The sequence below is a fragment of the Pseudophryne corroboree genome, chromosome 8, assembly GCF_028390025.1.
Source record: "Pseudophryne corroboree isolate aPseCor3 chromosome 8, aPseCor3.hap2, whole genome shotgun sequence".
Classification (NCBI taxonomy): domain Eukaryota; kingdom Metazoa; phylum Chordata; class Amphibia; order Anura; family Myobatrachidae; genus Pseudophryne; species Pseudophryne corroboree.
Genome location: NC_086451.1, coordinates 244,194,744 through 244,771,459, shown reverse-complemented (window position 1 = coordinate 244,771,459; position 576,716 = coordinate 244,194,744). Strand labels below are relative to the sequence as shown.

The window sequence follows — 576,716 nt, the reverse complement described above, 5'->3', positions numbered from 1 at the left end:
ATGGAAAACTAGTGATGTGCACCGGACATTTTTCGGGTTTTGTGTTTTGGTTTTGGATTCGGTTCCGCGGCCGTGTTTTGGATTCGGACGCGTTTTGGCAAAACCTCCCTGAATTTTTTTTGTCGGATTCGGGTGTGTTTTGGATTCGGGTGTTTTTTTACAAGAACTCCTCAAAAACAGCTTAAATCATAGAATTTGGGGGTCATTTTGATCCCATAGTATTATTAACCTCAATAACCATAATTTCCACTCATTTTCAGTCTATTCTGAACACCTCACACCTCACAATATTATTTTTAGTCCTAAAATTTGCACAGAGGTCGCTGGATGGCTAAGCTAAGCGACACAAGTGGCCGACACAAACACCTGGCCCATCTAGGAGTGGCACTGCAGTGTCAGGCAGGATGGCACTTCAAAAAAATAGTCCCCAAACAGCACATGATGCATAGAAAAATGAAAGAAAAAAGAGGTGCAAGATGGAATTGTCCTTGGGCCCTCCCACCCACCCTTATGTTGTATAAACAGGACATGCACACTTTAACAAACCCATCATTTCAGCGACAGGGTCTGCCACACAACTGTGACTGAAATGACTGGTTGGTTTGGGCCCCCACCAAAAAAGAAGCAATCAATCTCTCCTTGCACAAACTGGCTCTACAGAGGCAAGATGTCCACCTCCTCCTCATCATCCGATTCCTCACCCCTTTCACTGTGTACATCCCCCTCCTCACAGATTATTAATTCGTCCCCACTGGAATCCACCATCTCAGGTCCCTGTGTACTTTCTGGAGGCAATTGCTGGTGAATGTCTCCACGGAGGAATTGATTATAATTCATTTTGATGAACATCATCTTCTCCACATTTTCTGGAAGTAACCTCGTACACCGATTGCTTACAAGGTGAGCGGCTGCACTAAACACTCTTTCGGAGTACACACTGGAGGGTGGGAAACTTAGGTAAAATAAAGCCAGTTTCTGCAAGGGCCTCCAAATTGCATCTTTTTCCTGCCAGTATACGTACGGACTGTCTGACGTGCCTACTAGGATGCGGTCACTCATATAATCCTCCACCATTCTTTCAATGGTGAGAGAATCATATGCAGTGACAGTAGACGACATGTCAGTAATCGTTGGCAGGTCCTTCAGTCCGGACCAGATGTCAGCACTCGCTCCAGACTGCCCTGCATCACCGCCAGCGGGTGGGCTCGGAATTCTTAGCCTTTTCCTCGCTCCCCCAGTTGCGGGAGAATGTGAAGGAGGAGCTGTTGACGGGTCACGTTCCGCTTGACTTGACAATTTTCTCACCAGCAGGTCTTTGAACCTCTGCAGACTTGTGTCTGCCGGAAAGAGAGATCCAACGTAGGTTTTAAATCTAGGATCGAGCACGGTGGCCAAAATGTAGTGCTCTGATTTCAACAGATTGACCACCCGTGAATCCTGGTTAAGCGAATTAAGGGCTCCATCCACAAGTCCCACATGCCTAGCGGAATCGCTCTGTTTTAGCTCCTCCTTCAATGTCTCCAGCTTCTTAGGCAAAAGCCTGATGAGGGGAATGACCTGACTCAGGCTGGCAGTGTCTGAACAGACTTCACCTGTGGCAAGTTCAAAGGGTTGCAGAACCTTGCACAACATTGAAATCATTCTCCACTGCGCTTGAGTCAGGTGCATTCCCCCTCCTTGGCCTATATCGTAGGCAGATGTATAGGCTTGAATGGCCTTTTGCTGCTCCTCCTTCCTCTGAAGCATATAGAGGGTTGAATTACCACCTCTTGCTTCAGATGATGGCAGGGCAGGTTCAGGACTGTTTGCTGGTGCTCCAGTCTTCGGCACGCGGTGGCTGAATGCCGAAAGTGGCCCGCAATTCTTCGGGCCACCGACAGCATCTCTTGCACGCCCCTGTCGTTTTTTAAATAATTCTGTACCACCAAATTCAATGTATGTGCAAAACATGGGACGTGCTGGAATTTGCCCAGATGTAGTGCACGCACAAGATTGCTGGCGTTGTCACAAATCCCCAGGAGAGTCCATTTGGGGTAAGCCATTCTGCGATGATGTTCCTCAGTTTCCGTAAAAGGTTGTCAGCTATGTGCCTCTTCTGGAAAGCGGTAATACAAAGCGTAGCCTGCCTAGGAACTAGTTGGCGTTTGCGAGATGCTGCTACTGGTGCCGCCGCTGCTGGTGGTGGACCTGATAAAAATGTCACATTCATAGCATACACAGTACTTTAAGAGGGGTAACTCAAAAAAATTTGGAGTTTGATATTCCATTTTTTTCACATTTTTTGATATTTGATATTTTCTCTTAGTGTAGATTTGTTCCAAATGGAATATCAAACTCCAAATTGTCACTTTGTCTCACAGCAGAAAAAGGTCCTCTCAGCTCAGGCTTCCTACCTAATTAAAAATATAGGACTGTCTTAAAAATCAGTTCATTTGGCGGCATGGCCTGGTGGCTGAGCTTGCAGGAAGCATTATCAGAGGGCTCCTGTAGACCGGCCTAATAATTTTTTAGCACCTGCTACCCCTATTTTGAGTACCCCATTATTTGGTCCACAGTTGTGGGAGGCCTCAGGAGTTGGTGGGTTTAGGCTGCGGAATCGGAGAGCCGGTTTACTGGCTCCGGTGGGTTGCGGCCGACTCACCAGTATCACACTGAGACCTCGATTTCCCCGTCCTCCCCGCGACCGGAAGTAACGCTCTTACGGGCGCCGCCGGGGGGATCTGTCGTTCCACCTGAGCTGACGGGACACCATCCAGCACACAGAGACTGCACACGACTGTGGAGAGGCGTCAGGGACCCGTGGAGATAGCAGCCCCGCGGTGACAGCTCCAGAGCCCCGAGTGCACAGGTGTGCGGCGGCCATCTTTAAAACGGAGGATGGAGCCCCGGGAACCCGCGGCACATAGCGGGGGAGCGCTGTCCCCCAGGAGTACATCAGCATCCACCTCTTGGCTGGGTAAGACCTCCGTTTCTCTTTACCCTGGTGTTAGACACCAGCCCCAGCACTATACTTATAAAAAGGGAGCTCTGACAAAGCCTACCAGATAGTGTGGAATCAGGGGTATCACTGACCTGGTTTGGGAGTGTTGTGGACTCTGGGTTTCTTCCGATGACCGGGAAGAGGAACCGCAACTGGGCCGCAGCAGAGATGGCCGAATGTAGGTTTTACTCATGCAGGATTTGGATGACAGGCAGGAGGCACGTGTGGATGCGGAAGGTCTCCTGAAAGACAAGACTTGAAAAGGCGCTGATGAATTTGGTGAAGAATACCGTGAGCTCACCGAGAGCGATACTGAGGAGCTGGGAGGCACTGAGGTGCTTGGAGGCACTGAGGTGCTCGGAGACACTGAGGTGCTTGGAGGCACTAAGGTGCGTGGAGACGCTGAGGTGCTTGGAGGCACGGAGGTGCGTGGAGATGCTGAGGTGCTTGGAGGCACTAAGGTGCATGGAATCGCTGAGATGCTTGGAGGAACTGAGGTGCGTGGAGACGCTGAGGTGCTTGGAGGCACTGAGGTGCGTGGAGACGCTGAGGTGCTTGGAGGCACTGAGGTGCGTGGAGACGTTGAGGTGCTTGGAGGCACTGAGGTGCGTGGAGACGCTGAGGTGCTTGGAGGCACTGAGGTGCGTGGAGACACTGAGGTGCTTGGAGGCACTGAGGTGCGTGGATACGCTGAGGTGCTTGGAGGCACTGAGGTGCGTGGAGACGCTGAGGTGCTTGGAGGCACGGAGGTGCACAGCAATACAGGAGCACTGGAGATCACAGCTTCTAAGTAGAAAAGATGATACTCAGGCGCCGGAGCTCAGCCCGGCGTCTGAATTTGAACTTCCTGCCAGTAACTGATTGGTGGGAAGTGTTGATGACGTCACCCGCACCTTCAGTGGACGCCGGGCGTACCCACGACGTCCAAACTCACGATTGCGGGACGGAGCGCCGGGAGCCGGAGACCGCCAGCGAGGATGGCCGCACGGAGACCCAGCGTGCCCGGAGGGGTAAGTACGGTGGCCGCGGCGGCATGACAGTACCCCCTCCTCTAGGAGTGGCCCCTGGACACTTTCCTGGCTTTGTAGGGTGTCTAGAATGGAAAATCCGGATTAGTCGAGAAGCTGAGACCTCAGAAGCTTTTATCCAACTTCTCTCCTCAGGACCATAACCTTTCCACTCTACCAGATATTGCAGGTTCTTATGATGATAACGAGAGTCCAGAATAGTTTTGATCTCAAAGTCTGTACCGGTTTCAGTTTCTACTGAGGTGGGGCTAGAAGACTTTGAATGAAAACGATTAAGGATGAGAGGACGAAGAAGAGAAACATGGAAGGCATTTGGTATGCGTAGATGAGAAGGTAAACCCAACTTGCAGACCACAGGATTCAGAACTTGTAGCACAGGATAAGGACCGATGAACCTTGGAGCAAACTTCATAGTGGGTACCTTTAACCGGAGATTACGTGTGGATAGCCATACTCTATCACCAACCTTGTATTGAGGAGCGGCTCGCCGTTTCTTGTCCGCGAAGTACTTGTATCGGACAGAAACCTTTTTAAGACTAGCATGAACCTTACTCCAAATTTGTCTAAAGTGTGATAAAGTGGAAGTCACAGCTGGAACCTCTTCTGTCGGAAGGATTGGCAATTCCGGAACTCGTGGGTGGAACCCATAGTTGATGAAGAACGGAGATTCGCCAGTGGAAGAATGAAATGAATGGTTATGGGCAAACTCCGCCCAAGGTAACAACTCCACCCAGTTGTCCTGTGAAGGGGAGAGATAAAGGCTGAGGAAAGTCTCCAAATCTTGGTTGACTCGTTCCGTTTGACCATTCGTTTGGGGATGATAGGCAGACGAAAATTTAAGTTTAATTTGTAAGGCTGAGCAGAGGGCTCTCCAGAACCTTGCAGTAAACTGTACCCCTCGATCAGATACTATTTCTTGAGGTAAACCGTGCAACCGAAAGTGTTCCTGGATGAATAATAGAGCCAATTTGGGAGCGGTCAGCAGACCCGTCAATGGAATGAAGTGCGCCATCTTAGAAAAACGGTTGACAATCACCCAGACGGTATTGTAACCTTTGAAACAGGACAACTCGGTAATGAAGTAAATGGAAATATGAGTCCAGGGTTTCAAATGAATGGACAGAGGACGAAGTAACCCGGCAGGAGGCAGACGAGGAGATTTATGCTGCGTACACTGTGGGCAAGAGTTAACGTAATCCTGTACATCCTTCCTCATGGTGTCCCACCAGTAAGATTTTTGCAGAAACTTGAACATCTTCTGGACACCAGGATGACCGGAGAACTTGGAGTTATGAGCCCACTGCAGTATTTTCGGCCGGAATTTAGTTGGTACAGACATCCTTCCAGGGGGAGGACTCGGAGTAGTGGAAGCAGCGGAAACAGAAATTGGATTCAGAATTAAACTCCGCTCAAAAGAATTCTCTTAATCTGTGGGAGTTTGTGAACGAGAAAGCGCATCCGCTTTAATATTGAAAGTCCCGGCCCGGTACTTGATAACAAAAGAAAATCGAGTGAAGAAAAGCGCCCATCTAGCTTGACGAGGATTCAAACACTGGCCCTCATTCCGAGTTGTTCGCTTGCAAGCTGCTTTTAGCAGCATTGCACACGCTAAGCCGCCGCCTACTGGGAGTTAATCTTAGCTTAGCAGAATTGCGAACGAAGTATTCGCAATATTGCGAAAAGATTTATCTGTGCAGTTTCTGAGTAGCTCGAGACTTACTCTTCCAGTGCGATCAGTTCAGTGCTTGTCGTTCCTGGTTTGACGTCACAAACACACCCAGCGTTCGCCCAGACACTCCCCCATTTCTCCAGCCACTCCCGCGTTTTTCCCAGAAACGGTAGCGTTTTTTCACACACTCCTATAAAATGGCCAGTTTCCGCCCAGAAACACCCACTTCCTGTCAATCACACTACGATCACCAGAACGAAGAAAAAACCTCGTAATGCCGTGAGTAAAATATCAAACTTCTTAGCAAATTTACTTGGTGCAGTCGCAGTGCGAACATTGCGCATGCGCAATTAGCGGAAAATCGCTGCGATGCGAAGAAAATTACCGAGCGAACAACTTGGAATGAGGGCCACTGTGCGGTTTTGATGTACAACAAATTTTTGTGATCGGTGTAGATAGTAATTACATGTTTGGCCCCTTCTAAAAGATACTTCCACTCCTCCAAAGCGGATTTTATTGCTAAAAGTTCCTGACCACCAATAGAATAATTCCGTTCGGCCGGAGAGAATTTACGAGAGTGGAAGCCACACGGATGCAATTTCTTATCCGAGGAGTACTGGGAGAGAACGGCTCCGACTCCGACCGAGGACGCATCAACTTCCAGGAAAAAAGGTTCTTCGAAATTTGGTTGTTGGAGGACCGGGGCTGACATAAAAGCTGATTTTAAATAGGTGAAAGCTTCCATGGCCTCGGGAGACCACAAACCCGGGTTGGAGCCCTTTCTGGTCAAGGCGGTAATGGGTGCGACTTTGATGGAGAAACCCTAATGAATTTCCTGTAATAATTCGCAAAGCCCAGGAATCTTTGTATTGCTTTCAAAGAGAGGGGCTGAGTCCAGTCACGAATGGCGGAAAGTTTCTCCGGGTCCATGCGAAGCTCCTTCCCCGAGATGATATAACCGAGGAACGGAATTGATGTTACTTCGAAGGTACATTTGGAGATCTTAGCATAGAGATGATTCTTTCGTAAACGGTGGAGCACCTCTTTGACCTGTGTCCTGTGTTCAGTAAGATCTTTGGAAAAAATCAGTATGTCGTCTAAATATACCACAACACTTCGATATAACATGTCTCGAAAGATCTCGTTGACGAATCCTTAAAAGACGGCGGGGGCATTACTAAGGCCGAACGGCATCACCAGATATTCGTAATGCCCATCCCTCGTATTGAAGGCTGTCTTCCATTCATCTCCTTCTCGGATACGTATTAGATTATAGGCTCCCCTCAAATCGAGCTTGGAAAAAAATGTGGGCGCCACGAATCCTATCAAATAACTCTGTAATTAGTGGCAAGGGGTATTTATTTTTGACGGTGATATTGTTTAGGCCGCGGTAATCGATACATGGTCTTAACCCCCCGTCCTTCTTCTTCACGAAAAAGAAACCTGCTCCAGCCGGGGAGGTAGAGGGGCAAATGAATCCCTTGAGAAGATTGGACTTAATATAGTCCGACATGGCTTGAGTCTCGGGAAGTGACAAAGGATATGTGCAGCCACGGGGCGGCATCTTCTCTGGGATTAGGTCAATGGGACAGTCCCAAGGCCTATGGGGTGGTAACTGGTCAGCCGCATGTTCCGAAAACACATCCTTGTACTCTTGATACGCCTCCGGAATAAGCTCTTCATCCGACTTAGAAGAGACACGGAGCGGACAGACAGGAGTGAGACAGTTAGCGTGACAAAAAGAACTCCAAGACAGAATTTGTGAAGACTTCCAGTCGACGTGGGGATTATGGGTTTTGAGCCAAGGCAATCTGAGGACAAGGTCGTGAGGCATCTCCGGAATCACTAGGAGTTCTAGATGTTCTTGATGTAGCGCTCCGACCTGCAGCCTAATGGGCTCTGTGCGATATGTAATGAGGCCATTGGATATTCTGGTTCCATTAATAGCAGTCAAAGAAATAGGCCGTTTGATAGACCGCAACTTTAAATCCAGACCTTGGGCACAGGAGAAAGAAACGAAATTCCCAGCAGCCCCAGAGTCCAATAGGGCATTAAAAGATTTGGTAACTGACTTGGAGGTCAAAGACACGGAAAGTAAGCAATCCAAAGTCGGAGAAGATTTGGACGTGACTCCCAACTTGACTCCTCCGGAACAAGCTAGGCCTGCCCGTTTCCCGGATGGGATTTACAAAACTTGAGGAAATGATCTGCGGCTCCACAGTAAAGGCAAAGTTTACCCTCACGACGACGCTGTCGTTCCTCTGGAGACAGTCGGGACCGGTTAATTTGCATGGGTTCGTCCGAACTGGGCACAGCCGCCGGCCTAGGAGGAGGAAGCCGGAACCTGGAATGATCTGAATGACTACGTTCTCCTCCACGCTCCTGCATCCGAAGATCCACCTTGACGCAGAGGGAGATCAACTCTTCTAATGGATCCGGCAGATCCCTAGTGACCAACTCATCTTTCAGCCGGTCGGAGAGACCGTTCCAGAAGGCAGCCCTCAGGGCGTCATTATTCCAGCGAAGTTCAGAGGCAATGGTCTGGAAATGAACCACGTACTGACCCACGGAGCGGGAGCCCTGATGGACACGGAGCAAGTCAGAAGAAGCAGTGGTCATCCTTCCGGGCTCGCCGAAGATTCTTCGAAAGGACGTGATGAAGTTGGTGTAGTTGGAAACCACGGGATCAGATCGTTCCCATAACGGAGACACCCAATCCAACGCTGACCCCTCGAGCAGGGAAATAATATACGCCACCTTAGGCCGATACGTAGGGAAATTATGAGAGAGAAGCTCGAAGTGCACCTCACACTGGTTTAAAAAACAACGGCAATTCTTTGGATTCCCATTATAGCGGGAAGGAGTAGGAAGCTGAAGGCGTGACCTGGTACCGGCCGGAGGTTGGACGTTACTGGAAACGGCAACTGAAGCAGTTACGGGAACTGAAACCGGAATTACGGAAGCTAAGGATGCTTGAATTTGATCCAATCGGCCGGATAATTCCTGGAGATATTGCATCACCTGGCCCTGTGTCGCCTCCTGAGTCTGAACTCGGGAAGCCAAACTTTGGATGGCGCTCGACTCTGTGTTCCGATCCCCCGGGTCCATGAGGCCTGAGTATACTATCACTGACCTGGTTTGGGAGTGTTGTGGGCTCGGGTTTTCTTCCGATGACCGGGAAGAGGAACCGCAACTGGGCCGCAGCAGAGATGGCCGAATGTAGGTTTTACTCATGCAGGATTTGGATGACAGGCAGGAGGCACGTGTGGATGCGGAAGGTCTCCTGAAAGACAAGACTTGAAAAGGGGCTGATGAATTTGGTGAAGAATACCGTGAGCTCACCGAGAGCGATACTGAGGAGCTGGGAGGTACTGAGGTGCTTGGAGGCACTGAGGTGCTCGGAGACACTGAGGTGCTTGGAGGCACTGAGGTGCGTGGAGACGCTGAGGTGCTTGGAGGCACGGAGGCGCGTGGAGACGCTGAGGTGCTTGGAGGCACTAAGGTGCATGGAGACGCTGAGATGCTTGGAGGAACTGAGGTGCGTGGAGACGCTGAGGTGCTTGGAGGCACTGAGGTGCGTGGAGACGCTGAGGTGCTTGGAGGCACTGAGGTGCGTGGAGACGTTGAGGTGCTTGGAGGCACTGAGGTGCGTGGAGACGCTGAGGTGCTTGGAGGCACTGAGGTGCGTGGAGACGCTGAGGTGCTTGGAGGCACTGAGGTGCGTGGATACGCTGAGGTGCTTGGAGGCACTGAGGCGCGTGGAGACGCTGAGGTGCTTGGAGGCACTGAGGTGCGCAGCAATACAGGAGCACTGGAGATCACAACTTCTAAGTAGAAAAGATGCTACTCAGGCGCCGGAGCTCAGCCCGGCGTCTGAATTTGAACTTCCCGCCAGTACCTGATTTGTGGGAAGTGTTGATGACGTCAACCGCACCTTCAGTGGACGCCGGGCGTACCCGCGACGTCCACACTCACGATCGCGGGACGGAGCGCCGGGAGCCGGAGACCGCCAGCGAGGACGGCCGCACGGAGACCCAGCGTGCCCGGAGGGGTAAGTACGGCGGCCGCGGCCACGGCATGACAAGGGGTGAACCTCACCAATGTTTAGATCCCCATATCAGGCCCTTCTGCACCCAGTATTGGCTGCTCACCTGCAAAATATATGACTGCCCACTACAGAGGGGATAAGTCCTGACTCCCAGGGGCAGTTCTATTTAATTTACTGCATTCTCATAAGCTCCTGTGGTCCTGCCTCTATGTAAGTTCATTAGTGGCTTGCCTATTGGGTGGATTCCCCTATTCTACAAGGGAACAGAAACAGGATCAAGTTTTCCTTTTTCACACACAAAGGAATTATCTCCTTCATTTCTGAGAGTATTCCTTAAGCATTAATGTGACTCCAACGCCATCTAGTGTCCTTTGTATGTTATAACTACCTAGATCTATTTTTTATGATGCCAATTTCTCCTGGAGACATGGGGGGTCATTCCGAGTTGTTCGCTCGCTAGCAGATTTTAGCAGCATTGCACACGCTAGGCCGCCGCCCTCTGAAAGTGTATCTTAGCATAGCAGAATAGCGAACGAAAGAGTAGCAGAATTGTGAATAAATAATTCTTAGCAGTTTCTGAGTAGCTCAAGACTTACTCCTACACTGCGATCAGCTCAGCCCGTTTCGTTCCTGGTTTGACGTCACAAACACGCCCTGCGTTCGGCCAGCTACTCCCCCGTTTCTCCAGACACTCCCGTGTTTTATCCTGGCACGCCTGCGTTTTTCCGCACAATCCCAGAAAACGGTCAGTTTCCGCCCAGAAACACCCACTTCCTGTCAATCACACTCCGATCACTTCAACGATGAAAATTCTTAGTTCGGACGTGAGTAAATCTACTAAGTTTTGTGCTAAAATACTTAGCGCATGCGCGCTGCGTACCATGCGCATGCGCATTTTTGCCTTAATCGCTCCGTTGCGAAAATCGGCAACGAGCGAACAACTCGGAATGACCCCCATGATGCAATTTGTGATGGTTTGAATACCCTCTTTGTCTGTTCACCCGGAACCTCTACAGAAAAATATTAGTACGTCAACTGTTTATAACCTACTCCTAGCCATGTCTAAATACAACAACAAAGCAAAGAAGAACTCACAACAAGGTATCATGCAACACCTTTCCCGCTCGACACCACATGTCTCGTCAGATTCGCCTCTGGCATCTCCGGCTGATTCTATAGGGTACACTGCCCCCTTCTGATGATTCCTTTGCTACTAAACACGATATCCAGACAATGATGACGGACCTCAGCAAGACCCTCACTAATAGCTTTCAATAACTATTTGCTGATTTAAAGCAAGATATGTCAACTTTATCTGCCCACACTACTGACTTGGAATCCAAAATGGAATCTAATACCAAAGGTCTTCAGGAATTTTCTCAGGACATTGACTATCTGTTTCGAGAGGTAGAATTTCTACATGATAAGAACGAAGATCTTGAGAACAGAGAAAGAAGATGTAACCTTCGTATACGGAATAACTCGGAGTCGGTGGCACCTCAAGACCTAGAACCATACCTGACTCGTTTATTCTACAAGTTGGTTCCCACTCTCCAGGATCAACCCTACACATAGAACGGGCTCACAGAGCTCTCCGTCCGAAACCTAAGGAGGGGGAACCCCCTAGAGATGTAGTGCTGAAATTTCTTTCCTTAAAACGAAAGATCAGATTTCCGTCTCCAGTAGATCGTTACCACATATTTTGTTTGAATACTTTCAGTTGCAGATTTTTCAGGATCTGGCTCCTTCAACAATTCTCAAGAGGAGAGAAATATGGGACATCACCAAAGTTCTCCGCGATCATGGATACAAATATAAGTGGGGGTTCCCGTTTCGTCTGATAGTCGAAGTGAATGGTCGCCAAGTGTCAGTGAGAAATCTTGTGGAGGGGAAAGAACTGCTCCACGGACTTAAGCTTTCTATGATTGCTCCCGATCTGGCTTCCAGCAGTCCACCACAGCCCTTATGTAGCATCTTCAGAGGTTTGCGGGGGGTCCCGTCGAGCAATGCCACACTCATATGCCTCTACTTGTTCTCACTTGAAGTGTTCCTATATGTTATAGCCTACAGTAGTTCTCTATGGGTCTATTCCCTTTCTGTTGTTTATAATTATGATTAACACATTATGTTGTCAACGGGGTGGCGCATGCTCTCGGTACCTCCTGCATTCTCTCTGCTCTTGATACTCTGCACTTTTGTTGTACTGTTTTACATGTCACGACGTTTTGAATCTGCTCTATTGATAGTTGTGTTACTCTTTTAGATACTTATTGTTTGTTACGTACAGATTATCCTACTTTTTGGCTCCGGGTGAACAGCCATCAGCTTTCTCCTCACTCACGCTACTCCGCCCCTTTTATAAATAGGGATTAATTTGAGAGGGTTACTTCTCCTTGCTCTCATAGCATTTTCATAGTATATTTTATTAAGTGGTCCCAACAGTTGGGTCCCCGAGGTCCGCTTTTTGTACTATGCCCACCTGGACCTTCCTCCCCCGCTGGGACCGACTTAAGGCAAGCTTCTCCTCTCTCGCAGAGAACATCCATTGCTTGCCTTTACACTAACCCATTACCTCTTCTCCTCTTCCCCCCTTCTCTTTTTCTTCCCTCTTCTCTCTCCTCTCTCTCTCTCTCTCTCTCTCTCTCTCTCTCTCTCTCTCTCTCTCCCCCTGTCTACAATTTACCAAACTTGAAATAGGGTAGGTTGACAGTTTTCTCCAACTTATTGACATGCCTCTCAATGTAGTCTCCCAGAACATTAAGGGTTTAAATACCCCTCATAAACGGTCTTTATTATATAGAACACTGAACGCCCTTCATGGGGACATCGTGTTTCTACAAGAAACACATTTTAAAAAAAGCTCTCACCCATTCTTGGAGTCTAGACGATTCCCCACAGTACTATACTCTTCTAATTCTTTGGAAAAAAAAGGGTAGCCATCATAATACGCTCTATGGGGTATATTTACTAACATTCGTAATTTTCGGAAAAAGGTCAAAGTTCAATCACGAATGACATCGAAAGTGTAAAATTGCAACTTTTTGAATTTATTACGACTAATTTACTAAGCTGTCGTATTCTGCATTTTCATTTGTTCCGATGTCGATGTCATTCGTGTTTTTTCCCCGTTTTTTTACGGCAGTGATTAGCAAAACACTGCCGACTTTATCACAATGAATCTCGGCCGGATCTGTGTGATCCGTGCTGGGGTTCATTTTTTTTTTTTTTAAATAAACACTGTAAAATCACAAAAAAAAAATGCGTTGGGTCCCCCCTCCTAAGCATAACCAGCCTCGGGCTCTTTGAGCCGATCCTGGTTGCAGAAATATGGGGAAAAAATTGACAGGGGTTCCCCCATATTTAAGCAACCAGCATCGGGCTCTGCGCCTGGTCCTGGTTCCAAAAATACGGGGGACAAAAAGAGTAGGGGTCCCCCTTATTTTTAAAACCAGCACCGGGCTCCACTAGCTGGACAGATAATGCCACAGCCGGGGGTCACTTTTATATAGTGCCCTGCGGCCGTGGCATCAAATATCCAACTAGTCACCCCTGGCCGGGGTACCCTGGGGGAGTGGGGACCCCTTCAATCAAGGGGTCCCCCCCCCAGCCACCCAAGGGCCAGGGGTGAAGCCCGAGGCTGTCCCCCCCATCCAATGGGCTGCGGATGGGGGGCTGATAGCCTTTGTTGAAAATGTAAAGATATTGTTTTTAGTAGCAGTACTACAAGTCCCAGCAAGCCTCCCCCGCATGCTGGTACTTGGAGAACCACAAGTACCAGCATGCGGCGGAAAAACGGGCCCGCTGGTACCTGTAGTACTAATACTAAAAAAATACCTAAAAAAAGACAAGACACACACACCTTGAAAGTAAAGATTTATTACATACATCCACACAAACATACATACATACTTACCTTATGTTCACACGCAGGTCGGTCCTCTTCTCCAGTAGAATCCATGGGGTACCTGTTGAATAAATTATACTCACCAGATCCAGGGTACCAGGCTCCTTGGCGAATCCATTTGTAATCCACGTACTTGATTAAAATAAAAAAACGGAGACCCGAGCCACGCACTGAAAGGGGACCCATGTTTTCACATGGGTCCCCTTTCCCCGAATGCCAGAAACCCACTCTGACTTCTGTCTAAGTGGGTTTCTTCAGCCAATCAGGGAGCACCACGTTGTAGCACCTCCTGATCGGCTGTGTGCTCCTGTACTGATTGACAGGCGGCACACGGCAGTGTTACAATGTAGCGCCTATGCGCTCCATTGTAACCAATGGTGGGAACTTTCTGCTCAGCGGTGAGGTCACTTTCGGTCAACCGCTGAGCAGAAAGTTCCCACCATTGGTTACAATGGAGCGCATAGGCGCTACATTGTAACACTGCCGTGTGCCGCCTGTCAATCAGTACAGGAGCACACAGCCGATCAGGAGGGTGCTACAACGTGGCGCTCCCTGATTGGCTGAAGAAACCCACTTAGACAGAAGTCAGAGTGGGTTTCTGGCATTCGGGGAAAGGGGACCCATGTGAAAACATGGGTCCCCTTTCAGTGCGTAGCTCGGGTCTCCGTTTTTTTATTTTAATCAAGTACGTGGATTACAAATGGATTCGCCAAGGAGCCTGGTACCCTGGATCTGGTGAGTATAATTTATTCAACAGGTACCCCATGGATTCTACTGGAGAAGAGGACCGACCTGCGTGTGAACATAAGGTAAGTATGTATGTATGTTTGTGTGGATGTATGTAATAAATCTTTACTTTCAAGGTGTGTGTGTGTCTTGTCTTTTTTTAGGTATTTTTTTAGTATTAGTACTACAGGTACCAGCGGGCCCGTTTTTCCGCCGCATGCTGGTACTTGTGGTTCTCCAAGTACCAGCATGCGGGGGAGGCTTGCTGGGACTTGTAGTACTGCTACTAAAAACAATATCTTTACATTTTCAACAAAGGCTATCAGCCCCCCATCCGCAGCCCATTGGATGGGGGGACAGCCTCGGGCTTCACCCCTGGCCCTTGGGTGGCTGGGGGGGGGGGACCCCTTGATTGAAGGGGTCCCCACTCCCCCAGGGTACCCCGGCCAGGGGTGACTAGTTGGATATTTGATGCCACGGCCGCAGGGCACTATATAAAAGTGACCCCCGGCTGTGGCATTATCTGTCCAGCTAGTGGAGCCCGGTGCTGGTTTTAAAAATACGGGGGACCCCTACTCTTTTTGTCCCCCGTATTTTTGGAACCAGGACCAGGCGCAGAGCCCGATGCTGGTTGCTTAAATATGGGGGAACCCCTGTCAATTTTTTCCCCATATTTCTGCAACCAGGATCGGCTCAAAGAGCCCGAAGCTGGTTATGCTTAGGAGGGGGAACCCCACGCAATTTTTTTTAGAAAATAACCACTTTCCCACCCCTTCCCACTGATATACATGCACGGATCTCATGGATCCCTGCATGCCTATACAATCACGGATCAAAAAAGCAGGTCTGTTTTTTTTTAGCACTTTTTTACGAGTTTTAATTCTTCACGGCAGTGTTTTATTTTTTTTTTGCTTTTCACTTCTTAGTAAATGACCGAGATTCATACTTAAACAGCCGCGTTTTGACCGATGGTGTATTCATTCGTAATTATTTTCTTGGACTTCCCAAAAAATACGAATGCCCTCATCACTGCCGTGATTTGAGTTTAGTAAATTACCGAGATGACACTTTGAAGAAAAAACGGCATCTCGGTCAAAATCGGGACCTTAGTAAATATACCCCTATGACTCTGTTTCAACTCATTTCCACTAAAACAGATAAAGAAGGACGTTACATAATATTGGTATGCCAAATAGGTCCCCAAATAATGACTTTGGTGAATATCTATGCTCCTAACTCTGGCCATGGGAGGTTTTTCCGTAAATTATTTTTGGAAATCCAAACCCTTCGCAGAGGTACACTGTTGGTAGGGGGTGATTTTAATTCTGTTATATCCCTGGATCTAGATAAAAATGGTCATACACGCCCACACCAACACTGCCATCCTCCGGGTAATCTTAAGAAGCACATGACCGGGGGCGTGGCCGGGCTGGCATCGAGGAAGGTCGGGTATCTGCTGAGCTCCGGCCGGCAATACATTAAAATACACCCCTGTGCTGGATTTGGAAGCCCACCTGCAAGGGAATAGTCCCCTAAGCCTTACCACATCACCCTGCACCCGGAGGAAGAGGCGGCGGAATCGGGGGGGCCCTGCGTTGCCCCCTGCGGATTGCGGCCTACCTCCGCCCCAGAAGCCGGGGCCTCGATTTTGGAGCGGCGCCGGCGATCCGTTAAACCCGGTGCGGCGGCCCTGCGGACTCCCTCCCCCACCTGAAAGGCACTCCCTGACACCAGAGGACTTACCCATCGGGCGCTGGCCCTCACGGGAGACCGGTGACCGGACGATCTGCGGGAGGTGAGGGCTGAGACGAGTGTTGCTGGCGGCCGGCGGCCATCTTGTGGTTGGCGCCGCCCGGCCTTTAGACTTTACCTAGCAGATCCCCGGCCTCTCCGGGCGCCTGCCCTTCAACCCCCATCTTACACATCATTGCTGGCAAGATCTCTTCCCCCGCTGGCGGGGATCAACGACCGGGGGACCTCCGGAGGGCCTGTATATCACTGATCAGCGGCGGCCATCTTGTGACTGGCTCAGCACACATCTCACTCCCTGACTGGGGCTGGCTGTAACTAGGGCTCCCTCTTGTGGCGAATGCTGGAATAGTCAGCTCACAGCCACTATACCCATATTTCTATAACCCTGCCTGTTCTCATGTCTCCTGTTTAGCGGCCGGGAAGGAGTCATTATATTGCACCTTAAAACAACAGGTGTGATGCTCTAACAACCCTGCCGCCATCTGCTGTGCCCGGAAGCTGCGGACTCGTCGCTGTGGATGCCCGGCTCCCGCTGCCTCACCCTGAGCCTTTCGACATATACGACACGCTGCTGTGACGTTCAGGAGTATCACACTGTGACACCTCTAACACGTTGTTTCTGGCAAATCCGATTCGCTACGTCCTGATATGCCTGCTATTTTCATAACAATGTAACTTTCCAATACCCTCCCGACGCTGATGTGACCTTCATTAAACTGCTCACTGCGCCCTACATGGCTTCTACTCTACATATCTATTTCTAGCGACTGCATATGGAGAAATTCCTGGTGTCCACCCCAATGTCCTCGACTGGTCCTATTTCAAACGCACGCGAGGACACATCCCACAGAAATTCCTCGGACTCCGACTGCTCCACCACCCGATCTCGATCCCAAATAAAATGTACTAACGCTACAACTACTAAACCGCCTAAAATGAAACCCACTGACATTGCTGCGGTTCTTGGACCTCTCTTAGACGAAAAACTGGCGGGCCTTAAAGGAGCTATTGATTCCACCTTGGCCCAGCTGACTCAACACAGTAGCCGTTTGGATGATGTCGAGCAGAGGGTCTCCACATTGGAGGATGATCTACAAGCCGCACAGTCTACTATAAAGACCCAGACCACGGAAATCAAAGGCCTCACGGAAAAACTCGACGACTTGGAAAATCAGAGCCGTCGGAACAACCTGAGGGTGGTGGGCATCCCGGAGTCGGTGAGGGGCCACGCGCTGCTGGACCTTCTATCCAACTGGCTGCCCGACAAATTAGGTATGGACCTTCAGGGTTCACCTCTGGCCATTGAAAGGGCACACAGAATTGGCCCTGAACGCAGAGAATCCGCGGGACGCCCTAGACCTGTTATCTTACGGATTCTAAACTACGCAGATAAAGCCAGGCTCTTAGACCACTACCGAAAGTCAGAGAACCTCATCTATAAGGGAGAAAGACTGCTCATCTTCCAGGACTTCTCCACTCATGTCGCCAACAAGCGCAGAGAGTTCGCCCCGATTTGCAAGCGATTGTTTGAAGACAACGTCAAGTTCTCACTGTTATACCCTGCTCGTCTTCGGGTCTTTGTCAATGGAAAACCATGCTTCTTTGACGATTCGATAGCGGCAAAGACCCATTTTGCACACCCTGACACTTGACTGTCCACCCTCACTTAAAGCTTGCATATCTTTATAACCGCTTTAATCAATGGGTCACACAATGTTCGGGATATGATTTAGGCATGCTATTTGCGCATGCTGGAGGCTATGCCTCCCATTGTTCTATGTCTGTTAGTTTGATATTTTTATCTGTTTGTTTGTTTGCTCGTTCTGCCTGCTGGGGTAATGTGTCTCGATCCTCCATAGGTTGGCCCCTCCTTGCTCATTGGGACGGGGGGGGGCACCATTTCACCTATACGATTTTGATATTCTGCTTTCCATCTATGGGGGTAGGATAGCATAGCTACCCAAGCTACCACTCAGACCTCAACCCCGGTGACAGCCCCACTTTTAGATTTTAATATAGTTTCGTGGAATGTAGAGGGTCTCAACAGCCCCATTAAATGCAAGAAGGTGACTGCACACCTCTCTCGCCTGTCCCCCCAAGTCGTGTTCCTACAAGAAACACACTGGGTGCATGATTCCCCTGTGTCACTAAAAGCCCCCTGGATTGGGGAATGTATATCTGCTCCTTACACCAATAAAACCAGAGGGGTTGCTATACTCTTTCATAGAAATCTTCAATTCTCCATACGTAAAAAACATATCGACCCAGAGGGCAGATTTATCCTCCTAGATGTCTCCATCGACAATGTGATATATACCTTTTTGAATCTATATGCACCCACTGGCTCTAACAATCTCTTCTTTGCAGATATCCTTCAGAGAGTCCTGTCCTGGGGCGGCAAAAATTTTATTTTAGGGGTAGATTTCAACACGGTCGTCGATCCATCCATGGACAGGTCCCGGGTGAGTACCAAAAAACCCGGATCCTCCTCTACTCTGCTTTCCTCTCTTTGCTCTCAACTTACCTTACTAGACCCTTGGCGTACACACCATCCCCTTCAACGGGATTATTCTTTTTATTCACACCCGCACTCCACCCACTCTCGCATTGACTATCTATTTCTATCTAAACACCTTTTCTTTAAAGTCACCCACACCTCAATCAAGGACATCATTATTTCAGACCACGCTCCCATCACCCTGTCCCTACATTTATCTCTACCCCAGAATATTTCTAAATGTTGGAGATTCCCAGCATATCTCATACATTCAGAGGATTTCTTATTACATCTCAAACATTCCTGGCATAATTATACTACTGATAACTTGGATCAAATTTCTAACACTCCACTCTTTTGGGGGGCCTCTAAGGCAGTCCTTCGAGGCCATATTATTTCCTATGTTAACTCTAAGCGTAAGAAATTCAACACCAAATTGCAGGAACTTAGCGCGGCTCTCACACTCGCATATCGCACCTACAAACAATGCGACAATCCTACCCATAGAGAAACGTACCTCATGGCAAAACAAATCTATGATACCTTTCTCACCGAACAGGCCCAGATCAGCTATGATTATGGCAGAAACATGTTCCATAGGTGGGGGAACAAGTCTGGCAGACTCTTGGCCAACTTGGTTAGGGGGCCCCGAAACAAAACATGGGTTAACTCGTTGCACAGCTCTGGAGGTGTTCTCTCTGATCCCACTGACATTTGCTCGGCTTTCATGAGGTTCTATAAATCCTTATATACTGCCGACACTGATGACGCAACTGATGGTCAACTATTCCTAGTTGAGGCGCAATTGCCAAGGCTAGAGGTGGAGGAAAGGGACTTGCTGGATGCTCCCATAACTGACGATGAGGTACGGGCCACCATTAAGTCCTTACCCAATGGAAAGAGCCCTGGCCCTGACGGCTTCAGTGCCGAATTTTATAAGATGCTGGATGCCGATATACTCCCTACATTAACACGATTATATAACCACATCCTAACAACAGGGGAGACTCCCCTTCGTTTTAACGACGCCAAGCTTATAGTACTCGCAAAACCAGGTAAAGATCCTGCCCAAGTAGGGTCATACCGCCCCATTTCACTCCTCAGTCAGGACTTTAAAATATTGACCAAAATCATAGCTAATAGGTTGCAAGCCTACCTACCCCGCCTTATCTCACCCGCGCAGATGGGGTTTGTCAAGGGTAGACAATCCACACGAGGAGTGCGAGCGGCCCTGACTGCGATATCTCACACCCGCTTTAATCAGGCCAAAAACAACATCATTGTAAATTTGGACGCAGAGAAGGCGTTTGATAAAATTGCCTGGCCTCACCTATCCCGAGTACTCGCCCACCAGGGATTCGGCGCAGCATTTTGCAACTTGGTTCAGACCTTGTACAATAACCCAGTGGCACAGGTCTTAGTCAACAATGTGACATCTCCACCCTTCACGTTGGAAAGAGGCACTAGACAAGGATGCCCCTTATCTCCCCTCCTTTTTGATCTAGCATTAGAACCTCTTATACGCCATATTCTGCTACACCAAAACTATAGGGGCATCGAGGTGGGTACACAGGAATTACGGGTGGTGGCATTCGCAGATGACCTCCTCCTTTTTATGTCAGACCCTCACCGTACGATCCCACAACTGATTGCTGTGATTGATCGTTTCTCCTCTTTTGCAGGATTTTCCATTAATTACAGTAAGTCGGAGGCACTAGCCACATATGGACAGGCGAGACTAGGTTGGGGGACCACTTTTCCCTTTAAATGGGTGAATACACATATTACCTATCTAGGCGTTGCACTCCCTACTCACCCCTGCCACCTGTATAGGCTTAATATCACCCCGGTGCTTCATAAGATTAGAACCGAACTCGGTCTCTGGCAATCCCTCCCCCTTAACATGCTAGGGAGATGTAATCTATTTAAGATGGCCAGCTTCCCAAAACTCCTCTATGTTCTACAGATGACCCCCCTTTTATTATCCAAGTCGGATATATCTTCTCTGAATACCTCTATCTCCAGATACATCTGGGCTGGTAAACGTCCAAGGATTAGCATGAAAAAATTATCCCAGACGGTACCTAGAGGAGGAATTAATTTACCTGATGTTAAACAATATAATCTTGCATGCCTCCTCCGCATTGCTATGGACTGGCTTGGAGACAATAATTACTACACAGACTCCAGCCTAGACTCTCAACTTTGCGCCCCCTTATCCCTCAGTTATCTTCTCCATGCCAAACCCTCCAAGTTGGCGCTACATATCACCACTAATTCATTACTACTCCCCATAATACAGGCGTGGCAAATGGCGAGGAAATCTCTCAATCTTCAACACCTATACTCACTCTCGATGCCCCTTATAGGCAACCTGGAGTTTCAGGAGGGAGAGGCTCTGCAACCCTTCATTACCTGGCACTCCCTTGGTATCCGCAACCTGCGCAACTTGCTTAATTCCTCTCGCGTCCCGCTGTCTTTCGCAGAGGCACGAGGAAAATATGGCCTGCCCCCTCACCACGAGTTTGCCTACTTCCAGGCAATACATTATCTTAAAAATGTACTTTCCAAATTGACGGGGAATGACTTTCTTAACTCTCTAGATACATTACTCCAATCAACATGCTACTCTATATCAACCATTTATACACGTATCCGTCATGAACTCATTCCTGACACGGACCTTCCAGAGCTGTCCCAATGGTCCTCCCACATTTCAACGGTAACCCCTGAATCCCTCCTCAATCACTTTCAACTCACCCTAAAACTTATCCCTGCAAGCTCCTATCAAGAGATGGCCTATAAAATGCTCCATAGGGCATACATCTCACCTAAACGCCGATCTTTGATGGGCATCTCAGAAGACAGCAAATGCACTAAATGCTCAACGGAGGGGGCCGACCTTTTCCATTGATTCTGGGACTGTGCTCTGGTGTCACAGTTTTGGCATGAGGTACATCATTATGGAACCACCTCCTTAGGCATATCCTTTAGTTGCACTGTTTCTTGGGCATTGTTTGGGTGTTTGACTGACCAACCAGATATCCCCAGGTCTAACAAAAAATTACTTATGATACTATCTGCGGCTGGCAGGAAGGCAATCCTACAACAATGGATCCACAACATACCTCCTAAGCTTTCGATGGTGACCTCTAGATTATTTTTTCTATTCACCATGGACTGGCTGGAGGCCTCTATCCATAAGGAGAGGCTCACCCCTGCCCTATTCCAATGTTGGGACACATACATTCTGACACTACCCTTACACACTAAACAAGCCATTGACAAATGCTTTCAATCTACCTCATGGTACCTTCTCCACACTTTAGCCCAACCTAACCCCTTGAACATCTGACTTGCCCTCTCTGCTTTCCTTTTTCCGGATCCCTCCTCCACTCCGTTTTATTCTCAAGAGTCTACCGGGTTGACTAGAAATATGGACCCTCGATATGGGAGGATTGCTCTGTGGATGGATCGACGGCCCGTGTCCCATAGCAGGCATTACATGTTAGTTTATTTTCTTATGTTTTAGATATTATGTATATGTTGAGGGAATTCGAAATACTTTGTCCATATTGGCGGAGAACCGAGGTTTAAACCACCCCTTTTCATCTATAGTCTGATCCGCTTGGAGAACTAAAACATAACCTCAATTCCCTGATATCCTTAGTTATACATGAGTTACCTTTCTTGGAAGGGTATTAAGGTTTTATGTAGAGAAAAGTTTGAAAATATGTTTTGATCTCTACCAGGTTTTATATGAGACTGAATACTTTATAACTTCCTGTCTTCTGTCTAGAGGCTTATATATAGTGCATATTATGTTGTACAATGCTAACTATATATTCCATTCGATGTCTCGAAATACTGTATATCTATTCTGTATGGTGTGAGATTATAATAAAAATAATTTGAAAAAAAAAAAGAAGCACATGACCGAGGCTGGTCTCTTTGATACATGGCGAGCACACTACCCGACGTCCAGAGAGTACACTTTATTTTTAAATCCCCACGGAACCTACTCACAAATCAACATGATTCTTGGTTGCAGCGGTATATTGCGATCACGGTTAAAAGTGGATATTATCACCAATGCTTGGTCGGATCACTCAAGCGTCCTGGCTACTATTGACCCATTAGGTACTCAAAATGGCCGCCACTCCTGGAGATTGAATGAAACACTTCCCCATATCCCACAATTCAAAGAAAGTATTGCTACCCGGATCCAAGATTATTTTGATTCCAACATCACGGAGGATGTCCGCTTGCCCATTTTGTGGGAAGCATACAAGGCAGTAATTAGGGGTGTGGAGATTAAATACGCCAACATAAGAGTATCACCTCTCTCACATCTCAACTTTCACAGCTGGAATGCACGCACAAACATTTTCATTCCTCACACGTTCTCTCCCAGATACAGAGTGTCAGAGGAGAACTTCAATCCATTTTCGCTGAACGCACGGAAAAGTTCGTTAGATATTTAAACCAAAAATTTTATTTAAAAAAGCAGCAAATCAGACTCTCTTTTAGCCTCTAAACTTAAGGCAAAGAGAGCTTCCCAAACCATTTTTACCATTTGCAACGGTCTGAATGACCTTACTTATGACCCAGGTCATATTAACACATCTGTCTACAACTATTACAAGACCCCTTTATAATCTTACTGAACCTGAAGCTGGCCCCACCATGCCATCGGCATTAGCACAGGAATATTTAGACACTTGCCATCTTCCCAAACTCTCGACCTCGGCTATCTCTACACTAAACTCCCCCATTACTCCCGAGGAACTAACCCAGGCAATAAAATCACAAAAACCGTCTAAATCACCGGGCCCTAATGGGTTTCCCATGTCTTATTATAAATCTTTTTCAGGGATTTTGGTTCCTCACTTGGTCGAGTTCTTTAATAGAGTTATGTTAGGGGATAGGTTTCACGCAGAGTTGTTGAAATCTACAATAATTGTACTCCTGAAACCAGGGAAGGATCCCACAAATTGCACAAGTTACAGGCCAATTTCACTCATAAATGCGGACATAAAGCTATTCGCAAAGGTTCTGGCCATAAGACTGAAACTGTATCTAAAACAATTGATTGATGCAGATCAAGTGAGCTTTGTCCCGACAAGGCAAGGCCTTGACAATACGAGACGAACAATTAACCTGATCTCACAGATCAACAGAACGAAAACCCAAGCAATTCAATTCAATTGGATGCAGAAAAGGCCTTCGATCACCTGTCTTGACCTTTTAAGTTCCAGATGTTGAGAGCATATGGCTTTTGTGGGAACTTTATATCTGCAGTTCAAGCTCTGTATCATAACCCATTTGCAACAGTGTCCACTAATGGCGTTTCCTCCCCTTCTTTTAGTCTGGACAACGGCACTAGACAGGGATGTCCCTTATCTCCCTTATTGTATGCACTTATCAGTGAACCCCTGGCAGCTCACATTAGGGGTAACCCTAATATAAAAGGGATCGAGGTCCAAGGATCTCAATACAAAATATAACTTTTTGCTAATGACGTCCTGCTTTCACTGTCCTCTCCCCTAACTTCACTTCCAAACTTGCAGTCGGAACTCTCATTGTATGGCACTCTATCACGTCACAAAGTGAATAATACTAAATCGGAAGCGTTAGCTTTTCACCTCCCCAGTGTCTCCGTGATGCTACTAGAATAAAATGTTGACTACATCTAGGGCAATATTTACTAATATTCATGTTTGAGTCGGTTTGTGTAGTGTTTAAACTCGTTTTGTATCGGGTGCATTTTCATGCAACTTTTTGAATCCATATACGCAAAGTTACGAAGCAGTCGACTTTATGGTTTTCGTGCTTTCCGATGTCGATGCCAGTCGGGTTTTTTTGGCACATTTATGGAAGTCATTGTCGTTTGCGTACGTGTTTTTGTTGTATTTGCTGTTTTTTTACCTAAGTTAAACGCGGCAGGGTTTTTTTTTTCCCGCGGCCGCATTTTCACTTTCAGTTTCGATTTTCATCCCTGTTCGTGATTGGTTGTGTTTCAGATGGTAGGAGTGTCTGTGCGCAACCATATAAATACGCCCCAAACCGTCCGCACCTCGTGGGTTTAGTTAGTGGTGAGGAGGAGGGAGGTTGTGCTGTGGAGGTAAGTGAATTTGTGGTTTGGTGAGGAGCGTTGGTAGCGATTTCTGAGTGTGGAATTGTGTTTGAAAGTCGTCTTGTCATTCTTGTTGTCTTGTATTTTGTGGTTTTGTTTCATTTTTAGTCCAAGTTATTTTTCTTTATAGTCCCTTGTCAGTGTGTGTGTGTGTGTGTGTGTGTGTGTGTGTGTGTGTGTGTGTGTGGTGTGAGTTGTGTAGTGGTAGTGGAGGAGTGTGTTGTTTGTCTTTTTTTTCTGTGTTAATTGTTTAGACACACAATTATGTGTGACTCAGAGGTGGGTGAGGTGGAGGGTGTGAGTGAGGGGGAGGAGGTTGGTCAGGTGGAGGAGGTGAGTGTTAGTGAGGTTAGTGAGGTGGAGGAGGTGGGTGAGGTTGCTGCAGCAGCCTCAAGTGATAGTGACAGTCAGAGTGCTCCGCAGCCACGCACCACTACTGAGACTGGGCGGAATGTAAAGTTTAGTTTTGCTGAAAATGTGGCATTGGTGCGTGAGCTGATGAAGAATCAGAGGCAGCTATTTGGCCCTGAGTCCGCCACGGTGCCAACACGGAGGAAGACGGTGTTGTGGGCGAAAGTTGTTGCTGCTGTCAATAGTGAGGGGGTGGTCAAGCGGACGGAGGACACGTGCCGCAAACGGTACTATGACATAAAGCGACGTGTCAAGTCCAAAATGGCCAAGGAGGCCAAGGAGGCTCGGAAAACCGGTGGTGGGCAGCCCTATATTACAAGATATCTGGAGTATGAGGAGCCCATGCGGAGTGTAATACCTCCTGAAGTTGTCTCTGCAACCCATGTCCGGGATTCAGATAGGCCCAGGAAGAATGGTGAGCATGTGTATTTGCATTTACATTCTATGACTTTTTTTTTTTAAATGTGTGTCATGTGACGTTGCATATTATTCCCATCTTCAAGTGTGTGTCAGCAAATACATTGTTTTGGTAATGTTTTATACAAAAGCCAATGTAACATCTTACTTTATTGTATGTCATGTGTTTTTATGAAAGATATTTTGCATGTGTAGTTTGGACTTGGTGTGTCTCTGAATTGTCCTGCAATAATGTTTTCCTTTTGGACTCTTGTTTGCTGCCGGTGGTGAGTCTGTGTAATTGCAGCTTGTTCCCATGTGTTCAGCCTCACCTGTCTGTTAATTGCACCTCTCAGTTGTGCAGCAGGGCAGCTGCACGACATAATTAATTAGGACTCTCTGTTATAGTCTGGCTCAGTGCAATACACAGATGCTGGTGATAGTTCTTGAGTTCTGAGCTAGTTCCTTCCAGTTCCTGAGCTCCTGTCTAGCAGTGTCTGTCTAGCTGCTTCCAGTGTCGGTTCCAGTGTCGGTTCCAGTGTCGGTTCCAGTGTCTGATCCAGTGTCTGATCCAGTGTCTGATCCCGTGTCCTGCCGTGAAGCGTTCGTGTCCAGAAGTCCTGTGGCTTAGTCTGTGCCTGGTCGAGTATCTGGCTTCTTGGTGTCAACCGGTCTGTCGTTTAGGATTCTGCCTGTCCTCCGGTTCTGAGAGCCTGTGTCGGCTACATTGGGGGTTCCTGTCCGTTTGCCAGTATTTGTACCGGTTCCGTGAGTAGCGGCTTTGCCGCGTCCGTCGGCCTAGGCTGCTGTATTCTTTGGTTTTATTTGTTACTGGTGTTTTGCAGAGGGTTCTGCATATGCTGTCACCGCCGGTACACAACAGTATTGTGTCGACGTGTGGACAGCATTTCCTTTGTTGTTCTTTTCCTTTGGTGGCGTGCCGCACATATACTTAGTTTTAGGGTTGTTAGTAGCCCCTAGCCTTCTGTTTGCTTTAGTTAGAGGTCCCCTTGTTATTATCCTGTCTCGGTTCACGCCTTGTCTCACTCTAAGACCTGGGGGCATCGGAGTTGGGCAGACCTAATCCGCCCTTCAAACGCGGCTGCCCAGGGCCCAAGAAACCATAGTCACGCAGGCGTGAACTGACCACACGGGTGAAACAATGGAGGTAGGCTGCTAGGGGCTATTTCCAAACCACACCTTATTTCAGCGTCACGTTCTGGTGCTCTGGACTCACTACGCAACATCTCCCTTGTTCTGAGCACCAGGAACCTAACATATACAGTGTTTGGAAAAAGCAGTACTACTCGTCGGCCAGTAACTCCTATCACATCTGATGATGATGACGCTGGGGAAGCAGGTAAAGTGTCCATTGTAGTATAGGGTATGTTTGTAAAGGAATGGCCATAACAAAATTGCACTTTCATTAAAAGGTCCATCAAAAGAAGTATGGAGCAGCAGAAGTGGCACTTCTGTAAGACATCACCACAAAAAACCTGTGGCCGAAAAGAAAGCAAGGTCGTATGTCCCGGGCCAACCACAGCAGGCGACCCCGCCACGAAGATTATCGTCCGTATGTTCTGTCCCCCCACTCCAAATTTTGGACACACCTCCAAGACATCATCCACACTCACCTCATCTTGATTGTGAGTATCAAACTGAAATAAATGTTAAAAATTTCAGAACGTAATCAAAATTTTTCATAACCGCATTAAGGCAAAACACATCAAAAACTTAGATACTTACCGCAGTAAGTAAAAGCTGAAATGGAATCCAAGCTAAATGGCCTTGTCCACATCCAGTAAAGATATGTATGTCCACTTGAGCCATACAGTATGACATCGTGTGTAAGATGCTGCAACAAAAAAGCATGTTTTTTTTATTGAAAAAAGTAAGGTTGTTTTTCCAAATTTCACATGTGTGTTTGAGGTAACATTGCAAAATACATATAAAAACATTACTATGTTTGTTTGATCAAAGCTATAAGGTAACACATTATGGATTCCAATGTGTTTTTATGGTGGAGTATGTGTGAGCTACAATGAAACTAAAGTGTTTGCTTTCACAATTAAGTAACCAGACACTTTTGCCACAAACTGGCATATGTATGTATTTAAGTTATGAGTGATGATGTTGCTAGGCAGAATAGTTGAAAGCAACAGTGAATGACATGTGTTCCATGTGTAGTGATTTGTTTACATTTCTCAAACATATGGATAGCTAACGGAGATTTGTTTAACATTTCAGCTTCTAGTCCTGGGAACAGCATCCCTCCACAACAACAGCAACACAGTGACATGGAGGAGACAATCATCTTAGAAATGCAGCCATTAAGGCAAGGAATGAGCCCCCCAGCACCTGTGAGTACACCACCACAGCAAAGCACACCACCACCACAACACAGCCCAACAAAACCAGTAACACAAGGCCCTGATCAGGTATTTTGGTCCATTTGGGCTAGACAGCAGGCCACTAATGAGGATTGCCTGTGTAGGCAGACAAAAATGTTTGCAAGCCTACCATCTCACCTCAGGAGAGAACTGACAAGGGACTATAAAGAAAAATAACTTGGACTAAAAATGAAACAAAACCACAAAATACAAGACAACAAGAATGACAAGATGACTTTCAAACACAATACCACACTCAGAAATCGCTACCAACGCTCCTCACCAAACCACAAATTCACCTAACTCCACAGCACAACCTCCCTCCTCCTCACCACTAACTAAACCCACGAGGTGCGGACGGTTTGGGGCGTATTTATATGGTTGCGCACAGACACTCCTACCATCTGAAACACAACCAATCACGAACGGGGATGAAAATCAAAACTGAAAGTGAAAATGCGGCCGCGGGGGAAAAAAAAACCCTGCCGCGTTTAACTTAGGTAAAAAAACAACAAATACAACAAAAACACGTACGCAAACGACAATGACGGCCGTAAATGTGCCAAAAAAAACGACTGGCATCGACATCGGAAAACACGAAAACCATAAAGTCGACTGCTTCGTAACTTCGCATATATTGGTTCAAAAAGTTGCATGAAAATGCACCCGATACAAAACGAGTTTAAACACTACACAAACCGACTCAAACACGAATATTAGTAAATATTGCCCTAGATGTAGTCAACATTTTATTCTAGTAGCCTCACGGAGACACTGGGGAGGTGAAAAGCTAACGCTTCCGATTTAGTATTATTCACTTTGTGACGTGATAGAGTGCCATACAATGAGAGTTCCGACTGCAAGTTTGGAAGTGTTATGCACACCAGTGCCAGCAGGAATGTACTGGTGTCTGAACGGTGAGGGATGCAAAACAAATGAACTCACAGACAGACTGGGGAATATGACATTACATACACAGAAGGTGATAGGGTAACAAAATAAACACAAAGTGAACAGAGAAGCCCAAAGGCTAAGAAACTGGGTGTCTCCCTAATATTAGGAATGCTCAGATGGAAAGAAGCAAGATGTAGTGATTTAATACGTAGAGAACCCGAAATGCTGTTGCTAAGGGCAACAGCAAAACCCTAAAGGGTTACCAACGGGTGTGGCAGTAAACTCCTTGGTCAGAGATGGAATAATAGACACAAGGAGAGTCTCCACAATCCTAGTCCTCACTTGCAGTGCACTGGTTCAGCTTACTGCCACTAAACTGACACCTGAACACCTTGCACAGTGAGAAAGGATTTTGGCAGGCAAGTCTGAGAATACAGCCGCAAACTTGCTAGGTTCACAGAGTAGAAAAAGAACCCCAGCAGGTTAAACGACTGACTCCAGTCTTACTGCTAGGTCTGGATTGGCAGAGTGCAATACCAAATCCCAAGGCCTATTTGCAGTAAGCAACAAACAAATACAAAGTTTACACAGTACTAGCTAGCTTTCAGGAACTGACTAACCAACAAAGATTCAGCAGCATCTGCCTAACCTGAGAAGAGGGTTTATAAAGCAGGTGCTGTCCACGCCCCACTCAGACCTCACAGACTATGAGCACAAAAACCAGCACCGGATCCCCTGCCGTGCACAGAGCCTGTAACCACTGCACAGCAAAAGACCCGAACCGGAGTATCAGCTACGCTCAGGTTACTCAGCTAGCACTTGTCTCCCGGTTGCCATGACGACGTGGCAGCACAGAGCAGGAGACCCTAACAGTACCCCCCCTCTGACGAGGGGTCAAAGAACCCCTACCACCGGGTTTATCGGGGAACTGCGAGAAGAAAGAGCGTAACAGTCTGGGGGCATGAAGATCAAGACTGCGCACCCACGACCGCTCCTCCGGGCCATACCCCTTCCAGTGCACCAAAAATGACAGCCGACCCCGAACCATCTTGGAGTCAAGAATCCTTTCAACAACAAACTCCCTCTGGCCACGTATCAGAAGAGGGGAAGGTCTTCCACTGGAAGAAGGATTACTAATCGCCCGTTTTAAAAGGGAACAATTAAATGTTTTATTGATACCCAAAGAACGGGGTAGATCTAACTGAAATGCCACCGGATTGATAACCCTAGTGATCTTATAAGGACCGATGAACCGGGGGCCTAACTTATGAGATGGCTGTCTCAGCTTCAAATTCTTGGTAGACAACCAGACGAAGTCCCCTAATTTGAAGCTGCAGGGTCTTTTCCGCTTATCAAAAACCCTTTTGGTCACTAATGACACAGACACAAGGGCTTTCTTCACTTTCCTCCAAATACCTCTAAGGACCGAAACCACAGAGGAACCACCAGGCGTGGAGTCCAGGGGGTCAAAAGAATTGGCCTTAGGATGATGCCCATACACACAAAGGAAGGGAGAGATCCCTGTAGCAGAGTGAGCTGTGTTGTTATAGGCAAACTCCGCCATGGACAGATGAGCAACCCAGTCAGTCTGACACTTGGAGACATAACACCTGAGGAACTGCTCCAAGGACTGGTTCACCCTTTCAGTCTGCCCATTAGACTGCGGATGGTAGCCTGACGACAAGCTGACAGAAATCTGGAGATCGAAACAAAATGCCCTCCAGAATTTGGCCACAAACTGGGATCCGCGGTCAGAGACCACATCAAGTGGCAACCCGTGGAGGCGCACAACATGCAGCATAAATAATTCAGACAGGCGTCTGGCCGATGGCAGCCCAACCAATGGAACGAAGTGCGCCATTTTTGAAAACCTGTCAACGACAACCCAGATGGCTGTCATCCCCGAGGATTTGGGCAAGTCCACCACAAAATCCATTGAAATGTGGGTCCATGGCTTAGATGGAATAGAGAGTGGATGTAATGGGCCAACAGGAACCCCTCTAGGAGTCTTATTTCGGGCACAGATGTCACATGCCCGAACCCACTGATCCACATCCCTAGCCACCGAGGGCCACCACACCGCCCTAGATAGCAACTCCCGAGTTCTGGCAATACCCGGGTGACCTGCCGACTTCTTGGCATGGAATTCCAGGAACACTCGCTGTCTTAACCTAGGAGGCACAAACAAAAGACCTACCGGAAGGTCTGGAGGAGCCTGCTCCTGTGCTCTAAGGACTAATGACAAGAGGTCCTGGGTAATGCCCACTTTAATACATGATGGGGACACAATGGGCAATGGCTCCTCGGTGGTCTCCTGGATTGGAGCAAAACTCTGCGAGAGCGCATCAGCCTTGATGTTTTTTGACCCAGGGCGATATGTTATCAAAAAATTAAAGCGAGCCTGCCTGGCATTGAGGCGCTTCGCTGACTCTAAATATGCCAAATTCTTATGGTCGGTGAGAATTGAGACCACAAACTTAGCCCCCTCAAGCCAGTGTCTCCACTCCTCGAGTGCATCCTTAATAGCCAACAATTCCCGGTTACCCACGTCATAATACATCTCGGCAAGCGAAAATGTACGGGAAAAGTAAGCACAGGGATGAAGGTGATTATCAGACACCCCCATCTGAGAGAGCACTGCCCCAATACCCATCTCAGAGGCATCCACCTCCACCACAAAAGGACGCTCTGGATCTGGGTGTCGCAGCACCTTGGCCGAGACAAATGCCCTTTTGAGACGGGCAAAAGCCGCTTTGGCCTCACAAGACCAGTGAGCAACATCCGCCCCTTTCTTAGTGAGTGCCACCAAGGGCGCCACTATAGACGAAAATCCAGCGATAAATCGTCTATAAAAATTTGCAAAGCCCAGAAAACGCTGAAGCGCCTTCAAACTAGTGGGCTGCACCCAATCCAGGACTGCCTGTACCTTGGAACCCTCCATTTGGAAACCTTCTGGGGAGATAATATATCCTAGAAATACGATTTGCTGAACTTCAAATTCGCACTTCTCCAGCTTCGCCCCAAGCCGGTGGTCTCTGAGTTTCTGGAGGACTAAGCGTACATGCTTCCGATGTTCCTCCAGGGAATGGGAGAAGATTAGGATGTTATCTAAGTATACAACTAAGAATCTATCCAAATATTCCCTGAGCACATCGTTCATGAAGTCCTGGAAGACTGCCGGGGCATTACAGAGCCCAAAAGGCATCACCAAATATTCATAATGCCCTGAGTGGGTATTAAAGGCAGTCTTCCATTCATCCCCCTCTCTTATTCGGATTAGATTGTACGCACCGCGTAGGTCAATCTTAGAAAAAATGGTGGCAGTACGAAGCTGGTCAAACAAGACCGAAATGAGAGGCAGTGGGTATGAGTTTTTAATCGTGATACGGTTCAATTCCCTGAAGTCGATGCAGGGTCGCAACGAACCGTCCTTTTTACCCACGAAGAAGAACCCCGACCCAACTGGAGACTGTGAAGGTCTGATAAATCCCTTAGCCAAGTTCTCCTGAATGTACTCTGCCATAGCCTGAGTCTCAGGACGTGACAGGGAGTACAACCTGCTCTTGGGAAGCTTAGCATTCGGCAACAAATCAATGGCACAGTCATAGGGGCGATGGGGAGGTAGTACCTCTGCAACTCTTTTGGAGTACACGTCCGCAAAATCTGCATAACATCCTGGCAATCCTGGCAAACTTAGCTGCGAAAGCCTGACTGGAAGGCTCAAGCAACTCCTGAAACAATCAGTACCCCAACTAAGAATCTCCCCAGAGACCCAGTCAAATTGAGGATTGTGGGCCCTTAACCAGGGTAACCCCAACACCAATGGGGCAAAAGTACAGACAGTCACATAAAAGGACAATTTTTCAGAGTGTGTGGCTCCAATAGACAAAGAAATCTGGCTAGTGCAAGAGGTAATTTTACCCTGGGATAATGGTTCCCCGTTTAACCCACAAATCTCAATTTCCGATGCCCAGGGTACTAAGGGAACAGAGTGTTTCAGGGCGAATTGGCGGTCCATAAAAACCCAGTCGGCCCCACTGTCCACAAAGGCCTCAGTCTTGACAGTTTGACCGAGGATCTTCAAGGTCACCAGAATGATACAAGTCTTCTTGGGAAATTCTGACTTCTGGCCTGACAGGATATTTCCCATCACCCTCAGGCCCTGAGGTTTTCCGGCTTTTCTGGGCATGATACTACCACATGACCTTTATTCCCACAGTACAAACATAACCCCTGCTGTCTCCTCTGCGTCTTCTCACGCGAGGAGAGGCGGGTAGCCCCAATCTGCATAGACTCCTCGGAAAATTCCTCAGAGTCTGAGGTTCCCTTGGGAAAGAAGGAAACCTCGGTCTCCCTTTCAAGCCTGCGCTCTCTCAGCCGTCTATCCACCCGAATGGATAACTGCATGAGCTGATCCAAGCTATCAGGCAAGGGATATTGTACCAGTTGGTCTTTTAACTGGTTAGAAAGACCTCTTCGGTACTGGTGTCTCAGGGCTGGGTCATTCCACTGGGTATCATGGGCCAACCTCCGAAACGCCGTACAATAAACCTCAACTGGCCTTCGCCCTTGCTTAAGGATCAAAATCTGAGCCTCGGCTGAGGCCGTCTTGTCAGGGTCATCATACAACATGCCCAGTGCCGTAAAAAAAGCATCAACACTTTTAAGCGACGGACAGTCAGGCTGCAACCCATATGCCCAGACCTGTGGGTCTCCTTGTAGCAAGGAAATCACTATGCCCACCCGCTGAATCTCCGACCCAGAAGACTGAGGCCTAAGCTGGAAATATAGCTTGCAGCTCTCCTTGAAACAAAAGAACTGCGAGCGATCTCCAGAAAAACGATCCGGGAGATTTACTTTCGGCTCCTTAACCCCTGAAGGTACTGCTGCTGCGGGAGCTCCGCCAGTGGCCTGCGAGGTGTGCATTTTAATGGACAAATCATTAAATTGTTGAGTCAGGACCTGCACCTGATCGACCACCTGTTGCAAAGTATTTTGAGGGGTATGCTCCATATTCCCACAAAATTTCAACAGGAGTATTTGGCTGCTGAATATGTTATGCACACCAGTGCCAGCAGGAATGTACTGGTGTCTGAACGGTGAGGGATGCAAAACAAATGAACTCACAGACAGACTGGGGAATATGACATTACATACACAGAAGGTGATAGGGTAACAAAATAAACACAAAGTGAACAGAGAAGCCCAAAGGCTAAGAAACTGTGTGTCTCCCTAATATTAGGAATGCTCAGATGGAAAGAAGCAAGATGTAGTGATTTAATACGTAGAGAACCCGAAATGCTGTTGCTAAGGGCAACAGCAAAACCCTAAAGGGTTACCAACGGGTGTGGCAGTAAACTCCTTGGTCAGAGATGGAATAATAGACACAAGGAGAGTCTCCACAATCCTAGTCCTCACTTGCAGTGCACTGGTTCAGCTTACTGCCACTAAACTGACACCTGAACACCTTGCACAGTGAGAAAGGATTTTGGCAGGCAAGTCTGAGAATACAGCCGCAAACTTGCTAGGTTCACAGAGTAGCAAAAGAACCCCAGCAGGTTAAACGACTGACTCCAGTCTTACTGCTAGGTCTGGATTGGCAGAGTGTAATACCAAATCCCAAGGCCTATTTGCAGTAAGCAACAAACAAATACAAAGTTTACACAGTACTAGCTAGCTTTCAGGAACTGACTAACCAACAAAGATTCAGCAGCATCTGCCTAACCTGAGAAGAGGGTTTATATAGCAGGTGCTGTCCACGCCCCACTCAGACCTCACAGACTGTGAGCACAAAAACCAGCACCGGATCCCCTGCCGTGCACAGAGCCTGTAACCACTGCACAGCAAAAGACCCGAACCGGAGTATCAGCTACGCTCAGGTTACTCCACTAGCACTTGTCTCCCGGTTGCCATGACGACGTGGCAGCACAGAGCAGGAGACCCTAACAGGAAGTGAAGTTAGGGGAGAGGACAGTGAAAGCAGGACGTCATTATCAAAAAGTTATATTTTGTATTGAGATCCTTGGACCTCGATCCCTTTTATATTAGGGTTACCCCTAATGTGAGCTGCCAGGGGTTCACTGATTAGTTTTGCTGAAAATGTGGCATTGGTGCGTGAGCTGATGAAGAATCAGAGGCAGCTATTTGGCCCTGGGTCCGCCACGGTGCCAACACGGAGGAAGACGGTGTTGTGGGCGAAAGTTGTTGCTGCTGTCAATAGTGAGGGGGTGGTCAAGCGGACGGAGGACACGTGCCGCAAACGGTACTGTGACATAAAGCGACGTGTCAAGTCCAAAATGGCCAAGGAGGCCAAGTCGGCTCGGAAAACCGGTGGTGGGCAGCCCTATATTGCAAGATATCTGGAGTATCAGGAGCCCATGCGGAGTGTAATACCTCCTGAAGTTGTCTCTGCAACCCATGTCCCGGATTCAGATAGGCCCAGGAAGAATGGTGAGCATGTGTATTTGCATTTACATTCTATTACTTTTTTTTTTTTTAAATGTGTGTCATGTGACGTTGCATATTATTCCCATCTTCAAGTGTGTGTCAGCAAATACATTGTTTTGGTTAATGTTTTATACAAAAGCCAATGTAACATCTTACTTTATTGTATGTCATGTGTTTTTATGAAAGATATTTTGCATGTGTAGTTTGGACTTGGTGTGTCTCTGAATTGTCCTGCAATAATGTTTCCTTTTGGGCTTTTTTTTTTTTTTTTTAAATTGTGACTATGTTTTATATTTTTGTGATCCATGTGCAATGTTTAAAAAACAGTGGTTGTCATGTTAGAGGCTGGAGTAGTGGAAAGTGGTTTGGAAACCACTTACATGTGTAATGTCATTATTAGATAATGTAAAAAATTTTTAAAAAATAACACTATTTCATTGATAATTTTTAGCTTGTATTTGTACCGTGACACCACACTGCAGTTTAATTTTTAAAATATAGCTACATTTTGGTTTGGCTCATATAGTGGTAATGTGTGTTTGGAATGCCACATCACAGAGCAATTTATATATTGCATCTGTAATATTTATCCTTTCAATACAAAATGAAGATGTGTGTGTTTTTGGTTGGTAATGTTTTTTTTTTTACTTGTGGCCTATGTGTCACGGCGCCGCGGTCTCCATACTTACCTCTCCGGGCGCACTGGGTCTCCGTGCGGCCGTCCTTGCTGGCGGGTCCCGGCGTCCAGCGCTCCGTCCAGCCGGCGTGTGCGTCCGACGTCCTCGGGAGGTGCGGGTGACGTCATCGGCCCGTCCTCCAATCAGGTCCTGGCGGGAAGTTCAAATTCAGACGCCGGGCAGTACTCCGGCGCCTGAGTATCATCGTTGCTACTGTACCTGTGATCTCCAGTGCTCCGTGCCTCCAGCACCTCCGTGCCTCCAAGCACCTCCGTGCCTCCAAGCACCTCCGTGCCTCCAGCACCTCCGTGCCTCCAAGCACCTCCGTGCCTCCAAGCACCTCCGTGCCTCCAGCACCTCCGTGCCTCCAAGCACCTCCGTGCCCTCAGCACCTCCGTGCCTCCAAGCACCTCCGTGCCTCCAGCACCTCCGTGCCTCCAAGCACCTCCGTGCCTTCAGTGCCTACAAACACTTCTGTGTCTCCAAGTCCTGTGCACGTTAGTGCAGTTGTGTCTCCAGCACCTAGTATTCTTCTGTGATTCACCAGCACCTTTCAAGTTCTCTCTTTCAGGAGACCTTCAGCGTCCACACGTGCCTCCTGTCCGCCGACCTGATCCTGCATGAGGAAAACTTACATCCGGCCATCTCTGCTGTGGTCCAGTTGCGGTTCCACTTCCCGGTCACCGGAAGAAACCCCGAGTCCACAACCCTCCCAAACCAGGTCAGTGATAGTATACTCAGGCCACATGGACCCGGGGAATCGGAACACGGACTCAAGTGCCATCCAGAACCTGGCTTCCCGAGTACAAAGTCAGGAAGCGGCACAAGGTCAGGTGATGCAGTACCTCCAGGAGTTGTCCGGGCGTCTGGATCAGATTCAGGCGTCTCTAGCCTCAGTAATTCCGGCACCAGTTCCAGCAGCTGCACCAGTTGCCACCTCCAGCAATGTCCAACCATCGGCCGGTGCCACTCCGCGCCTTCAGTTGCCTACGCCGTCCCGTTATAATGGGAATCCTAAAAATTGTCGTGGTTTCTTAAACCAATGCGAGGTACATTTCGAGCTACTAGCACACAACTTTCCTACAGACCGGTCCAAGGTAGCATATATTATTTCTCTGCTGGAAGGATCTGCCTTGGATTGGGTGTCTCCTTTATGGGAACGTTCTGATTCACTGGTTTCCAATTACTCCGAATTCATCACGTCTTTTCGACGAATTTTTTACGAGCCCGGCAGGATGACCTCGGCCTCTTCTGATTTACTCCGCATCCGTCAAGGCTCCCGATCCTTGGGTCAGTATGTGGTTCATTTCCAAACCATTGCCTCTGAACTTCGTTGGAATAATGAGGCTCTGAGAGCTGCTTTCTGGAACGGTCTTTCTGATCGCCTGAACGATGAGTTGGTCACTCGAGAGCTTCCGGATTCTTTAGAGGAATTGATCTCTCTCTGTGTCTAGGTAGATCTCCGGATGCAGGAACGTGGAGGTGAACGTAGTCGATCGGATCGTTCCAGGTTCCGGCTTCCTCCTGCAAGGCAAGCGGTGGTCCCAAGTCCGGACGAACCCATGCAGATTAACCGATCCCGATTGTCCCCGGAGGAGCGGCAGCATCGTCATGAGAGTAAGCTCTGCCTGTACTGCGGAGCTGCGGGTCACTTCATCAAGTCCTGCAAATCCCGTCCGGGAAACGAGAAGGCCTAGCTTGTTCCGGACGAGTCAAGTTGGGGGTTACGACCAAATCTTCTCCCACTTCGGACTGTTTGCTTCCTGTAACGTTAATCACCAAGGCTACTTCCAAGTCTTTTGAAGCCCTGTTGGACTCCGGAGCTGCGGGGAATTTCGTTTCTTCTTTCTGTGTCCAAAGCCTGAATTTGGAAGTACGGTCCATCGAACGGCCTATTTCCTAGACAGCCATCAATGGTACTAGGATATCCAAGGGTATCATAACAGAACGCACGGTTCCAGTTAAACTACAGGTCGGGGCTCTACATCAAGAATATTTGGAGTTCCTGGTGATCCCGGAAATGCATCACGATCTGGTTCTCGGAATGCCTTGGCTCAAAAGTCACAATCCCCATATCGATTGGAAGACCGCACAGATTCGGTCTTGGGGTTCTTTTTGTCACGCCAACTGTCTCACCCCTGTCTGTCCGCTTCGTGTTTCTTCTAAGGCGGAGGAAGAACCTATCCCAGAGGCGTACCAAGAATTTAGAGATGTGTTTTCGGAACAAGCAGCTGACCAGTTACCACCCCACAGGGCTTGGGACTGCCCCATTGACCTTATCCCTGGGAAAATGCCACCTCGGGGTCGCATTTATCCTCTCTCCCTTCCAGAGACACAAGCTATGTCTGACTACATCAAATCCAATCTTCACAAGGGATTCATCCGTCCCTCTACCTCCCCGGCTGGAGCGGGCTTCTTCTTCGTGAAAAAAAAGGACGGAGGGTTAAGACCATGTTTTGACTATCGCGGCCTAAATGATATTACCATCAAAAATAAATACCCCTTGCCTCTAATCACAGAGCTATTTGATAGAGTTTGCGGTGCCCACGTTTTTTCCAAGCTCGATTTGAGGGAGGCCTATAACCTTATACGTATCAGAGAGGGAGATGAATGGAAGACCGCCTTCAATACCCGGGATGGGCATTATGAGTATCTGGTGATGCCGTTCGGTCTTAGCAATGCTCCTGCTGTCTTCCAGGGATTCGTCAACGAAATCTTCCGAGACATGTTATACCTAAGTGTCGTGTTGTATTTGGATGACATCCGGATTTTTTCAAAAGACCTTGCTGAACACAGGATACAAGTCAAAGAGGTACTCCGTCGTCTACGTGAGAATCACCTCTATGCCAAGATGTCCAAGTGTACCTTCGAAGTAACATCAATACCGTTCCTCGGTTATATCATCTCGGGGATGGAGCTTCGCATGGATCCGGAGAAACTCTCTGCCATTCGGGACTGGGCACAGCCACTCTCCTTGAAAGCAGTACAAAGATTCCTGGGTTTTGCGAACTATTATAGAAAGTTCATTAGAGGTTTCTCCACCATTGTTGCACCCATTACCGCCCTAACGAGAAAGGGTTCCAACCCGGGGTTGTGGCCTCCCGAAGCAATAGAGGCCTTTTCCCATTTGAAATCAGCTTTTATGTCCGCCCCAGTACTCCAACAACCAAATTTCGAGGAACCTTTCTTCCTAGAAGTCGACGCATCCTCGGTCGGAGTTGGGGCCGTTCTCTCTCAGTACGCCTCAGATAAGAAATTACATCCGTGCGGCTTTCACTCTCGTAAATTCTCTCCGGCTGAACGGAATTACACTATTGGAGACCAGGAACTCTTGGCGATTAAATCTGCCTTGGAAGAGTGGAGATATCTCTTAGAAGGGGCCAAACATGTGACTACCATTTACACTGATCACAAAAATTTGTTGTATATCAAAACCGCACAGTGCTTGAATCCTCGCCAAGCTAGATGGGCACTCTTCTTCACTCGATTTTCTTTTGTTATCAAATACCGAGCCGGGACTTTCAATACCAAAGCGGATGCACTGTCCCGTTCACAAACTCCCACAGATGATGAGGATTCCTTTGAACGGAGTTTAATTCTGAATCCAATTTCTGTCTCTGCTGCCTCGACTACTCCAGGTCCTCTTCCCGGAAGAATGTCCGTACCAGTTAAATTCCGGTCGAGGATACTACAGTGGGCCCATATATCCAAATTCTCCGGTCATCCCGGCGCCCAGAAGATGTACAAGTTTCTGCAAAGATCTTACTGGTGGGACTCCATGAGGAAGGATGTACAGGATTACGTTAATTCCTGTCCCCAGTGTACACAGCATAAATCTCCCCCCGTTTACCTCCTGCTGGGTTACTTCGTCCTCTGTCCATTCCTATGAAACCCTGGACTCATATTTCCATGGACTTCATCACTGACTTGCCCCGTTCCAAGGGTTGCAACACCGTTTGGGTAATCGTCGACCGTTTTTCGAAGATGGCACACTTCGTTCCTTTGACTGGTCTTCCGACAGCTCAGAAACTAGCTCTACTGTTTATCCAAGAACATTTTCGGTTGTATGGGTTGCCACAGGAAATAGTCTCTGATCGTGGGGTACAGTTCACCGCAAGGTTTTGGAAAACCCTCTGTTCGACTCTGCAGATTAAACTTAAATTTTCATCCGCTTATCATCCCCAAACGAATGGACAAACGGAACGAGTCAATCAAGATCTAGAGACTTTCCTCCGTCTTTATCTCTCCCCTTCACAGGACAACTGGGTGGAGTTGTTACCGTGGGCGGAGTTTGCCCATAATCATTCGTTTCATTCTTCCACTGGTGAATCTCCATTTTTCATCAACTATGAGTTCCATCCACGTGTTCCAGAATTATCAAGCCTTTCGATAGAAGAGGTTCCAGCTGTAACGTCCACTCTACAAGACTTCGGACAAATTTGGAGTAAGATTCATGCTAATCTTAAGAAGGTTTCAGTCCGGTACAAGTTCTTTGCAGATAAGAAACGGCGAGCCGCTCCACAATACAAGGTTGGTGACAGGGTGTGGCTGTGCACACGTAATCTCCGGTTGAAGGTGCCCACCATGAAGTTTGCTCCAAGATTTATCGGTCCTTACCCTGTGCTACAAGTCCTGAATCCTGTGGTCTGCAAGCTGGGTTTACCTTCGCACCTACGTATCCCCAATGCCTTCCATGTTTCTCTTCTTCGTCCTCTCGTCCTTAATCGTTTTCATTCAAAGACCTCTAGCCCCACCTCAGTGGACACTGAAACAGGGACAGACTTCGAGATCAAAAATATTCTAGACTCTCGTTATCTTCACAAGAATCTGCAATATCTGGTGGAATGGAAAGGATATGGTCCTGAGGAGAGAAGTTGGATAAAGGCTTCTGAGGTCTCGGCTCCTCGACTAGTCCGGATTTTCCATGCTAGACATCCTACGAAGCCGGGAAAGTGTCCAGGGGCCACTCTTAGAGGAGGGGGTACTGTCACGGCGCCGCGGTCTCCATACTTACCTCTCCGGGCGCGCTGGGTCTTCATGCGGCCGTCCTTGCTGGCGGGTCCCGGCGTCCGGTGCTCCGTCCAGCCGGCGTGTGCGTCCGACATCCTCTGGAGGTGCGGGTGATGTCATCGGCCCGTCCTCCAATCAGGTCCTGGCGGGAAGTTCAAATTCAGACGCCGGGCAGTGCTCCGGCGCCTGAGTATCATCGTTGCTACTGTACCTGTGATCTCCAGTGCTCCGTGCCTCCAGCACCTCCGTACCTCCAAGCACCTCCGTGCCTCAAAGCACCTCCGTGCCTCCAGCACCTCCGTGCCTCCAAGCACCTCCGTGCATCCAGCACCTTCATGCCTCCAAGCACCTCCGTGCCTCCAGCACCTCCGTGCCTCCAAGCACCTCCGTGCCTCCAGCACCTCAGTGCCTCCAAGCACCTCCGTGCCTCCAAGCACCTCTGTGCCTCCAAGCACCTCCGTGCCTCCAGCACGTCTGTGCCTCTAAGCACCTCCGTGCCTCCAGCACCTTCGTGCCTCCAAGCACCTCCGTGCCTCCAAGCACCTCCGTGCCTCCAGCACCTCAGTGCCTCCAAGCACCTCCGTGCCTCCAGCACCTCAGTGCCTCCAAGCACCTCCGTGCCTCCAGCACCTCCGTGCCTCCAAGCACCTCCGTGCCTCCAAGCACCTCCGTGCCTCCAGCACCTCAGTGCCTCCAAGCACCTCCGTGCCTCCAGCACCTCAGTGCCTCCAAGCAACTCTGTGCCTCCAAGCACCTCCGTGCCTCCAGCACCTCAGTGCCTCCAAGCACCTCAGTGCCTCCAGCACCTCAGTGCCTCCAAGCACCTCCGTGCCTCCAGCACCTCCATGCCTCCAAGCACCTCCGAGCCTCCAAGCACCTCCGTGCCTCCAGCACCTCCATGCCTCCAAGCACCTCCGTGCCTCCAGCACCTCCGTGCCGCCAAGCACCTCCGTGCCTCCAGGCACCTCAGTGTCTCCACGCGCTTCAGCGCCTACAAACACTTCTGTGTCTCCAAGTCCTGTGCACGTTAGTGCAGTTGTGTCTCCAGCACCTAGTATTCTTCTGTGATTCACCAGTACCTTTCAAGTTCTCTCTTTCAGGAGACCTTCAGCGTCCACACGTGCCTCCTGTCTGCCGACCTGATCCTGCATGAGGAAAACTTACATCCGGCCATCTCTGCTGCGGTCCAGTTGCGGTTCCACTTCCCGGTCACCGGAAGAAACCCCGAGTCCACAACCCTCCCAAACCAGGTCAGTGATACTATGTCAGTGTCCTGTACATGTTTTCCTGTGTTGATTTTGCCATAGTGCATATGTCTATTGGACAATGTTTATTGTTTTATGTGTTTTTTTTGTTTCCGGACCTTATGTTTTTTTAATAAAAAAACCAAGCATTTCTTAAAGAATAAATGTTTATAAGCATAATGGGTGGATGTATCCACAATAGCATGAATAATTGTTTTTATTTTATTTTATACTGTTATGAACCACAGGTAGTGGTTCATTCCTATTTTATGTTTATAGTTGTCTTGCAGGCCAGGATTTCCCGTTGCTCTGGTTTAAGAAGACTCTTGTATGCTGCCGGTGGTGAGTCTGTGTAATTGCAGCTTGTTCCCATGTGTTCAGCCTCACCTGAACACATGGGAACATGATCCAGTGTCTGATCCCGTGTCCTGCCGTGAAGCGTTCGTGTCCAGAAGTCCTGTGGCTTAGTCTGTGCCTGGTCGAGTATCTGGCTTCTTGGTGTCCACCGGTCTGTCATTTGGGATTCTGCCTATCCTCCGGTTCTGAGAGCCTGTGTCGGCTACATTGGGGGTTCATGTCCGTTTGCCAGTATTTGTACCGGTTCCGTGAGTAGCGGCTTTGCCACGTCCGTCGGCCTAGGCCGCTGTATTCTTTGGTTTTATTTGTTACTGGTGTTTTGCAGAGGGTTCTGCATATGCTGTCACCGCCGGTACACAACAGTATTGTGTCGGCGTGTGGACAGCATTTCCTTTGTTGTTCTTTTCCTTTGGTGGCGTGCCGCACATATACTTAGTTTTAGGGTTGTTAGTAGCCCCTAGCCTTCTGTTTGCTTTAGTTAGAGGTCCCCTTGTTATTATCCTGTCTCGGTTCACGCCTTGTCTCACTCTAAGACCTTCGGGCATCGGAGTTGGGCAGACCTAATCTGCCCTTCAAACGCGGCTGCCGAGGGCCCAAGAAACCATAGTCACGCAGGCGTGAACTGACCACACGGGTGAAACAATGGAGGTAGGCTGCTAGGGGCTATTTCCAAACCACACCTTATTTCAGCGTCACGTTCTGGTGCTCTGGACTCACTACGCAACATCTCCCTTGTTCTGAGCACCAGGAACCTAACATATAGTGTTTGGAAAAAGCAGTACTACTCGTCGGCCAGTAACTCCTATCACATCTGATGATGATGACGCTGCGGAAGCAGGTAAAGTGTCCACTGTAGTATAGGGTATGTTTGTAAAGGAATGGCCATAACAAAATTGCACTTTCATTAAAAGGTCCATCAAAAGAAGTATGGAGCAGCAGAAGTGGCACTTCTGTAAGACATCACCACAAAAAACCTGTGGCCGAAAAGAAAGCAAGGTCGTATGTCCCGGGCCAACCACAGCAGGCTACCCCGCCACGAAGATTATCGCCCATATGTTTTGTCCCCCCACTCCAAATTTTGGACACACCTCCAAGACATCATCCACATTCCCCTCATCTTGATTGTGAGTATCAAACTGAAATAAATGTTAAAAATTTCAGAACGTAATCAAAATTTTTCATAACCGCATTAAGGCAAAACACATCAAAAACTTAGATACTTACCGCAGTAAGTAAAAGCTGAAATGGAATCCAAGCTAAATGGCCTTGTCCACATCCAGTAAAGATATGTATGTCCACTTGAGCCATACAGTATGACATTGTGTGTAAGATGCTGCAACAAAAAAGCATGTTTTTTTTATTGAAAAAAGTAAGGTTGTTTTTCCAAATTTCACATGTGTGTTTGAGGTAACATTGCAAAATACATATAAAAACATTACTATGTTTGTTTGATCAAAGCTATAAGATAAACCATTATGGATTCCAATGTGTTTTTATGGTGGAGTATGTGTGAGCTACAATAAAACTAAAGTGTTTGCTTTCACGATTAAGTAACCAGACACATTTGCCACAAACAGGCATATGTATGTATTTAAGTTACGAGTGATGATGTTGCTAGGCAGAATAGTTGAAAGCAACAGTGAATGACATGTGTTCCATGTGTAGTGATTTGTTTACATTTCTCAAACATATGGATAGCTAACGGAGATTTGTTTAACATTTCAGCTTCTAGTCCTGGGAACAGCATCCCTCCACAACAACAGCAACACAGTGACATGGAGGAGACAATCATCTTAGAAATGCAGCCATTAAGACAAGGAATGAGCCCTCCAGCACCTGTGAGTACACCACCACATCAAAGCACACCACCACCACAACACAGTCCAACAAAACCAGTAACACAAGGCCCTGATCAGGTATTTTGGTCCATTTGGGCTAGACAGCAGGCCACTAATGAAGATTGCCTGTGTAGGCAGACACAAATGTTTGCAAGCCTACCATCTCACCTCAGGAGAGAACTGACAAGGGACTATAAAGAAAAATAACTTGGACTAAAAATGAAACAAAACCACAAAATACAAGACAACAAGAATGACAAGACGACTTTCAAACACAATACCACACTCAGAAATCGCTACCAACGCTCCTCACCAAACTACAAATTCACCTACCTCCACAGCACAACCTCCCTCCTCCTCACCACAAACTAAACCCACGAGGTGCGGACGGTTTGGGGCGTATTTATATGGTTGCGCACAGACAATCCTACCATCTGAAACACAACCAATCACGAACGGAGATGAAAATCGAAACTGAAAGTGAAAATGCGGCCGCGGGGGAAAAAAAACCCTGCCGCGTTTAACTTAGGTAAAAAAACAGCAAATACAACAAAAACACATACGCAAACGACAATGACGGCCGTAAATGTGCCAAAAAAAAAAACGACTGGCATCGACATCGGAAAACACGAAAACCATAAAGTCGACTGCTTCGTAACTTTGCATATATGGATTCAAAAAGTTGCATGAAAATGCACCCGATACAAAACGAGTTTAAACACTACACAAACCGACTCAAACATGAATATTAGTAAATATTGCCCTAGATGTAGTCAACATTTTATTCTAGTAGCCTCACGGAGACACTGGGGAGGTGAAAAGCTAACGCTTCCGATTTAGTATTATTCACTTTGTGACGTGATAGAGTGCCATACAATGAGAGTTCCGACTGCAAGTTTGGAAGTGAAGTTAGGGGAGAGGACAGTGAAAGCAGGACATCATGAGCAAAAAGTTATATTTTGTATTGAGATCCTTGGACCTCGATCCCTTTTATATTAGGGTTACCCCTAATGTGAGCTGCCAGGGGTTCACTGATTAGTTTTGCTGAAAATGTGGCATTGGTGCGTGAGCTGATGAAGAATCAGAGGCAGCTATTTGGCCCTGAGTCCGCCACGGTGCCAACACGGAGGAAGATGGTGTTGTGGGCGAAAGTTGTTGCTGCTGTCAATAGTGAGGGGGTGGTCAAGCGGAAGGAGGACACGTGCCGCAAACGGTACTATGACATAAAGCGACGTGTCAAGTCCAAAATGGCCAAGGAGGCCAAGTCGGCTCGGAAAACCGGTGGTGGGCAGCCCTATATTGCAAGATATCTGGAGTATGAGGAGCCCATGCGGAGTGTAATACCTCCTGAAGTTGTCTCTGCAACCCATGTCCGGGATTCAGATAGGCCCAGGAAGAATGGTGAGCATGTGTATTTGCATTTACATTCTATTACTTTTTTTTTTTTTAATGTGTGTCATGTGACGTTGCATATTATTCCCATCTTCAAGTATGTGTCAGCAAATACATTGTTGTGGTTAATGTTTTATACAAAAGCCAATGTAACATCTTACTTTATTGTATGTCATGTGTTTTTATGAAAGATATTTTGCATGTGTAGTTTGGACTTGGTGTGTCTCTGAATTGTCCTGCAATAATCTTTTCCTTTTGGGCTTTTTTTTTTTTTTTTTTTTAATTGTGACTGTTTTATATTTTTGTGATCCATGTGCAATGTTTAAAAAACAGTGGTTGTCATGTTAGAGGCTGGAGTAGTGGAAAGTGGTTTGGAAACCACTTACATGTGTAATGTCATTATTAGATAATGTAAAATTTTTTTAAAAAAATAACACTATTTCATTGATAATTTGTAGCTTGTATCTGTACCGTGACACCACACTGCAGTGTAATTTTTAAAATATAGCTACATTTTGGTTTGGCTCATATAGTGGTAATGTGTGTTTGGAGTGCCACATCACAGAGCGATTATTATATTGCATCTGTAATATTTATCCTTTCAATACAAAATGAAGATGTGTGTGTTTTTGGTTGGTAATGTTTTTTTTTTTACTTGTGGCCTATGTCAGTGTCCTGTACATGTTTTCCTGTGTTGATTTTGCCATAGTGCATATGTCTATTGGACAATGTTTATTGTTTTATGTTTTTTTTGTTTTGTTTCCGGACCTTATGTTTTTTTATTAAAAAAAACAAGCATTTCTTAAAGAATAAATGTTTATAAGCATAATGGGTGGATGTATCCACAATAGCATGAATAATTGTTTTTATTTTATTTTATACTGTTATGAACCACAGGTAGTGGTTCATTCCTATTTTATGTTTATAGTTGTCTTGCAGGCCAGGATTTCCCGTTGCTCTGGTTTAAGAAGACTCTTGTTTGCTGCCGGTGGTGAGTCTGTGTAATTGCAGCTTGTTCCCATGTGTTCAGCCTCACCTGTCTGTTAATTGCACCTCTCAGTTGTGCAGCAGGGCAGCTGCACGACATAATTAATTAGGACTCTCTGTTATAGACTGGCTCAGTGCAATACACAGACGCTGGTGATAGTTCTTGAGTTCTGAGCTAGTTCCTGCCAGTTCCTGAGCTCCTGTCTAGCAGTGTCTGTCTAGCTGCTTCCAGTGTCGGTTCCAATGTCGGTTCCAGTGTCTGATCCAGTGTCTGATCCCGTGTCCTGCCGTGAAGCGTTCGTGTCCAGAAGTCCTGTGGCTTAGTCTGTGCCTGGTCGAGTATCTGGCTTCTTGGTGTCCACCGGTCTGTCGTTTGGGATTCTGCCTGTCCTCCGGTTCTGAGAGCCTGTGTCAGCTACATTGGGGGTTCCTGTCCGTTTGCCAGTATTTGTACCGGTTCCGTGAGTAGCGGCTTTGCCGCGTCCGTCGGCCTAGGCCTCTGTATTCTTTGGTTTTATTTGTTACTGGTGTTTTGCAGAGGGTTCTGCATATGCTGTCACTGCCGGTACACAACAGTATTGTGTCGGCGTGTGGACAGCATTTCCTTTGTTGTTCTTTTCCTTTGGTGGAGTGCCGCACATATACTTAGTTTTAGGGTTGTTAGTAGCCCCTAGCCTTCTGTTTGCTTTAGTTAGAGGTCCCCTTGTTATTATCCTGTCTCGGTTCACGCCTTGTCTCACTCTAAGACCTGGGGGCATCGGAGTTGGGCAGACCTAATCCGCCCTTCAAACACGGCTGCCGAGGGCCCAAGAAACCATAGTCACGCAGGCGTGAACTGACCACACGGGTGAAACAATGGAGGTAGGCTGCTAGGGGCTATTTCCAAACCACACCTTATTTCAGCGTCACGTTCTGGTGCTCTGGACTCACTACGCAACATCTCCTTTGTTCTGAGCACCAGGAACCTAACATATACAGTGTTTGGAAAAAGCAGTACTACTCGTCGGCCAGTAACTCCTATCACATCTGATGATGATGACGCTGCGGAAGCAGGTAAAGTGTCCATTGTAGTATAGGGTATGTTTGTAAAGGAATGGCCATAACAAAATTGCACTTTCATTAAAAGGTCCATCAAAAGAAGTATGGAGCAGCAGAAGTGGCACTTCTGTAAGACATCACCACAAAAAACCTGTGGCCGAAAAGAAAGCAAGGTCGTATGTCCCGGGCCAACCACAGCAGGCTACCCCGCCACGAAGATTATCGTCCGTATGTTCTGTCCCCCCACTCCAAATTTTGGACACACCTCCAAGACATCATCCACACTCCCCTCATCTTGATTGTGAGTATCAAACTGAAATAAATGTTAAAAATTTCAGAAAGTAATCAAAAATTTTCATAACCGCATTAAGGCAAAACACATCAAAAACTTAGATACTTACCGCAGTAAGTAAAAGCTGAAATGGAATCCAAGCTAAATGGCCTTGTCCACATCCAGTAAAGATATGTATGTCCACTTGAGCCATACAGTATGACATTGTGTGTAAGATGCTGCAACAAAAAAGCATGTTTTTTTATTGAAAAAAGTAAGGTTGTTTTTCCAAATTTCACATGTGTGTTTGAGGTAACATTGCAAAATACATATAAAAACATTACTATGTTTGTTTGATCAAAGCTATAAGGTAACACATTATGGATTCCAATGTGTTTTTATGGTGGAGTATGTGTGAGCTACAATAAAACTAAAGTGTTTGTTTCACAATTAAGTAACCAGACACATTTGCCACAAACAGGCATATGTATGTATTTAAGTTATGAGTGATGATGTTGCTAGGCAGAATAGTTGAAAGCAACAGTGAATGACATGTGTTCCATGTGTAGTGATTTGTTTACATTTCTCAAACATATGGATAGCTAACGGAGATTTGTTTAACATTTCAGCTTCTAGTCCTGGGAACAGCATCCCTCCACAACAACAGCAACACAGTGACATGGAGGAGACAATCATCTTAGAAATGCAGCCATTAAGGCAAGGAATGAGCCCCCCAGCACCTGTGAGTACACCACCACAGCAAAGCACACCACCACCACCACAACACAGCCCAACAAAACCAGTAACACAAGGCCCTGATCAGGTATTTTGGTCCATTTGGGCTAGACAGCAGGCCACTAATAAAGATTGCCTGTGTAGGCAGACACAAATGTTTGCAAGCCTACCATCTCACCTCAGAAGAATATCAAGAAATCTGAGTAGACAAAATGAACAAACAACCAGAATAGGCAATACCATGGAACTCATTCGTACAGACATTAAACAGGTCATGGGCAACTTACAGTGCATAATGGAAGAACAGCACAGACTAATGGAAGAACAGCACAGACTAATTGAAGAACAGCACAGACAACAGCAAAGTTATATGAACATTTTTCAAAACAATCAAAAGATTAATGAAAGTTTATTCCGAATTGTAGACAATCAAAATGCTGCTACATGTGAACTCAATGCCACCCTCACTAACTTGAATGAAACACTCAGATGCATGCACCAACATCAAACAAGCATCAGTTCTGGTACGACTACTCCAAATATCATGCCAGTCTCATCACCGCGAAGACGCTCCACCAGAGCACGACAACATGACAGTGCTAAAGGCAAAGGGCAGGACAAGCAGCCACCAAAAAAAAACGTGACAATAATACAAGTTAGACATTTGTGATAAGTAACTCAAAATAGTTAGTAAGTGTATGTTTGGCAAAAAATATATAACACTTAGCTCCTTGACAATTTTTACAACATCATTAATTATAAGTGGTACAAACAACAACATAAAATTTGTACGCACATTTATTCTTTACCATTTTTTTTGTATTGGAGGAGGGAAATGTTGATGGAGCCGCACATACATTTTAGCAGGAAGTAAACTGACCACTTGATTTTTTTCTAATCATTACTCTTTCTAGATTCCAATCATTCTCTTTTCCTGCAGACACAATAATTGGCAGCAAGGCAGAATGTCTTTAGCAGGAAGTATACTGACCACTTGATTTTTTTCTAATCATTACTCTTTCTAGATTCCAATCATTCTCTTTTCCTGCAGACACAATAATTGGCAGCCAGGCAGAATGTCTTTAGCAGGAAGTAAACTGACCACCTGATTTTTTTCTAATCATTACTCTTTCTAGATTCCAATCATTCTCTTTTCCTGCAGACAATCCAAATTACAATGCTATTGATAACTATTTTACCTTTCTTCTCTATACAACATTACAAGAAGAACACAATTGAGTTGCGTAAAAAGCTTTTAATATGTTGGCATTGAATTTTTTTAAAAACATTGACAAAATGAATGTCAGTATTCTTGGGACATGTTTGTGTGTGTTAAAAAATAGTAAGAATGTTATTACACATGATGCAGAAACCAACAAATAAGAACTTTTTAACCAAAAAACAAAGAATGTGTATAATAATGTATATATGTGGCAAACTGTGTATTTACTTACACATCATCAAGTTTACTGCATCAAACATTAGGAAATAAATTATTCCTGATTACAGTAAGTTTGTGTCTCTTAAATATGATGGAGCATCACATATTATATGTTGAGGAGTGTTTTTTGGGAACACAGGTTCTCAAACTCGGCCCTCAGGACCCCACACAGTGCATGTTTTGCAGGTCTACTCACAGAATCACAAGTGACATAATTAGCTACACCTGTGAACCTTTTAACATATGTCTGTGAGTAATTCATACACCTGTGCTTCTACTGGGTTACGTGAAAAACATGCACTGTGTGTGGTCCTGAGGGCCGAGTTTGTGAACCTGTGCATTAGGACGTTACACACAATGATAAAGTGAAATACTAAATGGATTATGTGGGCTTGTAATAAATTAGCACTGCAAGTTTACGATCACTTATCCAGACTTAATGCATGCCACTCATAATCTGTTGTTTTGAGTTAAAAAATACACACAATACACATGCGACATTTGTTTTGCATAAAGCGAGGGTATGTTTGTATGTGTCAAGGAGACAGACACATTCCGAGTAATGGTTTTGCCAATAAAAATGCCAAAACATCTATTTATGATTACACAACAAATGAAATAAGCAAACCAAACTTACCTTAGAAATAGCGAGTGATGAGCTCTTGCCTAACCTGCCTCTGTACTCCAAGTATCACCAGATGTCTCTAATTCCTCTGCTTGCTGGCTGCTTTCTTCCTCCTCCTCAACATGTGGCAGATGTTGTTGCAAACACATGTTATGAAGAAAGCAGCAGCAGAACACAATTTGAGTCACCTTGGAGGGACTATACAACAAAAGGCCACCAGACTTATCCAGACACCGAAACCTAGATTTCAGCACACCAAAACATCTTTCTATAACATTCCGCGTGGACTTATGTGCATGATTGTAATTGTGTTCAGCAGGGGTATCAGGTCGGGACAATGGAGTTAGAAGCCAAGAGAAACAGCCATATCCTCCATCACCTAAAAGACAGATATAGTAACGTGATTCATGTTAAGATACAGCAACACATAAGTAACACACTGTGGGGCAGATGTATTAACCTGTAGAAGGCATAAGGAAGTGATAAACCAGTGATATGTGCAAGGTAATAAAGGCAGCAGACAATCTGTTCCTAAATGTTCATTTATGTCACAACTGAGGGCCTGAGCTGACGGGAGGCAGCCTCAGTTGTAGGGGCTGAGATGTACCGGAACCTGGGAGGTTGTATCAGACCCCTGGACATGTAAGTAACATGAATAATAACTGCCCGAAGGCGTGACCACGACAACTTGGATAAAAGTCAATGATGTTTATTATGACAACTCTGCAACACAGCAGCAGTAAAAGAAAACGTAAAAGTCAGCAAAGAAAAAATACAGTTCCTGGGTACTACAGGATGGCAGGAGCCACAGGGCACTGGTAGTGTGAGATAGTTCTTATGATCTTCTAGATGGAAAGTCCTTACCAGGCCCGACTGTAGCAATGGAGATAACCCAGGATTGTGCCAGCTGGTGTTCCAGGAAAAGCTGGGTTGCTGAAGATAAAACAGCTGCTGTGGATACTGGCTGGAACCAGACTGTTGTTAGCACGGAGTGGATACTGGCTGGAACCAGTTAAATAATAAATGAACTTGGGAGCGATGAAATATGAACTGAAATGTAGAACTTGAGAGCGGAGAAATAATAATACCGGTGGAGAGTGGTAAAGTGTAGAAAGGACACCGGCCCTTTAAGGGAAGCTGTACTCTGCTGGAAGCTGAGCTGGAAGCAGGTAATGTTGTAGCTGGAAACAGATGAATCCACAATGGATTGGAGAGTCAGGCTACACCGCAGGTGGAATGCTGGTGCGGGTCTCTATGGTGGAAGTCTTGAGACAGGAGCTGGAACCTGGAAGACAATCACAGGAGAGAGACAAACAGGAACTAGGTTTGACACCCAAAGCACTGACGCCTTCCTTGCTCAGGCACAGTGTATTTATACCTGCAGCAAGGAAGGGATTGGCTAGGCAATTATGCAGATTATCAATACTGAGAACAGATTGGTGGAAATGATCAGCTGACAGAATCCAAGATGGCTGCGCCCATGCAGACACTTGGAGGGAAGTTTGGTTTGTAATCCATGTGGTAATGAAAACAGTAATGGCGGCGCCGGCCACCGGAGACAGGAGGCGCCAGGCTGACAGATGCACATCCAACCACGCGGACACAGCGGAGGCCGCGGCTGACGTAATCGCCACTCAGACACTCTGCATGCAGAAGTTCAGGGACGGCGGCGGAGGCCGCGGGAGACGCCATGCCAGGTGTAATATGGCGTTTACTGTGACAGCGTCCCAGAGTGACAGGAGAGGATACAGGAATGTACACATCAGGATAACAGATGGAATCCGGTCCTGGAGCGCTGAGCCAGCCTTAGGAGGCATCTGATGGGTAAGAAATGGCGTCCAGATACCCGGATCGTGACAGCACTCCCCCCTTTAGGAGTGGCCCCAGGACACTTCTTTGGCTTTTGAGGAAACTTGGAATGGAATCTCCGGACCAAGGCAGGAGCATGGACATCAGAAGCATTGGTCCATGAACGTTCCTCAGGACCATAACCTTTCCAGTCAATAAGATATTGTAGTTGACCGTAACGGTGACGTGAGTCCAGGATCTTGGCCACTTCATACTCAACGCCTCGTTGAGTTTGGACTTTCGGAGTTGGAGGAAGTGAGGAATGAAACCGATTCAAGATCAGCGGTTTCAACAGGGAAACATGGAATGTCCTGGGTATTTTTAAGAAGGGAGGCAACTGGAGTCTGTAAGCAACAGGATTGATGACTTGTTCAATCTTGAAAGGACCGATATAGCGAGGTGCAAACTTCATACTGGGAACTCTTAACCTCAAATTCTTCGTGGATAACCATACCCGATCACCCACCTTGAGAGCAGGAACTGCTCGACGCTTCTTATCCGCAAACTTCTTGTACCTGAACGATGCCTTGAGCAGAGCTGATCGTACGCTCTTCCAGATATTGGCAAACTGATGCAAGGTGATATCCACTGCGGGAACAGAAGTTGCTGGAAGCGGTTGGAACTCAGGGACTTTAGGGTGGAATCCAAAGTTAGTGAAGAATGGTGTTGAAGCAGATGAAGAATGATACTGGTTGTTATGACAGAACTCGGCCCAGGGAAGTAATTGAACCCAGTCATCTTGAGAGGAGGACACATAGATGCGGAGGAAGGCCTCCAAGTCCTGATTCACCCTCTCGGTTTGACCATTGGTCTGAGGATGGTAAGCCGTGGAAAACTTTAGCTTGACTTGGAGGACTTGACATAAACTTCGCCAGAATTTGGCTGTGAATTGAACTCCTCGATCTGAGATAATTTCTTCAGGAAGACCGTGGAGTCAGAAGATCTCTTGTATGAATACTTGAGCCAACTTGGAAGCTGACGGAAGACCGGTGAGAGGAATGAAGTGTGCCATCTTGGTGAACCGGTCAACTACCACCCAGATGGTATTGAACTTGTTGCACATGGGTAAGTCTGTAATGAAATCCATCGACAAGTGGGTCCATGGTCGACGGGGAACGACTAGTGGAACCAGTTGCCCCGCAGGCGACTGGCGGGATACTTTATGTTGGGCACACTTTGGGCAAGATGCAATAAACTCCAAGACGTCCTTTTTCAGAGTTGGCCACCAATAGGACCTAGAGATAAACTCCAGGGTTTTTTGGATACCTGTATGTCCGGCAAAACGGGAAGCATGGGCCCAATGCATGAGCTTCTTCCTTAGTATCGGCTTCACAAAACTTTTCCCTGATGGGGGCGTAGAGTCCATCCCTACCGTGGAGAATGCCAACGGATTTATAATAGGATGCTTGTCTGAAGACTCTGACTCATTTTCTTGCTCCCATGAGCGGGAAAGGGCATCGGCCTTGCGATTCTGAGAGCCCGGACAGAACTGGAGTTTAAAGTCGAACCTGGAAAAGAAAAGTGCCCATCTGGCCTGACGAGGGTTGAGACATTGTGCGCCCTTCAGGTATAAAAGGTTCTTGTGGTCTGTAAGTATGGTGATTGAATGAGAAGCTCCCTCCAACAGATACCTCCACTCTTCTAGAGCGAGCTTGATGGCTAGCAACTCCTGGTCGCCAATGGCATAGTTGCGCTCAGCTGGGGAGAACTTCCGGGAGAAGAAACTGCAAGGGTGTAAATGGCCATCTTTAGCCCTCTGAGATAACACCGCTCCTACTCCAACGGAGGAGGCATCCACCTCTAAGATGAAAGGAGAGTCGATGTCAGGCTGTTTCAGAACAGGCGCAGAGATGAACCTTTGTTTTAAAAGATGAAATGCTTGCATGGCTTCTTCAGACCACTTGGACGGGTTAGCACCCTTCTTAGTGAAAGCAGTAATAGGCGCCACAATGGTGGAAAAGTCTCGTATAAACTTTCGGTAATAGTTGGCGAACCCTAAGAACCTCTGGACCCCTTTGAGGGTTAAGGGTACCGGCCAATTTTGGATTGCTTGTAGTTTCTCAGGATCCATCTCTAGTCCGGAACCGGACACAATGTACCCTAGAAACGGAATGGACTTGACTTCAAAGACGCATTTCTCTAATTTGCAATAGAGATGATTGACACGGAGACGGGACAGAACCTCTTTAACCCAAAAACGATGTTCCTCTAAATCGTTGGCAAAAATGAGGATATCGTCTAGATAGACCACGACATGACGGTACAGAATGTCTCTGAAGATCTCATTGACAAAATGCTGGAAGACAGCTGGAGCATTGCTCAATCCGAAGGGCATGACGAGGTACTCATAATGTCCGTCACGGGTGTTAAAGGCGGTCTTCCACTCGTCACCCTCACGGATCCGGATGAGATTGTATGCACCTCGCAAGTCCAGCTTTGTAAAGATGGTAGCTCCGCTAACTCTGTCAAAGAGCTCAGTAATCAGGGGTAAAGGATAACGGTTCTTGATGGTAATGTCGTTCAAACCTCTGTAGTCGATGCACGGCCGCAGACCACCATCTTTCTTTTTTACAAAAAAGAAGCCTGCGCCGGCTGGAGAAGAAGAAGGTCGAATGAACCCCTTTGCTAGGTTCTCTTTAATATATTTCTCCATAGAATGCGTCTCAGGCAGAGACAACGGATAAGTTCGGCCTCGAGGTGTAACCTTCCCTGGAACGAGATCAATCGGACAGTCCCATTCTCTATGAGGAGGAAGGATATCAGCAGAAGCTTTACTGAACACATCCGTGAAATCTTGATATGGAGGAGGTGGAACATCAGACGACCTGGGGGAGGAAGAACAGACAGGCAATACTTTAAACAAACATGTCTCAGCACAGGAGGAACCCCATGCCAGGATTTGCGTAGTCGTCCAATCAATTGTAGGATTGTGAAGACGGAGCCATGGAAGGCCCAGGACCACAGGATGTGTGGCTCTTGGAATCACTAAAAAAGAAATAAGTTCGGAATGAAGAACTCCCACTCTCAGACAAACTGGTAGAGTCCTTAAAGAAATAACTGCATCAAAAATTTTGCTGCCATCCACGGCAGTTAAAGAAATGGACGAAGGAAGTCTCTCGGTGGGTAGGGACCACCGTTTAACATAGGCTTCGGTAATAAAGTTCCCAGCTGCTCCGGAATCAAGGAGGGCAATGACGTTCCGATAACGTTGAGCAACTTGAAGCGAGACTGGGAGATTACAATCTTGAGGAGATGGAGAGGAGATCATTACTCCTAGCCGGCCCTCTCCTTGGCGAGCTAGGATTTGGAGTTTCCCGGACGTTTGGGACAGGCATTAATGGTGTGAGACGGAGCTGCACAATAGAGACAGAGAAACTCGGAGAGACGTCTTCGGCGCTCAGCAGGAGTTAAACGGGAACGGCCAAGTTGCATGGGCTCATCTTTAGATGGTGACAGTTGACGAGGAGGAGGAGCAGAAGATTTTGGAGCAGATGATCTTCCACGCTCAGTTGCTCTCTCTCTGAAACGTAAATCAACTTTCGTGCAGAGTGAGATTAGCTCATCTAACTTAGAAGGTAAGTCTCTGGTAGCTAACTCATCTTTAATACGCTCAGATAAGCCATGCCAGAATGCAGCAGACAGGGCCTCGTCGTTCCATGCCAGTTCGGATGCCAGGATCTGGAACTGTATCAGATATTGTCCTACAGTACGTGACCCCTGGCGTAAACGGAGAATCTCGGATGAAGCTGAGGTTACCCGGCCTGGCTCGTCGAAGATGCGCCTGAATGTTGACACGAAGGCAGTGTAGGAAGATAGCAGGGTGTCGGACCTCTCCCATAACGGTGATGCCCAATCAAGGGCTGAGCCACTGAGAAGAGAAATAATGTAGGCAATTTTTGTACGGTCACTGGGAAAATTGCCAGGTTGTAGCTCAAACTGAATCTCACACTGGTTGAGAAATCCCCTGCAGAATCTTGGAGATCCGTCAAATTTTGCTGGCGTTGGAAGATGAAGACGTGGAGCAGAAATGGGTAAGGTGGGTGGGGTTATAGCTGGAGTCACTGTGGTTGACGCACCAGACGCGCCTGATCCACAGAGAGTTGTCTGAATCCCATCCAGCCGAGTAGAGAGATCCTGGAGACAGCGGATGATGTGGCCCTGTGCAGCCTCCTGATGTTCTAGTCGGGCTGCCAGTTCTTGCATCGGCCTGGCCGCTTGATCCTGGTCTCCAGCTGGATTCATTAGGTCAGTGCTTACTGTCACAACTGAGGGCCTGAGCTGACGGGAGGCAGCCTCAGTTGTAGGGGCTGAGATGTACCGGAACCTGGGAGGTTGTATCAGACCCCTGGACATGTAAGTAACATGAATAATAACTGCCCGAAGGCGTGACCACGACAACTTGGATAAAAGTCAATGATGTTTATTATGACAACTCCGCAACACAGCAGCAGTAAAAGAAAACGTAAAAGTCAGCAAAGAAAAAATACAGTTCCTGGGTACTACAGGATGGCAGGAGCCACAGGGCACTGGTAGTGTGAGATAGTTCTTATGATCTTCTAGATGGAAAGTCCTTACCAGGCCCGACTGTAGCAATGGAGATAACCCAGGATTGTGCCAGCTGGTGTTCCAGGAAAAGCTGGGTTGCTGAAGATAAAACAGCTGCTGTGGATACTGGCTGGAACCAGACTGTTGTTAGCACGGAGTGGATACTGGCTGGAACCAGTTAAATAATAAATGAACTTGGGAGCGATGAAATATGAACTGAAATGTAGAACTTGAGAGCGGAGAAATAATAATACCGGTGGAGAGTGGTAAAGTGTAGAAAGGACACCGGCCCTTTAAGGGAAGCTGTACTCTGCTGGAAGCTGAGCTGGAAGCAGGTAATGTTGTAGCTGGAAACAGATGAATCCACAATGGATTGGAGAGTCAGGCTACACCACAGGTGGAATGCTGGTGCGGGTCTCTATGGTGGAAGTCTTGAGACAGGAGCTGGAACCTGGAAGACAATCACAGGAGAGAGACAAACAGGAACTAGGTTTGACAACCAAAGCACTGACGCCTTCCTTGCTCAGGCACAGTGTATTTATACCTGCAGCAAGGAAGGGATTGGCTAGGCAATTATGCAGATTATCAATACTGAGAACAGATTGGTGGAAATGATCAGCTGACAGAATCCAAGATGGCTGCGCCCATGCAGACACTTGGAGGGAAGTTTGGTTTGTAATCCATGTGGTAATGAAAACAGTAATGGCGGCGCCGGCCACCGGAGACAGGAGGCGCCAGGCTGACAGATGCACATCCAACCACGCGGACACAGCGGAGGCCGCGGCTGACGTAATCGCCACTCAGACACTCTGCATGCAGAAGTTCAGGGACGGCGGCGGAGGCCGCGGGAGACGCCATGCCAGGTGTAATATGGCGTTTACTGTGACAGCGTCCCAGAGTGACAGGAGAGGATACAGGAATGTACACATCAGGATAACAGATGGAATCCGGTCCTGGAGCGCTGAGCCAGCCTTAGGAGGCATCTGATGGGTAAGAAATGGCGTCCAGATACCCGGATCGTGACAATTTACATATTGGAGCTGATTGGCTGGTGTCTTTATCACCTTGCACAGATCACTGGTTTCTCACTTCCTTATGCCTTCTACAGGTTAATACATCTGCACCTGTATTTGGCCAAAGTATACGCAGCCTACACATATCAAATTACATACCCAGCAGCCATCCATCTGGCATTTGTCTGTCCTCAAACTTATCAAAGAGGGATGACTGACTGAGGATGAAGGCGTCATGGCAGCCCCCAGGGTAACCAGCAACAACACTCATTATTTTGAGATTTGCATCACAAACCACCTGCACATTTGTGGAGTGTTCGAAATGGCGATTAGTATATATGTGCTGCCTGCCCCTAGGTGGTCTCAGCTGAATGTGTGTGCAATCTATGGCTCCAAGCACATTGGGCATGCCAGCCAGCTCATAGAAATCTACCCTGACAGCATGCCACTGAGACTCCTGGGTAGGGAAGCAGATTGAGGCCTCGATGTGGGGCTGCAAAACAGCCAACACCTGTGTGTATATTTTAAAGAACAAAAAACATGAGATTTTAGGACAGAACTGGCCACCGAGAAATTAAAACAAACAAAAAACAGAAGAGGTAGTTAGGTATACATCACCTGTGTTAAGATTCTGGAAAATGAGGGCTGTGAGATTCCTATGACATCCCCAGACACAGCCTGAAAGCTGCCAGTAGCCAGAAAGTGCAACACAGCCAGGAGTTTGTACAGGCCTTAGACAGAGCGAGAGCGTGCTGTCTCAGGGTCTAGGCCCAGTTTGACAAGGTCATACAGACGGAAAATGTTGTTACGATTTAGACGGAACATCTGTATGACCTTATCATCGGACAATGCGTTCAAGTTTAAACGCCCCCTAAAAAAACGAGGCCTGTGCAGCCTCCGCGGAACCTTTACAACCTGCTGACCATGTTCAGTTTCTTGGCCCTGGGTACTTACAGGCTGATGTCTGAGTCTGAGGAATCCCACAGCACACAAAAGATCACTGGCCCACAGTCCTGCTGCCATTTCTGAGTGTAGGTGTATTGAAATGGGCCTAACATCCTTTTATAGGCATCCTAATTCAGGTGTGATTGATTTTTGAGTTGCAACACATGTAAACACGATTGAAAAAAGCAGGTCTATTTTTTTGCCGCTTTTTTTTACCGATTCACAAAAAAATACGACCGCAATTGAGCACTCAGAAACTAACACCCAAATACGAATGAATAGTGAATTCCCGTATTGTATGAAATAACAGCCGCGTTTGACCGATGGTCTATTCATTCGTATTTCGGAACTTTGCAAATCAAACCATTACAAATAGTCCAAACACTGCCGAGATTGGTGCTTAGTGAATTCCCGGATTGGGACTTAGAAAAAAAAACACAAAATGGACAAACTCGAATTCTTCGTAAATATTGGCCCTGGAGTCCTAAGTCTATTACATATTTGGGTATCCAGATTACAAAACACTATGATCAATTGTTTAAAGCCAACTACATTCCAATTTTGCATACTATTACGAAAGATTTAATTAATTGGGCCCCTCTGTATATCTCCTGAACGCGAAAAATAAATTTGATTAAAATGAATATTCTACCACGGCGGCTTTACTTGTATCACACTATTCCCATAGTTGTTCCAATCTCATTTTTCCACACCGTACAATCTTTATGTGGTAAATTTATATGGGCAAACAAGACCCCTCGACTCAGCAGGTCATGTTTGGCCAAGTCTTCTAACAATAGCGGTTTAGGTCTCCCTATTTTTGAACGCTACTTCTAAGCTATGCAATTGAGCCGTATAGTAGCTTGGCATACAAAAGAAGGTGACAGGAAATGGGTGTCTCTGGAAAGTGAATTGATTAACTATCAATCGGTTAGTTTTCTTCCATGGTTACCATAGAAAATGAGACCAGCCTCGGTAGCAGTTACCCCCTGTGTTTCTTCAGTACTTAAAACCTGGGATTTTTTAAATTAGAAACTTCATCTAGCTCCTTACCCATCTCCACTGAACCCTCTTTGGTGCCACCCTGATTTCCCTCTGGGGTGTATGACACCCTATCTAAAGCCATGGGTGTCACGCTCGGCGTATGTTGGGGTTCCGACAACTGAGTTTTGGCTGAAGGGACAGCTACCTGTGAGGAGAGTAAAGGAGGTGGCTGAATGTAATTACTCTTCATGGGGTGGAAGCCAAGCTAAGTGTTAACGTTGGCTGGAGGGCGTAAGTAAAAGGAGGACTCCGTAGGAAGATAACTGTAGTTTTAATGATTAATCAGGCTGTACACGAATATTGGAGAAATAGAAGAAACTGGAAGAATTAGAGTCTATGGTTAAATGACTTGAAGAGTGAAGCTGAAGAACTCCGGTAAAGAACTGAAGACTGTGTTTTATGATTAAAAGACGAGGCTGAAGGGGCGTGGCCAGGACGGGCATGGAGTAGCACGTATCTTGTGCAGCTCTCCAGCCACAATATCCTTTTACCGTATCCTGATTCCCCCCCTGGGGCTCCCTGTCGGACTGCAGCTGGGTGAATCGCTGGTGCTCCCCTCAACCCCGTTTGAGCTGCTGTGAGGCCGGGAATCAGCGCGCTGCGGCCCGTTTGTGTGCGGCCTCCGGAGCTGGGCCCACGTGGGACGCCGCAGCCGGGCGCTCTCCTCCAACCCGGAAGTCTCTCTGCCAGCCACTGCTCGCTGCCGCCAGCCGAGATCGCTACGCCAGAGTGAGCACTCTCCGTGACCGCTGCCTCCTCCACCGTGCTGCCCATGGGTGTACGCTCCCCCTTCTCCTACTGTCCCGTCGCCACCCGCTCCCTGTCCTCCGTGCTGCTTCTGCCTGGTCTCAGGGTCTGAGGCGGGGGGGCTGCGCTGCTGCTGTGGAGGGGGAGATTGGAAGAGCCCTGTGCCTGGAGTTGGTCTGGCCCCTCATAACCCCTTCACATTATAAATCGGCATATTTACAGCTGCACATTAAGTATCAGGGATTGGGATCCCTACCCATGTACTGGATCGTATACAAAGGAGTTTAACCCTATATGGCTCCCTCACACTGAGGACCACGGCCTGAGGATCAAGTTATTTGTCTCACTCACTCACTGCTTGTGTCTCTCTGTGCACGCATCTATTACGCCGTTTGAATCTTTAATACTGTGCTGGTACCTCTGCTACTCCTCATACCTGCATTTGCTTTGATATTTGGTACTGGACTCCTACTGTGGCACCGTGTTATCCAAAATGGTGCGGGGCCGCCTCGCACCTTCATTGCCAAGTTTCTCCATTTCCGTGACCGGGACTTGGTTTTAAAGCTAGCTCGCACGAAAGGCCCTCTTAAATGGAATGGATCCCCAATATCTGTCTTCCCGGACTTTGCGGTGGATGTACAAAAGGATAGGGCTCAATTTCTGCCTGTTAAGCGGAGGCTTCGTGAGCTTGACTTGCCATATGCTATGCCAGTGGTTTCCAAACTTTGTTGAATCACGGCGCCCTAGAATATCAGAATTTTTTTCACGGCACCCCTAGGCCAACAACTTCTTATTGAGAAATTTAGAAAGAAATATTACATTAAGTAGATCGCGTTTATATGTCATCCTTAGGGTCAGTTGTGTGGTGAGGGACAAGATTTGCTTCTGTTCGGCCACATATTTTATGACTGGCAGCCACCAGCACTGGTTTTACCTATTATATTGACCATTAATAATTTGAATTGGTCCTGGACCAGCAACCCAGGGCACCCCTGCAAGTGTCCCGAGGCAGTGGCGGAACAAGCAAGCGGTGGGCCCAGGTGCAACAAAATGCTTTGGCCCCCCCCCCCCCCATCCCATCCAAGTCCACCCCATGGGCAGTGCGCGCCGTAGGCGTGGCTTCGTGGGGAAGGGGTGTGTCCACAAAATAATACCAATTCATAAAACGGTGCACAGTAGTCTCCATTCTTCAAATTACGCCGCACAGTAGCACCACTACACCAGGTAGAGACCCTTTTACTCCTTACAGCGAACAGATTCCCCTTTTTACACATAACGGCAGACAGCGTGCACTTTTTACACATAACGGCAGACAGCGTGCCCTCGTTACACATAGCAGCAGACAGCATACACTTTTTACACAATGGCAGACAGCGTGCCCTCGTTACACATAGCGGCAGACAGCGTGCCCTCGTTACACATAGCGGCAGACAGCGTGCACTTTTTACACATTACGGCAGACAGCGTCCCCATTTTACACATTACGGCAGACAGTGTCCCCATTTTACACATTACGGCAGACACCATACACTTTTACACATAACGGCAGATAGCGTGCCCTTTTTACACATTACGGCAGGCAGATTCTACCTTTTTACACATAGCGGCAGGCAGATTCCCCATTTTTATACATAGCGGCAGGCAGATTCCCCATTTTTATACATAGCGGCAGGCAGATTCCCCATTTTTATACATAGCGGCAGGCAGATTCCCCATAGGGAAGGGGCGTGACCACATAATAGTGTCAATTCACATTACACCACACAGTAGTGGCGCTTATACACATTGCACCAGGTAGAACCTCCTATGCACACTGATCCAGGTAGATCACGTCATACACTTTGCTCCAGGTACAGCACGTCATACACTTTGCACCAGGTACAGCACGTCATGCACTTTGCACCAGGTACAGCACGTCATACACTTTGCACCAGGTACAGCACGTCATACACTTTGCACCAGGTAGAGCACGTTTTCATACACATTGCCGCTAGGTAGAGCACTTTATCATACACAGTGCACCAGGTAGAACACGTTATACACACTGCGCCAGGTAGAGCACGTTATCATAGACATTGCGCCAGGCAGAGCATGTTATCATACACATTGCCGCTAGGTAGAGCAAGTTATCATACACATTGCATCAGGTAGAGCATGTTATCATACACATTGCCGCTAGGTAGAGCAAGTTATCATACACATTGCCGCTAGGTAGAGCAAGTTATCATACACATTGCGTCAGGTAGAACACGTTATTATACACAATGCGCATGGTAGAGCACGTTATCAGCCACATTGCGCCAGGTAGAACACGTTATTATACACAATGCGCCTGGTAGAGCACATTTTCATACACATTGCGCCAGGTAGAACACGTTATTATACACAATGCGCCAGGTAGAGCACGTTATAATACACATTGCACTAGGTAGAACACGTTATTATACACAATGCGCCTGGTAGAGCACGTTATTATACACATTGCACTAGGTAGAACACGTTATTATACACAATGCGCCTGGTAGAGCACGTTATTATACACAATGCGCCTGGTAGAGCACGTTATTATACACATTGCACTAGGTAGAGCACGTTATTATACACATTGCACTAGGTAGAGCACGTTATCATACACATTGCGCCAGGTAGAACACGTTATCATACACATTGCGCCAGGTAGAGCACGTTATCATACACATTGCGCCAGGTAGAACACGTTATTATACACAATGCGCCTGGTAGAGCACGTTATTATACACAATGCGCCTGGTAGAGCACTGAGGCACATTGCAGTAACCACTCACTTATCACCTCCAGTTGCACGAAGGAGCCGTTTGACACAAGTGGTTCCGCCCCCAGCAGCAACTCACTGACACTCACCATTTTTTCTGACAGCACAGTGCAGTGAGTGCACTGGCACAAGTAGCCAGACTGCGCCTGTAGTAGCCGCAGCCTGGAGGAGCCCTATGTGAAATCGCAAGCAGAGGCTGTTCTCTGGCAAGAAGTAGCTCGTCCAATCGCTTCCCCTGACGGGCTGGCCACTGCTAAATATACCGATAATCAGTTCCAACTGTGTCAAAGTAGTGGAGCCCCAGGTGCAATGGGAAAGTCAGTGTCACTGCACAGTTGTACTGATTACTGGTATATTTAGCAGTGGCCAGCCCGTCAGGGGAAGCGATCGGAGGAGCTCCTTCTTGCCAGCCTCTGCTTGCGATTTCACAGATAGCTCCTTCATGCTGCGGCGCAGGCTGGCTACTTGTGCCAGTGCACTCACTGCACTGTGCTGTCAGAAAAATGGTGTCAGTGAGGCCCTGACACTCTGAGCGGCCTCACATTGCACACACGGAGCTTGCAGCCCCCGGACATCCCGCATCTGCACCAGCTACTCCAGGTGAAGCGGGGCGATGCAGCACTGTCTACTGCTTACCTACAGCGGGAGCTGCGCAGCCCGGCCGGCTCCTGCTGGAAGGTAGTTGTCGGGTCTCGGTGGGGCGTTGAGCGGGTCCCGGGTAGGGGGGTGGCGGCGGGCAGATCCGGAGCTGTACTCCCAGTCGCAGAGGAGGGTGCTGGCGGCAGAGCGGCAGTGGAGCCGGATGAGCGGGGCCAGTCTGTCAGCCCTGCAGCACAGATTCATGTGCTGGCGGGGAGCAGGATTCAAAGCGGGAGATGCTGCAGGCTGTGATTGGATGGAGACTACAGGAGGTGATTGGCCGAGGAAACAGCCAGTCACCTCCTGCATTCCGCTGACAGGCTTAACACATGCAAACACATATTCAGATGAGCGCGTCCTGTGGGACCCGCTCATCTTCTAAATGTGAGTCCTGGGCGGCTGTTTCTGGGTAAAATACGCGCCATAGCGCGTTTTTGCGATCACTGACAATAATGCACATGACACAATATGCACACACCGTAATGCCCCCTACACATTATGCCACACACTGTAATGCCCCCGACACATTATGCCACACACTGTAATGCCCCCGACACATTATGCCACACACCGTAATGCCCCCGACACATTATGCCACACACCGTAATGCCTGTGACACATTATTCCACACACCGTAATGCGTGTGACACATTATGCCAGGAATCGCAATGCCCGTTATACATTATGCTACACACTGCAATGCCCCTGATACATTATAGCACATACAATGTCTGTGACACAGTATGACACACACCACAATGATCCTGAGACATTATACCACATACCACAATGCCCGTGATATAGTATACAACACACCGTAATGCCTGAAACATTATGACACACACCGCAATGTCCGTGATACATTATGCCACACACCGTAATGCCCATTACACATTAAGTTCTACAGTAAGGCTTCCAATTACTTTTAAATTACCTGCTTGTTGCCAGGGGTTTCATGCACTTGGTTCCATGCACGGTGCCAGGATGTCATGCTCGTTGCCAGGGGTTTCATGCACTGGGTGTCATGCTCGTTGCTAGTGGGTAGTGCTTGTTGCTAGGGCCGTGCTCCCAGTGCCACATATGCTCCCAGTGCCAGATATTCCCCCACAGTGCCAGGTATATGCACCCAGTGCCAGATATTCTCCCACAGTGCCAGATATTCCCCCCCAGTGCCAGGTATATGCCCCCAGTGCCAGGTATATGCCCCCAGTGCCAGGTACATGCCCCCAGTGCCAGTTATATGCCCCCAGTGCCAGGTATATGCCCCCCCAGTGCCTGCTTCCCCCAGTGCCAGGTATATGCCCCCAGTGCCGGGTATATGCCCCCCCAGTGCCAGATATTCTCCCACAGTGCCAGATATTCCCCCCCAGTGCCAGGTATATGCCCCCAGTGCCAGGTACATGCCCCCCAGTGCCAGTTATATGCTCCCAGTGCCAGGTATATGCCCCCAGTGCCAGATATTCCCCCCCAGTGCCAGGTATATGCCCCCAGTGCCGGGTATATGCCCCCCCAATGCCGGGTATATGCCCCCAGTGCCAGATATTCCCCCCCCAGTGCCTGCTTCCCCCCCGGTGCCAGGTATATGCCTCCAGTGCTGGGTATATGCCCCCCCCCAGTGCCAGGTATATGCCCCCCCCCCCAGTGCCAGGTATATGCCCCCAGTGCCAGGTACATGCCCCCAGTGCCAGGTATATGCCCCCCCCCAGTGCCGGGTATATGCCCCCCCAGTGCCAGGTACATGCCCTCAGTGCCGGGTATATGCCCCCCCCAGTGCAAGGTATATGTCCCCAGTGCCAGATCTGTCCCCCCAGTGCCAGGTATATGTCCCCAGTGCCAGATCTGTCCCCCCAGTGCCAGGTATATGTCCCCAGTGCCAGATCTGTCCCCCCAGTGCCAGGTATATGCCGCAGTGCCTGCTCCCCCGGCCCCCCCCTCTATGTGTTGGAGGGACACGAGCGCATCGCGCGTCTCTCCTGTGTCCCTCCTGGCTCTCCCCCCGGCCGGTCTAATGAAGGAAGTGCCGTTCGTGAGCCAATCAGAGCTCACGAACGGCACATGCTTCCTTAGACAGCTGGGGGAGAGCCAGGAGGGACACAGGGGGCCGGGGGAGCAGGCACCGCAGCAGGGAGGGAGAGGAGACCGCAGATTGACATGCGGACGTTCGTCCGCATGTCAATCTGTTCTAAATGCCGGCCGGCGGCTGTGGGCCCCTGAGTGCGGCGGGGCCCCAGTGCAATGCACTGCCTGCCCCGCCAGTAGTTCCGCCCCTGTCCCGAGGCACCCCAGGGATCCACGGCACACAGTTTGGGAACCTCTGTGCTATGCTCTTCCCTTCCAGATTGCAGGTGGTGGCTGATGGCGAGACTAAATTCTTTACTACTCCACGTGAGGCATCGCTCTGGCTGGATCATCGTTTCTCGGCGAGGCGGGCTCTCGCAGATCCTTGATATTTCCTGGAGCTATGGATATGGGACTTTTGCTATGTATGCTGAGAGTATATGCACATCTGTTACATGGATGTGGGGGAGGGCGGAAGGATAATTTTTGTCTGTTCTTTCCTTATCTTACTTAAGCCAATAATGTTTCTACTGATGTGCAAAAGGGGGGGGGGGGGGGGGGGGAGGAAATCTATGTGGTCCTGCCATATCCGATTGCATTACGCTTTTCAGCCCCGGGGGGAGATTTCATATGTTTCACCCCTTTTTTCTCTTTTCTGGTGGTGATCTAGTTTAGTGGCTGGGAGTGTGCTTTTGTTTTTTGTGTTTCTTTCTTATTAACTTTTTCTCTTTTCTCAAGGCCATTATATTCTTGGCTCCACCCAGAATATAGCTTGCTGCATGTTTTGGGTTTGAGTCGGTATTCTGTTTTGGGATCCAGGTATGCTGCAAGTTGGGAGTAGTGTACGGGGTGGGGGGGGGGGGGGGGGGAGGGGTGTTTTAGGCTACGGTTGTTGTTTGTATGGCTGTTTTGGGTTTGTCTATGTGTGGCTTACTAAATTATTATTATTAATTGAGCACTGGTGCCTTGCGACTGCGTACCGTGAGGGTGGATCTGGCTTCCTGCGGGCTGTGGCCCCTATTATCATTATGATTTCTTATGACTGGTCTTAGGATGTTATCATGGAATGTGCGGGGACTCAACGATAAGATTAAGCGATCTCTTGTGCTTAGACAAATTAAACAGTATGCCGCTGACGTAGTATGTCTTATGGAAACTCACCTGGTGGGCAGTAGGATCCTTTCCCTTAAGAGACCTTGGGTGGGTTGGGCATTCCATTCTATGCACACTTCTGCCTCTCGGGGGGGGGTCTCTGTCCTTATAAAAAAGACCATTCCCTTTGTGCTGGACACTGTACAATCGGATCCATGGGGAAGATTTGTGTTTTTAAAATGCAGAATTCATTGTGCCCCTTTGCTTCTATTGTCCGTATATGTGCCTCCCCCATACTCTTCCAATGTCCTGAAAAAAGCTGCAGGGTTTATGGCCTTGTCACCGGGAACACCTGTAGTTTGCCTGGGGGATTTCAATAATGTGTTAGATGTAGTGCTGGATAGATTCTCTACTACTCCCTCTGGTCCGCATTCTGGAAAGTCTGGCTTTGCTGATGTTGTGTCGGGGTTGGGCCTGGTCGATCCCTGGAGACTAAGACACCCGTCTGTTAAGCAATATTCCTGCTTTTCACATTCTCCTCGTTCTCTCGGATTGACCTGGCTCTCCTTTCGAGCGACTTGGTCCCTAGGGTTCAAGATAGTAGATATGAGACTAGAGGTATATTGGATCACTCCCCATTAACCCTGGTCTTGGATTTTAACTGCTCCAGAGGCCAGGCCGTATGGAAGTTTAATCCGTTCTGGCTCGTACATATGGGCAATGGCTCTGATTTAGTAGCTGCATGGCGGGAATTTTTTGAGATAAATAAGGCTGGGCAGTCTATATCTCTTTTATGGGATGCGTTTAAGGCTTTTTTGAGGGGAACCTTAATTAAAAGGGTGGCTAATTTAAAGTCCTTTTTTAGGCGCCGGGAGTCAGAGTTGGAAACCCTGAGTATTGCTGCAGAAGCACAATATCTGCAGGATAGTTTGGACAGCTCCAAATCAGCATGGTTGTCAGCCCAGGGGGAGTGGAAAGATTATCTCATGGAAAAGACTCAGCATAGACTCCTTTTCTCCTCCCATGCCCTTTATGCTTCTGGGGATAGGCCGGGATCATATTTAGCCTCCCTGGCATGAGGTGAGAGGTCTTCTAATATTGTGGCTGAAATTGAGGCCTCAGATGGTACCACTTTATTGCAGACTCCACAAATTGCATCGGAATTTGTGTCCTATTATAGGTGTTTGTATAGCTCTAAATTAAACTGTACCTCGGTGCAATTGGATGACTACTTACAGACTATACAAGTCCCCCTACTGACTTGTGAGGCACATGATTTCCTCGAGGCACCTATCTCGCCGGAGGAGATCGTGGCTGCTATCAAGGCAGCTCCCAACGGGAAGGCTTCGGGACTGGACGGTATACCGTATGAACTCTATAAGAGTCATTTAGATTTTTTTGTCCCCCAATTATTGGAGCTATACAATCAGATATTTGCACAGGAATCCCTTCCCTTGTCCATGGCGGAGGCATTGATTGTTGTTCTTCCTAAGCCTGACAAGGATCAGAGGAAGGTTGATTCTTATCACCCTATCTCCTTGCTGCCCACCGACATTAAAATTCTGGCCAAGGTCCTGGCATGTAGACTGAATCAAGTTATTACGCAGCTTATCCACCCAGATCAGACAGGGTTTATGCCCAATAAATCAACGTCCATTAATCTCAGACGCTTATTTACCCATTTACAGATCCCCCGTGAGGACTCCTCCTCCATTGTGGTGTCATTGGATGCTGCTAAGGCATTTTATTCCGTGGAGTGGGATTACTTGTGGAACATAATGCGTAAGTTTGGTATAGGCCCCAAATTTATTACATTTGTTCGGTTGATGTACTCCTCTCCCTTGGCCAGAGTGGCGGTGAATGGCTTTGTATCACACTCCTTCCCCCTGTCTAGAGGTACACATCAGGGGTGCCCATTGTCCCCTACCCTGTTTGCTATGGCCATAGAACCCCTTGTATGCTTTCTGCGGGCAAACTGAGATTTTTGGCTTTAAAGTAGGCACCAGGGAGGAGAAAATAGCTCTATATGCTGACGACATTCTGTTGTTTGTGGACCGCTATGCTGAGTCTATGCCTAAAATATTAGAAATTATCAACGAGTTTGGGTGTTATTCTGGGCTCCTGATTAATTGGGAGAAATCCTCTATAATCCCGTTTCGAGGTGAGATCCCTACCTCCCTATTAGTTACTCTCCCATTACGATGGGTGAACTCCTTTAAATATCTGGGCGTTTGGGTATCTAATGACCCCCACAAATTCACTTGCCTCAATGTCACACCGCAAATAACTTATCTTCGGGATAAAGTGAAGGTCTGGGGGAAACTACCCCTAACGGTTACAGGGAGGGTTAACATGGTGAAAATGGTCTTTCAGCCCAAACTTTTGTATATTCTGCAGCAATCTCCTGTATACATACCCCAGAGGATTTTTAAACGTATAGATGGTCTGCTTTCTTCATTAATTTGGGCCAGTAAAAGGGCACGGTTGAAACTTGATACTTTGACCAGGACAAAAACTTTAGGGGGTTTGGCTCTTCCCAACTTTCGTTTTTATTACTTGGCAGCACAATTAGCGCATCTCTGGGAATGGGTTAATGATTCTGACAACTCGAGTTTGCACTCGCAGCTGGTGCTACAGGAGTATCCAGGTGGCTCCCCACTGCGACTGCTTCTCTGTGGAAATGTCAAAATGTCATCACTGCCACTCATAAAACAATATGTTACTATCTGGAAGCTGGTGCACTCTATACTGCAAGGACATGGTATTGACCCTGACACTCCATTGGACAATAAATATGGATTGCCCGAGTTGTGTCAGCTTCAAATCAGGAGGGTATGGGAGCCATGGGGAGTGTCCGCAATAGGACAATTATACACTGATGGGGTTTTTAGATCCTTTCAGCAGCTTCAACATGAATTTAATGTCCCCTCTGTATATTTTTTTCGCTTCCTCCAATTGCGACATGCTATGTCTGCCCAATTCCCTGATGGCCCTCCGGCTCTTGCTGATTCCCCGGTTAAATTACTACTGCAAACGGTGGGATCCGGACATTTAGTCTCCAAAATATACGGTCATATACTTCAAAGGTATCATATAGACCCCTTGTCTCCCTTAGGACTAAGTGGGAATCTGATTTGGGTCCATTGTCGGATGACATATGGGAGGGGGCTCTGGGATCTTGTCGGTTTTCAACATCCTCTGTCCGATATCAGCAAATTCAGTTGTTCATATTGCATAGGGTATATATGACCCCGGTGAGGCTGTCGCATATAGGGGGATCCCATAGTTCAAAATGCCCCAAGTGTGGTAGTCTAGGAGCGGACTTTTGGCATATGCTCTGGCTGTGTCCCATGGTGTCGGTCTTTTGGGAGGAGGTTATACGTGCTATAGTTGATACGGGTGTCCCTTCTACCATACTTACACCTATCACTTGCGTATTAGCGGCTATAGATGAGGAGGTTCTGGATCCACCTGGTCGACGCTACGTTGTGAACCTCTGTGCTTTGGCCAAGGTTTGCATAGCCAGTTTGTGGTTGGCTAATGAAGCCCCGACCCCAAAATCCTGGTTTCTCTGGTTAACGCTTCTGTTACACATGAAAAATGTGTATTTCTGGCCAGGAATGCAGAAAAAAAGTTTATTGCTGTATGGGGAAAGTGGATGAGTTCTCGCTACTACATGGATAAATACTTTGAACCTTAGAGTTATCTAATTAACTGTCCTGCGTGTCTTTTGTGGGAGGTTTGTGGGGTGTGTGGCCCGCAGCCGGCCGGGTTAATGTGATTATTACCACTGTATTACCATGGTTGGAGGTGTTAAATATATAGTACTGATACATCACCAGTGCTCTATTGATGTCTGACTCTGATTGGGAGTCATATCCGCACGTACCGCTATGTTCTCTATGTACAACTGTAAGCCTGCTGTTGTTTTTGCTGTTTATTGTTTATCTGTTTTATTTTATTTTGTTTTGTATTGCTTTTGCACTGTTTAATTGTAAAACTGTCTAAAATCCAATAAAAACTTATTGAATTTAAAAAAAAAAGACGAGGCTGAAGAACTTGTACTTTGAAGAAATGAACACTGTGGTTTGTGATTGAAAGATGATCCTGAACAACTTGGACTTTGAAGAAATGAAGACGTCTGCAGGAACTGCCGTTAACACCTGGAGCTCCTCTACGACCTAGGACCCCGTGAGCACTTTCACGAGTGGCAACGGACTTAGCAGGACTGCAGCAGCATTTAGGTAACTGATAGATGAGAGCAACCAGGACCAGGGAACCAGAAGTAACCTGGGAGCACAGAGCTGGAGAACCTTTCACAAGGAGTTAACTTAAAGCACCGGCACTCTCCCTCTGAGCCAGCCCTCTTTTGTAAGGGGAGAACACGCAGGATTTGCTGGACACAGCTTTAGCCAGCTTCTGTCTCTGACACACTATACTCTGTCACCACTAGAGGACCTTACCACAGCGATCCCCGCCACAGCCCCCTGCTCTCCATTCCCTCGGCCCTTGGCAGCCGCACATCCGTCCAGGAGGACCCGCCGCCGCAGCTGTGCCAACCAGTGGGACGGCAACCCGTGGGAGCACTCGCCGGAGGTAAGACTCCGGAGCCTGACAGTACCCCCCTTTCTAGGGTGGGCTCTGAACACCATTGTGCTTTCATTAAATTCTTGGTTTGAAAGGCCCGGACTAATTTTGGAGCATGGACGTCCTCTTCAGAAACCCAGGACCTTTCCTCCGGGCCATATCCCTTCCAATCAATAAGATATTGGAGACAACCATATCTTTTACGACAGTCAAGGATCCTATGAACTTCAAATTCTTCTCCTTGAGCAGCTTACACCTTGGGAGGTCTAGGGAGCGCAGCCCGAAAATGGTTAAGTATGAGAGGCTTCAGTAAGGAGATGTGAAATGCATTTGGGATCTTCAAGTACGGAGGCAATGTCACTTTGTGTGCTACTGGATTCAATACTTTTTCAATAGGATATGGTCCAATGAATCTGCGGGCAAATTTCTTGGAAGGGACCTTGAGTCTTAAGTTTCGAGTAGAAATCCAGACTTGATCACCCACTGTGAGACTAGTGACAGCCTTCCATTTCCGATCTGCAAAAAATTTGTATTTATTGGATGTTTTAAGCAGAGCCTGATGAACTTGTCTCCACATCTTAGTGAATTGCTGAAGGGCTAACTCTGCGGCAGGTACTTCGAGAGGTGGAAGTGATAGGAAAGCAGGAACACGTGGATGAAGTCCATAATTCACATAAAAGGGTGTGGAATGGGTAGCGGAATGGTAGAGATTCTTGTGAGCAAATTCAGCAAATGGAAGATAGTCCAGCCAATCATCCTGAGAAGAAGACATGAAGTGTCTTAGGAAAGTCTCTAAGTATTGGTTCACTCTCTCAGTCTGGCCATCTGTTTGGGGATGGTATGCAGAGGAGAACCTTAATTCCATTCCAAGAGCTGAACTCAGTGCTCTCCAGAATTTAGCCACAAATCGAGGCCCTCGATTGGAAACTATCTCTTGTGGAAGTCCATGTAACCGATATGAACAATTTTGATAGTTGTGGAGCGGTTGGAAGACCTGTGAGTGGGACAAAGTGTGCCATTTTGGAAAATCGGTCACAATGACCCAAATGGTGTTTCGTCCTCTGGAGACAGGTAGGTCAGTTAAAATCCATGGAGATGTGTGTCCGGGGTTTTTGTGGAACCGATAGTGGATGAAGAAGACCTGATGGTGATCCTCTTGGGCTTTTATGTTGGGCGCACTTTGGGCAGGCAGCTATGAATTCCAAAACATCCATCTTCAGATGAGGCCACCAATAGGAGCATTGGATGAACTTAAGAGTCTTGAGGCTACCTGCGTGTCCCATACAAAGTGAGGTATGAGCCCACGCGAGCAGTCTTTTTTGGAGTTCTGGTGCAACAAAGGTTTTACCCGGTGGAGGAAGCAAAGTAGTATGAGTTGCAGCAAAGGAGGCAGGATCTAGGATGAATTGTCTGTCCGGAAGGTCTGTGGACTCATCTGAATTCAGTGAACGAGAGAACGCATCTGCTTTCCGATTAAGAGACCCTGGACGATAACTGAGCTTGAAAGAAAAAACGGGAGAACAACAGTGCCCACCTGACTTGCCGTGGGTTTAAACATTGGGTGGTCTGAAGATATAAAAGATTTTTGTGATCCGTGGTTACTGAGATTGGGTGCTGAGCTATTTCCAGCAAGTACCTCCACTCTTCAAAAGCAAGTTTTATGGCAAGCAATTCTTGTTCTCCAATGGCGTAGTTTTGTTCTGCCGGAGAGGATCTTTGGGAAAAATAAGCACAAGGATGAGCTTTCTGATCCTCGAAGTACTGGGATAAGACGGCCCCCACTCCTACTGAAGAAGCATCCACCTCTACCTGAAAAGGACGACTGAGATAAGGTTGTCGAAGGATAGGAGCAGACATGAAGGCCTCTTTCAGAAACGAAAAGGCTTTTAGTGCCTCAGGTGGCCAAGCTGCAGAATTAGACCCTTTTCTTGTTAGTGCTGTATTCGGGGCAATGATGGAAGAATAATCTTTAATAAACTTCCTATAGAAATTGGCGAAGCCTAAAAAACGCTGGATTCCCTTCAGAGTGGTAGGTAGGGTCCAATCTCTGATTTCTTGGATTTTGGCAGTATCCATCTGTAATTCCCTCTCGGAAATGATGCAACCTAAGAAAGGGATGGAGGAAACCTCAAACGTGCACTTCTCCAGTTTACAAAAGAGTCGATTTTCCCTTAGATGACTCAAGACTTCTCTGGCCTGTTCCCGATGGACTTTCAGATCTTTGGAAAATATTAGAATATCGTCCAGATACACAACCAGGCACTTATAGAGGAGATCTCAGAATAATTTGTTGACATAATTCTGGAAGACTGCCGGAGCATTGCATAAGCCAAAGGGCATCAGCAGATATTCGTAATGTCTATTGCGAGTATTGAACGCAGTCTTCCACTTGTCTCCTGTGCAAATGCGTATAAGGTTATAAGCTCCACGCAGGTCCAATTTAGTAAAAATGGTAGCCCCCTTTACTCAGTCAAATAGTTCGGGAATCAAGGGCAAGGGGTATCTGTTCTTAACTGTAACTTCATTGAGGCCCCGGTAGTTGATGCAAGGCCGTAGGCCCCCGTCATTCTTCTTAACAAAAAAAAAAAACCCTGCCCCGGCTGGAGAAGAGGAAGGGCGCAGCAACCCTTTGGCCAAATTCTTCTGTATATACTCAGACATCGCTTGGGTTTCTGGGAGAGATAAAGGGTACGTTCGGCCTCTGGGAGGTGCTTTACCAGGCAGTAAATCGATAGGGCAGTCTCAACTTTGGTGGGGAGGCAAGGTATCCGCCCCTTGCTTACTGAAGACGTCCAGAAAGGGCTGATAGGCATCTGGGAGATCAGTGGAGTGTAGGGTAAGGAGTGGCTTGATGGTGGATAAACAGCTTTGAGAACACGACTCCCCCCAAGCGACTACATCCATAGTTTGCCAATCCAAACGGGGGTTGTGCTCCTGTAACCACAGGAATCCTAGGATTATTTTTTGAGAGGCTTTAGGAATTACCAGGAAAGAGATAACTTCAGAATGGAGAATACCAACTTTGATCTTCAGAGGAACTGTACGGTGGGTGATGATCCCTTCAGGGATATAACTTCCGTCAACCGTGGTGCTAGAGATAGCTCACTCCAAACGAATAGTTGGTATTTCAGACTGTCGGACTAAGGCAGAAGTAATGAAACTTTCTGCAGCTCCAGAATCCAAAAGTGCTGCAACAGGAAGGGAGGTAGAGGGACGTTCCAGACATACAGCTAACAGTGATTCCTTACTGGTAAATTGGTTGGGGAATGCTCCTAGCTTAAGCTTTCCTGCGTAAGCTAGAAGCAGGAGTTTCACGGTCGTTGAATACAAGACTTAACGCAGTGGTCGGCCGCCCCGCAATACATGCAGAGGTTGCCCTGTCTGCGTCTTTGACGTTCCTCATTGGTGAGACAAGTGCGGTTGACCTACATGGGTTCTTCAGTAGACTGTGAGGATGGTCTAGGAGTGGGACAGGCCTGAGGTTTGGGTCGCTCGAACCTTGTTCTCTCAAGACAGCACTCCTTGTATCTCAGATCAATCTTGTTACATAAAGAAATTAGCTGATAGAGCTTAGCTGGCACATCCTGAGTGACCAGTTCATCTTTAATTTTGTCGGAGAGACCGTTCCAAAAGGCGGCAATGAGATCCTCTTCATTCCAGCCCACTTCAGAAGACAGAGTATGGAATTGGATTACGTACTGGGCGACGGAACGGGTTCCCTGGCGCAGACGCAGAATCTCCAAAGAGGCAGAGGTGGTCCGGCCTGGCTCGTCAAAGATTTTACGAAAAGTTGCCACGAATTCTGGGTAATTCAAGAGTATGGAATCAGTTCTCTCCCATAAGGGTGAAGCCCAATCCAGAGCTGGTCCGGTCAGAAGTGAAATGATGTATGCGATTTTGGTCCGATCTGATGGAAAGTTAGCTGACTGAAGCTCAAACTGGATCTCGCATTGATTGAGGAACCCTCGCCATTGCTTTGGACCACCGTCAAATTTACTGGGTGGCGGTAGTTGTAAACGAGGAACTGGAATCGACGCTGGAGGATTAGGTGCTGGCGGATTGGAAGCTGGAACCGGAGTCCGAGATGAGGAAATGGTTGCGTGAAGAGACAGAACATCCACAGAGGCATCGCCCCCGGTAGCCTGCTCACTTGACGGATCCATTGGGCCAGTGCTTACTGTCACTCTCGGCGTAAGTTGGGGTTCCGACAACCGAGTTTTGGCTGAAGGGACAGTTACCTGTGAGGAGAGTAAACGAGGTGGCAGAATTTAATTCCTCCTCATTGGGTGGAAGCCAAACTAAGTGTTAACGTTGGCTGGAGTGCGTAAGGAAAAGGAGGACTCCGTAGGAAGATAACTGTAGTTTTAATGAATAAGCAGTCTGTACACGAATATTGGAGAAATAGAAACTGGAAGAATTAGAGTCTATGGTTAAATGACTTGAAGAGTGAAGCTGTAGAACTCCGGTAAAGAACTGAAGACTGTGTTATGATTAAAAGACGAGGCTGAAAAACTTGGACTTTGAAGAAATGAAGACGGTGGTTTGTGATTGAAAGACGAGGCTGAAGAAATTGGACTTTGAAGAATGAAGACTGTGGTTTGTGATTGAAAGATGATACTGAAGAACTTGGACTTTGAAGAAATGAAGACGTCTGCGTGAACCGCCGTTAGCACCTGGAGCTCCTCTACGACCTGGGACCCCGTGAGCGCTTCCACGATTAGACTTAGCAGGACTGCAGCGGTGTTTAGGTAACCGATAGATGAGAGCAACCAGGACCAGGGAACCAAAAGTAACCTGGGAGCACAGAGCTGGAGATCCTTTCACAAGGAGGTAACTTGAAGCACTGGCACTCTCCCTCTGAGCCAGCCCCCTTTTGTAAGGGGAGAACACCCAGGATTGGCTGGACACAGATTGGGAACTTCATTGGTAATACTCTGGTCTCCAACATGGCTGCCCCCAGCACAGGAGACATACTTAGCTGTTAGCACACAGCTTTAGCCAGCTTCTGTCTCTGACACCCTATACTGTGTCACCACTAGAGGACCTTACAGCAGCGATCCCTGCCGCAGCGCCCAGCTCTCCAGACCCTCACCCCCGGCCCTTGGCAGCCGCACATCCGTCCAGGAGGACCCTCCGCCAGCAGATCCCTGCCGCCGCAGCCGCGCCAACCAGCGGGACGGCAACCCGCGGAAGCACCCACCAGAAGTAAGGCTCCGGAGCCTGACAATGAGCTTTGTTGGGTATTACTAGATTGTTGCATGTTTCTGGGGAACTTGCTCCACAACATTTCAAGGTGTTATGTGAGAAATACGATACCTAGAACCTTAGACATTTTGATTACCTACAGATAATTAGTTTTGTGCACTTTCTCAACAAACCTGTTAAATCTAGAAAACCGCTCCCCTTTGAATGGATGTGTATATATGATCCTGACCATAGAGGGGTTAATGTAGGGGTGAAGGGATTATTTGCACCCCCCCACCTCTCTGTCTGTTTGTCTGTGACACCTCCCCCTTTCCAGCACCTGATACATAATTATCTCCAGGAATGATCGAGCATTTACCATTGTTTGTCTGCTTGTGTGCGAGAGGCATTGAATGGGAACAGTATTTGGAAGGCATGCTGTTCCTTGTAGTGCCAATGGGAGATCCTGGGGGTGGCTCCTGGGTAAGTTAGCTCTCTGTCTGGATGTGTTTTAGTAATAGCCTTTATCATGAGGCCTACTGTGACAAATTACAGGGCCCTATGTGGGCACTGCTATTGTGTAGTATTAGGACTGCTGACATCGGAGAAGCCGTGAAGTGGCGCAGCAGCTTAAACATGTGTTTGCAAACATGTGTAAACTAAGTCTCTGAATTTCTATTACCAGATAGGTTCAGGTATGGTCACAGGTAATTTTTTAGTGTGCTGAAGGGAAATGTAGGAGTGGGATTTGCAACAACCCCCCCCCCCCCCCCCCCTGTCTGTTCGTAGAGGGGTTGTATCAATCCTGTACTCTCTTTTAGCTAGCTCACCACCCGCTAAAGAATCATTCAAATTAGCCTGGGAACGAGACCTAGACATAACGTTAACTGAGGAGGATTGGTCAGATATAAAGGAATCAGCTGCAAAAACATCTATAAATTCGAACTTTACGGAGAATGCTTTCAAGGTTTACTTGAGGTGGTACATGGTTCCCACGGTCATTCATCGTATTTTCCCTTCCAGTTCAGATCAATGTTGGCGGAATTGCGGTCATCAGGGCTCATTCATGCATATCTGGTGTGATTGCCCACTGATCAGCTCCTATTGGGATGCCATTTTCTCTCTTTTGGGAAATATTTACAACTCCCTTACAAGCTTTGCTTTGTAAACCAGTGGAAGGGCCTCCAATCCCTAAAAGCAAATTGAATAATCATATATTTAGCCCCGCTAAGTTGTTGATTGCCGCAAATTGGAAACAACCAGCTGTTCCGTGCATTCAGGCTGTAATCAATAAAGTTTGGTTCGCAGCTTCAATGGAATACATCACAGCTTTGCTTCATGACTCTGTTGGGAAATTTTCAGTTACATGGAACCCCTGAAATTCTTATTTTCAGAGACAAATGCCTGGTACGACATAGACAATTCCTTCCGACCCTGTGTTGAGATGTATTTCTGCTTTACTACTTGGTAAATTTTACTTCTCCATGATTCCGCCAACGACCGATTACCCCTCATCCACGGTTCCTTCCACCTCTGTTCCCCTCTTTTTTTTTCTCTCTCTCCTTTCCCCTCCCTAGTATTCGCTATTGTAACCTCATTGTATATGTAGTCTGTTTAAAAAATATACAAAAACTAAGTGGCATTCACGGACATCTTTTATTTCGATACATAATTTTACCTTGATACAGTTGCTGACTTGCATTTCTACATGTATATTGCTCTGTGTTTCTCTGTGTCATGTTGTATTGTTTACCACTTTTTATTTCAAAATAAAGAGTTTAAAAAAAAATCAGTTAATTTCAGTTGGTCGAGACCTTTTGGCTTGTTCCTCTTTCCCACTGAGTCCCTGAAAACAAGAAGCATACATATGGCTCCTTCAGACCGTGAGATTACCTATACTATTAATATACCGCCATGGGTCAGGCCAATATCACACATGGTGACAGATTTAATATGCTATGTAAAAGAGGAGCCTTCTGGATTTTCTCCACTATTTTCACTAGGTTTGAATGATAATATAGAAATGAATAACATCAAAGGCCAAATGTAATAGAGTGAGAGCTTCAAAAAGTGAGAGATTTGGTAAAGTTTTGCAGTTTCTTTTAAAGTGGCAATCATTTACACCGAAAGATCAACCTGGTTTTGCAGTGTAAATGATTGCCACTTTAAAAAAAAACTGAAAAACCTTACCAAATCTCTCACTTTCTGAAACTCTCACTCTATTATATTTGGTCCCTAGCTTCTAATCTCTCCCTTTTAAGTCTGTCAAGTTTTGGAGATATATATAAATCAATAAAACAGTTATGTATGTAGCCCAGTATTTGATTTTAAGATACTCCAGTTGGGTAGATAATAGTTATGGATTAGGTAGTTCTTGATTCTGTATGTGGCCTCTATTTGATCTAATTAACTTCACATGTGACCTCCGCAAGCTCCTATTATATAGTACATTGTTATGTTGTTTTATGCACCGCTATGTGGCCATATTGAAGTATAATAGATAGTTATGATGCTAGTTTATATTGTCAAGTGCATCATAGCTCAGTATTGATGGGCTAAAATATAAAATATAAAAAATAAAAACAAAATAAATATATTGGGACAATAAGGGAATTGAACTGGTGGTGATGAGATGTTGAACAGGAGTTCTAACCATTAGGGTATAAGAGTCCCACTGTTTCTATGTGTATGTGAATCTATTTGTATTAACCTTGACAGGATGTTCGTATACATGTGATACCATGGATCTATAAGAATAAAAATAAAAAACTTCTCTTTATTAAGCAAATTAAATTAAATTATTTACGGGCTAAAATAAAAATTAAATTATGACCGTAGCTTCTGGATAATAGGGGAATTGAACTGGTGGCACTGAGCCACTGAATGGGAGCTCTAACCATTACGGTATAGAAGCTCCACTTTCTCCATGTGCTTTTGAATATATTTGTATTAAATTAGATAGGATGTTGGTATACACGCAATGCCACTGTAATAAAATATTTTTTTCTAACAAGTAAATGAAACAAGGTTTTTTGTAATTGATATCATATTTAGGGCTATATTCAATTAAAACCCGATCCATTCCGACATGAATTTGTCAGAAAGGATTCGACAGGACCTATTCAATGCGGATTTGGGTGGTCATTCCGAGTTGTTCGCTCATTATTTTTTTTCCGCAATGGAGCGATTAGTCGCTAATGCGCATGCGCAATGTCCGCAGTGCGACTGCGCCAAGTAAATTTGCTATGCAGTTAGGTATTTTACTCACGGCATTACAAGGTTTTTTCTTCGTTCTGGTGATCGTAATGTGATTGACAGGAAGTGGGTGTTTCTGGGCGGAAACTGGCCGTTTTATGGGAGTGTTTGAAAAAACGCTACCGTTTCTGGGAAAAACGCGGGAGTGGCTGGAGAAACGGAGGAATGTCTGGGCGAACGCTGCTTGTGTTTGTGACGTCAAACCAGGAACGACAAGCACTGAACTGATCGCGCTGGAAGAGTAAGTCTCGAGCTACTCAGAAACTGCACAGAGAAGTATTTTCGCAATATTGCAAATCTTTCGTTCGCAATTTTGATAAGCTAAGATTCACTCCCAGTAGGCGGCGGCTTAGCGTGTGCAAAGCTGCTAAAAGCAGCTTGCAGGCGAACAACTCGGAATGAGGCCCTTGAGCCGTTCCTGACATCTCAATCCGACTTTAAAAAAAGTCGGATTGAGATGAGGGTGCTGAGGGACAGCAGCGGGGAGATGGGAGTAAGCAGTGGGGAGATGGGAGTGAGCAGCGGGGAGACAGGGAGAGCAGCGGGGAGACGACGGTGAGCAGCGGCTATAGCAGCGTAGCCGGAGGATGGGGCACCGCTGCCAGACCTCACCGCAGCATTCACCTGGCTCCAGCAAGTGGGACGTCGCTTGCTGGAGCCGGGAGGATGCTGCCCCGTTTCCGACAGTAGCACGTGGATTGGCAGCTATTCCGCCCGATCCACGTGCTTTCCGACAAGTCGAATTCCCCGACTTATTGGATAAAAAAGCCAGGGACTGAATAGGTAGGAACCCCTTCCGACTTCAAAAAGTCAAAAACTGCTGTCTTTTCGACAAGACGGCAGTTTCGACACCAATTGAATATACCCCTTAAAATATTAAGTATTGCTTTCTTGAAATGTGCTGATCACCTTTAAATATATGCATATACTTGTCTATGTATATGTAAAGATATAGGCAGGGGCTAATACTGTATGTGTGGTGTTTCAATCTTTATATCGTTTAATGTACTTTTTATTCCTTCTGTTCCCATGTCTCTCTGGCTTGTGTCACTATTACCCCATGTGTGTGTTCATCCATTAGCCTATATATTCTGAACTATAATCTTGCCCAGGTAAATACAGGTGTGCTGTGACCTGGCACCTAGTGCTGTCATGTTATGTTATTGTAGGAGAATGCCAGTCTGGTATGAGGTTATTGCAGGTTATCATTGATATGCCTATTGATTCCATCTATTATCCTTATATGGTCACACAGGAAATACATTTGAGGACCAGGTGGTGTCTCTTTGTAGCTTCTCCTCCACAGGGGACAATCAGGACTTGAACCAATTTTCCTGTCATTGTGCCTTCTGTTTACTGTCCTCTGTTGCATCCTGGGATCTCGCAGACAACGCGATGCCTGATCCAGCATGTCGTCAGCAAAAGAGGACCAGCTGTGGGAGGGAGTAGGGAAATACCTGAGGTGGGATCCCACCAATCAGGAACCTGTGTTTCCTCCCCAGGTGAGAGCGGCATGATGGGCATTTGGAAGGTTTTAAAAGAGGTTGCGCAGGTCAGCTCCTGATGTTAGTTGCAGGACTCTGGCTAAGGGGTGATTCTCTGCCAGGGTACCTTGTGGAACGCATCACCAGTGCTGTGTGGACTTATATGTACTTACTACTGCATGAACTAATCTGCTATCACTGCTGTGTGGACTCAGTGATAGTTCTGCTGTGTGAACCTGTTTATCTGGAACTGCTGTGGACCTAAATCCTCTACTGGGACTTACTATCTGGACTGCTACCTGTATACTGTTTCTGGGCTATATTATCTTCTGTTTGCTGTGAATTATCTATTCCTATGTGCGGTGAGAAATACACCATCACCATCACTTTGGTTTAATCTGCTCATGTCTGAGTGATTAGAAGAACCCTGTATCCTCACACTTTGGCGGCATCAACAGTGGGATCATTCAGACACCAAACAATGACAACAGGAAGCGTGAAGGCCCAGCAGAGAACAGAGGATCAGGCCATATGTAATGCAAGAGGATCTGCAGTGAAGTGGTAGCAAGTGAGCAGGTGTCAGTCCTGTGCAAGATAAAATGTTTCTAAGGAAAGAAAATGAACGCCTTAAGTCTCCCGGGGCAGTGGAGCTTGTGGATGGAGGTGTGTCGGTGTATTGGCAGGCAGGTATTGATTGTTACAAAGATGCAGTACACTTGGGAGTACTGGAATGAAGCTAGGCAGATGATCAGTGGCTGGAGAGTATCCAGCATACAGGACAAATTGTGTTACCTGAGGGATGCATTCCTGCACTGTAAAAGTGAGGCAGCCTCATGGAATCTGCTGGGGGAGCCAGTGTTTGTAGAATTCACAGAGGAAGTGATTGCTACAGTGACGCAAATGATACAGAGAAGCCAATATTCTGAGGCTGAAGGGCAAGTCAAGATTCAATTATCTTTTGGGCTAGAGCCAGAGGAAATATCCAAAATGGGGCCGCTGCCACCCGGGCAGATGACTGAGGGGTTCGCCTTGCAAGTGCCTGTTACCAGGGGAGAAGAGTTATTGTCAGCGGGGCCCATAACTACATTGGAAGAAATGAGCATGGAGGAGCTGATAGCAGAATGCCAGCTGCGAGGCATCCCTTTCCAATTCTGCACTCGCAGGGAAATCCTCCAGCTTATTCACCAGGATCAGGGGGATCCAACAAAAGCGTTCACCGATTATCGGACGTGGATCCTCCATCTCGGCCCAGGGATGAGTGTGTGGGAACAGCTGGAGTGTCTGGAGGAGTGTTTCATTGTGGCAGAGGAAGAGGCAATGGATCAGGGGCTCCTGGACACCCCAGCATGGCAAGACCAGTGTTGCAGGGTGGATGCAGAAAGGCACCGTCTGCAACTGCTTCTCCCACACCCAAAGGAAGCAGTTGCCTGGTGTACTATGCTGGGAGAGGCTAGCGCTGAAGTGAAGAAGGCTATGTCCACAATACAGGCATTCCAGGAGGAGCTGCGCTACACCTTCCCTTTTGCTGAGGTGGCAGATGTAGACCTAGTAACCAGCTGCCAGGGAATCTATGAAGACTGTACCCAAGAAATCACCATGGTTGGGGGAGTGTTGTTCCACTCCCCGACTACAAACACACCAGTCACGGATGACCTCTTGCTCCAGGATGCCAAGCCGATTCAGCTGGGGGAGGCTCATCACGATGGATTGGCGATGGCAGCCCCATTTATTGCACGGAGGAAGGTTGATGAGAAAATGCCCTGTGTATATCCTGCTACCCTAACACCACAAGAAGATTATGAAGGAGTATTCCCATTTAACAATTTGGGGAATGAGGAGCTGCGATCTAAATGCTGGTATGTACCCTATGATTCAAAAGGGACATTGGTAGCAGAGACTTTTAACATAATATCAGAGCAGGAACTAGAAAAGGATGTGTTGCACCACCGTAATACCTGTGAAAGTGTTGTGGACTGTAACTATGTGCCAAGGGATGTGCCTGCCTTAAGCCGGATCCAAGCAACTACAGATCAAGTGGAGGTTGGGAGATGCCGCTTGTTATCTCGTCACCTTTACCTAGGTGAAGGCACAGTGCCACCCACTGCCCTTCCATCTTCAGAGCAAGAGGAAGTTGTGGAGATAATTGTGGAAGCTTCAGTTGTTAAAACCCTGACTGGTACCCCACCAGCTACCAAACGCACAGGACTGGCAGGGGAGGAGGTTATCCAGGTGGAGGAGAGCGCAGAACGAGCTGCAGGTGAGATACTAGATTTTGAGGGGGAAGCGCTGGCACAGGACCAGCCTGTGCTGTTGACTCCCCTGCAGCCACCAGCTGAAATTTTCCTGAGGGTCCATCCTTAACACTGGGCATTGAGCCCACATGTTGTACTGAAATCTGCCATCCCCCTAGTTGGGGTTTTAGGAAGGAAGGACTGGACAAGGTTGCGGAAGTGCTGGGGGCAGGACCCAAACATTGACCTGCCTTTAGGCAGCTGTTCCTTGTGCAAGAGGGAGAGGTGGAAAGTACTCCCTGCCCCGTTGTGCCAGAGGCAAAGGTATTAGTACACCCACTAGGTGTGCCGGGTGTAGGAGTTTGCAATGTTGCGGAGTGAGGATACCCAACATCTGAATTGCTAAATCCCCTGTTGGTGAAAATGGATATGTCATATTGTAATATTGTCCTTGCTGGTTGTCTAACAATACTGCCTCTTACCATTTGGGTCTGGTGTGACATCACCCTGTGAGACTCAGGTGGTACACACGCATGATATTCTCTCCTCTGCACCCACTGATCCTGGTTGGTAATGTTTCCTGAACACTTCGGAACGAGGAATAAAAAGTAGAGTAAGGAATGTAAAGATATAGGCAGGGGCTAATACTCAGGGCCGGATTGGCCATAAAGCAGACCGGGAACTTCCCCGGGAGGCCGGCAGCACTGTGGGGCCGATTGATGCAGCTGGCCCCGCCCCCAGTACTGAATTACTCACATCTTTTTTGACAGGCAGAGGCAGCCGGCCAGTGCCTGTCAGCGGCCCTGCAGCCTGGAGGAGATCTGTGCTTCTAACATCACAGGAAGAGGCTGTTCTGACAGAGCTCCTCCCAGCCAGCAGGAGACTAGATAGACCAGGCAACCAATGTTTTTTTTAAATATCTGCTGACCGTAGCCACACCCATTCGCGGCATTAGGCCATGCCCCCGCTGCAGTATGCCGTCAATTCTAGGCTGTTGGGAGGGGGGTCTTGCTGCCTGGCAGGTGCCCAAATATTGGTTAGGAAGAAGGAGCTCATCACTCAGCTTCCCAGCAAGAGCACAGCCCCAACAGAAGGACAGCAGCACTGCAAAAGAACTGAGGCTCCTGGGGCTCTGTATGTTCATCCTCCACAGCTACTGCAGGCAGTCTGGAATGGGCAAGACAGACCTTTAGTGACCAGGTAAGAGGAGTGCGCACCCACACCAATGCTACCACAACAGTGTTAAAAAAGTTTTTTTTTAAATTGGTGTCAACATAATGAATGCAGGGCTATTAGGTAGCTTAGGGGCCTTGGGGCCTGAGAGGGCGGCCCGCTGTGGCTGCCTGGTGGAAAAATGAAGAATGTATTCTTCTCAACCAGGGCCCAAGTCTCCCCTCCGAGAAGGACAGTGCAACATAAGGCCCTCCACACTGGACCATCTCCCAACCCTCTCCCCCCGTAGATTGCTAATAGCCGCCACCCCCGAGCCCCCATAGCCTCCACTGCAGCCGCAACTGGTGTATCCCATTGCAGGTGGGACTCACTCGTCACGTGAGCAAGTAGCCCAGACCGTTCCCCAGTGAGAGGAGGCCCAGGACACATTCAGCCTGACATCTGCGCGGAAAAGGACCCACTTAAAACCGCTAAGCCCAGCTTTCCGCTCACAGAGCCACCCTTCAAATGCTAATTTCTGGGCCCCTTACCCAGGTGCTACATCCTGGGAGGAGCTCCCGCCTCACTGCTGCGTTTCCCTGACGGGCAGAGTTTTTTTTTATTGAGTCACTGTATCTTCCGCATTCTTGGCAGCCCCTTAGCCTTAGATTAGCGCACTAACAGGTGTGCAGATGGTGTAATGGTTGCCTCACAGCCAGGACCGGTGACATTGGGGCCCCATACACTGATATTGCTGGGGGCCCACCCCTTGACCCCTATTTAGGGAAGCGCATACGGAAAGACAGAGACTGATGCACACACTGGGACTGGCGCACACACACACAGATGGGAACTGCGCCTACACAGAGACTGGCGCACATACAGATACACAGAGACTGGCGCACTCACAGAGACTAGCGCGTACACACACAGAGATGCAGAGCTGTCACTGTCGAGATGAGTGCTGCTGTCATTGTAACTTACCACACGCTGCCAGTTAGTGTTGCTTTCACTCTCATGCAGTGCCAGCCAGGGTGTCTGTAGGGAGTCGGATCGTAATGGGAATGCTGTGGCGCAGTATAACGACTTCACAACGTCATTCAAATTATGAGCAATGGCCGGGATAGTGACTGAGGGAGGAAGAGGGTGGCGGAACAGTTTCACCTAAATTGCTGGCAGTGTGGCTGTGTGAAATGTACTATTAGGCAATGTGCTGCTGTTTTTCTGCCCCTGACCCATGGGGCCCCTCTAAACCTTGGGGCCCGGAATGACTGTACCCTTTGACCCCCCTGTCGGCAGGCCTGCTCACAGCAATGAGGTCATGGGTTGGATTCCCACCGTGGCCATAACTGTGTGGAGTTTGTATATTCTCCCCGTGCTTGTGTTGGTTTCCTCTGAGTACTCTAGTTTTCTTCCACAATCCAAAATTATATATTGGTAGGTTAATTGGCTCCCGACACAAATATTAACCCTAGTGTGTGTGAGCATGTACATCGGCAGACTACATGGGCCAAATTCTTATCTGCCATCAAATTCTATGTTTCTAAGGTGTTAAGGGCCCTACACACTGGCTGATAATACTGAAAGATATGAACGATCTCGTTCATTAAAGAACGAGATACCGTTCATATCTTTCAGTGTGGAGGCGATGAGCGATGTGCGGCCCCGCGCTCGTTCATCGCTGGTGCCTCGTCGCCTGTGCATGCAGGCCAATATGGATGAGATCGTCCATATTTGCCTGCACTTCTATGGAGCCGGGGGACTGGGGGAGTGAAGTAACTTCACTCCCCCCGTCACTGCTCCCCCCGCCGCCGGGTCGCCCGCCGGCCGTATCCGCCATCGGGCAGCTCGGCGGTGGATTTATGAGTGTGTAGGGCCCATTAGACCTGTCATCTGCTGGTTGACTGGCTGCTCTAGCCTCTAATAATACAGTAATGAGGTATGTCTCTCAATCAGACAGAAATAAAACTGGACAAAGGGCCAGATGCATCATAGGTTGGAAAGTGATAAAATGGAGAGTGAAAAAGTGCCAACCAATCAGCTCCTAACTGCCATTTTTCAAACAGGGTCTGTAACAGTACTTTTTCTTTCTCCATTTTATCACTCTCCAAGCGATGAAGCATCTAGCAAACAGTCTTTTCTGTTGCCAACGTTTCAACGTCTCAGGGTGACAGTGGGGATAGGAGCTGGGAGTGGCAGGTAGTGAAAGTGGGGACAGTTGCTTGGAATGGCGAGCAGGGACAGTGGGGACAGGTGCTTGGAATGGCGAGCAGTGACAGTGGGGACAGGAGCTGGGAGTGGCAGTGGGAGTGGCAGGTAGTGAAAGTGGGGACAGTTGCTTGGAATGGTAGGCAGTGACAGTGGTGACAGGAGCTGGGAGTGGCGGGCAGTGAAAGTGGGGACAGGTGCTTGGAATGGCGGACATTGAAAGAGGGGACAGGTGCTTGGAATGGTGGGCAGTGACAGTGGGGACAGGAGCTGGGAGTGGCAGGCAGTGAAAGTGGGGACAGGTGCTTGGAATGGCAGGCAGTGACAGTGGGGACAGGAGCTAGGAGTGGCGGGCAGTGAAAGTGGGTTACAGGAGCTGAGCAAGGTGGGCAGTGAAAATGGGTATGGGAATGGTGGGCAGTGAAAGTGGGGGCAGGTGCTTGGAATGGCGCACAGTAAAAGTAGGGACAGGAGCTGGGAATAGCATGCATTGAAAGTGGGGACAGGAGCTGGGAATGGCATGCAGCAAAAGTAGGGACAAGTGCTTGGAATAAAAGGCAGTGACAGTGGGGACAGGAGCTAGGAATAACAGGCAGTGACAGTGGGGACAGGAGCTGGGAATAGCAGGCAGTGAAATTGGGGACAGGAGCTGGGAATAGCAGGCAGTGACAGTGGGGACAGGAGCTGGGAATAACAGGCAGTGACAGTGGGGACAGGAGCTGGGAATAGCAGGTAGTGAAATTGGGGACAGGAGCTGGGAATAACAGGCAGGGACTGTGGGGACAGGAGCTGGGAATAGCAGGCAGTGACAGTGGGGACAGGAGCTGGGAATAGCAGGTAGTGAAATTGGGGACAGGAGCTGGGAATAACAGGCAGGGACTGTGGGGACAGGAGCTGGGAATAGCAGGCAGTGACTGTGGAGACAGGAGCTGGGAATAGCAGGCAGGGACTGTGGGGACAGAAGCTGGGAATAGCAGGCAGTGACAGTGGGGACAGGAGCTGGGAATAGCAGGCAGTGACAGTGGGGACAGGAGCTGGGAATAACAGGCAGTGACAGTGGGGACAGGAGCTGGGAATAGCAGGCAGTGACAGTGGGGACAGGAGCTGGGAATAGCAGGCAGTGACAGTGGGGACAGGAGCTGGGAATAGCAGGCAGTGACAGTGGGGACAGGAGCTGGGAATAGCAGGCAGTGACAGTGGGGACAGGAGCTGGGAATAGCAGGCAGTGAAATTGGGGACAGGAGCTGGGAATAACAGGCAGGGACTGTGGGGACAGAAGCTGGGAATAGCAGGCAGTGACAGTGGGGACAGGAGCCGGGAACGGCAGGTAGTGAAAGTGGGGACAGGACCTGGGAAAGGTGGTCAGTGAAAGTGGGGACAGGATCTGGGAAATGCATGCAGTGAAAGTGGGGACAGAAGCTGGTAATGGCGGACAGTGAAAGTGGGTACAGGAGCTGCGAGTGGCAGGCAGTGAAACTGGGAACAGGAGATGGGAACGACAGGTAGTGAAAGTGAGGACAGGAGGTGAGAGCAACAGGTAGTAAAAGTAGGGACAGGAGCTGGGTATGGTAGGTAGTAAAAATGGGAACAGGAGCTGTGAGTGGCTCCCAGTGAAACCAGGGACAGGAGCTTGGGGTGGCAGGCAGTGAAAGCAGGGACAGGAGCTGTGAGTGGCTCCCAGTGAAACCAGGGACAGGAGCTTGGGGTGGCAGGCAGTGAAAGCTGGGACAGGAGATGGTAATGGCAGGTAGTAAAATTGGGGACAGGAGCTGGGAGTGGCAGGTAGTCAAAGTTAGCACATGAGCTGGGTTTGGTGAAAGTGGGGACATAAGCTGGGAATAGCAGCTCTGCCCCTTCACCATCTCCCTCCTCTTCACCGTACTTCTTTCTGTCCTCTCATACCATATTTCTCTCTCTCTCATTCTCATACTGTCTTTCTCACTCCTCTTTCCTGTCTGTCCTCATCTTTTTTTCTTAATAATATGTCTTGAGGCTCTGCTATTTCAAATTGATGCCCAATCGTAGTTAATTGTAAAATTATATTACTATATTATAAAATAATTACTAGTCAACATAAATATTAGGTCATGGAAAATTAACATGTTGCATCATAACATGCAGCATGTTAAAATGTCAGTAAAAATGCTGTCCGTAAATTTTAATAACGTGGTCAGTTGAAATATTTTTTAAGTGTTGGCAGAATTTTGTCCAAAGGAAGATAAACTATTCTCTTTAAGAGAGACTGCATGTACCCAAGTATAGAACAGTTTTAAAGGGATGCCATTTTTTTATTTGCACTGTGTGCCATCAACCCTAGCTATGCCTCTGCTTTCCTTACTTATATGCAGAGGATTTTATTTAAATTGTTATCCTATTATGTTATCCTCCCTATATAAACATACCATTTCCCAGGTATAGTGCAGTACTAATCTCATCTACTTTGATGGTGGCTCCGCCTACAGTTGATTTGGTTCCGCCCACATAAGGCCACTTCCAGAAGTATTTCCAGGGCCACTTTTAGTCCCCAATCCGTCCCTGCTAATACTGTATGTGTAGTGTTTCAATCTTTATATCGTTTAATGTTCTTTTTATTCCTTCTGTTCCCATGTCTCTCTGGCTTGTGTCACTATTACCCCATGTGTGTGTTCATCCATTAGCCTATATATTCTGAACTATAATCTTGCCCAGGTAAATACAGGTGGGCAGTGACCTGGCACATAGTGCTGTCATGTTATGTTATTGTAGGAGAATACCAGTCTGGTATGAGGTTATTGCAGGCAGTAGCAGATCTTGCCACGGGCAAGCAGGACTTTTGCCCGGGGCGCCACCTTCCGGAGGGCGCTGGCGCCATCCGGAGGGCGCCGCACCAGGGCAAGATCCGCTGCTGCTGTGCCCCCCGCTGCCGCTGGCCGCTGTGAAGGGAAACTAGAGTTTCCCTTCGTGCAGAGGTCCTTTACTGTGCGGTGCGCGATGACGTCATCGCGCACCGCTCACTAAAGGACCTCTCCACGAAGGGCTTCACAGCGGCCAGCACATTTCAGAGCGCTTGAGTAGTCTGTACAGGGGGCGTAAATGACCATGCCCCCTGTACGAAGCCAAAGCCCCAGAACCGGCCCTGATTGCAGGTTATCATTGCTATGCCTATTGAGTCCATCTATTATCCTTATATGGTCACACAGGAAATACATTTGAGGACCAGTTGGTGTCTCTTTGGAGATTCTCCTCCACAGGGGACAATTAGGACTTGAACCAATTTCCCTGTCATTGTGCCTTCTGTTTACTGTCCTCTGTTGCATCCTGGGATCTCGCAGACAACACGGAGCCTGACCCAGCATGTCATCAGCAGGAGAGGACCAGCTGTGGGAGGCAGTAGGGAAATACCTGAGGTGGGATCCCACCAATCAGGAACCTGTGTCTCCTCCCCAGATGAGAACAGCTTGATGGGCATTTGGAAGGTTTTAAAAGAGGTTGCGCAGGTCAGCTCCTGATGTTAGTTGCAGGACTCTGGCTAAGGGGTGATTCTCTGCCAGGGTACCTTGTGGAATGTATCACCAGTGCTGTGTGGACTTATATGTACTTACTACTGCATGGACTAATCTGCTATCACTGCTGTGTGGACTCAGTGATAGTTCTGCTGTGTGGACCTGTTTATCTGGAACTTCTGTGTGGAATTGCTGTGGACCTAAATCCTCTACTGGGACTTACTATCTGGATTGCTACCTGTATACTGTTTCTGGGATATATTATCTTCTGTTTCCTGTGAATTATCTGTTCCTGTGTGCGGTGATAAATACACCATCACTTTGGTTTCATCGGCTCTGTGTCTGAGTGATTAGAAGAACCCTGTATCCTCACAGTATATATGTGTTTTATGCACCTGTTGATTACAGTATCCCTGTACCATATAATTAAATGGATACTCCCATTGGAGGGTGTCAAGCTTAAATAGAAGGATAGTGTGCTAGTGATTGAAACACTTTCTGAGGAAACCGTCACACTGAAAGGAAGGAGAAACGCGTTAAGGGACTGTCACCCTGATCCTGCACCATAAATCAATCTGAAAATGAAATGTACCACATGTCAACATACAGTGAATAAAACATTAATTTTGCCCCGAGAGTGGGTACAAAAAGAATACACCATTACAAGTTTCATCAACTGTGACTCAAGTTGGGTCATTTATTTACTTGTATGTGGTTGCAACTTGAAGTATGTGGGAAGGACCACTCGGTCATTGAAAATAAGGTTTATGGAGCACAGGAGGAATGTAATCAATAAAATTACTAACCACAGTGTACCTAGGCATTTCAGCAAATTTCATGAGGGTAATCCAGCATCCTTAAAAATTATTGGACTGGAACACATTCCATTAACTAAAAGGGGAGGGGACAGATTTGCTAGGCTTTGTAAGCAAGAGATTTATTGGACTTTCCAATTAAATACATTACATCCGCAAGGTCTGAATGAGGCTTTAGAGCTGAATACAATACTTGATTAAATTTATCAGCTTTTAATTGGGTTAACATATCTCTAGTGGTAACTGATAAAATTGGTACTTAATATTAGTATGGCTTCCCTTATTCTTAACCTAGTGTCCCCTTTCTTAGCTCTATACACTAACCCTCCTAAAGAGGTGATCTACGTGCTTTGTATGGTAGTGATTTTTGTCGTGTGTTTTGGACCACAGTTTTTTAAATATTTAAATTCTAATTTGAATTAGCATCTTGCTGAAAGTACAATATGAATCAATCTATAAATGATTCATTTTGAATAAACTTAAGATATGTTTTTAAAAAAAATAAAAAAAATATTTTATCAAAAAATTATTACATCTGAACGTAATTAGATAATGTGGATACTAGTACACTAATTTTGTAGAATTAACGATCGAGTAAGCGATTTCTCATTATCCCACTAAGTTTGATGCAAACTATGCTAATGTCAGTGGTGTTATAAACATTCTTCTATATTTTTATTTTTTTCATTATGGTTGCTAACAATAGTGCGCACCAGGATGTGATGGCTTCGTTGCCATAGAAGCAGGTCACTTCCGGTGACCGTACATGCAACTCAAGAGAATCCTCTCACTTTTAGTTTTTTTTGTGCCTCTTATCAATGGTATAAATGCTAGTAATAGCGCACATCAGGAAGTGACGGCTCCGTTGCTATAGAAGCGGGTCACTTCCGGTATCATATATTGTTGTTAACAACAGTGCGCACCAGGACATGACGGCTCTGTTGCCATAGAAATAGGTCACTTCCGGTGATTGTACATGTAGCCGAAGAGAATCCTCCTACTTTTTGTTACTTCTGTGCCCCTTAGCAAAGCGAATAACAGTGCGCATCAGGAAGTGACGGCTCCGTAGTTATAGAAGCGGGTCACTTCCGTTATTGTATACCCACGTGATTTGGGAGTGGGGCTGGACGTGCTGAGTGACGGATGGCTGTCCCTATGAATAGACAGCCTTATAGGAAGTCACTCTGAGCGGCGTCATGTGACCGGCAATACAATCACATGACTGATTATTGGAATATAAATATAAACTTATTTTAAGGGATCTATGAATTGTTTTATGAACATCAGTTCATGAGTGTTTTTATTTTTAAGTCTCTGCTGTTTCTGCTTAATTTAAAATTTGAAATTATGATGCTTGGTTTTAAATTGTTTATGCAAATTAATTGATGACATCATTTCCCGTATAAAAAGGGGTAAACTTGAACATCACATTACCCTTTGACAAAGCTGCCTGGAGCGGCGAAACGCGTAAGGTAACATTGCTCCAGACCATTGGACTTCATTTAAGGCAAACCTCACTGTTGGCTCCAAATCCAGGACGACCCACCTTCTTTGCTAAAAGCAAACCAGGATCCCGATTCTACTTGGTCCAACAAGGAATAACTCCATAGGATTCATCTAAAGTGGAACACAGTGTGCAGGATATCACAACGTCATCACCACAGACTGTGAACCAGAATCCATTCCATAACTAAGGACCTGAATCCGGATCCCTGTATTGGAACACATGTTGGGTAACAAACTGTACTAGTCCTGGTCTAATTTAGACTCTGTGTCCGAATTTAACATATGGACCTTTTGCCTTATTAAGGTCATTTTGAGGAGCATAGTGTATGTCCATGAATTGGTCTATGAGCAATTTTAATATATCCTATCATCAATTTTTTTTATATGCTTGGTAATTTAGTATGTTGTAATTATTAAATTTATACATTATTAGCATCAGTTGTATAAGCGCTGTAATTTTTATTTCTTGTATAATTCAATCTGCGCTTGGATCCGCTGCCTTCCACCGGACAATGCTCTCTCTCTCTCTGCATTATGGACTCTGCATGCCACTGCTGCCCGGCTGGGCTGTCATCGATGTTCTCCATGGGATACCGCTCTCCCTGCTAAAAACGGACCTTACACCATGCTTGGACCAGGTAGTTCATATCCGACTATTTGCTGTAATACTAACCGGAGAACAAGCTATATATGACCTGGCAGTGCTATTGTTTCATATCTACCGTATATAACGGACAGAGATCGGAGAACTGTGTTGAATTTAAACACCACTATTTACAGACATTGGGGATATATTTGTCTGCAGCATCTAATTGAATAAGAGGTGGAGCACGGCGCTGTCCTACATATCTGTTGGTGGATTAAGCTAATTAGTGGCAGTGATATACAATTCCTTTTTTAGGATATGCCTATATTACTATAAATCCATTGATCAGTTGGTAATATTGGTGCAGTACCAGTGTGCTTGTTTTATTATGTATACATAATGTTACTTTTTTTTAATTGGTATTATAATGGATAATAAATTGTTCAATTGTTAAGTGCTCTCTTTATATATTTAATGTCCTGTGTACAACCTCACATGACATGTTAGATTAACAGCAGCTCAAAATGTTGTCAGGAGTTGCAGAAATATGTGACTGCACATGGATGGGTGCGTGTTAAAGGGGCATGATGATTTCAAATAATATGCTTTAATTGCCAAAGCAGTGCTCATCACCTAAGGCAGGGATTCCCAACCACGGCCCTCAAGGCACACTAAAGGGCCCTACACATTTAACGATCCGCCGCCAAGCTGCCCGACGGCAGATACGGCCAACCAAGCAAGTTTCTTCACTCCCCCTGTCACCCGGCTCCTTAGAAGTGCAGGCAAATATGGACGAGATTGTCCATATTGGCCTGCATGCACAGCCGACGGGGCACCAGCGATGAACAAGCGCAGGGCCACGCATCGTTCATCGCTTGTGCCTCCACACTTAAAGATATGAACAGTATCTCGTTCATTAATGAACGAGATCGTTCATATCTTTGACTATTATCGCCCAGTGTGTAGGGCCTATTATACCCCTTTCACCCCGCACAAATAACCCGGTATTTGCCCGGCATATTGCCGGGTCGGGGAAGCCTGCAGCAGCGGCCAATGCCAGATCCCACCCGGGAAGGACCCATTTCCAATTCCCGGGTGGCATCCGGCATTGGCAGTGTGAAAGGGGTATTACAGTGCAGGTTTTAGTGATATCCAGGCCTTCAGCACAGGTGACTTAATTAGTAGCTCAGTTATTTTGATTTAACCATCTGTGCTGCAGCCTGGATATCACTAAAACCTGCAATGTTGGTATGCCTTGAGGACCGTGGTTGGGAATGCCTGACCTAAGGTGTTACTCCACCCTCCCAGTATTATGCCAGTTGTTTGTACTTGACATCAATAATTTGGCATAAAATACAGTAAACAAGGGGGAAATGCAAAAGCCTGCGAGATGCAGGCACCAGTGTGATTCTGGTGACTCTGTCCTATATTTTAAGGTGCCAATAATTTAAAAGGCAAATCCAACCTTGCGCTGATTCCTGCATTTCCCAGGTTATTACATTTTCCCCTAAGTGTGTGGCGATAGGAAGGATAAACCATTTAAGTCACTAAAGTACAAACACAATTTAATCACATATTTACTGAATATTAATACCTTCCCCCACTTATAAATTTCCATAGATATGTGTCAATGTATCTATTTGATACATATTTGTATCTATTTTGTGGAGCTGCATTCCTTAGATTATAATTTTGATACAAAATACAATATATGTTAACTAAATTATTATTATTTTTTACCCTAAGAACAAACCTTATTTACTCTCCGAGGCAATCTATCAGATTACCATTGCTATGTAAGCATGCAGTAAATGCTATTCTCACAAAACTTAAAAAGCAAACAAACTAAAAAAACAACCTATTATGCAACAACTAAATCTCCTTGCTAAAAGATAAAATTTAATTACTGCTATTTCAAAAGGCCAATCGTTGCATCTAATTTTTCTTGATCTTTTGGCTTCATTAGACTAAAAAAATAAAAATCCTTACTTCTCATACAAGTACTACATTCCCTAGGTCTTCAGGACACTGGTCATTTCCTGGTTTATGGGGGTCATTCCGAGTTGATCGCTCGCTAGCTTTTTTTTGCAGCGCTGCGATCAGATAGTCGTCGCCTATTGGGGAGTGTATTTTCACTTTGCAAGTGTGCGAACGCTTGTCCAGCCGAGCGGTACAAAAACAGTTTGTGCAGTTCCTGAGTAGGTCTGAACTTACTCAGCCGCTGCGATCACTTCAGCCTGTCCAGTCCCGGAATTTACGTCAAACACCCGCCCTGCAAAAGCTTGGACACACCTGTGTTTTTCCAACCACTCCCTGAAAACGGTCAGTTGACACCCATAAACGCCTTCTTCCTGTCAATCTTCTTGCGATCGACTGTGCGAATGGATTCTTTGTTAAATCCCTCGCCCAGCACCGATCCGCTTTGTACCCATACGCATGCACAGTTTTACCGAGTTTTGACCTGATCGCAGTGCTGCAGAAAATAGCTAGTGTGCGATCAACTCGGAATGACCCCCTAGATTGCACTTACTCAAAATGGAGTTTACAGCAGAGGAGTGTTTTCTATTTAAAAAAAATAAAACTTTATATTAAAAACATTACTGATGTGACCAAAATCGCCAAATTGCTACTCTTGTGCACTTGGCAAAGACTAGATATAGTGAAGAATTGATAACTCCATGGGGCATGTACTTTAGGGAATCTTTATTTATGACAAGATGTGGGATATTAAAAATATACTGTACTTGTACTTTCATCTTTTTTTTTTAACTTTAAAGTAAATCTTCCCTATTTACAATATGGGGGAAATTCAATTAGTGCAGATCGGATTCGCTAGTGGTGGGGATCTCATTCAAAAGTGTTAGCTTCCACATAGGGAAGTGGAATTTGCCAGCAGGATGAAGGCGGCATATTGGGCTGCTGTTGCCAGAATTGAAACGCCGCAGCAATAACAATCCGACCTCTTCGTCCCTAAACAATTGAATTCCCCACACTATACAAGGGTCTACTAGCGTCCACTTTCCAAAACCTGATCCACACTTTCACCATATACATTTTATGCTGTTTTATTTAAGACCCAGCTAGAAATAGGATTTTAATTACCTCCCGGTAAATCTTTTTCTCGTAGTCCATAAGAGATATTGGGGAGACTTAGAACGATGGGTATAGACAGGGTTCCAAAGGAGCAGGTGCACTTTAAATTTCTTCACTGGGTGTGCTGGCTCCTCCCCTCTATGCCCCCACCTACAGGCAGTTATAGGTAAAACAGTGCCTGAAGGAGAAAGGACTTATATGAGAGAAGGAACATGATAACAAAGAGTGGTGAGATTAAACACCAGCACACCACGAACACATAACAACCAGCAATGGCTGGAAAGAGAACCTGCAGAAAAGTTTACGCACTCAGGCAGGCGCCCAATATCCCTTATGCACTACGAGAAAAGGATTTACCGGTAGGTAATTAAAATCCTATTTTCTCTAGCATCCATAAGGGATATTGGGGAGACTTAGTACGATGGGGACGTCTCAAAGCTTCCAGAACGGGCGGTAATGTGCGGAGACTTCTGCAGTACCGCCTGCCCAAACTGGGTATCCTCTTTGGCCAGGGTATCAAACTTGTAGAACTTCACAAAAGTGTTCTTCCTCGACCAGGTAGCAGCTCGGCACAGTTGCAATTCCAAGACTCCACGGGCAGCCACCCAGGAAGAGCCCACCGATCTTGTAGAGTGGGTATTCAGAGACTTAGGAACAGGTAAGGCTGCCGACACATAGACCTGTTGGATAGTGTCAAAGTCGAAAAATATTGTAATGCATATGCCTTGTACTAACCCCATGCACATGCCCGCTGCTCGTGCACTCAGTCCGCTGTGCATGCACATATCCGCAATTTGCGTAGGATCGCTCCGGCGATCATGCGCGTGATATGGGTATTTACGGCGGAGTTTGTGAGCGCGTAGAGGGTTATTAGAACATTACATATTTAACCCAAATAGTGTACATTTTAGATATAACTACTTTGCACCACATCAGCGAGTATTAATAGTTTAAACAGTTCCAGGACTAAGAGATTCGCCTTTGCATGATAGGAAGGGTCAGATAAAGGTTGGAAGGTGATGTCTAGTATCCAGCTGTAGGGTATTTTGAGGGTAACATTCCGGTGTTGGTTAGAGAAAGATCGCATGTTCCAGCGTATAGTTATGTGCAAAAGTAGAATATAGATATTAACTGTATTTACTGTATATTATGTATGCGGCGGGAATCCAGAGGATACCACCCACAAGAGCAGTTGGGGAAAGACATCACCCATCTATTCAAATCAACCTATGACCTCTTCTGTAATGAAAAGACACATCTCTGTGTCCAATGGACAATGAGATTACAGTGACCATTGTATTGTGTATGTAAGTTGTGTATAAAAAGACCGTTGTTGCCTGGCCGGTCAGAAGACTCTGAACGCTTTCTATCTGACTAGCGGAGGACCGGCCGGGTTGCGCTTGCGAACATTCTCACGTATGTACATTCTCTGTAGCCATTATTCTGTTTTGATTTATCTTGTTAGCCTGTAGTGTATGATTTGTACTGTTTTACCTTTTGGAATAATCCACGGTGGCCTTAGAACCCTGTGGTTTCAACTACAAATCGGTGTTGTGTCTTCACTTTCCTGCAAGGGTTTTAAAGTGTATTTATCTGTATAAGGTGTATAGGTATTGATAAAGGTGTACGCACTGCGGGTACTTTATACCGTCAGCGCTACTTTAGGTTTAAGGTATAACATCGTTGCAGTACTTTGCTGCTAAGGGTTTAAAGTGTAATCATATCATTGCATTGTATCATTAACAAGGTTTAAAGGTTATGAATTGTGTGTGCGCACGCTGTGTGTACTCTGTACACTCGGCGCGGCGGGTGTACGCCAAGTACGTACCACGTGCGGGACTCTGTACGCAAATAGCGTACAAAGTGCGTAGCACGTGTATTCAGTCTAGCGGCCATAGCGGCTTCACGGTAAAAGTGTATCTAGAGGTATAGCTTTACGGTCTAAGATAATATCGACATTATCAATTGGGGCATCGTCCGGTTCTTCCTCATACCCGCACCCTAGCAGGTTTACGCAGACTTTATCTATCAGCAAAGGGTGGAAAGGTATCCCCCGTAAGCCTTCTCTTGGTCGGTGGATACACAAGTGCTGATTAGATAAGTGTCTGCCCTGCATGGTTTGTAGGGATGCTGGAGGGATCCGTAAGGTAAGAACGCAAAGCTATTTTTAAAAACTGTGAAATTTCTGTTTGGCGCCAAATGCGCACGCAACGCACGCATACACCTGTATTTTGTACTTTGCATATCTGCTCGCATTATTGCCGTAAGCATTGATTACTAGATTAATTTTGACCTGTACTGAGAAAATTTGTTGCTATTTAGTTAAAATATAGTTAATAGTCAAGGAAGTAAGTGTAAGACGCAGACGCACACGCAGCCTGGCCTAGTTGTAAAGGTTTATACAGTAGAAACTGTGTGTTATGTTAAGTAAGTGATTATAGTTAAATATCGCTTACATTTATAGAAGTGTGGGATTTGGAGTACTGCGGACGCACGGCCTTTGTACACGTGTCTCGGACGGAGTACGGGACTGCGTACGCAACGTAAAGGTATACACACGTGAAGTGTTTACGCAACATGCGTAAAAGTACGACCGCTAAACACAAATCACACAATAGCATTGTTTTAGTTTAGGTGCGAGACGGTAGCCACGCGATAATAGCACAAATTGATCAGTGTCCAATATTTAGTTTAAAAACCTTTTTTACTGTATTACCTCTGGAACTAAGGCTGTTAAATCTGAATGAAAGTTAATTTTCTGTACAGAAAAACCAAAGTGTATATGAGTGAACGAGCGTGAGTGTGCAAACAATAAAGGTTTTGTGGACCCAGGAAATTCAGGATCCCGTAGGAGACCACACCAGGTGAGTTGACACTTGGTGGCGTGAGAGTGGCTTGCTCACGTTAACATTGATTAAGGTACAAAGGAGCAAAGTAGTAGAACAGCAGACCAAGAGGTCAGCGAAGTCAGAAAACCGCTGACAAAGTCAAGCGAAGCTCTGAATACCGCGGCCTAAAAGGTCAGCGAGGTTTTTGTGTAGAGAGCGCAGCCCAGGTGGTTGGCGTAGAACCCATATAGGCCCGTTCAGATACGCTCCGGCTGAGGTTTCGCAGCCTGAAAAACGATTCCATTGGTCGCACGGCGGATAAGTAACAGTAATACGTATAATACGTAACAGTAATAACAGTAATACGTATAAGTAACAGTATAAGTAATACGCTGGGCGATTGGACCGCGCGTTCGTGGGTGCAAAACTTAGCTCATCGTGATACCCTTTTACGAGCTTTGCGTAAAATCGCGGGATCATTAGCGCTAGGTGTAGCACACGCAACGTGATTTGTGTAACAATTTTTTTGTTTTAAGGGAGTTTCTCTGGTCACTCAGGAAATCTCCAACAACCAATATTTACTGGGAAGGGTAAGTCACTCCCACACATTTCCAGTAAATAGAGGTTACACAGGGGTCCTAGGTTGGGTACGTACCGGCGCTGACGACAGTGTTTAGGTGTATTGGCCAACGTGGGCGTGAGTGGGTGAAAGCACTCGGAGGACTTTCACCGTTGCCTTATTTTGAGTATTTTGGTTTTTTTGTAGGAATTAGCTGAGAAGGCAATACCTGTAAAAGATGGGGGCCAGTTGCTCAAGTAAGGGACGATCAACCAGGGTTCAGGTTGATATTCCGCGGCCCAAGGGGTCGGCGAGGTACATAATGTGTGAGAAATATGGATCACACGCAGAGGTTTTATGCAATGAATGGGAACGTATGACTGCGGAAGATAGGGAACCATTCCCTAAGGTAGGCAGTTTTAATCCAGAGGTGTTGCAGAATTTAAGGATTAGGATATGTCTGTTAAAATCCCGAAAAGAAAGGATCAGACACTCAAACTGTTTACATTTATGGCAACGAGAGAGTGATATGCAAAGGGAACTAGCTCACGCAGCCGGTTCCAACCCTAGCAGGAAACTGATTGCAACTGCACCACCACCACCGTATATTACAGTGGAGAAAGTGGCTACAGACAATGGCATACTAATATATGATAAGAGTGAACTTGATAAATGTATTAATGCTAACCCGTGCAAGTTGTATCCCATCTTAAACTTCCCTCAGGACTGCGACCAAGAAGATGAGCCCAGCACGATATCGGCACTCTCTCTAGCAGCCGCGATATAAGACACACAAGTGGGCACGGCCCAACCAGTAAGAACAGTAGCAAAGGCCCCTAGTGGAGGGACAGGTGAGGTCGTGTCCACAGGTAAGTATGGTACAGTACATTATGCAGAGACAATTGCACCTCACATTGTAGAAGCAACCCAGAATGATGTAATTGAACTAAATCCTGTCAGGGTGATCGCAGTCCCCAATGGGAAGACTGACGCTCAGGGAATCACTCCCGTCAGGAACATTGCTATGCATTGTCCTTGGTCCCGGACAGAATTGAGGACAGTTATGTCTGAATTTCCCGATCCCAGAAAGGATCTAGCCGCATGTCAGAGGTTTATCAGAGAATTAGGTAACGCCACCGAACCCACAAACAAAGATTGGCGGACAGTGCTATGGGCATGTTTGCCCTCCAATAGTGACCCTGTGAAATTCATTGCTGATTGTAAATTAGATGCAGAAGTACCTCTCACTGATGAGTACACTCAGGAGAATGTACGACTGATCAATCTGCAGTTAGGAGTATATTTCCCTACTGTTGTCAAGTGGAATAAAATCTTCTCCATAAGACAAAAAGAAGGTGAAACAGCTTCTGAATATTTCCATCGAGCACTGCAGGAAATGGCTAGATACACTGGGGTCGAGGACATTAAGGAAAATGTACATCATAGAGAGGTAGCTGTGTCCGTATTAATGGACGGTTTAAAAGAAATGTTGAGAACAAGGGTACAAACCACTCAACCTAACTGGAGAGGTATTTCGGTGGCTGCATTAAGAGAGTCCGCTATCGAGCACGATCGGAACATCATTAAGCACAGAGAGTCACAGGGGGATAAGCTGATGACCGTAAGTATCAAAGCCCTGACAACGAAGCCACATCAGCCAAAACCCCAGACCCCTGATGGTAAGTCGTATGTAGTAAAATGTTATAATTGCCAGAGGGAAGGACATTACGCACGGAACTGTAATTATAAAAGCAACGTATTTCGACCCCCTAGACCAGAACATGACTCACAGCATAACACACGTAATTGGGATCAGGGATCGCACAGGAGGAATTATGAGCCACACGCAGGGGAAACAAGGCGATACCCATCTAGGAGGGACTGGCAGACCTCTGGAAATTCTCAGCTACCCCCCTCACATATTGTAGCTGCCAGCGCGCTGCGGGAAGGTCACAACATACAATAGGGGTTAGGCCACACCTGTAGTTTGCAGCCAGTGAAGTTGATTGCTAGCTTTGGAAATGAACCCGAGGTTACAGTTGATGTAGCTGGTAGAGCACTACCTTTCCTTGTAGATACAGGGGCGGCCAGGTCAGTGTTAAATTCAACGGTAGGTATGAAAAAAACAGGTAAAACAATTTCAGCAATGGGGGTAACAGGAGTAGTGCAACACTACCCTTTAAGTAGACCAGCGGAGATTACGATAGGGCCTTTGCAGACCAAGCACTCCTTTTTGCTAGCTGCATCGGCTCCGACTAATCTACTTGGGAGAGATTTATTGTGCAAGATGCGGTGTGTCATATATTGTACTCCTGAGGGTGTCTTCTTAGATATACCCGAGAATCACGTTCAGGAAGTGCAGGATATGTTAGACACCCCACAAAGGTTAATGTCACACACTGCTGTTATAGACAGGTGTCCATCCAAGGTAGAGGAAATGATCTCCCAGATACCGGAATCCCTCTGGACCAAAGAAGGACAAGACACTGGATTTATGGCAAATGTAGCTCCTGTAGTAGTGCAAGTAAAAGATGGTAGGATAGCTCCAAAAATCCCACAGTATCCTCTGAAGCCAGAGGTGGAATTAGGAGTGTACCCAGTCATAGAGCGCTTGCTACAGCAGGGCATCCTAGTTAGGACGTCCAGCACTGCCAATAGTCCCATCTTCCCTGTGAAAAAGAGTGGGGGGAGGGGTTACAGGCTAGTGCAGGATCTAAGGGGGATAAACAAGATAGTTGAGAGCCAATTCCCCGTAGTGCCAAATCCAGCTGTCATCCTCATGCAAATTCCCCCTACTGCAAAATTTTTCACTGTCATTGACCTCTGTTCGGCTTTCTTCTGGTGAGAGCCTACTGGTGTGCACCAGGATTCTCTTCTCATGCGGGTAAGAGAGCAATGACATGTCTTATCTGCTTGAGGAAGAATATTGGAAAGTCAATACCAACAGAACCATCCCATATCCCGCCGACAGACGGCCCTTTTCAGGTAATACAAATTGATTTCATACAGTTACCACCCTGCAGAAATTTAAAATATGTGTTAGTTTGTATTGACATGTTTTCAAATTGGGTAGAAGCGTTCCCCGCTGCCACAAATACCGCTACGTTTACTGCAAAGAAAATTGTGCAGGAATTTGTGTGCAGATATGGTATCCCTAGGATAATTGAAAGCGATAGGGGTACCCATTTTACAGGTGAAGTCTTTCAGGTTATGTGCAAACTGATGGGAATTAATAGTAAGCTGCATACTCCGTACCGCCCACAGGCGAGTGCGAAAGTGGAAAGAGTAAACAGCACTATTAAGAACAAGCTGAGCAAAGTGATGGCTGAAACTGGATTGTTATGGCCAGAAGCTTTGCCACTTGTATTGTACAGCATCAGAACCACTCCCAGGTCCCCCCTTAACCTATCACCCTTTGAGATTCTTTTTGGTCGACAACCCCATGTAATGATTGACCCCCAGGATGATTTGAAATGCAATAATGAGGTGACTGTAAAATATATAGTTAAGATGAGCCAGCAGTTGAGGAATCAAAACAGAAATCTGAAACTGGTGATTCCTGACCTACCAAACAGTAATTGTCATGACATTGAACCTGGGGATTATGTAATGATTCGAAATTTTCTACGCTCAGGTTGCCTCATTGACAGATGGGAAGGACCGTACCAAGTCTTACTAACCAGCACGACAGCATTAAAGGTTGTCGAAAGAGAGACTTGGGTCCACTCGTCCCACTGTAAGAAGGTCGCTGACCCAGAGAAAGCCCGTGACAAAGAGCAGAGTGTAGAGGAAATTGTATCACTGGAGTGCCTGTTCCGGGAAGGTTGAGAGGCAGGACTGTTGTCACAGCACCTGAGCACAGAGAACTACAAGACCAGAGGCGGTTGTCGCACCAAATTTCTTTTTCCTTTTTATTATTTTCTCCATCTCCCATTACCCTCCTTTCCCCCCTTCTTTGTTCCTTTTTCTCTCCCCTTAACAAGATGGACTTACCCCAAGAGACTGCATTCTGGGTTTTCCTGTTGACCCTGTTGTTGACCAGAGCAGTCTGTTTCGGTGAGAGTACCAGAGAGGTCGAGAAAGGATCTAGAATGGGTTCTGATGACAAGGACGAAGTTGTAGAATTCCAAGAGCAACACATCCACCGAGCAAAGGCGAGTATCAGAAAACGATCTGGTAGTCAAGAAACTAGGAGGCGCTGTGAAGGGTTATTGGCTGAGGAAAATTGTATTTGTAGAAACTGTGAAAATATAGTTGAGGACGGGTGCATCCAGAGATGTCAGTCCAGCCTTAATATCAATATGGACTGTCATCCATTGAGTGATTATCACTCGCTAGTGGGTAAGGTTTTAAACCAAACAGAATGCTGGGTGTGCTCACAAGTACCTCAAGGTCAGAGCAAGTCAGGACTAGTACCGTATCCTTTAACAATAGATGAGGTACTTGAATTACGGGGTGGGAGACCGGTGGACAATAAATTTAATATTTCTAGGCCCCCTAGTTTGAAGCTCCACCAATATCATGTGGATAGATCCTTAGTATGTTTCAACATTTCCAATTCCCGAAAGCCGGGAAATTGGGAAGTGACATGGAATAACCAAACCTTGGCATTTTCACACAGAGCCGACAGAATACCCGTAGACTCTGAGCTTATACGCCAAATAGCCGACGGTGGAAGGTATTTTCGGTACAGGTATACTCTAGGAAGTAGGACCATGCGGGTTGGAGAAGTATCACCAGGATACTGTGCGCATATCATACAGCCTGATACGTGTACTGAACAGATGAGAGAGTTAGGGATAGGATTTTTCACTTGGAAGGTTTGCAATATGGTAATGTCATATTCTGTCCCATATGTTCTCCCCGCTGATGCATATTTCATATGCGGGAGGAAGGCGTATAAGTGGCTTGCCCCAAACTCAGAGGGATTGTGTTACATTGGAAGAGTGTTGCCAGAAGTTATGACCATAACCCATAATAAGATGAAAGACGTTCACCGCAATGCTCAAGCTCCTTACACTCACACTCACTATGAACACATTGTTAAGAGACACCTTATAGATAGGACAGAGCACGCAGCCTCTGATTTGATCCACGAATCCACCGGGATTCAATTCCTTCTCGCGTTAGACATCACCCGTACCGCCAGAGGAATTATAAATTATAGGTATATCCATGCGCTAGCGAATCTGATAGATAATATCACCGAGATGTATGATGACACCTTCAGGTATACAGGGAGGGAGTTGCAAGCTTACAAAACGGAACTGATCCAGCACAAAATGGTTCTAAATTATATCACAGCGGTGACAGGCGGGTACTGTGTCACCTTGGCAACTCAGTATGGTGTGAAGTGCTGCACGTACATTACAAACAGCACTGATGACCCAACCGAGGTCATAGATCAAAAGATGGACGATATCTTGCAGTTGAAGTGGGAGTTCCGGAGGAGACACAACCTTACCCTTACTACTGTGAGTAATGAACTGACCGGCTGGGTCTCATGGTTGAACCCACGAAATTGGTTCTCAGGTTTAGGAGAATGGGCTCAAAATGTTATCGTGAGTGTAGGAAAGTTTCTCCTTTGTATCCTGGGAGTTGTCATAATGATTGGTTTGATATTTAGATGTGTTCGAATTTTAACGCGGTACCAAAGTGATGAGTTTGAGGAGCGGGGGGCATTGTTACACAAACGGATTTAATTTATGACCCATCAATAGAGACAATGTTTTGATAAAACGTGATTCCACGGTCCGTTTCTTTCACCCGTTTCTCCTTTGTTTTCCCTCAGCAAAAATACACCCATCCGGAGAAGACTTCAATCAACACCCAAGAATGATTACGTAAATGTTATCTGAATGTATTGTACATATGTGTTTTATCTTCATCTCTACAACCTTCAAGTAGTAACACACATAGTCGACAGGTGATAGCCACATATTAGCATTCACATGTGTTCCCCCTCCATGTATCATCAACTAAATGTGCACCCCATTTGTTGGAACCAGAAGCCGAAAAGAGCTCGGTAATGTTTGTTGGTCCACTTACAGACCCTTAATACGGGATGAGAAGGATTTAATGTATACTTCGCAATACCTCGAAGCTTATCTAGAACATATACGGCACGATGATACATGCCCCTCAGACATGGATTTCATACATACATGCTTTTACTATCCCACTAGGTCCTACATTTCCCGCCTACACCTCTCCTCCTACCATCCAATTATTTTATGGATAATGTATTGTATACTTTTATCCAACCATCTGTAGATATTGTACTGTATATTTTTCTGTTCAGTGTTTAGATAGTGGCAGTTATTGTTGACTGCCAAAGGGTGGACTGTCAAAGTCGAAAAATATTGTAATGCATATGCCTTGTACTAACCCCATGCACATGCCCGCTGCTCGTGCACTCAGTCCGCCGTGCGTCCACATATCCGCAATTTGCGTAGGATCGCTCCGGCGATCATGCGCGTGATATGGGTATTTACGGCGGAGTTTGTGAGTGCGTAGAGGGTTATTAGAACATTACATATTTAACCCAAATAGTGTACATTTTAGATATAACTCCTTTGCACCACATCAGCGAGTATTAATAGTTTAAACAGTTCCAGGACTAAGAGATTCGCCTTTGCATGATAGGAAGGGTCAGATAAAGGTTGGAAGGTGATGTCTAGTATCCAGCTGTAGGGTATTTTGAGGGTAACATTCCGGTGTTGGTTAGAGAAAGATCGCATGTTCCAGCGTATAGTTATGTGCAAAAGTAGAACATAGATATTAACTGTATTTACTGTATATTATGTATGCGGCGGGAATCCAGAGGATACCACCCACAAGAGCAGTTGGGGAAAGACATCGCCCATCTATTCAAATCAACCTATGACCTCTTCTGTAATGAAAAGACACATCTCTGTGTCCAATGGACAATGAGATTACAGTGACCATTGTATTGTGTATGTAAGTTGTGTATAAAAAGACCGTTGTTGCCTGGCCGGTCAGAAGACTCTGAACGCTGACTAGCGGAGGGCCGGCCGGGTTGCGCTTGCGAACATTCTCACGTATGTACATTCTCTGTAGCCATTATTCTGTTTAGATTTATCTTGTTAGCCTGTAGTGTATGATTTGTACTGTTTTACCTTTTGGAATAATCCACGGTGGCCTTAGAACCCTGTGGTTTCAACTACAAATCGGTGTTGTGTCTTCACTTTCCTGCAAGGGTTTTAAAGTGTATTTATCTGTATAAGGTGTATAGGTATTGATAAAGGTGTACGCACTGCGAGTACTTTATACCGTCAGCGCTACTTTAGGTTTAAGGCATAACATCGTTGCAGTACTTTGCTGCTAAGGGTTTAAAGTGTAATCATATCATTGCATTGTATCATTAACAAGGTTTAAAGGTTATCAATTGTGTGTGCGCACGCTGTGTGTACTCTGTACACTCGGCGCGGCGTGTGTACGCCAAGTACGTACCACATGCGGGACTCTGTATGCAAATAGCGTACAAAGTGCGTAGCACGTGTATTCAGTCTAGCGGCCATAGCGGCTCCACGGTAAAAGTGTATCTAGTGGTATAGCTTTACGGTCTAAGATAATATCGACATTATCAATAGTAAGCCTAAGCCAACGAGCAATGGACTGCTTAGAAGCAGGACAACCCTTTTTCTGTGCATTGTAGAGCACGAACAAGGAATCCGTCTTTATGATCCGAGCAGTTCACTTGACATAGATCTTCAAGGCTCGCACAGCATCCAATGTCTCCGGAGGAGCAGAAGTGTCAGAACTGGATGGAACAACAATAGTTTGATTCAGGTGAAACGCAGAGACAACCTTCGGCAGGAACTGGTGACTAGTCCTGAGCTCCACTCTGTCCTCGTAAAAAAAGGCCAAGTATGGACTTTTACACCATAGGGCCCCCAATTCTGAGACACATCTAGCAGAATTGCAAAGAGGAAAAAGTGTGGATCCGCACTACTCAAAATGGAAAGATATTTGTAAATAAGTGTAACGAAAACCAAAATTCTAACTGTTGTTGTTAATACTAAACAGTATTGCGTTTGGTGGTGCTCCCGTCAATTTTGTAGATTAGACCACAAGCAAAAAATGAGAAAAAGACAGAATGACCTTTTTTGGAAGCACTCTTATAATTGATGAATACACAATGATAAAGGGAGAAAAAATGTGTTGAGTCTTTTCTCGGGGTATATGTTCTAAAACTTAACCTTTATTCTACTCGTAATTAATAAGATTACACATAGTGAACCTAAACATGATAAAAATCTTGATTGCCTTTGTAACAAATAGGGTAGACAAGGTGAAAATATAAATAATTGTATATTTGGATTTCTTAAAGAAAATTTCTAGATATCCTGACGGTCACAGATTGATACAGAAGTAAAGTCTATTATATTACAAGCTTAAGTGGTCAGTACCACAATATCGGCAGGAGGAACAAAAAAAGTGAAAGTAAGAATGATGCAGATTAAGAAAAGATTTCCTGAGAATGTGGCCCACAACACCTAGTATTCCCTGGTGGTCTCCCATCCACGTACTGACCAGGCCATACCTGCTTAGCTTCCGAGATCGGACATGATCGGGTGTATTCAGGGTAGTATGGCCGTGGGCTGTTTAGTTCAGGAAGTGAGGGGGAAACACTTCTGCTTTCTGTACTAGACAGGAACAGGGCTCTAAAAAACCCAGTCCCAGTTTTCCAGATGACAGTGTGTATAAGATGGATACTTCTGCTTTCTGTTGTGATGGTGATTTTGATCTGGGCAAGGGCACAATGCCTGTGCCAAGGGCCACTATCAGCCAGATGAGAGTACCGAAGTGGAATATGTTTGAATTTAAATGACAAAGTAGAAGCAGAGATAAACAAAAATATTTGGTAATCTTGCTGTTTGAATAAATTGCTGTACTGTTTGTCTATATTACAACAGTGCTGTATATTTACAAAGCACATGTGCTGTGTAACAGTCAGACACTGTCAAACAGAATAAGGTAAATAACAGTCCCTGATTATTTATTCTGGATTCTTTAAACACACAGATAGTGAATCAAACCTGATAAAGTATTCTGGTTTCTTTAAGCTTGTAATGAAATAGCAGAATGCTATATATCTACAAAGAGCATGTACCAAATAATGACCAAACACTATCAAACCAGATAGAATATTCTAGTTTTTTTGAGCATACAAATAAAACAATGTAAATAAATATAAAGCTTGTAATAGAACTTCTGAAATGTAATTAAATAGGCCCAATCCTAATTTTTAGTTTTTAAGGCACGGAGCAGGTAATGTAATTGATGTACCCAGTGAGGAGGTATACAGTGTTGTGCACGGCCAAATGCATATAGTTACCACTTCCAGACATGTGGGTGTTGTGGCTGCCGATCACCATGACCCCTTGGACGCTGCCCGTACTCCATGCTCTGTGACCGCGCGGCCACCCGCTCTGGAGAGGGCGGTACTGCGATGATGTCACTGGATGGACGTCTAGTTTCCGACGTACGTTTCACCTGCAAACAGGGCTTGTTCATGGAAGCCTCGTACTCTCTCTCTCCTAACCTCTGTATTAATTATACGGGTTGGCCAATCACAGCCCGTGTTTAGTTAATCATTTAGGATTGCATTTAAGGGGTATTCCTTAAGTCTGAAGGTTTGAATGAGCCAATTAATTATGAAGCTCTTGTAACTTGAATTGATGAAAATAATATGGAAGGATTACATATTCCAAACTGTATATTGAACGGGACATGTATATAGAGATCTCGATGAAAATGGACTTGTAAGCATGCTATGGGGAGATAAGTGTTTTTTTAACAGAGTGAAAAAAGGAAGGAGTGAAATATTAATTTCAGATCATAAACATAAAAGATTTAATTGAAATCATGTGACTCAAGAAGTATTTCATTTAGTGGAAAAAAACGGTTAGTTGAGTGTGGATTGGGACAATACCTGTGAGTGTGGATTGGGACAATACCTGTGAGTGTAGATTAGGACAATACCTTTGAAAGAATGTGAGATGTAGTTAAGTGAGAAAGATTAAGAAAAAAGAAAAAGAAAAGAAAAAAGAAAATGAACGGGGAGGATGGTGATGTGTAAATGGCCTGGGCCTGATTAAGAGATGTTGAAGCTGTGATACATGAAAAGTAGGGGAATGAAAAATTATTATTATTGTTGATGAAAGAAGTGGAGCGATAAGACAGGAGTGAGATGTATTGGTGATGATGGGCCTCTCCTGAAACAAAAAAAAGGGGGAGAGGGGGGAATGCTGAGTGGCGGATGTAAATAAAGTATACGTGTTGTGCTATGATGGATAGTGTAATAAAATAGTGAAAAAAATGGTGAAAAAAATAGTTATTTATGGTGATGAAAAAATATATATTGTGAAGGACTACAACCGTGGAAGTGATAAATGTGCTAAGAATGGGATGTATGGTATTGAGCAGGTGTTTGCAGGATGTGGAAGTAGGGGATTACCGATGTTGAAAAAGTGAGGTGGATGGTGTTATGATGGAAAACTGTTATTAAGATGAGGTTGGATTGTGAGGAGTGTGAAAGAAAGGGGGGGGGGACACACTATGGAGGACAAAGGTTTAAATGTGAGTATTGCTTTTTAACAGAATTTGGAACAATTCACAGACTAAAACTGAGATAAAAATACATGCAGAACAAGAGGAAAATATTAGAAAAATGTTGGGTGTGGCTCTAGTAAGGTCCATAGAGCATATGGACAGACTTTAGTTTATTAAGACTGTAGGGTATCCAAAAGAAAAATCCACTCTAATTCTTTCTTTTGTAATGCCACATTTAAATCTCCTCCTCTCAGTCCTAATTTAACATGTTCAAGACAGAAAAAGCTTAGATCTTCAGTTCTGCTGTTATGAAAATGAAGAAATGTCTGGCTACCGCAGTTAGTTTTTTAAACCTGGCTGTATCTGATCTAGCATTTCGTACATTCCCTATATGTTCTAGGGCTCTCACTTTAAGCATGCAAGATGTCATGCCCACATATCTGAGATTGCATGGACATGTGATACAGTAGATCACATTCTCAGTTTTACAGTTGAAGCAGTCATCAATCTTCACCGACTGATTGAATTTATCAGTTATGTTGGTAATGTTTTTGACGTGCGGACATGCTCTACATCGACCACATGGGTGGCTGCCCTTCAATGTCATTTTAGGCTTGGATGGATGTGAAAAGTGACTTCTGACAAGTTTGTCTTTTAAGTTAGGTGCCCTTTGCCAACTCATACTGACATTGTCACCAATCTGTTTGGCCAGGTCGTCATCCATTTTTAGAATATGCCAATGAGATTGTATGATCTTTCTAGCTTATTTCCAATTTTTACAGAAGTCACCTATAAATCTCAACGTAAATTTGTCGTCTTTGGACTTTCGTTCTTGAAACACCAGGGAGTCACATGGCACTCTTTCAACTTCCAATTTAGCTTTTTTAATCAAGCGAATGCTATAGCCCCTTTATTTCAATCTCGAAGTTAACTTGGAACTTTTTAATTCGAAGGTAGAATCATCGGAGCAATTGCGTTTTAATCTAAGAAACTCCCCTTTGGGGATGTTCCTTATTGTCGGGGGGGGGGGAAATGTCCACTGGATGAATGTAGAAGACTGTTAGTGGAGGTTTCCTTTCTAAAGATTTCAGTGGCGATGTTGTTTTCTTCATCCCAATATATCCTGAGATCTAGAAAAGGAATGCTGACTTTACTACTGATGTAGGTTAACTTTAAGTTGATGTTGTTGTTATTCAGAGATGAGATGTAATGATCCAATTTTTCTTGGGTGCCATCCCAAATCAGAAAAATGTCATCTATGAAGCATATCCAGATGATGATATGGTTTGTGTATTCTTCTTGATTGTCATTAAACACTATTTCAAGCTCTCACCATCCCAAAAAGAGGTTTGCGTAGGTGGGTGCGCAAGCTGCCCCCATAGCAGTCCCCCTAATTTGGATGTGGAAGCGGTTATTGAATAAAAAGTAGTTGTGGTTTAAGACAAAATGAAGTAGTTCAAGTAAGAACTCTTGAAATTCACCCAATCCCTCCATCAATAAGAAGTACTTGACGGCATTTATACCCAAGTCATGTTTTATGGAAGTGTACAGTGATTCTTCATCAAGGCCTACCAATAGGTGGGATTCCTCAAGATGTATCCCCTGGATTTTTTTCAGGGCATCAGTGGTGTCTTTGATGTAAGAGGGAAGACTCAGAAAGTGTTGTCTCAGATGAACATCCAAAAAGCAGCTGGCTTTTTCCAATAAGCCATCATTACCTGAGATTATAGGTCGGCCAGGTGGATTCTCCAGGTTTTTGTGTAACTTTGGCAATAGACACAGAGTCGGTGTTCTTGGATGTGGTGTGTTCAAGTAATCCCATTCAACCTTAGTGATTATACCAAGTCTCCCCCCCCCCCTTTGTTTGTTTCAGGACAGGCCCATCATCACCAATACATCTCACTCCTGTCTTTTCACTCCACTTCTTTCATCAACAATAATAATTTTTAATTCCCCTACTTTTCATGTATCACAGCTTCAACATCTCTTAATCAGGCCCAGGCCATTTACACATCACCATCCTCCCCGTTCATTTTCTTTTTTCTTCATCTTTCTCACTTAACTACATCTCACATTCTTTCAAAGGTATTGTCCTAATCAGGTATTGTCCTAATCTACACTCACAGGTATTGTCCCAATCCACACTCATCTAACCATTTTTCCCCCCACTAAATTAAATACTTTTTGAGTCACATGATTTCAATTAAATCTTTTATGTTTATAATCTGAAATTAATATTTCACTCCTTCCTTTTTTTGACTCTGTTAAAAAACCACTTATCTCCTAATAGCATGCTTACAAGTCCGTTTTCATCGAGATCTCTATATACATGTCCCTTTCAATATACAGTTTGGAATATCTAATCCGTCCATAATATTTTCATCAATCCAAGTTACAAGAGCTTCATAATTAATTGGCTCATTCAAACCTTCAGACTTAAGGAATACCCCTTAAATGCAATCCTAAATGATTAACTAAACACGGGCTGTGATTGGCCAGCCCATATCATTAATACAGAGGTTAGGAGAGCGTATGAGGCTTCCGTGAACAAGCCCTGTTTGCAGGTGAAATGTACGTCGGAAACTAGACGTCCATCCAGTGACGTAATCGCGGTGCCGGAACGGGTGGCCACAGAGCACGGAGTACGGGCAGCGTCCAAGGGACCACGGTGATCGGCAGCCACAACACCCACATGTTTGGAAGTGGTAACTATATGCATTTGGCCGTGCACAATGCTGTATACCTCCTCACTGGGTACATCAATTACATTTTGTACAGGTGGGGGTGTGTTCTGCGCTCCCTCCAATAGATGTTCTGTGTGTGTGAAGTGGTTCTGTCCGTGCAGCCTAGGTTCCAGGGGTAGGAATTCTTTTTGAGTATTCCTAATTCTGACAGAGAGCAAGAAAGGAGAGGGGAACCTCTGGCGCTACTGGATAGGTTTTAGATAGTTATTGAAAAACTCCAGTGGTGTTTTATGTATAAAAAAAAATGTTTTTTATTTTCATGAAAAAATATATAAAAAATATAAAAATGAGTGTGCAAAACAGCAGTATTGGAAAAACAATATTAAAAAGACATTAGCATAATCAGTAATATCGAAAATGGTTGTTTAAACCTGATGCTATCTAAAACTGCTTATTGTCAATGTGAATTAAAAATATATACATATATTGTACATATACATAGATAGAGAGTATCATTAATCTCAGTTGCATGTGAGACGGCTTTAAAAACTGTGAACACCATGCAACTGTGATTTCTTTGGGATTGTTTACAAAAAGTTTGCAGCAAATAGAGATTGATACATTTCTGACACAGTGTTCAAAAATAGAATGCAGGTGGATACTGTTGCTGGAATGTTTCTCTGTTAAAATTCTTTATAGTGCATGCACAGTCTCGTTAAAAGGGGGGGAGAGAGCTGTCTTTCCGTTCCTAGGATTGCTGTAATGTCGTTCCTGTCTCATGTAAAGAGTGATTCCTTTTTAATGTTTGTTTAGCGGCTTTTAACTGATGCAGAGAAACTCACATATCTTCGTCCCCTACGGGACTGGTGGGCTCAGTTCCGAGCGGTGGCGGGTCGTGTGTGCCTTTTTTTCCTCCGGAGCCGCGATGTTGCTGCAGGCGCCTGCAGTGCTGATCCTCGTGGAGCTTGAGCGGCCGGCGTCTTCCAGGGGGGTCAGGATCTCCGGATCTGAGGCGGGTGTCAAGGGGGCGTGGTCCAACGCGTTTCACTCGGCTGTGGGTGCCGTGCTTCGTCAGGGACTGTGTATTCTCGTGTCCTTCGGGTTTCCTTCTTGTAGGGTCCAGTCTCAATTAATTGGCTGGTCCAGCTGTCAGTCACACAAAGTTCTTCCGTTCTGGGTCCATTGATTCAAAGTTATTTGGGCATTTGTAGTATTTTTGACATTGATAGTTAAAAATAAGTATACATGAGATTTGTAATGAAAATATAAATAAATATTGATTCGGACAGTTGCAGTCTTTCTGGCTATTGACATAAATATAAGATATGTACTGTAAATAAATAAATATAGAGTAAATATGAAAAGTGGCATTATTTTAAACGCATCTGTAGATGTTTCTCTCCTTTAGGTGTTCGGTATTTCTTTTTCTTATATTATTTGGAAATGGCAGAGGTATCTTTTCTGTGTATTGATATTCCCCTAATAAAATAAAATAACTTAAAGAAAATTAAAAATAAAATTAAAAATAAAAATAAAGATAATAAAAATAATAAAGTTAAAATAAAACGTGGGATAAGGGTAAGTGGAAAGTAAATAATGATAATGGTGGTGAGAAAATAGTAAAATAAATTAAAAATGACACTAAATAAAAAATATATTAAAAATATTTAGAAATATGAAAAATGAATGATGGTGAAAAATAAATAAAAAGGAAAATTGGGCATATGGTTGTTTGAGGATGGCTTGGCATTGTCTCTGTTGTGGTATTTGGAAGATCTGCATTTAGATGCTTATGTTCGGATGGGTTATTTTGTGTTAGACATCTATATTTTATTGTATTGTTATGTGTATTGCCTATTGTTGTTTTTCCTTTTGTTTTCCTCGTTTCTTTCTCTTCTCTTTTTTTCTCCTTTGTCTCTTTCTTTCTTCCATTTTTTTTTTATTTTCCTGGTTAACCAATTCCCACTCTCTAGGCATCCCTACCAATTCTTCGTGTTATTTTCACTGCCTATGTGTGCCCTGCTGATGATACTGTACCTAGGTTTCGGAAATGGTCCCCCATTTCTTACTCGCTAGGCCCACTCAATGTAACTTCCAAGTTCGGAACGGAATTGGGTGGTATGTGGGTGGTATGACAGTATCAGAAGCATATGGCTATTCCTGGCAGTGAGGACACAATTTCTTGGCTGGGCGCCCACAGAGCTGGTCAGTCTCCCAGGAAACTGCTGAGTTCAAAGTCGATGTTGAGCCCTTTTGGGGCTAGGGTTTGCATATTGTATATCCATTTCGTCTCTTCCTTGGACATGATCTTGATGTAGTCTCCTCCTCTCCAGGGCATTTTTACCTTCTTAATTGCTATAAAATTGAGAAGTTTTCCATCATGTTTATGAACTTTCCTAAAGTGGTCTTGAACGCTGTGGGTTTCTATTTCTTTTTCGATGTTCCTGAGGTGTTCCCCTATTCTTATTTTTAGGCTCCTTGCTGTTCGTCCTATGTATTGTAGATTGCACGGGCATGTCAGTAAATAGATGATTCCTTTTGTGTCGCAAGTGATTTTTTCTTTTATTTTGAATGTTTTCTTGTTTGTGTTTGACGTGAAAGTTGTTATAGGTTTTGTGCTTCTTGTATTGCATGTTTTACATGCTTTGCATTTTGTGCAGTAATAGAACCCTGGTGAGGTGTCTTTGAGCCAAGTTGTTTCTACATTCTTGTTTTCTGGTATGTAGCTTGATACTAATTCTTGTTTGATGTTTAATGCTTTTCTATATATTATTTTTGGTCGGTCTTTTATGAATTCTTGAATTTCTTCATCTTTCTTAAGGATGGGCCAATTCCTTTTGATTATTTTCTCCAAATGTCTGTACTGGCTGTTGTAAGTTGTGATGAATGTTGTTTCTTTGAATTCTTCTGAGTTATTTTTTTTGTATTTGAGTAGGTCTTCTCTTTTGGTTTTTCTCGCCATTTCTATTGATTTCTGGACAGTCTCTTTATTGTAACTTCTTTCAATGAATTTTTCTTTTAGAGTTCTGGTTTGCTCTTCAAAAGTTTCATTATTTGAACAATTCCTTTTTATTCTCTTGAACTGTCCCCCAGGGATTCCTTTTAGCCAATTATTGTGGTGATTACTGGTGGCTGGTATGTAGTTGTTGCAGTCAACCGATTTGATGAAGGTTTTGGTGTGTATCTCTTTATTCTCAATATAGATGGTTAGATCCAAGAAGTTGATGGTTTTATTGCTGTATGTTTCTGTGAATTCAAGATTCAGGCTGTTAGTGTTGATGTGGTTGGTGAATTCCATGAGTTCGTTTGGTGTTGCTTTCCAAATGACTATGATGTCGTCGATGTAGCGTTTCCACAGTGCTATGTGCTCTAGAGAAGGGTTGTTTTTCCAAATGTAGTCTTCTTCCCACTGTGACATAAACAGGTTTGCGTAACTTGGCGCGAATTTCGTGCCCATAGCGGTTCCGCGGACCTGTCTATAGTGGGTGTTATTGTACCAAAATGTGTTGTGGCTAAGGATGAATTTGATGCCTTCTATAAAAAAGTTGATTTGGTCTGCTGGTAAGTCTGCTTGTCCTTCCAAGGTCTGTTCTATGGCTTTACATCCATCTTGGTGATCTATGCATGTGTAAAGTGCTTTCACATCGTATGTTACTAGGGTGAAGTTTTCGTTCCAATGTATTTCATCCAGTAGCTTCAGTATTTGTGTAGTGTCTCTGAGGTAGCTTTTTTGTGATGTCGCTATGGGCTGTAGTATTTTGTCTATATATTCTGACAGATGTGTGGTAAGTGATCCAATTCCTGGGACTATCGGTCTTCCTGGTAGATTTGTGATGTCTTTGTGGATTTTGGGTAGGAAGTAGAAAACCGGTGTTCTAGGGTTTGCCTGTTGGAGAAATGTTGTTTCTTTCTTGTTTAGAATCCCTTTTGTGGTTCCTGTTTTGATGAGCAGGTTATATTCTTTCTTATATCCTTCGATAGGGTTTCTTGGGAGTTCCTCATATGTTTCTTTATCTGCCAGTAGTCTCATTGCTTCTTGGTGATATTTGTCTTTGTCCAAAATTACTACTCCTCCTCCCTTGTCTGCAGGTTTTATTATTATTTGTTTGTTGTCTTTCAATTCTTTAAGTCCTTTCCTCTCTTCCTTGGTTAGGTTCAATGTTTCTTTATTTCCTTGAATGTTCAGATTTTCAATGTCTCGTTCCACGGATTTCTCAAATGCTTCGAGGAATGGTCCCTTGATGTGTTTTGGATAAAATTTAGATTTTTCTTTTAGGTGTGTATGTTTGTATTTATCCATATGTGGTTGGCTGGTATCTGATTCTTCTTGAGCTTTCTTATTTCTTTTGAAGAATTTCTTCAGAGTGAGTTTCCTCATGAACCGGTGTAGGTCTATAAATGATTGGAATTTGTTGAATTTGTTAGAAGGTGCAAACTTTAGGCACTTTCTCAGAACGTTCCTTTGTGTGTCCGTCAGTTTATGTTTGCTTAGGTTGTATATACCTATGGATTCTTCTTCTTCTTCTTGGTGGATTTTTCTGTGTTTGTTTTTCTTTGTTTTTGTTTTCCTTTTTCCGCCTCTAGTTCCTCTTCTGATGACTCTGTGTCTGGGCATTTCCTTTTTGTCAGGTTTGTTGCTGGTTTTGTTTGGTCCGTTTGTGTTTCTGCATCTGGTAGGAATTCTTCTTCCTGTATCAATTCTAAAAAAAATGTTCAGGTTTTCTTCTGGATCGTTTACTTCTTTATTTTGTATGGAGTGAGTGTTTTCTGAAAGTTTTTTCATTAATTCTTTAGTTCTTTCTTCTTCCTGTCTGATTGCCTCGTTCATTCCTTTTCTATAATATTCTCTTACTTTGTCGTACTGTGGTTTTTCTGCATAGGAAAACTGTGCTCTGTTGTATGGTTGGTATATTCTTCCTTCTGCTGTATTCCTTGGTCTCTGATCGATTAATGGTGGTCTGTAAGTATAACTTCTTCCTTTGTATTGTTCCTGTGGCTTCTGACTATTCTGTATGGATTCCTGATAGCTGTATGTCTTGGGGTTTTTTGTTTGGTAACCTTTATGTTGGTGGTTGTAATTTTGATGTAGGTGTGTTCGTTGATACGGATTCCTATTCGCTCCATCGAATCTCTGATGTGAGTTCCTCTGTTTCGTCCAGTCTCTGTGTTGGTTCTGGTAATCTGTTTTGTCTCTTCCAAATTTCCTTTTTTTGATTGATATAACATCATTCTCCAATTTCTGTAGTTTACTTCTTGTGCTGTTTTCTAGGGTTTTGTAATCCTCCAATTTCTCTAAGGGTTCCAATTTTGATTTGATGTGCGTGATTTCTTTCCTGATTTTTTCCATTGATTTTTCTCTATCTTCTATAATGAGTTCCATTAGTTTGAAGGAGCATTGGTCTAATGCAGTGTCCCATTTCTCTTGCAACTTTTGCTCGTGTGGGATGAAAGTGGGGTACTTGAAAAGTCTCAAACCTCTTGGCACAATATGGTGTTCAATGTATTTCTTCAGGGTGTTGCTATCCCACCATTGTTTTATTTCCAAGCCCAAGAGTTTTTCTAATTTGAGATAGTAAGAACAGAAGTTCTCTTCTTCTTCGTATGCATCTGTATCTTCCATCTCTATTTCGCTACAGAAGATACTTTCTAGTTTTTCTAATCTGTCCTTTCTGTTTGTATACATTGTTGGGGTTTGCTGCAGTACACTTGAAAAGAAATACTCGTTTTGTACAGGTGGGGGTGTGTTCTGCGCTCCCTCCAATAGATGTTCTGTGTGTGTGAAGTGGTTCTGTCCGTGCAGCCTAGGTTCCAGGGGTAGGAATTCTTTTCGAGTATTCCTTATTCTGACAGAGAGCAAGAAAGGAGAGGGGAACCTCTGGCGCTACTGGATAGGTTTTAGATCGTTATTGAAAAACTCCAGTGGTGTTTTATGTATAAAAAAAAATGTTTTTTATTTTCATGAAAATATATATAAAAAATATAAAAAATAAGAATTTACTCACCGGTAATTCTATTTCTCGTAGTCCGTAGTGGATGCTGGGAACTCCGTAAGGACCATGGGGAATAGCGGGCTCCGAAGGAGGCTGGGCACTCTAGAAAGATTTATGACTACCTGGTGTGCACTGGCTCCTCCCACCATGACCCTCCTCCAAGCCTCAGTTAGGACACTGTGCCCGGACGAGCTGACATAATAAGGAAGGGTTTAGAATCCCGGGTAAGACTCTTACCAGCCACACCAATCACACCGTACAACTCGTGATACTATATCCAGTTTGACAGTATGAAAAACAACTGAGCCTCTCAACAGATGGCTCAACAATAACCCTTTAGTTAACAATAACTATTTACAAGTATTGCAGACAATCCGCACTTGGGATGGGCGCCCAGCATCCACTACGGACTACGAGAAATAGAATTACCGGTGAGTAAATTCTTATTTTCTCTGACGTCCTAGTGGATGCTGGGAACTCCGTAAGGACCATGGGGATTATACCAAAGCTCCCAAACGGGCGGGAGAGTGCAGATGACTCTGTAGCACCGAATGAGAGAACTCCAGGTCCTCCTCAGCCAGGGTATCAAATTTGTAGAATTTTGCAAACGTGTTTGCCCCTGACCAAGTAGCTGCTCGGCAAAGTTGTAAAGCCGAGACCCCTCGGGCAGCCGCCCAAGATGAGCCCACCTTCCTTGTGGAATGGGCATTTACAGATTTTGGCTGTGGTATGCCTGCCACAGAATGTGCAAGCTGAATTGTACTACAAATCCAGCGAGCAATAGACTGCTTAGAAGCAGGAGCACCCAGCTTGTTGGGTGCATACAGGATAAACAGCGAGTCAGATTTTCTGACTCCAGCCGTCCTGGAAACATATATTTTCAGGGCCCTGACAACGTCTAGCAACTTGGAGTCCTCCAATTCACTAGTAGCCGCCGGCACCACAATAGGCTGGTTCAGGTGAAATGCTGACACCACCTTAGGGAGAAATTGGGGACGAGTCCTCAACTCTGCACTATCCATATGGAAAATCAGATAAGGGCTTTTACATGATAAAGCCGCCAATTCTGACACTCGCCTGGCTGAAGCCAAGGCTAATAACATGACCACTTTCCACGTGAGATATTTCAGATCCACGGTTTTTAGTGGCTCAAACCAATGTGATTTTAAGAAAACTCAACATCACGTTGAGATCCCAAGGTGCCACAGGAGGCACAAATGGGGACTGAATATGCAGCACTCCTTTCACAAATGTCTGAACTTCAGGTACTGAAGCTAGTTCTTTTTGAAAGAAAATCGACAGAGCCGAGATCAGTACTTTAATGGAGCCTAGTTTTAGGCCCATATCCACTCCTGCTTGCAGGAAATGCAGAAATCGACCTAGTTGAAATTCCTCTGTTGGGGCCTTATTGGCCTCGCACCATGCAACATATTTCCGCCATATGCGGTGATAATGCGTTGCCGTAACATCTTTCCTGGCCTTAATAAGCGTAGGAATGACTTCTTCCGGAATACCCTTTTCCTTTAGGATCCGGTGTTCAACCGCCATGCCGTCAAACGCAGCCGCGGTAAGTCTTGGAACAGACAGGGCCCCTGCTGTAACAGGTCCTGTCTGAGCGGTAGAGGCCACGGGTCCTCTGAGAGCATCTCTTGAAGTTCCAGGTAACACGCTCGTCTTGGCCAATCCGGAACCACGAGAATTGTGTTTACTCCTCGCTTTCTTATTATTCTCAATACCTTTGGAATGAGAGGCAGAGGAGGGAACACATAAACCGACTGGTACACCCACGGTGTCACTAGAGCGTCCACAGCTATCGCCTGAGGGTCCCTTGACCTGGCGCAATATCTTTTTAACTTTTTGTTGAGACGGGACGCCATCATGTCCACCTGTGGTTTTTCCCAACGGTTTACCAGCATCTGGAAGACTTCTGGGTGAAGTCCCCACTCTCCCGGGTGGAGGTCGCGTCTGCTGAGGAAGACTGCTTCCCAGTTGTCCACTCCCGGAATGAACACTGCTGACAGTGCTAGTACATGATTCTCCGCCCATCGGAGAATTCTTGTGGCTTCTGCCATCGCCATCCTGCTTCTTGTGCCGCCCTGTCGATTTACATGGGCGACTGCCGTGATGTTGTCTGACTGGATCAGCACCGGCTGGTGTAGGAGCAGGGATCTTGCTTGACTTAGGGCATTGTAGATGGCCCTTAGTTCCAGAATATTTATGTGAAGGGAAGTCTCCTGACTCGACCATAGTCCTTGGAAGTTTCTTCCCTGTATGACTGCCCCCCAGCCTCGAAGGCTGGCATCCGTGGTCACCAGGACCCAGTCCTGTATGCCGAACCTGCGGCCCTCTAGAAGATGGGCACTCTGCAGCCACCACAGTAGAGACACCCTGGTTCTTGGAGACAGGGTTATTAAGCGATGCATCTGAAGATGCGATCCGGACCACTGGTCCAACAGGTCCCACTGAAAGATTCTGGCATGGAACCTGCCGAAGGGAATTGCTTCGTAAGAAGCCACCATCTTTCCCAGGACCCGTGTGCAGCGATGCACTGATACCTGTTTTGGTTTCAGGAGGTCTCTGACTAGAGATGACAACTCCCTGGCTTTCTCCTCCGGGAGAAACACTTTCTTCTGGACTGTATCCAGAATCATACCCAGGAACAGTAGCCGTGTCGTCGGAACCAGCTGTGACTTTGGGATATTCAGAATCCAGCCGTGCTGGTGCAGCACCTCCTGAGATAGTGCTACTCCCACCAACAACTGTTCCTTGGACCTCGCTTTTATTAGGAGATTGTCCAAGTACGGGATAATTAAAACTCCCTTTTTTCGAAGGAGTATCATCATTTCCGCCATAACCTTGGTAAATACCCTCGGTGCCGTGGACAGGCCAAATGGCAGCGTCTGGAATTGGTAATGGCAATCCTGTACCACAAATCTGAGGTACTCCTGGTGAGGATGGTAAATGGGGACATGCAAGTAAGCATCCTTGATGTCCAGGGATACCATGTAATCCCCCTCGTCCAGGCTTGTAATAACCGCCCTGAGCGATTCCATCTTGAACTTGAATTTTTTTATGTACGTGTTCAAGGATTTTAAATTTAAAATGGGTCTCACCGAACCATCCGGTTTCGGTACCACAAATAGTGTGGAATAATAACCCCGGCCTTGTTGAAGTAGGGGTACCTTGATTATCACCTGCTGGGAATACAGCTTGTGAATTGCCGCTAGCACCGCCTCCCTGTCTGAGGGAGCAATTGGCAAGGCAGATTTTAGGAACCGGTGGGGTGGGGACGCCTCGAATTCCAGTTTGTACCCCTGAGATACTATTTGCAGGATCCAGGGATCCACCTGTGAGCGAGCCCACTGATCGCTGAAATTCTTGAGGCGACCCCCCACCGTACCTGGCTCCGCCTGTGGAGCCCCACCGTCATGCGGCGGACTTGGAAGAAGCGGGGGAGGACTTTTGCTCCTGGGAACCTGCTGTTTGTTGCAGCCTTTTTCCCCTACCTCTGCCTCTGGACAGAAAGGACCCGCCTTTTCCACGCCTGTTTTTCTGGGTCCGAAAGGACTGAACCTGATAAAACGGCGCCTTCTTAGGCTGTGAGGGGACATGGGGTAAAAATGCTGACTTCCCAGACGTTGCTGTGGAAACTAGGTCCGAGAGACCATCCCCAAATAATTCCTCACCCTTATATGGCAACACTTCCATGTGCTTTTTAGAATCTGCATCTCCTGTCCACTGGCGAGTCCATAAGCCTCTCCTAGCAGAAATGGACAATGCACTTACTTTAGATGCCAGTCGGCAGATTTCCCTCTGTGCATCTCTCATATATAAGACTGAGTCTTTTATATGGTCTATGGTTAACAGGATCGTGTCTCTGTCTAATGTGTCAATATTTTCTGACAGTTTATCTGACCACGCAGCGGCAGCACTGCACATCCAAGCTGACGCAATAGCTGGCCTAAGTATAATGCCTGAGTGTGTATATACAGACTTCAGGATCGCCTCCTGCTTTCTATCAGCAGGTTCCTTGAGGGCGGCCGTATCCGGAGACGGTAGTGCCACCTTTTTAGACAAACGTGTGAGCGCTTTATCCACCCTGGGGGGTGTTTCCCAACGTGACCTATCCTCTGGCGGGAAAGGGAACGCCATTAGTACCTTCTTAGGAATTACCAATTTTTTATCAGGGAAAGCCCACGCTTCTTCACACACTTCATTTAATTCATCTGATGGGGGAAAAACTCCGGGTAGTTTTTTCTCCCCAAACATAATACCCTTTTTAGTGGTACCTGTAGTTATATCAGAAATGTGTAACACCTCTTTCATTGCCTCAATCATGCAGTGAATGGCCTCAGTGGGCATCAGGTTAGACTCGTCGTCGACACTGGTGTCAGTATCAGTGTCAACATCTGGGTCTGCTTGCGGTAGCGGGCGTTTTAGAGCCCCTGACGACCCATGCGACGCCTGGGCAGGCACGAGCTGAGAAGTCGGCTGTCCCACATTTGGCATGTCGTCAATTTTCTTATGTAAGGAGTCTATACGTGCACTCATTACTTTCCATAAGCTCATCCACTCAGGTGTCTGCCCCGCAGGGGGTGACATCCCTTCTAAAGGCATCTGCTCCGCCTCCACATCATTATCCTCATCAAACATGTCGACACAGCCGTACCGACACACCGCACACACACAAGGAATGCTCCGAATGAGGACAGGACCCACAAAAGCCCTTTGGGGGGACAGAGTGAGAGTATGCCAGCACACACCAGAGTGCTATATAATGCAGGGACTAACTGAGTTATGTCCCCTATAGCTGCTTTTTCTATATATTATATACTGCGCCTAAATTTAGTGCCCCCCCTCTCTGTTTTTACCCTGTTCTGTAGTGTAGACTGCAGGGGAGAGCCAGGGAGCTTCCTTCCAGCGGATCTGTGAAGGAGAAATGGCGCCAGTGTGCTGTGAGAGATAGCTCCGCCCCTTTTCCGCGGACTATTCTCCCGCTTTTTTCCATATTCTGGCAGGGGTATTTTCCACATATATAGCCTCTGGGACTATATATTGTGGAATTTTTGCCAGCCAAGGTGTTATTATTGCTTCTCAGGGCGCCCCCCCCCCCAGCGCCCTGCATCCTCAGTGACCGGAGTATGAAGTGTGTATGAGGAGCAATGGCGCACAGCTGCAGTGCTGTGCGCTACCTTGGTGAAGACTGATGTCTTCTGCCGCCGTTTTTCCGGACCTCTTCTTGCTTCTGGCTCTGTAAGGGGGACGGCGGCGCGGCTCCGGGACCGAACACCAAGGACTGGGCCTGCGGTCGATCCCTCTGGAGCTAATGGTGTCCAGTAGCCTAAGAAGCCCAATCCGGCTGCAAGCAGGCGAGTTCGCTTCTTCTCCCCTTAGTCCCTCGCTGCAGTGAGCCTGTTGCCAGCAGGTCTCACTGAAAATAAAAAACCTAAATCTATACTTTCTTTCTAAGGGCTCAGGAGAGCCCCTAGTGTGCATCCAACCTCGGCTGGGCACAAAATCTAACTGAGGCTTGGAGGAGGGTCATGGTGGGAGGAGCCAGTGCACACCAGGTAGTCATAAATCTTTCTAGAGTGCCCAGCCTCCTTCGGAGCCCGCTATTCCCCATGGTCCTTACGGAGTTCCCAGCATCCACTAGGACGTCAGAGAAATGAGTGTGCAAAACAGCAGTATTGGAAAAACAATATTAAAAAGACATTAGCATAATCAGTAATATCGAAAATGGTTGTTTAAACCTGATGCTATCTAAAACTGCTTATTGTCAATGTGAATTAAAAATATATACATATATTGTACATATACATAGATAGAGAGTATCATTAATCTCAGTTGCATGTGAGACGGCTTTAAAAACTGTGAACACCATGCAACTGTGATTTCTTTGGGATTGTTTACAAAAAGTTTGCAGCAAATAGAGATTGATACATTTCTGACACAGTGTTCAAAAATAGAATGCAGGTGGATACTGTTGCTGGAATGTTTCTCTGTTAAAATTCTTTAAAGTGCATGCACAGTCTCGGTAAAAGGGGGGGAGAGAGCTGTCTTTCCGTTCCTAGGATTGCTGTAATGTCATTCCTGTCTCATGTAAAGAGTGATTCCTTTTTAATGTTTGTTTAGCGGCTTTTAACTGATGCAGAGAAACTCACATATCTTCGTCCCCTACGGGACTGGTGGGCTCAGTTCCGAGCGGTGGCGGGTCGTGTGTGCCTTTTTTCCTCCGGAGCCGCGATGTTGCTGCAGGCGCCTGCAGTGCTGATCCTCGTGGAGCTTGAGCGGCCGGCGTCTTCCAGGGGGTCAGGATCTCCGGATCTGAGGCGGGTGTCAAGGGGGCGTGGTCCAACGCGTTTCACTCGGCTATGGGTGCCGTGCTTCGTCAGGGACTGTGTATTGTCGTGTCCTTCGGGTTTCCTTCTTGTAGGGTCCAGTCTCAATTAATTGGCTGGTCCAGCTGTCAGTCACACAAAGTTCTTCCGTTCTGGGTCCATTGATTCAAAGTTATTTGGGCATTTGTAGTATTTTTGACATTGATAGTTAAAAATAAGTATACATGAGATTTGTAATGAAAATATAAATAAATATTGATTCGGACAGTTGCAGTCTTTCTGGCTATTGACATAAATATAAGATATGTACTGTAAATAAATAAATATAGAGTAAATATGAAAAGTGGCATTATTTTAAACGCATCTGTAGATGTTTCTCTCCTTTAGGTGTTCGGTATTTCTTTTTCTTACATTATTTGGAAATGGCAGAGGTATCTTTTCTGTGTATTGATATTCCCCTAATAAAATAAAATAACTTAAAGAAAATTAAAAATAAAATAAAAATAAAGATAATAAAAATAATAAAGTTAAAATAAAACGTGGGATAAGGGTAAGTGGAAAGTAAATAATGATAATGGTGGTGAGAAAATAGTAAAATAAATTAAAAATGACACTAAATAAAAAATATATTAAAAATATTTAGAAATATGAAAAATTAATGATGGTGAAAAATAAATAAAAAGGAAAATTGGGCATATGGTTGTTTGAGGATGGCTTGGCATTGTCTCTGTTGTGGTATTTGGAAGATCTGCATTTAGATGCTTATGTTCGGATGGGTTAGAGACCAAGGAATACAGCAGAAGGAAGAATATACCAACCATACAACAGAGCACAGTTTTCCTATGCAGAAAAACCACAGTACGACAAAGTAAGAGAATATTATAGAAAAGGAATGAATGAGGCAATCAGACAGGAAGAAGAAAGAACTAAAGAATTAATGAAAAAACTTTCAGAAAACACTCACTCCATACAAAATAAAGAAGTAAACGATCCAGAAGAAAACCTGAACATTTTTTTAGAATTGATACAGGAAGAAGAATTCCTACCAGATGCAGAAACACAAACGGACCAAACAAAACCAGCAACAAACCTGACAAAAAGGAAATGCCCAGACACAGAGTCATCAGAAGAGGAACTAGAGGCGGAAAAAGGAAAACAAAAACAAAGAAAAACAAACAGAAAAATCCACCAAGAAGAAGAAGAATCCATAGGTATATACAACCTAAGCAAACATAAACTGACGGACACACAAAGGAACGTTCTGAGAAAGGGCCTAAAGTTTGCACCTTCTAACAAATTCAACAAATTCCAATCATTTATAGACCTACACCGGTTCATGAGGAAACTCACTCTGAAGAAATTCTTCAAAAGAAATAAGAAAGCTCAAGAAGAATCAGATACCAGCCAACCACATATGGATAAATACAAACATACACACCTAAAAGAAAAATCTAAATTTTATCCAAAACACATCAAGGGACCATTCCTCGAAGCATTTGAGAAATCCGTGGAACGAGACACTGAAAATCTGAACATTCAAGGAAATAAAGAAACATTGAACCTAACCAAGGAAGAGAGGAAAGGACTTAAAGAATTGAAAGACAACAAACAAATAATAATAAAACCTGCAGACAAGGGAGGAGTAGTAGTAATTTTGGACAAAGACAAATATCACCAAGAAGCAATGAGACTACTGGCAGATAAAGAAACATATGAGGAACTCCCAAGAAACCCCATCGAAGGATATAAGAAAGAATATAACCTGCTCATCAAAACAGGAACCACAAAAGGGATTCTAAACAAGAAAGAAACAACATTTCTCCAACAGGCAAACCCTAGAACACCGGTTTTCTACTTCCTACCCAAAATCCACAAAGACATCACGAATCCACCAGGAAGACCGATAGTCTCAGGAATTGGATCACTAACCACACATCTGTCAGAATATATAGACAAAATACTACAGCCCATAGCGACATCACAAAAAAGCTACCTCAGAGACACTACACAAATACTGAAGCTACTGGATGAAATACATTGGAACGAAAACTTCACCCTAGTAACATACGATGTGAAAGCACTTTACACATGCATAGATCACCAAGATGGATGTAAAGCCATAGAACAGACCTTGGAAGGACAAGCAGACTTACCAGCAGACCAAATCAACTTTATTATAGAAGGCATCAAATTCATCCTTAGCCACAACACATTTTGGTACAATAACACCCACTATAGACAGGTCCGCGGAACCGCTATGGGCACGAAATTCGCGCCAAGTTACGCGAACCTGTTTATGTCACAGTGGGAAGAAGACTACATTTGGAAAAACAACCCTTCTCTAGAGCACATAGCACTGTGGAAACGCTACATCGACGACATCATAGTCATTTGGAAAGGAACACCAAACGAACTCATGGAATTCACCAACCACATCAACACTAACAGCCTGAATTTTGAATTCACAGAAACATACAGCAATAAAACCATCAACTTCTTGGATCTAACCATCTATATTGAGAATAAAGAGATACACACCAAAACCTTTATCAAATCGGTTGACTGCAACAACTACATACCAGCCACCAGTAATCACCATAATAATTGGCTAAAAGGAATCCCTGGGGGACAGTTCAAGAGAATAAAAAGGAATTGTTCAAATAATGAAACTTTTGAAGAGCAAACCAGAACTCTAAAAGAAAAATTCATTGAAAGAAGTTACAATAAAGAGACTGTCCAGAAATCAATAGAAATGGCGAGAGAAACCAAAAGAGAAGACCTACTCAAATACAAAGAAAAGAACTCAGAAGAATTCAAAGAAACAACATTCATCACAACTTACAACAGCCAGTACAGACATTTGGAGAAAGTAATCAAAAGGAATTGGCCCATCCTTAAGAAAGATGAAGAAATTCAAGAATTCATAAAAGACCGACCAAAAATAATATATAGAAAAGCACCGAACATCAAACAAGAATTAGTATCAAGCTACATACCAGAAAACAAGAATGTAGAAACAACTTGGCTCAAAGACACCTCACCAGGGTTCTATTACTGCACAAAATGCAAAGCATGTAAAACATGCAATACAAGAAGCACAAAACCTATAACAACTTTCACGTCAAACACAAACAAGAAAACATTCAAAATAAAAGAAAAAATCACTTGCGACACAAAAGGAATCATCTATTTACTGACATGCCCGTGCAATCTACAATACATAGGACGAACAGCAAGGAGCCTAAAAATAAGAATAGGGGAACACCTCAGGAACATCGAAAAAGAAATAGAAACCCACAGCGTTCCAGACCACTTTAGGAAAGTTCATAAACATGATGGAAAACTTCTCAATTTTATAGCAATTAAGAAGGTAAAAATGCCCTGGAGAGGAGGAGACTACATCAAGATCATGTCCAAGGAAGAGACAAAATGGATATACAATATGCAAACCCTAGCCCCAAAAGGGCTCAACATCGACTTTGAACTCAGCAGTTTCCTGGGAGACTGACCGGCTCTGTGGGCGCCCAGCCAAGAAATTGTGTCCTCACTGCCAGGAATAGCCATATGCTTCTGATGCTGTCATACCACCCACATACCACCCAATTCCGTTCCGAACTTGGAAGTTAAATTGAGTGGGCCTAGCGAGTAAGAAATGGGGGACCATTTCCGAAACCTAGGTACAGTATCATCAGCAGGGCACACATAGGCAGTGAAAATAACACGAAGAATTGGTAGGGATGCCTAGAGAGTGGGAATTGGTTAATCAGGAAAAAAAAAAAAATGGAAGAAAGAAAGACAAAGGAGAAAAAAAGAGAAGAGAAAGAAACGAGGAAAACAAAAGGAAAAACAACAATAGGCAATACACATAACAATACAATAAAATATAGATATCTAACACAAAATAACCCATCCGAACATAAGCATCTAAATGCAGATCTTCCAAATACCACAACAGAGACAATGCCAAGCCATCCTCAAACAACCATATGCCCAATTTTCCTTTTTATTTATTTTTCACCATCATTAATTTTTCATATTTCTAAATATTTTTAATATATTTTTTATTTAGTGTCAATTTTAATTTATTTTACTATTTTCTCACCACCATTATCATTATTTACTTTCCACTTACCCTTATCCCACGTTTTATTTTAACTTTATTATTTTTATTATCTTTATTTTTATTTTTAATTTTATTTTTAATTTTCTTTAAGTTATTTTATTTTATTAGGGGAATATCAATACACAGAAAAGATACCTCTGCCATTTCCAAATAATATAAGAAAAAGAAATACCGAACACCTAAAGGAGAGAAACATCTACAGATGCGTTTAAAATAATGCCACTTTTCATATTTACTCTATATTTATTTATTTACAGTACATATCTTATATTTATGTCAATAGCCAGAAAGACTGCAACTGTCCGAATCAATATTTATTTATATTTTCATTACAAATCTCATGTATACTTATTTTTAACTATCAATGTCAAAAATACTACAAATGCCCAAATAACTTTTAATCAATGGACCCAGAACGGAAGAACTTTGTGTGACTGACAGCTGGACCAGCCAATTAATTGAGACTGGACCCTACAAGAAGGAAACCCGAAGGACACGACAATACACAGTCCCTGACGAAGCACGGCACCCATAGCCGAGTGAAACGCGTTGGACCACGCCCCCTTGACACCCGCCTCAGATCCGGAGATCCTGACCCCCAAGGAAGACGCCGGCCGCTCAAGCTCCACGAGGATCAGCACTGCAGGCGCCTGCAGCAACATCGCGGCTCCGGAGGAAAAAAGGCACACACGACCCGCCACCGCTCGGAACTGAGCCCACCAGTCCCGTAGGGGACGAAGATATGTGAGTTTCTCTGCATCAGTTAAAAGCCGCTAAACAAACATTAAAAAGGAATCACTCTTTACATGAGACAGGAACGACATTACAGCAATCCTAGGAACGGAAAGACAGCTCTCTCCCCCCCTTTTAACGAGACTGTGCATGCACTATAAAGAATTTTAACAGAGAAACATTCCAGCAACAGTATCCACCTGCATTCTATTTTTGAACACTGTGTCAGAAATGTATCAATCTCTATTTGCTGCAAACTTTTTGTAAACAATCCCAAAGAAATCACAGTTGCATGGTGTTCACAGTTTTTAAAGCCGTCTCACATGCAACTGAGATTAATGATACTCTCTATCTATGTATATGTACAATATATGTATATATTTTTAATTCACATTGACAATAAGCAGTTTTAGATAGCATCAGGTTTAAACAACCATTTTCGATATTACTGATTATGCTAATGTATTTTTAATATTGTTTTTCCAATACTGCTGTTTTGCACACTCATTTTTATATTTTTTATATATTTTTTCATGAAAATAAAAAACTTTTTTTTTATACATAAAACACCACTGGAGTTTTTCAATAACTATCTAAAACCTATCCAGTAGCGCCAGAGGTTCCCCTCTCCTTTCTTGCTCTACATCAATTACATTACCTGCTCCGTGCCTTAAAAACTAAAAATTAGGATTGGGCCTATTTAATTACATTTCAGAAGTTCTATTACAAGCTTTATATTTATTTACATTGTGTCCTTGTCAATATTGTCAAATTACCAGAAAAGGATATTACATTATGTTCTCTGAAAATTATTCTATTTAGATGATGCAGCACTCCATGTTTTATATACAGTACTGACCACATGATGACATATACAGTACCACTTCTGTATTGTAACAATATAGTGCTGTTTAAAAACAAAAAATAGAAAAATCTTCAGCAGTGATTATTTTTGCCTGTTTATTCTTCAACATTGTTACAGGATTGTCTCCATGCAATAACTAGTAACTTTGTAACTTAGTATTTTGTCATGTAAAACTGCGTGCTCAGTGCTATTGGATACTATCTGGCAACAACCTTTATATTGGTTTAAAACTCAGCATACTTTGTGCTGAAAACACTTAAATACTTAAGATTGTCATTTATTTTATCCTGTTTGATAGTTGGTCATTATCCGGTACAGGTGCTCTGTAGACACACAGCATTTTGTCATCTGACTGTATCATCCTAAATCATTATTTGTGTTTTATTTGTATGCTCAAAGAAACTAGAATATTCTATCTGGTTTGATAGTGTTTGGTCATTATTTGGTACATGCTCTTTGTAGATATATAGCATTCTGCTATTTCATTACACGCTTAAGGAAACCAGAATACTTTATCAGGTTTGATTCACTATCTGTGTGTTTAAAGAATCCAGAATGAAGCATCAGGGACTGTTATTTACCTTATTCTGTTTGACAGGGTCTGACTGTTGCACAGCACATGTGCTTTGTAAATATACAGCACTCTGTTGTAATATAGACAAACAGTACAGCAATTTATTCAAACAGCAAGATTACCAAATATTTTTGTTTATCTCTGCTTCTACTTTGTCATTTAAATTCAAACATATTCCACTTCGGTACTCTCATCTGGCTGATAGTGGCCCTTGGCACAGGCATTGTGCCCATGCCCAGATCAAAATCACCATCACAACAGAAAGCAGAAGTATCCATCTTATACACACTCTCATCTGGAAAACTGGGACTGGGTTTTTTAGAGCCCTGTTCCTGTCTAGTACAGAAAGCAGAAGTGTTTCTCCCTCACTTCCTGAACTAAATGGCCCACGGCCATACTACCCTGAATACGCCCAATCATGTCCGATCTCGGAAGCTAAGCAGGTATGGCCTGGTCAGTACGTGGATGGGAGACCACCAGGGAATACTAGGTGTTGTGGGCCACATTCTCAGGAAATCTTTTCTTAATCTGCATCATTCTTACTTTCACTTTTTTTGTTCCTCCTGCCGATATTGTGGTACTGACCACTTAAGCTTGTAGTATAATAGACTTTACTTCTGTATCAATCTGTGACCGTCAGGATATCTTGAAATTTTCTTTAAGAAATCCAAATATACAATTATTTATATTTTCACCTTGTCATATCTTGAACCCTATTTGTTACAAAGGCAATCAAGATTTTTATCATGTTTAGGTTCAGTGTGTGTGATCTTATTAATTACGAGTAGAATAAAGGTTAAGTTTTAGAACAAATCCCCCGAGAAAAGACTCAACACATTTTTTCTCCCTTTATCATTGTGTATTCATCAATTTTAAGAGTGCTTCCAAAAAAGGTCATTTTGTCTTTTTCTCGTGTTTTACACATCTAGCAGAAACCAGGTCCAGTAACATCACCGTCTTCCAAATGAGGTACTTGTCTTCTACTGTCATTAGAGGTTCAAACCAGGAGGACTGTAGAAATTCCACCACCACATTCAAATCCCAGTTTGCCGTAGGCGGCACAAAAGGAGGTTGTATGTAGAGTACCCCTTGCAAGAAGGTCTGAACTTCTGGTAACACTGCCAATTTCTTCTGAAAGAAAATTGAGAGAGCTGAAATCTGGACCTTAATGGAACCCAGACGTAAGCCCTTATCCACACCAGCCTGCAGGAAATGTAAGAAACGTCCCAAGTGGAACTCTGCAGGCTGATACGTGCGTTCCTTGCACCAAGAGACATATCTTCTCCAGATATGATAGTGTTTAGACGTCACAGGTTTCCTGGCCTGAACCATGGTAGCAATAACCTATTTGGAAAGGCCCTTGTGAGCTAGGATGTTATGCTCAACCTCCATGCCGTCAAACGAAGTTGCCGTAAGTCCAGGTAGACGAATGGTCCCTGTTGAAGAAGATCGCTTCTTAGTGGTAGAGGCCAAGGGTCTTCAACGGACATGTCCAGAAGATCCGCATACCACGCCCTCCGAGGCCAATCCGGGGCAATCAGAATTGCCTGGACTCCTTGATTTCGGATTCGCTTGAGCATCCTCGGGAGCAATGGAATCGGAGGAAACAAGTAGACCAGCCGTTAAGGCCAAGGCGACGTCAGTGCATCCACTGCCCTCGTCGGAGGTTCCCTGGTTCATGAGCAATACCAGTGACGCTTCTTGTTGAGTCGAGAAGCCATCGTGTCTATTTGTGGACAGCCCCACCAGTGGATGATCTGCTGGAAAAACCCGAAGGAGTTCACCGGGTGTAGATCATTACGACCCAGGAAGTCCGCTTCCCAGTTGTCCACACGCAGAATGAAGATTGCTGACATTGCTCTTGCATTTCTTTCAGCCCAGAGGAGTATCTGTGACACCTCTTGCATGCCGGCTCTGCTTTTTGTCCCTCCTTGCCGACTGATGTACGCCACCTGCTGTGGCATTGTCCGACTGAACTTGGATCGCGTGTTCCCTGAGCAGAGGAGAGGCCCGAAGCAGAGCATGGTAGATCGCCCAAAGTTCCAGAATGTTGATTGGAAGGAGAGCTTCATGGGCTGACCACCTGCCCTGGAACTGCGCCCCTTGGGTGACAGCACCCCATCCTCGCAGTCTCGCATCCTTCGTGAGGAGGGTCCAATCTGCAAAGATGGATGGATACACGAGCAGGTCGGAGTACCATGCGGACCATCTCCTAAAGTGTTCTCACTTTGTCCTCCGGGAGGAACACCTACTGGGCCACAGTACCCAGTAGCATCCCCAGGAACAGGAGTCGCTGAGTTGGCTCCAAGTGGGACTTCTGTAAATTTAGAATCCACCCATGGTGTGACAGAAGTTGGATAGTGTGGTTGATATGGAGCAATAAAAGCTCCCCAGATCTTGCTTTTATGAGAAGATCGTCCAGGTAAGGGACAACATTGACCCCCTGGATCCGGAGCTGGAACATAATCTCCGCCATTACCTTTGTGAACACCCTTGGAGCTGTGGACAGGCCGAAGGGTAGTGCCTGGAACTGGTAGTGATCCTCCAGTAGGGCAAAACCTCAGATAAGCCTGATGAGGTGGCCAAATTGGAATATAAAGTTAGGCATTCTTGATATCCAAGGAGACCATGAATTCCTGGACTTCAAGGCCCACAATCACTGCCCTCAAGGATTCCATTTTGAACTTGAAAACCCTTAGATAAGGGTTCAAGGACTTTAGATACAAAATGGGCCTTACCAGACCGTCTGGTTTCGGTACCACAAACAGGTTGGAGTAATAACACTTGCCTCGTTGTGGTATTGGTACTGGAACAATGACGTGGGACTGGACCAACTTTTGGATGGCCTGTTGCAGCGTAACTTGCGTATACTCCAAAGCTGGTAAGCTTGATTTGAAAAATTGTTGGGGAGGAGCAATGTTGAACTCTAGCTTGCAGCCCTGAGAAATTAGGTCCCTGACCCAGTTATCCTGGCAGGAAACCTCCCAGACGTGGCTGAAGTGACGCAGTGGAGCTCTCACCTCAAGATACCCTTGGGGTGGGTGGGCACCGTCATGCTGAGGACTTAGTGGAAGCAGAACTGGTGCTCTGTTCCTGAGAACCGGTGTTTGCAGATCTTTTTGTCTTACCTCTGGTGCCTATAGCCGCATTGGAGGCACCTCTGGCCCTAGATCGAAATCTGTTAGACCGAAAGGACTGAACAGACGGCCCCTGGGAAGGAACGCCTAGCCGGTGGGGCCCCAGAGGGGAGAAATGTAAATTTCCCAGCAGCGACTTTGGAAATCCACGTATCCAACTCAACTCCAAAGAACCATTCCCCAGAAAAGGGGAGAGATTCTACACTGCGCTTGGATTCTGCGTCCGCTATTCACTGATGCAACCACAAGGCCCTGCGCGCCGACACTGCCATGGCAGAAGTCCTAGCGTTAATATTGCCCATCTCCTTGAGCGAATCACACAGGGCGCGTGCAGTGTCCTGAATGTGTTTCAGGAGAGTCACCGTAGTGACCAGAGGCATATCCCCGGAGAGGCCCTCCTGAATTTGAGTAGCCCACATGTGAAAGGCATGGGTCATCCAGCAACCCGCTATGACCGGCCTTTGTGATACACCTGCTTCTGTGTAGATAGACTTTAGTGTAGTCTCTATTTTTCCTGTCCCCAGGATCCTTTATGGTAAAAGAGCTTGGGGCAGGCAGCACCGCCTTTTTTGACAGTCGAGAGACTGATACATCAACTCCCGGGGGTTCTTCCCAGAATTTCCTACCTTCAGGAGCAAATGGGAAGGTGTGCAAAAATCTTTTTGACACTTGGTATTTTTTTGTCTGGATTTTTCCAGGCTAATTTAAATAGGTCATCTAAGTCTGCAGAATCAGGGAAAGTGACATTAGGCTTGTTTTGTGTAAACAAAAATATACATATATATATACCGACAGGGAATAGCGGGACAACCCCAGAAAGATGTCCCCTGCTGTCGCCGGCCTGCATCCGCTGCCTGGACTCCCATGGACCATCAGTGACTAAACGGAGCTGCGGGATCCCCGGCGGCCATCTCTGACAGGGACCCGATGCACTCGCTCTCCTGCCCATCCCCAACACACCAGGTGAGCCCTGTCTCAAGATATACTGGCCCCCACACTCTCTATACTTGCCCCATGGCTCATTATTTGCTTATTACAGCTATATACTGCTGAATATCGCTGGGTCCCCTGCTGTGCTGCTCCTAGGAATACACAGCTCCCTGCAATCCCTCCAGGCTCTGCTGAGCTCAACTCCTGCCAGCTTTTATGTGGAATTACAGGGATACTCTGAAGGGATGCACACAGCCTGAATGCCCTGCAGCAGCACCGTTTTTTCTTTTCTGTTTTGTCAGTCTAAATTTCACTGCTGCTTGCTCCTAGTGTGACGTCTCCTTGCTTCAGCTTTGATACTCATGCTCTCTCTGCTGCCCCCCGGGGCTGATGCTGTGTCGACCATTTTAACGCCATGACCCCCTAACTCACCCACGCAGTATAGGGCTGGGCGTCCAGTGGCCGTGACCTCCTCTATATGCTGATGCTCTGTTTATAGCTATCCCTGCAACTAGTCCTGCTGTATCGCACTACATATGTGAACGTCCTCTTTTTGATGGGAAGAACCAGGAAAAGTGGGAGGACGTCTCGTACCACGTCATCCGCATCCTCACAGTCTAATTTGCTCCGTTACCTTGTCCCTGGACACGAGACCCAGAGCGACAATATGCTGACTCATCCCCTGCTGATACGGCTGACAACATGGTGTCGTCGCCTCAGAGTGGATCTGATGCATCTCTGGAACCCACCATGGCCACTGTCTTAAAACATCTTAGATCCCTTCCTACCAAAAAGGATCTCCCTACGAAATCTGATTTTTTGGACTTGGAAAAGAGGATTGGCACCACCGTCAAGGCGGAGATTTCTGCGCTTCAGGCAGATTTATCCCAAATTACTCATCGTGTGTCAGACGTGGAAGACCATCTCGATGGTTTGGATTCTTTTTAATATAAATTTTTATTATTTTGCGGGTAAACAAAGCAATTGGGATAGGGGTACAGAAAAGAAATGGGAGAGGGAGGGGTAGGGGGGGGTACACACAACAGTCAGCATAATACAAAATAACATATAGAGCATTATACAAAACATTGTACGTAAAAGGAGCAATGCAAAAATGAACATGCCATCATAGGGATTAGATTAAGCTAGCAGCGGATATGCCTAAACGTCTGGAGGGGGCGTGGGGTTTGGTGAACGGTTAAGCCAATAGGTGGACCACGGGAACCATCGGAGCAGTGGGGATGTTGAGGTAGAGGTATAGGCCACACCCGCAGTCTCGAATTCGTAGTGCGACTGAACGGCCATTTCTATTGCAGAGATATGGGGAGCCTCGGTGGAACGCCAAAGGCGAGCAATTGAAAGTTTTGTCGAGATAAGAATATGGCCGAGGATATAGCGGTCTCCTGGCATTAGATCACCATAGTATAGATGTAGGAGGGCCAGTCGTGGATGGGGGGAGATATGTTGGCCTAGCACTGAGTCTATAAGGTGGAAGACCGAAGTCCACAGGGGGGTAAGTACAGGGCAATCCCAGAAAACATGCATTAAAGTACCAACCATGCCACAATTCCTCCAGCACATTTTAGATGTGGAGGATTGCATCGCATGTAGGCGGGAAGGGGTGAAGTACAGGCGGTGAAGAAGTTTATAGGATAGTTATATATGTGATGTACATTTAGAAACTGTGTAGCAGGATCTGTATATCGTTTCCCATTCCTCCTCTGAGATTGAGCATCGCAGATCAACTTCCCATTTTATTTGGGAAGGGGCTTTCTGTAGTTTTTGGGGATTATTGATGTAATTATACCATTTGGTAATTCCACCCCTACCTTCCCCTGTTTCCAGGGACCTTTGAACAAATTTAGGCAAGGAGGGGGGGGGGGGGGGGGAGGGGATAGTGGGTGTCGAGACTCCATGGAGCCAATGTCTAAGCTGCAAATATTTATAAAATTCCCCATGTGGTAGAAGGAAAGTTTCCTGAATCTGGGCAAAAGAAAGAAGGGCACCATGCGCCATAATATCCTGTAAGGACCGGATTCCCTGTGATATCCAGCCATCGAATCTCAAATCAGGGATCAAGGAGGCTATTCCTTTCAATGATATGGTCGTGGTAGGGCGAGTTATATCATTTCCATTTCGCACTATCTCTACCCAAGCTTTCCTAGTGGATTAGACAGAGAGAGATTGATTGATTAAAACTGTGCCCTCAGATTTAGGGAGTAACAATACATCGGTCAGGGGTAGCGGGGCTATAAGACCTTGTTCAAGTTGTACCCATGATTTATACGTGGGTTGGATATACCATGCCCCTATTTGTGCCAGTCGGCATGCCAGTTGGTATGCGTGTAGATCTGGATATGCCAGGCCCCCATCTCGTTTGGGCCGAGTCATTGTTTTCCTGGCTAACCTTGGTTTCTTGCCTTTCCAAACATAGGAATTAAATATTGCATTAAATTTGGCTAGAAGGGAGTTGGGTATGAGGAAGGGGATGGCCCGGAACAGGTACATAAGTCTGGGAAGGATGGTCATTTTTAACGCAGCTATTCTCCCCAGCCATGATACATGTTGCATCATCCAGTCCGAGACTAGAGTTGTGGATTTGCGCAAAAGAGGGGGGAAGTTAGCGGCTATCAGATCGTCTAGCTTCGCCGTAATATGGATTCCCAGATATTTGAGGCTTCTATCCTGCCATGAGTACGAGTAGGAAGCCTTCAGTTCGGACAAGAGGGGTGGTGGGAAATTAATAGGGAGGGCCTCTGTCTTAGTGTTATTAAGTTTATAGTAGGATACTGCTGAGTATTCGGCCAAGAGTGTATGTAGCGCTCTCAGGGAGGAGGAAGGGCTAGTGAGCGTCAAAAGGACATCGTCTGCGAAAAGACATATCTTATGGGAATGTCCCGAAAATTCCACACCCTCAATCGAGGGCGAGGATCGAATTTTCTCAGCCAATGGCTCCATTGCCATAGCGAAGACTAATGGGGATAGGGGGCACCCTTGGCGAGTGCCGTTCGTAATGGGAAAAGATGAGAGTAGTCCGTTCACACACACCCTTGCCGAGGGGAGAGAATATAAGGCCATAATGGATGAGAGAACTCTACCGGTGAGGCCGAACTTTCGTAGAACCGCCTGCAGGTATCCCCAGTGGAGGCGGTCGAACGCCTTCTCCGCGTCAAGCGAGAGCAATAGTAGGGGAGATTCTGATCTAGAGAAGGCGTCCAGCACATTTATCACTCGCCGAGTGTTGTCGGGGGATTGTCTGCCGGGAACGAAGCCCACCTGGTCACCGTGGATTATAGAGGGAAGTAGAGGGTTAAGCCTGTTGGCCACTAGCTTCGCATAGATTTTCAAATCGGTATTTAATAAAGCTATGGGGCGATAGTTGGGCATCATGGCTGAATTTTTCCCTGGTTCAGGAAAAGCCACTACGCAGGCTTCCAGCATCTCAACTGGAAAGTTCCCTATTGAGGAGGCGTGATTAAAAACACCGTCCAGGATAGGGACCAGAGTGTCTTTGAAACATTTGTAGAAATTGTTTATAAACCCATCAGGGCCTGGGGCTTTGTCTAGTGGGAGTGAGTCTATAGCCTGGCTAATTTCCTTCTGCGACCATGGTTGGTTTAAAGTTTGCACAGTATCCGGGTCGAGGGAGGGAAGGTTGACCTCTTCCAGAAAGGCTGCTATATTAGCTGGTGTAGGTTGTGGGGTAGAGACATCGTCTTTTAGATTATAGAGGGTGGAGTAATAAAAGGCAAAGGAGTTAGCTATATCTGATGGGTCGGTTATCTTGATATTGTGTGAATTGATGATATATTTCACCCTTTCCTTAGCATTTTTCCCCCGCAATTTGCGAGCAAGCATTCTGCCCGCCCTATCTCCTTGCATATAGAACTTCTGCCGCAGACGGAAAAGGTTTTTACGGACCTCCGTTAATTCTAATTTATTCAGCTCATCCCTGACCTGGGTCAGGTCTCGATATATTTTCTTATTAGAGGGGTTCAACTTGAGCAGAGCATCTAGGTCGTTAAGACGGGCTTCGAGTTCTACCTGTTTTTCCCGGGAGGTCCTGCGTATATAAGCAGCCGCTTGAATTGACGCTCCTCTAATCACCGCCTTGAGGGCGCACCAATGCGTGAATACGGACGTTTCTGCTGGGGTGTTAGTTTCAACATATAGGGAGAGGGCCTGAGCTATAAACCGATGGGCGTCCGGGTTTAAAAGGAGATAGTCCCTAAGGCGCCATAAGGTAGGAGTGGGCCTCACTTGGCAGGGGTTCCACCGGACTGAGAGGGCAGAGTGATCAGACCACGATACTGGCAGGATATAAGCCTTCGCAATCTGGAGAGTCCACTTATCCGATATAGCTAGATCGATCCTAGAGTAAGAGCCGTGGACTGGGGAGAAGAACGAATAGTCCCTACTAGTCAGGTTCTTAGCCCTCCAAAAGTCATAAAGGTCATATTCATGCATTATATTTATAAAGGCATGGGAGCTGTCGCGTTGTGAATCTCCCTTGGGAGGGGGGCGGGCCTGGGATCTATCCACCGCTGGATCAAGGACCATGTTAAAGTCACCCAACAGTAGTAAAGCACCCATGAGGTGCTTCTGAAGGACTGTGAAGAATTTCCTAAGGAAAGGTATTTGTTTAGTGTTGGGAGCATATAGCGTAGCTATAGTGACCGGCCTATCTTCCAATTTGCCTGTCAGTATAAGGTACCGGCCTTCTTGGTCTGAGATCTGGCTCTCTAGAGAGAAATCACAAGAATTTGAAAATAATATTGCCACTCCTGCTCTCTTTTTCGGGCCATTGGACATATAGCCCGAGGGGAATTTATTATCTCTGAAAGAGGGGGGTGACGAGAACATAAAGTGGGTCTCCTGCAAGGCTACTATCTGTGCCTTACATTTTGCAAAGTGACGTAGGGCCAATAGTCGTTTATTCGGTGAATTCAGCCCCTTTATATTTAGTGATAGTACATTAACCATTAGGCATATCTGAGAACTGTGCTATTATCAGGATGCAATTCAAATTTATGTAATAGGATCTGCTAGAATGAGTGTGTGTTAAAACTTGGAGAGACGGGAAGAACAGGGAGGGTACTAGGAATAGTAAGAAGGGGACATAGAGCGGGCACCACAAGGGTGCTAAATAGGGTTGCCCAGTAAGGCAACACATGGGGTCGGGGCGAGGTGCGGGGAGTTATCTCCCCACCACTCCTAAAGCATTCAACCTAAAAATTTAAGTAAGTAACTGACCGCGAGGGTCTACAAGGCCTATGCCTCCTCACGGGGAGCTCAACATATAACATAAATTACATCAAGAGGAGCGTCAGCGTTCCGTTTAGCGGAGCCAAGTCAAGCATGGTCAATATGAATATAATGAAAACATTACACAATACACATCCTAAGGTAAACTGGTGCCGCGTAACTGGATAGGGAAACATAACTACTGTATATTCCCCCGGGATAACATCATAAAGATATGCAGGAAAAACAAAGTCATGCTTGACAATGGCATACAACCTGGTAGAGGAAATCAGTGTCTAATGTCCATTGTCTGCCTTCGACCACTCCTGCGTCAGCTTGAGAGCTGTCGGAGCCTTTTCAGATGTATCTTCTCTCCTCCAGGAGTCCAATATTTTCAGACCCGCTTCTGGCGTGATTATCGCGTGCATAACGCCATTACGTCTTACCAACAATTTCGTCGGGAACCCCCAACGGTATAGGATATCAGCTTTCCTAAGCGCCGAAGTCACCGGGTAGAACGACCGTCTCAAGGCTAGGGTGGCTGCCGAAAGGTCTCCGTAGATTAGTACTTCTCCAAGGGTCTTGGCTGGCAGGTCCTGGCGCATAGCCGCCCGCAATATTTGTTAGAGTGTCTCTCGGAGCGTCCTTCGGGGCATTTCTAGCCTTCGGTAGGCGATGGATGCGGTCGATGAGAAAGTCTTCAATAGAGTTAGTTGGGAGAAGCGCCATGAAGAGGTCCGTCGCAAATTGGGTGAGCTCTGCGTTGGTGACGGTTTCTGGAATGCCTCGGAGTTTTATATTATTACGGCGTGACCTGTCCTCAAGGTCACGTCTTCCGCCGTAGATCCGCGACTTCAGCCTGGAGCTCTTCAAGTTGGGTAATCACCTCATTATGTGACTTCACCACCTCCTCACACTTATTTTCGAGATGATCTGTGCGGTGGCCTATAGCGTCTACCGACTGTTGGCAACTTTGAAGCGCTGTCTTAACTTCCATCGAGATGTCATCTTTAAAGGAAGCCAGTAATTGTCGCATAGACCCTAGTGTGAGGGGTGCATCATCATCGAGTTGAGATAGTTTTGTTTGATTCACCCTAGGGATCACGGATATGTCATCGCCACTCCGGAGTTGCTTAGGTGCGGAGTCCGGTATGACAGAATGTTTCTGGCTTTGGAAAGACGGGGATTGTTTAAAGAAGGCGACCTGGCGGGTTGGAGTCGGGTCTTTTTGGCGTTTGGGCGCCATAATCCCGTTGTGGAAATCCTCACCCTAATGTCGTATATACGTTAGATTGGACCCAGGAGGAGGAGAGAGAAACCCATGTCGGCTCTATATGCATGCACCGGCAGTTTTACTTCAGGAGTGGTGGGGAGTTCCACACATCGCGTTGGAGATCACATCAGAACGGCCCGGCAAGAGATGAGTCACCCCACGGCATCCGGTCGGCGGGCTTTAGTGGGGATGTATTATCCTTATACGTATGTCTAGCTTTCCCTTGTGCAGGTAAGTTTGAGTATCAGGGAGTGAGCATGCACTGCGCCTACCTCCTGTATAGATGCACGGATAAGCTGGTGTATTTTGCAGCGAAAGATGCTTGACAGAGGCAGAACTGCAGTATTGGCTATTTGCCAGTATTCAAGATGGCGCCTCTAGCTTCCTGTCACAGGCCTTTTATATCTTAGGGCCCTGGGTACCCTGTTAACGTTGGTGGTGTCAGTGGATGTGGGCCAAGGGCTCCGGGGTCCCCTTCTCCTCCCCTCTCGTCTGGACTCTCAGCAGGGACCTCGGCTCTCTTCTGGGGAGGCTCACACAGATGCAGTCTGAGGCTCCAAGATGGCCGCCGGCCAGTGCACAGGTCAGAAAAGTGCACTTTTATTATATAACCCCTGTGGTCTGGTGGCTGTTACCTCGTCCTGCGGGTGGCCAGGGGTCCTGGGCAGGCTGGGGAGCGGTGTGGGGAGAGGCAGACGGAGCCTGGCGGCGCTACGGGTCCCGTTCCGCCTGCGAACCGGGCCTGGAGCTCAAAATCGGGACGGCTGTAAACTCGAGGTCCCGGTCTCTGGAGCTCTAGTAGGCCTTAATTTAAAAAATGCTGCCACGGCCTCCCGGTGGGTTTCCCTCGACCAGGGAGACGTTCTCAGCCGTGGGTAAGGTCTGGCAGGGTATAACCCAGTGCTGGGAACACCTAGTATTGTGGGTTTTAATCGTGCATATGCAGGAGCTCCTGCACAGCACGTCTTCCTCCAACAGCATCCAAGCCACGCCTCGATGGTTTGGATTCTTACCAGCGACGACTTGGAGATACTGTCCTTGCTCATGCTCAAAAACTCCGGGCGCTTCAGCGTCGTATGGATGATTTGGAAAACAGGGGGAGAAGAAACAACCTTCGGATACTGGGCATCCCTGAGGATGTACAAGGGCCGGGCATCGTAGACGTGCTCACCAAGATTTTCAACGAAATCACTGATGCAGAACCGGACAATGTCATTCTTTTTGATCGTGCACACCGCGCACTGCGTCCGAAAGGCCTTCCCTCTGAAGCTCCCAGAGATATTATCTGTTGTCTCCATTATTACCATGTCAAGAAGGATATATTGGCAAAAGCGAGGAGGCTAGATGGAATTGAATTTAGCGGCTCCAAAGTTCAGATCTTCCCTGACCTGTCTTGGAATACCCTTCAACACAGACGGCTCCTTAAACCGCTTACGGTTGCCTTAAAGCACAAGAATATTCGTTTTCGTTGGGGCTTTCCTTTGAGCATCCAAGCCTCTCATGAAGGTCGTACTCTTAGCTTACAGTCTGCGGATGACTTGGATCGTTTTTGTTCTGCCCTTTCCATCAACACGCTGCCCCTACCAGAATGGATACAACTATACTGTAGGTTGGTTCCTCCCGCACCTCCTCCAGCGCGGGCACCTTGGGTGCCAGTCCGCAACCCTAAGAACGGTCATGCTTCACTACATCCTCGCCCGGAGACCCCAGGTACCTGAAAGCCATCATTCTTTCGTTTGGAGTTTTCGGATTCCTTTCTACTGTTTATTCCAGGACTTACTTCTTAGGTTTGAAGCCAAGTCGGCTGTTGACCTACGTATTACCTGGATTTGACTTTGCGAATATTCTCTATGCGTTAGGCGATCAGGTTTAGTTATGGTGTTCATACTGTATACCGTTTTTCTCCTTACCATGTTATTGTCCTTATATTGACTTTTTCATGGTTCACATGCCATTCGCCATTCTCTGTTTCTGAGTTTACCTTCTGCAGGACATTTTGTATTAATCTTTTCTTTGCAGGATTTAGTTATCGTTAGTTTCTAGATTTGTAGCTATTGTAGATTTCGAGGCCCTGAGTGGTGTTCGCAGATGCCAGGGATTAAATATCCCTGAAAAACGTTCTACTCTCTTGAGGGAACTCTGGTCGGAAAGGGTGGGCGTGGCCTTTGTACAGGAGACTAATTTCAAACAGGATGCTGCCCCTACCCTTAGAAACCGTAACTTTCCCCACCGGTTTTGTAGTGATAACCCTCTAGGTAAATCCTTGGGTGTGGGTATATTCCTATCTCGCCACCTAGTAGTTTCAGACACTTCCCACCATGTCTTAGTAGCTGGAAGATGTCAGGTTCTAAAATGTAAGATTTTTGATTAAGTTTATACCCTGGTTAATGTATACTCGCCCAACCTACATCAAAGGAAATTCCTGACCAAGGTCATGCGGCTCTTAGAACCTTTGAGGGAGGGTTATTTGATATTAGCGGGGAGACTTTAATTGGACACTTGATCCCGCACTTGACTGCTCTACTAGTCCTCTGCACCACTCCTCCAGAGACCACCGACAGTCAGTTAGTCTTTGGAGATTGCACCACCCTATAGTCAAGGACTACACCTTTTATTCTGCCCCTCATGCTTCTTATTCTCGTCTTGATTTCTTCTTAGTGGACCATAAACAATTGCAGTTTTTCACTGATAGTCATATCGGCCAGATTACTTGGTCGGGCCAAGCTCCTACTTTTGCCTCTATTAGTCTCCCTACTGTTCATGCACGACCATGGTCATGGATATTTAATGAGACTTTGCTCCATGATACGCGGCTTAAAGATAGCCTGCTCGAAACGATTACTGAATACATCTCCTTTAATGACTTGCCTGATACGCCCGCTGTGATGATCTGGGAGACACATAAATGTGTTGTTAGGGATAAATGTGTCCAATTGGGTTCCCATTTAAAAAAGGAGAGAGAGGCTCAGCGACGACTGCTTTTGACCCGCATCCAGTTATTGGAACTGTCTCACAAGCAGTCGCTCGATGGACGGGAGCTGCGTGATCTCACCGAGACGAGATTAGCTTTTAAAAAACTTATGCAGGAAAAAACTAAATTTGAATTACAGAGATACCGCCACAAATTTTATCTATGGGGTGATAAACCCGGTTCTATGTTAGCGAGAGCCCTGAAATCTCAACGTCAAAAGTCATATGCACTCAGTTCGAGACTCAGAGGGACGTGGGGTTCATACTTTTCCGCAAATAGCAAAGGCCTTTCAATCTTACTTTATGGACCTCTATAACTTGAGACAAACCCAATCTCCATCTGATGTTCTGTCATCTGTGGAAGCAGTCAATGAGTAACTCTTTTCTGTAAGTTACTCTCAGTTATCAGGAGATGATGTAGAGTTTCTTGAACGACCCTTTGCTATTGAGGAATTGGAACTAGCCCTCTATGCTACTCCTCTTGGGAAAAGTCCGGGCCCGAATGGCTTCCCAGTTAGCTACTATAAATCTTTCCAGTCACCCCTCATGCCACTATTTTTGAAAGCATGTAATGCAATAACTGCTGAGACTGTTTCCCCCCCAATCTCTGGAGGCGCACATTTCCATAATCCCTAAGGAGGGGAAGGACCCCACTCTCTGCTCCAGTTATCGCCCCATCTCCTTACTGAACAATGATATCAAATTATATGCTAAAATGCTTGCTAACAGGCTGAATTCCCTCCTGCCGACTCTGATCCATGAAGATCAGGTAGGCTTTGTAAGGGGAAGGGAAGCCAAGGATAACACCACAAAAATCATTGATCTTATTCATCATGCCGTGCGTGGTGGTGGGACTATGATTCATCTACCCACGGACGCGGAGAAGGCCTTTGATAGGATTAATTGGCAGTTCATGGAGGGTCTTCTCCGTCGTCTAGGATTAGGGCCATATTGCTTACATAGGATACTTGCTCTCTATAACGATCCCTCCGCACGAGTACGTGTTAATGGAGCTTTATCGGATTCATTTGTGATTAAGAATGGTACACGCCAGGGGTTTCCTTTATCTCCCCTTATTTTTGTTTTATGCATGGAGGCAGTGGCAAGGGCGATCCGTTCAAATGATAATGTCAGGGGTCTCCGGCTTGGTGACTCTGAATATAAATTGGCCTTGTTTGCGGACGATCTTCTTGCTACCTTAACTGCTCTGGTGACCTCTCTCCCTGCCCTTATGCATGAATTTAGCAGATTTAGTCGTGTCTCTGATTTCAAAATGAATGTTTCAGCGGCCCCCCTCTATGATAGACGGTCTTAGAAGCTCGTTCCCTTTCCTATGGAATCCGAACCAACTAAAATATTTAGGGATTCTCTTGTCCCCGGATACCGGCTCCCTGTTTTAACTTAATTTTCCGCCACTTTTGAAGCAACTTAAGGTGGACTTTCAAAATTGATCCCTACTTATGCTGTCCTGGCTGGGTAGATTGAATGTGATAAAAATTAGTGTTCTCCCTAAGGTTCTGTACTCACTGCAATCTCTACCGATTGCCATACCGTCTTCCTTTTTTAGGGACTTACAGAGCATGGTGGGTCGATTTATTTGGGGATCACTTGGACCCCGCATATCTCGTGCCACTCTAATTCGAAGCAGAGCTCGGGGTGGCCTTCAGCTTCCCTCCTTTCTAACGTACTACCATGCCATTCACTTTGCCAGGTTTGTTGAGATGTCCAAATCTCCTGTTGTGAAACAATGGCCGCTTATCGCGGGTCACGCAGCTCCTGTCCCGTCGTGTGTCCTCCCGTGGATGTCTAAATGTCCTCACCTTACCCACCCCACCCTGGGACCTACTCTTCACTGCTGGCAAAAATACAAGAACCATTTGGAATTTAAATCAGGGACTCCTCTATCTACGCCCCTGTTCAACAACCCTGATTTTCCCCCAGGCATGCCGCCATTTCGACTACCCTCCTGGTCAAATGCGGGCGTATCACGTATCTGCCACTTAGTCACAAAATCAAAAATTTGCTCCTTTGAAGAGCTCCAGCGGAAATATGATCTCCCGGCTAATACCTTTCGGTTTTATTTGCAGGTTAGGCACTTCATTTACTCTTTTGAGAAACGTGTCTCCCCATACACCCCCACCAAATTTGAATCTTTATGCCTGACTTCTAACCCTCCTAGACATTTAATATCACAGCTGTATCGTTTATGTCTCACTGTTGCGACTGATGGTTCTCCTTCTTTTATCTCGGCTTGGCAGGGAGAGTTGCGTAGAGATTTGACGGAGGATCAGTGGACCTGTATTTTTACTCATACCTTTGCCACCTCATCTTCCTTCCACGTTTTAGCTACCCAATATAAACTCTTAGCTCGTTGATATAGATATCCGGTACAAGTTCACCAGATGCATCCCACTGTACCTCCTACTTGTTGGCGGTGCAACCAGGAATCGGGCACTCCTCTTCACGTATGGTGGAGTTGTCGGGTCTTGGCAAGTTTTTGGCTAACAATCCGTGATATAAGTTCAAACATTACTGGCCTTCCACTACCCACCACACCCGAGTTCTGGTTGTTTAACCTGATGGAGATGCCTATCTCAGTTTATAAAACCTCACTGCTTCGGCATTTGATGAACGCTGCAAAAGCAATCATACCCTGTTATTGGAGAACCACATCCTGCCCTCCTATCTCCCGCAGGTTTCAGAGGCTCGATAATTATATGTTAATGGATGACCTATCGTCCTTTATAAAATCACCCTCGTTAAACTTCACCGCTACTTGGAGTAACTGGTTGGCCTTTAAAAACACACCTGATTACCAGGCTTACCTTGTTTCTACCCCGGTCTGAAATTCGGTATACGTCATGACGTGCACCCTGCCCCTTGTCTTCTGTCTTCCTTCCTTTGTCTTTTCTACTACTTCTCTCTTCTTATCAATATTCTCTATATGGTTGTATTGCTGTTACCTGTTTATTTTCTGCTCGCATACTGACAACTGTATTTATGATTGTACAGTTATGTTCAATGGAAAATTGATTGTTCCTTGTGTATATGTTTGCAGCCTTGACGGCCCCAACTGTTTACTTGCCCTTTTTACGTCAATAAAATACAGATTGTACTAAAAATATACGTTCTGGTAAGAACTTACAGTTGATAACAGTATTTCTCCTAAGACCACAGGATCCACAGGATAACAATGGGATATGATGAAGAGACAGCGAATTTGCCCAATCGGTCAAAGCTTTTCCGGCCTCCCAGCATGCAACGGGCCTGTCCATATATCCCCGCCTCCTTGCTCAGGCAAATGAGTTGTGTTCCAAAGCTCAAGGCAGGAGAATCATAGATAGCCCTAATCAGGTGATAGGAACACACATGCACACCCTTCCATACAAGAAGGGAGAGGTTAGTGAGTAAAAGGATTCTCAAATCAGGTGCATCAGGGTGGGATCCCTGTGGACTTAGGAAAAATATCGTTATCAACGGTAAGTTCTTACCATAACGTATATTTCTCCGGCAGGGTCCACAGGTTATCCACAGGATAACAATGGGATTTCCCAAAGCAATTTAGTGGTGGGGATGCTCCTGATTGGACAGGAGAATCCTTTGCCCGAATTCAGCGTCATGAGAGGCAAAGGTATCAAAGGCATAATGTCTAATGAATGTGTTAATGGAAGACCATGTGGCTGCCTTACATATCTGTTCTGCTGAAGCACCATGTTGTGCTGCCCATGATGGACCTACCTTACGAGTAGAGTGAGCAGAGACATTAGCCGGAACAGGGAGATCAGCCAGAGAATATGCTTCTGAAATAGTCATCCGAAGCCAGGCCATCCTCTCTTGTGAAATCCGTAGAAAATGGAGAATCTGTCTTTCTGATGGGTCTGGTACGATCCACGTAGATCCTTAATGCACGGACCAGGTCCAGCGATGCATCTCCCGCAGAAAGGACCGGTACCTGGAAAGCCAGGACCACAATTTCATCATTAAGGTGGAATTTAGACACCACCTTCGGAAGATACTCAGATCTTGTTCTGATAACTGCTTTATCTCGATAAAAAAATCAGAAATGGGGAATGACATGATAATGCCCCTAAATCTGATACTCTTCTAGCTGACACCATAGCCAGTAGATTGAGAACTTTAGTTGTCAACCATTTAAGATCCACTTTATTAAGTGGTTCAAATGGGGCAACTTGAAGAGCTTTCAGGAATAGACTTAAGTCCCAAGGCACTGTAGGAGGAACAAAAGAAGGTTGAATGCCCAGCATTCCCAGGAAAAAAGTACGCACATCCTGTAAATTGGCAATTTTCTTTTGAAACCATACAGTCAATGCTACTTGCACTCTCAAGGAAGCCACCTTCAAACCCTTATCCATTCCTGCCTGAATTAATGCTAAGACCCTGGAAACTCTGAAAGATTTTGGGTCCATTTTCCGTTCACTACACCAATGAATATAGGTTTCCTATATTCGGTGATAAATGCGAACTGAGAAAGTTTCCTTGCTCTGAGCATAGTTTGAATTACCTGTTGTGAGAATCCTCTTGACCTCAGGATAGAGGTTTCAAGAGCCACGCCGTCAAAGACAGTCGATCCAGATGTCTGTGATAACAAGGACCCTGCATCAGTAGATCTGGACGTTGAGGGAGCAGAAGTGGAACATCCAGCGACATCCTCTGCAGATCTGTGTACCAATGTCTTCTGGGCCAAGCCGGAGCTATTAGTATCACGGCATCTTTTCCTTGCTTTATCTTTCTCACCACCCTGGGTAATAGGGTGTTTGGAGAAAACACATAAGCCAGATGAAAATCACATCTCACCGACAGGGCATCCACAAAGATCGCTCTGGAATCCTTTGTCCTTGACCCATATGCGAGCACTTTGTTGTTCAGACGGGACGCCATGAGATCTATCTCTGGCCACCCCCTCTTGTATCCTAGAGTCTGGAAGACCTCCGGGTGTAGAGCCCATTCGCTTGCTTGAATGGCGTGTCGACTGAGAAAGTCCACTTCCCAGTTTAGGACTCCCAGAACGAACACTGCGGACAAGGCTGGATGATGAAGTTCTGTTCACTTTAGTATGAGACTTACCTCCATCGCTTTTCGGCTGCGGGTTCCTCCTTGATGGTTGAGGTACGCTACTGCTGTCGCATTGTCCGAGCGGATCTGGACTGGTTTTCCCCGAAGAATGCCCTTTGCCTGAATCAGTGCCATGTATATGTCCCGAAGTTCCAATATATTTATTGGCAGGCAACTTTCTTCCTTGGTCCACTGACCCTGAAAAAACAACATTACTGACACTACTCCCCAGCCCTGGAGACTGGCGTCTGTCATCAGAAATTAACAAACTGATATCCAAAAGTGTCTCCCCTTGTCCAGATGGGATGTCTGTAGCCACCAGGCTAATGACCTTCTTACTTCTATCGTAAGAAACATAGTCTGTGTTTTTATCGTCAGATACACCATCAAACCCATCACGTGCATTGCTGCATGAATGGATACCTTTTGACTGTGTAGCAAGTCCTGAATCCTTGACTGGACCTTGGATATCATGTTCAGAGGTAAAATTACCCTCTGAGGACTTGAATCTAGTACAGCCCCCAAGTGAGTCATCCATTGTGACGGAACCAGAGACAATTTTGCCCAATTTATGAGCTACCCATGGTTCTGCAGACACGTTATTGTATGTTGCAGATGACATAAGAGCAATTCCTGTGTCCGTGCCAGGATTAAAAGATTATCGAGGTATGGAAATATTCTTATCCCCTGCTGGCGGAGATAAGCTGCCATTACCACCATAATCTTGGTAAATGCTCTGGAAGCTGTGGCTAACCCAAGAGGTAGGGCTATTGGGGGAAGGCGAACCTGAGATAGCACTGATGGGACAGCGCTATAGGAACATGTAGGTAAGCATCCTGTATATCCAGGGACACCATATAATTCCCTGGCTCCATGACCAAAATGATGGAACGTAACGTCTCCATGTGAAACAGAAGTACCCAAATGTATTTGTTCAGTACTTTGAGATAGAGCCGAAATGACCCATTTGGCTTCTGAACTAAAAACAGGTTGGAGTAAAAACCCTGTCCTCGTTGTGCAGGAAGAACTGGAAGGACTACTCCTGAACTACCTCTAACAAAGCCCTGGCCTTCGTCTCTACCCAAGACAGGTTGGTACAAAAAAAAAACCTTTGAGGAGGGTGCTTCTTGAAGGCAATAGCATAACCTAGAGATACCGCTTTCTGCACCCAGGCATCTGTTGTAGACTGCTGCCAGATCTGTTTAAACTGAAGAAATCAGCCCCCCACCCTGGGGTCCCCCAGGTGGAGGCCCGCACCATCAGGTTGATGGCTTATTATCTGTTTTCCCAACCGGTCTTCTGGTAGCCCAATGCTTTTTAGTCATACCAGACTTGTTGTATTGGGGCTGCTTGCCATCACTTTTTCCTTTAGCTTTTCCTCGAGACCCAAAAGGGCCGAAAAACCGGAACTTTCGTTTTGAAATTGTATGTGGAAGGAAACTTGACCTTCTCGAAGTCCGCTTCTGACTTCAGAAAATCTGTCAATTCTTTACCAAAAAGAATATCTCCAGAAAAGGGCAAAGATTCCAAAACCTTCTTAGATTCTGAATCAGCTTTTCACATACGTAGCCAAACTGCTCTGCAAGCAGCTATTGTTGAAGCCGATGCCCTGGAGGCAAAAGTACCCATATCCAATGCTGCTTCTTCCAAGAACATTGCAGCCTGTTTTAGATGAGCTGTATGGAATTTTGCTCTCTAGAAGCTACAGAAAAATCCCCCTCCAATGCATCAGCCCAGGCAGCCATTGCCTTTGCATTCCAAGCTGAAGCCATAGCTGGCCTTATGACTGCCCCAGACAGGGAAAATTTTTTTTTTAGAAAACCATCCACTCTCCTATCTGTGACATCATTTAATGATGTTGAAGGCAAAGGTAATGTAGATTTCTCTTACATCCTAGAGGATGCTGGGGACTCCGTAAGGACCATGGGGATAGACGGGCTCCGCAGGAGACATGGGCACTTTGAGAAAGACTTTAGGTATGGGTGTGCACTGGCTCCTCCCTCCATGCCCCTCCTCCAGACCTCAGTTTACTACTGTGCCCAGAGGAGACTGGGTGCATTACAGGGAGCTCTCCTGAGTTATCTGAAAGAAAGTATATTTGTTAGGTTTTTTATTTTCAGGGAGCCTGCTGGCAACAGACTCCCTGCATCGAGGGGCTGAAGGGAGAGAAACAGACCTACTTTAATGTTAGGCTCTGTTTCTTAGGCTACTGGACACCATTAGCTCCAGAGGGATCGGTACGCAGGTCTCACCCTCGCCGTCCGTCCCAGAGCCGCGCCGCCGTCCTCCTCGCAGAGCCGGAAGATAGAAGCCGGGTGAGTATGAGAAGAAAGAAGACTTCAGAGGCGGCAGAAGACTTCAGATCTTCACTGAGGTAACGCACAGCAGTAAAGCTGTGCGCCATTGCTCCCACACAGCACACACAAACGGCAGTCACTGTAGGGTGCAGGGCGCAGGGGGGGCGCCCTGGGCAGCAATAAACCTTGTTTTCTGGCAAAAGTATATATATACAGCTGGGCACTGTATATATAAAGAGCCCCAGCCAGGTTTTTAGATATTTGAGCGGGACAGAAGCCCGCCGCCGAGGGGGCGGGGCTTCTTCCTCAGCACTCACCAGCGCCATTTTCTCCACAGCACAGCGCTGAGAGGAAGCTCCCCGGACTCTCCCCTGCTTATCCACAGTGAAAGAGGGTTTTAAAGAAGGGGGGGGCACATATTTGGCGCAAAATACATACAGCGCTATCTAGGTAAACATATTGTGTGTTTTTTCCTGGGTCATATAGCGCTGGGTGTGTGCTGGCATACTTTCTCTGTCTCTCCAAAGGGCCTTGTGGGGGAACTGTCTTCAGATAAGAGGATTCCCTGAGTGTGTGGTGTGTCGGTACGCGTGTGTCGACATGTCTGAGGTAGAAGGCTTTCCTAGGGAGGATGAGGAGCAAATGAATGTGGTGTCTCCGTCGACAACGCCGACACCTGACTGGATGGATATGTGGAATGTTTTAAGTGCTAATGTAAATTTATTGCACAAAAGATTAGACAAAGCTGAAGCTAGGGAACAGCCAGGGAGTCAACCCATGTCTGTCCCTATGTCGCAGGGACCTTCGGGGTCTCAAAAGCGCCCACTATCCCAAAGAGTAGACACAGATACCGACACGGATTCTGACTCCAGTGTCGAGTACGATGATGTACGAGTATTTGATATTTACATATCACAGAGGAACCCCCTGTCCCTGACACGAGGGTACACATGTATAAGGGAAAGAAACCTGAGGTAACCTTTCCTCCCTCACATGAGCTGAACGAGTTATGTGAAAAAGCTTGGGAATCTCCAGACAAAAAACTGCAGATTCCCAAAAGGATTCTTATGGCGTATCCTTTCCCGCCAACGGACAGGATACGGTGGGAATCCTCCCCTAGGGTGGACAAAGCGTTGACGCGCTTATCCAAAAAAGTAGCGCTGCCATCCCAAGATACGGCTACCCTCAGGGATCCTGCTGATCGCAAGCAGGAGGTTACCTTGAAGTCCATTTACACACATTCGGGTACCTTACTCAGGCCGGCTATTGCGTCGGCTTCGGTGTGTAGCGCTGTAGCAGCATGGACAGATACCTTATCAGTGGAAATTGAAACCCTGGATAAGGATACAGTCTTATTGACCCTAGGACATATAAAAGATGCTGTCTTATATATGAGAGATGCTCAAAGAGACATTAGTCTACTGGGTTCTAGAATCAACGCTATGTCGATTTCTGCTAGACGAGTCCTATGGACCCGGCAGTGGACAGGTGATGCCGACTCATAGAGGCATTTGGTGGTTTTACCTTACAAGGGTGAGGAATTGTTTGGGGAAGGTCTCTCGGACCTGGTCTCCACAGCTACAGCTGGTAAATCAAATTTGTTGCCTTATATTCCCTCACAGCCTAAGAAAGCACCACATTATCAAATGCAGTCCTTTTGGTCACAAAGAAACAAGAGAGTACGAGGTGCGTCCTTTCTTGCCAGAGGTAAGGGCAGAGGGAAAAAGCTGCACAACACAGCTAGTTCACAGAAACAGAAGTCCTCCCCGGCCTCTACAAAATCCATCGCATGACGCTGGGGCTCCGCTAAGGGAGTCCGCCCCAGTGGGGGCACGTCTTCGAATTTTCAGCCACATCTGGGTTCACTCACAGGTGGATCCCTGGGCAATAGAAATTGTTTCTCAGCGTTACAAGCTGGAATTCGAAGAGGTGCCTCCTCGCCATTTTTTCAAATCGGCCCTGCCGACTTCTCCCCCAGAAAGGGAGATAGTGTTAAATGCAATCCACAAATTGTATCTTCAACAGGTGGTGGTCAAGGTTCCCCTACTTCAACAAGGGAGGGGATATTACTCAACCCTGTTTGTAGTCCCGAAACCGGACGGTTCGGTCAGACCCATTCTAAATTTAAAATCCCTGAACCTATACTTGAAAAGGTTCAAGTTCAAGATGGAATCACTCAGGGCGGTCATCGCCAGCCTGGAAGGGGGGGATTTTATGGTATCTCTGGACATAAAGGATACATACCTTCATGTTCCCATATATCCACCTCATCAGGCGTACCTGAGATTTTTGCGGTACAGGATTGTCATTACCAATTTCTGACGTTGCCGTTTGGGCTTTCCACGGCCCCGAGAATTTTCACCAAGGTAATGGCGGAAATGATGGTGCTCCTGCGCAAGCAGGGAGTCACAATTATCCCGTACTTGGACGATCTCCTCATAAAACCGAGATCACGAGAGCAGTTACTGAACAGCGTGTCACTTTCGCTTAAGGTGTTACAGCAACACGGCTGGATTCTCAATATCCCGAAGTCGCAGCTGGTTCCTACGACTCGTCTGACCTTCTTGGGCATGATTCTGGATACGGACCAGAAAAGGGTTTATCTTCCAATGGAAAAGGCTCAAGAACTCATGACTCTGGTCAGGAACCTACTGAAACCAAAACAGGTGTCAGTGCATCAATGCACTCGAGTCCTGGGAAAGATGGTGGCATCTTACGAGGCCATTCCATTCGGCAGGTTCCATGCGAGGACCTTCCAATGGGACCTACTGGACAAGTGGTCCGGGTCACATCTACAGATTCATCAGTTGATCACCCTGTTCCCCAGAGCCAGGGTATCTCTCCTGTGGTGGCTACAGAGTGCTCACCTTCTAGAGGGTCGCAGGTTCGGCATTCAGGACTGGGTTCTGGTGACCACGGACGTGAGCCTCCGAGGTTGGGGAGCAGTCACACAAGGAAGAAACTTCCAGGGTCTATGGTCAAGTCAAGAGACTTGTCTTCACATCAACGTCCTGGAGCTGAGGGCTATATACAACACCCTTTGTCAAGCGGAGACCTTGCTTCGCAACTTACCAGTTCTGATCCAGTCAGACAACATCACCGCAATGGCCCAGGGCGGCACAAGGAGCAGAGTGGCAATGGCGGAAGCCACCAGGATTCTTCGTTGGGCGGAAAATCGTGTAAGCGCATTGTCAGCAGTGTTCATTCCGGGGGTGGACAACTGGGAAGCAGACTTCCTCAGCAGACACGACTTGCATTTAGGAGAGTGGGGACTTCATCAGGAAGTCTTCGCACAGATTGCAAGCCAGTGGGGACTGCCCCAGATAGACATGATGGCGTTCCGCCTCAACAAAAAGCTGCAGAGGTATTGTGCCAGGTCAAGAGACCCTCAGGCGGTAGCAGTGGACGCCCTAGTGACACCGTGGGTGTTCCAGTCGGTCTATGTGTTTCCTCCTCTTCCTCTCATCCCAAGGTGTTGAGAATAATAAGAAAAAGAGTACAGACAATTCTCATTGTTTCTGATTGGCCACGAAGGGCCTGGTATCCGGAGGAGATGCTCACAGAAGATCCGTGGCCTCTTCCTCTAAGACAGGACCTGTTGCAACAGGGGCCCTGTCTGTTCCAAGACTTACCGCGGCTGCGTTTGACGGCATGGCGGTTGAACGCCGACCACTAGCGTAAAAAAGGGCATACCGGAGGAGGTCATTCCTACTCTGATAAAGGCTAGGAAGGATGTGACAGCTAAACATTATCACCGTATATGGCGAAAATATGTTTCTTTGTGTGAGGCCAGGAATGCTCCTACGGAAGAATTCCATTTGGGCTGTTTCCTTCACTTCCTACAAACTGGAGTGAATTTGGGCCTAAAATTAGGCTCCATTAAGGTTCAGATTTCGTCCTTATCCATTTTCTTTCAAAAAGAATTGGCTTCTCTCCCAGAAGTACAGACTTTTGTGAAGGGAGTGCTGCATATTCAGCCTCCTTTTGTACCTCCGGTGGCGCCTTGGGACCTTAACGTGGTGTTGAGTTTCCTTAAGTCGCACTGGTTTGAACCACTTAAAACGGTGGAGTTAAAATATCTCACTTGGAGGGTAGTCATGTTGTTAGCCTTGGCTTCGGCTAGGCGAGTGTCGGAATTGGCGGCTTTGTCTCATAAAAGCCCCTATCTAGTTTTCCATATGGATAGAGCAGAGTTGCGGACCCGTCCTCAATTTTTGCCTTAGGTGGTGTCATCTTTTCATATGAACCAACCTAATGTGGTGCCTGTGGCTACACGAGAGTTGGAGGATTCCGAGTTCCTTGATGTGGTCAGGGCTTTGAAAATTTACGTGGCCAGAACAGCTAGAGTCAGAAAAACAGAAGCACTGTTTGTCTTGTATGCAGCCAACAAGGTTGGCGTTCCTGCTTCAAAGCAGACTATTGCTCGCTGGATCTGTAACACGATTCAGCAGGCGCATGCGACGGCTGGATTGCCGTTACCAAAATCGGTCAAGGCCCATTCCACTAGGAAGGTGGGTTCGTCTTGGGCGGCTGCCCGAGGGGTCTCGGCACTACAGCTGTGCCGAGCTGCTACTTGGTCGGGTTCAAACACCTTTTCAAAGTTCTATAGGTTTGATACCCTGGCTGAGGAGGACCTCCTGTTTGCTCAATCGGTGCTGCAGTCATCCGCACTCTCCCGCCCATTTGGGAGCTTTGGTATAATCCCCATGGTCCTTACGGAGTCCCCAGCATCCTCTAGGACGTAAGAGAAAATAAGATTTTAAACCTACCGGTAAATCTTTTTCTCGTAGTCCGTAGAGGATGCTGGGCGCCCGTCACAAGTGCGGACTACTTCTGCAAGACTTGTATATAGTTTTGCTTACATAAGGGTTATGTTATTGTTTTCATCGGTTTCCGACTGATGCTATGTTGTTTTTTCATACTGTTAACTGGTTAGTTTATCACAAGTTATACGGTGCGAATGGTGTGGGCTGGTGTGAATCTTGCCCTTGGTTTAACAAAAATCCTTTCCTCGTACTGTCCGTCTCCTCTGGGCACAGTTTCTCTGAGGTCTGGAGGAGGGGCATGGAGGGAGGAGCCAGTGCACACCCATACCTAAAGTCTTTCTTAAAGTGCCCGTGTCTCCTGCGGAGCCAGTCTATCCCCATGGTCCTTACGGAGTCCCCAGCATCCTCTACAGACTACGAGAAAAGGATTTACCGGTAGGTTTAAAATCTTATTTTTCGCACTAATCGAATTATATGCGTATCTACTTTAGGAGCCACCTCCCTTTTTAAACAACCCCCAGCTGGAAGAGGATAATTGGAATACCATTTCTCAGGAATTCTAAACTTCTTATTGGGTGTAGCCCAAGCCTCTTCCATGATTTCTGTCAGCTGATCTGACCCTGGAAACTCAGTCTTAACTGTTTTGGGACGTTTAAACACAGGTGCCTTGGTTTTTAACACAGGCTCTGCTGAATCATCTAAGGATAGAATGGCTTTCATTGCTTTAATTAACTCAGCTATATCCACTGAGCTGAGACCTTCCTCCTCCTCTTCGTATGCCGAAGTAGAATTAATTGAGCTTTCATCTTCCGATGAATCCTCATCTGAATCATGTATAGCCAATGAGGGTGAAGATTTACTTACCACTGGCTTACCAGCTTGTTTCTTTTGAGAAGCTGCTGCAAGCAGTGATACACCATAGGTGGGGAGCTGCATGTAAGGGTTTATAGTGTAACCGATCCCTAGTACAGGAGTTGGAGGAATTATCCGTTCAGCTATACTGGATAAAGTCTGTGCAAACATAGCCCAAGGTGGATCCACCTGCAAATGGATCTGCCTTGTATTTTTCATTAACCCCTGGTGAAAGCTAAAATAATTTGCACACAAACAATCCTGAAGCAGATCCTGAGAGGATAACACAGCTTTGCAAGACAAACATGATGAGTGTTGGTGTTGCTGTGAGTGTACCTTCCTCACCTTTGCAGCTCTTAGACATGATAAATCAGCACTTTTTACAGCTACTACACAATTTGTCACTGTAATCACTTTAAATTTCTTAAAGTGACATACAATCCGACCCTACCCATGCACCAGCATTGAGGATCGGAATAAAACAAACTGCCAGAAATATAGTAAAGTCAGCAATCACACTAGCAGTCAGTCACATGTTATACATTAGTATAATAAGCAATATGAGCACATCAGCAACTACATTTTAAGTATGTAGGAGAACATATTACTGCATCATGTTTAAACAGATCTAAAGTATTCAGACGCAATGCGAACGAAATAGTAAATGTATACAGACTCATATGCAATAGGCACTTATCTAACTATTCGTACTCAAAGGGTAGATAGAGACTTAGTGCTGTATAACCCTTACTCAGTCGAGTGGGATACAGGAAGACTCGCCACGCTTCCAGGACCGATCAATAAGCTAGCGAACGCAGAGTGGATCCAGACGCTACTAGTGTACACTGCCATTCCATGAACCTATAGTGAACACAGACACTCGGTGAACACGGACACACCAGTCACACAGCCGCCTATGCTGCGACTGGGTCCTCTTCATGTACAGCGTCTGGTACGGAAGCGGGAAACAGTTCATGGCAGGAAACTCGGAGGAAACTAGTCATGAACCGGGGGGGGGGGGGGGGGGGGGGGGGAGGGTAACCAGGAGAACGTCTGACTCCCCACTGCTGACATCAACCCTAGGGACGCGGCCTCATACTATTCGTGGAGCCTCCGATCCATAAGGCCTAGCGCTGGTGCACCCGCGTCAGTGATTGTTTGGTAGTCTCCTCCTAAAACAGTGTGGCTGTGTCCGTATTCCCCTTCTAAACAGAACCGATGCCTTACCTTCTTCCCGTGCTCCGGCCACAGCCTGGTAACGTCTGCTGGACCTGCTAGTATATCCGAAGCATGACACCCGCTGAAATAGCACTGTACATGTGGGTAAGCGTTGTCGCGACCCGGCGGAGAGTTGTTGGAGCAACTCTTTCTAAGGTACGTATAAGACGCTGTTTAGAAAAATCAGGATTTTGGTACTTACCGATAAATCCCTTTCTAGGATTCCACAGGGGACACTGGAGCGCAGTTACAATGGGGAAATAGTAGGCAGTAACTTGGAGCTGGCACTTTAAAGTTCTAACACTGTGGCTAGCTCCTCCCCTACTATGTCCCCCCTCCAAGCCAGTCTACGTAAAACTGTGCCCGAGGAGAGCTGAACTAAATGAACGTTAAAGTAGAGGAGGTTAACGCCGCCCTGTAAACCAGGATAACACGAAAAACCAACTTAGAACCTAACCTAACAAAAGTTTAACCTGAACCAAACAAGCAGTCACATAGTGATCTGCGAACCGTTAAGCGAAAAAAAGGAGGAAACAGCGCTGGGTGGGCGTCCAGTGTCCCCTGTGGAATCGGAGAAAGGGATTTATCGGTAAGTACCAAAATCCTGATTTCTCCTTCATCCACTAGGGGACACTGGAGCGCAGTTACAATGGGGACGTCCCAGAGCTCCCAAGAGGGGCGGGAGAGCGCTGAGAGTCCTGTAAAACCGCTCGGCCAAACTGTGATGCCGAGGCCGCAAAAGTGTCAAACCTGTAGAATTTGACAAACGTATGTCGGCCCAACCAAGTAGCCGCCCGACATAAAGAAGTCACGGAGACCCCACGGGCAGCTGCCCACGAAGGTCCCACAGAGCGCGTAGAGTGCGCTGAAATTGAAGCCGGAGGTTCCCGAGAAGCTGCCAAATAAGCTTGTCTGATGGTCAGCCGAATCCATCGTGACAAAGTCTGCTTAGAAGCCAGCCAACCACGGCGGGCAGCATCGTATAGAACAAATAAGGAATCGGACTTCCGAACAGCCTTAGTCCTATCCACATAGATCTTGAGCGCCCTGACCACGTCCAATGATCTTGAATCTGGAGAGTCCACCGAGAGAGCCGGAACCACAAGTGGCTGATTGATGTGAAAATCGGACACCACCTTAGGTAGAAAAGACATGCGAGTACGGAGCTCGGCCCTATCAGCATGAAACACCAGGTAAGGAGGACGACAAGAGAGAGCCCCAAGTTCCGACACCCGTCTAGCCGAAGCGAGAGCCAGGAGAAAAAACACCTTCCAGGTGAGATATTTCATCTCCACTGACTCCAGAGGCTCAAACAATGAGGATTGCAGAAAAGAGAGGACCAGATTGAGGTCCCATGGTGCTGTCGGAGGGCGAAAGGGAGGCTGTATTCGTAAAATCCCCTGAAAGAAAGTCTGAACTTCCGGCAGCAAGGCTAACTTTTTCCGGAAGAAAACCGAAAGAGCAGAGACCTGCACCTTTAGTGAACCCAGTCTTAAGCCTGCCCAAAAACCCGCCTGCAAAAAACTGAGGTGGGCCAAGCGAAAAACTGAAGGAGAAAACTGTCGACGTTCACACCAGGTTACATAAGCCTTCCAAATGTAATAAAGAGGAAGCTGATGGTTCAGGCGGGACGCCATGAGGTCGATCTGTGGTCTTCCCCACCGGCGGACCAGCTGACAAAACACCTGGGGATGAAGTGACCACTCTCCCGGGTGCATGTCCTGTCGGCTGAGGTAATCGGCTTCCCAATTTTCCACTCCTGGAATGAATATCGCCGAGAAGGATAGAGCATACTCCTCCGCCCAGAGAAGTATGTTGGTGATCTCCCTCATCGCCGCACGGCTGCGAGTGCCGCCATGACGGTTGATGTACGCTACCGTCGTGGCGTTGTCGGATTGAACCCTGACCGCTCGACCGCGCAGCAGGTGATGTGCCCGAAGTAGGGCGTTGTATACCGCCCGTAGTTCGAGAATGTCTATCGGGAGAGCGGATTCGTGGACCGACCAGCGTCCCTGGAACCGATGTTCGAGGGTCACTGCCCCCCAGCCTCGCAGACTTACGTCCGTGGTGAGAAGAGTCCAATCCCACACTCCGAACCGCCTTCCTTCCAACAGATGTGCTGACTGGAGCCACCAGAGAAGCAACGACCGTGCCTTTGGAGATAGCGTCACCTGCTGATGAAGGAACAGATGAGATCCTGACCACTGATGTAGAAGACACAGCTGAAAAGGTCGAGAGTGGAAGCGACCGTACGGAAGAGCTTCGAACGCCGCCACCATCTTTCCCAGAAGGCGAATGCAAAGATACACTGACACCCGACGGTGTCGAAGTAACGATCGCACCAGCGTCTGCAGAGACAGGATCTTGTCCTGAGGAAGGAAAACCCTCTGACAGACCGTGTCGAGAATCATCCCCAAAAACAGCAACCGTTGTGATGGGCATAAGTGAGACTTCGGGAAGTTCAGGATCCACCCGTGCCGAATCATAAGGTCCTGCGTTATCCGGATATTCTGAAGTAAAAGCTCCGCCGAGCGCGCCTTTATGAGCAGATCGTCCAGATAGGGAACAATCGTCACACCCTGCTTCCGAAGTAGGGCCATCATGACCGCCATGACCTTTGTGAACACTCTGGGAGCAGAAGAAAGACCGAACGGAAGGGCCTGGAACTGGAAATGAGCGTCCTGTATCGCGAACCGGAGAAAAGCCTGATGAGGAGGCCAAATGGGAACATGTAAGTATGCATCCTTGATGTCTAAGGACGCCAGAAACTCGTTTTGCTCCAAACCCACAATAACAGACTGGAGGGACTCCATCTTGAACTTGAATACCCTCAAATACTGATTGAGATCCTTCAAGTTCAGGATTGGCATGACCGAGCCGTCCGGCTTCGGTACGAGAAACAGGCTTGAGTAATAGCCCTGTTTCCGATGCTGAGAGGGAACAGGGATCAGTACCCTTGCGGCTAGAAGCTTTTGGACCGCTGCCTGCAAGGAACTCCTCTGTCGGAAACTGGTAAACCCGTGGTGAAAAACCGCCGGGGCGGACGGGTCTGAAAATCAAGCTTGTAACCGCAAGTGATGAGATCCCTGACCCAAACATCTGGGCAGGACTGTACCCAGACTTCCTTGAAGTCCCACAGACGAGCTCCCATCCTGTGGTTTCCCAGGTGGGAGGGAAGCTCGTCATGCGGTGGTAGTGGTGGAGGATTTAACCTCTGACTGGGTTGAGGCTGTGGAACCTCTGCCTCTACCCCTAAGGCCACGGGAGGCGGAAACTCCTCCCCTGGCCTGGCCTCGAAACCTGTAAGGGGCCCAAAAGGATCGAAAGGAGGGACCCCTATATGGCCTGTGAGGGGCTGGAGAAGCAGAAGGAAGATAAGTCGACTTACCTCCGGTGACCTGAGAGATCCAGGCATCCAGACCCTTACCGAACAGGACCTCTCCCGTAAAGGGCAACGCTTCTGCTGCCCTTTTGGACTTCGTATCCGCCTGCCACTGCCGCAGCCAGAGCGCCCTGCGGACCGAAATTGCTAAAGCGGAAATCCTAGCTCCGAGAATACAGATGTCCTTGGAAGCCTCGCAAAGATAAAGGGCTGATTCACGGATGTATTCCGCCAACTGTATCAGTTGACCCACCGGCAAATCGTCCCGAATTCCAGAGGACAATTGCTCCGCCCAAGCCTCCATCGCCTTGTTGACCCAACAACCTACCTGCGCCGGGCGATGTAATACCCCCGCCGCCGAGTAAATAGTCAAGGTGGATTCCAACTTCCTATCTGACGCCTCCTTCAGCGAAGTCGCTCCAGGAACCGGCAGAACAGTCTTTTTGGATAGATGAGACACTGAAGGATCCACAATCGGAGAGGTCTCATAACGCGTCCTGCTATCTGCTGATAATGTCGATTTTATCTTAAAACATAAAGCTATACCTTAAACACACCTTAAATACACTTTAAACCTTTAGCCGCTGCGGCCGCTATACTTAATACACACGCTCTGTACTTTATACAGTTTGCGTACGGAGTCCTGTATCACTGTACGGACTTAGCGTACAAACGCCGCGCTGGGGGTACAAAGTACACACAGCGCGCACGCACCCAGAGATTCACTTTAAACCTTATACAGCAATGCGATGCGTTACTATTACACTCTTAAACCTTAGCAGGAAAAGGAAGACACAACACCGATTTGTAGTTAATCACTGGGTTCCGACACCACAGAGTAATATTTCTGAAAGGGGGTTAACAATACAAATTATGCACTACAACACAACAGAGTAAATGGCTACAGTCAATGTACATACGTGAGAATATTCGCATGCGCCTCTCGGTCCGGTCCTCCGCTATCAGGTTGATAACGTTGAGAGTCTTGTGTCAGGCCGGGCTGCAGCAGGCTTTATTTATACAAGTCTTCCAAAAGCAATACAATGGATACTGTAATCCCGTTGTCCATTGGACACAGGAATGCACTTTTACAGTACAGGAGAGGTCATAGGTTGATTTGAAAAGGTAGGCGATGTCTTTCCCAACTGCTCTTGTGGGTGGTCTCCTCTGGATTCCCGCCGCATACATAATATACAGTAAATACAGTTTATATCTATATTCTGCTTCTGCACCTAACTATCCGCAGGAACATGCGATCTTTCGCAAACCAACACCGGAATGTTACCCTTAAAATACCCTACAGCTGGATACCAAACACCACCTTATAACCTTAGTCTGTCCCCTCTTATCCTGTAAAGGTGAATCCCTTTGTTCTGGAATCATTTAAACTGTTGATACTTTCTGATGTGGTGCAGGGGGACTATGTGTACAATGTGCACTATTTGGATTAAATATGTAATGTTTTGATAGCTCTCCATGCGTTCACAAACTCCGCCGTAAATACCCATACCACGCGCAGGACCGCGGGAGCGACCATACGCAAATTGCGGATATGTGCACGCACGGCGGAACAAGTGCACGCGCAGTGGGCATGTGTGTGCAGTTTATACGTGCTGTGTGTTCTTCAATATTTTTCGACTTTGACACTGCGGGAAAAGGATAGGAAGACAACATTTTTCTTGATACCTGAAATTTCGCGTCTGGATGCTTCCAAGCTGCCGTTATGAGCGCATCCAACTCCTCCAAAACTGGAAGAGTCACCGGCAAGCATTGGTTGGTGCCAAACCTTGAAGGGCGTAAGGCGTCCTGCTCCGTCTCTTCCACCTGTAATACTGAGCGAATAGCAGTAATAAGAGCCTCTATACCCTGAGCTACTGGTTCAGAGTCCTCGTACACCTGATAGTCATCAGTATCCTGTATATCTACCACCACCTCATCTAATTGAGGCATACCATCGTCAGAATCCTGCAACACAGAGGCTAGCAATCTCTTTTTAGAAGCCTGTGTGGGGGGACTAAAGGACGGAGCTTGGGAAGGGATAACAGCCCTAGAGAGCCCTTTTACTGATTTCACCAGGGAAACAGCCCATGCTGGTTCTGGCTCCGGTACCGGGACAGGCTGTCGGACCCGGGCCGCCTCTCTATCTTCCCGAGAGGCCTTCAGTTCCCTAGTCAGCAGGGACATAACCTCTGTGAGCTGTGCTGTCCATGCAGGGGTGCTCTGGGGTTCTGATGAGGGCTGGGCAGATGGTTCTGACCCACCATCCTCACATAAATGGCTCTGTTTCTGTGCTGCCTTGGAGCCGTTAGATGCCATGTCAGCACCTGTCACCCTCCTCTAAACACAGCAATAGGCAGAAGGGGAGGGAGGGGGGTGGGGAGCAGGGGGAAACGCAGCCACAGCAGCCCGAAGGTATTTCTGACACCTCGCAAGGCTGGTGACCCGCCCCCCCTTCCCCCCTAACTCTCATGGTGCAGGTATTCTGTTGCCCAAACAGCATACCGAAAATAATAAAAGTTTAAAAGAAATTGAAGAAAACTCTCTGGAGCTGCAGAGATGTGCATACTCTTCTGAGGACACTTTTTTCTAAACTGCTTGTGGGAGGGGGCATGATGGGAGGAGCCAGCACACCCAGTGAAGAAATGTAAAGTACACCGGCTCATTTGGACCCCGTCTATGCCCATCGTCTCCCCAATATCACTTGTGGATGCTAGAGAAATACCAAAAGATAAGACCAGAAAAACCAACATAACTTTAAGATCTACATTTATTATAAAACAGTATACTGAATAATATTTGTACAATTTTTGCCAATTTCTTTTGCAAACTGAAGCACATATTTACAAGGCAAAATTTCAACTATACAATGTTTAAGGAGAAACAGACCACTGATACAGAGCTGCTCCTCCATATCAACATAAAAAATAAAAAGTAATTTTATACAAAGCATGAACTGATAATTGAGACAGAAAACAAAAATAAAACTTGACACAAGTTTTATGAATGCACACTGGTCATTTTGTTATCCGCTAAGTCCTTTGAAACACTTATCTTACGTTTTCAGGCATGGATATTCATATACCTATCTGACCCAAAAACAGATTTGTTACATTGTTCAATATGCATGGTTTAACTGAATAAAAAAAATATTTTCTCTATTAATTGTCGGAGTCCATATCAGTGTCTCCATGGATTGATGTAAAGTCTTCACTATCTTCTTCATCTTCAGTTAACTGTATTTGGCTAAGCACATTGGGCCCATGACGCTCCTCCTCTTCATCCTCCTCTTCCTCTGACAGTTCATAGCCTGCCATGCTACTGAAACTGGTGTCTCTAGTGTTGGATTTTGGCTCCGGCTCCTCATAACTTCCATAGCTATAAAATATGTAAATAAAAAGTAAAGCTACTTATAAGCAATAGGACATGTATGTACTATTTGTTATTGTAGCTACTAATAAACCCAGGTTGCTTTGGCTATATTAGAAATATTGGGGAAAGTAGTAATGAATACTAACAGTTAACAAGAATGTATGCAAAAACATGCTCAGGACATGCATTTGAGCCTAATTTAATAATAGCAAATTAGTAGCTTACAACTTCAAATATCTGTTAACCGAGTTCCTCCCTCCTTAATTACAGCATCCTTCTGGAAACAAAGCTTTTTGTATTGTTTTTTTATTTTATTATTAAGACACAAGGGACACGGGGCGTGGTCTGGAGGCTGAACTGAGAGGAAGCACGGGCAGTGAGCTCCTCTGTCTTTGAGAGAATAAAGCCCTTATATTCTTTTCCCTGTTCAGTGAAAGCCCTGGGAAGTCCGCTCCTGTGATTGTGGGAACCCCCCACTGCGGTGGTCTAGAGATGCAGAATCGGGGAGCTGGTATACTGGCTCCTGCGGGTTGCGGCCTAGCCACCACTTGGAAGCCGGGGCCTCAATTTTGAACTTTCCGTTGCAGGACCTGCGGAGCGTCGTTCCCGGAAGCGTATCCGGGATACTTTTGCCTGTGTCCCCTGGGACCGGGCCCACTCTCCGGACTGCTGGGACCGGCTACTTGGCGGGGGAGGGAGGCGACGGCCCGAGCGCGGACACTGGAAGCCCGGAACTCCGGGGGCGGCCGCCATTTTAGGTCTCGGGATCCACGGAGCGACGTGCAGGAAGGGAGGCCTAGTGTCTCCTGCATCTGACGAGGTGAGCGGCTCCCCGAGCATAATCCCCTCCAGTGAGGCCCGCACTAACATCAGCGAACGGCCGCTGCCTGCGGCCCTGAGCCAGACGCCGGGAGGGACACAAACACAGAAACAGAAACAACAAATTAGCAGCCGTAACCTGGGGCTGGACTATAGTCCCTGTGGTTGGGCTCTGTGCAGTGGGCACTGACTTGGGTCTCTTGCCTGAGTCTCCCTGAGCTGCTGAGGTGCGGAGGCAGTGAGGGGTGCTTGGTGTCACTACTGTTTGGGGAGCACTGCTGAGAACCTCCTAATTAAACTACTCGCAGTCGTGCACGCAGGAACAAATCAGCACTCCATTGCACGTAGGCCCGCCTGAGATTAAGGGGCAGATATATACAACAGATAACCCCCGAATAGTGGCGAAGATTGCTGTTTGATCCCACACAAATGATATGCCTGTGCTGTGCTGAGATGGGATCCTTTAGCTCATAATGTCCTCCTAATACCTCCCCGCAACCATTTTAGCTGATACATACCCACACGGGGTAGTCACCCTGCTGGATTGAAGCAAGCTCTACCCCCCTTATACTGCATTAGGCACATCTCTGGGAATTCAGAAGTCATGGCTCCAAAGAAGCATAAAGCATCCAAACCGGTCAATCAAGTTGCCTTTTTTAAGCCGTCTCCTTTCCGTAACAAATCTACAGAAGCTGGAACCCCTGCAGTAGGCTCCTCTCCTCAGACCATGCGGTCCCCTCCTTTGACCCCTGAGCCCCCTCCCAGTGAAGCACCATCTCCAAAGCGCCTTGAGGATTGTGAAGCTTTAACAGTAGGCAGTATGAAGCTTCTGCTGCACCAGTTCAAAGACGACGTGACATCGGAATTTAGAGCTATGTTGAAATCCTGTCAGAGCTCCATAGATGATCTGGGTGAGAGGACTGGTCAGTTGGAAACGAAGATGAGTGAAGTAGTCGGTTCACATAACTCACTGATAGACTCCCATGATACCTTGGAGGGTGAGGTGAACTTTCTGCGCGATAAGGTGGCGGATTTGGAGGATCGCTCGCGCAGGAACAATCTAAAACTCAGAGGGGTCCCCGACTCGATCTCGAATAGCAGTCTCCACGATTATACTATGGAGATATTCAAGAAACTGCTACCTTCCGCTAGCTCCTCAGACCTAATACTGGATCGAATCCCGAAGGCCCGGGGGGTGCTCCAGAGGGATCGTCCAGGGATGTTCTGATGCGGGTTCACTTCTTCCATATTAAGGAGGCCTTGCTCAAGGCGGCTAGACCCTCCTCTGACACAGCAGTAGCCTTGGGTAAACTGCAATTATATGGTGACCTTTCGCAGTATACTCTCAACAAAAGACGTTCCTTCTACCCGGTCACTACGGTTCTTCGGAAGGCTGGCATTCTTTATAGATGGGGCTTCCCCACTCGTCTGTTGATCTCCAGAGACGGTTCTACTATAGCTATCTCATCAGCGGATGAAGGTATGAAGCTTCTACGTAAATGGAATCTGGGGGAAGACCGCAAGCCCAGCTCCCCTGATCACCGACTCCAGCAGGACTGGACGACGGTTGAGAAGTAGAGGTATTCTGCTCATAGTTTCTTTTTTGCCATTAGTGCCCTTACCTGGAACACCGTCCCAGGCCCTGGAAGTTAACTGCAGAGACTGCTACATTTAGTATTTAAGTCGACACAACCATTGAGATTGCTGTCCCTTATTTGTTAGATACTACATGCAAGTGTACGCTTATATATGTGAAGTACAGAGTTCATTTTATGTCTTTATCTAACTGATGTTTGTTAGTTAATCTAATTGCACTAGATCTTAAATTTGGTCTAGCATTGTGTCTCTCTGCGGGCATGAGCCTCAAGGGTGTGAGTGTTGTAGACCGTGTGGGTGTACATACGCCGAGATATACAATCCTCGGCTGTTCGGTTGCGGGGAGGTTGGCCACCAACCTATTTCATAGGGTGAGGCGCTGGATGTTTTGGCGCCTTACAATGGCCCCATATCTTTATGGGGTCTGTTCCTTGTTTCTCTTTCATAACTTTCTCTTGTCTACCCTTGTTTGTTTCCCCTGTGTGTCTTGTCCCCCCCAGGGTTCTGTTCCTAGATAATGGCTACAGCGGCTGATATGTACCCTTGCTAATCAACTATGGTCAGGTTAGTTTCACTAAATGTTAAAGGGTTAAATTCCCCACAGAAGCGTAAACTAGCATTGTCCTCCTTCCATAGAATGAAAGCGAATGTGGTTGCGATTCAAGAAACCCACTTTAGAAAACTGGACTCCCCTAAATTTTCCGATAACCGCTTCCCCACCTGCTATATGGCCAATGGCCCTACTAAAAAAGCTGGGGTAGCGATGCTCTTTTCCCTGAACTGCACTTTCACATTAGAATCACAAATAATAGATCCTGAGGGTCGATATCTCATATTAATAGGGCTATTGGAAAACATCATGGTCACCTTAGTCTCATGCTATGCCCCGAACACTGGCCAGCTCACTTTCTGTAGGAAGCTCTGTTCACTGATACAAAAGCACACTAAGGGGGCGGTTATGATCTTGGGGGATTTCAATTCAGTAGTAGACCCTTTACTAGATAGATCTAGTGCTACCAGAAGCACCCTGGTGGGAGGTCGGAATACTCGGGACGGGAGGCCTAGCCTCCGCCAGTTACTGGGGGAATTCGACCTATATGATGCATGGAGAACTAAACACCCCACAGAGCGGGATTATTCCTTCTACTCACATGTTCATAGCTCTTACTCCAGAATAGACCTGGCGCTGACAAATAAGGAGACCCTGACGGCCATCCGAGAAATTAACATATTACCTATGACTTGGTCCGATCACTCCCCTCTGACGGTAGTCTGGGAGCTGGAGACCGGTGGGATCCCCCCAGGGCCCTGGAGACTGGGGAGGTTTTTACTCAACAACCCTGACGCCCTTCTCACTATTCGACAATCCATACAGTTATACCTTGAGACTAACAAATCGGAAGATACATCGACTTTTAATAATTGGTGCTCTCTTAAAGCGGTAATTCGAGGCCATGCCATCCAAACTGCTGCCAGACTTAAACGTTCTCAACAGGCTGAACGCCAGCTTGCTGATAAAGAGGCGGCCAGACTGGAATTGTCACACAAACCGAATCCTCTTAATAAATCCACATATAAGCTATTAGCTGCCCGGGAAAGGGTAAACGTTTTCTCACTTAGAGAAGTGCAGCGCAATATTGCTCGATTAAACCAGAGGTTTTATGTTCTCGGTAACAAGGCGGGACGCCTCTTGGCTCGGAAGCTACAGAGCAAACGGGCTAGGGCCAGGATACACTATGTCTGTTCCTCTACGGGATCTCGGGTATCGGACCCCTATGATATTGCAAACACCTTTTGCAGAGTACTATTCCCAACTATATGATTTAAGGTCTGACCCGACTACCCCCCAACCCAGAGAGGTAGATATACAGTCTTTTCTGAAAGAGATATCCCTCCCGGCGTTAGACTCTGCGGCCTGCCTGTTCCTTAGCTCCCCTTGGACACTAGAAGAACTAGATGCAGCTATCTCTGCTCTCCCGAAAGACAAAGCCCCTGGCCCTGATGGCTTCCCATCCAATCTCTATAAAGCATATAAGAATGATCTGGCCCCCTTACCGCTGTCTGTTTTTAATGAGGCATCGGGTGAGGGGAAATTTCCCAGAGAAATGCTTGAGCCACAGATAGTAGCCATTCCAAAACCTGGCAAGGCCCCCAGAGCAGTCCAAAATTACCGTCCCATAGCTTCGTTGAACACAGATGTCAAGCTTTTCGCAAAACTAATCGCTAATCGCCTTTCCCCCCTGCTTCCCTCCCTCATAGCTGCTGATCAGGTGGGCTTTGTCCCAGGCAGGCAGGCCCCAGATAACACCCGAAGAGTGTTTAACATATTAGAACATTCTGTTGAGCATAAAACGCCCCTTCTTATACTCTCACTTGACGCCGAAAAGGCATTTGACAGACTCCACTGGGGATATCTGAGAGCTGTGCTAGGTAAATTTGGGTTTGTGGGGAAGATCTTGGATTCCATTTTTGCCCTGTACTCTGCCCCCTCTGCAAGGGTGTTTGTCAATGGTTGTTTGTCAGGGGATTTCAATATCACCAACGGAACCAGACAGGGTTGCCCCCTGTCACCCCTCATATTCGCCTTAGCTATTGAACCGCTGGCTGAGATGAGACAATTAGGTCTGAGCCAACAATTATAGGCCCAGAAATAGGAGGTTTGACTCATAAGATTAGTCTATTTGCCGACGACATCTTGCTCTGCTTAACACGCCCAGTTGACTCACTAACTGCACTCCACACTATTCTAGACCGATATGCCAGAATATCATATTACAAGTTGAACACGACCAAAACTGAAGCCCTACCATTTCACATACTGCCACGTACTGTGACCTTACTTAAGTATCAATACCGATATGCCTGGCAGGTCAGATCCATTAAATACTTAGGAATTCACCTCTCCCTAGATAGAGACTTATATGAATGCAACTATTTGCCCCTCTTTGGCGCCTTCGAAAAATTAATAAAATTATGGTCCCTTCATGAAATTTCATGGTTGGGACGCATTTCCGCGACCAAAATGATATTACTCCCTAAACTTTTATATCTGTTCCGGGCTATCCCACGTAGCTTCCCCAAGCCCCTCCTGGTGAAAGCTAACATGATCATTTCCCAGTATATATGGAAAGGAGCTAGGCCCCGCATAGCTATACAGGTCCTGATGTTACCTAAGGCGGTCGGGGGGTAGCCTACCCAAACCTGGAGGCCTACCACTCCGCTTGCCTTCTCAGTCAGGCCCGAGATTGGTTCGACATGCACAGTCCCAAGCCGTGGGTACTCATGGAGCGGTCTTTTCTCGGCTCGATTGACTTGAGAGATATATTTCTAATGCCCGCCCATTGTGTCCCAAAACAGCTGGGCCCGGGGGAGTCGGTTAGATGCACTATGAAGCTTTGGCATGCGGTGGCGGCATTGGACCCTAAAATTGTGTTGCCCACGGCTGATTTACAAACTAGGACTATTGCCAGTCTCATACCCAACCTTGGATTGGACACATGGATCGAGGCCGGGATTGTGCATTTAGGGGACCTATACTCGGAGGGAGGGCTGGTGCCCTTCTCTAGATTATTGGGCCACTCGGGTATCCAAAGGCAAGATTTCTTCAAATACCTACAAGTACGACACTGGTTACAGTCTTGTGGGAGGGATGGGGTAGCTCCCGTCCCCCTCCCGGCCTCCCTTCACTTCAGACTGTCCTCTCCGGACCATGGCGGGGGAATATCTAAATGGTATCAGTATATAATTCTACTCTACAAACAGGGTAAGACTCCCTCGCAGTTGAAGTGGGAGAGGGATCTCTCCATTGACCTACGGGAGGAGGTGTGGGACTCCATCTCCTCAAGGTGCTTTGGGATCTCGAGATGCCTTCAACATTCTGAGATGTACTTTAAATTGTGCCAAAGGGCGTACTTTACTCCACAGCGGCTCCACACCATTTGGCCTTCGGTTTCCCGGCTGTGCTGGAGGAATTGTGGTCACGTTGGTAATATTCTACACGTCTTTTGGGAATGCCCCGTTTTGGGGCCGCTGTGGACCGAAGTATTCTCTCTTCTCCGGGAGGTACTGGGGGTGGAGGTCCCTATAAATCCTATGTTTGCTTTATTTCATTACACATCACCTGACCTGTTACGTTGTGATAGATATATTGCTGGCCATATTCTCATATCCACCAAGGCTGCGATTGGACAGCTTTGGAAAACACCAAATGGTACACTATCCAAGCCATTGTTATCAGCACACATAAACACTACCTATTTGAAACGGCTGGAGGTATTTATTCTACCTCACCAACGTCAATGCTGCACTCGTGGCTGAAGTGGAAAGAATTTCGGGAGCGGAGAGGGCTGCCTATGGTTCCTACTAGCCCTATAGAATTGTCACAACTACACTCTCCACAATCTGACGCTGCCTGATATTATTAATATATATCAGATATTCCAATTGTTTTTTATACCTATACTTCACTAGGTGTATTGGGAACACTACCAATTATGGAACTCGACCCGCATCTGTGTCATCCCCTGGTGTGTCTCACTGTCTTGTCCCTCTCTGTGTCTTACTTTATTTCCTTTCTATCTGTTAGTAGTTTAGTTCAATATTTGTCTGTCGCTGGATTTGGTAGTTCATGATCAGGACATTTCATACACCGTTGTACTGTCAATGTATCGTTATATCTTTGCTTGATATGCAATCAGTCAACTCCTATTCATGAAGAAATGTACATGTACTGCTGTATCTGGCCTTGTTTGTTTGTGATCAAAAAAATAAAAAATTATTGTTTTTAAAAAAAAAAAGACACAAGGGACACATCAAAATACTAAATAATTTAAGAGAAGCAAAAAGTAACAACTCAGAAATTAGACTATCCTTGTACCATAACATTCTAAGGAAGTTTGGTGCTACCAGAATCACTTGGAACCCTTTCTGATTACCTTTTTGAGCATTCACAGTAGCATTGCCAATGCAAACAAAGAGGTAAAGAAGATCAAAGGTCCACTGAGCAGACATTGCATTTACAAGAAACGCCTTTGGATCCCTTATCATAAAAGCATTCCACTTGATACAGTAGTTCAACCAAGATGCCTTCATGTCCACATTTTGTTTACCACACCTGCCTACAATCTACTAGAAGACCCCTGGGTATAAACAATATTGAAATCTCTGAAATATTTTGTTTTGCCCAGCGCACGATTATGCTGTTCTCTATAATACAGCTTTTTGTTCAAGGGGTGATGCACACCACTGTGTCGGTGTTGCCTGAGTGAACACTTATAAATCTTCTCCATAAAAGTGTCCCCTGAACTAGAGTGTTTGTAAAGCTCTCACCCTAAGACAATGATAAGTATCTTGGATCTCCTCTGGGGACTAGAAAAACCTGAAAATGGCAAAATAAGAAGACAAATACACCCCCCCCCCCCCCCCAACCCTCCCCACCAGCTACGAAGCCTGGAAATTATTGTCAAAACTGTCCAGTTCTATTTGGCAAAATGATGGCCCTATTTGTATTTGGATAAGTCAAGTCTTTGCCCATTGCAAGAGTAGCGCGATTTTGAATGAATTTAAAACTCGGATCTCGAAATAAATCAAGATATCGGTGCAGCTATTAAAGGCACTTAGGTAAGTATATATTGAATTTTGAAAAAGCTAAAAAGCCATAAAGGAAGGATCTGGTGACCATACAATGCTGTATCTCTAAGGACATTTATCACTGCCTCTCTATTTGAATTACGGAGGAATTGACCATCTGAAAAACTGCTATACTTATTCGGGCTGACAGAAGCCACGCCCTCCCTCCATGCAAACACCGGAGACTCCCGCTCCATGCCGGGGACATCACCTGGCAAACGACAATACCACTTCATCCTGGGATCTGCAGCACCCCAGACGCGGACTCCCGCCACTGCAGGGCGGTTTTAGTCAGAGGGAGAGTTGAATTTTCAGTCACGGTGTGGGAGGTAAAGCACAGCGTGGACAGCCCAGCAGATTGTGTCTGGTAATTATTGAGAAAGCCTCCTATTGTTGCAACTTATTACGCTGGCCAGCTTATATTACATGAAAATTGTTACTCTACATCTCAATGCAACACCCTAGAGGATTAGCTGACATATAAGTAATAAAGAGCAATATTAAGGTGTATATGAAATGTCTTTTTTTTATTGTCATGTAAAACGTGACTAACTTAATTTGCGCTCTCTTAAATGTGTTCTTCTTTTGAATGGAACCTTTGAATGGATTTGAATGGATTGGATAGGGGGCACGAGCGCAAGAAGCCTCTTGCGAGCTCGGTGGCGACCTGCGGTAGCCACGGTTCTATTCCCACTCTACTGGTGTTGTGGACATCCACGAGTGGGAATAGTCCCTGTTGGTCGGCATGCTGACCGTCAGGATTGCGAGGGTGCGGGATGCAGGGGGAGGTTATCTGACCGCCAATCACATAACTACATCCCGAATAAAATTGCTTGGCACGGCACTGCCTTCATGTTGTTGCCTGCCTTCCTGACCAATGCCGCTACCCTCCTGCCCCTATTACTGCGGGGTCTCCTATGCCCCAGGTCCTGTCCCACCTCTCCCTAATGTATCTTACAGCTAGGTTTTTACAGTGTAGATGGGCAAGTTATAAGCACAAAATATTATCTGGATAACGGCGGAAGGGGAGCATCAAGTCCTTTCACCTTGCAGGGGTGCCTGGATCCCTTAGGCATGCCCCTGAATGGAGTATGTGGAATGGCTTGATATATTTACACTAGGACTTTCATAGAGAAAAGAACTGATGTCAGTCAGAGAACAAGTGGACGCATTACCTATCTTCACCAGTACATGGAAGGAGAAACTTACTAAATAAAACGTCAACTACATATGTTTTTCAACTTGTCTTAAAGTTGTACAACTTATCTGCCTTCCATATTGCATATATACTTACTTTTCAAATTATATGATGGGCTATCAAGCAACTGTTCTAAATGAAAACAATGATATATACAAAAATAACTCCATATTACTTGAACAAAACTCAAGATTCCAAAATGTACCTGATGTTACTATCTTCCATCACATTTGATGTTTCCATTCCTTCCCCATATGACATCATACTTTCTTCATTCTCCATCCCCATCCTGGTGTTCTCCTGCATCATGTGTGGCTGACGAATTCCTCCTGACTCAACATCTGAGTCACTGCCACTTTCACTAAGCTGGATAGCTACACACAAAAGGTAAAAAAATGTAAAATTCTGTTACATCCATAAACATACTAATATTACCAATGGCACATTTAAACTGCATCTCTACTTAAGTTTATCTGAGCATTTTGTCATTAGCACAACAAAAACAATTACTTATGCTTTCTTAAAAGTAAAACTGCTTCAAATAAAAGGTGTAACTGAAATCGGTGACTTAATTCACTTTTCATTCACACCATTCTCATAGTGTAAGAAATCACTTACAAGAAAAGGGATTATCGCCTTCCTCGTCACTTCCTTCGTCATCATCTTCACCATCTGACATCAATAAGTCCTCATATAGGACACTGGCGTGAGGCTGCTGCACTGTATTCTCATCTTCCTCAGCCAAATCTCCATCAACATCATCAATTTCCTGAAATAAGTCCTAGGTTAAAATAAAAAGTAAAAAAAAACAAACAGCTGCATGTGAACTATTCACTACCCTTTCGGGATACACTTACAGGGGCTGGAGTTTTAGGTTTCCCATCATCGTCATCATCATCATCTTCAAATCCTACAATATCGATATCTGAATCATCTTCACCTAGACGGCCCCTTCCAAGTCTCATCTGTAGATATAGATAACCATGGCAGGAAACCATCAGGAACATCTCTAACAAGAATGGGCTTAAAGCCTATGTGCCACTATGCAAGAAATGTGGGTTTTAAGTTATGTGCCCAATGAACGCAAACATCAAATAAAATGTTAAAATTGTTAATAAAATACATTAAGTTTTGTACTAAAATTGATTTAAGCATAGTTCATATAAAAACTAGACTAAAAAGATCTTAGATGATTGATTATAAACCAACCCAGCCACGATTACTGGGGAATAACTACATTAAACACTTTGTCTTGACCGTGCTAAAGAGTTACTTCCACACAAGTACTCTCTCTCTTGTTTCGCCTTAAAGTCGTCGAGAAAGAACTACTCATGTAAGAAATCTTTACTTAACACAGGAAATATTTTACCAAGCTTCTCTTCCCCAGGGAGGCAGTTGCAGCTTCTGTAGCAGACATGTTGCTTTCATCCTGGTAAAACGAGACCTCCCGGGACATGCTGAGCGATGTGTTTGTGTCATAGTAGTCAGGAGGCTGCAGTTTGACAAACAGATTTGTTTGGTGTAACTTAAACGTCAAGTAATGGTAATTGGTTAATGTGCGTAGCACAATCATCCAGAACTCTCTCAGCTGAAGCAGTCTTGTGTGGCAGGGATAGAAAGTGATCATATCCAAGTAAGCATTTGACTACTTCAGAAAATGACAGTATGCCATAGACCTAAAGCATGGTTCTTTCATTACTGCAGTTCATGGTGAGAAACCAAGGATTTAGATTTGTATTAACAAAACTGATTTCCAAAATGATCTATAAATCAGAAACTGTATTTCCAGGACCGGTGCAAGGTTTCTCGCCACCCTAGGAAAAACTTCATCCTAATGCACCCAACCACTACCAATACCCACTTCTCAGCCCTTCAGATGAAAGTGCGACTAATGAGTTCCACAGTCACAACCTGCATCACATACAACAAGGATGTTTCTTTCAGAGACGTCCTTAATTGTGTGATAGCCAGTCTGAGTGGCGTGGCGCCATCTCCGCTCTAGATCCTGGCGCCCTAGGCAGGTGCGTAAAGCTGCCCAATGGTAGAGCCGGCCCTGGAATTTATTTTTGTACACATTAAAATATGGAGACCTTTCTCTACCTTATAACTCTGTTCTATTGACCTTCAAAGATTTGAGTAATGCAAGTTTTACCATAAAAACGTTTTCTCATTCCATAATTTTAAAAAGGCAAATACACTCTCTACTGGTGTACTCTCAAAAGCAGCAGACTGTTGTGAATACAGTCTCCATTATACCAACCTGAGGAGTATATGGTCCTGGAGTCATTGGGTCCAGGCTCTCCAGATCAGCCTCATCCAGAGCAGCTTCTTTAGCTGTGGCAATGTCCTTTTCTAGCTGTGTCAAGTGCTCATCATACTGATGGTAGAGAGAGGACAAATATCATAACACAGCTTACATGGAGTCATGTGTAATTACATGAAAAGAAATAAGCGAAAAATGAAACGTCTGCTTACTTCGGCCAGAGTCTGTGTACAAACGTTGACAATCTCCTGTGCTGTTTTACTATACTGACTGTCCGGCCCTGTGTATGGAAACATATTAATTGGTATGATGTAGATAAAAGAATGAGTAGGTAAGAAAACAAAAGATCACATCGCCCCAAGTCATTTTCTAAAAGTTAAGGAGCAGGAAAAAAGCGGAGAGAAAAAGAATGGGAGAGTTGGAGAAATAAAGATTGAGTATACCCTTCCATGTTTTTATGTTGTCTCAGTATTCATGTTGCATACAGGTATTAGACACCAATATATATATACACACATATATATATATACACACACACATACATATATATATATATATACATATATATATATATATATATAAACAAAGTAGTCGGCGGCACTCACGGCTCCCGGTCAGGGAATGAAAAAGGACACAATCGCTGTGTTGTCAACGTTTCAATGTTATTCAAGTGAACATTTTCCTCAGTGCTGTGAGTGCCGCTGACTACTTTGTTTATTTATGGACATCCATTCTATCGCTGTTACTGGGAAGGCACCGGCTTTATTCATATGTCTGTAACGGAATGGAGTGCTGTTGATCTCTACAGTGTATATATATATATATATATATATATATATATATATATATATATATATATATATATATTATATATTATATACACACACACACACACACACACACACACACACACACACACACACACACCCAGGCAAGACAGAGGGAAATACCTAGACTTTTAAGGGTACAGTATATAGATTTATATGTGCTTTTAAAGTAGTTTTTTCATCAATAAACAATGTTGATTAAGTTTATTTGGAATTTGTAATTTCATTTTATATAAGTGAAATGGCCCTAACCGTGTGGAGTTTGTATATTCTCCCTGTGCTTGCGTGGGTTTCCCCCGGGTACTCCGGTTTCCTCCCACAATCCAAAAAATATACTGGTAGATTAAAGTGGCTCCCTACAAATTAACCTTAGCGTGAATGTGTATTCGTGTACATGTGGTAGGGAATACAGATTGTAAGCTCCACCGGGGCAGGGACTGATGTGAATGGCCAAACTATTCTCTGTAGTGCTGCGGAATGTGTGTGCACTATATAAATAACTGGTAATAATAATATAGGCGAGTGCTGGGAATCGCACCTTTTGTACAGATAAAAAAAAAACACAGCTAGATGCGTAACTGGAAAGCCTTGTACTAAACCTTTGTAACCTTATAGTCATTTTTAAACATTTTAATGCATCTATGGAGTTTTAAGATTACTACATCCAGTTAAAAATTTTCCGTTCAATGTCATATTTCCTTTAACCAGAGTCTAATATCCACTGCACAACACATAATTATTGTTCCAACATCCTAAGTATTTTTCTGACATCAACTTGGGGCACACAGGAACCTACAGAGGTGTAGGTATGAGGTTGGGCACTTTAAGGACTTCCCCCCTCCACCACCCAGCTGTTAAGATACCAGGTTTTTTCATAGTGCATCACGAACGGGGTACTTTATCCTATTGTGCTGCCTATGGCACAGCTAATTTAGCAATTTCATAGGAATTTGATACCTACCGGTAATTCTTTTTCTCGTAATACATAGTGGATACTGGGAACTGTACTCTAGTACCGTGGGGGTATAGATCAGGTCCGTAGGAGCCTGGCACTTTCAGAAATTAACAGACTGGCTTCTCCACTCTATGGCGCTCCTGCAGACTCAGTCTAGGAAAACAGTGCACGAGGAGACGGACACACCCTGCGAGAAGGATATACACAAACAGCGGTGAGGTAACGAACCAACACACAACAATAAAGGGATAGCAATGCTAACCAACAACAAGATTAGCAAGGCTAATCAACCATGGAACAGGGACAGCAACAACAGGCCCAACAAAGAACACTTACAACGTAGTAAGCAGGAAAAATGAAGCACTGAGGCGGGCGCCCAGTATCCATTATGGACTACGAGAAAAGGAATTACCGGTAGGTATCAAATTCCTATTTTCGCTAACATCCTAGTGGATACTGGGAATTGTACTCTAGTACCGCGGGGAAGTCCCAAAGCGGGTGGGAGAGTGCCGAGACCCCTGCAAAACCACCTGACCAAACTGAAGGTCATCCCTGGCCAAGGTGTCGAACCTGTAGAACTTCACAAACGTGTTCGAACCAGACCAAGTAGCTGCACAGCACAACTGTAAGGCCGAGCCGCCCAGGAAGAACCAACTGACCTAGTGGAGTGGGCCTGGATAGAAGCCGGCAGCGTCAAAGCTGCCGAAGAATAGGCTTGTTGAATTGTCAACCTGAGACAACGAGCAATGGACTGCTTTGAAGCAGGATGACCAATCTTGGTGGCGTCATAAAGGACAAAAAAACGAGTTAGAATCTCTGTGATGAGCAGTCCTCTTGGCGTAAATTCTCAAGCCCTCACCACGCCCGAGGACTTTGGAGCAATTGATGCGTCAGCCAACGCCGGAACCACTATAGGTTGATTTACGTGAAAAGTCGACACTACTTTCGGCAAAAACTGCGGGCGAGTCCTGAGTTCCCCCCTATCCTCGCGAAATTTCAAATAAGGGCTCTTATAAGATAAGGCCCCCAATTCTGAAACACGTATTGCCGAAGCCAACGCCAGCAACATGCCAGTCTTCCACATTAGATATTTCAATTCCACCCTTTATAAGGGTTCAAACCAATCTGACTGGAGAAAAATAAGATTTTACTTACCGGTAAATCTATTTCTTGTAGTCCGTAGAGGATGCTGGGACTCCGTAAGGACCATGGGGAATAGACGGGCTCAGCAGGAGATAGGGCACTCTAAGAAAGCTTTGGACTCTGGGTGTGCACTGGCTCCTCTCTCTATGCCCCTCCTCCAGACCTCAGTTAGGGAAACTGTGCCCAGAGGAGATGGACAGTACGAGGAAGGATTTTTGTAAATCTAAGGGCGAGATCCATACCAGCCACACCAATCACACCACATAACTTGTGATAAACTTACCCAGTTAACAGTATGAACAACAACATAGCCACGGTTCAACCGAAAAACTATAACATAACCCTTACGTAAGCAATAACTATATACAAGTCTTGCAGAAGAAGTCCGCACTTGGGACGGGTGCCCAGCATCCTCTACGGACTACGAGAAATAGATTTACCGGTAAGTAAAATCTTATTTTCTCTAACGTCCTTGAGGATGCTGGGACTCCGTAAGGACCATGGGGATTATACCAAAGCTCCCAAACGGGCGGGAGAGTGCGGATGACTCTGCAGCACCGATTGAGCAAACAGGAGGTCCTCCTCAGCCAGGGTATCAAACTTATAGAACTTTGCAAAGGTGTTTGTCCCCGACCAAGTAGCTGCTCGGCACAACTGTAATGCCGAGACCCCTCGGGCAGCCGGCCAAGAAAAGCCCACTTTCCTAGTGGAGTGGGCCTTAACCGATTTCGGTAACGGCAATCCTGCCGTAGAATGCGCCTGCTGAATCGTGTTACAGATCCAGCGAGCAATAGTCTGCTTTGAAGCAGGAGCGCCAACCTTGTTGGCCGCATACAGAACGAACAAAGCTTCAGTCTTCCTGATTCTAGCCGTTCTGGTCACATAAATCTTCAAAGCCCTGACTACATCCAGGGACTCGGAATCCTCCAAGTCCCGTGTAGCCACAGGCACGACAATAGGTTGGTTCACATGAAAAGATGAGACCACTTTTGGCAGAAAGTGAGGGCGAGTCCTCAACTCTGCCCTATCCACGTGAAAAACCAAGTATGGGCTTTTATGTGATAAAGCCGCCAATTCGGAAACACGTCTTGCCGAAGCTAACGCCAACAACATGACCACCTTCCACGTGAGGTATTTCAACTCCTCAGTTTTGAGTGGTTCAAACCAAGGTGACTTGAGGAAACGTAACACCACGTTAAGATCCCAAGGCGCCACCGGAGGCACAAAGGGAGGCTGAATATGCAGCACCCCCTTCACAAAGGTCTGTACTTCAGGAATAGAGGCCAATTCTCTTTGAAAGAAAATGGATAAGGCCGAAATCTGGACCTTTATGGACCCTAATTTTAGGCCCAAAGTCACTCCTGTTTGAAGGAAGTGAAGTAGACGGCCCAAATGGAACTCCTCCGTAGGAGCAGCTCTGGCCTCACACCAAGAAACATATTTCCGCCATATACGGTGATAATGTTTTAACGTCACGTCTTTCCTAGCCTTGATCAGGGTAGGAATGACTTCCTCCGGAATCCCTTTTTCCGCTAGGATCCGGCGTTCAACCGCCATGCCGTCAAACGCAGCCGCGGTAAGTCTTGGAACAGACAGGGCCCCTGCCGCAGCAGGTCCTGCCTTAGAGGAAGAGGCCACGGATCCCCTGCGAGCAACTCTTGCAGCTCCGGATACCAAGTCCTCTGTGGCCAATCCGGAACAATGAGTATTGTTCTGACCCTGCTTCTTCTTATTCTCAACACCTTGGGTATGAGAGGAAGAGGAGGAAACACATAGACCGATCTGAACACCCAAGGTGTCACCAGAGTGTCTACCGCTACCGCATGAGGGTCCCTTGACCTGGCGCAATACCGCTTTAGCGTCTTGTTGAGACGGGATGCCATCATGTCGATTTGAGGCAGTGCCCAACGATCCGTGATCTGTGCGAAGACTTCTTGATGAAGTCCCCACTCTCCCGGATGCAGGTCGTGCCTGCTGAGGAAGTCCGCCTCCCAGTTGTCCACCCCCGGGATGAACACCGCTGATAGCTCGCTTACATGGCCTTCTGCCCAGCGTAGAATCCTGGTCGCTTCTGCCATGGCCATTCTGCTCCTTGTTCCGCCCTGGCGGTTTATATGAGCCACTGCCGTGACATTGTCTGACTGAATCAGAACCGGTTTTCTCCGTAGCAATTCCTCCGCTTGACGCCGGGCGTTGTATATGGCCCTCAACTCCAGGACGTTGATGTGGAGACAAGACTCTAGGCTTGACTAGACACCTTGGAAATTTCTTCCCAGTGTCACTGCTCCCCAGCCTCGGAGGCTTGCGTCCCTGGTCACCAGGACCCAGTCCTGAATGCCGAACCTGCGACCTTCTAGTAGGTGAGCACTGTTCAGCCACCACAGGAGAGATACCCTGGTCCTGGGAGACAGGGTGATCCTTTGATGCATTTGTAAATGGGACCCGGACCACTTGTCCAAGAGGTCCCATTGAAAAGTCCTCGCATGGAACCTGCCGAAAGGGATGGCCTCGTAGGAAGCCACCATCTTCCCCAGGACCCGCGTGCACTGATGCACTGAAACCTTTTTTGGTTTTAATAGGTTCCTGACCATGGCTATGAGTTCCTGAACCTTTTCGATTGGAAGAAAAACCTTTTTCTGGTCTGTGTCTAGAATCAGCCCCAAAAAGGTCAGACGCGTTGTAGGGACTAGCTGGGACTTCGGTATATTGAGAATCCAGCTGTGTATCTGCAACGTCTTCATGGACAGAGACACGCTGTCCAGCAACCTCTCCCGAGATCTCGCCTTTATGAGATCGTCCAAGTATGGGATAATTGTGACCCCCCCTGCCTGCGCAGGAGCACCATCATTTCCGCCATTACCTTGGTGAAAATTCTCGGGGCCGTGGAAAGCCCAAACGGCAACGTCTGAAATTGGTAGTGACAGTCCTGCACTGCAAATCTCAGGAACGCCTGATGCGGGGGGGAATATCGGAACCTGAAGGTAAGCATCCTTTATGTCCAGGGACACCATCCAATCCCCCCCCTCCAGGCTGGCGATGACCGCCTTGAGTGATTCCATTTTGAACTTGAACCTCTTCAAGTACAGGTTCAGAGATTTCAGGTTTAAAATGGGTCTGACCGAACCGTCCGGTTTCGGGACCACAAACAGGGTTGAGTAATATCCCTCTCCTTGCTGGAGATGAGGAACTGTAACAATCACCTGTTGAATATACAATTTTTGGATTGCTGCCAACACTAGCTCCCTCTCTGACGGGGAAGCTGGCAGAGCCGATCTGAAAAATCGGCGAGGAGGCAAGTCTTCGAACTCCAGCCTGTATCCCTGAGAAACAAACAATCTCTAATGCCCAGGGATCCACCTGCGAGTGAACCCAGACGTGGCTGAAAAACCGAAGACGAGCCCCCACCAGATCTGCCTCCCCTCGGGAAGCCCCAGCGTCATGCGGTGGACTTTGCAGACACAGGGGAGGACTTCTGCTCTTGGGAACTAGCTGTGTGCAGCTTTTTTCCCCTGCCTTTCCCTCTGACAACAAAGGATGATCCCCGTACCTTCTTGTTTTTATTGGAACGAAAGGACTGCATTTGATAATGAGGTGCCTTTTTTGTATGCTGCGGGGGGACATAAGGTAAGAAATTTGACTTACTAGCCGTAGCCGTAGAGACAAGATCCGAGAGGACGTCTCCAAACAACTCAACCCCTTTGTAAGGCAAGGACTCCATATGCAGCTTTGAATCGGCATCTCCCGTCCACTGTCGGGTCCACAAGAGCCGCCTAGCAGAAATAGACATAGCATTTATTCTGGAGCTTAATAAACAAATGTCTCTCTGAGCATCCCTCATATACAAGGCAGCATCTCTGATATGCTCTATGGTGATATGAATGGCATCCCTATCTAAGGTGTCAATTTCCGTAGATAAGGAATCTGCCCATGCCACAACCGCACTACAAACCCAGGCCGACGCCATAGCCGGTCGAGCAATAGTACCGGAATGATTGTAAATGTGCTTTAAGGTAATTTCCTGCCTGCGATCAGCAGGTTCCTTGAGGGAAGCCGTATCCTGAGAAGGCAGTGCCACCTTTTTGGACAAACGTGTCAGCGCCTTGTCAACTTTTGGCGAAGATTCCCAGCGTATCCTTTCAGTTTGTGGAAAAGGATACGCCATGAGAATCCTTTTTGGAACTTGTGGTCTCCTATCCGGAGATTCCCAAGCCTTTTCGCACAAGTCACTTAATTCAAATGAGGATGGAAAAGTGACTTCAGGCTTTTTCCCTTATACATGTGTACCCTCGTGTCAGGGACAGGGGGTTCCTCAGTAATATGCAAAACCTCTTTAATGGCAATAATCATGTACCGTATACCCTTTGCCACCTTCGGCTGTAATTTTGCATCTTCATAGTCGACACTAGAGTCAGTATCTGTGTCGGTATCTGTGTCATCGATCTGGGATATGGTGCGCTTCTGAGACCCCGAAGGACCTGGCGCCCCAGGGACAGGCATGGACTGGCTACCTGACTGATCCCTAGCTTCTGCCTTGTCTAACCTTTTATGCAATAGATTGACATTTGCATTCAAGACATTCAGCATATCCACCCATTCCGGTGTCTGCGTTGCCGACGGCGACCTGACATTCAAGCACTCCCCCTCCACATTAAGCGAGCCTTCCCCGTCAAACATGTCGACACACACACACACACACTCACACACACACACACACACACACACACACACACACACACACACACACACACACAGGGAACCCCTTTCCTGAAGACAGTATCCCTGTCAAGGCCCTTTGGAGAGACAGAGAGAGAGTATGCCAGCACACACCCCAGCGCAATGACCCTGGAGACCAACACAAAATGTTTTTCCCCAGCAGCGCTGTATAATATGTAAACCGCCAGTTATGTGCCCCCCCCCCCCTCTCTTTTAAGCACCCTTTCACCATGTGTAAGCAGGGGACAGTCCGGGGAGCTTCCTCTCAGCAGTGCTGTGGAGAGAAAATGGCGTTGGTGAGTGCTGAGGGAGAAGCCCCGCCCCCTCGGCGGAGGGCTTCTGTCCCACTCAAACTTAGTAAAATATGGCGGGGGCTCTTTAATATACATGTACAGAGCCCACCTGTACATGTATATAGTCTTTTTGCAATGTAGAGGTTTATATTGCTGCCCAGGGCGCCCCCCCCTGCGCCCTGCACCCTTACAGTGACCGGAGTATGTGAGGTGTATGGGAGCAATGACGCACAGCTGCAGTGCTGTGCGTTACCTCAGCGAAGATCATGAAGTCTTCTGCCGCATCTGAAGTCTTCTTTTCTTCTCATACTCACCCGGCTTCTATCTTCCGGCTCTGCGAGGGGGGCGGCGGTGCGGCTCCGGGACGGACGGCGAGGGCGAGATCAGGCTGAAGGCTTCTGCCGCCTGACGACTTCTGTCTTCTGTACTTCTAGCTCTGTGAGGAGAACGGCGGCGCGGCAAAGCGCATGGGCAAAGCGTTGAAGGCGAGCACCTACCTGAAATTGGCCTTGCTGTTGGGGCCAACCGTCAAGCGGAGGACTTAGTGGAGAATGATCCAGAGGTCTGGTCCAGGGATGCCGCAGCTGCGGACTTACTTCTGTTGCCTCTAGAAGCATTTGAGGCACATCTGGCTCTGCCCCTGAATCTGGCCACACGAAAGGACTGCAGAGAAGGCCCGGGATAGGGACGTCTAGCAGGAGGCGCAGCAGACAGGTAGACTTCCCCGCCGTTGCCTGAGAAATCCATTTGTTCAGTTCTTCCCCAAATAAGGCCTCGCCTGTAAAAGGAAGATTCTCTACGCCTTTTTTGGAATCAGCATCCGCTGACCACTGTCGCAGCCACAAGGCCCTGCGGGCTGAGACCGCCATAGCCGTGGCACGGCCATTGATGAGACAATTCTTTAATAGCCTCACTCATAAAGTTAGCAGATTCTTGGATATGATGCAGTAATGTCATGACGTCCTCCTGAGGGAGAAGGTCAAACCCTTGATTAATATTATCAGACCATTTTACCATGGCCCTTGAAATCTAGCCACATGTAATAGTGGGTCTTTGAGCAACGCCCACCGCAGTATATATGGATTTGAAAGTAGTCTCAATTTTGTGGGCAGTAGGGTCCTTGAGGGAGATAGCCCCAGGTACAAGTAATACCAATTTACGAGACAGTCTGGACACTGACGTATCCACCCCCAGGGTTGTTTCCCCAAGTTTTTCTGTCCTCAGAAGGAAGAGGGAAAGAATTCAATGACCGCTGATGGGTCTTGAATTTTGTCAGGGTTGACTCATGCCTCCCTGGAAAGTGAGTTTAACTCCTTAGAGATAGGGAAGGTAGCCGAGGATTTTTGTTTTCTATTTAAAAATAATTCCTCTTCTGGTTCGGATTCCTTACCGGTATGTTGAGTACATCCCTAATGGAATATATCAGGGCCTCAACACCCGGGAACAGAGCATTGTCCTCTTCCATGTCAATTTCCCCCTCATCCAGCTCTGGTAATTCAGTATAAGAGTCAGATTGGAGAATTTGTGGAAGTGAATGTTTAGGTGAGACCAACAGATGGGGCTGAGGAGCCTGTCTTGAGGTCAGCAGTCTAAATAAACATTATCTACCGACTGTTTTAGGGACTGTCGCTCTAGCCTAGCTGTGGACAACTCTGTATTTATGTTATGAATCATGTTTTTGACAGATTCTAACCATTCTGGTTCCTGCATACTACTACCCTGAGAGGGTATGGAACATTGATTGCACATAAGAGACCCATCTGGTGAGAAAGTACTAAATGAAGGACACACAGCCTTTTTCCCCAGACATGTTATCGCAGAAACACACAGAGTTATGAGAAATACAGTGCAATGACAACACAACAGTGAGACTCCCGCATCCCAGACAGACCCACTGGAGTGACACAGAGCGGAATTGGACCAGCACACAATATCCAGAAAAGCTGGAAATAAATAAATATAGATAAACAGTGAATCACTGCTGATACGCTCCCCTTTATCTATAACCCCCGTTAGCAGTACTATTGGTGTTCAGCAGGGTCTGTGGAGGAGTTCTGTTATGCAGCCTTTCAGTCAGCAGCAGCTGGAAATGGCGCCTTTTTGCCGCTGGTCCCGCTCTCCGGGAAGCCCCGCCCCTTCAATGGCACGCAGTCTCTATAGTTATATTTATACTGGTTACACGTACATACACCTCAGTGTAATAATAAGAAAGCTTTCATCCCCTTCATACCGCCAGTGTTTGGGTCCGCGGAGGGCACTGCAGCTCGCAGGTTTTTAGCCGCCACATGACACCGGAGACCCGCTAACCGCACCAATCGTCTGTTTTCAGCATCTGTTAGGGGGTGGCGACACGCTGCTGGCCTGGGCACACACAGTATAGTATGGGAAACGAGCCTCAGGAGCTTAATGTCCTGTCAGTGGGGATAACGGAACCATTAACCCTCAGGAGGTTGGTCCGGCGTCCCCCCCCCCCCCCCCCCCCGCGCCTTCCCCTAAGTCCCACGACGCATGCAGATTGCCAACCAGTGCTACCTGAAAATAATAAACTAAATAGCATTTCTGAAGAAAACACTCTGGAGCTCCAGAGGAATGCACCCGGCTTCTTGGGCACATTTTTCTAAACTGAGTTTGCAAGAGGGGCATAAAGGGGAGGAGCCAGCACACACTGTTAATTTCTTTAAGTGCCAGGCTCCTACGGACCCGATCTATACCCCCACGGTACTAGAGTACAGTTCCCAGTATCCACTAGGATGTTACAGAAAATAGCATTTTGGTTACCTACCGGTAAATCCTTTTCTCGTAGTCCGTAGAGGATGCTGGGGTCCACATTAGTACCGTGGGGTATAGACGGGTCCACCAGTAACCATTGGCACTTTAAGAGTTTGAGAGTGTGGGCTGGCTCCTCCCTCTATGCCCCTCCTACCAGACTCAGTCTAGAAATTGTGCCCGAGGAGACTGACATCTTCGAGGGAAGGATTTAACACAGATAGTGGCAAGATTCATGCCAGCTCACACATACAAGGCACATCAAGCTAACCAGCTTAAAAACTCAGCAACTGCTGAAACATTACTAAACCAAGTTGTACTGAACCAGATAACGGTTGCAGGAAAACGAAGCGCTGGGTGGGCGCCCAGCATCCTCTACGGACTACGAGAAAAAGATTTACCGGTAGGTAACCAAAATCCTATTTTCTTTTACGTCCTAGAGGATGCTGGGGTCCACATTAGTACCATGGGGATGTACCAAAGCTCCCAGAACTGGAGGGAGAGCGCGGAGGCACTTGCAGAACAGATTGGCCTGTGATGATCTGAAGTTCAGTCAAAGTATCGAACTTGTAAAACTTTGCAAACGTGTTCACCCCAGACAAAGTTGCAGCTCGGCAAAGTTGCACTGACGAGACACCCCGGGCAGCCGCTCAGGAAGACCCCACCTTACGAGTAGAGTGGGCCTTAACAGATTTTGGACACGGCAGTCCTGCCATAGAATAAGCGTGCTGGATAGTGAACCGAATCCAGCGAGAAATAGTCTGCTTAGAACCAGGACACCCAATTTTCTTGAAGTTCTCTTCACAAATATCTTCAGAGCCCTTACAACATCAAAGGACTTTGATGTGATTGAGGAGTCAGTAGCCACCCGGCACCACAATAGGTTGGTTGATATGAAATGCTGACACAACCTTCGGAAGAAACTGCTGACGAGTCCGGAGCTCAGCCCTATCTTCGTGGAAGATCAAGTAAGGGCTTTTACAGGATAAAGCCCCCAATTCGGACACGCGTCTAGCAGAAGCGGAGGCCAACAACGTGACCGCCTTTCATGTAAGAAATTTGACCTCAACCTCCTGTAGAGGCTCAAACCAATCCGACTGGAGGAACTGAAGCACCACGTTAAGGTCCCAAGGCGCTGTAGGCGGTACAAAGGGAGGTTGGATGTGCAAAACTCCCTTCAAAATTGTCTGAACCTCAGGGAGGGCAGCCAATTGTTTCTGGAAGAAAATAGATAGGGCCGAAATCTGGACCTTCACAGATCCCAACCTCAGGCCCATATTCACACCTGCCTGCAGGAAGAGGAGAAAACATCAAGTTGAAACTCCACCGTAGGAAACTTCTTGGATTCACACCAAGAGACATATTTCTTCCAAATATGATGGTAATGTTTAGATGTTACCACTTTCGTAGCCTGTATCAGAATAGGAATGACCTTCTTCGGAATGCCCTTCTGAGCAAGTATCAGGCGTTCAACTTCCATGCCGTCAAACGTAGCCACGGTAAGTCTGGATAGGCTAACGGCCACTGTGGCAACAGATCCTCCCGAAGAGGAAGAGGCCTCGGTTCTTCTTGCAGTAGATTCAGAAGGTCCACATACCAAGCCCTTCTCGGCTAGTCTGGAGCAATGAGGATCGCTTGAATCCTTGTTCTCCTTATGAGCTTTAAGAATCTTGGGATGAGTGGGAGTGGTGGAAACACGTACATTGACTGGAACACCCACGGAGACAAAAGGGCGTCCACTGCCACTGCTTGTGGGTCCCTCGACCTGCAACAATAATGCAGAAGCTTCTTATTGAGACGAGAGGCCATCATGTCTATTTGGGGTAATCCCCAAAGGTCTGTTATTTCCTTGAATACCTCCGGATGGAGACCCCACTCCCCTGGATGGAGATTGTGTCTGCTGAGGAAGTCTGCTTCCCAGTTGTCTACTCCCGGAATGAAGATGGCTGACCGCGCCAACGTGTGTTTTTCTGTCCAGAGGAGTATTCTTGTCACCTGTGACATTGCCGCTCTGCTCTTCGTTTCGCCCTGTCGGTTTATGTAAGCCACTGCTGTTACGTTGTCCGACTGCACTTGAATGGCCTGATTTCTTAGAAGAGGGGCCTCCTGAAGAAGGCCGTTGTAGACGGCTCTTAGTTCCAGGATGTTGATGGGCAGGCCGGCTTCCAGGCTTGACCACTGTCCTTGGAAAATTACTCCTTGAGTGACTGCTCCCCAGCCCCGAAGGCTCGCATCCGTGGTTAGTAGGACCCTACGGCGCCTTGGGACCTTAACGTGGTGCTTCAGTTCCCAATTCTGAATCCCGAACCTGGGGCCCTCCAGAAGGTGAGGTAATTGTAACCACCAGAGGAACGAAATCCTGGCCTTTGGCGACAGACAAATTCTCTGGTGCATGTGGAGATGAGATCCCAACCACTTGTCCAGAAGATCCAGTTGGAAGCGTGGAACCTCCCGTACTGGAGGGCCTCGTAAGAGGCCACCATCTTTCCTAGTAGGCGAATGCATTGATGAACCGACAAACGGGCTGGCTTCAGGACATCATGGACCATAGCATGAATTACCAACGCCTTTTCCTGCGGAAGAAACACCTTCTGCACTTTCGTGTCCAGGATCATTCCCAGAAAGAACAAGCTCTGGGTTGGTTCCAAATGTGACTTTGGAAGGTACAGAAACCAACCATGACTCTTGAGAAGGCGTGTTGTGAGAACAATGGACTGCAGCAGCTTCTCCTTGAACAATGCCTTTATTAGCAGATCGTCCAGATATGGAATGATGTTCACCCCCTGTTTGAGTAGGGGAACCATCATCTCTGCCATCACCCTCGGTCCTGTGGAGAGGCCGAATGGCAGGGCCTGGAACTGGAAATGACAGTCCAGCAATGCGAAACGGAGATAAGCCTGATGCGGCAGCCATATCGAAATGTGGAGGTACGCATCCTTGATATCCAGGGATACCAGGTATTCCCCTTCTTCCAGACCTGATATCACCCACCTGAGAGACTCCTTGAGAAAGGGTTTCAATGATTTTAGGTTCAGAATGGGCCTGACCGAACTATCTGGTTTCGGTACCACGAAAAGGTTTGAATAGTAACCTGTGGCCTGCGCAGGAGGAGGAACTGGCACAATGACCTGTGCCTCCACCAGCTTTTGAACAGCTTCTTGATATCTATCACCCAGGGATCCAGGCCGGACGATACACAGACGTGACTGAATTGTCTAAGTCTCGCTCCCACTGGCCCCACCTCCAGGCCGTGCGGTCCACCGTCACGTGGAGGACTTTGGCGTACCTGAAGCAGGCTTTTGTTCCTGTGAACCTACAGCGGCAGGTTTCTTGGACTTAACTCGACCGCCCCTAAAGAAGGTATTGGACGGTCTGGCCTTTCTAGGCTTGTTAGGCCGAAAGGACTGTGTTGCAGATGAAGAGAAGGATTTCTTCGGAGCAGGTGCTGCTGAGGGAAACGGAGACTTACCCGCTGTAGCCGTGGATATCCACGCGTCTAGAGCTTCCCCAGAGAGAGCCTGACCCGTATAGGGTAGGGACGTCACACTTTTTCTGGATTCCGCATCGGCCGACCACTGGCGCAGCCACAGTCCCCGACGAGCTGAAACAGACATGGAAGATATTCCCGCAGCCATGGAACACAGGTCTTTCATGGATTCTACCATAAAACCTGCTGAATCATGAATGTTGCATAAAAATAATGACACATCATCCTTATTCATCGTATCCAAATCCTCAAGTAAGGTAGCCGACCACTTTACTATAGCCTTTGCAATCCATGCACTAGCAATAGTGGGACGTATTATGGCCCCTGAAGCAGTGTACACTGATTTAAGCATGTTATCAATTTTCAGATCAGCCGGCTCCTTTAAAGGCGGTAGATCCTGGAACAGGTAAAACCACCTTCTTTGAGAGTCTGGACACAGATGCGTCAACAGTCGGCGGGTTTTCCCACTTCTTTCTATCCTCCTCAGGGAAAGGAAACGCCATCTGTACCTGTTTAGGGATCTGGAATTTTTTCTCAGGGATTTCCCATGCTTTCTCAAATATAGCATTCAATTCCTTTGACGCAGGGAAGGTTAGCGAGGCCTTTTTATTTTCAGTGAAAAAGGCCTCCTCAACCTTGTCAGGTTTGGTATCATTAATATTCAACACATCCCTGATAGCCTCTATCATCAATTGCACCCCTTTTGCAAGAGATGCGGACCCCCGCGACACATCCCCATCACTGTCTGTGGTGTCAGAATCGGTATTCGTGTCGTCTTGTGTGACATGCACAAGCGCACGCTTATAGGGGTATATAGCGGAGCGTCCTGAGGTACCAGAAACCGGCCATACTGCCATAGAGTTCTGTAATACCTGGGTTGCAGATTCATTACTTGCAACCCTGTCAGAAATCTGAGAAATCCAAGATTTGATAGAGGAAAACCACTCAGGCTCCCTTGCTGGTATCTGTGCTAAAGCAGTGCTATCCTAATTACATGGAATGGGATCATCCTGGGAGGACAAATCCTCTGCAGCATATGACACAGTGTCCCTGGACATAGCTAAAGGAGACCACCAAACACTCCACACACACAGGTGTGGGCAGACAGAATTTCCCCCCAAGAATGGCAAGAGACACAGAGATTGGAGCCAACCCACACACTTTTGCCAAAGGGAGACCACTTATCAGCACTGACTGTGCACCTTAATAGGACACACAGTCGTATTACAGCCTCCCCCCCCCCTTCTACAACCCCCTGGTACCGTTTACAGATAGCTGGAGTTGCTGTGGAGGAACCTAATTCTCCTTCTCAGCACTGTGCAGGCAGGAAAATGGCACTGAAACGTTGCTGGATCCGCTCTGAGGAGAAGCTCCGCAACCTTAATGGCGCGGTCTTCCCGCTCTTCATGGATTATACTGGCCTGAGGAATTAGTGCTGGCTGAGATCCGAGGACCCCGACAGGCTTCTGGACCAGTGTAGGGGGTAAGCGCCCCTCACAGCGCCGCACCATGTACTGCTGAGCCTTCCTAGGAGCGCAGTTAATACTGCGCTCCCTCCCCACTGCCATCTTAACACCGGCCCCCCGCTTGCTAGGGGGGTCGGTGTCTCACTCGCCACTTCTTCAGCTCTGTAAGGGGGTGGCGGCATGCTGCTGGGGCGAGCAATCCCCTGTGGCGGGGAGCGATCCGACCCCTCTGGTGCTCAGTGTCCAGTCAGTAGAGACAGTGGCTCAGACCCCGCAGGGCGGACATTGCTTCCCCCCTCAGTCCCTTTGCTGCAGGGAGGCTGTTACCAGCAGCCTCCCTGTAAAATAAAAATAAGAATTTACTCACGGTAATTCTATTTCTCGTAGTCCGTAGTGGATGCTGGGGACTCCGTAAGGACCATGGGGAATAGACGGGCTCCGCAGGAGACTGGGCACTCTAAAAGAAAGATTAGGTACTATCTGGTGTGCACTGGCTCCTCCCTCTATGCCCCTCCTCCAGGCCTCAGTTAGGGAAACTGTGCCCGGAAGAGCTGACACTACAAGGAAAGGATTTGGAATCCAGGGTAAGACTCATACCAGCCACACCGTATAACTTGTGATAACCATACCCAGTTAACAGTATGAACAACAACTGAGCCTCAATCAACGGATGACTCATAACAATAACCCTTTAGTAAGCAATAACTATATACACGTATTGCAGAAGAAGTCCGCACTTGGGACGGGCGCCCAGCATCCACTACGGACTACGAGAAATAGAATTACCGGTGAGTAAATTCTTATTTTCTCTGACGTCCTAGTGGATGCTGTGGACTCCGTAAGGACCATGGGGATTATACCAAAGCTCCCAAACGGGCGGGAGAGTGCGGACGACTCTGGAGCACCGAATGAGCAAACTCAAGGTCCTCCTCAGCCAGGGTATCAAACTTGTAGAACTTAGCAAATGTGTTTGAACCTGACCAAGTAGCAGCTCGGCAAAGTTGTAAAGCCGAGACCCCTCGGGCAGCCGCCCAAGAAGAGCCCACCTTCCTTGTAAAATGGGCTTTTACTGATTTTGGATGCGGCAATCCAGCCGCAGAGTGAGCCAGCTGAATCGTGCTACAGATCCAGCGAGCAATTGTCTGCTTCGAAGCAGGAGCGCCAACCTTGTTGGCTGCATACAGAATAAACAGCGAGTTAGACTTTCTGACTCCCGCCGTTCTGGAAACATAAATTTTCAAAGCCCGGACTACGTCCAGCAACTTGGAATCCTCCAAGTCCCTAGTAGCCGCAGGCACCACAATAGGTTGGTTCAAATGAAACGATGATACCACCTTAGGGAGAAATTGGGGACGAGTCCTCAATTCTGCCCTGTCCATATGGAAGATCAGATAGGGGCTTTTACATGACAAAGCCGCCAATTCTGACACACGCCTAGCCGAAGCTAAGGCCAATAGCATGACCACTTTCCACGTGACATATATTAGCTCCACGGTCTTAATTGGCTCAAACCAGTGGGATTTCAGGAAATCCAACACAACGTTAAGATCCCAAGGTGCCACTGGTGGCACAAAAGGAGGCTGAATATGCAGCACTCCCTTTACAAACGTCTGAACCTCAGGCAGTGAAGCCGGTTCTTTTTGAAAGAAAACGGATAGGGCCGAGATCTGAACCTTTATGGACCCTAATTTGAGGCCCATAGTCACACCTGACTGTAGGAAATGCAGAAAACAACCCAACTGGAAGTCCTCTGTAGGGGCCTTCCTGGCCTCACACCAAGCAACATATTTCCGCCATACGCGGTGATAATGCTTTGCTGTCACATCCTTCCTAGCTCTTATCAGCGTAGGAATTACTTCATTCGGTATACCCTTTTCCGCTAGGATACGGCGTTCAACCGCCATGCCGTCAAACGCAGCCGCGGTAAGTCTTGGAACAGACAGGGCCCCTGCTGCAACAGGTCCTGTCTGAGAGGCAGAGGCCATGGGACCTCTGTGACCATCTCTTGAAGTTCTGGGTACCAAGTCCTTCTTGGCCAATCCGGAACAATGAGTATCGTTCTCACTCCTCTTTTTCTTACTATTCTCAGTACCTTGTGTATGAGAGGAAGAGGAGGAAACACATATACCGACTGGAACACCCACGGAGTTATCAGTGCGTCCACAGCTATCGCCTGAGGGTCCCTTGACCTGGCGCAATATTTTTTTTAGCTTTTTGTTTAGGCGGGACGCCATCATGTCCACCTGTGGCCGTTCCCACCGATTTGCAATCTGCTTGAAGACTTCTTGATGAAGTTCCCACTCTCCCGGGTGGAGGTCGTGCCTGCTGAGGAAGTCTGCTTCCCAGTTGTCCACTCCCGGAATGAACACTGCTGACAGTGCTTGTACGTGATTCTCCGCCCAACGAAGAATCCTTGTGGCTTCCGCCATCGCCACCCTGCTTCTTGTGCCGCCCTGTCCGTTTACATGGGCGACTGCCGTGATGTTGTCTGACTGAATCAGCACTGGTTGGTCTCGAAGCAGGGGCTCCGCTTGACTCAGGGTGTTGTATATGGCCCTTAATTCCAGTATGTTTATGTGCAGACGAGTCTCCTGACTTGACCACAGCCCCTGGAAGTTTCTTCCCTGAGTGACTGCCCCCCATCCGCGGAGGCTTGCATCCGTGGTCACCAGGACCCAGTCCTGTATGCCGAACCTGCGGCCCTCGAGAAGATGAGCACTCTGCAGCCACCACAGAAGAGACACCCTGGCCCTCGGGGACAGGGCGATCAGCAGATGCATTTGAAGATGCGATCCGGACCACTTGTCCAACAGATCCCACTGAAAGATCCTGGCATGGAACCTGCCGAAAGGAATGGCTTCGTATGACGCTACCATCTTTCCCAGGACTCGCGTGCAGTGATGCACCGACACCTGCTTTGGTTTCAGGAGATCCCTGACCATGGTCACTAACTCCTGAGCCTTCTCCTCCGGGAGAAATACCTTCTTCTGTTCTGTGTCCAGAATCATGCCCAGGAAGGGCAGACGCGTCGTAGGAATCAGCTGCGACTTTGGAATATTCAGAATCCAGCCGTGCCGTAGCAACACTTCCTGAGAGTGCGCTACGCTGACCAACAACTGCTCTCTGGACCTCGCCTTTATGAGGAGATCGTCCAAGTACGGGATAACTGTAACTCCTTGCTTCCGGAGAAGTACCATCATCTCCGCCATTACCTTGGTAAAGACTCTCGATGCCGTGGATAGACCAAACGGCAACGTCTGGAACTGGTAATGACAGTCCTGTACCACAAACCTGAGGTACTCCTGGTGAGGCGGATAAATGGGGACATGCAAGTACGCATCCTTGATGTCCAGAGATACCATAAAATCCCCCTCTGCCAGGCTGGCAATGACCGCTCTGAGCGATTCCATTTTGAACTTGAACTTTTTCATGTAAATGTTCAAGGATTTTAAATTTAGAATGGGTCTTACCGAACCGTCCGGTTTCGGTACCACAAACAGTGTGGAATAGTAACCCCTTCCCTGCTGAAGGGGGGGTACCATTATTATCACTTGCTGGAGGTACAGCTTGTGAATAGCCGTCAGGACTATCTCCCTCCCCGTGGGAGAAGCTGGCAAGGCGGATTTTAGGTAACGGTGAGGGGGCGTCACTTCGAATTCCAGCTTGTATCCCTGAGATACAATTTGTATAACCCAAGGATCCACTTGTGAGTGAACCCACTGGTTGCAGAAATTTCGGAGACGCGCCCCCACCGCTCCTGGCTCCGCCTGTGGAGCCCCAGCGTCATGCGGTGGACTTAGTGGAAGCAGGGGAGGACTTTTGTTCCTGAGAACTGGCTGCATGGTGCAGCTTCTTTCCTCTACCCCTGCCTCTGGCAAGAAAGGATGCACCTCTGACTCTCTTGCTTTTTTGAGAACGAAAGGACTGCATTTGGTAATACGGTGCTTTCTTAGGCTGTGAGGAAACCTGTGGCAAGAAAGTCGACTTTCCAGCTGTCGCTGTTGATACGAGGTCCGAGAGACCGTCCCCAAACAATTCCTCACCCTTATAAGGCAAAACCTCCATGTGTTTTTTTAGAGTCGGCATCCCCTGTCCATTGCAGAGTCCATAAGACCCTCCTGGCAGAAATGGACATTGCATTTATTCGAGAGCCCAGCAGGCAAATGTCCCTCTGGGCATCCCGCCTATATAAGACGACATCTTTAATATGGCTAAGTGTTAGCAATACGGTATCCCTGTCCAGGGTATCCAACCCCTCTGACAGAGTATCTGTCCATGCTGCAACAGCACTGCACATCCAAGCTGAAGCAATAGCCGGTCTCAGTAGAGTACCAGAGTGTGTATACACAGACTTCAAGATACCTTCCAGCTTCCTATCCGCAGGTTCCTTTAGGGCGGCCGTATCCTGAGATGGCAGGGCCACTCTTTTAGATAAGCGCGTCAGGGCCTTGTCAACCCTAGGAGAGGATTCCCAGCGTAACCTATCTGTTGGCGGGAAAGGGTACGCCAATAGTATTCTCTTGGGAATCACCACTTTCTTATCAGGGGGAAGACCACGCTTCTTCACATAACTCATTTAATTCATGTGACGGGGGAAAAGTCACTGGCTGCTTTTTCTCCCCAAACATATTTACCCTCTTGTCAGGGACAGGGTCAGCCTCTGAAATGTGTAATACATTTTTCATTGCAATAATCATGTATCGGATGGCCTTAGTCATTTTGGGCTGTAATAGTGCCTCATCCTCGTCGACGCTGGAGTCGGACTCAGTGTCGACATCTGTGTCAACGAACTGAGATAGTGGGCGTTTTTGAGACGCTGACGGCCTCTGAGGCGCCTGGGCAGGCCCGGGTTGAGAGCCCGGCTGTCCCCCGGCAGCAACATAATCAACTCTCTTATGTAATGAGTTTACATTGTCATTTAAGACCTTCCACATATCCATCCAATCAGGTGTCGGCACCGACGGGGGCGACACCACATTTATCTGCACTTGCTCCGCCTCCACGTAACCCTCCTTATCAAACATGTCGACACAGCCGTACCGACACACAGCACACACACAGGGAATGCTCTGACTGAGGACAGGACCCCACAAGGTCTATGGGGAGACAGAGAAAGAGTATGCCAGCACACACCACAGCGCTATATACACAGGGATACACACTACCAGAAGTGAATTTTTCCCAATAGCTGCTGTATCAATACACCTTTTGCCTAAATTTATGTGACCCCCTCTCTTTTTACCCTCTTAGTGCCAGGAGACTGCAGGGGAGAGCCTGGGGAGCGTCCTTCCAGCGGAGCTGTGAAGAGAAATGGCGCTGGTGTGCTGAGGAAGAAGGCCCTGCCCCCTCAGCGGCGGGCTTCTGTCCCGCTGTTTCTGACTAAAAAATGGCAGGGGTTTTACACATATACAGCCACAGACTGTATTATGTGTCTTTTTTATGCCAAAGGTATTCTTATTGCTGCCCAGGGCGCCCCCCCCCCCCCAGCGCCCTGCACCCTACAGTGACCGGAGTGTGTGGTGTGCAGTGGGAGCAATGGCGCACAGCTGCGGTGCTGTGCGCTACCTTAATGAAGACAGGAGTCTTCAGCCGCCGATTTCATCACCAACTTCTGATCTTCTGGCTCTGCGAGGGGGACGGCGGCGCGGCTCCGGGAACGGACGACCGAGGACCTTTGCCTGTGTTCGAACCCTCTGGAGCTAATGGTGTCCAGTAGCCTAAGAAGCGCAACCTAGCTGTGAACAGGTACGCTTGCTTCTCTCCCCTCGGTCCCACGTAGCAGTGAGTCTGTTGCCAGCAGATCTCACTGAAAATAAAAAACCTAACATTACTTTCTTTACTAGCAGGCTCAGGAGAGCCCACTAGGTGCATCCAGCTCTGGCCGGGCACAGATTCTAACTGAGGTCTGGAGGAGGGGCATAGAGGAAGGAGCCAGTGCACACCAGATAGTACCTAATCTTTCTTTTAGAGTGCCCAGTCTCCTGCGGAGCCCGTCTATTCCCCATGGTCCTTACGGAGTCCCCAGCATCCACTAGGATGTCAGAGAAAAACTCTAACAAAACTTTTTACTAGGAAAACTCTGGAGAGCTCCCCTAGCTGTGACCGGCTCCTCGGGCACATTTTCTAAACTTAGTCTGGTAGGAGGGGCATAGAGGGAGGAGCCAGCCCACACTCTAAAACTCTTAAAGTGCCAATGGCTCCTGGTGGACCTGTCTATACCCCATGGTACTAACGTGGACCCCAGCATCCTCTAGGACGCAAGAGAAAATGCGTTTTCTTTATTTCTCGAGAGCTTCCAGTAACAGGAGTGAGGCTGTCAGACAGTTTGGCAGAGATAGGAAGGTGCCACTGAGCATCTCTTGATGCTGTTGCCTTCCCCCATTCTGCTTTAACCACTTACCTGTCTCAGTCACATTTTATTAAATGTAGGGCCGAGGTCACAAGCCTTGCACACCTATGGGTGACACTGTCAACCTGGAGGAACCCGTCTCAGGTAGTGTAAATTGATCAATGGTCAAATTTATTCAGCTTGCAACTTGTTTAAAGGCAAGGTTAACCCTGTCTATCTCCTTATTAATCCAGTAACTGAAACTGATCAGGTTCATGTTTACTATTCTGGCAAATGCTAATGTCATGCAATAATCTATACCTGGGAAGGATCAAACTGGATGAAGTTGCTAAGGGCTCTGCAAAGGAAGACTTCAAGTTTTGATGAAAACCCCTCTGAGAAACAAGGGGAAGAAGAGTTGGTGAGGGAAGAAGAGTTGGTGAGGGCACAAGACCACTAGGGTGTGGTATCTCCAGACTTATCACTATTCAAAAAGAAAAAAAATGAATGGCCTCTCCTAAGAATTCCACCTAAACTGAACAACTCCCCCCTCCCCTCCCCCTATAGCATACCACTATGGCTAACCTCCCTCCTATTGTCCAACCCTAGGAGGGAGGTTAGCCATAGTGGTATGCTATTGTTGTGTAAAAAGAAGATAGATAAGCAATACATCAGGGAAGTATGACCGGAACAAGACAGATTACAGTACGTGATGAAGTATCCAGAAACCAGCATATTCTAAATATGAACTTACCATTATATCTTACACTGTTAGCACTAATTAGGTTCACATCAGCCAAGAAGCTTTCCCGATTTTGATATTTATGTTTAGAAATATTCTGAAATTGAAAAAAAATTGGATTTTAAATACCTACCGGTAATTCCTTTTCTCGTAGTCCATAAGGGATATTGGGGACAGAATTAGTACGATGGTGTATAGATGGGTCCAAAGGAGCCAGTGCACTTTACATTTCTTCAACTGGGTGTGGTGGCTCCTCCCCTCTATGCCCCCTCCTACAGGCATTTATAGGTAAAACAGGACATTCTTGAGAGAAGGAAACATGACAAGTGTGGTGAGATTTTCACACCAGCACACCATAACATAACCTGGCCAGCAACGGCTGGCAACAGAAAAAGAGAAAACCGCTGAACATGAAACACAGAACAGAGAACCTGCAGAAGTCACCGCACAGAGGCGGGCACCCAATATCCCTTATGGACTACGATAATGGACTTTTTATGGACTTTTCTCTAGCATCCATAAGGGATATTGGGGACAGAATTAGTACTATGGGGATGTCCCAAAACTTCCAGAACGGGCGGAAACTGGCGGAGACTGCTGTAGCACCGCCTGCCCAAACTGGGTATCCTCTTTGGCCAGGGTATCAAATTTGTAGAACTTCACAAAAAAAAGTGTTCTTCCCCGACAGGTAGCCGCTCGGCATAGTTGCAAGGCCGAGACTCCACGGGCAGCCGCCTAGGAAGAGCCCACTGACCTTGTAGAGTGGGCCTTCAGAGACTGAGGAACAGGTAAAGCTGCCGACACATAGGCCTGTTGGATAGTAAGGCTAATCCAACGAGCAATGGTCTGCTTTGAAGCAGGACAACCCTTTTTCTGCGCATCATAAAGCATGAATAAAGAATCCGTCTTCCTGACCCGAGCTGTGCGCCTGACACAGATCTTCAAGCCATGCACCACATCCAAAGACACCGGAGGAGTCGGAGCGTCAGAACAGGATGGAACCACAATAAGTTGATTCAGGTGGAATGCGGAGACAACCTTCGGCAGGAACTGCTGTCTAGTCCAGAGCTCCGCTCTGTCCTCAAAAAAGACCAAGTATGGACTTTTACACGATAAGGCGCCAATTCTGAAATGCGTCTAGCAGAAGCCAGGGCCAATAACATCACTGTCTTCCATGTGAGGTACTTCTACAGTCATCAGAGGCTCAAACCAGGAGGACTGTAGAAATGTCAACACTACATCCAAAGCCCAGAGTGCCAGAGACGGCACAAAGGGAGGTTGGATGTGGAGTACCACTTGTAAGAAGGTCTGAACTTCTGGCAACAGTGCCAATTTCTTCTGAAAGAAAATCGAGAGAGCTGAAATCTGGATCTTAACGGAACCCAGACGTAAGCCTTTATCCACACCAGCCTGCAGGAAACGTCCAGAGTGAAACTCCGCAGGCGGATACGTGTGTTCCTCGCACCAAGAGACATATCTCCTCCAGATATGATGATAATGTTTTGACATCACAGGTTTTCTGCCTTGCACCATAGTGGCAATAACTTTTTTGGAAAGCCCTTTGTGAGCTAGGATATTCCGCTCAACTTCCATGCCGCCATAAGTCCGGGTAGACAAACAGTCCTTGCTGGAGAAGATCCTTTCTTAGCGGCAGAGGCCAAGGGTCTTCTATGGACATGTCCAGAAGAGTTGCGTACTACGCCCTTTGGGGCCAATCCGGCGCAATCAGGATTGCTTGGACTCACTGATGTCTGATCCATTGGAGCACCCTTGGGATCAACGGAATCGGAGGAAATAGGTAGGCCAGCCAGTAAGGCCAAGGCGACGTAAGTGCATCCACTGCACTCGCCTGAGGGTCCCTGGTTCGCAAGCAGTAGCAGCAAAGCTTCTTGTTGAGGCGAGACGCCATCATGTCGATCTACGGGTATCCCCACCTGTCGACAATCTGTTGAAACACCCGAGGATGTAATCCCCACTCCCCCGGGTGGAGGTCGTGGCGACTCAGGAAGTCCGCTTCCCAGTTGTCCACTCCTGGAATGAAAATTGCGGACAGTACTCTTGCATTTCTTTCCACCCAGAGAAGTATTTTTGACACTTCTCGCATGCTGGTACCTGCTTTTTGTCCCTCCTGGTCAATTGATGTATGCCACTGCCGTGGCATTGTCCGACTGAACCTGGATCGCCTAATCCCTGAGTAGAGGGGAAGCCTGAATCAGAGCATTGTAGATAGCACGAAGTTCCAGAATATTGATCTGACGTAGGGCCTCTTGGGCAGACCACCTGCCTGGAACTGCGCCCCCTGGGTGACAGCTCCCCATCCTCTCAGGCTCACATCCGTCGTGAGGAGGACCGAATACTGAATCCTGAAACGTCGACTTTCCAGCTGGTTGGAAGGCTGTAACCACCACAGGCGTGAAATCCTGGCCTGGGGTGACAGCTGAATCATTCGGTGCATCTGCAGATGTGAACCGGACCACTTGTTCAGGACGTCCAATTGGAAGGGTCTGGCATGGAACCTGCCGAACTGTATCGCCTCGTACGAGGCCACCATTTTCCCTAACAATTTTATGCAAAGATGAATGGAAACTCAAGCAGGTCGGAGAACCATGCGAACCATCTCTTGAAGTGTTCTCACCTTGTCCCCTGGTAGGAACACTCTCTGAGCTACAGTATCCAGTATCATACCCAGAAACAGGAGCTTTTGAGACTGTTCCAGTTGAGACTTCTGTAGATTGAGGATCCACCCGTGGTGAGATAGAAGCTGGATAGTGCGATCTACATGGAGCAGTAGAAGCTCCCTGGAACTTGCTTTTTTCAGGAGATCGTCCAGAAAAGGGACAATGTTGATCCCCTGGACTCTGAGCTGAAACATAATTTCCGCCATCACTTCCGTGAACATCCTCGGAGCTGTAGACAGACAGAAGGGCAACGCCTAAAACTGGTAGTGATTGTTCAGGAGGGCGGATCTTAGATATGCCCGATGAGGAGGCCAAATCAGGATATGGAGGTAGGCGTCCTTGATATCCAGGGACACGAGGAATTCTTATACTTTTTAGAAAAACGAGAGACAGAGACGTCTACTGCTGGAGATTCTTCCCAGAATTTCCTGCCTTCAGGGGCAAATGGGAAGGTATTTAAAAACCTTTTGGACACCTGATATTTTTTATCTAGATTTTTCCATGCTAATTTAAGTAAATCATCCAATTCTTTGGAATCAGGAAAGGTGACAGTCAGTTTGTCTTGTGGGAGGAAAAATGACTGCTGATTAGTAGCATCCTCCAGGGGGAGCTTTAACACTTCCCGTATAGCCAATATGAGGGGTTCTATACCCTGTGTAGGGGTGGAATCCCCACTAATGGGGTCCCCATCATCCCCATCCGCCTATACATCATCATCAGAATCCGATAGGATTGCAGGTAAAGCACGTTTTTGTGCACCTATAGACAGCGGGGGATGGGAAGCATCAGCCTTAGCAGTTCGGTTACCCACTGCTTGTTGCAGTTCTCGTGTTTTATTGGCATCTGCAGTGAGCTGAGAAAACATATCCGACATCATAGTTTTTATAACCCCCAGCCAGGAAGACTCTGGACTATCCCACGTTATCAGCATTTTGTGATGACTGACTACACTGCTCACATGTTATGGAGCCAGTTGAAATAGGGGAGAAAATAAGAATTTACTTACCGATAATTCTATTTCTCGTAGTCCGTAGTGGATGCTGGGCACTCCGTAAGGACCATGGGGAATAGCGGCTCCGCAGGAGACTGGGCACAAAAGAAAAGCTTTAGGACTACCTGGTGTGCACTGGCTCCTCCCCCTATGACCCTCCTCCAAGCCTCAGTTAGGATACTGTGCCCGGACGAGCGTACACAATAAGGAAGGATTTTGAATCCCGGGTAAGACTCATACCAGCCACACCAATCACACCGTACAACTTGTGATATGAACCCAGTTAACAGCATGATAACAGAGGAGCCTCTGGATAGATGGCTCACAACAACAATAACCCGATTTGTTAACAATAACTATGTACAAGTATTGCAGATAATCCGCACTTGGGATGGGCGCCCAGCATCCACTACGGACTACGAGAAATAGAATTATCGGTAAGTAAATTCTTATTTTCTCTGACGTCCTAGTGGATGCTGGGAACTCCATAAGGACCATGGGGATTATACCAAAGCTCCCAAACGGGCGGGAGAGTGCGGATGACTCTGCAGCACCGAGTGAGAAAACTCCAGGTCCTCCTCAGCCAGAGTGTCAAATTTGTAAAATTTCACAAAAGTATTTGACCCTGACCAAGTAGCAGCTCGGCAAAGTTGTAAAGCCAAAACCCCTCGGGCAGCCGCCCAAGATGAGCCCACTTTCCTTGTGGAGTGGGCTTTTACAGATTTTGGCTGTGGCAGGCCTGCCACAGAATGCGCAAGCTGAATTGTACTACAAATCCAGCGAGCAATAGTCTGCTTAGAAGCAGGAGCACCCAGCTTGTTGGGTGCGTACAGGATAAATAGCGAGTCAGATTTTCTGACTCCAGCCGTCCTGGAAACATATATTTTCAGGGCCCTGACAACGTCCAGCAACTTGGAGTCCTCCAAGTCCTTAGTAGCCGCAGGTACCACAATAGGCTGGTTCAGATGAAACGCTGAAACCACCTTTGGGAGAAATGGAGGACGAGTCCTCAATTCTGCCCTGTCCGTATGAAAAATCAGGTAAGGGCTTTTACAGGATAAAGCCGCCAATTCTGACACACGCCTGGCTGAAGCCAGGGCCAACAGCATGACCACTTTCCATGTGAGATATTTTAAGTCCACAGTGTTGAGTGGTTCAAACCAATGTGATTTTAGGAAACCCAAAACAACATTCAGATCCCAGGGTGCCACTGGAGGCACAAAAGGAGGCTGTATATGTAGCACTCCCTTAACAAACGTCTGGACTTCAGGCACTGAAGCCAGTTCTCTCTGAAAGAAAATCGACAGGGCCGAAATCTGGACCTTAATGGATCCTAATTTTAGGCCCATAGACACTCCTGCTTGCAGGAAATGCAGGAATCGACCCAGTTGAAATTCCTCCGTCGGGGCCTTTTTGGCCTCGCACCACGCAACATATTTTCGCCAGATGCGGTGATAATGCTTTGCGGTTACATCCTTTCTGGCTTTTATCAAAGTAGGGATGACTTCGTCTGGAATGCCTTTTTCCTTTAGGATCCGGCATTCAACCGCCATGCCGTCAAACGCAGCCGCGGTAAGTCTTGGAACAGACAGGGTCCCTGCAGGAGCAGGTCCCTTCTCAGAGGTAGAGGCCACGGGTCCTCTGTGAGCATTTCTTGAAGTTCCGGGTACCAAGTCCTTCTTGGCCAATCCGGAGCCACGAGAATAGTCCTTACTCCTCCCCGCCGTATAATCCTCAGCACCTTGGGTATGAGAGGCAGAGGAGGGAACACATACACTGACTGGTACACCCACGGTGTTACCAGAGCGTCCACAGCTATTGCTTGAGGGTCCCTTGACCTGGCGCAATACCTGTCCAGTTTTTTGTTGAGGCGGGACGCCATCATGTCCACCTTTGGTTTTTCCCAACGGTTTACAATCATGTGGAAGACTTCTGGGTGAAGTCCCCACTCTCCCGGGTGGAGGTCGTGCCTGCTGAGGAAGTCTGCTTCCCAGTTGTCCACTCCCGGAATGAACACTGCTGACAGTGCTATCACATGATTTTCCGCCCAGCGAAGAATCCTTGCAGCTTCTGCCATTGCCCTCCTGCTTCTTGTGCCGCCCTGTCTGTTTACGTGGGCGACTGCCGTGATGTTGTCCGACTGGATCAGCACCGGCTGACCTTGAAGCAGAGGTCTTGCTTGGCTCAGAGCATTGTAAATGGCTCTTAACTCCAGGATATTTATGTGAAGTGATGTCTCCAGGCTTGACCACAAGCCCTGGAAGTTTCTTCCCTGCGTGACTGCTCCCCAGCCTCGCAGGCTGGCATCTGTGGTCACCAGGACCCAGTCCTGAATGCCGAATCTGCGGCCCTCTAGAAGATGAGCACTCTGCAACCACCACAGGAGAGACACCCTTGTCCTTGGGGACAGGGTTATCCGCCGATGCATCTGAAGATGCGATCCGGACCATTTGTCCAGCAGGTCCCACTGGAATGTTCTTGCGTGGAATCTGCCGAATGGGATTGCTTCGTAGGAAACCACCATTTTTCCCAGGACCTTTGTGCATTGATGCACTGATACTTGGCCTGGTTTTAGGAGGTTTCTGACTAGCTCGGATAACTCTCTGGCTTTCTCTTCCGGGAGAAACACCTTTTTCTGGACTGTGTCCAGGATCATCCCTAGGAATAGAAGACGTGTCGTCGGGATCAGCTGCGATTTTGGGATATTGAGAATCCAACCGTGCTGCCGCAGCACTACTTGAGATAGTGCTACTCCGACTACCAACTGTTCCTCGGATCTTGCCCTTATCAGGAGATCGTCCAAGTAAGGGATAATTAAAACTTCTTTCCTTCGAAGGAGTATCATCATTTCGGCAATTACTTTGGTAAAGACCCGGGGCGCCGTGGACAATCCAAACGGCAGCATCTGAAACTGATAGTGGCAGTTCTGTACCACAAACCTGAGGTACCCTTGGTGAGAAGGGTAAATTGGGACATGGAGGTAAGCATCCTTGATGTCCAGAGACACCAAATAATCCCCTTCTTCCAGGTTCGCGATCACCGCTCTGAGTGACTCCATCTTGAATTTGAACCTCTGTATGTAAGTGTTCAAAGATTTTAGATTTAAAATAGGTCTCACCGAGCCATCCGGCTTCGGTACCACAAACAGCGTGGAATACCACCCCTTTCCCTGTTGCAGGAGGGGTACCTTGATTATCACCTGCTGAGAATACAGCTTGTGAATGGCTTCCAATACCGCCTCCCTGTCGGAGGGAGACGTCGGTAAGGCAGACTTTAGGAAACGGCGGGGGGGAGACGTCTCGAATTCCAATTTGTACCCCTGAGATACCACCTGAAGGATCCAGGGGTCCACTTGTGAGTGAGCCCACTGCGCGCTGAAAATCTTGAGACGGGCCCCCACCGTGCCTGAGTCCGCTTGTAGAGCCCCAGCGTCATGCTGAGGACTTGGCAGAAGCGGGAGAGGGCTTCTGTTCCTGGGAACTGGCTGTTTGCTGTAACCTTTTTCCTCTCCCTCTGCCACGGGGCAGAAATGAGGAGCCTTTTGCCCGCTTGCCCTTATGGGGCCGAAAGGACTGCGCCTGATAATACGGCGTCTTCTTATGTTGAGAGGCTACCTGGGGTAAAAATGTGGATTTCCCAGCAGTTGCCGTGGACACTAGGTCCGATAGACCTACCCCAAATAACTCCTCCCCTTTATAAGGCAATACTTCCATATGCCTTTTGGAATCAGCATCACCTGACCACTGCCGCGTCCATAACCCTCTTCTGGCAGATATGGACAGCGCACTTACTCTTGATGCCAGTCGGCAAATATCCCTCTGTGCATCACGCATATATAAAAATGCATCTTTTAAATGCTCTATAGTCAGTAATATACTGTCCCTATCCAGGGTATCAATATTTTCAGTCAGGGAATCCGACCAAGCCACCCCAGCACTGCACATCCAGGCTGAGGCGATTGCTGGTCGTAGTATAACACCCGTGTGAGTGTATATACATTTTAGGATATTCTCCTGCTTTCTGTCAGCAGGTTCCTTAAGGGCGGCCGTATCAGGAGACGGTAGTGCCACCTGTTTAGACAAGCGTGTGAGCGCTTTATCCACCCTAGGGGGTGTTTCCCAACGTGCCCTATCCTCTGGCGGGAAGGGGTATGATGCCAATAACCTTTTAGGGATTATCAGTTTTTTATCGGGAGAAACCCACGCTTCATCACACACTTCATTTAATTCCTCAGATGCAGGAAAAACTACAGGTAGTTTTTTCTCACCAAACATAATACCCTTTTTAGTGGTACTTGTACTATCAGAAATGTGTAAAACATTTTTCATTGCCTCAATCATGTAACGTGTGGCCCTACTGGAAGTCACATTCGTCTCTTCATCGTCGACACTGGAGTCAGTATCCGTGTCGGCGTCTGTATCTGCCACCTGAGGTAGCGGGCGTTTTAGAGCCCCTGATGGTCTTTGAGACGCCTGGACAGGCACAAGCTGAGTAGCCGGCTGTCTCATGTCATCAACCGTCTTTTGTAAGGAGCTGACACTTTCACGTAATTCCTTTCATAAGCCCATCCACTCAGGTGTCGACTCCCTAGGGGGTGACATCTCCATTATAGGCAATTGCTCCGCCTCCACATCATGTTCCTCTTCATACATGTCGACACAGTCGTACCGACACACAGCACACACACAGGGAATGCTCTGATAGAGGACAGGACCCCACTAGCCCTTTGGGGAGACAGAGGGAGAGTATTCCAGCACACACCAGAGCGCTATATATATGTTGGGATTACACTATACAGAGTGTTTTTCCCCTTATAGCTGCTGTTTATATTATACTGCGGCCTAATTAGTGCCCCCCCCCCCCCCCCCCCCTCTTGTTTTACCCTTTTCTGTAGTGCAGGACTGCAGGGGAGAGTCAGGGAGACGTCCTTCCAGCGGAGCTGTGAGGGAAAACGGCGCCAGTGTGCTGAGGAGATAGGCTCCGCCCCCTTCTCGGCGGACTTTTCTCCCGCTTTTTTCAGGAATCTGGCAGGGGTTAATATACATCCATATAGCCCTGGGGGTTATATGTGATGTATTTTAGCCAGCCAAGGTGTTCATATTGCTGCTCAGGGCGCCCCCCCCCAGCGCCCTGCACCCATCAGTGACCGGAGCGTGTGGTGTGCATGAGGAGCAATGGCGCACAGCTGCAGTGCTGTGCGCTACCTTGGTGAAGACTGATGTCTTCTGCCGCCGATTTTCCGGACTTCTTCTTGCTTCTGGCTTTGTAAGGGGGCCGGCGGCGCGGCTCTGGGACCGGACTCCGAGGCTGGGCCTGTGTTCGGTCCCTCTGGAGCTAATGGTGTCCAGTAGCCTAAGAAGCCCAAGCTGGCTGCAAGCAGGCAGGACCGCTTCTTCTCCCCTTAGTCCCTCGATGCAGTGAGCCTGTTGCCAGCAGGTCTCACTGAACATAAAAAACCTAAACTTTTCCTAAGAAGCTCAGGAGAGCCCCCTAGATTGCACCCAGCTCGGTCGGGCACAAAAATCTAACTGAGGCTTGGAGGAGGGTCATAGGGGGAGGAGCCAGTGCACACCAGGTAGTCCTTTAGCTTTTCTTTTGTGCCCAGTCTCCTGCGGAGCCGCTATTCCCCATGGTCCTTACGGAGTGCCCAGCATCCACTAGGACGTCAGAGAAATTGGCATTACATACACTGCATAACTTCTGTTTCACCATAATGAAATACAGACAATATACACATACAACACAGACTGAATACAATATAAGCCTGCCCTATTGCATGCGAGAGGAGACACAGGAGAGAGGACCCCAGCGCACCCAACGCTGCACAGCCCCAGTGAGACTGTCAGCGTTTTATGTAGTACAATAAAACAGTGATACTGCTGTACAGATAATTTGTAAACTGTGCACTAATAGCGGCTCTTCCCCTCTACACCCAGTATCAGCGTTCCTGTGACAGTTTTGAGGAGCTGTATGAGGCTGCTGCTCGCTAATGCAGAGGAAAGCTCCAAAATGCCGCTGAGCCCGCTCTGAAGTAGCTCCGCCCCCCGCCATGGCGCCGGAGCTACTATAAGATTTTTATACTGGCAATGTCTCCACAGGCTGTGTAGCCTCACATAAATCCTTGGCACAACATACCTTCCGCCAGTCTCACGCAGGGGCACCCGCGGGTCCCCCCAGGAAGGACCCATACGCCTCACCCACGCATCTGCCGCACAATGAACCGAGGGCCCCCCTAGTAGGGCCCCCGGTTTGTACTCAACACAACGATCACTTTCAGGCTCTGTTAGGGGTGTGCGGCATGCTGCGGCTGCGACAGCTAAGGCGCAGTGCCCAGCTGAACAAACAGCCCCTCGAGACGGTGGTCCTGCAGCGGAGAAGCGGCTCTGCACCTCATGAGGCTGGTGACCGTCTCCCACCCTAACCCCCACGGTGCAGGTATGCTGCTGCCCAAACAGCATACCGAAACAAACAAAAGTTTTAAATGAAATTGAAGAAAAAAAAACTCTGAAGCTGCAGAGTGTGCATCCTCTCCTGAGGGCACTTTTTTTCTAAACTGCCTGTAAGAGGGGGCATAGAGGGGAGGAGCAGCACACCCAGCTGAAGAAATGTAAAGTGCACTGGCTCCTTTCGACCCATCTATACCCCATCGTACTAATTCTGTCCCCAATATCCCTTATGGATGCTAGCGAAAAGGTAATTATTTGTTAAGGACATTAACAATTTTTTTTTAAATGTAAACAAAATTATATGGTCTTCATCCAGAATACCATATAGGTAAGGCACATACCTGCTGCACTGTTTCCAGGTCCATTGGATTTATTATTACTTTATAGTAGTCAGGAACAAACTTTTTGTTGACAGGATGGTGGAAGGGCCATGACTGTGGACAAAATATGAAACATTATAGCAGCGTACTGAAGAACAGTCCTGGGGCACTATATACAGATGAATATAGGTTTGATGGGTTTTTTGAACACGTAGTGTCAAACAAATACACAAAATAATAAAACCATTATCACTGTTCATATAAAAGCATGTACTTCAGTTATGAATGCTACATGAAGAATTAAATAAAAGTAGGATAAAGATGAATAGAACATGAAGCTTTACAGGAAGGCCAATAAAAACTTAAAAGTAAAGAAAATAAACATGACAAAACAAACAAACAAACAAACAAACAAACAAAAAAAAGGGTGTTTCAAAACTTGAAAGAAATAAAAACTTACATCTGGCACTGCCATCATTTTTTGAGTCACTATGTTATCCAATATAAATGAGAAAGCAACTTGGTCATCATCATCCAGTAACGGGTTGATGGCTTTTTCCAGTCGTGCCAACTTGTCCTCCTTCTGTAAACAGAATTTAAAAAAATACAAAAGAAAACTTTTTTCACAAAACCGAGAAAAAAATTATTTCTGGAGGTGTGTCCTGCAGGATGACCATGTTCTTTTTGCACAGATGTTATTACAGATGTTCCAAATATGCTCAATGCACTTATTAGTCATGGAATTTGCTTTGGATACACTTCTATTATTTGCTGCAGAATTGGGAGTCTTATACAAAACATAGAACTTGCCTGTACATTTCTGTTTGATCTTGGAGATTGTATCCTTTATAATAAGCACCTAGATACATATTAATACTATTTAGCAAGTTCTACAGAAGTATTGCCATATTCCTTGGAAAATTGTTGCAGTTTATAGAAGAGACTTTTTAATGATATTGGTGCTATTTAAAAAACATGATACACATACATCTGAATTCAATTCCTCTGTATGGTAGTTTTCTTTTGACTTTATTTTATTTTTAATATAGTAGGTATGATTAATAAACCGCTAAATACGCTCAGATTGTGTGGCCCCAATGTATTTATTCCCCAGCGCATTCTCAACATATAATAATCTGATCTCTGAATATTGCTTCCTTAGGGTTATAACCACAGAAATTTTGCCATTCTTCCGCATCACTGGTCTTTGCAGAAATGACTCTTCTCAACCTTTTTCTAAGTGGATTTAGGGGTAGATTTATTAAAGCTTCTAAAACAGACAAGTGATGGTGTTGCCTATAGAAACCAAACAGATTCTGCCTATCATTATCTAGAATGCAATAAATGAGATCTAGAATCCGATTGGTTGCTATAGGCAACACCACTGTTTGTCTATTTTAGAAACTTTAGTAACTCTATCCCTGTGTCTTTTATATATAGTAATCTGCACTAGAGAATAAAATGCCTTACAGGCATAGACTTGCGCACAGGTGGTGCCTTCTTACTTGAAGTGGCCTTTCTGGGATTCCCCAATGGTCTATTCTTATTGCTTCTAGCCCCAAGGTAAACACAGCTTTTACCTGCAAGTCATTAGAACCGATCTCCAGAGGTGGTGGCTTCAGCACTGTGGTAGTTACATGCATTATAGTCTATCATTTACAGATAACAAAGTGTGTGTGTGTGTGTGTGTGTGTGTGTGTGTGTGTGTGGTGTGTGTGTGTGTGTGGTGTGTGTGTATACACATGGGCAGACTAGATGGGCTAATCGGTTCTTATCTGCTGCCAAATTCTATGTTTGTATGTTACGCAGCCACACTGTGGAAGCACAGTCTCAGCCCAGCTCCCGCCATTACACTGCCTGCAGCTGCGCTGAGGGGTGGTCTTCTGTTTGCCGGCGGGCGGGCTCCCGGCGCTCAGTATACCGGCGCCGGGAGCCCGACAGCCGGCATACCGACAATTATTTTCCCTCGTGGGGGTCCACGACCCCCATAGAGGGAGAATAAAATAGTGTGGCGCGCGTAGCGCGCCACCGTGCCCGTAGCGTGGCGAGCGCAGCGAGCCCGCAAGGGGCTCATTTGCGCTCGCCAAGCTGTCGGTAAGCCGGCGGTCGGGCTCCCGGCGCCGGGATGCTGGTCGCCGGGAGCCCGACCGCCGGCCAGCCGTAGTGAACCCGCGCTGAGTGATATCTAACCTGCCACTGCCTGTGTGTGACAATCGCTGAGCTCTATACACCTGAGGCAGGTTCTGTTTGTGAAGGGAGGATACTGTGCTGAAAGAGTATGTGAGGGAAATACATACTACACCGACAGCAGCATCCCATCAGTGAGTCCCGTTGCGAACTCGCTGCTGTTGCCAAACTTCGGCCCCCGGTGGCGACTGATTCCCACTCGGGTGGTGGCGTGGACCCACCACCTGAGTGGTAATACCTGGTGGCGGTCGGGATTCCGACCGCCGGCATTTCCCCGGCTGTCGGGATTCTGGCGCTGGTATCCTGTCTGTGAGGAAAGCCGTCAGCGGTGCTAGACATGCCCCTCTCATGGTGCACACCCAAATAAAGCCTATGCTTACAAGTGCTTGTCTCATTACACCCAATGTCAATAGATGTGTCTGCCACATTTCTAAAGGTGCATAAACATTAGACGACGTGCTCTATGAGTGACGTCGTATAGTGTTTTCCCCTCCGGGCCGGATATACACACTGAGCGATATGACAACCATATCGCTCAGTGACATCATGCCGCGGTCGGGCAGGCAGGTCTTGGATGACAGAGACCAGGTTGAGCATGAACCGCAGGGCCGCGCATTGGTCGTCGTCGCCGGCATACACACTTGTCGAGAAAGTGAATGACGTCGCTCAGGAAGGGTGAAAACGAGCAACATTGTTCATTTGATCGGCAAGCCTGTATGCACTTTTACAAACGGCTGCATTATAAGTATGTTAACTGCTCACCTCTCGCAGTTTCTCATCGCACAAGTCCAGCATTGACTGGCAGTTCTGGGTCAATACATGTTTTGGTCCTAAAACATGAAGAAATGGTTACGATAATTATTGCTACTAGTTCTATATTCAATCCAACCTGCTCTAATGAAAAACATACTTTAATGCACTCACCATTATAAAGAATGCTGTTCTTAACAATAAGTTCCACTTGTTCACGGAACTCCTCACGTGATGGGTACATTCGCTTGCGCACATTCTCTCTCAAGGTTTGTAGATCCATCGGATTTATAACAATCTTGTAATAATCTTTCACTACTTTAGCATTAACAGGGCTATGGAAGGGATAGGTCTAAAAAAAAAAAAAAAAAGTCAAAATGAAGTAAAAAATGCGAACATTTTTACAAATACTCAAAAGAATATAGAAGAAGAAAGTGCAAATGATGTGTAAAGAAATTAAAATACGGAATTTTTGTACTTACCGTTAAATCCTTTTCTCTGTATCCATCTAGTGGCCACTGCTCAACATAGGTTGCTTGGGGGGATAGAATGAGCTGGCACTTAATACAAACAGACAGAACTTCCTCCCCTCTGCAACCCATGGTCTTCAGTACTTTAAGAAGCCCGAAACCAAGCGTTAACAACACAGTGTGCATAGCAAAACCGCAAAAAAAGAAAACAAAAGCAAGGATGAATGTAATGGTAAGAACGAAGTGTCCCACAGATGGATTATGAGAAAAATATTTCATTGCAAGTACAAAAATACAAATACATTTTCTCATGCATCCAATCAGGGGGACACTTACTATAGGACGTTCATAATCCATCCTCAGAGGAGAGTACACTCACAAAGCCTGAAAGCAGCAACTCTACAGCTGAAACTAGCATCCTTGGATGCAAACACCAAAAATTAAGAAAGTTGGTAGATAGAGGACCAGGCCGCCACCAGCACAGCTGCTGCCAGAAGAAAAAAAAAAGAAAAAAACGCATGCATAACCAACCCATGGGAGAGCAGCTGGGATCCCACACGTCAGGGAACACATGGGCGCCAGGCACTGAAGGACTCTCTACATTATATATAGATGAAAGTATGAATAAAGGAACATTCAAAAAGCTTGCATTACCACCAAAAGATGTCCACAAGCCTAGAAAAACAGTGGAATCAGGTTGCTAAAATTCAGCAAGATAAGATGCTCAACACCACCACAAAAGCAATATAGTCAAGATCCCAGAAAGACATAGAAACATAGAATTTGTCGGCAGATAAGAACCACTTGGCCCATCTAGTCTGCCCCTTTTTTTTTTTAATATTATTTTTTATCTCTAACCTTATTTGATCCTTATTTCTTTGTAAGGATATCCTTATGTCTATCCCATGCATGTTTAAATTGCTCTACTGTCTTAGCCTCTACCACCTCTGATGGGAGGCTATTCCACTTGTCCACTACCCTTTCTGTGAAATAATTTTTCCGCAAATTTCCCCTGAACCTCCCCCCCTCCAGTCTCAGTGCATGTCCTCGTGTCCTTTTGCTTCTCTTCATTTGGAGAATGTTTCCCTCCTGGACTTTGTTGACCCCGCCAGAGTGAACAGGATCAATGGACTAAACCATCAACCACCACATAGAATGTCTAAGCAAACAGTGCAAGTCCCTGATAAGACGTTCCAAAAGGAGGCACCCAATTCAAGAAGCTGAAAGCCTCCACAGGTTTAGTACACCACACCTACCCATAAAACAAACCAGAAACCACTGAAACTTCTACATCAAAGGAAGACAAACCAAAAAGAAAAAGGCCCACAAGCAGACCACTGCTAGTGAACAGAACTAGACACAGTCCAGAATATGCTCCATGAGAATAAGATTTCAGGGAGTCCCAAGACATAGGGCCCAAACACTGCACGCACACTTAGTGGGATTTAAACCCAGTCCTCCTCCAGCATAAGTTGATGATATACGCACTGAACCATCAAAGGTCCTTTGTACAATAGGATGCAATTGTAGGGTCTGTACTACCTCCTGAAATGAATAGAGAAAAAAACAAACCCTAGCAAAGATAGTTGATGATCTTAGAGAATGGCGGAGACTCAGGGGACACTTCTGAGCATGTTTATGCCAGGACTGTAAAAGGGACATGATTTTTATAATCCACTGACAGTTGGTGTCCCCCAAGGCTCTGTTATTGGACCTCTCCTTTTCTCTCTCTATACATCCTCTTTAGGTGAGCTCATTTGACTTCTTATAATCACCTCTATGCTGATAATACTTAAATCTACCTTTCCTCCCCTGACCCCTCTCTCACTCTCTCTTCTCACTTGTGTCTCAAACTGTCTCTCCAGTATCTCTTTTTGGACATCCCAGCGCTTTCTTAAACTTAACATGTCTAAAACTGTCCATAGACCTAAAGATTTATTTTTCAGATCTGGCTGGTTGGAATGGGAACCTGGTAATGGATGAGAGCAAATGACAATAAACCATTTGCTCCCAAACACTGGAAAACATATAAAAATGGTCCATAAGACAAACTGGTTAAATCCACGTCCGTTTTTGTCCGTTTTACGGCATTTAGAAGCAAATGGTCAATTGTCATTTGCTCTCATTCATTACCAGATTTTCATTCCAACCAGCCTGATCGGACAATAAATCTTTAGGTGTATGGAAAATATAAGACTGAGCTGATCATCTTCCCACCCTCCCATGTAACATCACCTCCCACAAGTGCACTATCTATTGACAGCACAACTATCTCCTCTAGCCCTTAAGTATGTTGTCTTGTAGATTTTCTTGATTCCTCCCTCTTCTTCAACCCACACATTCAGCACCTCACAGTCCTGCTGTATATATATCTCAAAATTATTTCCAGGTTCAGACCCTTTCTTACCAAGACCCTCATCCATTCACTGGTCATCTCCACATTGGACAGCTGTAATCTCCTCATATCTGGCCTCCCTGACAAACGCCTCTCTCCACTCCAATCTATCCTCAATGCTGTAGCCCGGCTCATCTTCCTCTCTTACAAGCCCTACACTGGCTCCCCATTTTTTCATATCCAATTCAAGCTTCTCACACTCCCTTACAAAGCCCTCACCTTACTTATCTAACCTTATCTCCATTTATACTCCTACCCGCCATCTTCGCTCCAAAAATGCCTGCTGCCTCTACTGCCAACGGGTTACTTTCTCCCATTCCTGTCTCCAAGATTTTAGCCCTGGTGCTGCCTTGCTCTGGAATTCTCTGCCTCTCCCTATCAGACTCTCCACCTCTCTACAAAACTTTAAAGGTTGCTCTCAAGACCAACTTCTTCATCAAACCCAGCCAACTCTCATCCTAACCCTCTTTTACATGCTCACTTCTACCCCTTAAGTGTACTTGTTTGTTTGACCCTCCCTTTCAGAATGTAAGCTCTCACAAGCAGGGTCCTCTTAGACTATTTCCTACTCTATAACCTGTTCAATGGCACATAACCCTCAATTTCTCCTACCCTAATGATTATTTCAGTGTCCTGTCCCTTGATGCAACATTGTTTATATACCATGTACTTGTCCTACATTGTTTTTCTACTGTAAGACATTTTCTTGTTTTGCTCATTTGCTTATGTACTCTGTTCTGCGGAACCCTTGTGGCGCCATATAAATGAACAAGGATAATAATTAGCAAGACACAACTAGTAAAAGCATTGCCCTTTTGTATATTGGGCATATACACGTTCAGATGTGTTGGGTTTAACAACCTGACTCTTCGTAAATAAACCTCCCAGTCTCCAGAATCAGAAATGCTTGGCAATGATGGACTAACATGAAGACCACATTGTGGCTCCCAGATCAAAGCAGTCATAACCAGCCCACCTGAAAGACCACTGAAGCATAGTATACACATCATTACAATACTTAATTGCGCCTTGCCATGTCCATGTCCTCTGTATAGGGGATAAAAACACAAGCAGTCTGAGTATATTATTATATACATACTGTATTTAAACAGATGTGTATGGACTCAGAATGATAATAGCGCACCCACATAAATTAGAAAGACACATACATACATATCTATAGGAGCTATGCACATTGGTGTATCAACTACAGAATGGTAGGACTGAATCTGCTGAAGTCCCCACAGGAATATCATGCATAAACCATGTTGCCTATAATGGCCAACTCCCAGACATGAAAATTTAGAAAAATCAGTGACAAATCCTCTCAATGCATAACCCCCAGACAACTTCAGACAGCCTCAAGAGAAGTAACAAGCAGTTATGCTGTAGAGAGCACAAGCCAGTGTAACCTGATCCCAGAGTTACCACAGGGTTTGGTTTGCAATTCGGGAACCTAGTTATGTGGAGTGGTGAAAGGCTTGTATGCAGCAGGGTAAACTATTGTCACACCCCTTTTAGACTGCCAGCAATAACCCGGGTGATTGTACGTGAACTTGAGGCCACCCGGTTTGCAGTGAAGTCTGAAAGGGGCCAGCTATAATAACCCGATATTTCAACTCTGGTACAGAGCAGGGATGAACATAGGTTCAAACCGGCTCATGATGCAGTGTGTATGGCTAAGCCGCACCCGTTCACTGCATAGGAAGAGGCAGCGCTTTGAGACCATCTCATCTCCATGCGCAGCCTCAGCATGCGTCTGCAGTGACATCACCAACCCGGCAATAAGCTGGGTCGGGCTGCCGGTCTGAAAGGAGTCTCAGCCGGGTAGCACCCGTTAAGGAACAGTGTACAAAATCCTGAGTGCGACCCGGCATATCGGTCCGGATGCATCAGCTTAATGATGTGACACAGAATACACTGTGCAATAGCTACTCACAGGTACTGGTATGAGGAATACACTATGCAATAACTACAGGTAGTGGCATGCAGTGCACTCCACTAGCGCCCCTTCCCCCAAAGAACATACAGCAGGGAAAACAGCATCATTTATTGACAAACAGCAATAATGTATACTTAGCCTTCCAGTAGAAGCTAAAGCTGGGTACACACCGGGCTAATGATCCAGATCCCAAGGAGCTGTAGGAGAGATAAATGGAGGTTTAAGGCGGATAGCCCCCTGAAGGAAGGTCTGTACTTCCGGGAGTAAGGCCATTTTTTTCTGGAAAAAAAATGGAAAGGGCAGAGACTTGAACCTTGAGAGAACCAATACTTAATACAGCTGAGAAACCAGCCTGGAGGAAAAGGAGACGCATAGGCAATGCAAAAGAAGTATCAGAACACTGATGCTGCTCACACCAAGAGATGTAGGCTTTCCATATGCGGTAATAGTGCTTTCAAGTGACCTCCTTTCTAGCACTCAGCATCGTAGGGATAACTAGTGATGGAATTCCTTTTTGCTTTAGGATTTCCCTTTCAACAACCACGCCGTCAAACGTAGCCGCTGTAAGTTTGGATAAACGAAAGGTCGCTGCATTAGCAGATCCTGTCGTAGAGGTAGAGGCCACGGGTCGTCTATGAGTAAGTAATGTAGGTCGCTGTACCACGTTCTTTGAGGCCAGTCTGGTGCCACGAGGACTCTGGACCCTTTCTTGATTGATCTGCTTGAGTAGACGCGATAACAGAGGAAACGGAGGAAATAGATACATGAACTGGAAATTCCAAGGAACAGTCAGTGCATCCAACGCCTCTGCTGCGGGATTCCTGGTGCGAGAGCAATACCGAGGAAGTTTGCGGTTCCGTCTGGACGCCATGAGATCTATCTGCGGAAGTCCCCATCGCTTTACAAGTTGCTGAAAAACTTGAGGATGCAATTCCCATTCGCCCGGATACATATCCTGACGACTTAAGTAATCGGCCTCCCAGTTCTCCACTCCTGGTATGAGCACTGCCGATATTGCCACTGCATACCTTTCGGCCCATAACAGGATTTTGGTTACTTCCTTCATAGCTGCCCTGCTGTGGGTTCCACCCTGCCGATTTATGTATGCAACTGCAGTAGCGTTGTCCGACTGCACACATATTGCACGCCTCTGTAGGAGATGAAACCCCAATAGGAGAGCATTTTAGACAGCCCGAATTTCCAGTACACTGACAGGAAGAGTCCAAATGCCCTGGAATTGGCAATCCAGAGTCACCGCTCCCCATCTGCGGACACTGGCATCGGTTGTAAGGAGCACCCAATCTGTGACTACAAAGTTTCTCCCCTTGGGCAGATTTGTCATGTTCAGCCACCAAAGCAATGACAGACGTGTCCTGGGTCATAGCTGAACAATCTGATGCATGAAAAGATACGAATCTGACCACTGAGAAAGGAGATTTAGTTGAAAAGGCAGGAATGGAATCTGCTGTATTGTACTGCCTCGAAGGCAGCTACCATCTTTCCTAGTAGTTGAATGCAAGAAAGGATAGAGAAGATTGTCTCTTGGTTTGCAAACAAAAGGAAGAAGAAGTTAATCAATTTAAAATATAACTTTTAATGCCAATTAATTAAAACGATGTGAAATATATATGGAGAAACATTTTTTCAATAGAAGATACCGTATCTATTAAAATTATATTCACTGTATGTCATTTATTGTGTTCCCATTTGTGGTAGTGTTATTATTTAGGAATCTGGACCATTGTACACATTTCAGTAATATGTCATTTAACGTTATAATTTCTGTTTATCTGTATCTGTTTCTGGGTCTTTAGAAGCATTAAGCACCATTTATTAGGATTAAACAAATTACACAATCTAATTGAGATCACGGAGATAGTATGAGCACGGGCAGGGGTGACGTAGTATGTGATCATGTGACAAGACATCTTGCTATGATTGGCTGATCTCCCCTTTATAGCCATCCTTGTTAGGACAATCGGGTTTGCCCTGACGAAGCTGATGTGAAACGTGCACGTTGGGTGGCGTTTCAGAGCAGCATGAATTTGCCTGTTATATTCACTGTATAAAACGTTATAATCATGCAATGGAAATGTAGTTAATAGTTGTGTTTAATAGGATCGGGATCACTCGTACGGAAGGACTATTGATTTAGTCAGACAAAGAGAGCAGAGAGAACTATTTGTGAAGAGAGTAAATTGTGTGTGCAGCAATAGATGTGTGGACAGATACTCACAGAAACGAGCCTATGTGAACCAGTGTAATACATGTTAGACACGCACTAATAGCTGCTATAGGGATATGGTGACGGTGATTAAGTCACACATGCAATAGAAGCGGTCATACGAACTTGCCAATAGAGATGAAATTTAGTGCATATGCCTTAGTGGTTCCCTGTATCTACTCTCCTAAGATTTATATGAGAAATTAACGGTGATTGAATTACACACGCAATAGAAGCGATACATGAATCTACTAATAGAGATAAAATTCAGTGTGCATGCCTTAGTGGCCCCTTGCCCCTACTCTTCAAGATTCATATGAAGAAACCAATCACATTATCAATAACGTGCTACATATACGGCACATGGTAAACGGGACGGTGTATGTGTAAATCAGTAGCCGCATGTCATTATACTTTGTGATTAATTCCCTGCAATCCCATTAAGTTGATTATCTAAATGTGAGAACCTGTGATAGGTGATCTGACTGCACTTACTAGTTACTTTGATAAAACAAGTCTGGCAGCAGCACCTGGTTATATACTTTATAATCAATATTTAGGATAGGATTTACCTTTGGGGTTAACTGTACCTATTGAAGTATATAACACAGTTAAAAGACGTTTGTGTGGACACAATTAAAGGTGTATAATAGCAGCCATACACAAACACCCTTAATTATAAGCCCCCGTAATTACGTGCAGCTGACCACTTTAAATATAGAGACTGTTAATTTAGCAGCATAATGAATGAAAAATGATATGAAGTTCGATATGAAAATGCTGTGACAAACAGTCTGTGGTTCATAACACGTATTAGTAGTTTCTCGCTAAAAACTGGAATAGCAGGATTAAGTTATAAAGCTAATTGCAGTAATAACATGTCACATAAATACACAATTTAATAGACAACGTGCAATGGTAACAAGTTGGGTTTAACAACATCATTGACACGCTCGTGAAGTTGAATGTGAGAACACTGCGCATGTCAGCCTGTCCCAATCTGCTTATGAATCTCTCTGTAACAGATGAGTTATAATTACATCAAACTGTTACAGTGTTGTGGGACTGTTAAAAAGAACCACAACATATTATGGTTTTATACGTTACAATGAATAAATCACTCTGGTAATGTTGACAGGAGATTTTGAAAGGACTCAACTCTATATGAATAAATACGGGGGTGTGATATTAGATAAATAGAGCTGCACCAGTGCACAGCTCAATATATCACAGGGTGCTCTTTCTGTAACAACATCAGTGACACGCTTGTGAAGTGAAGTGTGAGAACACTGTGCATGCCAGCATATTCCATTCTGCATATGAATCTCTCTGTAATAGATAAGATTTAACTACATCGAACTAGTTACAGTGTTGCGGTAGTGAAAAAGAGAACCGCAACATTGTACGGTCTAATATGTTACAGTTGTTTTCTCCCAATAAATCCCTCTGGCAATGCTGATAGGTGATTTTGAAAGGATAATCACGGGGCTGGGGTATTGGACAATAGAACTGCACCAGCACATAGCTCAATATATTACAGGGTGCTCTCTCTGCAAATGACAAGAATGTGGATAGGGAATTCGAATGGATTAACCCATTATGTTGCTAGACATTAGGGTTAGATAGCAATACAAGGAATTTCTCATCTCTATCAAGTATCAATTTAGACTCATATCTTAGAGAACCTAGAATTTATTGGACCCCTATCTACATAACTGTATTGGAAACGTTCAGATCATCACGAGTGGTCCAGATTCCTAAATAATAACACTACCACAAATGGGAACACAAAAAATGACATACAGTGAATATAATTTTAATAGATACGGTATCTTTTATTGAAAAAAATTCTCTCCATATCTATTTCACATCGATTTAATTAATTGTCTTTAAAAGTTATATTTTAAATTGATTAACTTCTTCTTCCTTTTGTGCGCCAACCAAGAGATAATCTTCTCTATCCTTTCTTGTGTCCTTATTCTATTGTCTATGGCGGCACCACCAACATATGAATGTGAATCAACACTACAGTAATATGTATTAATGGGGTTTGTAATATATCAGAATGAACATTTATTGATCTTTTGACTAGTGCAGAAGTTTTCCCCTCCCCCTTGTCCCTTACTTATTGCTAGTAGTTGAATGCACAGATGAACGGATACTCTGCGATGCTGAAGGTCCAGACGAACCATTTCCCGAATGGACTGAATCTTGTCCGGAGGAAGGAAAATCCTCTGCCGCACAGTGTCCATGATCATTCCTAGGAATTGAGACCGCTGTGTCGGTTGTGAGTGAGACTTTTGGACATTGATGATACAGCAGTGTCGTACGAGAAAAGCTTGGGCTATTCTCATGTCGTTTACCAATTTTTCTTCTGATGGGGCTTTTAGGAGTAGATCATCCAAGTAGGGAACAACATTCACCCCTTGAGATCGTAATTGTGCCATCATCACCACCATTACCTTTGTAGAGACTCGAGGCGCTGGAGAAAGACCGAAAGGCAAGGCCTGGAATTGAAAATGCAAATCTTTTACCGCAAACCTGAGAAAACTCTGATGCGGAGGTCAAATTGGTAAGTGGAGATAAGCGTTCTTGACACAAGAAAATCACCTGCTTCCAGACCGGTTATCACCGATCGCAGGGACACTATCTTGAATTTGAATACTCTCAGAAAGGGATTGAGATCCTTCATATTCAGGATGGGCCTTACCGAGCCTTCCGGCTTTGGTACTATGAATAAACTGGAATAAAATCCCTGTTTCTGCTGGTGGAGAGGAACTGGAACAATGACTCCTATCTCTAGAAATCTTTGTATTGCCGGAGAAGGGAAAGACCCACTTGTAACCCTGTCATCAATTGCTCTGCCCAGGCCTCTATAGCCTTATTAACCCAAAGACCCACCATGGTAGGTCGAAGAAGTATCCCTGCTGCTGTGTATATGGACTTTAAAGTATTTTCCAACCTACGATCTGCCCGCTCTTTTAACGAGGTAGCACTGGCAACCGGTAGGATAGTTTTTTTTAATAATCTAGATAGATAAAGATGAGTCTATCAACGGGGGATTTTCCCACTTTGTTCTACTGTCCTCTGAAAAAGGATAGGTAAGCAAAAGCCTGTGAGTTACCTGAAATTTCTTATCAGGGTGCTTCCAGGCTAACACAAAATGGTTATCTATTTCTGCAGAGACAGGAAAAGAAATAGCACGCAGCTGATTTTTTTGTAAAAAAACAAGACTGCGGCGGAGTCGGGTCAGAGTCCGAAATCTGTAAAACCTGGCGCACTGCTCGTATGAGTGTCTAACGCTTCAGATTAAATTTCTGTGTCGTCCTGAATTAATTCAGTGTCTGAGTCCAGTTCAACCTCTCCCTCCTCAAAAGGAGGTAAATCTTCAGTGTCTGAATCATCAGACTGTAAAACCGCTGGTAATTGTCTCTTTTTTGAGACTGTCTGCGTAGAAAAGGAAGTGGCGTATTTAGAGATCCCCATAGTTCTTCTTAACCCCTCTACTGATTTGGCTAAACTATGTGCCTAATCTAGTTCGGGTAGTGAAACCTGGGACCTGGATGCTTCTCTATCCTTATGAGAAGTAGCCAGTTCTGCATAAAGATCAGACATCACCCCAGTCAGCTGAGCTAACCAAGTAGGAGTGGGGTCCTGTATAGTGGCAGGACTTTCAATTGGGTTCGCTGACTCACATGTATCACACTACAGGGAACCCTCAGTTTGTTGTGTGAATTTTACTGATCTCTTTATACAGGCATACAGTATATCTTCTGTGAAGCCTTTGAAGAAGTGCTCCTTCCTGTCATCTTGTCAAAGTCAGCCCACACACTCACACGCACAAAGAAACAGAAAAGATCCTTAAAGAAGGGGGAGCATACAGGAGAGGGACAGTCACAGCCACCCTAAGACAATAGCCACAGAACACTAACTACAACAGGCGTCTCTGTAGGTATATAATTCATTTTACATCCTTTCTCTATCCCCCCCGTAACTCATGGTACCAGTGGTTCTTCCTGAGTGTGAGTGATAAGATGGCCGCTGCCTCGTGGACAGGACCCAGCCCCGCTGCCAGAATGACGCTCTAAGCAACATACGTAATGGCGCTGCAACGCCAGGTAGGAGAAGCCACCCGAAGCGTAGTTCCACTCCTGCATCTAAGCGCCAAATTCAAAGCTGCTCAGTGTAGCTTTACAGTGCAGTGGCGGGTGCTGTAGTACCGCTGTACCGGCGCTGGGGGGAGTGCCCTCTAGGAAGTGCTTCTCCCAGAGACTCTGCTAGTCAGAGCTCCGGGCTATACTCACCCCCTGCCAAGCTGAAACGGCTGGGCACAGGCTGTGTGGACCTTACAGGATGCTGCATGCAGCTCCTAAGGAATTACCTCAAGGACTGATGTCCTTGTGGCCGGGAGCTCTAGCTGCAGACTAAAGCAAGCTGTGCCAGAGTCCCAATGTCAGCTCCCGCGGTGCAAACAGACAGGGGCAGTAGGCTGCCTTCGTACTCAGTTCTTAAAGCAGAAAAATAGGAAAAAATAGAAAAATTCTCTGGAGAAGCCCAGAGAGAGGACCGGCTCCCTCTGGCACATTTTTCAAACTGGTCTGTAGGGTGGGCATAGAGGGGAGGAGCCAGTGACTATTGTAAACAATTTAAAGTGCCAGGCACCCACTAATCCACCATCTATAGCCCACCGTAAAGATCCTCCAGTGTCCCCTAGTGGATGAAGGAGAAAGTACTCTGTACTTTAAGTTTTACGTTAAATACTATGGTCAGGACATTTATGCAAAACTCTTTCTGTGCAAGAGATCCTAGACTCCCAACAGTCTTCCTTCTCTGGCTGATTAGCAATGTGTTGCTAAACTGTTTAAGCATATTTAATGTGTTACAAATGTAAGTGTGCCCTCTGTAATATGTAAAATACCATTAAATAGTACACTATATAAACAGGCAACTTACATTTGGCATGTCTCTCATGTCATTAATTATGGACTCCAAGACTGAAGATAAAGTAACCATGGGATCTGTTCTTCGACGATGTACAGACTTATGGGGGCGCTGAAACCAGAAATAAAAATGACGCGCATAGTAGTTTGTAGTACGCAGTAGTATTACAATTAGCGGGGCATCAGATTTATCATACAGATCTACGGTTAGGTCTTATGCTTCACCTAGCAGCAATAACTCCTAGAATCCATTACACTGCACAGGACATCTGAAACAAGACTTGTGCATTGCACGAATAATGATTAACAGTGCTACCATGTGTGGAACGATTTGGCACGTTGGCTGTGTAATAGTCTAATAGTGGCCCGGAAAAGGCGATGGGGTACATCTAGGGGTAAAAACAGACAAGCAGAGATGCTGCATATGAACATATATCAAATATCATCCATAAAGTCTATTCAAAAGTGTTCAGGTAGTGCACAAAGTTGGCGCCCACAGAAGAGCATTAGATTTTGTAATGTTATATTAGCGACTTCACGGCTACACTGACTCCTGTAGCAGCTGCTTCACGGCTACACTGTGACTCCTGCAGCAGCTGCTTCACGGCTACACTGCGACTCCTGCAGCAGCTGCTTCACGGCTACACTGTGACTCCTGTAGCAGCGACTTCACGGTTACACTGTGACTCCTGCAGCAGCTGCTTCACGGCTACACTGCGACTCCTGCAGCAGCTGCTTCACGGCTACACTGTGACTCCTGCAGCAGCGACTTCACGGCTACACTGCGACTCCTGCAGCAGCTGCTTCACGGCTACACTGCGACTCCTGCAGCAGCTGCTTCACGGCTACACTGACTCATGCAGCAGCGACTTCACGGTTACACTGTGACTCCTGCAGCAGCTGCTTCACGGCTACACTGACTCCTGCAGCAGCGACTTCACGGCTACACTGTGACTCCTGTAGCAAACGACTTTACGGCTACACTGTGACTCCTGCAGCAGCTGCTTCACGGCTACACTGACTCCTGTAGCAGCGACTTCACGGCTACACTGCGACTCCTGCAGCAGCGACTTCACGGTTACACTGTAACTCCTGCAGCAGCTGCTTCACAGCTACACTGTGAATCCTGCAGCAGCTGCTTCACGGCTACACTGTGACTCCTGCAGCAGCTGCTTCACGGCTACACTGTGACTCCTGTAGCAGCGACTTCACGGCTACACTGTGACTCCTGTAGCAAACAACTTTACGGTTACACTGACTCCTGTAGTAGCGACTTCACGGCTACACTGTGACTCCTGCAGCAGCGACTTCACGGCTACACTGCGACTCCTGCAGCAGCTGCTTCACGGCTACTGTGACTCCTGCAGCAGCTGCTTCACGGCTACACTGCGACTCCTGCAGCAGCGACTTCACGGCTACACTGCGACTCCTGTAGCAGCGACTTCACGGCTACTGTGACTCCTGCAGCAGCTGCTTCACGGCTACACTGCGACTCCTGCAGCAGCGACTTCACGGCTACACTGCGACTCCTGTAGCAGCGACTTCACGGCTACTGTGACTCCTGCAGCAGCTGCTTCACGGCTACACTGCGACTCCTGTAGCAGCGACTTCACGGCTACACTGCGACTCCTGTAGCAGCGACTTCACGGCTACACTGTGACTCCTGCAGCAGCGACTTCACGGCTACACTGCGACTCCTGTAGCAGCGACTTCACGGCTACTGTGACTCCTGCAGCAGCTGCTTCACGGCTACACTGCGACTCCTGCAGCAGCGACTTCACGGCTACACTGCGACTCCTGTAGCAGCGACTTCACGGCTACTGTGACTCCTGCAGCAGCTGCTTCACGGCTACACTGCGACTCCTGTAGCAGCGACTTCACGGCTACACTGTGACTCCTGCAGCAGCGACTTCACGGCTACACTGCGACTCCTGTAGCAGCGACTTCACGGCTACTGTGACTCCTGCAGCAGCTGCTTCACGGCTACACTGCGACTCCTGCAGCAGCGACTTCACGGCTACACTGCGACTCCTGCAGCAGCAACTTCACAGCTACACTGTGACTCCTGCAGCAGCGACTTTACGGCTACACTGTGACTCCTGCAGCAGCGACTTTACGGCTACACTGTGACTCCTGCAGCAGCGACTTCACGGCTACACTGTGACTCCTGCAGCAGCGACTTCACGGCTACACTGTGACTCCTGCAGCAGCAACTTCACGGCTACACTGTGACTCCTGCAGCAGCAACTTCACGGCTACACTGTGACTCCTGCAGCAGCGACTTCACGGCTACACTGTGACTCCTGCAGCAGCGACTTCACGGCTACACTGTGACTCCTGCAGCAGCGACTTCACGGTTACACTGTGACTCCTGCAGCAGCTGCTTCACGGCTACACTGACTCCTGCAGCAGCGACTTCACGGCTACACTGCGACTCCTGTAGCAGCGACTTCACGGCTACACTGCGACTCCTGCAGCAGCGACTTCACGGTTACACTGTAACTCCTGCAGCAGCTGCTTCACAGCTACACTGTGAATCCTGCAGCAGCTGCTTCACGGCTACACTGTGACTCCTGCAGCAGCTGCTTCACGGCTACACTGTGACTCCTGTAGCAGCGACTTCACGGCTACACTGTGACTCCTGCAGCAGCTGCTTCACGGCTACACTGCGACTCCTGCAGCAGCTGCTTCACGGCTACACTGCGACTCCTGCAGCAGCTGCTTCACGGCTACACTGACTCATGCAGCAGCGACTTCACGGTTACACTGTGACTCCTGCAGCAGCTGCTTCACGGCTACACTGACTCCTGCAGCAGCGACTTCACGGCTACACTGTGACTCCTGTAGCAAACGACTTTACGGCTACACTGTGACTCCTGCAGCAGCTGCTTCACGGCTACACTGACTCCTGTAGCAGCGACTTCACGGCTACACTGCGACTCCTGCAGCAGCGACTTCACGGTTACACTGTAACTCCTGCAGCAGCTGCTTCACAGCTACACTGTGAATCCTGCAGCAGCTGCTTCACGGCTACACTGTGACTCCTGCAGCAGCTGCTTCACGGCTACACTGTGACTCCTGTAGCAGCGACTTCACGGCTACACTGTGACTCCTGTAGCAAACAACTTTACGGTTACACTGACTCCTGTAGTAGCGACTTCACGGCTACACTGTGACTTCTGCAGCAGCGACTTCACGGCTACACTGACTCCTGTAGCAGCGACTTCACGGCTACTGTGACTCCTGCAGCAGCTGCTTCACGGCTACACTGCGACTCCTGCAGCAGCGACTTCACGGCTACACTGCGACTCCTGCAGCAGCAACTTCACAGCTACACTGTGACTCCTGCAGCAGCGACTTTACGGCTACACTGTGACTCCTGCAGCAGCGACTTTACGGCTACACTGTGACTCCTGCAGCAGCAACTTCACGGCTACACTGTGACTCCTGCAGCAGCGACTTCACGGCTACACTGTGACTCCTGCAGCAGCAACTTCACGGCTACACTGTGACTCCTGCAGCAGCAACTTCACGGCTACACTGTGACTCCTGCAGCAGCGACTTCACGGCTACACTGCGACTCCTGCAGCAGCAACTTCACGGCTACACTGTGACTCCTGCAGCAGCAACTTCACGGCTACACTGTGACTCCTGCAGCAGCAACTTCACGGCTACACTGTGACTCCTGCAGCAGCGACTTTACGGCTACACTGTGACTCCTGCAGCAGCGACTTTACGGCTACACTGTGACTCCTGCAGCAGCAACTTCACGGCTACACTGTGACTCCTGCAGCAGCGACTTCACGGCTACACTGCGACTCCTGTAGCAGCGACTTCACGGCTACTGTGACTCCTGCAGCAGCTGCTTCACGGCTACACTGCGACTCCTGCAGCAGCGACTTCACGGCTACACTGCGACTCCTGTAGCAGCGACTTCACGGCTACTGTGACTCCTGCAGCAGCTGCTTCACGGCTACACTGCGACTCCTGTAGCAGCGACTTCACGGCTACACTGCGACTCCTGTAGCAGCGACTTCACGGCTACACTGTGACTCCTGCAGCAGCGACTTCACGGCTACACTGCGACTCCTGTAGCAGCGACTTCACGGCTACTGTGACTCCTGCAGCAGCTGCTTCACGGCTACACTGCGACTCCTGCAGCAGCGACTTCACGGCTACACTGCGACTCCTGCAGCAGCAACTTCACAGCTACACTGTGACTCCTGCAGCAGCGACTTTACGGCTACACTGCGACTCCTGCAGCAGCGACTTTACGGCTACACTGTGACTCCTGCAGCAGCGACTTCACGGCTACACTGTGACTCCTGCAGCAGCGACTTCACGGCTACACTGTGACTCCTGCAGCAGCAACTTCACGGCTACACTGTGACTCCTGCAGCAGCAACTTCACGGCTACACTGTGACTCCTGCAGCAGCGACTTCACGGCTACACTGTGACTCCTGCAGCAGCGACTTCACGGCTACACTGTGACTCCTGCAGCAGCGACTTCACGGTTACACTGTGACTCCTGCAGCAGCTGCTTCACGGCTACACTGACTCCTGCAGCAGCGACTTCACGGCTACACTGCGACTCCTGTAGCAGCGACTTCACGGCTACACTGCGACTCCTGCAGCAGCGACTTCACGGTTACACTGTAACTCCTGCAGCAGCTGCTTCACAGCTACACTGTGAATCCTGCAGCAGCTGCTTCACGGCTACACTGTGACTCCTGCAGCAGCTGCTTCACGGCTACACTGTGACTCCTGTAGCAGCGACTTCACGGCTACACTGTGACTCCTGTAGCAAACAACTTTACGGTTACACTGACTCCTGTAGTAGCGACTTCACGGCTACACTGTGACTTCTGCAGCAGCGACTTCACGGCTACACTGACTCCTGTAGCAGCGACTTCACGGCTACTGTGACTCCTGCAGCAGCTGCTTCACGGCTACACTGCGACTCCTGCAGCAGCGACTTCACGGCTACACTGCGACTCCTGCAGCAGCAACTTCACAGCTACACTGTGACTCCTGCAGCAGCGACTTTACGGCTACACTGTGACTCCTGCAGCAGCGACTTTACGGCTACACTGTGACTCCTGCAGCAGCAACTTCACGGCTACACTGTGACTCCTGCAGCAGCGACTTCACGGCTACACTGTGACTCCTGCAGCAGCAACTTCACGGCTACACTGTGACTCCTGCAGCAGCAACTTCACGGCTACACTGTGACTCCTGCAGCAGCGACTTCACGGCTACACTGTGACTCCTGCAGCAGCGACTTCACGGCTACACTGTGACTCCTGCAGCAGCGACTTGACGGTTACACTGTGACTCCTGCAGCAGCTGCTTCACGGCTACACTGACTCCTGCAGCAGCGGCTTCACGGCTACACTGCGACTCCTGTAGCAGCGACTTCACGGCTACACTGCGACTCCTGCAGCAGCGACTTCACGGTTACACTGTAACTCCTGCAGCAGCTGCTTCACAGCTACACTGTGAATCCTGCAGCAGCTGCTTCACGGCTACACTGTGACTCCTGCAGCAGCTGCTTCACGGCTACACTGTGACTCCTGTAGCAGCGACTTCACGGCTACACTGTGACTCCTGTAGCAAACAACTTTACGGTTACACTGACTCCTGTAGTAGCGACTTCACGGCTACACTGTGACTCCTGCAGCAGCGACTTCACGGCTACACTGACTCCTGTAGCAGCGACTTCACGGCTACTGTGACTCCTGCAGCAGCTGCTTCACGGCTACACTGCGACTCCTGCAGCAGCGACTTCACGGCTACACTGTGACTCCTGCAGCAGCGACTTCACGGCTACACTGTGACTCCTGCAGCAGCAACTTCACGGCTACACTGTGACTCCTGCAGCAGCAACTTCACGGCTACACTGTGACTCCTGCAGCAGCGACTTCACGGCTACACTGTGACTCCTGCAGCAGCGACTTCACGGCTACACTGTGACTCCTGCAGCAGCGACTTCACGGCTACACTGATTCCTGTAGCAGCGACTTCACGGCTACACTGTGACTCCTGCAGCAGCTGCTTCACGGCTACACTGTGACTCCTGTAGCAGCGACTTCACGGCTACACTGTGACTCCTGTAGCAAACAACTTTACGGTTACACTGACTCCTGTAGTAGCGACTTCACGGCTACACTGACTCCTGTAGCAGCGACTTCACGGCTACTGTGACTCCTGCAGCAGCTGCTTCACGGCTACACTGCGACTCCTGCAGCAGCGACTTCACGGCTACACTGCGACTCCTGCAGCAGCAACTTCACAGCTACACTGTGACTCCTGCAGCAGCGACTTTACGGCTACACTGTGACTCCTGCAGCAGCGACTTCACGGCTACACTGTGACTCCTGCAGCAGCGACTTCACGGCTACACTGTGACTCCTGCAGCAGCGACTTCACGGCTACACTGTGACTCCTGCAGCAGCAACTTCACGGCTACACTGTGACTCCTGCAGCAGCGACTTCACGGCTACACTGTGACTCCTGCAGCAGCAACTTCACGGCTACACTGTGACTCCTGCAGCAGCAACTTCACGGCTACACTGTGACTCCTGCAGCAGCGACTTCACGGCTACACTGTGACTCCTGCAGCAGCGACTTCACGGCTACACTGTGACTCCTGCAGCAGCAACTTCACGGCTACACTGTGACTCCTGCAGCAGCAACTTCACGGCTACACTGTGACTCCTGCAGCAGCGACTTCACGGCTACACTGTGACTCCTGCAGCAGCGACTTCACGGCTACACTGTGACTCCTGCAGCAGCGACTTCACGGTTACACTGTGACTCCTGCAGCAGCTGCTTCACGGCTACACTGACTCCTGCAGCAGCGACTTCACGGCTACACTGCGACTCCTGTAGCAGCGACTTCACGGCTACACTGCGACTCCTGCAGCAGCGACTTCACGGTTACACTGTAACTCCTGCAGCAGCTGCTTCACAGCTACACTGTGAATCCTGCAGCAGCTGCTTCACGGCTACACTGTGACTCCTGCAGCAGCTGCTTCACGGCTACACTGTGACTCCTGTAGCAGCGACTTCACGGCTACACTGTGACTCCTGTAGCAAACAACTTTACGGTTACACTGACTCCTGTAGTAGCGACTTCACGGCTACACTGTGACTCCTGCAGCAGCGACTTCACGGCTACACTGACTCCTGTAGCAGCGACTTCACGGCTACTGTGACTCCTGCAGCAGCTGCTTCACGGCTACACTGCGACTCCTGCAGCAGCGACTTCACGGCTACACTGCGACTCCTGCAGCAGCAACTTCACAGCTACACTGTGACTCCTGCAGCAGCGACTTTACGGCTACACTGTGACTCCTGCAGCAGCGACTTTACGGCTACACTGTGACTCCTGCAGCAGCGACTTCACGGCTACACTGTGACTCCTGCAGCAGCGACTTCACGGCTACACTGTGACTCCTGCAGCAGCAACTTCACGGCTACACTGTGACTCCTGCAGCAGCAACTTCACGGCTACACTGTGACTCCTGCAGCAGCGACTTCACGGCTACACTGTGACTCCTGCAGCAGCGACTTCACGGCTACACTGTGACTCCTGCAGCAGCGACTTCACGGCTACACTGATTCCTGTAGCAGCGACTTCACGGCTACACTGTGACTCCTGCAGCAGCTGCTTCACGGCTACACTGTGACTCCTGTAGCAGCGACTTCACGGCTACACTGTGACTCCTGTAGCAAACAACTTTACGGTTACACTGACTCCTGTAGTAGCGACTTCACGGCTACACTGACTCCTGTAGCAGCGACTTCACGGCTACTGTGACTCCTGCAGCAGCTGCTTCACGGCTACACTGCGACTCCTGCAGCAGCGACTTCACGGCTACACTGCGACTCCTGCAGCAGCAACTTCACAGCTACACTGTGACTCCTGCAGCAGCGACTTTACGGCTACACTGTGACTCCTGCAGCAGCGACTTTACGGCTACACTGTGACTCCTGCAGCAGCGACTTCACGGCTACACTGTGACTCCTGCAGCAGCGACTTCACGGCTACACTGTGACTCCTGCAGCAGCGACTTCACGGCTACACTGTGACTCCTGCAGCAGCGACTTCACGGCTACACTGTGACTCCTGCAGCAGCGACTTCACGGCTACACTGTGACTCCTGCAGCAGCGACTTCACGGCTACACTGATTCCTGTAGCAGCGACTTCACGGCTACACTGTGACTCCTGCAGCAGCTGCTTCACGGCTACACTGCGACTCCTGCAGCAGCGACTTCACGGCTACACTGCGACTCCTGTAGCAGCGACTTCACGGCTACACTGTGACTCCTGTAGCAGCTGCTTCACGGCTACACTGTGACTCCTGTAACAGCGACTTCACGGCTACACTGTGACTCCTGTAGCAAACGACTTTACGGTTACACTGACTCCTGTAGCAGCGACTTCACGGCTACACTGCGACTCCTGTAGCAGCGACTTCACGGCTACACTGTGACTCCTGTAGCAGCTGCTTCACGGCTACACTGTGACTCCTGTAACAGCGACTTCACGGCTACACTGTGACTCCTGTAGCAAACAACTTTACGGTTACACTGACTCCTGTAGTAGCGACTTCACGGCTACACTGACTCCTGCAGCAGCAACTTCACGGCTACACTGTGACTCCTGCAGCAGCAACTTCACGGCTACACTGTGACTCCTGCAGCAGCGACTTCACGGCTACACTGTGACTCCTGCAGCAGCGACTTCACGGCTACACTGTGACTCCTGCAGCAGCGACTTCACGGCTACACTGTGACTCCTGCAGCAGCGACTTCACGGCTACACTGTGACTCCTGCAGCAGCGACTTCACGGCTACACTGTGACTCCTGCAGCAGCGACTTCACGGCTACACTGATTCCTGTAGCAGCGACTTCACGGCTACACTGTGACTCCTGCAGCAGCTGCTTCACGGCTACACTGCGACTCCTGTAGCAGCGACTTCACGGCTACACTGTGACTCCTGTAGCAGCTGCTTCACGGCTACACTGTGACTCCTGTAACAGCGACTTCACGGCTACACTGTGACTCCTGTAGCAAACGACTTTACGGTTACACTGACTCCTGTAGCAGCGACTTCACGGCTACACTGTGACTCCTGTAGCAGTGTCTTTACGGCTACACTGTGACTCCTGCAGCAGCGACTTCACGGCTACACTGTGACTCCTGCAGCAGCGACTTCACGGCTACACTGTGACTCCTGCAGCAGCGACTTCACGGCTACACTGTGACTCCTGCAGCAGCGACTTCACGGCTACACTGTGACTCCTGCAGCAGCGACTTCACGGCTACACTGTGACTCCTGCAGCAGCGACTTCACGGTTACACTGTGACTCCTGCAGCAGCTGCTTCACGGCTACACTGACTCCTGCAGCAGCGACTTCACGGCTACACTGCGACTCCTGTAGCAGCGACTTCACGGCTACACTGCGACTCCTGCAGCAGCGACTTCACGGTTACACTGTGACTCCTGTAGCAAACGACTTTACGGTTACACTGACTCCTGTAGCAGCGACTTCACGGCTACACTGTGACTCCTGTAGCAGTGTCTTTACGGCTACACTGTGACTCCTGCAGCAGCGACTTCACGGCTACACTGTGACTCCTGCAGCAGCTGCTTCACAGCTACACTGTGAATCCTGCAGCAGCTGCTTCACGGCTACACTGTGACTCCTGCAGCAGCTGCTTCACGGCTACACTGTGACTCCTGTAGCAGCGACTTCACGGCTACACTGTGACTCCTGTAGCAAACAACTTTACGGTTACACTGACTCCTGTAGTAGCGACTTCACGGCTACACTGTGACTTCTGCAGCAGCGACTTCACGGCTACACTGACTCCTGTAGCAGCGACTTCACGGCTACTGTGACTCCTGCAGCAGCTGCTTCACGGCTACACTGCGACTCCTGCAGCAGCGACTTCACGGCTACACTGCGACTCCTGCAGCAGCAACTTCACAGCTACACTGTGACTCCTGCAGCAGCGACTTTACGGCTACACTGTGACTCCTGCAGCAGCGACTTTACGGCTACACTGTGACTCCTGCAGCAGCGACTTCACGGCTACACTGTGACTCCTGCAGCAGCGACTTCACGGCTACACTGTGACTCCTGCAGCAGCAACTTCACGGCTACACTGTGACTCCTGCAGCAGCAACTTCACGGCTACACTGTGACTCCTGCAGCAGCGACTTCACGGTTACACTGTGACTCCTGCAGCAGCTGCTTCACGGCTACACTGACTCCTGCAGCAGCGACTTCACGGCTACACTGCGACTCCTGTAGCAGCGACTTCACGGCTACACTGCGACTCCTGCAGCAGCGACTTCACGGTTACACTGTAACTCCTGCAGCAGCTGCTTCACAGCTACACTGTGAATCCTGCAGCAGCTGCTTCACGGCTACACTGTGACTCCTGCAGCAGCTGCTTCACGGCTACACTGTGACTCCTGTAGCAGCGACTTCACGGCTACACTGTGACTCCTGTAGCAAACAACTTTACGGTTACACTGACTCCTGTAGTAGCGACTTCACGGCTACACTGTGACTCCTGCAGCAGCGACTTCACGGCTACACTGACTCCTGTAGCAGCGACTTCACGGCTACTGTGACTCCTGCAGCAGCTGCTTCACGGCTACACTGCGACTCCTGCAGCAGCGACTTCACGGCTACACTGTGACTCCTGCAGCAGCGACTTCACGGCTACACTGTGACTCCTGCAGCAGCAACTTCACGGCTACACTGTGACTCCTGCAGCAGCAACTTCACGGCTACACTGTGACTCCTGCAGCAGCGACTTCACGGCTACACTGTGACTCCTGCAGCAGCGACTTCACGGCTACACTGTGACTCCTGCAGCAGCGACTTCACGGCTACACTGATTCCTGTAGCAGCGACTTCACGGCTACACTGTGACTCCTGCAGCAGCTGCTTCACGGCTACACTGTGACTCCTGTAGCAGCGACTTCACGGCTACACTGTGACTCCTGTAGCAAACAACTTTACGGTTACACTGACTCCTGTAGTAGCGACTTCACGGCTACACTGACTCCTGTAGCAGCGACTTCACGGCTACTGTGACTCCTGCAGCAGCTGCTTCACGGCTACACTGCGACTCCTGCAGCAGCGACTTCACGGCTACACTGCGACTCCTGCAGCAGCAACTTCACAGCTACACTGCGACTCCTGCAGCAGCGACTTTACGGCTACACTGTGACTCCTGCAGCAGCGACTTCACGGCTACACTGTGACTCCTGCAGCAGCGACTTCACGGCTACACTGTGACTCCTGCAGCAGCGACTTCACGGCTACACTGTGACTCCTGCAGCAGCAACTTCACGGCTACACTGTGACTCCTGCAGCAGCAACTTCACGGCTACACTGTGACTCCTGCAGCAGCGACTTCACGGCTACACTGTGACTCCTGCAGCAGCGACTTCACGGCTACACTGTGACTCCTGCAGCAGCAACTTCACGGCTACACTGTGACTCCTGCAGCAGCAACTTCACGGCTACACTGTGACTCCTGCAGCAGCGACTTCACGGCTACACTGTGACTCCTGCAGCAGCGACTTCACGGCTACACTGTGACTCCTGCAGCAGCGACTTCACGGTTACACTGTGACTCCTGCAGCAGCTGCTTCACGGCTACACTGACTCCTGCAGCAGCGACTTCACGGCTACACTGCGACTCCTGTAGCAGCGACTTCACGGCTACACTGCGACTCCTGCAGCAGCGACTTCACGGTTACACTGTAACTCCTGCAGCAGCTGCTTCACAGCTACACTGTGAATCCTGCAGCAGCTGCTTCACGGCTACACTGTGACTCCTGCAGCAGCTGCTTCACGGCTACACTGTGACTCCTGTAGCAGCGACTTCACGGCTACACTGTGACTCCTGTAGCAAACAACTTTACGGTTACACTGACTCCTGTAGTAGCGACTTCACGGCTACACTGTGACTCCTGCAGCAGCGACTTCACGGCTACACTGACTCCTGTAGCAGCGACTTCACGGCTACTGTGACTCCTGCAGCAGCTGCTTCACGGCTACACTGCGACTCCTGCAGCAGCGACTTCACGGCTACACTGCGACTCCTGCAGCAGCAACTTCACAGCTACACTGTGACTCCTGCAGCAGCGACTTTACGGCTACACTGTGACTCCTGCAGCAGCGACTTTACGGCTACACTGTGACTCCTGCAGCAGCGACTTCACGGCTACACTGTGACTCCTGCAGCAGCGACTTCACGGCTACACTGTGACTCCTGCAGCAGCAACTTCACGGCTACACTGTGACTCCTGCAGCAGCAACTTCACGGCTACACTGTGACTCCTGCAGCAGCGACTTCACGGCTACACTGTGACTCCTGCAGCAGCGACTTCACGGCTACACTGTGACTCCTGCAGCAGCGACTTCACGGCTACACTGATTCCTGTAGCAGCGACTTCACGGCTACACTGTGACTCCTGCAGCAGCTGCTTCACGGCTACACTGTGACTCCTGTAGCAGCGACTTCACGGCTACACTGTGACTCCTGTAGCAAACAACTTTACGGTTACACTGACTCCTGTAGTAGCGACTTCACGGCTACACTGACTCCTGTAGCAGCGACTTCACGGCTACTGTGACTCCTGCAGCAGCTGCTTCACGGCTACACTGCGACTCCTGCAGCAGCGACTTCACGGCTACACTGCGACTCCTGCAGCAGCAACTTCACAGCTACACTGTGACTCCTGCAGCAGCGACTTTACGGCTACACTGTGACTCCTGCAGCAGCGACTTCACGGCTACACTGTGACTCCTGCAGCAGCGACTTCACGGCTACACTGTGACTCCTGCAGCAGCGACTTCACGGCTACACTGTGACTCCTGCAGCAGCGACTTCACGGCTACACTGTGACTCCTGCAGCAGCGACTTCACGGCTACACTGTGACTCCTGCAGCAGCGACTTCACGGCTACACTGTGACTCCTGCAGCAGCGACTTCACGGCTACACTGATTCCTGTAGCAGCGACTTCACGGCTACACTGTGACTCCTGCAGCAGCTGCTTCACGGCTACACTGCGACTCCTGCAGCAGCGACTTCACGGCTACACTGCGACTCCTGTAGCAGCGACTTCACGGCTACACTGTGACTCCTGTAGCAGCTGCTTCACGGCTACACTGTGACTCCTGTAACAGCGACTTCACGGCTACACTGTGACTCCTGTAGCAAACGACTTTACGGTTACACTGACTCCTGTAGCAGCGACTTCACGGCTACACTGCGACTCCTGTAGCAGCGACTTCACGGCTACACTGTGACTCCTGTAGCAGCTGCTTCACGGCTACACTGTGACTCCTGTAACAGCGACTTCACGGCTACACTGTGACTCCTGCAGCAGCGACTTCACGGCTACACTGTGACTCCTGCAGCAGCGACTTCACGGCTACACTGCGACTCCTGTAGCAGCGACTTCACGGCTACACTGTGACTCCTGCAGCAGCGACTTCACAGCTACACTGTGACTCATGCAGCAGCGACTTCACGGCTACACTGTGACTCCTGTAGCAGCAACTTCACAGCTACACTGCGACTCCTGCAGCAGCGACTTCACGGCTACACTGCGACTCCTGTAGCAGCAACTTCACGGCTACACTGTGACTCCTGCAGCAGCGACTTCACGGCTACACTGCGACTCCTGCAGCAGCGACTTCACGGCTACACTGTGACTCCTGCAGCAGCGACTTCACGGCTACACTGCGACTCCTGCAGCAGCGACTTCACCGCTACACTGTGACTCCTGCAGCAGTGACTTCACGGCTACACTGTGACTCCTGCAGCAGCGACTTCACGGCTACACTGTGACTCCTGCAGCAGCGACTTCACGGCTACACTGTGACTCCTGCAGCAGCGACTTCACGGCTACACTGTGACTCCTGCAGCAGCGACTTCACAGCTACACTGTGACTCATGCAGCAGCGACTTCACGGCTACACTGTGACTCCTGTAGCAGCAACTTCACAGCTACACTGTATTCTCGTAGCAGTGACTTAAGGTCTGAGAATTTTGAAGAAGTGGGCTAATAGTAAATGAAGGTGCTGATCATGTGACCTTCTCAGCCTGCCCCAGGCAGCCCTAGCTGTGGATGAGGGATGCCACTGAAACTCTGCAAAAATTAGATAAAAATAATAAAACGTGGTGGCTACGATCAGCAATCATTAATCAACCTCCTGACTCTGACAGGCACAAAACACTGCAGTTTCCAGGCAGCCACTGGAGCACAGAAGAGGAAGAGCCTGAGCTTTTTGCTGTTAAATTTAAAGTACCCAAGCTCTCTGAATCCTATCAATGCCCTATGGTGATTCCATTGTGCTCCAATTGAGGTTATGAGATCTACAGATTGAAAAAAATCCATACCCGAATGAATAGCCTCTTAACATACAATATACAGTATGCTTATGACAGTTCTACAGGGAAAACTTACATTTAAATAATCACAATGCACAGTGCTTCCCACTCTTCGCTTCTTCTTTGGAGGCAACTGCTGCTTAGGGAACTTCAAGACCAAGGATTTTCTACGGACCTCGTCAGCACTAGAAGATGAAGCAGTCAATGTAAATACTGTATTACTAGCATTTAAAGTGCTGGCTCCAAACAATGTTTTTCCTTTCCTTTTAACTAGGCGCATAATTAAGGTTCCGTTCACAGATTTGAATTAAAACAAGTGGGATTCACATTTACGTAAAATTATTCCTGTGTCACTTTCAACAGACATAAAATGCAACAGTGCTCTTTTGTTAAAAACACATTAAATTGGGCAGTGTTTACATTAGTACAACCGGTGACTTCATCCTCACCTTTCAATAAGCTGTTTTCCTAAAACAATTTTGGTCCCTTCTACTTTAATCAGCTCCTCGTTGTCATTGTGTATCACCGTTTTCTCCAACTCTTCTTCCTGCTCTTCAGTCATTGCCACTGGGTTAGATGGAGGGGCATTGGTTTGATAGTAGAGTGGGCAAAACTTGTTCGTTCTCATGTGTCCAATTGCTCCACAAGCTCCACATTTTAGCTTCAGGAAAAAAACAAGACTCACATTTTATAGATCCAATGTTAGACAACAGGGCAATGAGCATTTAAGTGCAAACTTCGCATTGATCATCAGCTATTATTTAGCTTCTAAATGCTAAAAGTTAAGCAGACCCCAAATTGCAAAGCTAGCATCTAAATGCAATGTTAGCTAATTGCTGAACATATTAGGGCTTATTTTCTAACTTTACTTTTAAATCTGGACGCTCTTTCATCTTCTTGGGTTTCTTTTCTGGGGGTCCTCTGAGTTTCTCCTTCTCTTGGTTGCGCTTCAATCTTCGAAGCTGCTCCTGGATTCTTCGCCTCTCTTTCCTCATCTCCTCACGATGTTGTTCATCAAAGAGAGCAAATTTCCGGCTTTAACACAGAGAAGACAAAATTCAAACAGTATTGTGGTCATTTCCAAACCTTATGACAAATACAACTATGAGCTCTCATAGCTACCCCCATCAGACGCATAATAATGTACTCACATAAACTCATCATCTTTAGTAGTACGGATACGGCTATATGCATCAATAACTGCTGGTTTACGCACTGTCTCACACCGCACATATTCCTTCCCATCTTCATCTCTAAAAGTGCGGTAGATTTTCAGCCGGCGTCCACTGGCTGCAGAATTTAAACTGGTCACAGAAGCAGTGTCATCATCCTTGTGAGAACCTCCTGAAGTAGCTGACCCTGTGGCTAAGAAAAAAGTTCTTTCAATGTAGTAAATGTAGAATTTATAGAATGGCAATTTTTTGTAATGGGCTGACAAATTATATTTGCACATGGAACCACAATTTATCTCATAAGGATACTAATTGCATTGCATTTATATTTGCCTACAATGATGTTACTTCGGCATTACTAATACACAATATTTATTGTTGCAAGTCCAGATTGCCTACACAGAACTCTAACCTTCTCCTGTTAATCCTAGCCATGTGTTACAATACAATATAGCTTGGATTGTGTTCTAATGCAGAGTGGACCTAACTGGACTGGATTTGTGGCCTGGGGAAGCAGCCACAGTCACCCCACCAGCACCTCCACCTGATTAGATTACTGCCGGCCAGCAGACACTAGGCACTAGAACCCAGCAGCACTTCACGGAGGCTCAACCTCCATCATGCGCCTTCTGCGCATGTGCTGCTCATTGCCACGCCTATCCTCTATGGAGTTAATGGAGGCAGAATGCTGGCGTGACAGGGGGCCAGAAAAACATGGGGTAGCAAGGGGCTCGAGAGACATAGGGCAAAAGACAGGAGGCTGGATGGAACATGAGGCAATAGGTGACATAAGGGGTAGCTGAATCATTGCTGTAAGATGGCAACATTGGTTATATTCCTACACAAACAGGTATCTTCCGAACCATATGATTTCCTACTTAAATAGTGAAGACACTGTCTGCCCGGGGAGGATCAATTTCTTCATAGCTTCCGCGTTACAAAGAAATAACATTAAAGGTAGTTTGTATTTTTATTTAGTACACGTACAAAACATTATAGAATTTTTTTTATTTTTTTTAAAGGGGGTGACAAAGGGACTTTTCACCCTGGGCTCTACTTGGTCAAGAACCAGCCCTTGTAATGGTTATATTTGATATTGAACATATAGTGAAAATATACTCACAAAACCCTTTCCTTTCTCTCTTGTCCTTTCTGCCTCTCTCTTTATCATTACCACTGTCTTCTCCCATTAACATTCTTTGCAGCTCTTTTCTCTCCTGCTCTTCACGCTCTCGAGACAGTTGGGAACTGGTCTTCTTGTTCTGCAACATGTTCTCAATGTTTTTTCCCATCTCCTCAAAGTCACTGTCTTCTGCAGAGCTACTGTCTGTGTCTGTGGACAAAACCTCAGCAGATTCTAAAACTCTATAATAAAAAAAAAAGGGATAGATTAAAAACAAAATTAATCGTTATGGTAGACTTACTGTTGATAACTATTTCTCCTAAGTCCACAGGATAACATTGAAATATAAGGTAGCGACAGCGGATTGGCACCAAACGATCAAAGCTTTCGGCCTCCCAGAATGCAACGGGCCCGTCCCTACTTCTCCGCTTCCTGGCTCAGGCAAATCAGTTGTTTTCCAAAGCTCAATGCAGGAGCATCATAGAGAGCCCTAATCAGGCGAGAAGAACACACATGTACACCCTTCCGTACAAGAAGGAAGAGGTTAGCAAGTGAAAGGATCCACAAATAAGGTGCGTCTGTAGATCCTGTGGACTTAGGAGAAATAACGTTATCAACGGTAAGTCTACCATAACGATTATTTCTCCTGCAGGGTCCACAGGATAACTTTAGGATGTCCCAAAGCAATTTAGTGGTGAGGACGCTCCTGACTGGACAGGAGACTCCTTCGCCCGAATGCAGAATCTTGAGATGCAAAGGCATAATGTCTAATGAATGTGTTAATGTGGCTGCCTTACATATCTGTTCTGCTGAAGCACCACGTTGTGCTGCCCATGACGGACCTACCTTATGAGTAGAGTGAGCAGAGACATTAACCAGAAGAGGGAGATCAGCTTGAGAATATGCTTCTGAAATCGTCATTCGAAGCCACCTCGCCAGTGTCTGCTTGTCAGCAGGCCATCCTCTCTTGTGAAATCCGTAGAGAATAGAGTGTCTGTTTTTCTGATGGCACTCGTACAATCCACGTAGATCCTTAAAGTACGGACTACGTCCAACTATGCATCTCCCGCAGCAAGGTCCGGCCCTTGGAAGGCCGGGACTACAATTTCTTCATTAAGGTGGAATTTAGACACCACCTTAGGAAGATACCCAGATTTGGTTCTGAGAACCGCTCTATCTGCATAAAAAAAAATCAGAAAAGGAGGGCGACATAAGAATGCCCCTAAATCTGAAACTCTTCTAGCTGAATCAATAGCCAGTAGAAGGAGAACTTTAGCTGTCAACCATTTAAGATCCACTCGTTTTAGTGAACGGTCTTTAGGACTAAACATAAGTCCCAAGGCACTGTAGAAGGAACAAAAGGAGGTTGAATGTGCAGCATTTCCTGGAAAAAAGTGTGCACATCCTGTAGGTTAGCAATTTTCTTTTGGAACCATACAGTGAATGCTGACACTTGCACTCTCAAAGGAAGCCACCCTTAGACCTTTGTCCATTCCTATCTGAAGGAATGCTAGGACTCTGGAAACTCTGAAAAACCTAGGGTCAATTTTCTGGTCACTGCACCACTGAATATAGGTGTGCCATATCCTTGATAAATGCGAGCAGAGGAAGGTTTCCTTGCTCTGAGCATTGTTTGAATTACCTGTTGTGAGAATCCTCTTGCTTTCAGGATGGACGTCTCAAAAGTCACAACGTCAAAGACAGTCGATCCAGGTGCTTGTGATAGCAAGGACCCTGAGACAGTAGATCTGGACGCTGAGGGAGTAGGAATGGAACATCCATCGACAGCCTCTGCAGATCTGTGAACCAATGCCTACTAGGCCAAGCCGGAACTATTAATATCACGGCGCCCCTTCCTTGTTTTGTTTTCGCATTACCCTGGTGGAAATATACGTTATGGTAAGAACTTACCGTTTATAATGTGATTTCTCTTATGTCCACAGGTATCCACAGGATAACATTGGGATATTGTCGAGCGACAGCGAAAATGGCACCAACACGGTCACAAGCTTTCTGGCTTCCCAGGATGCATTGGGGCCTCCACTATATAGTCCCGCCCACTGACTCAGTCAGATCAGTTCTTTCCACAGCAATTTTAGGCAGGAACATCAGGCAGAGACCTGTTTAGGCGATAAGAACACACATGCACACCCTTCCATACAAGAAGGAAGAGGTTTTAGTGATTGTCTAGATCCTCAAATCAGATGCGTCAGGGTGGGATCCCTGTGGATACCTGTGGACATAAGAGAAATCACGTTATCAACGGTAAGTTCTTACCATAACGTATATTTCTCTGGCTGGATCCACAGGATTATCCACAGGATAACATTGGGATTCCCAAAGCCATTTTAGTGGTGGGGACGCTCCTGATTGCACAGGAGGACCTTTCGCCCGAAGTCTGCGTTATGAGAGGCAAAAGTATCCAAGGCATAATGTCTAATGAATGTGTTTATGGAAGACCATGTGGCTGCCCTACATATCTGTTCTGCTAAAGCACCCTGTTGTGCTGCCCAAGAAGGACCTACCTTACGTGTGGAGTGTGCAGAGACATTAGCCGGAATAGGGAGGTCTGCATGAGAATAAGCTTCTGATATTACCATTCGGAGCCATCTCGCCAGCGTCTGTTTACTAGCAGGCCATCCTCTTCTATGGAATCCGTAGAGGATGAAGAGAGAATCTGTTTTCCTGATGGCACTAGTACGATCTATGTAGATTCTTAAAGCCCAGACCACGTCCAGCGACGCTTCTCCCGCAGATAGTCCCGATACCTGAAAAGCTGGGACTACAATCTCTTCATTCAGGTGAAACTTTGATACCACCTTTGGAAGATAGCTAGATCTCGTTCTGAGAACTGCTCTGTCTGGAAAAAAACTTAGGAAAGGAGACTTACATGATAATGCTCCTAAATCTGACACTCTTCTGGCTGACGCCATTGCCAGTAAAAAAAGAACTTTAACCGTTAACCATTTAAGATCTGCTCTCTCAAGTGGTTCAAAAAAAGGACCCTGGAGAAATTTAAGAACTAAATTCAAATCCCAGGGAGCTGCAGGAGGAACAAATGGAGGTTGAATATGTACTACTCCTTGAAAAAACGTACGTACATCCTGTAAATCAGCAATCTTCTGCTGAAACCATACAGTTAACGCTGATACTTGAACCCTCAAGGAAGCAACTTTCAACCCTTTATCCAATCCTGCCTGAAGGAAATCCAAAATCCTAGCTACTTTAAAAGATCTTGGATTGAAATTTTTTCCAGTACACCAGTGAATATAGGCTTGCCATATTCTATGATACACACGGGCCGAAGAAGGCTTTCTTGCTCTAAGCATAGTTTGGATTACTTGTTTCGAAAATCCTTTAGCCTCTAGGATAGAGGTTTCAATAGCCACGCCGTCAAAGATAGGCGAGCCAGATGACTGTGACAACAAGGACCCTGCACTAGCAGATCTGGACGTTGAGGGAGCAGTATCGGTGCTTCCACGGACAATCTCAACAGATCTGTGTACCAATGCCTTCTTGGCCAAGCTGGAGCTATTAGAATGATCACTCCTTTTGCCTGTATTATCTTTCTCACTACTCTGGGTAACAGAGATATTGGAGGGAACAGATATGACAGCTGAAACCTCCATTCTACTGACAGTGCGTCTACAAGGACTGCTCCTGGGTCCCTTGTTCTCGATCCGTACCTTGGAACTTTGTTGTTTAGTCGAGACGCCATAAGGTCTATCTCTGGTAGACCCCATCTGTTCACCAGTGTCTGAAACACTTCTGGGTGTAGTGCCCATTCGGTTTCCTGAATGGTGTGTCGACTGAGAAAATCCGCTTCCCAGTTTAGTACACCCGGGACAAATACTGCTGACAATGCTGGGAGATGGAGTTCTGCCCATTTTAGAATGGGAGTTACTTCCTCCATCAGACTCCTGCTGTGAGTTCCTCCTTGATGATTGAGGTATGCTACTGCCGTCGCATTGTCTGAGCGGATCTGGACTGGTCTTCCTTGTAGATTGTCCTTTGCCTGAACCAAAGCCAAGTAAATGGCCCTTATCTCTAACAGATTTATTGGCAGGCGACTTTCCCTTGCGGTCCATTTTCCCTGGAACCATAGGCTTCCGAGTACCGCCCCCCAGCCTTGTAGGCTGGCATCTGTTATCAGGACTTGCCACTCTTTTATCCAAAAGGGTCTCCCCTTGTTTAAATGGTCTGTCTGTAGCCATCACGCCAGAGACCTTTTTACATTTACTGGAATCTTTATCATCTGCTTCTTTATTGTCTGATGATTTCCGTTCCATTTGGTCAAAATAAGGTGCTGCAACGGTCTGGAGTGGAATTGCGCATATTGCACCATGTCAAAGGTTGATACCATCAGACCCAACAGTCGCATTGCTGCATGGACTGACATTGTCTGGGCTTGCAACGCTTCCTGTGCCATGACCTGCACCTTGACTATCTTTTTCTCTGGTAAGAGAACTTTCTGTAGGTCTGAATCCAATATGGCCCCCAAATGAACCATCCGCTGTGACGGATTCAGGGACGACTTTTCCCAATTCATGAGCCACCCGTGTCTCTGTAAACAAACTATCGTCTGTTGAAGATGGCTCAACAGTAAATCTTGCGACTGTGCGAAGATTAACAGGTCGTCGAGGTATGGGAATATTCTTATCCCTTGTTTGCGCAGACAAGCTGCTATAACCACCATGATCTTGGTAAACACTCTGGGTGCTGTAGCTAGCCGGAACGGCAGAGCTTGGAACTGGAAATGTTCCTGGAGGATGGCAAACCTGAGGTAACACTGATGTGATAGTGCTATAGGCACATGTAGGTAAGCATCCCGTACATCCAGAGATACCATGTAATCTCCCGGTTCCATAGCCAACATTATGGAGCGTAACGTCTCCATGTGGAACTTCGGGATCCATACGTACCTGTTCAACATCTTCAGATTTAGAATTGGTCGGTATGACCCATTTGGTTTCTGGATTAGAAATAGATTGGAGTAAAACCCCTGTCCCCTTTGTGATGGAGGTACTGGGACAATCACACCTGACTGCAGTAATTTTTGGACTGCTTCTTGCAGGGCATTGGCCTTCGACTCTATACGAGACGGGCTGGTGCAAAAAAATCTTTGAGGAGGCTGCCTCCTGAATGGGAACCCATACCCCTGAGATACTACCTTCTGCACCCAAGCATCTGCTGTTGACTGTTGCCATATGTGTGCAAAAAGAAGGAGTCGGCCCCCAACCCTGGAATCCTCCAGGCGGAGGCCCGTCTCTTCAGGCTGACGGTTTCTGTTCAGGTTTGGAAGCTGGCTTTTTGCTAGCCCACTGCTTCCTACCCCTGGATTTAAACTGGGGTTGCTTAGGCTCCTCTTTAGCTTTTGCTTTGCCAGCGAAATGAGCGAAATTTTAAACCCTTGGACTTAGGGTTATAAGCAGCCGGAAATCTGACCTTTTTCGATTCAGCCTCTGATTCTAGGATATCCTATAAAGGTTTTCCAAATAATATATTACCGACAAAAGGCAATGCTTCCAATTCCTTCTTGGACTCCGCATCTGCCTTCCAGGTCCGTAGCCAAACTGCTCTGCGAGCGACTACTGTCAAGGCTGAAGCTTTAGAAGCAACTGTGCCTACATCAATTGCTGCTTCTTCCAAATACTGGACAGATTGTCTTAAACGGCAAAAACGATCCTCTTGCTCCCTAGTAGGAGAAGGGATGTCATTCTCTAGTTCCTCTATCCATTCGCCCATTGCCTTTGCTACCCAGGCCGAAGCCATAGCAGGTCTTACCACTGCTCCTACTAGAGAAAAAATATTTTTCAACAGGCTCTCTACCCTTCTGTCTGTGACATCATTCAATGAGGTAGATGACAGTGGTAAAGCAGATTTATGCACGAGTCGCAGAACATGTGCATCTACTTTTGGAGGAACTTCTCTTTTCGAACAATCCACAGCAGGAAATGGATAAGAATCCCATCTCTTAGGAATCTTATACTTTTTACTGGGTGCTGCCCAAGACTCCTCCATCATTTCCCTCAGCTCATCTGACGCTGGGAATTCAGCTTTCACTGATTTTGTTCTTTTAAATACAGGTGCTTTTGCTTTTAACACTGTCTTGGCTGGCTTTTCTAACGAGAGAACAGCCTTTACAGCACTAATAAGTTCAGCTACATCTTCTGAACTAAAGCTCTGCGACTTATCATCATACGGAGTTGAATCTATTGTATCATCATCCGATGTATCATCTTGTGTAGTCTGCCACACAGACACATCTGTCTTAGTCTTACCTGCCCCTTGGTTGCTTGTAGGAGCTACTGGAACCAAACCATAGGAAGGGAGCTGCATGTATGGGTTCATAGTGTAACCTAACCCTTGAGGTGGTGCTACCGGAGCTAACCTGTCCGCTATTGAAGACAGTCTTTGCGAACATATTCCATGGTGGCTCTGTTGGTGTTTTTTTACTTCGCTGAAAAGCGAAACAGTTTGCACACAAACCCTCATAAGTGACCAATTGATTGATATCAATTACCCCTGACTTACAAGATAAGTATGTTAGGGCTGTAGGAGTGCTTGATAAATTCTCCTCATCACTTTTGCCGCTCACAGACATGGTATTAACCTTTTATTGACTACACAATTTGTGACTGAATCACCCTATATGTCAGTATATAGAGGTGAGATCAATCTGACCACAGTGCACCTGATTTGAGGGTCAGAACAGGACTGACATTACACAGAAAAGTCAGCACACATACTAGCAGTCAGTCACATGTTAAAGCATTAGACATTGCCATATGAGAATACAACCTCCATAACAACTTATACATAAGTAGGAAAATTGTACTTCTGTTTTAAACTGGTTCTTTTTTCAACATAGCATGCAGAAAACACAGTAATATACAGGTCTCATATGCAATAGGTACTAAAAATTAACAATGCATACTAAGAAGTAGAGAGAATTTTTAGTACTGTATACCCTGCCTCCGTAGAGCGGGATACAGGGAGACTCACCACACTCCAATATCCAAGCAAATATGCTCGTAGACTCTGAGTGGATTCAGACGCTACTGGTGTACACTGCCGCTCTTGATAACGGACACGGACGCTCACCAACGGACACGGACGCTGAGCGACTTCCACGTGTATGCAGACGCTAAGGCCTGCGACTCGGTCTGGCGGGTTTATATCCAGTGTACACAACCGCAGCGTCTAAGCTGTGACCGAGCACCCTCGTGGTAGCGTCTGAGCCGGAAGTGAGGTCATTTAGTTCATGAAACGAGAAACATGCGGGAACTGGCCATGAACTCGGAGGAGGGGCGGCCAGGAGAGCGTCTGAATCCCCCTGTTGACTTAAACTCCCCGGATCGCGGCCTCTACCTAGTCCTGGCGCCTATGATCCCAGGAGCGTAGTGCTGTCACACTTTAGATGTTCGGCGCATCAACACACTGTTTGTAGTCTCCACCAAATCAGTGTAGCTGTGTCCTGACCCCTCTAGTAAGAGGTAGTCCACAGACTCACCGTCTCCCCATGCTCCGGCCACAGCCTGGTTACGTCTGCTGGACCTGCTAGAACATCCGACACAGACGCCCGTCGAGACAGCACTGATACCCGAAGGGAAGCGTTGTTGCGACCCGGTGGGGAGTTGTTGGAGCGACTCTTTCTAGAATGCGTTTAAGACGCTATTAAGATAAGTCGCTCAAAAACAATATAGTAAGTCTATAAAAATAAAATAATAAAAGCTTGAGGCTGCTCTCACAGCAGCCCTGTGACCATGCGGCTTCCTGCCGCACCAAGCAAAAAACTGATCTGACTGAGTCAGTGGGCGGGACTATATAGTGGAGGCCCCAACGCATCCTGGGAGGCCAGAAAGCTCGTGACCGTGTTGGTGCCATTTTCTCTGTCGCTCGACAATATCCCAATGTTATCCTGTGGATAATACTGTGGACCCAGCCAGAGAAACACATAGGGCAGATGAAAGTACCATCTCACTGACAGGGCATCCACAAAGATCGCTTTGGGATCCTTTGTTCTTAACCTGTATGCGGGAACCTTGTTGTTCTGATGGGATGCCATGAGCTCTATCGCTGGTAACCCCCACTTGTCTACCAGAACCTGGTCTAATATTATTCTTTTTGTATTTGTACATTATTCCACTATCATTTTTATCAATAAAAATAAAACTATTATTATTATTATTTAGTCTACATTATAACCCAGATTTCAATTATAATTCTAGATTCTCCCCTTCTTCTTTTCTTTTTCTCTTTGACACAATTATTCATTTACACACTTAATGAACAAACACAGAGAAAGAAGACAAAATAAAGTTTTATAAATGATTGACATCAAGAGTAACCAGTCCGTTTGACACATCAATAAATCAATTAACCAATGAACAGCTCTGGACACTATAAGTACCGGACACTAAGGAACTACACTAACCACAACTCCCAGAAGACCAGTAATTGGTTGAAACGCGTTTGAGAGAGAGAGAGAGAGAGAGAGAGAGAGAGAGAGAGAGACACCGAAGCAGCAGCAGACAAATCACGATCTGTGCACGGACCAACCCAGGAACACAGCAGCAGCGCAGCTGAGAGGAGAAATCGAGTCCCCGTGGCCGCCCAGGCAAGTCTCCGTAGTGAAGAGGAACTGGTCGAGTAAGACTGAACAAGCCAGACTGCACCAATTACTCTTCCCCCGACTACACCTATCCACACCTGGCTCCGTGTCTCAGTGGAGGCTCACATGGTGGGCACCCCCTTAGACGGCAGACCAGGAGCGGAGGACGGCGAGTCCGGAGCACAGAGGCACCTGGGGGTGGGTCAAACCAACTCAGCGAGATACTGCAAGTACAAGGTACCTAAGTGAGTGAGCGGCACTAACTGACTGTATTATTTTGGCAGCACTAACTGACTGTATTATATTTCGTCTGAGACACATCGCTTCATCCGACAGCATCTCATTCTAGCCATATAGTGTCCACAGAGCAAGACAGAGATGTTATCAAACACAAAACAATCCGGGACTGTGTAGCAATATACACCATTATTGTTTTTATACTGTCAACTCAAAGTGATCACATTCCTCATTATTTTTTACAGTACACAAAAAAATGTACTCCATATAAACATTTTCCATTTTTCGTCCCTTTTTCTATCGATTCCTCTATTTATTTTTATTTGATCAGGGTGTCATTTTTTCACATTTATACCATCCATCTACATGGACTAGCCAGCATTGACACATGATTTACCGTGTATGTGATCATATTATACCCAACATTTGTCTATTCATTTATTCTATTTACTGAGTAAAGTACATATTTTTTATACAAATTCGCATTATTCTCATTTGTGGCATCAGGCTGAACGCAGTAGTGACACATGATTCTTTGCTTATTTACATAGTACTATATCCAACACTTGTCTTTATGTTCATTTAGTATAGTGTATATATTTATGAATTTAGACTAGTTTCATTGTTAACAAGCACTACAATCTTCACACACTAGGCTGAGCGCAGCACATTTTCTGTATTGTAAGCCCCATTTGTTTGCCTGAATGGAGTGTGAGAAAATCCGCTTCCCAGCTTAGTACTCCCCGAATGAACAAGGCTAGCTGATGAAGTTCTGCCCACTTTAACGTGTGACTTACCTCCTTCAATACGTTTTGGCTTCGAGTTCATCCTTGATAGTTGAGGTACGCAACTGCCATTGCACTGTCCGAGCGGATTTGGACTGATTTCCTCTGAAGGATGTCCTTTGCCTGAATGAGTGCCATATATATGGCCCGAAGTTCCAATATATTTATTGGCAGGCAACTTTCTTCCTTGGTCCACTGCCCCTGGAAGCAACTACTTCCTGACAACTCTTCCAAGCCCTGAAGGCTGGCATCCGTTGTCAGAATTTCCCATTCTGATATTCAAAAGGGTCTCCCTTTATCCAGATTGGATGTCCACCAGGCTAATGACTTCCTTACTTCCAGAGGAAGGACCATAGTCTGTGTTTTTATTGTCTGATGAAACCATTCCATTTGGAAAGGATCAGACGTTGCAGAGGCCTCGAGTGGAACAGAGCATACTCCATTATGTCGAATGTCGACACCATCAACCCCATCACACGTATTGCTGCGTGAATGGACACCTTTTGATTGTGTATAGTAGCTCCTGAATCCTTGATTGAATTTTGGTTATTTTGTTCAGAGGTAAAATTACTCTCTGAAAGCCTGAATCCAACACAGCCCCCAAGTAAGTAATCCGTTTTGACGGAACCAGGATCAACTTTGCTCAATTTATGAGCCAAGCGTGTCTCTGCAAACAAGCTATTGTCTGTTGCAGATGACACTGAAGCAATTCCTGAGGTTGTGCCAGGATTAATAAGTCGTCGAGGTATGGAAAAATATTTATCCCCTGTTGACGGAGATAAGATGCCATTACCACCATAATTTTGGTGAATACTCTGGGAGCTGTGGCCAGTCCAAATGGTAGGGCCCGAAACTGAAAATGTTGCTGGAGGATAGCAAACCTGAGATAGCGCTGATGGGACAGTGCTATAGGAACATGTTGGTAAGCATCCTGAATATCCAGGGATACCATAAAATCCTCCGGCTCCATGGCCAACACAATGGAATGTAAAGTCTCCATATGAAACCGAGGCACCCAGATGTACTTTGTTCAGCACTTTGAGATTGAGTACGGGCCGGAACGACCCATTTGGCTTCTGGACTAGAAACAGGTTGGAATAAAAACCTTGTCCTCGTTCCGAAGGAGGAACTGAAATTATCACTCCTGACTGAAGCAACTTTTGAACTGCCTCTTGGAAAGCCCTGGCCTTCGTTTCCACTGAAGATGGGTTAGTACAAAAAAAAAAAACCTTAGAGGAGGGTGTTTCTTGAAAGCAAACGCATAACCGTGAGATACCACTTCTTGCACCCAGGCATCTGTGGTAGACTGCTGCCAGATCTGTGCAAAATGAAGAGGTCGGCCCCCCCACCCTGGGGTCCCCCCAGGTGGAGGCTTGCACCATCGGGCTGATGGCTTATCTTCTGATTCGGAAGCCGTCCCTCTGGTAGCCCAATGCTTTTTAGTCTTACCAGACATGTCAGATTGAGATTGTTTGCCGTAACCCTTTCCAGGGACGTAGTGAGAACTTTGTGGGCCCCATAGCAACATTTTGAAGGGTAATAAAAATATACAGTGTTCTCAGCGCTGTGTCAGAAAAACATCCAGGTGACCATATGAAGAACTGCAATCACAGGTGCCCAAATGGTAACTTTTGGAAAGAAACTTACATTCAGGTTCTCCTCCGTAGTTTCTTTAACAGCCTGAGTGACATAGGTGTGTGAGGTGAATGCAGGCAGACACACCAGTAGAAAATACACTTACATTAGTGTTCAGTCCCGCATTTCCATAATGGTTTCTGTTAGATTACTCCATAAGATCTCCACACCATATCAATTTCCAAAAAGGATTTTTTAATATATTGACAAAGATAAAGGCTAACAAGATCAGACCAATGTCCGGATACGCATAAGCCGTATACAGGAATGCTTATGTACGTGTACGTATCCAAACCGCTCTGCGAGCTGCTACTGCTGAGGCTGATGCCTGAGAGGCAATTGTACCCATATCCAAAGCTGCTTCTTCCATAAAAATAGCAACCTGTTTGATAGGTGCAATATGGGATTTTTGCTCTCTAGATGCCATTGAAAGATCATCCTCCAATGCATCAGCCCAGGCTGCCACTGCTTTTGCCATCCAGGCTGAAGCCATGGCTGGTCTTATGATTGCCCCTGACAAAACGGTTTTTAGAAAACCATCTATTTTCCTATCCGTTACATCATTTCATAATGTTGAAGGCAGAGGTAATGTAGATTTTCGCACCAATCGAATGACATGTGTATCTACTTTGGGAGCCATCTTCCTTTTTAAACAGTCCCCAGCCGGAAGAGGATAATGGGAATTCCATTTCTTTGGAATTCTAAACTTCTTACTGGCTGTAACCCAAGCCTCTTGCTTAATTTACGTCAGCTGTCCTGACCCAGGAAACTCAGTCCTAACTGTTTTGGGACGTTTAAACACAGGTGCCTTAGATTTTACCAAAGGCTCTGCTGCCTCCTCTAAGGATAGAATGGCTTTCAATGCACTAATTAGCTCAGGTACATCTACTGAGCTGAGGCCTTCATCCTCGTCTCTGTATGCAGACCCGGATTGCGACAAGTCCTCATCTGAAACATGTGTAGACAGTGAAGATGTTGTTTCATGTGTATGTGATTTACTTCCCACCGGCCTTTCAGCCTGTCTTTGTTGAGAGGCTTCCGTTTCCTGCACTAGATGTGATAAACCCCAGGTGGAATGTTGCATGTAAGGGTTAATAGGGTAACCTATTCCTGGTATAGGAGCTGGCATTATCCGCTCAGCTATACTGGATAATGTCTGTGCACAAGTAGCCCATGGTGGTTCAACTTGAACCTGTGCCTGCCTTGGATTATTCAAGAGGCTTTGGTGAAAGCTAAAACAATTTGCACATAATCAATTTTGAACCAGATCCTGAGAGGTTAACCCAGCTTTGCAAGACAAACATGAAATGAGTGTTGGTGCTGCTCTGGAGAGTGTGTCCTCCTCACATTTGCCTCTCTTAGACATGATAAATACATCATACACCTGTACAGTGTTTACTACACAATTTGTGACTGCAATCACTTTAAAATTTGTTAAAGTGACATAAAATCCGATCACTCCCTGCCTTGCAATAGCATTGAGGATCGGAATACACAGAAACTGACAGAATTATAGTAAAGTCAGCAAACACACTAGCAATCAGTCACAGGTTATACATTAGTATAATAAGCAATATGAGCACATAATCAACTACAGATACATTTCAAGTATGTAGGAGAAACATATTACTGCATTACTTTATATGGGAGTTTAACCGTATTCAGTCGCACAGAGAAAGAAACAGCAGCAATAGTTTACAGACTCATATGCAATCAGGCACTTATCCAACTATTCGTACCAAAGGTCGATAGATACTTAATGCTGTATTACCTGGCTCAGGAGAGTGGGCTACATGGAGACTTCCCCCCGCTGACAGGATTGATCAATACGTTAGTGAACGCTGAGTGGATCCAGATGCTATTAGTGTACACAACCGCCCCGTGAACCTACAGTGAACACAGACGTCCAAGTGAACACAGACGCACCAGTCATATAGCCGCGACTGGGTCCTTTTAGAAACACAGCGTCTCAGACGGAAGCGGGAACTCTGTTCATGGCGGAAACTCGGAGGAAACTGGTCATGAACCGGGGGGAGGGGCAACAAGGGAGCGTCTTACTCCCCACTGCTGACATCAACCCTAGGGATCGCGGCCTCATACTACCCCTGGAGCCTATGATCTCTGATGCCTAGTGCTGGTGCACCCGAGGTGGCAGCCGCGTCAGCGACTGTTCGGTAGTCTCCATCCCGAAATAGTGCTGCTGTGTCTTGCGTTTCCCCTACTAAGTGGAACCGATGTCTTACCTTCTCCCCTTGCTCCGGCCACAGCCTGGTAACGTCTGCTGGACTTGCTAATACATCCTACACAGACGCCCGCCGAAACAGCACTGTACACGTGGGTAAGCGCTGTCGCGACCCGGCGGGGAGTTGATGGAACGACTCTAAGGTATGTATAAGATGCTTTTTTAGGAAGATTGCTCAAAAAAAAAAAAAAAAATAATAGTAAGACTATAAAAATAAAATAAAAAAAGCTTATGGCTGCTAAAAACCAGCAGCCCATTGACCATGGTCCGGCTCCTGCCGCACCAAACAAAAAAAACTGATTTGCCTAAACCAGGAGGTGTGGATATAGGGATGGGCCCGTTGCATTCTGGGAGGCCGAAAGCTTTGATCGTTTGGTGCCAATCCGCTGTCGCTACCTCCTATCCCAATGTTATCCTGTGGATAACCTGTGGACCCTGCAGGAGAAATATATATAATAATTATAGCAGAATAAAATAACAGTAAGTAGTGTAATTAGAAGCAACCTGAAGCAAATGTGTGTTCACACTTTATACTACTTTTCCAAAAAAAACCTGGGTCAGATACGGTTTTGTGAAAACGGGTGCAACCTGACTTCAGAACCCTTTTCCCCTTCACTTCAACTCAGGTTATTCTCGGGTCGGCCCTGTTCATACTGAACCCGGGTCACCCTGCAAAGCCTATGGATGTCATCAAAAATTTACTTTTTCTGGCTCATAAAGATCAAGTCACAAAAGGGAAGAAAAGGGAGGGGTGGGGAATTGAAGCAATGATTGCCTCATAACACAGTGTGGCTGCTTATCCCCTCTGGGTCTCACTAATCTGCCCATCACGCAGCTCTCCAAACTCACTGTCTCTCAGCTCTTCAAAGGTCAGCCTCTCTCCACTTTCCCAACTTTGCATCAGCATGGTCCGTCTCAGTGTCTCTGGCTGATGCAGGAAGGTACAATCAGTGTTTTTTGCGATTACCTAGGTCAGATTATCCGGGTATAGACCTGTTTCATCTGCAGCATTACCGGTCGCTCCAGTGTCAAACCCTGGTCGAGACCTGGGAAGAATGCTGGGTCACTCGACCCAGGTTTTTTTTTCTGGGAGCCATTTCTACTGAGCAACGGCCTGGGTTGACACAGCAATGACCTGGCTTTTTAAGGCAGTGGAAAAAGAGGTATTACCGTCTACTTTCAAGGTAAATAAAGACATTTCCATCCTAACACCCCCAAAGATAAAAACCAATGCAACTAATTTAATTCTTCTGGCACAATACTAAATAACAAACAAAATATGAATTGTATTATAAAAATATTATCTTTTGTTTATATGGCACTACAAGGTGTCTGCAGAGCGTTACATAGGCTATACATCAATATATGGGATAAACGAGAAAAAACTGTTCTAAGTAATTTATATAGCGCTCACATATTCCGCAGCGCTTTTACAGAGAATATTTGACTTTTCAAACCAGTCCTTGCCAGTGGAGTTTACAATCTATGGGGCAGATGTATTAACCTGGAGAAAGCATAAGGAAGTGATAAACCAGTGATATGTGCAAGGTGATAAACGAACCAGCCAATCTGCTCCAATATGTAAATTAACAGCTAGGAGCGGATTGGCTGGTGCATTTATCACCTTGCACATATCACTGGTTTATCACTCCCTTATGCCTCCTCCAGGTTAATACATCTGTCCCTATATTCCCTACCACATGTGTGTGGGTGTGTATATATATATATATACACACATACACACACACACACACACACACACACACACACACACATACACACACACACACACATACATACATACATACATACATACATACATACATATATATACACACACACACACACATACACACACACACACACACACACACACACACACACACACACACACACACCCCACTAGGGCTAATTCTTACCAGTATTTTTTTATTTTATTTTTTTAAAGTGTGGGAGGAAACTGAAGTACCAGGAGGAAACTCGTGCAGGCACAAGGACAATATACAAACTTCACACAGTCATAGTGGTACTTGAACTCGGTATCCAGAAAAAAGAGACACACGGAAAAAAGCCCACAAGGAAACTTCATTATAACAGTGCTGTTTTTTTTGTGCACTTTTCCTGTGGGCTTCTTTAATGTGCGTTCTTTTCTGGTTACTGTTTATAATATACTTAGTTACCAGCACATCAAAATGATGGAACAACATAACAGTAATGTCAGCGCCGGCGGCTGTGAGCGGCCAAGCGGAGCAATACTTGAATTTTTCCATCGAGCACCATCTAGTGGCCGCTGGCGCGCAAAACACTTGAGTTCCCCCAATAGAGATTAGGAGCAGCGGTAGCCTTTTATTATATAGGATGATGAATCTTTTGTTTATGACATTTATGACTGTGGGTTTTTTCATAGAACCCTTGAACCCAATGACCTCAAGCCTGTTGGATAGTAAGCCTAATCCAACGAGCAATGGACTGCATTGAAGCAGGGCAACCCTTTTTCTGCGCATCATACAGCACGAACAAGGAATCCGTCTTTCTGATCCGAGCCGTCTTCTTGACAAAGATTTTCCAGGCTTGCACTGCATCCACTGCCTCCGCAGGAGCAGAAGTGCCAGAACTGGATGGAATCACAATGGGGGTCATTCTGACCTGATCGCACGATGAAAGTTTATCGCAGCGGTGCGATCGGGTCAAAACTGCGCCGGCGCATGCCAGACGGCCGAAGGCCATCGGAGCGCTACGATCGCCTCTACCTGATTGACAGACAGAGGCAGTCACTGGGCATGGGGGGGGGAGGGGGGCAGAACGGCAGCGCTTGGCCGCCGTTTTGTGGGCACGGTCCGGCCAACGCAGGCAAGGCCGGACCGTTGCGGGGTGCATGACGTCACACGCAGCCGCTACGACCAGGAGCAGCGACAAGCAACTCCCGGCCAGCCTCAGGAGCTGCGCTGGCCCGGAGTTACTCTTCAAGTACAAAAGCATCACCGCTGTGCAATGCTTTTGTACTTGTGTAGGGGGGGGGGTGCCGTGTGCTGTGCTGGGCGTCCACCCGCGTGTCTGTATCCCTGATCATAGCTGTGCTAAATTTAGCACGGCTACGATCAACTCGGAATGACCCCCAATAGGTTGATTCAAGTGAAACGCGGAGACCAACCTTCGGCAGGAACTGCTGTCTAGTCCTGAGCTCTGCTCTGTTCTCATAAAAGACCAAGGGGGTAATTCTGAGTTGATCGCAGCAGCAAGTTTGTTAGCAACTGGGCAAAACCATGTGCACTGCAGAGGGGGCAGATATAAAATGTGCAGAGAGAGTTAGATTTGGGTGGGTTATTTCGTTTCTGTGCGGGGTAAATACTGTCTGCTTTATTTTTACGCTGCAATTTAGATTTCAGTTTGAATACACCCCTCCCAAATCTAATTCTCTCTGCACATGTTATATCTGTCCCCCCTGCAGTGCACATGATTTTGCCCAACTGCTAACAAATTTGCTGCTGCGATCAACTCAGAATTAGGCCCCAAGTACGGACTTTTGCACGACAAGGCCCCCAATTCTGAGACACGCCTAGCAGAAGCCAGGGCCAGTAACATCACCATTTCCCACATGAGGTACTTATCTTCTACCGTCGTCAGAGGTTCAAACCAGGAGGACTGTAGAAAGCGCAACACTACTTCCAGATCCCAAGGTGCCGTAGGCGGCACGAATGGAGGTTGTATTTGAAGCACCCCTTGCAAGAAGGTCTGAACTTCCGGCAAGAGAGACAACTTCTTCTGGAAGAAATTTAAACAAACAAGAAGACACTGCGCTTCTTTGAGGAAAGAAATCCAAAACAGGTGAAGTAAAATAAATTATGAATGATTTATTATTATTAAAATGATTAATAATATATTTTCTTGTAAAGTTGTCTCAAAGTGCAATTCATTAAGACTACAAACAACATTTGTGTGACCTGAACCAGACCTTTACCATCACGCTACACATGGATGCACACCTTCTGGGCCATTTCAATTAAGCTGTAGATCCGGCTACAGGGGACTCCTGCTGCCACAGCAGTGCCATCTGCCAATCATAGGACCCCATAATTTCAGCCTGGATAGCAACACACAGCCAGGACCCATCAGACCAAGCTTGTGATCAAACTTCCATTTAAAGGTCACACTCAAGGAACAGAACACACCATTCTAAAGGGGTGACTATTTAATTTCATTTTATGCTTTTTATCTCTCAGCTGCTTCAGAACAGATAATATGTGGTTGTAATTTTAATGAATTGCACTTTGAAACTTTACAAGAAAATATTTTATTAATCATTTTAATAATAAATCATTTATAATTTATTTTATTTCACCTGTTTTGGATTTCTTTCCTCAAAGAAGCGCAGTATCTTCTTGATTGTTTAAATATCTATTGACTATCCCTATGTTTCACACAGCAGCTTGGTGAATAGTGCCCATTCTAATGCGAGTCTTTGAAATATTACATTATTTCTTCTTTTTTACACATTTCTTCTGGAAGAAGATGGAAAGAGCTGAAATCTGGACCACTCCAGCCTGCGGGAAACGTAGGAACCTTCCCAAGTGGAATTCTGCAGAGGGATATGTGCGTTCCTTGCACCAAGAGACACATCTCCGCCAGATATGATAATAGTGTTTTGACGTCACAGGTTTTCTGGCTTGCACCATAGTGGCAATGACCTTTTTGGAAAGCCCTTTGTGAGCTAGGATGTTCCGCTCAACCTCCATGCCGTCAAACGAAGCCGCCGTAAGTCCGGGTAGATGAACGGTCCTTGTTGAAGAAGATCTCTTCTTAGAGGTAGAGGCCAAGTGTCCTCTACGGACATATCCAGAAAAGTAGTGAACCACGCTCTTCGGGGCCAATACGGGGCAATCAAGATTGCTCTCACTGTTTGATGCCTGATCCTCTTGAACACCCTTGGGATCAGCGCAATCGGAGGAAACAGGTAGACCATTTGGTAAGGCCAAGGCAATGTTAGTGCATCCACAGTGCTCGCCTGAGGGTCCCTGGTACGTGAGCAATAGCAGCGAAGCTTCTTGTTGAGGCGAGAGGCTATCAAGTCGATCTGTGGGCATCCCCACCTGTCGATGATCTGGTGTAACACCTGAGGGTGTAGTCCCCACTCCCCCGGGTGGAGGTCGTGGCGACTCAGGAAGTCCGCTTCCCAGATGTCCACTCCCAGAATGAAGATCGCGGACAGTGCTCTTGCATTTCTTTCTGCCCAGAGGAGTATTCTTGACACTTCTCGCATGCAGGCCCTGCTTTCTGTCCCTCCTTGTCGACTGATGTACGCCACCGTCGTGGCATTGTCCGACTGCACCTGGATCGCCTGATCCCGGAATAGAGAAGATGCCTGAATCAGAGCATTGTAGATGGCCCAAAGTTCCAGAATGTTGATCGGAAGTAGGGCCTCTTGGGCAGACCACCTGTCCTGCAACTGCGCCCCTTGGGTGACAGCTCCCCATCCTCTCAAACTCGTATCCGTCGTGAGGAGGATCCAACCCTGAATCCCAAAGTGTCGACCTTCCAGTAGGAAGACTGTAGCCACCACAGGAGTGAAATCCTGGCCTGGGACGACAGCCAAATCATCCGATGCATCTGAAGATGAGAACCGGACCACTTGTTCAGGATGTCCAGTTGGAAAGGTCTGGCATGAAACCTCCCGAACTGTAGCGCCTCGTACGAGGCCACCATCTTTCCTAACAATTTTATGCAAAGATGAATGGATACACAAGCAGGTCGGAGAACCATTTCTTGAAGTGATCTCACTTTGTCCTCAGGGAGGAACACTTTCTGTGCTACAGTATCCAGTAGCATCCCTAGAAACAGGAGCTGCTGAGACTGTTCCAGGTGGGACTTCTGCAGGTTGAGGATCCACCCGTGGCGATACAGAAGTTGGATAGTTCTATCTATATGGAGCTGTAGAAGCTCCCTGGAACTCACTTTTATCAGGAGATCGTCCAGGTAGGGAATTACGTTGACCCCCTGGACCCTGAGCTGAAACATAATCTACGCCATCACCTTCGTAAACACCATCGGAGCTGTAGACAGGCCGAAGGGTAACGCCTGAAACTGGTAGTGATTGTTCAGTAGGGCGAACCGCAGATAAGCCTGATGAGGAGGCCAAATTGGGATATGGAGGTAAGCGTCCTTGATATCCAGGGACACAAGGAATTCCTGTGGCTCCAGGCCTGCGATCACCGCGCTCAAAGATTCCATCTTGAATTTGAAAACCTTCAGGTAAGGATTCAAGGACTTCAGATTCAGAATGGGTCTCACCGACCCGACTGTGTTGGTACCACGAACATACTGGAGTAGTAACCTTGTCCTTGTTGTTGTAGGGGTACTGGAACAATGACCTGGGACTGGACCAACTTGTTGATGGCCAGTAGCAGCGTACCTCGCATATTTTCCAAAGCTGGTAAACCTGATTTGAAAAACTGTTGGGAAGAAGCACAGTCGAACTCCAGCTTGTAACCCTGAGAGATAAGGTCCCTTACCCAAGCATCTTGGCAGGAAACGTCCCAGATGTGGCTGTAGTGACGTAACCAAGCTCCCACCACGAGATCCCCTTGGGGTGGGTGAGCACCGTCATCCTGAAGTCTTTGCGGAAGCCGAACTTGTGCTTTGATCCCGAGATCCGGCAACGGCTGGTTTCTTAGGCTTACCTCTGGAGCCTCTAGCTGCGTTGGAGGCCCCCCCCCCAAGGCCCTAGATCGAAATCTAGAGGACCGAAAGGACTGAGTAGTCGTTCCTGGGTAGGTACGTCTAGCAGGCAGAGCTCCTGAAGGGAGAAACGTGGATTTCCCAGCAGTAGCTTTGGAGATCCATGCGTCCAATTCACCTCCAAAAAGCCATTCACCTATGAAGGGAAGAGATTCCACATTACGTTTGCAGTCAGCGTCAGCAATCCACTGACGCAACGATATGGCTCTGCGTGCGGACACAGCTATAGCAGAGGTCCTAGCATTAATATTGCCAATCTCTTTAAGGGAGTCACAGAGGACTCTTGCCATGTCCGGAATGAGTTTTAGAAAAGTTACAGTAGTAAATAAGGTCATATCACCCAAAAGACCTTCCTGAATTTGAGTAGCCTAGGAATGAATTACATGTGTCATCCAGCAACCTGCAAGGACCGGTCTTTGAGCTATGCCTGCAGCAGTGTAGATAGATTTTAGAGTGGCCTCAATTTTCCTGTCTGCCGGGTCCTTTACCGTAAAGGAGCCCGGAGCAGGAAGAACCGCCTTTTCAGAAAGGCGAGAGACTGAGACATCTACTGCTGGAGATTCTTCCCAGGATTTTTCTGCCTTCAGGAGCAAAGGGGAAAGTATGCAGAAACCGTTTGGACACCTGATATTTTTTATCTGGATTTTTCCAGGCTATTTTAAATAAGTTATCCAATTCCTTGGAATCAGGAAATGTGACAGTCAGTTTGTCTTGCGGGAGGAAAAAATGACTGACATGATATTGAGCCAGATGAACTAGGAGAGAATCTAGCATTACAAACGCTGCATAACTTCTGTTTTACCATATTGAATAAGAAAAACAGGTACAATACACATACAACACAGCCTGAAATACAACACAAGCCTGTCCTATTGCATGTGAGAGGAGACACAGGAGAGAGGACCCCAGCGCACCAAGCGTTGCGCAGCCCCAGTGAGGCTGCCAGCGTTTTATATGTAAACAGTGAGACTGTATTATGAAAAATAACTCAGAGGGATGTTACTTGTGCACACTATAGCGGCTCTCCCCCTCTACACCCGGTACCAGCGATCCAGGGACTGTTATGGAGGAGCTGTTGAGGCTGCTGCTATGCAGAGGAAGGCGCCAAAATGCAGCTGAGCCAGCTCTCATGTAGCTCCGCCCCCCTCCATGGCACCAGAGCTACTGTTTTATATTTATACTGCCCATGTCTCTTTAGGTTTGTAGCCTCACATAAATGCTTGGTACAATGCATTTTGGCCAGTCTCACGCAGGGGCTACAGCGGGGCCCCCCCTGGAGGGACCCGTACACCTCACCCGCGCTTCAGCTGCACAGTGAACTGGGGGACTCCCCTAGTGGTGTCCCCGGCGTGTACTCACCACCGACGATCACCGTCAGGCAGTGTTAGGGGTGTACGGCTGCAAGAGCCAAGGCGCCATGCTCGGCTGAACAAACAGTCCCTCAGGATAGTGGTTCTGCAGCGGGGAAGCGGCTCTGCATCTCAAGAGCCTGGTGACCGCCCCCCCTAACTCCCATGGTGCAGGTATGCTGTTGCCCAAACAGCATACCGAAAGAAATAAAACTTTAAAATAAATTGAAGAAAATCTCTGGAGCTCAGAGATGTGCATCCTCTCCTGAGGGCACTTTTTTCTAAACTGACCTGTAGGAGGAGGCATAGAGGGGAGGAGCCAGCACACCCAGTTGAAGAAATTTAAAGTGCACTGGCTCCTTTGGACCCATCTATACCCCATCGTACTAATCTGTCCCCAATATCCCTTATGGATGATAGAGAAAACATAATATACCACCAAAAGCAGGATGGCGTTTGGGGAAAAGTAGTAGTGACATGCGGTCAGGTGAGGCAGTCTCTCTCTTATCATATGCCAGTATAAGCCAAAGTTTTGACTATTAAAATGATATGAAAAATACAAAGTTGATAATATAAATATCTTCTTTGTATTATTCTAATAATTTTTATAGTCAAAACTCTGGAGTATACTTGGCTACAACAGATGACGCAATGCCTCCATATATCTCTGACCACAACTCCCCAAAATTTACAGCAGTATATACTGCTGCACCTGTATATCATGCCCATGGGTTTATGTGTGTGTGTGTAAATCCGGCTTGGATACTAGCTAGTGCCTCTCCAGCTGTTTACTTCACTGCACATCACTGGAATGTAGTGGGTATACTGACTCACTATGGCTATTAACTAGTAAGTCATGATGGGAGTTAGATGGGGGAGGAGTTTGAGGCCAGGACGTAAAGCAATGTGTACTAGTGATGGTGCTAACAGGAGAGAACAAGGAATGAGTATTTCTTACAGTCTCAGAGAGATGGGTGTTACTAAGAGGGTGAGCAGGGATAGAGAATAGGTGGGCAGACAGAGGGCCTAGTTAAGAGAAGGGCTAAGTACAAGCCAGTTGAGTTAATCATGTTCTTTAGAAAACGTAGGTGATTTGCTTATATGCTGAAAGGTTGATGCAGTAGAAAATAAGATTTTACTCAACTGTAAATCTATTTCTCGTAGTCCGTAGTGGATGCTGGGACTCCGTAAGGACCATGGGGAATAGCGGCTCCGCAGGAGACTGGGCACAACTAAAGAAAGCTTTAGGACTACCTGGTGTGCACTGGCTCCTCCCACTATGACCCTCCTCCAGACCTCAGTTAGGATACTGTGCCCGGAAGAGCTGACACAATTAGGAAGGATTTTGAATCCCGGGTAAGACTCATACCAGCCACACCAATCACACCGTATAACTCGTGATACTATACCCAGTTAACAGTATGAAATATAGCTGAGCCTCTCAACAGATGGCTCAACAGTAACCCTTTAGTTAGGCAATAACTATAAACAAGTATTGCAGACAATCCGCACTTGGGATGGGCGCCCAGCATCCACTACGGACTACGAGAAATAGATTTACCGGTGAGTAAAATCTTATTTTCTCTGACGTCCTAAGTGGATGCTGGGACTCCGTAAGGACCATGGGGATTATACCAAAGCTCCCAAACGGGCGGGAGAGTGCGGATGACTCTGCAGCACCGAATGAGCAAACTCTAGGTCCTCCTCAGCCAGGGTATCAAACTTGTAGACTCTTGCAAAAATGTTTGAACCCGACCAAGTAACAGCTCGGCAAAGTTGTAAAGCCGAGACCCCTCGGGCAGCCGCCCAAGAAGAGCCCACTTTCCTCGTGGAATGGGCTTTTACAGATTTAGGGTGCGGCAGTCCAGCCGCAGAATGTGCAAGTTGAATCGTGCTACAGATCCAGCGAGCAATAGTCTGCTTAGAAGCAGGAGCACCCAGCTTGTTGGGTGCATACAGGATAAATAGCGAGTCAGTTTTCCTGACTCCAGCCGTCCTGGAAACATACTTTTCAGGGCCCTGACTACGTCCAGTAACTTGGAATCCTCAAAGTCCCAAGTAGCCGCAGGCACCACAATAGGTTGGTTCACATGAAAAACTGACACCACCTTAGGAAGGAATTGGGAACGAGTCCTCAATTCCGCCTTATCCATATAAAATACAGATAAGGGCTTTTGTATGACAAAGCCGCCAATTCTGATATACGCCTGGCCGACGCCAAGGCCCACAGCATGACCACTTTCCACGTGAGGTATTGTAGCTCCACGGATTTAAGTGGCTCAACCCAATGCGACTTCAGGAAATCCAACACCACGTTGAGATCCCACGGTGCCACCTGAGGCACAAACGGGGGCTGACTATGCAGCACTCCCTTAACAAAAGTCTGAACTTCAGGCAGTGAAGCCAGTTCTATTTTTGAAGAAAATCGATAGAGCCGAAATCTGGACCTTAATGGAACCCAATTTTAGGCCCATAGTCACCTCTGACTGTAGGAAGTGCAGAAAATGACCTAGCTGAAATTCCTCCTTTGAGGCCGTCCTGGCCTCACAGCACGCAACATATTTCCGCCATATGCGGTGATAATGGTTTGCGTTCACTTCTTTCCTAGCTTTAAATAGCGTAGGGATAACTTTCTCCGGAATGCCCTTTTCCTTCAGGATCCGGCGTTCAACCGCCATGCCGTCAAACGCAGCCGCAGTACGTCTTGGAACAGACAGGCCCCCCTGCTGCAGCAGGTCCTGTCTGAGCGGCAGAGGCCATGGGTCCTCTGAGATCATTTCTTGGAGTTCTGGGTACCAAGTTCTTCTTGGCCAACCCGGAACAATGAGTATAGTTCTTACTCCTCTCCTTCTTATTATTCTCATTACCCTGGGTAAGAGAGGCAGAGAAGGGAACACATACACCGACTGGTACACCCACGGTGTTACCAGAGCGTCCACAGCTATCGCCTGAGGGTCCCTTGACCTGGCGCAATATCTTTGCAGCTTTTTGTTGAGGCGGGACGCCATCATGTCCACCTGTGGCCTTTCCCAACGGTGTACAATCATTTGGAAGACTTCTGGATGAAGTCCCCACTCTCCCGGGTGGAGGTCGTGTCTTCTGAGAAAGTCTGCTTCTCAGTTGTCCACTCCGGGAATGAACACTGCTGACAGTGCTAACACATGATTTTCCGCCCATCGGAGAATCCTTGTGGCTTCTGCCATCGCCATCCTGCTTCTTGTGCCGCCCTGTCGGTTTACATGAGCGACCGCCGTGATGTTGTCTGACTGGATCAGCACCGGCCGGTGTTGGAGCAGGGGTCTAGCCTGACTTAGGGCATTGTAAATGGCCCTTAGTTCCAGAATATTTATGTGTAGGGAAGTCTCCTGACTTTTCCATAGCCTTGGAAGTTTCTTCCCTGTGTGACTGCCCCCCAGCCTCGAAGGCTGGCATCCGTGGTCACCAGGACCCAGTCCTGTATGCCGAAACTGCGGCCCCCTAGAAGATGAGCACTCTGCAGCCACCACAACAGCGACACCCTGGCCCTTGGAGACAGGGTTATCCACCGATGCATCTGAAGATGCGACCCGGACCACTTGTCCAACAGATCCCACTGGAAGATCCTTGCATGGGACCTGGCGAATGGAATTTCTTCGTAAGAAGCTACCATCTTTCCCAGGGCTCGCGTGCATTGATGCACCGACACCTGTATTTGTATTAGGAGGTCTCTGACTAGAGATGACAGCTCCTTGGACTTCTCCTCCGAGAGAAACCCTTTTTATCCTGTTCTGTGTCCAGAACCATACCCAGGAACAGTAGACGCGTCGTAGGAAGCAGCTGCGACTTTGGAATATTCAGAATCCAGCCGTGCTGTTGTAGCACTTCCCGAGATAGTGCTACTCCGACGAACAACTGCTCCCTGGACCTCGCCTTATAAGGAGATCGTCCAAGTACGGGATAATTATTGCGGCCATTACCTTGGTAAATACCTCGGTGCCGGGGACAGACCAACGGCAACGTCTGGAATTGGTAATGACAATCCTGTACCACAATTTTGAGGTACTCCTGGTGAAGAGGGTAAATAGGGACATGCAGGTAAGCATCCTTGATGTCCAGTGATACCATGAAATTCTCCAGGCTTGCAATAATCGCCCTGAGCGATTCCATTTTGAACTTGAACCTTCGTATAAAAGTGTTCAAGGATTTCAATTTTAGAATGGGTCTCACCGAACAGTCTGGTTTCGGTACCACAACATTTTGGAATAGTAACCCCGGCCCTGTTGAAGGAGGGGTACCTTGATTTCACCTGCTGGAAGTACAGCTTGTGAATTGCCGCCAGTACTACCTTTCTCCGAGGGCAGCAGGCAAGGCTGATGTGAGGTAACGGCGAGGGGGAGTCGCCTCGAACTCCAGCCTGTATCCCTGTGATACTACTTGCAGAACCTAGGGATCCACCTGTGGGCAAGCCCACTGGTCCCTGAAGTTCCTGAGACGCGCCCCCACCGCACCTGTCTCCACCTGTGGAGCCCCAGCGTCATGCGGTGGACTCAGAGGAAGCGGGGGAAGATTTTTGATCCTGGGAACTGGCTGCCTGGTGCAGCTTTTTCCTTCTTCCCTTGTCTCTGTGCAGAAAGGAAGCGCCTTTGACCCGCTTGCTTTTCTGAAGCCGAAAGGACTGTACCTGAAAATACGGTGCTTTCTTAGGCTGTGAGGAAACCTGAGGTAAAAATTTTTCTTCCCAGCTGTTGCTGTGGATACGAGGTCCCAGAGACCATCCCCAAACAATTCCTCACCCTTATAAGGCAGAATCTCCATGTGCCTTTTAAAGGCAGCATCACCTGTCCACTGCCGGGTTTCTAATACCCTCCTGGCAGAATGGACATTGCATTAATTCTGGATGCCAGCCGGCAAATATCCCTCTGTGCATCCTTCATATATAAGACGACGTCTTTAATCTGCTCTATGTTAGCAAAATATCATCCCTGTCTAGGGTATTAATATTATCTGACAGGGTATCAGACCACGCTGCAGCAGCACTATTTATACTGAGGCAATTGCAGGTCTCAGTATAGAACCTGAGTGAGTATATACAGACTTCAGGATAGCCTCCTGCTTTTTATCAGCAGGCTCCTTCAAGGTGGCCGTATCCTAAGACGGCAGTGCCACCTTTTTTGACAAACGTGTGAGTGCCTTATCCACCCTAGGGGATATCTCACAACGTGACCTATCCTCTGGCGGGAAAGGGTACGCCATCAGTAACTTTTTAGAAATTACCAGTTTCTTATCGGGGGAACCCACGCTTCTTTACACACTTCATTCACTCATCTGATGGGGGAACAAAACACTGGCTGCTTTTTCTCCCCAAAAATAAAACCCCTTTTATGTGGTACTTGGGTTCATGTCAGAAATGTGTAACACATTTTTCATTGCCGAGATCATGTAACGGATGTTCCTAGTGGATTGTGTATATATCTCAACCTCGTCGACACTGGAGTCAGACTCCGTGTCAACATCTGTGTCTGCCATCTGAGGTAACGGGCGTTTTTTGAGCCCCTGATGGCCTTTGAGACAACTGGGCAGGCGCGGGCTGAGAAGCCGGCTGTCCCACAGCTGTTACGTCATCCAGCCTTTTACGTAAGGAGTTGACATTGTCGGTTAATACCTTCCACCTATCCATCCACTCTGGTGTCGGCCCCACAGGGGGCGACATCCCATTTATCGGCCTCTGCTCCGCCTCCACGTAACCTTCCTCATCCAACATGTCGACACAGCCGTACCGACACACCGCACACACACAGGGAATGCTCTGACTGAGGACAGGACCCCACAAAGTCCTTTGGGGAGACAGAGAGAGAGTATGCCAGCACACACCAGAGCGCTATATAATGCAGGGATTAACACTATAACTGAGTGATTTTTCCCCCAGTAGCTGCTTGTATACATATATTGCGCCTAAATTTAGTGCCCCCCCTCTCTTTTTAACCCTTTGAGCCTGAAAACTACAGGGGAGAGCCTGGTGAGCTGTCTTCCAGCTGCACTGTGAAGAAAAAATGGCGCCAGTGTGCTGAGGGAGAAGCCCCGCCCCTTTTTCGGCGGACTTTTCTCCCGCTTTTTTATGGATTCTGGCAGGGGTAATTTATCACATATATAGCCCTGGGACTATATATTGTGATGATTTGCCAGCCAAGGTGTCTTATAGTGCCCTCAGGGCGCCCCCCCCCCAGCTCCCTGCACCCATCAGTGACCGGAGTGTGAGGTGTGCATGAGGAGCAATGGCGCACAGCTGCAGTGCTGTGCGCTACCTTGTTGAAGACAGAAGTCTTCTGCCGCCGATTTTCCGGAACACTTCTGGCTCTGTAAGGGGGCCGGCGGCGCGGCTCCGGGAACGAACACCAAGGTCGGGTCCTGCGGTCGATCCCTCTGGAGCTAATGGTGTCCAGTAGCCTAAGAAGCCCAAACTACCACCTATTAGGTAGGTTCGCTTCTTCTCCCCTTAGTCCCTCGCTGCAGTGAGTCTGTTGCCAGCAGATCTCACTGTAAAATAAAAAACCTAAATATACTTTCTTTCTAGGAGCTCAGGAGAGCCCCTAGTGTGCATCCAGCTCAGCCGGGTACAAGATTCTAACTGAGGTCTGGAGGAGGGTCATAGTGGGAGGAGCCAGTGCACAACAGGTAGTCCTTAGTTGTGCCCAGTCTCCTGCGGAGCCGCTATTCCCCATGGTCTTTACGGAGTCCCAGCATCCACTTAGGACGTCAGAGAAATCTGTATTAATAATGGCTAGAAAACTTAAGTTTTGACTACTGTAAACAGGAAGGTGTAGAACATTAAAGCAGAAACCGAATAGTAAAACGGAGGAACGTCCTAGCCTTCATTCTGATGCATGTTAATTTTACATTACACAATGGATAGGTTTGAATTCCACAGATATTACATACTCCAACCACACTAGTGTAAATGTATTAGGGGTACAACATGCTGTGTTATCAAACTGCCACATACTTGTTTTGTAGATCAAATATCCGCTGGCATTCTTCCTTATATCTCTCCTGATGTTCTGCCACTGAGAAGCGGGAACCTCTGGCAAATTTGCTCATTGGTCCCTCACCAGAGCGTGCCTGTTCTGTGGACATTGTTCTCACTACATCAATCACTTCCCAGCGGGACAACTTCTTGATCTGAAAACAGGACAGAGGTCAGATGAATTTACAGCATTAGCTATCACGCAACACATTTAAACATGCAACAGGGAACTGGAAGGGTCCTATACACATATACCCCTTTCACACCGCACAAATAACCCGGTACGGGTCAGTGTGCGGTGTGAAAGCGCCATGTCGGATTTCCCGGGTCGCCTGACCCGGTAATTCAACCCGGGTTATAAGCAATGTTATTCCTGGGTTGAATACCGGGTCAGTGGCTCTGTAAATGGATTCCCGGGTCGGACCCGATTACAAGATATGGAGAGGCGGCGCTGAGATGAGCTCATCTCCCAGTGCCGCCTCCACCTTCGCCCCCTCTGCCGGCTCCGCCCCCCTGCCGCTATGGCAACCGACCCGCCAATATGCCAAGGTCTGGAAGCCAGCAGAAACAGGTAGGAGAGTCTCCAATGCCGAATCCCGCCCAGGAAGGATCCGTTTCTAATTCCCGGGTGGGATCCGGCATTGGAGATGTGAAAGGGGTAATAGAGGAGACATAGGAAATGCTACATTGAGAGACTCATGAGAAAAAAAAAAAAAACTCTTCCACAAAGTCTTATTTTCCAATTCATGAATCACACAAAATACACAACAATGCTTAGTGTACAGACAATAGGTATTCTTCAGCAGGGACATGTCACAAAATTGTCTCCTATAATTTAAAATGCATATAGTAATAGGTGAGTGGTAGATCAGACAGGTATATTAGTGCGTGCCCAACAGGACCTTGATGTCTCCAGGACTCTAGTGTAGCTAGTACTACAGGGAGATACTTGGAGCAGTCACTCTTCAGATTACATTCTCACCTCTTCTTCTGGCACTCCAAATTTTCGCAAGAGCTGTTTGGCATTCTTCAAGGAAAGTCTGCGTAAATCTGCATCAGTTCCAGTCACTGTCTTTTTCACCGGCTGGGGCTCTTTATCATCTTGCTGTCAGTGGAAAAACATTACATAATATAATAATAATTAGCAAATATAATTAACAAACTCCAGCTTATTAGCAAAGACACTCTACATTCATTTCAGATCACTTTACCCCTCTGGAACTTTATTTGTAGGAGCACAAAAACAGAATTGTGGAAAGTCTACACTAATTACACTGTAATACAGGTAAACTATTAATACAGCTATCAGTTTCCTAAATAAAATAGTTGGTAGAATATCTTTTAAAATATGGTGTTGAATTATGAATAATCATTAGGACAAGCAAACATGGCTACTCATAGTAAACCTCAGAAACAAACAAAGGCCATTGAGGATATTGTTTTTCTTAAAATACTCTAGATTGAAAATAAAAATCTGCTACTGATTACATTCACAAACAAATATTTATACGTTGAGGAGTTTAGAGTACTTAAAGATTTTTGAGATTATGGCTTTATAATTGTAAAGAGATTTCTTCTTCGTATACCCGACGCCCTATCCGCACATCACCAATCACAGATGTAGCCAGGTTCATCGCATCTGCGGCACGGGCACACATGGCCTGCCGTGCAGAGTGTGCGATTTAATACGCCGTGCTGCAACTACCCATAGCTCAATGTATTTCTTACGGCAGCTCATGCATGCGTGCATCATAGTAAATGGGCACAATTGCCGCACTAGGAGTGCCACGACTAGGACACTCGGCCCACATACAGACACATATGTTAGTGAATGCTACAAAACGGCTAATTATCATAAGTAGTCAAAGGGTGTAAAATATCTGAAATCCGTCTTTTCCAGGCACACTACCACCAGTTAAGAAAGGAGGATTTTGGTACTTAGCGATAAATCCCTTTTTCGGAAACCATAGGGGACACTGGCACAACTTCAAGACTGTGGGGTGACGATGGTGGCTTTACAGGGAGCTGGCACTTTAAATAAACTAAGAAGTGAAACAGGCTTCTCCCTCTCTATCCCCCATCATCCCTCAGTTAAGAATTAGCCGAGAGGAGACGGGAACAAGAGATCAGAACTAAACGAGGGAAGAGAGCATATAACAATTAAACATAACAGAACAACAATGAAGGCAAGAGAAAAGCGATGTGCAGGGGGCCAGTGTCCCCTATGGCTTCCGATAAAGGGATTTATCAGTAAGTACCAAAATCCTCCCTTTTCAGTCAGCCACTAGGGGACACTGGCACAAGTTCAAGACTGTGGGGACGTCCCAAAGTTTCCCACCTGGACGGGAGATCGCTGAGGAACTTGCAAAACAAGGCCGCCAAAACGTGAAGATGAAGCCGCAAAGGTATCAAGCTTGTAGAATTTGACAAACGTATGGATACTGGACCAAGTGGCTGCCCTACAGAGTTGAGACGTGGTAGCCCCTCTAGTAGCGGCCCAGGAAGACCCAACTGAGCGTGTAGAGTGCAGCAATGGATAATGGAGGCCGCCTAGAGTGATGTAGATAGGCTTGACTAATTGTCAACCGAATCCAGCGGGCCAAGATCTGCTTAGTAGCAGGCCACCCTCAACGCTGGAAATCATCAATCTTTCGTAACAGTGCTGTTCATTCCACATAGATCTTCAACGTCCTCACTACATCCAGAGAAGAAGGTGTCCCAGAGTCCTCCTGCAAGGACGGTACCACAATCGACTGATTGATTTGAAAAGCTGACACGACCGTGGGAAGAAAAAGAGCATGTGTTCTCAACTCAGCCCTATCAAGTAGGGAAGCTTACAAGACAAGACACTTAATTCAGACACCCTCCGGCTGAAGCGATGGCTAGGAGAAAAACAGTCTTCCAAGTAAGATAGTTAAGATCTGCTTCTTCCAAGGGTTCAAATCAGGGTGACTGTAGATAATCCAGCACCAGATTGAAGTCCCAAGGAGATGTAGGGGGACTAAATGGAGGCTGTACCTGAAGGACCCCTTGTAGGAAAGTTTGTCCATCTGGAAGGAGCGCCAGACGTTTCTGAAAGAAAATCGATAAGGTAGATACCTGAACTTTCAGGGATCCTAGACGAAGTACGGAATCTAAACCTGCCTGGAGAAAAAGCAAGAAACGTGAGAGACAAAAATAATCTGATTGAACCCCTTTCCATTCACAACAAGAGATATAAGATCGCCAGATGCGATGGTGATGGGCTGCCATAGCAGGTTTTCGTGCACGCAACATAGTGGGAATCACACATTCCAGAATCCCTTTGCATTTCAAGATGTCTGCCTCAAGAGCCATCCCGTTAAACGTAGTTGTGGTAAATCTGCACGAAGGGCTCTTGTTGGAGTAGATCCGTACGCAGAGGTAGAGGCCAAGGATCGTTCGCTAGCAAAAGGCGCAGGTCTGAAAACCAAGCTCTCCGAGGCCAATCTGTTGCCACCAAGATCACCGTGATTGACTCCCGTTTGATTATCTTGATAATTCAAGACAATAGAGGGAATGGAGGAAGGATACACGTATACTAGGTCGTACAGCCAAGGCACGGCTAGAGGGTCTACCAGCTTCCGCCTGAGGATCCTGTGTTCTGGAGATGTATCGAGGAAGCTGACAATTGATTGAGACCATGAGATCCTCCTCTGGATACCCCCAGCGCTGTTTCAGAGCGTCAAACAACTCTGGGTGAAGTGCCCATTCTCCCGTATGTAGATCCTGACGGCTGAGGTAGTCTGCTTCCCAATTGTCTGCTCCTGGAATGAACACTGCTGAGAGGACTACAGCGTTGTGTTCTTCCCACTGGAGAATGCGTGTCACCTCCCTGCTTGTTTACGTACGCTACAGCAGTCGCGTGTCTGATTGAACCTTTACCGCTTTGGATCGCAGGACTTGGGCAGCTTGTACCAGCGCATTGTAGATCACTCTCAGTTCCAACACATTTATTGGCAACCATGCTTCCTGTGGAGACCAATGGCCTTGAAGCTGAAAGTCCAACACAACCGCGCCCCATCCCTTGAGGCTTGCATCTGTCGTTAGGAGCGTCCAGTCCCATACAACGAACCGTCTGCCCGCAGTGAGATTGTGCAGTTGGAGCCACTCAAGAAGCGAAAGCCACGTCTCCGGAGATAGCCGAACTAACCGTTGAAGGTGTAGATGCTACCCAGACCATTGATGTAATAGATTCAGCTGGAAAAGACGTGAATGAAAACGGCCGAATTCCAAAGTTTCGAAAGCAGATACCATTTTCCCAAGCAAACTAATGCATAAATGGACTGATACCAGTCTTGGCTTGAGAACCGCTTGGACCATTTTCTGTATACTCGGAGCTTTGTCCTGAGGCAGAAAAACTTTCTGGACGTTGGTGTCCAAGATCACACTGAGAAACTGGATACGCTGCGATGGCTGAAGGTCGGATTTCCAAAAATCGATTATCCATCCGTGTTCCACTAACACATTGTATGGTAACAGAGCATGCTCCTAGAGAATGAGATCCGATGGAGCTTTGAGGAGGAGGTCGTCTAGGTATGGTATTATTGTGACTCCCAATGATCTGAGGTGAGCAATCATCACCAACATGACCTTGGTAAACAGCCTGGGTACTGTGGACAGGCCGAATGGTAAAGCTCTGAACTGAAAATGATCCTGTTGAATCGCAAACCTGAGAAACGCTTTGTGCGGTTCCCATATCGGAATGTGGAGATATGCATCTTTGATGTCTAGAGATATCATGAATTCCTTGGGTTCCAAGCTCAAAATCACTGAGATGAGTGATTTCATCTTGAACCGGTAATAAGACAGAAACTTATTTCATGATTTCAGATTCAGATTTGGTCGTACAGTACGGTCTGGTTTTGGTACTACAAAAAGATTGGAATAGTAACCCTTCTTCCGTTGAAGCAGTGGAACTGGCATTAACACAGCCGATTCTTCCAAGGACTGTATTGCACCTTGAAGGGCCAAACGTTTTTCCAAAAGAAGTGGATGACTTGTTGTAAAATATTTATTTGGCAGCAAAACTTTGAAATCTAACTTGTACCCTTGGGAGATGATATTACGACCCACGCATTGTCTGATATCTTGAACCAGGCATCTTGAAAGTTTTGAAGCCACGCTCCCCCCGTACTTGGGCCCGATGGGAGGGGAGACCGTCATGCCACGGTCTTTTCTGCAGGCTTTGGGTTTTGATGATGCGCAACGATTGGTTGCTTGCCACGACCTCTACCTCGTCCCCTAAAAGGTTGAGTGGAACAAAAGGACCGAAAGGAAGTTCCAGTATAACAGTGTGTAGGTGGAGGCGGAAGGGTTGGTAAGAAGGTAGACTTACCACTCGTAGCTTGAGAAATTAACAAGTCTAGTTCCTTTCCAAAAAGAATGTCACCTGTAAACGGAAGTGCTTCCGCCGCTCTTTTTGACTCAGCGTCTACTTGCCATGACCAAAGCCAAAGCCAAAGAACTCTTCTGGCTGCAATAGTTGCTGCCAAAATCCTTGAATTAACTTGTCCAATATCTCTAGCCGCTTCGCCTAGGTATATAGCAGATTCCTTAATATGTTCCGCTAAGATCACTACTTCTTCTAACGGAATTCTCTCTTGCGAGTCCTTTATCAATTTAGTGCCCCAATGCTCCACTGCCTTGTTCACCGAGGAACTTACCAAGGTTGGTCTAAGTGAGACAACTGCGGCCGAATAGATGGACTTCAACATGGTGTCCAGCTTCCGGTCAGATGGGTCCTTCAACGAAGTTGCTTCCGGAACAGGTAATGCCGTCTTCTTGGACAACCTGGATAGAGAGGAGTCCACTCGAGGTGACTTCTCCCATTTATCCGTCATAGGCGATGGAAACGGATAAATACTTAGGAATCTTTTGGGCATCTGAAACCGCTTGTCCTGGTTTTTCCAAGCCTCTATCAGCTGATCATCCAGTTTCTTTGAAAACAGATAAGTGACCATTGAACGCTATTTTCTACCAAATAACGCTGTATCTGGCGAATCCGTTGTCGATGTTTAGGAAATGTTTAAAACGTGTCTAATAACCAAAATAAGAGGTTCAATCCCTTGAGAAGGTTCCAGTGTAACTTCGTTGTCCGCGTCAGTAACTCTCAATCCGAGTCACCCAACTCTCAATCGTCCTCTTCGGCTTCATACTGAGAGAGAAGCTCTTCCCCTGATTCATCGGACTGAAGAATTAATAGTACTGGGTCTTTCTTAAGACTTAGACACAGTCTGCGGTTGTTTACTGGACGTGTCCAAGCGCTTTGTGAGACCTTCTACCGACTTGGCTCGTCCAGCCACCCAGGGTGGTTCCGTAGCCAAAGAGGGTACCTCATCCTGAGGTATATCCCTAACCGTCTCACGAGTCTTCCTTAGGGCAGCCACCTCAGTATGTAATTGAGAGATGGTTCCTGTGAGCGCTACCGCCCAGGGGGGAAAATTAGCGTCTTGGGACGGATTTACTAATGCAGTCTCTGAAGCACATGCTTCGCATAGGGAGGAGTCATCTGTGTGAGCTTTTTCGTTACACTTCGCACAGACAAAAATTTTTGTGACTTATTGTTTGCTGGTCCTTTGCTTGCCATTGTGACGGACAGCGCAGAGACACATACTATTTACACCAGCACTGTCAATGATTTAGACAGAGAGAAGAGAGCGCTATCAGAAGGATTGAAGGGGGGGGGTATAATATTTGTAATACTCTCCTACTGTAATTCCCTCAGCACCAGCCTGTATTCTTTGTGCAGGTTCTTGGCATTCTGAAGTAATGCACCTGTTTCTGTTTCCAATTAGAGTACTGCCTAGCTGAGAAAACCTGGAGTGATTGACAGACAGAAAGCCCGCAAACTCTGCCCCCCCCTCCATCTAATGGCATCCATCTCAAATGGTGCTATGAAGCGCCATTTTGAAAGGTAATAAACTAAATGGAAGCTGTGTACAGTCAGCGGGCTGTGAAGGTAGAAGCATCGCTGCTGCTTCAATGAGTTCCCCCCTGTGGTCTGCATACTTATAGTATATGGAGCCACAGCAGCTCTGCCCCCCACCCCTTCCCCCGTAGTGTCCAGATTGAAGGGGGAGCTGCAGGGGGGGATGGCCGCTGTGCGCTGAACGCTGTATAGCAGTGATATACTCACCCTTCCGGAGCCTCAGGAGGACACAGCCGTGTAGACAGAGACAGTGTTTTCTCACAAACGCTGTACTCTGTGGCAGCTTGATGCTGCCGAGTCAACCCGGACCCCACTTCTCTAATTAAGTGGCAAAGGGACCTGAGGCTTAAAGAGAGACTCACTCTCCAACATACAATATAATAAAATGAGAGATAAAATAAAACAGATTCTAACCGAGCTGGAGCTCAGTCAGCAGTGATCGGCTCCCTCTGCACAAATTCAAAACTGGGGGATGATGGGGGATAGAGGGGGAGGAGGCTGTTTCACTTCTTAGTTTATTTAAAGTGCCAGCTCCCTGTAAAGCCACCATCATCACCCCACAGTCTTGAATTTATGCCAGTGCCCCCTAGTGGCTGACTGAAAAAAGACATTCCAGTATACGGTTCTGACATAGTTAAGTTGAGACAAACAGTATTTTAGACGCAAAAAAGGAAAGGAGAAGATTCATTAAGTGATAGTAGGGCAGGACTTTGAAGTAACCCTGTAGATACTATGAGATCTTGGGGAAAGTCATACACAGGGGTAAATTCAAGCAAGATGCAATGGGGTATATTTGTATATACAGTTCCCAACGCATCGCAGCAAAATCTTCAGCGCACACCTCTATAGGAGTGCACGAAAATCTGTGCTGTAGAAATGCATTTCGCACATAAATGAACTGACCCCTAAAGTATTTTCATGGGACAGTTCCCAAATTCAACATGGGGTATGCCACTATGGGGTGGTCTTCATGTTGCCGGTGGCCGGGCTCCCGACGGGGTAGACTGGACAGGACAATTCAGCGTGAAAAGCACTCACTAACCTTTTGCTGTGTTGGCTTGTTAGGAATCTTGACGTAAGAGAAACCTTCTCCACACCCAGTTGGGTCGGCAACACCTGTCACCTCCAGGAGACACTTCCCTTTCATTGCAGCAATAAATGCTCTTGTAGTGTTCCAAGGGGCAGTTCTCACCTGTGTGAATTTAGGATATATCATCATATAAAGACTCCACAAAAGCAAAAACTAGAACCTCCTCACTCCCATGTTTTACCTCATCATCTATCTTCATCTGAAAGTCTTCCTCATTCTCTTCTTCAGGAGCAAAAAATGATTTTTCTCCATAGCCAGCATCCTGTAAGAAATGTAAAGCCATTGGAATGCAATGTACTACTAACATCCTAAAATAGAGTTTCACATTTGTGACAGATCATTGACCTTTAAGCGTTGTTCCGCTGCAATCATACTGTAATATGCACAACACTGCTCAGGAGACACCATTGCCCGAATCTCTTCTTCTGTTGGTAAACGAAAATCTGGCTTCAACACCCACCAATTAGAGTCCATTCCTAGGATAAAGAGAATTCACTTTATATTTTCAACAAGGCATAGATATGCTGCAGCTCTATGATCCTAATCTACATCTTTTGTTTTGTTTTATTAGTTACCATGAGCTGAAACTCAACATCACCAACACTGCTTGCAATAAATAATGTTATTTTTTTATTTTTTACCTGTTCTTTTAAAATCAGCACAGAGCTTAAGTCTTTTTCTAATGCTGCTTTCTGAATGGGAAGGGAAAGCCTTTTTAATGTCCTCCATACGAATCCGACGGGGCTTGTCCTTGCTTTTCCAAAAGAGACGGTATATGAATACCTGCAGAGAGATTATCGGAAGATCTGGAACCTCTGCATGCACAAATCATATGTAGTGCAGACACAGTGCATAATCAAATCACTCTCTCTGGTATAGACCACACACCTGCAGGAAGTCACGGATATGGGTGTTTGCACGTTTAGAGTTGGGACCAGGAACTTCAAAAAGTGGACATTGCTGGCCAACCACAAAAATATCCACCAAATCACGAATGTAATAGGCTTGACGAGTACGAATAATCAGGAAATCTGTATCAGGCATCTTGTGCAAGTAGATCGGTGATCTAAACAAATTATTTTCAAATGCCTAAGAACAAACACAAAAAATAGATGGTCACAGCAAGTTCACAAATAAAGAACCTGAAACCTTTACTATGGTCTTCACTTACCTGCAGCAGCTGCCCTGGGTGTAGAGAGCCGAGGAATGGTGAAGTGTGACAATACACAGTCTCTCCATATTTGCAGTCCGGTGCTCCAGGGTCCTTTCCTGGTTTCTAGGTGTAGAATAAATCAAACTGATTATACAACACCAACTGTCTACTGCATTCCACTGTCCATCAAAATATTAAAAAATAAATTCTCACCCTTTTGTAATAGTTTTTGATTTTGGTGGCCATGCCAACTTGCATCATTAAGGGTGGATTTTCTTCACTGTATTCTGCCAGAATGAGGTCACCATCTTTACCAGTGAGATCTTGTGAGGTACGCATGAAAAACATCTCTCCCCCTCCAGAGGCCTGCCGCTCCTGCTCTCTCATCTGATGCACAAAAGATTAAGATGACATTAACAAGATAAATCCCGTACAAAATGTAAAAGAAGAAACAAAGTGAATATTTATATATGTGTTTTGAGCACTTACTGGGAGATTTATAAGACTAGGTAGAAGTTAGTCTATCAAAGCTTTAGTTTAATAGTTTGCAACACAATTAAGCAGAAGAGGAGTTGGCAGGGACTCAGAGTTCTGTAACAAACCACAGTAAAGGCAGAAGAGCATAGGTCTTCAACATGCGGCCCTCCAGCTGCTGTGGAACTACACATCCCAGCATGCCCTGCCACAGTTTTGTTATTAAGACATGCTAAAACTGAGGCAGGTTATGCTGGGATGTGACCCATGCAGCAGAGTCTCCAACACAGAATAACTGAAGTATTTATTACTGGTCCAAGACACATAACTTCCCAGGCTTATCTGTCAGGTTGGTTAATGTAATTCCCGCATGGAATAGATACAATCACAGGCCTGAGGTTCCAGAAATAGGTAAATAGGGGGCTGCATGCTGGCTACTTAGGTTGCCTACATTTTTATCCATTTATGTTTTGCTTTACTGTCGTAATTTTAAAGTTACCATTCTGGCATTCATCTGGAGCAAGCTACTCAAACTAACACCAAGTTACTGTATTATTAAGATTATCCCTGTCAATTTTTTTTAAGTGATAATAATGAAATTTAAATAGGATTTTGGTTACCTACCGGTAAATACTTTTCTCGTAGTCCATAAGGGATACTGGGGTCACTTAGTACGATGGGGTATAGATGGGGTCCAAAGGAGCCGGTGTACTTTAAATTTCTTCAACTGGGTGTGCTGGCTCCTCCCCTCTATGCCCCCTCCTACAGCCAGTCTAGGTAAAACTGTGCCCGAAGGAGAATGGACATACTTGAGAGGAGGAACATAACAACGAGTGGTGAGATTCACACACCAGCACACCACAACATAAACCGACCAGCAACGGCTGGTAACAAAACAGCAACAGCTGAACAGGTAAACCTTTACAGAGGAAAAACCTGCAGAAAAGTCAACGCACTGAGGCGGGAGCCCAGTATTACTTATGGACTACGAGAAAAAGATTTACAGGTAGGTAACCAAAATCCTATTTTCTCTAGCATCCATAAAGAATACTGGAGTCACTTAGTATGATGGGGACGTCCCAAAGCTTCCAGAATGGGCAGGAATGTGCGGAGACATCTGCAGCACCGTCTGCCCAAACTGTGTAACAAACCTGTAGATCTTCACAAAGGTGTTCTTCCACGACCAGGTAGCAGCTCGGCATAGTTGCAAGGCCGAGACTCCATGGGCAGCCACCCAGTAAACCCCCACCGATCTTGTAGAGCGGGCCTTCAGAAACTGAGGAACAGGTAAGGCTGCCGACACATAGCTTAGGCTTACTATCCAGCTGACCTAACGAGCAATGGATTGCTTAGAAGCAGGGCAACCTTTTTTCTGCGCATCATAGAGCACAAAAAGCGAATCTGTCTTTCTGATACGAGCCGTCCTCTTGACATAGATCTTCAAGACTCGCACAGCATCCAATGCCTCTGGAGGAGCCGAAGAGCCAGAACAAGACAGGACCACAATAGGTCGGTTCAAGTGGAATGCAGAGATAACTTTCGTCAGGAACTGCTGCCTAGTCCTGAGCTCTGCTCTGTCTTCGTAAAAGACCAAGTATGGACTTTTACACGATAAGGCCCTCAAGCCAGGGCCAACGACATTACAGTCTTCCACGTAAGGTATTTGTCTTCTACCGCCATCAAAAGATTCAAACCAGGAGGACTGTAGAAACTCCAAGACCATATTCAAATCCCGGGGTGCCGTCGGCGGCACAAAGGGAGGTTGTATGTGAAGTACCCCTTGCAAGAAACTCTGAAATTCTGGCATCATTGCCAACTTCTTCTGGAAGAAAATAGAGAGGGATGAAATCTGGACCTTGCGGGAGCCCAGACAGGCCCATATCCACTCCAGCCTGTAGGAAATGCAAGACGCGTCCCAGGTGAAAATCCGCAGAAGGATACGTGCGCTCCTCGCACCAAGAGACATCTCCTCCAGATATGATGGTGATGTTTTGACGTTACAGGCTTCCTGGCCTAAACCATGGTTGCAATAACTTTTTTGGAAAGGCCTTTGCGAGCTAGGATGTTCCGCTCAACCGCCATGCCGTCAAATGAATCCGCCGTACGTCCAGGTAGACTAACGGTCCTTGTTGAAGATCTTCTCAGTGGCAGAGGCCAAGGGTCTTCGACAGACATGTCCAGAAGATCCGCGTAACATGCCCTCCGAGGCCAGTCTGGGGCAATTAGAATTGCCTGGACTCTTTGATGCCCAATTCTCTTTAGCACCCTTGGGAGCAACGGAATCGTCAAAACAGGCAGACCAACCGGTAAGGCCACGGCGTCATCAGCGCATCCACTGCTATTGCATGAGGGTCCCTGGTTCTTGAACAATACCGGCAAAGCTTCTTGTTGAGCCGAGAAGCCATCAGGTCGATCTGCAGGCAGCACCACAGGTCGGGTGGAGGCCCTGACGACTCAGGAAGTACGCTTCCCAGTTGTCCATCCCCGGAATAAAGATGGCCGACATTGCTCTTGCATTTCTTTCAGCACAGAGGAGTATACTTGAAACTTCTCGCATGCAGGCTCTGCTCTTTGTTCCTCCCTGTCGATTGATGTATGCCACTGCCGTGGCATTGTTTAACTGAACTTGAATGGCCCGATCCAGAAGCAGAGAAGAGGCCTGAAGCAGAGCATTGTAGATCGTCCGAAGTTCAAGAATGTTGATCTGAAGTAGGGCTTCGTGGGAGGACCACCTGTCTGGAACTGAGCACCTTGGGTGACAGCTCCCCATCACCGCAGACTCGCATCCGTTGTGAGGAGGATCCAATCCTGAATCCCGAAACTTCGACCTTCCAGCAGCTTTGAGGACTGTAGCCACCACAGGAGGGAAACCATGGCCTGAGGTGAGAGGCGTATGATCCGATGCATCTGAAGATGTGATCCGGACCACTTGCTCAGGAGATCCATTTGAAATGTTCTAGTATGGATCGCCTCGTAAGAGGCTACAATCTTTCCCAACAACCGTATGCAAAGATGGATGGATATCCGATTCGGCCTTAGAACCGCTCAGATCATCTCCGGTAGCGTCCTTGCCTTGTCCTCTGGGAGGAGTACCTTCTGAGCCACTGTATCCAGAAACATTCCCAGGAACAGGAGCCGCTGAGTTGGCTACAGGTGAGACTTCTGTAAATTTAGAATCCACCCATGATGTGACAGAAGCTGAATAGTGTGGTTAATATTGAGCAAGAGAAGCTCCCTGGATCTCGCCTAGATCAAGAGATCGTCCAGGTAAGGGACGATGTTGACCCCCTGGACTCGGAGCTGGAACATAATTTCCGCCATCACCTTCATGAAGACCCGCAGAGCAGTGGACTGGCGAAGGGCAGAGCCTGGAACTGGTAGTGGTCATTCAACAGGACAAACCGCAGGTAAGCCTGGTGGGGCAGCCAAATCGGGATATGGAGATATGCATCCTTTTGCCCTGCTTTATGTAAAACTTGTATGCACACTTCTATTGAATGTGAAAGTATAGTACAGTAAGATACAAAAATAAAAAAATTAATAAAGTGTCTGGAAAAAATTAACATGCATCCGCACTTTGGGAATCGAACTCGGGACTCTAAGTATGGGAAGTGGCACACTTCCATGAGACAGCACAGATACAGGAGTATTATCAATTATCAGAAATAAAACCTGGTTCTTCCTTAGAGGCTAGTCTTTATGGGTCTGTTACACTTCCAGGAGACAAAATAGACAACTTACACAGACCAGTAAGTTGTTCATTTGCTTGCAGACAGAAGTATGTTCTGTATAAAAGGTCCTGGGGTAGATGGTCTGGACTTCTGAGTCTGTGTAGTTAGCACAAGTTCATTCAAACTGGAATAACCTATCACTTAAGCGGGTACACACATGGAGATGTGCACTGTGCGATCTAGCACAGACCGCTCAGCACACATCTATTCCCCCACTCAGCACACAGTGCGATGTGGCATTCTCAGCAGTGTTCATAATGGGAGTGGAAAATGAAGAAGCGGACTTTCTCAGCAAAACCACGTTTCCCCGGGTGAGTGGTCTCTCAATCCAAAGATTTCCGAAAGTTAGTCTGGAAGTGGGGCCTTCCGCAGATGGATTTCATGGCCTCTCGACACAACATTAAGGTTCCACAGTTTTGTGTGAGATCCAGGGACTAGCTGGCTTTCGCAGTGGATGCCATGATAATTGTGTGGGATTTTCATCTGGCGTATTTGTTTCTCCCGATACCAAGGTTGCCTCAGGTACTCAAGTGCATCAAGGATCAATAGGCGACGGTAATGGCTGCACAGGTTGTGGTACGCAGACATTCTCATAATGTCGGTAGGTATCAGGTGGCGTCTTCCACTACGAGCAGACCTGTTACAACAGGGTCAGTTTCTACACGAGGATCTTCCTCAATTGGCTTTAACTGCCTGGCTATTGAGACAGAGCTTTTGAAGGCTAAAGGTTTTCCTGTCTCAGTAGTCCGTACTAAGGTGCGGGCCCAGAAACTGGTTTCTTCACAAAAATACACCCCCACCCCCACAGCCCAGTCTAGGAAAACTGTGAATGTAGAAAATGGACATACTTGAGAGGAGGAAACAGGATAAGGCAATGAGCGGCGAGACTAATGAACCAGCACACAACAGAACAAGAACAAAACCAACAACAGCTAGCTAAACAGCAACAGCTGATTCAAACAACTTTCACACAAGAACAAAAAGTTGCAGGAAAAGTCGAACCACAGAGGCGGGCGCCCAGTAGCCCTTATGGACTACGAGAAAAGGATTTACCAATAGCATTACAGTCTTTCACGTAAGGTACTTGTCTTCTACAGACATCAATGGTTCAAACCAAGAGGATTGTAGAAAATTCAAAACCACGTTCAGATCCCAAGGTGCCGTGGGTGAAACAAAAGGAGGCTGTATGTGAAGGACACCCTGCAAGAATGTCTGGACTTCAGGTAATGTACAGAAAATAAATTAAAATATAACTTTTATTATCACATTAAAGGCCGTAAATCGGTCAGCATAGCGAAATATATGGTTAAAATTACAGATAGAATTTAGAAAGATCGAGTGCTCTAAGATAGAAAAATTATAAGATTTAAAATGTATCCACTCCGATGAATGCAGAAACTACCAATGAGAATTAATTGAGATACTAATCCATTGACGAATGGATCTGTTATATGTACATATAAGTAGAACAATTCTGTGCATTCCTCCCCGCTCTGATGCTTTTGCATTAACTACCATATCTATTATGCTCATGGGGGTTGGACTGCTGCACGGCAAACGGGAATGCCCGTTAATCGGACAAATGCTGATTCACTAGGTGCCGTTGCAGCATGTTCACCCTCATAGTCTCCAGTGTCTGAATTATTTTTTCTCTAGCACATACACAGAAGGTTGATTTTTTGCTACACGGCAAACACGGGAATGCACGAGTGGATGCATGCTGATTGAATATGTGCCGCTGTAGCATACCTACCTCTGTGTTTCACAGCCTTATTTTTCTCCCAATAAGCATATAAATGCTGATTGAATGTGTGCCATTAATTCTACATTTTACTGCTATTAATGCCTTTAGAATCATTCAGCAATTCATGTATTCATGACAGCAAGTGAGATCATACTATTAAGTGATGGAATACTTGACAATCAGATCAAGATTACATTAACACTTGCTGTTATAAGAGCCCAAGGGGCCCTTTGTTCCACCTATTTACTAATTTGTGTTTACGGGGGGCTGACGCACTGAGGGCATTTAATTTGATGGCAAATTAACTGCGTTTTACAGAGCTGCATAATAAGCCTATTTATATATACTATTCCCTCTATTGATAACTGTGCCCAGCCCTAATAACTTAGGTTATTAATTGGCCTGAGTATATTTGTGAATTCCAGTGGATATACTGCCGTTATATGCAGCAAGTGTGACATGTGATTATATTACACTCTCAATGCTAGGCACATTAGATATTGTTCTAGAATCATTAATAATCCATGTTAGGGAATAGAGATTATCCCATTCATAGGCACGAATGAAGGTGCCAATCCTTGCTTGCATACTTAACATCACTATACAGGCTAAATTAACCCCATCCAGACAATCATTTTCTGAAAAGGTGGGGTAGTGGTAGCAATTGCTGTGAATACAGTATTTATGAAATATAGTGATACATTTGGAATAAATATATTTTTCAACAAAGTTGGTTCTTATATATTTCATGAATACAGTGATACATGTTTAATAAATTATCATTCATTGATTAACATGCTCCAGGTGATTTCACGTTGCTGTTGATACAGCCTTGTAGATACTGGGAGTGAATACCCAGGCGAAACTGGACAGTTAATTCAGGACATACAAGTTTGCATAACCATCATTTTGTTTATTTCAAACTTCATATATTAAATGTTTCTCTTGACACATGTAGGCTGTGGATGGTAGAGTATTTGACTCATACAAAGAATTTATAACAACACCCATACTATAGAGGACACTGGGAGCTGGAAGTTTTTAGTAGCCACTAATTGTGGTTTTACCAAGTAGTACAGAACTGATCTACTTATATGTACATATAACAGATCCATTCGTCAATGGATTAGTATCTCAATTAATTCTCATTGGTAGTTTCTGCATTCATCGGAGTGGATACATTTTAAATCTTATCACTTTTCAATCTTAGAGCACTCGATCTTTCTAAATTCTATCTGTAATTTTAACCATATATTTCGCTATGCTGACCGATTTACGGCCTTTAATGTGATAATAAAAGTTATATTTTAATTTATTTTCTGTGCACCTTACTAGTACAACCCCATTCTCTTTTCTCCATATTATGTGTTGCTAATTGGTTGTCTTAGGTAGCACCCCCAAGATATATGTACATTAAACTCTAAGTCATATTGGGGTCAATGTGAGTGATTTATTTCACTTTATCATTCTACAATAGAAATTTGAGAGTGCAGATTTCCTCCCAATTCTTGTTCTTCAGGTAATGTAGCCAGTTTTCTCTGAAAGAAAATGGACAAAGCCGAGATCTAGACTTTAATGGAGCCTAACCGTTGGCCCATATCCACTCCAGCCTGTAAGAAACATAAGAAACGCCCCAGGTTGACATCTGCAGCAGGACACCTTCGGCCTTCACACCAGGAGACATATCTTTTCCAGATATGATGATAATGCTTTGACGTGACTGCCCTCCTGGCTTGACTCATGGTTGTAATAACCTTGTCTGGAATACCCTTCTTAGCTAGAATGTTCCGTTCAACCGCCATAAGTCCGGGTAGACAAACTGCCCCTGTTGAAGAAAATCCTCCCACATTGGCAGAGGCCATGGGTCTTCTACTGACATGACTAGAAGGTCTGCGTACCAATCTCTTCGAGGCCAATCAGGGGTAATCAGAATTGCCTGAGCTCCCTGCCTTCTGATTCTCTTTAGAACCCTGGGGAGTAATGGAATTGGAGGAAACAGGTACACCAACAGGTAAATCATTGGCGTTGTCAGTGCGTCCACTGCTGCCACCTGAGGGTCCCTTGTTCTGGAACAATAGTGCCGAAGCTCCTTGTTGAGCACAGAGGCCATCAGATCGATCGGAGGACAGCCCCACTGATCTGTTATCTGTCGAAACACCTGTGGATGGAGACCCCCACTCTACCAGGTGTAGGTCGTGTCTAATTAGGAAGTCTGCCTCCCAGTTGTCTACTCCCGGAATGAATACGGCCGATATCGCCCTTGCATTCATTTCCACCCAGAGGAGTATTTTGGAAACCTCCCTCATGCAAGCTCTGCTCTTCGTTCTTCCTTGTCGATTGATGTACGCCACTGCTGTGGCGTTGTCCGACTGAACTTGTATGGCCTGATCTTGAAGCAGAGGAGAGGCTTGAAGTAGAGCATTGTAGATCGCTCCGAGTTCTTGGATGTTTATCGGAAGAATGGCTTTGTGGCTTGACCACCTGCCCTGGAACTGCACCCCATGGGTGACAGCTCCCCAACCCCGCAGACTCGCGTGTGGTTAATAGAATCCAATCCTGCATCCCAAAGCTCCGACCCTCCAAGATGCAGATGCGAACCTGACCATTTGTTCAGGAGATCTAGTTGGAAAGTCCTCGCATGGAATCTGCCATACTTAATCGCCTCATAGGAGGCCACCATCTTTCCCAACAGGCGTATGCAAAGATGTACTGAGACCCGGCTCGGTTTCAGTACCGCTCGAACCATCTCCTGAAGTGTCTTTGCCTTGTCCACGTGGAGGAAGACCTTCTGAGCCCCCGTGTCCAGAATCATTTCCAGGAACTGGAGTCTTTGAGTTGGCTCGAGGTCGGATTTCAGTAAATTGAGAATCCACCCGTGGTGTGACAGCGTGTTGTGCGGCTGATGCTGTCCATCAGTTGTTTCCTGGATCTTGCTTTTATCAAAAGCTCGTCCAGGTAGGGGACAATGTTCACCCCCTAAATCCGGAGTTGTAACATAATTTCCGTCATCACCTTCGTGAAAACCCTTGGGGCTGTGGAAAGGCCTGGAATTGATAGTGCTCTTTCAGCAGAACAAACCTAAGGTAAGCCTGATGAGGTGGCCATATTGGAATATGGAGGTAAGCGTCCTTTATATCCAGAGAAACGAAGACCTCCCCCCTGTTCCAGACCTGAGATTACTGCTTTCAGAGACTCCATCTTGAACCTGAAAACCCGCAGATATGGGTTTAACGAATTGAGAATCAAAATGGGCCTCACTGAACCATCCGGTTTCGGTACCACAAACAGGTTGGAATAATATCCCTCGCCCCGTTGTGGAAGTGGAACTGGAACAATGACCCGAGTCTGAACCAACTTTTGAATGGCCTCCTGTAACGTAAACCGCGTAAGCCTGACCGGAAAATCTTGGGAGGCGGAGAACTTTCGAACTCCAGTTTGTAGCCTGGGAGATTAGGTCTTTAACACAAGCATATTGGCAGGAGCTTCTCCAAATGAGGCTGAAGAATCTCAGACGAGCTCCCACCCCGTGATCCCCCAGGTGTGGAGGGACACCGTCATGCTGAGGTCTTTATGGAAACAGAACTGGCGCTCGGATCCTGAGATCCTGTGGCTGCAGGTTCTCGGCTTTCCTCTGGTGCCTCTTGCTGCATTTGAGGCACCTCTGGATTTACCCTTAAACCTTGTGGTCCGAAAGGACTGCAGGGAAGGTCCCGGGTAAGAGCATCTAGCCCGTGGAGCCACAGATGGGAGGTATGTGGACTTTCCAGCTGTAGCCTTCGAAATCCATGTGTCTAATTTACCTCCGAATAGCCAATCTCCTGTGAAAAGCAAAGCTTCCACACACTTTTTTGACTCGGTGTCCACAAGCCCTGCATGCAGAAACTGCCATTGTAGTAGTTTGAGCATTAATAATGCCTATGTCTTTGATTGTCTCACAAAGGAAACGTGCAGATTCCTGGATATGCTTTATCAGCGTCACCATTTCTGCCAGGGTCTTATCCCCAGTTGGGCCCTCCTGAACGTTACCTCCCCAGGTATGAATGGCGTGTGGTTACCCAACAGCCTGCAATAACAGGCCTCTGGGATGCTCCTGCTGCTATCTAAATAAATTTCAAAGTGTTTTCAATTTTCCTGTCAGACGGTTCGTTTAGAGCAGTAGCCCCCGGAACTGGCAGCACTGTCTTTTTTTGACAGGCGTGATACCAAAGCATCTACAGCAGGTGGAGTTTCCCAGATCTTTCTCTCCTCATAGGCAAAAGGGAAAGCATCAATTTCTTTCTTTGTCGCTTGGAATTTCTTGTCAGGATTAACCCAGGGGTCCCTGAAAAGATCATCCTGTTCCTTAGAATCAGGAAAAGTGACATATGCTTTTTTCTGTGTAGAGGAAAAAAAAAAAAAAAGACTTCTGTACCTCCGCTTCATTACAAGGGATGTGTAAAACATCTCTTATAGCAAGTATAAGCGATTCCACGCCCTGTGCTGGAGAGAATTCTTCTACCTCAGCAGTAGATTCCAGCTCCTCCCCCTCCTCTGGTACCTCCTCCTCAGACTCAGAGAGAGTCAGGTAACCCACGCTTTGGGGTAGTAGTTGTGAGAGAGGGAGCACCCCGTCTGCCATCTGTCTTATTCTTAGCCAGAGCAGCCATAGACTGTTGTAAGTGTTGCCTTTCCTGTCTGGCAGTAGTTAACTCATTTACCATGTCAGCCATCATAGATTTAATAGAATTTAACCAAGATGGTTCTTGTAAATCACCCCTGGAAGCCCCACTGTCTTGTGCCGGCTGGCTACATTGCTCACACATGAGAGAATCTGCAGGCGAGGGAGAAAACCTGGTGTGACAGACATTACACACAGCTTTCTTGACCATGCTGACAGGGAGGCGATAACACCCACACACACAGAGGCACAAGTACAAGTAAGCCTGCCCAGCCCAGTATGTGTGGAGAAACCCAGAAAGGAGGGACCAGCACCCAGCCTGTAACAAACTATGTTAGAATTTTAGGCTATATGGTTGTTTTATGTGAAAGGAGCCTAATAAAAGGTTCCCACAGTGGGCTCTCCCCTTGAACTACACCCCTGTACCGGCGTCTGGCCGTACAATATCCCCATGAGGAGCTGGCTGTCTTGCTGCAGCGCTGTGAATGCAGAGGGCGCCAAAAAGCCTCTGGTCACTCTGAGATAGCTCCGCCCCCTTTTATGGCACCGTAGCTACAGGATTCTTTATACTGGCAAATGCCTCCTTTTTGTGTAAAATGAGGTCCCAACACAAATTTTAACTCCGCTGCCAGTCTGCGCAGGGGGGATATGGGGTCACCCCAGGAGGATTCCGTATACCCGCCCCACGTCCGAGCCAAGTGAATGGGGGACCCCGCTAGCGGGACCCCCGGCTTCACTCACCACTCCACGATCTTCAGGCTCTGTTCTGGGGGTGTGCTGCATGCTGCGGGTGTGTGGGCGAGAGCGCAATGCCTGCGGTATACTTACCCACAGGACCGATGTTCTGTCAGCGGGATCCAACTCCGCACCTCCAGGAGTCCGGTGTCGGTCCCCCACCCCAGAGTCCCTCAGTGCAGGTAGGCTGTTGCCCAACAGCCTACCTGAAAAAAAGTTTAAATTAAACTGATGAAAAATCCTCTTGAGCTCCAGAGTGTGCATCCTCTCCTGAGGGCACATTTTTCTAAACCGGGCAGAACACCCTGTTTGAAGAATTTAAAGTGCACCGGCTCCTTTGGATCCTGTCTATACCCATCGTACTAAGTGATCCCCAGTATCCCTTATGGATGTTAGAGAAAATAGGATTTTTTACTCACCGTAAAATCTCTGCCTCGGAGTCCATCCAGAGGACGCAGTGGTAGTCATTACACTTGGGTTAGAGGGTGTGCTATGGGAGTTTAGGCACAACTACTAAAGCATTAACTCCTCCCCCCCTCTAACCCCTCCCATCTGCAGCAGAGCCTCAGACTACGTTTAGTAAAGCCACATGGAGTAAGAACACAAGGAAAAACCCTAAACAAACTGAGCTGCAGAATAGAACAAAGCGACAATGCCAATAACACGAATGGCAAGAAACCAGACAAATGAGGGAGGGATCGCAGCATCCCCGAATGGACTCAGTGGAAGAAATATTACGGTGAGTAAAAAATCCTATTTCCTCTTTCATCCATTTGTGGGACGCTGCGGTAGTCATTACACTTGGGAATTCCCAAAGCAAGCTTAGAGGGGGGACGAGGGGGGACCTCTGGCTGCACCGCACATAAAACTTGCCATCTAAAACAGGAGTTCCCCATACCAATGTATGGAGACTATAATTTGGTAAAGGTGACAACAAACGACCAAGTTGTAGCCGTACACAGGTGTGTGACCGAGGTGCCACAGCAAACTGCACAGAGAGCACAAACAGAGCCAACAGCGGAGCAGGAACAAGCAAACTGAAAAAAAAAATAAGTGTGACAAAGGCTGCTTCCACGAACCACTATCTAAATGAAAAATGATCAAAGGGGTTGGTTTTTGTTTGTTTTTTTGTTTAAAAACAAGGCTGCTTACTTGGTAGCAAGTGTCAAGAGAAAGACAACCCTTAATGCAAGGAAATGCAAGTCAACAGACTGCATAAGGTTCTAAAGGAGGTGTTTAAAGAGCGGTCAGGACCAATTTTAAGTACTAAGGAGGGACAGGAGGCACACAAGGAAGCTGTACATGCAAAAATCTGTGAAGGAAACACTGAACATCCGTAAGAATGTTGGTAATCATCTCTGGAAAGGAAATCTAGAGCAGAAACCAGTCTCTGAAGAGAAAAAAACAAAGTCCTTTTGACAACTGTCCTTCAGAAAGTACAAGACGAAGAACCTCAGCTGAGGGGCCTTTACATTTGCACCAAAAGATGAAAAGTTTCCAGACACTGCGATAAATCCTTGATGTGATTGGTATGCGAGCCTGAACATAGTCAGGACTACTGCTGAGGCAAACCTTTTACCCTGATGATGCTGGTCTCCAGAATCATGCAGTCACAGTCAGACGAGACAAATCCCGGTGACGACACAGATTTTGAAATAGGAGATCTGGACAAAGAGGTAGACTATATAGGAGTCTTGACCACCATGGTCAGAAGCAGTGCATAGCAGTGTCGACAGGTAAATCCGGAGCGATTTAGGAGGACCAAAGAGCCACTGGTCGAATGCGTTGAAGCACTCACTGGATTTCACCAGAGGCAGAAATAAATATCTCAGATGAAAGTGGCAAGCAGCTTACACGGCATCCACGATTGCTAGTGAGTATCAATGGAACAATCACCGTACCAAGGAAGCCCTTTTTGTTGAGTTGAGATACCCTGAGGTCTATGTCGGACTTGTCACACATTTAAACCATAGTCAGAAATACCTGTTGGTTTAGATCCCATTCCCCAGGGATTAACAGTGTGACGACCTAGGAAGTCCGTTTCCCAGTTGCCCACTCTGGAACTGGAGACAGCCAATAATGCCGGAACCTAAAGTTCCGACCCCTGCATATGTGAGATACCGCTCCGATGCTCCAGCTGCAAATGCCACTTTACAGGTTGATATAGGTCACTGCGGTTGCGTTGTTCGACTGTATGCGGACTGAAAGACCTTGTAGTAAGCCATAAATTTGAGTCAAGGCGTTATGGATGGTCCGTAGATCGGAAGGGACATCTCCACTTCAGCCCATAGGCCCTCATTCCGAGTTGTTCGCTCGCTAGCAGATTTTAGCAGCATTGCACACGCTAGGCCGCCGCCCTCTGGGAGTGTATCTTAGCATAGCAGAATTGCGAACGAAAGATTAGCAGAATTGCGAATAGAAAATTCTTAGCAGTTTCTAAGTAGCTCGAGACTTACTCCTACACTGCGATCAGCTCAGCCCATTTCGTTCCTGGTTTGAAGTCACAAACACGCCATGCGTTCGGCCAGCCACTCCCCCGTTTCTCCAGACACTCCTGCGTTTTATCCTGGCACGCCTGCGTTTTTTCGCACACTCCCAGAAAACGGTCAGTTTCCGCCCAGAAACACCCACTTCCTGTCAATCACACTCCGATCACTTCAACGATGAAAATTCTTCGTTCGGACGTGAGTAAATCTACTAAGTTTTGTGCTAAAATACTTAGCGCATGCGCGCTGCGTACCATGCGCATTTTTGCCTTAATCGCTCTGTTGCGAAAATCGGCAACGAGCGAACAACTCGGAATGACCCCCATAGTTCCTGAAAATGCGAGAATCGATGCCCAGAACTCCAACGTCTGAGACTAGCGACTGAAGTTCCATGTCCAGTTACAAAATGGAGCCCCGTGGGTCAGATTCGGATCGTGGAGCAAACAAAGTAAAACCCCCAAGATCCTGTTGATGAAAAGGGGCCGGAATGATTACCCCTGCGTTTGACAGCGAACAGACTGCAAGGATGGACCTTGAGGAAGAGTACCACCAAAAGAACCTATTTGGTACGTGTTCCTTGGGATTCAGAATGTACCGCTGTTATATAATTCGGCACATCCGACGGTCCAGTGGAACAAGAGAAAGTGGGCTCCTACCACTGGGAACAGACCAATCGACTCAGTGAGCCCTGCTGAGGGTAAATCCTATTTTGTGCATAATATGTACTGTGCTGCACAGATTGAAATATTTAAGAAATCTGTTATTCAACTGTTTGGCCTGCTCAAAAAGCAATTTCAGTTTTGAGAATCAATAAGAAAACAAGCCCTGCTGTTTATGGTGAAGTAGCAGGTAGTCAGTTAATTTAGAGCAATTTAGCAGTAAAATGTATTAACAGAACATTAACATTTTTCTGAGAAAACTAAAAGCCTTTATACAGGTGGTCATGATGTTATGTCAGACTGCTAGATACAGATGTGTCCTTATAAATAATTGCAACACAACGCAACTAAGACGCACAAGAAGACTGTGCTGATTAATTTGATATATGACACTTGCATATTGTGTGTGACAGACTCTATACAGAGCAGAACTGAACTTGTATTGAAAAAAAGCTGCGTCTGTGTACAGATTCAGAGACTAAGGGGTACATTTACTAAGCAGTGATAAAAGCAGAGAAGTGAGCCAGTGGAGAAATTTCCCCATCAACCAATCAGCAGCTCTGTATCATTTTATAGTATGCAAATTGTAAATGTTTCTTCAGTGCTGATTGGTTGCCATGGGCACTTCTCCACTGGCTCACTTCTCCACCCTTATCACTGCTTAGTAAATGTACCCTTCAGTCGCTCAGAGCCGCTGTGTTTGAAAGACACTGCCGGATGGCAAAAAGCCGGACAAAGTTTGTCCAGCTTTTTGCCATCCGGGCAAAACCGCCGCGTGTGAAACAGCCCATACAGTCTCAGACGCACACAATATACAAGTGTCATATCAAATTAATCTGCACTATCTTCTTGTGCGTCCTAGCAGCATTGCATTGCGACCAAGATGCATTTTTGGGAAAAAAAAGATGATCGACATTAGAAGAGCTGCACATGACCGGACATCCCACTTGAGGCTGGATGTATGAGAACACATCTGTACAAATTAAATAAACAGCAACATAACAAGGACGGCTATTTGAACAATCCTTTTAAAATTTTCATTCTAGACTTGGTCAACTGTATGTCACATGCAAACAAGCGGTACATCTACAGGTATAACTGTCTGATAATACAAAGCATTTTTCAAGCTGAATTTAGGAACTGTAAGTTTTAAATATCTCCCTATTTTCTGTTTAGTAAATACGTTTGCTACCAACATACTAAAAATAGAATACCATCATCACGTTATTGTCTCCTCAGTTTTCTGATGTGTATCACCAAAATGTTTTACCTTCTTATTAACCACTGGGCATCTTGCTTACAATGATATAATAAAATTACCTTTGCCTTCTTCTTGATGCATTTTAGTAGAGGCTGAACAGAATGAGCTCCTGGTTGGGACAGAGCTCCAAATGAGTATTTCTTTAAAGGAGGGCGGTGAAATTGCCTGAGCTTCATGGGACCCATGTGTGTGGGGAAGAAAGGCTGTCTGAGCTCCACTGCCGGGATAGAGTGCTGCCAAGTAGATGAAAAAAATAAATTGGGGATAAAATAGATATTAACAGACACTTAAAGGAAAGGATTTCATGTCCAGCTACTTTCCAGCAAGGCTATAAAAAAATGTCTATAATGTTCAATTAAATAAAGGAGATAAAAAGTGAGCACCTAAGAATATATAGGGGGGCGATTCAATTGTCCCCGATAATAGCTCGTTTTTGCGGACGCGGAAACACATAGGTCTGGAAACATCCCAGTTCCTATTTTTTTGTGAAAAAAAGGGGACATTTTTTGAGCAGAAAAAACGGGATATAATTGAATAGCCCAATATGAAAACAGTGTGGACAATTACATAACCCCCATTGTCTCATGCCAGTAGTAAAGCTTTAATTACCTGGATGATGTTTCCACCAAATGTTCCTCGTAAGCCTTGCTGTTTGGGATAATAAAATTCATCATTTGACAAATTCCATGGATCCTTCACTTCGGGCTGGGACATATTCTGTGAAAGAAATGAAAATATCTTCAAATTAAACTTCTAACAACGTCACAGCTTTAGATGATTTAGCCTTTAGCAATGTGATTGTGCAACTTTGTCAATTTTTATAAATACATTAAATCCTATACTCAAGTTACATTTGGGACCATTTAGGAATGCCATTTAACATAGCTTTAACAAGGTGAACACAAGCATAAAGGGTGGTGAGTCCAGCGTACCACCACTGAAGAAAATAATTTTACTTAAAGTATAAAAATCTCACCGGGGAAAAGCACCAGGGAAGTTTCCAATCCTTCCAGAAAGGAGACCATGCTCAGGAGTATCAGTGTGCTGCATCTTAGTATGTGAAAATGGGATTTTTGCACTTACTGTTAAATCTTTTTCTCGAATTACATCTGGGGGACTCTGGAACATGGATTAACAGAGGGGATAGTAGAAGCTGGCATGCATTAAACTAATATATATTAAACTAGCTTCCCTCCTCTGAAACCCCTGGTCATCAGTACAACTTCAAAAATAGCTCTAAAACAAGTTTAAACAACACAGTATCACTTACAAACCAGGAAGAACAATCTAACGAACAAAAGCTGAGCATAAGGAAGGCAATCCAGTGTTCCCCAGATGGAATCTGAGAAAGAATTTAACGGTAAGTACAAAAATCCCCATTTTCTTTCTACCAGTCTGGGGACACTGGACCATGGGACATTTAAAAGCAACCCCTAGTTAAGGGTACACTCAGACAACCTGAATGCAAAACCTTCTGTCCAAAACGGTCATCTATGGATGCAACACTCCGACAAACTGTTTTGCAGAAGCCTTATGCTACACAGCCCAGGGAAGCACTCACCGCCCTGGCAGAGTGTTCCAATGCCCACTCTGGAACTGGTCTCCCCGCAGTGAAGTAGCATAGAGGGTAACAGAGTGGATCCACCTTGAAAAACTCTGTTTTCTAGCCAGCCAATCACGCTTGGTCACACAATAAAGCTCCAGTATGGATTCCAACCACCTAACTGAGGAAATCCTGTCCAAATACAGATGAAGTGCTTGGACTACATTCAATAGAACCAAACCTTCCATAATCCCAGAAGGCTGACAGGTAAACAGGAAGAACAATCATTTGGATAATGGGAAAAGATGGCACAAACTTTGGCTACAAAGATCGAATTGTGTGCAAGACTGTGCAATCTTCATCCAAGACTACGGAATGGTTACTTGCATATCAAGGCCCCAAGCTCCTGAACTTACAAGCCTCCAGGTTAATAACTTCAGCTCAACCAATTACAAAGGCTCAAACGGAACCATATTTAGTTCCTATGGAGCCACTGGAGGGACAAAAAGATACTGAATGTGCAAAACACACTACAAAAAAAGTATGAACCTCTAGAAATGCCAACTGGTGCGGAATAAAAATAGGGCAGAAACGTTCAATAAGAACAGGGGAGACCTGCCTCCAAACCATTCTGTAAAAAAGCAGGGAATCTGGAAAGACGTAAACACATGCCATTAAAGCTAGCCAAGGAGGATACTGGTATAGAAACAGAGCTTGCTGTAACAGATCTGAATGCCAGGGAAGATGCCAAATGACTCCTACAGTCCGTTTGAGAACAGCGAAGTACCAGGACCACCAGGGCCAATCTGTAGGCACCAGTACCACCAGAATCACCTGTACTCAAAATCTGCTTGAAAACTCGAAGCAACATTGGCAACAAAGGAAAAAAATACCCCAGACTAAACATCCACAGAACAGTCATGGCATTAACTGCAAAAGCACTCGGATCCCTGGATAATGTACAAAATTGATGAACCTTGCAGCTGTGCTGAGAGGCCATGAGGTTAACCACTGGGAGACCTCACCTATAAGGCAATTGGTCGAAAAACTCTGTATGAAGAGACCATACTCCTGGCAGTACTGCATTCTTGTTGAGAAATTCCACCTCCCAATTGCACACCCCAGGTATGAACACAGCAGAGATAGCTGGCACAAGTGCCTTTTCCAGGATAACATATGAGCCACCACCATTGACCTGGTGCTCCGGGTGTCCCTGGTAGCTGACATATACCACCGGATAGCATGTAGCTGCTGCCCCATCCCGAAGGAAAGTCATAAAGAACAGAATCAAGAACCTTTGGGCTTTAGCACGGACACAGAGAAGGAAGTACTTTTACTGTCTGTGGCCAGCACAATAACTCTGTCCAACTCTGAATCTGCCGCACTGGCGTACAACCACCAGTCAAAGATAGCCGTCATCGAGACCCTGGAAGTCAACTGTTCCATCCCACAAACATAGTAAGCAGCACCTAACATTTGTTCTGCTAAATCCAACGGATCCTCATTCGATGGGTCGGCCTAAAATCCAGCAAGTAGCTGGCCTGACCGACGCTTCATGGCACTAGCCACCCGTGCCGTAGCCAGCATGGGCCAAATAGACAGTACTGTGTCCATACAAATAGACTGGAGGCACCCCTTCAGCTTTCTAACGTGACCCTGCTGGATGCCGGCCCTGAAAATGGAAGAGCGGTGATCTTGGCCAAATGAGCCACCAGAGCATACAACTTAGGAGACAGCTCCCATGTCAGCGTGTGTTGCACAGGCAGCAGATCGAGATAAGCAAAGTTACAGGGTATAGTAAATATTTCAGTTATACCCGTTTTGGTTCAATGGTTTATTAATTGAATATGTCTTCTATACGAAAGTATTAAGCACTTTAAATGGGAAATATCGATGGTCTTTTCATTTAACAAGCACATGAGGTGGAATGAGTTTCAATGATATTTATCCTAAATGTGTTATTTTATACGTTTGTGTAGTATATGCGATGTTTTTAATATGCACCAAGCACTTTACAATATGATGAGACACTTTCAAGTGGAATTATTTATATACTTAAACGGTAACAGTGTCCCTATTAGGGGTGTTCTAAAGAAAGGCGCGGAGGGAGGAAGTAAGTTGGTGGAAGGCACAGGGTACTGTGCGTACCACTTGCAAAGCCGCAATAACCTCTACTTCCGGGGAGAGTTATGGAACGAAAGAGACTCATGCGTTCCAGTAGACGGAAGCAGAAACTACAGGACGATGACGCACTTCCGCCGCTAGAGAAAGCGGGCGGAAGTGGAAGGGGGGTGCGTGCGTTCCAGGTGGAACGCACAAGTGTTTTTTAAAACATTTAACCATTTTAAACAGATTGATTGGATTAATGTATGTATAAAGTGCATTATAATGCATATACTATTGAGTTCAAGTGGCGTTTTTTGGGGGAAATATAAACCAAAAAGGACTAATTAGGGTCTGAACAGTCTGGACCAATGATACCACACTTTAGGGTTTAAATACCCAGGGATTATTCAGTCCACCATACACCTTGAAAAAGGCTCTCAGGAGCAGAAACGCGTTGGTGATATCTAGGACAGACTGTAGCAGACCAACTACGACAACAAAGGTGCCTGGCCAACGGTGAAAGGGTGCCGATATCCCGGGAAGTACCTGAGTAACGTTACACAAACACTATTGGGTGGGCATCTTATGACACCCCACGTATTTTGGTATGCACACTTGACCTAGAATTGTGGTGGATTTGTATTTGGATTTGTTTTTATTGGAGCTGTTTTATCGAATCATCTTAATAAACTGTACTTCACTATTATCCCCCACTTCTGTTTTGTTTGAGGAATATGGACATGGGGAGATAATATCCTAGAGAAGAATTATATTTTATCTAAGACTGCATGACTTTTTAAAGATTCCCAGTGGCTATACATCCGGAGTTATTCCAGAAGGAGCGCACGTCTGCAAATTGTGAACTTGTATTGTGGACTATCAGAAAACGTTACCACCCCCCAAACGGCCGCTTTCTGTCAATCAACCTGCATTCACCTGGCAAACAAAAAATAAGAAGTTACAGTAGACTTACAGTCGATAACTCTATTTCTCTGAAGTCAACAGTATCCACAGGATATACCTTGGGATATTAAGGAAGTTACAGCGGATTGGCACCAAACGATCTAAGCTTTTCAGACTCCCAGGATGCAACGGGCCAGTCCTGTATATCCCTGCTTTCTGGCTCGGGCAATTCAGTTGTTTCCAAAGCTCAAGGCAGGAGCATAAGAGGGTGCCCTAATCAGGCGAGAAGAACATACACACACTTCCATACCAGAAGGAAGAGGTTAGTAAGTGTAAAGATTCCCAAATCAGGTGTGTCAGGGTGGAATCCCTGTGGATAATGTGGACTTCAGAGAAATAGAGTTATTGACGGTAATGGACCCTACACATTACCCGACCCGCCGCCGAGCTGCCCGACAGGCCAATACGGCCGGCGAGCGACCCGGCGGCGGGGGGAGTGAAGTTTTTTCACTCCACCCATCATCATAGCAGTACATGCTAATATGGACGGGATTGTCCATATTGGCCTGCATGCATAATAAGCAACGGGGCACCAACGATGAACGAGCGCGGGGCCGCGCATTGTTCATCGTTGGTGCCGACACACTGAACAATATGAACGAGTTCTCGTTCATTAATGAACGAGAATGTTCATATTGTTTAGTGAAATCTATAAATGTGTAGGGCCCATAATGTCTACCATAACGTCTTATTTCTCCTTCAGGGTCCAGTGTTATCCACAGGATATCCCTTGGGATGTCCCAAAGCAGTAAGTAAGGGAGGGGACGCTCCTGATTGGACAGGAGAATCCTTCGCCTGAAAGCAGCATCCTGAGAGGCGAAAGTATCAAAGGCATGATGTCTAATCAATGTGTTAATTGATGACCATGTGGCTGCCACGGTGGGCTGCCCATGAAAGACCTAACAAACGAGTATAGAGGGCAGAGACATTATCCGGGAAAGGGAGATCAGCTTGAGAATATGCTTCTGAGATAGTAATCCGCAGCCATCTAGCCACCATTTGCTTATTGGCAGGCCATCCCCTCTTGTGAAATCCATACCTATGATCCCTGAGGCCTAGCGCTGGTGCTCCCGAGGGGGCAGGCGCACCAGCGACTGTTCAGTAGTCTCCCCCCGAAACAGTAAGGCTGTATTATATGCGTCTTAAACCGCTAAGTGGAACAGATGCCTTACCTTTTCCACGTTCTCCGGCCACAGCCTGGGATCATAAGTATGGACTTGCTAGCACATCCAGCTGGCGCCTACCGAAACAGCAGTGTGCTCGGAGGTAACAGTTGTCGCAATCCGGCGGAGAGCTGTTGGAGCGACTCTATTATGCGTTTAAGACGCTTTTAGAAAGATCACTCAAAAAAAAAAAAAAAAAAAAGACTATATAAAGTAAAAAAAGCTTGTGGCTGCAAAAAAATTGCAGCCTATCGACCACGGTCCGGCTCCTGCCGCACCAAACAAAAAACTGAATTGCCTGAGCCAGGAGGCGGGGATATAGAGGACTGGCCCGGTTGCATCCTGGGAGTCTGAAAAGCTTAACTCGTTTGGTGCCAATCCGCAGTCACTTCCTTATATTCCAAGGCATATTCTGTGGATAACACTGTGGACCCTGAAGGAGAAAAACACGGACTTCTTTTGCAGTTTAGTATTCCGATCTGTAAGCAAGCGCAGTCGTTCGTTAATTGGCCGCCTTGCGAATTCGCATAACAGAGATCAAGTCTGAATTATCCCCTCAAGTCCTCCGGAAGCTTCTCTAAGAGAATCCAGGGAGAGTGAAGACATTTCTGTAGTCCCTGTACTGCGTTTCCTCAGAAAACCGCTCCAAGTATGAAGAGATCTTTGGAAACCCCAAAGCCGAGCAATCATGGAAAGAACCCAAGCAGGCTGCCAAATGGGCCGAGAAGTAACCAGGCACCCCTTGAAGATCCTGCACAAGCATAGGAATAACAGGTGATGGAGGTCCCCTAGCCTGTTCCTCCCACTGGTGTGCCATCAATTTAACCAGCTCAGACACAAACCTGCCCAAAGACCGAGCCCACTCTGGCTCCGCCCTGACAGGTATAGTGCCCCCCAGAATTGGTACAGAACAGTCCACACATGGGGCCCAAGTCCAATCGGTTTAAGCTTACATGGGCGCAAGACGGAAAAAAAAAAAATCATGACCACTACACCCCTTTTAAACTTAATGGACTGCATCTTGTCTGCAATAAGGAGACTGAAAATAACCAGAAAGGCAGCTGGATTGTAGATCACCCCGTACTAACACACAGGAAAGTATCAAAAACAGCAATGCAAAACACTCTGGTGTAACAAAAGTACAGGCATCAGAACAGATAAGCAAATACTACTAAAATGCAAGTAATATACACAAGGAAACAAAATTGACAGCAACACTAAACACTGTAACACTTGGCCTACCAGACTCCAAAAGTCAGCAGCTGCAAAGAAGAAAAGCTAAGGTCTGGGGCAGTGTCCCTGGAGGCTGGCTCAAGCTGCAAAGCAGAGAAAATAGGATTTTAATTACCTACTGGTAAATCCTTTTCTCATAGTCCGTAGAGGATGCTGGGGTCCACATTAGTACCATGGGGTATAGATGGGTCCATTAGGAGCCATGGGCACTTTAAGAGATCAAAGTGTGGGCTGGCTCCTCCCTCTATGCCCCTCCTACCAGACTCAGTCTAGAAACTGTGCCCGAGGAGACGGACATACTTCGAGAGAAAGGAATACACAGATAGTGGCGAGATTCACACCAGCTCACACGTACAACAAAAGGAAAGCCAAGCTAACCAACTTGGAATGATTCAGCAACGGCTGAACTAACAAAACTGAACCAAGTAACAATGCAGGAATATGAAGTGCTGGGCGGGCACCCAGCATCCTCTACGTACTACGAGTAAAGGATTTACCGGTAGGTAATTAAAATCCTATTTTCTCTTACGTCCTAGAGGATGCTGGGGTCCATATTAGTACCATGGGGAAGTACCAAAGCTCCCAGTACGGGAGGGAGAGTGCTGAGGTTCCTGCAGAACAGATTGACCAAACTTTAGATCTTCAGAGGCCAAAGTATCAAACTTGTAGCACTTAGCAAATGTGTTCGACCCTGACCAAGTAGCTGCTCGGCAAAGCTGAAGAGCCGAGACACCCCGGGCAGCCACCCAGGAAGAATCCACTTTACGAGTAGAGTGGGCCTTAACAGATTTTGGACACGGCAAGACTGCCATAGAATAAGCATGCTGGATAGCGAACCTGATCCAGCAAAATTTTGTCTGCTTAGAAGCAGGACTCCCAACCTTGTTGGGATCATAAAGGACAAACAGAGCGTCCAACTTCCTGTGACGAGAAGTTCTCTTCACGTAGATTTTCAAAGCCCTCACAACATCCAAGGACTTTGAGGTAACTGAGGAGTCAGTAGCCACTGACACCACAATAGGTTGATTAACATGAAAGGCTGACACAACCTTTGGAAGAAACTGCTGACGCGTTCTGAGCTCAGCTCTATCCTCATGGAAAATTAAATAGGGGCTCTTACAGGACAACGCCTCCAATTCAGACACACATAGCGCAAACACCAATGCCAACAGAGTGACCGCCTTCCAAGTAAGAAACCTGTAACGGCCCGAACCAATCCAACTGCAGGAACTGCAGCACCACATTTAGATCCCAAGGTGCCGTAGGAGGCACAAAGGGTGGTTCAATATGCAGAACCCCTTTCAAGAATGTCTGAACCTCAGGAAGAGCCGTCAATTGTTTCTGGAAGAACCCAAGCGTAGGCCTACATCCACACCTGCTTGCAGAAAGAGGAGAAACCGTCCAAGTTGAAATGCCACCGCAGGAAACTTCTTGGATTCACACCAAGACACATACTTTTTCCAAATTCGATGGTAATGCTTTGACGTTACTCCCTTCCTAGCCTTTATCAGGGTAGGAATTACCTTTTTCGGAATGCCTTTCCGAGCCAAGATCTGGCGTTCAACCTCCATGCCGTCAAATGTAGCCGCGGTAAGTCTTGATAGGCGAACGGCCCCTGTTGCAGAAGGTCCTCGCGAAGAGGAAGAGGCCTCGGATCCTCCAGCAGTAATTCCAGAAGATCCGCGTACCAAGCCCGTCTTGGCCAGTCCGGAGCAATGAGGATCGCCTGAACGCTTGTTCTTTTTATGAGCTTCGGAACCTTTGGGATGAGCTGAAGTGGAGGGAACACATACACCGACAGGAACGTCCACGGAGTGACTAGTGCATCCACCGCCACTGTGTGTGGGTCTCTCGACCTGGAACAGTACCTCCGAAGCTTCTTGGTGAGGCGAGTGGCCATCATGTCTATCAGAGGTACCCATCGGCTTGTCACCTTTACAAACACCTCTGGATGGAGATCATGTTTGCTGAGGAAGTCCGCTTCCCAATTGTCCACTCCCGGAATGAAGATTGCCGACAGCGCCACCGCGTGCTTTTCTGCCCAGAGGAGGATTCTTGTTACCTCTGACATCGCTGCTCTGCTCTTCTTTCCGCCCTGTCTGTTTATGTAGGACACCGCTGTGACGTTGTCCGACTGAACCTGAAAGGCTTGATTTTGCAGAAGATGTGCTGCTTGTAGAAGGACGTTGTAAATGGCCCTCAGTTCCAGAACGTTTATGGGAAGGAGAGATTCCTAACTGGACCACCTTCCTTGGAAGTTTTCCCCTTGGGTGACTGCTCCCCAACCTCTGAGGCTTGCATCCATGGTTAGGAGGAATCAATTCAGAATCCCAAACCTGCGGCCTTCGAATAGGTGAGATGTTTGTAGCCACCAGAAGAGCGAAATTCTGGCTTTCCGCGACAGGCGTATCCGCTGGTGCATGTGAAGGTGTGATCCTGACCATTTGTCCAGGAGATCCAGTTGGAAGAACCTTGCATGAAACCTTCTGTACTGAAGAGCCTCGTAGGAGGCAACCATCCTCCCCAGAAGACGAATGCACTGATGATACCCTGGCCGGTTTCAGGAGTTCCCGGACCATTGATTGGATCACCAACGCTTTCTCCACCGGTAGAAACAGCCTCTTTACTTCCGTATCGAGTATCATTCCCAGGAAGGGCAGGGTAGTTGTTGAAACTCCAGTCTCTATCCCTGGGCCACAATATCCTTTACCCAGGGGTCTAGGCATGATGACGCCCAAACGTGACTGAAGACTTTTAGTCTTGCTCCCACCTGTCCGACCTCCAGGCAGGGAGGTCCACCGTCATGCTTAAAATTTTGAGGAAGCAGAACCTGGCTTCTGTTCCAGGGAACCTGATGGCGCAGGTTTTCTGGACCTTCCCCGACCTCCTCTAAAGAAGGTGGGACGGGGTTTGGATTTCTTAAATTTTGCGATCCGAAAGGACTGGAGCGTAGGCGAAGGAAAAGACTTCCCAGCCGGTGGTGTTGCTTAGGGAAGAAAAGTTGACTTACCCGCAAGTTGCCGTGGAGATCCATGCATCCAAAGCATCCCCAAACAGAGCCTGACCTGTGAAGGGTACGTTCTCCACACTTCTCTTGGATTCCGCAACCGCAGTCCATTGGCATAGCCAGAGTCCTCTGCGCACCGAGAACGCTATAGCAATAGCCCGTGCATTCAGCATGCCAAGGTCCTTCATGGCCTCCACCATGAACCCTGCAGAATCCTGTATGTGACGTAAGAACAAATCAATGTCACTTCTATCCATAGTATCTAAGTCTTCTAGCAATGTGCCTGACCACTTTACTACAGCTTTAGAAATCCATGCACAAGCAATAGTGGGCCGTAAAGCGAAGCCATTAGCTGTGTATAGTGATTTGAGTGTATTCTTAATCTTGCGTTCAGCCTGTGCTTTTTAAAGCGGTTGAACCAGGAACAGGTAAAACCACCTTTTTTGACAACCTAGATACAGATGCGTCAACTATAGGTGGGGTTTCCCACTTTTTTTCTATCTTACATAGAAACATAGAATTTGACGGCAGATAAGAACCACTTGGCCCATCTAGTCTGCCCCTTTTATCTTCTTCAGGAAAAGGGAAAGCAATGAGAACCCTTTTTGGGATCTGGAATTTCTTCTCTGGATTTCCCCAGGATTTTTCAAACAAAGAGTTTAACTCCTTGGAAGCCAGAAAGGTAAGCGAGGATTTCTTACTTTCTGTAAAATAAGATTCCTCCACCTGTTCAGGTACGTTCTCAGAAATGTGTAAAACATCCCTAATGGCTTCAATCATTAGTTGCACCCCTTTTGCAAGGGATGCATCCCCTCCCTGCATATCCCCATCACCGTCCCCTGTATCAGAGTCGGTATCAGTGTAAGCTTTTGTGGGTATGTAGGTGGGGTTTTTGATGAAGTAGTGGGGGCCAAATACTGTAACCCCTTCACAGATTTCCTCAAAAACTGCGTCTCTTTCTCAGTATGTGACATCCTTGTTGAAATCTGGGATATCATTCCCCTTAAAGAATCCACCCATGTGGGTTACGGATTCAGAAGGCTGAGACAGTATATTGCAGTCCTGAGTACATGGGATAGACTCCTCAGGAGAAGATGAACACTCTGCAGCAAAGGACACAGAGTCTTTAGACATGGTAATGTGGGATATACACACACACGAAAATGTCAGTTTCACCCCAGAGTACCTTCAGAGAGTCACAAAGTCTAAGGAGCCAACGACATAGTGCCCTTTGGAGCAGTTACTGTGATAAAAGCCCGGCGCTGAGAAACCAACCTTAATAGTTGATTATTACTAACACTTCACTCCCCTCCCCCTACCCCGTCTAAAACACCCTGGTACCGCAGTAACTGGAGTTGTGTGGAGGGTCAACGCTCCCTGTCAACGTTTCTTCTTTGTCTGCAGGAAGGAAAATGGCACTGGTGAGTGCTGGATCCGCTTCGAGAAGCCCCGCCACCCGCAATGGTGCGTGGCTTCCCGCACAAATTTGATTGTACTGGCCGGAGGTCTCTATGCTATCAGCGGGATTAGCCCATGTTAGCGTCTTGACCAGTTTAGGGTGACTGGCTGGCCCAGGACGCCCCTCCAAGCGCCTACACGAAGTGTTGCTGAGCCTTCCTGAAGGGCAGCCTGTCAGAGCTGCGCTCGCACCCTTGTGCCGCCGTACCCATTGGCGACCTGCTAACCAGGACGCCGACGTTGTACTCACCACTCTACTAACTTCTGGCTCTGTTAGGGGGTGGCGGCCATGCTGCGGGAGTGAGCAGTCGCCTTGTGGGCTTGCGATCATCACCCTCAGGAGCTCAGTGTACTGTCAGCGGAGATAGAGAACCATTAACTTCTAGAGTTGGTTCCTACTCTCCCACCCCCCTAAGTCCCACGAAGCAGGAAGGCTGTTGCCAGCAGCCTTCCTGTACCTAAAGATCTAATTAAAATAAAAAAACTAAGAAAACTCCTAAGAGCTCCCCTAGCTGTGACCGGCTCCTCCGGGCACATTTTCTAAACTGAGTCTGGTAGGAGGGGCATAGAGGGAGGAGCCAGCCCACACTATTGAGCTCTTAAAGTGCCCATGGCCCCTAATGGACCCGTCTATGCCCCATGGTACTAATGTGGACCCCAGCATCTTCTAGGACGCAAGAGAAATTGTGTCTTTCTCCTTCCTGAGCGCAGGATCAGCTATCCGAACTGTTCCACTGTTGGGGGGAGGCAGGTACCCAGCCAGCTCGTCCCCCTTAATAGCTCTCCCTGCAACGATAGAGAATTTTACCTCCTGGGGAAACATGGCGTAGACCATTCCAAGGTAACCTAATACAGTACCACCCGCTCCTCCTCCTGAGAAGAGGGGAGCTCCAGGGAAATACAGCCAAAAATGGTACCCGCCATCTTAGGTGCCACGTCAACTGCTACCCTCTAGAAGGGTTACAGTGCCAGCAGGCCCCGGGTCCAGGAGGTCTCTGTAACTGAAACCTGGGCAGCAGAAGCAGGGGAGTCAAAGTTCACTTCCTCAGCAGTCCAGCCGTAGCACTGTACATCAGAGCCACCAGTTCTCCTAATGTGTGCTGCGCATAACAAGAAATCAAAGAAATGGTACACCAAAGTGCTTACAAAGTCCAGAGAGTGAAAGTTCACGTCTCAAGATTATCATCATCATCCTTTATTTACATGGCCCTACAAGGGATTTACAGTGCCCAATTACAGAGTACATAAACATATAAGCAAATCAATACAACAGTGACTTACAGTTGAAGACAATATAGGACATGTACACGGTATATAAATATGGCAGACAATACTGAAATAAATATCAGGGTGGCAGCAAACCGAGGGATTTGGTGCCGTCGAAGGTAGTATGGAATAGAAGATAGTTTAAGTAAGAGACAGAAAAGCACATGAGGGAAGATGGCCCTGCTCTCGAGAGCTTCCATTCAAAGGGGAGGGGCCGATAGACAGGGATGACACAGATGGGGTAGACAGTGATCGTGGGACAGAGGGCCCAGGATGAGAGTTTGCTGGGTTTGGTGAAGAGTGGGTCTTGAGAGCACATTTGAAGTTTTGTAGAGAGGTGGAGGGTCTGAGGGAGAGGGGTAAAGAAGATCTACAATCGTCGTAAACACAACGTCTTATTTAAGTAGAACTGGAAGATTACACTAGGCTGAAAGGACTGGTTAGTCAAATGAACAGCTCTGTCTTCATGAAAAAGGAGTTAAGGAGATATAGAAGATGGAGCCCCCAGACATAACTCTACCACATCCAAAAGGTTGTAAGAAGGACAATGCAAGGCTGTCTACAATAAATATTTCTTTCACCTAGGTATCAGAGGTGGAATTGGATAGACTTTAACATAGTTAGGAAATCCAAACTGGGTCTACCCAACTGCAAATCTACTGCTTGGCTACGAATACCAGATAGTGAAAATGTCTGTTTACAAGGATCACATGGAAGGGGCAGAAGAGAGGGGGCCACATTTAAATCACGGGAAAGTGCAGTGAGCTGCCATCTTCCCTGGCTGGTTTTGTCAAGTTCAGGGGAACCTCTCAGCAGGTGACTGTGGGTGCAGTCAATACACTTCATATGCTGTGCATAACTGTCAGTTCCTAACTTGTAAACTAGGCAATCTGCAACTTACAGATGTGGCCTATCTGTTGAAGAGACACTCTGCGCTGCCTCTGTCCTTGTACTAGAACAAGCTGGTTACTAGGACCCAGAGCCTGCAGGGAGGTGCGACCTCCGGCCTGATCTGCTACTGCACATGTGAAGGCTGCAGCCATGTTTACTTGGTTTGCTTTACAGTGTATCACTTTAGTACAGGCCGCCTGCCATATGACTCAACAAGGATTCTGTTCTACAGATTCTACTACATAAAGCTGGTGTCACTGCTGGATTTCGTAAGCCATATTTTCTGTTTCCGTAAAAAGCATAAGATAGGTTTTAATTCATCATACTTATATACCGGAGATTTGCTTTTTGCGAACCAAATAGCTGTTTCCAAAGCTGTTACCAGGAATGCTACAGGTAGCAGATTTATAAACAAAAATATGTTGCTTTTAATATACATGCGTGATCCTAGCCTACAGTATAACTTATATCTCACCTGCTGAGGCTCCTCCTTGATGACCCCTGTTTTTCCTAATAAGATTCTACTTTTCTTCAAAGACGACTCCTTTTTGCTTTCCTTAGACGGAGAATTCGATGTTGTTTCTTCCTTTTCATCTGGGATTTCTGTTTATAATAATATGCCATACAATATAATTAGATATTCAGGTATCACAAACTACTTTCATAAAACCCACTTGAAAAAACAAGATCATTTTTTTTTAAGTTATACTTTATTCAGCTGTGAAATAACTGAACGAACCAATAGAAATCCAAAGCATATAAAAGGTTACCAACCTAGTATAATGTTTTCATCATTGGGGTCTAACATCAACACAGGAGGATCAAGTATTCGGTCCATGGCTTGATCATCCCAGATGATATTATCTTCCCATCGTCCATAAACCAGTTCTTCATTGTCAATTGGAAAAATAGAAAACCATGGACGGTCATCCTCTACAAAGGCTGTAAAATGGAGGAAAAGATTAAACTGGCAGAAGCAACTTCAATATTCATTACACTACATTAAAATGATTGGATCGTACAAGTAGTGATGCAGGAAGTTATAAACGTCTAGACTTATATGTCAGCGGTCTTTATAATTTTGCTTAGGGATTGTCCTCTGTTTCACAGAAGACTATCAAATTATCCCCCATTTCTCAGAATTATTATGCTCAAGCTTTGACCGGCATTTACCTTGCTGTTCCGGAGGGTGTTTTTCTTTCCCTTTGGAAGAGATCAGTGAACCTGGCATGCTTGGCTTTTGCACAAGAGGTGTTGGTAGATTTAACAGTGATCCACTTCGATTTAGTCCTGCATGAAAGTCTCTTTGATAAGTGAATATTCATAAAATATGTGATCCTCTTATTATGATAGAATTGCTGCTATGACTATTGACATACCTTGCTGAGCATTGTAGGCTGTGGCATTTCTGGTCATACTGGAGGGAAGCCAGCCAGCTAAACTAGCTCTTTGTGTCTTGGTTACTTTGTGCTTCACGTCCTCCCCATTCCAGATCACATCATCTTCCCACTGAAGTTGTGTCACCATCAGGAAGTGTTCGTCTTGAAACACACTTTCAGCAGATTCATCTGTGGCCTCAGTTTTCTAAGTAATGTCAAAACTGCATTAATTAAAATGGTATTTTGTACTTCTTGTCAAATCTGTTTTTCTGAAGTTATGGGGGGAGGGGGGGGGGGCCCAGAAAATAAGTTATGTTTACACTGCACTTCAGGCGAAATTTAAAAGAAGTAACTCCTCCTCCTCAAATAACAAATAGTCCAACAGGGTTGATGTAAAAGCTGCATGCAGGCACATCTTGTGATCATGAAAAAACAGGTTAGTAGACTTAAACTGGGTACAAACTAGACTATGTGCAAACAACACGATTGTCTCCCTCTTTCCCTTGAACCCAAAAACAAACAATATAGTGCATACACACTGTGCAATCTTTCAAACAACCTAACATATATTGCATTGTTAACGATATATATATCTCGTACACACTAGTCGATTTGAACAAAATTGCTGCCGAATACACATTACACAGGAGCACGAGATCATCTGATTTATCGTCTAGTGTGTGTCCGGCTTCATAGAAAAAGTTGTCAGTTCCGAGACCAAACTAGCCAAAACTATAGTCAAAAGAAAAATGACCTTTCAGGTGAGAAAACTGAATTAACAGAACAAAGGGGCTCAAAAGAGCACCAGCCACAGGACATTCACAAGAAGATATAAATCCTACAAAGGTGAAGGTGGAAGCAACGCCTGCAATCTAGGCGCGATGAAGTTAAGCAATATAGTATTCAGGCTATAAATTGAAGGTTAGCCTGATGGGTACATTTTGCCTCATGAAGTATACGAGACCTGCAGAAGCAGGGGGGCTTAGCCCAGACAAGGATGGGTTGAAAGTTGGTATGAAGAAAGGGAAGGTCCAGAGACAAGAGAGGAGGAGACATGGAAGGCGACTTCATTTTGTTTTCTTCTCATTTCCACTCTCCTGAACTTCTCCTTATCTGCCATATCCCTGTGTTAGAATAGGCTGCTAGTTAGCAATCATTCATACAGATAAGGCAAAACAATCATTTACCTAGCATAGCCCAAAACTTACAGTGCCTTGGCAAGGGGGCAACAGGTTTAACCTAGAATTGGTTGGTGTTACAATTTTTCCAGTATTCATAGCAGCAAAAATATGGTCAAATGGGTGGAAAACATGTGCACTGTTTTCCGGTCCAATAAACAAGGTGTAGTGCATGCAACTAACAAGCAGCACGCATCGTCCCCTCCTGCGGCTCATCAGGCACTCAGTCCTGGTTTGCATTTGAAACACCATTGCATTTTCAGTGCAATACGTCCCAGGAATAGACAATCACATAGCTGACACCTTATTTGGGTTCCAGTGGGATAAATTTCATCAATTGGCGTAAACAGCGCAGTAATTGGTAAATAATGTCCACCTCACATTTAGCAGGTCAACAAACCAATATCGAAGTACTCCTGATTAACTCTTTAGTCCCAGCCAAATATCACAAGTATGTCAGGAAAGAGTGGCTTCATTTCTTAGTGCTGAATCCAAGTAAAGACAACAGTCAGGCTACGTTTAGATTACAGTACATTTCAAACCATTATAAGACAGCCATGGAAGGCAACTTCAAGGTACCTCCTCTTTCATGAAACTAAAAGGTAATAAACAACGGGTTTCTTGTCTCACTGGCGCAGAGGGGTTGAGAAAGACTCTAATCTGCAAAGATGATATAGAAAGACCTATACACCCACAAAAAAATTACAAATTTTAAAAATGCAATCATCAGGGTCACTAGCAGCACCTTTGAGGCGCCCTCTTTCACATGGCCTTTACCTGTACATTAATGGTACCTTTTGGTTGCAAAAAATTGGTGGCTGCATCTAATACATCAACAAACACCCTTTTGCTGTATAATTATGTGTTGATCGGTGAGTTGGGGGAATTTTGTAGAATGCACAGGTCCAAAACAGATTAAGCGGACAAAGGGCAGTGGATTACACTAGCACAGCATGGAAATGAGAAGATATGCCCACACTAACTAGCATCACGTTATGCGGGCAAAACTCAGGTATGAGGGAGTACATAGTTTCCACACAGAAATGGACCATTGACAAAGTTTCAGTTTCTCTAAGTGTTCAGGAAATGCATTTCACATTTTGGGGCTGGATGTTAAGAGCTTCGGTCCGCATTCATCCAGGATTGAAGCAGGAACTAAAGCTGCTAGTACTGGGGCTACCACAGCAACATAAAGGAGTTAAGAGGGCACCTGGGAAACTCAATTGCAAACTGAGCACAATCAAAGTACATGGTAACAATGTGATGGGAGGATGATCTATCCTCCGGGGCCCTGACATGATCTGGCATACTTACTGGAATGGCCTGCCTCATGACAGGGAAGTACGGATGATATAATGGTTAGCATTACTGCCTCACAGCACTGAGGTCGTGGGTTTGATTCCCACTGTAGCCCTAACTATGTGGAGTTTGTATATTCTCCCCGTACTTGCGTGGGTTTCCTCTGTGTGCTCCGGTTTCCTGGCTCATGGTTAATTGGCTCCCAACAAAATTAACCCTAGCGTGAATGTGCCTGTGTGTACATGTGATAGGGAATACAGATTGTAAGCTCCACTGTGGCAGGGACTGGTGAAAATGGGCAAAATATTCTCTGTAGAACTCTGCGGAATATGTGTGCGCTATATAAATAACTGGTAATAAATAATAATGACAGGCAGAAGACACCTATGTTGGTGTATGTAGGTGTGGGCAGCGGTGCTGCTAATATTGCCATGGCCCCATTATTGGATCGTAGATCGTGAAGGCTGATCATTCCAAGCTGACCATCGCTGAAGCATCAGTACCAAAATTGGACTATCGCCCAGCTAGCAAGGGAGAAGTGACTGAGGTCTGACTTCATGATCAGTAGGATTGGAGAACCCAGTCCATTGAATCGGGTGGGCACATTGGTGCCCGCTTGTGAATGGGGTGCATGGGAGCACCCACTCCAATTACCAAATTTTAATATGTTTGCAATTGCCGTTCCTCGTCTGCCAGCTACACGTTACATTAGACCTGGGAAATACGCAGATATGAGTCAGGTGAGGAGGGGGATCTACCTATGCGGGGAGAATTTTCCATGTGTCGCACACAAATCACTAAAACCTCTAACAAATGACTACCTCAGCATGAGGTTTTTTAATCCCCTTCATGGGCTGCGGACCTCTAGTGAGAACGCATTAATCACAGGCTAGATAGGAATGCCAGTATTGTTTTAACAGGATATAAATTATGTTACTGACATCTTCCTCACAGTTCAGAGACACGTAGATCGTGGGTCATTCGTCTTCTGGGCTGAGAAATTTGTTAAAGACCATAAGTTGAGCAGTGACAGGGACAAGCAGGATCAAATTATATAGTAGACAAGACATGAGGGGAATATAGTGGGCATATACAGGTTGAGTATCCCTTTTCCAAAATTCTTGGGACCAGAGGTATTTTGGATATCGGATTTTTCCGTATTTTGGAATAATTGCATACCATAATGAGATATCATGGTGATAGGACCTAAGTCTAAGCACAGAATGTATTTATGTTTCATACACACCTTATACACACAGCCTGAAGGTCATTTTAGCCAATATTTGTAATAACTTTGTGCATTAAACAAAGTTTGTTTACATACACACAATTCATTTATGGTTCATATATACCTTATACACACAGCCTGAAGGTCATGTAATACAATATTTTTTATAACTTTGTGTATTAAACAAAGTTTGTGTACATTGAGCCATCAGAAAACAAAGGTTTCACTACCTCAGTCTCACTCCATAAATTCCGTATTTTGGAATATTCCGTATTTCGGAATATTTGGATATGGGATACGAAACCTGCATAGTATAACAAAAAGTCAACACTCATCGCATTGGGCAGCAAGTACGGGAAACCAAATAAGATAGTAATTTACATGGGGGGGGGGGGGGGGTTGTGAAGATTTAGGCACAAGGACATTCAGGAACAAACAGATTTGGAACAATTGAAATCCCTGTGGCCAGGCACCCACATAGTATGGTAAACTTTAGTCCCAAGAAAACACAGGCATGGAAGGTCAGGTGCAGCGATACATAGAACAAGGGGGGTAATTCAGACTTAATCGTAGCAGCAAATTTGTTAGCAGTTGTGCAAAACCATGTGCACTGCAGGGGGTGGGGGGGGGGGGGGGGAGACATAACATGTGCAGAGAGAGTTAGATTTGGGTGGGGTATGTTCAAACTGAAATATAAATTGCAGTGTAAAAATAAAGCAGCCAGTATTTACTCTCCACAGAAACAAAATAATCCACCCAAATCTAACTCTCTCTGCACATGTTATATCTGTGTTCCCCTGCAGTGCACATGGTTTTGCCCTACTGCTAACAAATTTACTGCTACGATCAGGTCTGAATTACCCCCAAAGAGAAGAAACAACAACATAATGAAGAATTGCATGTGCGACCTAGATGGTGAAGTAATGTGTGTCACCCACAACTGAAACCTAGAATAGAATCCTCATACAGAGCAGATGAAATGCTTCTGTCAACTTGGCATGTCTTGCTACAGGGGTTAGGGCTGTAGGAAGCTAGTTGGTGGCAGGCTAGGTCCTAGCTGTGGCGAGAAATGCAACTGCAAACTAAACATAACAAAATGACATTGTTAACAAGGTTATGGGTGGATGATATGTCCTCTGGGGCCGTGTAGTGATTTGGCACACTTCATGGAATGGCCTGTCTTATGCTGGGCAGTAGACACCTATGTTGGTGTAGGACACCTGTGCCAGGTGTGGGCAGCGGTGCTGCTAGTAATATCGCGGCCCCATTGTCCAATCGTGGAGGCTGATCCTCCCTAAGTTGACCATCGCAGGGCCATCGGTACCAAACTCGGACCATCACCCGCTAGGCAAAGGGAGGAGGGAACGAGGTCTGATTTCACAGTCAGTAGGATTGGAGAACCCAGTCCGCAAAGTGGGTGGGCACATCGGTGCTCACCTGTGGAGCGGGTGGGTTGGAGTACCCACCCCAATTACCAAATTTTAATAGTATGTTTGCAATTGCTTTTTCCTGGGCCACCAACTTTGTGGAAGTGATCAATAAAATTTGGACCTTCTTCCGCCAGCCATGGTGTGTTGTGTCTTATTCAATCTGGGTCTGAGGCGTTCATCTGCAAGAATATAAAATGCTTAAACAGAGCGCAGGCTCAAGGGAAGCCCTCATACATAATTGGCTTACAGACAAGGCTTCGAATGTGGACGCTCCCTGTAAAAACTCACTAGCATCATGAAGCAGCCACAGCTGGCCTCACTGAACAATAAAAAGTAACAAAACAAAAACCCCAATAAACACGGTCAGAGACTTTTACCTTGAAAAGAAGTCAAGAACAAAAGCAATATCAGAGAACTAAAAGGACATTTGTGGAAATCTTCAGTCCTCACTTCAGGCCATATAGAATTTACCACCCTTAAGTTACACATGGAAATAACAGGATTTTTTTGGTTTATCTGATCATTATTTTTCTCTGAATTCAATGGGAACACTGAATAATTTGTGGACAGAGTACGTGGGCATTTTTAAAATGGACCTCCAAAATCTCAAGCTTCTCCCCTTCTATACACTGGATGACTGCTGGAAGTTTCAGTATTTTCTAACAAAGCCCCAAGCACAGAAAGAAAAAAAAAAAAGACGAGAGAACAACATTCACCAACAACTGGAGCAAAAGTAATAACCAGTAAAACAAAAACACAAAACTTTAAAGGGAAGGCAGCTATTGCCCACACTGGACTCTTTAAACTAACAACAGAAATTGAAAGTATGGTGAGTAGCATCCGGAGGGAAGGTCTGCATTTCAGGGAAAAAAAAAAAAAAAATTCTCTGAAGAAAAGCCAACAGTTGAGACCTGCATCTTAACACGTTCGACAAAAGGATTTACCGATAGGTATTTAAAATCTTTTTGAAGTCCATAAGGGATATTGTGGACAGATTAGTACGATGGGTTTAGACAGGTCCAAAGGAGCCAGTGCACTTTAAATTTCTTCAACTGGGTGTGCTGGCACCTCCCCTCTATGCCACCTCCCACAGGCAGTTATAGGTAACACAGTGGCCGAAGGAGAAAGGACATACTTGAGAGAAGGAACATAACAATAAGTGTGGTAAGATTTACACACCAGCTTAACAAAACCGGGCCAGCAACAGCTGGCCACAGAAAACAGCAACAGCTGAACAGGTAACACATAACAGAGAATCTGCAGAAAGTCAACGCACAGAGGCGGGCGCCCAATATCCCTTATGGACTACGAGAAAAGGATTTACCGGTAGGTATTTAAAATCCTATTTTCTCTAGCATCCATAAGGCATATTGGGGACAGATTAGTATGATGGGGACGTCCCAAAGCTTCCAGAACGGGAGGGAACGTACGGAGACTGCTGAAGCACCGTCGTCTGCCCAAACTGGGTATCCTCTTTGGCCAGGGTATCAAATTTGTAGAATTTCACAAAAGTGTTCTTCCCCGACAGGTAGCCGCTCGGCATAGTTGCAAGGCAGAGACTCCACGGGCAGTCGTCCAGGAAAAGAGCCCACTGACCTTGTAGAGTGGGCCTTCAGAGACTGAGGAACAGGTAAGGCTGCCGACACATAGGCCTGTTGGATAGTAAGCCTAATCCAATGAGCAATGGTCTGCTTTGAAGCAGGACAACCCTTTTTCTGCGCATCATAAAGCACGAATAAAGAATCCGTCTTCCTGACCCGAGCTGTGCGCCTGACATAAATCTTCAAGGCACGCTCAATATCCAAAGACACCGGAGAAGCCGAAGCGTCAGAACAGGACGGAACCACAATAGGTTGATTCAGGTGAAACGTGGAGACCACCTTCGGCAGGAACTGCTGTCTAGTCTGGAGCTCCGCTCTGTCCTCGAAAAAGACCAAGTATTATTATTACATTTTATTTATAAGGCGCCACATGTGTTTCGCAGCGCCGTACAAAGGACAGTACAGGGGACAAAACATTGCATTACAGTAAATAAATAACAGAAATATAGTACAGGTAACAGAGCACCACACATTCTCAAGACATAATACAGCTAAGATGTAAGTATTGAGGGAGTGATCATCGTACTACTAAAGGCTGGTGGCCATAGATGGAGATGAGCCTTTACTAGCAGGATAAAGATGGTCGTTGAGTAGGGGAGAGCTGTGAGTGAAATGTGTTGAGACGAGGGCTTAGATAACAAGAGGAAAGAGGGCCCTGCTCTGAAGAGCTAACAATCTATTGGGGAGGGGCGACAGACAGATGACAAGAGGTGCAGGTAAGTGGGAGGTAGCCTGATGGCAGTATGCAAGCAAAGCTGAGATGTTCACGGCATGAGGCAGGGGGGTGGAGGCGCGGCTTAAACACTGGGTATGGACTTTTACATGATAAGGCGCCAATTCTGAAACGCGTCTAGCAGAAGCCAGGGCCAATAACATCACTGTCTTCCATGTAAGGTACTTTTACCGTCATCAGAGGCTCAAACCAGAAGGACTTTAGAAATTTCAACACTACATCCAAAGCCCAGGGTGCTGTAGGTGGCACAAAGGGAGGTTGTATGTGGAGTACCCCTTGTAAGAAGGTCTGAACTTCTGGCAACAGTGCCAATTTCGTCTGAAAGAAAATTAAGAGAAATGAAATCTGGACCTTAACGGAACCCAGACGTAAGCCCTTATCCCAGGCTTTTTCAACCAGAGTGCCGTGGCACAGACCAGTTGCAAGGTGTGCCGCGGAGCCAGAGCAGCTTCCTGCACCTTCAGAGTGAACTGTTGGCCTGGGCTCTTCTTAGTGGATAATTCATGCTCTGGCTGTGACCTGTGCCTTGATGACGCGGCGGTGTGATATCATAGGTCACGGCCACCGCATCTCACCACCCAGCCAGCCCACCCGCCTGCATACACATCTTCCAGTTCCCGCCTGCATCCACAGCTTTCCTTGCCCACCCACATCCACACCTGCCTGACCGCCCACTGCTCAGTATTCGCAGCACACCACTATGAACAACCTCCGCCACTGAGGGACAGGGAGGACGACAGCTGACCGGTAGGGGCTAATATTTGTTATGTTATTTCTCCTGTGGGGAGCAATAGGATTATAGATTTATGGGGGGAACAATGTGAATAATTCATGTCGGGAGCAATAGGATTTATGGAGTTATGGGGGAACAATGTGAATAATTCATGTGGAGAGCAATAGGATTTATGTGGAGAGAAATGTGATTGATTTATGTGTAAGCAACATGATTTATGTGGGGAGCAATGCGATTGATTTATGTGGGGAGCAATAGTATTTATGTAAGGAGCAACATGATTTATGTGGGGAGCAATGCGATTGTTTTTTCTGTGTAGGCCAATGTATGCGTGGATTTTTATTACTGTGAGGGCCAATGTGTGTTTTTTAGTTTTTTTTCTGTAGGGAACGGATGGTGTGTCTTGGCAATTTTAAAATATTGTTCGGTGTGCCGCGAGTGAAAAAAGGTTGAAGATCACTGCCTTATCCACACCAGCCTGCAGGAAACGGAGGAAATGCCCAAAGTGAAACTCTGCAGGCAGACACGTGCGTTCCTCGCACCAAGACACACATCTCCTCCAGATATGGAAGATCGTGTTTTGAAGTCACAGGTTTTCTGGCTTGCACCATAGTGGCAACGACTTTTTTGGAAAGCCCTTTGTGAGCTAGGATGTTCCGCTCAACTTCCATGCCTTCAAAGAAGCCACCATAAGTCCGGGTAGACGAACGGCCCTTGCTGAAGAAGATCCTTTCTTAGCGGTCGACGCCAAGGGTCTTCTATGGACATGTCCAGAAGAGCTGCGTACCACGCCCTTCGGGGCCAATCCAGCGCAATCAGGATTGCTTGTACTCTGTCTGATCAGCTGGAGCACCCTTGGGATCAACGGAATCGGAGGGAACAGGTAGACCAGCCTGTAAGGCCAAGGTGATGTCAGCGCATCCACTGCACTTGCCTGAGGGTCTCTGGTTCGTGAGCAGTAGCAGCGAAGTTTCTTGTTGAGGCGAGACGCCATCATGTCGATCTGCGGGTATCCCCACCTGTCGACAATCTGTTGAAACACCCGAGGATGTAATCCCCACTCCCCCGGGTGGAGGTCATGGCGACTCAGGAAGTCCGCTTCCCAGTTGTCCACTCCTGGAATGAAAAATGCGGACAGCGCTCTTGCGTTTCTTTCCGCCCAGAGAAGTATTTTTGACATTTCCCACATGCAGGCCCTGCTTTTTGTCCCTCTTTGTCGATTGAACCTGGATCGCCTGATCCCTGAGTAGAAGGAAGGCCTGAATCAGGGCATTGTAGATAGCCCGAAGATCCAGAATGTTGATTGGAAGTAGGGCCTCTTGGGCAGACCACCTGCCCTGGAACTGCACCTCCTGGGCGTCATCTCCCCATCCTCTCTTGCTCACGTCCGTCATGAGGAGGATTCAATCCTGAATCCCGAAACATCGACTTCCAGCAGGCTGGAAGACTGCAACACCACAGGAGTGAAATCTTGGCCTGGGGCGACAGCTGAATCATCCGGTGCATCTGAAGATGTGAACCGGACCACTTCTTCAGTATGTTCAATTGGAAGGGTCTGGCATGGACCCTTCCGAACTGTAATGCCTCGTACGAGGATACCCTTTTTACCAACAATTTCATGCCAAGATGATGGAAACTCGAGCAGATCGGAGAACCATGCAAACCATCTCTTGAAGTGTTCTCACCTTGTCCTCTGGGAGGAACACTCTCTGAGCTACAGTAAACCACTATCATACCCAAAAACAGGAACCTTTAGACGGTTCCAGCTGAGACTTCTGTAGATTGAGGATCCACCCGTGGTGAGACAGAAGTTGCACCAGGAAAGGGACAACGTTGAGCCCCTGGACTCTGAGCTGGAACATCATTTCCGCCATCACCTTCGTGAACACCCTCGGAGCTGTAGACAGGCCGAAGCGCAACGCCTGAAACTGGTAGTGATAGTTCAGTAGGGCGAGCCGCAGATAGGACTGATGAGGAGGCCAAATTGGGATATGGAGGTAGGTGTCCTTGATATCCAGGTACACGAGGAATTCCTGTTGTTCCAGACCCACGATCACCGCCCTCAAAGGTTCCACCTTGAATTTGAAATCCTTCAGGTAAGGATTCAAGGACTTCAGATTCAAAATAGGTCTCACAGACCATTCTGGTTTTGGCACTACAAACAGACTGGAGTAGTAACCTTGTCCTTGCTGTAGCTGGAACAATGACCTGGGACTGGACCAACTTGTCGATGGCCAGTAGTTGGGTAATACGCATATCTTCCAAAACTGGCAAGCCTGATTTGAAAAATCGTTGGGGAGGAGCAGAGGCGAACTCCAACTTGTAACCCTGAGAGATAAGGTCCCTTACCCAGGCATCTTGGCAGGAACCGTCCCAGATGTGGTTGCAGTGACGTAACCGAGCATCCACCACGAGATCCCCTCGGGGTGGATGAGCACCATCATGCCGAAGTCCTTGTGGAAGCTGAACTGGTGCTCTGTTCCTGAGAGCCAGCAACGGCTGATTTCTTAGGCTTACCTCTGGAGCCTCTAGCTGCACCCCGGGCCCTAGAACGGAATCTGGAGGACCGAAAGGACTGAGTAGATGGTTCTCGGTAGATACGCCTAGCAGGCGGAGCCTCAGAAGAGAGAAACGTGGATTTCCCAGCAGTAGCTTTGGAGATCCATGGGTCCAATTCAGCTCCGAAGAGCCATTCACCTGTGAAGGGAAGAGATTCCACATTATGTTTGGAGTCAGCATCTGCCATCCACTGACACAACCATATGGCTCTGCGTGCAGACAAAGCCATAGCAGTTGTTCTAGCATTTATATTGCCAATCTCTTTAAGGGAGTCACAGAGGACTCTTGCCTTGTCCTGAATGTGTTTAAGGAAAGTTACAGTAGTAACCAAGGTCACATCACCCGAAAGACCCTCTTGAATAGCCCATGTATGAATGGCATGCGTCATCCAGCAACCGGCAATGACCGGTCTTTGAGCTACATCTGCAGCAGTGTAGATAGATTTCAGAGTTGTCTCCATTTTCCTATCCCCCGTAAAAGAGCACGGAGCATCGCCTTTTTAGAAAGGCAAGAGACTGAGACGTCTACTGCTGGAGAATCTTCCCAGAATTTCCTGCCTTCAGGGGCAAAGGGGAAGGTATTTAAAAACTTCTTGGACACCTGATATTTTTTATCTGGATTTTTTTTCAAGCCAATTTAAATAAAATTCCTTGGAATCAGAAAAAGTGACTGTCAGTTTGTCTTGAGGGAGGAAAAAGTAGGATTGTGGTACTTACCAGGTAAATCTTTTTAATTGAATCCATAGGGGGCACTGGAGTACTCTTGGGATATGGAAGGGGCGTAGACGGAAATGGCACATTTAAATATTTAAATTAGTAACTGGTCACCCCCTCCATACTCCGATAGAGACTTCAGTATTTTTACTGAGCCGAACAGGAGCGATAGAGAAGATGAACCATAGAGAATTACATATAACATTATAATATAACGATCAACACTAAAGTACATAACGTAAATTATAACGGTCAACACTAAAGTTGACACATAACGTAAATTATAACGGTCAACACTAAAGTTGACACATAACGTAAATTATAACGGTCAACACTAAAGTTGACACATAACGTAAATTATAACGGTCAACACTAAAGTTGACACATAACGTAAATTATAACGGTCAACACTAAAGTTGACACATAACATAACTGACAACTTAACGGTTTACACCATAATAGATATCACCGTAGCATCATATCCATTGGTGATAATGTGTTCTCATAAGATCCACTGAGCTTACCACAAGACAGGGAAAACCGCTCTGGGTGGGCGTCCAGTGCCCCCTATGGATTCAAAGAAAAGGATTTACCTGGTAAGTACCAAAATCCTACTTTCTTTTTCATCCACTAGGGGTCACTGGAGTACTCTTGGGACGTACCAAAGTTTCCTCCTTGGGTGGGAGAGCTGTTTGGCACCTGTAACACTAGACGGCCAAAGCTATATGCTGATGCCGTAAACGTAGCAAACTTGCAAAAGCGCACAACGTGTGCACTGATGGTCATGTACCGATGACCCTGTAGCAGCTCGTCTAAGTTGTTTCTTAGAAGGTCCACGACCTGCTGCGTATGACGTTCACAAGGAACGTGTGAAATGGTCTGACACTGATGCAGGCGGTTGTAGCCTGCCCCTGACGTTCCGAAGAAAGTGTGGAATGGTCTGACACTGATGAAGGCGGTTGTAGCCTATGATGAAGCTGAGCCTGACGTATGGTATAAGGTCTGCTTGGAAGCTGGCAAAGCCAAGTTAACTACATTACAGAGAACAAACTGTGTGTCTGTGTTACGTACAGTTGATGTTTGGGCTACATAAACGCGCAGAGCGCGTACCACATCTCAAGTAACTGAAGGTCCTGAACCTACTGATAACACAGGAACTACGATTGATTAAGTGATGTATAACATCTTTGGTAAGAAAACGGAATTTGTGCGAAGTTCCGCTCTATGATCATAAAACACCAGATACGGTGACTTGCATGAGAAGGCACCCAATGTTAAAACACGTCTTGCTGAGGCTAAAGCTAAGCAAAACTGTTTTCCAAGTGAAAAGCTTAACATCCAGTTGTTGTAAGGGTTTAAAATATGAAGATTGTAAGAAAAAAATTAAATCTAAAACCAGATTCAAGTCCCATGGCGTAGTAGGAGGTATAAATGGAGATCGTACTCTGAGGACACCTTGCAGAAAGGTGTGTACAGTCGGCAAAAGAGCCAAACGCCTGTGAAAGTAAATTGACAAGGCAGAGACCTGCACCTTTAGTGTAGATAAACATAGTCCTCCACATAATCCAGTCTGTAAAAATATTAAAAGAGGGGATAACTTGAAAGATGATGTTGGAAACGTCCGAGCTTCCCACCAACCTACATAGGCACGCCAAATTCTGTGATAATGAGCTGCCGTAACTGGCTTCCTAGCACGTAACCTGGTTGGTAGAAACAGATTCCGGAACGCCCTCCCTTAATAAGAGGGCGGTTTCAACAACCACCCCGGCAAACGCAGCTGCGCTAAATCGGGGTAAAGAAACGGACCCTGTTGTAACAGATCCGGACGTGGCATACGTGGTCAAGGATCGGCCGCGAGTAGTTCGCGGAGATCCGAGAACCATGCTCTCCGAGGCCAATAAGGCACCACTAGTTTGACAGTCGTGGACTCTCGTTTGGTCCGCTTTAGCAACCTAGGAAGCAGCGGACACGGTGGAACCGATACAAAGCTGTACGGCCACACGATCGTGAGAGCATCCACTGCCTTTTGAGCTCGTGCTCTTAGATCCCCATGTGGGTAATTCAACTGCTGGACCAACATCTGGAACGCTTCTGAATTCAATGCCTAGTTTCCTGGATGAAAATCCTGACAGCTGGGACAATCTGCCTCCCAGCTGTCCACTCCAAAACAAACACTGCCGACAATAATCACCTGGTGACACTCGGCCCAATTGAGGATTCGAGCATGCCATGCAACCTCGAATTCCTCCTTGTTTTGTATGCGACAGCCGTGGTGTTGTCTGACTGCACCTGGACAGTCTGAGACCGGAGCACGTACACTGTTTGTTGCAGCACGTTGGAAATTGCCCTGAGATACAGGTCATTTAATTGACAGCAATCTTCCATGATCTGATCAGAGACTCTGAAGTTGACAATTTTAGACCACAACTCCCCAACCCCTGAGACTCGCCTCCGTTGTAAGAATTATCCAATTCCAGACGCCGTACATTCTCCCTGCGGTGAGATTGTGTACTTGGAGCCACCAGAGTAGTGATACTCTGGCCCTTGGAGCCAACCGCACTATTTGATGAATTTGTAGATGCGTGCAATACCATTCAGGTGAAAATGACTCCTGCAAACTGGAGTGCACCAAAAGACGCCACCCTCCTTCCTAGTAGTCGTCCAAATGCACCAAGATAGTCCGTGGATTGCGTACTAACTGTACGCGATGACGTACACTTTGTATTGTGTTCAGGCAGGGAAATCCGTTTATCCACGGAATCATTCCTATGCATGAATCATTTGTAACGGAATGAGGGTTGATTTCTTGAGGTTGACAATCCAACCGTGCTGAACGACGACATTGTACGTTAGTAATGCACGTTGCAGGAATAAGCGTTGATGAGCAGATCTCCAAAGTACGGAACTGTTATCCTTCTCAGGGATCTGAGATGAGCTATTATGACAGCTTTTACTTGTGACTACCTGAGGCGCCGATAAGAAGCCAAATGGTAGCATTTGAAAGTAAGAATGGATTTTTACAGAAAACCCTAAGTAGGCCTGTGTAAATACGAGATCCATCGTAATCCGGTATTACTGCGGATCCCAATCTGCAGTCACCGACTGCAAGTATTCCATGATGAATCTGTAGCAAGCAACGTACTGTCTGCAGGGTCAGTATCGGACTGACAGTCATCCAGTTTTGGAACTATCCCAAGCCGAAATATAACCGCGACTCGGGTGTTGACTGCGGTATCAAACTACTGAGACTACTATAGCCTGTGTCTCTGTAGCACCGCCGTCTTGTCCTCTGACCTACGCAGACCTGTCTTGCCAATGGCAATGATGGGAAACCGTCGACTGTATTTTTATAATCTGTGAATCCAACTCTGCGGATCCACCTAACAGTGGATGTCCACAACGGACGATCGGAGATGCTGGAACGCCATTATGGCATTGGCTTGTCAGTGGCGTAGATGTAAAGGCCACTGAAACTTGGATAGAGACCTCTCGAAGTAGGTGGCCGTGCCATAACCATAGTCTACCACATGTCCTGTAGCACGGCGGCGAATGGACCGAGTCGTAAAGACAATATCCTGAGTAGTTCTACTCAGGAATTTGCGTAGACAATGGTAGGAAATCAGATATTCCTGCGAAAAGCAGGTGTCCAAAACAGGACCAAACCTGTAGCCAGCGCAAGGTAATGCCTCTATTCTCGTTTGAAATCCGACATCGCCTGTTAAGAACGTAGCCAAAGTGGACGTTATGCCGCCACTAGTGAAGCTAAAAGGCGAGAACAAAAATGGCTGACGTCCACAGAAGCTGTAATCAGCGAGAAGTGGAAGGTGTTCTTCTTGTAGTGCAATGTGAACTGGAGTGCCATGCCCTACAGCCTTGTTAACCCAAACTCCCACCAAAGCAGGGCGAAACAACATCCCTACTGCTGTGTCCTGTAGTGTATGCTCCGACGGGTAATTAAACGTCGTAGACTGAAGCGGACAAGGGATAACAGTTGAGAACCTGACGGACTGGCCTGTTGATATGAGGACTGGTGGTGAATCGACCACAAACAATCCAGCTGAAACAATCATTTATAAGACAATAAGCATAATTTGTCCCCCCAGGCAGTACAAGCGCTCGCATCCCAAAGAGGAGCGGCAAGGGTCTGTCTGTGCAGTCGAATTTGTACAACACACTGTCTGACCAACTTTGCAGCTAAGCTGCTTATTTGACTTTGCATCAGACTTACTGCTCAAGTACACCAAGCAGTAAGTACAGACCCGTATCGTGACTTAGTACCCCGTAAGTAAAGTGTGTTTAATCTGCATTACAGTGCACGTGTGCTGTACAAAAACAACTAAAACTCCTAACACCACCCCGGCTCCTCCAGAGGCTGAGTGTTGTAGTGCAGCAACTTCCTGGGAAGAACCAGGAAGTTAAAATGGTGTCCGCCATGTGCTTACTGATTGCAAGAATAGATTGTAATGTTATCTGATACACCAATCTTCACGATATTATATATATATATATATATATATATATATATATATAAATAATTCGAACAGTTAGGTGCGGCACTCCAATGAATTCAACACCAGATAAATCGTTAAGTACAACGTTTCAATGCCCTCTTTAATACGGCATTTTCGTCAGGATATAAATACATATCAAACATACCTTAAATAGGGAACATCACCATGTGAGACGCCAAACGCCGTGGCGGGACCGCTCACCCGTCCAACGCACAGCGGAAATGACGTCATGACGCACTAAGAGAAAGCGTCAGACAGTGAATCTTAACAGACCCATCACCATAGCAACAAAAATAAACAGTGGACAGAAAACATATGGGCACAAATACATATCATATAAGCAATAGGTATTAATGAGCAACACGAAGACAAATAACACTTCACAGACCATATAACAGTAGCGGACTGTAAAGGTGTGCATAATCTAAATGGGCAAATAGAGACATAATCTAAAAAGACAACCTAGTAAGCAATGCAGCATGTGGAAAAAGGTATAGGCAATTTAAGGATTAGTAGCCAGAGTGGCAATACCGGACTGTTCATTGAGGCCCCTAGGTACTAAGGTGCCCAAACGAAAAATCCAGCGCGCCTCACATTGGAGCAATTTAAGACCACGGTTGCCACCCCGTAGAGACTGTGGCACATGGTCATTCATCCTATATTTAAGAGTGGTCAAGTTGTGGGCTGCTGATGCAAAATGTCTCGCAACAGGTTGATCACTGTTACTAGAGATCAACGCAGCCTTAATAGCTGACTGGTGGGCAGCCATACGCTCCTTAAATGGGCGTTCAGTTTTGCCTATATAGGACAAGCTACACGGGCAGATGATTTGGTAAACAGTGAATTTAGAGTTACAAGTGAGTCTATGTCTAATATGCAAAACTTTACCAGTATGTGGGTGGTGAAAGGTATCGCCAGGGATTAGGAATTTACACGTGACACAAGTGCAACGTATGCATCCCAATTTGCCCCTATAGTACTAGGAGTAGGTTCTGAAATATCCGCTTTAACTAGAATGTCGCGGATATTACGACCGCGTTTATAACATGCCATCAGATTAGTATTAGACAAATTACAATCCGGATCTGATGTAATAATCGGCCAAAGGTTTTTAGAAATTTTGTTTATAGGGCCACTAGCTGTAGTAAATTGTGTTACCCAGGGAAGAACCTTTTTATTGTAGACCCCTCGGGCAGCCGCCCAAGAAGAGCCCACTTTCCTCGTGGAATGGGCTTTACAGATTTAGGATGCGGCAGTCCAGCCGCAGAATGTGCAAGTTGAATCGTACTACAGATCCAGCGAGCAATAGACTGCTTTGAAGCAGGAGCACCCAGCTTGTTGGGCGCATACAGGATAAATAGCGAGTCAGTTTTCCTGACTCCAGCCGTCCTGGAAACGTAGATTTTCAGGGCCCTGACTACGTCCAGTAACTTGGAATCCTCCAAGTCCTTAGTAGCCGCAGGCACCACAATAGGTTGGTTCAAATGAAAAGCAGATACCACCTTAGGAAGAAATTGGGGACGAGTCCTCAATTCTGCCCTATCCATATGGAAAATCAGATAAGGGCTTTTACATGACAAAGCCGCCAATTCTGACACACGCCTGGCCGAAGCCAAGGCCAACAGCATGACCACTTTCCACGTGAGATATTTTAGTTCCACGGTTTTAAGTGGCTCAAACCAATGTGACTTAAGGAAATCCAACACCACGTTGAGATCCCAAGGTGCCACTGGAGGCACAAAAGGGGGCTGAATATGCAGCACACCTTTAACAAACATCTGAACTTCAGGCAGTGAAGCCAGTTCTTTTTGGAAGAAAATCTGGACCTTAATGGAACCTAATTTGAGGCCCATAGTCACCCCTGACTGTAGGAAGTGCAGAAATCGACCCAGCTGAAATTCCTCCGTTGGGGCCCTTCTGGCCTCACACCACGCAACATATTTTCGCCATATGCGGTGATAATGGTTTGCGGTCACCTCCTTCCTAGCTTTAATCAGCGTAGGGATGACCTCCTCCGGAATGCCCTTTTCCTTCAGGATCCGGCGTTCAACCGCCATGCCGTCAAACGCAGTCGCGGTAAGTCTTGGAACAGACAGGGTCCCTGCTGCAGCAGGTCATGTCTGAGCGGCAGAGGCCATGGGTTCTCTGAGATCATTTCTAGAAGTTCTGGGTACCAAGCTCTTCTTGGCCAATCCGGAACCACAAGTATAGTTCTTACTCCTCTCCTTATTATTCTCAGTACCTTGGGTATGAGAGGCAGAGGAGGGAACACATAAACCGACTGGTACACCCACGGTGTCACTAGAGCGTCCACAGCTATCGCCTGAGGGTCCCTTGACCTGGCGCAATATCTTTTTAGCTTTTTGTTGAGGCGGGACGCCATCATGTCCACCTGTGGCCTTTCCCAACGGTGTACAATCATTTGGAAGACTTCTGGATGAAGTCCCCACTCTCCCGGGTGGAGGTCGTGCCTGCTGAGGAAGTCTGCTTCCCAGTTGTCCACTCCCGGAATGAACACTGCTGACAGTGCTAACACATTATTTTCCGCCCATCGGAGAATCCTTGTGGCTTCTGCCATCGCCATCCTGCTTCTTGTGCCGTCCTGACGATTTACATGGGCGACCGCCGTGATGTTGTCTGACTGTATCAGCACCGGCTGGTGTTGAAGCAGGGGTCTTGCCCGACTTAGGGCATTGTAAATGGCCCTTAGTTCCAGAATATTTATGTGTAGGGAAGTCTCCTGACTTGTCCATAGTCCTTGGAAGTTTCTTCCCTGTGTGACTGCCCCCCAACCTCGAAGGCTGGCATCCGTGGTCACCAGGATCCAGTCCTGTATGCCGAATCTGCGGCCCTCTAGAAGATGAGCACTCTGCAGCCACCACAGTAGCGACACCCTGGCCCTTGGAGACAGGGTTATCAGCCGATGCATCTGAAGATGCGACCCGGACCACTTGTCCAACAGATCCCACTGAAAGATCCTTGCATGGAACCTTCCGAAAGGAATTGCTTCGTAAGAAGCCACCATCTTTCCCAGGACTCGCATGCAGTGGTGCACCGACACCTGTTTTGGTTTTAGGAGGTCTCTGACTAGAGACGAGAACTCCTTGGCCTTCTCCTCCGGGAGAAACACTTTTTTCTGTTCTGTGTCCAGAACCATCCCCAGGAACAGTAGACGCGTTGTAGGAACCAGCTGCGACTTTGGAATATTCAGGATCCAGCCGTGCTGTTGTAGCACTTCCCGAGCTAGTGCTACTCCGATCAACAACTGTTCCCTGGACCTCGCCTTTATAAGGAGATCGTCCAAGTACGGGATAATTAAAACTCCCTTTTTCCGAAGGAGTATCATCATTTCGGCCATTACCTTGGTAAATACCCTCGGTGCCGTGGACAGACCAAACGGCAACGTCTGGAATTGGTAATGACAGTCCTGTACCACAAATCTGAGGTACTCCTGGTGAGGAGGGTAAATGGGGACATGCAGGTAAGCATCCTTGATGTCCAGTGACACCATGTAATCCCCCTCGTCCAGGCTTGCAATCACCTCTCTGAGCGATTCCATCTTGAACTTGAACCTTCTTATATAAGTGTTCAAAGATTTTAAATTTAAAATGGGTCTTAACGAACCGTCCGGTTTCGGTACCACAAACATTGTGGAATAGTAACCCCGTCCTTGTTGAAGGAGGGGTACCTTGATTATCACCTGCTGAGAATACAGCTTGTGAATCGCCTCCAGCACTGCCTACCTGTCCGGGGGAGCTGTCGGCAAGGCAGATTTGAGGAAACGGCGAGGGGGAGACGTCTCGAATTCCAGCTTGTACCCCTGAGATACTACCTGTAGAATCCAGGGATCCACCCGTGAACGAGCCCACTGGTTACTGAAGTTCTTGAGACGGGCCCCCACCGTACCTGGCTCCGCCTGTGGAGCCCCAGCGTCATGCGGTGGACTTAGAGGAAGCGGGGGAGGACTTTTGTTCCTGGGAACTGGCTGTATGTTGCAGCTTTTTCCCTCTACCTCTGCCTCTGGGCAGAAAGGACGCGCCTCTAACCCGCTTACCTTTCTGGGGCCGAAAGGACTGTATAGATTCAGGGGAAAGGGAAAAGGGAACGGAATCCTCCGCACTGGACTCTTGTACAATTAATGATGCTAATAGTAATCTAGTATAGTTCCCCAATTTTATTATTTTGAATCAATTGACAATGTTATGTGGGGGTGCAGCCATAGACCATGGGCTAGAAGAGAAACACTGGAAAGAAAAGGATTGTCTCTTTGTTGGCGCACTATGAGAAGAAGAATAATGAATATTTAAAATTTAACTTTTAATTCCATATAGTTAAAATACCTGACAAGGTGAAATATCATGAGACAAAATTATAAACATTACACAAAAATAAAATAATAACAAATCCTACTATGTGTCTTTATTGTGTCCATACAATTTATAGTGCTTGACTGTGTGCAACTATAGCCAAAACCTGATCACAGGTAAATAACTGCTCACGTAAACCCTCATTCATTCGGATATCTTTATTAATTCCAATCTAAAGAGAGGGATATAATACTGTAATCAGCAGTCCCTGCTTTGTATGGTTAAAGGCTTTATTCCATGTTCATACTCGTGCATGTGTGAGAAGAACCAAAATTATGTCAGCTCTACATACAGTGATACTCAGCAGTTGTTACTCAATACAGCCTAAATACTTTGCTGATTGAATTTGTCAGGGGGGTTCATTTATATCTCCTAATTGTGGCTGTTCTATTAAGGTCTCAAAAAATAGCAGCAGTAAATAGTTTTAGAGCCGCGTCACATTCATTACAGCAATTGTCACTTAGATTGCCGGTTTCCATACATTTAGTTAAGTCGTCACCAGTATTCTGCCAAATCTATTTATTATGTATGGTGTCCTGCTGTAATACAGTCCTAGAGCTGCTCCTCTATTTATTGGTTACACTCAGTGACCTTATCAGAGATATGCTTCCACCATAAGGATAAATGTCAGCTGTCCGCTGTGTATATTTATGACACAAAATTTCCCACAGCCTAAATATTCTGCTGACTAAATTATTCAGTGGTTCATTTATATCTTTCTTTTGTGGCTGTGCTATTGCTTTCTCACAAAATAGCAACAATAAATGGTTATTATAGTATTGCTACATTAATTATAACAGTTGCCACTTAAACTGCAGGTCTCTGTTTACTTTATTGGGATATCCCTAGTGAGCTGCCGTGTTTATTTATTATATATAGTATCCTGCAAGGAATGTACACAACCACCTTTGACAAAAGTGTTAATTGGGTCACATTAGTTCTCACTGTTGACTAGGTGTAACTGATCTGCTATGTGCATTAATTATACACATTTCCCACACTATATGACATAATGTGCTTGCGTACTATGATGGTCTAATTTAGCCACATGTGTTCATGCTGAACGGCTCCGGATTGAGATTCTGCCTCAAGAACACTATAGCTGTTTGGTTAATAACTCTATATATCTATATATGTATACTGTTAATTTCCCAATTTTATTGCTACCTACTAATGAGTAAGCATAGGCTGTTCACTGTATTTGCTAACTATACACGGTTCTCTTAGTCATTAAGAGGCTGTATCTGCATAATGGACTGATTGCATTCTATCAGGTTTGTTCTATCTGATAAGCTTAAGGTCTGGTTCTTTCATATGCTGAGCACAATGGCCCCTCTATTAAACGAACATAACCTGTAATGACCTATCAATGAACTATCAACCCATCCATGGACCTGACTAAGATGAATGCACTGCACCTAATGTCTAGGAATTACTATGGTAAATTCCGCAATATACACACATTTTTAAACATTCATTAAATTATTTTTGACACATAGCAAGTGAGCTGGCGTCCTGGCGCCGCTCTGAAATGCCCACGTGCACGTTTCACTTCCGCTTCGTCAGGGCTAACCCGATCGCCCTGCTCGGAGACGTTAAGACGGCTGAACGGACCAATCGCGACGCAGTTTGGCTGTCATGTGACTGTTCATTTAGAGACACTAAAACGTATCCCTACTCCTCCGTCAGCACCTGATTATGCAACAGCCTTTGATGTAATGAATGTTCCGTTGTGGGTTACTTGTGTGAGTCCTATCTAAGGTCTGGGCATTAAAAGTAATAGTTGTGTAACCTCCCATGCAGGACCATTTCACGTGTCCCCCTCTCCTCCATACTTGATCAAATTAATAAAAATGATATCTAAAAATTCAAATACTGTTATACAAGTTGGTCACTATAAATTGCAATAAGAGAAAAATATCTATCATGTGATTATACGGTGAACATTATCTTAAATTCATTGCCGGATGATAGCCCAACGGATTTTTTTCTTTTGCTTACATTATGATCAAAAAAGGGGAAATTTTACAGATGGATCAACAATCCATACTAGTGCATTAGGCGCAGTATATGTTACTTCCTATATGGAATCCTTCAGTTATTATAATAGTTGTAATTGATTCCAGATATAGTCTCATGAATTAAATCAGATGATAATTGCGGATAAACATGTATGTCCATGGTTATAGACCCTAAGAGTATACAGTAATAATTTTTATGATGTGTGTATAACTGTAAATGAAATCCATGATGAGAATTGTGAAATAAATTCGGAATAAACGTGAAGAATGTGATGTGTGAGATCATTATTTTGAATGATACCCCTGTTAAGTGTATATGCCCGTGAATGTTGAAAATATTATGATAGTTGTGGAATTACTAAATGTTCTGCCATATGTGCAAATAATGAAAAACAATGATTGTGAATAGTGAGTGTGATGTGAACCATAATTCTAAAGTCTTGTATGTGTGTGTGTAATTCTTAATGATACGTGAGCAAATCATACAAACATGGTGAAAAATCAAATACTGTGAATCAGGTAATAAAATAAAAACGTGAAAAGAGCTACAACCTACAGTCTATGTATGTGTGTGTATGGTGTGTGTGAAGAACATCTCTTCGTGCTCTATGTGAATACTGTACTCAACTGTAATTTTATGACATGATATTAGTATTGGAAGAAATTTTTCGATTATGCATCTGTGTACTTCATCTATTACCTATGAGAAGATATTGATGTTCCAGAGGTTACTACTATCAGCCTGAATAGTTTGGATATATTTGTTGCGAAGTGCTAATATATAATGGGATATCTAATAATCTATCCAGACTCTAATATCAAGTGCACGCATTCCTCCTATGTGGGGATCCGAATTAAATTGGCCCAATTTCTGCAGCCATTTATACTAACACTAGACTGTCATGGTACCCATATGGGATGCCCTAAGTTATACCCAGTTCTCACTTCATGTGTAAAAACTTTTGTGATTAAGATCATGAAAATAATGATTCCATAATAAATTAGTTACACATCATAATGCCCACCTAACAAAAATCATAGTTCACATAACCAGAATGTAAAATTGGTGATGACGCTCGTATGTGCAGCAAATTCACTGCTATATTCACAAGAAAGGTAAGTAACTGTTGTTCTCATTCAGCCCTTTGGGATGTTGGCTTCCCATCAGAAATATCATCTTACTCTCAAATCTAAGGAGGTCCCCATCAATGTCACCCCCCCGAATGCCCTTACTAAAATGTTTCAATCCAAATGCTTGAAGGCCCTTCTGGGTCCCATTATGCTGGCGAAGAAAGTGGTTGGCTACAGGGGTCAGAGATTTAAATCTCAATTTGTCCTGTTTAGCATTCCTGATACTGCCAACATGCTCAAGTAGTCTAACCTTTAATGGTCTTATCGTCTTACCGATGTATACCATGTTGCAAGGGCAAGTTAGTTGGTATACAGCCCCAGAAGTTGTACAATCAATGTAGTTATCAATGTGCCACTTTCTGCCATACCTATCCTGATAGTCAGTTTTAGGGATCATATACTGACAGGCTTTGCATTGCCTGCAGCAATAAGAGCCTGTTTTATGATGGATTGGTTTCTTTTGTGATGATAGGTGACTCTTAACCAGTATATCCTTGAGGTTACGAGACCTCCTCCAGCTGGTTTGTACTTTTTCAGGTAGAATTTCCTTGAGATCATTATCCGTTCGTAAAACCGACCAGTACTTCTGCAGGATAGTGTTGATTTCACGCCATTTGTTATTAAAGGTGCCGATAAATCTCACTGGTTCTTCCTTTGGGATTTTGACCTTGGGGACAAGTAAGGATTCTCTGGGATAGGTTTTAATATCCCTTTTTGCTGATTTAATAGTCCTTTTGCTATAGCCTCTCTGCTTCAGTCTTTCTACCAATTGTTGTTCTCTCACAGAAAAGCTGATATGATCTGAGCAGTTCCTTTTGGTGCGTAACAGTTCACCTTTAGGAATCCCCTTAATAGTTGCCGGTAAGTGTGAACTAGACGAATGTAGGATACTATTCGTGGCCGTATTTTATCGGAATACATCAGTTGAAATTGACCCATCATCCTCAATTCTTATCGTCAGGTCTAAAAAATTAATTGTTTCCTGACTCATTTCCCCCGTAAGTTTCAGGTTCATGACATTCTTATTGAGGATGGATATAAATTCTTCCAAAAGGATTTGATCGCCGTCCCACAAAATGAGGACGTCATCAATATATCTCAGGTAGATTATGATGTGTTCGGTGTACTTTTCATGACCTTCTTGGAAAACAATTTCCCTCTCCCACCATCCCAGGTAGAGGCCAGCATATGTGGGGGCACAAGCCGTCCCCATAGCTGTGCCCCTAACCTGGAGATAGTACCGGTCATTACATGTGAAGTAGTTTTTAGTAAGTATGAACTTCAATAGGGAGAGAAGAAACGTATTAAAATCGTGCTTTATGCACATATCCAAGAAAAACTTGACTGCCTCTAACCCTCTCTCATGGTTAATGCTAGTGTACAAGCTCTCAATGTCATATGTTGCTAAACATGTGCCAGGGGTGACTGTGATGTTTTGAAGTCTCGTTAGGACATCCATTGTGTCCCTAACGTAGGAAGGTAAAGAAATCACAAATTGTCGTAGATGTTGATCAACATAAATACTTGCTTTCTCGGTGAGACTGCCTACGCCAGAGACAATGGGCCTCCCTGGTGGTGTGATCTCATTTTTATGGACTTTTGGGAGCAGGTACAATGTTGGTATGATCGGTTTTTCATTCTTCAAAAAATCATAATCCCTTCTGGGAATAATACCTTGGGTCAATGCTTGTAGGATGATATCATGGTACTGTGCTTGAAAGTCCAGAGTCGGGTTAAAGATCAAGGGTTTATAACACGACCGGTCTCTCAGTTGTTTATTCAATTCCTTAATGTACATAGTCCTTGGCCACAATACTATATTGCCCCCCCATATCCGAGGGCTTGATAATAGTATCCTGCCATTGGGAGATGTCTTTTAAGGCAGATCTCTCATCCTGGGACAAATTGTCACTGTATGGTTGTTGAAAATGGTATTCTTTAAAGAGAATGTCTAAGTCTCTGGATACTAATTCCTGATAGACCCGGACGGGAGGACAGATCTTATCATCCGGAAAGAATGTGGATTTCTTTTTGATCTTGGTCGCATCAAAGGGTTGTAATGTGTGAGGGTGGGGGTCTCTTGGGCTCTCAGTGTCAAGTTCCTCTAGCATTTCTACCATACTCAGATCTTCTGCAGTTAATGTAGTGGTGGTGGATGGAAGTTCATTTTGCAAAGAGGTGAGATCACAATAGGCCTCCCTATTCTTATAGAATTTTTTCAAAAGGATTTTCCTTGTGAATAGATGGAGGTCCTTCTCACACTCAAAACGATCTGGTTTATTGGTGGGCGAGAAGGAAAGTCACTTAGACAATAAAGAAGTTTGGGTGGGTGTAAGGACTCGCTCTGTCAGATTGATGATACGTAAACTGTCTGATGTCACTTCCGATATTTCCTCCTCTCTCTGGGTTCTTCTCTCCAGTCGCGCATATCGCGCTTTCTTCTTTCCCCCCTTCCCCCTCCTGGTCTTACACTTTCTTTCCCTATATCCTCATTGGTTTCTCTGGGGGTTCTCTCTAAAAAAAGAGGAGGAAAACTTTCTGCCCCATTCTCTATTGGACATACTGGAGGTCCCTTCCCCTTCTGAAGAGTCAATATCTGATGTTGTATAGTTGTTGTAATTTTGTTCCCTCACATTATACAGCTTCCAACTGTATGCCTTATTCTGCGCGAAATCTGTGATGTCTCTGTGCAGCTTCCTACGTTTTCTTTCTATAATAACCTTCTCAAAGTCCTCAATCTCTTTTTTATACTTATTGTATGTGATTTGAAACTTGTCCATGGACTCAAATTTCTTAAGTTTGTCTCCCAATGTCATGATTTCTTGCGTGTATTTATTAAGAAGGATTTCGTCATGCTTAATAAGGATCTTAATCAGGTCCTTTGAGCACTGAGTTAGAGTATTTTCCCATTCCTTCTGTAAATCTGTATTGGCTAGTTCAAAAGCCGGAAAAACTTTGGGTCTTAATCCTCGTGGTGTCACATTGTTTTTAATATAGCTGTCAAAAGCGGTCTTGTTCCACCATGTTTTACTCTGTTTTATGAGGATTTGTTTCAGCGAATAAAGGTCATCCCTCCAGTCTTTATTGAGTGGATCATTAGATATCAGATCTTCATTCAACAAAATATCTACACCATTGATTAACTTCTCTCGCCTATCATCTAGGTCCTTAGTCAAATTAAATGTTGCCATACTCACTGCAGGGTGTTAATCGGGTTGACACTAAATTAATTGGAGAAATTATATATATTCAATCAAATCTTTACCAACCACCGTTGGTGCCGTGCTGGAGAAAAAGAAAGGTTGGATAACCAACCAATACCACATGTATAGATTCAGGGGAAAGGGAAAAGGGAACGGAATCCTCCGCACTGGACTCTTGTACAATTAATGATGCTAATAGTAATCTAGTATAGTTCCCCAATTTTATTATTTTGAATCAATTGACAATGTTATGTGGGGGTGCCGCCATAGACCATGGGCTAGAAGAGAAACACTGGAAAGAAAAGGATTGTCTCTTTGTTGGCGCACTATGAGAAGAAGAATAATGAATATTTAAAATTTAACTTTTAATTCCATATAGTTAAAATACCTGACAAGGTGAAATATCATGAGACAAAATTATAAACATTACACAAAAATAAAATAATAACAAATCCTACTATGTGTCTTTATTGTGTCCATACAATTTATAGTGCTTGACTGTGTGCAACTATAGCCAAAACCTGATCACAGGTAAATAACTGCTCACGTAAACCCTCATTCATTCGGATATCTTTATTAATTCCAATCTAAAGAGAGGGATATAATACTGTAATCAGCAGTCCCTGCTTTGTATGGTTTAAGGCTTTATTCCATGTTCATACTCGTGCATGTGTGAGAAGAACCAAAATTATGTCAGCTCTACATACAGTGATACTCAGCAGTTGTTACTCAATACAGCCTAAATACTTTGCTGATTGAATTTGTCAGGGGGGTTCATTTATATCTCCTAATTGTGGCTGTTCTATTAAGGTCTCAAAAAATAGCAGCAGTAAATAGTTTTAGAGCCGCGTCACATTCATTACAGCAATTGTCACTTAGATTGCCGGTTTCCATACATTTAGTTAAGTCGTCACCAGTATTCTGCCAAATCTATTTATTATGTATGGTGTCCTGCTGTAATACAGTCCTAGAGCTGCTCCTCTATTTATTGGTTACACTTAGTGACCTTATCAGAGATATGCTTCCACCATAAGGATAAATGTCAGCTGTCCGCTGTGTATATTTATGACACAAGATTTCCCACAGCCTAAATATTCTGCTGACTAAATTATTCGGTGGTTCATTTATATCTTTCTTTTGTGGCTGTGCTATTGCTTTCTCACAAAATAGCAACAATAAATGGTTATTATAGTATTGCTACATTAATTATAACAGTTGCCACTTAAACTGCAGGTCTCTGTTTACTTTATTGGGATATCCCTAGTGAGCTGCCGTGTTTATTTATTATATATAGTATCCTGCAAGGAATGTACACAACCACCTTTGACAAAAGTGTTAATTGGGTCACATTAGTTCTCACTGTTGACTAGGTGTAACTGATCTGCTATGTGCATTAATTATACACATTTCCCACACTATATGACATAATGTGCTTGCGTACTATGATGGTCTAATTTAGCCACATGTGTTCATGCTGAACGGCTCCGGATTGAGATTCTGCCTCAAGAACACTATAGCTGTTTGGTTAATAACTCTATATATCTATATATGTATACTGTTAATTTCCCAATTTTATTGCTACCTACTAATGAGTAAGCATAGGCTGTTCACTGTATTTGCTAACTATACACGGTTCTCTTAGTCATTAAGAGGCTGTATCTGCATAATGGACTGATTGCATTCTATCAGGTTTGTTCTATCTGATAAGCTTAAGGTCTGGTTCTTTCATATGCTGAGCACAATGGCCCCTCTATTAAACGAACATAACCTGTAATGACCTAACAATGAACTATCAACCCATCCATGGACCTGACTAAGATGAATGCACTGCACCTAATGTCTAGGAATTACTATGGTAAATTCCGCAATATACACACATTTTTAAACATTCATTAAATTATTTTTGACACATAGCAAGTGAGCTGGCGTCCTGGCGCCGCTCTGAAACGCCCACGTGCACGTTTCACTTTCGCTTCGTCAGGGCTAACCCGATCGCCCTGCTCGGAGACGTTAAGACGGCTGAACGGACCAATCGCGACGCAGTTTGGCTGTCATGTGACTGTTCATTTAGAGACACTAAAACGTATCCCTACTCCTCCGTCAGCACCTGATTATGCAACAGCCTTTGATGTAATGAATGTTCCGTTGTGGGTTACTTGTGTGAGTCATATCTAAGGTCTGGGCATTAAAAGTAATAGTTGTGTAACCTCCCATGCAGGACCATTTCATGTGTCCCCCTCTCCTCCATACTTGATCAAATTAATAAAAATGATATCTAAAAATTCAAATACTGTTATACAAGTTGGTCACTATAAATTGCAATAAGAGAAAAATATCTATCATGTGATTATACGGTGAACATTATCTTAAATTCATTGCCGGATGATAGCCCAACGGAATTTTTTCTTTTGCTTACATTATGATCAAAAAAGGGGAAATTTTACAGATGGATCAACAATCCATACTAGTGCATTAGGCGCAGTATATGTTACTTCCTATATGGAATCCTTCAGTTATTATAATAGTTGTAATTGATTCCAGATATAGTCTCATGAATTAAATCAGATGATAATTGCGGATAAACATGTATGTCCATGGTTATAGACCCTAAGAGTATACAGTAATAATTTTTTTTTTCCGTTGGGCTATCATCCGGCAATGAATTTAAGATAATGTTCACCGTATAATCACATGATAGATATTTTTCTCTTATTGCAATTTATAGTGACCAACTTGTATAACAGTATTTGAATTTTTAGATATCAATTTTATTAATTTGATCAAGTATGGAGGAGAGGGGGACACGTGAAATGGTCCTGCATGGGAGGTTACACAACTATTACTTTTAATGCCCAGACCTTAGATAGGACTCACACAAGTAACCCACAACGGAACATTCATTACATCAAAGGCTGTTGCATAATCAGGTGCTGACGGAGGAGTAGGGATACGTTTTAGTGTTTCTAAATGAACAGTCACATGACAGCCAAACTGCGTCGCGTTTGGTCCGTTCAGCCGTCTTAACGTCTCCGAGCAGGGCGATCGGGTTAGCCCTGACGAAGCGAAAGTGAAACGTGCACGTGGGCGTTTCAGAGCGGCGCCAGGACGCCAGCTCACTTGCTATGTGTCAAAAATAATTTAATGAATGTTTAAAAATATGTGTGTATATTGCGGAATTTACCATAGTAATTCCTAGACATTAGGTGCAGTGCATTCAACTTAGTCAGGTCCATGGATGGGTTGATAGTTCATTGATAGGTCATTACAGGTTATGTTCGTTTAATAGAGGGGCCATTGTGCTCAGCATATGAAAGAACCAGACCTTAAGCTTATCAGATAGAACAAACCTGATAGAATGCAATCAGTCCATTATGCAGATACAGCCTCTTAATGACTAAGAGAACCGTGTATAGTTAGCAAATACAGTGAACAGCCTATGCTTACTCATTAGTAGGTAGCAATAAAATTGGGAAATTAACAGTATACATATATAGATATATAGAGTTATTAACCAAACAGCTATAGTGTTCTTGAGGCAGAATCTCAATCCGGAGCCGTTCAGCATGAACACATGTGGCTAAATTAGACCATCATAGTACGCAAGCACATTATGTCATATTGTGTGGGAAATGTGTATAATTAATGCACATAGCAGATCAGTTACACCTAGTCAACAGTGAGAACTAATGTGACCCAATTAACACTTTTGTCAAAGGTGGTTGTGTACATTCCTTGCAGGATACTATATATAATAAATAAACACAGCAGCTCACTAGGGATATCCCAATAAAGTAAACAGAGACCTGCAGTTTAAGTGGCAACTGTTATAATTAATGTAGCAATACTATAATAACCATTTATTGTTGCTATTTTGTGAGAAAGCAATAGCACAGCCACAAAAGATATAAATGAACCACCACGAATAATTTAGTCAGCAGAATATTTAGGCTGTGGGAAATTTTGTGTCATAAATATACACAGCGGACAGCTGACATTTATCCTTATGGTGGAAGCATATCTCTGATAAGGTCACTAAGTGTAACCAATAAATAGAGGAGCAGCTCTAGGACTGTATTACAGCAGGACACCATACATAATAAATAGATTTGGCAGAATACTGGTGACGACTTAACTAAATGTATGGAAACCGGCAATCTAAGTGACAATTGCTGTAATGAATGTGACGCGGCTCTAAAACTATTTACTGCTGCTATTTTTTGAGACCTTAATAGAACAGCCACAATTAGGAGATATAAATGAACCCCCCTGACAAATTCAATCAGCAAAGTATTTAGGCTGTATTGAGTAACAACTGCTGAGTATCACTGTATGTAGAGCTGACATAATTTGGTTCTTCTCACACATGCACGAGTATGAACATGGAATAAAGCCTTAAACCATACAAAGCAGGGACTGCTGATTACAGTATTATATCCCTCTCTTTAGATTGGAATTAATAAAGATATCCGAATGAATGAGGGTTTACGTGAGCAGTTATTTACCTGTGATCAGGTTTTGGCTATAGTTGCACACAGTCAAGCACTATAAATTGTATGGACACAATAAAGACACATAGTAGGATTTGTTATTATTTTATTTTTGTGTAATGTTTATAATTTTGTCTCATGATATTTCACCTTGTCAGGTATTTTAACTATATGGAATTAAAAGTTAAATTTTAAATATTCATTATTCTTCTTCTCATAGTGCGCCAACAAAGAGACAATCCTTTTCTTTCCAGTGTTTCTCGCCGAAAGGACTGTACCTGATAATACGGTGCTTTCTTTGGCTGTGAGGGAACATGGGGTAAAATTGCTGACTTCCCAGCTGTTGCTGTGGAAACGAGGTCCGAGAAACCATCCCCAAACAACTCCTCACCCTTGTAAGGCAAAAATTCCATGTGCCTTTTAGAATCTGCATCTCCTGTCCACTGCCGAGTCCACAATCCTCTCCTGGCAGAAATGGACATTGCGTTTTTTTTAGATGCCAGCCGGCAAATATCCCTCTGTGCATCTCTCATGTATAAGACAGCGTCTTTAATATGCTCTACGGTTAGCAATATAGTGTCCCTGTCTAGGGTATCAATGTTTTCCGACAGGGAATCTGACCACGCAGCTGCAGCACTGCACATCCATGCTGAAGCAATAGCCGGTCTCAGTATAATTCCTGAGTGTGTATTTACAGACTTCAGGATAACCTCCTGCTTCCTATCAGCAGGTTCCTTTAGGGCGGCCGTGTCCGGAGACGGTAGTGCCACCTTCTTTGATAGGCGTGTGAGCGCTTTATCCACCCTAGGGGATGTCTCCCAACGTGACCTGTCCTCTGGCGGGAAAGGGTACGCCATTAGTAACTTTTTAGAAATTACCAGTTTCTTAATCGGGGGAAGCCCACGCTTCTTCACATACTTCATTTAATTCATCAGAAGGGGGAAAAACCACTGGTAGTTTTTTCTCCCCAAACAATACCCTTTTTTGTGGTACCTGGGGTAGTATCAGAAATGTGCAACACATTCTTCACTGCCGTAATCATGTAACGGGTGGCTCTATTGGAATGTACACTAGTCTCATCATCGTCGACACTGGAGTCAGTATCCGTCTCGACATCTGTGTCTGCCATCTGAGGTAGCGGGCGTTTTAGAGCCCCTGATGGCTTTTGAGACGCCTGGGCAGGCACGAGCTGAGAAGCCAGCTGTCCCACATCTGCTATGTCGTCAAACCTTTTATGTAAGGAGTTGACACTGTCACGTAATTCCTTCCACATGTCCATCCATTCAGGTGTCGACCCCGCAGGGGGTGATATCACATTTATCGGCCCCTGCTCCGCCTCCACATAAGCCTCATCAAACATGTCGACACAGCCGTACCGACACACCGCACACACACAGGGAATGCTCTCAACGAGGACAGGACCGCACAAAGTCCTTTGGGGAGACAGAGAGAGAGTATGCCAGCACACACCAGAGCGCTATATAATGCAGGGATACACACTACACAAGTGATTTTTCCCTATAGCAGCTATATATATATTATATGCGCCTAAATTTAGTGCCTCCCCTCTCTTTTTTACCCTATGTAGTCTGGAAACTGCAGGGGAGAGCCTTGGGAGCGTCCTTCCAGCGGAGCTGTGAGGGAAAATGGCGCCAGTGTGCTGAGGGAGATAGCCCCGCCCCTTTTCCGGCGGACTTGTCCCGCTTTTTAAATGTATATTTGGCAGGGGTATTTTACACATATATAGTCTTTATGACTATATTATGTGGTATTTGCCAGCAAGGTACTCTTATTGCAGCCCAGGGCGCCCCCCCCCCCCCCCAGCGCCCTGCACCCATCAGTGACCGGAGTATATGGTGTGCATGGGGAGCAATGGCGCACAGCTGCAGTGCTGTGCGCTACCTTGATGAAGACCGAAGTCTTCTGCCGCCGATTTCCAGGAACGTCTTCTTGCTTCTGGCTCTGTAAGGGGGACGACGGCGCGGCTCCAGGACCGGACGACCGAGGCTGGGCCTGTGTTCGATCCCTCTGGAGCTAATGGTGTCCAGTAGCCTAGAAGCCCAAGCTAGCTGCAAGCAGGTAGGTTCGCTTCTCTCCCCTTAGTCCCACGTAGCAGTGAGTCTGTTGCCAGCAGATCTCACTGAAAATAAAAAACCTAAAATATACTTTCTTTTCTAGGAGCTCAGGAGAGCCCCTAGTGTGCATCCAGCTCGGCCGGGCACAAAATTCTAACTGAGGTCTGGAGGAGGGGCATAGAGGGAGGAGCCAGTGCACACCAGGTAGTCCTAAATCTTTCTTAGTTGTGCCCAGTCTCCTGCGGAGCCGCTATTCCCCATGGTCCTTACGGAGTTCCCAGCATCCACTAGGACGCCAGAGAAATATATATATATATATATATACACATACATATATATATATATATACACCCAATCAGCAGACCTGTGTAAATATATATGTATATTACACCCATATACACACATCCAGATATATATATCCAGATAGATATATATATATATATATATATATATATATATATATATAACTATATTATATTGCCCAGCAGTCATATTATTGTGAACCCCTCACAGGATTAATAGCCTGAGCTGTTTGCTGCCTAAACGCAGCTTAGTTATTGGGGCCTCCCTGCGGGCATTCCTCCCCCCCTCTGTCCTGCAGCGTTGGACCGCGGCAGCTATGAGAGCTGTCCGCGGTTATGAAGTTGCAGACTTCCCCCCACCGCTCCCCCCTGGATCTCCGACTATTCGGAGCCGGGGAGCGGTGGAAGCAGGGACGGGAAGCGGCGGGACTTGAGCGGCTTGCCGGAGACTGGGGAGCGGATGAAAGAGCGGGCCGCGGCAGTAGCTGTCCGCGGCCAGCTCGCCCGCTTCTCCACTCCAGAGCCGTGTGAACCGAGGGAGGAGGGCGGCATGTGTGCAGATGCCGGAGATGCGGGGAGCGGCCCTGCGGCAGAGCCGGGGACCGCTCGCTGGCTCCCGCTGCAAGCGCTCAGCAGCGCCGGATTCTTACACTGGCCGGCGGGTAGGGAGCGCGGCTAGGGTGCGCTGGGGAGCGACGAGTGGCAAGCAGCAGGTGTTGTATAACAAACACATAATACATTTTAAATAAAATACAGTCCCCACATAGAGCGTAATAAACAGGAATAGAAAGTAAGTGAGCGGCGGCAGTGAGCTGCCTAACCGCTCAGCACCTGCACCACTCGTGGAGGCCATGACGGAGCTTCTCTGCCAAGCTCCGTCCTGCATCCTTGTGCAGCCTGAGGCTGCAGTCAGCTCTGCTGATTTTTGTCAATGGCAGGGCTCTTTTCATAGGCACCGGCAGACCATCTGCTGCCCTTCTGCAGCACCAGCGTTCCCGGACCCACGCTTTTTGATAAGCTGGGAAGGGATCGGGTAGAAAAAATTAAAAATAATCTTGTTTGAAGAGTCTAAGGATATCCTGTCCACTTGTACCTTCCGACTAGAGGCACAGAAAAATACTGAAGTCTCTATGGGAGTATGGAGGGGGTGACCAGTTACTAATTTAAATATTTAAATGTGCCATTTCCGGCTACGCCCCCTCCATATCCCAAGAGTACTCCAGTGACCCCTAGGGGATGAAAAAGAAATGACTGCTGATTAGTAGCGTCCTCCAGGGGGAGCTTTAACACATCCTGTATGGTCAATATGAGGGGTTCGATACCCTGTGTAGGGGTGGAATCCCCATTAATGGGAACCCCATCATCCCCATCCACCTGTACATCATCATCAGAATCTGATAAAATTGCAGGTAAAGCAAATTTTTGTGCACCTGTAGTAGACAGCGGGCGATGGGAAGCATCAGCCTCGGCAGTTAGGCTAGCTACTGCTTGTTGCAGTTCTTGTGTTTTGTTGGCATTGGCAGTGAGCTGAGAGGACATATCAGACATCATAGTTTTTATTATAGCCTCCAGCCAGGAAGACTCTCCCTCATGTTATCAGCATTTTGGGATGACTGACTACACTGCTCTCAGGATATGGAGCCCGATGAAATAGGGGAGAATCTGGCATTACATACATTGCATTTATTTATTACCAGTTATTTATATAGCGCACACATATTCCGCAGCGCTTTACAGAGAATACTTGCCCATTCACATCAGTCCCTGCCCCAGTGGAGCTTACAATCTATAGTCCCTACCACATGTACACACACACACACACACACAGACATTCACGCTAGGGTTATTTTTGTAGGGAGCCAATTAACCTACCAGTATATTTTTGGATTGTGGGAGGAAACCAGAGTACCCGGAGGAAACCCACGCAAGTACGGGGAGAATATACAAATGCATGACTTCTGTTTCATCATAATGAAATACAGAAACAATGCACATACAACACAGACTGAATACAATACAAGCCTGCCCTAATGCATGTGAGAGGAGACACAGAAGAGAGGACAACAGCGCACCCAACGCTGTACAGCCCCAGTGAGACAGTCAGCGTTTTATGTAGTAATATATAACAGTTATACTGCTGTACAGAAAATTCCCCAGAGGAATGTTAACTGTGCACTAATAGCGGCTCTCCCCCTCTACACCCGGTACCAGTGATCCTGTGACCATTTGGAGGAGCTGTATGAGGCTGCTGCTGCTTATGCAGAGGAAGGCGCCAAAATGCCGCTGAGCCCGCTCTGATGTAGCTCTGCCCCCCGCTATGGCGCCAGAGCTACTAATAAGTTTTATACTGGCTATGTCTCCATAGGCTGTGTAGCCTCACATAAATGCTTGGTACAACACACCTCCCGCCAGTCTCACGCAGGGGCACCCGCGGGTCCCCCCCTGGAGGGACCCATACGCCTCACCCACGCTTCAATGAACCAGGGCCCCCGGTTTGTACTCAACACAACGATCACCTTCAGGCTCTGTTAGGGGTGTGCGGCAAGCTGTGGCAGTGACAGCTAAGGCGCAGTGCCCCGCTGAACAAACAGCCCCTCAGGATGGTCATCCTGCAGAGGAGAAGCGGCTCGGCACCTCATGAGGCCGGTGACTGTCTCCCCCTCTAACTCCCACGGCGCAGGTATGCTGTTGCCTAAACAGTATACTGATAATGTCTATATTATCTTAGACCGCAAAGCTATACCTCTAAATACACTATTACCGTGGAGCCGCTATGGCCGCTAGACTGAATGCATATTTGCGTACAGAGTCCTGCACGTGGTACGCACTTGGCGTACACACGCCGCACTGAGTGTACGGTGAACACACAGCGAGCGCACACACAATTGATAACCTTTAAACCTTGTTAATGATATAATGTAATGATATGCTTACACTTTAAACCCTTAACAGTAAAGTACTGCAATGATGTTATACCTTTAAACCTTAAGTAGCGCTGGCGATACAAAGTACCCGCAGTGCGTACACCTTATCAATGCTATACACCTTATACAGATAAATCTACTTCAAAGCCCATGCAGGAAAGTGAAAACACAACACTGTTTCTGTAGTTGAAACCATAGGGTTCTAAGGCCACCGTGAATGGATTCCAAAAGATAAAACAATACAATTTATACACTACAGGCTAACAAGTAAATCTAAACAGAATAATGGCTACAGAGAATATACATACGTGAGAATGTTTCGCAAGCGCAACCCGAGCTCGGTCCTCCGCTAGTCATACAGATAGCATTTAGTCTTCTGACCGGCCAGGCAACAATGGTCCTTTTATACACAACATGCATACACAATACAATGGTCACTGTAATCTCATTGTTCATTGGACACAGAGATGTGTCTCCTCATTACAGAAAAGGTCATAGGTGGATTTGAAAGGGTGGGCGATGTCTTTCCTCAACTGCTCTAGTGGGTGGTATCCTCTGGATTCCCGCAACATATGTAATTTACAGTAAATACAGTTAATGTTCATAATCTACTTTTGTACATAACTATACGCAGGAACAAGCGACCTTTCTCTAACTAACACCGGAATGTTACCCTCAAAATACCTTACAGCTGGATACTAGACATCACCTTCCAACCTTTATCTGACCCTTCCTATCATGCAAAGGCGAATCTCTGTCCAGGAACTGTTTAAACTAGTAATACTCGCTGACATGGTCTAGGGGAACTATATCTAAAATGTACGCTATATGGGTTAAATATGTTATGTTCTAATAACACGCTTCACGCTCACAAACTCTACCGTAAATGCGCATACCACGCGCCAAGGCGCATGGCCGTGAAAGCTCCGTTACGCAAAGTGCGGATATGCGCACGCACGGCAGAGCGAGTGCGCGCGCAGCGGGCATGTGCATGGGGTTAGTACAAGGCATATGTATTACGATATTTTTCGACTTTGACAATACCTAAATAGGTAAAAGTTTAAATGAAATTGAAGAAAAACTCTGGAGCTTGCAGAGTGTGCATCCTCTCCTGAGGGCACTTTTTTCTAAACTGCTTGTGGGAGGGGGCATAGAGGGGAGGAGCCAGCACACCTAGTTGAAGAAATTTAAAGCGCACTGGCTCCTTTGGACCCGTCTATACCCATTGTACTAATCTGTCCCCAATATCCCTTATGGATGCTAGAGAAATACCCTTCCTGAAACCGGTCAAAAGGGAAAGTAAATTAGAAAGTCACTTCTATGCTTCAGAACAGGAGTTAAAGATCTATCACTCGTGGCATATTGCTGGATAAAACAAACTTCCAAGCCCTGGGCATGGACTGAACCACCCAGTCACACCATTAAAGACAGCCAAAGCAATATCAGATGAAGGAGAGTTTTTAGAATAAACAGATCTGGGGGTAGATTTACTAAAGCTTACGAAACAGGTAAGTGGTATCACTCAAATTCTATCATTTTCTAGAATGCAATTGAGAAGTGATAACTACAATCTAATTGGTTGCTATGGGCAACACCACCACTTGTTTGTTAAAGTGGTTTTACTAGATCTACCCCTGATCTTGAAGCCAAAACACCTTTAAAAAACCTCTGCCATGCCAAGAATGTCTGCAGACTATGACGTCCGTGGACAACCTTTTGCTACCTAAATCACAGACAGAGAGGAGGGGGGTGCAAATCCCCACCCCTAAATTCCCTTCTGCACACTGAAAATTACCTGTAACCATCCCTGAACCTATCTGGTAATAAAATTCAGAGAATTAGTCACAAATGTTTACAAACACATGTTTAGCTGCTGGCCACGTCACGGCTTCTCCGATACAGCAGTCCTAACCAACATAATAGCAGTGCCCACATAGGGCCATGTAATTTGTCACAGTAGGCCTCATGATAAAGGCTATTACTAAAACACTTCCAGACAGAGAGCTAACTTACCCAGGAGCCACCCCCAGGATCTCCCATTAGCACTACAAGGAATAGCATGCCTTCCAAATGCTGCTCCCATTCAATGCCTCTTGCACACAAGCAGACAAACAATTTGGCAGTTGCTCAATCATACCTCCAGGTATGATTGAGCAACTGCCAAATTGTTTGTCTGCTTGTGTGCAAGAGGCATTGAATGGGAGCAGCATTTGGAAGGCATGCTGTTCCTTGTAGTGCCAATGGGAGATCCTGGGGGTGGCTCCTGGGTAAGTTAGCTCTCTGTCTGGAAGTGTTTTAGTAATGGCCTTTATCATGAGGCCTACTGTGACAAATTTACATGACCCTATGTGGGCACTGCTATTATGTAGGTTAGGACTGCTGTATCGGAGAAGCTGTGACGTGGCCAGCAGCTAAACATGTGTTTGCAAACATTTGTGACTAATTCTCAGAATTTTATTACCAGATAGGTTCAGGGATGGTTACAGGTAATTTTCAGTGTGCAGAAGGGAATTTAGAGATGGGGATTTGCACCCCCCTACTCTCTGTCTGTTGTTTGTCTGTGACCCCTACCCCTTCCAGCACCTGATATATAATTATCTCCAGGTATGATTGAGCAACTGCCAAATTGTTTGGCTACCTAAATCACGCAAACACCACCCCCTTAACATTTCCAGGCACCCACAGCAAACAGGTAGGTCGGATGGAAGTTCCATAGGCTCAAGATTGCATCTACCAGAAACACTTTCATATCACTTGCACTGATTTTGAAGTGCTCCACTTTTTGGGACAACTGACATGACATCATTTTGATTTCATGCTTATCCCACCTGTTCACAATCTGCTGGAAGACATCAGGGTGGAGAGATCCGTAAATTCACTTTATGTTGTATTATCTGCTTCCCACTTTATGTTGTAATAAGCAGAACATTAATCTCCATCCATCACATAATCCTGACCAGGGCCTCCTTGGTGCTCACTTGATGATTTAGGTAAGCAACCGGCTGTGGTAGTGGACAACTAGTCCCAGGTGGAAACCAGTGAGCCCCGTAACGGTTGCTGCACCCTCACCTGAGTAATAAACACCCCTTTGGAGATGACAGATCAAGTGATAATGAGACTTGTTCCATTTCAAAATTAACTCAATACTATTAAATTAAATGACCTTCAAATAAAAATGACCCAATCTGACGGAACTGGGACAACCATGGTCCTTGCAGAGATAGAATTACATGCACCTAATACGTTTGGCCCTCCAGCTGATGTTGAACTACACATACCAGCATGCCTTGCTACAGTTTTGCTATTTGGCCATGCTAAAACTGTTGCAGGGCATGCTGGGATGTGTAGTTCAACAGCAGCTGGAGGGCCAAAGGTTCCCCATCCCTGCCCTAATAAGAACACCCTCTGGTAATGGATATCAAAACAGAAAACCTCAGAATGATACAAGGTTGGATTTCTATTAAAGAACAAACGTCAGACTAAGGTCTCAACAGTCTAAAGAACCTTGAGCTCTCTCCACAATAGCATGAAAGAGAAAAGTATGTTTCTATACCTTCAGCATGTTCTCAGTAACTGGGCCTTTAAGAATTTACATTTAAAATGTTATCAAAGCAAGTTGTTAGGCCTTCCATAGAACCATAAGAATTAACAGGGCAAGGAGGAACAGGTAAGCTACCATGGAACCTTCAGTGAATAAAATTAGAAACACTGAATGGTTCTGAAGCAGTAGAAGTGCAGCTTGCGATTTACCCATAATCATCAACATGTAGATTTCAAGAAATACCCAGATTTGCACAAGGTCCATACTGAAAAAGAGAAGGAACCCTCCCCCCACCCCCCAAAAAATAAAAAGATTGATATGCAGTGACCATTTGTCTGGATGGACGTTGCATATGGATGACTCCTGAAGTCCACCTTCATTCTACTCACTGCTGGGAACCATCCCATGACTACAGATTGCATACTAGTAACTCCTTCCCTCGTGACTTAATTTACTGACCAAAGTAAGTCCATTAGGACAAGTAAGATATTGGAGAAAAACCATGACTCCTCTCGGATGATTAGTGACATGGGTGATGACAGCAATATCAAGCAGCACTTCAATGTATCCCCAATTTACTGCTGACACTGCCTTGGGGTATTCCCATCTCTTCTGTGCTACCCCTATGGAGGCAGTCTGAAACCATATTGTGAAGCAATAACTTGTTTGCTGAGTGAACTCTTTCCACAACAGCACCCTTGATTACCTTCTCAAGATAAATCACTCCCGCTGGGCAATTGGGCAGAAGAAGAAAACGCCCTTGCCATGATCTAGGAAATATGGTTTAATATTAAATAAATAAATAAATGGTTCTTGAGCTCACCACCTCTTATGCAGGGCACAGGAATGGGAACAGAGGCAGAGCACTGGAATGGGTAGTTGTAGGCGGGAGGAATCAATTATTGTTTTTGTCTATTGACTTGCCCATAAGGGGCAACAATATACTCCCCTTACTGCAGGAGAAACATGAATACCTCAATACAATAGAAGATACAAGTACATAACTTTGTGACATACCTTCTCTTTAATTTCCTCTTCATCATGTTGTTCCTTCATCTTAAACCCATAGTCAAATCCACTGCCATCTTCTGGTACACCAAGCATATCATACCATAACTGAGCAGGCCCATACCGCCATTCCGCTACTCTGGGTTTCATATCCGCCACTTTATCTGTATCCCCAGTGGACTGCGAGAACTTGGATTCTACTGGAGCCATCATGGTAATCTGCATTAAAGAACATTTTTCAATCAGACACTTGACTGAGGAAGCCGCTGACACGTAATCCAGGCGAGGAAACGCGTCTTTTTGAATGGTGATCCTTATTACCTCTTGCCACTACACCACGTTTAAGAAACCTGCCTCATGACTGGGAGTATCGTATCTCATCTCCGAATAAGGCTTGATAAAAGGGTTGGAAGCACCAGAGCCGGGAGTGTAAAACCAATTACAGCCCAGGAGGAGGATGTGGTAATAGCTGCACACTAGAAAGTGACTTACATGGCCATGTATAATTAGCAATCGCTTTGCATGAATAATCCTGCTCTTTTTAACTAAAAACGGCTTTGAAGTCCTGTATGCATATTAACTTCGGAATTGGCAGAAAAGATATGCCCTACTGTGTGTAAAAGCTGCACAGATTATTGAACACCACAATTAGCTGGATAAAGAGACTCTGTTGTAACAGCTTGCTGAAGTTACTAACAAAATTAACACCTGGCGTTTGTGTTCATAAGGATACAAAGTATACAGTATAATTGGAGCAGGGTGAATTACAGTGCTGAATGAAAACAAGCGATACAAATGTTTCTATAGAAAAAACTTTATTTGTGATTAATTATTATACATATATGACCATGTTTTGAGATAGTAACAAATTTATGTGGATTTAAGTAGTGAAGTCTACAAAGGAAATACCAAGGTATTTTATGATTTAAGATAAAATAAATCTTTTTAAATATAGTCTGCCAGCACTGTCTGTGCTTTGTACTTTTTTCTTGGTTTGTGCATTGAAAGGGTAGAGAATTCCCTTTTTTTACAGTGAGCTGCTTGCACACAAATTATTTAAATACTTAGCCTTTTTATTAGTGCCAGGGGGTATTTTGCGGTTGTTGCTTTTTCTGGTTTTTAATTTTTCAATCTTAACCAAGAAAATGATTGTTGCGGACACTAGTTTTACATAAGGTTATTCTTATGGACATTAAACTGAAAAGTAATATGAAAAAAGTTTAAAAAATACACATTATAGCTGTAACTGCTTTTAGTATTTTTCCGCAAGTAAATAGGACCTGCTGCAATATTACATGCTCACCTCATCATCAGAGAGGCACTGCTCAGGTGGGGGGGCTGGAGCATATTCATACTCCCAGCAGGACTTCTTCTCGATTACTACGTCAGCATCTTCACCCTCTTTTGTCTGTACATCCTGAGTCGATTCCCGATGCTTCTTTCTGCGCTTTCGGCGAGCACTGCGCCAAACCGACAGAACATTTTTACCAGGTCCAAAAAGCCGAAGGAATCTCAAGACCTGTAGAAGTACAATAACAGTTGTTAAACATGAGAAAAACACAATTCACAGCACTTATTGCAGAGTCTTTAGTACCAATATGTTATTTGTGTGCACATTAGAATACAGAGAGATACTGTACACCTATATGCAGTGTGGAATTTACATTACAGATATCGTTCTGCTTTCAGTAAATTATGTATTTCATGAAAGAGATTACATGTTTATAAATACCGTTTACTGTATTTAATGAAACACATGCATCTCTATCCAGTCTGATTTTTTATTCTTTACAAGATTACATGACCATTAGAAGAAATGGGGAAAGTTAATTGAAATTGTAAGTATGAACGGGAAATAGGAGAGGAAAAAAAAAAAAAAAAAAAAAGGAAAACACAAAAGTAGATATAAACAAACATAATAATGAAAAATGTAAAAAAAGTAATTATGATTTAATAAAATCACTTTAGTTTTCATTATTATATTTCTTTTTATATCTACTTTCATATATTTTACTTCTCTCTCTTTTTCTCCTATTTCCCCCTTCATACCTACAATTTCCCTTAACTTTCCCCATCCCCTCTTCCCTCAACACATACCAACTGAATTTTGAAATATGCCAAGCAAAATGGAACCTGGGAGGAACATAAGGTTCCCGCAAAATAAAGCTCTTCTGGTTCCTGAGTAAAGCACTTCCAGTTCCTGTTTTAACCTAAAAAAGACTGCATCCAAATAGACCACTTCTATTCTTGACAAAGAATCTAGTGTGATTTGAAACACGTTGGAGGAAAGCAGTAGATTGGGGAAGCGCAAAATACAACTGCACCAATTCTGGCGTCTTACTACTGGAAGCAACCGCAAACACTTCCAGTAAAGAACACGCAACACATTCGCTGCACAATAGAAGCCAATCACCAGCATTCCGGCAACTGAACCTAGGGCAAGTTAGAGAAAGCTCACACCGCAGCCAAGAAGGCACAAGCAGCTCTGCATTGGCCAGCAGCGGGTGCCCTTCCTGCTAATAAAGCACCAAAAGACTGTGGGCCTAATTCTGAGTTGATCGTAGCAGCAAATTTGTTAGCAGTTGGGCAAAACCACGTGCACTGCAGAGGGAACAGATATAACATGTGCAGAGAGAGTTAGATTTGGGTGGGGTGTATTCAAACTGAAATCCAAATTGCAGTGTAAAAATAAAGCAGCCAGTATTTACCCTGCACAGAAACAAAATAACCCACCCAAATCTAACTCTCTCTGCAAATGTTATATCTGCCCCCCCCCCCCCTGCAGTGCACATGGTTTTGCCCAATTGCTAACAAAGTTCCTGCTGCGATCAACTCAGAATTACCCCACCTCTCCTACTTTTTACCAGTCTTGCTGTACCTCTCTTTCAACCCTAACCTCATAGACCCTTTAAAATTTCACTATCTTTGATCATCAGACTCCGTTTTTAAAACTTAATTTTTTATGCCACCTCTTTATTATGTTCATTTTAGATTAGTGAGGTTATCACTTGTTCAGTTTGGATGTGTTTATTCTCTCATTGTTGCGATTTTGTGAATAGAACCTTCTCTTGAGTAGCTTTCTTCTAACGCTAGGGCTACAATTGATATGTTCAGTCTGCTATTGATACATAATATAAATTATATGCTCTATAAAACACCACTAAATCAATATGGGACCAGTTGGATATGCACTACAAAGACCAGTTTTCATGACACTGCAGCAGATCACCCAGCTGGAGAACAGTAGTGTATTTATTTACATTGTTGCCATCTCCTTCCCAGGGACAATCGCAAACTTGAAGTTAACTCTGGGTACAAACTGTGCCGGCCAAACACTTACTGATCAGACGCTGGACGTGGCGGCCAGCAAGTGTACAGGCGGTCGACGTACTGCCCGTACACACAGCCAGATGACCCGATATATCTGCAAATATATCGCTGGCAGCACAGCCAACGAGATGTGTCTGTGAATGACATCGTTCACAAACAGGGCCGGTGCTAGGGTGTTCGGCGCCCCCCTGCAAACTTTAAATTTGCGCCCTCCCATACTTTACAAAGGGACAACACATATAATTCCCCCTGTAGCAGTGATGCTTATACACATAATGCTCCCTGTAGTAGTGCCACTTACACACGTAACGCCCTCTGTAGCAGATACACTTACCAACGTAACGCCCCCTGTAGCAGTGACGCTTGCACACACAACACCCCCTGTACCAGTGATGCTTACACACGTAACGCCCCCTGTAGTAGTGACGCTTGCACACGTAACACCCCCCTTTACCAGTGATGCTTGCACACGTAACGTCCCCTGTACCAGTGATGCTTACACACGTAACACCCCCTGTACCAGTGACGCTTACACATGTAATGCCCCCTGTAGAAGTGCTGCTTACACACGTAACGCCCCCTGTAGTAGTGCTGCTTACACACTTATAGCCCCCAGTAGTAGTGACGCTTGCACACGTAATGCCCCCTGTAGTAGTGACGCTTACATACAACACCCCCTGTAGTACTGACGCTTGCACACATAACGCCCCCTTTACCAGTGATGCTTGCACACGTAATGCCCCCTGTAGTAGTGCTGCTTACACACGTAACATCCCCTGTAGCAGTGACTCTTACACACGTAAAGCCCCCAGTAGCAGTGCCGCTTGCATGCGCAACGCCCCCTGTACCAGTGACGCTTGCACGCGCAATGCCCCACTTTACCAGTGACGCTTACACAGGCAACGCCCCCTGTACCAGTGCAGCTTGCACACTTAACTCCCCCTGTAGCAGTGATGCTTACACACGTAAAGCCCCCAATAGTAGTGATGCTTGCACACGTAACACCCCCTGTACCAGTGACGCTTGCACACATTATGCCGCAGTCACATACACACAGTACATACATTACACACATACACAGTTGCACATACATATAGATACTGTATACATACACACACACACACACACACACACATACACACACATACATATATACATACATACACACATACACACACTCGCTCTCTTTCCAGCCACTTACATAAGGAAGTTTGGCAGTTCATCCTCCTGTGTTGCAGTGCAGTCTGCAGCCTGGCCCAGTGTAGCTCTGCCCTGTTTCCCTGTGTAGCTCCGCCCCTTTTAGGTCCGCACACTGCACTCTGAGTCTGTGACAGCGGAGGGGAGAGGAGGCTTCATGCTGCCGGCGCCGCTGCCTGTGGTAGACTGTGACAGGCGCAGCAGCAGGGATATTTGCTCAGCACAGGGATACTAAGCAGGGAGAGCGCCTCTCCTTCCTGGTCGCCTCTCTGCACTGCATCCCGTTGCTGAACAGTTAGCGCCGGGCCTGTTCACAAACATATCAGAGGTACACACCTCTATCGTTCATAATATATATATATATAAACCAGGGATAAGTGCAAGGTGATAAACGCACCAGCCAATCAGCTCTAATATGTAAATTAACAGTTAGGAGCTGACTGGCTGGTGCGTTTATCACCTTGCACTTATCACTGCTTTACCACTTCCTTATGCCGTCTCCAGGCTTAATACATCTGCCCCATTATTTCTAATTTTTTTATGGTACAGGTTGAGTATCCCTTATCCAAAATGCTTGGGACCAGAGGTATTTTGGATATTGGATCTTTCCGTATTTTGGAATAATTGCACACCATAATGAGATATCATGGCGATGGGACCTAAGTCTAAGCACAGAATGCATTTATGTATCATATACACCTTATACACACAGCCTGAAGGTAATTTTAGCCAATATTTTTTATAACTTTGTGCATTACACAAAGTGTGTGTACATTCACACAATTCATTTATGTTTCTTATACACCTTATACACACAGCCTGAAGGTCATTTAATACAATATTTTTAATAACTTTGTGTATTAAACAAAGCTTGTGTACATTGAGTCATCAAAAAACAAAGGTTTCACTATCTCACGCTCACTCAAAAAAGTCCGTATTTCGGAATATTCCGTATTTCGGAATATTTGGATATGGGATACTCAACCTGTATAATGGATACGACTACTATGGAAAAAGGAAAAAGATTTCTTCGCTAATTCATCAGGAAATGTAGAAAAAATATGCTCTGACATTATGGAGCTGAAATATTTATTGCTCAACTCAGACAAGCACTCTAAACATGAATATGCCAATATTTTTACAAATCAAGCCCCAGTTACAAAATTTTAAAAGTGTCCTATGTATAGGACATTGGGTCTTTATGTATACAAATATATATGAATGGTATTTTGTTGTGCACAAATGTATGTCATAATAATAAGACAATGACTTTAAGCATGCATCTGTAGTTATTTTTCTTAACTGCCCTCCAAGTATCTACCTTTTGAAAAAAATCTCTGGAGGGTAGACAAATATGGCTGCCAGTCATATACACACACACACACACACACACACACACACACACACAAACAAAGACCCTGTGTATATCATGTGATCGCAAATGGGGGAGAGGTGGTTTGTTCCAAATTCTCTCCACCCACTATGCAGATTACATGTGACCATGGTCATCAATGTAACTGCAGGACAATGTACAGAGCTATAAATCATTAATAGCAGCCTCAAGAAACAAGCCAAGGACAGATGCTATTTGCCAAGATTCTTCTTAATACGAGACAGAATTAAAAAAACCAAAAAAAAAAAAAAAAAAAAAAAAAACTTATTTAATCTGTTGCGGCCCTAATATCAGCCATTTTTAGGATTTATTTCCCCTAGGAGACTTAATACAAATAGTTTGCTTATTACTGACAACACGGTGATTGGATATTCTATTTTATTAATATTATTATTCTCTTTTTTTTTTAGTAAACATCACCAAGAAAAACGTAGTGGTTGTTGTTTCATTTCAGAAAAAAACAATAAGCAGGAATCTACACATAGGTTCTTTTCACTCTTTTCATCTGCCTACTCTAATATCTATCCCCTTGACTCTATAACCTCACAAATTAGTAAAGCTCTGTCTGCTGTGCTTATTCCAAATTTAACTAAAATCTGTAATCTCTCTCTGTCTACTGGTATCTTTCCTTCTCTGTACAAACATGCAGTGATTACTCCCATTCTGAAAAAAAAAACAAAAAAACTCTGACCCGAACTCTCCCTCAAACTACCGTCCCATCTCTCAGCTCCCATGCCCCTCCAAGCTACTTGAGAGACTTGCCTACACTCGCCTCACACACTTTCTTAACTCACACAGCCTACTGGACCCACTTCAGTCAGGATTTCGTGCCCAACACTCCACAGAGACAGCACTGACTAAGGTAGTGAATTATTTGGTCACTGCTAAATCTAAAGGACATTACTCTCTACTTATTCTCCTTGATCTCTCTGCTGCTTTTGACACTGTTGACCACTCTCTTCTCATACAAACACTACAATCCCTAGGTATTCAGGACACAGCCCTCTCTTGGTTCTCATCCTACCTATTGAATCGCTCCTTCAGTGTTCGTTTCTCTGATTTCACCTCTTCTTCGCTACCTCTCTCAATTGGAGTACCGCAAGGCTCAGTCTTAGGTCCTCTGCTTTTCTCTATCTGTACCACATCTCTTGGCAAACTAATCAACTCTTTCGGATTTCAGTACCATCTGTATGCGGATGATACTCAAATCTACCTATCCTCCCCTGATTTGTCACCATCTGTATTGGGCCGTGTCACTGAATGCCTTTCTGACATTTCATCTTGCATGACATCTCGCCACCTCAAACTTAATATTTCCAAAACAGAATTATTTATATTTCCACCGGCCAATAGTAGTTTCCAACCTGATATCTCTATCACTGTTGAGAACTCGACAATCATCCCTACCCCACAAGCTCGCTGCCTAGGTGTCATTCTTGACTCTGAACTGTCCTTTGTTCCCCACATTCAATCTGTCTCAAGATCATGTTACATACATCTAAGAAACATATCCAAATACGACCATATATTACACAAGACACAGCAAAAACTTTAATCCATGCTCTCATTATCTCCCACATTGATTATTGTAATAGTCTCCTGACCGGTCTTCCCAAACATAGGCTCTCAACACTACAATCCATTTTGAATGCAGCTGCGAGGCTAATCTTCCTCGCTAGACGTTCATCGTCTGCACATCCGCTCTGTCAGTCCCTCCATTGGTTACCGGTATTTTACCTGTGCCTTTTCCTTGCTGACATTAGCACCTACTATTTTCATGTAGCATGCAGCATAGGACCACCAGAGCTGGGGCTGGTGGCTCACCATGTTTGCAAATGTATGTAATTGAGAGCTCTGCATAACTATTAATATGTAGAATAAGTCTCTTTTGCTGGTCTATTACAGTGTGGTGGGGGAATTTTTTTTTTTTTTTTTATAAAGTAGATTAACCCCTCCCTCACAGGCACCTGTAATGGAACAAAAATGGGACACATATAGGGGCAACACTAGTATGCAGATCACTGTGTGTGCAGAGATCAGCTGCAGCAGGGGAACTGATGATCCTTCCTTTACTGCCTCACGCTTCACTGCACTTTGCAAAAAAGCGAGAGGGAGGGGCAGAAATTAAAAATACACATCTGCCTATACAGTAACACATGGGGAGGGGAAGCCCTAATACAGTGGGTGTGGAGGTTGGGACTAAAGGGCCCTAACACACAGTGCGATCCGCCGCCGAGCTGCCCGACGGCGAATACGGCCGACGGGCGACCCAGCGGCGGGGAAGCAGTGACTGGGGGAGTGAAGTTGCTTCACTCCCCCGTCACCCGGCTCCATAGCAGTGCAGGCAAATATGGACGAGATCGTCCATATTGGCCTGCATGCACAAGCGACGGGGCACCAGTTATGAAAGAGCGCGGAGCCGCGCATCGTTCATCGCTTGTGCCTCCACACTGAAAGATATGAACGGTATCTCGTTCATTAATGAACGAGATCGTTCATATCTTTCAGTCATATCGCCCAGTGTGTAGGGCCTATAAGCCACTGGTTCAGTATCTATTACCACTAGGGGGCTGAGAGGTTACTTTACAACAGATGTGTCCTCATACATCTTTGCTGCAGTCACGTCAGGTCACGTAAGAATCTTCTAGCGTCGGGCACCTTTTTTTGCTGAAAATGCGTCTTCGTCGCAACGTGACTATGATGCACGAGGAGAGTGCTGATTCATTTGATATATGGCACTTGTATATCTGTGTGCGCGACAGTCTCTGAATCTGTACACGAAGTGCTACAGTGTAGCAGCCACAGCTTTTTTCCAATACAAGTTCTGTTCTGCTAAAGTGTCATATCAAATCAGCATAATCTGCTTGTGCGTCTTAGCTGCATTGCGTTAAAACAAAGACGCACTTTTGGGAAAAAAAAAAAAAAAAAAGAACACCATGCGTTAGCAGAGTTGCACTGGACCTTGCGGCTCATTCACGCCAGGCGAGATACGATACATGGCATATTGAAAATGGATGCAGGAGTACACATCTGTATGGATACTGGGGGAGAGGAGGTGCAAAACCAGTAAGGAAGGTAATCATGAGTGTTTGGCTGCTGAGAGGACGGTCTGTTGGACCATCTACTGCAAATCTTGAGGGGGGGAGGGGGGTATATAAACAATAAATAAATCTCATACAAAAAAAAAAAAAAAAAAAAAAGAGCTGAGTTGTGGCACAACCTTTGTTGCAAATGGGGAGAGAAGTTCTTCATTGTTGGAAAAAAATGGAGGTACAGGAAAAATCCCAAGGATCTGACGGTGGGGGAAGCAATTTACAGTCTCTCCCTTTCTATGCCCCTTGTGCAAGACAAACCTGACTAAAAAAAGCCCCTAGGGCAGACGTTTCCAAACTTAGTCCTCAAGGCATCCTAACGGTCCAGGCTTTCAAGATAACCATGTCTGGGCACAGGTGATTTAATTTAAGTACCTCAGTCAATTAGTAGAAGAATATGCAGCAATATGCTGACAAAAATCGTAACACAACCTGTGTGTAACCACAACCAATAACTGCAGATACAGTACGCACTGGGACGGGCGCCCAGCATCCTCTACGGACTAAGAGAAAAGGATTTACCAGTAGGTATTAAAATCCTATTTTCTCATACGTCCTAGAGGATGCTGGGGACACTTCAAGAACCATGGGTTTATACCAAAGCTCTAAAATAGGCGGGAGAGTGTGGATGACTCTGCAGTACCGAATGACCAACGTGAGGTCCACCTCGGCCAAGGTATTCAAACTGCAATACTTAGCCCAAATGTTTGCTAAATAGCTTCTCGGCAACGATGCAATGCCGAAACTCTCCGGTCAACCCCCCCGGACGAGCCCACCTTTCTGGCAGAATGGGCCTTCACTTATTTCGGTAACGGCAAACCTGTCATGAGATGAGCATGCAGAATTGTATGACAGATCCAGCGCGCAACGGTCTGCTTGGAAGCCGGACCCCCACTCTTGCTGGGAGCAAACCGGACAGACAGAGCCTGTTTTCCTAAACGGAGCCGTCCTGGCGACATAAATTTACAAAACTACCACATGCAGAGACACAGATTCAGCGAAGACATCCGTAAGCCACAGGCACTCAATGGGTTGGTACAGGTGGCAAGAAGGAACCACCTTCGTAGAAATTGTTGACGAGTTTCCAACTCTGCTCTATCTTCATGGAAGATCAAATAAGGTCTCTAGTGAGACCAGACCGCTAACTCAGACACTCGCCTTGCGTATGCCAAGGCCAACCTGACGACCCCTGAACAAGTGAGGAATTTCACTCCGCCTTACGTAAAAGGTTCAAACCCATGTGATTGAAGGAACTGCAACACCCCATTAAGATTCCCTGGTGCCACTGGGGCACAAAAAGAGGTTGGATGTGCAACACTCCCTTCACGACAGTCTGAACTTCTGACAAGGAGTCCACTTGATTCTGAAAGAAAACCGATAAGGCCGATTTTAATAGTTGAAAACTCTGCCGTAGGAGTCTTCTTGGATTCACACCCAAGAAACCTATTTCCTCCAAAAACGGTAGTAATGTTTAGACATTACCCCTTTTCTAGTCCGAACAAGTGTGGGAACTACTTCTGTGGGAATACCCTTACGGACTAATATCTGGCGTTCAACCACCATGTAGTCAAACGTAGCCGATGTAAGTCCTAAAACACGCATGGCCCCTGTCGCAACAGGTCCTTGCGCAAAGGAAAAAGCCAGGGATCTCTTATGAGTAATTCCTGAGCTCTGGACACCAAGCTCTCCTTGGCCAGTCAGGGACCATGAGGCTCGGCCGAATTTTTTTTGTATGAACCCAGAACTTTCGGAACGAGAGAAAACATAGGGTATACATATACCAACTGAAAACACCCCCGGCGTCACCAGTGTATTCATTGTTCCTGTTTGAGGGTCCCTTGACCTGTAACTCTGAAGCTTCTTGTTGAAACGAGATTCCATCATTCTCACTTGAGGAAATCCCAACGACATGTCACCCTTTCGAAGAATACTTGAAGGAGGTCTCCCCACTCCTGGATATAGACCATCTGCTGAGGAGGTCTGCTTCTCAGTCGTCCACTTCTGGAACGAACATCGCTGACAAAGCGCTTGTATGTTTCTCCGTCCTGCGGAAAATCCTTGTGGCTTTTGCCATTGCTGTTCTGCTTTTCATTTGTAGAAAGTCGTTGTAAACGGCCCTTAATTCTAGACCGGTTATGTGGTGACAAGTTTCCTAACTTGACCAACTTCCTTGGAAGTTTTCCCCCTGAGTGACCGCCCCCCAGCCTCGGAGGCTTGCATCCGTGGTCACCAGGATCCAACGTGATCTCAACCCTGCGCCCCTCTAGGAGGCGAGAACTGCGCAGTCACCACAGGAGTGAGATTCCAGCCTTGGAAGACAGGATTATCCTCCGGTGTATGTGTAGGTGGGAACCGGACCACTTGTCCAACAGGTCCCTCTGGAACACCCTGGCATGGAAACTGCCAAATCGAGTGGCCTCGTAGGCTGCCACCATCTTTTCCAGCAACCGAATGTATTGATGCAATGACACTCTTACTGGACTCGGAATTTGTTTGAACAGACTCTGGATCTCCAGAGCCTTCTCCACTGGAAGAAAACAAACTCTTTTTCTAGTATTATTCCCAAAACAGACAGACAACAGCGTCGTTGGGACCAACAGTGATTTTGGCAAGCTCAGGAGTTAACCATGTTGTTGAAGAACTGACAGGGTGAGTGCAATGTTTCGCACCAACTGGTTCCTTGAACTCGCCGTTATCAGGGAATCGTCCCAGTACAGGATAATTGTGACTCCGTACTAGCGACGGAGAACCATCATTACCACTATCATCCTGGTGAAAATCCTTGGAGCCGTGGACAGACAAACGGCAACGTCTGAAATTGGTAATGACTCCCCTGAATTGCAAACTTCAGGCAAGCCTAATTCGGAGGAAAATGTAATTAGGCCTTCTTTGTGTCTACTGAGACCATGAAAAAAACTCCTTTTTCCAGATTGGAGATCACTGCCCTGAGAGAATCCATCTTGGATTTGAATTTCTTTAAGTAGAAAATGAGGGATTTCAGATTTAGGATTGGCCTGACCGAGCCGTCTGGTTCTGGGACCACGAAGAGGCTTGAAAAAAACCTTTTCCCTGTTGTGCCAGAGGAAAACCAGGTCCATGACCTGATCCTGATACAACCTTTGTATTGTGTCGCATACTACCTCCCCGTCCGGAGGAGAATCAGTAATTTGAAAAAATTGGCGAGGGGAAACGTCTGGAAACTCCAGTATGCACCCATGGGACACTATTCGTAAAACCCACGGGTCCAGGTCCGTTCTAGGACTGACCGAAGAGTTTTTAGACGTGGTCCCACCGGTGTGGGCTCCCGCAAGAGAGTCCCAGCGTCGTGCGGTGGATGTGACAGAACAGAGGATGATGTCTGCTCCTGTGATCTTGAAGAGGCTGCTGACCTCTTCCCTTTCCTCCTTTCTCTATCTGCAAAGAAAAGGGGAACCTGTATCTATTATGCCGAAAATGACTACATCCGACAAGGATGCGTCATCAGCCGTTGTGAGGGAACATATGGCAAGAAGGTAGACTTACCAGCGTCATCTGCCGAGATCAAACTAACGAGGCAGTCACCAAACCAGGCTTTACCTTCATAGCATTCCAATGGTGAATCCACAACGTCCTCCTAGCCGAGACTGCAATGGAATTGGCCCGCGAACCCAAGAGTCCTACATCCCTTGTAGTCGCACGGCAGTATGCTGCAGTGTCCTAGATATGACCCAACTTAAGGAGTATCCCATCTCTCCCCAGGGTATCTATATTGGATGACAAGGTAACCGACCATTTCAGCCCACTACTACTCCCCCATGCACATGCAATAGCAGGTATAATTAACGTACGCGTGGACACATAACTTGAATATAACATAGCTTCCTGCATACGATCCTTTGTGACAGGGCCCCGTGCAGAACAGGGGGTAACACCCACTTTATCCTCTCCGCGGTGGGAAAAGAATAAACACTCGGAAATATAGATACCCTGGGGAGAGATGGGATACTCCTTAAGTTGGGTCATATCTAGGATACAGGGGAGGCTGATATAACATTTGCAGAGAGAGATAGATTTGGGTGGGGTGAGTTCAATCTGCAATCTAAATTGCAGTGTAAAAATAAAGCAGCCAGTATTTACCCTGCACAGAAACAAAATAACCCACCCAAATCTAACTCTCTCTGCAAAGGTTATATCTGCCTCCACTGCAGTGCACATGGTTTTGCCCAACTGCTAAAAAATTTCCTGCTGCGATCAACTTGGAATTACCCCCAATATTAGGCGGGCGGCAGCCATGAACAAGTTGAACGTGGCGGCACTTCAAATGTAGCGCCGGCCGCCAGCCAATCAGAGCTGGCGGACCGGCAGCCAATCAGGGAAGCTGCAGCAGCAGCCAATCAGGAGCGACTGCTGCGGCCGATTCCCTGGCTGGCGGCCGGCGCTTCATTTGAAATGCCGCCGCGTTCAGTGTGTTCATGGTTGCCGCCCGCCTAATAGTTAGTACTATTACTTACACCCACCCTCTCTCCCTCCGTGCAGTCAGTGGTGCTCCCTACAGCCTTCCTCCCTCCCGCGCCGCTACCAACCCTCCCTGCCGCAACCTACACCCTCCGTCCTGAGTCCCGCACCGCTACCTACACTCTTCCTTCCTCCCGCACCGCTACCTACACCCTCCCTACCTCCCGCACCGCAACCTACACACTCCCTACCTCCCGCACCGCTACCTACACCCTCCCTCCAGCGCTGCTCCCTACAACTTTCTCTGATCCCTACTGCAATCCTGGGATTGACCGTTTTTCAATCCTGAATCCCGGGATTGAAAAAACGGCCCAGGATTGGCCTCCCTACTATCTATCTATTTATCTATACACGCACATACATACATACATATATATTTATTTATTTTTTATTTATTTTTATTTTGTCAGGAACAGCAGGGTCCCTAGTGACGTTAATACGTTCTTAATGTGTATGAAACATGTACTGAATGCTGTATATTATTTTGTGGATCTAATGAGGAAACATTACGGTTGACAGAAGAACAGTATTCGGGTCGATATCCGGGAGTAGTAACTGGGCAAAATAACCATTTTTTGCGACCCCAAGGGATCTGAGGGAAATATATTCTATGAATATGACACCCTCCATAAATATTACTACGTCTGTGTCTGGGTCACAGCTTTATGCATCCTTACTATACATATATTCATATATGTATAGCCCTTTCTTTTCCTTTTCTTTTTTTAATTCAGATATTGGTGGTGCCGACAGGGTCACCCACACACTTGTGTCCCCATATAGTTTTCTCTTGGGAAAAACATCTACCGACATGTTAACACGTTTTTCCATGTACCATGAGGAGTCGGTGGTGCCGACAGGGTCACTCCCACCCCCGTTTGTGGCATAGCACTCAGCCTCAGACATGCCGACACACATTTAGGAAACACCCACCGACATTACACTGGCTATAAGGGAAGGACCCCAGTACATTCTGTCAGGGAACACAGAAGGAGTTTACCAGCTCACCACCCAGCGCTCAATCCTTATATATTGTGCTTTATTATTAACTTATCTTGTACCAATCAACTGTGCCCCCCTTCGTTTCTCACCCTGTTATGTACAGTAGTGTTTTGGAAGGACCAGCGTCTCTGGAGAGAAAATGGCGCTGATGTGAGCCGAGAGGGCTAAGCCCCGCCCCCTCAATGGCGCGCTTCAGCCCCGCTATTTCTTTAATATATTTATACTGGCAGGGGTTGGATATAGTGTCTAAGCACTCATATTAGTGTTTGACAGTCTTTATTTGAGGATTTATATGCTGCCCAGGGCGCTCCCTCCCCCCGCACCCTGTAGTGTCGCTGTGTGTGGGAGCATGGCGCGCAGCGCGATCGCTGTGCGATACCTCAAAAGCCTTCACTGAAGTCTTCTTATCTTCTTCTACTCACCTGTCTTCTGACTTCTGGCTCTGCAAGGGGGGTGACGGGCGGGCTCTGGGAGTGAACCCCTAGGTGTACCTAGTGTTCCAAACCCTCAGGAGCTAATGCTGTCCTGTAGCCAAGAAGCAGAGCCTTTAAACTCATCAGAAGTAGGTCGGACTTCTCTCCCCTAAGTCCCACGATGCAGGGAGACTGTTGCCAGCAGTTCTCCCTGAAAATAACAAACCTAACATAAGTCTTTTCCGAGAAACTCAGTAGAGCTCCTCAGTGTGCATCCAGTCTGCCTGGGCACAGATCTAAACCGGAGTCTGGAGGAGGGGCATAGAGGGAGGAGCCAGGTCACACCATTTGAAAGTCTTAAAGTGCCCATGTATCCTGCGGATGTCTATACCCCATGGTTCTTGAAGTGTCCCCAGCATCCTCTAGGACGTATGAGGGGGGGGGGGGGGGGGGAAACACGGCCTTTATGCGGACGATATGATTTTATATTTATCAGATATGTCAGGCTCCCTGCCTGCCCTTCTTGCCCTGGTGGAAGATTTTGGCTTCTACTCTGGTGTGCACATTAACTGGGATAAGTCCGTGGTGTTCCCTTTGCTTTCTTCTACTATACAACCCCCGGACTATGATCTCCCTCTGCGGTGGTCTACACAGTTTAAATATCTTGGTATTCATGTCTCTCATTCCCCTGCTGACTGTCAATTTAAATCTGTCCCCTCTGATTCTTAATCTACGTGCCAAGATTGGTATATGGCAGAAGCTTCCCTTGTCAGTCACGGGCCGTGTAAATCTCATCAAGATGATTGTTCAACCAAAACTTTTATATATACTTCAGAATGCCCCGGTTTCTATCCCACTCTCACAATTTAAACTGATCTCCGGCTGCTTTACCTCTTGTGTGCGGCTCTAAAAGGGCATGTATAGCATTTAAAACATTGTACAGGTCTCGTAACGCAAGGGGCTTGGCCCTACCGGACATGTATTTATATTATTTGGCCACGCAGTTAGCTCAGTTGGGAGTGGGTTACGCCAGGGGACTACGGGAATTTACCGGTGACTCTCCTTGATAGGGCGGGTCTCCGATTTACCCCATTGCAATTTCTTTTGGCACGTATTCCAACTACTCGTCTTTCCCCTCTGTTACACTAGGCATCGAAAGTGTGGTCTGCGGTCACTAAAATGATGACGGTCCAAAATATTGATCCATGCTCCCCTATATGGAATTATAAGCAGTTAACTGAAGTTAGTCTCCTGGAGGGTAGTGCGGCCTGGATCTCCTATGGGGTTTCTGCTATAGGCCATCTCTATCAGGATGGTGTCCTCCATTCCTTTGAATACCTGACCTCCACATTACGATATTCCTAGGCATTATTTCTTTAGATACCTTCAGCTTCGTCATGCCTTGAGTGCGCAGTGGGAGGGGGGGGGGGGGAATACGACTCCATCATTCACTGAAGCCCCGGTCCATATCTTGATTCGGAATATGCCCAGTCGTAAGACTATTTTGGTGCTGTACTCCTCCCTTCATTCCCTCTCTAGTTTAGATGGTTTGGATACGTTACGTACTAAATGGGTGGTTGATTTGGGTGTGTTGGAGGATGAGGATTGGGAATACGTTCTTGGCTTGCAGAGGTCTGCCACGGCCTATGCCAGATTCCAGCAGATCCAACTGTATATTTTGCACAGGGTCTACTGGACCCCGAGTAGGCTTTTTAGAATTGGAGAATCAGCGACGGACATCTGTCCTAAATGTTCCGCTCCTGCTGCTGGTTTTTGGCACCTGCTATGGCTTTGTCCTCAAGTGGCATCATTCTCGAGAGCGGTCGTGAGCAGTATTTATAGTACAGGGATTCAAATACCTCTTCTGCACCCGCGTATATGAGTCTTTGGTCTGGATTTAGAGATCTCTTTGCGTGCTTATTTTAGGGTATATGTTAATAACCTTCTCACTCTGGCCCGGGTGTGTGTATAGCTTGCACGCGGATGGGTGGCGACCCACCCTCTCACACGGCTTGGGTGGCACAAGTTAATACCACTTTGTCACATGAGCGTTTTATGGTTACCAAACGTAACTGTCCTGGAAAATATGATAAGATTTGGAGTCTCTGGCTGAACTCCAGATTTTCTCGTGATCCCCCTACCTAGCCTATACTGTATGTATAGTTTGTTGCTTAGCTATGTGCCTGATGCTGCTGACCTCCCTCACTGTCCTCATACCTATATGCCTGTATGTACAACTGACGCTACTATGTTTCATTGTATCCACTTGAAATGCATATGACTTTGTTTATGGTTTGTCGGTTATAAAATTTGAAAAATCAATTAAAAAAAAAGGGTATTTTTGTTAGACGGCATAGCCGTCTGCAAAATTTGACGCCCAACAGAGGCAGTCTCCAAACGGAAAGTATGAAAACGGTAAAACTTAGTAAAGGTATGCACGGCCGACCAGGTCGCCGCCCTACACAGCTGCTCGACAGAAACACCACCGCGAACAGCCCAGGAAGCTCCCACAGCCCTATTCGAATGAGCCCTCAATGAGTCAGGAACAGGCAAGGCCAAAGAAATATAAGCCTGCCGAATAGCAGACGTAACCCAGCGTGCCACCGTATTCTTAGAGGCCGGCCAGCCTCGCTTGGGAGCATCGATCAAAACCAACAAGGTATCCGTACGACGAATATCCTTAGTACGGGACAAATAAATTCGTAAGGCTCTAACAACAACTAATAACTCTAAATGACAATCCTGTCCAGAAGACTCCGGAACAAATGCTGGAAGGACTATGTCCTGATTCATATGGAAAGCCGACAACCTTTGGCAAGAAGGTAGGCTTTGTACGCAAGACCACTCGATTTTCATGAAAGACCAACAAGGGCGGTTTGCAAGAAAGCGCCGCTAACTCGGAAACACGCCTGGCCGAAGCAATGGCCAAAAGGAAAACCACCTTTAGAGTAAGATAGCGAAGCTCAACAGAGTCCAGTGGCTCAAATGGAGGCTGCTGGAGTGCCGAAGAACCAGATTTAAATCCCACGGTGGGACCGGAGGAACAAAAGGAGGCTGAATCCTGACCACACCTTGAAGGAACGTTTGAACCTCCGGAATAATAGCCAATCTTTTCTGAAAGAGAACCGACAATGCCGAAACCTGCCCCTTAAGGGAAGACAAACGAAGTCCTTTAGTCAGACCATCCTGAAGGAAAGACAACAGACGAGGCAAACGAAAGAGGTGCGGTGACAACCCCCGCTTTTCACACCAAGCAATGTAAATACGCCATACTCTGTGATAAATACGAGAAGTGACCGGCTTCCTAGCCTGAAGCATAGTCTTCACCACCGGTCGAGATAACCCTTTTGCTCTTAAAATGCTGTATTCAAGAACCAAGCCGTCAAAGCCAGACGATTTAAATCGTGGTGGAGACAAGGACCTTGTAGCAGGAGATCGGGTCGCAGGGGCAGATGGAACAGTTCCTTGGTCACCATGCTGCGGAAAAGAGTGTATCACTGACGACGAGGCCAGTTTGGGGCTATAAGAATGAGCGGAAGACCCTCTCTCCGGATACGTTGAAGTAGACGTGGTATCAGGGAATTGGTGGAAACACATATCCCAGGCGAAATTGCCACGGAGCTGTTAATGCATCGATTAGTCTTGCTTGAGGGTCCCGAGTTCGCGATCCGTACCGAGGTAGCTTTCGGTTTAGACGGGATGCCATAAGATTGATGTCGGGTGTTCCCCACATAGACACTAGGGCTAGAAAGACCTCCTGATGAAGTTCCCATTCTCCCGGATGAATCGTGTGACGGCTCAAGAAATCCGCTTCCCAGTTGTCCACTCCTGGAATGTGAATTGCGGAGATGGTCGGAACCCACCGTTCTGCACACTGTAGGATATGGGTGACGTCCTGCATGGCTCTCCAACTGCGAGTTCCGCCCTGTTTGTTTATGTAGGCCACCGCCGTTGCGTTGTCCGATTGAATGCGCACTGGACGACCTTGGACTTCGTTTTGTACCTGAAGTAGAGCATAACGAATTGCTCTTAACTCGAGAATGTTGATCGGTAACTTCGATTCTTGATCGTTCCAGAGACCCTGGAAGTGCTGAGATTGAAACACCGCCCCCCAACCGACTAGGCTGGCGTCCGTGGTGACCATCATCCAAGACCAAACAGCAAACGGTGCCCCCCTGGTCAGATTGGGACTGTGAAGCCACCAATGGAGAGACTGTCGAGTCCGAACCGACAGCCGGCACAACTGCAAGTCCAGATGTGGGCTCGTTAGATCCCAAGACCCCAGAATCTGAGCCTGAAGGGCTCGAGCAAGGAATCTGGCACATGGTACTGCTTCGAACGTCACCACCATCTTGCCCAACACCTGCACACATCGGAGGACCGAGACCCTTGGTAATTGTATCAGGGAGCGGACTCTGGATTGCAGATCCTGAAGTCTGTCCTGAGGAAGAAAAACCTTCTGACGTATCGTGTCGAACAGGAGACCTAGGAAAATCATCTCCTGAGAGGGAATCAAGGAAGACTTCCGGAAATTCACAATCCATCCGAAGGATTGGAGAGTGTCCGTGGTGTGTTGTAGATGTTGTTGAAGAAGGTCCGGTGACGGAGCCTTTATCAACAAATCGTCCAGGTAAGGAGTAATGTTGACCCCCTGACACCTGAGGATGGCCACCACGTGACCCAATATTTTTGTAAATACCCGAGGGGCCGTGGATAGACCAAAAGGAAGAGCTCGAAACGGGAAATGCCAAGGGCCTAGTGCGAACCTCAACAGTTGTTGATGACCTGACCAAACTGGAATATGAAGGTATGCGTCTTTTATGTCGATAGATGCCAAATACTCCTCCGGTTCCATGGCCGTGATGATCGAACGTATCGACTCCATCTTGAATTTGTGAGTGGAAAGATATGGATTTAGGCATTTTAGGTTTAAAATGGGACGAAATGAACCGTCCGGTTTGTTTACCAGAAAAAGACTCGAGTAAAATCCCTGACCCTCTTGAGACCTGGGAACTGAAGAAATTACTCGTTGCTGAAAAAGTGTGTAAGTAGCCTGAATGAGTGCTTGTCGTCTGAAGGGATCGCGTGGGAGATGAGTAACGAAAAAACGGTGTGGAACAGGTTCCTCGAGGTCCAAAATGTAATCCCGGGTTATGACCCCTGTCACCCATTGATCTGGATGTGACAGAAGCCACTTGTCTTTGAACTGTAGTAATCGTGCTCCCACTACCAAGGATCCCTCCCGATTGCTCCCCGAGTCATGCGGCAGGTTTATCGGTAGGCTTGGCTGCCGGTCTACGAGGTGCCTGTGCGCCTCTACCACGGTATGCACCTCTGCGTGGAAATCGTGAGAAGGCTCGAAAGGACTGGACACCACCTCTGCTTTGAGTACGAAAGGACCGAAATTTCGTTGGCTTTGATTTTTGAGAGGCACTTGGAAGAAACGGGCTCTTGCCACCCGTAGTGTCGGAAATAATCTTTTTAAGTTCCGGGCCAAAAAGAAATTCACCCTCAAACGGAACGGCTGTCAAAGTCGGTTTTGAATCAGAATCCGCGTTCCAAAAACGAAGCCATAGTGAACGCCTCGCCGTAACCGCTAGAGCAGATACCCGTGATTGTAACGAGGCCGAGTCCAACAAGGCTTCTCCAACATAAGCGAGAGCTTCAGAAATTTGTTCAGCTAGTTGAATAGCCTCTGACGGATCATCCGACTGCATACCAGAAATTACTTGAGCTAGCCAGTCATCAACTCCCTTAAGGACCCAGGCACTAGCTAACATTGGACGCAGAGAAATACCTGATAAGGTAAAAACGGACTTAAGAATCACTTCAATCTTCCGATCCGTCGAATCCTTCAACGTCATAGATTGTACCGAAGGGATTACCGTAGCCTTTGCCAAATGAGAGATAGGAGCATCCACCTTTGGTGCAGTTTCCCAGAACTTTGTATCTTCCTCTGCAAATGGATATAAAAATCTTAATTTTTTAGGAGCCTGAAAGCGCGAGTCCGGCTTAAGCCAAGACTCTTTTAAAATCTCTGCAAAATGTGTATATGAAGGAAAGACCGTTACATGTCTTTTCTGGTGTTTGAAGAAGCCCGACGAAGTCTCCGCCTCCACCGCATCCTGAAGATTAAGAGTCTGATGGATGGCCTCTATCAATAACCTGACACCTGAACATGAAGACAATTCTTCTTCCCAACCGGAAGCATCCTCCCACTCAGAATCCAATTCGCCTTCTTCCAGGGGGGTGGCTACCTGATCTAATTCCTCTCCTGGGAAGGTGATAGCGGGAAGCTGATGCTGTCGTTTACTAGACATGGGACCTGAAGAAGCGACAAACTTGTTAATAGACTGTGCTAAGTCTGAAAGACTCTTGCCCATATTTCTTGCCCATGGAGGTTCCACATTAGATTGACTAGAATCAGTACTTGACAGCGATTGGCGCAAATCAGCAATAGCCTCGGCCATGCTTTTGGCCCATAGAGGGACAGACTGGTCTGTAGACACACTAGGCTGCTCTACGTCAGGTGTAATGGAGCACGCCGTGCAGAGAGGACCCAAATCCGTGCTACCCTTTGAAAGTTTGGAGCCACACTGAGAACAAGCAAAATATACAGCTGAACCTGCTTTCCCTTTAACAGTCTTGTCTGGCTTACTGGTCATTGTTAAACCTATCAGCAAGTATAACTATCAAAGAGAAAAGAATCACAGTAGTCCTATAGAGAGGTAACCTTATACAAGAATTCCCTCTAATATGTCCTGTACTGTAGTATATCCTATAGTGATCCTAAAGAATCCCTTAGCATAAAATGAGTCCCAGAGCACATGAAATAGGCATGTTCTACTTGCTGTTTTTGCTGCACCCCACCTGTACAAACAGGGCGAGTACGCTGGGCTCCCTTGTGCTGTGTTATGTGCAACGCAGCATCCCCCGCTGGTCTCTCAGGCAGAGAGACGAAGATGGCGCCTGTAGCTGAGTACCGCCACCACAGAGTAAGGACGGCGGCGGGAAGACGCTGCAAGGCGGGAGAAAACAGGGTGCGAACACGTCATCGTCTAGTGCCCCGCCGCGGTGACCGCCTCCCTACCCTGCAACCTCCGTACAGACAGCGCGGCAGGCAAGACACGACTCCCATGAAACGAGCGGCGGAAGTGGGACTGAACCGCTCCGTCCGCTCGCGGGGGTGTGTTGTAGTCGGAGAAGTGCCGCAGAGACACCGATCCGTCCGCTCGGGGGGGAGGGGGGGGCAGGAGATCCAGCGCTGCATATATAAATAAAAGAACATGGAATAACAGCCCAATGCTGCACAGGCAGGTTGTAGCGGTCTTACCCGCACAGTGCCTCCTAGGAAGTCCAACCTGTATCCAGCAGAGATACCAGCCTTCACATAAGCATGTGCAACCACCATTCTAATCCACCTGGCCAGGGTCCGCTTGTGAGCAGGCCAGCCACATTTGTGAAATCCAAACAAAACAAAGAGATAATCAGATTTTCGAATAGAAGCAGTTCTCTTCACGTAGATACGGAGAGCCCGTACCACATCCAAAGACCGCTCTTTGGGAGACAAATCAGGAGAGACAAAGGCCGCAACCACAATCTCCTGATTAAGGTGGAACGAGGACACCACTTTTGGTAAATAACCGGGACGAGTCCGAAGTACCGCCGGTCACGGTGAAAAATCAGATACGGGGAACTACAAGAAAGGGCCCCCAAATCCGACACTCTTCTAGCAGAGGCAATAGCCAGCAAGACCACCACCTTAAGGGAAAGCCACTTCAGATCAGCTGAACCAAGGGGTTCAAACGGAGGCTCCTGTAACGCCTCCAAAACCACCAACAAGTCCCAAGGAGCCACAGGCGGGACATAGGGAGGTTGGATACGCAACACACCCTGAGTGAAAGTATGAACATCAGGTAAAGTCGCAATTTTTCTCTGAAACCACACCTACAAGGCAGAAATATGAACCTTGAGGGAGGCCAGACGCAGGCCTAAATCCAGGCCCTGTTGCAGAAAAGCCAAAAGTTTGGCTGTACTAAACTTGGAAGAGTCATAATTGTTAGATGCGCACCAAACAAAGTAGGAATACCAGACCCTATGGTAAATCCGTGCAGAAGCCGGTTTCCAGGCCCGCAACATAGTTTTAATGACCTCTTCAGAAAAACCCTTAGCCCTCAAGACGGAAGCTTCAAGAGCGGCGCCGTCAAAGACAGCCGGGCTAGGTCCTGGTAGACACAGGGGCCCTGAACGAGGAGGTCTGGGCGTTGTGGAAGTAGAATTGGACGCTCTGATGATAGGTCCTGCAGGTCTGAGTACCAGTGCCGTCTGGGCCACGCTGGAGCTATGAGAAGCAGAATTCATTTTTCTTGCTTGAACTTCCGAATTACCCTGGGCAGGAGTGACACCGGAGGGAACACGTACGGCAGCCGAAACCTCCACGGCACTGCCAGCGCATCCACGAATGCTGCTTGAGGATCCCTTGTCCTTGCTCCGAAGACCGGAACCTTGTGATTGTGTCGAGACGCCATCAGATCTACATCTGGAAGACCCCACTTTTCCACGAGGAGTTGAAACACTTCTGGATGGAGGCCCCACTCGCCGGCATGCACGTCCTGACGACTGAGAAAGTCCGCTTCACAATTCAGGACTCCCGGAATGAATATTGCCGATATGGCCGGTAGATGGCATTCGCCCAATGTAGAATTCGTGAGACTCCCTTCATTGCCAAACGGCTTCGAGTGCCGCACTGATGATTTATGTAAGCCACTGTGGTGGCATTGCCCGACTGTACTTGAACAGGACGGTTCTGAATTAAATGCTGGGCCAGGTTCAATGCATTGAAGACCGCCCGCAACTCCAGAATATTGATTGAGAGGAGAGATTCCTCCTTGGTCCACCGACCCTGAAGGGAGTGTTGCTCCAGCACCGCGCCCCAACCTCTTAGACTGGCATCTGTCGTCAACAGGACCCAGTTGGGTATCCAGAAGGGACGGCCCCTGCACAATTGTTGGTCCTGGAGCCACCAGAGCAGCGACAGATGGACCTCAAGTCAATGAGATCATTTAAGACCTGATCCGGTGAGGCAGGTCATCCCACTTGGCTAGAATCAGCCTCTGGAGGGGGCGAGAATGGAATTGAGCATACTCCACCATGTCGAATGCTGACACCATGAGGCCCAGCACCTGCATAGCCGAATGTATTGACACTTGCGGACGAGAAAGGAAGCAACGAATCCTGTCCTGAAGCTTCATGACCTTCTCCTGACACAAGAACCTCTGGTTGTGAGTGTCCAATAGCGCTCCCAGCTGCACCCTACTCTGAGCAGGGATCAGGGAGGATTTCTTCCAGTTGATGAGCCACCCGTGGGCTTGTAGAAACCGGATAGTCATATCCAGATGATGTGGGAGAAGTTCTGGGGAATTTGCCAGGATTAACAAGTCGTCCAGATACGGCAGTATCCTGACCCCTTGACGACGGAGTACCACCGTCATCACTTTGGTGAAGACTCGAAAAGCCATTGTTAAACCAAAAGGTAACGCCCGAAACTGGTAATGGAGGTTGCCAATAGCAAACCTCAGGTGTCCTGTATGTCCAGAGAGACCATGTAGTCCCCAGGTTCCAAGGCTAGAACTATAGAGCGAAGGGTTTCCATACGGAACTTGGAAACCTTCACAAACCTGTTCAATGCCTTGAGGTTGAGAATGGGCCAGGAGGACCCATTCGGTTTCGGGACTAAAAACAGCAGAGAATAGTACCCCCGGCCCCTCTGCACAAGAGGCACCTGTACTACGACTCCTGTATCCAGGAGGGTCTGTACCACCGAATGCAGAGTGTTTGCCTTTGTCTGGTCCAACAGGACGTCTGTCTGGCAAAATCAATGAGGGGTTCGGTTTTTGAAGGCTATGGCGTAACCTCAAGTGACGACTTCCCGTACCCAGGCATCTGAAGTGGTTTTCAACCATTCCTGGGTATACCCTAGAAGCCAGCCCCCCACCCTGTGATCCCCCAGGGGGAGGCCTGCCCCGTCATGCGGCAGGCTTATCGGTCTTGGAAGCTGGCTGACGGGCCGCCCAGGCTCTTTTTGGCTTTGGCTTACCAGGTTTGGAAGTGCAGGCCTGTTTGTTGTACGCCTGACCTTTTGCTTTACCTGAAGGACGAAAGGGGCGAAAGGACGTACCTTTAGCCTTCGACACAGAAGGAGCGGTATTAGGCAGACAGGCAGTTTTGGCAGTAGCCAAGTCAGCCACTATCTTATTTAAGTCCTCCCCAAACAGAATATCTCCCTTGAAAGGGAGTACCTCCAGGGTTTTTCTAGAGTCCAGATCCACAGACCAGGATCTCAGCCACAATATCCGGCGAGCCAGGACTGACGTAGTAGAGGCCTTGGCTGCTAGGATACCGGCATCAGAAGCCGCCTCTTTAATATAGCGAGAAGCTGTAACAATATAAGACAAGCACTGTCTAGCATGGTCAGAGGAGATTTCAGCTTCTAAATCCAAGGCCCATGCTTCAATAGCCTCTGCAGCCCATGTAGCTGCAATAGTGGGCCTTTCTGCAGCACCTGTGAGGGTGTAAATCACTTTAAGACAACCCTCCACACGTTTATCCGTAGGCTCTTTTAGAGACGTGACGGTAGTGACAGGCAGAGCTGAGGAAACCACCATCCTAGCCAGATGTGAGTCCACTGGAGGAGGCGTTTCCCAATTCTTAGACAGTTCTGGCGCGAGAGGAAAGCGATCCAGCATCTTCTTTTGAGGCACAAACTTCGTATCCGGGTTTTCCCAGGTTCCTGACGTATATCCACTAGGTGATCAGAGTGAGGTAAAATTTGTTTAACCACCTTCTGACGCTTGAACCTATCAGGTTTCTTAGGCGGGACGGATGGCTCGGGATCATCCGTAATCTGTAGAATTAATTTAATAGCCTCCAAAAGATCAGGAACATCCACATGTGAACTACCCTCCCCATCAGCCGTATCTGAATCAGTACCTGTGGGGTCAGTGTAAGTGCCGTCTTCATCAGACGAGGTGTCAGTGACAGCAGTGGATTGTGAGGAGACAAGCGCTCGCTTAGAGGACCTCTTGGACTTAGGCGAGCGATGGTCACTTTTTAGTAGTCAGGGACTGGTTCAACTTCTTCAATAGAGCAGATAAATCGTCCGCCCACGGCGGGTTAGCTGCAGGGACCACATACGGTTGTACCGGCATTGGGGTCCCATAGAGGGTGTTAGTTTATGAACTAACGTATGCAGAAGCATAAAAAAAGCGGCCCACGGTGGGTCATTATGTGCCTCCGTTGCCACAGTCCCACTGGGGGGCAAAGAGCCCCCAGAACCAGAGCCCACAGCTGCTATATTCCCCTCATAGGGATCTGTAGCTTCAGCAACACCAGCAGTGTGTTCAGCCCCAGAACCGTTACCCTCAGAAGCAGACATGATATAACTTGCAGTATCAGGTAACAGTACAATTGGCAGCAGCACAATACCTCTTACCCAAACCCCTGCGCAGTGTAGTCAGCACTAGCAGAGATAAAGGAGAGATATGGTGACTAAATCACAGAGAAAAATACGTATAAGAGTATATCTTTGTGAAAATCCTATATCAATATAAAACCTGACACACCAAGCCCCCTCAGGTTATGGAATAGCAGGTTGAGTGAAAGACACGAAATGGACACCACTCAGCTATCAATTCCACACACACAGATAGTCACAGTTTGTACATTGCAGAGGTTATTACTAACAATAATACTGCACTGGACTAGCATATATATATATATATATATATCAATAGATATACATCCAGTTCTTACTGTGTAGTGTTATATCACAGGGTAATTGTACTAGAAAACCCTGACTAAATGCACTCTTTCTTAACTAGCACTGACTAAAAAGGCAGGTAGAATACTTAAGTGTCATGTAAAGTCACAGCACTGACAACCAGGCGGCTTTACACAGGAGGATTTGCCCAAGCAGTCCCAGGAACAGTGAAGCTGAGGGATAATGGCGCCCAGACACTGACATGGAGTGAGGGAGAGACAGATATGCAGCTCCAGGGCGGGAACATTTGTGGGTAATGGCGCCCTGGGGCTGGGGGAGGGGCTTCAGGTCTAAGCCTTATCCCCCTGCTGGCAAAACCACCGGGTACTGTGGGCTCTTATTAAACTGGTTTAGAGAGAAAACCTGACCTGCGCCCATGCCCTGGTGATCTAGTGGGATCGTCTGTACTGCCACAGTGTCCACCGCCAGCGCGCGTGGCCCGCCTCCCACTGACCGCGCCGGATCGCGATAAAGACCGGGTCCCGCAAGCGGGACCCACTCACCACCTCCTGAAGCGCGGCCAAGCGATCCCGGAGAGACCCCATCGTGTGTGCCTCACGTGAAGAAAACCGGAGCCTCCTGCTGTAGTTACCCGGCAACCAGGGCTCGGGAGTGTACAGCGCCGCTTGGGAGAGCTGGAGCTGCAGCAGTGAATGTCTTCTGACATTTACCACCGCTGCTGCCCTTGAAGTCTTCACTTATTTCTTCATAAAAAAGCTCTTCTTAGGGCTGCCTGGAGCAGCCCCTCTGTTAAGTGCCTGCTTACTGCAGCACAAACTACAAAACTGAGCTCCTGTGCAGGGATGCGGGGTTATAGAGGAGGCGGCGCTGTGCATTCTGGGAACAGTCAAAGCTTTGAGCCTGTTGGTGCCTCGGATCAAGATCCTACTCTACACCCCATTGTCCATCCTTGTGGAGCCCAGTGTACCCCGCAGCAGAAATGGACATGGTTATTACTGTCAACTTTTTTCACGTATGTATATGTATTAATACCTTTACCAGGACTCCAGTCGGAAGTATCGATCACCAAATCACGAAACTCAATCGTTTGTTTTGGTAATTAGAGGTACATTTTAAATTATAACAGTTTAAATTGAGATATTCCATAAAACTATTAAAATCTACTTCACTACCCTTCCAAAATAAGATTTTAAACCTACCGGTAAATCTTTTTCTCGTGGTCCATAGAGGATGCTGGGGACTCCGTAAGGACCATGGGGATAGATGGGCTCCGCAGGAGACATGGGTACTTTAAGAAAGAACTTTAAGTATGGGTGTGCACTGGCTCCTCCCTCTATGCCCCTCCTCCAGACCTCAGTTAGAGAAACTGTGCCCAGAGGAGACGGACAGTACGAGGAAAGGATTTTTGTTAATCCAAGGGCAAGATTCATACCAGCCCACACCATTCACACCGTATAACTTGTGTTATATACGAACCAGTTAACAGTATGAAACAACACAGCATCAGTTCGAGACCGATGAAAACTATAACATAACCCTTATATAAACAAAACTATATACAAGTCTTGCAGAAGTAGTCCGCACTTGGGACGGGCGCCCAGCATCCTCTACGGACTACGAGAAAAAGATTTACCGGTAGGTTTAAAATCTTATTTTCTCTTACGTCCTAGAGGATGCTGGGGACTCCGTAAGGACCATGGGGATTATACCAAAGCTCCCAAACGGGCGGGAGAGTGCGGATGACTCTGCAGCACCGATTGAGCAAACAGGAGGTCCTCCTCAGCCAGGGTATCAAACTTATAGAACTTTGCAAAGGTGTTTGAACCAGACCAAGTAGCAGCTCGACAAAGTTGTAATGCCGAGACGCCTCGGGCAGCCGCCCAAGAAGAGCCCCTTCCTAGTGGAATGGGCCTTAACAGATATTGGTAACGGCAATCCAGCCGTAGAATAAGCCTGCTGAATCGTGTTACAGATCCAGCGAGCAATAGTCTGTTTTGAAGCAGGAGCGCCAACCTTGTTGGCTGCATACAGAACAAACAGTGCTTCTGTTTTTCTGACCCTAGCCGTTCTGGCCACGTAAATTTTCAAAGCCCTGACCACATCCAGGGACTCGGAATCCTCCAAATCTCGCGTAGCCACAGGCACCACAATAGGTTGGTTCATATGAAAAGAGGACACCACCTTAGGCAAAAATTTAGGACGGGTCCGCAATTCCGCTCTATCCATATGGAAAACCAGATAGGGGCTTTTATGAGACAAAGCCGCCAATTCTGAAACTCGCCTAGCCGAAGCCAAGGCTAACATGACCACCTTCCAAGTGAGATATTTTGACTCCACCGTTTTAAGTGGTTCAAACCAGTGCGACTTAAGGAAACTCAACACCACGTTAAGGTCCCAAGGCGCCACCGAAGGTACATAAGGAGGCTGAATATGCAGCACTCCCTTCACAAAAGTCTGTACTTCTGGGAGAGAAGCCAATTCTTTCTGAAAGAAAATGGATAAGGCCGAAATCTGAACCTTAATGGAGCCTAACTTTAGGCCCAAATTCATTCCAGTTTGTAGGAAGTGAAGGAAACTGCCCAGATGGAATTCTTCTGTAGGAGCATTCCTGGCCTCACACCAAGAAACATACTTTCTCCATATACGGTGATAATGTTTAGCTGTCACGTCCTTCCTAGCCTTTATCAGAGTAGGAATGACCTCATCCGGAATGCTCTTTTCCTCTAAGATCCTGCGTTCAACCGCCATGCCGTCAAACACAGCCGCGGTAAGTCTTGGAACAGACAGGGCCCCTGTTGCAGCAGGTCCTGTCTTAGAGGAAGAGGCCACGGATCTTCTGTGAGCATCTCCTGCAGATCTGGATACCAGGCCCTTCGCGCCCAATCTGGAACAATGAGAATTGTCTGTACTCCTCTTTTTCTTATTATTCTCAACACCTTTGGGATGAGAGGGAGAGGAGGAAACACATAGACCGACTGGAACACCCACGGTGTCACTAGCGCGTCCACAGCCACTGCCTGAGGGTCTCTTGACCTGGCGCAATACCTCTGTAGCTTTTTGTTGAGGCGGGACGCCATTATGTCTATCTGTGGCAGTCCCCACTGACTTGCAATCTGTGCGAAGACTTCCTGATGAAGTCCCCACTCTCCTGGATGCAGGTCGTGTCTGCTGAGGAAGTCTGCTTCCCAGTTGTCCACTCCCGGAATGAACACTGCTGACAGTGCGCTTACATGATTTTCCGCCCAGCTAAGAATCCTGGTGGCTTCCACCATTGCCACTCTGCTCCTTGTGCCGCCTTGGCGGTTTACATGAGCCACAGCGGTGATGTTGTCTGACTGGATTAAAACCGGTAGGTCGCGAAGCAAGGTCTCCGCTTGACGAAGGGCGTTGTATATGGCCCTCAGCTCCAGGACGTTGATGTGAAGACAAGTCTCTTGACTTGACCAAAGACCTTGGAAGTTTCTTCCCTGTGTGACAGCTCCCCAACCTCGGAGGCTCGCGTCCGTGGTTACCAGAATCCAGTCCTGAATGCCGAACCTGCGACCCTCTAGAAGGTGAGCACTCTGTAACCACCACAGGAGAGATGCCCTGGCCCTGGGGGACAGGGTGATCAGCTGATGAATCTGTAGATGTGACCCGGACCATTTGTCTAGTATGTCCCATTGGAAAGTCCTCGCATGGAACCTGCCGAAGGGAATGGCCTCGTAAGATGCCACCATCTTCCCCAGGACCCGAGTGCAGTGATGCACTGACACCTGTTTTGGCTTCATTAGGTTCCTGACCAGAGTCATGAGTTCCTGGGCCTTTTCTATCGGAAGATAAACCCTTTTCTGGTCCGTATCCAGAATCATGCCTAAAAAGGTCAGACGAGTCGTAGGAACAAACTGTGACTTCGGGATATTGAGAATCCAGCCGTGTTGCTGTAACACCTTCAGTGAAAGTGACACGCTGTTCAGCAACTGCTCGCGTGATCTCGCTTTTATGAGGAGATCGTCCAAGTACAGGATAATTGTGACACCCTGCTTGCGCAGGAGCACCATCATTTCCGCTATTCCCTTAGTGAAAATCCTTGGGGCCGTGGAAAGCCCAAACGGCAACGTCTGAAATTGGTAATGACAATCCTGTACCGCAAATCTCAGGTACGCCTGATGAGGTGGATATATGGGAACAGGAAGGTATGCATCCTTTATGTCCAGGGATACCATAAAATCCCCCCCTTCTAGGTTGGCGATGACCGCTCTGAGCGATTCCCTCTTGAACCTTTTCAAGTATAGGTTCAGGGATTTTAAATTTAAAATGGGTCTGACCGAACCGTCCGGTTTCGGGACTACAAATAAGAATTTACTTACCGATAATTCTATTTCTCGTAGTCCGTAGTGGATGCTGGGGACTCCGTCAGGACCATGGGGTTTAGCGGCTCCGCAGGAGACAGGGCACAATAATAAAAGCTTTAGGATCAGGTGGTGTGCACTGGCTCCTCCCCCTATGACCCTATTCCAAGCCTCAGTTAGGATACTGTGCCCGGACGAGCGTGCATAATAAGGAAGGATATTGAATCCCGGGTAAGACTCATACCAGCCACACCAATCACACCGTACAACCTGTGATCTGAACCCAGTTAACAGTATGATAACAACGAAGGAGCCTCTGAAAAGATGGCTCACAACAAGAATAACCCGATTTTTGTAACAATAACTATGTACAAGTATTGCAGACAATCCGCACTTGGGATGGGCGCCCAGCATCCACTACGGACTACGAGAAATAGAATTATCGGTAAGTAAATTCTTATTTTCTCTAACGTCCTAAGTGGATGCTGGGGACTCCGTCAGGACCATGGGGATTATACCAAAGCTCCCAAACGGGCGGGAGAGTGCGGATGACTCTGCAGCACCGAATGAGAGAACTCCAGGTCCTCCTCAGTCAGGGTGTGCCCCTGACCAAGTAGCAGCTCGGCAAAGTTGTAAAGCCGAGACCCCTCGGGCAGCCGCCCAAGATGAGCCCACTTCCTTGTGGAATGGGCTTTTACTGATTTTGGCTGTGGCAAGCCTGCCACAGAATGTGCAAGCTGAATTGTACTACAAATCCAGCGAGCAATCGTCTGCTTAGAAGCAGGAACACCCATCTTGTTGGGTGCATACAGGCTAAACAGCGAGTCAGATTTTCTGACTCCAGTCATCCTGGAAACATTTATTTTCAGGGCCCTGACAACGTCAAGTAACTTGGAGTCCTCCAAGTCCCTAGTAGCCGCAGGTACCACAATAGGTTGGTTCATGTGAAAAACAGAAAACACCTTAAGGAGAAATTGAGGACGAGTCCTCAATTCTGCCCTGTCAGAATGAAAAATTAAGTAAGGGCTTTTATATGATAAAGCCGCCCATTCTGACACATGCCTGGCTGAAGCCAGGGCTAATAGAATCTTCACCTTCCATGTGAAATATTTTAATTCCACAGTGGTGAGTGGATCACCAATGTGACTTTAGGAAACTCAAAACAACATTGAGATCCCAAGGTGCCACTGGGGGCACAAAAGGAGGCTGTATATGCAGTACCCCTTTTACAAACGTCTGAACTTCAGGCACTGAAGCCAGTTCTTTCTGGAAGAAATTTGACAGGGTCGAAATTTGAACCTTAATGGACCCTAATTTTAGGCCCATAGACAGTCCTGTTTTCAGGAAATGTAGGAAACGACCCAGTTGGAATTCCTCTGTAGGGACCTTCTTGGCCTCACACCACGCAACATATTTTCGCCAAATGCGGTGAAAATGTTTTGCGGTTACATCCTTCCTGGCTTCGACCAGGGTAGGGATGACTTCATCTGGAATGCCCTTTGAGGATCCGGCGTTCAACTGCCATGCCGTCAAACGCAGCCGCAGTAAGTCTTGGAACAGACGAGGCCCCTGCTGGAGCAGGTCCTTTCTTAAAGGTAGAGGCCACGGTTCTTCCGTGAGCATCTCTTGAAGTTCCGGGTACCAAGTCCTTCTTGATCCATCCGGAACCACGAGTATCGTTCTTACTCCTCTCCTTCTTATGATTCTCAGTACTTTTGGTATGAGATGCATAGGAGGGAACACATACCCTGACTGGTACACGCACAGTGTTACCAGAGCGTCCACCGCTATTGCCTGAGGGTCCCTTGACCTGGCGCAATATTTGTCTAGTTTTTTGTTCAGGCGGGACGCCATCATGTCCACCTTTGGTTTTTCCCAACGGTTTACAATCATGTGGAAGACTTCCCGCTGAAGTCCCCACTCTCCCGGGTGGAGGTTATGCCTGCTGAGGAAGTTTGCTTCCCAGTTTTCCACTCCCGGAATTAACACTGCTGAGAGTGTTATCACATGATTTTTCGCCCAGCGAAGAATCCTTGCAGTTTCTGCCATTTCCCTCCTGCTTCATGTGCCGCCCTGTCTGTTTACGTGGGCGACTGCCGTGATGTTGTCCCACTGGATCAATACCGGCTGACCTTGAAGCAGAGGTCTTGCTAAGCTTAGAGCCTTGTAAATTGCCCTTAGCTCCAGTATATTTATGTGGAGAGAAGTCTCCAGACTTGATCACACTCCCTGGAAATTTTTTCCTTGTGTGACTGCTCCCCAGCCACTCAGGCTGGCATCCGTGGTCACCAGGACCCAGTCCTGAATGTCGCATCTGCGGCCCTTTCATAGATGAGCACTCTGCAGCCACCGCAGAAGAAAACACCCTTGTCCTTGGAGACAGGGTTGTCCGCTGATGCATCTGAAGATGCGATCCGGACCATTTTCCCAGCAGATTCCACTGAAAGGTTCTTGCGTGAAATCTACCGAATGGGATCGCTTTGTAAGAAACCACCATTTTTCACAGGACCCTTGTGCAATGATGCACTGATACTTTTCCTGGTTTTAGGAGGTTCCTGACTAGCTCGGATAACTCCCTGGTCTTCTTCTCCGGGAGAAAACATCCTTTTCTGGACTGTGTCCAGAATCATTCCTAGGAACATTAGACGTGTCGTCGGAAAAAGCTGCGATTTTGGAATATTTAGAATCCACTCGTGCTGTCGTAGAACTACTTGAGATAGTGCTACTCCGACCGCCAACTGTTCTCTGGACCTTGCCCTTATCAGGAAAGCGTCCATATTTCTTTTAGGAAGAATCATCATTTCGGCCATTACCATGGTAAAGACCCGGGGTGCCGTGGACAATCCAAACGGCAGCGTCTGAACTGATAGTGACAGTTCTGTACCACGAACCTGAGATACCCTTGGTGAGAAGGGCAAAATTTGGACATGTAGGTAAGCGTCCCTGATATCCAGTGACACCATATCGTCCTGGTTCGCTATCACTGCTCTGAGTGACTCCATCTTGATTTGAACCCTTGTATGTAATTGTTCAAATCTTTTAGATCTCACCGAGCCGTTTGGCTTCAGTACCATAATATAGTGTGGAATAATACCCCTTCCCTTGTTGTAGGAGGGGTACTTTGATTATCACCTGCTGGGAATACAGCCTGTGAATTTTTTTCCAATACTGCCTCCCTGTCGGAGGGAGACGTTGGTAAAGCAGACTTCAGGAACTTGTGAGGGGAAGACGTCTCGAATTTCCAATGTACACCTGGGATACTACGTGTAGGATCCAGGAGTCCACTTGCGAGTGAGCCCACTGCGTGCTGAAACTCTTGAGATGACCCCCCACCGAACCAGAGTCCGCTTGTATGGCCCCAGCGTCATGCTGCGGACTTGGCAGAAGCTGTGGAGGACTTCTGTTCCTGGGAATGGGCTGCCTGCTGCAGTCTTCTTCCCTTTCCTCTAACCCTGGGCAGATATGACTCTTATAGGGACGAAAGGACTGAGGCTGAAAAGACGGTGTCTTTTTCTGCAGAGATGTGACTTAGGGTAAAAAACGGTGGATTTTCCAGCAGTTGCCCTGGCCACCAGGTCCCATGGACATGACTGGCCTTTTGCCCGCCTGCCTTTATGGGTACGAAAGGACTGAGACTGAAAAGACTGTGTCCTTTTCTGCTGAGATGTGACTTGGGGTAACAAAAGTGGATTTTCCAGCTGTTGCCATGGCCACCAGGTCCGATGGACCGCCCCTTTATACGGCAATACTTCCATGTGCCGTCTGGAATCTGCATCACCTGACCACTGTCGTGTCTATAAACATCGTCTGGCAGATATGGACATCACATCTACTCTTGATGCCAGAATGCAAATATCCCTCTGCGCATCTCGCATATATAGAAATGCATCCTTAAAATGCTCTATAGTCAATAAAATATTGTTCCTGTCAAGGGTATCAATATTTTCAGTCAGGAAATCCGACCAAGCCCCCCCAGCGCTGCACATCCAGGCTGAGGCAATTGCTGGTCGTAGTATAACACCAGTATGTGTGTATATACTTTTTAGGATATTTTTCAGCTTCCTATCAGCTGGCTCTTTGAGGGCGGCCGTATCTGGAGACGGTAACGCCACTTGTTTTTATAAGCGTGTGAGCGCCTTATCCACCCTAAGGTGTGTTTCCCAACTCGCCCTCACTTCTGGCGGGAAAAGGTATACCTCCAATAATTTTCTATCGGAGGAAACCCACGTATCATCACACACTTTAATTTATCTGATTCAGGAAAAACTACAAGTAGATTATTCCCACCCTACATAATACCCTTATTTGTGGTACTTGTAGTATCAGAAATATGTAACACCTCCTTCATTGCCCTTAACATGTAACGTGTGGCCCTAAAGGAAAATACGTTTGTTTCTTCACCGTCGACACTGAAGTCAGTGTCCGTGTCTGTGTCGACCAACTGAGGTAAATGGGCGTTTTTACAAGCCCCTGACGGTGTCTGAGACGCCTGGACAGGTACTAATTTGTTTGCCGGCCGTCTCATGTCGTCAACCGACCTTGCATCGTGTTGACATTATCACGTAATTCCTAAATAAGCCATCCATTCCGGTGTCGACTCCCTAGAGAGTGACATCACCAATACAGGCAATTTGCTCCGCCTCCTCACCAACATCGTCCTCCTACATGTCGACACACACGTACCGACACACAGCACACACACAGGGAATGCTCTGATAGAGGACAGGACCCCACTAGCCCTTTGGGGAGACAGAGGGAGAGTTTGCCAGCACACACCAAAAACGCTATAGTTATACAGGGACAACCCCTTATACAAGTGTTTTCCCTTATAGCATTTTCACATATGTAATCATATCGCCAAATAAGTGCCCCCCCTCTCTGTTTTAACCCTGTTTCTGTAGTGCAGTGCAGGGGAGAGCCTGGGAGCCTTCCTCACAGCAGAGCTGAGCAGGAAAATGGCGCCGTGTGCTGAGGAGAATAGGCCCCGCCCCCTAAAACGGCGGGCTCTTCTCCCGGAGTTTGTGAGATCTGGCAGGGGTTAAATACATCCATATAGCCTCAAGGGCTATATGTGATGTATTTTAGCCATAAAAAAGGTATAATACATTGCTGCCCAGGGCGCCCCCCCCAGCGCCCTGCACCCTCAGTGACCGCTGGTATGAAGTGTGCTGACAACAATGGCGCACAGCTGCAGTGCTGTGCGCTACCTTATGAAGACTGAAAGTCTTCTGCCGCCTGTTTCTGGACCTCTGGACCTCTTCAACTTCGGCATCTGCAAGGGGGGTCGGCGGCACGGCTCCGGGACGAACCCCAGGGTGAGACCTGTGTTCCGACTCCCTCTGGAGCTAATGGTGTCCAGTAGCCTAAGAAGCAAATCCATCCTGCACGCAGGTGAGTTTACTTCTCTCCCCTAAGTCCCTCGTAGCAGTGAGCCTGTTGCCAGCAGGACTCACTGAAAATAAAAAACCTAACTTAAACTTTTATTCTAAGCAGCTCAGGAGAGCCACCTAGATTGCACCCTTCTCGGCCGGGCACAAAGATCTAACTGAGGCTTGGAGGAGGGTCATAGGGGGAGGAGCCAGTGCACACCACCTGATCCTAAAGCTTTTATTATTGTGCCCTGTCTCCTGCGGAGCCGCTAAACCCCATGGTCCTGACGGAGTCCCCAGCATCCACTTAGGACGTTAGAGAAAACAGGGTTGAGTAATATCCCCATCTTTGTTGAAGTAGGGGAACTTTGACCACCACCTGTTGAAGATACAATTTGTGAATTGCATTTAATACTATCTCCCTTTCTGGGGGAGAAGCCGGTAGGGCCGATTTGAAAAATCGGCGGGGAGGCACCTCTTCGAATTCCAGCTTGTAACCATAGGAAACAATTTCTATTGCCCAGGGATCCACCTGCGAGTGAACCCAGATGTGGCTGAAAACTCGAAGATGTGCCCCCACTGGGGCGGACTCCCTTAGCGGAGCCCCAGCGTCATGCGGTGGATTTAGTAGAGGCCGGGGAGGACTTCTGTTCCTGGGAACTAGATGTGTTTTGCAGCTTTTTTCCTCTGCCCTTTCCTCTGGCAAGAAAGGATGCACCTCGTACTCTCTTGTTTCTCTGTGACCGAAAGGACTGCATTTGATAATGTGGCGCTTTCTTAGGTTGTGAGGAAATAAAAGGCAAAAAAATTGATTTACCTGCCGTAGCTGTGGAGACCAGGTCCGAGAGACCTTCCCCAAGCAATTCCTCACCCCTGTAAGGTAAAACCTCCATATGCCTCTTTGAGTCGGCATCACCTGTCCATTGCCGAGACCATAGAACTCGTCTAGCAGAAACAGTAGGCCAATGTCTCTTTGAGCATCTCTCATATACAAGACAGCATCTTTAATATGTCCTAGGGTCAATAAAATGGTATCCTTATCCAGGGTATCAATCTCCGTCGATAAGGTATCTGTCCACGCTATTACAGCGCTACAAACCCAAGCCGACGCTATTGCCGGTCTGAGTAAAGTAACAGAATGTGCGTAAATGGACCTCAAGGTAACCTCCTGCTTGCGATCAGCAGGATTACTGAGGGTAGCCGTATCTTGGGATGGCAGCGCTACCTTTTTGGATAGGCGTGTCAACGCTTTGTCCACCCTAGGGGAGGATTCCCACCCGTATCCTGTCCTTTGCCGGGACAGGATACGCCATAAGAAACCTTTTGGGAATCTGCAGTTTCTTGTCTGGAGATTCCCACGCTTTTTCACATAACTCGTTCAGCTCATGAGAGGAGGGAAAGGTTACCTCAGCTTTCTTTCCCTTAAACATGTGTACCCTTGTGTCAGGGACAGAGGGGTCATCAGTGATATGCAGTACATCCTTTATTGCAATAATCATATATCGAATACTTTTAGCCAATTTTGGCTGTAACTTTGCATCATCGTAGTCGACACTGGAGTCAGAATCCGTGTCGATATCAGTGTCTACTATTTGGGATAGTGGGCGCTTTTGAGACCCCGAAGGTCCCTGCGACATAGGAACAGGCAGGTGTTGATTCCCTGCCTGTTCCCTAGCCTCAGCTTTGTCCAATCTTTCGTGCAATAAATTCACATTAGCACTTAAAACATTCCACATATCCATCCAGTCAGGTGTCGGCGTTGTCGACGGATACACCACATTCATTTGTTCCACCTCCTCCCTAGGAGAGCCTTCTACCTCAGACATGTCGACACACGCGTACCGACACACCACACACTCTGGGAATCGTCTTATCTGAAGACAGTTCCCCCACAAGGCCCTTTGGAGAGACAGAGAGAGAGAGTATGCCAGCACACACCCAGCGCCAAAGACCCAGGAAAAATAAGATTTTACTTACCGATAAATCTATTTCTCATAGTCCGTAGTGGATGCTGGGGACTCCGTCAGGACCATGGGGAGTAGCGGCTCCGCAGGAGACAGGGCACAAAAGCAAGCTTTTAGGATCACATGGTGTGTACTGGCTCCTCCCCCTATGACCCTCCTCCAAGCCTCAGTTAGGTACTGTGCCCGGACGAGCGTACACAATAAGGAAGGATCTTGAATCCCGGGTAAGACTCATACCAGCCACACCAATCACACCGTACAACTTGTGATTTGAACCCAGTTAACAGTATGATAACAATGAAGTAGCCTCTAAAAAAGATGGCTCACAACAATAATAACCCGATTTTTTTGTAACAATAACTATGTACAAGTAATGCAGACAATCCGCACTTGGGATGGGCGCCCAGCATCCACTACGGACTATGAGAAATAGATTTATCGGTAAGTAAAATCTTATTTTCTCTAACGTCCTAGTGGATGCTGGGGACTCCGTCAGGACCATGGGGATTATACCAAAGCTCCCAAACGGGCGGGAGAGTGCGGATGACTCTGCAGCACCGAATGAGAGAACTCCAGGTCCTCCTCAGCCAGGGTATCAAATTTGTAGAATTTAGCAAACGTGTTTGCCCCTGACCAAGTAGCAGCTCGGCAAAGCTGTAAAGCCGAGACCCCTCGGGCAGCCGTCCAAGATGAGCCCACCTTCCTTGTGGAATGGGCATTTACAGATTTTGGCTGTGGCAGGCCTGCCACAGAATGTGCAAGCTGAATTGTACTACAAATCCAACGAGCAATAGTCTGCTTAGAAGCAGGAGCACCCAGCTTTTTGGGTGCCTACAATATAAACAGCAAGTCAGACTTTCTGACTCCAGCCGTCCTGGAATTATATATATATATATATATATATATATATATATATATATATATATATATATATATATTTATTTTCAGGGCCCTGACAACGTCTAGCAACTTGGAGTCCTCCAAGTCCCTAGTAGCCGCAGGCACCACAATAGGTTGTTTCAGGTGAAACGCTGACACCACCTTAGGAAGAAACTGGGGACGAGTCCGCAGTTCTGCCCTGTCCCGAATGGAAAATCAAATATGGGCTTTTGTAAGACAAAGCCGCCAATTTTGACAATCGCCTGGCCGAGGCCAGGGCCAACAGCATGGTCACTTTCCATGTGAGATATTTCAAATCCACAGATTTGAGTGGTTCAAACCAATATGATTTGAGGAATCCCAACACTACGTTGAGATCCCACGGTGCCACTGGAGGCACACAAGGGCTGTATATGCAATACTCCCTTGACAAACGTCTGGACTTCAGGAACTGAAGCCAATTCTTTCTGGAAGAAAATCTATAGGGCCGAAACTTGAACCTTAATGGACCCCAATTTGAGGCTCATAGACACTCCTGTTTGCAGGAAGTGCAGAAATCGACCTAGTTGAAATTTTTTCGTGGGGCCTTCCTGGCCTCACCCACGCAACATATTTTTACCACATGTGGTGATAACGTTGTGCGGTCACCTCCTTCCTGGCTTTGACCAGGGTAGGTATGACCTCTTCCGGAATGCCTTTTCCCTTAGGATCCGGCGTTCAAACCGCCATGCCGTCAAACGCAGTCGCGGTAAGTCTTGGAACAGACAAGGTCCCTGCTGGAGCAGGTCCTTTCTTAAAGGCCGATGCCACGGTTCCTCTTGGAACAGACATGGTACTTGCTGAAAGCAAATCCCTTCTTAGCTCCCGAGGCCATTAGTCCTCTGTGAGCATCTCTTGAAGTTCCGGTTACCAAGTCCCTCTTGGCCAATCCGGAGCCACGAGTATAGTTCTTACTCCTCTATGTCTTATAATTCTCAATACCTTGGTTATGAGAAGCAGAGGAGGGAACACATACACCGACTGTTACACCCACGGTGTTACCAGGACGTCCACAGCTATCGCCTGAAGGTCTCGTGACCTGGCGCAATACCTGTCCCATTTTTTGTTCGGGCGGGACGCCATCATGTCCACCTTTGGTCTTTCCCAACGGTTCACAATCATGCGGAAAACTTCCCGATGAAGTTCACACTCTCCCGGGTGGAGGTCGTGCCTGCTGAGGAAGTCTGCTTCCCAGTCGTCCACTCCCGGAATGAACACTGCTGACAGTGCTATCTCATGATTTTCCGCCTAGCGAAAAATCCTTGCAGTTTTGCCACTGCCCTCCTGCTTCTTGTGCCGCCCTTTCTGTTTACGTGGGCGACTGCCGTGATGTTATCCCACTGGATCAATACCGGCTGACCTTGAAGCAGAGGTCTTGCTAAGCTTAGAGCATTATAAATTTGCTCTTAGCTCCAGTATATTTATGTGGAGAGAATTCTCCAGACTTGATCACACTCCTTGTGTGACTGCTCCCCAGCCTCTCAGGCTGGCCTCCGTGGTCACGAGCATCCAATCCTGAATGCCGAATCTGCGGCCCTCTAGAAGATGAGCACTCTGTAATCACCACAGGAGAGACACCCTTGTCCTTGGATATAGGGTTATCCGCTGATGCATCTGAAGATGCGATCCCGACCATTTGTCCAGCAGATCCCACTGAAGAGTTCTTGCGTGAAATCTGCCGAATGGAAGCGCTTCGTAATAAGCCACCATTTTTACCAGGACTCTTGTGCAATGATGCACTGACACTTTTCCTGGTTTTAGGAGGATCCCGATTAGCTCGGATAACTCCCTGGCTTTCTCCTCTGGGAGAAACACCTTTTCCTGGACTGTGTCCAGAATCATCCCTAGCGACCAGCAGACGTGTCGTCGGAACAACTGCGGTTTTGGAATATTTAGAATCCACCCGTGCTGTCGTAGAACTACTTGAGATAGTGCTACTCCGACCTCCAACTGTTCTCTGGACCTTGTTCTTATCAGGAGGTCGTCCATTTTCTTTGAAGACGAATCCTCCTTTCGGTCATTACCTTGGTAAGGACCCGGGGTGCCTTGGACAATCCAACGGCATCGTCTTGAAACTGATAGTGACAGTTCTGTACCACGAACCTGAGGTACCCTTGGTGAGAAAAGGCAAATTTTGGGACATGGAGGTAAGCATCCCTGATGTCCCGGGACACCATATAGTCCCCTTGTTCTTTGCTATCACTGCTCTGAGTGACTCCATCTGGATTTGAACCCTTGTAAGTGTTCAAATTTTTCAGATTTAGAATAGGTCTCACCTAGCCTTCAGTACCACCATATAGTGTGGAGTAATACCCCTTTCCTTGTTGTCGGAGGGGTAATTTTATTATCACCTGCTGGGAATACAGCTTGTGAATTGTTTTCAATACTGCCTCCCTGTCGGAGGGAGACATTGGTACAGCAGACTACAGGAACCTGCGAGGGGGGAAACCTCTCGACATTCCAATCTGTACCCCTTGGATACTACTTGTAGGATCCAGGGGTCCTGTACGGTCCCAGCGTCATGCTGAGAACTTGGTAGAAGCGGTGGAGGGCTTCTGTTCCTGGGAATGGGCTGCCTGCTGCAGTCTTCTTCCCTTTCCTCTATCCCTGGGCAGATATGACTCTTATAGGGACGAAAGGACTGAGGCTGAAAAGACGGTGTCTTTTTCTGCAGAGATGTGACTTAGGGTAAAAAACGGTGGATTTTCCAGCAGTTGCCCTGGCCACCAGGTCCCATGGACCGACCCCAAATAACTCCTCCCCTTTATACGGCAATACATCTTTGTGCCGTTTGGAATCTGCATCACCTGACCACTGTCGTGTCCATAAACATCTTCTTGCAGATATGGACATCGCATTTACTCTTGATGCCAGAGTGCAAATATCCCTCTGCGCATCTCGCATATATAGAAATGCATCCTTTAAATGCTCTATAGTCAATAAAATACTGTCCCTGTCAAAGGTATCAATATTTTTAGTCAGGGAATCAGACCAAGCCACCTCAGCTCTGCACATCCAGGCTGAGGCGATCGCTGGTCGCAGTATAACACCAGCATGTGTGTGTATACTTTTTAGGATATTTTTCAGCCTCCTATCAGCTGGCTCCTTAAGTACGGCCCTATCCGTAGATGGTACCGCCACTTGTTCTGATAAGCGTGTGAGCGCCTTATCCACCCTGAGGGGTGTTTCCCACCGCGCCTTAACTTCTGGCGGGAAAAGGTATACCGCCAATAATTTTCTATCGGGGGAAACCCACGCATCATCACACACTTCATTTAATTTATCTGATTCAGGAAAAACTACAGGTAGTTTTTTCACCTCACATATAATACCCTTTTTTGTGGTACTTGGAGTATCAGAAATATGTAACACCTCCTTCATTGCCCTTAACGTGTGGCCCTAAAAGAAAATACGTTTGTTTCTTCACCGTCGACACTGAAATCAGTGTCCGTGTCTGGGTCTGTGTCGACCGACTGAGGTAAATGGGCATTTTACAGCCCCTGACGGTGTTTGAGACGCCTGGACAGATACTAATTTGTTCGCCGGCCCTCTCATGTCGTCAACCGGCTTGCAGCGTGTTGACATTGTCACGTAATTTCCATAAATAAGCCATCCATTCCGGTGTCGACTCCCTAGAGAGTGACATCACCATTACAGGCAATTTGCTCCGCCTCCTCACCAATATTTTCCTCATACATGTCGACACACACATAGGGAATGCTCTGATAGACAGGACAGGACCCACTAGCCCTTTGGGGAGACAGAGGGAGAGTTTGCCAGCACACACCAAAACGCTATAATTATCCAGGGACAACCTTTATATAAGTGTTCCTCCCTTATAGCATTTTAATATATATACATATCGCCAAATCAGTGCCCCCCCTCTCTGTTTTAACCCTGTTTCTGTAGTGCAGTGCAGGGGAGAGCATGGGAGCCTTCCCACCAGCCTTTCTGTGAGGGAAAATGGCGCTGTGTGCTGAGGAGAATAGGCCCCGCCCCCTTTTCGGCGGGCTTCTTCTCCGGAGTTTTAGATATCTGGCAGGGGTTAAATACATCCATATAGCCTCAAGGGCTATATGTGATGTATTTTTCGCCATACAGGTATTATACATTGCTGCCCAGGGCGCCCCCCCCCCAGCGCCCTGCACCCTCCGTGACCGCTGTGTGAAGTGTGCTGACAACAATGGCGCACAGCTGCAGTGCTGTGCGCTACCTGATGAAGACTGAGAGTCTTCTGCCGCCTGGTTCCGGACCTCTTCATCTTCAGCGTCTGCAAGGGGGGTCGGCGGCGCGGCTCCGGGACGAACCCCAGGGGGAGCCCTGTGTTCCGACTCCCTCTGGAGCTATGTCCAGTTGCCTAAGAATCCAATCCATCCTGCACGCAGGTGAGTTGAAAATCTCTCCCCTAAGTCCCTCGATGCAGTGAGCCTGTTGCCAGCAGGACTCACTGAAAATTAAGAACCTAAAAACTTTTTCTAAGTAACTCTTTAAGAGAGCCACCTAGATTGCACCCTTCTCGGCCGGGCACAAAAACCTAACTGAGGCTTGGAGGAGGGTCATAGGGGGAGGAGCCAGTACACACCATGTGATCCTAAAAGCTTGCTTTTGTGCCCTGTCTCCTGCGGAGCCGCTACTCCCCATGGTCCTGACGGAGTCCCCAGCATCCACTAGGACGTTAGAGAAAACACACAATATGTTTACCCAGATAGCGCTATAATCATGTATTTTGCGCCAAATTATGTGCCCCCCCCTTCTTTAAAACCCTCTTTCACCGTGTAAGCAGGGGAGAGTCCGGGGAGCTTCCTCTCAGCGCTGTGCTGTGGAGAAAATGGCGCCTGTGAGTGCTGAGGAACAAGCCCCGCCCCCTCAGCGGCGGGCTTCAGTCCCGCTAAAATATTGAAAAAACTGGCGGGGGCTCTTATATATACAGTGCCCAGCCCGTATATATACATTTTTGCCAGAGATTGAGGTCCATATTGCTGCCCAGGGCGCCCCCCCTGCGCCCTGCACCCTTACAGTGTCTGCCTGTGTGTCTGTGTGGGAGCAATGGCGCACAGTGTTACCTCACTGAAGATCTGAAGTCTTCTGCCGCCTCTGAAGTCTTCTTTCTTCTCATACTCACCCGGCTTCTATCTTCCGGCTCTGCGAGGAGGACGGCGGCGCGGCTCTGGGACGGACGGCGAGGGCGAGACCTGCGTACCGATCCCTCTGGAGCTAATGCTGTCCAGTAGCCTAAGAAACAGAGCCTAAAATTAAAGTAGGTCTGTTTCTCTCCCCTCAGTCCCTCGATGCAGGGAGTCTGTTGCCAGCAGGCTCCCTAAAAATAAAAAACCTAACAAAATACTTTTTCAGGAAACTCAGGAGAGCTCCCTGTAATGCACCCAGTCTCCTCTGGGCACAGTAATAAACTGAGGTCTGGAGGAGGGGCATAGAGGGAGGAGCCAGTGCACACCCATACCTAAAGTTCTTTCTTAAAGTGCCCATGTCTCCTGCGGAGCCCGTCTATCCCCATGGTCCTTACGGAGTCCCCAGCATCCTCTAGGACAAAAAAGAGAAATCAATAATATATTGTCTATATATTTACAAAACGTGTATAGACTGAGAATGGATTATCAAAAATTAACTTCTGATTCCCATTTGCCCAAGTACAAATTAGCAAAACTCAGAGCGTATTGGAGTCCCCATTGCACACCCACATACTTGATTATAAAATTCACCTTGGAACTTAAAATTATTCTTAAACATATTCAATAGATTTCAGTAAAATGAGTCTGAGATCTTCCTTTAAGGTTTCATCCTTACTCAAATGAAAATATATAGCTTTAGGTCCTTCCTTATGGGGAATGCAGGTATACAATGATTCTATATCTATTGGGCACCAACTGAATTCATAAAAAAAAAAATATGGAATGCATATAAATCATATTCATGGGAAATTAAAGGTATGACTAATTGTCAGACCACATCAGTAATTTGTGTGTTAGAATGTGGATGCGGTGTATGCTATATAGGCAAGACTAAAAAGCAACTTAAAATTCGTATACTGGAGAATACAAGAAGTATTACCAACAAATTAAATGATCATAGTGTCCCTAGACACTTTTTGAAATGTAATGGTGATTCTCTTAATAGATTTAGTTTTAAGGCAATTGAATGTGTGAAGTAAGATGATAGAGGAGGCGACATTTAAAAAAAGCTCAGGAAAAGGGAGATGTACTGGATACACACGATGAATACCATCAGTACATTACACCTTTTCTGCACTAAATTCACCTCATCGGACATAGGTGGTTTGACACATTGTAGTTGGGCCATTGGGAACCTATGTTATGATGGGTGATGGTGTATGTATGGGAGTTGATATTCATTAGTAAAATATTGAAAAATGTTATACTCACCTATGCCCCCTCCATTTCTATAATTTAGTGCTGGGCAAGTTAACGTTTTATCGCGTGAACGCCGTAACTTAATAACAGCGTTAATATTTTTGTCGCGTTAACGCTGCTAGCGGGCTACATGTATGCTGCAGAGCCATGTAAAGAGCTGTTGCTGCTCCGCTCGTCGCCGGAAGCAGCAAGTCACCGGACCCCCTTGATGCAGAAGCCGCCAGAAAAGGAAGTCGCCAGCCGCCATAACCGCTTGCAGCGGAAGCCGCTGGATCCATACGCCGCCAGACTCTCTTGCGGTTGAAGCCGCCAGCCGCGTTACCCGATTGCGGTGGAAGCCGCTGGATCCCAAGCCACCAGACCCACTTGCGGCGGAAGCCGCTGGACCTGGAAGCTGCCAGCCACCAGACGGTGCTGTGATTCAGGGAGACTGGGCAGACTTCCTCTCGACACTCGGCCTGGGGACATAGGATCTCCCACACACCTGGGTACGTGTACTTGGGGTTCTAGCAGGAAAGGAAATATAATACAGTGACAGTGGCCTGCCAGACTTATGTACATTGGGGCCGATATTGCTTATATTAACAGGAGAGGTAGTGGATGGGATTGAAATGCCTTCTACATAAACCCGCATTCGTTCATTAAGGTCTCCCTGCTGAGCTATTATCCTCCCTTTTATTGCTGGGGTGCCTAATCTGGGATGCCAAAGGTTTTATGTACATTGAGGCTGATATTGCGTACATTAACAGGAGAGGTAGTGGATGGGATTGAAAGCTTTGGGCCTTCTACGTAAAACCTCCTTCGTTCATTAAGGTCTCCCTGCTGAGCTATTATCCTCCATTTTATTGCTGGGGTGCCTAATCTGCTGTAAAAAAAAAAAAAAAAAAAAAAAAAAAAAAAAGTTTATTTTTTATTTTATCACAGAAATGAGAAAATGGAGAAAGGAACCGAAATCTTACATGGACATTTTCATTTTAAATTTCTGCCAGATGGCAGAGTTGATAAAACCAAAGTTATTTGTAACCACTGCAAACTTGAATTTTCTTATCACCGGAGTACTTAGAGTCTGATGTATCACTTAAATGCAATACACACCATTGATGCCAGCAAATCACTCACCCAAACAAACAGTGGAGGGAAGCTTCGGCAGACTACGTTGGATACAGCGTATGGAAGTATAGATAAACAAAAGCAAGAAAAGCTAACAAATAACATAGCGAAGTGGATAGCTACAAACTCCAGGCTGATTAGTATTGTGGAAGATGTCAGTCTGAGGAATGTTCTTAGGCTCGCAACGAATGACAGCACGTACGAGCCTCCCTCAAGCCACACCATCACAAGAAGAATACATGACTTGTATGAAAATGAGAGGACTACAAAAAGCGATGGCGTTACAATATGCACCACATGTTGCTCTCACTGGAGATTACTGGACATCGCTGGGTAACCATAATTACCTCGGAGTTACAATGCATTATATTGATGAACAGTGGGAGCTGCATTCACATGCTCTGACTGTAATGAAAACAAAAGAGGGACATTTTGCTGAAACGTGCGCAGAACATTTTATTCATGTTGCACAGGAGTGGAACATTTCAGATAAAGTAGGTAAACTTAGCACAGATAGTGCAAGAAATATGATTGCTGCGGCAAGACACCTGCCTTTTAAACATGTTCCCTGTATTGCGCACAGTCTCCAGCGTTCTGTCACAGTATCTCTGCAGAACAGTGCATTTGACAATGTCCTGGCCAAATGCAGAAAAGTTGGAAGCCACTTTAAAGATAGTCCAGCAAGTGCTGCAGAATTAGAACAACAAATTCAACATGGACAAAAGAAGGAGTCGCATATACAAGATATTCCAACCAGATGGAATTCAACTCTGGACATGGTAAAAAGTGTCTGCAGAAATGAACAGCCACAGAGGGATGTCCTCACCACACACAACACCAACATTGCCATGCCATCTACAGCTGAAATGGACAAACTGCAGAGGTTGGAAACGCTACTGGAGCCCTGCAGGTATATTTTACATATGTCCTATTTAATTTACCCACTGTCCTGTCTGTAAAAAATATAGCATGAATGGGATGTAGTTAGGTAGGTAGGTTTAGGCACTTACTGGTGGGGGTAGGGAGCAGGGAGGGTTAGGCTGCATGTAGGGAGAGTTAGGGTTAGGCACCACCAGCGGAGTGTTAGGGTTAGGCACTATGCAGGGAGGGTTAAGGGTAGGGAAGGTTAGTATACTTACCGGGGACTGTTGGGTATCTGGATTCCAGGATGCCGCTGTCGGTCTCCTAACCACCAGCATTCTCAGCGCCGGCCTCCCGTACCCAACGAAATGAGTTTGATTTTTTTTTTTGCTGTTGCAGGTATGTGACTGAACTTCTGGGAGGAGAAAAGTATGTTTCATGCTCTGTGGTTCTGCCTGCTTTTTGCCATCTCTCTTGGGTCATGGAGAGTTCAGATGATGACCCTGCCTACGTGGTCAAATCTAAGTCTACATTCAGAACAGACCTGGAGACACACAAGGAAAATGCGAACATTGCATATCTGAAGATTGCTACCGCATTGACCCTAGATTTAAGGACCTCAAGTGTATACCCAGAGCTGAGAGGGGTGAGGTGTGGGCCTTCGTCACCAACTTACTCAAGGAACAGAGGTTTGTTGCAGAGAAACCTGTGGAAGCAAGAACATCAGAGCCACCAAATAAAAAGTTAGCCCTATTGGCTGCTTCATCAGAGTCCGATTCTGAACAGGAGGAAGATTCAGTTGAGAACAGTGGGGCAGATTTATTAAGCTCGGTGAAGTGATAAAGTGGAAGGTGATAAAGGACCAGCCAACCAGATCCTAACTGCCATGTCAAAAATGACAGGTAGTAGCTGACTGGCTGGTCCTTTAACACCTTCCAATTTATCACTTCACCGAGCTTAATAAATCTGCCCCACTGTGCATTGATACAGACCGGAGCCCACCTTCAGTACAGAGTCCTGCCCATTAGAGTGGTGGTCCAAACATGCAGCCTTCATTGCACAGGAGTACTTGGGCCACACCTGCAGCATCAGTACCCTGTGAAAGGTTGTTTTCTCTTGCTGGTCATATTGTACAGAAGAAGAGAGTTTCTTTATCATCTGAAAATGTAAATAACCTTGTGTGTCTTAGCAACTGGCTTGGTGCAGAGGAGAAAATAGGTTACACGTCTAAAATATATCTGTCCAGTCTGTCTGGCGGGAACAAAAATCTGGGAAAGTATGAGAGCAAATGACAATCAGCCATTTCCTCCCAAGCACTGGAAAACAGACAGTGGTCATTCAGACAAATTGATTACATCCGTTAGATAATACATTTCTCCAAACAATTGTTTGTCATACATTACCAGATTTTTGCTCGACCACTTCACCTCACTCTAACAGGGACACTTGCTACTAACATAGGAGCAGATGTACTAAGTCTGGAGAAGGGACAAAGAAGTGATAAAGCAGTGATAAGTGCAAGGTGATAACACACTAGCCAGTCAGCTCCTAACTGTAATTTTTCAAATCCGTAATGATTGACTGGTGTGTTATCACCTTGCACTTATCACTTCTTTAACACTTCTCCAGGCTTAATACATCTGCCCCATAGACTGTTTTTGCTTCTCGCTGATAATTTAAAAAAAAAAAAATTCCTACTGGTACCTGTTCATAAAAACAAAAGTAAACGGATTTAGATTTAGAAATGTTAACACTACATTAATGTTTTACTTTCAAAGTTGTGAGAAATATATTTTATTTTATAATTTTAAAGTTTTTTTAAATGCTACGGTGTAAAGGGAATACTGCAACCCAAATGTTATTGCACTGTTGTTCATATAGAAGTACTAAAAGTGCGCAATACACCACTTTTGAATTCATTATTGACTTTTGTGCCTAACAATACGATTAATTGCAAACAATCGCAGAAAATCATGTGATTAATCGCTTTAAAAAATGTTAATCGTTGCCCAGCACTATATACACATACACACACAGACAGCGCGGCTGTCCTAGACAGGAGGTATAAATCAAAATACTTGTACAATATATTCTGTAATAGGTACACTCTTTCTTAACTAACGCTGTCTGTAACAAGACATGTAGAATACTCAAGTGTCTGTAAAGTCTCAGCACTGTGGACAGGCGGCTTTACAGGGGAGACCTTGCCCTGCAAGCCCAGAGACCAGTAGCAGCTATGCTCAGAAGACGGCACCCAGCGTCTCTGTCAGGAACTGAGGGAGAGTGTGAGGCAGCTCCAGGGCGGGAAATCTGTGAGGATTTACCACCGGGTACTATGGAGCCTTACCAATAGGGGCGTTAATACACCCGACCTCTAATCCTATGACCTGGCAGATATAGTGGGGTCTCCCTGCTCGGTAACTGTGTCCACGCCAGCGTCGCAGTTCATCTACCTGGACTGCAACAGGAACGCGTTTTAGTGGTGGGTCCCGCCTGGGGGACCCTCTTACCTCCTCCCTTCGTAGCAGCCACGCGAACCAGGAGAGCGACTGCGACCGTGTGCCTAAGCAGGAACGTCTCTGCCGCAAGTAACCGGGATCTGAGCCGCGGGAGTATGCGACGCCACGGAGACGCAGCACTGAATGTCATCCTGACATAACAGTGCTGCGCCCCTTGAAGTCTTCAATAGCTTTTTCAGGGCTTCCCAGAGCAGCCCGCCTGTTAGGTGACCTGCTGCCTGCAGGCACCACTCGAGCTCTCAGTGCCGGAGGCGCGGTTATCGAGGAGGGTTCCTGTATGAATGGTCGACAATGTTAAGGTCGACAGTCATTACGTCAACCACGATTGGTCGATATGGACATGGTCAACACATGAAAAGGTCGACATCGTTTTTTTAACTGTTTTTGGTGTAATTTTTTCCGTAACATGACCAGGAACCCCAATTAGTGTACCACGTCCCCTTGCATGGCTCACTTCGCTCACCATGCTGTGGGCAAGGTGCCTTGCTCTGCTACCGCTGCGCTTGGCACTGGTTACTATTCTCAATCCTTTTCCACGTGAATGGCAAAGTATGAAAAAGTTAAAAATCTATTTTTTTTTTAAAAAAGCCATGTCGACCTTTTCATGTGTCGGCCATGTCAATGTCGACCAACAGTGGTTGACCTAATGACTGTCGACCTTAACATTGTCGACCATCTGAACGTATACCATAGAGGAGGCCCAATACATCCTGGGACAGTCAAAGCTTTGCCTGATGGTGCCTCTGGATCCAAGATCCCGCTCTACACCCCGGTATATTCCCTGTGAAACACAGTGTACCCCGCTGCAGAAATAAATAACTTTCTTCTGTATTGTGAGAACTCATAATTATTCATTTTGTTGGCCATATAGAGGAAATAAGAAACTTCTATAAGAGAGTTGCTTTATCCAATGCACAGAGTAAATAAAAAGTTTTGTATTATTAAATGGCACTAAAAGTAAACAATTGCCAGTAAGGTATACAGTATACTAGCCAGAGTAACCCCCCCCCCCCCCCCCCCCAAAAAAAAAGGCAAAACGATAACACAATGTATTTAGTAAGGGTTATACTGTAGGTAAGCACCGTACACTTATAGATTTACAGATAAAACACAAAAACTTTTGGAAAGAAGAAGTTTGAAAACAATGGTAACTATAACAGGATTTTGATACCTACCGGTAAATCCTTTTCTCCTAGTCCGTAGAGGATGCTGGGGTCCACTTCATGACCATGGGTTATAGACGGTTCCGCAGGAGCCATGGGCACTCTTAAGACTTTTCAATGGGTGTGAACTGGCTCCTCCCTCTATGCCCCTCCTCCAGACCTCAGTTATAGGAACTGTGCCCAGGGAGACGGACATTTCGAGGAAAGGATTTACTTTACTACTAATAGCGAGATACATACCGGCTCACACCTCAACCATGCCGCACAACATAGCATTCAACTTAACTCACGCCAACAGGCATGAACCAATTACAGCAAACATGCTGAAACTAATAAAAAACACAACATGTGTAACTCTAATAAACAAAACTGCAGGTAAAGTACGCACTGGGACGGGCGCCCAGCATTCTCTACTGACTAGGAGAAAAGGATTTACTGGTAGGTATCAAAATCCTGTTTTCTCATACGTCCCAGAGGATGCTGGGGTCCACTTCATGACCATGGGGTTTATACCAAAGCTCCAGTACGGGCGGAAGAGTGCAGATGAACCTGCAGCACCGATTGACCAAACTTTAGGTCCTCATCGGCCAAGGTGTCAAACTTGTAGAACTTAGCAAATGTGTTTGACCCCGACCAAGTAGCTGCTCGGCAAAGTTGCAATCCCGAGACCCCCCAGGTAGCCGCCCAGGATGAGCCCACCTTCCTAGTGGAATGGGCCTTCACCGACGTCGGTAACGGCAATCCAGCCGTAGTATGATCGTGCTGAATCGTACTTCTGATCCAACGCGCAATAGTCTGCTTGGAAGCAGGACACCCAATCTTGTTGGGAGCATACAGGACAAACAAAGAATCTGTTTTCTGTATTCGAGCTGTTCTAGCGACATAAATCTTCAAAGCTCTAGCCACATCTAGAGACTTTGACTCAGTGAACGTGTCAGTAACTACTGGCACCACAATAGGTTGGTTTATGTGGAAAGATGAAACCACCTTTGGAAGAAAATGTTGACGAGTTCACAACTCTGCCATATCTTCATGGAAGATCAGGTAAGGGCTCTTGTGAGACAAGGCCCCCAACTCAGACACCTGCCGTGCGGATGCCAATGCCAAAAGCATCACCACTTTCCAAGTGAGAAACTTCAACTATCTCTTGTAGAGGCTCAAACCAATCCAATTGAAGAAACTGCAACACCACATTAAGGTCCCATAATGCTATTGGAGGCACAAATGGAGGCTGGATGTGCAGAACCCCTTTCACGAAGTTCTGAACCTCTGGAAGAGAGGCCAATTGTTTTTGGAAGAACACTGACAAAGCCGAAATCTGGACCTTGATTGACCCCAATCGGAGGCCCGCCTCCACACCAGCCTGCAGAAAATGGAGAAAACGTCCCAACTTAAACTCTTCCGTAGGAGCCTTCTTGGATTAACACCAAGACACATTTTTTCCAAATACATTGGTAATGTTTCGACGCTACTCCTTTCCTGGCCTGAATAAGGGTGGGGATGACTTCCTTGGGAATACCCTTACGGGAAAGGATCCGGCGCTCAACAGCCATGCCGTCAAACGTAGCCGCGGTAAGTCTTGATACACGCACGGCCCCTGCTGCAGCAGGTCCTCGCGAAGAGGAAGAAGCTGAGGATCTTCTATGAGCAACTCCTGAAGATCTGGGTACAAAGCCCTCCTTGGCCAGTCTGGGGCAATGAAGATTGCTCAAACTCTTGTTCTCCTTATGATCCTGAGCACTTTTGGGATCAGCAGAAGTGGAGGGAAGACATACACCGACCGGAACACCCACTGGGCCACTAGCGCATTCACTGCTATTGCTTGAGGGTCTCTCGACCTGGAACAATATTTCTGAAGCTTCTTGTTGAGACGAGATGCCATCATGTCTACTTGAGGAACTCCCCAAAGACTTGTCACCTCTGCGAAGACTTCTTGGTGGAGGCCCCACTCTCCTGGATGGAGATCGTGTCTGCTGGGGAAGTCTGCTTCCCAGTTGTCTACTCCCGGAATGAAAATTGCCAACAGACCCTTAACATGTCTTTCTGCCCTGAGGAGGATCTTCGTCACCTCTGCCATTGCCGCTCTGCTTTTCGTTCCGCCCTGCCTGTTTATGTACGCGACTTCTGTTACATTGTCCGACTGGATTTGCACGGAATGATCTTGAAGATGTACCGCTTGTTGAAGGCCGTTGTAAATGGCTCTCAATTCCAGCACGTTTATGTGAAGGCAGGTTTCCTGACTTGACCATTTTCCTTGGAAGCTTTCCCCCTGAGTGACAGCTCCCCAGCCTCGGAGACTTGCATCCGTGGTTACCAGGACCCAGTCCTGAATCCCGAACCTGCGTCCCTCTAGTAGGTGAGAACTGTATAGCCACCACAGGAGCGAAATCCTGGCTTTTGACGACAGGATTATCTTCCGGTGCATGTGTATGTGGGATCCCGACCACTTGTCCAACAGGTCCCACTGGAATACCCTGGCATGGAACCTGCCAAACTGTATGGCCTCGTAGGCCGCCACCATCTTCCCCAACAACCGAATGCACTGATGGATCGACACACTTGATGGTTTCAATATCTGTTTTACCATTTTCTGGATTTCCAGAGCCTTTTCCACCGGAAGAAATACTCTCTGAACTTCTGTGTCCAGAATCATCCCGAGAAAAGACAATCTTGTCGTCGATTCCAACTGTGACTTTGGATAATTTATGATCCAACCGTGTTGTTGGAGTATTGACAGGGAGTGTGTGATGTTTTGTAACAACTGCTCCCTGGATCTCGCCTTTATCAGGAGATCGTCTACATAAGGAATTATATTGACTCCTTTTTGACGCAGGAGAACCAACATCTCCGCTATCACCTTGGTGAATACCCTCGGCGCCGTGGAGAGACCGAAAGGTAATGTCTGGAATTGGTAATGGCAATCCTGAACCACGAATCTCAGATAAGCTTGGTGAGGAGGATAAATGGGAACATGCAGGTAAGCATCTTTTATGTCTACAGACACCATGTAGTCCCCCTCCTCCAGACTGGAAATCACTGCCCTCAGTGATTCCATTTTTAACTTGAAACGTTTCAAGTAGAGATTCAGATTTTTCAGGTTTAGGATCGGTCTGACCGAGCCGTCTGGGTTTGGAACTACAAAAAGGCTTGAATAAAACCCCTCCCCTTGTTGTGACAAAGGTACCAGGACTATGACCTGATCCTGACACAATTTTTGGATTGCCGCTGTTACTGCTTCCCTTTCTGGAAGAGAAGCTGGCATGGTCGATTTGAAAAATTGGCATGGGGGGAAAGTCTTGAAACTCCAGCTTGTATCCCTGGGACACTATATGCAACACCCAGGGATCCAGGCCAAACAGAATCCAACCTTGGCTGAACAGTTTGAGATGTGACCCCACCCGAGCGGCCTCCCGCAAAGGATCCCCAGCGTCATGCTGAAAATTTGGCAGAAGTAGGGGTAGACTTTTGCTCCTGGGAACCTGAAGCTGCTGTGGACTTCTTTCCCTTTCCCCTTCCCGCAAAGAAGGGGGAACCTCTCGCTTTTTTGTATTTATTGGGCCAGAAGGACTGCATGTGCGGGTGATATGTCTTTTTTGCCGGTGCAGAGGGCAAAAATGTTGACTTACCTGCGGTAGCCACCGAGTCTAACGCATCCAGTCCATCGCCAAATAAGGCCTCACCTTTATATGGGAGAGCCTCCATATTTATTTTGGAATCTGCATCCACGTTCCGCTGGCGAATCCACGACGCCCGCTGAGCAGATACTGCCATGGTAGCGGCTTGAGTCCAATATCTTTCATCGCTTCTAGTATGTATGCGGCAGCGTCTTTGATATTCCCTAACTTAAGGAGTATCTCATCTTTATCAATCGTGTCAATTTCTGATGACACGCTTTCTGACCATTTTTCAATAGCGCAACTCACCCACGCACATGCAATTGTGGGCCTAGGCAGCGTACCATTGGCAACATAAATGGATTTCAATGTAGTTTCCATCTTCCGGTCTGCCGGCTCTTTTAGTGAAGCCGTGCCAGGTGCAGGGAGAATTACCTTCTCTGTCAACCTGGCCAGTTCACTGTCTAACACAGGGGGTGACTCCTATTTTTTCCTGTCCTCCATCGGGAAAGGATAAGTTATCTGAATTCTCTTGGGAATACGAAATTTATTTTCGGGATTCACCCACATCCCTTCAAAGAGTGTATTAAGCGCTTTCTTTATAGAAATAAGCCTTCTCCTGAAGTACAGGAGTAGCTTCCGTGACTTCCAGAACTTCCCTTATAGCCACAATCATATATTGTATATTTTTTGCCAATTTATGATCTATTTCTCTGGAGTCACTATCGTCGACACAAGAATCAGTGTCCGTGTCGGTATCAGTATTCACAATATTCGCAAATGGTCTCTTATGTGACCCAGAGGGATCGGCTGCGGATGGAAGAACAGAGCCCTAAAAAAATCACATCCTCCACATATTTTCTCCAGCACTCAGCATGAGATTCAGACTTATCTAATCTCCTATTGATATGATGCATACTATCACTTATTTCTTTCACCATGCAGGCTCTTGGTGTGCCGGCAGCGCCACCACATTACACTTCTGTGTCCCTAAAATAGTTTCCTCCGGGGAGGAACTCCCTGCCTCGGACATGTCTTACACACGTGTACAACACACACACACACAGACACACTGGGACTTATAAGGGACAGACCCACAGTAAAATCTGTCAGAGGGACACAGTTTAGGAGCAGCCAATTCACAACCCCAGCGCCAGTATCTAATGCCTGTGAACACAGAATGCCCACTGACATGCAGCGCTTGTTACACAGTAAAACACACTTGTAAAAGCACCAAATTTGCTTGTGCCCCCTCTGTTTTGCACCCTGATACTTGTAGTCAGAAGTGAAGGAGGACCAGTGATGTCTCTGCAGCCTGAGGAGAGCGAAAATGGCACTGAGCAGTGTGCTGGCTGCCTGAGGAAGAAGCTCCGCCCCCACAATGGCACGTTTTTCCCTCAGAAACTTTTCATAATATTTATACTGGCGGGGGTAGGGTTGTGCCTGGGCATCTTATGCCCCCTTTTTGCCAGTTTATAGAGGTGTTTTTGCAGCCCATTCCCACGAAGCAGGGAGACTGTTGCCAGCAGTTCTCCCTGAAAACAAAAAACCTAACATATGTCTTTTCAGAGAAGCTTAGTAGAGCTCCCCAGAGTGCATCCAGTCTGCCTGGGCACATTTCTAAAACTGAGGTCTGGAGAAGGGGCATAGAGGGAGGAGCCAGTTCACACCCATTGAAGAGTCTTAAGAGTGCCCATGGCTCCTGCGGAACAGTCTATACCCCATGGTCATGAAGTGGACCCCAGCATCCTCTGGGACGTATGAGAAAACAATGTTAGTACAGCAAATACAGGAGAGAATAATAGAGAGGTAACAGGGAATACCTTGCCAGGTCGGAATTCTGGGAAAAGCTCAGTAACACTGGGAAGCACTTTGGTGGCATCTTTCTGCATGATTCCAGCGAGAGGCAGTGTCAGCGTTCGCTCCTTCCCCTCACTTTGTCCCCGCTCTTGTGGGCCTATCTCAGATTCAGAATCAGAGGAACTGCTGAAATCCACCTTTTCTACAGCAGCAGAGGAGGGAGCAATAATGGAGGGGAGAATTATTCCATCTCCATCTTCAGAGGCTGTATAAAAGCAAGCAGAACGATCCTTTAGGGCTTGTATGCACAATGGCATGTGGAACAGGCTTCAGTTTATTACATTCCAAAAGTAAATGTTCAATTGTAAATGTAGCTTTTGTTCCCTGCTACATCTGTTCAAACTTATGCTTTCCAGGTCTGCAAAGATTGGGAACATTCATCATATCGACATGATAATGTCGACGTTCACCAGTGATGAAAAGTCGACATGATTGAATATTGACATTTCGTCCTGGTGACTCTAGCACAGTCTTCTGGGTCATTCATAAGACCATCAATTACGGTTCACAAGAATATACAAGTAAATTGTTTAAAAATCATATGTGATTTCCTGTTTCTTTTTTCCAGATTCTGACTCTCACAGGTGAAGTGTACCTATGATGGAAATTACAGACCTCTCTAATCATTATTAAGTGGGTCAACTTGCACAATCGGTGGCTGTCCAAATACTTTTTTTTATATATATATATATATATATATATATATATATATATATATATATATATACACATACACACACATATATATATATATATACACATACACACACACACACATATACATACACACAGCACAACACATTGGCTGTGCTGCAGGGCCGACGTGATATGTCTTTGAACGGCAGCGTTCACAGACATATCGCTTGTACACACTGGCCGACGGAACCGCGATATTCCGGCCGTTGAACAGAATGGCCAATATATCGGCCAGTGTGTACACACCATAGGAGTAGCTGTAATGGAGGGAGACAGATGCCCCATGTAATACTGTATAATAAAAATATACACACAAACAACCCATGTCTATGTATTTTATGCAACAATTATTGAACAAATGTAAGAAACAGAAAAGTTACAAGTCAAGTCCAATCTTAGGAGCATAACATACAGGACTACCCAAAAAAAGTGGTAAAAACAATTAATCTTTAAAAAGATAAGAATGAACCCTGCAAACCACTTTGCCAGTTACTTGCCTGTTGGTACCGAACCCCTCTCATCCTCCTTTTTGCCTGACACCGGTGGTGGTGGGGGTGGGGGCATTAGCTTTGAATCAATGTCTTCACAGTCTGCATCATAGTCATCATCATCATCATCATCTAAGCAGAAGTCAGTCATTAAAATAAAAACATCATCATGGTTACATATATGTTTTTAAATCTTCAGACTTTATTATATCTACATTTAGCACTATATTACCTGCTCTTCTCGAGAGGTGAAGACTGCCCATAGCCTGCCTATATCTGCGAGACTCATCTTCAGCCACTTCATTGATATCAGAGTAATCAATCGCATCGTCTGTACTCTTAACCCAGCCTAAGGAATACATAAAGAGACGTACTGAGCTACAGAAATCCATCTACACGCATACAAAAAGACAAGAGGGCTTATCCAGCGTTAGCAGCAAAGTAATACAAGATCAAATTGATCCAGGACACACCATGTGGAAATGCATGTATGTTTGGGGTTGGGTTTGGGATACTGGCGGTCGAGATCCCGGCAGTCAGCATGCCGACGTCGGGATCCCTGCAGTCAGCATGCCGACAGGGGGGGTGGGGTAGAATGCAACAAAGCCCCTTGCGGGCTCGCCATAGGTTCTATTCCCATGAGTGGGAATAGCCCTCGGCCCCCTTCCGGCATTCCGGCGGCCAGGATCCCGGCATCGGTATGCTGACCGCCAGGATCGTGACTGTATCCCGTATGTTTGCATGCAGTAGGAAAACACTAAACGCTTTGTTTTTAAGCTGAAATTTAGCATTGAGAGCTAGAACACACCCTATTCCAACTTTAAGGGAGGAATTCAATTGGCTGCAAATTGTTCACTTGGATGAATCTGTGCTGCACCAACCGCACTTTACAGCAGTGGGATCTCGCACAAAAGTGTTTGCTACCTCATGGGGTAGGAAACACTTGTCAAGGTAAGGTCTTTGTATTATCCACAATACCTTAGCTTGACAATAATTGGATTCCCACACAGAAATAAGGACAGCAGCCTAAAGTTCAGACAAAAGCATTCCATATTCGCATAATAACTGCATTTCTTTTCTTATAGGTTTTAGATTTTTGTATACAATAATAAAATAGAGCACCTTTGAAAACAAAAATACCAACTATGTACTACTACATCCACCTTTCTCACACAACTCAGTCTGCAGTAGCTAAGCCTAGCTCTTTCTGGGAGGGGAAAAATAAGATTTTACTCACCGGTAAATCTATTTCTCGTAGTCCGTAGTGGATGCTGGGACTCCGTAAGGACCATGGGGAATAGCGGCTCCGCAGGAGACTGGGCACAACCAAGAAAGCTTTAGGACTAACTGGTGTGCACTGGCTCCTCCCACCATGACCCCCCTCCAGACCTCAGTTAGGACACTGTGCCCGGAAGAGCTGACACAATAAGGAAGGATTTTGAATCCCGGGTAAGACTCATACCAGCCACACCGTATAACTCGTAATATTATACCCAGTTAACAGTATGAACATAACAAAGCCTCTCAACAGATGGCTCAACAATAACCCTTTAGTTAACAATAACTATATACAAGCATTGCAGACAGTCCGCACTTGGGACGGGCGCCCAACATCCACTACGGACTACGAGAAATAGATTTACCGGTGAGTAAAATCTTATTTTCTCTAACGTCCTAAGTGGATGCTGGGACTCCGTAAGGACCATGGGGATTATACCAAAGCTCCCAAACGGGCGGGAGAGTGCGGATGACTCTGCAGCACCGAATGAGAGAACTCAAGGTCCTCCTCAGCCAGGGTATCAAATTTGTAGAATTTTGCAAACGTGTTTGCCCCTGACCAAGTAGCTGCTCGGCAAAGTTGTAAAGCCGAGACCCCTCGGGCAGCCGCCCAAGAAGAGCCCACCTTCCTCGTGGAATGGGCTTTTACAGATTTAGGCTGCGGCATTCCAGCCGCAGAATGCGCAAGCTGAATTGAGCTACAAATCCAGCGAGCAATAGTCTGCTTCGAAGCAGGAGCACCCAGTTTGTTGGGTGCATACAGGATAAATAGCGAGTCAGTCTTCCTGACTCCAGCCGTCCTGGAAACATACATTTTCAAGGCCCTGACTACGTCCAGTAACTTGGAGTCCTCCAAGTCCCTAGTAGCCGCAGGCACAACAATAGGTTGGTTCAAGTGAAAAGCCGATACCACCTTAGGGAGAAACTGGGGACGAGTCCTCAATTCCGCCCTATCCATATGGAAAATCAGATAAGGGCTTTTACATGACAAAGCCGCCAATTCTGATACACGCCTGGCCGAAGCCAAGGCCAACAACATGACCACTTTCCACGTGAGATATTTCAAATCCACGGTCTTAAGTGGCTCAAACCAATGTGACTTTAGGAAATTCAACACCACGTTGAGATCCCAAGGTGCCACTGGAGGCACAAAAGGGGGCTGGATATGCAGCACTCCCTTAACAAACGTTTGAACTTCAGGTAGGGAAGCCAGTTCTCTCTGGAAGAAAATCGACAGAGCCGAAATCTGGACCTTAGTGGAACCCAATTTTAGGCCCATAGTCACCCCTGACTGTAGAAAGTGCAGGAAACGACCCAGCTGAAATTCTTCCGTTGGGGCCTTCCTGGCCTCACACCACGCAACATATTTCCGCCATATGCGGTGATAATGGTTTGCGGTTACTTCTTTTCTAGCTTTAATCAGCGTAGGAATTACTTCCTCCGGAATGCCCTTTTCCTTCAGGATCCGGTGTTCAACCGCCATGCCGTCAAACGCAGCCACGGTAAGTCTTGGAACAGACAGGGCCCCTGCTGTAGCAGGTCCTGTCTGAGCGGCAGAGGCCATGGGTCCTCTGAGATCATTTCTTGAAGTTCCGGGTACCAAGCCCTTCTTGGCCAATCCGGAACAATGAGTATGGTTCTTACTCCTCTTCTCCTTATTATCCTCAGTACCTTTGTTATGAGAGGAAGAGGAGGGAACACATAAACCGACCGGTACACCCACGGTGTCACTAGAGCGTCCACAGCTATCGCCTGCGGGTCTCTTGACCTGGCGCAATACTTTTCTAGCTTTTTGTTTAGGCGGGACGCCATCATGTCCACCTGTGGCCTTTCCCAACGGTTTACAATCATTTGGAAGACTTCTGGATGAAGTCCCCACTCTCCCGGGTGGAGGTCGTGCCTGCTGAGGAAGTCTGCTTCCCAGTTGTCCACTCCCGGAATGAACACTGCTGACAGTGCTAACACGTGATTTTCCGCCCATCGGAGAATCCTTGTGGCTTCTGCCATCGCCGTCCTGCTTCTCGTGCCGCCCTGTCGGTTTACATGGGCGACCGCCGTGATGTTGTCTGACTGGATCAGTACCGGCTGGTTTTGAAGCAGGGGTTTTGCCTGACTTAGGGCATTGTAAATGGCCCTTAGTTCCAGAACATTTATGTGTAGGGAAGTCTCCTGACTTGACCATAGTCCTTGGAAGTTTCTTCCCTGTGTGACTGCCCCCCAGCTTCGAAGGCTGGCATCCGTGGTCACCAGGACCCAGTCCTGTATGCCGAATCTGCGGCCCTCTCTGAGATGAGCACTCTGCAGCCACCACAGCAGAGACACCCTGGTCCTTGGAGACAGGGTTATCAGCCGATGCATTTGAAGATGCGATCCGGACCATTGGTCCAACAGGTCCCACTGAAAAGTTCTGGCATGGAACCTGCCGAATGGAATTGCTTCGTAGGAAGCTACCATCTTTCCCAGGACTCGCGTGCAGTGACGCACCGACACCTGTTTTGGTTTCAGGAGGCCTCCGACTAGAGATGACAGCTCCTTGGCTTTTTCCTCTGGGAGAAACACTTTTTTCTGGACTGTGTCCAGAATCATCCCCAGGAACAGTAGACGTGTCGCAGGAACCATCTGTGACTTTGGAATGTTTAGAATCCAGCCGTGCTGTTGTAGCACTTCCCGAGATAGTGCTACCCCGACCAACAACTGCTCTCTGGACCTCGCCTTTATCAGGAGATCGTCCAAGTATGGGATAATTAAAACTCCCTTTTTTCGAAGGAGTATCATCATTTCGGCCATTACCTTGGTAAATACCCTCGGTGCCATGGACAGGCCGAACGGCAGCGTCTGGAATTGGTAATGACAATCCTGTACCACAAATCTGAGGTACTCCTGGTGAGGATGGTAAATGGGGCCATGCAGGTAAGCATCCTTGATGACCAGTGATACCATGTAATCCCCCTCTTCCAGGCTTGCAATAACCGCCCTGAGCGATTCCATCTTGAACTTGAATTTTTTTATATATGTGTTCAAGGATTTCAAATTTAAAATGGGTCTCACCGAACCGTCCGGTTTCGGTACCACAAACATTGTGGAATAGTAACCCCGTCCTTGTTGAAGTAGGGGCACCATTGACTATCACCTGCTGGGAATACAGCTTGTGAATTGCCTCTATCACAGCCTCCCTGCCTGAGGGAGTTGTTGGCAAGGCAGATTTGAGGAAACGGCGGGGGGGAAATGTCTCGAATTCCAGCCTGTACCCCTGAGATACCAATTGAAGGATCCAGGGATCTACTTGTGAGCGAGCCCACTGATTGCTGAAGTTTTTGAGACGGGCCCCCACCGTACCTGGCTCCGCCTGTTGAGCCCCAGCGTCATGCGGCGGACTTAGAAGAAGAAGCGGGGGAGGACTTTTGTTCTTGGGAACTGGCTGTGTGCTGCAGCTTTTTTCCCCTACCTCTGCCTCTGGGCAGAAAGGACGCGCCTCTACCCCGCCTGCTCTTTTGGGGACGAAAGTACTGTACCTGATAATACGGTACTTTCTTTGGTTGTGAGGGGACATGTGGTAAAAATGCTGACTTCCCAGCCGTTGCTGTGGACACTAGGTCTGAAAGACCATCCCCGAACAACTCCTCACCCTTATAAAGCAAAACTTCCATGTGCCTTTTAGAATCTGCATCACCTGTCCACTGCCGAGTCCATAACCATCTCCTGGCAGAAATGGACAGTGCACTTATTTTAGATGCCAGCCGGCAAATATCCCTCTGTGCATCTCTCATGTATAAGACAGCGTCTTTAATATGCTCTACGTTCAGCAATATAGTGTCCCTGTCTAGGGTGTCAACGTTTTCCGACAGGGAATCTGACCATGCAGCAGCAGCACTGCACATCCATGCTGAAGCAATAGCTGGTCTCAGTATAATACCAATGTGTGTATATATAGCCTTCAGGAGAGCCTCCTGCTTTCTATCAGCAGGCTCCTTCAGGGCGGCCGTATCCGGAGACGGTAGTGCCACCTTTTTTGATAAGCGTGTAAGCGCTTTATCCACCTTAGGGGGTGTTTCCCAACGTGACCTATCCTCTGGCGGGAAAGGGTACGCCATTAGTAACTTTTTAGAAAGTACCAATTTTTTATCTGGGCAAGCCCACGCTACTTCACACACTTCATTTAATTCTTCAGAAGGGGGGAAAACTACTGGGAGTTTTTTCTCTCCAAACATAATACCCTTTTTTGTGGTACCTGGGGTCACATCAGAAATGTGTAAAACATTTTTCATTGCCTCAATCATGTAACGAGTGGCCCTACTGGACATAACATTAGTCTCTTCGTCGTCGACACTGGTATCAGTATCCGTGTCGACATCTGTGTCTGCCATCTGAGGTAGCGGGCGTTTTAGAGCCCCTGATGGCCTTTGAGACGTCTGGGCAGGCACGAGCTGAGAAGCCGGCTGTCCCACATTTGGCATGTCATCAAATTTTTTATGTAAGGAGTCGACACTTTCACGTAATTCCTTCCACAAGTCCATCAACTCAGGTGTCTGCCCCGCAGGGGGTGACAACACATTTACAGGCATTTGCTCCGCCTCCACATAAGTCTCCTCATCAAACATGTCGACACAGCCGTACCGACACACCGCACACACACACAGGGAATGCTCTGACAGGAGACAGGACCCCACAAAGCCCTTTGGGGAGACAGAGAGAGAGTATGCCAGCACACACCAGAGCGCTATATAATACAGGGATTAACTAAATTATATCCCCTTATAGCTGCTATATGTATATTGCGCCTAAATTTAGTGCCCCCCCCCTCTCTTTTTTACCCTTTCTGTAGTGTAGACTGCAGGGGAGAGCCAGGGAGCTTCCTTCCAGCGGAGCTGTGAGGGAGAAATGGCGCCAGTGTGCTGAGGGAGATAGCTCCGCCCCTTTTTCGGCTGACTTTTCTCCCGCTTTTTAATGAATTCTGGCAGGGGTATTTATCACATATATAGCCTCTGCGCCTATACATTGTGATATATTTGCCAGCCAAGGTGTTTTTATTGCTGCTCAGGGCGCCCCCCCCCAGCGCCCTGCACCCTCAGTGACCGGAGTGTGAAGTGTGTATGAGGAGCAATGGCGCACAGCTGCAGTGCTGTGCGCTACCTTGGTGAAGACGGATGTCTTCTGCCGCCGATTTTCCGGACCCTTCTTGCTTCTGGCTCTGTAAGGGGGCCGGCGGCGCGGCTCCGGGACCGAACATCAATGGCCGGTTCCATGCGGTCGATCCCTCTGGAGCTAATGGTGTCCAGTAGTCTAAGAAGCCCAAGCTACCACCAGTTAGGTAGGTTCGCTTCTTCTCCCCTTAGTCCCTCGCTGCAGTGAGTCTGTTGCCAGCAGATCTCACTGTAAAATAAAAAACCTAAAATATACTTTCTCTCTAGGAGCTCAGGAGAGCCCCTAAGTGTGCATCCAGCTCGGCCGGGCACAGAAATCTAACTGAGGTCTGGAGGGGGGTCATGGTGGGAGGAGCCAGTGCACACCAGTTAGTCCTAAAGCTTTCTAGGTTGTGCCCAGTCTCCTGCGGAGCCGCTATTCCCCATGGTCCTTACGGAGTCCCAGCATCCACTTAGGACGTTAGAGAAATAAAACAAACTAGTAAGCTTCATTCTGAACAATTAGCTTACTGGCTTTTCTAAATTACCGTATACACTCGAGTATAAGTCGAGCCGAATATAAGCCGAGGCACCTCATTTTACCACAAAAACCTGGGAAAACTTATTGATTAGAGTATAAGCCTAGGGTGGGAAATGCAGCTCTAGCCGTACACAGTCCTCACACTGCCAGATAAGCCCCCACACTGCCAGATATGCCCCCTCATAGTGCCAGATATGCCCCCCCCCCCCCCCCCCAAAGTGCCAGATATGCTCCCCCAGTGCCAGTTCCTTACCTTCCGCCGCTCCCGCGCTGTCTTGTGAAGGAGGGACAAGGAGGGCACAGCGCGCGCCTCTCCTGTGTCTCTCCTGCGTCTCCGGCGGGTCTGTTAAATGAAGTGCTGGTTCGTGAGCCAATCAGAGCTCATGAACGGGTACTTCCTTTAATAGACCCGCCGCTGCCGCCGAAGACGCAGGAGGGACACAGGAGAGGCTCGCGCTGTGTCCTCCGTGTCCCTCCTTCACACTGCACTGACTGCCCTCCGTGTCCCCACTCCTTCCCTGCACTGACTCGAGTATAAGCCGTGCTGAAAAAGTCGGCTTTTACTCGAGTATATACGGTAATTATTCCCTGCTGTCCTGGGACTCCTCAAGCTACTTATTTTACGTCTGAGTCTAGCTGATCTGTTACAACCCACAGGTCCTCTCATTCTGCTAGATATTAGCATGCACCTTCCCTCCCCAACTTTCTCCTAGATACAATGCTACTTTCTTATCAAGCCTTATTTTAAGAAATATTGCACACTTTGAGACTTTATGACCATGGCAGGGAGCGGGAGAGAGCGACATTAATCTGCTCAAAGCTTGGATTCATGTGAGCAGCACATCTCAAACTACAGTGCGTCTTATTAAAGACCCTGAAACGGACACTCTGCACCAACTGCAGCCCTCAAGGTCTCCAACAAATGTTAAGTCAGTTTTATGCTGGACAGGCATCTGGAAAGCGGCTTTCATTAGCACATATTGAGTATACTCAGGGGTCTATTTACTAAGCCTTGGATGGAGGTAAAGCACCAGCCAATCAGATCCTAACTGCCATGACACAGGCTGGGTTTGAAAAATGACAGTTAAGGGGGGTACTCACGGAGCGATCGCTGCTTAAAATCTAAGCAATCTGACTAGATTGCTTAGATTTTAAGCACGATCGCTCCGTGTGTAGCCCCCTCAGCGATAGCGATGCGCAGCCCCGCGCAACGCTATCGCTGCTGCTAGATTGCTGCTAGATTGGCCTGCATGGCCTGGGTGAAGTGAGCGGCCCCCCCGTCTCCCCCACGCACGCTCAGCACAGATCGCGCTGTGCTGAGTGCCGGGAGAGATGTGTGCTGAGCGGTTCGCTCAGCACACATCTCTCTGCCATCGGCCAGTGATTGGCTGATACTTTCTCTCCAAGCACTTTATCTCCAGTGAAGGCTTTAGTAAACAAACCCCTTAATTAATACCCCACAATGAAATGTCAAAATAATGGAATTTTTTTTTAATATAATCTCTTTAAACTTCAACAACACATACTCAGAACATGACAAACCGTATGAGGGAGAATCTAAAAAACCTTCACAGAAGTCATATCAAACTGCATCCACAAAATATTTCCAGACTTTACTGCATGACTCACAACTTCTAAACCAATCACAGGTTACATCCTTTCCTCCCGCTAGCATTACCCTATACCCAGCCACTGCACCGGTTTTCAATAGTAAAGGAAACGGAGCAGCTACTGAACTGTGGAATACACAGCAGGACTAGGATTACATAAAGAGAAGTGTAGATCCATTTATTGATAAATAGATGCACATATTATGGCTAATGCATTGGTAGGGAGCAGAATTCAGAGAGAATTCAGTGTTGTTCATGTTTTAAATGGCGTGGGATGTGGAAATAATCTACAAGTAACTACTTAGAAAGAAGATACAGTCTGGACATATTTATATCGATAACACAGTCAATGGATTGAATCCGAAGACCTGGTTTAAGACAGCCGGACTGTGTGTTTAATGCATGCATGTAGGTGTAATAAGAATTTACTCACCGGTAATTCTATTTCTCGTAGTCCGTAGTGGATGCTGGGGACTCCGTAAGGACCATGGGGAATAGACGGCTCCGCAGGACTGGGCACAAAATTTAAAAAAGTTTGACCACTAGGTGGTGTGTACTGGCTCCTCCCCCTATGACCCTCCTCCAAGCCTCAGTTAGGATACTGTGCCCGGACGAGCGTACACAATAAGGAAGGATTTTGAATCCCGGGTAAGACTCATACCAGCCACACCAATCACACCGTACAACTTGTGATCTGAACCCAGTTAACAGTATGATAACGTAGGAGCCTCTGAAAAGATGGCTCACAACAATAAACAACCCGATTTTTTTGTAACAATAACTATGTACAAGTATTGCAGACAATCCGCACTTGGGATGGGCGCCCAGCATCCACTACGGACTACGAGAAATAGAATTACCGGTGAGTAAATTCTTATTTTCTCTGACGTCCTAGTGGATGCTGGGGACTCCGTCAGGACCATGGGGATTATACCAAAGCTCCCAAACGGGCGGGAGAGTGCGGATGACTCTGCAGCACCGAATGAGAGAACTCCAGGTATCAAATTTGTAGAATTTTACAAACGTGTTCTCCCCTGACCACGTAGCTGCTCGGCAGAGTTGTAATGCCGAGATCCCTCGGGCAGCCGCCCAAGATGAGCCCACCTTCCTTGTGGAGTGGGCATTGACAGATTTAGGCTGTGGCAGGCCTGCCACAGAATGTGCCAGTTGAATTGTGCTACAAATCCAACGAGCAATCGTCTGCTTAGAAGCAGGAGCACCCAGCTTGTTGGGTGCATACAGTATAAACAGCGAGTCAGATTTTCTGACTCCAGCCGTCCTTGAAATATATATTTTCAATGCTCTGACAACGTCCAGCAACTTGGAATCCTCCAAAATCGCTAGTAGCCGCAGGCACCACAATAGGCTGGTTCAGGTGAAACGCTGATACCACCTTAGGCAGAAAATGAGGACGCGTCCTCAATTCTGCCCTGTCCGAATGGAAAATCAGATATGGGCTTTTATACGATAAAGCCGCCAATTCCGACACTCTCCTGGCTGAAGCCAGGGCCAGTAGCATGGTTACTTTCCATGTAAGATATTTCAAATCTACCGATTTGAGTGGCTCAAAACAAAGGGATTTGAGAAAATCCAAAACTACATTGAGATCCCACGGTGCCACTGGGGGCACAACCGGGGGCTGTATATGTAGTACTCCTTTTACAAAAGTCTGGACTTCAGGAACTGAAGCCAATTCTTTCTGGAAGAAAATCGACAGGGCCGAAATTTGAACCTTAATGGACCCCAATTTGAGGCCCATAGATAATCCTGTTTGCAGGAAATGTAGGAATCGACCCAGTTGAAATTCCTCTGTCGGGGCCTTCCTGGCCTCACACCATGCAACATATTTTCTCCAAATGCGGTGATAATGTTGTGCAGTCACCTCCTTCCTGGCTTTGACCAGGGTAGGGATGACCTCTTCCGGAATGCCTTTTTCCCTTAGGATCCGGCGTTCAACCGCCATGCCGTCAAACGCAGCCGCGGTAAGTCTTGGAATAGACACGGTCTCTGCTGAAGCAGATCCCTTCTTAGAGGTAGAGGCCACGGATCTTCCGTGAGCATCTCTTGAAGTTCCGGGTACCAAGTCCTTCTTGGCCAGTCCGGAGCCACTAGTATCGTTCTTACTCCCCTTTGCCGTATAATTCTCAGTACCTTGGGTATGAGAGGCAGAGGAGGGAACACATACACTGACTGGTACACCCATGGTGTTACCAGAGCGTCCACAGCTATTGCCTGAGGGTCTCTTGACCTGGCGCAATACCTGTCCAGTTTTTTGTTGAGGCGGGACGCCATCATGTCCACCATTGGTCTTTCCCAATGGACTACAATCATGTGAACACTGCTGACAGTGCTATCACATGATTTTCCGCCCAGCGAAGAATCCTTGCAGCTTCTGCCATTGCCCTCCTGCTTCTTGTGCCGCCCTGTCTGTTTACGTGGGCGACTGCCGTGATGTTGTCCGACTGGATCAACACCGGCTGACCCTGAAGCAGAGGTTTTGCCAGGCTTAGAGCATTGTAGATTGCTCTTAGTTCCAGTATATTTATGTGAAGAGACGTTTCCAGGCTTGACCACACGCCCTGGAAGTTTCTTCCTTGTGTGAACGCTCCCCAGCCTCTCAGGCTGGCATCCGTGGTCACTAGGACCCAGTTCTGTATGCCGAATCTGCGGCCCTCTAACAGATGAGCACTCTGCAACCACCATAGCAGAGAGACCCTTGTCCTTGTCGACAATTTTATCCGCTGATGCATCTGCAGATGCGATCCGGACCATTTGTCTAGCAGATCCCACTGAAAAATTTGTGCATGGAATCTGCCGAATGGAATCGCTTCGTAAGAAGCCACCATTTTTCCCATGACTCTTGTGCATTGATGCACAGACACTGTCCCTGGTTTTAGGAGGTTCCTGACGAGTTCGGATAACTCCCTGGCTTTCTCCTCCGGAAGAAATACCTTTTTCTGAACAGTGTCCAGAATCATCCCTAGGAACAGCAGACGTGTCGTCGGGATCAGTTGGGATTTTGGAAAATTCAGAATCCACCCGTGCTGTTGGAGCACTACTTGAGTTAGTGCTACTCCGACCTCCAGCTGTTCTCTGGATCTTGCCCTTATCAGGAGATCGTCCAAGTAAGGGATAATTAATACGCCTTCTCTTCGAAGAAGGATCATCATTTCGGCCATTACCTTGGTAAAGACCCTGGGTGCCGTGGACAATCCAAACGGCAGCGTCTGAAACTGATAATGACAGTTTTGTACCACGAACCTGAGGTACCCTTGGTGTGAAGGGCAAATTGGGACATGAAGGTAAGCATCCTTGATGTCCAAGGACACCATAAAATCCCCTTCTTCCAGATTCGCTATCACTGCTCTGAGTGACTCCATCTTGAACTTGAATCTTTTTATGTACAGGTTCAGAGATTTCAGATTTAGAATAGGTCTTACCGAGCCGTCCGGCTTCGGTACCACAAATAGCGTGGAGTAATATCCCTTTCCCTGTTGTAGGAGGGGCTTCCAATACCGTCGCCCTGTCTGAGGGAGACGTTGGCAAAGCAGACTTTAGGAACCTGCGAGGGGGAGACTTCTCGAATTCCAACCTGTAACCCTGAGATACTACCTGCAGGATCCAGGGGTCCACCTGTGAGCAAGCCCACTGTGCGCTGAAATTCTTGAGTCGACACCCCACCGCTCCTGAGTCCGCTTGTAAGGCCCCAGCGTCATGCTGAGGGCTTTGCAGAACCCTGAGAGGGCATCTGTTCCTGGGCAGGGGCTGCTTGCTGCCCTCTCTTACCCCTTCCTCTGCCCCGAGGCAGATATGACTGTCCTTTTGTCCGCTTGTTCTTATAGGACCGAAAGGACTGCGGCTGAAAAGACGGTGTCTTTTTCTGTTGGGAGGGGGTCTGAGGTAAAAAGGTGGATTTTCCGGCAGTTGCCGTGGTCACCAGATCCGATAGACCGACGCCAAATAATTCCTCCCCTTTATACGGCAATACTTCCATATGTCGTTTGGAATCCGCATCACCTGACCACTGTCGCGTCCATAAACTCCTTCTGGCAGATATGGACATCGCATTTACTCTCGATGCCAGAGTGCAAATATCTCTCTGAGCATCTCGCATATAAAGGAAAGCATCCTTTAATTGCTCTATAGTCAATAAAATACTGTCCCTATCCAGGGTATCAATATTTTCAGTCAGGGAATCCAACCAGACGACCCCCGCACTGCACATCCAGGCTGAGGCGATGGCTGGTCGCAGTATAACACCAGTATGTGTGTATATACTTTTTAGGGTAGTTTCCAGTCTCCTATCAGCTGGATCCCTGAGGGCGGCCGTATCAGGAGACGGTAACGCCACTTGTTTTGATAAGCGTGTGAGCGCCTTATCCACCCTAGGGGGTGTTTCCCAGCGCGCCCTAACCTCTGGCGGGAAAGGGTATAATGCTAATAACTTTTTTGAAATTAGCACTTTTCTATCTGGGTTAACCCACGCTTCATCACATACATCATTTAATTCCTCTGATTCAGGAAAAACTACAGGTAGTTTTTTCACCCCCCACATAATACCCCTTTTTGTGGTACTTGCAGTATCAGAGATATGCAAAGCCTCCTTCATTGCCGTGATCATATAACGTGTGGCCCTACTTGAAAATACGTTTGTTTCATCACCGTCGACACTAGATTCAGTGTCTGTGTCTGGGTCTGTGTCGACCGACTGAGGTAAAGGGCGCTTTACAGCCCCTGACGGTGTCCGAGACGCCTGGGCAGGTACTAACTGGTTTGCCGGCCGTCTCATGTCGTCAACTGATTTTTGTAATGTGCTGACATTATCACGTAATTCCATAAACAAAGCCATCCATTCCGGTGTCGACTCCCTGGGGGGTGACATCACCATTATCGGCAATTGCTCTGCCTCCACACCAACATCGTCCTCATACATGTCGACACACACGTACCGACACACAGGGAATGCTCTTATCGAAGACAGGACCCCACTAGCCCTTTGGGGAGACAGAGGGAGAGTTTGCCAGCACACACCCAAGCGCTATAATATATATGGGAACAACCTTATATAAGTGTTGTTCCTTATAGCAGCTTAAATATATCAAAATATCGCCAAAAAATGCCCCCCCTCTCTGTTTTACCCTGTTTCTGTAGTGCAGTGCAGGGGAGAGTCCTGGGAGCCTTCCTCACAGCGGAGCTGAGCAGGAAAATGGCGCTGTGTGCTGAGGAGAATAAGCCCCGCCCCCTATTTCGGCGGGCTTTTCTCCCGGAGTTTTAGATATCTGGCATGGGTTAAATACATACATATAGCCTCAATGGCTATATGTGATGTATTCTTTTGCCATAAAGGTATTAAATATTGCTGCCCAGGGCGCCCCCAGCAGCGCCCTGCACCCTCCGTGACCGCTTGGTGTGAAGTGTGTGACAACAATGGCGCACAGCTGCAGTGCTGTGCGCTACCTTCATGAAGACTGAAGAGCCTTCTGCCGCCTGTTTCCGGACCTTCAATCTTCAGCATCTGTAAGGGGGGTCGGCGGCGCGGCTCCGGGACGAACCCCAGGGTGAGACCTGTGTTCCGACTCCCTCTGGAGCTAATGGTGTCCAGTAGCCTAAGAATCCAATCCATCCTGCACGCAAGTGAGTTGAAATTCTCTCCCCTAAGTCCCTCGATGCAGTGAGCCTGTTGCCAGCAGGACTCACTGAAAATAAAAAACCTAAAAACTTTTTCTAAGCAGCTCTTTAGGAGAGCCACCTAGATTGCACCCTGCTCGGACGGGCACAAAAACCTAACTGAGGCTTGGAGGAGGGTCATAGGGGGAGGAGCCAGTACACACCACCTAATCCTAAAGCTTTATTTTTGTGCCCTGTCTCCTGCGGAGCCGCTATTCCCCATGGTCCTGACGGAGTCCCCAGCATCCACTTAGGACGTTAGAGAAATGTGTAATACATTTTTCATTGCCTCAATCATGTAACGGGTGGACCTATTGGAGGGTACACTAGTCTCATCGTCGTCGACACTGGAGTCGGTATCCGTGTCGACATCTGTGTCTGCCATCTGAGGTAGCGGGCGTTTTAAAGCCCCTGATGACATTTGAGACGCTGGAACAGTCACAAGCTGAGTAGCCGGCTGTCCTATGTCGTCAAACCTTTTATGTAAGGAGCTGACACTGTCACGTAATTCCTTCCATAAGTCCATCCACACAGGTGTCGACCCCTCAGGGGGTGACAACACATTTACAGGCATTTGCTCTGCCTCCACATCATTTTCCTCATCATACACGTCGACACAGCGGTACCGACACAGCACACACACAGGGAATGCTCTGACAGAGGACAGGACCCCACAAAGCCCTTTGGGGAGACAGAGGGAGAGTATGCCAGCACACACCAGAGCGCTATATACCACAGGGATATCACCTATAAAGTGTGTTTTCCCTTATAGCTGCATATATATATTATACTGCGCCTAAATTTGTGCCCCCCCTCTCTTTTTTACCCTTTCTGTAGTGCAGGACTGCAGGGGAGAGCCCCCCCCCCCCCCCCCCCAGCGCCCTGCACCCATCAGTGATTGAAGTGTGTGGTGTGCATGAGGAGCAATGGCGCACAGCTGCAGTGCTGTGCGCTACCTTGGAGAAGACAGTAGTCTTCAGCCGCCGATTTTCCGGACCTTCTTGCTTCTGGCTCTGTAAGGGGGACGGCGGCGCGGCTCCGGGAACGGACGACGAGGTCGGGTCCTGTGTGCGATCCCTCTGGAGCTAATGGTGTCCAGTAGCCTAAGAAGCCCAAGCTACCACCACTTAGGTAGGTTCGCTTCTTCTCCCCTTAGTCCCTCGCTGCAGTGAGCCTGTTGCCAGCAGGTCTCACTGTAAAATAAAAACCCTAAACTATACTTTCTTTCTAGGAGCTCAGGAGAGCCCCTAGTGTGCATCCAGCTCGGCCGGGCACAGAAATCTAACTGAGGCTTGGAGGAGGGTCATAGGGGGAGGTGCCAGTGCACACCAGATAGACCTAAAGCTTTCTTTAGATGTGCCCAGTCTCCTGCGGAGCCGTCTATTCCCCATGGTCCTTACGGAGTCCCCAGCATCCACTAGGACGTCAGAGAAATGGGGATAAGTTATCTGAACGTGCAGATAATACACTCTGGCAGAGTTGGACGTCTGTCTCTATGAATAAAGAAAGCAGTCACTTCATTTCACTGTATAGGCTCACTAAAAACACACACTGGGGCAGATGTATTAACCTGGAGAAGGCATAAGGAAGTGAAAAACCAGTGATAAATGCAAGGTGATAATGCACCAGGCAATCAGCTCCTAACTGTTCATTTACATATTGGTGCTGATTGGCTGGTGCGTGTATCACCTTGCACATACCACTGGTTTATCACTTCCTTATGCCGTGTCCAGGTTAATACATCTGCCCCACTGTGCTTGTCTTCTGCTCTACACAGAAGGGACAGAAAGTTATACCAATGGGGGGCTCCAATTGACCGTAGCCTCCCTACATGCTACATTGCGGACAGGACATAACAAGGAAGAAGTGTCAATTAAATTGCTCAGCTCTTTAAGTGTATTCAGTGCCTGTATCCTTGTAGACTGGAAGTGGAGGCAGAAGTACACGTGTCCTGGTGGTTAGCCTATACTGTGTGTGCAGTTCTGTACAAAGTAAACATTGTGAAATTAAACATTTCTACAGCAATCTCCATCCCCTCACACACATATTCAGGTACAGCAATCTGAAATTAAACATTAATATACATGTATATTAAGATATTGGACAAAGGTTTGTTTAAATGTCCAGGAACACATTTATCTTGCCGACGATTTCAGAATATACTCTATCCGTGCCATTACCATCCTCATCCAGGTTGACTCCATCTGTCTCTGGTGCCTCATCCACACTGGATGTGATTTCTGTAATAAGATTCCCAAGTCCCAGAGCTCCCAGACCTGCCAGGTGTTTCTTGGACTCCTAAAAGAGAAACAAAACCAGTCACATTCTCTTATTTTTCTTTAAAATACACTGGGGCAGATGTATTAACCTGGAGAAGGCATAAGGAAGTGATAAACCAGTGATAAATGCACCAGCCAATCAGCTCCTGTTAAATTACATATTGGAGTTGATTGGCTAGTGCATTTATCACCTTGCACATATCACTTCCTTATGCCTTCTCCAGGTTAAATACATCTGCCCCAGTATTTCAAGTGGCTCAATAACATCAGTGTTTTGAAAACACAAACTACTAGCTGGGAGAAACGCAATAGTAATAATAACATGCAAGACATAAGACCTCAATAATGCTGGCCAAACAGCAAGTAAACCTGCTTTTCCGACATTACAACTGTTAGAATTATTCTTCCGCAAGAGATAATGATTATCTTTTATCAGCATTTACCAGGATGTATGGTTGCGAGCTGATTATTTTCAATCAGATGAACATCAGGCAACTGGCCTATTTTTGTTTAGCACACACATTCTGCAGCTCTTTTACAGAGAATATTTAGGCATACACATCATCAGTAAAAAAGAGTACTCTGCGCCAAGATACACTAAATCAAATCACAGTGTGCAGTCTGTCATGTGTAGTAATTGACTCAGTAAGACTTTTGGCTCAACCTGCCCATTGAGCCTATTCACGGCTCCCTACAGTCTCAGCACACCTCCATACGCTGCACGCCGGGCGCTCCAGCCGGCGATCACCCGCTGACATCACCGTTCACGGCTTTCTGCAGTTGTTTCCAGCCGGCGGTCTCCCACTGTGTTTACCGTCTACGGCTCTTTACCGTCATCTCAGCTGGCGGGCATCCGCTGATCACCGCTCACGGCTGTCTACAGTCGAATCAATAACATCCAGGACTCCACCTGCCTACATCGGGTAACTGCCATTGTCCTCCGCTGTGAGGTCTAATACCCGCTACGTGGAATTAATCCTAGAGGCTTCCTGACAAATTAAACAACCAGTGTGTGCTTTGCCTTTTTGAACGGTAATTTCATACCATACAGATTACCTGTATATGTGCATTAGTCTACAAAACGGACCCTGCATTTAATTATTCCAGGAACCAGCACATGGGTAATTATACACTAATTCCTGTAAGCTAGCTATCAAGAGACACTGTTATTTCATTGCGGGACTTTTCACTTAATTAGACACTGGGACGCCAGTGTTAAGTAATATAATTCTAACCAGAACCAACAAGTTAGTTTTAAACACATTGTATACTATTTTTATTGCTTTCATATAGAATAGCTAATTGTTACAAAGTATATGTTATTTGTGTGTCCTATTTTGTTACTTTTAACAGATCAAATATAAAAGTGGTTACATATATCTGAAGTCTTACGGAGTCAATTACTACACATGACAGACTGCACACTTAGGGTCATTCCGAGTTGTTCGCTCGTTATTTTTTTGTCGCAACGGAGCGAATAGTCGCTAATGCGCGTGCGCAATTGTCCGCAGTGCGACTGCGCCAAGTAAATTTGCTATGCAGTTAGGAATTTTACTCACGGCATTACAAGGTTTTTTTCTTCGTTCTGGTGATCGTAATGTGAATGACTGGAAGTGGGTGTTTCTGGGCGGAAACAGGTCGTTTTATGGGAGTGTGTGAAAAAACGCTACCGTTTCTGGGAAAAACGCGGGAGTGTCTGGGCGAACGCTGGGTGTGTTTGTGACGTCAAACCAGGAACGACAAGCACTGAACTGATCGCAGAAGCAGAGTAAGTCTGGAGCTACTCAGAAACTGCTAAGAAGTGTCTATTCGCAATTCTGCTAATCTTTCGTTCGCAATTTTAATATGCTAAGATTCACTCCCAGTAGGCGGCGGCTTAGCGTGTACAAAGCTGCTAAAAGCAGCTTGCGAGCGAACAACTCGGAATGACCCCCACTGTGATTTGATTTAGTGTATCTTGGCGCAGAGTAATTTTTTTTCCTGTTTATTAATCCTAATCACAAGCAATTTAGCAAATTGTTTTTACTCAGCTGCCAATTAACACTAGTTTTAGTTAAGTTGATTATTTTTTACTATTAGCGCCGGATTTTAACAAGTCTGTGACATTTGTCCAGATTTGTTTTTTGTTTAATTGGTATACACATCATCAGTCCCCAAAACTTATATACCCTAACACACACACACACACGCAGCAATTCAATTGTTCAGTTGCCCAGCAACCACGGAGCACACATTTCTCTGACGTCCTAGTGGATGCTGGGAACTCCGTAAGGACCATGGGGAATAGCGGCTCCGCAGGAGACTGGGCACAACTAAAGAAAGCTTTAGGTCACCTGGTGTGCACTGGCTCCTCCCACTATGACCCTCCTCCAAGCCTCCGTTAGATTTTGTGCCCGGCCGAGGTTGGATGCACACTAGGGGCTCTCCTGAGCCCTTAGAAAGAAAGTATAGATTTAGGTTTTTTTTTATTTTCAGTGAGACCTGCTGGCAACAGGCTCACTGCAGCGAGGGACTCAGGGGAGAAGAAGCGAACTCGCCTGCTTGCAGCCGGATTGGGCTTTTTAGGCTACTGGACACCATTAGCTCCAGAGGGATCGACCGCAGGCCCAGTCCTTGGTGTTCAGTCCCGGAGCCGCGCCGCCGTCCCCCTTACAGAGCCAGAAGCAAGAAGAGGTCCGGAAAATCGGCGGCAGAAGACATCAGTCTTCACCAAGGTAGCGCACAACACTGCAGCTGTGCGCCATTGCTCCTCACACACACTTCACACTCCGGTCACTGAGGGTGCAGGGCGCTGGGAGGGGGGCGCCCTGAGAAGCAATAATAACACCTTGGCTGGCAAAAATACCACAATATATAGCCCCAGAGGCTATATATGTGGAAAATACCCCTGCCAGAATACAGAAAAAAGCGGGAGAATAGTCCGCGGAAAAGGGGCGGAGCTATCTCCCTCAGACACACTGGCGCCATTTTCTCTTCACAGTGCAGCTGGAAGAAAGCTCCCCAGGCTCTCCCCTGTAGTTTTCAGGCTCAAAGGGTTAAAAAGAGAGGGGGGGGGCACTAAATTTAGGCGCAATATTATATATACAAGCAGCTATTGGGGAAATTTCACTCAGTTATAGTGTTAATCCCCACATTATATAGCGCTCTGGTGTGTGCTGGCATACTCTCTCTCTGTCTCCCCAAAGGGCTTTGTGGGGTCCTGTCCTCAGTCAGAGCATTCCCTGTGTGTGTGCGGTGTGTCGGTACAGCTGTGTCGACATGTTTAATGAGGAGGCTTATATGGTGACGGAGCAGATGCCGATAAATGTGATGTCGCCCCCTGTGGGGCCGACACCAGAGTGGATCGTTAGGTGAAAGGTATTAACCGACAGTGTCAACTCCTTACATAAAAAGGTGGATGACGTAACAGCTGTGGGACAGCCGGCTTCTCAGTCCGCGCCTGCCCAGGCGTCTCAAAAGCCATCAGGGGCTCAAAAACGCCCGCTCACTCAGATGTCGACACGGAGTCTGACTCCAGTGTGGACAAGGTTGAGACATATACACAATCCACTAGGAACATCCGTGACTTGATCCCTTCAATAAAAAATGTGTTACACATTTCTGACATTAACCCAAGTACCACTAAAAAGGGTTTTATGTTTGGGGAGAAAAAGCAGGCAGTGTTTTGTTCCCCCATCAGATGAATGAATGAAGTGTGTGAAAAGCGTGGGTTCCCCCCGATAAGAAACTGGTAATTTCTAAAAAGTTACTGATGGCGTACCCTTTCCCGCCAGAGGATAAGTTACGCTGGGAAATATCCCCTAGGGTGGATAAGGCGCTCACACGGTTGTCAAAAAAGGTGGCACTGCCGTCTTAGGATACGGCCACTTTGAAGGTACCTGCTGATAAAAAGCAGGAGGCTATCCTGAAGTCTGTATTTACACACTCAGGTACTAGACTGAGACCTGCAGATCGTGCTGCTGCAGCGTGGTCGGTGACCCTGTCAAACATATTAAAGACGTCGTCTTATATATGAAGGATGCACAGAGGGATATTTTGCCGGCTGGCATCCAAAATGAATGTAATGTCCATTCTGTCAGGAGGGTATTAGAGACCTGTCACTGGACAGGTGATGCTGACTTTAAAAGGCACATAGAGACTCTGCCTTATAAGGGTGAGGAATTATTTGGGGATGGTCTCTGGGACCTCGTATCCATTACCTCAGGTTTCCTCACAGACTAAGAAAGCACTGTATTATCAGGTACAGTCCTTTCAGCTTCAGAAAAGCAAGCGGGTAAAAGGCGCTTCCTTTCTGTACAGAGACATGGGAAGAGGGGAAAAAGCTGCACCAGTCAGCCTGTTCCCAGAATCAAAATTCTTCTCTCGCTTCCTCTGAGTCCACAGCATGACGCGGGGGCTCCACAGGTGTAGCCAGGTACGGTGGGGGGCCGTCTCAAAAATTTCAGCGATCAGTGGGCTCGCTCACAGGTGGATCCCTGTTTCATTCAAGTAGTATTTCAGGGGTACAAGCTGGAATTCGAGATGTCTCCCTCCCGCCGTTTCCTCAAATATGCCTTACCGACAACTCCCTCAGGCAGGGAGGCTGCGCTAGAGGCAATTAATAAGCTGTATTCCCAGCAGGTAATACTCAAGGTGCCCCTACTTCAACAAGGACGGGGTTACTATTCCACACGGTTTGGGGTACCGAAACCGCATGGTTCGGTGTGACCCATTTTATATTTAAAATCCTTGAACACATACATAAAAAAATTCAAGTTCAAGATGGAATCGCTCAGGGCGGTTATTGCAAGCCTGGACGAGGGGGATTACATGGGATCCCGGGACATCAAGGATGCTTACCTGCATGTCCCCATTTACCATCCTCGCCAGGAGTACCTCAGATTTGTGGTACAGGATTACCATTACCAAGTCCAGACACTGCCGTTTGGACTGTACATGGCACCGAGGGTGTTTACCAAGGTAATGGCCGAAATGATGATACTTCTTCGAAAAAAGGGAGTTTTAATTATCCCGTACTTGGACAATCTCCTTATAAGGGCAAGGTCCAAGGAGCAGTTGCTAGTCGGGGTAGCACTATATTGGAAAGTGTTACAACAGCACGGTTGGACTCTAAACAGTCCAAAGTCACAGCTGGTTCCTACGACACGTCTACTGTTCCTGGGGATGGTTCTGGACACAGAACAGAAATAAGTGTTTCTCCCGGAGGAGAAAGCCAAGGAGCTGTCATCTCTAGTCAGAGACCTCCTGAAGCCAAAACAGGTATCGGTGCATCATTGCACGCGAGTCCTGGGAAAAAATGGTAGCTTCCTACGAAGCAATCCCATTCGGCAGATTCCATGCAAGAGGGCCGCAGGTTCGGCATACAGGACTAGGTCCTAGTGACCATGAATGCCAGCCTTTGAGGCTGGGGGGCAGTCACACAGGGAAAAAACTTCCAGGGACTTTGGTCAAGTCAAGTGACTTCCCTACACATAAATATTCTGGAACTGAGGGCCATTTACAATGCCCTGAGTCAGGCAAGGCCTCTGCTTCAAAACCAGCCGATACTGATCCAATCAGACAACATCACGGCAGTCGCCCATGTAAACCAACGGGGCGGCACAAGAAGCAGGATGGCGATGGCAGAAGCCACAAGGATTCTCCGATGGGCGGAAAATCATGTGTTAACACTGTCAGCAGTGTTCATTCCCGGAGTGGACGACTGGGAAGCAGATCTTCTCAGCGGACACGACCTCCACCCAGGAGAGTGGGGATTTCATCCAGAAGTCTTCCAAAGGATTGTACACCATTGGGAAAGGCCACAGGTGGACATGATGGCGTCCCGCCTCAACAAAAAGCTATAAAAGATATTGCGCCAGGTCAAAGGACCCTCAGGCGATAGCTGTGGACGCTCTGGTAACACCGTGGGTGTACCAGTCGGTTTATGTGTTCCTCCCTCTGCCTCTCATACAAAAGGTACTGAGAATAATAGGAAGGCGAGGAGTAAGAACGATACTCGTGGTTCCGGATTGGCCAAGAAGAGCTTGGTACCCAGAACTTCAAGAAATTATATCAGAGGACCCATGGCCTCTGCCGCTCAGACAGGACCTGCGGCAGCAGGGGCCCTGTCTGTTCCAAGACTTACCGCGGATACGTTTTGACGGCATGGCGGTTGAACGCCGGATCCTAAAGGAAAAGAGCATTCCGGAGGAAGTCATTCCTACGCTGATTCAAGCCAGGAAAGATGTAACTGCAAAACATTATCACCGCATATGGCGAAAATATGTTGCTTGGTGTGAGGCCAAAAAGGCCCCAACAGAGGAATTTCAACTAGGTCGATTTCTGCATTTCCTACAAGCAGGAGTGTCTATGGGCCTAAAATTAGGCTCCATTAAGGTACAGATCTCGGCTCTGTCGATTTTCTTCCAAAAAGAACTAGCTTCAGTTCCTGAAGTTCAGACATTGTAAAAGGAGTGCTGCATATTCAGCCCCCGGTTGTGCCTCCAGTGGCACCTTGGGTTCTCAACGTGGTGTTGAGTTTCTTAAAATCACATTGGTGTGAGCCACTAAAAACCGTGGATCTAAAATATCTCACGCGGAAAGTGGTCATGTTATTGGCCTTGGCTTCGGCCAGGCGTGTATCAGAATTGGCGGCTTTGTCATATAAAAGTCCTTATCTGATTTTCCATATGGATAGGGCAGAATTGAGGACTCGTCCCCAGTTTCTCCCTAAGGTGATATCAGCTTTTCACTTGAACCAACCTATTATAGTGCCTGCGGCTACTAGGGACTTGGAGGATTCCAAGTTACTGGACGTAGTCAGGGCCTTGAAAAATTATGTTTCCAGGACGGCTAGAGTCAGGAGAACTGACTCGCTGTTTATCCTGTATGCACCCAGCAAACTGGGTGCTCCTGCTTCTAAGCAGACTATTGCTCGCTGGATTTGTAGCACAATTCAGCTGGCGCATTCTGCGGCTGGACTACCGCAGCCAAAATCTGTAAAAGCCCATTCCACAAGGAAAGTGGGCTCATCTTGGGCAGCTGCCCGAGGGGTCTCGGCTTTCCAACTTTGCCGAGCTGCAACTTGGACAGGGGCAAACACGTTTGCTAAATTCTACAAAATTGATACCCTGGCTGAGGAGGACCTGGAGTTCTCTCATTCGGTGCTGCAGAGTCATCCGCACTCTCCCGCCCGTTTGGGAGCTTTGGTATAATCCCCATGGTCCTTACGGAGTTCCCAGCATCCACTAGGACGTCAGAGAAAATAAGATTTTACTCACCGGTAAATCTATTTCTCGTAGTCCGTAGTGGATGCTGGGCGCCCATCCCAAGTGCGGATTGTCTGCAATACTTGTATATAGTTATTGCCTAACTAAAGGGTTATTGTTGAGCCATCTGTTGAGAGGCTCAGTTATATTCATACTGTTAACTGGGTATAGTATCACGAGTTATACGGTGTGATTGGTGTGGCTGGTATGAGTCTTACCCGGGATTCAAAATCCTTCCTTATTATGTCAGCTCGTCCGGGCACAGTGTCCTAACTGAGGCTTGGAGGAGGGTCATAGTGGGAGGAGCCAGTGCACACCAGGTGACCTAAAGCTTTCTTTAGTTGTGCCCAGTCTCCTGCGGAGCCGCTATTCCCCATGGTCCTTACGGAGTTCCCAGCATCCACTACGGACTACGAGAAATAGATTTACCGGTGAGTAAAATCTTATTTTTTTTTCTAGCAGGGGTGGCAAGGAAAAGTTTGTGCAAACTCTGGAGTTTGGACGCCCATAGCTAGAGTTTAGATGGGTTTAGCCATTTTAGGCGGCAAACCCCAGTCTGTTTGGGCACGACATGCTTGTGCGCCCAAACTAGTGTTCCTTCTAGGCTGTTTCAGCAGGGTGCTGCACCCTGCCCATTTTTGAAATGTGAAAAAGCACCCTGCCCTTTTTCAGTGCACCCTGCAGGACCATAAATTGCCCCCTTGTATACGGAATGCAACAGTCAGAGTGCATGTTACAATGTTGTCGTCTAGTCTTTGCCCACCTATGAAATTGGAACAGAATTTCTATCCTTTAGCCAACTGGATGGCAGAGGAGGCACTGTAAATGACACAGCACTCTGATAAAGAGGGAAAGAACAGGGTAAGCAGTGAGCATGTACTGCTTACAGTATTTCCTTTAGTAGAACAGACTTATTTTTTCCCTACATTTTAACCCATTGTTTAAAACTTTTCTGTTTTATAACACATAGAAGACTGGACATATACAGTATGTATCTCAGTGCAGATGTCAGGTTTCTTATATGTATGCATGGGTATATGATTTACTAAGGGCAAAATGTATGTACAAAAACTATAAAAATATGCGCTATGCTTTGTGCGCAAAGCGTCACATCAAAAAATAAGATTTTACTCACCGGTAAATCTATTTCTCGTAGTCCGTAGTGGATGCTGGGACTCCGTAAGGACCATGGGGAATAGCGGCTCCGCAGGAGACTGGGCACAACTAAAGAAAGCTATAGGACTACCTGGTGTGCACTGGCTCCTCCCACTATGACCTTCCTCCAGACCTCAGTTAGGAAACTGTGCCCGGAAGAGCTGACACAATAAGGAAGGATTTTGAATCCCGGGTAAGACTCATACCAGCCACACCAATCACACCGTATAACTCTTAATACTATACCCAGTTAACAGTATGAAATATAACTGAGCCTCTCAAAAGATGGCTCAACAATAACCCTTTAGTTAGGCAATAACTATATACAAGTATTGCAGACAATCCGCACTTGGGATGGGCGCCCAGCATCCACTACGGACTACGAGAAATAGATTTACCGGTGAGTAAAATCTTATTTTCTCTGACGTCCTAAGTGGATGCTGGGACTCCGTAAGGACCATGGGGATTATACCAAAGCTCCCAAACGGGCGGGAGTGCGCGGATGACTCTGCAGCACCGAATGAGCAAACTCTAGGTCCTCCTCAGCCAGGGTATTAAACTTGTAGACTCTTGCAAAAGTGTTTGAACCCGACCAAGTAACAGCTCTGCAAATTTGTAAAGCCGAGACCCCTCGGGCAGCCGCCCAAGAAGAGCCCACTTTCCTTGTGGAATGGGCTTTTACAGATTTAGAGTGCGGCAGTCCAGCCGCAGAATGTGCAAGTTGAATCATGCTACAGATCCAGCGAGCAATCGTCAGCTTAGAAGCAGGAGCACCCAGCTTGTTGGGTGCATACAGGATAAATAGCGAGTCAGTTTTCCTGACTCCAGCCGTCCTGGAAACATATTTTTCAGGGCCCTGACTACGTCCAGTAACTTGGAATCCTCCAAGTCCCAAGTAGCCGCAGGCACCACAATAGGTTGGTTCACATGAAAAACTGATACCACCTTAGGAAGGAATTGGGAACGAATCCTCAATTCCGCCCTATCCATATAAAAAAATTAGATAAGGGCTTTTGCATGATAAAGCCGCTAATTCTGATACACGCCTGGCCGACGCCAAGGCCCACAGCATGACCACTTTCCACGCGAGGTATTTTAGCTCCACGGATTTAAGTGGCTCAACCCAATGCAACTTCAGGAAATCCAACACCACGTTGAGATCCCACGGTGCCACTGGAGGCACAAACGGGGGCTGACTATGCAGCACTCCCTTAACAAAAGTCTGAACTTCAGGCAGTGAAGTCAGTTCTATTTTGGAAGAAAATCGATAGAGCCGAAATCTGGACCTTAATGGAACCCAATTTTAGGCCCATAGTCACCCCTGACTGTAGGAAGTGCAGAAATCGACCCAGCTGAAATTCCTCCGTTGGGGCCTTCCTGGCCTCACAGCACGCAACATATTTCCGCCATATGCGGTGATAATGGTTTGCGTTCACTTCTTTCCTAGCTTTAATTAGCGTAGGAATAACTTCCTCCAGAATGCCCTTTTCCTTCAGGATCCGGCGTTCAACCGCCATGCCGTCAAACGCAGCCGTGGTACATCTTGGAACAGACAGGCCCCCTGCTGCAGCAGGTCCTGTCTGAGCGGCAGAGGCCATGGGACCTCTGAGATCATTTCTTGGAGTTCTGGGTACCAAGCTCTTCTTGGCCAATCTGGAACAATGAGTATAGTTCTTACACCTCTCCTTCTTATTATTCTCATTACCCTGGGTATGAGAGGCAGAGAAGGGAACACATACACCGACTGTTACACCCACGGTGTTACCAGAGCGTCCACAGCTATCGCCTGAGGGTCCCTTGACCTGGCGCAATATCTTTTTAGCTTTTTGTTGAGGCGGGACGCCATCATGTCCACCTGTGGCCTTTCCCAACGGTGTACAATCATTTGGAAGACTTCTGGATAAAGTCCCCACTCTCCCGGGTGGAGGTCGTGTCTGCTGAGAAAGTCTGCTTCCCAGTTATCCACTCCGGGAATGAACACTGCTGACAGTGCTAACACATGATTTTCCGCCCATCGGAGAATACCTGTGGCTTCTGCCATCGCCATCCTGCTTCTTGTGCCGCCCTGTCGGTTTACATGAGCGACCGCCGTGATGTTGTCTGACTGGATCAGCACCGGCCGGTGTTGAAGCAGGGGTCTAGCCTGACTTAGGGCATTGTAAATGGCCCTTAGTTCCAGAATATTTTTGTGTAGGGAAGTCTCCTGACTTGCTTCTGGCTCTGTAAGGGGGCCGGTGGCGCGGCTCCGGGACCGAACATCGAGGTCGGGTCCTGTGGTCGATCCCTCTGGAGCTAATGGTGTCCAGTAGCCTAAGAAGCCCAATCTACCACCAGTTAGGTAGGTTCGCTTCTTCTCCCCTTAATCCCTCGCTGCAGTGAGTCTGTTGCCAGCAGATCTCACTGTAAAATAAAAAACCTAAAATATACTCTCTTTCTAGGAGCTCAGGAGAGCCCCTAGTGTGCATCCAGCTCAGCCGGGCACAAGATTCTAACTGAGGTCTGGAGGAGGGTCATAGTGGGAGGAGCCAGTGCACACCAGGTAGTCCTAAAGCTTTCTTTAGTTGTGCCCAGTCTCCTGCGGAGCCGCTATTCCCCATGGTCCTTACGGAGTCCCAGCATCCACTTAGGACGTCAGAGAAATGTGCCCTTCAAAATAAAAATGTGCCTCCTCAATGATCAGCACCCTGCCCTAAAAAAATCCTAGAGTGAACACTACCAAACAATGTAATAGTTACAATTGTTTGGGCATCTAAAAAGTCCAGTTTACACGGGTCAATTAGACGCCCAGAACAATTGACTTCCCCCCCTAAAGACCCTGTTTTCCAGTCTAACGTTCTCAAATTACCATTCCAATAGAAAGTCTGCCCACAAGGGTACGAGTCTAATTTCAGTGGTGCCCTTGGTCTGGTGACACCTGGTGCTGCAAAAGAAACTCCCAAAAGAGGACATGGTCTTGTGGTTCAAACTGGTTTTCATCACTCAGGGGATGTGCCAAGCATTCCTGGAGATGCTGGACTACCCCCGGGGACACCCTCTGCACTGCTCACTCCTACTCTGTGACATGATAATAATGTCAGAGTGCAGCACATGGCTCTACGATGGAGCTGGCATTTGGTGTCACCCCTTCAACCCAGGTGCAATATGAATCACCCGCCATAGTGATGCCTCTGTCTAGTTTTACTAAGGATCAGCTAAGATTATCGAATAGATAGTTAACAAGTGATTTATGTTTTGCAAAAATTCTCTGTGACCATTTGACATCACTCATCAGGAGCGCCCAGGTTTGTTACTTGCTCCAACCACGAAATTGTGAGTTGGTAACTAACTGTAACCATCAGACCCCTACACTTGCAGTTGGAACTGCTACTTCCAGGCTCCAACCACCAGCAGCTGGAACCACTTACTTCTGGGTATGTGTGGTCATGCTGCTGCAACACATGCGGGGTTGGGTCAGACAATTTCCCTGATCCCGCACTGTAGACCAGTCTGCACTGAGTAGTTGGCAGAGGACTTGAGCTTGGAGACACTGGGCAGAACACCATAACAGACTTATTGGGGGGAACGCGGGGTGTTCAATTCTAAGTAATGGGCTCCAGATGGCAGATATTTACTTGTTTTGCAGATGGTGCTCATTATTTATGATTGCAAAGTCAGGCTTTTGTGCACCCAAAGATAGCATGCCTAGTATTTTTAATGGATTTAGCCACTTTCCACATTTAAAACTCCGTGAGCTAAGCGATAAGTAATAGGCGACTGCGGCACATGCGCCCCTTTTGCAAAACAATTGAATATCGCCCATCGGGCACCCAAAAACAATTTAATTCCCACCATAAGTGCTCAGTCCATACATTAAACATGAATTTCTACAATTTATCATTGAACATAACAAGTTAGAATGCATTAATGCCAATATATTCCACCATAGTGTCTGCTGATATCCCCTCCTGCCTATGCTCAGTGCTCTAACCCCACCCCACTTTCCCCTTCCCCTCTATTCACCATTTCTTTTCTTACTTTATTCCCCCTTCCTTCTCCTTATTTGATTTCTTTATTTCTCTGAAAGGTATCCTTTACTTAGATGCACATACAATATTTGTTAAGACTAGTAACATAGTAACATAGTTAATGAGGTTGAAAAGAGGCAAAATGTCCATCGGGTTCAACCTGTATTCTGCATTAAGCTGTGCACCTTATAATGTACCTGATGAAGTAATGGTTTAGTACCAATTAACTATAATTCGTATCACTCCCAGATAATTAATGTCAATATATTAAATGCTATAAGCCTTGGATACTTTTTTCAGTTAGAAATTTGTCCAAACCGTTTTTAAATGCATTTACAGAGTCCGCCATTATTACCTTCTCCTGCAGGGAGTTCCAAATCTTTATTACCCTTACTGTGAAGCACCATTTCCTACGTTGTGTATGGAATTTTCTCTCTTCTAGCCTCAGCAAGTGCCCACGTGTCCTATACAGAGTTCTTTTAATAAACAAATCCCCTGCTAAGTCCTTGTAATGACCCTTTACATATTTGAAGATATTAATAATGTCTCCTCTAAGAAGCCTCTATTCTAACATATACATATTTAACCAAGTAAGCCTTTCCTCGTACTCCAGTGCCTCTAACTCTTTAAACAATTTAGTAGCTTTCCTTTGAACTCTTTGGAGTTCCCCGATATCTTTTTTTATACAGTGATGCCCAAAATTGAACACACTATTCCAGGTACGGACGTACCAATGATTTGTACAGTGGCAGGATTATATCCTCGTCCCTGGTCTCAATACCCTGTTTTATGCATGCAAGCACCTTACTTGCATTCTTTGCTGCATTTTGACATTGTGTACTGTTAAGCTTATTATCTATGAGCACCCCCAAATCTTTTTCTACTACTGTTACCCCTATATTTTCCCCATTTAATGTGTAGGATGCAAGTTTATTTTTTATCCCAAAATGCATAACTTTGCATTTTTCTATACTGAATCTCATTTTCCATTTAGACGCCCAGGTTTCAAATTTAAGCAAGTCATTCTGTAGAGACTCCACATCAATTTCCGAATTAATTACCTAACACAGTTTAGTATCCTCTGCAAAGATTGACACTGTGCTTTCCAGGCCTTTTCCTAGATCATTAATAAATATATTGAACAGTAGCGGGGCGAGTACGCACCCTTGTGGTATTCCGCTGACTACTGGTGACCAGCTGGATTACATCCCAAACACCAATACTCGTTGTACACTGTTATCCAGCCGGTTACTTATCCATGTACAAATAGTACTTCTTAGGCCAAGCTCCTTTAATTTGATGATCAGTCTCCTGTGATGCACTGTATCGAAGGCTTTCACAAAATCTAAATAGACCACAACCTCATAGGCGTGCGCAGCACATTTTATTAGGGGGTGCACCATTGGAGGGGTGTGTGTAGCACCATCTATTGACGGTCAACGCAATATAAAATATCCACCCTTGTACCAATCCTAATAAAGCAGATACATTGTCAGATGTTGATGTGTGCACCAAACACCCCTGATGGCACTCACTGCAATTACACTGCTCCTCCTCAGCCTGGTCTGGCTCCCCCTCTCTTTCCCCAGCTGCAGCAGCTTACTTACAAGTCAGTCACTCGCTGACACTAACAGTCGCAGACTAGTACTGCTGCTGCTGGAAAAACGAGTGACGTGTCAATGTTGCTGCCGACCGCCTGCCAGTATTGAATTTGTCTTCCTAAGAGGAATGCTGGCTGCATGCTGATCCTCATCAGTGGCTGGCGTTGGCATAGCAAAGAAGGAGAGAGGTGGCCGTGTGGCGGGTGTGACGGGTGGGTGTACGAGCAGCATGACGTAATCACGTCACATCACACTGTTTTTGTACATGGAGGTGGAGCCGGGAGTTTGAAAGCCAGTGGAACCCTTGATTAACCCAGGCGTCCGGTCAGTAATGCAGTCCTGACAGGGTGCAGCGCAGAGGGGACAGTAATCAGCCTGCTCGGCGATCGCTGCAGGCGGCATGTGAGATCGGGGTGCCAGACATTAGGGGGTGCCTGTGCGCACCAGGCACCCCCCCTGCGCACACCTATGCACATCCTGGTCAAGATTATTGCTCACTTCCTCGTAGAAGCTAATTAAGTTAGTTTGACACGATCTGTCCCTCACAAACCCATGCGGACTTTTGCTAATAATCTTAGTAGTCTGCAGATAATCCTTTATGATATCCCTCAAAATTCCTTCCAATATTTTACCAACTATAGGAGGTTAAACTGGCCGGTCTATAGTTGCCAGGATTATTTTTAGTTCCCTTTTTAAATAACGACACTGCCTCAGCTATACGCCAATCCTTTGGTACCGTGCCTGATCTATAGAAAATAGGATTTTAATTACCTACCTGTTAATCCTTTTCTCGTAGTCCGTAGAGGATGATGGGGTCCACATTAGTACCATGGGGTATAGACGGGTCCCTTGGGAGAAATGGGCACTTTAAGAATTTAATAGTGTGGGCTGGCTCCTCCCTCTATGCCTCTCCTACCAGACTCGGCCTAGAAACTGTGCCCGAGGAGATGGATATACTTCGAGAGAAGGAAATACACAGATAGTGGCGAGATTCACACCAGCTCACACATGACAACAGAAAACCAAACTAATCAGTTTGAAACAATTCAGCAACGGCTGAACAACAATACTTAACCAAGTAATAATGCAGTACTTAACTAAGTAACAAATGCAGGAAAACGAAGCAATGGGCGAGCGCCGAGCATCCTCTACGGACTACGAGAAAAGGATTTACCGGTAGGTAATTAAAATCCTATTTTTCTTACGTCCTAGAGGATGCTGGGCTCCACATTAGTACCACAGGGATGTACCAAAGCTCCCAGTACGGGATGGAGAGCTCGGAGGCTCCTGCAGAACAGATTGACCAAACTTTAGGTCCTCAGAGGCCAAAGTATCGAACTTGTAGAACTTAGCAAAGGTGTTTGATCCTGACCAAGTAGCCGCTTGGTAAAGTTGTAGCCGAGACACCCCGGGCAGCGGCCCAGGAAGAACCTACTTTACACGTAGAGTGGGCCTTAACAGATTTTGGACACGGCAATCCTGCCATAGAATAAGCCTGCTGGATAGTACACCTGATCCAGCAAGAAATCGTCTGCTTAGAAGCCTGTTGGGATCATAAAGGACCAACAGAGCGTCCGACTTTCTGTGACGAGAAGTTCCCTTCACATAAATCTTTAAAGCCCGTACAACATCCAAGGACTTTGAGGAGTCAGTAGCCACTGGCACCACCAGTGTTCGCAAATACGCGCTATAACGCGTATTTTACCCCATAATGCCGGTGGGGACTCAAAAATAAAAAAATGCAGGGTCCCTCAGGACGCGCTCTGACCAATGAGCAGCGCTGTCCTGTGCCGTCAATCATTTCTGCTCTCCAACTGCAGAGGAAAGGGAGGAGACCATGGAGCATGTGATCTCCCTCCCTTCTCTTCCCTCTCCCTCCGCTCTGCTCTGCACCGGACCCGGATTCACTTGGGGGCTGTGGCGCCAGCCGCCTATCCTTACATAGGGACCGCGCTGGTCACAACAAACTGAGTTAACCCCCGGCTCCCCGGGCACGTCTTCTGGCGCGTTGCCATGACAGCGTCCTAGCAACCGCCGGGACAGGAAGGAGCCCAGTTGTGTCACAGCTCTCCCGTGTATGTATGCAATCCAGAAATTCAGTGAGAGAAAGAGTGTGTGTGAGTGAGTGTGCGTGTGTGTGTGTGTGAGAGAGTGTGTTCCAGAAATGCTCACTTATATGGTGTGAGCATGGAATCAAGAGATGCTCAGTTATGGTATGTGTGTGTGTGTATTGAATCCATATGGAAAACGGTGCATGATGGCGGATTACCTGATCACCGGGGGCACCTGCTATGTACTGGATGATCGTCTCTCTATGCAGCAGCTCACCTGGGCCGGAGATGGACTCACCAGCAAGTGAGTGACCCTGAGCCCTCTGCTCAATGAGGGGACGCGCCTGTCTGTCTGCTAAGAATGTTCCGTTAGACTCCTGGGAGGGACAGCAATTAAGATATGTGGTACCATAAGTCCCAGCATGACGTGCTAGGGGGTGTGAGGAGACCAAAAGTCCCAGCATGATGTGCCAGCAGGGGTGATTGGACCATAAGTCCCATCACAACGTACCATGGGACCATAAGTCCCAGCATTATATACCGGCCTCGATGATGATACAATAAGTGTCAGCCTCTGGAACTTTTAGGTTCAGATGTGAAGTCATTGGTTGCCTAATAATGGGTATATGCCAGTCTTCTCCCAATCTAAGCCGTATCACTCCATTGTCAACTGGAATTATGTCTTCTGTAGTGGGGTCAAGTGAATGGGCTAGAAATAAAGGAAAACTTTTTTTTTGTTTAATCTCTTATCAGCATATTCCTATGTGTATAAGTGCTCTACCTTGTCCAAAGTGTATACCGTGCTCTATCTGGCGCAATATGTATAACGTGCTCTACCTGGCGCAGTGTGTATAAGTGGTTCTACCTGGCGCAGTGTGTATAGGAGGTTCTACCTGGCGCAGTGTGTATAGGAGGTTCTACCTGGCGCAGTGTGTATAGGAGGTTCTATATGGTGCAGTGTGTATAGGAGGTTCTATATGGTGCAGTATGTATAAGCGGCATTACTGTGGTGTAATGTGAATTGGCACTAGTATGTGACCACGCCCCCTCCCCACGAACCAGCGCCCCTAAAATTTTTATAGGAGGTTCTACCTGGCGCAGTGTGTATAGGAGGTTCTATATGGTGCAGTGTGTATAGGAGGTTCTATATGGTGCAGTATGTATAAGCGGCATTACTGTGGTGTAATGTGAATTGGCACTAGTATGTGACCACGCCCCCTCCCCACGAACCAGCGCCCCTAAAATTTTGCTGCGCGCCTTCGGCGCGCACTGTCTACTATTTTTCTTATGGGTGGCAACAATTCACTTTCTGCCAGAGTGCACCAAAATGTCTAATTACAGATCTGGTGCAGTGTCCTGTTTGCTAAACAGTCAAGCAGCATAGTCACCTCCTACCCCGTTGCAACACTTTTGTAGTGTCCAACTATCTGGTTTTATATTTGAATCATTAATAAAAACCTTGATTCCGATGGGACCCGGAGGAGGACAGGTAGGACCCCAATTTTTAAAAGTGAGGGGTCCCTGGGACCCACTTTTTGTTGGGCTCAGCGCGATCACTGACCACAATAGGTTGGTTGATATGACATGCAGACTCAACCTTCGGAAGAAATTGCTGACACGTCCTGAGCTCAGCTCTATCTTCATGGAAAAACAAGTAGGGGCTCTTGAAGGACAATGCCCCCAATTCCGAAACACGTCTAGCAGATGCCAATGCCAATAGTGTGACCGCCTTCCAAGTAAGAAACTTAACCTCAACCTCCTGTAAAGGTTCAAACCAATCCGACTGCAGGAACTGCAGCACCACATTAAGATCCCAAGGTGCCGTAGGAGGCACAAAGGGAGGCTGGATATGCAGAACCCCTTTCAAAAAAAAAAAAAGTCAACCTCAGGGAGGACAGCCAATTGTTTCTGGAAGAAAATGGATAAGGCCGAAATCTGGACCTTTATGGAGCCCAAATGTAGGCCCACATTCGCACCTGTTTGCAGAGGGAGGAGAAACTGCCCCAGTTGAAACTCCACAGTAGCAAACTTCTTGGATTCACACCAAGACACATACTTTTTCCAAATTCGATGGTAATGTTTAGATGTTACTCCTTTCCTAGCCTGTATCAGGGTAGGAATGACCTTTTTCGGAATGCCCTTCCGAGCTAAGATCTGGCATTCAACCTCCATGCCGTCAAACGTAACCGTGGTAAGTCTTGATAAGCGAACGGCCCCTGTTGCAGAAGGTAATCTCGAAGAGGAAGAGGCCTCGTATCTTCCAGCAATAACTCCAGAAGAGCCGCGTACCAAGCCCTTCTTGGCGAGTCCGGAGTAATGAGGATCGCCTGAACTCTTGTTCTTTTGATCATTTTGAGAATCCTTGGGATGAGTGGAAGTGGAGGGAACACATACACTGACTAGAACACCCACAGAGTTATCAGGGCATCCACCGCCACTGTGGGTCCCTCGACCTGGAACAGTACCTCCGAAGCTTCTTGTTGAGGCCATCATGTCTATTTGAGGTACACCCCAAAGACTTGTCACCTCTGCGAACACCTCTGGGTGGAGGTCCCACTCTCCTGGATGGAGATCGGTGTCTGCTGAGGATGTCCGCTTCCCAGTTGTCCACTCCCGGAATGAAGGTTGCTGACAGCATCACTGCATGCTTTTCCGCCCAGAAGATAATTCTTGTTACCTCTGACATTGCAGCTCTGCTCTTCATTCCACCTTGTCGGTTTATGTAGGCCACTGTCGTTACATTGTCCGACTGAACCTGAATGGCCTGATCTTTCAGAAGATGTGCCGCTTGCAGAAGACCGTTGTACACGGCCCTTAGTTCCAGAATGTTTATCGGAAGGATGGATTCCAGACTTGACCACCTTCCTTGGAAGTTTTCCCCTTGGCTGACTGCTCTCCAACCTCTGAGACTTGCATCCGTGGTTAGGAGGATCCAATTCTGAATCCCGAACCTGCGGCCCTCTAGTAGATGATAAGTTTGCAGCCACCAGAGGAGCCGACAGGGAGTACTGGCTTTTTGGCGACAGACTTATCCTCTGGTGCATGTGAAGATGAGATCCCGACCATCTGTCCAGAAAATCCAGTTGGAAAGACAGTGCATGAAATCTTCCGTACTGTAGAGCCTCATAGGAGACAACCATCTTTCCCAGAAGGCGAATGCACTGATGAACCGATACCCGGGCAGACTTCAGGACATCCCGGACCATTGCTTGTAATCACCAATGCTTTCTCCTCCAGCAGAAACACCCTCTGTATTTCCGTGTCGAGGATCATCCCCAGGAAGGATAGTCTCCTTGTCGGCTCCAAATGTGACTTTGAAAGATTCAGGATCCATCCATGGTCCTGGAGTAGTTGAGTTGAGAGAGCAATAATCTGTAAAAGCTTCTCCCTGGAAGACGCTTTTATCAACAGATCGTCCAGATAAGGAATTATGTTCACACCCTTCTTGCGGAGGAGTAGCATCATCTCCGCCATGACCTTGGTGAACACCCTTGGTGCCGTGGAGAGGCCAAACGGCAGATCCTGGAACTGGTAGTGACAGTCCAGCAGCACAAGTCTGAGATAAGCCTGGTGAGGCGGCCAGATCGGAATGTGAAGGTACACATCCTTGATATCCAGGGATACTAGAAATTCCCGCTCCTCTAGACCCAAGATCACCGCTCTCAGAGACTCCATCTTGAATTTGAATTCCCTCAAATAAGGGTTCAACGACTTTAGATTCCATATTGGCCTGACCAAACCATTCGGTTTCGGTACTACAAACAGGTTTGAGTAATAACCCTTGTTTGTTAAGTGAGGTGGAACTGGAACAATAACATTTGACTTGAGCAATTTTGAATGACTTCTTGTAGGATAGCACCTTCTGTCAGCAAAGCTGGTGAGCCTGATTTGAAGAATCTGAGGTGGGAGTTCTTGAAACTCCAGTCTGTACCCCTGGGTAACAATATCTTGTACCCAGGGGTCAAGGCCTGATGACGCCCAGACATGACCGAAATTTTTTAATCTTGCTCCCACCTGCCCGATCTCCAGGCTGGGAGGTCCACCGTCATGCTGAGGATTTTGAGGAAGCAGAACCAGGTTTCTATTCCTGTGAACCTGTTGGTGCAGGTTTTCTGGATTTCCCCAGACCTCCTCTAAAGAAAGTGGAAGGGGGGTTTGGACTTTTTTACTTTCGCGGTCCGAAAAGGACTGCATTGTAGATGTAGGATAAGATTTCCTAGTAGGTGGTGTAACTGAGGGAAGGAATGTTGACTTACCCGCAGTTGACATGGAGATCAATGCATCTAACGTTTCCCCAAACAGAGCCTGACCTGTGAACGGTAGGTTCTCCACATCTTCTTGGATTCTGCATCAGCAGACCACTGGCACAGCCAGAGTCCCCTGCGTGCCGAGACAGCCATGGAAGAAGCCCTCGCATTGAGATGGCCAAGATCCTTCATGGCCTCCACCATGAAACCTGCAGAGTCCTGTATCTTCTCCTGAAGAGTCTGTTCTATGTGCTCTGGACTGTAATGTACTGTCTCGGCCTCCACCATGGGTGGATTCTATTAGGGGAATGATATCCCAGATTTCATCTCAGATAGCTCAAAATGAGACTGAAACACCTGGTTTTGAGAAAGTCTGAAGAACAAGAACAATTCAATGTTACTTCAATCCATAGAATCTAATTCCTCTAGTAATGTGCCTGACCACTTTACTATGGCTTTAGAAATCCACGCACAAGCAATAGTAGGCCTTAAAGCTACACCAGTAGCTATGTATAATGATTTGAGTGTAGTCTCAGTCTTACAGTCTGCTGGCTCTTTTAAAGCGGTGGACCCTGGGACAGGTAAAACCCCTTTTTTAGACAATCTAGACACAGAAGCGTCCACTACAGGCGGGATTTCCCATTTTTTTCCTGTTCTCCTCAGGGAAACGAAAAGCAATGAAAACCCTTTTTGGGATCTGGAATTTTTTCTCCGGGTTTTTCCAGGATTTTTCAAACAATGCGTTTAATTCCTTAGATGCAGGGAATGTAATAGAGGATTTCTTATTATCAGTAAAGTAAGTCTCCTCTGCTGGCTCAGGTACCTTATCAGTAAGGTGTAAAATGTCCCTAATAGCCTCAATCATGAGTTGCATCCCTTTATCAAGGGATGCATCTCCCCCATGCATATCCCCATCACGTCCCCTGTATCCGAGTCGGTATCCGTGTCAACTTGCATTATCTGGGCAAGAGCACGCTTCTTAGGGTAAATAATTGGGGTATTTGTAGAGGTAGTGGGAGCGGAATACGACAAAACCTCAGACTTTCTCAAAACCAGGTGTTTCAGTCTCATTTTGAGCTATCTGAGATGAAATCTGGGATATCATTCCCCTAATAGAATCCACCCATGGTGGAGGCCGAGACAGTACATTAAAGTCCAGAGCACATAGAACAGACTCTTCAGGAGAAGATACACACTCTGCAGCACAGGATACAGAGTTCTTAGACATGTTTATGTGAGCTATACAAACACACACAGGAAAATGCAGACACTGTTTCCCCCAGAGTTCCTTCAGAGAGACAGAGTATAAGGTGATAGCCACACAGCACCCCAGTGGGCAGTTTATACAGTAAACAGCCGGCGCTTCCTGAATAACCTTAATAGATTATATAGCTAATATCTCACTGTCACACCCTGTCTATAACACCCTGGTACCGCAGAGGTAAGCTGGAGTTATGTGGGAGGCAGCACTCCCTGTCAGCGTCTCTTTAGTGTGATCTGCAGGGAAAAATTGCGCTGGTGAGTGCTAGATCCGCTCTGAGGAAGAAGCCCCGACCCCTGTAAGCGCGTCTTCCCACTTTCAGTGTTTATACTGGCCTGAGGTGATTTGGCTGCTCACAGTGGGATTAGCCCCGGTTAGCATCTGTGACCAGTGTAGGGTATGTGCGCTGGCTCAGGGCGCTCTTCACAGTGCCACTCTACAAGTACCGCTGAGCCCTCCGGAGCACAGCCTGTCAGAGCTGCGCTCCTACCCTTGTGCCGCCATTTCCCATCGGTGACCCACTTACCGGGCGCCGGCGTCATACTCACCACTCCATCTTCTGGCTCTGTTAGGGGGTGGCGGCAGTGCTGCGGGAGTGAGCGGGTGCCTCGTGGGCTTGCGGTCAGCACCCTCAGGAGCTTAGTGTCCTGTCAGCAGAGATAGAGAACCATTAACCTCTAGGGTTGGTTCCTACTCCCCCCCTAAGTCCCACAAAGCAGGGAGGCTGTTGCCAGCAGCCTCCCTGTACCGGTTTTAAAAAACAATAAAAACTAGAAAAACTCCTAGGTGCTCCCCTAGCTGTGACCGGCTCCACCGGGCACATTTTCTAAACTGAGTCTGGTAGGAAAGGCATAGAGGAAGGAGCCAGCCCACACTATTAAAAACTCTTAAAGTGCCCATGGCTCCGAAGGGACCCGCCTATACCCCATGGTACTAATGTGAACCCCAACATCCTCTAGGACATGACCTAAGCTCCATAATAACCCTCGAGTGAATACCATCTGGGCCTGGTGATTTATTAATCTTTATTTTGCTAAGTCTCTCCAGGACTACTTCCTCACTTAAACAAGCATCTAGCCAAGAGTCATTGCCTTCACTGTCTGATCATCCCTGGTGAACACTGAAGAAAAAAAAATTGTTCAGTATTTGTTCAGTATTTCCGCTTCTATTTTGTCATTGTTTATCAAGGTTCCCAGTTCGTCTATTAATGGGCCTATGTTCTCCTTTTTTAAGCTTTTACGGTTTATGTATTTATAAAACTTTTTTAGGACTGGTTTTACTCTTTATAGCTATTTGCTTTTCATTTACAATTTTAGCTGCTCTTGTTTTTTTTGCATCTTTTAGCTGCTCTTATTGTTTTTTTGCATCTTTTATTGCATTCCTTGTAGTACTGGAATGACTCCTCCCCTCCATTAGATTTAAATGCTTTGAAAGCACGCCTCTTTTTAGCCATTGCTTCTTTTACCTCTTTATTAAGCCACATTGGTTTGAGTTTAGTACTCCCGCGTTAACTGTCCATGGGAATGAATTTGTGAATATTGCTATCGAGCATCCCTTTAAAAAAGGCATTTCCATTGTGTTTTTGCTATGAAACAAAACTTCCCAATTGATATTGTTTAGTGCCTGTCTCAGCATATTGAAGTTAGCTTTTCTAAAGTTTAATGTTTTGGTTGATACCTTGTAGCTATGTTTCTTGAAACTGATCATATAGTGATCACTGTTTCCCAAGGTCTCCCCAACTTTAGTGTTTGATATCATGTCCACATTATTGGTAACAACTAGGTCCTGAATAGTTTTAACTCTAGTTGGGTCCTCTAATCATACTCCTTTCACACCAGCACCTCTGAACACGGGTTATTGGCACATGAACGTGCATAACTCGTGTTCATGTGCGGTATGAAAGGGTGCCGGGTTGAAATACCGGGTCCAGTGACCCGGTATTTCAACCCTGCTCTTGACCAGGGTTGAACCAGTGTTCAACCCGGCTCACTTTGCGGTGTGAACGGGAGCTGGGTCAATGCGCCCTGACTCCCGTTCACTCTCTATGTACAGGCGGCACTTGGAGATCATGTGATCTCTAGCGCTGCCCCGCCGCGTCACCGCTGACATCAGCAACCCAGCAATATGCCGGGCTGCCGACTGCGGTATGCAAGGCGTCTTACCCGGGATTGTCCCTGCATGATCCCGGGACCGTATTCCCGGGTAAGACCCTGCATTTTTAGGTATGAAAGAGGTATCATTGAGACAAGTAGTGATCCTTTAACGTATTTAAGAACCTATTGCCCCTAGCTTTTACACACGAATCGTTACTCCAATTTATATCAGGATAGTTAAAATCCCCTATCACTAGGATGACCCCATTCACGTACCTTTTTCAGTTTGCTGCAAGAGTTGTTTCTCCTCATGTATGCTAATATCCAGTTGTTTGTAGCACATGCCTATGGCTAGATTTTTTGCTTCAAAAACCCCCACTTGTGATCTCAACCCATAGCGACTCCACGTTATCTTCAATCCCCTCATAAATAATGTATTTTAAGTATGGTTTTAGAGATGGTTTAACATAGAGACTTACCCCTCCTCTCCTTTGGGTAGCCCTATCCATTCTGAAAAGAGAATATCCCTCCAAATTTGCAACCCAGTCATGAGAGTCATCCCACCATGTTTCCGTAATACCTATAATATCATATGGAGTCTTTGAAACAAGCCATTCCAATTCCCCCATTTTACCCGATAGGCTTCTTTTGTTCGCAAGCAGCTTAGTATTTCCATTGCCCATTTGTTTTAATGGTATCCTATCGTTATTTACAAGTGCCTTTCACATTAAGGCAATATTTTTGATTATTAAGTTCCAAGATTGAAAATACAGAAAACTGGAGAATTGACGGCAGATACTTTTTCGACCTGTGCCATGATATACGATACATGGATGCAAGATCATACGTACACTCTATATTGTTCATTTGCATTGTTAAATGTCATGTATGCCTCCCATCCATTGTCTCAATAAAAACATTGTAAAAAAAAAATATATATGTATTAATGCAGGGGTTCCCAAACTTTTTTGAACCACAGAGCCTTAGAGTATCAGCAGCCACAGGCCAGCACACCTGCCGATATCCCTGTATATCCATGGATACCATGTAGTCCTTGGGCTCTAGGGCCAGAACAATAGAGCAAAGAGGTTCCATACGGAATTTGGAAACTTTCACAAATTTGTTCAGAGACTTGAGGTTGAGAATGGGGCGAGAAGATCCATTCGGTTTCGGAACTAGAAACAGCGTTGAATAGTATCCCCTGCCTCTCTGAGCCAGACGCACTGGCACTACCACTCCCGCATCTAGGAGGGATTGTACCACCAGATGAAGAGTTGTTGCTTTTACCGAATCCGAAGGGATGTTTGTTGAGCAAAACTGGCAATGGGGACGCTTCTTGAAAGAGATGGGGTATCCGTGAGTGACGACTTCCCTTACCAAGGCGTCCGAAGTGGTTTGTAGCCATACCGGCGCAAACCGTAGAAGTCAGCCTCCTACCCTGGGCACGTTTAGGTTTGGGCTTAGTGGATTTGGAAGTGCGAGCCTGTTTCGGGTACGCCTGACCCTTTGCTTTACCGGGAGGTCGAAAGGGACGAAAGGAAGTACTCTAAGCCTTCGTGACCGAAGCAGAAGTACTGGGCAGACATGCAGTCTTAGCAGACGCTAAGTCAGCGACAATCTTGTTGAGATCTTCCCCAAAAAGAATGTTTCCCTTAAAAGGGATCACCTCCATGGTCTTTTTCGAGTCCAGATCTACCGACCAGGACTGCAACCAGAGGATCTGGCGGGCCAGAATAGACGTGGTAGACGCTTTGGCCACTAGGATACCTGTCCGATGCCGCCTCCTGAATATAATGAGAGGCTGTAACAATGTATGAAAGACACTGTTTTGCATTATCAGGAAAATTAGAACGGTAGTTCCACTTCTACTTCCTGAACCCAAGCCTCTATAGCTTTAGCAGCCCAAAAGGCCGCAATAGTAGGCCTATGCACAGCTCCAGCCAGAGTATAAATGGACTTCAAGCAACATTCCACACGCTTATCCGTCGGTTCCTTCAGAGAGGTGACGGCAGTGACAGGCAGAGCAGATGATACACCAGACATGCGACCTGTGAGTCCACCAGAGGCGGCGTTTCCCAATTTTTGCTTAACTCCTCAGCAAGGGGATAACGAGCCAGCATCTCCTTAGACAGAGAATTTCTTACCTGGATATTCCCAGGATTCCTGACGTATGTCAACTAAATGGTCAGAATGTGGTAAAACTAATTTAGTAACCTTCTGACGCTTAAACTTATCTGGTTTCTTAGGTGGTTATTCGTCATGATCAATTTGAAGAATCAGTCTTATAGCCTCTAAAGTCAGGAACATCCACTTGGGTCAGGGATTCCCCATCAGAAGCATCTGCATCAGTGTCTGAGGTATCAGTATATTCGCCATCTTCATCAGAGGAAGTATCTGTAATATGAGTGGATTGTGAGGACGTAAGGGCCCGCTTAGATGACCCTTTGGTCCTAGGCGGGCAAGGGTTAGGATTTTGCTTGGCCAAAGACTGATTTAATTGCTGTAACTGAGAGGACAGAGTATCTGCCCATGATGGATTAACAGCAGGGACAATATGTGTCTGTAATGGCACAGCAGGTCCCATAGGGGGCGCAAGTCTAGTTACCAGCGTAGTCAGTAAATTAGAAAACGTAGCCCACAGTGGGTCAGTAGTTGCCCCCGTTGTAGTAGACTGACTGAGGGGCAAAAAAAAAAAACACCAGCACCTGAACCCCCAGCTGCAATATTTTCCTCAGAGACATCCATGGCATGAGCACTGCAGGACGCAGGGTCAGCCACAGAACCCTCACCTTGATGAGCTGACATTATATAAAAGCTTTACCTTAGGGTGGAATAGTACAAAATAAGCAGACAGAATACCTAACAAAAATCTTCTTTCTTCAAACGAAAGCTCTTTTCAGAGATGCCCAGTGCAGCCCTCCCTGTTGTCAGCCTGCACTGCAGGCACCAACTTACAAACTGTGCTCCTGTGCACAGAGGCGGGGTTATAGAGGAGGCGGCGCTGTGCATCTGCATTTGGTTAACCCTTATTAACTGTGGCCACAAGCTTTTTCATGCACCCCTATGTAAACTCAATTATCCTAAACCTGTGTTCCTTAGTACTTTATCAGCCAGTGTCAGGTGACTAGTGTACCTTTAAAAGCCATAAGGTATGTGGCAGGTACACATTAAACCAAGTAGGCATATTTGCAGTTTTATTATGTGTGATACAGTTGCCAGGTTTAAAATTTTAAGACTCTGTGATAGTGTAGGACCTGCATGAAGGTGGGGTACCTTGGCGAGTGGTTTGCAGGCTTCCGTGCATTGGACAATCACTAACTAAACCCCCATAATTTATTTATCGATGTTGTGAGGATAAGTTAGCTTGCTTTGGTGAGTGCTGAATTTTCTGTTTGTATATATTTAAGTAGGCGGCCATGGGCTACATGCACCCCACGAGTGGCGAGTGCAGACAGTGCTGTGGTTTATATATACATACAGGGTTTATTTGGCATTCCACTAAAGATATAGGGAACAATTTGCTCCGGTGCCCTGCTTGCAAGCAACATACAACCACAGGAAATAGCCGGCACTCACAGAGACTGAATGAAGAACTTGACTAGGCACAGCAGCTAAAGTCAACGTTTCAGGAAAAATGCTGCTGCGGTGTGTAGCATACAGGACACCCTGCACCAGAGCTGTAACTAGACACTTTGGTGCTCTCCAGCAGAAAGTGAATAGGTGCTCCCCCTCCCATTCTCCAAAGCACGGAAGCAAGGACTGCGCGCCAAATGCGCATCGCTAAAAATTAGGGGCATGGCTTCATGGGGAAGGGGCGTGGCCACATAATAGTGCCAGTTCACATTGCGCCAGGTAGAGCACGTCATACACATTGCGCCAGGCAGAGCACGTCATACACATTGCGCCAGGCAGAGCACGTCATACACATTGCGCCAGGCAGAGCACGTCATACATTTTGCACCAGGTAAAGCACTGGTCTGGATGGGAAGGGGGCAGCGAGATGGTGGTGGGATGCAGGATCACTAAGAGGCCCTACACCAGGGGTGGGCAATTACTTCAGCTGAGGGGCCACTTGACACTTTCCTGTCAGTATTCGAGGGCTGCACACAAAATAGCAGCTCCCCCACGTGCCAAAAATATAGGGACGTGGCTTCATGGGGAAAGGGTGTGGCCAAAAAATAATACAGATTCATATTAGGCTGCACAATAGTCTCCATTACTCAAATTACTCCAGGTAGAGCCCCTGTCACACATTGCGCCAGGTAGAGCTCTCTTTTACACATTACGGAAGGTAGAGCCCCCTTTTACACATTACGGAAGGTAGAGCCCCCTTTTACACATTACGGAAGGTAGAGCCCCCTTTTACACATTACGGAAGGTAGAGCCCCCTTTTACACATTACGGAAGGTAGAGCCCCCTTTTACACATTACGGAAGGTAGAGCCCCCTTTTACACATTAACATTTTATTTGGGATAATCATTGACCAGCAAGCAAATTATCCAATGTCTTATGGCCCCTGGGGAAAGGTGTGACACGGTGACGGGACACGGTGAGGGTGACACGGGGGTTGGACGAGGGGCTGACTCCGTGGCAGAACACGGGGGGGCTGACTCCGTGGCAGAACACGGGGGGGCTGACTCCGTGGCAGAACACGGGGGGGCTGACTCCGTGGCAGAACACGGGGGGGCTGACTCCGTGGCAGAACACGGGGGGGCTGACTCCGTGGCAGAACACGGGGGGGCTGACTCCGTGGCAGAACACGGGGGGGCTGACTCCGTGGCAGAACACGGGGGGGCTGACTCCGTGGCAGAACACGGGGGGGCTGACTCCGTGGCAGAACGTGGGGGGGGGGTCACGGTGACAGAACATGGGGGGGGGGTCACGGTGACAGAACATGGGGGGTGACACTGTGAAAGAATCCAGGGGGGGTTTGGGGGTGGTACAGCGAGCGTTAAAGATCTCCCCCCTAACCCAAAAACAGTCTGACGCCGCTGCCCGCACACACAAACATATACACACTCTCTCATATATACACACACACACACACACACACACACACACACACACACACACACACACAAATACACTTTCTTTCCCTCACTTTGGCCCTCATTCCGAGTTGTTCGCTCGGTAAAAATCTTCGCATCGCAGCGATTTTCCGCTTAATGCGCAATGTTCGCACTGCGACAAGTAAATTTGTATGCAGTTAGGAATTTTACTCACGGCTTTTTCATCGTTCTGGCGATCGTAATGTGATTGACAGGAAATGGGTGTTACTGGGCGGAAACAGGCCGTTTTATGGGCGTGTGTGAAAAAACGCTACCGTTTCCGGAAAAAACGCAGGAGTGGCCGGAGAAACGGAGGAGTGTCTGGGCGAACGCTGGGTGTGTTTGTGACGTCAAACCAGGAACGACAAGCACTGAACTGATCGCAGATGCCGAGTAAGTCTGAAGCTACTCAGAAACTGCTACGAGGTGTGTAATCGCAATATTGCGAATATATCGTTCGCAATTTTAAGATGCTAAGATTCACTCCCAGTAGGCGACGGCTTAGCGTGAGCAAATCTGCTAAAATCCGCTTGCGAGCGAACAACTCGGAATGAGGGCCTTTTTCCATTAACTTACTGATCTGTGTCTGGCTGGCAGTGGCAGGAAGGATAGATCTGTAGCAGCGGCTTATGTCCCGTGTAGCTCCGCCCCCTGAGGTCCCGTGTAGCCCCGCCCCCTCATCTCAACATGGCTCCGCCCCCTTTTCATCTGATCATTGCCTTTGTCACTGGGGACTCTGGAGGCGGGAGGAGGATGAGTTTGTCAGTCGCCGTGCAGCAGCAGCAGGGGAGACAGGCGGCGGCAGCTTGGAGGTACTGCAGAGCAATGACAAGCAGCTCAGTCGGTCGGGCCGCTTGTCATTGCACGCTGGTGGGAAGCAGTGGGCCGGGCAGGATCGGTTTGCGGGCCGTATCCTGCCCACCCCTACCCTACACACTGGTCGATCTGACTGAAAGATACAAACGATCTTGTTCATTAATGAACGAGATAAAGGTCATATCTATCAGTGTGGTGCCCCTTCCCTTGTGCATGCAGGCCAATATGGACGATCTCGTCCATATTTGCCTGCACTTCTATGGAGCCGGGTGACGGAGGGAGTGAAGGAACTTCACTCCCCCGTCACTGCCCCCCACCGCCGGGTCGCCCGTCGGCTGTATCCGCCGTCGACTGGGTGGGGGGGGGGGAATCAGTGTGTCTGGACTGATTGGGGGTTCTAGATGGGAGGGAAGCGAGATGGCACAGTGGACAGGATGGGGAGGGAAGGGGGAAACGCTCTGCTGGCAGGGTCAGTAATGCTGGGGGACACTGAGCTGGAGAAGGGGCAGACACTGTGAAGGGAGCATTAGCATGCTGCTGTTTCTGCCTGGCCCTGCACACTGGCTCCAGCACCGCACACTCCTTCCCCACTGTCCCAGCGCCCTACCTGCATCCTCAATTTCAGCACTGCAAGGAGCTGTCCCCTGGTGGCGGGTCCGGCAAACTTCATCAATGCCGAGTAATGTCACCCGGCGGCGGCTCCGACTCTGACACAGACTCCGGCTCTCTCGAACCTCCTCCCTCCCCAGAGAGCCGCGCTGCGGCTTCCCATGGTAGGCGGCATGATTGTGCAGTCCCTCGCTCCTCTCAGCGTGGTACTCTCTGCGTCCTCCCGCCCAGCAGCAGCAGCAGCCGCCTGACAAGTAACGTCAGAGCAAGCACCAGAGTGCATCCCAGCGGAGCGCGTCCCCGGGGACCCTCCCATTATTAAAAAGTGAGTCCTCATCCTCCGTTTTGGGGTAAAATACGCGCCATAGCGCGTTTTTGCGAACACTGGGGATAATGAACAACCTATGTTATAGGCATGTACGAGAATCATAGAACACAGTCTAAACAGGAATGTAAATAAGGAATATTAAACTTAAACCAATAGTGGCTTACTCCTTATTTACATTCCTGTTTAGACTGTGTTCTATGATTCTCGTACATGCCTATAACATAGGTTGTTCATTATCCCCACTGTTTGATTTGTACAGCCGGGTTTCTATGGTGAAGGTCCTCACTTTGAATGTTCCCCGCCCCCCGTGGATGCCGGCGCGCGCCCATGATGTCACCGGGAGTCCCGGAGAGCGGAGAACACTGTGTACACGAGGTGACTGGTAATGTATTTAAATGTTTGGTTTTTTTACTGTGCAGTTGGTCTTGATAAAAAGAAGTTTTCCTGAAACGTTGACTTTAGCTGATGTGCCCAGTCAAGTTCTTCATTCAGTCTCTGTGAGTGCAGAGTGGAAAGATAAATAGATAGATAGATAGATAGATAGATAGATAGATAGATAGATAGATAGATAGATAGATAGATAGATAGATAGGATAGACTTACCATTGTTAAATCTCTTTCTGCGAGGTACACTGGATTCCACAGTGAATAACATTGGGGTGTAGAGTCGGATCTTGACCCGAGGCACCAACAGCCTAAAAACTTTGACTGTTCCAAGGATGCACCGCACTGCGTCCTCTATATAACCCCCTCCTCCGTGCACAGGAGCTCAGTTTTGTTAACCAGTCCAATGCAGTAGTAGTAAAGAGACGGTAGATGTTAGTCAAATAGAACCACATTCTCACGGCAAAAGAAGGGACCAGCGGCTAATGCCATACAAACCCAAAGAAGCTAAGTGCGTCAGGGTGGGCGCCCTGTGGAATCCAGTGTACCTCGCAGAAAGAGATTTAACAATGGTAAGTCTACAATAAATCTCTCTCTCTCTCTCTGTTGCAGGTCTGACCAGACTCTGGATCTTCAGAGCTTTTTTCACTGGAAGAAACAAACTCATCAGTTATGTATCTAAAATTATTCCCAACGCCGACAACCGCGTCGTTGGGATCAACAGTGATTCTGGCAAGTTCAGGAGTCAACCACGTTGTTGAAGAACTGTCAGGGAGAATGCAACGTTTTGCACCACCTGGTTTCTTGACCTCACCGTAATCAGGAGAGCGCCCAGTACAGAATAATAATGACTTTTTTACTATCGAAGGAAAACCATCATACCATCATCACTCCGGTGAATTGCTAAGGACAATCCTGAATAGCAAACCCAGGTAAGCCTAATGCGGAAGAAACCGTAATTAGACCCCCTTTCTCCTTTTTCAGATTGGAGATCCCCACCCGAGAGATTCCATTTTGTAGTTCAACTTCTTAAGTAGAAATTTTTGGGATTTCAGATATAGGATTGGTCTGACCGAGCCGTCCGGCCGCGGTAGCACGAAAAAGCTTGAACAACAACTTCTTTTTTTTATTGTGTGACCGAGACAGCAGGACAATGACCTGATCCTGACACAACTCTTGTATTGCGTCGCATACTACCTCCCCGTCCAGAGGAGAATCGGTAAGGTCTATTTGAAAAATCGGTGAGGGGAAATGTCTGGAAACTCCAGTATGTCCCCCTTGGGACTCTATTCTTAAAACTCACTGGTCCATGTCCGTTCCAGGACTGACTGAAGAGTATTAGACGTGGTCCCACCAGTGTGGGCTCTCGCAAGATAGACCCAGCATCATGCGGTGGATGTGGCAGAAACAGAGAATGATTTCTGCTTCTGCGAACTTGAAAAGGCTGCTGACCTCTTACCTTTTCACCTTCCTCTACCTGCAAAGAAAGGGAAATCCGTATCTATTCGGTCGAAATGACTGCATCCTACAATAATGTGTCACCAACCGTTGTGAGGGAACATAGGGCAAGAAGGTAGACTTACCAGTGGCATATGCCGAGATCAACGTAACAAGGCCATCACCAAACCAGGCTTCACCTTCATAGGGAAGAGACTCCAGTTCTTCTCGGAGTCAGCATCAGCATTCCATTGGTGAATCCACAACGCCCTCCTAGTCGAGACCGCCATGGAATTGGCCCGCGAACCCAACAGTCCTATATCCCTTGTAGTCGCACGGCAGTATGCTGCAATGTTATAGATATGATCCAACTTAAGGAGTTCCCTGCATACAACTACTCCCCCATGCGCATGTAATGCAAGTATAATCAACGTACACGCGGACACATAAGTAGAGTATCACATATTCTCCTGCATACAATCCATTGTGACAGGGCCCCGTGCAGAACAGGGGGCGACTCTCACTTTATTCTATACACGGCGGGAAAAGAATAAACACTCGAAATCCTCTTGAGGATTTGAAACCATCTTGTCACGGTTGACAAGGCGCCAGCATTCATTATAAATTATATATATATATATATATATATATATATATATATATATATATATATATATATATATATATATATATATATATATATATATATATATATATATATATATATATATATATATATATATATATCTCCCTTGCCAGGAACAGCAGGTCCCTAGTGACGTTAATACGTTCCTAATGTGTATGTAACATGTACTGAATGCCGATTTTATGGTCGACATAAGAAACAGTATTCGTGTCGATCTCAGGGAGTTATAACTGGGCAAAATAAAAATTTTACGATCCCAAGGGGTCTGAGGGAAATCTATTCTATGAATATGACACCCTCCATAAATATTACTGATTCTGTGTTCGTGCCACAGACCTATGCAACCTTACTATACATACATATACATATAGGTATAGCCTTTTCTGATATGCATCACATTATCATGCCAATTTTTACCCAGTCAGATATTGTTGGTGCCGACAGGGTCACCTCCAACATGTCTGTGTCTCCCATATAGCTTTCTCTTGGGAAGAACATACATCTACTGACATGTTGACACTTATTTACATGTACCAAGTACCATTAGGAGTCGGCGGTGCCGACATTCATTCCCACAGCCATTTGTGGCAGAGCACTCAGCCTCAGATATGCCGACACACGTGTACCAAACACCCACCGACATTACACTGGCTATAAGGGATAGACCCCGGTACATTCTGTCAGGGAAAAACAGGAGTATACCAGCTCATTTCCACAGCGCTCTTTATATAGTGTGCTTTTTATTTTTAATTTATATTGCACCAAACAACTGTGCCCCCCCCCTCGTTTTTCACTCTGATCTGTACAGCAGTGTTTTGGAAGGACCAGCGTCTCTGTGAGGAGAAAATGGCGCTGAAATGAGTTGTGAGGGGTAAACCCCACCCCCTTAATGGCATGCTTCAGCCCTGCTATTTCTTACATATATTTATACTGGCGGGGGTTAAATATAGTGTCTAGGCACTTATATATTCTTTTGCCAGACTCTGTTGAGGATTTATATGCTGCCCAGGACCGCCGCCGCCCCCCCCCCCCCTGCACCCTACAGTGCCTGTGTGTGGGAGCATGGCGCACAGCGCGGCCACTGTGCGGTACCTCAAAGCCGTCACTGAAGTCTTCTGATCTTCTTCTACTCACCCGTCTTCTGACTTCTGGCTCTGCAAGGGTGGTGACGGCGGGCTCTGGGAACGAGCATCTAGGCGTACCTAGCGATCAGACCCTCTGGAGCTAATGTAGCCAAAGAAGCAGAGCCTTGAAACTCACAGAAGAAGGTCTGCTTCTCTCCCCTAAGTCCCACGATGCAGGGAGACTGTTGCCAGCAGTGTTCCCTGAAAATAATAAACCTAACATAAAGTCTTTTCAGAGAAACTCAGTAGAGCTCCCCTGTGTGTGACCAGTCTCCCTGGGCACAGAATCTAAACTGAAGTCTGGAGGAGAGGCATAGAGGGAGGAGCCAGTTCACACCCATTCAAAGTCTTAAAGTGCCCATGTCTCCTGCGGATCCAGTCTATACCCCATGGTTCTTGAAGCGTCCCCAGCATCCTCTAGGACGTATGACAAACTTTGTAAATGTCTGCTGCAGATCCGCTGCACAGCAAACCCCCAGGATTCTATGGGGCTACGATATGCCCATATACAGCAAGCTCAGGAAAGCATACCTTTACTAAAACTTGGACCTGGTATGCAGTGGCTATAGGATTATTTATGCAAAAAAAAAAAAAAGCTAACAAGTTTTCTGCATTACTTGAGGCTTGCACAGATTGATGGCCACGCATTAGAACCACAGGATCACAAACCTGAAAGCCTTCTTATCGCTGGGACAGCTCTATGGGAAGAGCGGTCACAGGCAGCGTTTATGCAATTCTGCATATCAGCAATAAAAATGCCGGCTCAAGTTCAGAACATGGGACCCCTGGGCTATCAGTTGATGCTAGATTCAAGTGGCCTAAGGGACCTTTTACATCAGGGGGAGGAGGCATGACACAAGGGGGAGGAGTTAGGCCAGCGGGATAGGTCCTCTACTATCCACGCCACCAACTATTACCTTTAGTAATCAGGTGGCGAGCGAAGCGGGCGAGCACACGAGGGTACTTTTCTTGTACCCTGTTCAGCCGTAACTCCTCCCCCTGGTGACGCATCTCCTCCCCAGTGACGTCAGAAGGTCCCTTCTCCCACTCCGATTTAGAACCAACCCTGGGCTATCAGTTACACTACCCACATGGACATCTAATGGGAATAGTAACCAGTGGCGAGCGATGCAGGTCTGCGAGGGTACACTTTCTAGTGTACTGAACAAGTTTAATGATGTTCTAAAGCAGTATAGTTATGCTAATCCCCCCTGGATTAGCATAACTATACTGCTTCAGAACATCATTAAACTTGTTCTGGACTTAAAGATGCCAGTATGCAGTCGACTGAATGGAAGGCTAAAAGTGATAATTGCTACATCCCACCCACTATCATATACAATGCAATACATTTACATACTTTAGACTACACCCAGAGCCGGCGCCACCACTAGGCAGCTTTAGGCAGCTGCCTATGGGCGGCGGCCACTGGAGGGCGGCAGGTCACGCTTACTCTTACTCAGCTCCTCCTCTTAAGAGGAGGAATATTTCAAGCGTTACCGGAGAGACGCGGAGAGGAGCAGAAGAACTGTACGTACGGTACCACTAGCCGGCAGCACGCCCCGTAAGCAGAGTGTGTTCTTGTGGTGCGGGGCGGGAATATGTCGGCGTGGAGAGGAGCAGAAGAACTGTTACAATAGCCGGCAGCACGCTGCATACTCTATGTGCATAGAGTATTAGAGCCGCTGCCGATGGGTTACACTCACACTGACAGCGCTGGCGGGCGGCTGATAACAGTTGGGCGGTCGCGGCATCCCTGCAGCGCTGTCAGTGTGAGTGTAACCCATCGGCAGCGGCTCTAATACTCTATGCACATAGAGTATGCAGCGTGCTGCCGGCTATTGTAACAGTTCTTCTGCTCCTCTCCGCGCCGACATATTCCCGCACCGCACCACAAGAACACACTCTGTATATGGGACGAGTCCTGCAGGGATAATTATGTTGTGCTAAGTGAGGGACTGGTGCTACACTGCGGAGCAGACTGCGGGCGGCTCCCCTGCTGCTGTTCCCTGTCTTCTGCAGCCTGCAATGTAGTCGCCTCGGATTGGTCCCTATTATACATTTTTATGGGCAGAATTCTTTGCTTTACTGGGGCTCCTTGTCAGTGCTCCATTCCTCTACTGGTGTGTGTGTGATAGATAGATAGAGATATAGAGATATATATAGATATATAGATATATATATATAGATATATATAGATATATATATATATATATATAGATATATAGATATAGATATAGATATATATATATAGATATATATATATAGATATAGATATAGATATATAGATAGATAGATAGATATATATATATATATATACTGCATTGCATTGAATGTATAAATCTTCATTTCGGCCGCACTCAGGAGTAATCTATCCTACGGTGTCCAGACACATTGTAGCCTGTCTGGGGGTCCCCGCAAAATGTCACACATAGTGGCTTTTTAAAATATAATTTTTAGAGGCTGTGTGAGGGTTTTTTTTTTTTTTTTTGGGGGGGGGGGGGGGGTGCAGCAGGCATATGTTTTGCCTAGGGTGCCGAAGAACCTTGCACCGGCCCTGACTACACCATATACACTTCACAGGGAAATCACATTCGTTGCAAGACTCCACAATAAATAAACCAATAAAACACGGGCAGGCGGTCTCTGCAAACAATACAATGAACAGTAGAGTGTCGCAAACACAGGACCAGCCTCTGCAGCAGTACGTACAGAGCTCTGCAGCGCACCCTCATTACACTCCACAGCAGCACAGAGCATACAGCACAGCCATCATTGGAGAATACCGACCTTATCCAGCACCGAGTCATCTTCCAGCTGCCCATCCTCATTAATGTTCCCGAACAGGAAGCCAGTGATCGAGAACGGCCGCTCTTCATCGCTCTCTGAGTCCGACATTATATACACAGGAAATGAGCCCCGGCAGCCGGACGTAGTAGCCTTGGTACACACAACAGAGACCTGCGCCTGCGACACAACCACAGTGGAACGCATCAACTTCCGCATCCGGAACCGGTGGGCGTAGCGACAGCTTCCGCTACTAGAGGGGCTGGGCTCACACTGACGGATCTGTCTGCACCAAGAGAATCTAGACGCTACCGTACCGCTTATAACTGAGAGGGAATCTGCTACAACCATGCCACTACTGCAGGCAAACTAATCAGCATGCAGTATTTATTTTAATTATTAAGTTAATATTGTTGTGTTCATATTATACACAGCTGAAATCTCCCAACGTGGATGGTAATTCAGACATATCCTCCAACATTTTAAACCTAAAAATCGGTACAAATCAGAAAATGGGGCGTGGCCACGTCCCTTTTCCTATACTTTCAATGGAAGTTTGTAGAGCCAAAAATAGGTACAGACCATAAAAAAAAAAGTACTTTACCTGCTAAAAAGGTACAGTTGGAGAGTATGATTCCGACTGAGTCGCTGCGCACCCCGGAGGCCCAGTGGGACGCTAACAGCCGCTAACAGCATCACAGGGCTGCTATCGCCTTTGCCGGATTGACGGCCAGAGGTGGTCGCAGGGTGTGCCAACGGCATTAGAACGCAGGCGTGTCTGGACTGTTGACGTCACACGCAGCTGCTGACCTGATCGCTCCTCTGCTCCCATATAGTGAAAACCCGCCCCATGCATGTGTGCGAATGCATGCATACACCGTGCGAAAACTTCGCCAGACAGCGGACAGCTGCAAATCATACTTGCCTACTTTTGAAAAAGCATTTCAGGGAGATTGTGAAAGTAACACCTATCATCGCGGACGTGTACTGCTACATCTGAGAGGCCTGTCATGAAAATGACATATCCAAATGTAAATGAGCCCCAAAGTTAGTAAGATCTATTTGTTGAAGAAAAGACACTGATAATTTGCAGAATTTGCTCGGGTATTGTGTTTTACAAGAGGTTCCATATACTGTAAGTGGCCACGAGAAACCTTTAAGATGCATGTAGCCATAGGGATCATTGTTCCTTATAACGAATGCAGGGAAATGGCGCTGATGATCCCATTTGAATGTATGTATCTATGATTTCTTTTTTTTTCAGGGAGATTGAGGGACCATTCAGGGAGCGAGGGAGATTGCTACTATTTCAGGGAGTCTCCTGCAGAATGAGGGAGGGTAGGCAACTATGCTGCAAATCTGTTCCCAACTCACTCACCATTGAATGATTTTTCCAGTCTATGCGTAGCCCAGGACTTACTCCTACGGTGCGATAGAAACAGGCTGTTCGGGTCCGGAGCGGATGTCACACACCCTACCTGAAAATGCTTGGGAACGCCTGCGTTTTCTGACACTCCCAGAAAACGGGCAGTTACCACCCCCAAACATCCACTTCCTGTCAATCACCCTGCATACGCCTAGTGATCGAAATTTTCACACCATTCTGTCGCTGTTTGGGCTCGTGGCTGCGCATTGTGGTCCATACACATGCGCAGTCATTCGATAATCTGCTGCTGTGTGATTTCGCACAACAGTGATCAGGTCTGAATTAGGCCCATTGTACGCTATATGTGAGAAAGTATACCTGACATGCATGATAATGGCAAATTATGTATTCATCACAGCATAGTATACATTTGCCCATTATCCTCACTGTTGTTAGGACAATAGGTAAATGTTTAAATTGAAATATAGCAGGACTTTCCAGTGCTGAGGGGGGGGGGGGGGGGGGGTACACATATAAAACGTGTCTGTGACACAGAGCTGTAACTGGCCAAGTAGAACTGGTAGTCTCCAAATTAATAACCAGATGTTTATAACATAGGAATAACCCAAACAATTTTATAACAGTGTTTATTTATAAAGGGCATTTTTATAATACGTTACTGTTTTGTCGATTGTAACAGACAGATGGTATGCAGCTAAGTCTAACTAATTTTGAAAAAGAAAACTCATACAGCTTCAAAAATTAACATGTACTGTATGCATAAGATTATATAGACTGAAAAATGAAATACAAATAAAAAATAAGAATAAGATAAAATATTCCTCAGTGATAGGTAAAGCTGGATGCGTTTCACTACTCCTGACCACTTCCTCAAGCAATAAAAGAGTGAACGTTTAGCATTTTCACCTTATCCGCTTGTTGCTTTCAGTTTTATGTATCAAGGAAAAGCAGTGGATGTGGTCTTCCTAGATTTTGCAAAAGCCTTCGATACAGTTCCTCACAGGAGACTGATGATCAAATTAAAGGAGATTGGCCTAGGAAAAACTATTTGCACATGGATAAGCAGCTGGTTGGATAGCAGGGTACAGCGAGTAGTGGTCAACGGGAAGTCCTCAACCTGGTCCCCAGTAGTCAGCAGAATACCACAAGGGTCCGTACTCGGACCACTACTGTTCAACATATTTATCAATGACCTAGAAATAGGCCTGGAAAGCACAGTGTCAATCTTTGCAGATGATACTAAACTGTGTAAGGTAATTAATTCAGAATTGGATGTGGAGTCCTTGCAGAATGATCTATCTAAACTTGAACTCTGGGCGTCTAAATGGAAAATGAGGTTCAATACAGACAAATGCAAGGTTATGCATTTTGGGACTAAAAACAAACTTGCATCCTACATATTTATTCATAAAATAAGTTAAATCACAATCAGTTAAAAAGTGACATTAGTTAGAACTAATAATATATTCAATTCAACAAAGAATCCACACTCGGCATATGATATATAATAGTCCCACAGTACTAGTGCACTAGTAAATGATGCAATATTCGGTATACGTTCTTTGTTAGAACCAATGATCCATCAGTCTGGTGTGATTAATGGTGGCTGATAATTTGATATGCAAATTTTTTAAAAAATATATAGCACTTTAGAAACAGTTCCAAAATGAATGTTTTCCTTTATTCTATATAGTAGTGATATTCTTGCTATTGGATAAACCGGTTTGGTAAAGGTATCATACTGGAATTAGGTGAAGTAAAGTGCATGAGCTCCGTCTGTCACTCTCTCACTGTGACTAGTATCCGGAGCTGAATTGCTTACCGCTTCCACAGATGTCCCAGCGGTACTGACCATGAACCGGGCGCTGCTCTTTCTAGCGGCTCAACCTCCCGTTCTCCTGCCGGACCAGTATGGCAGGATATCTCTTTCACTGCCGCCTCCAAAACGGATCGCTGGTGCTCCAGATGATTTGAGCACTGTAGAATGAATCAAATGAAAGCCACGGTCCCCGTATAGCAAGCGGGACCAATGCAGGTGGCTACGGAGCTGGTCAATCAATTCTGGCAGAGATTGAGGGTATAGAATAAATAAACTCGTAGGACTGACGAGTGCCTGGATCCTTTGAGCCCTGACGCGTTTCTCGACCGACAACACTGGTCGTTTCCTCAGAGGGTTGAAGTAATTGTGCTCTCCTAGGTCTCCATATTTAAAGGGAAACCAATTAAATCATTAGTATAAGCACCTGTAGAGCTCCTGTCACATTCATTCTCAGGAGTATGTGTGTATGAAATCATCAGAAATCTACCTAATAATACATCAATTAAGAAACATAAAACAAATATATAAAAAATAAATAAATAGAAAAACATTTGTTCTCTGCAAATCTATTACTTGGTTGTCTGTCATTCTTAATTTTTGATTTTAAACTTTTAACAACTCCATCAATTATACTTTGTGGCTACATCAGATTTAGCTTAAAGTAAATTAATTAATTAATTAAATATATATATAGACACACATACGTATGTATTTTATAGCGCACCACATGTGCACCTACAAAGGTTAAACTCCAAATTAGTATATAAAGTCAAATCAGGGGACAACATATAAATCTGTATCTTATTCACTGAAATCCTATTCAAATAATACTCCCCTCAGGGCAGATTGAGTTTAAATATATCTCTCTGCCCCTGTGGGGTACATGCTCATCAGCCCACCAGACCAATCAGTACCAACCACTTATTATTGCAATATTTTAATATTATTTCAATATAATATACTAGTGTATTATATTATTTATTATATTATTATGTTAATTTATTAATTCACTAATATATTTTGTTAAGTACTATGAAGACCTCAGTTTAAGATCCATACTTCTGTTTATTTTATTTTATTTATTATTATATTATTATATTATTGTATGTATTAATTTGTTTGAGGAGATTGAATTTCTTCTTGTGTCCCTGCTTTGGAGTATTATTTGAATAGGATTTCAGTGAATAAGATACAGATTTATATGTTGTCCCCTGATTTGACTTTATATACTAATTTGGAGTTTAACCTTTGTAGGTGCACATGTGGTGCGCTATAAAATACATACGTATGTGTGTCTATATATATATATATATATATATATATGTATTATATGTATGTATGGTCCACACATTCATGTATTAACTATTCTGCTGTCTCTTTCTTCGCTGTGAACACATATGGATATGAAGCTAATTAATTAATTTACTTTAAGCTAAATCTGATGTAGCCACAAAGTATAATTGATGGAGTTGTTAAAAGTTTAAAATCAAAAATTAAGAATGACAGACAACCAAGTAATAGATTTGCAGAGAACAAATGTTTTTCTATTTATTTATTTTTTATATATTTGTTTTATGTTTCTTAATTGATGTATTATTAGGTAGATTTCTGATGATTTCATACACACATACTCCTGAGAATGAATGTGACAGGAGCTCTACAGGTGCTTATACTAATGATTTAATTGGTTTCCCTTTAAATATGGAGACCTAGGAGAGCACAATTACTTCAACCCTCTGAGGAAACGACCAGTGTTGTCGGTCGAGAAACGCGCCAGGGCTCAAAGGATCCAGGCACTCGTCAGTCCTACGAGTTTATTTATTCTATACCCTCAATCTCTGCCAGAATTGATTGACCAGCTCCGTAGCCACCTGCATTGGTCCCGCTTGCTATACGGGGACCGTGGCTTTCATTTGATTCATTCTACAGTGCTCAAATCATCTGGAGCACCAGCGATCCGTTTTGGAGGCGGCAGTGAAAGAGATATCCTGCCATACTGGTCCGGCAGGAGAACGGGAGGTTGAGCCGCTAGAAAGAGCGGCGCCCGGTTCATGGTCAGTACCGCTGGGACATCTGTGGAAGCGGTAAGCAATTCAGCTTACCGCTTCCACAGTGAGAGAGTGACAGACGAGAGAGTGACAGACGGAGCTCATGCACTTTACTTCACCTAATTCCAGTATGATACCTTTACCAAACCGGTTTATCCAATAGCAAGAATATCACTACTATATAGAATAAAGGAAAACATTCATTTTGGAACTGTTTCTAAAGTGCTATATATTTTTTTAAAAATTTGCATATCAAATTATCAGCCACCATTAATCACACCAGACTGATGGATCATTGGTTCTAACAAAGAACGTATACCGAATATTGCATCATTTACTAGTGCACTAGTACTGTGGGACTATTATATATCATATGCCGAGTGTGGATTCTTTGTTGAATTGAATATATTATTAGTTCTAACTAATGTCACCTTTTAACTGATTGTGATTTAACTTATTTTATGAATAAATTTGTTCAAATGTACATGTAGTCTGCTTGCGCTCTCTCTTCTTTTTTTCTTCCAATTGTTTAGGGTGTGCTAATACCCTTTTCCCTTGAGAGCAGCAGGCAGCATTTTCAACCTAGGCTCAGTAGGGCGCTTTTTCTTTGTTTTTTCATCCTACATATTAAATGGGGAACGCCTAGGGGAAACAGTGTTGGAAAAAGATTTGGGGATATTCATTGATAATAGGCTTACTAACCGTACACAATGTCAAACGCAGTAAAGAAGGCAAGTAAGGTGCTAGCGTGCATAAAAATGGGAATTGAGACAAGGGACTCGGATGTAATCATGCCGCTGTATAAGGCATTGGTACGTCCGCACCTGGAATATTGTGTTCAGTTTTGGGCACCATTGTATAAAAAAGACATCAGTGAACTTGAAAGTGTTTAAAGGCGAGCTACTAAATTGATTAAAGGCCTAGAAGGACTGGACTATAAGGAAAGACTTACTAGGCTGAATATGTATACACTAGAAAAGAGGCGCCTAAGAGGAGATATCAAAGGAATTATTTATTAAAAGAACACAGTTTAGGACACGTGGGCACTCGCTGCGACTGGAGGAGAGAAAGTTCCGAACGCAACGGAGGAAAGGGTTCTTCACTGTTAGGGCAATCAGGATGTGGAATTCCCTGCCAGGGAAGGTGGTAATGGCGGACTCTGTAATTGGATTTAAAAAAGGAATGGATACATTTCTGAATGAAAAAGCTATCCAAGGTTATAATACTTAAAATATCAACATGGTTAATCCGGGGGTAACATGAGTTATAGTAGCTAACTAGTCATAAAACATTATTTAGCAAGTATGTAGAATCATCACAACTTAAAACAGGTTGAACACGATGGGCAATTTGCCTCTATTCAACCTCAAATACTATGTTACTGTATCCTATATACCTGGGTTACAGCTCTTTCCAGTAACCGGTAAACAGTTCACTGCACCAAGCGACTACTATACAACCTTACCATGATGAAGCTCTAGGACCCATCTTATCCAAAGCGTTGTTCCAGCTGCTGATCCACCCTTGCTCACTTCATTAGCAGCAAGATAAATGCGGAACCTGATGTCTCCCCACTTTTGGAAGCCTTGCAACGTGGCAAATTGTGCAGAGACTTGGAAGTTCAATGATACTGGCAACAATCTATGGCCAGTCTAACAGGAGCCACAACCTTCAGTCAACACTGGCCTTATTCCCACAGTGTTGTCCTTTCTGTAAGAAAAGATTTTTCTCTAACGTCCTAGAGGATGCTGGGGTCCACATTAGTACCATGGGGTATAGACGGGTCCACCAGGAGCCATTGGCACTTTAAGAGTTTAAGAGTGTGGGCTGGCTCCTCCCTCTATGCCCCTCCTACCAGACTCAGTTTAGAAAATGTGCCCAGAGGAGCCGGTCATAGCTAGGGGAGCTCTCCTGAGCTTTCCCAATAAAGTTTAGTTTTGGAGTTTATTATTTTACAGGGAGGCTGCTGGCAACAGCCTCCCTGCAGCGTGGGACTAAGGGGGGAGCAATGTCCGCCCTGCGGGGTCTGAGCCACTGACTCCGCTGATTGGACACTTAGCTCCAGAGGGGTTGATCGTTCTCCGCCGCAGGGAAACCACTCACCCCAGCAGCATGCCGCCGACCCCTTACAGAGCTGAAGAAAGTGGTGAGTTAGTCACCGACCCCCCTAGCGAGCGGGGGGCCAGTGTGAAGATGGCTGGAACAGGGGAGGGAGCGCGGTGTTAACCACGCTTTCGGACGGTAACAGGGGCACACTGTGAGGGGATCCCTGGGCCAGTGCTTACCCCTCACTTTTGGTCAGCAAGCCTGTCCGGCCCCTGGGATCCCAGCCAGCACAACTCCTCAGACCAAATTTAAACTCAGAAGAGCAGGAAGACAGCGCCGGGAAGGGGGCAGAGCTTCTCAGAGCGGACCTGCGGCGTTCCAGCACCATTTTCCTGCATGCTGACAAGCTGAAGGAAGATCCTGATCCCTCCACAGCAGCTACAGTTTACTGTAACGGTACCAGGGGGTTGTAGAAGGGAGGGGAGGCTAATTACTTGACTGTGTGTCCTATTAAGGTGCACAAGTCAGCGCTGGAAAGGGGTTTTCTCCTTGGTTTAGGCGCTGGTGTGGGTTGGCTCCAATCTCTGTCTCTCTCTCGCCATTCTTGGGGGGGAAACTCTGTCTTACCCCATCCTGTGTGTGTGTGGTGTGTTTGGTGGTCACTAGCAGCAATGTCCAGGGATACAGTGTCATATGCTGCAGAGGATTTACCCTCTTAGGATGATCCCATTCCAGGCAATCAGGTTAGCACTGGTTTAGCACAGATTCCAGCAAGGGAACCAGAGTGGTTTTCCTCTATCAGGACTTGGATTTCTCAGATTTCTGACAGGGTTGCCAGTAATGAGTCTGCAACCCAGGTATTGCAGTCCTCGGTGGCTGTGTGGCCCTTGTCGGGTACTTCGGGTCACCCCACAAACGTGCGCTTGTGCAGGTAACACAGGACGACACGGATACCGATTCTGACACTACAGATGGTGATGGGGATGTTTTGCGGGGGTCCGCATCTCTCGCAAGGGGGGTACAGTTGTTGATAGAGGCTATCAGGGATGTGTTAAATGTTAATGAGAGCACACCTGAGCAGGTTGAGGAGGCTTTCTTCACTGAAAACAAGAAAGCCTCGCTAACCTTCCCTGCGTCAAAAGAGCTGAATGCTATATTTGAAAAGGCCTGGGTGAATCCTGAAAAGAAGTTTCAGATTCCTAAGAGGATTCTGGTAGCTTTTCCTTTCCCTGAGGAGGATAGGAAAAAGTGGGAAAACCCGCCTATTGTTGACGCATCTGTATCCAGACTCTCAAAGAAGGTGGTTTTACCGGTACCGGGATCTACCGCCTTAAAGTAGCCGGCAGACAGGAAAATTGATAATACTCTGAAATCAGTGTACACTGCTTCAGGGGCCATATTACGTCCCGCTATTGCTAGTGCATGGATTGCAAAGGCAATAGTGAAGTGGTCGGCTGCCTTGATGGAGGATTTGGATACGATGGATAAGGATGAGGTTGCATTGTATTTACATAACATTCATGATTCTGCAGGTTTCATGGTAGAATCCATGAAAGACCTGGGTTCCATAGCGGCGGGAATTTCTTCCATGTCTGTTTCAGCTCGTCGGGAACTGTAGCTCCGCCAGTGGTCGGCCGACGCGGAATCCAGAATAAGTGTGGAGTCGCTACCCTATACAGGCCAGGCTCTATTTGGGGAAGCCCTAGACGCGTGGATTTCTACCGCTACAGCGGGTAAGTCTCCGTATCTTCCCTCAGCACCTCATGCTCCGAAGAGATCATTCTCCTCAGCTACGCAACAGTCCTTTCGGCCCAACAAGACCAGAAAGGCCAAGTCATCCAATACCTTCTTCAGGGGAGGTAAGGTTAAGTCCAAGAAACCTGCCGCTGCAGGTTCCTAAGAACAAAAGCCTGCTTCGGGTACCCCTAAGTCCTCCACATGACGGTGGACAGGAGGGCCCGGAGGTGGGGCCTGTGGGAGCGAGACTCCCTGGGTGGTAGATATTGTCTCTCAGGGATACAGGCTGGAATTTCAAAGTCTCCCTCCTCATCGTTTTTTCAAGTCGGGCTTACCAACTCTGTTGCAGGACAGCACAGTGCTACAGGACGCTGTCCAAAAGCTGGTGGAGGCACAAGTTATTGTGCCGGTACCACCGCACATGTTGACAAAGGGTTACTATTCAAACCTTTTCGTGGTACCGAAACCGGATGGTTCGGTCAGGCCTATCCTGAATCTAAAATCATTGAACCCCTTTCTAAAGGAGTTCAAGATGGAGTCTCTCAGGGCGGTGATAGCAGGTCTGGAAGAGGGGGAATTCCTGGTATCCCTGGATATCAAGGATGCGTACCTTCATGTTCCGATCTGGCTGCCGCATCAGGCTTATCTCCGATTCGCATTGCTGAACTGTCATTTTCAGTTCCAGGCTCTGCCGTTCGGCCTCTCCACTGCACCGAGGGTGTTTACCAAGGTGATGGCGGAGATGATGATGCTACTCCGAAGACAGGGTGTAAACATCATTCCTTATCTGGACGATCTCCTGATAAAGGCATCGTCCAGGGAAAGGTTGCTCCAATCCATTGTTCTCACAACACGGCTGCTTCAGAGTCACGGGTGGATTCTGAATTTTCCAAAGTCACATTTGGAGTCGACCCGGAGATTGTCGTTTCTGGGAATGATCCTGGATACGGAAGTACAGCGGGTGTTCCTTCCGCGGGACAAGGCGTTGGTGATCCAATCCATGGTCCAGGATGTCTTGAAACCACCCCGGGTGTCAGTTCATCAATGCATTTGCCTATTGGGAAAAATGGTGGCCTCCTACGAGGCTCTCCAGTACGGGAGGTTTCATGCTTGGACCTTCCAACAGGACCTCCTGGACAAGTGGTCTGGATCTCACCTCCACATGCACCAGAGAATTCGTCTGTCGCCAAGGGCGAGGATTTCACTCCTATGGTGGCTCCAATTGCCTCACCTGCTGGATGGCCGTAGGTTCGGGATTCAGGACTGGGTCCTGCTAACGATGGATGCGAGCCTTCGGGGCTGGGGAGCAGTCACTCAAGGGGTGACCTTCCAGGGAAGATGGTCAAGCCTGGAAGCCGGCCTGCCCATCAACATTCTGGAACTAAGAGCCGTCTACAACGGTCTTCAGGCAGCCCCTCTTCTAAGAAACAGGGCCATTCAAGTACAGTCGGACAACGTAACAACAGTGGCTTACAGATACCGACAGGGCGGAACGAAGAGCAGGGCGGCAATGTCGGAGGTCACAAAAATACTCCTCTGGATGGAAAAGCACGCGTTGGCGCTGTCAGCCATCTTCATTCCGGGAGTAGGCAACTGGGAAGCAGACTTCCTCAGCAGACACAATCTCCATCTGGGAGAGTGGGGCCTCCATCCGGAGGTGTTCAGGGAGGTAACAGATCTTTGGGGTCTACCACAAATAGACATGATGGCCTCTCGTCTCAACAAGAAGCTTCGGCATTATTGTTCCAGGTGGAGGGACCCTCAGGCAGTGGTGGTGGACGCCCTGGTGTCTCCGTGGGTGTTCCAGTCAGTGCACGTGTTTCCACCACTCCCACTCATCCCAAGAAACCTAAAGCTCATAAGGAGAACAAGGGTTCAAGCGATCCTCATTGCTCCAGACTGGCCAAGACGGGCTTGGTACGCGGATCTTCTGGATCTACTGCAAGAAGAGCCGAGGCCTCTTCCTCTTCGGGAGGACCTGCTGCAGCAGGGTCCGTTCGCCTATCAAGACTTACCACGGCTGCGTTTGACGGCATTGAAGTTGAGCGCCTGATTCTTACTCAGAAGGGTATTCCGAAAGAAGTGATTCCTACCCTCATACAGGCTAGGAAAGGGGTAACGTCTAAACATTACCATCGTATTTGGAAAAAATGTCTCCTGGTGTGAGTCCAAGAAGTTTCCTGCGGTGGAATTTCAACTGGGACGTTTCCTCCTTTTCCTGCAAGCAGGAGTGGATATGGGGCTGAGATTGGGATCTGTGAAGGTCCAGATTTCAGCCCTGTCCATTTTCTTTCAGAAACAATTGGCTGCCCTCCCGGAGGTTCAGACCTTTTTGAAGGGAGTTTTGCATATCCAACCTTCCTTTGTACCGCCTACGGCACCTTGGGACCTTGACGTGGTGTTGCAGTTTCTCCAGTCGGATTGGTTTGAGCCTCTACAGTAGGTGGAACTCAAATTTCTTACTTGGAAGGTGGTCACTTTGTTGGCCTTAGCTTCTGCTAGGCGTGTCTCTGAGCTGGTGGCTTTGTCATGCAAAAGCCCTTACTTGATCTTCCATGAGGATAGAGCTGAGCTCCGGACTCGTCAGCAGTTCCTTCCAAAGGTTGTGTCGGCATTTCATATCAACCAACCTATTGTGGTGCCAGTGGCTACTGACCCCTCGATTACTTCAAAGTCCTTGGATGTCGTGAGGGCTCTGAAGATTTATGTGAAGAGAACTTCTCGTCACAGGAAATCGGATTCTTTGTTTGTCCTCTATGATCCCAAGAAACTTGGGTGTCCTGCTTCTAAGTAGTCTATTTCTCGCTGGATTAGGTTCACTATCCAGCATGCCTATTCTACGGCAGGACTGCCGTGTCCAATATCTGTTATGGCCCACTCTGCTCGTAAGGCGGGTTCTTCCTGGGCGGCTGCCCGGGGTGTCTCGGCAACGCAGCTTTGCCGAGCGGCAACTTGGTCTGTGTCGAATACGTTTGCAAGGTTCTACAAGTTCGATACTTTGGCCTCTGATGACCTGAAGTTTGGTCAATCTGTTCTGCAGGAGCCTCCGCGCTCTCCCTCCCGTTCTGGGAGCTTTGGTACATCCCCATGGTACTAATGTGGACCCCAGCATCCTCTAGGACTTTAGAGAAAATAGGATTTTAGTACCTACCGGTAAATCCTTTTCTCGTAGTCTATAGAGGATGCTGGGCGCCCGCCCAGCGCTTCATTTTCCTGCTTATGTTATTTGGTTCAGTACCACTTCATTTAGTTGCGTACTGCATAGTTATTGGGTAAGTAAGGTTTTCAGCCGTTTGCTGATTAGTTCAAGCTAGTTGACTTGACGTGCCTTGTATGTGTGAGCTGGTATGAATCTCACCACTATCTGTGTTAAGTCCTTCTCTCGAAGTATGTCGTCTCCTCGGGCACAGTTTCTAGACTGAGTCTGGTAGGAGGGGCACAGAGGGAGGAGCCAGCCCACACTCTTAAAGTGCCAATGGCTCCTGGTGGACCCGTCTATACCCCATGGTACTAATGTGGACCCCAGCATCCTCTACGGACTACGAGAAAAGGATTTGCCGGTAGGTACCAAAATCCTATTTGCTCACTCGCCAGATTGGCAGCCACTCACAGTAGTATATGGACATCTTGAGTCATGTCCCAGTTTGACCCCCTATTCTCTGTTTAGGTGAACTCATGCTCTGGATATATTGGCACTTCAGGCACGACTGCTACCAGAGGAAGTCCGGTAAGTAAAAGTAGTTCCTTTAGGGGCCATGTTAAATAATTCAATACATAAGGAACCTGCTTGAGGACAGTTAAGAACCTTGTTACCAAAATCACTTTTCTCATACGTCCTAGAGGATGCTGGGGACTCCGTAAGGACCATGGGGTATAGACTGGATCCGCAGGAGACATGGGCACACTATAAGACTTTGAATGGGTGTGAGCTGGCTCCTCCCTCTATGCCCCTCCTCCAGACTCCAGTTAGACTCTGTGCCCAGGAGAGACTGGACACACACTAGGGGAGCTCTACTGAGTTTCTCTAAAAGACTTTATGTTAGGTTTTTTATTTTCAGAGAGACCTGCTGGCTACAGGCTCTCTGCTTCGTGGGACTGAGGGGAGAGAAGTCAGACCTACTTCTGTGAGTTAAAGGCTCTGCTTCTTAGGCTACTGGACACCATTAGCTCCAGAGGGTTCGATCACTTGGTGCGCCTAGCTGCTTGTTCCAGGAGCCGCGCCGTCACCCCATTCACAGAAGCCAGAAGAAAGAAGCCGGGTGAGTATGAGAAGAACAGAAGACTTCAGTGACGACAGAAGACTTCCGAGTCTCAGAGGTACCGTGCAGCGGTCGCGCTGCGGGCCATTGCTCCCACACGCCAACGGCTCTACAAGGGTGCAGGGCGCAGGGGGGGGGCGCCCTGGGCAGCAATATATACCTCCATTGAGCCTGGCTAAACATGTATACAGTGCATAGGCACTGTATACGGACCCCTGCCAGCATAAAAAACTATATTAATAGCGGGGCTAAAGCGCACCGAGAAGGAGCGGGGCTTAGCCCTCACAACATGATTCAGCGCCATTTTCTCCATGTCCCCGCTAAAGCAATGTGTACAGTGCAAACGAGGGGGGGCACAGTGTTTTAGTGCAATATAGAAGGAAATATAGCACTATCTTAGATAATGGGCATGTAATCATTGTGTTGTGCAAATATGTCTGTGTGTTCCCTGTCAGATACCCACTATAGCTTTTTAGTCCACATGTGTCGACATGCGTGAGTACTCTGTCGCAAACAGCTGTGGGAATCCCTGTCGGCATCGCCGACGCCTGTTGGTACTTGATTCAGTAGATGCAGTGTCAGCAGGTCGGTAGTTGTATTCTTTTCAAAAGTAAACACTGTATGGGAGACACAGTAGTATTTGGGTGACCCTGTCGGCACCAATTGTTATTACTGGGTGTAAATTAACATGCTGTAACTGCCTTATACCTGTATATATTTATATGTATATGTATGGTACGGTTCCATGGGCCTGTAGCTTCAGCACAGACATGGTAGTATTTGTGGGGGAGTGTTATTAAAATTATATATGTATACTTCCCTCGGACCCCTCGGGGTCGCTAGAATGTTATTTTGCCTGGTTACTACTCCCTGCTGTCGACGAATACTAGGTTTTCTGTCGACCATAAGGTTTCCTGGTTAGATCCACAACTGGGGCATTCAGTACATGGTCATACACATTCAGAACACATTAATGTCACTAGGGACCCGGCGGTTCCGGACAATCCGCTTATATGTATGATATATATATATATATATATATATATATATATATTTATAGGATATGTGTGTATATGTGTATTACAATATGTATATTCATATTGCAATTTCTAATGAATGCTGAAGTAAAAGTATTCCTTCTCATGTGCTGGTCGCTCTGTTGATCTAGCTCTTGGTCGGCCATGACGAGTTGGTCTCAGATCCTCACAAGGAGTCCGAATGTTTATTCTTTTCCCGCCGCGGATAGAATACTGTGAAAGTCAACTCCTGGTCGACACGGGGCCCTGTCACAAAGAATCGTACACAGGAAGCTAAGTGATATTTTATTTCTACGCTTTGGAGTTATTTGCATTACATGCACATGGGGGAGTGTTTATTCGGAAAGGCATCCGATAGAATTACCCTAAAGAGAGAAGGGATGTTTCTTATGTTGATTCTTCTCTATAACATTGCGGCAGGCTGCCGTGCGACGGCAGGAGGTGTGGCCGGGGGAATGCTGAGGCTGACTCCGAGAGATACTGGAGTTTTTCCCTGGGGCGGTGTACCGCTGTTTGGGGATGCCTCAGTTCAGTCAATCTCGGCGGATACCACTGGTAAGTCTAACTTCGTGAGTTAGATTCCCTCACAACGGTTGGTGATGCATTCTGTTGTGGGATGCAGTCATCTTAACCGGTTCGATACCGTTCTTTTTTTTTTTTCCCCTTTCTGTGCAGATAGTGGAAGGCGAAAAGGTAAGCGTTCTGCAGCCTTGTTAGGTTCACAGAAGCGGATGTCGTTTTCTGTTTCTACCACATCCACCGCATGTCGCTGGGTCTATCTGGCTGAAGCCCACTCCGACGGGAACTCGTCTACTACTCTTCAGTCAGTCCGGGAATGGACTTGGACCTGTGAGTTAATTAAAGAATCCAAAGGGGGACATACTAGCATTTACAGATGTTTCCCCTCACTGATTTTTCAAACAGATCTTGCCGTTTCCCCTCTGGAAGGGGAGGTAGTACGCGACGCCATACCAGAGTAGCGTCAGGTTCAGGGCATTGTCCTGCTGTCCCTGTTAAAAAAAAAAAAAAAGGAAAACAAAGATTTCTCCTTACGAAGTTGAACTACAGGATGGAATCTCTCAGGCCAGGGAGCTCCAGCATGTAAAGGTAGAAAGGGGTTTAAATGCGTTTTTCTCCGCATTCAGCTTACCTGGGTTGATATCCAGGATTGTCTTTCCCATTTCACCGGAGTGATGGCAGTAGGATGGTATTCTTTCAACAGTAAGAGCCATTGTAATTCTGTACTGAGACACTCTCCTGATTACGGCGAGGTCAAGACACAAGTGGTGCAAATCGTTGTTTCTCTCTGACTGTTCTTCAACACAGGGGAAGGCTGTTGTTCCCAACGACGCAGACGTCGGAGGTGGGTATCAGAGTAGATACTGAACGGTTGAGGTTCTGTGTGATCCTGTGGAAAGAGGTCTGAGGATCCGGAGTCGGATCAGATTTGCAGTGACAATCCATCAATTGATCGTTGATGAAGAAGATGGATGTGGCCTAAGAGACCTTTTCGGTGAACAGGTCAAATGCCAGAGTGGTTTTCACGGGGCCAGTTGGAAATGTGGTCCGGGTCTCACCTGCACATGCGCCGGAATATAATCCTAATGGCCAGGATATCGCTCCTATGGTGGCTGCTCAGTTCTCACCTCTTAGAGGGACGAAGGTTCGGAATCCAGGATGAGATCCTGGTGTCCATGCATGCAGATCTCCGAGACTGGGGAGCAGTCTTTGCAAGGGAAGTATTTCCAGAGGAAAAGGTCAAGCTGGGAAGCTTGTCTGCAATAAACTTTCTTGAATTAAGAGCTATTTTCAATGAACATATGCTTCGTGATCTGCCCGTGTTAATTCTGTCGGACGACTTGACAGCAGTGGTGTAAGTAAGCCGCTAGGGCGGAACAAGGAGAAAAGCGGCAATGGCAGAAGCCGAAAACTTTTTCCGCGGGGTGGAAAGACTGGTAAACGCTATATTAGCAGTCTTCGTTTTGGATGTGAATGACGGAGAAATAGTTTCCTCTGCAGACGCGATCTCCATCCGGGAGAAATACAGTCGTCATCGAGAAGTTTTCACTGAAGTGGCAAGTCTTTGAGGAGTGCATCAATTGGACATGTTGGCGTCTCGCCTCAACGAGAGATCTCAGGGATATTGTTCCAGGTCAGGGGACACTCAAGCTATAGCAATGGACGTCCTCGGGACACCTTAGGTGTTTTCAGTCGGTCTATGTGTCCCCTCCGTTTTCACTCTTCTGAAGGTGATAAACGTAAGAAGAACAAAGGTTCAGGCGATCCTCATTGTTCCGGTCTAACCAAGGAGGGCTTGGTATCCAGTTTTTCAAGATTTACTCATAGAAGATCCCTGGCCTCTTCCTCTACGTGAGGAACTGTTACAGCAAGATCCGGGTGTGTATCAAGACTTACCGCGGCTGCGTTTGACGGCATGGCGGTTGAACGCCATATCCTAGCCAGAAAGGGTATTCACAGTGAAGTCATTTCCACACTTCTTCAGGCTAGAAAAGAAGTAACGGCAAAGCATTACCACCGTGTTTGGAGAAAATATGTGTCTTGGTGTGCATCAAAGAAGGCTACTACGGAAGACTTTCAGCTGGGTCGTTCTTCTCCATTCTTTGCAAGCAGGTGTGGGTGCAGGCCTAAAGTTAGGCTCCATTTAAGTGCGGTTTTGGCCTTATAAATTTTCTTTCAAGAAAAAATTGGGAACCTTTCCGGAAGTTCGGACCTTCGTGGAAGGAGTACTGCACATCCAACCTCCATTTGTGCCCCCATTGGCACCGTGGGACCTTGACGTGGTGTTGTGTTTTCGTGTGTCACACTGATTGGAACCTTTATGAAAGTTTGTGTTAAAATTTCTCTCTTGGAGAGTGGTCATGCTTTTGGCTTTGGCGTCCGCAAGGCGGATGTCGGAAGTAGCGGCTTGGTCTCACAAGAGCCCGTGTTTGATCATCCAGGTGGATAGAGCGGAATTGAGAACTCGGATAGTAGTTCTGCCAAAAGTGGTTTCAGTGTTTCGTAGAAACCAGCCTATTTGATGCCTGTAGTTACTTAAGCATTGGCTGATTCAAAGTCTCTCGATGTAGTCAGGGCTTTAAATCTTTATGTCGCCAATTTGGCTCAGATTGGGAAAACAGAGGCTCTGTTTGTCCGGTATGCTCCCAGCGTGATTGGAGTGCCTGCGTCTCTGCAGTCTGTTACACACTAGATCTGTGATACGATTCGGCGTGCTCGTACTACGGCTGGATTGCCGTTACCGAAGTCGTGGAGACCCATTCTACTAGGAAGATGGGCTCTTCTTGGGTGGATGCCCGAGGAGTCTCGGCGGTTCAACTTTGCCGAGTGGCTACTTGGTCGGGTTCAAACACTTTTGCTAAGCTCTACAAGTTTGATACCCTGGCTGATGGGGACCTCATGTTTGCTCATTTGGTGCTGCAGAGTCCGCACTCTCCCGCCCGGTCTGGAGCTTTGGTATAAACCCCATGGTCCTTACGGAGTCCCCAGCATCCTCTAGGACGTATGAGAAAATAGGATTTTAATACCTACCGGTAAATCCTTTTCTCTTAGTCCGTAGAGGATGCTGGGCGCCCGTCCCAGTGCGTACTGTGTCTGCAGTTATTGGTTATGGTTACACTCTTGTGGTGTTTCTTTTCTGTCAGGCTGTTGCTGACGTTGTTCATGCCATGGCATGCGGTGTCTTATTATTGGTTGTGTTGACACACAGGTTGTGTTACATATTCTCTCAGCATATGGCTGTGTATTGTTCATGCCATTGGCTGGTATTCTATTGCATGCCACGTTCTGCGGTATGTTCGAGGTGTGAGCTGGTATGACACTCACCGTGTTTAAACAATAAATTCTTTCCTCGAAATGTCCGTCTCCCTGGGCACAGTTCTCTAACTGGAGTCTGGAGGAGGGGCATAGAGGGAGGAGCCAGTTCACACCCATTCAAAGTCTTATACTGTGCCCATGTCTCCTGCGGATCCCATCTATACTCCATGGTCCTTACGGAGTCCCAAGCATCCTCTACGGACTAAGAGAAAAGGATTTACCGGTAGGTATTAAAATCCTATTAAAACAAATGTATTAATGTACATATCAGTGCACCTGTAGTGGCAGGAGGGGATGCCAAGCAGGCGTAACTTTTATTTTCAAGTAGTCGGGCACCCTGCTCTCATCACATATCGCCTGCATCTAAAATCCATCCAGATCACCGGCCATGTGGGATGTGAGATGGAGGGCCCATTTTTATCTTGATGAGATAGGTCATCCGCATACCCATGATCAGGGGTGGATAGGCCATAGGGCTCACCAGGAAGATTCCTGGTAGGCCGACATGTCTGCGGGGTCTGTTTTGTGTGTTGTAATGTGGCTCCAACCCCCACATCACACGCAGCCCACCACACTCAGTACACTGCATAGTGCCCATTCATTCTGTTATTCCATATCTGCAGTACAGCAACTCTGCCATCCAGTGATGCTGCCATGGCTACATGGCATGTTATACCTCCTGTGCTGTCCATGTCGGGCCACTTCTGCAAAATTTTACAGGGTCACTTTTAGTTCCCAATTCACCGCTGGTCTACAGCAAAAGACACAAGGAAGGCCACTATTGCACACAATCAGGCCCTATGAGGAGGGATCCTGCCCCACTGAACAGACCCCACCCCCTCATCAGATCACACCCCCATTAGGGCTGCTTCCACAAAATTCCCAGGCCGGTTTTCCATCCCAATCCCAGGGGGCAGACGCAGGATTTTCTAGGGGGGGTTTCCGTACATGTATGTGTATATATATATATATATATATATATATATATACATACATACATACAGTGGGGCAAAAATAGGATTTTAATACCTACCGGTAAATCCTTTTCTCCTAGTCCGTAGAGGATGCTGGGGACTCCAAAAGGACCATAGGGTATAGACGGGATCCGCAGGAGACATGGGCACACTATAAGACTTTGAATGGGTGTGAACTGGCTCCTCCCTCTATGCCCCTCCTCCAGACCTCAGTTATAGGAACTGTGCCCAGGGAGACGGACATTTCGAGGAAAAGGAGTTTTGTTAAACCAAGGGCGAGATACATACCAGCTCACACCACAACACACCGTACAACTGGATTACCAGGAATACCAGATAACAGTATGAACTAACAACAGCAACAAACTGAATATAACTGATACCCAACCTTCGTTTAACCGAAAACAACAAGTATCAATACAACTGCAAGTAACTGTCCGCACTGGGATGGGCGCCCAGCATCCTCTACGGACTAGGAGAAAAGGATTTACCAGTAGGTATTAAAATCCTATTTTCTCTTACGTCCTAGAGGATGCTGGGGACTCCAAAAGGACCATGGGGTCTTTACCAAAGCTCCAGACCGGGCGGGAGAGTGCGGACGACTCTGCAGCACCGATTGAGCAAACATGAGGTCCTCATCAGCCAGGGTATCAAACTTGTAGAACTTAGCAAAAGTGTTTGAACTCGACCACGTAGCTGCTCGACAAAGTTGAAGTGCCGAGACCCCTCGGGCAGCCGCCCAAGATGAGCCCACTTTCCTGGTAGAATGGGCCTTCACTGACTTCTGCAACGGCAATCCAGCCGTAGAATGAGCGTGCTGAATCGTATTACAAATCCAGCGTGCAATAGTCTGCTTGGAAGCAGGATTTCCAATCTTGTTGGAAGCATACAGGACAAACAGAGCCTCTGTTTTCCTAACCCGAGCCGTTCTGGCGACATAAATCTTCAAAGCTCTTACGACATCGAGAGATTTTGGCACCGTCACGGCATCCGTAGCCACAGGCACCACAATAGGTTGATTTATGTGAAACGAAGACACCACCTTCGGCAGAAATTGTTGACGAGTCCTCAATTCCGCTCTGTCCTCATGGAAAATCAAATATGGGCTCTTGTGAGACAAAGCCGCCAATTCCGACAGCCGTCTGGTGGACGCCAAGGCCAAAAGCATGACCACTTTCCAAGTGAGAAATTTCAACTCAACCTTTCACAAACGTTCAAACCAGTGACACGTAAGAAATTGTAACACCACGTCAAGAACCCACGGTGCCAGAGGTGGCACAAACGGAGGATGGATATGCAGCACTGCCTTCACGAAAGTCTGAACCTCAGGAAGTGCGGCCAATTCTTTTTGAAAGAAAATAGATAAAGCCGAAATCTGCACTTTGATGGAACCCAATTTCAGGCCTGCATCCACGCCTGCCTGCAAAAAATGGAGGAAACGACCCAGCTGAACTCCTCCATAGGAGCTTTCTTGGCTTCACACCACGACACATATTTTCTCCAAATACGGTGATAATGCTTCGCCGTGACCTCCATTCTAGCCTTAAGGATAGTGGGGATGACTTCCCCAGGAATACCCTTTCGAGCTAGGATTTGGCGTTCAACCTCCACGCCGTCAAACGCAGCCGCGGTAAGTCTTGAAATACGCACGGCCCCTGCAGTAACAGGTCCTCTCTAAGAGGAAGCGGCCAAGGATCCTCTATGAGCAACTCCTGGAGATCCGGATACCAGGCCCTCCGTGGCCAATCTGGAACGACAAGTACTGCCGGAACTCTTGTTCGTCTTATGATCCTCAACACTTTTGGAATGAGAGGAAGTGGAGGGAACACATATACCGAATGAAACACCCACGGAGTAACCGGGGCGTCCACTGCACTGGCTTGGGGGTCCCTTGACCTGGAACAATACCTCGGAAGCTTCTTGTTGAGGCGAGACGCCATCATGTCTATTTGAGGAATTCCCCAACGCCTTGTCACTTCTGCAAATACCTCTTGATGAAGAGCCCACTCTCCTGGATGGAGATCGTATATCTGCTGAGGAAGTCTGCTTCCCAGTTGTCCACGCCCGGAAGGAAGACTGCTGACAGAGCGCTCACGTGTTTTTCCGCAAGGCGGAGAACTCTTGTGGCCTCCGCCATTGCCGCTCTGCTCCTTGTTCCGCCCTGGCGGTTTACGTACGCCACCGCTGTTATGTTGTCCTACTGAATCAGGACAGGTAGACCTCGAAGAAGGTTTTCCGCTTGCAGAAGGCCGTTGTAAATGGCTCTTACCTCCAGAACATTTATGTGGAGACAAGATTCCTGGCTTGACCATTTTCCCTGGAAACTTCTTCCTTGTGTGACTGCTCCCCAGCCTCGGAGACTTGCATCCGTGGTCAGCAGGACCCAATTCTGGATCCCGAACCTGCGTCCCTCTAGAAGGTGAGAACTCTGCAGCCACCACAGGAGAGAAATTCTGGACCTGGAAGATAGACTTATTTTCCGGTGCATGTGTACGTGAGACCCGGACCATTTGTCCAGCAGGTCCCACTGAAACACCCGGGCATGAAACCTGCCAAACGGAATGGCTTCGTACGCCGCAACCATCTTCCCTAGCACTTGAGTGCATTGATGAATCGACACTCTTGCCGGTTTCAGAATCTCTTTGACCATGCCCTGGATTTCCAGAGCTTTTTCCGCTGGAAGAAACACTCTCTGCAGTTCCGTGTCCAGGATCATGCCCAAGAAAGGCAGCCGAGTTGTCGGAATCAAATGGGACTTTGGCAAATTTAGAATCCAACCATGATGTTGCAGAACCGTCAGGGAGAGCTCCACATTTCTTAGCAACTGCTCCTTCGATCACGCCTTTATCAGGAGATCGTCCAAGTACGGGATAATTGTGACACCCTGCTTGCGTAGGAGTACCATCATTTCCGCCATGACTTTGGTGAAGACCCTCGGGGCCGTGGAAAGCCCAAACGGCAACGTCTGAAATTGGTAATGAGAATCCTGCACCGCAAATCTCAGGAAAGCTTGATGTGGAGGATATATCGGGACGTGTAAGTAGGCATTATGACTGACGCCATAAAATCCCCCCTTCAAGACTGGAAATCACAGCTCGAAGAGATTCCATCTTGAACTTGAAAGTTTTCAAATACAGATTGAGGGATTTTAGGTTCAGGATCGGTCTGATCGAGCCGTCCGGCTTTGGCACGACAAAGAGGCTCAAATAGAACCCTTCTCCCCGTTGGGACGGGGGAACCGGGACAGTGACACTCTGTTGACACAGATTTTGTATCGCAGCATTTACTACTTCCCTTTCTGGGATAGAAACTGGCAAGGCTGATTTGAAAAATCGGTGGGGGGGGGGGGGCATCTCCTGAAACTCTAGTTTGTACCCTTGGGACACTATGTCTACGACCCAAGGATCTAGGCCCGATCGAAACCAGACCTGACTGAAGATTCGGAGACGGGCCCCCACCGGCACAGACTCCCGTAGGAGAGCCCCAGCGCCATGCGGTAGACTTGGCAGAGGCGGGGAAGGACTTTTGGTCCTGGGCGCCAGACACAGCAGGCGACCTTTTTCTCCTTCCTCTACCTTTTGAAGCGAGGAAGGACGAGCCCCTTCCTTTTTTGTATTTATTAGTCCGAAAGGACTGCATCTGATAATGGGGTGCCTTTTTCTGTTGTGCGGGAACATAAGGAAGAAAAGATGACTTACCCGCTGTAGCGGTAGACACCAGGTCAGCGAGGCCATCACCAAACAAGACACTACCTTTATAAGGGAGAGCTTCCATAGCTTTCTTGGAGTCGGCATCAGCATTCCATTGATGAATCCACAGCGCTCTTCTGGCCGAGACTGCCATGGCATTGGCCCTTGATCCCAAGAGGCCAATATCCCTCGCCGCATCCTTTAGGTAAGCTGCAGCATCCCTGATATAACCGAGAGTCAAAAGAATGTTATCCTTATCTAGGGTATCCATGTCAGATGCCAAATTATCAGCCCACTTAGCAATAGCACTACTCACCCATGCCGACGCCACGGCATGTGTGAGGAGTGCACCCGTAGTGACATAAATGGCCTTTAATGTCGTTTCCTGCTTGCGATCCGCAGGATCCTTGAGGGCAGCCGTGTCAGGAGATGGAAGCGCCACTTTCTTGGACAGCCGGGACAGAGCCTTGTCCACATTGGGAGATGACTCCCACTTTTCCCTGTCGTCAGAGGGGAAAGGATATGCCATAAAAATTCTCTTGGGAATCTGCCACCTTTTGGCAGGTGGCTCCCAAGCCTTTTCACAAAGAGCAGAAAGACTTGTGGTGGTGTGGACTAGATGGCGCTATCGCTCAATCGGTGATGGTGAATATGAGAGTGCTCAAAAAAATACTTAGCTGTGCCGTCTCCGGACGGAAAGTCAAGGGTGTTCAATGTTCAATGTTTGATAGAGAGCTCAACCGTGTTCAAAAAATAGGAAAATTAAACAGAAGTATACAATGTGTAGTATTGTCGCGTGAAACAAAATGAGGCAATAACGTAGTATACGGTTTTTGCCGATAGGCTAGTAGGCTTCACTAGGCAATGTGAATGGTCAGAGAATTGGTGATCTTTTTAAACCAACAAATTGAGACAGTGTTCTCATATAAACACACCTGACTTACAAAAAGACAGGTGTTGACATGCCCATGAAGGTATCTTTTCAAGATGTGACGTGCTCTTTATCAATTGGTGGTTGAAGACCAGGATCTAAATGGTATTTGCTATTGTGAGAGAGGGGCGTACCTAACACTCACGTGAGGGACGGTTGATATCCTCATATAGCGGTTTCTTTCAAGGACATCGTTCCAAAGGGGTTATCATGGTGGTTAAATATCCGATGCTGGAATACTCGACCATCATAATGAGATATCAAAGCGATGGGACCTTTAGTCTACACCACAGGTTCTCATACTCGGTCCTCAGGACCCCACACAGTGCATGTTTTGCAGGTCTCCTCACAGAATTACGGGTTTTTCTGAATCTTGTTACTAAAGAATTTGATTCCATATATAAAAAGAACAAATACAGGAAAAAGCCATCTAATATTACTCCAGCTGAGAAAATGGCCATGGAGGAGATTCAGAAATGGGATGATGTCATAATAAAGCCATCGGACAAGGGTGGCAATATTGTACTATGGCCGAAGGATATGTATGTACAGGAAGCCTTGTTTCAACTTGGAAACCCTAACTGTTATAAGAGATTGTTTTCAAATCCCACAACTGATTTTCAAGAGATATATATACTAAACTGATCACAGAGGCATACCAGGATGGGATAATCATGAAAGAGGAATTTCAATTCTTATTCACTGAAAATCCCAAAACTGCCACGTTTTATCTCCTCCCCAAGGTTCATAAAAACCTGAACAAACCACCTGGAAGACCTATCGTCTTGGGGATGGGAGGCCTTTTAGAGAAGGCAAGTATCTTCATTGATACACACCTAAGACATTTTGTTACCACCTTACCTTCCTTTGTGAAAGATACGGCAGATGTATTGAAAAGGCTTCATGATGTAAAATTGGAAGATGACCAAATATTGGTTTGCATGGACATTAAATCCTTATACACTTGCATATCACATGAATTGGGAATAAAAGCAACTAGATACTTTCTTGATATGGAAGGTATGAGTGATTTCCATTTTTTTATTCTCAAACTCCTACGGTTTGTCCTCAGTTGAAATTATTTCGTATTTAACGACCGCCACTATTTGCAGGTAAGAGGGACGGCTATGGGGGCAGCATGTGCGCCCACATATGCCAACCTCTTCCTAGGGTGGTGGGAGAGGGAGGAAATCTTTACGGATGGCAATGAAGAATTGACAAAACATGTCATAATGTGGATTCGCTACATAGATGACGTCCTTTTTATATGGGATGGATCGGAAGAACTCCTTGGGACTTTCATTAATAAATTGAATACCAACAACTTGAATCTCAAATGTACTTCAGAACACAGTAGAGATAATATCTCCTTTCTGGACTTGCAGATTTATGGAAGTACTGGGAACACTCTTGCAACCAAGCTATACCGTAAAAAAACCGCTACAAATAGTGTTTTGCATAATTCAAGCTCACATTTTCCACCCACTATCAACAACATACCTAAGGGTGAGTTTTTAAGGCTTAAATGTAACTGCTCGGATAAGCAAGAATTCTTAGAGCAGAGCAAAGAATTGACTGCTCGCTTGCGAGAAAGAGGGTACAGCCACAGGCTAATAAAACAAGCCAGAACCTCACTTATGATAGTAGACAGAGGCACCCTTATTTTCCAAGAGAAAAAGAGCACTGATTCAAGTACCATCAGATTTGTGGGTGATTTTTGTAGCGACTGGAGAGAACTCAAATCGGCCATACAAAAACATTGGCATATATTACAATCAGACCTAGACTTAGCAATGGAGATTGAGGACTCAGTCTCTATGAGCTGGAGAAGATCTCCCAACCTAAGGGATATCTTGGTTCAGAGTCATTATGTTTCCAAGACACCCAAACGAATTTCAACATATGGAACTTATCCATGTGGTTCTTGCAAGGCTTGCGAATATATGGATCCAGTTGAAGAGATCACAGATAAATTTGGCACAAAACACAAAATCATGTTTTTCTGCAACTGTACTACAACCAATGTGATCTATTGTATTTTATGCACTTGCGGCAAAAGATACATAGGCATGACAAAAAGGATGTTAAAACAGAGGATCTTGGAACACTGCGGATCCATTAGGAACGCAGCAAGAGATCTGGGGAACATGAAACAGATTACATCCGTTGCCAAACATTTTTACTATAATCCCTCACACAGAATGAAAGTATTCTGTGTGGATAAGACCAAACCCAACATCAGAGGGGGCGATACGACCAAAGTACTTCTCCAAAAAGAGAGTAAGTGGACTTTCATGTTAGGTACTCTGGGACCGGATGGTCTCAATGAATCTATCAATTGCAACATCTTTCTTTGAAGGTGTAGTTATCAACAGACACACCTGATTTCATTTTTGAGGCCCTGGTTTTGTTCTTTAGGGGTCCCTCCAATTAATCGGGGACCGGATGGCCTCAATGAATCCATTAATTATAATATCTTTCTCTGAAGTTGTAGTCATTAAGTAGATACACCTGATTTTTATATAATTTCTATTTTCAATTTTTTCTATGTTCATGTTTATTTTTATTTTTATATTTGTTGTTATTATTTTTATTATTATTATTTTTTAATTTTAAGTTTGAGGTCTTGGTTTCGCTCCTTTGGGGTTTCCCCAATCAATAGTAGGATGATAAACAACCACCCCAAAATATATTTTCTGGAATACACTTTTTGGATATAAGCAATTAATCTATTTTGAGAATATATATACATATTTATATTTATTGATTCTCATGTTTTCACACTCAATATCCTAATTTTTATATTCCATCAAATATGGATCTGAACACATTGCACATTTATTACACTATTTTGTATCAATTTCGTTTTCATATATTATCTGTACACATTTTACATTTATTGTAGGCACGTTTTATCTGCATACATATATATTAATCCTTTTCCCTCTCCTTTTCACAGTTTCAGGATTTGAACACACATTTTGTTTGTATCTTGTTTGTATTTGTATTTTTATTACGTGTTACCCCCCAATTAAATTCCAAAACCCTCCCCCCAAAACAACCCCCCCTCTCCTCATTTTCACTCCTTGTTCACATGGCGAACACACACCCTTTTTTATAACTAAAGAATCTTCTATGTTATTATAAAAATTAATAAATCTTTTCTGCACATTGATTATAAGTTTATATATTCCAATCTTTTACATCAGTGTCATTTTACAATACTACCACTCAGTAGGTATTTTATTTAATTATTTATTATAATGATATAGGAAAATTCTTTTTTCTTTCTGTATTGTGAAATTGATTGATTCTATACCCCAACAAGTGTTTCCAAGACAGAAAATTGCCATTAACAATACTACTAATTAGTAGGTGTTTTATTTATTTTAATAATATAAAAAACCTTTTTTCTTCAGCGCTAAATTGTCTGCTTTTTCATTTCAATAAATGTTTTTGAGATAGAAAACGAATCCCTATTCTGGAAGGGTGTCAATCTGAATTTTTTCGCTCTGAATATTGAGTTAAACATGCAAATACTTAATTAATCAATTAATTAAGCTATTAACCATTGGGCAATTAGGCCCTGATCAATGATTGGTTCTACTTCCTTTTAAATACTGACTCACTTCCTGACTTAGGTTAGGCTCACAGGTGATTAAGCCCTTCTTGGTGAAACGCGTTCTGGCCGTTTGCTGATTCCCCACTGCAGGGGGAACAGCATTTACACGTCTACACCTTCCAGCTAAACAAGTCAGGTACCCTTCTTTCTCTTCCTTTTCAGGTGTCTTCTCCTCTCCCGGCGGCGCATTTGGTTCCTGCTATGCATCGTGTACTCAGGACCGCCTAACACCGCACACGGGAGACGGGGCTGCTCACCGTATCTCTTTCTCCGGCCAGCGTGCTGCATGCTCCGCGCTCACCTTCGTCCGCTCACTGAAGACAGAGGCAGCAGAAGGGGCTGCAGATTCCCACGCTGTCCCTATCTCCTAATCTATTGGATACTTATTGAATCCACTTATGCCAGGGATACTGTGTTGCTTATAAACAATTTAACTTATGTGCACAACGATATATGAGACAGTTCATGTATTTGTTTTTTCTGTGTATTGTTACATAGTAATAAAGATCACTCTCAGGGATACAGTTACGATACCTACAGTGCTGTTTTCTCTATCGTCCTAGTGGATGCTGGGGTTCCTGAAAGGACCATGGGGAATAGCGGCTCCGCAGGAGACAGGGCACAAAAAGTAAAGCTTTAGGATCAGGTGGTGTGCACTGGCTCCTCCCCCCATGACCCTCCTCCAAGCCTCAGTTAGATTTTTGTGCCCGGCCGAGAAGGGTGCAATCTAGGTGGCTCTCCTAAAGAGCTGCTTAGAAAAGTTTAGCTTAGGTTTTTTATTTTACAGTGAGTCCTGCTGGCAACAGGATCACTGCAACGAGGGACTTAGGGGAGAAGAAGTGAACTCACCTGCGTGCAGGATGGATTGGCTTCTTGGCTACTGGACATTAGCTCCAGAGGGACGATCACAGGTACAGCCTGGATGGTCACCGGAGCCTCGCCGCCGGCCCCCTTGCAGATGCTGAAACGAGAAGAGGTCCAGAATCGGCGGCAGAAGACTCCTCAGTCTTCTTAAGGTAGCGCACAGCACTGCAGCTGTGCGCCATTTTCCTCTCAGCACACTTCACACGGCAGTCACTGAGGGTGCAGGGCGCTGGGAGGGGGGCGCCTTGGGAGGCAAATGAAAACCTTTTTTGGCTAAAAATACCTCACATATTGCCTCCGGGGGCTATATGGAGATATTTAACCCCTGCCAGAATCCGTTAAGAGCGGGAGACGAGGCCGCCGAAAAAGGGGCGGGGCCTATCTCCTCAGCACACAGCGCCATTTTCCCTCACAGAAAGGCTGGAGGGAAGGCTCCCAGGCTCTCCCCTGCACTGCACTACAGAAACAGGGTTAAAACAGAGAGGGGGGGCACTAATTTGGCGTTAGAAATATATAAAAAAGATGCTATAAGGGAAAACACTTATATAAGGTTGTCCCTATATAATTATAGCGTTTTTGGTGTGTGCTGGCAAACTCTCCCTCTGTCTCTCCAAAGGGCTAGTAGGTCCTGTCCTCTATCAGAGCATTCCCTGTGTGTGTGCTGTGTGTCGGTACGTGTGTGTCGACATGTATGAGGACGATGTTGGTGAGGAGGCGGAGCAATTGCCTGTAATGGTGATGTCACTCTCTAGGGAGTCGACACCGGAATGGATGGCTTATTTAGGAAATTACGTGATAATGTCAACACGCGCCAAGGTCGGTTGACGACATGAGACGGCCGACAAACAATTAGTACCGGTCCAGACGTCTCAAAAACACCGTCAGGGGTTTTAAAACGCCCGTTTACTTTAGTCGGTCGACACAGACACAGACAGGGACACTGAATCCAGTGTCGACGGTGAATAAACAAACGTATTCCTTATTAGGGCCACACGTTAAGGGCAATGAAGGAGGTGTTACATATTTCTGATACTACAAGTACCACAAAAGAGGGTATTATGTGGGATGTGAAAAAACTACCGTAGTTTTTCCTGAATCAGATAAATTAAATGAAGTGTGTGATGATGCGTGGGTTCCCCCCGATAGAAAATATGGGCGGTATACCCTTTCCCGCCAGAAGTTAGGGCGCGTTGGGAAACACCCCTTAGGGTGGATAAGGCGCTCACACGCTTATCAGAACAAGTGGCGGTACCGTCTATAGATAGGGCCGTCCTCAAGGAGCCAGCTGACAGGAGGCTGGAAAATATCATAAAAAGTATATACACACATACTGGTGTTATACTGCGACCAGCGATCGCCTCAGCCTGGATGTGCAGAGCTGGGGTGGCTTGGTCGGATTCCCTGACTAAAAATATTGATACCCTTGACAGGGACAGTATTTTATTGACTATAGAGCATTTAAAGGATGTATTTCTATATATGCGAGATGCACAGAGGGATATTTGCACTCTGGCATCAAGAGTAAGTGCGATGTCCATATCTGCCAGAAGATGTTTATGGACACGACAGTGGTCAGGTGATGCAGATTCCAAACGGCACAAAGGTGTATTGCCGTATAAAGGAAGAGGAGTTATTTGGGGTCGGTCCATCGGACCTGGTGGCCACGGCAACTGCTGGAAAATCCACCGTTTTTACCCTAAGTCACATCTCTGCAGAAAAAGACACCGTCTTTTCAGCTTCAGTCCTTTCGTCCCTATAAGAGTCATATCTGCCCAGGGATAGAGGAAAGGGAAGAAGACTGCAGCAGGCAGCCCATTCCCAGGAACAGAAGCGTTCCACCGCTTCTGACAAGCTCTCAGCATGACGCTGAGACCGTACAGGACCCCTGGATCCTACAAGTAGTATCCCAGGGGTACAGTTTGGAATGTCGAGACGTTTCCCCTGCGCAGGCTCCTGAAGTCTGCTTTACCAAGGTCTCCCTCCGACAAGGAGGCAGTATGGAAAAAAAAAAAATTCACGAGCTGTATTCCCAGCAGGTGATAATTAAATTACCCCTCCTACAACAAGAAAAGGGGTATTATTCCACACTATATTGTGGTACTGAAGCCAGAAGGCTAGGTGAGACCTATTCTAAATCTAAAAAAATTTGAACACTTACAAAGGTTCAAATCAAGATGGAGTCACTCAGAGCAGTGATAATGAACCGGGAAGAAGGGGACTATCTGGTGTCCCGAGACATCAAGGATGCTTACCTCCATGTCCCAAATTTGCCCTTATCACTAAGGGTACCTCAGGTTCGTGGTACAGAACTGTCACTATCAGTTTCAGACGCTGCCGTTTGGATTGTCTACGGCACCCCGGGTCTTTACCAAGGTAATGGCCGAAATGATGGTTCTTCTTCGAAGAAAAGGCGTCTTAATTATCCCTTACTTGGACGATCTCCTGATAAGGGCAAAGTCCAGGGAACAGTTGGAGGTCGGAGTAGCACTATCTCGGATACTGTTACAACAGCAGGGGTGGATTCTAAATATTCCAAAATCGCAGCTGATCCCGACAACAAGTCTCCTGTGCTTAGGGATGATTCTGGACACAGTCCAGAAAAAGGTGTTTCTCCCGGAAGAGAAAGCCAGGGAGTTATCCGAGCTAGTCAGGAACCTCCTAAAATCAGTGCATCATTGCACAAGGGCCATGGTAAAAAAATGGTGACTTCCTTCGAAGCAATTCCAGTCGGCAGATTTCATGCAAGAACTTTTCAGTGGGATCTGCTGGACAAATGGTCCGGATCGCATCTTCAGATGCATCAGCGGATAACCCTATATCCAAGGACAAGGGTGTCTCTCCTGTGGTGGTTACAGAGTGCTCATCTTCTAGAGGGCCGCAGATTCGGCATTCAGTTTTGGATGTTGGTGACCACGGAGGCCAGCCCGAGAGGCTGGGGAGCAGTCACACAAGGAAAAAATTTCCAGGGAGTGTGATCAAGTCTGGAGATTTTTCTCCACATAAATATAGCTAAGGGTAAATTTATAATGCTCTAAGCTTAGCAAGACCTCTGCTTCAAGGTCAGCCGGTATTGATCCAGTGGGATAAAACATCACGGCAGTCGCCCACGTAAATAGACAGGGCGGCACAAGAAGCAGGAGGGCAGTGGCAAAAACTGCAAGGACTTTTCGCTGGGCGGAAAATCATGTGATAGCACTGTCAGCAGTGTTTCATTCCGGGAATGGAAACTGGGAAGCAGACTTCCTCAGTAGGCACGACCTCCACCCGGCAGAGTGGGAACTTCATGGGGAAGTTTTCCACATAATTGTAAACCGTTGGGAATTACCAAAGGTGGACATGATGGCGTCCCGTCTGAACAAAAAACGGGACAGGTATTGCGCCAGGTTAAGAGACCCTCAGGCAATAGCTGTGGACGTTCTGGTAACACCGTGGGTGTACCAGTCGGTGTATGTGTTCCATCCTCTGCTTTTCATACCTAAGGTACTGAGAATTATAAGACGTAGAGGAGTAAGAACTATACTCATGGCTCCGGATTGGCCAAGAAGGACTTGGTACCCGGAACTTCAAGAGATGCTCACAGAGGACTTATGGCCTCTGCCGCTAAGAAGGGACTTGTTTCAGCAAGTACCATGTCTGTTCCAAGACTTACCGCAGCTGCGTTTGACGGCATGGCGGTGGAACGCCGGATCCTAAGGAAAAAGGCATTCAGGAAGAGGTCATTCCTACCCTGGTCAAAGCCAGAAAGGAGGTGACCGCACAACATTATCACCACATGTGGCGAAAATATGTTGCGTGGTGTGAGGCCAGGAAGGCCCCACGAAGAAATTTCAACTCGGTCGATTCCTGCATTTCTTGCAAACAGGAGTGTCTATGGGCCTCAAAGTGGGGTCCATTAAGGTTCAAATTTCGGCCCTGTCGATTTTTCTTCCAGAAAGAATTGGCTTCAGTTCCTGAAGTCCAGAAGTTTGTCAAGGGAGTATTGCATATACAACCCCCTTTTGTGCCTCCAGTGGCACTGTGGGATCTCAACGTAGTTCTGGGATTCCTCAAAACACATTGGTTTAAAACCAGTCAAATCTGTGGATTTGAAGCATCTCACATGAAAAGTGAACATGCTCTTGGACCTGGCCTGGACCAGGCGAGTGTCAAATTGGTGTTTTTTTTCTCAAAAAAGCCCATATCTGTTTGTCCATTCGGACTGGGCAGAGCTGCGGACTCGTCCCCAGTTCTCTCCCTAAGGTGGTGTCAGTGTTTCACCTGAACCAGCTTATTGTGGTGTCTTGCGCCTACTAGGGACTTGGAGGACTCCAAGTTGCTAGATGTGGTCAGGGCCCTGAAAATATAGGTTCCAGGACGGCTGGAGTCAGGAAAACTGACTTGCTGTTATCCTGTATGCACCCAACAAACTGGGTGCTCTTGCTTTTAAGCAGACTTTTGCTAGTTGGATGTGTAATACAATTCAGCTTGCACATTCTGTGGCAGGCCTGCCACAGCCAAAATATGTAAATGCCCATTCCACAAGGAAGGTGGGCTCATCTTGGGCGGCTGCCCGAGGGGTCTCGGCTTTACAACTTTGCCGAGCGGCTATTTAGTCAGGGGCAAACACGTTTGTAAAATCCTACAAATTTGATACCCTGGCTAAGGAGGACCTGGAGTTCTCTCATTCGGTGCTGCAGAGTCATCCGCACTCTCCCGCCCGTTTGGGAGCTTTGGTATAATCCCCATGGTCCTTTCAGGAACCCCAGCATCCACTAGGACGATAGAGAAAATAAGAATTTACTTACCGATAATTCTATTTCTCGGAGTCCGTAGTGGATGCTGGGCGCCCATCCCAAGTGCGGATTATCTGCATTACTTGTACATAGTTACAAAAATCGGGTTATTATTGTTGTGAGCCATCCTTTCAGAGGCTCCGCTGTTATCATACTGTTAACTGGGTTCAGATCACAGGTTGTACAGTGTGATTGGTGTGGCTGGTACGAGTCTTACCCGGGATTCATAAATCCTTCCTTATTGTGTACGCTCGTCCGGGCACAGTACCTAACTGAGGCTTGGAGGAGGGTCATGGGGGGAGGAGCCAGTGCACACCACCTGATCCTAAAGCTTTACTTTTTGTGCCCTGTCTCCTGCGGAGCCGCTATTCCCCATGGTCCTTTCAGGAACCCCAGCATCCACTACGGACTCCGAGAAATAGAATTATCGGTAAGTAAATTCTTATTTTCTTGGATTAAATTCTACGCGATCATAATTATTACAGTATATGTCTATATGATCTGTACCTCTATTTTTTTCCATTTTTTCATTTTCGATGTTTGCCCTCCTCCCGGTGGCGAATTTGGTCCCTGCGATGCCTAGTGTAATCAGGGCCATCTAACACCGCAAACGGAGGAGAAAGGGCCTATCACTGTATCTCCCGTTTCGTGTTCAGCGTTTGCATGTCCCGCTCTCACCCCCGTCCGCTCACGGAAGACGGCGGCAGCAGAAGGGGCGGCATATTCTAACGCTGTCTCTATCTATCCAATCTAGTGCATTGAAACTAATACCTGACACCAATATAAGGGATAGGGCATGTTTGCCACATCATGGTTTATAATTTACACCATCATTCCGAAGTCATGCTACAATAGTAACTGGTATAAGATTTAACAATTATTGTGAATATTTGGCTTTCTGGGTAATTTGCAGGATAACTCCTAGATCCATATGCAGAGGATGATAATCTCTTCTGCTCACAGGGAGCATGACCTATAACTCACTTATGAGGTTGTATGCAAATGATGGTATCATGTTCAACTTTAGCAACTGTGGCACATTGCTTATGATTTAATGCATGTTATCCAAAATTGATTGCCAATGAATGAACTACATGGAATGTTTTGAAATAACAGCAACCTATTAAGAATTGATTTAAGGGTACCATTAGCTGGAGATGACTATGAATTAACACTTAAAGTTTTATTCTGGTGTATTGATGTGTTACATGTATTTATTCATTTAATGCTTTATAATACCACCACTACCATTATTATTTGGTGAGCGTATAATATACATGATTATTGTATTTGTACTGTATGTCCATGTTTAGCTAGTCTTTTAACAAGAGTGAATAAAAGTTATGTTTTATTAAATTACTAATTATATACATAAAAGAGTGCTCCACAAAGGGATTTTTTCTTCTGGGAATCATTTCTAGGTTTCCTTTTTTTGAGTATGTGATATTCAGTCCCGTGGAGCACCTCCGGCGTTGATACTAAATTAATGTGAGATAATTCATGCACAAGCTGGTTCAAAAATAATTTCATTTACCTATTTTATGTTCTGTGCGGGATACTCAATCCTCTCTTTACAACAGTGTTTGAGGGCGTGGACAGGTGTCTTTTATACAGATAACCAGTTCAAAACAGGTGCCATTAATACAGGTAACGAGTGGAGGATAGAAGAGCTTCTTAAAGAAGACGTAACAGGTCTGTGAGAGCCAGAAATCTCGCTACTTGGTAGGTGTCCAAATATTTATTTTCCACAAGAATATACAAGTAAATTGTTTAAAAATCATACAATGTGATTTCCTGGTTTTTTTTTTTTTTTTCAGATTCTGTCTCTCACAGTTGAAGTTCTGTGCGGGATACTCAATCCTCTCTTTACAACAGTGTTTGAGGGTGTGGACAGGTGTCTTTTATACAGATAACCAGTTCAAACAGGTGCCATTAATACAGGTAACGAGTGGAGGATAGAAGAGCTTCTTAAAGAAGACGTAACAGGTCTGTGAGAGACAGAAATCTCGCTACTTGGTAGGTGTCCAAATATTTATTTTCCACAAGAATATACAAGTAAATTGTTTAAAAATCATACAGTGTGATTTCCTGTTTTTTTTTTGTTTGTTTTTCAGATTCTGTCTCTCACAGAATGGATGGAATGGATGGAAATTACCGACCTCTCTCATCTTTTTAAGTTGGTCAACTTGCACAATCGGTGGCTGTCCAAATACTTTTTTGCCCCACTGTGCACACTTCTGTACATATAAATACATATACACAGCATGCATATATACATACATGCATAGCATACTTACAAAAACATATATACATAAATACACATATCAAAGATACATAATGCAGACACACACTCAGAGCATGCATACATACACACACAGCATACATGTACACACACACACACACACACACACACACACACACACACACACAGAGCATACATACATGCATACATACACCAAGAGAGCATAAATACACACATCATGCACACATACAGCATATACACACATAGCATTTACACACACACAGCATATACACATACAGTGTAGTATCCATACACACATCATATACACATATAGTATACATACACACAGCATATACACAAACAGCATACACATACACACACATAGTATATATACATACAAACATATAGCAGATACATACACATAAGATACATACACACAGCATATCTACACACATAGGATACATACACACACATATGATACATACAGCATATACAGACACATAGGATACATACACTCACATATGATACATACAGCATATACAGACACATAGGATACATGCACATGGGATACATACACATAGTATACATGCATATACAGACACATGGGATACATACACATAGGATATATATATACACACATAGGATACATACATACAGCATATACACACATATAGCATACTCCTCTCCCTCCCCCTCAAACACCAAGACAGTGGGTGCCTCACCTGCATAACTAATCCCACCCTGCACATGAAATACACAGCTGCCGTGCACTGCACAGATTTACTGCCTCACCCGGCCAGCCAGATTGGTCACATGGAAGAACTGCCTGGGAGGAACGGCTGCTTCCTCTGCAGCTAGCTCCCCCTACACTCAGCCAGCCTGCCTCCGAGTCTGTCCCCACTCAGTCAGTGAAGGCAGCTCAGCTGCCGGCAGCCGCACAGTCTTTCTGCAGCTCTGAAATAAGAAGAAAAAAAAATGTCAGCTGCTACGATGGATTGGTGTGCAGGGGGAGTTTCTAGGTACTCGAAACCACTCCTGCGTGCACGTATAAATCCACCTCTGCCTGTGATCTCTCCCAATAAAATAATATAAAACACATTTGTTTTAAATATGAGGTAAAACCATACCTCCCAACATGAGCCTCTCCAGGAGGGACACAATGCTCTGCTTCTGGACTTCACTCTTAATTTATGATTGACGGCACCTGTTTTGAACAGGTTAATGGATAAGAAAGGTGTTTCAGCACAGGTGATGGCACTCATACATTAAAAGGGAAGTCCAGGAGCAGAGCATTCTGTCCCTCCTGGAGAGGGTCATGTTGGGAGGTATGGGTAAAACTGCTGCTCTGCTGCATAAATACAGCGTTGACTCCTCACTGCCCTTCCACTTACACAAGAGCACCAGCTTTCTATAGGAGCACATGGGATGGGGTATTTGTGCCTGTTCTTTTGTTTTAACACATCGTTTTAGGGGGATTTGTAACAAGTTTAAACTGCTATGTGTTGGGTAGCTGTGAATGCCGTCAGAGCATCATCTAGATCTGTGTGATCTTAAAGTTTTGTTGTTCATCCTTTGGAAATGTTACTGGGGCCCATGAAACCAGAAAAACAACACCCTATGTTAAAACAAACTCCTTGATTTAGACAGTAAATTCTATTTTGTTTAGCGGCACTTGCTGGTACCAATATGTAGAATAGATTCTTTCAATCAGTGCATCCACCCAGAGCATAAAGTAAAGCTATTATTTAGACCTACTATTCATTTTAATCAAGACAGTAGAACTGTTACTTGAGTCATACTCCTTTCACGGGATATTGAACACGGTTACAAGCTGTGTCACAGTCGCTCAGACCCCTTTCACACTGCACGTTGGACCCAGGTTATTCCCAGGTCGTCCCCGTTCACTCTGCACCCATGTCTGCCCTGCTTGCCATTCCCTTGAGGGGGGCCTTAAGATAAACAGTCAATAAGTAGCTTTGAAATGTAACTCGGGTCAAATAATCCAGTTTGCGTCTTTTTAACACTGCGGTTTATCCAGGTCGGTTCTGGGTTCAACCCTGGTCACACAATCTGAGTGGACCCTTTCACACCAGCAATAGTCCAGGTCAGAGGCAAGATGTCAAAGGGCTATGAGTCTCTTTGAGACTCTTAAATGGCATCTACTTCAAGCCTTTCGTCTAGCCTTTGGTCGAGCGGTCAAGTTTCCAGGGGACACGCCTATTTGCACACATCAAAAAGACTATCAAACAAATTAGGGCTACTATTCCCATTTGAGTGATATGTGGATAATCATATTCCGGACTTGTAGACAGGTTTTCTCATAATGTACACACAGGGTGTATAATCACTCTCAGAATAGCACCATGCAGTGAAGACTGGATTGGATCCTACAGTAAAGACAGCAGAACCACAGGGGATTTCTATATTCACCTTAGCTGCAAGATATTAACATGTGGGCGGGATCCCGACAGCCGGCAACCTGAAGACCACCCAATGCAAATTATCCACGTATTATTCTGCAATTTTGTGGGATCTATCACGTCAGCTTTCACCATTTGTGAGATATGGGTATTTTCCCTACACATTAACAGTACCCATATATGCATCTGATTCTGCCTTTGGCACAGTAGTACATGCTAGCTGGGCATCCATTCAAATTTGCAGCATCGCAATACAGAGTAACATAATTTAATGAACAATTTGTAGCAACTTGACCTAAGCTTTGACATTTTATCCTACTTATATGTACCCTTTATGACAAAGACCTAAATCAAACTTAAAAGCGTCCAAACTCTTTCACAGTGTTTCTCTCACAATTAAATGATTACAAAGGTACAGTGTAAAATGGTGGCTTTTAAAAAAAGTACATTGATGATAAGTTCTATAAAAAAAAATAACAAAAAATGACACTCTCTGATTGTCATGCGGGTCTTACGCAATCTCACATTGCTCCCTGCAGCTAAGAATCTCATTGTGCTCTTTGCTGCCAAAGGCTTTCAATGGGATATTCTTTGGGACAAGGAACGATACTGTGCTTGCTTCATTAATATGCAATCTACCCGTGATCTCTCTGCGACTGTCTAGCTTGCCTATGTCCAGTTTTTACACTGTCCGTGTCTACATCAAAATATTTGTAGATGCCAGCAGGTGTACTGCTATATAGTTTCATTTTCCATATCTGAAACATGAAAACACTGTTAAACCTAAATACAAGTTTCTCAATATAAAAAGCTAGTAATAACTTTCACACTTATATGCAAAAGCTTTATGGAGCTTATTAGTGTTAGCACTGTATATCACTGGACAAAAGGATTACTTTCAAAATAGTTTGCTGTGCATTTTCTTTTTGCTTCATCGTTTAGCGGAGTCCCAGCGTCAAACTGTCTCTTGTTGCTTTAAGCATACACTACACCAGAAGCTGGCAAAAGCAATTGTTGATGCCCTGCCCATGGTATAAGTTCCACAATGGAATAATAGTCCTATGGCCTGGGTGTCTGATAACATTCTTTCCTGCAGCACAATCAGAAATAAGCCAAGCATACGACTCTGCCCATAAGTAGGAGATTTGTCAGGCAGTGCTTAATGCCTTTCTAGCTTTTGTCCTGAAATCCTTTCAGTGTGGCTTTGCAAGACTTCATTAGATTATATTATTGATCAGCTCTTCCAGTTGAGGCTTATATTTGGAGCTTTTAAGGCACATTACTGAGAGAACACAAAACAGTTGGGGACAGGCATGTTCTCTTTATAGCCCTGTTTAGCCAGCTCATATTGGTGATAAACATTTTATTTTTATTACTCTTCCAAATGGATAGTTCTTGGTATGTACTCAAGTGAGACAGTTCTTAGTTTGTACTGAGCAATGGCAAAAACATACTGACATAATAATGTGATACCCATATTAACATTCAAGCAGTCATTATTTTCTTAAGATGATACTGATGATATTTTGAATGATTTGCCCGATTTCAATGGATCGGAATGACAAATTGGTCAAATCTCCCAGTGTGTATGCACTATGCGTGCTCCTGAGGTCGGTGGCATGCGGTGAGGTCAGTGGCTGGTGAGGCACTGCAGCCAGAATATCCACTGAGTCCCGTCGATGACCCTTACCACTGCCGAGCTGGTGCCCGCTACTGCACCTGAGCCTATGCCTGCTACCGCCACCGCCCCTGATGCCCATTACCCCTGCCACTAAAGGCCACCGCCTCCGCCAATTGCTTACAAAATTGCCGCCATCAACTGCCCACCCCTCGCCATTAATTTGCATCTTAGTCTGATGCCGTCACCGCCAATGCCTGCAGCCTGCCTGCTCATCAAACTTGTGATAAGCAGGCAGCTAATTTATTTTACATTTTTATAAAAAATAAATATTAGTGTTTGGGATCAGTGATACAGTGGGAGGAGGACATGAATGCACCTTTGTTGTCCATGGCTTCCATTAACTTAATAGTGCCATTTGTGCGACTCTATTAAGTTCATGGAAGTCCTGGACAACAAAATAGCCAGCAGGAAGAGCGTAACACCAGGTAGAGGGTGACAGTAGTGGGTGACAGGGAGGGTGACGCCAGCGAGAGGGTGACAGGGAGAGGGTGACAGGAAGAGCGTGACGCCAGGGAAAGGGTGACAGAAAGAGCGTGACGCCAGGGAAAGGGTGACAGGAGTGGGTGACAGGGAGAATGTGACGCCAGGGAGACGGTGACAGGAAGAGCGTGACGCCAGGGAAAGGGTGACAGCAGAGGGTGACAGGAAGAGTATATTGCCAGGGAGATGGTGACGGGAAGAGCGTGACGCCAGGGAGAGGGTGACAGGAAGAGCTTGACGCCAGGGAGAGGGTGACAGGAGTGGGTGACAGGGAGAGTGTGATGCCAGGGAGAGGGTGACAGGAGTGGGTGACAGGGAGAGTGTGACGCCAGGGAGACGGTGACAGGAAGAGCGTGACGCCAGGGAAAGGGTGACAGCAGAGGGTGACAGGAAGAGTATATTGCCAGGGAGATGGTGACGGGAAGAGCGTGACGCCAGGGAGAGGGTGACAGGAGTGGGTGACAGGGAGAGGGTGACAGGAAGAGCGTGACGCCAGGGAAAGGGTGACAGGAAGAGTATATTGCCAGGGAGAGAGTGACAGGAAGAGTGTGATGCTAGGGAGAGGGTGACAGCGGTGACGACAGGCAGAGGGTAACAGGAGTAGCAGAGGGTGAGAATTTGACAGAGAGAAGGAAAGGGTGATGGAAACAGACAGTGAATGATGATAATATTGCATTTTCTTACCTGGTCCTGGGCCTAGAACTGCAGCGCGGCTTCCCCCTTTGGTGGCAAGGATAGCAAGAACATGGATCTGGAGTCGTGGAAGAGTGAGGGAGGGGGGGGGGAGCAGGGATCGTGGCCCCCTCATCATCCCTCTGGCCAGCAGGCCTGTCGACAGGAGTATCAAATAGGACACCCATCCCGTGCCCAGACGTGAGGGGCCCCAAGATCCAGCAGCGGTAGCATGTCATATTTAAATAATATGAATCACAGCATAGTGCCAGCCAACCGCGGGCCGCCCGCTGTGTAGTTGTAAGTAATCAGTGCCCCCAGCCCAGTCCCAGGTCATCTGTCAGACAGTCCCAGTTTGGTGCTCCCCTCCTCATCCAGTCTTCCCCGCCGGCCCTGTCTCTGCTCTGACTGATGCTGCCGGCACCGCTGCTGGCCAGACTGCATGCGAGTGACCAGAGACTAGGGTTTCTGAGTCGGGCAGTGGCGGCGGTGTCACAGGGGGAGTGAGGAGGAAGTGGCCGCAAATTATGGGACTGGGGGCTCCGTGGCAGCGCCGCACGCAGGGAACTTTCCCTGCATACATTTCCTTCCCTGGCCGGCGGTATCTGCTACGGTGCAGGGAGACAGGCTGGGGGTCAGACGGGCGGGCAGGGACTGTCGGCCTCATACAGCAGTAAAGAAAGTCCTAGATGTCCTTGCCCCCCCTCCCAAACCGCTACTGTCCAATCACAGGTACAAGGGCGTGCTTTCATATGGGCAGAAAGCACGCCCCTGCCAAAGAGGCACTTATACCAGTGCCGCTTATAGGGCATTTTTTGAACGGGCTTTTACTGCCCGGTGCTTGGCCCCGCCCCCCTCTTCCGGCCCTTTCCCATTCGCAACGGGAGGCACCGAGAGCGGTGCCTCTGAAACAGTTTTAAAACCAGTACAAATTATTAAAATAATACAATGGGTAAAGCAGATACTTATGACACAGAATATGTGTCATCAGTATCTTTTTTGTATTATTTTAATCAATAAGGACAGGGGAGGCACTGCCTCCCCTGACTGCACGTCCCTGCCTGAGGCGTCCGTCACTTCTTCAGGTCTGACCCTACATGATTTTCAATCTGAGGGTATTGTAAATTATAGCATACTCCTGGATGTGGCCATTAACCACATATCTTTAGGTCTTTTGCAAGTTTGCACAGTGTGTAAGCACGGGTGTAGTATGGTATGCCGGCGGCCGGGCTCCCGGCGACCAGCATACCGGTGCCGGGAGCCCGACCGCCGGCATACCGACAGCGTGGCAAGTGCAAATGAGCCCCTACGCTATTTATTCTCCCTCCAGGGGGGTCGTGGACCCCCACGAGGGAGAAAATTTGTCGGTATGCCGGCTGTCGGGATTCCGACGCCGGTATACTGTGCGCCGGGATCCTGACAGTCAGCATACTGAAGACCACCCGTAAGCACTATATTGTTGGTTTGGAAGTTCAATGGATATCTGGACAACCATCACATCATTTGCTGGTTGTCTTAAGTTGTACTCAGCTTTACTAATGTTTTCCATAAGAGTTTTCAGTATTCTTGCATCCATTGTTTAGGCCATTGTTTCCCAACCTCAGTTCCCAAGGCACAGTAACAGTCAGCGGCAGCTGATACCCTCTTTGAGGAAATAAGCTGCCGGTGCTGTAGTCCACAGTCCTGGCACCTGCATGAGTCTAGTGTTAGAATCGATTGTTGCTCTTTGTATAGAGCCTCTTTCACTTAAGATATCCGATCTGCATTTTAGATACAGTGTATGCTGTTTAAACAGCACGTTTATAAAAGTTAGATACAGTGTTTCTATTTACACTTGCAAGAGGTGAAATACCTCCGGTTTTTATACTGCTATATATATATATATATATATGTATTGTTTGTCTTATTTACTTTGTTTTGTGTCATTAACTGTTTTATAAAATATTTTTCACTATAAAAAAGGTCAAGTTTCATTGAGTCAATCATTCTCCTTGCTAGACTGCACTTAATTAATCAATCAATCAATTCAAAGTGATTTTTGGTGCGCAGAGCATTTCTTTCTCCTTTGTATTTCAATTAGTTGTTCAGCCTAACCAGCTGTTTTTGCTCAGCAGCCCTAGAGATCACAATTTTCACTGATTACCATCTGGTAAATTACTACCATACATTATTTTAGCGCCAGATATATATACAGTTTGAGATTTATCTCTAGCTGTAGGTATATATAAGTTTTCACACCTGCATGAGTCTGTCAGGCAGTGGGACTGTGCATGTGCACAATACCAGTTTTTAGGACTGCATCGCCAGCAGCCCCTACATGCCGGGTAAGGCTGGTGCAAAAGCAGGGAGTGGCTTCCTATTGGAAGCCCTCTCTTTGTTAATTATGTTAATCATAATCTGCACTGGCAGCCTGTCCTGTGGGTGATTGGTAGGTAGGGCTTTCAATAGGAAGTCACTGCCTCTGCCCAGACTCACTGGAGTTGCTGCAGCCCTACAGCATCTAGGTAAAATCTGCCACTGGTCACAGTCCAAGTTTTAAGGATATCGATATTTGAGCACAGATAGTTAAATCAAAATAACTGAGGTACTAAGTAAGTCACCTGTGCTCAAGTATAATTATCCTTAAAAACCAGAACAGTTAAGTTGGATACACACTGTAATAGTTCCTACACACTTGAAGATATAACTGAGCGATATGAACGCTCTCGTTCATTAATGAACGAGAACTCATTCATACCGTTCAGTGTATAGGCACCAACAATGAACGATGCCGGCCCCGCGCTCGTTCATCATTGGTGCCTGCTCGTTTCACACCTGCAGGCCAATATGGACAATCTTGTCCATGTTAGCATGCAGGGCTATGGGGCCGGGTGACGGGGGGAGTGAAGAAAGTTCTCTCCCCCCGTCACCACCCCCTGTAGCCGGGTCGTCCGAAGGCCGTATCGGCAGTCGGGCAGCTCGGCCAATGTGTAGGGCCCATAAGAGTATCTGTACAATCTGGCTGGTTGGAATGAAAATCAGGTAATGTCTGGGAGCAAGTCAACCATTTGCTCACAAAACTCGGAAAACAGACAGAAAAGGTTGTTCTGATAAAAACGGATTTAACCAATTTGCCTGAGTGACCATTTTTGTCTGTTTTCCAGTGTTTGGGAGCAAATGGTCAATTGTCATTTGCTCCAATACATTACCAGATTTTCGTTCCAAACAGAAAGATTGGACAGACAATCTTATGTCTAAGACTGAGCCGATCATCATCCCACCCTCCCGCATAACTCCACCTCCCACAATTTCATTATCTATTGATGGCACTACTACCTACTCTAGCCCCCACGTGCGCTGCCTTGGAGGAATCTCCTGACTCCTTCCTATCCTTCAAACCACACATTCAGTACCTCTCACAAACCTGTCGTTTTCATCTCAAAAATATTTACAGGATCAGATCCTTTATCACCTAGGATGCCACTGAGACCTTATCAACTAATTTATCATCTCCAGACTGGACTACTGTAATCTTCTCCTTTCTGGCATCCCTGACAAATGCCTCTCTCCCCGCTAATCTATCCTCGATGCTGCTGCCCCGCTCATCTTCCTCACCAAACATACTACATCCACCTCCCCTCTCTTACAAACACTTTACTTGCTCCCTTTCCCCTTCAGAATCCAATTCAAGCTTCTCGCACTCACTTACAAAGCCCTCACCCACTCCTCTCCCATTTACATCTCTGGGGTAAATTTACTTAGATGGGAGTTCTATTTAAGATGAGATGTTGCCTATAGCAACCAATCAGATTTCAGGTATTATCTTCTAGCAGGTACTAGATAAATGAGAAGTAGAACCTGATTGGTTGCTATGGGCAACATCCCATCTTAAATAGAACTCCCATCTTAGTAAATTTACCCCTCTGACTTTATCTCCCTTTACACTCCCACCCATCCTCTTCGCTCTGCTAGTGCACACCGCATCTCCTACCTGATTATTTCCTCCCACTCCAACCTACAAGATTTTGCACGTGCTGCTCCCTTTCTCTGAAATTATCTACCTCTTCCCGAGACTCACTTCTTCACCAGACCCAGCAAACTCTCATCCTAAACTCTGTTCCATGCTCACTGTCTACCCCATCTGTGTCACCCCTGTCTGTCTGCACCTCCCCTTTAGAATGCGAGATCTCACAAGCAGGGCCCTCTTCCCTCATGTGCTTTTCCTTCTCTTACTTAAACTATTTTCTCTCTTCGATGGCACCAAATCCCTTGGTTTTCTGCCACCCTGATACTTATTGAAGTCTGTTGATGCCACAATGTTTATATACTGTCAAAGTCAGAAAAATATCACGCTACACACTGCCATATTTGCACCTCATGCGAGTGCCTGTTGCACGTTCATGAGCCCTGCCGTGCGTATACTCGCCGCTGCGGGCACCCGCAGGCGCACGGTGTGCGCATTTACGGTAAAGTTTATGTGCGTCTAGCGGGCGACTCGTTCGTTACATATTTAACTATATAATGTATTTTGTAGATCATGGTCCCCTTGATAGATTCTGAAAGTTTAGTTAATATAGCATGTTCATGGACAAAGAGATCCCTCTTTGTTTGATACGAAGGGCCAGACATGGGTCATACAGTGGTGTTTAGTATCCATCGGAAGAGTATTTAATTAGCAATATTCCGGTGTTGGTTTGAAGCGGATTAATCGCTCGTGCGAATAGTTATGGACATAAGAAGTTTATGTACTTTTACTATTATTTGTACTTACTTATCCATGCGGCGGGAAACCTAGTTTCCCACCCACCTGAGCAGTTGGAAATGGTCTCAGCCCACCTGTATGAATCAACCTATGACCTTTTGTTATAATGCGAAGACGAATTCCTGTGTCCAATGAACAATGAGATTGTAGGGACCATTGAATTGTATTGTGTGTGGGGCATAAATAGACAAGCCGACCTGATTCAGCTCACTCTCTTCAACGGTTCTCATCACTGATAATCGGGAGCTGGATATTCAGAAAGGCGCATGCGATCGTTCCCCTTGTGCGTTAGTTTTCTCCGCAATCATATTGTCTTTATTGTTATTGTGAGCCATATCTTTCTCTATCTCATATCTCTCTCTCTCTCTCCTCCTCTTTCTCTCTCATTTTCCCTTAAACGTAATTGTATTGTATTGTATTTCCTGTGTAGTTATCTGGTTAGTTAGTCTATGTTATATTGTAGTGTATGACTTGTATTGTATTATTCTTTTGCAAGTATAACATTCATATAAGGCGTTAGACCCTAAGCCCGGTATTTGTGTATTTCTTATAGTGTTAAGTATTCTCAGAGCGTCGGTGGCGCTCGAACAGCTTTTAAGTTAATAAGGTTACACTGTGTTGCATCTACACTCTATCACTACACTAAGGTTTTCCTGTATAATACATTGTTCATGGTTTACATATAAAGGTTTAACATTGTGAGCGTTAGCGCCGCTGGTGATCTCCTCGTGGTCCCGAGCGTCCGCTACGCTATAGCGAAACATTATGTTAGTCGGCAGCCAATAGCGTGCCTGCCTGTAATCTCTTGGCCGTGAGCGAACGTGACGCTTGAGCGTCTTGACTACGGCTAAGCGATTGTTACGCAACGTGCGTACCCTTACGGTATTCCATACGTCAATAGCGTACAGTGTTCTTAGACCTCTTAAAGGGTTTTTAGTAAGATAAATATTTAGCTTTGTCAATTGGCGGCTCGTCCGTCCTTCACATATCTGCACTAGGTAATTTCAGCAGACATTATCCATCAGCAAAGGGCGGGAGATCATATTCCTCGTAGTGCTGTCTGGATAAGCGTCTGCTTCGCTTAGTAAAGGGTGCTGAGGGAATCCGGAACCGGAGGTAAGAACAACACGCTAGTGTCTTTTAAAACTGTTTATTTCTGTCTTGCGTACGCACACACGCATATCTGCATTTCTTTTATTCGTGTATTTTCATATATCACTCTCCTGTTTGCCATTTTATAATTGATAAACGTGCTAAGAGAGATTTGTCGCTATTTCATAGTTAAAGTGTAAAAGTAATACATTAAGGGATAAATTGCAAAGCTCGCACACAGCTCTACCTAAAGATACAAGGAGAGATTGGTGTGGTGCTCAGTAGATGATCGAGGATCATCTACATTGATAAACGTGTTAATTGTGTTACGGTGAATTTCTGCTTTGCGTGCACGTGTCTCTAACAAAAGACTGAGACTCGCGTACGCAACGCAAAGGCCGACGCACGCAGCGTATATTACGCAACGGAGCGTCCGGGTACGCCCACGTAACTCAAATCACATGCTAGTGTTATTTTTTTTATTTTTTTTCCAATAAATTTTTATTGTTTTATGGTGTAATAACAAGGCAAAGGAGACAGCATTCTTAGTTCAATCAGTAATACAAGGAAACACAATCCATGAGGTGTAGACATTAACAGTTAAGCCTAGACAATATGGCCAGTTGTGAATATACTCCAATGTCCAGGTTAATAACTCTCGTCCGAGGTCAAATCCGGCCTCCCTGGATTAAGGCTGTCTAAACCGAGGAATTTCTTAGCACTAAAACTAATAAGGAAGGGACAGAAAAGAGTACAGGGTGGAAAAAGAGACTCAGAAACAGAGAGGGGGGGGGGCGGGGACAGTGTGGACTATCTCAGATCCAGTCGGGTCAAAAAGCAGAAATACCAACGTGTGACCTCAAGTGACAGTATGGCAACTGAAAGTCGGAAATAGAGACCCTTGTGGGAGACCCGAGTCAAAGTATCACCAACGTGTAAGCTTGTGAGGATTTAAATTCCAGCCAAGGGGACCAAGTAGTCGTGAATCTCCGTTGAGTCTCCGGAGTCACCCGCAGTTCCTCCATAGTCATATACCAGTCCACTCTGGCCACCCACTCCCTCACAGTAGGGGGCTCAGTGGACCGCCATCGAACCGGGATAACTGCTTTGGCTGCGCTATTAAGGAACTTTAATAGGGAATGTTTGTAGGTCGACAGGGGCCATGTAACACAGTTGAGAAGCCAGAAGGCAGGCTCAGCAGGAACCCCCGAACCCACTATCCTCCTTGAGTTGGCAATAACTTTATCCCAAAATGGACGAAGTGCGGGGCAGTCCCACCAGATATGCATCGGTGAGCCCGTTGCAGTATTACATCGCCAGCACGTGTCGGGTACATTAGGGAACATTTTAGCCAGAGTTAGGGGACACCTGTACCACCTGGACAAGACTTTGAAGTGCGTTTCGAGGACTGAATAACTTGGGGAACTCACAAAGGTAGCTTGAAAACACTTCTCCCAGTCCTCCTCTGACAGGTCCATCTGTGTGTCACGGCCCCAATCTTTGGCATATTTAGGGAGATCTGGAAATTTATTCACAATCAAAGATCTATAGCATTTTGAGAGGAAGTGTAGTGGGCGGGATGGGTCTAAGCATAAATTCTCAAAAACCGTCAGAGGCCTAGTCAGGTTTGGGCGGATAGCACTCCCCAGGGCAAAATGTTTCAGTTGAAGGTACCTCCAAATCTCCGAAGGTGGGAGATTCCACTTTGATTGCATCAAGGGGAAGGGGATTATCTCCCCACGTTCCACCAGCTGGCCAGCACTCACCACCCCCACTAGTTTCCAGGGGTCAAATCCCCGGCCTGAGACAGCCGGCGGGAAATCTGGGTTATAGAACAGTGGGGTCAGAGGGGAGTATTTTGAGGAAATATACGGGAGAATCCTAAGTCTATTCCAGCGCGAAAGCGTAGGGCCTAAGGTAGGATGGTCTATACGTGGTATCTTTGAACACCAGGGGAAGTAAGCAATTGGGGTGGGTAGCACAGTTCCCTCAATATGGACCCATTGTTTCGTATCGTGTGGGCGTGTCCATTCTAAGATTCGGTGGACAATAACAGCTTCATAATACAGTGTGAAGTGCGGTAGTTGAGGACCGCCTTTATGTTTAGGACGAAAAAGAATGGAATGTTGGAAACGAGGTCGCTTGCCCCCCCATACAAAATCCCGGACCAAATTGTGTAGATCTCTGAACCAAGTTTTGGGAATGGAGACCGGGAGCGTCTGGAGGAGATAGAGGACTCGCGGCAAAACGTTAATTTTAATGACACTGAGCCTCCCCAACCAGGATAACCTCCCGTTGCCCCATTCCCGGAACTCGGAGCGAAGTGAGGCAAGCAATTTTTTGAAATTTTCGTCAAAAAGGCGCGATAGATCTTTATGTAGGGTGACCCCCAGGTATTTAAAGCTAGAAGGATGCCAATGGAAGGGGAAGGATCGTTTGAGGCCATCAAGAGCTCGGGAGGGCTGTGAAACAGTCACTGCCACTAACTTAGAGAAGTTAATCTTAAAATTTGACAGGGAACTATATCTATCAAGTTCGGACATCAGGTTGGGGACTGAGACCACCGGATTCGACATAATAGCTAACAGGTCATCTGCGAACAGCGCTAGTTTATATTCCCTGCCCCCCACCATGAGTCCCGAGATGTTGGGATTCAGTCTAATGGATCCCGCCAGAGCCTCCATACAAAGAACGAAGATTAGGGGCGAAAGGGGACATCCTTGTCTAGTACCGTTCCTGATCGGAACTGGATGGGATAGGTCTCCATTTATTTTTATCCTCGCAGTTGGGAAATTATATAGTGCTAAAACGCGGCTCAAGCTGACAGGTCCCAGCCCTATGTGTCGCAGGACCCCCTCCATAAAAACCCAATCGACTCGGTCGAATGCCTTCTCGGCATCGGTTGAAAGCACCACTATCGGTTTATGGCTATTCGAGGCTAAATGTATCAAATCAATGATTTTGGTCGTATTATCACGGGCTTCCCTCCCGGGTATAAAACCCACCTGATCCGAATGTACAATATTGGGGAGTAGTAGCTTCAATCTGTTAGCTATAAGTTTAGCGAACAGCTTGATGTCTGTGTTAAGGAGGGATATCGGGCGGTAACTTGCGCATTGGGTCGGGTCTTTCCCTTCCTTTGGTATGACCGTGATGAAAGCCTCTAGTGATTGAAGGGAGAAACCGCGATTATCGGAAACCTCGTTGAACGCCAATAGCATTTTAGGTAAGAGGGAATTTTTAAAAAGCTTATAATAAGAGACAGTATAGCCATCAGGGCCCGGGCTCTTCCCAGAAGGGGTCTCCTTAAGAGCTTGTTCCAATTCTGGGAGAGAAAAGGGGGAGTCTAGCCAAGCGCTATCTTCCTCTGATATTTTAGGAAGTCCCGCGGCACTAAGGTATCTCTCCACCAAGTCTCGAGTAACCGATAGTGATCCAGAGGCTCCAGACTCCTGAAGATTGTACAATTTAGTGTAGTAAGAGTGGAAGGCTCCAGCAATATCTTTTGTAAGGGTGCGGTGGGTCCCCGCCGCATCCTGTATTGACTGGATAAACAGCGTGGCCCTCTGCGCGCGGAGCGCCCTAGCCAGAAGCTTCCCCGGTCTATTACCCCATTGATAAAAGCGGTTCCTGCACAGCCTATAATCCCTCTTAATGTCTGCGAACAGCAGGGTGTTGAGAGCTGCTCTCGTCTCGGTCAGTGCGGTCAGCACCGATGAAGACGGGCTTGTCTTATGCGTTGTCTCCAAGTCCCTCAACCGTTGGAGTAAAGTAGCCTTTTCTCCCAGCCTTTCTTTCTTCAGCATGGAACCTAACTGGATGAGCTTCCCCCGCAAAACACACTTGTGAGCTTCCCACACCGTGACCCGGGAGACATCTGGCGTCTCGTTAGCTAGGAAATAATTCTCTAATGTCTCGAGTAGCTGGGGTTGGAACCTCGTATCCGTTAGAAGTTGTTCATTCAACCGCCAAGTGCATTGTTTCGAGTGTGGATAGGACGTCTCCAGGGTCAGGGAGACGGGAGCATGGTCCGACCAGGTAATTAGACCAATATCAGTTTCCCTGACTAGGTGCCAAAATCTATGGGGCAGGAGAAAATAATCCAACCTAGAGTAGGTGTCGTAGGGTCTGGAATAGAATGTGTAATCCCTGTCCCCGGGATGTTGGAGTCTCCAAGTGTCGGCCAGCTGGTGGTCATGAAGGGATCGACGCACTCTACGGTGCGATGCTAGGGAGGGCCTTGTCGGGTTCCCAAAGATGTCCACCTCCGGCTGGAGGGCCCAATTAAGATCACCTCCAATAACTGGGATACCCACAACTAAGGGGGCAATACGGTTGAGAGCCTTCACTAAGAAGCTAGGTTGTGATTGATTGGGAACATACAGATTAATAAACGTATACAGCTGGTCAAACAGTTTACATTTCACTAGAAGCGTTCTACCCTCCTCCAAAGACTCAAACGTAATGTCACAAAAGGGCAAGCGTTTGGATATCAAAATAGCGACACCCAAAGATTTACCTTTGCTGTTGTTGTTATAAAAGGAGTGTGGGTAATTACGGTCTTTGAGAACTGGGGCCGTTCCCATTTTAAAGTGCGTTTCCTGTAGAAAAGCAACATCAGCCCTAAATGCAAAGAGGTCTCTGAGCACCCTTGAGCGTTTCTCCGGGACATTGAGGCCCTTCACATTAAGAGAAACCAATTTTATAGTTGTCACTTTGGGGTCAACCGCCATCGTCTGGGTACCAAGGAAGGGTGCTGAGTCCGACAAGGAGGGCAGAACCGCTCACTAGACAGAGAACCACACATTGGGGAGAGGGGGAGAAAAGACAAAGAGAATGAAACAGAGGCAAAGAAAACATGAAGAAGGAAGTTCAAAGAACTTAACTCTAACAAAAATCAACCGATGAAATCAGTGACTATAGAATAGAACACACTACCGCCTCTCGGGAGCTCGGATGCGTTAATCGCATCGAAGACCGAGAATACTCGGGCGGTGCAGGGGCGATCTGGGGGTCCGTGTCAGCCCCAGCCCCGACAGGAAAATTGGCATCACAATCAGGGATATATCTAACAGTTCAATCACACAACTATAAAAGGGGGAGGGGGAAACGTTTTAGATAAATAGCATTTAACTGAGAACAAATACCTCCAGCCTATACAGGTCAGATGGGTGCTCGTCGAGTCGAATGCGATCCCTATGCCCCGACCACGCCTCCCGAGGGAAAGTGCGCCGAACGGCAAGGAAATCCCCCGAGTCGTCAGTAAACATGTTAAACTAAATAAGGGTCACTTAAAATTGCTGAAGTAAATGTCCCGAACCAAGTAGAGACCCTCATTTCTTCGCTGACTGCGTGAGGGAACGCTGCTCCCTAGGAGGTTTTGGGTTACGGTGGACAAGGTGCCAGTCATTATCAGGGTGAGAGAGTTCCGGTGGAACACCATGATTCAGGGGTTCCTGCCATTCCGGAAGAGAGACCTGTGGCACACCCAAAGCTTGGCAGAAAAGGGGCAAGTCGGAGGGGTCTTTAAAGGAGTACAGTTTCCCATTTTGCGAGACCTGGAGGCCAAAAGGGAAGCCCCATCTATATTTAATGCCCAGCTTCCGGAGCTCCGCAGTAAGTGGGTGTAGAGCTCTTCGCTTTTGAAGGGTCGTCCACGATAAATCTTGGAAGATCTGAATCCTATAAGAAGCAGTCTCTATCACATCCATACGACGGGTCTTGCGGAGGATCTCCTCTTTTTCTGCGTAGTAATGTAAGCGGCAGATGATGTCGCGGGGGCGTTCGGACGGTGCTCCCCTAGGTCTCAGGGCTCGGTGGGCCCTATCGAACTCGATCGTTGAAGCAGGGTCACGTCCCAAGAGTTCGTTGAAAACTGTCGTAAGGAAGTCAATAAGGCGGTCTGGCGAGATGTCCTCCGAGACCCCCCGAATCCTCAGGTTATTTCTCCTTCCGCGGTTATCTAAATCTTCTACACGGTCTTGTAGCTGTTGGAGGCTAGTCGCCTGCTTAAGAACTGTGGCCCTAAGGGCGTTGTGTGCTGCTGCCGTGTCTGAAGAGAAGCCTTCCAACGAAGACAGACGGGAACCAATATGTGTTATTTCTGCCTGAACCACGGCAATCTCCGAGCGGACAGTTTCTCTGACCCTGCCTTCCAGATGTTCAAAGTCCTGCTTCGTTGGGAGGGCCTGGAGAAGGTTCAGAATCTGGGAGAGGCTTCCCGGATCCGTCGTGGGGTGCAAGCCTGCCCCATGGGACCCCACTTGAGAAGCCGAGTCCGAAACAGGCGAGAGACGTGGGGTTGGGGGCGAGGATTCATCCATCGTGGGGGCAGAACCCTGGGGAAGGAGAAATTGCCTCATACCGACCGAAGTTGGAGAATCCATTGCGCACGTCGGAGTGAGTTTATGCGACTTCCTTCCTCTCCCTTGCGATCCCTTCTTACCTCTCACCATGGGGCACCTCAGTCGCGTCAGTAAGTCAGCAGAAGTTTCGTTGTGTGATTAGAGCAACCTCCCATCAGGGCCAGCTCCGGCACGTCACCCCAGAAACGAAGTGGCTAGCCGGCCATCAATATGGAAGTATTGCAGTAAGGAAACAGTGAGTTTGTGTAGTCATAAGGCTCCGACACTGCAACTCACTCCATAGGCAGTATGTGAAAAATCTAGGCTCCACTGTAACATAGATGTGTCAGTGGGATGGTGCAGGGGGAGCCGAACGTGGAGGTAATACAGAGGGAGAAAGCAGTGTCTGCCGCATCCATCTAGACCCCACTCAGGTGTCAGTGGGGATAGGCTGCATACACAATAACTGTGAGCCAGCAGGGTCAGGGGGGGATGCTGCAGGAGGTTCTGTGTGTCAGCTCTCTGGATGCTGTCCCTCCTGGAGAATAGTGAGGGCGATGCCAATCCCAAGATGGCCGCCGTCCAGCCCTCAAGCCTGGGACTTCCCGCGGCCCGTGCCGTCGTCCACCGCTGCCAGGCAGGTTAGGCAGCCCGGTGGGAGCGCTGGGGGTGTGGGTGAGGGTGTTCAGGGCCCAGGAGCTTCGGAGGGCCGCCGCGGGCTGTGCTGCAGGGCCCGGACGCCGAGCGGCGCCAACCGCAAGATGGCCGCCGCCCGACACACGCGCCCCGGGCCTTACCTTAAGCAAGCTCCGCACCACTTGGTCTTCGGTCGGGATCCCGGCCCGACAGGCGGAGCGTCCAGCGGCGAGAGGTGGTGTCCTAACAGGGGAGGCGGTCAGCGACACGGCAGCCCCGGGTCCAGCAGGCAGCACCGCCCGGCGGCTCGTCTCCGGAATCGAGGCCCCGGCTCCCGCAGCAGAGGTAGGCCGCAATCCGCAGAGGGCAATGGAGGGCCCCCCCGACTCCGCAGCACCGACCTCCGGGCACAAGGGAGCACAGCTAGCTCGTGAGGGAGGAAAACGAGCTGTGGGCCTATATTAGTCAGGGCAGGGCACAGCTTTAAGGGGACACAGGCCGGAGCTCCACCTGATTACGACCTTCCCTGATGCCGGCCAGGCCACGCCCCTCACGCTAGTGTTATTTTTAACAGGCGAAAAGGTGGCAACGCGATAAATAGCGCAAGTCTATTTTAGTGTCCGAAATTTAGACTAACAGATCCTTCTCCAAATTTACAACACATCTGGTCTAAAGGAAAGAAAATTTCTGCGCAGAAATAGAAACAAAAGTGTACATGTGGTGAGTGAGTGTTTGCAATTATATAAGTTATACAATTTTTGAGGTTGAACCACAAGAAGTCGAGTTCTCGTGAGGTACATGCATGTAAGTGACGTACATGGTGGCTAGGGAGGCATCCCTTGTTAAATATAAAATTTGAGCAGTAGAGTATAGCAGACCAGGAGGTCTACTGTAGCACAGACCAGGAGGTCCGGAACAGACCAGGAGGTCTAGGTACAGCAGACTAAGAAGTCCGCTATAGAGAAAAGTAGCACAACACCAAGAAGGGTTGGTGCGGAACCCATATAGGCCATAAAGCTCTGGCTGAAGGAATTCGCAGCCGAAATTTTCGATTCCACTGGTTGCTCCGCACATAAGATTAGTTGCTTATGTGCAGAACGATTGTACCGCACGTAATTGTGTGCATTAGTTAGTCTGACCAGTGCCATTTGTGTACGAAACGGGTCATAAACGCTATTTGTACATTCTAACGTGATTTGTGTAATTTTTTTTTATTTTAAGGGAGGTTCGCCAGTCACTTGGGAACTATCCAGCAACCAATAGTTACTGGAAAGAGTAAGTGCTCTGCGGATCACCCTCACATGTTCCAGTAAATAGCGGTTCAGGTCGCAGGGGCCCTGGGTCGAGTACGCCAGCACTAGGACAGTGTGTAGGTCGTATTGGTCGGCGTGGGCGAGTGAGTGGGGTACTCGGTAAACCGCCACCGTCAGCCTATCGTGAACATTTTTGGTTTTTGTAAGGGTTGGCTGAAGAAAGCAACACCTTCAAACTATGGGGGCCAATTGTTCAGGTAGGGGGCGATCAACCTCGGTTCGGGTTGATTCAGTAAACCGACCAATCGGGTCGGCAAGGTATGTAATGTGTGAAAAATACGGGTCACACACAGAAGTTTTATGTGATGAATGGGAGAGAATGACGGTACATGACGGGGAGAAGTTCCCAAGAGTAGGCAGCTTTAGCCCAGAAGTGTTACAAAATCTAAGGAGGAGGATATGTCTCATTAAATCAACAAAGAGACGGATCAAACATTATGATTATTTGCAGTTATGGCAACAGGAGGGTGAAATACAGAGAGGATTGGCTCAGGCGGCGGGATCTAATCCTATCAGGAAACTGATAGCCACGGCCCCGCCGCCACCATACATATCAGGAGAGAAATTGGTTGCGGAGAATGACGCACTAGGGTGTAACAAACAAACACTTAGCAACTGTGTAAATGTTAATAAGTTAACCAATGCAAGTATTAACCCGTGCAAGTTGTACCCTGTTTTGAACTTTCCCCAGGAGTGTGATCAAGAGGACGAATCGGCAACAATATCGGCGCTTTCTCTAGCAGCCACCATATCAGAAACTACAGTAGGCACGGCCCAACCCTTAAGATTAGTAACAAAGGCCCCTAGCGGAGGGACAGGTGAGGTCGTATCTACGGGTAAGTACGGCACCATACACTATGCTGAAACCATTTCGCCACAGGCTGTAGAATCTACACAGAATGATGTTGCTAGACTTAATCCTGTTAGGGTGATAGCTGTTCCAAATGGGAAAACAGACACCACAGGAGTCACTCCCATTAGGAACATTGCCATGTATAGCCCATTTTCCCGAATGGAATTAAGAACCATAGTGTCTGAATTCCCTGACCCTAGGAAAGACTTAGTTGCTAGCCAGAAATACATCAGAGACCTAGGGAACACTTTAGAGCCCAATAACAAAGACTGGCAGGTATTGCTGAGGGCTTGTTTACCCTCCAATGTCGACTCGGCTCAATTTTTAGCTGACTGTGGATTGGATCAGGATGTACCTCTTACAGATGTGTACAACAAAGAAAATGTAAAAAGGATAAGTTTACAGTTAAAGGAGTATTTCCCAGCTGTAGTTAAATGGAACAAGATATTCTCCATTAAACAAAAGGAGTCAGAAACAGCTGCAGAGTATTTTCACAGGGCATTACTAGATATGGCTAAATACACAGGCATAGAGGACATTAAAACAAACATAAACCATCGAGAAGTAGCAGTATCTGTACTAATGGATGGTTTAAAAGAAGCATTAAAGACAAGGGTACAGACCACGCAACCATGTTGGCTAGGTCTGTCGGTGGCTACTTTGAGAGAGGCAGCTATTGATCACGATCGGAATATCACCAGACACAGGGAATTACAAGGTGATAAATTAATGGCCGTAAGTATACAGGCCCTGACCACAAGGCAGCCTTTGTATAAATCACCAAACCCTGTGGGTAAGTCAAATGTGGTAACTTGTTTTTCTTGTCATAGACAGGGACACATGGCACGAGACTGTAGAGTGAAAAATTCACAAAACTCATACCAACCCCCTAGACCACGACATGACACACGACATTGGGATCAGGGTCCACAGAGACGGAGTTATGAGCCACATACAGGGGAAACAAAAAGATATCCCCCAAAAGGAGGCTGGCAAGCTTCTGGCAGTTCCCAGTTAACCCCTTCTCAAGTAGTTGCTGCCAGCGGGATTCAGGGAGGTCACCATACCCAATAGGGGTGTGGCCATACCTGTAATCTGCAGCCAGTAAAATTGATTGCAAGTCTTGGAAGTGAACCCGAAATTGCAATTAATGTAGCTGGTAAATCATTAAACTTTCTTGTAGATACGGGGGCGGCCAAATCAGTGATAAATTCGACAGTGGGCATGAGAACCACTGGTAAGACAATTCCAGCCATGGGAGTAACGGGAGTAGTCCAGCATTACCCTGTTAGCAAACCAGCAGAGATTACAATAGGGCCTTTACATACCAAGCATTCCTTTTTGCTGGCTGCATCGGCACCGACTAATCTCCTGGGAAGAGACTTATTGTGTAAAATGGGGTGCGTCATTTATTGTACTCCTGAAGGTGTATTCTTGGACATACCTGAGAATCACGCTCAGGAAGTGCGAGGCATGTTAGACTCCCCATCAAAATTAATGTCACATACCATTATGACAAATAGGACTCCATCCCAAGTAGAAGAAATTACATCCCAGATACCAGAGTCACTTTGGACTAAAGATGGACAGGACACTGGATTAATGGCAAACGTAGCTCCGGTAGTTGTACAAGTAAAAGATGATAGGATAGCTCCAAAAATCCCACAGTACCCTCTGAAGCCAGAGGTGGAGTTAGGAGTGTATCCCGTAATAGAGCGCTTGCTACAACAGGGCATTCTGGTAAGAACATCCAGCACTGCCAATAGTCCCATCTTCCCTGTGAAAAAGAGTGGGGGGAGGGGTTACAGGCTAGTGCAGGATCTAAGGGGGATTAACAAAATAGTTGAGAGTCAGTTCCCCGTAGTGCCAAATCCAGCTGTCATCCTTATGCAAATCCCTCCCACTGCGAAATTTTTCACTGTTATTGACCTCTGCTCCGCTTTCTTTTCGGTACCCCTACATCCTGACAGTCAATATTTGTTTGCATTTACATACAGAGGAGTCCAATACACATGGACTCGATTACCACAAGGTTTCATAGACAGTCCAAGTATATTTTCCCAGGCTTTGCATGATTGTTTACAGTCTTTCCAACCAGAGAGTGGATCAATATTGATACAGTACGTGGATGATTTACTACTGTGTTCAGATTCATTGGAAGCATCCCTGAAGGATACGAAACAGCTCCTGTTTCATCTTTCAGACACAGGACACAAGGTTTCCAAAGACAAGTTACAATTATGCCAAACTAAAGTAAAATATTTGGGACACTGTCTAACACAAGGACTGAGACACCTGACCGCTGATAGAATTCAAGCAATTAGAGACATGACTCTGCCTCAAACCCAGCAACAGATCAGAACGTTTTTAGGAATGTGTGGGTATTGCCGTAACTGGATCCCAGGATTTTCCATTCTGGCATTACCTTTGCAGGAGATGGTCTCCTCAAACAAACCTGATCGGATTTCGCATACAGACGAGTCCGAGATGGCATTTGAGAGACTTAAACAGTGCCTAACGCAGGCGCCAGCATTAGGTATGCCAGACTATGGGAAACCCTTTGAGCTATACGGAACAGAAAGTGCTGGTTGCGCGGCAGGCGTCCTAACCCAAAAGCACGGTGATGCCAGCAGGCCGGTAGCATACTACAGCGCTCAGCTAGATACGGTAGCGCGATCCCTCCCCACATGCTTGTGAAGCGTTGCTGCGATAGCATTGCTAGTAACGAAAAGCGAAGATGTAGTGCTAGGTCACAACCTCACAATACATACACCACATGCAGTGTCAGCCTTGTTAAATTCTGCCCAAACCAGGCACGTCTCATCAGCGCGGTTTACAAGATGGGAATTGGCACTAATGGCCCCCGTAAACATCACCATAAGGAGATGCAGTGCATTAAATCCTGCAACATATCTCCCAGGTGTGCCTGGACAGGCACAAAGGGTGGAGGATGAGAGTGGTGGGGAAGGAGGATTTAATACAAAGGAGGACACACATGATTGTATGGAATATTTGACCCAAAATTTTACCGCAAGGCCTGACATCAGTGACAACCCACTGGAAGAGGTAGATCTTACTTTCTACACGGACGGTAGTTGTCACAGACAGTCAGACTCGGGAGACTTGTGTACTGGATACGCAGTCATAGATGACCAAGGCACCATAGAAGCTGAACCGCTAGGCCCACCTCACTCAGCCCAGGTTGCTGAACTGGTCGCCCTAACCAGAGCATGTGAATTGGCTAAGGGAAAATCAGCCAATATCTACACCGATTCTAGATACGCCTTCGGGGTAGTCCATGATTTCGGAGCCCTATGGCGCCTCAGAAATTTCATGACGGCAGCTGGTACACCGGTAGCGCATGCAGCTCACATCAAAAGGCTTCTAACAGCAATACAGGAGCCCGACAGAGTGGCTGTTATCAAGTGTAAAGCACACACATATAGCCAGGACCCAGTATCACTTGGTAACAGCCGAGCAGACAAAGCTGCTAAGTTAGCAGCTGGTACCCCCAGACAGACAGACACCACACAATTGATGGTATTTAATACCATCAACACACAGAAGTTGTGTGAAATGCAAAATTTGTGTTCCACACAGGAAAAGGCAGTCTGGAAGGCAAAGGGATATGGCCAGGAGTCCTCAGGACTCTGGACGGATGGACAAGGTAAACCAGTGGCCCCCAGAGCATATCTTCCATGTTTAGCTGAGGCAGCACACGGGCTGACTCATCTGGGCAAGGAGGGAATGTGCAAGTTGGTAAGAGCATATTGGTGCGCCCCAGGATTTTCATCTCATGCGAGTAAGAGAGCAATGTCATGCCTTACCTGCTTGAGAAAGAATATCGGAAAGGCAATACCAACAGAACCATCTCATATCCCACCTACAGGCGGCCCTTTTCAGGTAATACAGATTGACTTTATTCAATTACCTCCTTGTCGAAATTTGAAATATGTACTTGTTTGTATAGATGTATTCTCAAATTGGGTCGAAGCATTTCCTGCGGCCACAAACACCGCTATGTTTACTGCTAAGAAAATTGTGCAGGAATTTGTATCTAGATATGGTATCCCTAGAATAATTGAAAGTGATAGGGGTACCCATTTTACAGGTGATGTCTTTCAAGGAATGTGTAAGTTGATGGGAATTGATAGTAAGCTGCACACTCCATACCGTCCCCAGGCGAGTGCGAAGGTGGAAAGAGTGAACAGCACTATTAAAAATAAACTGAGCAAAGTTATGGCAGAGACAGGATTGACATGGCCAGAAGCTTTACCCATTGTACTATACAGCATCAGAACCACTCCCAGGTCCCCTCTTAATCTGTCTCCCTTTGAAATCTTGTTTGGTCGACAACCGCATGTTATGATTAACCCTCAGGATGATTTGAAGTGTAACAATGAAGTGACTGTAAAGTACCTGGTTAACATGAGTAAACAGCTAAGGAACCAAAATGATAATTTGAAGTTAGTGATTCCTGATTTACCAGATAGTAATTGTCATGACATTGAACCTGGGGATTATGTAATGATACGGAATTTTCTACGCTCAGGTTGCCTTATTGACAGATGGGAAGGACCATACCAAGTCTTATTGACTAGCACTACAGCATTGAAGGTTGCCGAGAGAGAGACTTGGGTTCATTCGTCCCACTGTAAGAAGGTTGCTGATCCAGAGAGGTCCCGTGATAAGGAACAGACGGTGGAGGAAGTTGTATCACTGGAGTGTCTGTTCCAGGAGGACTGAGGCGGCACCGGAGCATTGAAAATCACAAGATCGAAAGCAGTTGTCGATTCCCTCTTCCCTTTTATTGTTTTTCTCCACTTCCCATCCCCTCTCCCTCAACTATTTTTTTTCCCCTTCTCATTCTTCTCCGTTTCCTCCTATAAGATGGACTTGCCCCAAGAGACTGTGATCCGGATTTTCCTGTTGATCATGATGTTGACCAGAGCAGTCTGTTCCGGCGAGAGTACCATGGAGGTCGAGAGAGGTTCTGGAATGGGTTCTGATGATAAAGATGGAGGCGTAGTTTTCCAAGAACAACTTAACCAACAAGTAAAGGCGAGTATCAGAAAACGGTCCGATAGCATTGACAATCGAAGGAATTGTGAAGGATTGTTAGCTGAAGAAAACTGTATCTGTAGGCTCTGTGACAATGTAGTTGAGGATGGGTGCATTAAGAAATGCCAATCCAGTTTTAATATCCACATGGACCGGCATCCCTTGAGTGACTATCACTCCTTAGTGGGTAGTGTGTTAAATCAAACAGATTGTTGGGTATGCTCTCAAGTACCTCAAGGTCATAGCAAATCAGGACTAGTACCATTTCCTTTAACGGTAGGGGAGGTACTTGAGCTAAAGGGTGGGAGACCGGTGGACAGGAGGTTTAATATCTTCAGTCCTCCTAGTTTGAAGCTCCACCAATATCATGTGGATAGATCCCTAATATGTTTTAACATTACCAATCCCCGAAAGCCGGGAAATTGGGAAGTGTCATGGAGTAACCAAACCATGACCTTTTCATATAGAGCAGATAGAATGCCTACAGATACAGAGCTTATACGCCACATAGCCAGTAGAGAAAAATCTTTCCGATATAGGTATACCCTAGGAAGTAGGATTACGAGAGTTGGAGAGGTATCACCAGGATACTGTGCACATATCGTACAAACTGATACGTGTACTAGACAGATGGGAGAATTAGGGTTAGGAGATTTCACATGGAAGATGTGTAATATGGTTATGTCCTACTCAGTCCCATATGTTCTCCCCGATGATGCATATTTCATATGCGGGAGGAAGGCGTATAAGTGGCTTGCCCCAAACTCTGAAGGATTGTGTTATATTGGAAAAGTACTGCCTGAGGTAATGACTGTATCACATGCCAAAATGAAAGATATACACCGTGGTGCCCAAGCTCCTTATACTCACACCCACTACGAGCACGTAGTTAAAAGGCAACTGACAGAAAGGACAGAGCATTCGGCCTCTGACATGATCCATGAATCTACCGGGATTCAGGTTCTACTTGCGTTAGATTTCACTCGCACCGCTAGAGGAGTGCTGAACTATAGATATATATCTGCGCTTGCAAATTTGTTAGACAATATCACAGAAATGTATGATGACACTTTTAGATATACTGGAAGAGAGCTTCAAGCTTATAAAACAGAACTGGTTCAGCATAGAATGGTTCTTAATTATCTCACGGCAGTAACAGGTGGATATTGTGTCACACTGGCAACGCAGTACGGCGTGAAATGCTGCACTTATATTACGAATAGTACCGAGGACCCGGTCGAGGTCATAGACCAAAAGATGGACGATATTCTCCAATTAAAGTGGGAATTTCGCAGGAGACACAATCTCACCCTTGCTGCTGTGGGTAATGAGCTGACTGGTTGGGTGTCATGGTTGAACCCGCGAAATTGGTTCTCTGGTTTAGGAGAATGGACTCAAGGAGTCATAATGGATGTAGGGAAGTTTCTCCTATGTATCTTAGGTGTTGTCATAACGATGGGCTTGATATTTAGATGCGTTCAGGCTTTAACGAAGTGCAAACGTAGTACCAGGGTAATGAGTCTAAGGAGTGAGGAAATTGTAATTCCAATGGATTTGATTTATGACCCAACGGTAGAAACAATGATGTGATGAAAATGCGATTATACGGTCCGTTTCTTTCACCTGTTTTTCCATTTTCTCCAAGGTAAAAAGACCCACTTGGACGAGGAATTTGACGATCCTGTATACAGACCACTGATGGATTAAAGAAGAAGTTTTGACAACCTTATACACAGATAATTGATGAACTATGCCATAGACCCCCAGTTTCCCTAGAAATTTTAAAATTACGCTAGCCCAACACTTTTGTAAGTCTATGGACATTGACAAAGCTTTTGCCCACACTTTTTGGCAAAAGCCCAAAGAAGACTGCATTCAACAGACACCGAACAAGACCTCAACCGACAAATGTTCATTAACCTGACATAGAATACCACTGCATTTACCATAAGTGTTCTTTATCTTCATCTCTACAACCTTCAGGTAATGACACACATAGTCGATAGGGAATACAGGCACAGATATCAGCAATCACATATTCCCCCATTCATGTATCATCAACTAAAATGTGCTCCCCCATTTTGTTGCAACCAAAATCCGGAAAGAGCTCGGTAAAGTTTGACAGCCCATCCACAGACCCGTACCGCGGGATAAGAAGGAATTCAAATGTATACTTCGCAAATACCTCGAAGCTTGATTTAAAACACGTACGGCACGATGATACATGACCCCCCAAACATGGATTCATACACACATGCTTCTGCTATCTCACTAGGTCATACCCTTTTTCACACCTTCTTCTCTCCTCCCTTACCCAACCATGGAAATGTATTTACACCTGACATATATTTTTATCGTTTTGAAATGTTTTAGGAAGTGGCAGTTATTGTTGACTGCCAAAGGGTGGACTGTCAAAGTCAGAAAAATATCACTCTACACACTGCCATATTTGCACCTCATGCGAGTGCCTGTTGCACGTTCATGAGCCCTGCCGTGCGTGCGCATACACGCCGCTGCGGGCACCCGCAGGCACACGGTGTGCGCATTTACGGTAAAGTTTATGTGCGTCTAGCGGGCGACTCGTTCGTTACATATTTAACTATATAATGTATTTTGTAGATCATGGTCCCCTTGATAGATTCTGAAAGTTTAGTTAATATAGCATGTTCATGGACAAAGAGATCCCTCTTTGTTTGATACGAAGGGCCAGACATGGGTCATACAGTGGTGTTTAGTATCCATCGGAAGAGTATTTAATTAGCAATATTCCGGTGTTGGTTTGAAGCGGATTAATCGCTCGTGCGAATAGTTATGGACATAAGAAGTTTATGTACTTTTACTATTATTTGTACTTACTTATCCATGCGGCGGGAAACCTAGTTTCCCACCCACCTGAGCAGTTGGAAATGGTCTCAGCCCACCTGTATGAATCAACCTATGACCTTTTGTTATAATGCGAAGACGAATTCCTGTGTCCAATGAACAATGAGATTGTAGGGACCATTGAATTGTATTGTGTGTGGGGCATAAATAGACAAGCCGACCTGATCCAGCTCACTCTCTTCAACGGTTCTCATACTGATAATCGGGAGCTGGATATTCAGAAAGGCGCATGCGATCGTTCCCCTTGTGCGTAAGTTTTCTCTGCAATCATATTGTCTTTATTGTTATTGTGAGCCATATCTTTCTCTATCTCATATCTCTCTCTCTCTCTCTCCTCCTCTTTCTCTCTCATTTTCCCTTAAACGTAATTGTATTGTATTGTATTTCCTGTGTAGTTATCTGGTTAGTTAGTCTATGTTATATTGTAGTGTATGACTTGTATTGTATTATTCTTTTGCAAGTATAACATTCATATAAGGCGTTAGACCCTAAGCCCGGTATTTGTGTATTTCTTATAGTGTTAAGTATTCTCAGAGCGTCGGTGGCGCTCGAACAGCTTTTAAGTTAATAAGGTTACACTGTGTTGCATATACACTCTATCACTACACTAAGGTTTTCCTGTATAATACATTGTTCATGGTTTACATATAAAGGTTTAACATTGTGAGCGTTAGCGCCGCTGGTGATCTCCTCGTGGTCCCGAGCGTCCGCTACGCTATAGCGAAACATTACGTTAGTCGGCAGCCAATACCGTGCCTGCCTGTAATCTCTTGGCCGTGAGCGAACGTGACGCTTGAGCGTCTTGACTACGGCTAAGCGATTGTTACGCAACGTGCGTACCCTTACGGTATTCCATACGTCAATAGCGTACAGTGTTCTTAGACCTCTTAAAGGGTTTTTAGTAAGATAAATATTTAGCTTTGTCAATACCTGTACTTGTACTATATTGTCTTGAACTGCAATGGAGCATACACACAGAGCGATTTGCGCAAGTGTTTTGTGCTAAGCGATTTAGTATAGGCGATTTGCCTAGAGCTTCCCGGAGTCTAGATAGCCCATACACACGTAGCGATTTGCGTAAGCGATCTGTGCTAAGCGATTTAGTGTAGGTTCCTTCACACTTCAGGCTCCTTCTTGGCGTGGTGCGCAGTGTGACTAACAAGAGGAGGGCTCAGAGAGAGACAGGGAGTGGTTCGGGGGACGTAGATCGCTCATTGCTCGTTTCTGTACACATGGGCGATTTGAACTAACTTGCTAAGCGATCTGACTAGATTTATAATGCACGCTTGAATGATCTGAGCAGGTGATAGCAACGCGCTGATTCGTACATTGCTATCGGGCATACACACAGAGCGATTTGTGCTTAATTTCTAACAGCTCTTTTGTTATGTTTTATAACAAAGAACCCTTGGGCAAACCTCATTTATTTAGCAGCACTAGATAACTTGGAATGGTTATCTGTGGTTGTCCTGTGATGTGGAATGGGGTAAACAGTAATACCCCTTTTCCACCTGAGTACTGGGTCCGATCCAGGATGTTTAACCCAGCTACAACCTGTGTTGGTACCGCCGTTTCCACTGCACTTCGACACAGGTTATTCCCGGGACGGATCTGTTTCCACTTAATCCGGGTAAGCTCTGTAAAAGCTATTGATGTCACTCTTTACTCGGGTCTGAAAACACGGGTAATGACCGTTCCCACTGCACAATTACCCGGGTTATTACCGTGTTCAACCCAGGTAGCTACCCGGGTAGGATTCCAGGGTCACTCAACCCGTGTTGAGCCATTTCCACTTACTAAATACCTGTGTTGATGCGCGTCCCTGTGCAAAAACACGTGTAAATTTAGCTAGTGGAAAAGGGGTATAAGTGGAATGAGACACACTGGAGATGGTTAATGAAGGTAAACCCAGGCAGCTTTGGGGGGGGGGTGTAACAGTGGTAGGGATGTAGCATTTGGATAGTTTATCAGGAACTCTCAAAGATAAAAAGAATCCTATTTGGTTAGTCCACGATTGCGCAGCACACTAAGGAAGAGTGGAGTCTAACATGATGCAGGTATTCACCAGGGACCCGTCCCCAACAAGGAGATACAGATTTTGCTGCTGAAAGCACACAGGTAGAATAGCAGCAGTCTCTGTACTACTTACACACTGGGACAGGAATCAGGAGGACTCTGTGTGTGTCTCTCTCTAGACCCAAATGCTCTCGTTACAAAGGACCCTGGCGGGCAGGAGAAGAAGCTGGGATCCCCTGGTCATTAACAGCTCTCTCCTCCCTTCTAGCTCTCCTCTGGTCGGGAAACTCTGTAAGTAGCTCATGAAACCTGATACTCCTGTGTCTCTGCCTGCACTGCATACTTTCCTGCCCACATTCTTGCTGCCTGGTTCTGCTACTGAACAAGAAGAAGAGCTAGTGATGTTACTGTGCTCCGGCCAGGGGGCCCCCTGACAGATGGGGGCCCGTGGTACAGTATGCCCTGTGTCGTCGTCCCCTTAATCTGGCTATGACCTGAACTGGATTCTGAACATTATGGGGAGCTATTGTAGGGTTTGAAGACTGGTGCAGAGAATGTATAGCCATAACTGGCAGGAAGAAACATATGGAAGAGAGTCATGGTCTGATGTGAATGAGTCAGGAGGCTACCTCTAGCAGAGTTAATGCAGAAGAGGCAAAATGCATTAATGATACTAGGAACAAGGAAATAGGTTGAGGATTCAAGGTAGCGAGGAGGAAAACGAGGTACTTGTACATTAACTGGCTGACATAGACATAATAGAACCTAATATGTGCTGACAGGAAGTAGTCTCTTGGCTGGTAATGTAACCGTGTCTTTAAAATGCTCCTGAACGTCCAGCTTGTGGCGAGGTCATTGTTAGCTATGAGACCCATGCAGGCTTTAGCACTACTCTCCTGGGAGTTTCAGAAGTCAATTACACTTTCCAGTAAAGAAAGGATTTTATCATAGGCAGGGAGACATCAAAACAGATCAATATTTGGACTGAAGCCTCCCCATATAATCTAATGTTAAACCCAAGTTCTTCCTTCACAATCCGCACTCCATGACACTACCCTGGTACAGAAATGATTCACTTCTCAGCAATGACAGTAACAAACTATCAACCCAGTATTTTATAGTGAAACCTATAATAAGCAATCAATGTACTACTGTAAGTCCCAAACGAAACTTCACAATGATAACAGTGTTTGAACTTTATTGAACAAGTCACTATTAGTAACATAATAAAAAAATGTAACATTCCCCTACCATTCACACACACACAAAAAAAAAAATAGTCCAGGCTCAGTTTGTTTAAAATAAAAATGAGCAAATAATTTTCTACTTGATTAGACGTGGTGTTACAAAGAACTGTGACGTCCTTCCGGACTAGATTTTATTTTTATTATTCAGAGTAGATCAAGGTAGGTAGAACAAAAAAAACAAAAAAACATGGGCAAACCGTGATATTTCCATGTGCATTCATTCAGTTCCGGTAGGGGTGGGGTGGGGGGGGGCGGGATTTCCCCTGATTTTCCTACTATTTTTAACATAGTGCCTATGAAAGCCCATACTTGTAATATCCCTGTTATAGTGATAATCCAGCCTGGATGACTAGCACGATGAGTGGTTTTCTACCTGGCCAAAAAATGCTGCATGTTTTTTTTATATATTCTCATATTAATACAGGACCACAGTGTTATCCTTAAAATGCTGATTGTTATTTAAGCACATGAATTCTGCAGCACTAACAATAAATTGGTGGGATGCAGCCTTTTTAAGGATTTGGATCACAGGGATGGCAGTAACTTGTAAATGATTGTTATACTAAAATTACCACCCAGGATCACGCATCCCCCTATTTTTTTTTTCAAGCTGACCAGTACGTAAGGCCTGAGTTAGTGTAGATAGATGCCAATGTGAGAGTCTTTTGCCCTTAGGTCACAATTATTTAGAGGATTTTTTTTCTTCAACACCTGAAATGTGGGTGTAAAGGGCATGTCTTTGGGATAGAGGATAGAATCCCTTCTTGCACTTGATGTTAGCTACAGTGAAGATTTTGCATGTACTGCTTCTCCTAAAATGCAGAAATGCTGGTATAAAGGTGTATTTCCTGGAGGAAAATGTATTATTTTCTCCCTTCTCAATGCTTGTAGATCCACAAGCAGTATGTAGAGCTAGGTACCCTGATTACTGGAGCAATTGAGAGGGTAGGTACGACTAAGGGTATAAGTACTATAACAGTAACATTAGGTCAAGAAGCCAGATAATTAATGAAGCACAAACAAGTAGACGTAGTGCAGTAAAAATAGGATTTTAATTACCTACCGGTAAGTCCTTTTCTCGTAGTCCGTAGAGGATGCTGGGGTCCACATTAGAAACATGGGGGTATAGACGGGTCCACTAGGAGCCATTGGCACTTTAAGAGTTTGAGTGTGTGCTGGCTCCTCCCTCTATGCCCCTCCTACCAGACTCAGTCTAGAAACTGTGCCCGAGGAGACGGACATCTTCGAGAGAAAAATAATACACAGATAGTGGCGAGATTCACACCAGCTCACACATACAAGGCAAACCAAGCTAACTAGCTTGAAACTCAGCAACCGCTGAAACATTACTTACCAAGTAACAATGCAGTACTTAACTAAGAACAAAGTTGTACTGAACCAGATAACCACTGCAGGAAAACGAAGCGTTGGGCGGGTGCCCAGCATCCTCTATGGCCTACGAGAAAAGGATTTACCGGTAGGTAATTAAAATCCTATTTTCTCTTACATCCTAGAGGATGCTGGGGTCCACATTAGTACCATGGGGATGTAGCAAAGCTCCCAGAACAGGAGGGAGAGCGCGGAGGCCCCTGCAGAACTGCTTGACCAAACTGTAGGTCCGCAGAGGCCAAAGTATCGAACTTGTAAAACTTAGCAAACATGTTCAACCCAGACCAAGTAGCCGCTCGGCAAAGCTGAGACACCCCGGGCACCCGCCCAGGGGTGCTGACAGGAAGTAGTCTCTTGGCTGGTAATGTAACCGTGTCTTTAAAATGCTCCTTGTAAAACTTAGCAAATGTGTTCAACCCAGACCAAGTAGCCGCTCGGCAAAGCTGCAAAGCCGAGACACCCCGGGCAGCCGCCCAGGGATGCGCCCAGGAAGAACCCACCTTTACGAGTAGAGCGGGCCTTAACAGATTTCGGACACGGCAATCCTGCCATAGAATACACATGCTGGATAGTGAACCTGATCCAGCGAGAAATCGTCTGCTTAGAAGCAGGACACCCTATTTTCTTGGGGTCATACAGGACAAACAGAGTCCGATTTTCTGTGACGAGCCATCCTCTTCATATAGATCCTCAAAGCCCTCACAACATCCAAGGACTTTGATGGATTGAGGAGTCAGTAGCCACTGGCACCACAATAGGTTAGTTGATATGGAAAGCCGATACAACCTTTGGAAGGAACTGCTGACGCGTCCTGAGCTCATCTCTATCTTCGTGGAAGATTAAGTAGGGGCTTTTACAGGACAAAGCCCCCAATTCCGACACACGTCAAGCCGAGGCTTAGGCCAACAAAGTGACAGCCTTCCACATGAGAAACTTGACCTCAGCCTCCGGTAAAGACTCAAACCAATCCGATTGCAGGAAATGCAACACCAAGTTAAGATCCCAGGATGCCGTTGGCACCACAAAGGGAGGCTGGATGTGCAGAACCCCTTTCAAAAGGTTCTGAACCTCAGGGAGGCCAGCCAATTGTTTCTGGAAGAAAATGGATAAAGCTGAAATTTGGACCTTTATGGATCCCAAACGCAGGCCCATATCCACACCTGCTTGCAGGAAGAGGAGAAACCATCCAAGTTGAAACTCCACAATAGGAAGTTTATTGGATTCACACCAAGACACACTTTTCCCAATTGCGATGGTAATGCTTAAACGTTACCCCTTTCCTAGCCTGTATCAGGGTAGGAATAACCTTGCTTGGAATACCCTTTCGGGCTAAGATCTGGCATTCATGCTGTCAAATGTAGCCGCAGTAAGTCTTGATAAGCGAACGGCCCCTGTTGTAGAAGGTCCTCGCGAAGAGGAAGGGGTCTTGGATCCTCCAGCAGTAAGTCCAGAAGATCTGCGTACCAAGCTCGCCTTGGCCAGTCCGGAGCAATGAGAATTGCCTGAACCCTTGTTCTCTTTAGGAGTTTTAGAATTCTTGGAATGAGTAGAAGTGGAGGGAACACATACACTGACTTGAATACCCACAGAGTTACCAGGGCTTTACTTTGTGTTGCCCTGGGGTCACTCAGCTGCTTCATTTTTGGGGGGTCCCGCACCCTAGATTTGTACCCCCCAAAATGTTAGGGACTTGCCCGACTAATGAGGTCACCTGGACGCGGTGGCCAAGCTGTTACTTATGGCCATAACTATGCGAAGAACCTCGCTTAAAATGCAAAATTTTATTGCAATAATTATTATTAATAAATTGGTAATGTTTGAATTGTGCACCTGCAACCTTTTTCTTTGTATGCAGTTCTACTGAAAGGTCTCCGCAGGGTCGCACCTCTCATTACCGGTGTGCACCCCAGGACCCCTCCCCTGTATACCTAATGCTGTGTATTTACATACACAATAGAAGGCCAGAGACCCCTTCTGCCTGGTGGTAGCACCCATGCCCACCTGTCCTATATATTGGTTTTAATTAGGTTCCTGACATGTTTTATAGGCCCATTTGTTTGAAAGATATGAACGAGAACTCGTTCATATCTTTCAGTGTGGAGGCTCCAGCGATGAACGATGCGCGGCCCCGCGCTCGTTCATCGCTGGTCCCCCATTGGCTGTACATGCAGGCCAATATGGATGATCTCGTCCATATTTGCCTGCACTTCAATGGAGCTGCGTGACGGGGGAGTGAAGAAACTTCACTCCCCCCGTCACTGCCCCCCCCGTCGCCGGGTCGCCCGTCGGACGTATCCGCCGTCGGGCAGCTCGGCGGCGGATCGGCATGTCTGTAGGGCCCTTTAGACCTCATGCAGAGCAAGGTGAGTCCTGCACAAATGTATATTGGATTATCAGATGGGGGTGCATTTCCGGGGTGTGGGTCCCCCTGGACTGTTGTGGCTGTTTTGCCTCAGGAGCAACACATATTAACACTTATTTTCTTATTTACTTTCATCTCTATCGTGTGTTTTGTTTCAATGTAATTAATTTCCTTCCTTCACTTTTCACTACTTTACCTCTCACTACTTTATCTCTCACTTCATTACCTCTCACTAATTTACCCCTGCTCTTTTCAGCAGCTTCACTCACTAACCTATTTTCACTTTTTCACTGTGTATTTTTTTTACTTTTGTGTTGCTCTGGGGTCACTCAGCTGATTCATTTTTGGGGGTCCCGCACCCTAGATTTGTACCCCCCAAAATTTTAGGGACTTGCCCGACTAATGAGGTCACCTGGACGCGGTGGGCAAGCCGTTACTTATGGCCATAACTATGCGAAGAACCTCGCTTAAAATGCAAAATTTTATTGCAATAATTATTATTAATAAATTGGTAATGTTTGAATTGTGCACCTGCAACCTTTTTCTTTGTATGCAGTTCTACTGAAAGGTCTCTGCAGGGTCGCACCTCTCATTACCGGTGTGCACCCCAGGACCCCTTCCCTGTATACCTAATGCTGTGTATTTACATACACAATAGAAGGCCAGAGACCCCTTCTGCCTGGTGGTAGCACCCACGCCCACCTGTCCTATATATTGGTTTTAATTAGGTTCCTGACATTTCTTAGACTGCATGCAGAACAAGGTGAGTCCTGCACAAATGTATATTGGATTATCAGATGGGGGTGCATTTCCAGGGTGTGGGTCCCCCTGGACTGTTGTGGCTGTTTTGCCTCAGGAGCAACACATATTAACACTTATTTTCTTATTTACTTTCATCCCTATCGTGTGTTTTGTTTCAATGTAATTCATTTCCTTCCTTCACTTTTCACTACTTTACCTCTAACTACTTTATCTCTCACTTCATTACCTTTCACTAATTTACCCCTGCTCTTTTCAGCAGCCTCACTCACTAACCTATTTTCACTATATGTTTTTTCACTTTTGTGTTGCCCTGGGGTCACTCAGCTGCTTCATTTTTGGGGGCGCCCCGCACCCTAGATTTGTACCCCCCAAAATGTTAGGGACTTGCCCGACTAATGAGGTCACCTGGACGCGGTGGGCAAGCCATTACTTATGGCCATAACTATGCGAAGAACCTCGCTTAAAATGCAAAATTTTATTGCAATAATTATTATTAATAAATTGGTAATGTTTGAATTGTGCACCTGCAACCTTTTTCTTTGTATGCAGTTCTACTGACAGGTCTCCGCAGGGTCGCACCTCTCATTACCGGTGTGCACCCCAGGACCCCTCCCCTGTATACCCACGGAGTTACCAGGGCATCCACTGCCACTGCTTGTGGGTCTCTTGACCTGGAACCAGTACCTCTGAAGTTTCTTGTTGAGACGTGAGGTCATCATGTCTATGTGAGGCACGCCCCAACGACTGGTCACTTCTGTGAATACTTCCGGATGGAGGCCCCATTCTCCTGGATGGAGATCGTGTCTGCTGAGGATGTCCGCTTCCCAGTTGTCCACTCCTGTAAGGAAGATCGCTGACAGCGCCAACACGTGCCTTTCCGCCCAGAGAAGGATTTTTGTCACCTCTGACATTGCAGCGCTGCTTTTGTTCATCCCTGTCGGTTTATGTAGGCCACCGCCGTTAAATTGTTTCGACTGTACTTGAATGGCCCGATCTTGTAGAAGATGTGCCGCTTGGAGAAGACCATTGTACACGGCTCTCAGTTCCAGAATGTTTATTGGAAGAATGGCTTCCAGGTTTGACCATCTTCCTTGGAAGGTTTCCCCCTGGGTGACCGCTCCCCAACCTCTGAGACTTGCATCCGTGGTTAGAAGGATCCAGTACTGAACTCCAAACCTGCGGCCCTCCAGAAGGTGAGGCATTTGCAGCCACCAGAGGAGCGAAATCCTTGCCTTCGGTGAGAGACGTATTCTCTGGTGCATGTGAAGATGAGATCCCGACCATTTGTCTAGGATATCCAGTTGGAAGGGTCGAGAATGGAATCTTCCGTACGGTAGAGCCTCGTAGGAGGCAACCATCTTCCCCAGAAGGCGACTGCACTGGTGAACCGATACCCGGGCAGGCTTCAAGACATCCCGGACCATTGATTGTATCACCAATGCTTTCTCTACCGGTAGAAACATCCTCTGCACTTCCGTGTCGAGGATCATCCCCAGGAAAGACAATCTCCTTGTCGGTTCCAAGTGTGACTTTGAAAGGTTCAGGATCCAACTGTGATCCCTGAACAGTCAAATTGTGAGCGCAATGGACTGCAACAACTTCTCCCTGGACACTGCCTTTATCAGCAGATCGTCCAGGTATGGAATTATGTTCACTCTCCGCCTGCGGCAGTGATCCGAGGTCCCTGACAGGCTTCTGACCAGTGTAGGGTGTAGGCGGTGACTCAGGGCGCCCCTCACAGTGCCGCACAATGTACCACTGAGCCCCGGAGCGCAGTTAATACTGCGCTCCCTACCCTGTTGCCGCCATCTTCACACCGGTTCCCCGCTTGCCAGGGGACCGGTGACTCACTCGCCACTGAAGTCTTCTGGCTCTGTAAGAGGGTGGCGGCATGCTGCGGGGGTGAGTGATCACCTGTAGCGGCGAACGTTCATTCCCCTCAGGATCTCAGTGTCCTGTCAGTAGAGATAGTGGCTCAGACCCCTTAGGGCGGACACTACTCCCCCCCTTAGTCCCACGAAGCAGGGAGGCTGTTGCCAGCAGCCTCCCTGTGCCTAAAACTCTATTAAAATAAAAAAAACAGAAACTCCTATGGAGCTCCCCTAGCTGTGACCGGCTCCTCCGGGCACATATTCTAAACTGTGTCTGGTAGGAGGGCCATAGAGGGAGGAGCCAGCCCACACTCTCAAACTCTTAAAGTGCCAATGGCTCCTGCTGGACCCGTCTATACCCCCCATGGTACTAATGTGGACCCCAGCATCCTCTAGGATGTAAGAGAAATGCGAGTAGTTGCGGCAAGTTGTGTCACTGTCAGCAGGAGAAAACAGTTATCTAATGGTTGAAGGTGGTGCTAACACTCAAAAACAACCTACAAAGAGAGGTAAAATCCCACCAGTGGAATGGTGGAGGAACAACTACAAGGATAAATGGGTCATTTTCATAATTTTTTAATTTGGTACAGTACCTTTATTTCATTAAAAAGATATATTTCAAAAAAGATTTGCTCATATATTTCACATCATTTTAATTGGCTGATAATAAAAGTTATATTTTAGATTAAAATCAATTAATTTCTCCGTGCGCCAACCAAGAGACAATCTTCTCTGTCCTCTTCTTTTGTTCATTAGTGAATGAGCCTGCAATTAATAGTAAGGATGGTAATATCAGAGGTAGTGCCAAGCTCCACACCATCTGCACGAGGGGGGGAAAAAAACAGGCATCTTATCTGCCATCAATGTTGGAGAAACATGGAAAATCCTCCATTGATGGCAAAACCACTGACCACCAGTAGCAAATCACTGATGGTTGCTAACCATCGATGGTCATCCCTAATATAAATACATACAATTTGGCATAGTTAATTGTATCCAGTACATCTTATTTAGGACGTCCAAGTTGTCAGCATAGACTAAAAGGTAAATAGCATTATGGCAGCAAATGCATAGCCACTTAACTGGCTAATCATTTTTCCTAAAACCACTCAGAAACGGTCAGTTTTTATTTTGTGATTGAATTAGGTTAAGAACATTTATTTGAAACATAGCTAGCAAGATTATATATATATATATATTTTTTTTTATACAACGCATACAGAAAGTATTCACAGCGGTTCACTTTTTCCACATTTTGTAATGTTACAGCCTTATTCCAAAATGTAATGAAAAAAATTTCCTTCAAAATTCTACACACAATACCCCATAATGACAACCTGAAAAAAGTTTGAGTTTTTTGCAAATTTATTAAAAATAAAAAACTAAATTCACATGTACATAAGTATTTACAGCCTTTTCCATGAAGCTCAAAATTGAGCTCGGGTGCATCCTGTTTCCACTTATCATCCTTGAGATGTTCCTACAGCTTAATTGGAGTCCACCTGTGGTCAAATCAGTTGATTAGACATGATTTGGAAAGGAACACAGCTGTCTATATAAGGTTCCACACTTGACAGTGCATGTCTGAGTAGAAAACCAAGCATGAAGAAGTCAAAGGAATTGTCTGTAGACCTCCAAGACAGGATTGTCTCGAGGCACAAAGCTGGTGAAGGGTACAGAAAAATTTATGCTGCTTTGAAGGTCCCAGTGAGCACAATGGCCTCCATCATCTGTAAATGGAAGAAGTTCAGAACCACCAGGAACCCGATGGTCACTCTGTCAGAGCTACAGCATTCCTGTGGAGAAATGAGAACCTTCCAGAAGGGCAACCATCTATGAAACAATCCACCAATCAGGCCTGTATGGGAGAGTGGCCAGACTGAAGCCACTCCTATGTAAAAAGCACATGGAAGCCTGCGTTTAATTTGCCAAAATGCACCTGAAACACTCTCAGACCATGAGAAACAAAACTCTCTGGTCTAATAAGACAAAGATTGAACTCTTTGGCATGAATGTCAGGCATCATATCTGGAGGAAACCAGGCACCGCTCATTACCAGGCCAATACCATCTCTACAGTGAAGCATGGTGGTGGCAGCATCATGCTGTGGGAATGTTTTTCAGCGGCAGGAACTGGGAGACTAGTCAGGATAGAGGGAAAGATGAATTCAGCAATGTACAGACAAATTCTGGATGAAAACCTGCTCCAGAGCGCTCTTGACCTCAGACTAGGGCAACTGTTCATCTTTCAGAAGGCAACAACCCTCAGCACACAGCCAAGATATCAAAGGAGTGGCTTCAGGACAACTCTGTGAATGTCCTTGAGTGGCCCAGCCAGAGCCCAGACTTAAATCTGATTGAACATCAGCCATCTGAAAATGGCTGTGCACAGACGCTTCCAATCCAGTCTGATGGAGCTTGAGAGGTGTTGCAAAGAGAAATGGGAGAAACTTTCAAAAGATAGGTGTACCAAGCTTGTGGCATCATATTCAAAAAGACTTGAGGCTCTAATTGCTGCCAAAGGTGCATCAACAAAGTATTTAGTAAAGACTGTGAATACTTATGTACATGTGATTTCTTATTTCTTTATTTTTTTATAAATTTGCTTAAATCCCCCCAAAAACATTTTTCACGTTTTCATTATGGGGTATTGTGTGTAGAATTTTGAGGGGGAAATTAATTTATTCCATTTTGGAATAAGGTTGTAACATAACAAAATGTGGAAAAAGTGAAGCGCTGTGAATACTTTCCGGATGCACTGCACATTAAAGACTGGAATATCGGACCATGGGGAACATACATTTTACCAGCGGCTGTTTCTCTCTGCAGCCTCAGGGGAGGGGGCAGAAACAAGGCAAGAAGTACTTCTATTATATTTCTCAAAAGGCTGGTAATGTCTGCCGCTGTGGGGTGGAGTAGGTGCAGCCAGGCTACCCAGTCAGCAGTGATGGGCTGCATGGCAGACATTGGGGAAGGGAACCAGGAACCAGAGGGGCCGGGAGGTCCATCTGTGAGCAGCATCTGCTAGAAGATGCTCTTCCAGCAGCCACACAGTGGGTATTTATGACTGGTCAGACCTGATGCAAACATGTCACGGAAAGCCCAGCCTGGTGTGTTCGTATCTGAATCAACCAGGTCAGGCAAGTGGGTAAACACTTTGGCAGTAAAGCAGGATGGCTTGGACCAGCTTCAGAAAATAACTTGTTGAACTATTAAGCCAAATCTGGTTTGTGTGTAAAATACAAAATCCTGGTAATAAATCCATTATGAAAACCCTTATAGGCCCTACACACTGGCCGAGCTGCCCGACGGCGGATACGGGCGACCCGGCGGCGGGGGGGCAGTGACGAGGGGAGTGAAGTTTCTTCACTCCCCCCGTCACCCGGCTGCATTGAAGTGCAGGCAAATATGGACGAGATCGTCCATATTGGCCTGCATGTACATCCGACAGGGGACCAGCGAAGAACGAGCGCGGGGCCGCGCATCGTTCATCGCTGGAGCCTCCACACTGCACGATATGAACGGTATCTCATTCATTAATGAACGAGATCGTTCATATCGTGCAGTCATGTCGGCCAGTGTGTAGGGCCCTTTAGAGACGGAATCTGAGTTAGGAGCAGCGGCAGCCATGTCTGTGTCTTTGGCAGGTAACTTATCTGCAACTTTATATTAATACCACTCCAAGCCCTTCCCCTTTGTACAGCCATGTGTCTGACCATGCAAGGTCAGAGATACTCACTTTGTGCGTCTCTATACACTACCATCAGTAACACCATGGAAACTTGCACCAGCACCATGCTAGGTGCAGACTGTTCAGAGTATGGCCTCCAATGTGCATAATGAAGCATCCGAGTTCACAACCACCAATAACACGCATAACACACCCATAAGATGGACCATCTCCGTGCACCTGCATAGTCACCTCCCAGGAAATAGGTGTTTACCATTCAAATCCCAGGCTGGAGATTCTATACAAAGCAGGTGCTAGTATGGGTGAGTTTCTGCCAAATAGGGGCTGTTCCTGTAATGGGACCCTTGTGGCTTAGTAAAGAATGTGGGCAGAGTTCTTAGAAAATAAGGAGCCCGATTCTAAACTGGAGTGATTTTTTTTTTTTTTCTTTCTTCTTCTGCAGCATATGCCTTGAGTCGGTGTGCATTGAGACGTACAGTCTCAGAAATATCTTTTAAAATGTATTTGTATATCCGATTAACCACATCAAAAACCAGCATTTACAGTTCACATTCACCCTCCCGGGTGTGAGTCCTGGAGCAATGACACGGAATGCATCTGCAGTGGCGAACTGTAGCCGGGCTGATAGATAGGACCACTACAGCTTTGCTAGTCATGGTGAAGGGGTTTAATGAGTAAAACATTACTATCTGCAGAAGTTATTGTTACTAAACATATTAAGCATTTTACTGAAGGCATTCTCAAATAGATAGGAACTACTGAAAATCTTGCAGCAGTAAAGTGTCTATTTCATCAAGAAGTGCTCAAATGCATCTTTCTGACACACAGCAATGTTCCCAAACCACCTGCTTTCAGAACAACGGCACGCTGCCAAGAGTGTGGAACTCTGCATTTTCATTTACACAAATAATTGGAGGGGACATGCTCTCCACACAAACCTGCCTTACAAGAAACCAGAGCTGCTGCTTCCGTTTGGGGCTATCCACATAATGCTACACAGACAACATCCTCACTGTAACACAACATACCGTATGTATATTTGAATAATGCTTGAAAATTAGAATGTTATTTAGCTTTAGTGTATTTTATGGCACATTGAAATACTCTATATTGAGTCATCATGTATTTAGCTTTAGTGTATTTTATGGCACATTGAAATACTCTATATTGAGTCATCCTGTAAAGGACCCAGAAATACATCTGGTCAGTTATGACAGGCGAGCATTTTCTAAATTGACTTGCAGAGCATAAAAATAAAATACAGGTATACAGCACAATCATTCATGGTGGGGCAGAAAATGATTTTGCAGAGGAAATAACATGGCTATCATTTCATGTAAACCAGAGACTTTTTTTTTCTTTTCTTTTACAACACACTTCTTTTCAGAAGGCTGAACAAAAACCTCATTACATTTCCTCTCAGCAAGTCACACAACCCGGAAAGGAGCTCTGACTAGCTATGCAAATTTGTAACATTTGGTGAAGGGTCAAAGACAAGTTTGAACGTTCCTTCTCATCTCCTCATTTATCAGTTATTAGTAACAGCAGTTATTGTTGAAAATGAATACACATATATATATATATATATATATTAGAGATGAGCGCCGGAAATTTTTCGGGTTTTGTGTTTTGGTTTTGGGTTCGGTTCCGCGGCCGTGTTTTGGGTTCGACCGCGTTTTGGCAAAACCTCACCGAATTTTTTTTGTCGGATTCGGGTGTGTTTTGGATTCGGGTGTTTTTTTCCAAAAAACCTAAAAAACAGCTTAAATCATAGAATTTGGCGGTCATTTTGATCCCAAAGTATTATTAACCTCAAAAACCATAATTTCCACTCATTTTCAGACTATTCTGAATACCTCACACCTCACAATATTATTTTTAGTCCTAAAATTTGCACCGAGGTCGCTGTGTGAGTAAGATAAGCGACCCTAGTGGCCGACACAAACACCGGGCCCATCTAGGAGTGGCACTGCAGTGTCACGCAGGATGGCCCTTCCAAAAAACCCTCCCCAAACAGCACATGACGCAAAGAAAAAAAGAGGCGCAATGAGGTAGCTGTGTGAGTAAGATTAGCGACCCTAGTGGCCGACACAAACACCGGGCCCATCTAGGAGTGGCACTGCAGTGTCACGCAGGATGTCCCTTCCAAAAAACCCTCCCCAAACAGCACATGACGCAAAGAAAAAAAGAGGCGCAATGAGGTAGCTGTGTGAGTAAGATAAGCGACCCTAGTGGCCGACACAAACACCGGGCCCATCTAGGAGTGTCACTGCAGTGTCACGCAGGATGTCCCTTCCAAAAAACCCTCCCCAAACAGCACATGACGCAAAGAAAAAAAGAGGCGCAATGAGGTAGCTGTGTGAGTAAGATAAGCGACCCTAGTGGCCGACACAAACACCGGGCCCATCTAGGAGTGGCACTGCAGTGTCACGCAGGATGTCCCTTCCAAAAAACCCTCCCCAAACAGCACATGACGCAAAGAAAAAGAAAAGAAAAAAGAGGTGCAAGATGGAATTGTCCTTGGGCCCTCCCACCCACCCTTATGTTGTATAAACAAAACAGGACATGCACACTTTAACCAACCCATCATTTCAGTGACAGGGTCTGCCACACGACTGTGACTGATATGACGGGTTGGTTTGGACCCCCCCCAAAAAAGAAGCAATTAATCTCTCCTTGCACAAACTGGCTCTACAGAGGCAAGATGTCCACCTCATCATCACCCTCCGATATATCACCGTGTACATCCCCCTCCTCACAGATTATCAATTCGTCCCCACTGGAATCCACCATCTCAGCTCCCTGTGTACTTTGTGGAGGCAATTGCTGCTGGTCAATGTCTCCGCGGAGGAATTGATTATAATTCATTTTAATGAACATCATCTTCTCCACATTTTCTGGATGTAACCTCGTACGCCGATTGCTGACAAGGTGAGCGGCGGCACTAAACACTCTTTCGGAGTACACACTTGTGGGAGGGCAACTTAGGTAGAATAAAGCCAGTTTGTGCAAGGGCCTCCAAATTGCCTCTTTTTCCTGCCAGTATAAGTACGGACTGTGTGACGTGCCTACTTGGATGCGGTCACTCATATAATCCTCCACCATTCTATCAATGTTGAGAGAATCATATGCAGTGACAGTAGACGACATGTCCGTAATCGTTGTCAGGTCCTTCAGTCCGGACCAGATGTCAGCATCAGCAGTCGCTCCAGACTGCCCTGCATCACCGCCAGCGGGTGGGCTCGGAATTCTGAGCCTTTTCCTCGCACCCCCAGTTGCGGGAGAATGTGAAGGAGGAGATGTTGACAGGTCGCGTTCCGCTTGACTTGACAATTTTGTCACCAGCAGGTCTTTCAACCCCAGCAGACTTGTGTCTGCCGGAAAGAGAGATCCAAGGTAGGCTTTAAATCTAGGATCGAGCACGGTGGCCAAAATGTAGTGCTCTGATTTCAACAGATTGACCACCCGTGAATCCTTGTTAAGCGAATTAAGGGCTCCATCCACAAGTCCCACATGCCTAGCGGAATCGCTCCGTGTTAGCTCCTCCTTCAATGTCTCCAGCTTCTTCTGCAAAAGCCTGATGAGGGGAATGACCTGACTCAGGCTGGCAGTGTCTGAACTGACTTCACGTGTGGCAAGTTCAAAGGGCATCAGAACCTTGCACAACGTTGAAATCATTCTCCACTGCGCTTGAGACAGGTGCATTCCACCTACTATATCGTGCTCAATTGTATAGGCTTGAATGGCCTTTTGCTGCTCCTCCAACCTCTGAAGCATATAGAGGGTTGAATTCCACCTCGTTACCACTTCTTGCTTCAGATGATGGCAGGGCAGGTTCAGTATTTTTTGGTGGTGCTCCAGTCTTCTGTACGTGGTGCCTGTACGCCGAAAGTGTCCCGCAATTCTTCTGGCCACCGACAGCATCTCTTGCACGCCCCTGTCGTTTTTTAAAAAATTCTGCACCACCAAATTCAAGGTATGTGCAAAACATGGGACGTGCTGGAATTTGCCCATATTTAATGCACACACAATATTGCTGGCGTTGTCCGATGCCACAAATCCACAGGAGAGTCCAATTGGGGTAAGCCATTCCGCGATGATCTTCCTCAGTTGCCGTAAGAGGTTTTCAGCTGTGTGCGTATTCTGGAAAGCGGTGATACAAAGCGTAGCCTGCCTAGGAAAGAGTTGGCGTTTGCGAGATGCTGCTACTGGTGCCGCCGCTGCTGTTCTTGCGGCGGGAGTCCATACATCTACCCAGTGGGCTGTCACAGTCATATAGTCCTGACCCTGCCCTGCTCCACTTGTCCACATGTCCGTGGTTAAGTGGACATTGGGTACAACTGCATTTTTTAGGACACTGGTGAGTCTTTTTCTGACGTCCGTGTACATTCTCGGTATCGCCTGCCTAGAGAAGTGGAACCTAGATGGTATTTGGTAACGGGGGCACACTGCCTCAATAAATTGTCTAGTTCCCTGTGAACTAACGGCGGATACCGGACGCACGTCTAACACCAACATAGTTGTCAAGGCCTCAGTTATCCGCTTTGCAGCAGGATGACTGCTGTGATATTTCATCTTCCTCGCAAAGGACTGTTGAACAGTCAATTGCTTACTGGAAGTAGTACAAGTGGGCTTACGACTTCCCCTCTGGGATGACCATCGACTCCCAGCAGCAACAACAGCAGCGCCAGCAGCAGTAGGCGTTACACGCAAGGATGCATCGGAGGAATCCCAGGCAGGAGAGGACTCGTCAGAATTGCCAGTGACATTGCCTGCAGGACTATTGGCATTCCTGGGGAAGGAGGAAATTGACACTGAGGGAGTTGGTGGGGTGGTTTGCGTGAGCTTGGTTACAAGAGGAAGGGATTTACTGGTCAGTGGACTGCTTCCGCTGTCACCCAAAGTTTTTGAACTTGTCACTGACTTATTATGAATGCGCTGCAGGTGACGTATAAGGGAGGATGTTCCGAGGTGGTTAACGTCCTTACCCCTACTTATTACAGCTTGACAAAGGGAACACACGGCTTGACACCTGTTGTCCGCATTTCTGGTGAAATACTTCCACACCGAAGAGGTGATTTTTTTGGTATTTTCACCAGGCATGTCAACGGCCATATTCCTACCACGGACAACAGGTGTCTCCCCGGGTGCCTGACTTAAACAAACCACCTCACCATCAGAATCCTCCTGGTCAATTTCCTCCCCAGCGCCAGCAACACCCATATCCTCCTCATCCTGGTGTACTTCAACACTGACATCTTCAATCTGACTATCAGGAACTGGACTGCGGGTGCTCCTTCCATCACTTGCAGGGGGCGTGCAAATGGTGGAAGGCGCATGCTCTTCACGTCCAGTGTTGGGAAGGTCAGGCATCGCAACCGACACAATTGGAGTCGGACTCTCCTTGTGGATTTGGGATTTCGAAGAACGCACAGTTCTTTGCGGTGCTACTGCTTTTGCCAGCTTTAGTCTTTTCATTTTTCTAGCGAGAGGCTGAGTGCTTCCATCCTCATGTGAAGCTGAACCACTAGCCATGAACATAGGCCAGGGCCTCAGCCGTTCCTTGCCACTCCGTGTGGTAAATGGCATATTGGCAAGTTTACGCTTCTCCTCCGACAATTTTATTTTAGGTTTTGGAGTCCTTTTTTTACTGATATTTGGTGTTTTGGATTTGACATGCTCTGTACTATGACATTGGGCATCGGCCTTGGCAGACGACGTTGCTGGCATTTCATCGTCTCGGCCATGACTAGTGGCAGCAGCTTCAGCACGAGGTGGAAGTGGATCTTGATCTTTCCCTAATTTTGGAACCTCAACATTTTTGTTCTCCATATTTTAATAGGCACAACTAAAAGGCACCTCAGGTAAACAATGGAGATGGATGGATTGGATACTAGTATACAATTATGGACGGGCTGCCGAGTGCCGACACAGAGGTAGCCACAGCCGTGAACTACCGCACTGTACTGTGTCTGCTGCTAATATATAGACTGGTTGATAAAGAGAAAGTATACTCGTAACTAGTATGTATGTATAAAGAAAAAAAAAAAAACCACGGTTAGGTGGTATATACAATTATGGACGGGCTGCCGAGTGCCGACACAGAGGTAGCCACAGCCGTGAACTACCGCACTGTACTGTGTCTGCTGCTAATATAGACTGGTTGATAAAGAGATAGTATACTCGTAACTAGTATGTATGTATAAAGAAAGAAAAAAAAACCACGGTTAGGTGTTATATACAATTATGGACGGGCTGCCGAGTGCCGACACAGAGGTAGCCACAGCCGTGAACTACCGCACTGTACTGTGTCTGCTGCTAATATAGACTGGTTGATAAAGAGATAGTATACTCGTAACTAGTATGACTATAAAGAAAGAAAAAAAAACCACGGTTAGGTGGTATATACAATTATGGACGGGCTGCCGAGTGCCGACACAGAGGTAGCCACAGCCGTGAACTACCGCACTGTACTGTGTCTGCTGCTAATATAGACTGGTTGATAAAGAGATAGTATACTCGTAACTAGTATGTATGTATAAAGAAAGAAAAAAAACCCACGGTTAGGTGGTATATACAATTATGGACGGGCTGCCGAGTGCCGACACAGAGGTAGCCACAGCCGTGAACTACCGCACTGTACTGTGTCTGCTGCTAATATAGACTGGTTGATAAAGAGATAGTATACTCGTAACTAGTATGACTATAAAGAAAGAAAAAAAAACCACGGTTAGGTGGTATATACAATTATGGACGGGCTGGCGAGTGCCGACACAGAGGTAGCCACAGCCGTGAACTACCGCACTGTACTGTGTCTGCTGCTAATATATAGACTGGTTGATAAAGAGATAGTATACTCGTAACTAGTATGTATGTATAAAGAAAGAAAAAAAAAACCACGGTTAGGTGGTATATACAATTATGGACGGGCTGCCGAGTGCCGACACAGAGGTAGCCACAGCCGTGAACTACCGCACTGTACTGTGTCTGCTGCTAATATAGACTGGTTGATAAAGAGATAGTATACTCGTAACTAGTATGACTATAAAGAAAGAAAAAAAAACCACGGTTAGGTGGTATATACAATTATGGACGGGCTGCCGAGTGCCGACACAGAGGTAGCCACAGCCGTGAACTACCGCACTGTACTGTGTCTGCTGCTAATATATAGACTGGTTGATAAAGAGATAGTATACTCGTAACTAGTATGTATGTATAAAGAAAGAAAAAAAAACCACGGTTAGGTGGTATATACAATTATGGACGGGCTGCCGAGTGCCGACACAGAGGTAGCCACAGCCGTGAACTACCGCACTGTACTGTGTCTGCTGCTAATATAGACTGGTTGATAAAGAGATAGTATACTCGTAACTAGTATGTATGTATAAAGAAAGAAAAAAAAAACCACGGTTAGGTGGTATATACAATTATGGACGGGCTGCCGAGTGCCGACACAGAGGTAGCCACAGCCGTGAACTACCGCACTGTACTGTGTCTGCTGCTAATATATAGACTGGTTGATAAAGAGATAGTATACTCGTAACTAGTATGTATGTATAAAGAAAGAAAAAAAAAACACGGTTAGGTGGTATATACAATTATGGACGGGCTGCCGAGTGCCGACACAGAGGTAGCCACAGCCGTGAACTACCGCACTGTACTGTGTCTGCTGCTAATATATAGACTGGTTGATAAAGAGATAGTATACTCGTAACTAGTATGTATGTATAAAGAAAGAAAAAAAAAACACGGTTAGGTGGTATATACAATTATGGACGGGCTGCCGAGTGCCGACACAGAGGTAGCCACAGCCGTGAACTACCGCACTGTACTGTGTCTGCTGCTAATATAGACTGGTTGATAAAGAGATAGTATACTCGTAACTAGTATGACTATAAAGAAAGAAAAAAAAACCACGGTTAGGTGGTATATACAATTATGGACGGGCTGCCGAGTGCCGACACAGAGGTAGCCACAGCCATGAACTACCGCACTGTACTGTGTCTGCTGCTAATATAGACTGGTTGATAAAGAGATAGTATACTCGTAACTAGTATGTATGTATAAAGAAAGAAAAAAAAACCACGGTTAGGTGGTATATACAATTATGGACGGGCTGCCGAGTGCCGACACAGAGGTAGCCACAGCCGTGAACTACCGCACTGTACTGTGTCTGCTGCTAATATATAGACTGGTTGATAAAGAGATAGTATACTCGTAACTAGTATGTATGTATAAAGAAAGAAAAAAAAACCACGGTTAGGTGGTATATACAATTATGGACGGGCTGCCGAGTGCCGACACAGAGGTAGCCACAGCCGTGAACTACCGCACTGTACTGTGTCTGCTACTAATATAGACTGGTTGATAAAGAGATAGTATACTCGTAACTAGTATGTATGTATAAAGAAAGAAAAAAAAACCACGGTTAGGTGGTATATACAATTATGGACGGGCTGCCGAGTGCCGACACAGAGGTAGCCACAGCCGTGAACTACCGCACTGTACTGTGTCTGCTGCTAATATATAGACTGGTTGATAAAGAGATAGTATACTCGTAACTAGTATGTATGTATAAAGAAAGAAAAAAAAAACACGGTTAGGTGGTATATACAATTATGGACGGGCTGCCGAGTGCCGACACAGAGGTAGCCACAGCCGTGAACTACCGCACTGTACTGTGTCTGCTGCTAATATATAGACTGGTTGATAAAGAGATAGTATACTCGTAACTAGTATGTATGTATAAAGAAAGAAAAAAAAAACACGGTTAGGTGGTATATACAATTATGGACGGGCTGCCGAGTGCCGACACAGAGGTAGCCACAGCCGTGAACTACCGCACTGTACTGTGTCTGCTGCTAATATAGACTGGTTGATAAAGAGATAGTATACTCGTAACTAGTATGACTATAAAGAAAGAAAAAAAAACCACGGTTAGGTGGTATATACAATTATGGACGGGCTGCCGAGTGCCGACACAGAGGTAGCCACAGCCATGAACTACCGCACTGTACTGTGTCTGCTGCTAATATAGACTGGTTGATAAAGAGATAGTATACTCGTAACTAGTATGTATGTATAAAGAAAGAAAAAAAAACCACGGTTAGGTGGTATATACAATTATGGACGGGCTGCCGAGTGCCGACACAGAGGTAGCCACAGCCGTGAACTACCGCACTGTACTGTGTCTGCTGCTAATATATAGACTGGTTGATAAAGAGATAGTATACTCGTAACTAGTATGTATGTATAAAGAAAGAAAAAAAAACCACGGTTAGGTGGTATATACAATTATGGACGGGCTGCCGAGTGCCGACACAGAGGTAGCCACAGCCGTGAACTACCGCACTGTACTGTGTCTGCTACTAATATAGACTGGTTGATAAAGAGATAGTATACTCGTAACTAGTATGTATGTATAAAGAAAGAAAAAAAAAACACGGTTAGGTGGTATATACAATTATGGACGGGCTGCCGAGTGCCGACACAGAGGTAGCCACAGCCGTGAACTACCGCACTGTACTGTGTCTGCTGCTAATATAGACTGGTTGATAAAGAGATAGTATACTCGTAACTAGTATGACTATAAAGAAAGAAAAAAAAAACCACGGTTAGGTGGTATATACAATTATGGACGGGCTGCCGAGTGCCGACACAGAGGTAGCCACAGCCGTGAACTACCGCACTGTACTGTGTCTGCTGCTAATATAGACTGGTTGATAAAGAGATAGTATACTCGTAACTAGTATGTATGTATAAAGAAAGAAAAAAAAACCACGGTTAGGTGGTATATACAATTATGGACGGGCTGCCGAGTGCCGACACAGAGGTAGCCACAGCCGTGAACTACTGCACTGTACTGTGTCTGCTGCTAATATAGACTGGTTGATAAAGAGATAGTATACTCGTAACTAGTATGTATAAAGAAGAAAGAAAAAAAAAACACGGTTAGGTGGTATATACAATTATGGACGGGCTGCCGAGTGCCGACACAGAGGTAGCCACAGCCGTGAACTACCGCACTGTACTGTGTCTGCTGCTAATATAGACTGGTTGATAAAGAGATAGTATACTACTAATATTATATATACTGGTGGTCAGGTCACTGGTCACTAGTCACACTGGCAGTGGCACTCCTGCAGCAAAAGTGTGCACTGTTTAATTTTAATATAATATTATGTACTCCTGGCTCCTGCTATAACCTATAACTGGCACTGCAGTGCTCCCCAGTCTCCCCCACAATTATAAGCTGTGTGAGCTGAGTACAGTCAGATATATATATACATTGATGCAGCACACTGGGCTGAGCAGTGCACACAGATATGGTATGTGACTGAGTCACTGTGTGTATCGTTTTTTTCAGGCAGAGAACGGATATATTAAATAAAACAAACAACTGCACTGTCTGGTGGTCACTGTGGTCGTCAGTCACTAAACTCTGCACTCTCTTCTACAGTATCACAGCCTCAGGTCAATCTCTCTCTCTCTCAACCCTAATCTAAATGGAGAGGACGCCAGCCACGTCCTCTCCCTATCAATCTCAATGCACGTGTGAAAATGGCGGCGACGCGCGGCTCCTTATATAGAATCCGAGTCTCGCGAGAATCCGACAGCGTCATGATGACGTTCGGGCGCGCTCGGGTTAACCGAGCAAGGCGGGAGGATCCGAGTCTGCTCGGACCCGTGAAAAAAACATGAAGTTCGTGCGGGTTCGGATTCAGAGAAACCGAACCCGCTCATCTCTAATATATATATATATATATATATATATATATATATACACACACACACACACACAAACACGTGTCTTCAAGTGGACCCATTACCTGCTCACAGTGAAAGCGGCAATGTGTAGGTTCAACTAACATTCAGCCTCTTCGTTCATCAAGAGCTAGAGCTGTGTACACACTTAAGGATCAGATAAATGCTCATCATAGCAATTTTCCAGTCAGTGTACACGCTGTACATACAGTTATTGAGTTCAACGTGTATTTTTAGTTCAATGGAATTATGGTTGGGGGGGGGGGGGGGGGGGTTGAGAAGCGCAATTTTAAAAAGAAATACTGACCTCCCAATGAGACCATTACAGGAGCGTTTGAAGCTCCTGTAATGGAATTTCAAACTAACTTTCATCAACGAACGTTTCTGCGTACACAGTATATAATTATTTTGCTGATCATACAAATTTTGGCTGATCTGTCCAATAAAGGTGTAGTGTGTACCCAGCTTGAGGAACAAAGTGCTTCATAGCTCATGAGATCAGTAGTTCCCAGTAAGTTAGTAGGCCGAATAGTAGTTGAGCCCAGGAATGTCTGTCTCTACTTCAATCTACTTAGCAGGGTCTAGGAATCTTGACAGGAAGGGAAGTAGTTTTTACTGCATTTTATTGGTGTACTTGAATAAATAACTCTCCCATACAGAACAAATGTAAAACTTATCAATCTGAAAGATTATTTAATTTTTTTTTTTTAAATATTGGAGATTGAAGTGTCCAACTAGTCAATGGGCATGCACATAAATCCATCTAATCCACTAAATTTGCTACATGGCCGATGCAACTCATTGTTGTAGGGTTGTTGTTTTTTCTCTCCTCTGCTCCAATTAAATGGTCCACTTCCTCTACGTTCTCCACCAATCCTTGAGCTTGCCCCTTTGTATCCTTAAATTCAGTGGTTCTCAAACTCGGTCGGTAATCTATGGATTTTTAAATTCTGACAGTTGATCACACATCTGTACCTACAGTAGTTAGGGAAAATAAGATTTTACTCACCGGTAAATCTATTTCTCGTAGTCCGTAGTGGATGCTGGGACTCCGTAAGGACCATGGGGAATAGTGGCTCCGCAGAAGACTGGGCACAACTAAAGAAAGCTTTAGGACTACCTGGTGTGCACTGGCTCCTCCCACTATGACCCTCCTCCAGACCTCAGTTAGGATACTGTGCCCGGAAGAGCTGACACAATAAGGAAGGATTTTGAATCCCGGGTAAGACTCATACCAGCCACACCAATCACACCGTATAACTCGTGATACTATACCCAGTTAACAGTATGAAATATAACTGAGCCTCTCAACAGATGGCTCAACAATAACCCTTTAGTTAGGCAATAACTATAAACAAGTATTGCAGACAATCCGCACTTGGGATGGGCGCCCAGCATCCACTACGGACTACGAGAAATAGATTTACCGGTGAGTAAAATCTTATTTTCTCTGACGTCCTAAGTGGATGCTGGGACTCCGTAAGGACCATGGGGATTATACCAAAGCTCCCAAACGGACGGGAGAGTGCGGATGACTCTGCAGCACCGAATGAGCAAACTCTAGGTCCTCCTCAGCCAGGGTATCAAACTTGTAGACTCTTGCAAAAATGTTTGAACCCGACCAAGTAACAGCTCGGCAAATTTGTAAAGCCGAGACCCCTCGGGCAGCCGCCCAAGAAGAGCCCACTTTCCTCGTGGAATGGGCTTTTACAGATTTAGGGTGCGGCAGTCCAGCCGCAGAATGTGCAAGTTGAATCGTGCTACAGATCCAGCGAGCAATAGTCTGCTTAGAAGCAGGAGCACCCAGCTTGTTGGGTGCATACAGGATAAATAGCGAGTCAGTTTTCCTGACTCCAGCCGTCCTGGAAACATATACTTTTCAGGGCCCTGACTACGTCCAGTAACTTGGAATCCTCCAAGTCCCACGTAGCCGCAGGCACCACAATAGGTTGGTTCACATGAAAAACTGATACCACCTTAGGAAGGAATTGGGAACGAGTCCTCAATTCCGCCTTATCCATATAAAAAAATCAGATAAGGGCTTTTGCATGACAAAGCCGCCAATTCTATTACACGCCTGGCCGACGCCAAGGCCAACAGCATGACCACTTTTCACGTGAGGTATTGTAGCTCCACGGATTTAAGTGGCTCAACCCAATGCGACTTCAGGAAATCCAACACCACGTTGAGATCCCACGGTGCCACTAGAGGCACAAACGGGGGCTGACTATGCAGCACTCCCTTAACAAAAGTCTGAACTTCAGGCAGTGAAGCCAGTTCTATTTTGGAAGAAAATCGATAGAGCCGAAATCTGGACCTTAATGGAACCCAATTTTAGGCCCATAGTCACCCCTGACTGTAGGAAGTGCAGAAATCGACCTAGCTGAAATTCCTCCTTTGGGGCCTTCCTAGCCTCACAGCACGCAACATATTTCCGCCATATGCGGTGATAATGGTTTGCGTTCACTTCTTTCCTAGCTTTAATTAGCGTAGGGATAACTTCCTCCGGAATGCCCTCTTCCTTCAGGATCCGGCGTACAACCGCCATGCCGTCAAACGCAGCCGCGGTACGTCTTGGAACAGACAGGCCCCCTGCTGCAGCAGGTCCTGTCCGAGCGGCAGAGGCCATGGGTCCTCTGAGATCATTTCTTGGAGTTCTGGGTACCAAGCTCTTCTTGGCCAATCCGGAACAATGAGTATAGTTCTTACTCCTCTCCTTCTTATTATTCTCATTACCCTGGGTAAGAGAGGCAGAGAAGGGAACACATACACCGACTGGTACACCCACGGTGTTACCAGAGCGTCCACAGCTATCGCCTGAGGGTCCCTTGACCTGGCGCAATATCTTTGTAGCTTTTTGTTGAGGCGGGACGCCATCATATCCACCTGTGGCCTTTCCCAACGGTGTACAATCATTTGGAAGACTTCTGGATGAAGTCCCCACTCTCCCGGGTGGAGGTCGTGTCTGCTGAGAAAGTCTGCTTCCCAGTTGTCCACTCCGGGAATGAACACTGCTGACAGTGCTAACACATGATTTTCCGCCCATCGGAGAATCCTTGTGGCTTCTGCCATCGCCATCCTGCTTCTTGTGCCGCCCTGTCGGTTTACATGAGCGACCGCCGTGATGTTGTCTGACTGGATCAGCACCGGCCGGTGTTGAAGCAGGGGTCTAACCTGACTTAGGGCATTGTAAATGGCCCTTAGTTCCAGAATATTTATGTGTAGGGAAGTCTCCTGACTTTTCCATAGTCCTTGGAAGTTTCTTCCCTGTGTGACTGCCCCCCAGCCTCGAAGGCTGGCATCCGTGGTCACCAGGACCCAGTCCTGTATGCCGAATCTGCGGCCCCCTAGAAGATGAGCACTCTGCAGCCACCACAACAGCGACACCCTGGCCCTTGGAGACAGGGTTATCCGCCGATGCATCTGAAGATGCGACCCGGACCACTTGTCCAACAGATCCCACTGGAAGATCCTTGCATGGGACCTGGCGAATGGAATTTCTTCGTAAGAAGATACCATCTTTCCCAGGGCTCGCGTGCATTGATGCACCGACACCTGTATTTGTATTAGGAGGTCTCTGTCTAGAGACGACAACTCCTTGGACTTCTCCTCCGGGAGAAACCCTTTTTATCCTGTTCTGTGTCCAGAACCATACCCAGGAACAGTAGACGCGTCGTAGGAACCAGCTGCGACTTTGGAATATTCGGAATCCAGCCGTGCTGTTGTAGCACTTCCCGAGATAGTGCTACTCCGACGAACAACTGCTCACTGGACCTCGCCTTTATAAGGAGATCGTCCAAGTACGGGATAATTATTTCGGCCATTACCTTGGTAAATACCCTCGGTGCCGGGGACAGACCAACGGCAATGTCTGGAATTGGTAATGACAATCCTGTACCACAATTTTGAGGTACTCCTGGTGAAGAGGGTAAATAGGGACATGCAGGTAAGCATCCTTGATGTCCAGTGATACCATGAAATTCTCCAGGCTTGCAATAATCGCCCTGAGCGATTCCATTTTGAACTTGAACCTTCGTATATAAGTGTTCAAGGATTTCAATTTTAGAATGGGTCTCACCGAACCGTCTGGTTTCGGTACCACAACATTCTGGAATAGTAACCCCGGCCTTGTTGAAGGAGGGGTACCTTGATTTCACCTGCTGGAAGTACAGCTTGTGAATTGCCGCCAGTACAACCTCCCTTTCTCCGAGGGCAGCAGGCAAGGCTGATGTGAGGTAACGGCGAGGGGGAGTTGCCTCGAACTCCAGCCTGTATCCCTGTGATACTACTTGCAGAACCTAGGGATCCACCTGTGGGCAAGCCCACTGGTCCCTGAAGTTCCCGAGACGCGCCCCCCACCGCACCTGTCTCCACCTGTGGAGCCCCAGCGTCATGCGGTGGACTCAGAGGAAGCGGGGGAAGATTTTTGATCCTGGGAACTGGCTGTCTGGTGCAGCTTTTTCCTTCTTCCCTTGTCTCTGTGCAGAAAGGAAGCGCCTTTGACCCGCTTGCTTTTCTGAAGCCGAAAGGACTGTACCTGAAAATACGGTGCTTTCTTAGGCTGTGAGGAAACCGGAGGTAAAAATTTTTCTTCCCAGCTGTTGCTGTGGATACGAGGTCCCAGAGACCATCCCCAAACAATTCCTCACCCTTATAAGGCAGAATCTCCATGTGCCTTTTAAAGGCAGCATCACCTGTCCACTGCCGGGTCTCTAATACCCTCCTGGCAGAATGGACATTGCATTAATTCTGGATGCCAGCCGGCAAATATCCCTCTGTGCATCCTTCATATATAAGACGACGTCTTTAATATGCTCTATGTTAGCAAAATATTATCCCTGTCTAGGGTATTATCTGACAGGGTATCAGACCACGCTGCAGCAGCACTATTTATGCTGAGGCAAATGCAGGTCTCAGTATAGTACCTGAGTGTGTATATACAGACTTCAGGATAGCCTCCTTCTTTTTATCAGCAGGCTCCTTCAAAGTGGCTGTATCCCCAGACGGCAGTGCCACCTTTTTTGACAAACGTGTGAGCGCCTTATCCACCCTAGGGGATATCTCCCAACGTGACCTATCCTCTGGCGGGAAAGGGTACGCCAGCAGCAACTTTTTAGAAAATAAGAATTTACTTACCGATAATTCTATTTCTCGTAGTCCGTAGTGGATGCTGGGGACTCCGTAAGGACCATGGGGAATAGCGGCTCCGCAGGAGACTGGGCACAAAAGTAAAGCTTTAGAACTACCTGGTGTGCACTGGCTCCTCCCCCTATGACCCTCCTCCAAGCCTCAGTTAGGATACTGTGCCCGGACGAGCGTACACAATAAGGAAGGATTTTGAATCCCGGTAAGACTCATACCAGCCACACCAATCACACCATATAACTTGTGATCTAAACCCAGTTAACAGCATGATAACAGAGGAGCCTCTAGAAAAGATGGCTCACTACAGCAATAACCCGATTTTTTGGTAATAATAACTATGTACCAGTATTGCAGACAATCCGCACTTGGGATGGGCGCCCAGCATCCATTACGGACTACGAGAAATAGAATTATCGGTAAGTAAATTCTTATTTTCTCTAACGTCCTAAGTGGATGCTGGGGACTCCGTAAGGACCATGGGGATTATACCAAAGCTCCCAAACGGGCGGGAGAGTGCGGATGACTCTGCAGCACCGAATGAGAGAACTCCAGGTCCTCCTCAGCCAGGGTATCAAATTTGTAGAATTTTACAAACGTATTTGCTCCTGACCAAGTAGCTGCTCGGCAAAGTTGTAAAGCAGAGACCCCTCGGGCAGCCGCCCAAGATGAGCCCACCTTCCTTGTGGAATGGGCTTTTACAGATTTTGGCTGTGGCAGGCCTGTCACAGAATGTGCAAGCTGAATTGTACTACAAATCCAACGAGCAATAGTCTGCTTAGAAGCAGGAGCACCCAGCTTGTTGGGTGCATACAGAATAAACGAGTCAGATTTTCTGACTCCAGCCGTCCTGGAAACCTATATTTCCAGGGCTCTGACAACGTCTAGCAACTTGGAGTCCTCCAAGTCCCTAGTAGCCGCAGGCACCACAATAGGTTGATTCAGGTGAAACGCTGAAAACCACCTTAGGGAGAAACTGAGGACAAGTCCTCAATTCCGCCCTGTCCGAATGGAAAATCAGATGAGGGCTTTTACAGGATAAAGCCGCCAATTCTGACACGCACCTGGCCCAGGCCAGGGCCAACAGCATGACCACTTTCCATGCAAGATATTTTAACTCCACATATTTAAGTGGTTCAAACCAATGTGACTTTTGGAACCCAAAAACTACATTTAGATCCCAAGGTGCCACTGGAGGCACAAAAGGAGGCTGTATATGCAGTACCCCTTTCACAAACGTCTGAATTTCAGGGACTGAAGCTAGTTCTTTTTGGAAGAAAATTGACAGGGCCGAAATTTGAACCTTAATGGACCCCCATTTCAGGCCCATAGACACTCCTGTTTGCAGGAAATGTAGGAATCGACCTAGTTGAAAATTCCTCCGTCGGGGCCTTACTGGCCTCGCACCACGCAACATATTTTCGCCAAATGCGGTGATAATGTTTTGCGGTTATATCTTTCCTGGCTTTGATCAGGATAGGGATAGGGATGACTTCATCCGGAATGCCTTTTTCCTTCAGGATCCGGCGTTCAACCGCCCTGCCGTTAAACGCAGCCGCGGTAAGTCTTGGAACAGACAGGGTCCTGGCTGGAGCAGGTCCCTTCTTAGAGGTAGAGGCCACGGATCCTCCATGAGCATCTCTTGAAGTTCCGGTTACCAAGTCCTTCTTGGCCAATCCGGAGCCACGAATATAGTGCTTACTCCTCTCCATTTTATAATTCTCAGTACCTTAGTTATGAGAGGCAGAGGAGGGAACACATACACTGACTGGTACACCCACTGTGTTACCAGAGCGTCTACAGCTATTGCCTGAGGGTCCCTTGACCTGGCGCAATACTTGTCGAGTTTTATAAACATGTGGAAGACTTCTGGGTGAAGTCCCCACTCTCCCGGGTGGAGGTTGTGTCTGCTGAGGAAGTCTGCTTCCCAGTTGTCCACTCCCGGAATGAATACTGCTGACAGTGCTATCACATGATTTTCCGCCCAGCGAAGAATCCTTGCAGCTTCTGCCATTGCCCTTCTGCTTCTTGTGTCACCCTGTCTGTTTACGTGGGTGACTGCCGTGATGTTGTCCGAATGGATCAACTCCGGGTGACCTTGAAGCAGAGGTCTTGCTGAGCTTAGAGCATTGTAAATGGCCCTTAGCTTCAGGATATTTATGTGAAGTGATGTCTCCAGGCTTGACCATAAGCTCTGGAAATTCCTTCCCTGTGTGACTGCTCCCCAGCCTCGCAGGCTGGCATCCGTGGTCACCAGGACCCAGTCCTGAATGTGCGGCCCTCTAGAAGATGAGCACTCTGCAACCACCACAGGAGAGACACCCTTGTGCTTGGTGACAGGGTTATCCGCTGATGCATCTGAAGATGCGACCCAGACCATTTGTCCAGCAGGTCCCACTGGAAAGTTCTTGCGTGGAATCTGCCGCATGGGATTGCTTCATAGGAAGCCACCATTTTTCCCAGAACCATCTCATTGATGTACTGATACTTGGCTCGGTTATAGGAGGTTCCCGACTAGCTCGGATAACTCCCTGACTTTCTCCTCCGGGAGAAACACCTTTTTCTGAACTGTGTCCAGGATCATCCCTAAGAACAGAAGACGAGTCGTCGGAATCCGCTGCGATTTTGGAATATTAAGAATCCAATCGTGCTGCCGCAACACTACCTGAGATAGTGCTACACCGACCTCCAACTGTTCCCTGGATCTTACCCTTATCAGGAGATCGTCCAAGTAAGGGATAACTAAAATTCCCTTCCTTCGAAGGAGTATCATCATTTCGGCCATTACCTTGGTAAAGACCCGGGGTGCCGTGGACCATCCATACGGCAGCGTCTGAAACGGATAGTGACAGTTCTGTACCATAAACCTGAGGTACCCTTGGTGAGAAGGGTAAATTGGGACATGAAGGTAAGCATCCTTGATGTCCCGAGACATCATGTAGTCCTCTTCTTCCAGGTTCGCAATCACTGCTCTGAGTGACTCAATCTTGAATTTGAACCTCTGTATGTAAGTGTTCAAAGATTTTAGATTTAGAATCGGTCTCACCGAGCCGTCCGGCTTCGGTACCACAACAGTGTGGAATAATAACCCGTTCCCTGTTGCAGGAGGGGTACCTTGATTATCACCTGCTGGGAATACAGCTTGTGAATGGCTTCCAAAACTGTCTCCCTGTCAGAAGGAGACATCGGTAAAGCCGACTTTAGGAAACGGCGAGGGGGAGACGTCTCAAATTCCAATTCGTACCCCTGAGATATCACCTGAAGGATCCAGGGGTCTACTTGCGAGTGAGCCCACTGCGCGCTGAAATTCATTGAGACGGGCCCCCACCGTGCCTGATTCTGCTTGTAAAGCCCCAGCGTCATACTGAGGGCTTGGCAGAGGCGGGAGAGGGTTTCTGTTCCTGGGAGCTGGCTGATTTCTGCAGCCTTTTTCCTCTCCCTCTGTCACGGGGCAGAAATGAGGAACCTTTTGCCCGCTTGCCCACGAAAAGACTGCGCCTGATAATACGGCGTCTTCTCATGTTGAGAGGCGACCTGGGGTACAAACGTGGATTTCCCAGCTGTTGCCGTGGCCACCAGGTCTGAAAGATCGACCCCAAATAACTCCTCCCCTTAATAAGGCAATACTTCCAAATGCCGTTTGGAATCCGCATCACCTGACCACTGTCGTGTCCATAACCCTCTACTGGTAGAAATGGACAACGCACTTAGACTTGATGCCAGTCGGCAAATATTCCGCTGTGCATCACGCATATATAGAAATGCATCTTTTAAATGCTCTATAGGCAATAATATACTGTCCCTATCTAGGGTATCAATATTTTCAGTCAGGGAATCCGACCACGCCAACCCAGCACTGCACATCCAGGCTGAGGCGATTGCTGGTTGCAGTATAACACCAGTATGTGTGTAAATACCTTTTAGGATGCCCTCCTGCTTTCTATCAGCAGGATCCTTAAGGGCGGCCATCTCAGGAGAGGGTAGAGCCCTTGTTCTTACAAGCGTGTGAGCGCTTTATCCACCCTAGGGGGTGTTTCCCAACGCACCCTAACCTCTGGCGGGAAAGGATATAATGCCAATAACATTTTTGAAATTATCAGTTGTTATCGGGGGAAAACCACGCATCATCACACACCTCATTTAATTTCTCAGATTCAGGAAAACTACAGGTAGTTTTTCCTCACCGAACATAATACCCCTTTTTGGTGGTACTCGTATTATCAGAAATGTGTAAAACATTTTTCATTGCCTCAATCATGTAACGTGTGGCCCTACTGGAAGTCACATTTGTCTCTTCACCGTCGACACTGGAGTCAGTATCCGTGTCGGCGTCTATATCTGCCATCTGAGGTAACGGGCGATTTAGAGCCCCTGACGGCCTATGAGACGTCTGGACAGGCACAAGCTGAGTAGCCGGCTGTCTCATGTCAACCACTGTCTTTTATACAGAGCTGACACTGTTACGTAATTCCTTCCAACAGTTCATCCACTCAGGTGTCGACCCCCTAGGGGGTGACATCACTATTACAGGCAATCTGCTCCGTCTCCACATCATTTTTCTCCTCATACATGTCGACACAAACGTACCGACATACAGCACACACACAGGGAATGCTCTGATAGAGGACAGGACCCCACTAGCCCTTTGGGGAGACAGAGGGAGAGTTTGCCAGCACACACCAGAGCGCTATATATATACAGGGATAACCTTATATAAGTGTTTTTCCCCTTATAGCTGCTGTATCTTTAATACTGCGCGTAATTAGTGCCCCCCTCTCTTTTTTAACCCTTTCTGTAGTGTAGTGACTGCAGGGGAGAGCCAGGGAGCTTCCCTCCAACGGAGCTGTGAGGGAAAATGGCGCCAGTGTGCTGAGGAGATAGGCTCCGCCCCCTTATCGGCGGCCTTATCTCCCGTTTTTCTATGTATTCTGGCAGGGGTTAAATTCATCCATATAGCCCAGGAGCTATATGTGATGCATTTTTTTGCCATCCAAGGTGTTTTTATTGCGTCTCAGGGCGCCCCCCCCCAGCGCCCTGCACCCTCAGTGACCGGAGTGTGAAGTGTGCTGAGAGCAATGGCGCACAGCTGCAGTGCTGTGCGCTACCTTGTTGAAGACAGGACGTCTTCTGCCGACGATTTTCCGGACCTCTTCTGTCTTCTGGCTCTGTAAGGGGGCCGGCGGCGCGGCTCTGGGACCCATCCATGGCTGGGCCTGTGATCGTCCCTCTGGAGCTAATGTCCAGTAGCCTAAGAAGCCCAATCCACTCTGCACGCAGGTGAGTTCGCTTCTTCTCCCCTTAGTCCCTCGATGCAGTGAGCCTGTTGCCAGCAGGTCTCACTGAAAATAAAAAACCTAAAACTAAACTTTTCACTACGCAGCTCAGGAGAGCCACCTAGTGTGCACCCTTCTCGTTCGGGCACAAAAATCTAACTGAGGCTTGGAGGAGGGTCATAGGGGGAGGAGCCAGTGCACACCAGGTAGTTCTAAAGCTTTACTTTTGTGCCCAGTCTCCTGCGGAGCCGCTATTCCCCATGGTCCTTACGGAGTCCCCAGCATCCACTTAGGACGTTAGAGAAATTACCATTTTCTTATCGGGGGAACCCACGCTCTTTACACACTTCATTCACTCATCTGATGGGGGAACAAAACACTGGCTGCTTTTTCTTACTTTCTTTCTAGGAGCTCAGGAGGGCCCCTAGTGTGCATCCAGCTCAGCCGGGCACAAGATTCCAACTGAGGTCTGGAGGAGGTCATAGTGGGAGGAGCCAGTGCACACCAGGTAGTCCTAAAGCTTTCTTTAGTTGTGCCCAGTCTCCTGCGGAGCCGCTATTCCCCATGGTCCTTACGGAGTCCCAGCATCCACTTAGGACGTCAGAGAAATAAATGCGTACAGTTAGGGGTCCTGGGGACCAGACTAGTACTACAGTATGTAGCTGGGCACAGATGTATTACCGGGTCCTGCGAACCACTGCTTTATCTTATAAAACGCACATACACAGCAAGTCAGCACTGTGCACATTCCATTATAATTAGTATAATCAATAACACACATGGAGGGTTCAAATAAGTATGTACACATCATTAGATAATGGTCTGTGAAGTTAAATCCTTAAGAAAGAACCATTATCTAATGAGGATTACATAATGATTTAAACCCACCATATGCATTATAGATTCTCGATGGTCTGACTTTCTTTTTCTCCCAATATTACACATAGCTTGATATTTCTTGTGGGAACTTACTAGGTTTTGCTATGTCCCATGACCTTGACTATGTATATTTTTAGATAATATTTTCACATTGTTTGTAGACATTCGTGTATGTACAGATATTTAATAGGTGGTGGGTTTATCTGTAGTATTAAATATATGGATCTAGTCTCCCAGTTCAGAATCTTCCTGCATTCTTTGTAACAGACCTTTGACATAAAATGGAGAAGAGATCTGACATTAATTGATGGCAGGCATTTTAGAACAGCTGAGCCTTGACTACTGCAGTGAAAAAACAAACAACCCCCCCCCCCCCGAAAAATCCCTAACTAGATCATGTGATAATTACGACTTCTACTCCTACAAGTAGAACGCTTACCGTAGTTAGCTTGTGTTCCTCTAGTAGGGTCAAAGTAGGGTTAAAAGAGCACGCCTTTCTTAAACAGGTCTCCCAATTACCTGTAGTTTAAAAGTTATTTTCTTTTCTATAAAGCCTATCACATAAGGCCACCCCATACTTCCGTCTGTACTGCATTATTCCGTCCCAGCAAAGCACATTGAAGAGGCGAACACTGCCTTTAACAGAAATCTAATTCATTTTAATTAGACCCCTTGAATATTAAGTTATACTAAAAGGTTGAATAAAACAATGCCAGAAGCTAGAGACAGTATCCAAAGTACCATTTATTATGAGTCCTTTAAATAAATATAAATGTTAATTGAATTTAACTAAAAGATATGCATTGAATTAGAAATTTAGTTCTTAGCACAAAAATATACATTCCTGATATTTTGCCAGGCTTAGATAAGCAAAGAAAACACTATCTTTCCACAGTCTTCGAATGTCCTTCAAATTATTAGGATTCCATTTCCTGGAAGCATTTGCTCAGTGACACACAGGTTTTATCAAAGCTTCATTTCACAGACAGTCTACTTATTCAGAGAGGTTACAACTGTCACTTGTGGCACTTCCCCACATTTTTATTTTAGAGAAAACTATCAGGTATTTTTGTGGTTGTGGTCTATGAAGGGCTTAGGAGACATGTAGCTTTCCAGCTGTTATGGACCTAGGAGCTCAAGCCAAAGGCTGAAAGCACATGCTGGAACTTGCAGTTCCACAACCGTTAGCGCCTCAATTCGTTTTAACAGTTGAGGCTTTTATTTGCATTTCAACAGCAGCCTGTGACAGATATGTTTCTCAAGCAGCAGGTCTACGTTTTACAGGTTGCTCTTTGGTAATAAACAGATGTAGCATTTGCAAGTACCATTATTACACAATATAAATGAATTTACAGGATACATCATTTTTGTAACATATATAAAAAGATTTCACAGCTGCTTTAACTGCTGCATTTATTCAGCTACAAAATTAACTCACGTACAAAGTTCTCATAACCATTAGGAGAGGCACTTTATTTGGGTGGTCTTCAGTTTGCCAGCTGTTGGGATCCCGGCGCACAGTATACCATCGCCGGAATCCCGATATGCCGACATCTTTTCTCCCTGTTGGGGGTCCACGACTTCCTGGAGGGAGAATAGATAGCGTGGCTCGCCCAGCTGTCGGTATGCCGGCGGTCGGGATTCCGGCGCCGGTATGCTGGCCGCCGGCATACCATACTACACCCCTTTATTTATCTGATCTCGATCTGCTTCCTTGGCAAGCGATGGAAAAGTTTACAGCTAATGTCTATAGAACGCTGTCCCATTACATCAATCATAAAAAATGGCTTTATAATTAATAGTAGCCTCACCTGTTTTGCTACTTTCATTGTAATCCCATGCAGCCTGAGCACTAATATAAGAGAATCTATATTCAAATAAGAAAAGTGTGATATATATATAGTTTGTAGATCAGCCTGGTTATAAAGAGCACTGGCAACCATGTTGTGAACAGAGACAATGCTTAGAATGCAGTTTTGCAAATAACTTCAAGTCAGTAATACAGGGTACGTCATGATTAATATTAGAAAAACCAATAAGCTTGAAGCACAGTTTCATCATAAAATAGGAGGCTGCAGTTTTAGAATTTTGTTTACAAAGTCTCCTTCCATTGTGTATAGGCGTGTTAACAAACAAAAATATTGGCAATTAAAACAAAGGGTGCACAAATAGTGTAGCCTTACTAGGGAAGTGGCCATTTAGGTCTTAGCAGAGGCTCTGACATGTAAGCAACACAGATTGCCAATGAAAACAGTTAACCACAATAGTATTTGTAGCACGGTGTACTCCAACTGGCTCCTCCATCAGTCTGAAAATTTGTACTTAATAAAACAAGAAAATAGTGACGCGTGACCTACTAATAAATGCTAAAGCTTTAAAGGTCATTAAATATGAATTCTGAAATTTAACACGAGCTATTTTTTTCCCCAAGAGATACTTCACAGTATACACTTAGAATATTCAGCAATAAATCAAGTTTTCGGAATCAATCCATCAGTGAAGCCTATCGGAAAAAGCTCCACAGTTCATCCAGACGGGTAATCCAACACACTGATGCTGAAACAGACAGATGCTCCCGTGCTGAACTGCAGTGACCATGAATAGCTTTAAAAGGGATGGGGGCTGATAGATCTACATTGTCTAGATAAACAGTCAATAGGTCAACAAAGTTAAAAGGTCGACAGGTACTAAAAGTTTGACAGGACAATGGTTGACACAGTTTTTTTTTCATACTTTACCATCCACATGGACTACGACTGTGAAATGGACAAATTTAAGAAAAAAACAACTTGTGTTGACCATTTTCAGGTTGACCATATACACAGTCCACCTTTTGAATATGTCAGCCTATTGCATCTCGACCATACAGAGGTGACCTACTGACTGTCTACCTAGTTACTGTAGATCTAATGATCCATGCCTCTTTAAAAGGACTGCTTTACTGCTGACATTTCCCTTAATTCTAAGCACTTAGACATAATCACTGTCACAATTCTGGGCAAACCACTGTCTTAACAACATAGTTCTCAGAACAACTAGCAAAGCTTATAAAATAAGTTTAAAGCAGAACTTTGTATTGCAAGTAGTGCGGTGGGAGAGCTTTGGCTATGAAGAAGAAACTTTGCAATTTGAACATATAAGACAGAGTACACAATGCAGCCATTATTAAAGCAACCCAGAGATAAGCAGCCTAAGAGCAAGATAGATCGTGTTTGTTGATGTTTTAGCACCTGCTTCATTTTCTATTTTCACAAGCACTAAAACAAATGGACAACATTACTGTACAACATTGTGCTGTGCTTGAGCAACTGGCCATCCAAACAGTACTGTGAATGCACATTTCGCTGTGTGGACAGCAATCTCGCATTTCTAGGCTCCTGAATGTTATGCAATTTTGTACGCCTCTACTTTACTATAACGCACTTTTCTTATTTTTGCTTATAGATTCCCTTAAACCATTAACGAAGTATTTTGCACAAGGGATATCTGTTTCGTAACCATTATTAAGCCCTGAGTTACACAGAAAGAAAGAGGAGTTTGTCCTTTGCTACAGAAACATTTGGAACAGGTAATAAAATGCCTTCCTTTTGGTGTGGAAGGTTACAGTGTTTTACCAGAATTCAGTGGGGTCTATAGTTTTGTTCCAGCACACAGTAATCGGTTTTCAAGTCCAAATACCTTTCAGTCAGAAGAAAGCAAAATGCCTTTTAAGTACTTCTCTGCAAGTAAAGGAAATTGCACTGTGGAGCTTTAATAGCGGCAAAGTAAGAAAAGTAGTATAAAATTATTATTTTCTTTTTTTTCTTCAAAAAGCAGAATTTCAGTCTGTGGTAGCAAGACGATGTGTAGAAAATACTTCACCCATGACAGTCCAAAGTGCAAGGCCAGCATGCGAAAGCGCTCAGAGATACTTTGATTTTTCCAAGTACATGGCATATTGCGTTGCTTTGCATAAACCACTGCCTTGTCTCTGGCATGTCCATTCATTCTTAGGAAAGCTATAAAGCGCCACAAATCTACTCACACAACCCACATAATGAGCTGTTAGTGCAAGCTGAGGATAAAAGGGATATCATCCAAGGTGATATGCTAAAAACCCATTCATTTTTTTTTCTGTAATCAGCATTTGTATGGTCAGTATTCACCCCTATAGTAAAATGCACTTCTTGGTGTTTTTCTTTGTCACAGGATTTAAAACAGCACGAACAGCTTCCGCAAATACTTCCCGCACTCCCTCCTGGTGTAAGGCAGAGCATTCAAGGTACTTCACTGCCCCAATCTGTTTAGCAAGTGATGATCCTTGCTGGGGAGTGGTGGGCGCAAGACTTTGCTCCTTTAACTTTTTAATAGTCTCCGCATCATTTCGAAGATCTCTTTTAGTACCAACAAGTAAAATTGGCACATTAGGACAGTGGTGGGAAACTTCCGGGTGCCACTTGTGCCTTACATTGGCATGGGAAGATGGGCTTCCAATTGAGAAGCATATAATAAAAACATTGGTCTGAGGATAAGACAGGGTGCGCAGACGGTCATATTCTTCCTGACCAGCAGTGTCCCACAGGTTAAGGCTAACTGTTCTACCATCCACTGTCATCTGAGCACTGTAATTGTCAAATACTGTGGGGATATACTCTTCTGGAAAGGCATTGGTGGTGTAACTGATAAGAAGGCATGTCTTTCCTACTGCTCCATCACCAACGACTACACACTTTATAGTCTGCATTCTTCATGAAGTCAGTCTGTTTCTGATGACAAAATAAGAACAGTAAATTAGTCTGAAGAGTTTAGCAATTCTACAAAATATTTATAGCACTGTATTAGTGTTCATTCTAGCACCCTGCACCTTTCAAAACACGTGCAGTTCCTCTTTCCTGCCTGGGGTGTCGCTCTCTGCTCTGGTGCTTCTCAGAACACTCTGCTCTGTATCTCGGTACTAAAATACAGGCCAGAATGTGCTGAGAAGGGATCAGTACGAGATCCCGGCGGTCAGGAGACCAACGCTGGGATCCCGGCTGCGAGCGCAGCGTGTCCCCTCGCCGGCTCACTGTGCTCGCCACGCTTTGGGCCCGGTGGCGACATTCGGTTGCCACAGGGTTCTATTCCCCTCCGGGTGGTGACGTGGACCACCACCCAAGAGGAGTAACCAGCCGGCGGTCAGGAGTCCGATTGGCGGTATTTCAGCTGGTGTAGGGATTCCGGCGTCGATATCCTGACCGCCGGGATCTCGTCAGGTGGTCAGTTGACTGCCTCCCGCTGAGAAGCACCAGAGCAGAGAGCGACACCCCAGGCAGGAAAGAGGAACTGCACATGTTTTGAAAGGTGCAGGGTGCTAGAATGAACACTACTGTATGGGTCAGATGTACCAAGCCTTGAAAAGTGATAAAGTGGAAAGTGATAAACTATAAGCCAATCAGCTCCTGTCATTTTTCGAAGACAGCCTGTAACATGGCAATTAGAAGCCAACTGGCTGGTACATTATCACTCTTTATCCATCTATCTGCTTTATCACTCTCCAAGGCTTGGTACATCTCCCCCTATGACTTGTACAGGATTAAACCATTTACAAGGTCTGTTAGACTACTTAGCACATATGCCACTACATCAGGTATGTGATAAGTAAATGAAGAGGCGAGAGGATGACGGTGTTCTGATACATTTAAGATATTTACGAACTTAAGAATTAGGCATAGCACTTTTGTCCACAGAATAAACTACCAACATTTAAAATTACATTGTTACTATAGATCTAGGTCATTACACCTTCATCCTTTAATAAATAAATCATTTTTCAGAAAATCATTACATAGCACCTTCATTCACTCGTCTCTTCAAATGACAATGAGGGTGACACAGTGAGAGGTTGTGGCAGCCACACAAGACACTGAAGAACAACAATAGATGAAACCTGCTGAGGGAACCACAACTTTAAACTAGAAACTTACTAATTATATTTCACCTGTATTTGGAAAAGGAACACACACAATGTCTATCCAGAATTGAGATGGACAAATTCTTAACCAGTTGGAGTGATGAATTTTTCTGCTATGCATTTACCACAACGATCTGCCTGTATCAGGGACATATAACCTACTGCATGAAGGTTAATGTCCGTGTTATGCTCCTCCTAAAAGCCATTACATGCGTGGACAGGTCACTACCTCCCACAAGATCACCTCAATGTTATTTACTGCAGGGAACATTCCAATGAACTGAGTGGCTACAGGTTGTTTTTCCCCTGCCCATTAACATTAAGGACATCCAGAACAGGTCACACTGTAACATAGGTATATTTGGCTGAGGGATTTGCTGTAGAACGCAGTGAGTGAGTGAAAATATAATTATTATTAAAAAATAAATAAATATATATATATATATATATATATATATATATATATATATATATATATATATATATATACACACACACACACACACACACACACACACATTTATATACACACACACTTACAGTAGGTGATTGGTTACAAAGAAGTATGCAGGCACCAAGCAGGCCAGTCAAAATGCAATTACAGAATGGGTGACTGACGGTGATTCATTACAGTAATACAATAAGCGTGTGTGGTTGCCAGCACTGCCTTGCTCCGCGCCCTATACAGTACAATAACAGTTACACAGGTGACACTGAGCTTCTGTGAGATCTTCCATAGTAGAAATAAAGTACAATAATGTAATAGGAGGTGCTGCCAGGACAGTAACCCTAAAGGAAAGAAGAGGTACAGAAAGCAGGGCAGTGTGACGCGTGTGCGAGCAATATGTGTGACGCTCATTACCCAGTGAGCGGATCACTGCGGCCGCGGGCACACAGCGCCGGGGAACAGGGCAGCAGGGCCGTGCACTATGGGGCAAATCAACATCAGCAGCGGGTCACCCACCTGCCCCCCGCACCTACTCGCTGCCGGTCCGCCCCTAGGACACTCCCCCCCTGGCACTGGGTGTCCCCGGCGTACCCACGCCCGGTATGAGTCCCTGCACCTCACCCAACGTCTCCCGCCCGCCCCGTTCTCTGCCAGTCAGCGTGTAACCACCGCGGCAGCCCGGTCCCGCCCGACCTGGGGCCTCTCACCGTCTCCCGGTTACTTCCTGGTCTCTCACCCGCGCCACTCCGCTTCCTGCACCGGCCTTGGGCGGCTACTATGCCCTTACATCCGGGTCTTGCGGTCCGGACACACCCGCCGCAAAGAGTTCAGGGAAATGTAGTTCGGCGCTGCGCGCGGTGCATGCTGGGAGCAGCCTGTGAGCTGGTAACCGCCAGGCGGCGCTGTGTACACATGTAAGGCTGCAGGCAGCAGAGCTGCAGTATCTCTGTGAGACATCCAGGTCATGGAGAGCCCCATACATTAGACATACCTCCCAACTTTCTTCTCCTGGGAAGCGGGACACTCGCGCGGCGGCGCGCGCTCCCGAAAATGGGGCGTGGCCTACGAAAAGGGGGCGTGGTTTCGCGGGAGGACCCGCGATCGCGAGCCACGCCCCCGTTTTCGTCACTGAGGGGGCATGCCTAGCGCTCTGTGAGCCGCTGGCATGCTCCCTATCCCTCCGTCTGCACTGAATAGACGCTGTGCGCATGCACACAGCGTCTATTCACCGCTGCTCTGCTAAGCAGGGCAGCGGGTGACAGAGCCTCCCAACTGCCCCCCCCACCGCGGGACACTGCGGCCCGCGGGTGGGACAGCGGGACAGTCCCCAAAAAACGGGACTGTCCCGCGAAAATCGGGACAGTTGGGAGGTATGCATTAGAGCAGTGGTTCCCAAACTGTGTGCCGTGGCTCCCTGGGGTGCCACGGGACACTTGCAGGGGTGCCTTGGATTGGTGGTCCAGAACCAATTCAAATTATTTATGGTCAATATAATAGGCAAAACTAGTGCTGGTGGCTGTCAGTCAGTGCCGGCGCTAACCGCTCAGCAGGGTCCGCAATGCAGGGAGGCGCTGACCTGGAGAGGCGCTCTCTCCGCTCTGCAACAACCCTGCTGTTGCTGCCGCTGCGCCTGCCTGTCACGCTGTATAGCGGTCAGCGGCGCCGGCAACATGAAGAACGGCTCCCCCTCTCTGCCTCCTCCTTGCTGGAAGCGGAAGCTAGAGAGACGGGGGCACCGCAGACACCCGGGCCAGTCATTGTCAATGTCCACATTCACATCGCCGGGTGCTAGCAGTGTTGATTGGTGGATGGCACCGATCATCCAGCAATCACAGTCATGAGAGTATCATATCAGTGATTGGTGGATGGCTAGTGCTATCCACCAATCATGTTTCATTGCAGTGAAAGTGTGCTCGCACAGAGCCGCTGCCAGAGATGGAAGGGAGCGTGGCGCAGCAGTAGTAAGTGGAGGAGGGTGAGTAGACGTATTGGGCCGCCCCACAGATCTGAGGTCTCATTTTGAATGTCTCTTTTATTGAAGGGGTTATCCTTGGACATCCTTTCATTGGGAGTAGTCAGCCCTGGATTCAATTTCAGAATTAATAATACTGTATATTAAAATAATTTAACAAGGCTTTGTGAAACAGCCCATTCTGTATCCATATGCAATATGGGACAATAAAGTGTTGTACTGTGTTGTACAACACAAGTACAACACAGTACGCACAAATCATGTACCCTGCCTTCAGATTTCTGCTGCCAGGCTTGTATGCTGCCCAAAAGAAGGCTTCAGCTTCCTCCCCACTGCTGCCTGATGGAGGTGCAGGGAAAGGAGTCACACACACCGGGAACATAAAGTGGGCTGCGTTTACAAGATGGGAAGGGCTCCCTGTTTTACATGACCTGGGCTCCCTGAAAGCTTAATCCGGCCCTGCCACTGAGTGCTGAGCTCGGCCTCCTCCCCCGCTCCTTCCTGCATGTATTTGCTGAGCAGCTGCCGCTCAGCGCATGCCCCCAACCAGCAGCAGCCAGGCTCGGCTGGAGATCAGCAGCAGCCACCGCCAGTGAGTCCATACCTCAGAGGCACTGAATGCAGGTGAGCGTCGGAGGGGGAAGGCGGTGCAGGCCTTTGTCTTGGCATGCTCCTGTGTGCACATGTTCCTAGGCCCCACACATCATTGCACCCCTCCTTCCCATGACCATTACGTTTAAGAGGCACTACTACTGTGGGTTATTGCAAGTATAAGGGGCACTACTAGGGTTGCTGGATCATCCCTTTAATCCTGGAGACCTGTGATTTACACAGGTTTTGTGGCTGATTAGAACCAGGTGGAATGCAGGCTTAAATTTAATCAGCCACAGAACCTGTATTATTCATAGGTCTCCAGGATTAAAGGGATGATCTGGCCACCCTAGGCACTACTGTGGGGATTATGTGTAAGTGGCATCGTGTATAAGGAGTACTAATGTGTAGTCTAACGTGAGTAAGGGTCACTACTGTCTGTTGAAATGTGAGTAAGGAACACTACTTGTAGTGTGAATAAGATTATGCTACTGTGTGGTGTAATTTGAAATGTGGGTACTATTGTGTGGTCACAACTCTTCCTTGTGAGATCACACCCCTTTTGTATGGGAGGGAGGGCGAAAATTTATAGTTTGCAGGAGGGCGCCGAACACCCTAGCACCGGCCCTGCTGTCAGTCATAAAATATGGGGACAAAGAGAAACAAATCTTGTCCCTCACCACATAACTGATCCTAAGGATGACATATAAACACAATTTACTTAATTTAATATTTCTTTCTAAATTTCTCAATACCAAATTTTTGGCCTAGGGGTGCTGCGAAAAAAATTCTGATACTCTAGGGCGCCGTGATTCAAAAAAGTTTGTAAACCACTGCATTAGAGCGATAATGCCCGATTTCGCACATACGGCCCGATATATTGGATTAAATCGGGCATTTTTTAGGTGTTTCCCATCCGATGCGCGTTCCCGTGTGCTGCACATTCAATCAGGTCCGACCTGGGGGCATGACTGGGATCGCCAAGATGCATCAAATGCAAAAGGGCAGCATACGATGTATCTTGGCCTATCCTGCTCCCTGGGAGGCTGTCGGGGTGATAGCCTGCGATCGCCTCCGACATGTGGTCGCTCTAGTGTATGGGGCCCTTTACTGCTCCATATTATTATTATTATTCGTCTTCCTATTATTATTATTATTATGCTTTATTTATAGTTTTCAATATTAACAAAGTTGCACGTTTCCTTAAACTGACCGTAGTTCTCACAATCCTTTTAAGATTTTAAATATAACATATTTATTGGAAATGCCAGCTGTAATAGCACATGACCAGTTAACATCATGTTGTTTCCTTAATTTGATCACAATGTACTATTTTGCATTAGAAATAGATGTATTCATTCAATGAATATCAGCTTATAAACGCTATTAAATGGGGAAAAGCTGGTCTGTCTGCGCTCAAGCTCCTGATCAGGTGGGGTGAGGATGTAATGGGGATGGTGTTGTTAGAAGGAGCAGCAGAGGAGGGGTTTGGTACCCGGTCTCTACAAGTACATTTGGTTTAGGAAAGGGGATGTCTTTGCGCGCGCTCATGTTTTGGGTGGTGTGAGGATGTGTCTAAGTTGGAGTGAGAGGGGGGGGGAGTGGTGGTAAATGTGACAGTAGGTGACTTAGGTATCCAGGTAAATGTCAATGTGGTGCCTATGAATAAGGTGGATGGAAAGGAGACATCCCTAGTGAAAATTACTGTGTAGTGCAGCTGTTTACCAAAGTGAAGGTTCTCTGCGGGTGTGTTGGGCTACAACTGGATGGAAGTGTCTCTTGTACTATGGGCCTGATTCATGTTTGTAAGCAAAGCAAAAAGCAGGAAAGTGGGAAAACCCGGTGGGTTACCCTAATAGAGTACCTCACGCTCACTGATATGGAGATAACTCTATAGGCAGCAAGTATGCAAATGAGGGATCCCCGATACTCTTACAGGATAGCAAATATTTAGAACTGTTAGCAAACTGCACCTGTAAATGTTGGTGATTTGCTAGTGTGTCCCCACAAATAATGACTGGAAGTCTACACTGTATGTCAATAGAAAAATCTTTACTCTCATTCAATATTTGTACAATGATAATGACAATTCCTTTCAACAGTTATATAAGCTGACTAAACTAAAATTCGATCTGAAAATAAAAATAAACAAAATAACTTGTAATTAAGTCTGTAAGCCAGTCCCTGTAGTTAACAAGTTATGCTCAGAAATAATGTCTACTAGAGGGTGGCGTCCCACCACTCTAGATAATTGTACCTTAATTAGAAAAAATTGGTGCAAGGAAAAAGAAGGAGGGAAAGCTCCATAATTGATGTAAAAAATCTTTGTAGAAAGATTCTTTAAAAGTCTAATCATGGGGTACCCCTATCTATCAGACGTGGGGACTAATCAGTGGGGCCATGTGTTTGGACTCCGGACTCACTGCCCTCCCAGGGGATAGGCTATCAGGGTACTGCTGATTCAGTAAAATCGTAACCCTGATACCTTAATCTACTGGGATGCAGTTACAGCCTTGGGGGGAATGTCAATAGCTTCTAGTTCAAACCTGGACTTTCCGCCAGACACTCGCCCATCTTACAGAGTCTTACCTTAAACCTCTGCTTTCTCAGTCCCAGCATCCGCCCCTGTCTTCACATCACATGTCAGCAGCTGCTGCCTCCGAGTTTTTCTGGCACTTCCTGGTCTCGGATCGCAGTTACTCGTCTCAACCAAGGTTTCCACTTGAGTTATAACGGTGGGTTATATTTTACGGTGCAGGGTAAATACTGGCTGCTTTTGCATGTAGCCTACAAATGTTAGACACTGCAATTTAGGAGTCTCCTGGAGATTCCTGGAGAGTAGAAAACTGTGAACTATATTCGTCACAATGACCAAGAGGAGTGGTACTGAGTCAGAATCTGCAGAGGCAAGTGCAGAAGAAGAAAGCTGATAGACTCAGTGAAACACATCAGCTAGATTTATTTTTAAGGGGCCACCTTGAAATGCTTGGAATAATTTTCTCCTCACTCACCTTTGGCCCCAGTGCCATCAAACCATTAAGGATTTTGGATTGTGATTGACCCCATTTCCCGAGGGCACAGAATATGTAGCTACTTATCATCTAACACTTTTCCAGCATTCTACAATAAAAGCATTCCGGCTACCATCGTGATGCCTACTCCGTTGGACGAGTCTACACAAGCTGCAGACTGACAACACATCTGGATTTGCCCATTGTGCCACCACTGGCTACCCATACTACATACCAGGTGGTATCTTTCCTTGTGAGAGACCTAATCAGCTTTGGAGCCCACATATCCTTAAGGTGCCCCATTAATACCTTTCCAAAGGTTTTCATTAAACATGTTTTGATATCTAGGTCTATATAGTCAATATTGTTATTTAGCCTGTTGTGTCTCTCATCCAAGAGACTAATTAACCACACTTTTATGTGTGTCTATATTTTTTTATGAATTTCATATGAGTTATAATAAATGGGTTGGGTTCATGTGACCGGCGGTCTTGGCGGGATCCCAGCTGTTGGATTGCCGGCGGGAAGGAGGGCGACTGCAACAAAGCTCCTTGCAGGCTTGCTGCACTTGCCACACAGCGGCCTCGTTGCGCTCGCCACAGGTTCTATTCCCACTCCATGGGTGTCGTGCACACCCACGAGTGGGGATAGCATCGGGCTATTCACTGTTCGGGATCCCGGCATCTGTATAGTGACCGGCGGTCGCACATAGCCACATCCCATAATAAATAGCTGCTAATATTTTTATATCTATTTTGGGTAATCGATAACATTTATTGTATACATTTACTATATACAGGGTGATTCAAAGGTCGCAGTACACCCTTTTGTTTCAAAAACTGCAGGAAATGGGAAAACTGAATACTCCAGTAAGGTAAGGGTGAGGTGGGCTATTGTCGAAGTCGAAAATATTATACCCACATGCATCACGTGCAAACACCACACAGAGTGGCCTCTGTGTTGTGCTTGTTCTGCTGTGCGTGCGCATACCTGCACGCTGCGTACATTGACACACGAAGCCCTGCGTATTAGCGTATGGTATGAGTAAATACGGTAGCATATGCATTTGCATGGAAAAGCCACAAAGACATATCTGATATTTAATCCACATAGTGCATAATTAACACATAGTCTACACGCACCACACCAGCAAGTTACATTTGCTTCAGAGGTATAGCAACAGAGGGATTCAACTTTACAGGATGTGAGGGGAGAGAATTAGGTTAGGACACGGTGTTTGGTATCCACGTGTACAGTATTTCAAGGGCAATATTCCGATCGCAGTTTGCAGAATGTAGCATGCTCCTGCGCATAGATATGCGCAGGAATACAATATTAATATCACACTGTACTCCTGATATTCGGCGGGAACTCAGTGGAGGACACCTGCAAGTACACCTGGACCAAGCATCGCCCACCTATTCAAACTGACGTATGACCCCTCATGTACTGTAAATAACCAGCCCTCTGACCTATGAAAGAAGAGCTTACAGTTTCCTTTGTACTGTGTTTTGGACAAATGTATAAAAGCCAAGTCTCCTGGCCGGTCCCAGTCTAATTCTCTGAAGGTCATCTTGCTAGACTGACCGAGGACCGGATCCGGGTGGAGCAGGCGAACAAATGTATGTATCCATTGGTTGTAGCTTTTCTCTTGTACTGTTGTATTTCTGTTGTACCCCCTTTTAAGTAAATATTTGTTGCTGCGTTGGACCGCAACATTACATATACAATTGGTGTCGCATTCCATTCCT

At 46.5% G+C, this 576,716-nt stretch overlaps 2 protein-coding genes and 2 pseudogenes across 3 annotated transcripts; 1 reads left to right on the top strand and 3 right to left on the bottom strand.

Moving 5' to 3' along the window:
* Nucleotides 1–109,092: 109,092 nt before the first annotated feature.
* On the bottom strand, nt 109,093–109,210 carry LOC134950186 (5S ribosomal RNA; annotated as a pseudogene).
* A 23,646-nt stretch (nt 109,211–132,856) lies between these two features.
* On the top strand, nt 132,857–132,974 carry LOC134952198 (5S ribosomal RNA; annotated as a pseudogene).
* Nucleotides 132,975–166,363: 33,389 nt separating this feature from the next.
* On the bottom strand, nt 166,364–464,482 carry TAF1 (TATA-box binding protein associated factor 1). Of its 2 annotated transcripts, none has more exons than XM_063937154.1 (40): nt 464,186–464,482; nt 427,245–427,362; nt 411,081–411,197; nt 410,858–410,980; nt 409,628–409,869; nt 354,173–354,388; nt 352,879–353,088; nt 311,826–312,030; nt 311,620–311,736; nt 311,221–311,388; nt 310,922–311,049; nt 297,426–297,533; nt 296,876–297,049; nt 281,283–281,456; nt 281,088–281,192; nt 280,805–281,005; nt 280,558–280,699; nt 280,262–280,392; nt 280,098–280,178; nt 279,869–280,018; nt 272,860–272,982; nt 271,857–272,032; nt 243,284–243,525; nt 242,140–242,353; nt 241,858–242,023; nt 241,438–241,649; nt 241,065–241,173; nt 226,564–226,662; nt 214,754–214,931; nt 214,592–214,659; nt 212,103–212,225; nt 211,664–211,756; nt 201,220–201,304; nt 178,700–178,767; nt 178,485–178,601; nt 177,594–177,716; nt 177,082–177,189; nt 176,843–176,993; nt 176,430–176,598; nt 166,364–166,989 (listed from the first exon to the last, which is right to left on the bottom strand). In XM_063937154.1, exons 1-40 carry the CDS (start codon nt 464,399–464,401, stop codon nt 166,773–166,775), a joined length of 5,967 nt encoding a protein of 1,988 aa, XP_063793224.1. In that variant the 5' UTR covers nt 464,402–464,482; the 3' UTR covers nt 166,364–166,772. The 2 variants fall into 2 exon arrangements, with proteins under 2 accessions (XP_063793224.1, XP_063793225.1); XM_063937155.1 differs by having other exon boundaries at nt 242,140–242,347.
* Nucleotides 464,483–567,058: 102,576 nt separating this feature from the next.
* Nucleotides 567,059–570,340, bottom strand: LOC134948883 (rho-related GTP-binding protein RhoG-like). Its single transcript, XM_063937153.1, has 2 exons — nt 570,099–570,340; nt 567,059–567,759 (listed from the first exon to the last, which is right to left on the bottom strand). Exon 2 carries the CDS (start codon nt 567,735–567,737, stop codon nt 567,162–567,164), a length of 576 nt encoding a protein of 191 aa, XP_063793223.1. The 5' UTR covers nt 567,738–567,759; nt 570,099–570,340; the 3' UTR covers nt 567,059–567,161.
* Nucleotides 570,341–576,716: the final 6,376 nt, after the last annotated feature.

Excerpts from the sequence above, each read along its gene's own strand:
- LOC134948883 (XM_063937153.1), bottom strand. The coding sequence starts at position 567,737 with ATGCAGACTATAAAGTGTGTAGTCGTTGGTGATGGAGCAGTAGGAAAG.
- TAF1 (XM_063937154.1), bottom strand. The coding sequence starts at position 464,401 with ATGCGGAAGTTGATGCGTTCCACTGTGGTTGTGTCGCAGGCGCAGGTC. Across the intron at positions 280,019-280,097 it reads AGATGAAGATAGATGATGAG|GTGAGAACTGCCCCTTGGAA; the intron begins GTAAAACATGGG and ends AAATTCACACAG. Across the intron at positions 178,768-201,219 it reads TAACAGTGTAAGATATAATG|GGCCGGACAGTCAGTATAGT; the intron begins GTAAGTTCATAT and ends TTCCATACACAG.